Source organism: Heptranchias perlo, chromosome 1 (genome assembly GCF_035084215.1).
Source record: "Heptranchias perlo isolate sHepPer1 chromosome 1, sHepPer1.hap1, whole genome shotgun sequence".
In the NCBI taxonomy this organism is placed as follows: Eukaryota; Metazoa; Chordata; class Chondrichthyes; order Hexanchiformes; family Hexanchidae; genus Heptranchias; species Heptranchias perlo.
The window spans coordinates 85433147-85983916 of record NC_090325.1 but is presented as its reverse complement, the minus strand read 5'-3'; the positions used below and the strand labels follow the sequence as shown (position 1 = coordinate 85983916).

The window sequence follows — 550770 nt, the reverse complement described above, 5'->3', positions numbered from 1 at the left end:
TGCATCATCTATACTGTCAGACTGCTTGCCTGACACACAGTCCTGGATGAGCCTTAACTTCCTCCAGCTAAAATTTGGGTAAACCAAAGCCATGGACTTTGGACCCCACCACAGACTCCACTTCCTCATGAGAGATTCCATCAACTTCTCTGGCTGCTGCCTTAGGCTTGATCAGACTGTTCACAACTGTGGAATCCTGTTAGACCCTGAGCTGAATCACATCCCCATGACATCCATCACAGAGGCTGCCTACTTCCACTTCTAACACCACCTGCCTCTACTCTTACCTCAGGTTTCACTCTTCATTCTTGCCTTTGTCATCTCCAGACTTGAGTATTCCAATGCTCTACACACCATCCTCCACCCTCCACAAATTCCAGCTCATCCAAAACTTCACTGTTCTTCTCCTATCCCACGCTAATGCCATATGTCTATTTTGTTTCTCGCTGACCTACAGATTGGCTCCTGGTACATCAACACCTCAAATTTAAATTCTTCACCTTGTGTTTAAATCCCTCCATGGCCTTGCCCCTCCTTTACTCCAAAACCTACAACCCTAATTTGAAACCTCCATTCCTCTAACTCTTGTGCATCTCCCATTCGCCCCCAACATTGGTGGCCGTGCCTTCGGTTGCCTAAATCCCACTCTGGAATTCCCTTACCAAACCCATCTGCCTCTCCACACCCCTCTTCTTTAAGGTTCTCCTTGATGCCTAACCCTGACCATATCTTTCTTTCGTTGGTTCAGTGTCTAATGCATCTGTGAAACATTGGGGCATTTTCCATGTTAAAGGTGCTATATAAATATAAGTTCTTATTTAATGAAGCTTTAAAAGTCACAAAAGACAATTCATTTAATAAATTTAATTGTGTTATTGTGAAAAGTAATTTTTGGTTTTACTTTGTTTAAAATCTTATATATTAGAAATTTTAGTTACTGAGAAAAAATAACACAATTTTATTAAAAATACATTTTGAATGAATTGATTGGTTCATAAACTATGACAAGCAACTGCTTACATACGGTTTTCCCATTATAAAATGTTGATGTGAAAATGTTACAGGAAGTAACATTTGTGGACAGGACATGTGCACCATATGCAAGAACTTTAATAATATCCTTGTCGATCACCCATGGCAATGCACGCACGTAGTCAAGTCTAAGTGTAGTTTTCATGTGAAGTGGGGTTAGACGGCAGGGATAATTGGACTAGGTCACACAGACGTAATTCAGGTGCCATTTTTAAAGTCATATATTCTGTCTTTATTCTTATACAATACTTTGATCTTTACCATTTATAGTTAAATAGGAAAACTTAGGACAAGTTGGAAAACAGAGAAGTAGAGTTGAATAGAACATTGGATTTTTGCTGCAGTACAAGCTGATGAGCTGGGAGACACAAACCTGAGGCATTATAATGTCATTACTGGTTGGCGGGTGCAATTAATTTATAGAGGCAGTTTTTATTATAAGTGTGGAGATAGGAATTTATAATGGATAAAAGTTGACAAAAGTGTGACAAAATGTGACAACAGGAAGTAAGTTTTTGTAGATATGAAGTACGCAAGATTTTTTAAATATATTATGGATATAGTAAAACTCTTCTGTATGCACATCATTCTTGTCCAACTTCCTGCTGTTACAACTTTTTGACTCTTTTTGTGTCAATATTTAACATTGAAACTACATATGGGAACATTTAGAATTTAAACCTGCATGTAAACGGTTGCCTACAACTATGTACTTTTTGGAGGCGACTGTTTGTTAAGCTACAGTACAAAACGTTGTAATACGTTGACACCATATTGTCCTCAGGCAATTTTCAAGCGTCCTGGGAGGCTGCCTTAAACAGGCTCCGGGCCTGCTTCACTCAGGTTTTGGTGGGAATGCTGTAGCTTAACAAACAGTCGCCTCCAAAAAGTACATAGTTGTAGGCAACCGTTTACATGCAGGTTTAAATTCTAAATGTTCCCATATGTAGTATAATAAAAGCTAAAAGTACAAAACGGTTGCCTACAACTATGTAGTTACAGGCTCTGGGCACTAGGTGACAATGTGAAGCTAACTTTTTGAAGTCTCTCTCCCTCCTCTATCCACTACCTTGTTTTTCTGCCCTGCTTACAAGTAAGTAGATTTAACTTTAATTTATACATTTAAACATATATTTTTAATTTTTTAATGTTAGCTGCTTCAAGATCTCCTGCTCCTGTTTTGGGTCGTGTTGCAGGTCATCGCCCAATCCTCACTGCATTTTTATTCAGCCATCTGGATTCCCATTCTGCCTATAGGATCTTTGGAGGCTGTCTGGCACCTTCCTGGACCTATTTCTGGCCTTTCCCCACCCCCAAGAGTTTTTGTCAGCCTTTCCTTTCACCTGGCCTCTGATGCCTCACCTCCTTAGTTGGGGATTTAGACTCCAGATGTGTTTGTCAAGAAAAAGTCTCCTGTATCAGATTGGGCATAAATGGGGTAGAAATTGATCCTTGTTGCACTTGTTTTCTGTGCAGAAAACAAGGGCAAAAATGACTAAGGCTATGCCCTGCGCCCAAGGACACTTGAAATACGTTGACACCATATTGTCCTCAGGCAATTTTCAAGCGTCCTGGGAGGCTGTCTTATACAGGCTCCGGGCCTGCTTCACTCAGGTTTTGGTGGGAATGCTGTAGCTTAACAAACAGTCGCCTCCAAAAAGTATGTTTTTTTTACTTACCTTCCTGTGGAGCCAGGAGGAGCAAGAGTGCTCATCCAGACTGCTCAGCACTCCTGAGGGCTGCCACCAGCCCGGAATCATCTTCTCCAATGTGTCTTTCAAGAAATCCTCTTCAGGTTGCTGCTGTTCCTCTGGTGTTTCTCCTTGTAATCTGAGGGGGCCTTCATCTTCTAAGGTCTTCATGAGGAAATTTCTTGGTATGGCAAAGTTATGCAGCATGTGGTATGCCACCACTATCTTTGAGACCCTGGCCAGACTATATTACAGGCCAGCTTCAGATAGATTCAAGCATCTAAAGTGTACCTTCAACATGCTAGTGGTGAGCTTAATGATGATTATGGTGGATGAATGCTATTGTCTGAAGATTTATGCCAAATTATGCTCAGCCAATTGATTCCATTTAGTTTTGAACTACAAATCCAGCTAAATCAAGACACATCTGTGTTTTATGCTGTCACAAAGTAAAGAATGTTTTTTTTCTCAGGAGGCATTATCATTCCAGTCAAAATAAAGAGGTACCAATTTCCAAATTTGGAGACAGGTCTCTTAAATACCCCGTCCTGTGTTAGTATAGAGTGACAGGTGTATATGGGAGAAAACAAGTTAGTAATGAACTCCAGGAACTACATAAGAACATAAGAAATAGGAGCAAGAGTAGGCCATATGGCCCCTCGAGCCTGCTTCGCTATTCAATAAGATCATGGCTGATCTTCTACCTCAACTCCACTTTCCCGCCCGATCCCCTTATCCCTTGATTCCCTTAGTGTCCAAATACCTATCGATCTCAGTCTTGAATAAACTCAACGACTGAGCATCCACAGCCCTCTGGGGTAGAGAATTCCAAAGATTCACAACCCTCTGAGTGAAGACATTTTTCCTCATCTCGGTCCTAAATGGCCGACCCCTTATCTTGAGACTATGACCCCTAGTTCTAGACTCTCCAGCCAGGGGAAACATCCTCTCAGCATCTACCCTGTCAAGCCCTCTAAGAATTTTATATGTTTCAATGAGATCACCTCTCATTCTTCTAAACTCCAGAGAGTATAAGCCCATTTTATTCAACCTCTCCTCATAGGACAACCCTCTCATCCCAGGAATCAATCTAGTGAACCTTTGTTGCACCTCCTCTAAGGCAAGTATATCCTTCCTTAGGTAAGGAGACTAAAACTGTACACAGTACTCCAGGCATGGTCTCACCAGAGCCCTATATAATTGCAGCAAGACCTCCTTACTCTTATACTCAAACACCCTTGCAATAAAGGCTAACATACCATTACCTTACAAATTGTTTGCTGTACTTGCATGTTAACTTTCTGTGATTCATGTACAAGGACACCCAAATCCCTCTGAATAACAACATTTCTTCGTCTCTCACCTTTTAAAAAATATTCTGCTTTTCCATTCTTCCTTCCAAAGTGGATAATTTCACTTTTCCCCACATTATACTCCATCTGCCACCTTCTCGCCCACTCACTTAACCTGTCTATATCCCTTTGCATCCTCCTCACAGCTTACTTTCCCACCTAGCTTTGTATCATCAGCAAACTTGGATACATTACAGTCAGTCCCCTAATCTAAGTCATTGATATAGATTGTAAACAGCTGAGATCCAAGCACTGATCCTTGCGGCATCCCACTAGTTACAACCTGCCAACCTGAAAATGACCTGCTTATTCCTACTCTCTGTTTTCTGTCCGTTAACCAATCCTCAATCCATGCTAATATATTACCCCCAATCCCATGAGCCATACTCTTGTGTAACAACCTCTTGTGCGGCACTTTATCGAATGCCTTTTGAAAATCCAAATATACGACATCCACTGATTCCCCTTATCTACCCTGCTAGATACACCCTCAAAAAACTCTAATCGATTGGCCAAACACGATTTCCCTTTCATAAAACCGTGTTGCTCTGCCTAATCATATTATGATTTTCTAAGTGTCCTGTTACTACGTCCTTAATAATAGATTCTAACATTTTCCCTACTACTGGTGTCAGACTAACTGGCCTATAGTTCCCTGTTAAATTTGCAACAAATATAATTATCATTGTTTAGAGTTTATTTATATTGTTATAACTTGCAGATAATACTTCTTTATAAGGGACAGATACCTATTATATGCCACGGATTATTTGCATATCGATTGCTTGTGCACAGCTTGGATTTTACAAAATATTCATAATTTTTAAAACCACCCAGATTATCATAGTAAAGATGAAAATCTGAAATAATTGCAGCATAAGTATTTTGCCTACAAGATTATTTACCCTTGGAACTATAAAAGTTGCCTCACTGTTAAATAAAATAGAAAATTCAACCTGGCTTCAACATCCTGACATATATATCAACACATTGTATATAAAAAATGAGTATCATCACTGCCTTACTTTTTCATTGGTATTTTTCACTGGTACTATGCTTAGCTGGTGTCTGCCCTGATGGCCACAAATTAAACTGAAGAAAATACTGGATTGGGATGGGTTATCTCATTCCAGCTTCTTATCTCAACATTATACTCATCGAGTCTTCTCCCCAGTCTGTTTTCCCCAATCTGTATAGTTTCCACGCTGAGGCTCCTCCTGTCCACGCCCACTTGGCCTTACAAATTCTGACTGAATTCTAGAGGTAAATTTCCGAAGGACTCTTTCGCTTGTCCATTGTAACTCTGTTGGAAGAATCGCGGAAATTCTGGGAAATGGCGTAAACGACAGTTCCACCATCTTTCCAAGGTGTCTGTGGCTCTGCCACTAAAGTTATGTAGGATGTGCGGGAGAATCCCGGACGAAATTTACCCCCCTAATGTCTAGCTGGCAATGATAGAGTGACATTTCAGAACAATGCTCATCTATATCAAATATAAGCCTGAATATTTTTTTAAATCACAATAATGTACATGATTTAAATGAATGGAAAATCAGGCTCTGCCGGACCACAATTTCCTGACCAGTATTCCTAAGGGCGCCACTCTTCACCAGAATCGCCCAATTGGAGAATCAGCCGTTTAGTGCAAATATGATATATATCTCGGGAATGGTAGCTTATTGGTTGCCATGTTACAACATTTAAGAGTTACTACACCCAATCTCACTTCAAAGTTTACTTTCTCATTAGCTGTGTATCATGGAAACGGTCCCAGCATTGTTTGAAGATGATGGGATCCGGAGACAGTTAAAACCAGCCAATGTTCCATTGTAAGATTATGATCCAACTACATCTCCCAACATGGCCAGATACCACTCCTTCGCAGATTATCATGTGGGAACAGATGTTGAGCTTGAATAAAGGAGACTATGATGGTATGAGAGCGGAATTGATTAAAGTGGACTGGGAAAATAGATTAAAGGGTAAGACGGTACATGAGCAGTGGTGTTCATTTAGGGAGTTATTTTACAACTTTCAAAATAAATATATTCCACTGAGGAAAAAAGGGTGTAAAAGAAATGACAGCCACCCGTGGCTAAGTAAAGAAATCAAGGATAGTATCCGACTAAAAACAAGGACATATAAGGTAGCCAAACTTAGTGGGAGGATAGAAGATTGGGAATTCTTCAAAAGACAGCAAAAAGTAACTAAAGGATTGATTAAGAAAGGGAAGTTAGATTATGAAAAGAAATTAGCAAAAAATATAAAAACAGATAGCAAGAGTTTCTATAGTTATATAAAAAGAAAAAGGGTGGCTAAGGCAAACATAGGTCCCTTAGAGGATGAGACCGGGAAATTAATGGTGGGAAACATGGAGATGGCAAAAATGCTGAACAAATATTTTGTTTCAGTCTTTACAGTAGAGGACACTAAGAATATCCCAACACTGGACAAACAGGGGACTCTCGGGGGGGAGGAGCTAAATACGATTAAAATCACTCAGGAGATGGTACTCAGTAAAATAATGGGACTCAAGGCGGATAAATCCCCTGGACCTGATGGCTTCCATCCTAGGGTCTTGAGGGAAGTGGCAGTAGGGATTGTGGATGCTTTGGTGATAGTTTTCCAAAATTCCCTGGACTCAGGAGAGGTCCCGGCAGATTGGAAAACTGCTAATGTAACACCGTTATTTAAAAAGGGTAGTAGGCAGAAGGCTGGAAATTATAGGCCAGTTAGCTTAACATCTGTGGTGGGTAAAATTTTGGAGTCTATTATTAAGGAGACAGTAACGGAACATTTAGATAAGCATAATTTAATAGGACAAAGTCAGCATGGCTTCATGAAGGGGAAGTCATGTCTGACAAATTTGCTTGAGTTCTTCGAGGATATAACGTATAGGGTGGATAAAGGGGAACCAGTGGACGTAGTGTATTTAGACTTCCAGAAGGCATTCGACAAGGTGCCACATGAAAGATTATTACTTAAGATAAAAAATCACGGGATTGGGGGTAATATTCTGGCATGGGTGGAGGATTGGTTATCAAACAGGAAGCAGAGAGTTGGGATAAATGGTTCATTTTCGGACTGGCAACCAGTAACCAGTGGTGTTCCACAGGGGTCGGTGCTGGGTCCCCAACTCTTTACAATCTATATTAACGATTTGGAGGAGGGGACCGAGTGCAACATATCAAAATTTGCAGATGATACAAAGATGGGAGGGAAAGTAGAGAGTGAGGAGGACATAAAAAACCTGCAAGGGGATATAGACAGGCTGGGTGAGTGGGCGGAGATTTGGCAGATGCAATATAATATTGGAAAATGTGAGGTTATGCACTTTGGCAGGAAAAATCAGAGAGCAAGTTATTTTCTTAATGGCGAGAGACTGGAAAGTACTGCAGTACAAAGGGATCTGGGGGTCCTAGTGCAAGAAAATCAAAAAGTTGGTATGCAGGTGCAGCAGGTGATCAAGAAAGCCAACGGAATGTTGGCTTTTATTGCTAGGGGGATAGAATATAAAAACAGGGAGGTATTGCTGCAGTTATATAAGGTATTGGTGAGACCGCACCTGGAATACTGCATACAGTTTTGGTCTCCATACTTAAGAAAAGACATACTTGCTCTCGAGGCAGTACAAAGAAGGTTCACTCGGTTAATCCCGGGGATGAGGGGGCGCACATATGAGGAGAGGTTGAGTAGATTGGGACTCTACTCATTGGAGTTCAGAAGAATGAGAGGCGATCTTATTGAAACATATAAGATTGTGAGGGGTCTTGATCGGGTGGATGCAGTAAGGATGTTCCCAAAGATGGGTGAAACTAGAACTAGGGGGCATAATCTTAGAATAAGGGGCTGCTCTTTCAAAACTGAGATGAGGAGAAACTTCTTCACTCAGAGGGTGGTAGGTCTGTGGAATATGCTGCCCCAGGAAGCTGTGGAAGCTACATCATTAGATAAATTTAAAACAGAAATAGACAGTTTCCTCGAAGTAAAGGGAATTAGGGGTTATGGGGAGCGGGCAGGAAATTGGACATGAAGCTGAGTTCGGATCGGTCAATGCCCTGTGGGTGGCGGAGAGGGCCCAGGGGCTATGTGGCCGGGTCCTGCTCCGACTTCTTGTGTTCTTTAGATTTGTGGTTGGGATCAGATCAGCCATGATCTTATTAAATGGCGGAGCAGGCTCGAGGGGCCGATTGGCCTACTCCTGCTCCAATTTCTTATGTTCTTATGTTCTTATGTTCTTATGATTGGGCAGCAATCAAAATAGATTGAGTCAATCATTCATTGACTATTTGGCATGGTCTTTATGTATGTAAAAACATAGGGGTAATTTTACAAGTCCACACTGCAGTGGGCAGCCTTGCCTGCTGGCGGTAAATATTGGAAATTTGCTGCTCATCATTTTCCAACTATTAATTTTAATGGTCAGAAACACTACAGAAAGTTAACATTTACAGTTTTTAATATAGTCTTACAAAAAGAAATTTTTCACAACCTGGGTACTTCAGATCTAGAGAATAATTTATCAGATACTGTACAATAAATTAAACCTGCAACTCATGTATTAGAGAAAAGATAAACCGAAACCTACTTTAAATCAACTATATATTTCTATATGGAGCAAGAACATCCTTACTCATCAGAATATGCAATTTGGTACTTTCTTATTTTAGTACCGAATCTCAAGTATTAACTCCCATTCTATAAGGTGCCAAAACTCCTTGCTCATTCCAGTGCATTCCTGCCATAATGTCAGTGCCAGTCCACTGGAACAGCTGGAAACTAGGACACACCAGGTCCTGGAGTTGGACTCTACTTTCCAGATAGCTGTGTAGGGACAGAGTTTCTGCCTGCCCTAAACATGGCCACTGAAGTAAGGCGGGGATGGAGTCTGGGGGTGGGAATTCACTACATCTGGATTTCCCATGACCATGGCCCTCATAGGGACCCAGCTTATCCTTTGTGACTGTACACCTAGTGAAAGTAGGCGGACTGGCCACCTCCATTGCAGTTGTGGGGCCCACCTGTGGGTTCAAGCCAAAATTGTGGCCTGGACCCCTGAAGACCTGCCTGGAAAATTTTATTTTTAAATGTTTTAAGACAGACCTCTTTGTAAGAGGACCATGGGGGACAACTTAAAATTCCTCCCAGTGGGGACTCAACACCCTCCCGCTAGCCCTAGACATTTATGCCAGACTTTCTGGCCTCTTTGACAGGGGGAGTGCCCAGATGCCCGGGGAGTGCCCAGATGCCCAGAGAGTGCCCAGTAAATCACCGGGCCACCCTCTAACTACGCAAATGTTGGCAGTGTCAATGGTGGAGGTCCGGGCTTAGTGCACTTATACACTGAGGATTTTCAGGATCCATGTGATTTACTCACCTGTGAATAATTAACCGAACTGTATAGTCACATGGTAATAATGCCGAGTGTTTCTAGGTATCAAAACCAACATATAGAAAATGAGTGTTGGAAAAAGTCCTGAGTCAAGCACACTGAATATTGTTTTCATATATGGAAAGTTGTCAAGAACAGTACATGCAGACCCTGAGAAGTCATTTTGTAGTCACTATGAATAATCCATTAGTATAAACTAAATTACACAAATGGCAAGACAATGTTGATTTCTTCCACATCGAATTGATTAAACATAACATTAACAGAATTTCAAATTCGATATAGAGGAATGAACACTCACAGTTTGTGTTACACAACATATCCAAAATTCTACATTATGTACATGTAATGTATTATTCCATAATATATAAAATGTATTATTCCATATTATCTTATCTAGGTTCAAATAGTGCATAGTTATTTCTGTTTAAGAAAAATTCAGAAGAGGAAAATATTCATCTTGTCACATCAGTCTAAATGTTAGAAACAACAGACACTTATTAGTGCCTTCTCAGTCATCACTGTATCTATGGTTTGTGTTTTAAATCTGCTGATCAGAGGTAGTTTGAGAATATGTACTTTGTGTAGACTCTCCCTCCCCCATATTCCCATAACCTAATTAATGGGAGCTATGGACAGCATTCTCCATTGGAGTGGACCAAGACATAACTGAAGCTAAGAATTCACAGAGTGTTTCTATTTCCAGATTGCACTTTCCCTTGTTGTAGAGAGAAATGTCTGTATTATTACCAGTGTCTCTCAGTTGTCCCTCGTTTCCACTTTTTTGTGCTTGTAACATTTTAGACTATGTGACAATTCAGAAGTACAGTTCTCCTTTAAAACATATTTGTTTCACAGTTGAGTAATTTGTTACTAACTCATAGGCCCTGAAATTCCATAAGGGTTCTGCCAGTTTTCTGTCGTAACTCCAGCGGGAGACCAACAGATCTTGAGGGAAACAACAGTGACCCAATTATGCCGACCTCCACTGTTTCTGGAAGTTTCCTTGCTGCCTTGTAATGGACAGAACTTCCATTCACCCCTTATTAGGCATATGACAGGTAGGCTGGAGATCCAGGGGCAGCTATTCCCTTAATTCCCGCTCCTGCTCCTGAGCAAGAGGTCTTATAGCAACATTGGCAAAGTTGGGGCAGGGATGTCTGTGCAACACTCCCCCAAAAGTCATAAGATTGTGGGAGTTTCCATGGGCATGGGACTGGTGAGCAGCAGAGATGCAATTGAAAGGGCCCTTGTGCCTGATTGGCCTTTGTAAATGAGATGCCCTCCCAGTGTCCCTAAAAACTCCATTTGGGTTAGCGTTGGAGGGTAGCTTTGGGCGTGATCCTGGCAGTAACGCCGGGAAATTGCGCGGCCATAGTTACACAAACATATAGATTTTGATAATACGTATCCTTGAAACAACTTATACATAACTTTGACTACATAACAACAGTGATTGCTCTTTGAAAAATAATCCATCGACTATAAAGCGCTTTGGGACATCCTGAGGACTTGATAAGGCGCTATGTAAATACAAGTTCTTTCTTTATTCTTACACATAGAGTGGGTTTAAGCAAGAAATATTGTTAACATTTTTACTTAACACTGTGTTTTTAATTTTGAGTACTGGAACAAACATTCTACCCTGACAGCAAAGGCTCACTAGTAATAATTTGTAATTAAGTTCCAAATATATTCCCAACAGTCAGTGTTCAGCTGTATCTTGTCAGTATTTGTAGAACCCCATGTATAAAATTTACCTTGAACACTCTGAAATATCCTTCTATATAACAGTATGTTAATGTTTTATATGAATTTTCTTCCTGAGATATGCATCTGAAGTATGTCCAGTCACATAAAAAATTATTAGAATTATAATATTAATATGCATGTTTACACTATTCTTTTGTACTTTCTTCAACGTCAACATCTGTCAGTTCTGTTATTTTAAACTCTATCCCTGATCGTTTCATTTTGTTCTCGATCTTTGTCACTCTTTCTTTTAGCTTCTGTTGTGTAGCATTGTACTCTGCCAGAAGCCGAGCAAATTTAGTCTGTAAAAGGTCAATTGCAACATCCAGTCTGGCTACTTTCTCTTCCATGTCCTTTGGGTCACTTCCAAGCATGGCAATATCTAGATCCAAAAGACCATCCTTCATTAAAATTTGTTTTCCCTTTTCCTCCAGCATTGCTTTTGCATCTGGGTACTCAGTGAGAGCTTCCATGAGGTCATCTTTGGAGAGGCAGAACAAATCTGAATAGCCTATGCTCTTAATGTTTGCAGTTCTTCTGTTCCCAGCTTTACTACCTTTGATATTCAGAATACTAATTTCACCAAAGTAGCTGCCATCACTTAGAACTACAAACTGTGTAATTCCATCATCAGCAACAACAGCAAGTTTCCCTTCTTTGATGATGTACATCTCTCTACCAATGTCTCCTTTGCGGCAAATATAATCTTCAGGGCTGTATACCTGGGGCCTTAGCTTCAACACCAACTCAACCAGCAGACCAGCTTCACAATCTGCAAAGATGCGAACTTTCTTCAGTGTATCCAGGTGGACATTGATGGCAATCTCTGCTCTTAGTTTATCTGGAAGATACTTCAAGACTTCTCTTTCATCTACTGCTTTTTTGTTTGTCCACAAGTAGTCAAACCATTTGATAACTCTCTTCTCCAAATCTTTGCTCACTTTTCGGAAGTGCATGTATTGTTTGATGGCATCAATCCTTGACTGAAACTCTGCACGAGCCGCATTCATGTTGGAAATCATAGAACCGACGTTACCAACGATGGTGGCAAAAATCAACACTCCAACCAGGAAATCGGCCACTACAAAGAAGTATTCTGAATCTTGGACCGGAGGAGGGGTTTCTCCAATAGTGGTTAGTGTCAGTGTTGACCAGTAGAGACTGTACACATATTTCCTAGCAAGCCGGTTAAATTCTGGAAGAGAAGTATTTGGATAAACCCATGTGTCTGCTCCAAACCCTATAATTTTGGAAATTGTATAGTACACACAAGCATTCCAATGGATAATGATCACGATGTACATGACAAGGTTGGAAATCCTGAAAAGGTTTGGGTAGTTTGTCCTAGTTTCGGTTCTTGAAACGAACTCAAACATTCGATTAATCCTAGCCAAACGATTTAATCTAATTTCTGGATAGTCTAGTCCAACTAAAAAGTACAGAATATCAGTTGGGATGATTGAGAAAATGTCTAGTTTGAATTGCAGTGTAGCCAAGTATTTTTCTCTGAGTTTCTTTTCATCTTTAACCAATAGACCTTGTTCCAGATAACCTGTGGGGGTTAAAAGAAAGCACCAAAATAATTAATTATAGAAAATTTTCTGAAAGGATCTTTGGAATGGGATGTGGCAAAGGATCTCAATGTGGAGAGCAACTAAAAATGAGGGAAACACAACTGAATCAAAATATATTAAAATAGTGCGAAATAAATATGCTGCAAACTAAGGCATCAAGTTGCACTTTTGGGCTATGTCACAAAGCAATGCATTTAGCATTAGTACTATCTGTTCATTTATCATGGAACTCTGTATATTTTCAAACCTTCACCTTTAACAAATAAAGCATCCATGCTCCTCCTGGCCCCACAAAAATTGTAAATAAAACAAAAACCTATCTTTTTCTTAGCGGTCCCTTTAAGGACCGCTGGTTGGTTGGGCTGCCAGCGGATGGAATGTGCATGGCACTGCTGTGCCCATTGGTACCTAAAAATGTTGTCGGGGCCCTTCCTATGTACGTCATAGGACCCCGATTAGCATATTAGAATGAGGCTTCTGCCTGAAACAGGAAGATGTCTGGGCCAACCATGCACAGTCTCCCAGGAAAATGGTGGGAAAGGAGTGGGAATGGGGCAGAGGGCACAGCACTGTGATTTTTGGGTCCCATGTGGATGGAAAATAACCCCAAAACCCCTTGGGCAAAATAACAAAAAGTACACTCACCCGTTTTTGTCCTTAACCACATGTCAAGTGCGTAAATAATATCTGATACATAATCAAGGATGAACCACATGGTCAAGTAATCGTGCTGAAGTTCCTCAAAACATGCTCTAAATAGTGAATGGGAAAACAAACACAAAACTATGAATTCTTCACCATTCATTCAATTAAATTTAGTCACATTTTCTACCAAGGTATTTAAGATGTTTCAACAAAGCATCACCATGTTCACAGGGATCAGCAATGATTCATTTGAAGTTATGGGTGTCCATTCTGAGATTACAGTAACTTTCCACTTCCTCCTTGCAATCTTAGTACAGGCACCTTAGCTAGGCTATCAGCTTTTCCCATAATGTTTCACTTATTCCTTCTATCTGGTCTGATGTGCACAATGTTAAAGTAACTCAGGGACACATTTATTTTTCTACCCAGCGAGATTTCTCAAAGCTCTTTCCTAATCCATCACCTTGAGTCTCAACTTTTCAAATGCTCCGTTAGCCAGCCTCTGTGCTTGCACCAACAAAACTTTGCTCCTCATCTGCACCAAGTTCTGAACTCTCATCACCCCATCCCAGCCAAGCACCTCTAGTTACCATGACTTTTTAAGACCCTCATCCTCATTTTTAAATCTCTCTACAGCCTATAACTGACAACCTCAGTAATCACCTCCAGCCATATTTCCCTGAATACACTCATCTGACATTGGCTTACCCCTCATTTCTTCTTCCCTTTGCTCCATCGTCAGTTGGCTCTCTTTCAATCACTAAGCTGTGCCCTTTGGAAGTCCCTCCTTATATACCTCCTCTCTTTCTGCTGTCAAAATGCCTCCTTTGACTGTGTTTTCAGCCCCAGTCCTTTATTTTCTTTTCTGTTTTCCCTTCTACCTCTGCTCTGTAAAGTGCTGTGAAATAATTTTCTTTATGCGATTAACCGTGAAAAAATTTGAACTAAATTTACTGTTCTATACATTTTTCAAAAATTTCCTTTCATTCCACTTTTGATATTTTTCCTATCCAATGCATCACCTTCAGCTGAGAAAGTGATCCGTGACCTATTCCCAGGCCATGCACCAATGATCAGCTGCAGTGAAGTGTATGGGAACAGCCTGGGGTGATTCCCTGCTATACGCTCCCATTTCTTGGCATGTTGTAAAAATATTCTGGTTGGGATCGGTAACTAACCATGTGGTGAATCATAGGTACAAACTCACATCCCAACACTTTGTTGCACTCATGAAAGAGAATCTATTCCATTTATCTTGTCTGTACCACATTAAGCTCACCTCATAAACAAAATGCCTTTCAGTATAATAGACGAAAGACACATATATAATCATAGTTTCTCTAAAGTAATACAAGATCTGAATGATAACCCAATAATAATGCAATCTACTCCAAAGGAATTATTAAGAATGATGTTAAGGAAGAACAGAACATTTTGCCATATGCAATAGTGTCATAAATATGTTTGTTTGTTTATAAATGTATTATTTAATTAGAGGTTAAACCCCCTTTATTTTTTCTCCCCCGTTTTCACAGATCATGCACTAACTGTGGCCGAAAGTTGAAAAGACAACCAGTTCCCAGATTCTGCCCTGAGCCAGCCACCAAAAAGTGTGTAACAGCATCCCAGGGATGATTTATGCTCCAATTTTCTCTCCTTCCCCGTGGGAAATGCCTGGCCCGCACTTATCACCTCCTGCAGTGAAGAGGGGAGTTTTCGTATGGTAAAAATTGAAGCTGCCTCTAATAACTCCACTGTGGCATCACAACACCTAATTTACATTCCGTTATTTGACAGTTTTTTTCTAGTCTCATCCTACCTAGCTATGATCATTGTCCAGTTGTACATTACAGGCATTGTAATTATCAAGAGCCAGTTGTAGTACATGTTTCCTGCCGGGTCAAGGATGGGAATCATTTTCTCCAACCTGAAGATAAATTGTACGGAACAGAAATAAAAACAATCTCATTATTTCATCATATGTCATTTAAAATACACGACCATTTAAAAAGGATGTGAGTTTGAAAGAAGAAAGCTACATTGAACATAATGGGCCAGATTTTGCTCTGATCGGCACCTGTCGTTCGGTAGACTTGCACTTTCCCATAGACTTTTCATGGGCTTTTGCATGGCAAGTTCCTCTCATGGGGCTCTCAATCCAGCACGGTGCCCTCTACAGGACATTTGGGACCTGTGTGAACGGGGCAAGCAATTGTCCCCTTAACCCCTTAAGTCACACAGAGTCATAACCAGAACTGTAAGTTAGAATGGTGAATTCAAAGTCAAATCAAGTACAGAAAGCGAAATAAAGAGAGGGTAAGAAATATTGAATTAAGAGACAGAGATAAAAGAGACAGAAAGAAAAACTAAAAAAAATGTTGTTTTTAAATGTCCAACAACAATTAAAATCTGAAGGAATGAGACTCCATTTTAATTTTCAGTGCCAGAGAGGTTGTTTGGCAGTCATTAAGACTTAGCACGCCATTAAAAGTTTGCTTAGTCTTAAAAAATTTGACGTATTTTTTTTTGGCGAGATTACTTCATATCCATCAGTGCAGTAGAGGAACTCTATGCTGTTGCATTCATTTTAACGGCGAGTCAACTGGCGAGATGCTGAGCTCGCAAATCTTACGGAAGAGCAGGGTGTCTGGAAGAGGAATTTCCGGATATCCGCATTTGACTGCGCATGTGCAGTCGCCAGAAGCTGCTGTACCAAATGCACTGAAATAACGGTGAGTGATGTTAGGCTCATCGTTACTTTCAGAGCAAAATCCAGCCTAATATTTGCTAAAAATACATTTTGGGTGACAACACTCTCAGGTGAAAATTGTCCAACAATTCCAGCCTTTGTACTTACTGACCATGTGTATCCTGAATCAGTGGACAGTTCATATTATCTGATCGCTTTTACACCCTTTATCTGCTGAAGAAGTGTGAATTTCATTGACTCTTCAAAATTACCATTTAGAAGGAGACTTTTTTATGGGGAGAACAAAATTATGATTTTTTTACAGGGCTGTTTTTTCAGTTTGGTTACTAGTGAATTATACTTTCCTGTTACAATAACAAGCAATAAGAATTTATTATAAATATACGAGTAGTTAAGAAAACCCTTAATGAGGCATAATGATTTTATTTTTGTTAGTTTATGCATACATCCTAAGAGAACAACTGAAGGGACACACAGAAATCACAGTAAGAAAAAGTCAGAAAATAAAAAACAGCAAGGAAAAGCATGAGTAATAAATACTAAATAAATTATAAATATTATACGCAGACCTTAGATTCTAAAACTCATGCATGCACAAGTGGAAAACACAAAGAAAATAATATGGAAACAGTTCAATTCGTCCCATAGAGCAAAATTACAGGCAACAAATATCATTGTCAGAAAGGTTTGACCAGAGAGTGGGAGCACTGATAAAGGTGTGACATAATTAATAAATAGTTAAGGTAATATTTCTAAATTTTTAAAAAATTCATTCATGGAAGGTGGTGGTGATCTGCCTTCTTGAACCGCTGCAGTCCGTGTGGTGAAGGTTCAACACAATAGCATGTGGCACATCACTAAACAAAGAATAAACAATGCACTTTTTATCATGTGGGAACAGATGTTGATCACTTTATGATTGGGCAGCAATCAAAATAGATTGTGTTGGAACATTGCATTTGGTCATTAAGTGCCGATTGTTAGCCCAGATTGTTAACTTATGGAATAGATTTTAAGATTGCAAAGAAGTTCAACACTCTGTCCTAGGGCTGCCAACTGTGGTTGGACATATTTCAGGATGTTTGATCACATGATATTGCTCATGTAACACCTGATTATGTGGTGTTTGATCATGTGGCATCTGATCACGTAATATCTGACCACGTGACACTTGCACACAGTTTGCAAATGTTATTGCATTTACCTTATAAAGGTCAGGTCCCCTGAATTGAGTGTCTCTGCTTGCGGTTTCGCATAAGAAGTTCCGAGAACCGGGAAGCCGCCTCTGAGCAGGCAAAGGAAGTGCGCAGATGCAAAGCACAGGTGCAAAGCTCTACTGTTCTCCTAGGTTACTAGCAGCAGTGCTTGGGAGATTCTTGTTTTTTCTAATGGTTTCTGCTTTAAATCGGTTGATGTTTCAACATGCAGTAGTTCATGAGTACGCTTACCAATTTTGCGATTAAACCAAACATTCAGTGAGATTTAAAGGGATGCCTTACTATAAAATGTTTGGGGTATTAAGTACTGTTTTTTTTCTTGCAGTGTCTGTGTTACATTTTATAAAAAAGCTGGTCGCTACGAATTAAGTATCCACAGCCAGTCATACTGCTATACTGCAGCGAGCAAAAAGTTAAGCGCACTTACAATGACTTGCCATCTTTCTTGTCATCTTTCTTGTCATCTTTCTTATCATCTTTCTTGTCATCTTTCTTGTCATCTTTCTTATCTTTTCCTGCCTCCTTTTCCTCCTTATTTTTATCTTTTTTCTTTTCTTTGTCCTTTTTCTTTTCTCCTTTTTTGCCATCAGATTTACTGTAAGATGAATTGAAATTCAGCACTTGTACAGTAAGGTGAGAAACGAAGATTTTTTTAAATATATGGAAAAAATAATAAGCCCTTTCCCACTTACCCCTTTTTCTCTTTTTTGCTCTTTTTGGATTCTTTCTTTTTCTCTTTCTCTCTAAAAAAGAAGATTTTTAAAAAATCATCCAGCATGTCACAATCACATTTAAAATTCTATCTATAGCCGTAATCCTGCCTGAGTTCACAAAGCAATACAATATTTAAACTGCAATGGTTTTGATTTTTTCTTTCAATTTTAATATTGTCTGAAATTTGTAAAAAAGAAAAAGAAAGACTTGCATTTATACAGCGTCTTTCATGAGCTCAGGACGTTCCAAAGCGCTTTATAACCAATGAAGTACTTTTGAAGTAGAAACATAGAAGCATAGAAAATAGGAGCAGGAGTAGGCCATTCGGCCCCTCGAGCCTGCTCCGCCATTCAATATGATCATGGCTGATCCTCTATCTCAATTCCACATTCCCGCTCTTTCCCTGTATCCCTTGATGCCTTTTGTGTCTAGAAATCTATCTAGCTCCTTCTTAAGTATATTCAGTGACTTGGCCTCCACAGCCTTCTGTGGTAGAGAATTCCACAGGTTCACCACCCTCTGAGTGAAGAAATTTCTCCTCATCTCAGTCCTAAATGTCCTACCCCATTCCTGAGACTGTGACATGGAAGAAAAGAGGAGAGAGAGAGAACAAGAGGACTGAGATAGAACCATAAAGGGAGAAAAACATGAGAAAGAGACAGAAGGGAAGGAACAGGAAAAGGAGGTGAGAGAAGGAGAGGGTGTATATGTGAGAGTGTGAAAGACACACAAATAGAGTGGGGGGGGGGGGGAAGAGACACAGTGTGATGGAAATAGAGAAAAAGAGTGTGAGAGATAGTCACAGAATATGATCTGTTGAAACTCACCCCAGATGGCTACCCTGCTCAGTGCATTCCAAACCAATACTTGCTTGCTATGTCACCTGACCTATTCCCTTCCACCTGAGAAGCCAATCTCTGTCTGTCAGACTCTCCATTCCTTGTCCTCCTGATCTACCCCTCACTGATTCCCAGCCATCGGGCAGTGCCCCGTCCGTCTAATTAAGAGATCCTAGAAAGCTAGCCCAGATCCCTGAGTGAACCCTGTTTTAAGCACACGCTTACTTGTATATGCATGAGTTTTTAGTTGAATCACTTTTTTTAATGCAAGTTCAATTGCACTTGCACAAACTCTGCCTCGACACCTGTGCATGTGCAATAGTGTCACAATTTATTTTTCATTGAGGATAAAGGTGGTGCTTGAATAATGGCTTACATCTTGAACTATACGAGTGCAAAATTAACTGCTAGAAATATAAGACTAACTAAATGTAAGAAATATAACTGCACAAATCATTCATGTTTCTAGATGCTTCATGTAATAGATTTTTGGCAGCTAGCAATTAATCTTATAAAGTTTTTTTAAAAATAAGCTGTATATCCAATAATCAGAATCAAATGTATATTTCATACCACTCTGGTATCAATTAAATATTAATATAATAAAAACAGTACATGCCAATGCACTACATCACACTTCCTGTAATACACGTCTTGGTCACACTTAAATGTATGCAAATTTCTGTTGTGATGTGGCAGCCAATTTGTGCAAAGCAAGCTCCCACAAACAGCAATGAAATAAATGACCAAATCATCTGTTATAGATGTTGGTTGAGGGAATAATATTGGCCAGGACATGAGATGAAACTCCCCTGCTCTTCTTCGGATAGTGGCATGGAATCTTTTACGTTCACCTGAGAAGGTAGATGGAGTTAACGTCTCATCTGAAAGACAGCACCTCCAACTATGCAGCACTCCCTCAGTACTGCACTAAAATGTCAGAGACGAGAGTGTTACACTGAGCCACATCTGACATTTATGGATTTTCTTGGACCGTATTAAATGCACATTGGCAAAACAGTTATTTTTAGAATAACTTTATTCTGCATTATGTCAATTATTTCAGAAATCCAGCTTTATACTTACTCATCGTTGTTATTGCTGTTGTTAATGTTAGACATCTTCATGTCATCAGGAAGGGGTTGGTTCCTAAGAGATAGCATAATGGTTAGAAATAAAGTTAATTTAAAACAAATTTTACAAATGGCTAATTATTGGTATTCTTTTGAAAAAGTGTTGATCTGAAATAACAATGTCTGCATGAATGGATATTGGACAGTCCATACCAAGATAATAAAATACAAAGAATATTTGACCTGGGTGAATATGTATTAAAGGTAGAATCCATGGGAATCTTAGAAGAAGGGTGCATAAGGAATTTGAAAGTTACTCAGGATATATGATGGAGAAGGGAACCACTTGGAAAGCCCACAACCTGAACTGTTGCAACAGGTCACGAGGATCTTGGATATGTAGGTGCGACAGTACCACTCCCGGCATATCAGCCTGCGGGTTTACTCTGGACGATCAGTCTCCTGTTTGTACGGTGTAATTACAAAAATGGGACTATCACCAGGCCCAAAGTGTATCCCTGGGAAGGGGAGAGTTCTGTGTAACCACTTCTCAAACCAGTTTCCAACATGGGGAACAGAAATGTCCAGTTCACCACTCAACATTCTGTTTTGGGCCAACCAAACTAACTATGATAGGACCCAACTGAGTGCAACGGAGCACCGAGTGATCAACTGAGAGTTTGGTAAGTGTGGGAGTTCGGTGAAGTGGAGGAAGGAGGTGCTGCTTTGCCTTGCTTTTCCTAACTTTTTCTGCAGAGCGGCGGTGGACCAGAGCAGAAGACTGAGAGTGGGGATAAAAGCAGCAGCAGACCTGCAACAAGAGAAAACTACTGTGCGACGTCACAGGTGAGGCAGGAGAGTCCGAGAGGTGAGCACAATATAAAAGGACAGTCCGAGAGCGGGAGGAGAGTCTGAGAGGTGAACGCAGTGTAAATCTAAGGCAAGTCATGGCAGCACAGCTCGCACCCATGATATGCTCCTCCTGCACTATGTGGGAAGTCATGGACACTACCAGTGTCCCTGACGACCATGTGTGCAGGAAGTGTGTCCAGCTGCAGCTACTGGCTAACTGCATTACGGAGCTGGAGCTGTGGGTGGATTCACTGTGGAGCATCCATGATGCTGAGACTATCGTGGATAGCACGTTCAGTGAGGTGGTCACACCGCAGGTAAAGATTACGCAGGCAGAAAGGAAATGGGTGACCACCAGGCAGAGTAAAAGGACTAGGAAGGTAGAGCAGGAGTCCCCTGGGGCCATCTCCCTCTCAAACAGATATACCGCTTTGGATACTGTTGGGGGAGATGGCTTATCAGGGGAAAGCAGCAAGAGCCAAGCTCGTGGCACCATGGGTGGCTCTGCTGCACAGAGGGGAGGAGGAAGAGTGGCAGGGCTATACTGATAGGGGATTCAATTGTAAGGGGAACAGACAGACGTTTCTGCCTCCCCAGTGCTAGGGTCAAGGATGTCACGGAGAGGCTGCAGGTCATTCTGGAGGGGGAGGGTGAACAGCCAGTAGTCATGGTCCATATCGGTACCAACGGCATAGGTAAAAAAAGGGAATGAGGTCCTGCAAGGTGAATTTAAGGAGTTAGGAGATAAATTAAAAAGCAGGACCTCAAAGGTAGTGATCTCAGGATTACTACCAGTGCCACGTGCGAGTGAGTGTAGGAACAGGACAATAGACCGGATGAATGCATGGCTGCAGGGATGGTGTAGGAGGGAGGGATTTAGATTCCTGGGACATTGGGACCGGTTCTGGGGAAGGTGGACCTGTACAAGTGGGACGGGTTACACCCGAGCAGGACCGGGACCAACGTCCTCGCGGGGGTGTTTGCTAGTGCTGTTGGGGAAGGTTTAAACTAGAGTGGCAGGGGGATGGGAACCTGAGCGGGGAGTCAGAAGGGAGTAAAGTTGAGAGCAGCAAGAGAGGGGAAGACCCAGGGGAAATTTACAATACAAATAGCACAAACAGATGTTCAAGAACAAGTGAAAGGGAAAAGCGTAGAGCAGCAGAAAGAAAGTGTACTTTAGGCACTACAGATAAAGTGAAAACTAGAAGGCGTAAAGCGATTAACCCAGCATCAAAGCTGAAGGTCAGGCTAGGGTGTGTGGCCCAACTAAGAGCTCTATATACAAACGCATGGAGTATAAGGAATAAATTAAATGAACTACAGGCTCAAATTCAAATTGGAGGGTATGACATGATAGCTATTACTGAGACATGGCTGCAGGATGGTCAGGATTGGGAACTAAATATATCGGGTTATAAGGTCTACAGGAGAGATAGGGAAAATGGAAGAGGGGGAGGAGTAGCCTTAGTGATTAGAGATGAAATCACTTCAATGATAAAGGAGGATATAACGAGGGGTAAGCAGCCAACAGAGACCTTATGGGTTGAATTGAGAAATAGGAAAGGATCTAAGACTATAGTGGGATTTGTGTATAGGACCCCTGTCAGCAGCTCTGAAGTGCTAGATTGTATAAATGCAGAGATTAGACAAGCGTGTAAGAAAGGCATAGTGGTCTTAATGGGGGACTTTAACCTTCATATAGATTGGGAAAAGCAGACTAGCAACTGTCAGAAAGGTAGTAAATTTCTTGAGTGTGTCCGGGAAAGTTTTCTACAGCCGTATGTCCTAGAGGCAACCAGGGGGCAAGCCATACTAGATTTAGTAATGGGTAATGAACCAGATTTAGTTAACAGCTTGACTGTGCGTGAACATCTATCCAATACTTGGGTAAGGACGACTTCAATGGGATGAGACAGAGACTGTCCACAGTAAACTGGGCAAATCTGTTAGTGGGTAAAAAGATTGATGATGAGTGGGAAATGTTCAAAGAAACATTTAACATGATGCAGAATCTGTTTATACCCCTGAGGGGAAAGAACTCTACTCGTCAAAAAAAACAGCCATTGACAACTAAAGAGGTAAGGGACAGTATAAGACATAAGGAAAGGGCATACAAAAAGGCAAAAAATGGCACAGATCCTGGAGAATGGGAAAGATACAAAGATCAACAAAGGGTCACAAAACAGATAGTAAGAGCTACAAAAAGAGAGTATGAAAAGAAACTTGCAAGGGATATCAAAACCAATACGAAGAATTTTTATAGTTATATTAGGAAAACGAGGGCGGTTAGAGAGTTTAAGAATTTCTCAAATATGATGAATTTAGAATAGGCTAATTCAGGAGGAGATGAACGCTGGTAGTAAGAGGTTAAAAGTTTAATGAAATGGAAAGATACCAATCTTTCTAAATCTTTCTGATCCTTCTGACCTTTAGGGCTCTTTGAACTAAATCATGCAGCTGAATAGATAGGAAGGCCGTAAACCTTTTGAGGGAGTCATCAGCTAATTTAATGACTTATGTCGTGCTTCTGTGAATATTGGGGTGGGTTCACAGGATATAGGAACTGGCACATCATTAACTCACCATTTGTGGGACATTTGTTAAACAGACTGTGCAGGGCAGCACATCTTTTCAGGTAAAAGTAAAGTATAAGTGGCTGGCTTTTAGGCAGCAGAAACACAGTCGGAGGAGGAATGGATAGTTAGACACATCCGGCGGATCGATGCTGGCCTTTGGCCTAAAGCTGTGTAACTATCGGGAAGATCACCATCAATGAGCCAGGCATGCCGATTGTCCAATCGCGAGAGGCAGGTAATACGAATCCCTTATTGCACTGTTAAAGCAATTGTTAGTTACTGCAAACAGACTGTAATATAATCTAGTCTGAACTACCTTATACAAAAAGTCTGAACAACCTCTATAACCAACACGGTGTCAAGTCGAATCATTGAAAAGTGGGTGAGACAAACGTCCCCGCTCCAGAAATTATTACAAATTGACGACCCGCGGCAGGGCTTTACAATATAGAGGTATAGTAAGACCGGATTTGTGTTGGGTAGGCTCAGCCCAGTTGACTGATCATCACATTGGGTGGTAGGGAACTCGAGGCGAAATATCCTTGAGAGTATAGGGTGACTCCTGCCAGTAATAAAAATGTCATCATGGCAGAAGGACTGTGTAAAGATATGGACCTGTCCAAGGACCTGAGTCCAAAGCACGTGACATGGCTGTTAGCATGTTTAACCTCAGAGGGGCTCACATACGTTGCCGCTCGGGAAATAACTCAGGAGATAGAGGATAGGAAAATAAGTAAGAGATTTAGTGTCGTTTTTGACTAGTCCAGAAGGGGACTCATGTCAAAGTCAAGTAACCGAGGGTAAGATTGTGCAGGAGGATGAGGAGAACATAGGAACTTGTACTGTATTAGTTAAATCTGTCAGACTTTGTGTGAGGTGGAGACTAAGATGAAGAAACTGGTAAGGGAGGAGGAAAGTAAAGAGGATTGGAAAGCAGGCCTCCTGTTCCAACCACAGGAGTTAGGGAGGTTGAGAGAGGAAGTTGAAATCCGGTGGGTAGGTTGAAAGATGAGAAAGAAGAGCAAAAAGTATGGAGGGATCTTCACCACACCAGGCTTGGTTGAGGACACTGACTGTGAGGTTGAGACTTTGAGTCGGTACAGAATGGGGTTCTATGATGGAATCAAGAAGGAGAATCACAAGCTACAGAATGTGTTCTTTTGTTTTCAGTGTACTGTCTCTTTAAAAAGCCTGTCCTCATTGTCAGTGCTTCCTTTTCACTGTTGCGGGCTACGGCCCCTTTTTAATGTTTGTTATGTGTTTTCCTCTTTTGTGTAATGTAACAAAGATTTTGTTTAGCTGTGAAAGCAGTTATTTCCACTATTTTACAGTTTTGGAAAGGTGCGCCTGAAGAAAGAACGAAATGAAACTATGTAATGTACTGGGTTTTAGTAAACATGTGCTGTATTGATAATTGTATCTGTTTGTCTTGTGTTTAATATCGTTAGTCTTGTGTTTAATGTCTGTTTGTCTTATGTTTAATTCTGATATTGCTGAATTAAAATTGGAGTTATTGAGGTTAACTAACCTGTTAAATTGTGGAAACCAGACTTTTATTGTGGCCACAGTAAAATTCTGGTTCTTATAAAAAAAATGTGAGCATCTCAAATTCCGGACATGAGATCATCAATTAAAAATGGGTATTTTGAATTTCTTAAATGCTTAATGATCTGAAGTAAATGTCGAGTGATTTGAAGTTTAAGTTGTGTTGAGTATTGGTGAGCGTGAATTGATGTGTTAAAATATTGGGACATCTTAAAGTAACTTCTATTTGTTTAATCATGTTTTACTGAAATATGTTAGCTGTTAGCAAACTGACCCTTTGATCTTGGGATTAATGGTGGTCATAACAAAGTGACCATGAAGGAAAAAACAGAATGGTTAAAAGATCTCTGCTATCTCCATGATAACGATCTGCAGGAGTGGTTAGATTGTACTGCAGAATTGTTTCATGGGATGTTTAAAGTTAATTGAAGGAAATACAATTGATTTCTGCTGTTTTAACAGATTTTCAATTACTAAGGATGGATAAAATTGGTAAATCTGTTGTGCCTTCATGGCTCCTGTTTTGAAAATCGGAAGTTTGAGAAGCTGAAATTTATTATCCAGAGTTCAATTGTGTTAGGATCTTTGTGCAAGTTATCACTGTTATAAAAGCACAAAGACTCTTTGGGAAAAGATCAATTTGAAATTCTTTAAAGCACTTGGGAGAAAAATTGGATAAGGTTTCCATTCTGGGCGATGGTAGCGTGATGCGATACCACCCCGCGCCGAACGGACCCTGGGCAAACAAGATGCAAGTTTGGTCCCCAAGGAGCACTTACCTACAATCAGCATTCCTTTCCAGGCCTTGCACATGGAATGAATGCAATTTGCACTTTCCACCACCAGAGGGAGCTCCATCTCTTAAAGGGAGGATGTTTCTTAGAAATCTCTTAAAGGTAGCTTGTACCTATTATTTGATTAAAATAACAGTCTACTGTCTGCATGGAGTCTGAACAGAGATCAGACATCACACACGTAAAACACAGATGCGGATCCCATCCCTATGTTTATACACTGATGAGTTATGTTAAAATATTGAATAAAGGTTGCGCATTACTAAATCCCACATCCTCCAATCTGCAAACCAGACCTCACTAATCTGCCGATCTGAGTTGGTACCAGGCCTGCGAGAGTGCATGCACCAAGGTTCTCTGCTGATGCACTAGAGACCTTGGGTGCAAGAGGTGAACAGAAGGAGGGACATCCTATATCTGGAGTGGGGGCGGGGGGGGCAAGAGGCCCTCCAGACATATTCTCAAAAGACTGTGGGAGACAGCGGGGGACAAAGTCAATGCCAGGCGCACAGTATCATGAACATGGATGCAGTGCAGGAAGAAGTTCAATGCTTTGACATGAGTGGTCAAGGTGAGTGAGGTCAACTGTCAAGTGGCTCCTCCTACCAACTGCACTACGCACTACACCCCCCATCCCCACATACCAATAAACTCTTTCCATCAGTACTCAACTCTTCCCATTAGATGCTTCTTCCTGCCCTTACACATAACCACTGTTTCAAGCCGCCCACCCACAACTCACAGGCCACACACACTGGCAGCTATTCAATCATGACAGGCACATCACCCCAGCACACGCCTCGCTTTCTTGCAGGAGAAGGTGGCGCATATCAAGAAGCAGCAAGTGGCAGTGGCATTTAGCCCCTTGAGCCTGTTCCACCATCATGGGATCATGGTGGACCTGTGACCTAACTCCATATACCCGCCTTAGTCCCATATGCCTTAATACCCTTGGTTCACAGAAATCTATCAATCTCGGATTTAACACTCACAACTGAGCTAGCATCAACTGCCATCTGCAGAAGAGCATTCCAAATATCTCCCACCCTTTGCGTGTAGAAGCATTTCCTAATTTCACTCCTGCACGTCCTGGCTCTAAATGTTAGGCTATGTCCCTGCGTCCTAATATTGAAGTCTAGGAGACCTCCAAAAACAGGTACAAATGTCTCGGCAGCCAGAGGCAATAACCCAGCCACTAACCTGTAAATCCTGCATGGTCCCTTTAATAGGGTGGGGAGTCCTCCAGACACTCTAAGTCACGTTCAGATGGTCGGGGTTAAGACTGTGTGTTGAGTTGAGCATTAAATCCCGAAATGGTGTCTATCACTTTAAATCAGCGTTGCACTCTGATTGAAGCCATTTTCTCTTTACTTTACATGATTCCAGTGTTCGGGTTTAGCACGTGCCAAGGTGGTGTTTGGCGCACATCACGCAGGAAACGTGCGTGCGCATCCAAGATGTGATCTTGGATGTTGGAGTGGCCGTGTAGCGCCGAAACAACGGGCGCTATACGGCCCAATTTAGCGCCCCTTATGTTTTAGAGGGATTACAGCTAAAAAAAACTGCTATTGTGATTGACTCCTCCCCCACCTCCTGAGCGTTCAGCAGGTTAATCTGCTGACTCACAAACAGTTTTATTGTCCCTCAGTGAGTTCCAAGAGAGATGATGTGGAGATGCCGGTGATGGACTGGGGTTGACAATTGTAAACAATTTTACAACACCAAGTTATAGTCCAGCAATTTTATTTTAAATTCACAAGCTTTCGGAGATTTTCTCCTTCCTCAGGCAAATGTTTCAAGATCTCCTTGAAGCCTACGCATTTATACATATTGAACAATAATACATGGTGTTTACAGACTGCCCCTGCAACTGCCCGTTGCCAAGGCAATCACCGTGTTCAGACAGAGAGGTGTTACCTGCAGAACCTCCGAATACACATTCAATAAAAAAACAAACAGGAAAAAAAAACAGAGAGAAAAAAAAACACAGAGAGAGGCAGAAACATCCGGAAAGCAGAGAGAGCCAGCAAATGACCCATTATATTAAAAACAGATAACATTTGTTCGCTGGTGGGGTAACGTGTAGCGTGACATGAACCCAAGATCCCGGTTGAGGCCGTCCTCATGGGTGCGGAACTTGGCTATCAATTTCTGCTCGACGATTTTGCGTTGTCGTGTGTCTCGAAGGCCGCCTTGGAGTACGCTTACCCGAAGGTCGGTGGATGAATGTCCATGACTGCTGAAGTGTTCCCCGACTGGGAGGGAACCCTCCTGTTTGGCGATTGTTGCGCGGTGTCCGTTCATCCGTTGTCGCAGCGTCTGCATGGTCTCGCCAATGTACCATGCTCTGGTACATTGTACATTGTAGAGCATGGTACATTGGCGAGACCATGCAGACGCTGCGACAACGGATGAACGGACACCGCGCAACAATCGCCAAACAGGAGGGTTCCCTCCCAGTCGGGGAACACTTCAGCAGTCATGGACATTCATCCACCGACCTTCGGGTAAGCGTACTCCAAGGCGGCCTTCGAGACACACGACAACGCAAAATCGTCGAGCAGAAATTGATAGCCAAGTTCCGCACCCATGAGGACGGCCTCAACCGGGATCTTGGGTTCATGTCACGCTACACGTTACCCCACCAGCGAACAAATGTTATCTGTTTTTAATATAATGGGTCATTTGCTGGCTCTCTCTGCTTTCCGGATGTTTCTGCCTCTCTCTGTGTTTTTTTTTCTCTCTGTTTTTTTTCCCTGTTTGTTTTTTTATTGAATGTGTATTCGGAGGTTCTGCAGGTAACACCTCTCTGTCTGAACACGGTGATTGCCTTGGCAACGGGCAGTTGCAGGGGCAGTCTGTAAACACCATGTATTATTGTTCAATATGTATAAATGCGTAGGCTTCAAGGAGATCTTGAAACATTTGCCTGAGGAAGGAGAAAATCTCCGAAAGCTTGTGAATTTAAAATAAAATTGCTGGACTATAACTTGGTGTTGTAAAATTGTTTACAATTTCCAAGAGAGAGAGAGAGAGAAACTTTGGGAGATAGGCAGCAAAGCTAGTCAGTCTCTCCCACGTTCCTCTGGACATTTTTCACTTTAAAGGGATTATTCTTTAAAATAGATCATTTAGTGCTATTGTCATAGTGCTTTAGATAAGCATATAAGATTTTTAAGTTTCTTAATTTAAGTGAATATTTCCCAACGTGATAGAAGGAGATATTGAGCATTATTTTTGTGCTCCCTTTGCTGATTATTCCTCCTGGAGTGAGATAATTAGATTCATTCACAGAAACATGCATGGTGTCCTCTCTTGTCCCGGGAGAAAGGGTAACAGAATGAAATCATAAAATGATGAATTGACAAATTGACTCCTTGGGCTCTCAAGAAGAGCCACATTGGATTTCCTGTTATTTTCTTTTACACAGGGAACTATGGTTTTCAGGACCGCAAAAGTGCTGGTGCAGGAAACGATCCAGTGGTGTTAGGAATTTAAAACTTTATCTGCAGACATTGGCAGATATCCAATATCACAGCAGGGTGATGATTTCGACTGAGACTTTGGCTCTCAAAAGCTCAGCTTTAACCCATTCAGGGTTATTTATTGTCTTCCGAGACAGAGTGCTCGAAGTGGGGAGATATGGGAGTTACAGCACTTCTGTCTCTAATGTAAAACCACCAAGCCTGGACATAATTTGTTTCTAAAATTGGAATTGATAAGATAAATAGATATGAGTTGCTGTTCAAGCACTCGAGAAGGGAAAATTTACCTGTAGTTTAAGGGATAATCAAATTATATTTTAAAATAAAAGAAGTCCAGTCTAAATGGTTCTTTATCCAATGATGTGCATCAAGGAAGAAGGTATTTTGGTGGAAATTAAAAATTGTACATTGACAAGTCCTGTCAGTCCAACAATACTGCTCTCTGGAATTAGGATAATTTTGAAATGATGGAATGGATTCAGGCACAATGTAGCAGGATATTTTGGGAAATGAAAAGCGGTCCAAGAAGAATTTAGGTAAAATAAACCAAAAATGTATTGATATTGGACCAGCTTGTAAATATTGTATTGGACAGGAAAGTTCCTCCAGGGCTCATGAATGAGTTGAAATGGTAATATAATGGGATGTGTAAAATTGGATGAGAAGAAGTGATTGAGAATATAAGATAGAAACAGAGAAATTATACCACCAAATGGGAATTTCTCTAAAGTCATTGACCTGGGCATGATTTACCAGTATAAATGTACAATCTAGTGAAAGTCAGGCAAGTGTAGTTGAGAATAGTAAATTGATAGTTTTCTCATGGAGATGTTGTGTCCTTGCCTATACTGATGAGAAAACTACATTTGATAGCTTGGCCACCACCTGAGACATTGGGACCATGCAGGGGGAGATAAGCAGAAACCTCCAGACCCTTCCCAATCTTTTGATAAGATAACCTGAAAGCCCAAAAATGGCTACAGTGGACAAGAAGGATACAAATGTATGTTGCCATCATCGAAAACGGAGACCAGGATGAAGAACATGATTACAAAGGCCTACGGTCTGGTGAGCTATTGGAACCACTCTTTAAACAGACCAGTTACTCTTACAGGATTGAATCTTTCTAGACATAGGGTATGTTCCATGAAAAACATGTTTGGAAATACCATGAGGAAAAAGAGACTGGCCAGCAGGAAGTTAATATTCAAGAACATTACCTATGATATGTTGCATGTGAGGCAACAAGTATGCGGAAATGCGTGATGAAGATACAGCGAAGAGCGAGTCTCAGACATGTTCAGTTACAAGACAACAGCACAACATGAAATGGTAATGTGGCTAAGGAGAGTGAGAAGACGTTTTAAGCAAGGCACTGACACATGCTCTATAGAGAAATCGACTAATTGATGGAACAATCAGGAAACACTGCTCCACAGGTGCCAATCAGAGAGATTGAAATTAAAATAAAGAGGGACGTAGTAATTTGGATTTCCAAAATTCAGGGTTAGGTTCCTTTCAGTTAACTATGAAATTGGGAGAAATAATACTTAGAAAATATCCATAACATGGATATTAGTAAAAGGAAAGCTGAAGAATCTTTTAAGTCCATGATTTCTCGATAATATGGTACACTGTACTTTTCTGTACAGTGTATTATGATTTCCTTTGTCTATATCACGATGTATGATATTGACCAAATGAAACTTGGAAGCAATATATATATGTCTATGTGTGTTAATGTGATGAAATGTAACTCAAGGTGATCTTAGACAAGACTAGGAAGAAAGTTTCGAGATAAGGTGAAAATTGACCCAGCAAGGTTTCATTTAGGTTCAATGGGAGTGGGATAATTTACATCTAGGAGATAAGACCAGAGATGTTATGTGCAACCCTGACAGCTGAATAGTATAAAGATAGGGCACTCTGCGCCAAAAATTAGAGCTCTTGGGACAGTCAAAAGTCCAGAGCCTGTACCGCCGCTCTCCTTTTGTTGAGTGAGGTGTTCTGCGGGTGGAGAATACCCATACAGGTCGACAGCAACCAGGGATCCCACTTAACTGCTAATCTTTTTATGGAATTACAAAAGCTAATGGGAATCGAACATAAATTGTACATGAGTCACCAACCACAATCGTCCGGCGTGGTGGAAAGAGGTAATCAAACCTGACAAACCATGCTTAACGATCGAACCAATCATAGTAAGGCACACGAGGGAGCAGCAGAATGCCCCAATCAGTCACCAGGTCCTCAGAAACGGACTGGTAGTTACCCATGCTCATGAAGCATAGTATAATAATGTACGGTTTGAAATAGTTCCTGTCATGTTTGATTTCAGTAATATTCATACGCCACCTGGGCTATGTAACAAAACCTATGAAGGATTCTATAGCCAGCTAGTTTCCCAACTAGTCAAAAATTTAGTAAGGACTAACGCAGGGAGAGACGTTGATGAGGCTTGGGCCCCGGAACATCAAAACTCCCATATATGACTCCACGACAATAATAAACATGTCCATAGCTGGAAGAAACGAGGATTAGAAGAATGGATAGGGATAGGAGCTACTGCAGGAACAGTCGCCTGGAATCGCATTGACATAGAGGCTATGTGGGAACTTATTGAAACATATAAGATTGTGAAGGGGCTTGACCGGGTGGATGCGGTAAGGATGTTCCCAAGGATGGGTGAAACTCGAACTAGGGGGCATAATCTTAGAATAAGGGGCTGCTCTTTCAAAACTGAGATGAGGAGAAACTTCTTCACTCAGAGGGTAGTAGGTCTGTGGAATTTGCTGCCCCAGGAAGCTGTGGAAGCTACATCATTAAATAAATTTAAAACAGAAATAGACAGTGTCCTAGAAGTAAAGGGAATTAGGGGTTACGGGGAGCGGGCAGGAAATTGGACATGAATTTAGATTTGAGGTTAGGATCAGATCAGCCATGATCTTATTGAATGGCGGAGCAGGCTTGAGGGGCCGATTGGCCTACTCCTGCTCCTATTTTTTATGTTTGTTTATGACGAGGTCATGAGAAAGCAGCTAAAAGGCATTTTGGGTAATATGACAGGGAATCAGGGAGATCAAATTGTTGAACAACAGGAAGGGTTGAAGTCATTAAAAGGAATGGTGGATGGAATGTTACAAGTCCAAGAAAAGGCAAGTGAGATAATCTCTGAAGGGTCCCAAACTAAAAAGGGCGTGTCAACAGCCATCACATGTGCCATGTATGGAGGGTTCTTACTGAATCAGGTTCAGCAGGGCCTAACAGACATTGAGAATAATAGGGTCCCCAATTTTGTATTGGATAAGAACCTTGAAGAGTGGTTCAAACACCATCACAATGAGCCCTATGATAGGTGCAAAATCCGAAGTTATGGATCCATATATTACGCTAGATGCCCTGTAGTACAGATAATGATACTGAAATAGGCCTGGTACCCATGGTAATATGGCTGCCCAGACTTGGGGAGAACAAGTGGGAAGTATTAAAGGTAGAATCCATGGGAATCTTAGAAGAAGGGTGCAAAAGGAATTTGAAAGTTACTCAGGATATATGATGGAGAAGGGAACCACTTGGAAAGTCCCCAACCTGAACTGTTGCAACAGGTCACGAGGATCTTGGATATGTAGGTGCGACAGTACCACTCCCGGCATATCAGCCTGCGGGTTTACTCTGGACGATCAGTCTCCTGTTTGTACGGTGCAATTACAAAAATGGGACTATCACCAGGCCCAAAGTGTATCCCTGGGAAGGGGAGAGTTCTGTGTAACCACTTCTCAAACCAGTTTCCAACACGGGAACAGAAATGTCCAGTTCACCACTCAACATTCTGTTTCGTGCCAACCGAGCTAACTATGATAGGACCTAACGGATTAGTACCAGTAGCAACCTATAATGTCACTACAATTCAAGTCAACATATCCATGCAACATGAGGCTCTTAAAGCAGTGGTACAGTTTGGACACTCCATTCCACCCTTGTCTCTGGACCTCAAGTCTATCTTAGAAGGAACATTCACTTCTCAAAAACATTTGGTCAAGATGCAACAGAACATCAATGCAACAGAAAAGGAGATCCGGAAGCTAGGGGCACAAAAATATTGGGAAACTGTGTATAATGTAGGACAGCATCCCTGGTTAAGAATGTTATCTATGCTTATGATTTTTGCTCAAGGAATGGCATTGATGGCACTGATTGTATTAGTATGCTATTTGTGACGTTTGTTAGTGAAATTGGGGAAACATGTGAATAATCTACTTTGATATTGGCCAATTCTATACTTAATAATTTATTTCTGATCCAGGATCGTGAAGTGGTTCTGTCTTACCTGCTTTGTCCATTCTCCATCTGTTCCACCTCATCATCTGCAGGATGAACAGACACTCGGGGAATGCGTAGGTAGCTCCGGTGTGTATTAATCACAGCCGCCATCTTGGTGACTAAATTGATTCCCAACCCTGAAAAGGAACAAGGCATCAACGAGTTTGTTACAGCTTGAAGGAGTACTTTTTTTTTGCAATTGGTCACACATGTTATTGTTGTTCAGTGTATTTAGACTTATAAATAAAGTGTTTCTCGTTTTTTCTCTCTGTGAGTATTGGGTTTTTGTACAATGCATTTTCAGAAAAAAATAAACAAGTTACAACCTTCAAAAAGAATAGAAGTTTACAAAAGATTCAGCTCCAGCTGAGCCACCTACAGATCAAATTAGATAGTCTTTGAAAAACTATTTATGGTCTTAGACTTGTTATCATAATTGAGCGGAGTCAGTCTCCCTATTTTCCATACTTCTGTGTTTCTAAAACTAGTAACAATATCATATTAAAATATTGCATTTTACTACATTTTACCATGTGAAGACCACACCCGACATTTGATGGTGGATTCAGGTTTCCTACCATAATAAAAGAAGAAAGCAGGCACACTGCCATCATTTGGGATTCTGTAGCCTGAATCCTATTCTGGTAACCTTAGATCAATGTAACACTATGAATTTTGACTTGGCATCACACTGCAAAATAAATTTGCTCATGAACAAAAAGATCTTCATGCACAGAGAATCATTCTTAGCCACGAGTGTTGATGTAGAGAATCAACAGAGGTTGGTAATATACTACCAGGGAATAACACTTGAGGGCCATGGATAACATCATAAACTGCAAGAGCAAAACACCATCGGTATGAATTTCCATTGGGGTTCTCGGGATCATCTGGAGCAACGGCAGGAAAATGGCACAAACCTTGTTTAAGCCATTTTTTTGGGGTTTCCAAGCCTCTTCTGCCAAAGTTACAGCAGGCGAGTGACAGAACCGCCATGGAAAGTCATCCCCTATGGTTCATAAACATAAATTTTAATAGAGTGTTATAGCCTTAAACATATACACAAATTATTTTTTCTTAGAGCATATGCAACTCACACCTGTTTACCTATGAAGCAGTCACAAGATTACAAGATAGGTTCAGATGAAGAAGGCCTTCAGTCTATTTAATCTCATATATCCAGAATAACAATTGTGCCATTACAGCATCTAACTATTTCTTCAGAGAGTTCATTGTACAGGCATCAACCTCTTTTCCTGGCAAACTCTTTCAGCTGTTGAATATCCTCTGTGTAAAGGAATATTTCATAGAATCATAGAATCATAGAAAGGTTACAGCACAGAAGGAGGCCATTCGGCCCATCGAGTCCGTGCCGGATCTATGCAAGAGCAATCCAGCTAGTTCCACTCCTCCATCCTATCTCTGTAGCCCTGCAAATTTTTTCCTTTCAAGTACTGATCCAATTCCCTTTTGAAGGTCATAATTGAATCTGCCTCCACCACTCCCTCGGGCAGTGTATTCCAGATCCTAACCACTCGCTGTGTAAAAAGGTTTTTTCCTCAGGTCACCCTTGGTTCTTTTCCTGATGTCTGACTTAAATTTGCTCTTTACCACCTTGAACCTGTACTATCTGCCCTGCTGCCCTGACATATCTGAAAATATAATTCTAGATTTACTTTCTTGATCTCGCTAAGTATCTTAAATACCTTTATAATGGCCTTCTGAGATGTCACTTTTGAGCTGAACAGCTGTGTCTCATCAATCTTTTTCTCATACCTTGCAAGAATGTCTATGACAGGAACAAATGGAACAAGCAGCCAAACAAGAGAGCAGTGCATGACACTCAGGCACAGAAGAAGAATACAGAATTTCATAGTCGGACTTCCAAGCCCTCTTCAAAGAAATTGAGTTCAGGAAGATCGGACAGCTGGTTGTTCATGGCTGCAAGTCTGCCAGGAATGTCACTCATGCCACCTGGAGGGAGGTAGCACTGGGACTGTGCCAATTCTCCCACCCTCAGGTATGCAAACCAGTGCCGCAAGCAGTTCAATGACATCGCCGGGGCACTCTCTCTTTACTTCCTTGCCCACCCTGGCGCTAGCCTACTCTTCATTCTCTAAAAGGAACACTTGTAGAACTAACCCTTCACAATGCACTCTGCTTAAGGTGCCTTCTAACTTGATATCTTGCCCTATGGCTATCCAACTACCCTAACATTAATCACTTACATACACAACCCTAAAACTCGCTGCACCAGATTACTGCCCATGCAGTAAAGACAAAAATGTACCCCTCATGGCACCATGTGAGGAAGGGAAGGGAGTTCTCACGTTGTCCTAGAAAACATTTATCCACCAACCATCACCACCAAAATGGATTAACTGGTCATTTATCTTATTGCTGGGAACTTTTTGTGTGCTGTGGAATCTTTTACATAAACAGGCAGATGGGGCCTCAGTTTAATGTGTGACACAGGCCATTATCCTATTTACTATTATGTTAAACCATTAAGATTCCATCTGCTAAAGAAAATGGAGGTGAATTTCCACAGAGGTCTCCTGCTCATCCGCCATAATTTCGGTGGAAGAGCTGCAGGAACCCCGTTTACACCATCTATCATTCAGTTGGTCAATGTAGCACTGCAAAAGCTGTCTGGTTTGTGGACTGACTTTGAGCAGCAAGAAACATCAGTGGTACCTAAATAGGGACCTCAGGCAGTGAGCACAGTTGGAACATCTCTGAGGAATGGTCCCACTGATCATGCCTAAGTGTTTGGGTCCAAAGTCTAAGGAACATTAACAGTTGATTTCCATGTGCTTGAAAACACATTTGGGACAAGCATGAAAAAAGGGATCCAGAGACCTCGTAGCAATGCAGCCATGTCTGTTTGCAGAGATCAGTGCCTACTGCCAGGATTTGGCTTTCAATAGTGGTACGTATACAGAAGCACAGGAATTTAATCTGGCACCAATCTGTTGACAACGGACGCCTCTCGGTAAACAATGGGACAAGCACACCCAAGCATGGAGATCTCCCCTGCCCACTTGCAGATGGAATTGGAGAGACCCACAGACAGGACCTTCCTGGTCAGTATCCAGTAGAGGGAAGCAGCCAGCAGAATTGTAAGCAGATCCTCAGGAAGTCTCCATGCCTATTTGTTCAATAGGGCATCACTTATGAATGACACCAAAGACTAGTACATGTAACACAAGGGTGTACATGGTGTAATATATTAAACACATTAGGGGAGAATTCCCACGTTCTTATCCCAATCTCCCACCACAACTTCAGGGAAAGATCAACAGAAACCCTGGAGAAACAATGTAAATGGCCAATCTTCCGCTGAAGTTATGGCATGAAATCAGGAGAAATTGATGGGTGTCTGTCATACTTGTGCCACTTTGGGCACTGGCTGCTGTACTGCAGGAGATTCATGATCCCTCCCATGCTTTTTCTGGGGCTGGTTTGTTGCTGCTTCTTTCCAGTAAGCATCTGTATGTCTCTTTTAATAACAACATCACGCAGCATGCAATGTACTACTATTATTCTGCCAACTCAATCTAGGTCATAATGCAAAGCAGCATGAGTGGTCCAAATATTAGTATCACTGCTTTAGCAGGCCAAAGAGGTGCATTATTTTTGTCTCACAAGTACACATTATTGTAGGCAGTTTGGGTATATTGCACATGTGTAATTAGCCAAGTGTAATTGGAGTCAATAACCCTCTATCTCCAAGGAGACAAACCTTGGAATCAGTTTTCCCCCTCAAACAGTTGAAGAATTGTGGATTCTAAAAATCTCCCTCAAAAACTAACACTCACTTACATTCTTTGTCATCTGCTCAGAGACCAGCAGGGGCTCAATTTTAGGAGGCAATTGCGGGTGCTTTCGGGCTCCGAGAATTGCGGAAATCCCGTTCGGGTTCGGAAGCCGGCTCCAACCCGCCGACTTCTGAGTTTCCCAGGGACCCACCTGTGTGCGACCGGAAGTCCCGCCGGCAATTAAAGTCGGTGGGATGACAGTTAATGAGACAAATGTACCTCATTGAGGTACTTAAGGCACTTTACTTGTGACAGAGTAAGTGATTGTAACGATTTTTAACTTACTTGGGCGGCTTGCCCACCGCTTCTGATTCATGCCTGGTGAAACCAGAGCCAGATCAGGCAAAAAGAAACTAAATAAATTAAATAAAAAACCATAGCAGGAAGTTAAAACACAAAATGAACCTACCTTTGCACCGTGCTCCGACGTCCGATGTCTCCCTCTCCGATCTCCCCCTCTTCAACCCCCCAAATGTCTTCCCGATGTCCCCCTCACCCCCCGATATCCTCCCGATGTCCCCCTCTTCATCCCCAATCTTCCTCTCTCCCCCCCAGAACTTCCCCTCTACCCCCGATCTTCCCTTCTCCTCCCCGGATCTTCCCCTCTCCCCCCGGATCTTCCCCTCTCCCCCCTGATCTTCCCCTCTCCCCCACCAATCTCCCCTCTCCCCCCTGATCTTCCCCTCTCCCCGCCGGATCTTCCCCTCTCCTCCCCCGATCTTCCATTCTCCCCCCTGATCTTCCCCTCTCCCCCCTGATCTTCCCCTCTCCCCGCCGGATCTTCCCCTCTCCTCCCCCGATCTTCCATTCTCCCCCCTGATCTTCCCCTCTCCCCCCTGATCTTCCATTCTCCCCCCGGATCTTCCCCTCTCCCCCCTGATCTTCCCCTCTCCCCCCTGATCTTCCCCTCTCCCCGCTGGATCTTCCCCTCTCCTCCCCCGATCTTCCATTCTCCCCCCTGATCTTCCCCTCTCCCCCCTGATCTTCCATTCTCCCCCCTGATCTTCCCCTCTCCCCCCTGATCTTCCCCTCTCCCCCCTGATCTTCCCCTCTCCCCCCTGATCTTCCATTCTCCCCCCTGATCTTCCATTCTCCCCCCTGATCTTCCCCTCTCCCCCCTGATCTTCCCCTTTCCTCCCCCGATTTTTCATTCTCCCCCCTGATCTTCCATTCCCCCGCCCCCAATCTTCCAGTCCAGCGCGGATGACGTCTCGCTCCCTCTCTTTCTCTCCCCCCCCCCACCTCGTGTTACAGCTCCTGACGGCAGCCAGCCTGTCAATCAGGCTAGCTGCCGGGCGCGAAACCCGGAGAGGTAAGTTTTGTTCATGCGGGTTTGCCATGCGCACCTTCACCACCCCCCCCCCTTCTGCCAACCCGCCACCATTGCAAAATCGAGCCCCAGGAACACTTTCTATTGATAAAAAGTATGATATTGCCTACAAGTCCCAAATGTTAAGGTGAGTGCAATCAAAGGCACTTTATGCTTGCAAAATGCCACACAACTCAAAATATTGAGTCTCTGTAGTTGGTGGCTAGAACCTGCAGCACAAGGGGACATTGCTGTATGCTGGTGTTGAACTTTATGTATGCAGCAGACGTATGGCAAAGAGTCCCTTTGTTATCTCTGATTCAGGAGTGAACTGTATACTGGCTGACCCTACTGATGCCTCCTAGGAAAGAGCCAGTGACACAAAACCTTAGTGCCATGGTCACTTTCACTGCTATTGAGAATGGATGATTCTGATTAGCTGCAGATCTGTCTCCAAGAGCTGATGCAGGTCAGAGATTGCCTCCTTGGTGAGTAGTAGTCTCAACACACACTGTTCTTTGCTAAGATTCTCAGCGGCAGGTGTGACTGTGTGTCACAGAATGGTGATGTCCAAATAAAGCGTATGCAGCATTCATAACAACTTTAATATTATAGATGTGTGAGTCATCTAGCTTCATTGCAAACTGGCGCATTCCTCATTAATTGCTGCCTGACAGGCATTTAACAAGCAAAAAAAATAATGATGGGTCTGTGCATTAATTTGTGTTGATTTTTTTACTCCCAGTAGAAATTTGAGGAATGTGGGCAACACTAATGGACAAAATTACTACACCTTAGCGTACAATTAGCATACAATTCGCAGGTGTTATACCTCTAATACATAGAGAAAATACCTTGGAATGCAAAGGGAGTAAATTTATGTTATATGAGCTGCCATGTTATTTGGGTAAAAGGGAATGGTTTGTTAGGTGACAAGCCTTTTATTTGTTAAATACATAAATTGTGCACACAATAAATGTAGATTTACTACACAAAAGTATAAACCACAGCCAATTCAGCTTTGAGGCTGGCTTAGTAAATTATGGACTATAAAATACAGAAAAAGATAATCTTGCAAAATACATTTTTCATACTTCCACTTTGGGAGTCCCATTACCACCAGAACTGCTATATTTGACTGAGATTGGTCCCATCATATATATAGAGGATACTTAGAATAAAAAGGAAAGATGATCACTGTATTGTATCAAAGCCAAATCTGACTGCAGCCAGCAATTAATCAAAGGCTCACCATAGGCAAGTCCATGACATAACTTACTTTGCAGTATAGCCAGGAGCATGCAATTCCTGCAGATGGATCTAATCTTAAACTGACTGCATTGCAAGTTAAATACAGTCCCCACCGCTTAAAGCGGGCACATTCATGCGAACATGATTGGCCCTCTATACACGATGGCCAGTATAACGTTTGATAGACTTTATGGCAAGTGAACGTTAGTACACTAAATATTTACTGCACTTCGATCATTTGCAGATGGGCGCAGTTTAATATAACAGTTCTAGGTAATTTGTGTCACAGGTTTATGTTTACATTGAATTAAAGCTGGCACTTTCCAATTCAATGCTCTTTTATCAATTACATAGCAGTTCCTTTTACTATAGCAATTTTAGGTCATTTATGTCCGTAGCTTTATCTTTACGATGGATTAAGGAGAACATTTTCCATTTCCCTGTGTTGATGATATTGGTCTGAGCAGAGTGTTTATGTCATTGCCTATAATTCGTATAGAAGCAGCCAGTTAAGCAAGATAGATGAAATAACGACAATGTTGCCAGGAGTGAATTCTTGTGTTTGGATAATGTCACTCAACCAGCTCCTATTGCTAAATGTCATCACCTTCTTGCTTTATAAATGATAATCTACGCATGTGCAGAATCTGTTGTTTACCTATCTGCACTTAAAAAAATTATTTCCCTTCCAAAAGTTTTGAAGTCATATCAGCTAAAGAAGTAATTGAGAAAGTTTCACAATCCAAACATTTTTCTGCAGGTCTAGGTACACAGCTAGCCAAAAAGAAAATGTTTTTCTTGATAAGCCCAGTGATTGAGGATTCCTCCCATGCAGAATATTTATAGCGAGTAAGTAGAGCTATTTCTGCCCAAAATAAACGGAGCACTTAAGACGTCATAACTGGAAACTTTGGAATTGACGTTAATGCAAATGGATAATAGTTATCGCTTTTTGGCTGATATAAGCGACTGTCCCTTTTAAACGTGGACATTTTAAGCGGTGGGGACTGCATACACACGGCCAATGCAATTATGCTGTATAAGCATATCAACCACAGATAATTAACAAATATCTAATGTGTCTTCAGTGAAACACACAGTGTATTTAGTTATTGATTCCACAAACGTATCTTGTAAAAAGAATGCCTAATTGCCCTTTAGTGACAATTAAGGAATGAGTAGTATATAACAAAATGACCACAATATAACACAAAGCAGACAGGCAATTAGTGGCAACTGAACTTAAAAGAAAAATTGTAGGATGAGCTTATGTGCTTGTCAAGATGAGAGATGTAAATGATAGTCAGCCATCTCCTTCTGGAATGTGCCTTTGCAAAGAAGGTCTGGAGAGAGATGCAGTGGTATCTGTCAAGGTTTGTCCCGAGCAGCTCCGTAACACAGGATTCTGTGCTCTATGGGCTGTTCCCGGGGACGCACACCGAGACAGACATCAACTGCTGCTGGTAGACCATCAACTCGGTGAAAGATGCCCTTTGGTCTGCCCAAAACTTGCTGGTCTTCCAGTGCAAGGAGCTGTCCTCGACCGAGTGTTGCAGACTGGCACATTCCAAAGTCCAGGACTACATGCTTAGGGACGCACTGAGGATGGGTGCGGCCGCTGCAAAGGCTCTGTGGGGAAAGGCAACCGTTTAGAGCCTTCCCGCCATTGTATACCGAGGGGCTGCAATCAGGGAAAAACCCCCTCGGGCAGAATGTAAAACTCAAATTGATGTAATGTACCCGTAATAAATCTGTAATGTATCTGTAATGAATCACCTGTATTGATTGTGATGCAATGAGGCACCCTAGAGTGTCATGAACTGTAATTATGTCCAATGCGTTTCATTGAACTGTACTTGATGTAACCTGCAAATTGCATAATCTATATTGTGTACGTTTGGAATGTGATATGACAACTGTATTGTATGATGTGGAGATGCCGGTGATGGACTGGGGTTGACAAATGTAAGGAATCTTACAACACCAGGTTATAGTCCAACAGTTTTATTTGAAAATCACAAGCTTTCGGAGGCTTTCTCCTTCGTCAGGTGAAGTGTGGGATTCCTTGACTATAAATGCGGTAACCTTCAAGGAATCCCACACTTCACCTGACGAAGGAGAAAGCCTCCGAAAGCTTGTGATTTTCAAATAAAACTGTTGGACTATAACCTGGTGTTGTAAGATTCCTTACAACTGTATTGTTTGTACTGCTGCAAATTTTATGAATAAAGTATATTTTTTGAAAAAAAATGATAGGGGCCATAACAATTTGGGCACATGGAGGATACATTTCCTTGGGGGGTTGCCCGCTCATCTGACATAACTTCAGCAGAAGAGCTGGAGAAACCCAAAAAATTACATTAACACCATTTATGTTATTTTCCCAGAGTTTCTGCAGCCCCAATCTCTGAACAGCAACCCCATCTGCATCTGTGTGACATCTCCATTTCCAACACCAGCAATCCATATAACAGCTCAGTATTAAAATAAGGACATAAAGAATTACATAGAATTACATGGAATGCACAGCACAGAAACAGGCCATTCAGCCCATGCCGGAGTTTGTGCTCCACATGAGCCTCCTCCCTCCCTTCTTCATCTAACCTCAAGAACATATCCTTCTATTCCTTTCTCCCTCATGTGTTTATCTAGCTTCCCCTTAAATGCATCTATGCTATTCATCTCAACTACTCCTTGTGGTAGCGAATTCCACATTCTAATCACTCTGGGTAAAGAAGTATGTTCTGAATTCTCTATTGGATTTATTAGTGACTATCTTATATTATGGCCCCTACTTCTGGTCTCCCCCGCAAGTGGAAACATTGCTACAAGAGCAGGTCAGAGGCTGGGTATTCTGTGACGAGTGACTCACCTCCTGACTCCCCAAAGCCTTTCCACCATCTACAAGGCACAAGTCAGGAGTGTGATGTAATACTCTCCACTTGCCTGGATGAGTGCAGCTCTAATAACACTTAAGAAGCTCGACACCATCCAGGACAAAGCTGCCTGCTTGATTGGCACCCCATCCACCACCCTAAACATTCACTCCCTTCACCACCGGCACACAATGGCTGCAGTGTGTACCATCCACAGGATGCACTGCAGCAACTCGCCAAGGCTTCTTCGACAGCACCTCCCAAACCCGCGACCTCTACCACCTAGAAGGACAAGAGCAGCAGACACATGGGAACAACACCACCTGCACGTTCCCCTCCAAGTCACACACCATCCTGACTTGGAAATATATCGCCGTTCCTTCATCGCCGCTGGGTCAAAATCCTGGAACTCCCTTCCTAACAGCACTGTGGGAGAACCTTCACCACACGGACTGTAGTGGTTCAAGAAGGCGGCTCACCACCACCTTCTCGAGGGCAATTAGGGATGGGCAATAAATGCTGGCCTTGCCAGCGATGCCCACATCCCATGAACGAATAAAAAAAAAATCTTCTCTTCGTCTGCCCTATCAAACCCTTTCATAATCTTAAAGATCTCTATCAGGTCACCACTTAGCCTTCTCTTTCTAGAGAGAAGAGCCCCAGCCTGTTCAATCTTTCCTGATAGGTATAACCTCTCAGTTCTTTTTTACTAGAAGGATACAAGAAGTGGATGGTCAGTCCATTGAGACCCTTCTGATGGACTAGGTGCAATTTACAATGAGACTGACTTTCACAAATTTATTTAATCTCTAGGTAATATGAATAGCCAGATTTACAAGAAGAGAAAATATGGAATTTTTTCCTGATTCTGAGATGATCCAATGCAAACTCCATCATAACTATATTATTTTCTCCAGTTAAGCATTGAGAAGACTGAATCCATCACCTTCGCCCCTGCTGCAAACTCCATACCCTTGTCACTGATTCCAACTCCCTCTCTGGCTATTCTCTCAGGTTGAACCAGACTGTCCTATTTGACCCCAGGCAGAGCTTCTAATCCCATGTCCTCTCCATCACAAAGATCATCTCTCCTCCCTAACATCACTCCCCCCACCCCTCTGACCCTACCTCAGCCCATCTGCTGCTGAAACCTTCATTCATGTCTTGTCACCTCCAGACTCAAATTATGTTAGTTTTAATTTGTTTCGCCTGGTGTTAACAGGCCAGTAACGCGCTCAATATAGGGTTGGCAGCCTTACTGCCCCATTAACCCTGATGATGTGGCCAGTACCATTTTGAAAAGGGCCTACCACTGGGTGCCCAAAGTGCCTGCCTGTTTCAGGTGGAAGGCCCCTTTCAATATGCAAATAGGGGTCCTAAGGACCTCAATTGCCATTTTAGGTTGGAAATGGTTGGAGCGTATACTGTGCACACTCCAATGATTTTTACAAACGATAGAGCCAAGGTAAGTTTGATATTATTTTTGCTGGGCCAGGAAGAGGACTCTTCTGTGCCCCACAAAATAATCCGAGCCACTGCTACCCCAGGACCCCCTTCCGTGATGGCAACACCCCCCCCCAACTTACCCGGTGGCCGGTGCAGCCAGATATTGGCCAGCCTTAATCCGGTGAGCTGTATTGGGATTGGTGCCCCCCAGCTCTCCAGTTTCATGTAAATGAGCCTGAGACCTCATAATTGTGACCACCTCTAAGCTGCAGGTATAGGTGACCAGCCAACTCCACTTCCATTTTCGGCCAACCAACCACTCCATCGATTGGTTGGCTGAAAATCAAAATCGACCCCAACTATTCAAATACACCCCTGGCCGGCCTCCCATCCTCCACTCTGCATAAACTACACCTCATCGAAAACTCTGCTGCCGTATCCTATCCTACACCAAGTCCCATTTACGTATCACTCCTGTCCTTGCTGACCTGCATTGGCCCCCAACACCTCCAGTTTAAAATGATCATCCTCTTGTTTAAATCCCTACATGAACTTACCCCTCCCTACCTTTCTAACCTCTACCGCCCCCCCACCACCCCACCCCCCCACCCACCCCGGACTCTCTATTCCTCTGACTCTGGCCTTTTGTGCACCTTCACCCCATCATTGGAGGCCGTGCTTTCAGCCATCTGGGCCCTACGCTCTGAAATTCACTCCCTAAACCCCCTCTGCCTTTCTCTCTCCTTTAAGACTCTCCATGAAACCGTGGTCTATGACCAAGCTTTTGGACTCCCCTCCTAATATCTCTTTATTTGGCTAGACGTCCATTTATTTCTGATTATGCCTATTTGATTTGTATGTTTTTCTATATTAAAGGTGGGGTAATTTGCAAGTTGTTGTTGTTGTTGCTTAACTCTAATTAATATATGCCATAGATATACTTTATCACCCATCAGGCTTACTTTGTAAGCACTTCGATCGAATGATGCTAGAGAATGAAAGTATACGTTCCGAAATGCATTTTCGGAAATAAGATGTCGAAAGGCTGTGTACATCTAGCATGCTGCCATCAAAAGCTAGTGTTAGTATTTAATACTGACTTGCATTTTACATGATAATCTCTTTAAATGGCTCCTAGGATCTAATAAAACAAGTGCTGCAAACTCATCAAGTTCTATGACAGAATGCAGCATTATAACAAGGTTATGTCAAAGCAGTCAATTAGCTGATTTCCAGGAGCCTGTTATAATTTCATGGTTTTTAGTGTCATCTTCTTCTCAATGGCGGAAAGGTTTATAAGCAGACTTTTATTCCCTGCGATCTCAGAGTTGCATCTTTTCTGTGCCTTTGCACTTGCCGAAATGCATCCTGGGGGCTAACAATGACCCGATTTGTACTGGTCTACTTACTGCATTGAATGGTACAAAATTCTTGTCAAAATGGCAGTTATTGTTACACAGACCTAAGGTTTATAGACTAAAGCCACTGATAACTTTACAAATAAATAGCAAAATGAAGCACAAAAAATGACAAAAAATACAGGAGGAAATTTTCCAACTTCACTCATTTGGCAGGAACTGCACCCACCGTAGGCACATACTGGAAATTCCAACATGTGCTTTGCACGATTTTCCATTCATTTAAAATAATAGTTGAAAAATCGTATGCAGCAGACACCAGAATTTCTGGTATTCATGCTCCTGCGTAATCTTCTGCACAGAGTATGAGGTTGGAAAGCTACCCTTTTAAAGCACAATAATTATGTATAATACAAATATACTGAGAATGGGTTAATCGGTCTTCGTAAGCACAACTTCTGGCTTAGCTCAAGTGTGTCTGTCCATTTGACGAACAAAGTTTCTGTTATTGTACTGTGACTTTACATTATCTCCACTCTAGCACAAACTTCTTGTAGAAAAGTAATTCACAATCTTTATAGACCAACAGCTTTTGGAAGAACTGCCCATGCTCAAAGTTCTGCCTTTTAAATCTGTATGTATCAAAAATCATTAAGCTTGGGGTAACTCTGAGATGTTCTCTTTCCCACACCAAAGAAAACATCTTTTCATTCAACTTTCTGACTAAAGTACTATATTGCTACACCCATCATACTTTGTGGATGAATATAATTAAACATAGTAAACAAATTTCACCACATACAAGAGCAATATATGATTTTGTCTGCTGAGACACAAAAAAAATGACTTGCCTACAGGAATCAAATAGGTTTCTTAGTTAATTGGTTCAATGTCTTCACAATGAAATAAATCAGGGTTCTTAAATTCCACAGGGATTCTACTGGTCTCCTGCTGTAACTCTGGAGAGGGACCAGCAGGACCCCCAGGGAAATAGCAGTCTGCTGTCTTCAGCCATCTATAGCGTTTCCCTGGGGGTTACAACAGGAGACCAGTAGAAACCCTGTGGAATTTCAGGTCCTGGTTCTTTATGTCACAGAATCACAAGATAGGCTTGGATGAAGAATGCCCCTTTGGCTCAGTTGATTTTGACGAACCGGATTCTTTCCCCTCAGTCTGGTTCAGCAAGAACTGATTCGAGTACACCGTAAAGTTCAACACAACTTTAATAGCAGATCTTAGTCTGTAGCTTCAATTCAGATTCCTGAGAGAATCCGAACGATTCTAACAGAATAAGGAGACAAAGACAAAGACTCATACCTTTATACAAATCGTCAACAATTTTACAACACCAAGTTATAGTCCAACAATTTTACCACCTGAGGAAGGAGGAAGCCTCCGAAAGCTTGTGGGATTAAAAATAAAATTGTTGGACTATAACTTGGTGTTGTAAAATTGTTTACAATTGTCAACCCCAGTCCATCACCGGCATCTCCACATCATTTATACAAATCAATAGGGGTTGGAACATCATTAACACAAGAGTCAACACCAATCATAAGCCGGGCACAGTTTGCCATGCGGGGTTACATTATTTCCGGCCAATCATAGATAATCCATGTGCTGACCATGTTGCTGTTAGACATCAAAGGGGATACTTCCTCACCTTCCAACTTGGAATGTTCTTCCCTGTTCCTTCTGTTCCTTATCTCCCAACCTGGAATGTCTTTCAACTTTGGCTAAGCCTCGTTACCTATATTGATCTGCCATAAACATGGAGACATTCAGACCAGTCCTTGAATCACATCAAAGACCTATCATTGATAAGACAATGCAGGCCTGCTGACTAAGCAAACATATGGCCCAGCAGGAGGCCAGGCCACCTGTACCAATCTCAGTTACTAACTAATTAACCCTTTCTAACCATTTTGCATTCTGCTTCTTTGCCACATAGGCATTTTAATATTTTACCAAAAACTGACCACGTAGGGATTCTCAATTTCACAGTCCTGAATTTCCTGGGAAGGTCTGCGGGCAGATCTGGGACAGGGCGGGGCAAAACTTCCACACGCCTACTGCTAGTGACACTGTCAATCTTTTTCTCCCTGACTGGCCCAGCTCGTGGCACTGGGAGTAATCCAGAGATTACTACCCTGGAGGTTACCCAGATGAACACGAATCATGCCCAACCATACAGTTAAAAGTGCAAAATTAATTTAAAGTGCAAATCAAAATATAACCTATTAACACATTTTAACTTCATGATCATGTCTATTCTAACATATAATTGGTATCAGGAGCTGAATAGTTTTGACCTCTAACGCATCTGTGACAGAGTTAAAATTGATCATTCACAAAATTGCCTCTTTGATCTTAATGGTCAAAGCAATCTTTGATCTTTGATCAGTTTGATTAATTTAAGGTGCAGATGGTCTGATTGGTTTAAATAGCATGGCTTTCCTGTGACAGAGTTATTAAGAACAGGTTTAGGACAGACACCAGGAAATATTTCATTACACAGAGGATGATCAACAGCTCAAATGATTGGTAGGGAGGCTGGTTGAGGCCAGCCCGAGACTTACTGAAGAAACGAGGGGCTGAATGGCCTACTCCTGTTCCTATGTTCCTATGTTCCTAAACAGATTGATACTATAATGGGAAGTTGGTAGGATTGGTATTCTGGAAAGATGGGTGTGAAAGTCCTGGGGCCATGGAGGTACATGAGGTGACAGGCTGCCAACATGGGGACCAGAATTAGGGCAGAACCCACATCTGCCAGGGGGCTGCCTGTTTGGTCCCAACACAAATTCCAGAAATTTTGGGAGTGGAATTTCTGGCAACCATCTTCAGCCAGAAGTGCCGAGTGGATGATCCATCTCGGCCTCCTCCCGCTATCCCCACCATCACAGAAGCCAGTCTTCAGCCAATTCAATTCACTCCACGTGATCTCAAGAAATGGCTGAGTGCACTGGATACAGCAAAGGTTATGGACCCCGACAACATCCCGGCAGTAGTGCTGAAGACTTGTGTTCCAGAACTAACCGCATCTCTAGCCAAGCTGTTCCAGTACGGCTACAACACTGGCATCTACCAGACAATGTGGAAAATTGCCCAGGTATATCCTGTCCACAAAAAGCAGGACAAATCCAATCCGGCCAATTACCACCCCATCAGTGTCGTTGACAGTGCTATCAAGTGGCACTTACTCACCAATAACCTGCTCAGTTTGGGTTCCGCCAGGACCAGTCAGCTCCAGACCTCATTACAGCCTTGGTCCAAACATGGACAAAAGAGCTGATTGTACAGTGTTCAGTTCCATTTGCAACCCCTCAGAGAATAAAGCAGTCCATGCCCGCATGCAGCAAGGCCTGGACAACATCCAGGCTTGGGCTGATAAGTGGCAAGTGATATTCGCATCACATAAGTGCCAGGCAATGACCATCTCCAACAAGAGAGAGTCTAACCACCTCCCCTTGACATTCAACGGCGTAACCATCGCCGAATCCCCCACCATCAACATCCTGGGGGTCACCATTGACCAGAAACTTAACTAGACCAACCACATAAATACTGTGGCTACAAGAGCAACTAACTAACTCGTAGAATAGATGGAGGGAACCAGTGGATGTGGTGTATTTGGATTTTCAGAAGGCTTTCGATAAGGTCGCGCACAGGAGGTTAGTGAACAAAGTTAAAGCACATCGAATTGGGGGTAATATACTGGCATGGATTGAGAATTGGTTAACAGCCAGAAAACAGAGTAGGAATAAATGGGTCTTTTTCGGTTTGGCAGACTGTGACTGGTGGGGTACTGCAGGGATCAGTGCTTGGGCCCCAGCTATTCACAATCTATATCAATTATTTGGATGAGGGGACCAAATGTAATATTTCCAAGTTTGCTGATGACACAAAACTAGGTGGGAATGTGAGTTGTGAGGAGGATGCAAAGAAGCTTCAAGGGGATATAGACAGGCTAAGTGAGTGGGCAGATGGAATATAATGTGGAAAAATGTGAAGATATCTACTTTGGTAGGAAAAACAGAAAAGCAGAGTATTTTTTAAATGGTGAGAGATTGGGAAATGTTGATGTTCAAAGGGACCTGGATGTCCTTGTATACGAATCACTGAAAGCTAACTTGCAGGTGCAGCAAGCAATTAGGAAGGCAAATGGTATGTTGGCCTTTATTACAAAGGGATTTGAATACAAGAGTAAAGATGCCTTACTGCAATTACATAGGTGAGACCGCACCTGGAGTATTGTACAATTTTGGTCTCCTTACCTAAGAAAGGATATACTTGCCATGGAGGGAGTGCAATGAAGGTTCACCAGACTGATTCCTGGGATGGCGGGATTGTCGTATGAGGAGAGATTGAGTAGACTAGGCCTGTATTCTCTAGAGTTTAGAAGAATGAGAGGTGATCTCATTGAAACATACAAAATTCATACAGGGCTCGACAGGGTAGATGCAGGGAGGATGTTTCCCCTGGCTGGGGAGTTTAGAACCAGGGGGTCACAGTCTCAGAATAAGGGGTAGGCCATTTACGACTGAGATGAGGAGAAATTTCTTCACTCAGAGGGTGCTGAATCTTTGGAATTCTCTACCCAGAGGGCTGTGGAGGCTCAATCATTGAGTACATTCAAAACAGAGCTCGATAGGTTTCTAGATATTAAAGGCATCAAGGGATATGGGAATAGTGCAGGAAAATGGCGTTGAGGTAGACCATCAGCCATGATCTTGTTGAATGGCGGAGCAGGCTCGAGGGGCCGGATGGCCTACACCTGCTCCTATTTCTTATGTCCTTAAGTTTTTAGGTCAGAGGCTGTGTATTCTGCGGTGAGTGACTCACCTCATGACGCCCCAAAGCCTTTCCACCATCTACAAGGCACAAGTCTTGATTGGAGGGTGGCAAATGTAACCCCACTATTTAAAAAAGGAGGGAGAGAAAAAACAGGGAATTGCAGACCAGTTAGCCTAACATCAGCAGTGGGGAAAATGCTAGAGTCTATTATAAAAGATGTGATAACAGAACACTTGGAAGGCATTAACGGGATTGAACAAAGTCAGCATGGGTTTATGAAAGGGAAATCATGCTTAACAAATCTACTGGAGTTTTTTGAGGATGTAACTAGTAGAATAGATAGGGGAGAACCGGTGGATGTGGTGTACTTGGATTTTCAGAAGGCTTTTGATAAGGTCCCACAGAAGAAGTTAGTGTGCAAAATTAAAGCACATGGGAGGAATATACTGGCATGGATTGAGAATTGGTTGACAGACAGGAAACAGAGAGTAGGAATAAACAGGTCTTTTTCCGGGTGGCAGGCAGTGACTAGTGGGGTACTGTAGGGATCAGTGCTTGGGCCCCAGCAATTCACAATATATATCAATGATTTGGATGAGAGAACGAAATGTAATATTTCCAAGTTTGCAGACGACACAAAGCTGGGGTGGAATGCAAGTTGTGAGGAGGATGCAAAGAGGCTCCAATGTGATTTAGACAAGTTGGGTGAGTGGGCAAGAACATGGCAGATGCAGTATAACGTGGATAAATGTGAGGTTATCCACTTTGGTTGTAAAAACAGAAAGGCAGATTATTATCTGAATGGTGATAGATTGGGAAAAGGGGAGATGCAACGAGACCTGGGTGTCCTTGTACACCAGTCGCTGAAAGCGAGCATTCAGGTGCAGCAAGCAGTTAAGAAGGCGAATGGTATGTTGGCCTTCATTGCAAGAGGATTTGAGTACAGAGCAGGAATGTCTTACTGCAGTTATACAGGGCCTTGGTGAGACCACATCTGGAATATTGTGTGCAGTTTTGGTTTACTTATCTGAGGAAGGATGTCCTTGCCATGGAGGGAGTGCAACGAAGGTTTACCAGACTGATTCCTGGGATGGCAGGACAGACGTATGAGGAGAGATTGGGTCAACTGGGCCTATATTCACTAGAATTTAGAAGAATGAGAGGTGATCTCATCGAAACATATAAAATTCTAACAGGACTAGACAGACTAGATGCAGGGAGGATGTTCCTGATGGCTGGGGAGTCCAGAACCAGGGGTCACAGTCTCAGGATACGGGGTATGCCATTTAGAACTGAGATGAGGAGAAATTTCTTAATTCAGAGGGTGGTCAACCTTTGGAATTCTCTACCACAGAAGGCAGTGGAGGCCAAGTCATTAGATGTATTCAAGAAGGAGATAGATATATTTCTTAATGCTAAAGGGATCAAGGGATATGGGGAAAAAGTGGGAACAGGGTACTGAGTTGATGATCAGCCATGATAATTTTGAATGGCGGAGCAGGCCCGAAGGGCCGAATGGCCTACTCTTGCTCCTATTTTCTATGTTTCTAAGTCAGGAGTGTGATCCACTCATCCACTTGCCTGGATGAGTGCAGCTCCAACAATACTCACGAAGCTCGACACCATCCAGGACAAAGCAGCCCGCTTGATTGGCACCCCATCACCACCCTAAATATTCACTCCCTTCACCACCGGCGCACAGTGGCTGCAGTGTGTACCATCCACAGGATGCACTACAGCAACTCACCAAGGCTTCTTCAACAGCACCTCCCAAACCCGCGACCTCTTGTAGATGGTACAAGGGCAGCAGATACATGGGAACAACACCACCTGCACGTTCCCCTCCAAGTCACACACCATCCCGACTTGGAAATATATTGCCGTTCCTTCATCGTCGCTGGGTCAAAATCCTGGAACTCCCTACCTAACTGCACTGTGGGAGAACCTTCACCACACAGACTGCAGCGGTTCAAGAAGGCGGCTCACCACCACCTTCTCGAGGGCAATTAGGGATGGGCAATAAATGCTGGCCTCGCCAGCGACGCCCACATCCCATGAACGAATAAAAAGAAAGGATCCATAATATACCAGCCCACAATGGGTGGTCATGTTATTATGTGATGTAAATGAGGAAAAAATGAGGGACATTTCCTCAGATACACCCTTAACAGTGCTAGATGCCTGGGACACCCATCAGTGTCTAGCGTCCAGCATTGTTAGGGCCGGGGTGGTGAGGGAGGGATTTAAAATTTAAAAGTCCAGTCTTGCAATGCAATTGATTGCAGAGTGATTGACTGGATTGCCTAAACTGGAAGATCAGCCACATTTTGAATTTTTTTTCCCAGATGGTCCTCCAGCCCTGTGGTCCCACTAACACTGCAGCTCCATGCCACAGCAAAATTTCACCCTCCACTCCAATCAGCAGGGCACGCCAGATGATGCAACTGCTCAAAACATTCAAAATACAGAAAAAGATAATATCTTGCAACAGAAATTTTTCTTCAATGAAAATGAATATCAGGTGCAGTAAAACATGCGGCTGATTCACTATTGCTCGTTTTGCATTACTGCCCAGGATCATTTTCAACCCTATGGGTAGAGTTAAGGAACAGTAAAGGACGAAAGACTCTGGTGGGAGTTGTCTACAAACCTTCTAACAGTAAAGGACGCAAGACTCTGGTGGGAGTTGTCCACAAACCTTCTAACAGTAGTGGGGGGACAGATAAATATGGAGGGCAGGGAAGCATGTAGCAAAAACAATGTGGTTCTAATGGGAGATTTTAATTTTCACATAGATTGGTAGAAGCAAGACAGCTCAAGTAGTAAAGGCAATGAATTTCTAGAATGTATTCAGGACAGTTTTCTAGAACCAATGGGCATTGTTTTATCGAGTGGGCGGGGTGGGGGGAGGTGCAATTCCTGACGGGAACCTCGGGAGTACGGGTTTCCCAGTTGTCCTCCTTACGATTTTGACGTAAGGACATTTTTTTTGATGAAATCCCGCCCGACAGCCTGCCTGATTGACAGGCTGGTCTTAGTTGGACGGGAGAAGAGGAAAAAAAGAGGACGTGAACGGGTAAGTGTTAGATGGGGGGGAGTCATCTGGGGGGGTGGGGGGCAGGGGTCATCGGGGGCGGCTCAGTCGTCGGGGTCATCAGGGGGTCAAGGGTCTCTGAGGGGTCAGTCATTGGGGGCCTCAGTCATGGGGAGGGGGTCAGTCATCGTGGGGCTAAGTCTTCAGGGAGGTTCAGTCTGCGGAGGGATGTCAGTCACAGGGGAGGGGTCAATCATCGGGGCCATGGTGGGGGTATGTCATCGCGGGGGGGGGGGGGGTTCAGTCATTGGGGGGGGTCAGTCATTGGGGAGTCAGTCATTGGGGGGGCTCAGTCTCCGGGGGGACGGCCAGTCATCAGGGGGGGTCAGTCATCGGGGGGCTCAGTCATCGGGGGAGTCGGGGTGGGGAGGTCGTCACAGGGGTTGGAGATCGGGGGGGGGGGCGGAAATTGTGGAGGGGGTCGGAGATCGTGGTGGGGGGATGGGAGATCGTGGAGGTGGTTGCTGCAGGTAGGCTCATTGGGCCTGGGGGAAGCAGTCCTGCTCCTCCGGGCCCACAAGCTGTGCTATAAAGGCACTTATCTGCAGTTTCGGGCCTTCTCACTTCCTCTCACGTGAAGTAGACAAGTACCTTGAAAGCTTTTACTGACCGACTCGCCTCCTAAGAGCGGGTTGGTCGCCCACCCCTCGTCCCGCCTCTGTGAAAAGAGGAAGTGGGCGGGTTTGAGGCGGGTTGGGGGCGGGTTTTAGATTTTTTTTAAATGTTACTGCCCCCCCGCCCACCCCAACCCACCCATTTTTCCCATTTAAAATCATGCCCAATACGTTTAAGAACTGTCAAGGGAACAGGCTATACTAGAATTAGTTAACAATCTGATGGTAAGGGAACATCTTGCAAATAGTGACCATAACATGATTGAATTTGGTATTAGGTTTATGAAGGAGAAAGGAGAGTCTTAAACCAAGGTCTAAATTTAAGTAAGACAAACTTTGAAGGGATGAGAAATGAATTGAGCACAGTAAACTGGGCTGAACTGATAATGGGTAAACTACAGACCAACAATGGGAAGTATTCAAAGAAGTATTTGGTACGATACAAAACCAGTACATTCCCTAAAAGACAAAGGGTAGTTAAGCAACCATGGTCGTCAAATGAGATAAGATACAGTATCAAGCTTAAAAGAAAAGGCTTACACAAATGAAGGAAAAGTGCAAATCCAGTGGACTGAGAGAGCTATAGAAAGCAACAAAGGGATACAAAGAAAGTAATAAGAGGTACAAAAAGGAAATGTGAAAACAAGCTTACAAGAGATATCAAAGCTACCAGCAAACGTTTGCACACAATCCCTATATAACTGAAGGCAGGGAGAGCATTTTGAAATTCTCTCAATCTTTTCCCTAAGTGTTTGAAACCAATAGGATTAACCTCTGCCATCTTCCTGGAGATTGTTTCTTAGCAAAAGGTGGTGGTGGGGGGGAAGGGCTTGGATGGGACATGAATCTCTGAAGGGAGCCTCACCAACAAATGTTTGGGAACCTCTGCTGTAGTGGGTAAATGAAACATACGGTGATGTACTGAGCCACACAGAACATTCAGTGTTCACAGGCTAGGGAGAGAAAAACAATCTGCATGAATTCCTGCTACTGGTTATAATCTGTTGCCTCCTGCTGTAAAGTACATATGCATTGGTGTCAGGTGAGTTTCACCTTAACTACTGTGGTAGCACTCTCTCCTCTGTCTCAAAAGTTCACAGGTTCAAGCCCCAATCCAGGATATAAGCAAATAACCAAGTTGATACTACACTGTAGTGCTGAGGGAGTGCTGCATTGTCAGAAGAGCCATTCTTTGGATGAGGCAATGAACTGAGGCTCGACCTGCTGGTTCAGGTGGTTGATAAAGATCCCTTGACTCCATTTGAAGAAGGGCCGTTTTCCGTTAACCAACTGCACCAAAACCAAATTAATTGGTCATTTATCTTATTGCTGTTTATAGGATCTTGCTGTGTGCATAATGGCTGCAGAGCAAGACCGGGACAAGATCGAGGCTTGGGCTGATATGTGGCAAGTAACATTCGTGCCACGCAAATGCCAGGCAATGACCATCTCCAACAAGAGAGAGTCTAACCACCTCCTCTTGACATTCCATGGCATTACCATCACCGAATCCCCCACCATCAACATCCTGGGGTTCACCATTGATCAGAAACTTAACTGGACCAGCCATATAAATACTGTGGCTACAAGAGCAGGTGAGAGACTGGGTATTCTGTGGCAAGTGACTCACCTCCTGACTCCCCAAAGCCTTTCCACCATCCACAAGGCACAAGTCAGGAGTGTGATGGAATACTCTCTACTTGCCTGGATGAGTGCAGCTCCAACAACACTCAAGAAGCTCGACATCATCCATGACAATGCAGCCCACTTGAATGGCACCCCATCCACCACCCTAAACATTCACTCCCTCCACCACCGCGCACCGTGGCTGCAGTGTGTACCATCTACAAGATGCACTGCAGCAACTTGCCAAGGCTTCTTCGACAGCACCTCCCAAACCCCCGACCTCTACCACCTAGAAGGACAACGGCAGCAGGCACATGGGAACATCACCCTCTGCATGTTCCCGTCCAAGTCACACACCATCCCGACTTGGAAATATATCGCTGTTCATTCATCATCGCTGGGTCAAAATCCTGGAACTCCCTTCCTAACAGCACTGTGGGAGAACCTTCACCACACGGACTGCAGCGGTTCAAGAAGGCGGCTCACCACCACCTTCTCAAGGGCAATTAGGGATGGGCAATAAATGCTGGCCTCGCCAGCAAACCCCACATCCCATGAATTAATAAAAAAATGTAACAGTACTCATTGCACTTGGAATTAATTCAATCTTTGTGATGTGCTTTCAGGTGATTCTGAGAAATATGATAAAACTGTCATATAAATTCAAATCTTTCTTTCTAGAGGAAGAAAGGATTGTGCTGACCCCATTGCCATCTAAACTTACACATGAAGAATGACCATGTTGATGAGATAACATATGGTTGTTAGTGTCTGTGCAATCATACCATTGCATGAGTCACGACCTTTAGACGAGGAGAGGAGAGAAACTGAAAACTAATAGAGAAAACAACCTGAAGGAGCTGTATGCTGTACTTCTGGCCTAACTACAATCTTTTTAATGGGAAATCACTGTAATTTTTACCACAGTACTTTCCAGCAGCCCTATCCATTTTCAGCAATTTCAAAAATCATGATTTTTTATTAATAAAAGCATGAATTGCTTCAGTGCAATCTAAGGTATAATATAGCCAAGTTGTTTTGAATCCTGACTGAAAATTTTTATTCCTGCCAGTACTGGGGAGAGAGCAGCTTAATAAAAGAGTTTCCAATTTAGTGAGTATTTTTAATTGAATGATTTATATCAAGGAGTGTTAATTGTATTCAGGTGGTGGGTATCAATTGGGGACCCTCTTGTATCCTTTTTATAGGAGAGCTTATCTAGGGTGTGGTGTGTGTGTGTAAGGGGAATCTCTGTGAATAAAGGCTCGGAAGCAACTGAAGACCAGGCTCTAGTATTCTATCCTTCACCACATGGCTATCCAAATTTAACGAGTATCACATCTATCAGTGTCCTACCTGCTTCCTGGGACGCAGGCTTAGAATGCAGGTGGGTGGGAGTGTGCATTTGCACTCTGTTTTGCCTACCTACACCTCAAATGTTGATCATGGCAAGGGAGGAAGGATGTAAATTTTTTGTTTTTGTTAAAATGATTTTTAATTTTATGCATTCAATTAGCAAAATAATTGTGGTGGAATCATTAGAAATTTTATTTGCAACATAACGTATTATGGACACTACTGCTTGCACTATTAAGTCTGTATTTTGACTGCATAATTATTGCTAATTTTAGATTATTTTTTGCAAATTTTGTATTCATGAGGGTGAGAGATGTCAACGTTATGAAATAAAGATGATTTCCTCTTTTACCGCCCAGTGTCAGCACCAAGCCCTCCTAGCTTAGGTGTTGCATATCCATTGTGGCACCAGTGTGAATGTTCATCTTCCCATATCAGCCATCTTTGTGGCCTCTGAGTAGGATTACCATTTTGGTGCCAAGGTGTACACAGTTTTGTGCTGTGAGCCCGACACTCACTAAGGACTGGAGAGGACCTTTACATAAGAAATATTCATTCTATCCGTCTGGGCTAGATTCAAACCCAAGCTTCAGAACTATGAACAGGATTGCAGTATGTAATTGATTAATAATTTAATTGATCACAAATTCGTTTAGTCTATTTTAGTTTCCAAGATTATTATACAGGATGATCATAACGTAAAAATGGTCCTGATTTGGTACCCTTTGTGTTGCTGAAACTGTGTTTGTGTCTCATAATACACAGAAAATGCATTTTAGTACAATTAAGAAAAGAAAACTTTTCAGAAAATATTTTTAAGGATTTGAGAAAAAGAAACTTAACCAATGGGTTAAGAGACTGAGAATATAATTGACCTTTTTTATTAATACATGAGGGAGGGGAAGGGAATGGGTCCGAGACTCAACTACCAATTTGCCTGGTGAATAGATCAATAGTAGTGGTTACACTCTATTAGAAGTCACATTAATAATTATTTGTTAATAATACTGCACACTAATGCAGTGCAAATGAATATACCATTCACTGGCTTAGTCCACAAAGTAGCGCTTCTTAGTGTAATTGCATAAATAAAATGCTGCTTGTGCTCCAAATACCAATTGAGGAAACAAAGACATAAATTTTCCAATTGGGATTGCCTTATCTATAGACATTTTCTCAATCTATATTCAGGACATGTATTTCTGCGGACAGGGGATATAAGTACAGGATGCACCCAACTAAAAGCTGGGGCTTTATTTAAATATTCATTTGGGGTGGAGACTTCCTAAACATTATTTCCTGATAATCTCTTGTACAGGACAACCCTTCTTAATAACACCAATGCATACTGGGAATCCAAGCCTGGTAAGCAATGGTAAGTAAGTGTACTTACCAGGCTGAATATAGAAAGTTCAGGGGGGAAGTGAAAAGGGAAATAAGAGGGACAAAGAGAGATTATGAGAATAGAATCATAGAAAGGTTACAGAACGGAAGGAGGCCATTCAGCCCATCGAGTCCACGCCAGCTGTATGCAAAGCAATCCAGCTAGTCCCACTCCCCCACACTTTCCCCGTAGACCTGCAAATTTTTTTTTCAAGTACTTATCCAGTTCCCGTTTGAAGACCATGATTAAATCTGCCTCCACCAACCCCTCAGGCAGTGCATTCCAGATCCTAACCACTCGCTGTGTGAAAAAGTTTTTCCTCATGTCACCTTTGGTTCTTTTGCCAATCACCTTAAATCCACTTCCTCTGGTCCTTGACCCTTCCGTCAATGGGAACAGTTTCTCTCTATCTACTCTGTCCAGACGCTTCATGATTTTGAATACCTCTATCAAATCGCCTCGCAACTGTCTCTGTTCCAAGGGGAACAACCCAGCTTCTCCAGTCTATCCACGTAACTAAAGTCCCTCATCCCTGGAATCATTCTAGTAAATCTCTTCTGCACCCACTCTAAGGCCTTCACATCTTTCCTAAAGTGCGGTGCCCAGAATTGGACACAATACTCCAGTTGTGGCCAAACCAGTGTTTTATAAAGGTTCATCATGACTTCCTAGCTTTTGAACTCTATGCCTCTATTTATAAAGCCCAGGATCCCGTATGCTTTTTTAACGACTTTCTCAAGCTGCCCTGCCAACTTCAACAATTTGTGTACATATACCCCCAGATCTCTCTGTTCCTGTACCCCTTTTAGAGTTGTGCCTGTTAGTTTATATTGCCTCTCCTCGTTCTTCCTACCGAAATGTATCACTTCACATTTTTCCGTGTTAAATTTCATCTGCCACGTGTCCACCCATGCCACCAGCCTGTCTATATCCTCTTGAAGTCTATCACTATCCTCCTCACTGTTTACTATCCTTTCAAGTTTTGTGTCATCTGCAAATTTTGAAATTGTGCCCAGTACACCCAAGTCCAAGTCATCAATATATATCAAGAGAAGCAGTAAGACTGGTGGCCAACATAAAAGGGAATCCAAAAGTCTTCTACAGGCATGTAAACAGTAAACGGGTAGTAAGAGGAGGGATGGGGCCGATCAGGGACCAAAAAGGAGATCTACTCATGGAGGCAGAGGGAATGGCCGAGGTACTAAACGAAAACTTTGCATCTGTCTTTATCAAGGAAGAAGATGCTGCCAGAGTCTCAGTAAAGGAAGATGTAGTTGAGATACTGGATGGGCTAAAAATTGATGAAGAAGAGATACTTGAAAGGCTAGCTGTACTAGTAAATAAGTCACCCGGTCCAGATGGGATGCATCCTAGGTTGCTGAGGGAAGTAAGAGTGGAAATTGCGGAAGTACTGGCCATAATCTTCCAAACATCCTTAGACGTGGAGGTGCTGCCAGAGGACTGGAGAATTGCAAATGTTATCCCTTGTTCAAAAAAGGATGTAAGGATAAACCCAGCAACTACAGGCCAGTCAGTTTAACCTCAGTGGTGGGGAAACTTTTAGAAACAATAATCTGGGACAGAATTAGCGGTCACTTGGACAAGTGTGGATTGATTAAGGAAAGTCAGTACAGATTTGTTAAAGGCAAATCGTGTTTAACTAACTTGATAGAGTTTTTTGACGAGGTAACAGAGAGGGTAGATGAGGGCAATGTGGTTGACATGATGTAAATAAACTTTCAAAAGGCGTTTGATAAAGTGCCGCATAATAGGCTTGTCATCAAGATTGAAGTCCATGGCCTAAAAGGGGCAGTAGCAGCATGGATACAAAATTGGCTAAGTAACAGGAAGCAGAGAGTAGTGGTGAATGTTGTTTTTTGGACTGGAGGGAGGCGTTCCCCAGGGATCGGTACGAGGACCACTGCTTTTCTTAATATATTTTAATGACTTGGACTTGGGTGTACAGGGCACAATTTCAAATTTTGCAGATGACACAAAACTTGGAAATGTAGTGAACAGTGAGGAGGATAGTGATAGACTTCAAGAGGATATAGACAGGCTGGTGAAATGGGTGGACACGTGGCAGATGAAATTTAACGCGGAAAAATGCGAAGTGATACATTTCGGTAGGAAGAACGAGGAGAGGCAATATAAACTAGAGGGCACAACTCTAAAAGGGGTACAGGAACAGAGAGATCTGGGGGTATATGTACACAAATCATTGAAGGTGGCAGGGCAGGTTGAGAAAGTCGTTAAAAAAGCATACGGGATCCTGGCCTTTATAAATAGAGGCATAGAGTACAAAAGTATGGAAGTCATGATGAACATTTATAAAACACTGGTTCGGCCACAACTGGAGTATTGTGTCCAGTTCTGGGCACCGCACTTTAGGAAAGATGTGAAGGCCTTAGAGCGGGTGCAGAAGAGATTTACTAGAATGATTCCAGGGATGAGGGACTTTAGTTACGTGGATAGACTGGAGAAGCTGGAGTTTTTCTCCTTGGAACGGAAGGTTGAGAGGAGATTTGATAGAGGTATTCAAAATCATGAAGGGTCCAGACAGAATAGATAGAGAGAAACTGTTTCCATTGGCGGAAGGGTCAAGAACCAGAGGGCATAGATATAAGGCGATTGACAAAAGAACCAAAGGTGACATGAGGAAAATCTTTTTTACACATTGAGTGGTTATGATCTGGAATGCACTGCCGGGGGTTGGGGGGTGCAGGGAATGGGGGGGGGGACGGGGACGGGGGGGTGTTGGAGGCAGATTCAATCGCAGCTTTCAAAAGGGAAATGGATAAGTACTGGAAAGGAAAAATTTTGCAGGGCTATGGGATAGGGTGGGGGAGTGGGACTAGCTGGATTGTTCTTGCCAAAGAGCTAGCGCAGATTCAATGGGCCGAATGGCCTCCTTCTTTGCTGTAACCTTTTTATGATTCTGTGATTCTATGATTCTAAGTTTATTTGAAGGATTCAATAATGTTACGGTAAGTATATTTCAGGCACCTCAATTGTTTTTCTTCATTTTTTCCCTCTGCTGACTTGCAGGCTGTCAATAGCCTTTGTGCTAATTGTTTTAATGTTTTTTGTTCCCAGCACTATTACTGCCACCATTGGGTTTCCGTATGGAGAACCCCTTTCTGAGGTATTTGGAAGAAGAAACAGACCAATGCAAGGATGCCAGGCAGAACAAGATGGATGAGAGGTGCTCTGTGCGAATCTACCACTATCCATATGCCCACATCTGCAGACAGAGGTGAGCATACCTCACTTTGACAGATGGTAAATGTGGGTAGTTGCTCCTACTCTCAAAGGAGGCTGGGACAGCAGATCTAGGATATGTTAATCCCTGACTAACCAGAATGTATTTTTCCACAGATGCACTCCAATCACAGTATCTCATGCTTTCAGTGACATTACATGAAAGGAGACATGCCAGGTTGATCAAGAGCCAGCATAGCCTGATTGGTCGCATCCAACAAGACGCCACCAATTATATCCACAGGCCCTGCCACACTTCCCTGGCAACAATAGTTGGGAACTGTCTTCACAGGGTTTGACTGCATAATTACACCTGTAGCTATTATGATGTATTGGGCTGGCATATCCAGTGACAGTAATGGTCAGCTGTGGCTTGAAACTTAGCTCCACCTCCTTGCAGGTATACTGTGATGCTAGCCGTACAACAGTCTCACGCAGCACCACCTCCACTTCAACAGTCATCAAACAGGATGTCAGAGTCTGTGCTACACCATTACTTATCTACAGACTTGTGCTTGCACCTTGGGTTTCCTTCCCCTTCATTTTTGCCTGCTATTTCTTAGCCCCTTCCCCCTTCAGTGTTGGCAAATGCTACGAATGGGTTGCGGTGCCTTCTGATCTTTTCCAAAAGCTTCCAGAATTTTTTCTTCCTATTTTGACACTTCTTATTAATTCCACACTGCTGGAATTTCTATCCTCCCATTTCTAACCATTCAGGTCTAAACAGCAAACCATTTTGGAAGACCTAACCCATTGGATCGTAGTCTGTGTGACCCTTTCAAGCAGGTGATAATTACATATCCAAGCAATAAACACTTTGCACTTGGCATCATCCTTCTAATCTTTACGCTGATAGGTAGGTCATTCCAATGATGATCTATTTTGGGTAACTGACTCTTATTGCCATGCATAACAACTAATGCAATGTGACAATAAGAACTTGGACTTACTGCTCTGTTCTTAGGTGTTAAAATCACAGATTCTACAGTGTATTAATTGGTTGGCAGTCACATCAGTCCTTATATAACCCAAGTGTATGCCTAGAAGTGTTGGGAATTAATTAGCTGTGAACATTAACCTAAAACATTGTTGCGCATCCATGAACACCACAAAGATATTAAGAATTCATTAATCCTATTAAACCTGTGGTACTTCACATAATCGGCTGTAACCAGATGAATAGAAAAACAGATTTATAACTAAATTCCATCTTCTATGACAAAGGAATCAAATAAACACTTGAGCAATGTAAACATTAAAACTACCTTTACAGTTCTCGAGTGTCAGGATCAGCACCGTGTTATGTAACTCATTGGTAAGTTTATAGAATGACATAATCGGTGAAGTTAACCCAAAGATGCAAATTCTCTGAGTTATTGATGTTGAATTGCTTTCGTACGAATGATAATGTTTATTACATGGCTCAGGATGGCCAGTCTCATTAGTGTAATAGGCATCTATCACTCTTCTTCCTATCAAGTTTTTTAAATTGTATTTTTCTTTGTTTTTGGCAGTGTTTTGTGATCTTCAAGGTGAGGTCAGTATTGAGAAATCGGACAGTTTTCCATATTTTGCATTCAGTGTCACCAGCAAATATTCCCGAGTCAGGTATAGTGGGGAATAGATGCAGAGTGAACTTCTCTACTCTGCTCCAAAATGTGCCTTAGTCCCAGCCTGTAAAGAACATCCCACACTGCACCATTGTGACACTTAGATTTCCTACACCAGCCAATCTCATGGTATTTCTGAGTGAGGTTGCTAATTAATGTTGTGCGCCAAATTGTGGATAGTTTTGAGTATTTTACATCCACTAGGAACTGGATAGAATTAACACAAAGTAACGGACACTAAAGGACCTGTACACCCAATGGACGTAGTGAACTTTCATGCCATCATTTTGGGCTAGGTTTGGGCCCAAGTGATAAAGCTGAAAGGACTATACTAATGCAGTGTTCTCCACTTAGCTCCTTTTGTCGCCCCTCCCCCCCAAAGTAAATTCTGTTCTTCATTTTTTGCTTCTTGTGTGTTTTATTTAAATGGATTCTTTGGCGTGGGAGTTCAGAGTAGTGTCCATTTTATGCAGTGGTACATCTTTGCAGTAGTTATTACTTGTCACTGTGTGTTAGCACAAGTTTTTATTATAGCACAATGCAGATGGAAATTTAGGAGCTGTTGGTGGGGAGAGAGAAATAAAAGATTTAAATTGTATGAGCTAAGTCCATCTCGTATACCTGCCATTTTTATTTCACTATTTTCCAGTTGAAAAAAGTAGTTCTGTATATGATATCACATCACTTTTTAATATTCAAGTATAAGTGACTGTAAGAGGATAGATGAGCCCCTCTTGAAAACAGGCAAATAATAGCTAATTAGTTGCATATCTTTGTGGGTCCATCTGGTGTAAATTATAACTGAGATTTTATTATGAGTTTATCAGGGTCAATCACAACATGGGAACATGGTCAGGTGATCAATGACATACATCAGTGATTTTAAATTTGTGATTTTATATCACAAAACACAGAATATGAATGGAACACCAATGGCAACTAACCATTCAGAAATTCTTCTACTTAATGTATAAACAGCTCAACTTTTAATTAACATGTAAGTTTTGGCAAAAGGAATAAAATAATAAAGATTTCTTTTCAGTTTCATTAAAATGGTTCTTGCTATTCCTCTTTTTTTACAGTCTTCAATCTTCTGTGAGGTCCAGGCTCAGTTCTCTTCCATTATTATTTTATTCACTGCCTGTACATCCCCTGCTGACGTCCCTGTTCTCTATTGTTTCAGTTTTTCTTGTAGCTACTTAACTTCTTTACGTACTAATCCTTAGCAGTTGTTTTGGTCAGTTCTCTGTGGGCTTCTAAAGACCTTTGCTGAAACCCAGAAGATTCATTAAGTCTCCCTTTCTTCCCTGCTATTCCTTGTGGTTCCCTGGTCTTTGCAGTCTCACTGGCCCATGTCATCAGGCATTGGGTTCCTGCCTGTATTGTTCAGCTCCTTTCCAACTACTTATAGCTGACTTCCAAAACATGTGCTTTTTTAAAAAATCGGGTTCTTTCTTTGATGACCTTCTGTTTTTTATGTTTCAACAAACCAAATTCAATACAACAACCCAATAACCAGGAGTTACCAAATATTCCAAACCTGTCTGGGCTACCAATGGATCCCAAAATCTCCAGATGCATTTATCGGCAGGAAATCTGGGTAATATCCCTATACACAGTGCATGCCTAGCAATATAAATATAATTGCCCTGATTCTGGAATTAATTACAACATTTTTTCAATTATTTAGTTTGTTAATTAATTATCATTGGAGTGGCATAATAGCAAACTGGCAACCTAACAAAACAAGAAAATAAAATAATGACACTGAAGTTATCAAAGAAACTGAACTAGGCCTGGAGGTGGAGGTAAATATTCTCTGGCAAGGATTATGCCCCATTCTTCACCCACAGTTTAAGCTTTTAGGCATATTAAATGGATTTAATATCCTCTGTGAAGCACCTTTGCTCTTCTCGCCCCAACCCATTAAAAAAAATCCAGAATCTATCCTGTACTAACTAACGTAGTGAAGCACTTCAAGAGTAATTAAAACTACAGTAAAATAATTTGCACAAAATTTACGTTAAGAAGTCCTTTGTTTTGCTTTTAGTTCAGTTTTATAATTAATAAAATGTTGAAGATAATGGCACAACACTGCCACCCACTGAATGACAATATAACTGCACGATTTAATCATGCACAAACAGCATTGAGTACTGCTGTAACAAAAATGTAATTCTCTCAGCAGCACCTTGTTTGGCTGTTATTTAAACCTATACATCACCCTAAGAGATCCTGGAAGATTACATAGAGCAACCAAGCAGAATTTCACACCGATAACCAATGATCAAGAGCAACAATTTTAAGAGTTCATTTTAAGAGCGTCTCTAAAACAAAATAAAACTCAAAAAAGTTTACAAACCAACCAATTAGCTTTGTGTGCTGAATAAATACCAGTGCACAGAATTTATCCAAACCTATCACATTCAACATGCCCTGTAAATGCGCATAAAGAAATACCAAAGCAAACAACATCCTCAACATACCTATTTCTGACACAGCTAAGAAAAACTTACCACAGTGGAATCGACCTCTTGATACAGGCCCTGGACACCCACAAACTGTCTACATTTATGTAGGATCCGAATAAAGAGGCAAGGTTGTCAACAGTATGCACAAATCACTGCCTTCATTCAACTGCAGCAACAATCCTCAGCCAAATCGACATTGAAATTTCACGCATTACGAGAAAAATAGAACAGAAATGAAACAAGTATCTGTTGTTACAACAAAAGATCAGTAAATCTGCAGAACCGTAACTTCAGCAACATCTTCTTCGATGTACACCTTGAACCAGTTACAACCACCTCAGCTGATTATGATAGCCTGCCCGCTAATTGTAACAGTGATCGTCATGTCTTAATCTCCTCCTCTTATATTAGCTTCACCAATCCCAACACTGATCTTGATTTTAATTTCCCAGTATATGGATGAAAATACAGACATCAAGTAGATGATATCAACCCCAGGGGGCAGCTAAAATCTTGATAGGAAAATGAATAACAAACGATGGTACATCACAACATAATATACAAAGTGATGCTGGGAATATTTAACTGCAGGTTATGAGCTTCTTGGCTCCACAGATGCACTTATCCCATGGTTTTGTACTGTTCACAAATTAGCTATTCTATTTTTGCTGCATCTAAATGTTAAAATTTTAAAAGAAATTAGAGACTGATAATGCCTCCAATATTACCTCTGTGGTATTGAGCTATCACTTGCATTGATATAGTGGCTTTCACAACCTCAAGACATCCCAAAGCGCTTCACAGCCAGTAAAGTACATTTGAAGCCTAGTCACTATTGTAATGTAGGGAAATGTGGCAGCCAATTTATGTACAGCAAGGTCCCATAAACAAACATGAAATAAATGACCTTATAATCAGTTCTGGTGATGTTGCTTTAAGGATAAATATTGGCCAGACACCAGGATAATTTGAATCTATAGGCCAGGGAAAGATCCTGTTTCAATCGCCGGTCTGTGCTAAGTTAGCAGATTTCAATTGGGTTGAGACAAGGGGAATTGTAATTGGCCTCAGACCACCTGGCACCCCACCCCGTCCCACCCAGGATTAGGAACAGGACAAAATCAGCCAGGCTTTCTGCTCCTGATCGCTTATCAGTCACCCACTGCCCAAAAGTGCGTGTGTGCAGAAATCATATGGGAACAGAATTGGGCTCAACTGCAATGCCCTCCCACAGTTGGATAGCTGCTGACCCTCACTGCTTAGGTTCCCAGGTGTAAAATGGGGACTTGAGTGAGGTACTAGAAAGCTGCCATTGCCTGGTAAAACCATGCTCCAGCAAGAGTTAATCTCTTCAGAAGTGGCAGGCAAAAAGGGAAAAAATTGGGAAAGAAAATATAAAATGGTAAAAATAGAAAAGATGACTAATTCAGTTAGATTTAGCATAGTTATAGAAAAGGACAGAGATAGAACATGTGTGAAAGTTCTAAATTGGGGAAAGGCCAATTTTACTAAGCTGAGAAGTGATTTAGCAAAAATGGACTGGAAACAGCTACTTGAAGGTAAATCAGTATCAGAGCAATGGGAGGCATTCAAGGGGGAGATTCAAGGGGTTAGAGGGAAAAATGTTCCCACAAAGAAAAAGGGTGGGACTGCCAAATCTAGAGCCCCCTGGTTGACAGGGTAAGATAAGGCAAAAAATGGAAGCTTATGTCAGACTGCAGAAAGCCTAGAGGAGTATAGAAAGTGCAGAAGTGAAATTAAAAAGGAAATTAGGAAAGCAAAGGGAGGGCATGAAAAAATACTGGCAAGTAAAATTAAGGAAAACCCAAAAATGTTTTATGAATACATAAAGAGCAAGAGGATAACTAAGGAAAGAGTGGGGCCTATTAGAGAACAAAAAGGTAACCTATATGTGGAGGCGGAAGATGTGGGTATGGTTCTTAATGAATACTTTGCGTCTGTCTTCACAAAAGATGGGCACGATGCAGAGATTGTAGTTAAGGAGGAGGAGTGTGAAATACTGGATGGGATAAACATAGTGAGAGAGGAAGTATTAAGGGGTTTAGTATCTTTGAAAGCAGATAAATTGCCAGGCCCGGATGAAATGTATCCCAGGCTGCTAAGAGGAGCAAGGGAGCAAATAGCGGAGGCTCTGACCATCATTTTCTAATCCTCCCTGGCTACAGGCGTGGTGTTGGAGGATTGGAGGACTGCTAATGTTGTAAAGGGAGAAAGAAATAGACAGTTAATTAGAGGCCAGTCAGTCTAACCTCGATGGTGGGCAAATGTTTGGAATCGATTCTGAGGGACAGCATAAATCGTCATTTTGAAAGGCACGGGTTAATCAAGGACAGTCAGCATGGATTTGTTAAGGGAAGGTCGTGTCTGACTAACTTCATCGAATTTTTTGAGCGGGTAACAAGGAGGGTCGATGATGGTAACGCGTTTGATGTAGTGTACAGGGTTTTAGCAAGGCTTTTGACAAGGTCTCACGGCAGAGTGGTCAAAAAAGTAAAACCCCATGGGATCCAAGAGAAAGTGGCTAGTTGGTTCCAAAATTGGCAGGAAGCAAAGGGTAATGGTTGATGGGTGTTTTTGTAACTGGAAGGCTATTTCCAGTGGGGTCCCGCAAGGCTCAGTACTAGGTCTCTTGCTTCTTGTGGTGTATATTAATGATTTGGACTTGATTGTGGGGGGCTTGATCAAGAAGATTGCAGATGATACAAAAATTGGCTGTGTGGTTGATAGTGACGAAGAAAGCTGTAGACTGCAGGAAGGTATCAGTGGATTGGTCAGGTAGGCAGAAAAGTGGCAAATGGAATTCAATCCAGAGAAGTGTGAGGTAATGCATTTGGGGAGGGCAAACAAGGCAAGGAAGTACACAATAAATGGAGGATACTGAGAGGTTTAGAGGAACAAAGGGACCTTAGAGTGCATATTCACAGATCCCTGAATGTAGCAGGACAGGTAGATAAGGTGGTTAAAAAGGCATACAGGATACTTTCCTTTATTAGCCGAGGCATAGACTATAAGAGCAGGGAGGTTATGCTAGAACTGTATAGAACATTGGTTAGGCCACAGCTTGAGTACTGCATACAGTTCTGGTCACCATATTACAGGAACGATGTGATTGCACTAGAGAGGGTACAGAGGAGATTTATGAGGACATTGCCAGAGCTGGAGAATTTTAGCTATGAGGAAAGATTGGACAGGCTGGGGTTGTTTTCTTTGGAAGAAAGGAGGCTGAGGGGAGATTTAATTGAGATGTATAAAATTATGACGGGACTGGAAAGAGTGGATAGGGAGGACCTATTTCCCTTAGCAGAGGGGTCAGTGACCAGGGGGGCATAGATTTAAAATAATTGATAGAAGGATTAGAGGGGAGCTGAGGAGAATTCTTTTCACCCAGAGGGTGGTGGGGGTCTGGAACTCACTGCCTGAAAGGGTGGTAGAGGTAGAAACCCTCAACTTAGTTAAAAGTACTTGGATATGCACATGAAGTGCCGTAACCTACAGGGCTATGGACCAAATGCTGGAAAGTGGGATTGAGCTCTTTTTCAGCTGGCATGGACACGATGAGCCAAATGGCCTCCTTCTGTGCCGTAACTTTCTATGATTCTATGACTCCCAGTGAACAGAAGTAATGTGATATCAATAGCATTATTACAAGGTTCAAACATCTCATCAGGTCAAGAGACCACACATGAAATAAGTGAGTAAGCACACACCCTTGCTAACAATGCCAAAGATGACTTTGAAAACAAAACGAGGATCCTGGAACTGCAGCGTGGTATAAAACATACCTTTAATGATTTATCTAAAATTTCTCTCCCCATTAAATTAGCAGAACCGAGAGAGGAATTTCAGACAAATGCCTTAAATATTCCTACACTTCATCTATTTTATTCATGGGAATTAACACTAAGTTGTTAATTCTTGTTGAATGTTCATATCTGCACTGCTTCTAGCAACAAAGCATAATAGGAACAGGAGTAGGCCATTCAGCCCCTTGTGCCTGCTCCGCCATTTGATAAGATCATGGCTGATCTGTGATCTAGCTCCTTATACCTGCCTTTGGCCCATATCCCTTAATACCTTTGGTTGCCAAAAAGCTATCTATCTCACATTTAAATTTAGCAATTGAGCTAGTATCAATTGCCGTTTGCGGAAGAGAGTTCCAAACTTCTACCACCCTTTGTGTGTAGAAATGTTTTCTAATCTCACTCCTGAAAGGTCTGGCTCTAATTTTTAGACTGTGCCCCCTACTCCTGGAATCCCCAACCAACGGAAATAGTTTCTCTCTATCCACCCTATCTGTTCCCCTTAATATCTTATAAACTTCGATCAGATCACCCCTTAACCTTCGAAACTCTAGAGAATACAACCCCAATTTGTGTAATCTCGCCTCGTAACTTAACCCTTGAAGTCCGGGTATCATTCTAGTAAACCCACGCTGCACTCCCTCCAAGGCCAATATGTCCTTCTGAAGGTGCGGTGCCCAGAACTGCTCACAGTACTCCAGGTGCGGTCTAACCAGGGTTTTGTATAGCTGCAGCATAACTTATGCCCCCTTGTACTCTAGTCCTCTAGATATGAAGACCAGCATTCCATTAGCCTTCTTGATTATTTTCTGCACCTGTTCATGACACTTCAATGATCTATGTACCTGAACCCCTAAGTCCCTATGGACAACCACTGTTTTTAACATTTTACCATTTAGAAAGTACCCTGTTCAATCCTTTTTTGATCCAAAGTGGATGACCTTACATTTGTCTACATTGAATTCCATTTGCCACAGTTTTGCCCATTCACCTAATCTATCAATATCCCTTTGTAATTTTATGTTTTCATCTACACTGCTTACAATGCCACCAATCTTTGTGTCATCGGCAAACTTAGATATGAGACTTTCTATGCCTTCATCTAAGTCGTTAATAAATATTGTGAATAATTGAGGCCCCAAGACAGGTCCCTGCGGGACTCCACTAGTCACATCCTGCCAATGTGAATACTTACCCATTATCCCTACTCTCTGTCGCCTTTCGCTCAGCCATTTCCTAACTAAGTCTGTACTTTTCCCTCGATTCCATGGGCTTCTAACTTAGCTAACAGTCTCTTATGTGGGACCTTATCAAATGCCTTCTGGAAATCCAAATAAATAACATCCATTGACATTCCCCTGTCCACTACTTTAGTCACCTCTTCAAAAAATTCAATCCGGTTTGTCAGGCACGACCTACCTTTCACAAATCCATGCTGGCTCTCTCTGATTAACTGAAAATTCTCAAGGTGTTCAGTCACCCATCCTTAATTATAGACTCCAACAATTTCTCCACAACAGATGTTAGGCTAACTGGTCTATAATTCCCTGGTTTCCCTCTCTCTCCTTTCTTAAAAAGCGGAGTGACATGTGCAATTTTCCAATCTAGAGGGACAGTTCCTGAATCTAGAGAACTTTGAAAGATTATAGTTAGGGCATCCGCAATGTGCTCACCTACTTCCTTTAAAACCCTGGGATGGAAACCATCTGGTCCTGGGGATTTGTCACTCTTTAGTGCTATTATTTTCTTCATTACGGTTGCTTTACTTATGTTAATTTTATCGAGTCCCTGCCCCCGATTCAATCTTAGTTTTCTTGGGATTTCCGGCATGCTATCCTCTTTTTCGACTGTAAATACTGACGCAAAGTAATTATTCAACATGTCCGCCATTTCCCCATTGTCAATGATAATATCCCCACTTTCAGTTTTTAAGGGGCCAACACTGCTCCTGACCACCCTCTTTTTCCTAATATAACTATAAAAGTTCTTCGTATTGGTTTTGATATCCCTTGCAAGTTTCTTTTCATACTCTCTTTTTGTAGCTCTTACTATCTGTTTTGTGACCCTTTGTTGATCTTTGTATCTTTCCCATTCGCCAGGATCTGTGCCATTTTTTGCCTTTTTGTATGCCCTTTCCTTATGTCTTATACTGTCCCTTACCTCTTTAGTTGTCCATGGCTGTTTTTTTTGGCAAGTAGAGTTCTTGCCCCTCAGGGGTATAAACCAGTTCTGTATCATGTTAAATGTTTCTTTAAACATTTCCCACTGATCATCAGTCGTTTTACCCATTAACAGATTTGCCCAGTTTACTGTGGACAGTCTCTGTCTCATCCCATTGAAGTCGGCCTTACCCAAGTCTAGAATCTTAGCAGCTGGTTCACTTTTTTCCCTTTCAAACACTACATTGAACTCGATCATGTTATGATCGCTATTGGATAGATGTTCACGCACAGTTAAGCTGTTAACTAAATCTAGTTCATTACTCATTACTAAATCTAGTATGGCTTGCCCCCTTGTTGCCTCTGAAAACTGAAAGTTAATTTTTAATTAAGTATTTGTTACAAATTTACTGCCGTTTTAGAAGTGATGGGACCAATGTTCCTTATCCAAATGCCCCATATGCATCAGTGTCTCAGACATTAGGTTGAAGAGATTGGAGCAGAAAGCCATAATATTAGGCCTCCACCCCTTTTGTGGTTGATACGCATTTGCAGGGAGATCCCTGCTGGCAAGTTCAAGCCTGAAATAGCTGGGAGCATTAAAGTTTTATATAAATGCTGCGGGAGTGATACCATTACGCCCAGGGTGGACTGGCTCCCCGGAAAGGGCGCAAGATTCTTTGGGGGGATCCTCATAGAAATAGAGGGATGATCATAATACAGTGCTATAGAACCATTCACTGGGGCACTCCGGAAGTCTCCCGAACGCCCATATGGCCAATCCACCCCCTGATGCCTCCTGTGTCACTTTTTGAGGTTTTTGCCCGGCATCTGCCAGAAAAGAGAAGCATCCAGAGAAAATGAGAGTTAGAGGTTGTCGCCAGTCCCTTCAGATTGAAGGATCTGAAAAGGGGCTGCCAGGAACTTCTTCCGACCTTTAGTATGGTAAGTTTAAATTTTTTTGGGTCATGTGGCTGATGTTTCTGACAGTTGTCAGAAGGCTTAGAACCCACTAGGAATATGTGATGGTGCAGGCCTTTTAATGCTGGTCCTCTGCCCCCTTTGCGGTTGATACGCATTTGCAGGGCCTCCCCGGCAAGGGCAGGAAGAACTTCCCTGCAATAGCTGGGAACATTAAAATGTTATAGAAATGGTGTAGGAGGGGTAGATCAGCTCCCGCAAAGGGGTGCGAGATTCTTCGGGATTTTTTAGGTCTCCACATCACAAACGTCCCTCCCTCGATCTGGGGGCTCACCCGTTCACTGGCAGTATTCCAGTCCGTACAAATGGCCTGGATCCAGAAGTTCATCTGGGTTCAGCTACGTTCAAGGGGGGCAGGATTGAAATGCACATCGCTCAACTTACAATGGGGCAAGGGGGAAGTGGTTGGTGGGTGGGTGGGTGGGTGGGAGGGGGTGTTGGAAGGAAAACCAGCTCTGATAAGTTGGTTTTTACTTAAAACATTTCCATGGCAAACCTCTACAACATGCTTGAGGCTAAATATTTAAATTACTTTTGTACTATGTTTCTGGATTTTATTAACAATTTTATTCGGTATAAATAAATACCTGCCAAATACAAACATGCGAAATAAAGCTAGAATTCAACCAGGAACTTGTAAATTGAATTAAATCAATTTCTAAATGTTTACTTCACAGATAATAACAAAACCTTTCATCCATGATCTATGATGCATTCCAAAAAATGAATTCAGTTTAAAATCAATTATCCAGACAAGAAACTACAAGCATAATCAAACAGAAACTCAGCAGGGGTCTACATGTGAACACTAGTCCAATGGTGTCATTCCAGGAATTTGCAAAAGCTCTCCTGCTCAAATAACAAGCATTTTACAAGAAATACAAGACAAATAGCAAAAGACTAATACATCCACATAATAGACTTGTTAGCAAAATTGAAACCCATAGGATTAAAGGAGCAGTGGCAGTATGGATACAAAATTGGCTGAGACAAAAAGCAGAGAGTAGTGGTGAACAGTTGTTTTTCAAATTGGAGGCAAGTAAACAGTGGTGTTTTCCAGAGGTCAGTATTAGGACCACTGCCCTTTTTGATATATATTGATGACCTGGACTTGGGTTTATAGGACATAATTTCAAAGTTTTCAGATGATACGAAACTTGGAAATGTGGTAAACAATGTGGAGGATAGTGACAGACTTCAGGAGGACATAGACAGACTGGTGAAATGGGCAGACATTTGGCAGATGAAAATTAATGCAGAGAAGTGCGAAGTGATGCATTTTGATAGGAAGAATGAGGAGAGGGTGCGGAAGAGATTGACTGGAATGGTACCAGGGATGAGGGACTTCAGTTATGTGGAAGAGACTGGAGATGCTGGGGTTGTTCTCCTCAGAACAGAGAAGGTTAAGGGGAGATTTAATAGAAGTGTTCAAAATTCTGAAGGGTTTTGATAGATTAAATAGGGAGAAACTGTTTCCACTGGCAGGAGGGTCAGTAACCAGAGGACACAGATTGAAGTTAATTGTCAAAAGAACCAGAGGGAAGATGAGGAGAATTCTTTTACGTAGAGAGTTGTAATGATCTGGAGTGCACTGCCTGAAAGGGTGGTGGAAGCAAATTCAATAGTAACTTTCAAAAGAGGATTGGATATATATTTGAAGGGGAAAAAATTGCAGGGCTATGGAAAAAAAGCAGGGGAGTGGGACTAATTGGATAGATCTTTCAAAGAGCTGGTACAGGCATGATGGGCTGAAAGACCTCCTTCTGTGCTGTAGGATTCTATGTGGCTGGAGCTCAAAGTTTACTTGGCAAAACACCCCTTGATCGTAGCAAACACACGACTTGACCTGTGGGTTCAATGTTTATTACATTTACTGCCTTGTAAACTCTAAGGGTGCTAAATTGGGCCATGTAGCGCCCGTTGTTTCGGCCCTACACAGCCTCTCTGACATCCAAGATGGCATCTTGGATGCGCACGCACGTTTCCAGCGTGACGTGCGCCGGACGCCATCCTGGAATAGGAGTTAGCACAGGCGCAGATAACGAACGCTGAAATCATGTAAAGTAGGGAGAAAATGGCTTCAATGTGCAACATTGTGCAACACTGATTTAATGTGATAGACACCACTTTGGGACTTAACACTCAACTCAACGCACAGTCTTAACCCCGACCATCTGAACATGTCTTAGAGTGCCTGGAGGATCCCCCACCAGCACTATTTAAAGGGACCATGCAAGATTTACAGGTTAGTGGCTGGATTATTGCTTCTGGCTGCCGACACATTTGTAACAGTTTTTGGAGGTTTCCTAGACTTGAATACTCGGACCCGAGGACATAGCCTAACATTTAGAGCCAGGACGTGCAGGAGTGAAGTTAGGAAATGTTTCTACACGCAAAGCGTGAGAGACGTTTGGAACTCTCTTCTACAGATGGCAGTTGATGCTAGCTCACTTGTGAATGTTAAATCTGAGATTGATAGATTTCTGTGAACCAAGGGTATTAAGGGATATGGGGCTAAGACGGGTATATGGAGTTAGGTCACAGGTTCCCCATGATCTCATTGAATGGTGGAACAGGCTCGAGGGGCTAAATGCCACTGCCACTTGCTGCCTCCTGATATGCGCCACCTTCTCCTGCAAGGCAGGACGTGAGTCTGGGTGATGTGCCTGTCATGGTTGAATAGCTAGTGTGTGTGGCCTGTGAGTTGTGGGTGGGCGGCTTGCAACAGTGGTAATGTGTAAAGTAGAGGGAGCATCTGGTTGGAAGAGTTGAGTACTGATGGAAAGAGTATATTGGTATGTGGGGGATGGGGGGTGTAGTGCATGGTGCAGTTGGTAGGAGACGCCATTCGACAGTTGACCACTCATGACAAAGCATTGAACTTCTTCCTAACTGCATCCATGTTCATGATACTGTGCGCCTGGCATTGAATTTGTCCCCCACTGCCTCCCACTGCCTTTTGGATATATGTCTGGAGGGCCTCTTGTCCCCTTCCCCCCACCTCTGCGGATATTGGATATCCCTCCTTCTGTCCACCTCTTGCACCAAGGTCTCTAGTGCATCAGCAGAGAACCTTGGTGCATGCACTCTCGCAGGCCTGGTACCAACTCAGATCGGCAGATTGGTGAGGTCTGGCGTGCAGATTGGAGGATGTGGGATTTAGTAGTGTGCAACTTTTATTCAATCTTTTATCATAACTCATCAGTGTGTAAACATAGGGATTGGATCAGCATCTGTGTTTTACGTGTGCGATGTCTGATTTCCGTTCAGACACCGTGCAGACAGTAGACTGTTATTTTCAGCAAATTACAGTTACCAGCTACCTTTAAGAGCTTTCTAAGAAACATCCTCCCTTTAAGATATTGAGCTCCCCCTGGTGGTGGAAAGTGCAAATTGCATTGATTCCATGTGCAAGGCCCAGAATGGAACACTGATTGCAGGTGAGTCCTCAGGCCGGCTGAAACTTGTGTCCTGCCTGCGCAGGGGTCATTGGGCGCGGGGTAATAGTGCATCACTCTACCTGCGCCTAAAAACGGCCCTCATCCAATTTTTCCCCCTGAGTTTTTGACATATATCAGTTTTTTTTTATTCGTTCACGGGATGTGGGCGTCGCTGGCGAGGCCGGCATTTATTGCCCATCCCTAATTGCCCTCGCAAAGGTGGTGGTGAGCCGCCTTCTTGAACCGCTGCAGTCCATTTAACAAATCTCGAGGAAAGATACAAATGTAAACATAGTGGAATAGCACATGAAGCCACACAATTTCGAGCTTCCACTTAATTATTCTCTCAGATAATGTGAAGCAAATCTAAAATGAGTCCAAGATGTGAGGTGTATTTGTGGCATAAAGGGGATGCGTTTGCAGGGTGGAAGACTCGGGCCTACACTGACTTGACATTGAATACCCTTTAGGGGCTGTCAGCCTCACAGCGGACGTGCCTCTTTGCTTAGTCCCTCATTTGAGGACCCTGGATTAAGCAGTTGGCGATTAGTATATCTGGTATTGGACTTGAACATCTGGAACATCGAAATGACTGGCACTGCACAAACTGTGCTGTGTAGATCCTTCCAGCACAATGAAAACAGATATCTGTCACATTGCTGAGGAGGGAACACTGAGACTTGGGACAACAACTTGTTACATGAAGGCTGGGTATGAGAATATGCAATCACCTATCCAGGATTTGGTGTCTACCATGATTGGTTGCAGAGCTGATAATGAAAGCCTGCATTTCCAACTGGTTCAACCATCATTCAAACTGAAAGTGCTGAAAACTCTTCCTATTGGCGGATTTGCAGGGCAGTCCGAACAATCGCCAATGCCAAACCACTGCTAACCCATCGTAATTTTCTCCCAGAACCCTCGTTAGCCATACAGGGTACGGTAGCATAGTGGTTATGTTACTGGACTAGTAATCCAGAGTCCTGGACTAAAATCCAGAGTCATGAGTTCAAATCCTGCCACGGCAGCTGGCAAATTTAAATTCAATTAATTAATTAAATTCAATTAATTAAATAAAAAAAATCTGGAATTAAAATACTAGTATCAGTAATGATGGCCATGAACCTATTGGATTGTCGTAAAAACCCATCTGGTTCACTAATGCCCTTTAGGGAAGGAAACCTGCCGTCCTTACCTGGTCTGGCCTATATGTGACTCCAGACCCACAGCAATGTGGTTGATTAATTGCCCTCTGAAATGGCCTAACAAGCCACTCAGTTGTAAAATCTCGATACGAAAAGTCATAATAAGAATAAAACTGGACGGACCAACTAGGCACTAGACACGACAACGGCAAACCAAGCCCAGTTAGCCCTGCAAGGTTCTCCTTACTAACATCTTTCGACTTGTGCCAAAATTGGGAGAGCTGTCCCACAGACTAGTCAAGCAACAGCCTGACATAGCCATACTCTCAGAATCATACCTTTCAGCCAACGTCCCAGACTCTTCCATCACCATCCCTGGGTATGTCCTGTCCCAACGGCAGGACAGACCCACCAGAGGTGGCGGTACAGTGATATACAGTCAGGAGGGAGTGGCCCTGGGAGTCCTCAAGATTGACTCTGGACCCCATGAAATCTCATGGCATCAGGTCAAACATGGGCAAGGAAACCTCCTGCTGATTACCACCTACCGCCCTCCCTCAGCTGATGAATCAGTCCTCCTCCATGTTGAGCACCACTGGGAGGAAGCACTGAGGGTAGCAAGGGCACAAAATGTACTCTGGGTGGGGGACTTCAATGTCCATCACCAAGAGTGGCTCGGTAGCACCACTGCTGACCGAGCTGGCCGAGTCCTGAAGGACACAGCTGCCAGACTGGGCCTGCGGCAGGTGGTGAGCGAACCAACATGAGGGAAAAACTTACTTGACCTCGTCCTCACCAATCTACCTGTCGCAAATGCATCTGTCCATGACAGTATTGGCAGGAATGACCACCGCACAGTCCTCGTGGAGATGAAGTCCCGTCTTCGCACCGAGGACATCATCCACTGTGCTAAACGGGATAGATTCAGAACAGATCTAGCAGCTCAAAACTGGGCATCCATGAGGCGCTGTGGGCCATCAGCAGCAGCAGAATTGTATTCCAGCACAATCTGTAACCTCATGGCCCGGCATATTCCTCACTCTACCATTACCAACAAGCCAGGGGATCAACCCTGGTTCAATGAGGAGTGTAGAAGAGCATGCCAGAAGTGCCGAGTGGCTGATCCATCTCGGCCTCCTCCCGATATCCCCACCATCACGGAAGCCAGTCTTCGGCCAATTCGATTCACTCCATGTGATATCAAGAAACGGCTGAGTGCACTGGATACAGCAAAGGCTATGGGCCCCGACAACATCCCAGCTGTAGTGCTGAAGACTTGTGCTCCAGAACTAGCCGCGCCTGTAGCCAAACTGTTACAGTACAGCTACAACACTGGCATCAACCCGACAATGTGGAAAATTGCCCAGGTATGTCCTGTCCACAAAAAGCAGGACAAATCCAATCCGGCCAATTACCGCCCCATCAGTCTACTCTCAATCATCAGCAAAGTGATGGAAGGTGTCGTCGACAGTGCTATCAAGTGGCACTTACTCACCAATAATCTGCTCACCGATGCTCAGTTTGGGTTCCGCCAGGACCACTCGGCTCCTGACCTCATTACAGCCTTGGTCCAAACATGGACAAAAGAGCTGAATTCCAGAGGTGAGGTGAGAGTGACTGCCCTTGACATCAAGGCAGCATTTGACCGAGTGTGGCACCAAGGAGCCCTAGTAAAATTGAAGTCAATGGGAATCAGGGGGACAACTCTCCAGTGGCTGGAGTCATACCTAGCACAAAGGAAGATGGTAGTGGTTGTTGGAGGCCAATCATCTCAGCCCCAGGACATTGCTGCAGGAGTTCCTCAGGGCAGTGTCCTTGGCCCAACCATCTTCAGCTGCTTCATCAATGACCTTCCCTCCATCACAAGGTCAGAAATGGGGATGTTCGCTGATGACTGCACATTGTTCCGTTCCATTCACACCCCCTCAAATAATGAAGCAGTCCGAGCCCGCATGCAGCAAGACCTGGACAACATCCAGGCTTGGGCTCATAAGTGGCAAGTAACATTCGCGCCAGATAAGTGCCAGGCAATGACCATCTCCAACAAGAGAGAGTCTAACCACCTCCCCTTGACATTCAACGGCATTACCATCGCCGAATCCCCCACCATCTACATCCTGGGGGTCACCATTGACCAGAAACCTAACTGGACCAGCCATATAAATACTGTGGCTATGAGAGCAGGTCAGAGGCTGGGTATTCTGCGGTGAGTGACTCACCTCCTGACTCCCCAAAGGCTTTCCACCATCTACAAGGCACAAGTCAGGAGTGTGATGGAATACTCTCCACTTGCTTGGATGAGTGCAGCTCCAACAACACTCAAGAAGCTCGACACCATCCAAGATAAAGCAGCCCGCTTGATTGGCACCCCATCCACCACCCTAAACATTCACTCCCTTCACCACCAGCGCACTGTGGCTGCAGTGTATACCATCCACAGGATGCACTGCAGCAACTCGCCAAGGCTTCTTCGACAGCACCTCCCAAAACCGCGACCTCTACCACCTAGAAGGACAAGAGCAGCAGGCACATGGGAACAACACCACCTGCACGTTCCCCTCCAAGTCACACACCATCCCGACTTGGAAATATATTGCCGTTCCTTCATCGTTGCTGGGTCAAAATCCTGGAACTCCCTTCCTAACAGCACTGTGGGAGAACCGTCACCACATGGACTGCAGCGGTTCAAGAAGGCGGCTCACCACCACCTTCTCGAGGGCAATTAGGGATGGGCAATAAATGCTGGCCTTGCCAGCGACGCCCACATCCCGTGAACGAATAAAAAAAAATGCAGGGCAATTTGGAAACCAGGAAACTGCACTTTATTAGATTACTGATGCTGGGACAGAAGAGAAAACAGTTATGGTGCAGCCTTTAAAAGGCTGCAACCAGTTAAAGGACAGCATCACTTCAGTTGGATGGCAGAAAGAGCAGCAGCCTTGAGCTTGTCAGCAGCTGGAAAACTCCCAAGAGGGACCATCTGATGGGTACTGAGGGCAGGAGGCCGCACAGGAGAGTGGTGCAGGCCATCTGGAGGGAGATAGCAAAGACAGTCAGTGCAACCTCCACCACCCCAAGAACTGCCACGCAATGCAGAAAGAGGTTCAATGACCCCACAAGGGCGGCCAATGTAAGTCAAGGCATTGGTGCCAATATACATTCTTTGTCACTCAGACAGCTTTACCTATCATACTCTTTCTCTCTCAGCAACTGGGTGTCAAGGAAACACATTTTTACAAAGGGCAACTTCTCCAAACATTTAAGCACCTTCTTTAGTCAAGATCACTCTCTCCATTCAGTGCACCTGTCACAAGGGCTTGGGCTAGTCTTATTGGATGCTTCTTTTATAGGGACAAGGCACCTTCACCTCTCAGCTTCCTGGCATGCATGACTTCATATGGGGCAAGTCTCTGTATCATTTACAGGCCTGTAACAAAGAAAGAACTTGTATTTATATATATTTATTCCCCTGGCTGGGGGGTCCAGAACGAGGGGTCACAGTCTCAGGATACGAGGTAGGACATTTAGGACTGAGATGAGGAGAAATTTCTTCACTCAGAGGGTGTTGAACCTGTGGAATTCTCTACCACAGAAGGCTGTGGAGGCCAAATCACTGAATATATTTAAGAAGGAGCTAGATAGATTTCTAGACACAAAAGGCATCAAGGGGTATGGGGAGAGAGCGGGATATGGTATTGAGATAGAGGATCAGCCATGATCATATTAAATGGTGGAGCAGGCTCGAAGGGCCGAATGGCCTACTCCTGCTCCTATTTTCTATGTTTCTATATGGTCCCATTCACAACTTCAGCATGTGCCAAAGCACTTCACAGCCAGTTAAGTAGTTTTGTGAACTTGGTCATTTTTATCCCTGTTTTCTGGACCGAAAATGGGCACAACGATGACCAATTTCCACCCCTATGTGTGACTGTTTTCCTAGTGTGTTGTCATTGTGCGCTGCCTATATATAAGCATTGGCCTCTCTGCTGCAGAGAACCCTGTAGAGGCCATTCTGTCCATAATGGCCTGCAGATTAGTCAGGCAGTCATGCATCAGGTTGTGGACTCATCCATAGACACCACTGAGCTATACAAATACATTCTGAAATAACTGTATGAATTACATAGAATTATATAGAATGTACAGCACAGAAACAGGCCATTCGGCCCAACAGGTCTATGCCGGTGTTTATGCTCCACATGAGCCTCCTCCCACCCTTCTTCATCCAACCCCATCAACTGGTGCTGGACTACCAAACTGTGTTTGTAGACAGGTCCTATGAGTTCAGAATCCCTGGGCTCACCAGCTGAAAGCGTTTTGAGCTGGCCTTTCAGCCAGCAGGTTGCAGCTCCGCCTGCACTTGCTGTTCCTCAGTTGTGATCTGAGCTTCACCAAGTGCTGTCTTGCAACTCATTATCTGGCTCCGACAAAGTGATGTAGCTGTGATGGTACTTGCCAATATAGGGGTAGGTGATGCAGGGTCCTGTGAAGTGCTAAGTTAAGTCAGCACATTGTACTCTGCCACCTACTCATCTTTAAGATCTAGAGGAACTAAAGTAGAACAGATTTTAGAATGATGTCAATAAGTGACGTCTTGAAACAGAGCTTACATGTCAAGACATTCTAGTATGTTATGCCACAGCCCTGATTCTGTGTGACTGAATAAAATATGATAAAAAATAAGAAGCAAAAGACAATACATTCGGAGCTTTCTGACTGCATTCACACCACTCCTTCAGTTGCCTCCATGCCCAGAATCTCCAGGGCCCTCTTCTTGTGAAGAATTATGGGTTGCAACGTAGGTGACCCTCACCCCCCCACCAGTCTAGACATACTGCCCCATGTTATGTGTGTCCTTCTCCTGCAAGCAGATAAAAAAGACATATATGTTGCAATAAGCAACCTGAGAAAAAAAATGTCACCCAAATGGTCAGACCTACACCCAAAATATGTGAATCTTATACCCCAATTTTAACCCTTCCCTGCGCCTGACGAGAATGGGGCATGCTAGGATTAAAATATTGGCAACGTGCCACTCACGTTGTTCACACTGCACTCGTGTCCCACATCATTTTGGGCAGAATGCCTCACTTGCCCCAGGAAGTAAGGTTCATATTGAAATGCAAAAGTCGGAGTCTGATGGCGTCATTCAGACCCTAACACCATTTTAACAAGTTTTCAGTGAGGTTAATGCCAGGGAAACAGCAGGCCCTGAAGAGGGCCGAAAAGATTTATCTTTTTTCATACGAACATAAGAAATAGGAGCAGGAGTAGGCCATACGGCTCCTCGAGCCTGCTCTGCCATTCAATAAGATCATTTTTAAAAATTCATTCATTGGATGTGGGCGTTGCTGGCATTTATTGCCCATCCCTAATTGCCCTAATTGGCTGATCTTCAACTTCAACTCCACTTTCCCGCCCGATCCCCAGATTTCCTTGTGGGCTAAAAGGGGCCGGAGAGCTCCTCCGGGCCCCATAAACATTGGGCCTGCCCTACCCCAGATTTCCCCTCCCCTCCACCGACCACAATCACCTCCATCCCCCCTTGATCCAGTTACCTTAGTGCCGGGGACCGTTCTTGTGGGTTCCCAGTGTCGGCCTCATGCTGCGCTTGCCCCGCTCCCGCCCACTTGCCTGACATAATTGATGCCGGGTTCAGGCAGGATACAGGCCTGGTGTATTTAAAATTTAAATGAGGCCCGAGAGTTAAATTGGCTCGGGCCTCATGTTGGCGAGCCAGGACGAGCCTGATGCTCACCCCGCCGGCCTCACGCTTGCCGTTCGCCCAGAGTTAAACTCGGGGCTTTAGTGTTTGCTACATTTAATTGACTCCATATAATGTTGTCTTATAGCAGCAATGCAGAATGCCTGGATGGAATGTGGGCATACCTGTGTATTTGGGAAGTGCATGAACAATTTCCAGAATGCTGTGCATTCTTTCTCTCTGATGCTCCTCCAAGTTTACAGTGAAGTGCTGTTAACCTGTATCACAAGGCAACATTGTTCAATTATCTTGGCAACTTTCTTGAGACCAGCAAATTGCTTCCTCTCCTGCTCCCAGGTTCAGTGCACAAGCGAGAGAGCACTGACTCTTTCCACACTTCCTTCTGGGTTGCTCCAGTTCACCTGGCCAGCCCTCAGCTCCAGAAAGGACCACCCTTCTTCGTAGGATCTCTTCCATCAGCACCTCCAAAGCTGCCCTCACTCCAACTGTTTTTTTCCACCTGTTCAGAAGCAGGCCACCTTTAAGAGTAACACTGGTAAGGCCATATTATCTTTCATCCCTAGTTGCCTTGAAAAAGATGGTGGTGGGTTTTCTCGTACCATTTGTTTCTACAACTGGATAGCTTGCCAGGCTACTTCAGAGGCCATTAAGAGTCAACCACATAGTGTGGGACTAGAGTCCTATATAGGCCAGATTGGGCAGGAACAGAAGATTCCCTTCCATGAAGGAGATTAGTCAAGCAGTTGGGCTTTTACAGCAAACCAGCGGCTTTTATGATTATTTTTCCTGGTGTCAGTTCACAAATGACCAGATTTATTGAATTCAATTTCACAATTTACCATGATGGGATTTAATCTCACAACCCCTGGGTTGTTAGTACAGTACCATAACCACCACAATACTATATTCTCTGTGCAGGGATTGTATTATGGACCCCAACATTCCTGAGAGTACTGTTTGTGCCTCTTGTTCCTTGAAGCTTACTGTTGAATTATTACAGCAGCAATAGAATTGATATGCAGGGGGTTCCTATGCTATTGGTCTATAACCAATATACAATATGTAAATTGCCATTGAATACATGAGAAAGGAACTAAAAGATATATTAAATGCTATGCTGTTATTTTTGCTATATACATATTTACCCTCTGACAATCAACTGCACTTAAACAAATAAAATGAATTGTTGCTTTGGGTCACTTTACATTCATAATCTCCCAGCAAATGGCCTGCGACTAAAGCTAATCCCACAGTTGTACATCATTACTGAAACACTGCTTACACAAATATTTCAGATGTCTGGTGGCAATAATAATGAGCGAGCCTCACATCCGTTGATACCGATTTGTTTCCTCATCCACTCCCTCTGCCAGACCCACAGGCATATGTAAGGTTCAGTTATGCATTCCTTCAATTAGGTAACCTTGAGCCATGGGTAATGCTGCATTGGGATTTTCATTTTACTAGGCCAGGTTTAATCTCATATCAAATGCTGCTTGGTCAGCTTTGTGTAATTCTCCCAAATCCTATTAGAACTAGCCCTATCTGTAAGCCCTAATCAGTGTATCTTTGTAAAAATAGATTGCATGCAAACATAAGAAATAGGGGCGGATAATACAATGGTGAGAACCTGATACTCTGAAGTACCTCAGGCCCCCACTCCCTGTATTATTGGGTGCAGAGGTACAAGGCCAACGATATCCCTGATGAGGATGGCGGAGAAAAAGGGGCCTGGAGATTGAACACAGCCTACGAACTAGGGCCAAAAGGTCCCCTACTTTGATACAAATTAAAGTGGCCACCCGATAATGTAGGTGGAGCATCTGGGCAGTGCTGCAACGAAATGTGTGCTGAAGGGGAGGCCAAAGTCAAAATCAAAACAAAATCTGGTACCCTTGCCCCTTAACACCCCAGCACCTCTGGCAAACTTGCTCCATTTACTCAGTGTTGCCATGCCCAAACTACCTAATATTCAGAGACCCTCCCCCATGCCAAAATATTACCCAGCACACAATAGGCAGCCAGGGCCTCTTCACTGGAAGCTGCCACACAACATTTAGCCTTGGTGCTCCCAGACCATCATGAGTAACGTGCCCAGATAGCCTGAAGATTATAGAAATGAGTTGACCTCACGTTATGGATAATAGGGGCGAGTGTTGCAGCCCTATCTCCACTCCACATTCCCTTACATAAGAAGATAAGAAATAGGACAGGAGTAGACCATAAGACCCCTCGAGCCTGCTGTGCCATTCAATAAGATCATGGCTGATTTCCTGCCTAATCCCTATATCCCTATATCCCTTGATTCCCTTTGTGTCCAAATACCCATAGACCTCAGTCTTGAATAAACTCAACAACTGAGCATCCACAGCCCTCTGGGGTAGAGAATTCCAAAGATCTACAACCTCTGAGTGAAGAAATTTTTCCTCATCTTGGTCCTAAACGGCCCACCCCTTATCTTGAGACTATGACCCCTAGTTCTAGACTCTCCAGCCAGGGGTAACATCCTCTCAGCATCCACCCTGTCAAGCCCTCTAGGAATTTTATTCGTTTCAATGAGATCAGCTCTCATTCTTCTAAACTCCAGAGAATATAAGCCCATTCCACTCAATCACTCCTCATAGGACAACCCTCTCATCCCAGGAATCAATCTGGTGAACCTTCGTTGCACTGCCTCCAAGGCAAGTATATCCTTCCTTAAGTACGGAGACCAAAAGTATACACAGTACACCAGGTGTGGTCTTACCAGAGCCCTACATAATTGCAGCAAGACTTCCTTACTCTTATACTCCAACCACCTTACAATAAAGGCTAACATACCATTTGCCTTCCTAATTGCTCGTTGTACCTGCATGTTAACTTCCCATGATTCGTGTACAAGGACACCCAAATCCTTCTGACTACCAATATTTCTTAGTCGCTCACCTTTTAAAAAATTATTCTGCTTTTCTATTCTTCCTACCAAAGTGGATAATTTCACATTTCCCCACTTCCTTGCCCATTCACTTAACCTGTCTACATCCCTTTGCAGCCTCTTTGCGTCCTCCTCACAGCTCATTTTCCCACCTAGCTTTGTATTGGCAGCAAACTTGGATACATGACACTCGTTTCCCTCATCTAAGTCATTGATACAGATTGTAAATAGCTGAGGCCCAAACACTGATCCTTGTGGCATCCCACTAGTTACAACCTGCCAACCCAAAAATGACCCATTTATTCCTACTCTCTGTTTTCTGTCCGTTAGCCAATCATTAATCCATGCTAATATATTACCCCCAATCCCATAAGCCCTAATCTCATGTAACAACCTCTTATGTGGCACCTTATCGAATGCCTTTTGAAGATGCAAATATACTGGGCACTAAATTGGGCCGTGTAGCGCCTGTTGTTTTGGTGCTACACGGCCCCTCCGACATCCAAGATGGCGTCTTGGATGCGCACTCACGTTTCCTGCGTGATGTGCACCAGACGCCATCTTGATATAGGAGTTAGCGCATGCGCTAACCCCGAACGCTGGAAGCATGTAAAGTAGGGAGAAAATGGCTGCAATCAGTGTGCAACGCTGATTTAAAGTGATACACACAATTTTGGACCTTAACGCTCAACTCAACGCACAGTCTTATCCCCGACCATCTGAACGTTTCTTACAGTGCCTGAAGGACCCCCCACCGATGCTATTTAAAGGCCATGCAGGTGTTGCAGGTTAGTTGCTGGATTATTGCTTCTGGCTGCTGGAGGAGTAGGAAGTGTTTTTTGAAGCTCCCTATTCTTATTCAGAGTTCCTACACTACTTTTGAGAGTGCTTTGGCAGGTCTTGCCTTACGGATTGGGAAACTACAACCCTGGTGGAACAACATTCCTGGCAACCATGGGTGGTCTGCTAGGGCTCCCAATGGGCATTGCGCACGACTGGGAGCATGCAGAGAGGCCACGCCTAGCAGGTCAAGCTGCGAGGAGATGGAGGACGAGGAGGCGCAGGGCACTGAGCAAGAAGCCCTACCCAATGAGGGTCTTCAAGGACCAATTCTCTTACCTCAACATGACCGAGGAGGATTGCATCCGACGCCTGAGGTTCACCAAGGAAGCCGTGACCGAGATCTGTCAACTGGTGCGGCCTCAACTGCAGCCTCAGAGCAGAGCGAGGACAGCATTGCCTGTGGCTGTGAAGGTCACTGTAGCACTGAATTTCTACGGCTCAGGAGCATTTCAGGCCTCTGCTGATGACATGTGCAACATCTCACAGTATGCAGTGCACTGCTGCATAAGGGAAGTCACAGACGCACTGTACCACATGAGGAACAGCTTCATCACCTTTCCTCTCGACAGAGACAATCAGAACGAGTGAGCACGGGGGTTCGCCCACATTGCTGGCTTCCCCATGGTGCAGGGTGCCATGGACTGCACACATATTGCCCTGCGTGCCCTGCACATCAACTCGGCCGTCTTCATCAACCGAAAGGGCTTCCACTCCCTCAACGTGCAGCTGGTGTGCGACCACACGCATCGCATCTTGGAGGTCGATGCCCGCTACCCTGGGAGTAGTCACGACGCCTTCGTCATGCGGCAGTCCAATGTGCCAGCTATCTTTCACTCGACTCGGTAAGTCAAAGGCTGGCTACTGGGTGACAAGGGCTATCCCCTCACGACGTGGCTCATGACACCGGTCAGGAACCCGTGCACACATGCACAGCAGGCCTATAATGAGAGCCATGCTGCCACACGCAACATCTTGGAGCACACCATAGGCCTTCTCAAACAATGCTTCCGCTGCCTGGACCGGTCTGGAGGAGCCCTGCAGTACTCCCCTGAATGGGTGGGCAGATTTGTGGTGGTCTGCTGCATGCTGCACAACCTCGCCATCATGAGGGACCAGCCACCAATGATTGCAGAAGATCCTGAGCCAGAGGTGGAGGAGGACGCTGAGGAGGAAGAGGCGGAGGTGCAAGAGGAGGAAGAGGCTGAGGACGAGCAGGAGGAGGGGGTGGAGCCGGAAGAGGAGGTGGAGGACGATACAAGGGTGCAGTAGGAGCCACACGCCTTGTCTGCAAGGGCTCTGCGTGCTCGCCTGATCTGTGCACAGTATCAATAATGTGAACTACATCCCCCAACTCACCAACAGTCTTACATTCCCCACCTTTCCCCTCCCACAAGACAATCAAATCGCCCTCCATCTGATTACACATTGGTTTCCCTCTCAGCTCATTGCATGAATAAAAACCACCACCAAAAGCAAAATCAAACTCTCATTTATGGATTAATAAATGAAAATATGCAAACATAACAGAATTATTCACCTTTGTGCATTCCCTTAGTGCCTATTGTTCATGTGCCTTTACCTATCCTAGTGCTCCTACGAGGTGCTTCCCCAGTGGCTGGAGCATGGGTGGTGGGAGGCTGCTGGCTTTCAATGGAGGAACGTCCAGATGGCCTTGGAGGACAACCTCGAGCAGCTCTGGGTCGGGAGAGACCGGCTTCAGACTGCACCATCTCAGCATGGGCTGCAGCAGTCTGGCCTGGCTGGCCGACAGGCAACAACAGGGGCACTGGCGGAGTGGCAGGGGTGGGAGCAGGAATGCTGTCGTCCTGAGAGAGGACAGCAGATCCGACTGCCATGCGCCACTGTCATTCTCCCGGGGCGGTGCCTCAGCAATCCTGGTGATTGGCTGGAGAACGGATTGCTGGAGTGCTCTGATGCCCTGGAAGCCCCATTCCACAGTGGTCCCCAGACCCATGATAACAGCAGTCTGAGCTTCCAAGGTGGCAGTCAGACCTTGGATGGCAGATGTTTGTGCTGCAATGGAAGCTGTGACATCAGTCATCAGACGTTGCATCATGGTGGGTTCCACAGGTGCGCTGATGGAGGTGACCACCCGTTCCATGTGCGAAAGGATGGGCTCCAATCTCTGCGCAAATCCATATGCCAAGTTGGAGCTGGATTCCTCCATGCCCCTTCTCATTATGTGCAGGCTTTCTGGCAGGCTTTCCAGTGCCCCAAGCATTTGTTGGTGTACGCCCATCAGCCATCTTCTGTAGCCTGGCCCATCGAAGTCCTCATCTGACTCCTCTGCAGCAGAACTAGTGAGTGACCTCGCCCTCCGGCGAGCTGGCACCTGTGGTATCCGTTCCCCCCCGCCCCGGCTCCTGCGCACTTGTGCTCAGTGTCTCACCACATGCAGATCCCTCCTCCTACCTAACCTCTAAAGGACAAGCTGGCCAACAGGCAACAACAGGGGCACTGGCGGAGTGGCAGGGGTGGGAGCAGGAATGCTGTCGTCCTGAGAGAGGATAGCAGGTCCAACTGCCATGTCCGAGTGTCAGTCTCTGAGCTGGTGGAAGCAAGTGTCAGATTGAGTGACGGTGTGGCTTCAATGTCCTCCTCATGCCCCTCCTCCTCCTCCTCCTCCTCGGGTGCCACCATGTGCTCTTGGGTATCTGCAATGACAAAGGGAAATAGGTTGAGTTGTGGAGTGGGGAGAGGAGCAAGTAAGAGGTGTGCGCTGGCAGCATCTGCAGCACGTGAGTCAGAAAAGATTATGGGAGGACGGAGATGTGGAAAAGGCAAAGGATCATTAGATATGCAGAGACCCCCCCTTGACCGGGACATCCAGCGTGGCACATTGTAATGGCTGCAGCGACGGCCGACCCAATGATCCTGAGCACCGTCTCCTCTAGGGGGGGGTGAGGACGTGTAGACGTGCCCATCCAGCCTCAGGTCCCTCCTGCTGGCGGGTATTATACGCCACCTTCTCCTGCAAGACAGAGGATTGTGTGTCAGTGAGTGTCCTGCAAGGTGTGTGGGTGATGGGCCTATCATGGTTGAATAGCTGCCAGTTTGTGTGACTTGTGTGGCGGTTGTGTGGCCTGCAAGTGTGGCCTTATGTGAGTGTGAGATGCAGCATTGCATATGGATGGGCAGTGTTTGTTGGTGGGTGGGTGGGTGGACGGGAGGTGTTGTGCATGGAGTATTGGTGCAGTTGGTAGGATTTGCCACTTGACAGTTGCATTCACTCACCTTGACCACTCGTGTCAAGTCATTAAATTTCTTGCGGCACTGCACCCACGTGCGTGATGCTCCTCGCATTCACCTCCTGTGCCACGGCCTGCCAATGCCTACACAGCTGTAGTCTAGACGGTCTCAGGCCACCCTACGGGTACAATGCTGCCCTCCTCTAGTCCGCCCCTTCCACCAGGGCCTCCAGAGCATCGTCCGAGAATCTTGGTGCCCGCTCTCTTGCTGGTGCAGCTACTCGTGATGCCATTCTCCCTTCTCCTCCTTAGCTGTGTATCTGCCATTAGAAATGTGCCTGCACCTTTAAGTAGTGCAGGCAGCTGATGACGTGCACTGGCCACGCCACATTTTCAAATTCCTCATTCTCTGTGCAGCGTCTCAGCAGCGAGGGCTGCGTTTGCTGCACAGAGATTTCAGGGCAAGTAGCAGGCAGCACGAATTTTACGTGCTGCCTGCGGAGGGTCCGCATCGCGCGACCATTGCTCAGAATGGACCTTATCCAATTTTTCCCCCTCTATATCCACTGGTTCCCCCTTATCTACCCGACTAGTTACACCCTCAAAAAACTCTAATAGATTTGTCAAACATGATCTTCCTTTCATAAAACCATGTTGACTCTACCTAATCATATTATGATTTTCCAAGTGCCATGTTACTACGTCCTTAATAATAGATTCTAGCATTTTCCCTACTATTGATGTCAGGCTAACTGGCCTATAGTTCCCTGTTTTCTCTTTCCCTCCTTTCTTGAATAGCGGTGTTACATTTGCTACCTTCCAATCCATGGGGACTGTTCTAGAATCTAGGGATTTCTGGAAGATCAAAACCAATGCATCCACTATCTCTGCGGCAACCACTTTTAAAACCCTCGCCATTAGGTCCAGGGGATTTGTCGGCTTTTAGTCCCATTAATTTCTCCAGTACTTTTTCTTTACTAATAATTAATTACTTTAAGTTCCTCACTCTCATTTGCCTCTTGGTTCCCCATTATTTCCGATATGTTTTTTGTGTCTTCTACTGTGAAGACAGATACAAAATATTTGTTTAATGTCTCTGCCATTTCCTTATTCCCCATTATAATTTCTCCTGTCTCAGGCTCTAAGGGACCCACGTTTACTTTTGCTACTCTCTTCCTTTTTATATACTTGTAGAAGCTCTTACAATCTGTTTTTATATTTCTTGCTAGTTTACTCTCATATTCTATCTTCTTCCTCTTCATCAATGTCTTGGTCATCCTTTGCTGATTTCTAAAACCCTCCCAATCCTCAGGCTTACTACTCTTTTTGGCAACATTGTAAGCCTCTTCTTTTAATCTAAAGAGGAGGACACAAAGAGTCTGCCAAGGGATACACACAGGTTAAGTGAATGGGCAAGAAGATGGCAGATGGAGTATAATGTGTGGAAATCATAGAATCATAGAAAGGTTACAGCACGGAAGGAGGCCATTTGGCCCATCGTGTCCGTGCCGGCTCTATGCAAGGGCAATCCAGCTAGTCCCACTCCCCGTCCTATTCCCGTAGCCCTGCAAATTGTTTCCTTTCAAGTACTTATCCAGTTCCCTTTTGAAAGCCATGATTGAATTTCCCTCCACCACCCCCTCTAGCTGTGCGTTCCAGATCCTAACCACTCGATGTGTAAAAATGATTTTCCGCATGTCACCTTTGGTTCTTTTGCCAATCACCTTAAATCTATGTCCTCTGGTTCTTGACCCTTCCGCCAATGGGAACAGTTTCTCTCTATCTATTCTGTCTAAACCCTTCATGATTTTAAATACCTCTATCAAATGTCCTCTCAATCTTCTTTGTTCCAAGGACAACAACCACTGCTTCTCCAGTCTATCCACGTAACTAAAGTCCCTCATCCCTGGAATCATTCTAGTAAATCTCTTCTGCACACGCTCTAAGGCCTTCACATCTTTCCTAAAGTGCGGTGCCCAGAACTGGACACAATGCTCCAGTTGTGGTCGAACCAGTGCTTTTTAAAGGTTCATCCTTGCTTTTGTACTCTATGCCTCTATTTATAAAGGCCAGGATCCAGTATGCTTTCTTCATCGCTTTCTCAACCCGCCCAGTCACCTTCAATGATTTGTGTACATATACCCCCAAATCTCTCTGTTCCTGTACCCCTTTTAGAATTGTGCCCTCTAGTTTATATTGCCTCTCCTCATTCTTCCTACCGAAATGTATCACTTCGCATTTTTCTGCGTTAAATTTCATCTGCCACGTGTCCACCCATGCCAACAGCCTGTCATCATTTTGAAGTCTATCACTATCCTCCTTACTGTTCGCTATGCTTCCAAGTTTTGTGTCATCTGCAAATTTTGAAATTGTGCCCTGTACACCCAAGTCCAAGTCATTAATATATATCAAGAAAAGCAGTGGTCCTAGTACCAACCCCTGGGGAACACCACTGTACACCTCCCTCCAGTCCGAAAAACAACCGCTCACCACTGCTCTCTGTTTCCTGTTACTTAGCCAATTTTGCTGCTACTGCCCCCTTTATTGCTTGGGCTTCAATCTTGATGACAAGCCTACCGTGCAGCACTTTATCAAATGTCTTTTGAAAATCCATGTACACCACATCAACCGCATTGCCCTCATCTACCCTTTCTGTTACCTCATCAAAAAACTCTATCAAGTTAGTTAAACACGATTTGCCTTTAACAAATCCGTGCTGGCTTTCCCTAATCAATCCACACTTGTCCAAGTGACTGCTAATTCTGTCCTGTCATTTCTAAAAGTTTCCCCACCACTGAGGTTAAACTGACTGGCCTGTAGTTGCTGGATTTATCCTTACATGTGAGGTTATTCACTTTGGTAAGAAGAATAGAAAAACAGAATATTTTTTAAATGGTGAGGAACTATTAAATGTTGGTGTTCAGAGGGAATTGGGTGTCCTTGTACACAAAACACAGAAAGTTAACATATAGGTACAGCAAGCAATTCAGAAGGCAAATGGTATGTTGGCCTTTATTGCAGTGCAATGAAGGTTCACTGAATTGATTCCTGGGATGAGAGGGTTGTCCTATGAAGAGAGATTGAGTAGTATGGGCCTTTACTCTCTGGAGTTTAGATGAATGACAGGTGATCTCATTGAAACATATAAGATTCTAAGAGGGCTTGACAGGGTAGATGCTGAGAGGATGTTTCCCCTGGCTGGAGAGTCTAGAACTACAGGGCATAGTCTCAGGATTAGCGGTTGGCCATTTAGGACTGATGAGAAGAGGTTTCTTCACGCAGAGGATTATAAATCTGTGGAATTCTCTACCCCAGGGGCTGTGGATGCTGAGGCGTTGAGTATATTCAAGTCTGAGATTGATTGATTTTTGGATGCTAGGAGAATCAAGGGATATGGGGATCGGGCTGGAAAGTGGAGTTGAGGTCAAAGATCAGCCATGATTTTATTGAATGGCAGAGCAGGCTCGAGGGGCCGGATGGCCTACTCCTGCTCCTATTTCTTCTCTTCTAACATTCTTAATACTATGCTTAAATTCTCTAGTTAGCCATGGTTGGATCATTTTTCCCGTGGAGTTTTTATTCCTGACGAGAATGTATATTAGTTGAGAATTATGAATTATTTCTTTAAATGTTCACCATTGCTTATCTGCTGTCATATCTTTTAATCTAATTTCCCAATCTACCATAGCCAACTCCCCCCATACATAATTTGTTTAAATTTAAGACCCTTTGGGAGCATGGCATGGATGAATATACCACGTTTCTTTTTAAATTAATTTATTATGGTAATTTTTTCATATTTGAAGCCAAATATCTGCGCTACCTTGATAATTGTAAACATTATGGGACTGAAATTCCATCAGTGCTAAATTGGGCTGTGTAGCGCCCATTGTTTCGGCGCTACAAGATGGCGTTTTGGATGCGCGCGCACGTTTCCAGCGTGACAAGCGCCGGCCGCCATCTTGGTATAAGAGTTAGCGCAGGCGCAGATATCGAACACTGGAATCATGTAAAGTAGGGAGAAAATGGCTTTCATCAGTGTGCAACACTGATTTAAAGGGATAGACACCATTTTGGGACTTAACACTCAATTCAATGCACAGTCTTAACCCCGACCATCTGAACGTGTCTTAGAGTGCCTGGAGGAATCCCCCACCAGCGCTATTTAAAGGGACCATGCAAGATTTACAGGTTAGTGGCTGGATCATTGCTTCTGGCTGCCAAGACATTTGAAACTGTTTTTGGAGGTCTCCTAGACTTGAATACTAGGACGCGGGGACGTAGCCTAGCATTTAGAGCCAGGACGTGCAGGAATGAAGTTAGGAAATGCTTCTACACGCAAAGAGTGGGAGACGTTTGGCACGCTCTTCTGCAGACGGCAGTTGATGCTAGCTCACTTATGAATGTTAATCTGAGATTGATAGATTTCTGTGAACCAAGGGTATTAAGGGATATGGGGCTAAGGGGGGTATATGGAGTTAGGTCACAGGTCCACCATGATCTGATCAAATGGTGGAACAGGCTTGAGGGACTAAATGCCACTGCCACTTGCTGCCTCCTGATATGTGCCACTTTCTCCTGCAAGAAAGCGGGACGTGTGTCTGGGTGATCTGCCTGTCATGGTTGAATAGCTAGTGTGTGTGGCCCGTGAGTTGTGGGTGAGTGGCTTGAAACAGTGGTAATGTGTAAGGGTGAGAGGGAGCATCTGGTTGGAAGAGTTGATTACTGATGGAAAGAGTATATTGGTATGTGGGGGATGGGGGGTGTAGTGCATGGAGCAGTTGGTAGGAGACGCCATTCGACAGTTGACCACTCATGACAAAGCATTGAACTTCTTCCTAACTGCATCCATGTTCATGATGCTGTGCGCCTGGCATTGACTTCATCCCCCGCTGCCTCCCACTGCCTTTTGGATATATGTCTGGAGGGCCTCTTGCACCCCCCCCCCCCCCCCCCACTGAGGATATTGAATGTCCCTCCTCCTGTCCACCTCTTGCACCAAGGTCTCTAGTGCATCAACAGAGAACCTTGGTGCACTCTCGCAGGCCTGGTCCCAACTCAGATCGGCAGATTGGTGAGGTCTGGCGTGCAGATTGGAGGATGTGGGATTTAGTAGTGCACAACCTTTATTCAATGTTTTAACATAACTCATCAGTGTGTAAACATAGGGATGGGACCTGCACCTGTGTTTTATGTGTGCGATCTCTGATCTCTGTTCAGACTCCGTGCAGACAGTAGACTGTTATTTTCAGCAAATAACAGGTACCAGCTACCTTTAAGAGATTTCTGAGAAACATCTTCCCTTTAAGAGATTGAGCTCCCTCTGGTGGTGGAAAGTATGAATTACATTGATTCCTCGTGCATGGCCTGGAATGGAACGTTGATTGCAGGTGGGTCCTCGGGCTGGCCGAAACTTGCGTCCTGCCTGCGCAGGGGTCATTGGGCGCAGGGTAATAGCGCATCACTCTACCTACACCCAAAAACGGCCCTCATCCAATTTTTTCCCCCCCATATGCCTTGGGATGCAAAATGGACAGATCCTGAGTAACCTGGGGGCGCCCACTACTGCCATTTAGCGGGCCATTACCACCTGGGCCGACCCTACATCAGGTACTTCTGGGAGCCGGGGGTATGGGAACTCCTGAGATTGAGAGTCTCCACCCTGACCCCTCCCCCTTATTTGGTGCTCAGCCTCCAACAAGACCTGTGGGAACTTCAACATTGCTCCAAGACCCGGTTACACCTAATCCCAGCCTAATTTGGCATTTAAAGGGTACATTTTCCTTTTGAGCGCTCCCAGTCTCACCTTCCGGGAGTGCATATTGGGAAATCATGTGCCAACCCACACTTTTCAACATTCATTTTAATGGGAAAAAAATTATGAGCTGCACGCACGTAATTTCCCAAATGCATTTAGGTGTGTGAATCTTGCAGATGATGACTAAGGGGTAAAATTACTCTTAGCACACAGGTAGAGCATTGTGAAAATTTAATTTCTGACCATTTTTTATGCCTTATCATTGAAAATATGATGTTTTATGGTGAATCTGAAACATTTTGTAATAGCATTCTTAATATGGTGGTATTTAATCCCTGCTTCTTTTGTATCATGTCCACGTACGCATGACTTTGTGGGCTTTCTGGAAGATGGGATATGTAACGGTGCACTTAAAATTAAGCACAACTGAATATCCAATTGGAAATCTCCTTTAAGAATGTTGTTTAAGTAGCTAAAGAGACACTTAACCAGCATGACTAGTGCATTATGGTCCACTCCAACTGTGGGATGTGCAATTTCTGTGAGAACTAGAGGCAAAGCACAGAAGGCATAAAGCAAGATTTATGGATGAAGATCTGCAAATCTTCAGTGTGAAGGATGTCTGTGTAATGGCAAAGGAAGCCACCAATGCCAAGAAGGTGAAGCAAGCATGAGAGGCCATTACAAGCTTGGTCACCAAAAGAATCTGGAAGCACATCTGGATGAAGGCGACAGTCTTGCAAAAAAAATGTCAAGGTGAGAAATGAGAATGAATAAATGTAGCCTGTCACATTTGGAGGCTGCTATATGTGTAGGTAGTCACTGGTGTCAATCTCAGTTATCTACACACGTTAGATGAGTTTGCTCAAGTGCCACAGTACCTAACCCAATTCGAACCATAGTAACCTGCAATTGCAGAACAAGGGGAAGTAACAGACATTGACTGAGAAGCAGCATAGCATGGTCCAAAAAGGGATCCTAGAGTGGTGTATCTGAGCAAGACTGACCACCATTATTCACACACGTGATAATTACAATGCACTCAGGCAGCTCTCAAGCATGCTGACAAACTTTCATAGGCAAGGTAATTCACATCCAGGTAAGTTATGCATAAGGTCCTAAAACTGCCCTGCTGATTAAAATAAACCACATAAAATATTTGCTCCTTGAATTTATCTTCTCTTTACAGGAAAAGGCTGCGTTCAACAGAAGACACAAATGCAGATGGATGGAACAGGTCAGCTGTCCAAATCTCTCATCTCCTTCAAAGACGCAATCATGGAGGTCGTCGGCTGGGAAGCTGGACACAATTTGTGTGATATACAAGTGAAGGAAAGGAATGTTCTCCAGGCTGGTATAATTATAATTGCATACCTTCATTGTGCAGATGTGTTTCAGCAAGTTTAAAGTAGGAGCTGAGCTGCGCCACAAAATGTGCCATTCACTGTCTGTGTCGTAACAAAAACATGCCTTAACATTTTTTTTTATTGGTACAGATAAGCCACAAGCCCAAAAGCAACGTGCCAGATCCTCTCAGCAGTGAGCCCCACCACAGCACACAGCATCATCTTCACTTCAAAAATGCACCAGCTCACAAACACATGCAGCAGGAGGTTTTAGAGGAAACAGAGGATCAGTCACTTTGCACCGACCGGTATGAATGGGGCAGAGGTGGTGACTGAAGGAGGGATGGCCACTGCTGAGCAGAAGCCAAGTGCGACCATCTACTCTGATTTGTCCTCATGGGGTCAGATAAGAAACAAAGGATACTTCATAAGAATGAAGGGGTGCATCAGTCACATCATCTCGCAGGCCACACACTTGTGAATTTCACTGACCTGCTGTTAACTTTTGTTGTGAACCAAAAGTTAACTGATCGACAGGTGGCCATGGAACAGCGTGCATCATTAATGGCATTAGCAGGAGACACTTCAGGCATCCAGCTGAGACTGCACCTGGAGTATCTCTCAGGAACGCTAACATTGATGGTGCTGAGGCATTGAGATCCACACTCTGCGACGGTCAGCTTCCACGTACTTGGAGACAGATTCCAGAGAACCATGATTGAGGGATTCACAGGTGCTGTGGCAGTGTGAGACTCTGTCCTCAAACAGAGCAGTGATCAAAGTGAGGCCTTGACCTCCAGCAGGAGTATTTGACTCAAAGTGTGGGTAGTCGGATGGCTGTCAAGTCACCACCAGTGCCTTTGCTTGCAGATGTCTCTGGACAAGTGATAAGAAAACAAGCAAGCGTCTGCAATTGGAAAACGACAAACTATTCCTGACTCCCAGGCAAGACCATCCGAGTCTGCCACATGTCAATGTAAACGGTCACTGGATCTTGGGCCTCATCAGCTTAATGCTAGCAAGCTGCAGATGGCAATCGGGCATCCAGGGGCAGCTCACTGGTTCCATGAGGACAAAGTTGGGCTAACTGTCTCCCCAGCAGTGAAACTCATGTAGGTCCAGGGGGAGGAGACGATCAGAAGGAAGGATGGGAGCTGGCAACCGTCTTCGGGACTGCTGTTTCCCCCAAGTCAGTCTAGAGATCATAACAGGTTTGTATCATCAGCTGCTTTCTTGGTTATGACAGGCTGCATATAATAGTATTTACCCATCAAAAAGAGCTTAACTGTGGCGTGGAGAAGTGAGGCAAAAATCCCAGGAAAGTCGGTAAAAACAATGAAATCGATAATTGTGGTGAAAATAAATGTGACAAATTTCACATTGGCTGCCAAGAAAACGTGCAGAACAACAGATGCAATACCTACTGGGATGGGAACTTTAGTAATCCAGTTTTTGAAGAGTTGCTAAACTTGAATTTTTTTTTTAAAAGCTACTAAATCTCGCATGTGATGCTTGTAATCCAAAGGTGACGCAGAAACTGATCTGGAGAGATGTTACAGATTGGGACTGAGAGTCAGGGTGACAGTAGTGGATTGATAAAAACAAAAACAAAAATAAAACATTGTTTGATTCTCACGTATTAATTGGAAGTAGAGCAGAGTATTAGAGACAGACTTCTGCACATATATATTTTGTTTGTTGACATTGGGGCCATTATATTGGGCCTCCAAACATGGAGAGGGTAATTTTAACCCCCCCCCCCAGGATAGTGATGGGGGGGTCAAATTATTAAAAATGGCAAACCCGACCCCAATCCACCGCGAACGCGCCAACTTCCTGTTTCACCGGGTTGGGGGTCGGCCAAGTAACCCGCTCTGGAGAGGTGGGTCGGTAATTATAATATGTTAATGAGGCTGCGTGCCTCAGATTTTGTCAGCGGTTTGAATTTAACGCCTTCAGCACGGGATTCCCGGGGTCGAGAAACCTGGCAGCTAAAGGGAGACGAGAACTGCTGGCTTCAGCAGGTAAGTACTTCTCCAGCACTGCTTATGGGCTGGAAGGAGGAGCAGTGCTTCCCCCCGGCTCCCCAAGCAAACCTGCCGCAATCTTCAGACTCCCTGCGATCTTCTGCTGCCCCCCGCCCCCCCGTGATTGGCTGAACCCCCGTGATCGGCCGATGACCCCCCATGATCCGATCTGTTTCCCCCCGTGATCTCCAGACCCCCACGATCCGATCTCTCCCCGCGATCTCCAGTAGCTTGCGATCCGATCTCTCTGCGCGATCTCCAGTCCCCTCGTGATCTCCAGACTCCCCACGATCTCTCCCCCCACGATCTCCAGCCCCCCCCCCGACCCGATCCAATCTCTCCCCCCTGTGATCTCCGGACCCCTCGCGATCTGATCTCTCCCGCTCCATGATCTCCAGACTCCCACAATCCGATCTCTCCCCCCACCATGATCTTCAGACTCCCACGATCCGATCTCTCCCCCCATGACCTCCAGACCCCCACGATCCGATCTCTCCCCCCACCATGATCTTCAGACTCCCACGATCTGATCTCTCCCCCCACCATGATCTCCAGACTCCCACGATCCGATCTCTCCCCCCATGACCTCCAGACCCCCACGATCCGATCCCCCCACGATCCAATTACTTCCTCCTGTGATCTCTCCCCCCGCAATCCGATCTCTCCCCCCTCGCAATCTCCAGACCCCCCCCGCGATCTGATCTCTCCCCCGCCATGATCTCCAGACTCTCACGATCCGATCTCTCCCCACCCGCGATCTCCAGACCCCCACGATCTCCAGCCTTCCCCCGATCCGATCTCTTCCCCCCATGATCTCTCCCCCCTGCAATCTCTGGCCGCCTCCCCACGATCCGATCTCTCCCTGCGATCTGCAGTCCCCACCATGGTCCGATCACTTGCCCCCTGCAATCTCCGGAACCCCCACCATGGTCCGATCTCTTCCCCCCTGCAATCTCCAGACCCCCCCACCACGATCCGATCTCTTCCCCCCTGCAATCTCCAGACCCCCCCACCACGATCCGATCTCTTCCCCCCTGCAATCTCCGGACCCCCCCACCACGATCCGATCTCTCCCTGCGATCTGCAGTCCCCCCCACAGTCCAATCTCTTCCCCCCCATGATCTCTGGACCCCAGCGATCCGATCTCTCCATCCTGCGATCCGATCTCCAACCCCCTTCCCTTCCTTCCCATCTCTCCAGTCTCTGGCTGCGGCCTTCTACAGCAGGCTTTCCCGCTCAGCAACTGATGCAGCTGCCAGCAGGAAACTGAGTAAAAAAATTCTAATAAGGTTCTGCCATTAAATTCAGCAGGACCTCCACCTTTCCCGTATTTCCGGGTTTCCCAGCCGCTGACAGGCACCCCCGCTCCCTCCCTACCTCCCCATAAATATCAGGGCTGGAGAATCAGTTACTGGGTGGGACTCATGTTTTTGTTGCCCAGTGATTGGCCATATTTTGTTGCAACGCTGCATCGCAGAGAAAAATCTTTTTGTTCTCCAATTCCAAAGCAAGAACATGATCCCATAGATACAATGACGCTACAAAGAACTTCAACAGACTGATAGCTAGCCAGATATCTTTAGCACAGGAATGATGCCATCAGGCAGAACTTTGAACTTCGACAGGGAGATAAAACTGGCAGTAGTGGATCAGCCGCCTGTCATACACCCCGCCCGATATTCTTTTCCATTGAAGTCGATTTGATACCTTCAGCTTTATGCCCCTGTCAAAGTTGAAAGTTCTGCCCATTATCTTTTACCAGGACGATCACATCCCTTTAAACAAGCAACTATAAACATATAAAGGAAAATGTACTGACTTCACATTGCTGACGTTATGTCTCACCCACTAGGAGCACATATCAGAAACCCGTTTACACTCCGTGCACTGTTTTCCAATCATTCACTTTAAATTATTTGAAAATCTTGCACAGCTCCTGAATTTCCAATTTGTGCTCCTGGCAGAAGCAGCTCCCCATTGGCAGGACAAAGTCGGAAAATTACCTCTATCGTTTTGTAATGAGCCATGATTGTAGACAAAGGGACTTTACATGCAGAAAACAAAGATGATCCTGACTGGTTTTGGTATTATAAAAAACTTAATTATTTAAGAATTTACCCTCATAAATCTCAACTACTCAATATGCATTTATGTCACATGATAAGGTCCTTTTCATTAATCAACCCAAAGGTGTAGTATATAATACGATATTTTTTAGTGCAGTTGTCTTTTTTAATTGAACGAATAGCATTTAATAGTGGACTCAAAGTTTAAAATCTGGGACAGCTGTGCATTGTGGTTACACTGCCAGAAGGGGAAGCCATTTTCTGACATTTTTAAACAAGGTACTTGTTTTTCTCTTGATCACAACTATCTGTTATATTATTTTTATAGAAATGCATTACTGCATTAGCAGAGTCCCTTCATACACTATTATGGATCATTATATGTCTTTTGAATTGGACGCTTAAAGAGACATCAAGAAATTTGTCAACCTATGTCACTTTATAAGTAATTCCAAGTGTTCTTTTCCTCTTTCTGTTCAGTGATAAAATGGTTCTACATTTGCTGGCACCATGTTTGATGGTGTGGTGACTGCTTGGGCCTGCTCTCTTTTTGGCTCACCAGAAAAATGTCCATTTAAGTGGGGCAGCTGGGTGGCATGAGACATAGCTCGCTCATCTGTGCCTACTCCTGCCACGGCCTGCTGCTGGGCACTCCCCCAGCAAGTTCCGTGATCCATGTGGGAGCAGACTCCAGGCTGGAATGAGCAACTTTGGTCCTTTATTGTTGCTTCCCAGAACCTACTTCCCCCTTCCATATGGCCGGCTCTGGGAAGCAGCGGTAAGGGGGGCAGAAAGAAATAAAATCCACTGGAGACCCGGGCCCAGACCCTGCCTGTTTTTGGATGGGATCACGGAAGAGAGTAACTCCCTTAGGCACCAATATTTGTGGGTCTATCTTGTCTGGACTCACCATGCTGGGGAACACTTGAATTCTGTGTTTCCAGTTCCTTTTAAACACCCACAGAAACAGAAGAGAATCGAGTATTCTGATAGAATCAGCAGCGTGCTCCATGTAACAAATATGACTTGCTGTTACATGGTGTGACATGATGCTGGGGTGCATACTAAGATAGTCAATGACAGAGTACCTGAGTGTGCATAGGAATAGGGACAGGTGGAGTAAGCATCAATGATGGGTACTATCTTGGAGGTGTACAATATTATCCTGTTTGACCCTTACTATTTGTCCCCACACATTCTGGCCTCACTATTGTGAGGATTATTTCTTCAAGCTTAGTTAGGGGCTTCAGATTGAGTGGCCCACCAACTGTTGCTCACATCTCTCTGTTACGGGCTTCTTTTTACTTGCAATGATTAATAACTTGGTGAAGAGCTGCAAGGTTACAGAGCCCTGACATTGTAAGGCATGTGGTCACCCTGACTCCTAAAACAAATCGGAGACCATGAGCATACAAGCAACCCTTGGGGAAACATTAGTAGGTTATTTTCTGATATGTGAATTACAATATTACAATATTTCCTTGAGAGATGTAGTGTGGTATATACATTAATATGGAGTGTATAGTGCGAGGAAGGCTAGGTTTCTCAAATGCATAAAAAGTCAAGATGCAGCTGTTTAAGGTATTTGTTGCAGGCATGTTAACCCATTTAACTTGATGCAGCTAAATGCTGGCAAACTTACTTTGGCAACTTCTTAAGGATGAAAAATTCTGTGTGTTCGAGTGGTTGTTCTTCTCAGAAGTGATACTGTGTTGACCTGCTTAATGACCTTGTCCCATGCACACCTTGCTGCAGTCTCCTGAAGAGGGCATCCCTCTAATCAAAATGTGAGAACCCTCCTTTGCTGCACTACTTGCAGTATCACCTGCAAGTCCCACTCTATAAAGACAGCAGTTCTCCCTCTACCACCGGTATTTCGTTAAGCATTGTAAGCAGTGTAGATGGAAGCATAAAATTACAGAGAGATTGTTATAGATTAAGTGAATGGGCAAAACTGTGACAAATGGATTTCAATGTAGGCAAGTGTGACGTCATCCATTTTGGACCTAAAAGGGATAGATCAGAGTACTTTCTAAATGGTGAAAAGCTCAAAACAGTGGAGGTCCAAAGAGACTTAGGGGTCCATGTACATAGATCATTAAAATATCATGGACAGGTACAGAAAATAATCAAAAAGGCTAATGGAATGCTGGCCTTTATATCCAGAGGACTAGAGTACAAGGGGTTCAGTTCTGGGCACCACACCTTAGGAAGGATATATTTGCCTTGGAGGGAGTGCAGCGTAGATTTACTAGAATGATACCTGGACTCCAAGGGTTAAATTATGAGGAGAGATTACACAAACTAGGGTTGTATTCCCTGGAATTTAGATGAGGGGGTGATTTGATCAAAGTTTTCAAGGTATTAAGGGGAATTGATATGGTCGATAGGGAGAAACTATTTCCACTGGTTGGAGAGTCTAGGACTAGGGGACGTAGCCTAAAAATTAGAGCCAGGACCTTCAGGAGTGAAGTTAGGAAACACTTCTACAGGCAACGGATGGTAGAAGTTTGGAACTGTCTTCCGCAAACGGCAGTTGATGCTAGCTCAACTGTTAATTTTAAATCTGAGATTGATAGATTTTTGTTAACCAAAGGTATTAAGGGATATGGGGCTGAGGCGGGTATATGGAGTTAGGTCACAGATCAGCCATGATCTCATTGAATGGCGGAACAGGCTCGAGGGGCTAAATGGCCTATTTCTGTTCCTATGTTCCTATGTCAATTTCTTTCCAAGTGTGACAGCTCAATTGACAAGTTACCACATAGGAGATTATTGGAGAAGAATTAAGGGGTATGGAATTATGGGGAGAATAGCAAACTGGATTAAAAATTGGCTAGAAGGGAGAAATCAGAGAGCAGGGGTTAAGGGCCGTTTTTCAGAGTGGTCGGATCGTGGCATCCTTCCAGCTTCAATTCTGGCAAAATTTGATAAGATGGGGAAATGGGCTAAAACGTGGCAAATGGAATTCATGTCAGATTGCCGACTCTGTTTGGACGCATTCTTGGAGGTTCATCACATGACTTCCCGGTCCAATCACCCCACCCAGTCAAACAGCCTTCTTTCCCACCTCTAATATTTTTATAGCTAATAAATTAAAGTGCTCAAAGAAAATGAAAAAAAACACACAATTCTTTTTAATGCCCCAATGATTTTCCTTGTGGGGTGTTCGCAGCAGTGTCCAGGAGATTAATCTTTAATTCTTGGAGACTCCAGGACAATCCTGGAGGGTTGGCAACTGTATGTTATAGGAAGGATATTAAGGCAATGGAAAAGGTGCCACGTAGATTCATTAGAATGTTACCTGAGTTGAGGGCTTACTACTATGAAGAGAGACTTTAGAAGTTAGAGGTTTTTTTCTCTGGAGCTGATAAAGTTTTTTGGGAGTGAGGGGGACCCGCTGATGGGCTTCAAGGTTATGAAGTTATGAAGTAAATAATAATATATTATTTCCCTTAGTCATGAAGACAGTACTGAGGCGCCACAATTTTTAAATTAATCACAAAAGGAATTAGAAAATTTAGAAAATAAAATGTTTACACTGAGGTATAATAGCAGATGCATCACACAGTGACATACTTTCCTCTGTGTGTGTAAAGAACATTTATTTCCTTAGCTGATATTGATCTATAAAGACACTACCATACAATAATTTTGTTTTAACACAGAGCAAGCAACTCAACTTAATTATCAGGACTGTCGCAAATTGACAACTTATGAATTATTAAATACAGTTTTAAACATGTTATTACACTTGAAGAGAATTTTAATAGGGGTGTTTTTAATAGGGGTGTGACCAGATGGTAAGAGTGCACTGAGCTGTATACTGCTTATGGTTCACTTATGAATACTGCTTAACAACAAGTATAACAGCATTGAGTAATGTTTACTTCACATGTACAGCCTTGCAATCCGTACACATGATTAGCAGTTCAGCAGATTGACATTCTCCATTCCATTAATATTTGTTTGCAAAGGCTAATACTTCCATCGTGCAACTAAACAATCCAGTTTATCACTGCATAACTCACTATGAGTATGGGCACTATAAATTACTTTTCTTACCTCTCCCATAAGCATTTTTGTTTTTGTGTATTAGAGGAGTAATTTTATGAAATCCTGCTCCTGCCACGAGCCACACCCAATGAAAGAGCATACTGCGAATTCAGGTGTATGTTATCCACGATTTTTTGACCATTAATATCAATGGACAGAAAATCATGGGAGTGTGCACCAAGTTACCATTATGTGCCTGGGGGCAGGGAATGACGTTTCACATTCAGCAAAGCAATTTTATAAAATTACATGTTAGGTGTTTGCTCTTTGTTGTTGTATGTTTCTATGGGCACTGGTCACCCTCAGGAGGTATAATGAATTCTTTAGAAGTCAAAGGGAAATTGCAAATGGATTTGATAAGATGGGGAAATGAACTAAAATGTGGCAAATGGAATTCAATGATACCTTGATCAAATATATGAATGTAAACACTAAGCGCCAGAATTTCCTGAAAACTTGCACCGAAGCAATGGCGTACGTACAGCATAATGCCGATTTTTGGTAAAAAGATTGAGGAATTTCGAGTGTAAATGAGTCATGCCCGGTTTTACGCTATGCGCGAATTTGCTCGATCTTTTATGCCAATTCCACGGAAATCTCCAACAAAACCCCGTGCCGCTCATTAACATAGCTCCACCCCCCCACCCTGTGCAAAAGTGTAATTCATACGAATGACCTCAATATAAAAAAGTGGCACGAACACAGTGAGAGCGGTGAGGATATAAAGCATGACGGCAGCGGAGGCCCGAGATTAAAAGCGACGAGAATATAACGAGAACGAGACCAACTCAACCACAGGTAGAAATTTGGAAAAGTGACGTCAGAATCAGCGCAGAGGGAAAGCAGTGCGGAACCCGAGGGAAATCTAGGATAATCTTTTAAAAAATTAAATTAAAAAAAAATGTATTAAAACCTTTTTAAAAAAATAAATAAATAAATAAAATAACAAGACTAACTAAGTAAATAAACAAATATAAACTAGAAACGGCAGTCCAGGATATGTGTTGGGATTGCAGTATGTGGCAGTTTATGGACGGCAAGACTGTCCCGGATTGCCATATCGGCAGTAAATGTCTTTGGCTTGAGACACTCCGGCTCAGAGTTTTTGAGCTGGAGTGAGAGTTAGAGACACTCCGACACATGAGAGGGCGAAGTATCTGGACAATTTTCTCCAGAATCCAGTCACACCTCAGAGGATAGCAGAGGTACAGGAGGGGGAGAGTGTGACTGGTAGTCAGCAGGATAGTGGGAACAGTAGGGAGGTAGAGGAGGAGGTCCGACAGACAATAATCCTGTCCAATGGGTACAATGCACTTGATACCTGTGAGGATAAGGAAAAAGACTGTGGGAAGGACAGCCAGAATGCAGACCAAGGCACCCTGGAGCAGGGGGCTGTCCAGGGGGAGGTGTTTTTTTTTGATTAGTTCATGGGATGTGCGCATCGTTGGCGAGGCCAGCATTTATTGCCCATCCCTAATTGCCCTTAACAGTGCTGTTAGGTAGGGAGTTCCAAGATTTTGACACAGTGACAATGAAGGAACGGTGATATATTTCCAAGTCGGGATGGTGTGTGACTTGGAGGGGAACATGCAGGTGGTGGTGTTCCCATGTGCCTGCTGCCCTTGTCCTTTTATGTGGTAGAGGTCGCGGGTTTGGGAGGTGATGTCGAAGAAGCCTTGGCGAGTTGCTGCAGTGCATCCTGTGGATGGTATACACTGCAGCCACGGTGCGCCGGTGGTGAAAGGAGTGAATGTTTAGGGTGGTGGATGGAGTGCCAATCAAGCGGGCTGTTTTGTCCTGGATGGTGTCGAGCTTCTTGAGTGTTGTTGGAGCTGCACTCATCCAGGCAAGTGGAGAGTATTCCATCACACTCCTGACCTGTGCCTTGTAGATGGTGGAAAGGCTTTGGGGAGTCAGGTGGTGAGTCACTCGCCACAGAATACCCAGCCTCTGACCTGCTGTTTACTACCCTTCCAAGTTTTGCGTCATCTGCAAATTTTGAAATTGTGCCCTGTACACCCAAGTCCCAATCATTAATATATATCAAGAAAAGCAGTGGTCCCAGCACCGACCCCTGGGGAACACCACTGCACACCTCCCTCCAGTCCGAAAAACAACCATTCACCACTACTTTCTGTTTCCTGTCCCTTAGCCAATTCTGTATCCATGTTGTTACTGGCCCCTTTATTCCATGGGCCACAATCTTGATGATAAGCCTATCATGCGGCACTTTATCAAACGCCTTTTGAAAGTCCATATAAACCACATCAACTGCATTGCCCTCCTCTACCCTCTCTGTTATCTCATCAAAAAACTCTATCAGGTTAGTTAGACATGATTTGCCTTTAACAAATCCGTGCTGGCCTTCCCTAATCAATCCATTCTCGTCCAAGTGACTGTTAATTCTGAGCCCCAGGATGCCCCAGAGCATGGTACATTGGCGAGACCATGCAGACGCTGCGACAACGGATGAACGGACACCGCGCAACAATCGCCAGACAGGAGGGTTCCCTCCCAGTCGGGGAACACTTCAGCAGTCATGGACATTCAGCCACCGACCTTCGGGTAAGCATACTCCAAGGCGGCCTTCGAGACACAAAACAACGCAAAATCGTCGAGCAGAAATTGATAGCCAAGTTCCGCACCCATGAGGACGGCCTCAACCGGGATCTTGGGTTCATGTCACACTACACGTAACCCCACCAGCGAACAAATGTTATCTGTTTTTAATATAACGGGTCATTGACTGTCTTCCTTCTCTCTCTCTCTCTCTCTCTCTTTTTTTTGGGGGGTTTGTATATTCGGTGGCCTTTTAGGTGACACCTTTCTGTCTGTTCACTGTGATTGCCTTGGCAACGGGCAGTAATCACCAGGCATTGTTCTGTGATTTTCAAATGCGAAGGATTCGAAAATTTCATTTCCATACCGTTCACCTGGCGAAGGAGGAAGCCTCCGAAAGCTTGTGGAATTTAAAATAAATTTGTTGGACTATAACTTGGTGTTGTAAAATTGTTTACAATTATCTATTTTAAGTACAGCTAGCCTTTCTAGTACCTCTTCTTTATCAATTTTTAGCCCATTTAGTATCTCAACTATATCTTCCTTTACCGAGAGTCTGGCAGCATCTTCTTCCTTGGTAAAGACAGATGCAAAGTACTCATTTAGTACCTCGGCCATGTCCTCTGCCTCCATGAGTAGATATCCTTTGTGATCCCTAATTAGCCCCACCCCTCCTCTTACTATCCGTTTACTATTTACATATCTGTAGAAAACTTTTGGATTCCCTTTTATGTTGGCTGCCAGTCTATTCTCATACTCTCTCTTTGCTCCTCTTATTTCCTTTTTCACTTCCCCTCTGAACTTTCTATATTCTGCCTGGTTCTCACTTGTGTTATCAACCTGACATCTGTCATACTCCCCTTTTTTCCATTTCATCTTACTCTCTATCTCTTTTGTCATCCAGGAAGCTCTGTCTTTGTTTCCCTACCTTTCTGCCTCGTTGGAATGTGCCTAGACTGTACCCAAACCATCTCCTCCTTAAAGGCCGCCCACTATTCAATTACAGTTTTGCGTGCCAATCTTTGATTCCAATTTACCCGGGCCAGATCTGTTGTCATCCCGCTGAAATTGGCCCTCCTCCAATTGAGTATTTTCACGTTAGAGTGGTCCGTGTCCTTTTCCATGGCTATTCTAAACCTTATGATACTATGATCGCTGCTCCCTAAATGCTCCCCCACTGACACTTGCTCCACTTGGCCCACCTCATTCCCTAGAACCAAGTCCAGCAATGCCTCCTTCCTCATTGGGCCAGAAATGTACTGGTTAAGAAAATTATCCTGAACACATTTCAAAAACTGCTCCCCCTCTGTGCCCCTTATATTATTATTATCCCAGTCTATATGAGGACAGTTGAAGTCCCCCGTTATCACCACTCCATGGCTTGCACCACTCTGTAATTTGCAAATTTGCTCCTCTATATCCTGCCCACTCGTCGGTGGCCTATAGAATAAACCCAGTAGTGTAACGGCACCTCTTTTATTTCTTAATTCGAACCAAGTAGATTCTGTCCTTGACCCCTCCAGGACATCCTCTCTCCAGTACTGCAATATTCTCTTTAATCAATACTGCCACCACCCCCCCTCCTTTCTTTCCTTCCCTATCTTTCCTGAACACCTTGTATCCAGGAATATTTAGTACCCAATCCTGCCCTTTTTTGAGCCAGGTCTCTGTCATCGCCACAATATCGTATTCCCATGTGGTTATTTACTCCTGCAGCTCATCAACCTTATTTACCACACTTCATGCATTTACACACATGCATCACAAACCAGACTTAGACTTTCTTGCACTCTCTCTTAGTCTGCTCCTACCTAATACCGTACTATTTCTTATTCCAGTGCTATCTTTCTCTCCCGATCCTTTGTGCCCCTTGTTTCTCCTTTCCATTGCTACATCCTGGTGCCCATCCCCCTGCCAAATTATAAACAATTTTACAACACCAAGTTATAGTCCAGCAATTTTATTTTAAATTCAATTTTATTTTAAATTCACAAGCTTTCGGAGACTTCCTCCTTCCTCAGGTAAATGTTCAGGATCTCCTTGAAGCCTGAATGTTCAGGCTTCAAGGAGATCCTGAACATTTACCTGAGGAAGGAGGAAGTCTCCGAAAGCTTGTGAATTTAAAATAAAATTGCTGGACTATAACTTGGTGTTGTAAAATTGTTTACAATTGTCAACCCCAGTCCATCACCGGCATCTCCACATCATGCCTGCCAAATTAGTTTAACACCCCCCGCCCCCCCACCTCCACAGCACTAGCCAAACTCCCCACGAGGACATTGTTCCCAGCTCTGTTGAGGTGCAACCCGTCCGGCCTATACAGGTCCCACCTTCCCCAGAACTGGTCCCAATGCCCCAGGAATCTAAAGCCCTCCTGCACCATCTCTCCAGCCACGCATTCATCTGCTCTATCCTCCTATTTCTATGCTCACTAGCGCGTGGCACCGGGAGTAATCCGGAGATTACTACCTTTGAGGTCCTGCCTCTTAATCTCTTTCCTAACTCCTTAAAATCTGCCTGCAGGACCTCATCCCCCCTTCTACCTATGTCATTGGTACCGATATGGACCACGACCTCTGGCAGTTCACCCCCCCACCACCCCCCAGAATGTTCTGCAGCCGCTCAGTGACATCCTTAACCCTGGCACCAGGGAGGCAACATACCATCCTGGAATCACGCCTGCGGCCATCATGGAATAAACTTGCAAGAAGAGATAGGTAAAGGGGAAAGGGGATTGGAGCTTTTACGACGTGTGCAGGATTCATTTCTTTTTGCTGTTTTGGTCTATATTAATGAACCTGGACTTGGGTATAGAGGGTATAACTTCAAAGTTTGCAGATGACATTAAACTCGGAACTGTAGTAAACAGTGAGGAGGACAGTAACAGACTTCAGGAGGACATAGACAGACTGGTGAAATAGGCAGACACATGGCAGATGACACATGGCAGAGTCATGTGAAGTGATTCATTTTGGTCGGGAGAATGAGGGGAGGCAATATAAACTAAACGGTGCAATCTTAAAGGGGGTGCAGGAACAGATAGACAAGGTGGGTGTACGTACATAAACCTTTGAAGGTGGCAGGACAAGTTGAGAAGGCTGATAAAAAGGCATACGGGATCCTGGGCTTTATAAATAGAGGCAAGGAAGTTATGCTAAACCTTTTTAAAACATTGGGTAGGCCCAGCTTGAGTATTGTGGCCAGTTCTGGGCACCACACTTTAGGAGGAATGTCAAGGCCTTGGAGAGGATGCAGAGGAGATTTACTAGAATGGTACCAGGGAAGGTCTTCAGTTACGTGGAGAGACTCGAGAAACTGGGGTTGTTCTTCTTAGAGCAGAGAAGGTTAAGTGGAGATTTGATAGAGGTGTTCAAAATCATGAAGGGTTTTGATAGAGTAAATAAGAAGAAACTGTTTCCAGTTGCAGAAGGGTCGGTAACCAATGGGCATAGATTTAAGGTAATTGTCAAAAGAACAAGAGGCGACATGAGGAAAAAAACATTTACACGGCAAGTTGTTATGATCTGGAATGCATTGCCTTAAAGTGTGGTGGAAGCAGATTCAATAATAACTTTCAAAAGGGAATTGGATAAAGACATGAAGTGGAAAAATTTGCAGGGCTATGGAGATAGAGCAGGGAAGTGAGACAAATTGGATAGCTCTTTCAAAAAGCCAGCACAGGCACGATGGGCCAAATGGCCTCTTTCAATGTTGTATCATTCTCTGATTCCATATCATCTCCTCACTGAGACGTGCAATGTATTTTCCGTTTCTTTGAATGTATTTTTATGACTTTGGAATGCGTTGCTTCCAGAATTGCATTTTCTTAAACATGCTGTGCCTAATGTGCATTAACGATGGTTTGATAGCTTCAACCTTTAACTTTCATGCACAAAAATGGACTTAAAGAAGGAATATGGTGTAAGTTTGGCGCTTTCCTCAGCCCCCGATTGAAGATCGGAAAGATCGATGTAAATTTTGGCGTAAATCTTGGTGTACCTTGCTGGTTACGCTGTTTCAAGAATTTCCGGGCCTAAGAGTTCGCAGGCTATTCAACAGTGGGGAGCATCACAGCCATGTCCAATCATGTCCTCACTTTACATTCGTGTGTGCAACTCAATAAAGAATGAAAAGAATCAAGAACACTGCCTGATTTTCCCCCTATCTAGCCCAGACCTGCTGAGGCCAATTGTAGTGCCCTACTGCTGTCATGACTGAGATCAGCTAAGTCAGAGCAGACCAGGGTTCAACCCTGGAATCTTCATGGTCTGCATGGCTCAATTACTCACTGTGTTAATCAGTTCTTTCTCTCTCTCTCTCTCTCTTTCTACCATGGTTAACAATTACACAATTTCAATCAGTGTACAAATGGATTACATAGAATTACATTGAATGTACAGCACAGAAACAGGCCATTCGGCTCAACAGGTCCATGCCAGTGTTTATGCTCCACATGAGCCTTCTCCCACATTGTATCAATGTTCAATTGCTACAACATTTTGCATAAGGTCACTGTTCACATGTGAGACGTACTGAACTCCAACTCAGTAAACGCCTTTCTGATAATGGTTTCATGCGGTCTGGTCTGACCGTATCACTCTCAGACTCTTTCTTTAGACCTCTAACTGGTTGTGAGCAGCAATAGAGTGCTATTATCACACATGGCAACAGTGACTCCACAGTACAACCAGAATCATGTGATTACTGGGTAATACGGTGGCTACCCAATTTTACCAATATCTTCCCATTGCCCCAAGGTTAGCACTAGCAATGTTTTATTTTGTTTCTTCCTTATGTTCAAACTTCATCAATTGTTGCTAGTTATTAGAATCTAATGAAAAAATTGCTAACCATCTATTTTGAATTTTCATTCATTATGGGCACAAGCTTATTGCCAAAATAAAGTTATTGCACAATATCTACTAATGACTACAGAATATAAATTACAGGTTCTACTCTGAAACTATAATCAGTGTTTTAATTACTTCTGCCCCTATTTGAATATGAAATCTGTGATTCAACTTCCAATTATAGCTAGACAGTTTTAATAAAGTTTTTAAAAATCCTCGTTTGGCACAGGGCAACATTTTTCTCTTCTAAAATGCAGAGTGATTGGTGTAATCGATAGGCGTGTGCAGCATAGCAACTTGCTGTTAAAAATAGTTTGTCCTGTGGGTAACCAAATGTGGTAATTTGCTATGAAGCAGATTATACCTGCTAATTTACACAAACAAATGCAGGGATGGGTTATGACGGGTACCACGGGCTCGAATTTAGCAGGCCTGCGGGTTCCCAGCGGGTGGTCCTCCGGGAGCGTCGAAAACGCGGACGGGTAATTGTTCGCGTCCCCCACGCGATCGCGGGATAATTGGACCCATTAAGGCCTGCTTCCGGGTTCTGCGCTCCCCAGCTGCGTGCCGGCCGGCTGCGCATGCGCAGTACCGTCGACGCGATGTAGGAGCTCCAGTTAAAGGGGCAGTCTCCCAAAGCCCCTCCTGCTGCAAGCAAGAGGTCTGGGAGAATGGCTCAACCAAGGGGAAAGGCTGCGCCCCGTTTTTCAGATCTGGCACTGCAGCTGATGCTGGAGGGCGTGAGGAGGAGGAGGGAAACACTCTTCCCTGAGGATGGGCGCAAGTTCCCTGCCGCCGCAACCAGGAAGGCATGGGCAGAGGTGGCGGCGGAGGTGAGCAGCAGGGGCAACACCCCAAGGACTTGGGAGCAGTGCCGCAAGCGCTTCAATGACCTGACTAGGTCTGGCAAGGTGAGTACACCAACGCACCCTCCCACATCCCGTCCCCACCATCACGCCAAGCAGATCACAACCCCCTCCTGCACAGCCACCACTGCGCTCCATCAGCAATCCTCACAGCCACTCATTCACCATCCTCGCCGTGCACGCAAGTACCCACCGTCCCTGACCCCACCCGAACACTACCACACACCCCAATCCCCATGCAATGGGATGGGCACGTGGCCCACACTTCCTCCCATCCGTTCCGCGCCACGCTCAACCCAACCACACCGATGCTCGATGCGTCTCACGATGCAAGACGCACCCACTCACACATCTGTGTTTTGCCTTCACAGGAGAAGAGGAGCAAGAACAACCGCGAAAGGGCACGCACCGGAGGTGGGCCGCCGCAAGTGGTGGAGCTCACCGACGCAGAGGTGGAGGCGCTCGACCTCGCCCGCACGCGACATTGCCTGTCGGTGGCCGATGGCGAGTGTGTCGCTGCCGAAATGGGCGGTAAGGGAAAGCTGACACTCAACACCCATGATCGCGAGTGACCGTATCATCACCTGCCATCAGGCGCACTGTCAAGTTGGTCCACATGCCTCAAAGTGCCCTCTGTTCTCTTGCAGGTGCGTCTTTGGATCAAGCGAGCATGGAGGGCGATTCCTCAGAGGACATGGCGGTCTCTGAGGGTGCATCGTCACATCAGAGCCAACCATCCACCAGCGCAGAGACACGCACCTCGGTGGGTCCCCCTCGCCAACTAGTTGGGGTAGCACTTGGTGAGTCACTGCGCACGAGTGAGCATGAGCAGACCCTGGTGGCAGGGGCAGCCGCGGAGGGTCCGCGACGGAGGGAGCACTCATCTCCAGGCTCTGCTCAGCCGGACCCAGATGCTGAACCCAGGGGGCCACCAGAGAAAAGGAGAGTCGTCGAGGGCCACCAGCTAATTGCTGAGGTGCTGGCAGAGGTGCCGCGCGCATTGTCCACAATAGCGCAGGCGATGGAGGAGTCCACCTCCTGCATGTGGGCATTGGTGGCGCAGGCACAGGAGGGTACCGACGACACAGTGTCGCAGGTAGGTGCGGGACTGTCTGCGGTGGAGGACAGGCTGGCCTCCCTCGAGCGTCACGCACAGCTCCACTTCGAGTCCTTGCAGGCCCTCACAACGTCTGTACGGATTCAGGGTGAGCAACATTCCGACGCCACCAACAGGCTGAGGGATACACTAGGGGTGGCCTTGCAAGGCCTCACACATGCCATCCAAACTGCCGTCCAGCAGGGTGGAAGGGGTGATGTGGGCCGAGGCCAAGAGACGGATGATGGTGACCGGGGACATGGAAGCGGGGACGCCTCTCAAGGCGTCCCCACGTCCCACCCGTCGCCCACCTCTCAACCAGCACCCGCAATGGTGCCTCCTCTCCAGGTGGCCGAGTCTGCCCCTGCCCCGGTGCAGGAGGAGCAGTCTGTGGAGGTGCCCTCACGGGCACCGAAACCCAGGGGCCGTCCGCCAAAAGCATCTACCCGGTCAAGGCAAGAAGACGAGCAACCTGCCACTACCTCTGCTGGAGCCACAGGGGTAGCACCACGTAGGGGTTCCCGGAGAAGAATTCCAAAGGCCTTATAATCACAAAGGGAATACACCAGGGTGTTTATTATTTTGTACTTTGTTTCTTAAATGATGTCACATTCCACATATTAAATAGTCTATTCTCACCACTCCTGCCACCTCTCGTCCATTCTTCCGCGGCTTGTGCAGTAGTTGCGTTCCGTGGAGGCCATCATGACGGCGAACACCTGCTGCCACCCATTGGGCACATTGCTGTGGGTGCAGGATTACTGGCAGCACTCTTCAGTGGAGGGGGCTGGTATGGCCGCTCGCATGTGCAGGTGAGGAGATGCGAGCGCCTCGCAGTGTCTGACTCTAGGAGAACCGTTGACGTATGAGTGCGTCCCTGGCCCGGCGACCATCCCGGTGAGTCGCGGCTCGGCGCATGGGTCGTCCAACATCCTCGGGCGCGTCCTCCTCCTCCTCCTCCGCCTCCGCCTCCTCCTCCTCCTCCTCCTCCTCCTCCTCCTCCTCGCCCTCGCCTTCCTCAATGTGGGTGGCGGGTGTGGATGGGGCCTCCTCCAGCGGCACCCCTCTCTGTTGGGCCATGTTGTGCAGGGCACAGCAGACAACTATGATTCGTCCCACTCTGAATGGTGTGTATTGGAGCGCTCCCCCAGAACGATCAAGGCACCTGAAGCGCATCTTGAGAAGCCCTATGGTCTGCTCAATTGTAGACCTGGTAGCAGTGTGGCTGTCATTGTACCGACGCTCCGGCTCGGTGATGGGGTTCCTCAGAGGTGTCATGAGCCACGTGTGGAGGGGATACCCCTTGTCGCCGAGGAGCCAGCCGTTGCCGGCGTTGGGTGCCTGCAGGATGGGCGGGACGGCGGACTCCCTGAGGACGAAGGCATCGTGGCAGCTGCCGGGGTATCTGGCGCACACGTGTAGGAATCTCTGGCGGTGGTCACAGATGAGCTGGGCGTTCATGGAGTGATACCCCTTCCTGTTGATGAACAGCCCTGGCTCATGCGGAGGTGCCCGTATTGCGATGTGGGTGCAGTCGATTACACCCTGCACCCGTGGGAAGCCGGCCATGGCATGGAATCCAACCGCCCTCTCCATCTGGCTGCGCTCGTCCATGGCGAAGTTGATGTAGTGGGAGGCCCTGCGGAACAACCCATCGGTGACCTGCCTTATGCACTTGTGTGCAGAGGACTGACAGACCCCGGTGATGTCCCCGGTGGCACCCTGGAAGGAACCGGATGCGAAGAAGTTGAGGGCAGTGGTGACTTTGACGGCGACAGGTAAGAAGATGCTGCTTGGTCCATCAGGGAGCAGCTCGTCGTTAAGGAGGCTGCAGATGTCGGCGACTACCTGGCGATTGACTCTGAGCCTCCGTATGCACTGCTCCTCAGAGAGGTCCATGAAGCTGAGCCTCGCTCTGTACACCCTGTGCGGAGGGTAGTGCCTCCTGCGACGCATCTCTCTCTGCGGTTGCCCTCCCTCCTGCTGTGCAGGTGGGTGTGCCGCAGCACCGTGTTGGGGGGCCCCACCTCTCCGAGGCGGACGGCGTGGACTGTGAGGCTGCTGGGGCTGGTCATCCTGTTCGTCCTCCGACGATGTCAACGCACCACCCATCTGGCAGGTGTTGGTGTGAGGGGTTGTGCAGGGTAGGTGGGTGGGTCCTCGGACTGGGGCTGCGGTTTCGTGTCGGTCTGTCCTCTGGCTTGGCGGGGGTTGGTGGAGGGCAGGGGTTGCCCTATGTGACGCGGTGGCCTCCTGCGTGGGTGAGGGCGCTCCCCCGTGGAGCGCACCTTGGCACCTGGCACAGGCTGCTGGCTGCAACACGCCTGGTTTGAAGGGTCCTGTTTCCCCCAGTGTGGGAAACTGACTGCTTTGACCGTAAAATCCCACACTTCCTCTTTTGACAGCTGCTTCAGCTCATTAACTGACCACAACAAGCACGTTAAGTACTCTCAAGTGGAACCCCGCTGGCTTTAATTGCCTGCGGGATTCCCACCAGCGGGGCTTGCGCGCGCAGCCCCGCACGTCAGCGCGGTACCCGGAAGTGGCCGGGATTTCGTCCGATTCCGGTCACGTGATCGGAGATCGGGATTTTCGGGGCCCCCCCGCTGGAAACCCGCAGGTAACCCGACCCTAAAATCGAGCCCCACAAGTTTAACATTCTGTGCACTTGAATTGTCACATTAGCTTTAATGGGTTAAAATTGTCTTCTGTTATATAACCAACAAATGCATTAGCGCATTTATTACTAATATTGCACCGTGTGGAGACAGGCAAGGGGTGAAGGGATTTAAACACAAGGATGAGAACTTTAAATTGGAGTTGTTAAAGGACCGGGAGGTAAGTAAGGACAGGCGTGAAAGGTGAGCAGAACTTGGTGTGGGGTAGGATATGGGTAGCAGAGTTTTGGATAAGCTGTGTCCCTAGCTAAACTGTCCTAGTACAGCTACAACACTGGCATCTACCCGACAATGTGCCCAGGTATGTCCTGGCCATGAAAAGCAGAAAAAGTTCAGCCTACATCAGCAAAGTTATGGAAAAAATAATCAACAGTGATATCAAACGGCACTTACTCACCAATAATCTGCTCACTGATGCTCAGTTTGGTTTCCGCCAGGACCACTGGGCTCCAGATCTCATTACAGCCTTGGTCCAAAGATGGACAAAAGACCTGAATTCCAGAAGTGAAGTGAGAATGACTGCCCTTGACATCAAGGCAGCATTTGACCGAGTGTGGCACCAAGGATTCCTAGTAAAATTGAAGTCAATGGGAATCAGGGGGAAATCTCTCCAGTGGCTGGAGTCATATCTAGCTCAAAGGAAGATGGTAGTGGTTGTTGGAGGCCAATCATCTCAGCCCCAGGACATTACTGCAGGAGTTCCTCAGGGCAGTGTCCTAGGCCCAACTATCTTTAGCTGCTTCACCAATGACCTTCCCTCCAACATAAGGTGAGAAATGGGGATGTTCGCTGATGATTACACAATGTTCAGCTCCATTTGCAATTCCTCAGATAATGAAGCAGTCCATGCCCGCATGCAACTAGACCTGGACAACATCCAGGCTTTGGCTGATAAGTGGAAAGTAACATTTGCACCACACAAGTACCAGGCAATAACTACCTCCAATAAGAGAGAGCCTGGTATTCTGTGGCGAGTGGCTCACCTTCTGACACCCCATAGCCTCTCCACCACCTACAAGGTACAAGTCAGGAGTGTGATGGAATAGTCTCCACTTGCCTGGATGGTGCAGCTGCAGCAACATTCAAGAAGTTCAACACCATCCAGGATAAAGCAGTCTGCTTGATTGGCATCTCATCGACTAGCCTAAACATCAATCCACTTCATCACCGGTGTACTGTGGCTGTAGTGTGTACTATTTACAGGATGCACTGCAGCACCTCTCAAACCCACGACCTCCACCACCTAGATGGACAAGGGCAGCAGATGCATGGGAACTCCATAAACTCCAAGTTCCCTTCCAAGTCAGGCACCATCCCGACTTGGACATATATCGCCGTTCCTTCATAGTCGCTGGGTCAAAATTCTAGAACTCCTAAACTAACAGCACTGTGGGAGTACCTTCACCGCATGCAGTGGTTCAAGCAGAAGGCCCATCACTACCTTCTCAAAGGCAACTATCCCGAGAATGAATAAAAAAAGACAGAACTATTGCAACGTGTTAATGGGAGGTACTGGATGATGGTCAAATAATTTAGATCAAGAAAGACCAAGGAGTTTGAGCTTCCATATAACTGGTGGAATAGTGTGTTAATGTCTGCCTTGAGTTCACTCATAGACAATTGGGTGAGAGACCAGAGTACTCTGGTGCCTGTAGAATGGTATCGCATAGTATGATACAGCACGGAAGCCATTCGGCCCATTGTGCCTGTGCCGGCTCTTTGAAAGAGCTATTCAGTTAGTCCAAATCTCCTGCTCTTTCCCCATAACCCTGTAAATGTTTTCCCTTCAAGTATTTGTCCAATTCCTTTTTGAAAGTTATGATTAAATCTGCGTCCACCACCCTTTCAGGCAGTGCATTCCAGATCATAACAACTCGCTGGTAAAAAAATGTTTCCTCGTGTCGCCCCTGGCTCTTTTGCTGATCATCTTAAGCCTGTGTTGTCCATTGGTTACCGAACCTTTTGCCACTGGAAACAGTTTCTCCTTATTTGCTCTATCAAAACTGTTCATGATTTTGAACACCTCTATTAAATCTCCTCTTAACCTTCTCTGCTCTAAGGAGAACAACCCTAGTTTCTCCAGTCTCTCCACATATTAATAAAGCCCAAGATCCCATATGCTTTTTTAATAGCCTTCTCAACTTGTCCTGCCACCTTCAAAGATTTGTGTATGTTCACCCCCAAATCTCTCTGTTCCTGCACCACCTTTAAAATTGTACCGTTTAGTAGATATTGCCTCTCCTCATTCTACCAAAATGTATCACTTCACACTTCTCTGCGTTAAATTTCATCTGCCATGTGTCCGCCCATTTCACCAATCTATCCATGTCCTTCTGAAGTCTGTTACTATCCTCCACATTGTTTACTACATTCCTGAGTTTTGTGTCATCTGCAAACTTAGGAATTATACCCTGAATACCCAAGTCCAGGTCATTAATATATATCAAAAAGAGCAGTGGTCCTAATACCAACCCCTGGGGAACACCACTGTATACTTCCCTCTAGTCTGAAAAACAACTGTCCACCACTACTCTCTGCTTTCTGTCCCTTAGCCAATTTTGCATCCACGCTGCCACTGTCCCTTTAATTTTGCTAATAAATCTATTATGTGGTAGTTTATCAAATGCCTTTTGAAAGTCCATATACACAACACTCTTAGTGACTTTTCTACTTTGAGTACTGCCAACCTTTTCAGTACCTCCTCTTTATCTATTTTTATCCTATCCTGTATTGGCATTACCTCCTCCTTTACTGCTACATTGGCAGCATCCTCTCCTCTAGTGAAGATGAATGTGAAGTATTCATTTAGTATCTCAGCCATGCCCTCTGCCTCCACAAGAAGATCTCCTTTTTTGTCCCTAATCGGCCCCATCCTTCCTTTGACTACCCTTTTACTATTTATATGCTTATAAAAGACTTCTGGGTTCCCTTTAATGTTAGCCGTTGATCTATTCTCATACTCTCTCTTTGCCCCTCTTATTCCCTTTTTTAGATCTCCTCCATAATTTCTGTTTTCAGTTTGGTTCACTACTATATTATGAACTTTACATTTGTCATAAGCCTCTTTTTTCTGTTTCATTTTAATATCATTAGTCATACAGGGAGCTCTAGCTTTGGATGCCCTTCCTTTCCCTCTCATGGGAATGTGTCTACTCTGTACCCGGAGCAACTCCTCCTTGAAGGCTTCCCGTTGTTCAATTACTGTTTTGCCTGTCAGTTTATAATTCCAATCCACTAGGGCACGATCCCTTTATAACTCACTGAAATTAGCCCTCCTCCAGTTAAATATTTTTATGCTTGATTGTTCCTTGTCCTTTTCCATAACTATTATAAACCTTATAATCACTGTTCCTCAAATGCTCCCCCACTGAAACGTGTTCCACTTGCCCCATTTCATTCCCAGAACTAAATCCAGCACTGCCATCAGGGAGGTAATATTAACCTCCAAGAACGGGTGGGTTGGGGGGCGGGTGGGAGGTTAAAATAATAGCTTTTTGGAGCGGGAATGCACCCCGGCTCCAACATGCCCACTTCCAGGTTTGACCCAGGCGCGTTTGGATGTGTGCCCTCAAAAGACGCCCGGAAGTCCTGCCTCCACTTAAAACTGGCGGGCTGATACTTAAAGGGGCAATGTGCCTCATTGAAATAGTTGAGGTACTTAATTTTTCACGTATTAGAAAAATAAAACAACTTCAACCTTCCCTGTTCAGGTTTCCCATCGCTTCTGTTTCACGTCAGGTGAAAGCAGTTGGATCCATGAGGTAAGTACATTTATTACACTGTTTGTGGGCCAGGAGGAGCAGGAATGCTTCTTCCAGGCCCAACAAACTCACCTGACCAACATGAACCCGTGATCAGCTGACCCCGATGTTGGACCCCCGATCCTGACTCCCCCCCATCCCATGCTGGACCCCCCCCCCCGATCTACCATTGCTGGAACCCCCTGCCATTAATGGACCCCCCCCCCAATCTTCAAGGCCCACCCGATGTCATCCTCGTTCCCCACCCCCACCTCCGGTTTGTTCCAGGGCCTATGATCCCTCCCTCCTGCCCCCCTCTCTGATTCACTGCTCTTTTCCCTCCCGACAGGCAGCCAGCTTGTCAATCTGGCTGCCTGGGGCACGGGAAACCAGGAAGCACAAATACTCAACTTCAATTGGGTTGTGATCACAGACTGTGGCACACTCATTTGCCTTCCGGGTTCTCCATGTTAAAATCGTGCCCCATGAGTCAGTGCACTCACTCAGAGTAAAGCTCTGACTTTTCACAACAAAACTAATTTAAGCAACTTATTGTTCTACCATTGTAAGATTTTTAGTATGCACTAGATTCGTTTGGTAAAGGTTATTTTTCCTCCCTTGAGTTAACTTCCTGTTACACGTCAACAGCAGCTTTTTTTCATGTGTTTTAGGCCCCCCCTTTTATAAGGTAGGGGGGGTTAGGGTGTGTTTATGTGCAGAAAAAAAAAACAAGAGTCAAATTAAAATTTTATTATTTCGGTCCAGGATGCCCACCGGTCGCGGAAAAACAGTGGCCTTGTATCAGATAATAAAACATTGAACTTCATGTTACATCACTTCTGCACTCATTTTTTGTATTACCATTGAAATGACATCAGAACAAAACTGTGGGGGAAATTCTGAAGCCTATAAAATATACCAGACAGTATGTTAATTTTGAAAGAGAGAACTTTGTGCAAAACAGCTTCATCATTTCGCAACTGCAGTAAGGCGCGAGAGGACTGCGCTCCCACAACTAGAGGTGATGGGCAGGTGTGAGGATCTTAACCGAGTCCAGGGGAGGGACTAACAGCGGGAGTGGAGACAGTGAAAGGAAGCAAAGTAAAAGATAGAGTAAATCAGTTAAAGGGAGAGGAAATGAACAGTTAAAGATCTGGCGAGCAGAAGATAGGTCAAAGGAAAACCGGGAGGGGGTTAAAAACCGCTGGAGAGTTTTTGAGAGAAATTTCCAATGAGGACGTCACATTTCGACTAAAAAAGACCGATGAGTTTGTTCTGGTTTAAAAAAAATCACTTCCAGCTGTTCACGGAAATCATTCAATGGCTCCAGGACCAGGACACCAACAGTGTGTTGAGGGTAATGTCCTTCGGCCGTATACATGCCAGTCTATAACTCCGTTGTTTTGTCTGTGTAATGTTTCTGTTGGATACTGGTGAGAGATGTACAGAATAGTAGCAGCACTGTTTTATTTCTACTTGTACTGCACAATTAATACATGAGACATTTCAAGAAGAAATATTTCATAAAATGACTGCAGTCCATAGGTGCTAACATTTTGTGGGTGAGGTGCATAAATATTTAAACTATATAAATTGTCTCTGATTAAAACTAATTTAGAAACAAACACTGCATTTCAGTAAGAGATAGCAAAAGGTCGGTTTTTCCTGAGGATCTGGTGGCTCCTCTAGTGATTAGGTATATATTTGTAAAAGAGGACTTTTCTCTTTATCTGATTCGGCTGAGAGGGGAGAGCACAAAGAGTGGAATTACATAAAAGATATAACTTGGAAGCAGACCATTCAGCCCAACCAGTCCGTGTTGGTGTTTATCCTCCAAACGAACAGTAGTCCTAGTCCCATATGCTTGCCCTGTTCCTACATCCCTTTATTCTGCTTTCCTTTAAGTATCTGTTGAACCTATTCTTAAATGGTGAAATGATTTCAGATTCAATCACTAATTCTGGTAGTGATTCCACAGGCTCAGCCCTCTGTGGAGGAAAAAAAATCTCCTGCTCTAATTTTATATCTATGTCCCTCCCATTCTATTTCCCACAATCACTGGAAACAGCCTTGTTTCTATTTACTCTGTCTCATCACTTGATAATTTAAACACCTCTAACAAATTACCATGTAATCCTCTCTCTGCTCTATTGAAAACAGACCTAACATTTTCAAGTCTTTCTTCATATTTGTATTTCCTCATGCCAGACATCATCCTAGTAAATCTGTGATGTACCCTCTCTATTGCCTCAACATCCTTCCTGCAGAGTGAAGCCCAAAAGTGCCCATAGTACTCCAACTGTGGCCTTACTAATATTTTATATAGATCATCATTACATTTTAACTTTATATTCTAAAGCTTGTTACATAAAACCTGATAGTCCATTAGCTTTTATTATCCACTTGAGGTGCTGCTTTTATTTGAATTAGAAAAACATACTTGCTCATCAAACCCACTCCTTCCAACAAACCATGTAGAACTTGCACTGTTATGAGCTTCACTATACTTGATTGACACTAATCACTAGATTATCTTTGGTTGCTAGAAAGAAAATTCAGTTAGTCTAAAGTCAAACCCTCCAATGGCCTGTGAAATGACCCTTGACCCCAAAGTAAATGAGTGCTGCAGAACATCAATCTTGCATCACAGTTTACATTACTCAACCTTGATTAGTTGTATTACAGGGGTGACATTTCCCTGTTTGCAGAGAAAACAAATATTGTTTCTGATCCATTTGTCCTCTAGTTCTGTGATCACAGTTTAAAATAAGTAAAATTGTATGTACCATTCTACATTATAAAAAATTTGTATCATGACCCTTCTCAGTTTTCTTTTTTCCAATGCAATTTTCCGGTAGGCTGCTGTTTTGACATTACTGCTAACTATGTTGTATAATTACAAAACATAGTTTGCGTACTGCTATGGTTGTAGTTCTGTGACTTGGATGAATAGATGGAGAAACACATTTGTTTGTGTGGTATTTTGTCTGAAAATGAATAGCAAGGGTGGCACAATAATGAGTTAATCTGTTACAGTAAATTTGGCATCTACATAATGGTAGCTGTTACTGGTGTGATTGGGGAAAATTATTTGGAAAGACCTTTGGCACATTGTCCAACTTAGCATAGCATCTATTAAAGACCTACAAAATTGAATGTCCTGTTGTACTGTGGATAAATGCATTTTGTCCCTCAGGCAAATTTGCCCCAGTATTTATATTAATGCTGGTAGTTGTGGAAGGAGTTGGGGCAGGGCATAATGGCAGCACCAAGTGGCTGCAAACAGTGTGTTTGCATTTTTTTTAAAAGGCTTCTGTCCTCTCTGAGACAGGGATTTGCCAAGTGAGAATATATAAATCCAGGAAGAACAGTGTCTACCATTTACATCCATTTTCTTCACATGCAACACTTAGTGTACATTTACACTGCATCTACTGGTCTGAAACCAGAAAATACAGTTTAGGATCCAGGCAGAATCCTATTTATACTCTGGATCCTGCCTCATATGTATGCTATTATTGTCTAGGTAAACTCAGCAGTCAATCTGCACACAATGAGGACATTTGGCTAGGGCAGTGGGAGAACTCAATTCTTCAAATAGTGCAATAGGATCTTTAAGTCTATCTGAACAGGCATATGAACATCGCAATTGAAAAATGGCACCATCGAAATGCAGTACTTCCTCAAAACTACACTAGTGTCAACTTAGATTACACGCTGATGTCTTGAAGTAGGGTTTGACCTCACAATAAGAACGTAAGAAATAGGAGCAGGAGTGGGCCACCTGGCCCCTCAAGGGTGCTCTGCCATTCAACAAGATCATGGCTGATCTTCTACCTCAACACCATTTTCCTTGATGCCTTTAATATCTAGAAATCTGTCGATCTCTGTTTTGAATGGGGCAGAGAATTGCAAAGATTCACCACCCTCTGAGTGAAGAGATTTCTCCTCATCTCAGTCCTAAATGGCCTACCCCTTATTCTGAGACTGTGACCCCCTGGTTCTAGACTCCCCAGCCAGGGGAAACATCCTCCCTGCATCTACCCTGTCAAGCCCTGTAAGAATTTTGCATGTTTCAATGAGATCACCTTCATTCTTCTAAACTCTAGAGAATACAGGCCTAGTCTACTCAATCTCTCCTCATACACAATCCCGCCACCCCAGGAATCAGTCTGGTGAACCTTCGTTGCACTCCCTCTATGGCAAGTATATCCTTTCTTAGGTAAGGAGACCAAAATTGTACTCAATACTTCGGGTGCGGTCTCACCAAGGCCCGATATAATTGCATAAGACATCTTTACTCCTGTATTCAAATCCCCTTGTAATAAACGCCAACATACTATTTGCCTTCCTAATTGCTTGCTGCACCTGCATGTTAGCTTTCAATGACTCATGCACAAGGACACCCAGGTCCCTTTGAACATCAACGTTTCCCAATCTCTCACCATTTTAAAAATACTCTGCATTTCTGTTTTTCCTACCAAAGTGGATAACTTCACATTTTTCCACATTGTATTCCATCTGCCATGTTCTTGCCCACTCACCTAGCCTGTCTATATCCCCTTAAAGCCTCTTTGCATCCTCCTCACAACTCACATCCTCACAAAAGACCCATTTATTCCTACTCTGTTTTCTGTCTGTTAACCAATTCTCAATCCATGCCAGTATATTACCCCCAATTCCACATGCTCTAACTTTGTTCACCAGCCTCCTGTTAGGGACCTTATCGAAAGCCTTCTGAAAATCCAAATACACCACATCCACTGGTTCCCCCTTATCTATTCTACCAGTTACATCCTCAAAGAACTCCAATAGGTTTATCAAACATGATTTTCCTTTCATAAATCCATGTTGACTCTGCCAAATCCTATTATTATTTTCTAAGTGTCCTGTTATCACATCCTTCATAATAGATTCTAGCATTTTCCCTACTACTGATGTCAGGCTAACAGGTCTGTAGTTCCCTGTTTTCTCTCTCCCTTCCTTAAATAGTAATCTTCCAATTCAGAATTTTATAGTGCTACCAAGTGAACTAAGACACTAAGCACTATTGTACTAGTTTTTTGTGTTGCCTGAAATGGTTTTCCAGGCTTCTAAAGCTTAACACAGAGGCAAGCAGAGATTGACAGGAGCAATTTAGTAAGGGGTCCTATAAACCTTCACCTGGAGGAATGGCACCACTGAGATAGTCAATAATTTAAATCTGTTGGTTCTTGTGATCTTGTATCTTGTTCAGAATTACCCTGAGCTGAAAATGATCTTTTCCCACTCTACTTTATTTTTGAGTCAACGTAATAGCTTTCAGATTTCCACTAGAATACTCCACACAACTTTAGTGTGTAGCCAGCATCAACTCCGAAGCCACCCCTCTGAAGTTGTTGAAGTAATTTAATGCACTGCTAGCTTGAATTGGGGATAGGGGATGGAAGAAGGCTACTAGCTTACAGCGAGTTGGATGGGGAGAAGAGCATGAACATAGGAACAGGAGTATACCATTCAGCCCCTCAACCCTATTTCGCTATTCAATTAGATCATGGCTGATCTGTACCTTAGCTCCATTTACTCGTTTTTGCTCCATATTCTTTACCTAACAAAATCTATTGGCCTCAGTCTTAAAAATTTAAATTGACCCTGCCTTTTAGGGGAGAGAATTCCAGAATTCCACTACTCCTTGTGGAAAAAACACTTCCTGATTTCACTCCTAAATGGCCGAGCTCTAATTTTAAGATTATGCCCCTTGTTCTGGAATCCTCCACCAGAAGAAATAACTTCTTTGTATCTACCATATCGAGTCTTTTTTATCATTTTAAACACCTCAAATAGATCACCCTTCAACCTCCCAAATTCAAAGGAATACAAGTTTGTGTAACTTGTCCTCACTTTAACTCTTAAAGCCCTGGTATTGTTCTGGTAAATCGGCACTGTACCATCTTCAAGGCCAATATATCTTTCCTGAGGTGCGGTGTCCAAAACTGAATGCAGTACTCCAGATGTGGTCTGAACAAGGCTCTGTACAATTGAAGCATCACTTCCTCCCCTTTGTATTCCAGCCCCCTTGAGGTTAAATTGAGGGGGAAGAAGAAGAATGTCACCATAAACTAGGAGGGTTGGAGGATGATAGAGTATTTCTGTGAAACAGTGGCCAGTTGGATGGTTGCACTGTCTCAATGGCTTCAGAGGGGTAAGAGTGCCATTATGAATTGAAGTTGGGAGGTTGCGGGAGAGTGACTATTGGGGAAGTGAACAGAAGAACATAAGAAATAGGAGCAGGAGTAGGCCAATCGGCCCCTCGAGCCTGCTCTGCCATTCAATAAGATCATGGCTGATCTGATCCTAACCTCAAATTTAAATTCATGTCCAATTTCCTGCCCGCTCCCCGTAACCCCTAATTCCCTTTACTTCTAGGAAACTGTTTATTTCTGTTTTAAATTTATTTAATGATGTAGCTTCCACAGCTTCCTGGGGCAGCAAATTCCACAGACCTACTACCCTCTGAGTGAAGAAGTTTCTCCTCATCTCAGCAGCCCCTTATTCTAAGATTATGCCCCCTAGTTCTAGTTTCACCCATCCTTGGGAACATCCTTACCGCATCAACCCGATCAAGCCCCTTCACAATCTTATATGTTTCAATAAGATCGCCTCTCATTCTTCTGAACTCCAATGAGTAGAGTCCCAATCTACTCAACCTCTCCTCATATGTCCGCTCCCTCATCCCCGGGATTAACTGAGTGAACCTTCTTTGTATTGCCTCGAGAGCAAGTATGTCTTTTCTTAAGTATGGACACCAAAACTGTATGCAGTATTCCAGGTGCGGTCTCACCAATACCTTATATAACTGCAACAATACCTCCCTGTTTTTATATTCTATCCCCCTAGCAATAAAAGCCAACATTCCGTTGGCCTTCTTGATCACCTGCTGCACCTGCATACTAAATTTTGATTTTCTTGCACTAGGACCCCCAGATCCCTTTGTACTGCAGTACTTTCCAGTTTCTCGCCATTAAGATAATAACTTGCTCTCTGATTTTTCCTGCCAAAGTGCATAACCTCACATTTTCCAATATTGTATTGCATCTGCCAAATCTCCGCCCACTCACCCAGCCTGTCTATATCCCCTTGTAGGTTTTTTTTTATGTCCTCCTCACTCTCTACTTTCCCTCCCATCTTTGTATCATCTGCAAACTTTGATATGTTACACTCGGTCCCCTCCTCCAAATCGTTAATATAGATTGTAAAGAGTTGGGGACCCAGCACCGACCCCTGCGGAACACCACTGGCTACTGGTTGCCAGTCCGAGAATGAACCATTTATCCCAACTCTCTGCTTCCTGTTAGATAACCAATCCTCCACCCATGCCAGAATATTACCCCCAATCCAGTGATTCTTTATCTTGAGCAATAATCTTTTATGTGGCACCTTGTCGAATGCCTTCTGGAAGTCTAAATACACTACGTCCACTGGTTCCCCTTTATCCACCCTGTACATTATGTCCTCAAAGAACTCAAGCAAATTTGTCAGACATGACTTCCCCTTCGTAAAGCCATGCTGACTTTGTCCTATTAAATTATGTTTATCCAAATGTTCCGCTACTGTCTCCTTAATAATAGACTCCAAAATTTTACCCACCACAAATGTTAGGCTAACTGGTCTATAATTTCCAGCCTTCTGCCTCCTACCCTTTTTAAATAAGGGTGTTACATTAGCAGTTTTCCAATCTGCCGGGACCTATTCCGAGTCCAGAGAATTTTGGAAAATTATTACCACAGCATCCACAATCCCTACTGCCACTTCCCTCAAGACCCTGGGATGTAAGCCATCAGGTCCAGGGGATTTATCCACCTGGAGTCCCATTAATTTACTGGGTACCAATTCCTTAGTGATTTTAATCGTATTTAGCTCCTCCCCCCGCTAGAGCCCCCTGTTTGTCCAGTGTTGGGATATTCTTAGTGTCCTCTACCGTAAAGACTGAAACAAAATATTTGTTCAGCATTTTTGCCATCTCCATGTTTCCCACCATTAATTTCCCGGTCTCATCCTCTAAGGGACCTATGTTTGCCTTAGCCACCCTTTTTCTTTTTATATAACTGTAGAAACTCTTGCTATCTGTTTTTATATTTTTTGCTAATTTATTTTCATAATCTATCTTCCCTTTCTTAATCAATCCTTTAGTTACTTTTTGCTGTCTTTTGAAGACTTCCCAATCTTCTATCCTCCCACTAAGTTTGGCTACCTTATATGTCCTTGTTTTTAGTCGGATACTATCCTTAATTTCTTTACTTAGCCACGGATGGCTGTCATTTCTATTACACCCTTTTTTCCTCAGTGGAATATATATTTTTTGAAAGTTGTAAAATAGCTCCTTAAATGAACACCACTGCTCATGTACCGTCTTACACTTTAATCTATTTTCCCAGTCCACTTTAATCAATTCCGCTCTCATACCAACATAGTCTCCTTTATTCAAGCTCAGTACGCTTGTTTGAGAACCAACCTTCTCACCCTCTAATTGGATATGGAATGTAACCATGTTATGGTCACTCATTCCAAGGGGATCCTTAACTAGGACATTATTAATTGATCCTGGCTCATTACACAGGACCAGGTCCAAGGTTGCTTGCCTCCTTGTAGGTTCAGTTACATACTGCTCAAGAAATCCATCCCTAATACACTCAATAAACTCTTCCTCAAGGCTACCCTGCCCAATTTGATTTGTCCAGTTAATATGATAGTTAAAATCCCCCATAATTATAGCTGTTCCCTTATTACATGCCCCGACTATTTCCTGATTAATACTTCTTCCCGCAGAGTTGCAACTAGGAGGCATATATACTATGCCCACTAGTGTTTTTTTCCCCTTATTATTCCTTATCTCTACCCACACTGTTTCATTGTCCTGATCTTTTGTCCCAATATCATTTCTCCATTACAGTGATTCCTTCCTTTATTAACATAGCCACCCCACCTCCCCTTCCTTCCTGCCTGTCCTTCCTGATTGTTAAATACCCTGGCATATTTAATTCCCAGTCGTTGTCACCCTGCAGCCATGTTTCTGTAATGGCCACAAGATCATACCCATACGTAGTTATTTGTGCCGTTAACTCATCCATTTTGTTACAAATGCTACGTGCATTCAGATAAAGAACTTTCAAATATGTTTTGTGACACTTAGTTCCTGCTTATTCCTTTTTTAACACTTTACCTTTTACTCCATACCTTCTGTCCCTTCCTGACACGCTTTCCTCTGTCTCCCTGCTCAGGTTCCCAACCCCCTCCACAGCTTTGATGCTGGGTTAATCACCTTGCACCTTCTAGTTTTTATTTTATCTGTCGTGCCTAAAGTACACTTTCTTTTCGCTGCTCTATGCTTTTCCCTTTCACTTAGAGTTATACAGCACGGATAGAGGCCCTTCAGCCCATCGTGTCCGCGCCGGCCATCAAGCCCTGTCTACTCTAATCCCATATTCCAGCATTTGGTCCGTAGCCTTGTATGCTATGGCATTTCAAGTGCTCATCCAAATGCTTCTTGAATGTTGAGAGGGTTCCTACCTCCACAACCCTTTCAGGCAGTGAGTTCCAGACTCCAACCACCCTCTGGGTGAAAAAGTTCTTTCTCAAATCCCCTCCAAACCTCCCGCCTTTTACCTTGAATCTATGTCCCCTTGTTATAGAACCCTCAACGAAGGGAAAAAGCTCCTTAGTATCCATCCTATCTGTGCCCCTCATAATTTTGTACACCTCAATCATGTCCCCCCTCAGCCTTGTTCTTGAACAACTGTTTGTACTATTTGTATTGTAGATTTCCCCTGGGTCTTCCCCTCTCTTGCTGCTCTCAACTTTATTCTCTTCTGACTCCTCGCTCAGGTTCCCATCCCCCTGCCACTCTAGTTTAAACCTTCCCCAACAGCACTAGCAAACACCCCTGCGAGGACATTGGTCCCGGTCCTGCTCGGGTGTAACCCGTCCCGCTTGTACAGGTCCCACCTTCCCCAGAACCGGTCCCAATGTCCCAGGAATCTAAATCCCTCCCTCCTACACCATCCCTGCAGCCACACATTCATCCTGTCTATTGTCCTGTTCCTATACTCACTCGCATGTGGCACTAGTAGTAATCCTGAGATCACTACCTTTGAAGTCCTGCTTTTTAATTTATCTCCTAACTCCTTAAATTCACCTTGCATGACCTCATCCCTTTTTTTAACCTATGTCGTTGGTTCCAATATGGACCACGATTACTGGCTGTTCACCCTCCCCCTCCAGAATGCCCTGCAGCCGCTCCGTGACATCCTTGACCCTAGCACCAGGGAGGCAACATACCATCCTGGAGTCACGTTTACAGCCGCGGAAACGCCTATCTGTTCCCCTTACAATTGAATCCCCTATCACTATAGCCCTGCCACTCTTCTTCCTCCCCTCCTGTGCAGCAGAGCCACCCGTGGTGCCCCGAACCTGGCTCTTGCTGCTTTCCCCTGATAAGCCATCTCCCCCAACAGTATCTAAAGCAGAATATCTGTTTGAGAGGGAGATGGCCCCAGGGGACTCCTGCTCTACCTGCTTAGTCCTTTTACTCTGCCTGGCGGTCACCCATTTCCTTTCTGCCTGCGTAATCTTTACCTGCGGTGTGACCACCTCACTGAGCATGCTATCCACGATAGTCTCGGCATCACGGATGTTCCACAGTGAATCCACCCGCAGCTCCAGCTCTGAAATGCGGTTAGCCAGTAGCTGCAGCTGGACACACTTCCTGCACACGTGGTCGCCAGGGACGCTGGTAGTGTCCATGACTTCCCACATAGTGCAGGAGGAGCATATCACGGGTGTGAGCTGTGCTGCCATGACTTGCCTTAGACTCTCAGACTCTCCTCCCGCTCTCGGGGTCTCCTTTTATACAGTGCTCACCTCTCGGACTCTCCTGCCTCACCTGTGACGTCGCACAGTAGTTTTCTCTTGTTGTAGGTCTGCTGCTGCTTTTATTCCCCAATCTCAGTCTTCTACTCTCAGGTCCACTGCCGCTCTACGGAAAAAGTTCGGAAAAGCAAGGCAAACGAGCACCTCCTTCCCCCAGCTCCCACACGTACCAAACTCTCAGCAGTTCACTCTGTGTTATCCGCACTCCGTGTTGTCGCACTGACAGGCCCCTGTATTTCTACAGTTTGTGACTCAGATGAGTCAGGCCTGCCCCACCTTCAAGTACCAGTTTAATCTAGCTAACCAATTAACTTGCTACAGCAGCTCTCTCTGCTGAAGCCTGACAGAAACTTAAAAATTTAAACTTTAAAATTGAACTTAAACAGTTGAAAGCAATATGCACTAGATTTTAAAGAGATTAACCCTTAAACTCCCACACGTACCAAACTCTCAGCAGTTCACACTGTGTTGTCCGCACACCGTGGTGTGAAGGTTCGGTTGCATGTTTAAAATTCAAAGTCAAGTTGCTGTCTTTTTATAAAAAGATTAAAAATCCATTGACTAGAAATCAGTGTTTTTAAGGTAAAAATTAAAAAAATTCTGGGGGGAGAGAGGCATGACCTCGACCTCCTAGATGTCTTGTGCTTTCAGAATTTGTGTTTTGTCCTTTTAAGACTTTCATCCACATGTTTTTTCCCTACATTTGAAAGAATGTTTGGCATACCTGCAGCTTCCGTCACATCATAGGCTTGTCCTCAGCTGTTCATAGAATTATAGAATGATGCAGCACAGAAGGAGGCCATTCGGCCCATCGTACCTGTGTTGGCTGTTTGAAAGCTATCCAATTAGTGCCATTACCCTGTTCTTTCCCCATAGCCCTGCAAATTTTTCCCCTTTGAATATTTATCCAATTCCCTTTTGAAAGTTATTATTGAATCTGCTTCCATCACCCTTTCAGGCAGTGCATTCCAGATCATAACAACTCGCTGCCTAAAAAAATTTTTTCCTCATCTCTCTCCTCGTTCTTTGCCAATGACCTTAAATCTGTGTCCTCTGGTTACTGACCCTTCTGCCACTGGAAACAGTTTCTCCTTATTTACTCTCCAAGGCCTTGACATCTTTCCTAAAGTGTGGTGCCCAGAATCGGCCACAATACTGCAGCTGGGGCCTAACCAGTGTTTTATAAAGATTTAGCATAATTTCCTTGCATTTGTACTCTATGCCTCTATTTATAAAGCCAAGGATCCCGTATGCCTTTTTAACAGCCTTCTCAACTTGTCCTGCCACCTTCATAAACTTGTGTATGTACACCCCCAGATCTCTCTGTTCCTGCACCCCCTTCAAAATTGTACCATTTAGTTTATATTGCCTCTCCTCATTCTTCCTAACAAAAGTCACTTCATACTTTTCTACGTTAAATTTCATCTGTCATGTGTCTGCCCATTTCACCAGTCCGTCTGTCCTCCTGAAGTCTGTTACTATCCTCCTCACTGTTTACTACATTTCTGAGTTTTGTGCCATCTGCCGACTCTGAAACTATACACTTTAGACCCAAGTCCAGGTTATTAATATAGATTAAAAAAAGCAGTGGACCCAACACCAAACCCAGGGCTACATCACTGCACAATTCCCTCCAATCTGAAAAACAGCCATTCACCACTACTCTCTGCTTTCTGTCCCTTATCAATTTCGTATCCATGCAGCCACTGCCCCTTTAATCTCATGGGCTTCAATTTTGCTAACATGTCTATTAAGTGGTACTTTATCAAACACCTTTTGAAAGTTCATATACACAACATCAATCACACTACCCTCATCAACCCTTTGTTATTTCATCAAAACACTCAATCAAGTTAATCAAACACAATTTTCCTTCAACAAATCAGTGTTGGCTTTCATTAATTAACCCATTTTTTTCCAAGTGCTAATTAATTTTCTCCCAGATTATTGTCTCTGAAGGTTTCCCCACCACCGACATTAGGCTGACTGGCCTGTAATTGCCGAGTTTACCCCTCTCCCCTTTTTTGAACAGGGGTGTAACATATGCAATCCTCCAGTCCTCTGGCACCACTCCCATATCCAAGGAGGATTGAAAGATTTTGGCCAAAGCCTCTGCAATTTCTACCCTTACTTCCCTCAGCAACCTAGGATGCATCCCATCCAGACCAGGTGATTTTTCTACTTTGAGTACTGCCAACCTTTTAAGTAGCTCCTCTTTATCTGTTATTATCCTATCCAATTGCTCTACTACATCCTCCAATACTGTGAGATTGGCAGCATCCTCTTTAGCGAAGACGGATGCAAAGTATTCATTTAATACCTCAGCCATGCCCTCTGCCTCTACAAGAAGTTCTCCTTTTAGGTCCCTGATCGGCCCCACCCTTCCATTGACTACCCTTTTACTATTAATTTGTTTATAAAAGACTTTTGTGTTCCCTTTTATACTACTCACTAATTTATTGTCATATGCTCTCTTTGTCTCTCTTGTTTCCTTTTTCCGTTTTCCCCTGTACTTTCTGTACTCAGCTTCGTTCTCTACTGAATTATGAACCTAACATTTATCATAAGCCTCCTTTTTTGAGTCGTCGGCTTTTCTGAAGCAGTTGCTAACTTCCTAGGTATGCAATATTGATTACAATTCAAAAGTAATTCATTCATCCTGAGGGCATGATCTTTCCTTCCATCTCTCTTCGCATACACCTAGAAGTCCATTTCAAGTGTTTGTCACTCTGAAGAATAACTTCCTAATATTGGTCCTAAATTTGCCTTTTTCTAGGTTGAAGTAGATTTCTGGATTTACCTTTTCTATGTTCACTGTCTTGTATACCTGTGAGGCCCCCTTTTCAGCTGCCTTGTATCAAGGGTGAGAAGTTCAAATTTCCTGTGTCTTTTCTCATAACTCAGTCTTCTAACATTAGGGATCAATTTGTTGGGCTCTTTATGCTGCCTCTCGGGCTTGAATGTCTCCTTTGTGGCTAGATGACTAAAACTGGACACGTTGGGGTAAATTTTAACCCCCAAGAACGGGTGGGTTGGGGGCGGGTGCGGAGTAAAAATTCTCCATTTTCGGAGTGGGACCACATCCTAGCTCCATCTTCTGGGTTTGATCCAGATGCGTTTGGGCGTGCGCAAGCTTCTGAATCCCGAAAGTCCCACTGCAACTTAAGGACGATACTTGAAGGGCCAATTGAGGTACTTAAAGTGCTTAAACCTATTAACTTCTTGTGTATCAATCTACACAAGCCATTTTAACTGCTCCTAAACGTGTCTCTCGTGGCCTCTGAAACGTGCCATGGAAGCGGAGACGAATGGCAGTCAACGCTCATTTGGACCTTTTAAACTAGTGATTGACTCATGCAGAAAAGGTGAGTTTTTGCAGCAGGTCAATCAGTTCTCTCGGACTAACCTTTGGCTGGGAGTTCTTTGTGTTAAGACTGAGATTTCTTGGTTCACACTCAGAATTTTTGTGTTCAGACATATTTACCTACATTTTGGAGCCACTCAAACTGACATCATCAGGATGGGGGGGGGCGGGGGGTGGTACAATGGATTTATTCAACAGTACATCTGAGGAGGAGGCACATCACCATCCGTGGCAGGCATGGCATGTACTTCTGGGAGTTGCAGGTAGACAAGACAGACCTGCAGAAGAGCAGATTGCACAGACATAGCAATCAGAGGACCTCCACATGAGCCAGGTCTGTTCATCAACCGAGAGGGGTATCACTCCATTAATGCACAGCTGGTTTGCTACCACTGGAGGCAGTTTCTGCAGGTGTGTGCCAAATTCCCTGGTAGCTGCCATGATTCCTTCATTTTGCACGAGTCTAACATCCCGGCACACTTCCACACACAAGACAGACTTAAGGGCTGGCTTCTTGGAGACAAAGCATACCCCCTGCAGACATGGCTCATGACACCTGTGAGAAAAGCCACCAACGAGGCACAGCAACCCTACAACCAGAGCCACATCACCATCAAGTTTGTTATTGAACAAGCCATTAGAATGCTCAAGATGCGCTTCAGATGCCTGGATTGATCTGGGGGACTTCTTCAGTACTCACCGGCGAGGCTGTGTAGAACAATAGTCGTGTGTTGTCTCCTGTATAACATCGCTCAGCAGAGAGGGTTACAAGTGGAGGAGCTCCCATGCGTTCATGAAGCATCCTCATCTGCCAGTAACATTGAGGAGGAGGAGGTGGAAGATGGGCACCCCATTGGCAGAGCAGTGGCGCACATGGCTGCTCATGATGTCAGGGAGTCACTCATATCTGAGAGACTCTCATAAGGAGATCTGCAAAGTGAAGTACTCAGACCACCTGGAGCAACCACCACCATCACCAACACCAGCAACCCCTCCACTTGCACAAAACAAGTCCTTCAACCACCCATACACCCATTGTAAACATGCCCAATGGGTGGCATCAAGTCTTGGCGTTCATGATGAAGCACATGAAAGGGCGTTTTCACAAAAGGGACTCAAGAATGGACAAGACGAGGCAGTGGAGTTACAATTATAACATTTAATGTGAATGTAACAAAAACAAATATAAATGCAAAAATGACATGCGGGCTCGGACTGCTTCATTATTTGAGGGTTGCGAATGGAACTGAACGCTGTGCAATCATCAGCGAACATCCCCATTTCTGACCTTATGATGGAGGGAAGGTCATTGATGAAGCAGCTGAAGATGGTTGGGCCCAGGACACTGCCCCGAGGAACTCCTGCAGCAATGCCCTGGGGCTGAGATGATTGGCCTCCAACAACCACTACCATCTTCCTTTGTGCTAGGTATGACTCCAGTCACTGGAGAGTTTTCCCCCTGATTCCCATTGACTTCAATTTTACTAGGGCTCCTTGGTGCCACACTCGGTCAAATGCTGCCTTGATGTCAAGGGCAGTCACTCTCACCTCTGGAATTCAGCTCTTTTGTCCATGTTTGGACCAAGGCTGTGATGAGGTCCGGAGCCGAGTGGTCCTGGCGGAACCCAAACTGAGCATCAGTGAGCAGGTTATTGGTGAGTAAGTGCTGCTTGATAGCACTGTCGACGACACCTTCCATCACTTTGCTGATGATTGAGAGTGGACTGATGGGGCGGCAATTGGCCTGATTGGATTTGTCCTGCTTTTTGTGGACAAATCCAATCAGGCCAATTGCCGCCCCATACCTGGACAATTTTCCACATTGTCGGGTAGATGCCAGTGTTGTAGCTGTACTAGAACAGCTTGGCTAGAGGCGCAGCTAGTTCTGGAGCACAAGTCTTCAGCACTACAGCTGGGATGTTGTCGGGCCCATAGCCTTTGCTGTATCCAGTGCACCCAGCCGTTTCTTGATATCACGTGGAGTGAATCAAATTGGCTGAAGACTGGCTTCTGTGATGGTGGGGGTATCGGGAGGAGGCCGAGATGGATCATCCACTCGGCACTTCTGGCTGAAAACGGTTGCAAACGCTTCAGCCTTGTCTTTTGCACTCACGTGCTGCACTCTGCCATCATTGAGGATGGGGATGTTTGCAGAGCCTCCTCCTCCAGTTGGTTGTTTAATTGTTCACCACCGTTCACGACTGGATGTGGCAGGACTGCAGAGCTTTGATCTGATCCATTGGTTGTGGAATCACTTAGCTCTGTCTATAGCATGTTGCTTCCGCTGTTTAGCATGCATGTTGTCCTGAGTTGTAGCTTCACCAGGTTGGCACCTCATTTTTTGGTACGCCCGGTGCTGTTCCTGGCATGCTCTTCTACACTCTTCATTGAACCAGGGTTGAACCCCTGGGTTGTTGGTAATGATAGAGTGAGGAATATGCCGGGCCATGAGGTTACAGATTGTGCTGGAATACAATTCTGCTGCTGCTGATGGCCCACAGCGCCTCATGGATGCCCAGTTTTGAGCTGCTAGATCTGTTCTGAATCTATCCCATTTAGCACGGTGGTAGTGCCACACAACACGTTGGATGGTGTCCTCAGTGCGAAGACGGGACTTGGTCTCCACGAGGACTGTGCGGTGGTCACTCCTACCAATATTGTCATGGACAGATGCATTTGCGACAGGTAGATTGGTGAGGACGAGGTCAACTAAGTTTTTCCCTCGTGTTGGTTCGCCCACCACCTGCCGCAGGCCCGTCTAGCAGCTATGTTCTTCAGGACTCAGCCAGCTCGGCCAGTAGTGGTGCTACCGAGCCACTCTTGGTGATGGACTTTGAAGTCCCCCACCCAGAGTACATTCTGTGCCCTTGCTACCCTCAGTGCTACCTCCAAGTGGTGTTCAACATGGAGAAGGACTGATTCATCAGCTGAGGGAGGGCGGTAGGTGATAATCAGCAGGAGCTTTCCTTGCCCATGTTTGACCTGATGCCATGAGATTTCATGGGGTCCAGAGTCAATGTTGAGGACTCCCAGGGCCACTCCCTCCTAACTGTATATCACTGTACCACCACCTCTGGTGGGCCTGTCCTGCGGTGGGACAGGACATACCCAAGGATGGTGATGGAAGAGTCTAGGACGTTGGCTGAAAGGTATGATTCTGTGAGTATGGCAATGTCAGGCTGTTGCTTGACTAGTCTGTGGGACAGCTTTCCCAATTTTGGCACAAGTCCCCAGATGTTAGTGAGGAGGACTTTGCAGGGTCGACTGGGCTTGGCTTGCCCTTGTCGTGTCCGGTGCCTAGTGGTCCGATGCCGGGTGGTCCGTCCGGTTGTATTCTGAGTGAGTGAGTGAGGGTGATGGGGTCACCAGATGGATGCGTTGCTTTGGGTGAGGCAGCCAATGAAAGAGATGCATCAGAGGGTGAGCATCAGACAGATTCATAACACTGCATCAGGATTGGGGTGAGTGGGAGTGGTGGGGTCACAAATGGGGAGGTGAGGAAGTACACAGAAAGGGAAGGTAATTTGATAATGAGCCTTAAGTGGGTGTGAGGAATGATGTAATGGAGTAGGCTTGGCAGGGCAGACTGAGAGGGGGATGATGTACGCCACAGGATGTTGGTGAATCAGTAACTGTACTTACTTTTCCTGACCTGGTTAAGTCATTGAAGCGCTTCCTGCACTGCACCCACATCCTTTAAACGGTGGTCCTGCTGCTTAGCTCCTCTGCCAACTCGAGCCAGGACTTGGTGGCAGAGGCAGGGTGCTTCCTCCTGTCAGCTGGGTACAGCTTGTTCCTCCTCCTCACACCAGCTAGTAGCAACTCAAGCGAAGATTCACTGAACTGGAACTTGTCCTTTGTTGCTCCATCTTATTAAATTACTCTTTTCTCCCTCAAAATCCATGGTTGCAATGGCCCTTTAAATACTCCAACTCCCAGTATGTCATTCGGGTGCGCAGTATACGTGCTGTGCGACTTGGAGACACGAAATCCGGAAGTCACATTAAGGGCCTTCAATTGAGTCGCGATCGCTCAGGACAATGCACTCAATATTTCCGGGTTTCCAACTTGCATATTGACCCTCCGCCCCTTGCTGAGTTCCAGCCAGCGTTTTAAATTTTACCCCATTATTTCCTCTAACTTAAATTTTACTGTTTTCACTATATAGTTCAGCATTCTAATTGTTTTGTTGATTTCTGCTTTTTTGACTGACTACTTGAAATTCTAGGAAATTGATTGTTGCATTTAACATTTTCCTAAGTTTTATGCTGCTGTTATACTGAAAATGTGAGATTGAATTCACACATATATCAGTGCAAATTCTCCCATTAAATTTGTAGCATAGGGCCCGATTTTAGCAGGGGTGCGGGTTCTCGGCGGGTGGGCAAGCGGGCGCGTGAGTAACACGCCCGGTGAAATTAGTGGGTTTCCCGCGCGATCGTAGCAGGCAACGCACTAATTGGAGCCACTTACCTGCTCCTCTGGGTTCCCCGCTGCTGGTCTGCGCGTTGGGCGGGCTGCTCATGCGCAATAAGATCTGTCAGTTGGAGGCGCTCTATTTAAAGGGGCAGTCCTCCACTGACAGATGCTGCAACAAATAGCAAAGATGACTGCATGGAGCAGCCCAGGGGGAAGGCTGCTCCCAGTTTAATGATGCCTCACCCCAGGTATCAATACATGGGGTGAGGAGGAGGGGGAGGACAGAGATCTTCCACCTGGCGGGCGGGAGGAAGCAGCCTGCCTCTGCCACCAGGAAGGCCTGGCTCGAGGTGGCAGAGGAGGTCACCAGCGCCACCAACATATCGCCCACCTGCACACAGTGCAGGAGGCGGTCCAATGACCTCAGTAGGTAAGCCACAGTGAGTACACGTAGTCTTTCCCCTACACTCCATCTGCCACATCATTGCCCCCACCCCACATCTCCTTCTGCACTGCCAACACTACTCTGTCACATCACCCCTCATACCCACTCAAACCTCATCCTCATCTTACCTGCACCTACTCACCTCGCCAGTACTCATCCCGCCACTACCACGCAACTCAATCCTCATACAATCTCATGGCTCTATCCCATACTCACCCTCTCGTGCATCTCTCTCACGGCCAGCCTCACTCAACCTGCCACCACCTGTGCTGCAGCCACAGGGCATGCATCACATATGTGCAGTAGGCAGCGTAAGGCAAACGTGTCATGAGCATAAAGGGGATGCACAAGGGTGTTTGAGGGTTTGTCATGGTTGTTACTTCTATTGAATTTCAGAACAACTCACATCACACATTATATTGGCACCACTACTGCCATGTCTTCGCGAATCCTGTCCGGTTTGTGCAATAATGCCCGCTCCTGGGTATCACTATGAGGACCCACCACTGATGCCACACATTGTGTCACTGCAGAGTGGGTGTAGGTGTATTTGCAGGGCTCTTCTGCGCAGACGACTGAGAGACATCAGCGATGTCCCCGGTTGCACCCTGGAAGGCTGTGGAGGAGAAGTTCGGGAGGGCAGTGGTGACTTTGACAGCGACAGGTAGGAAGATGGTGCACGGGCCAGCCAGGAGCAGATCGGCATGAAAGAGGCTGCAGATGTCCACGACTACATGTCGAGTGACTCTGAGCCTCCGTGTGCACTGCTGCTCAGAGAGGTCCAGGAAGCTGAGCCTCGGTGTGTGGAACCTGTGGCGAGGGTAGTGCCCTCTGCGACGCATCTCTCTCTGCGGTAGCCCTCCCTCCTGCTGTACAGGTGGATGTGTCACAGCACTGTGTTGTGGAGCTCCACGTGTCAGAGGTGGACGGCGTGGCTGGCAAGGCTGGTGATGCTGTTCGCACTCCGAGGAGGTCATGACTGCTGCTACGGCGGCCCCCATCCACAAGATGTACATCTGAGGGGGTCCGCAAGGTAGGTACATGTCTCCGGACCCCGGGGTAAGTGTGCAGGTTGGTGACTTTGACCGTCAGGAGAAGGGTGGTGGAGGCCAAACTTTGTCCCAAGTGACAGAGTGGCCTCCTGCAATGGGTGAGGGTCTTCCCCCTCCCCACCTGTCAAATGGACCTTTGCAGCTGCCACAGGCTGACAGCTGCAACACGTCCATTCGATCTTGGAGTGTTTCCCCCGGTGTGGGAAACAGTCCCATGTTGATCCAAAATCACACACAGTCCCTTAATCAGGTCAGTTAATGACCTGAAATAGCTACATAAATGCTCTCAAGTGGCATCCCGCTGGCTTTAATTGCCTGCGGGATTCCCACCAGCGGGGGCTGCGCGCGCACGCCGGTGCGTCAGCGGGAAACCCGGAAGTGGGCGGGATCGAGGCGGGATCCGGTCGGGATCCTGGATTTCACGATTTTCGCGGCCCCCCCGCCGAGAACGCACCCGATAGCGGGTGCTAAAATCGGGCCCATAGAGTCAGCAAATCCAAAATTGAAGTGCGTAACTGCCAGTGAATCTTGACACTTGAGCAGCAAGGTGCTGGCTTCAGTATAACGACCGGATCCCCGTCGCATTCCAAAGAAAACTGGTTTGTGATAATGCAAATTAAAACTGATCTATCTGGATACTGGTAGGAGTCTGACTGATGTTGGTAAGTAGATTTAAGTGTGTGAAGCAGGACATACTTGTTGGATGCTCAGGTTTGTTGCAAAACTGTGCATCAATAGGGTACATAAATACTGTCTCTGCATGCACAGATCTACATCTGTACAGTGAAACACAATTTCAGAGGAAACCAGAGTCACCACTGCAGGCAGATTAAAAATACAAAGTTGGGGGGAGGGGGAGAACTGTAACTGCTGGAAATCTGAAATAAAAATAGAAAATGCTGGAACTAGTCAGTATTGGAAAAGAGGAGTTAACATTTTGAGTGTAGACTCTTGGTCAGAACTGGAAATTATTAGGATTGAACAAAAGTAGGTTGGGGTAGAAATCAAGTCCAGTTCGGTGACTGCTGTTGCAAAAGGTAGTTAATGGATTGAATTCCCTCCAAGCAATTTTTATGATAAGTTTGGAACAGGTGAAAATGGATGGGTGTTATATAAAGACCATCTCAGTGAGGCAACAAAGAGGTGTTAAAAGAACAATGGACACAAAAATAATTAAGTAAGATAGTGAAAAGACAAGAAAATGGGGAAATAAAAAGAAAAGAAAACTAACAATGCTGAAATTCTGAAATAAAAGAAATTACTAGAAACACAGAACAGGTTTGACAGCATTCAGAAATAGAAAAAAAACTCTTCTCGAATGGTCTACACCCAAAATGCCATCCTGCCTACTCTTCTCTTCTCTCTTCCCTCCCCCCTCCCTTAACCCCCCCCCAAGATGTAGAAGGACCTGCTGTTCATCCCCAGCACCCACTATTTCTAAGAAAATGAGGTCGATACCTAAAGGCTGAAATCTTTGAAGTCAGTGTTAAGATCAACTGTCTTTCTTATCCCCATAACCACTCCAATTTTTCCGTCTTTGGCATTTTACAGTGTTCAAAATAAGCTTAATGCAAGGACTGCACAGTAAGAGGAGATACTGTCCTGCAGCTTACATTGAGCATATTTGGAACTGTGTAAAAGGCCAAGGATGAAAGGTCAGAATGTTAATGGAAGTGGGGGTGGGGGAAACAATTGACATGCTGAGCCATCGGGAGGTCAGATTCACACTTTTGGACAGAATGGAGGTTTTCAATGAGTGGTCACCCAAATCTTTCAGTTGGTCTCCAACGTACAAGAGACTGCATGATGAGCATTAAACAATATACTACATTGGAGGAAGTACACAAAGTGCCAAATCATATACAAGTGTTAGGGCCGTGGATAGTGATGTGATAAGAGGTGAATAAATAGGTGTTGCATCTACTATGGTTACATGGAAAAGTGCCAGGGGAAGGGGAAGTGCAAGTGCCAGAAGGAAAAGGATAGCCCAGATGGAATGGTCCCTTCCGAAAGCAGAGACAGGAGGGGAGGGAAAGGGAAGACGAGTAGTGTCTATTGGTGCAAATGAGGCAGCATTGTTCACTCATGCTGGTATCCATTGTATAATAGCAGCAATAGCTTAGAGTAACAAGCATTGTGATATCTTGATGTGGTGAAATCATTCATTAATATTTCCAATTCTGTCTTTGCTGCTATCTGAAAACAAATGTTTTAGTTTTGTTGTAGTTTGTAAAAGGTTAAAAGCTCTGGTGAATTTTCCTCAAGTTCAAGCAAGAGCTCCCACAAGCATCGTTGCAATAGGCCGAATTAAAGAAAACTGACAAAATGCAAGCTATAAAGCACAGTCCAAAACAAATCATTTATCAGAAATATATATTTACTTAAAATGAAGAGATATTGGAAATGTGAACAAAAATACCAATTTTTTTAGACAAGTTATAAAAAAACATAAGACCAGGTAGTACAGTTAAAAAGATTAAATTATATATGGGCAATACACTTTTTTGTACAGAAAACATAAACGATATAGAGACAAATACTGTTTATTTCAGGGTAACTAAAATTGGGAAATAAAATCCATTTTTTCATTCTTGCCTCTCCTCACCATCTCCGTTAGTGACCCACTCCGTAACAGCCTTCAGAATGTTTGAATTTGCCATTTCCTACATTACAACAGTGACGCTTCAAAAGTACTTAATTGGCTGTAGAGTGCTTTGGAACATCCTGAGGTTGTGAAAGACATGCTATATAAATGGAAGTCTTTAAGACCTCTTTGTAAATAAATCTGTATACCCTTTGATGCTGACAGAAAGCTGGTTTATGGGCAGTAACATCTGCATGTCCAAGTAGATAAAAGATACCATGGCATTATTTGAAGAAGAGCAGGGGGGTTTCTTGGTGTCCTGGTCAATATTAGCCCCTCAAGCAACGTAACCAAAGTTGATTAACTGGTCATTCCTTCCACTTGCTCTTTTTTTGGACCTTGCTTTGCGCAAATTGAATGCCACATTTACCTTCAAAACAACAGTGACTACACTTCGAAAGTAATTCATTGGCAGTGAATTGCTTTTGCACATGGGATGTGAAGGATGCTATATAAATGCAAGTCTTTCTATCATTGTTGACCTGCTAAACTGCTTACCGACCTTTAACGACCTTGTTCCCACCAAACTACCCACTGCCGTCTATCCCTACTGCTCCCCTTGGTACAGTCCCCATGTTTGTTGCCTTAAGTCAGAGGGCACCCGGCACACAATTGGTCTCGCTATTCATCACCTGATTTGGCCCAATCATGTCAATAATTACCAAGTCTCGCTGTACTCAGCAAAATCCTTCTACTACTCTACGATCATCCTGGAAGCCAAAGATAATGCAGAATTTCTTTTCTCTATGATTTAGTGCCTCCTCAAACACCTTTTCCCACCCCTTCCACCTCGCTTCCTGTACTGTGTGAAGAGCTCATGGATTTCTTTATCTCTAAGACTGAGGCCATCGGTGCAGCCTCTGCTGCAATTTCCCCCCACCCCCCATCTGCCTAGACTCTCACCCTTTCTAGCCTTGATCCCCAGACTTTCCTATCTCCTCCCACCCTCTTTAAGCTCATCCCTTTCATGAGACCCCTTCCCATTCCTTCATTCCCCTCACTATTCAACTTCTGACCACTCAGTTACTTCCCCCTCCCACCCCCTGCTGGCTCACATTGTTAACACCTCTCTCTGGTCAGACACTGTCCCTCTCCCTTTCAAAATAATCAAAATTTACTTCCTCCACAGAAAATATACCCTTAACCTATCCATCATCTTCAACTACTGGCCCATCTCTAACCTTTCTTTTGGCTTTAAGGCCTCAAATGTTTCATTGCTGCCATCTCTCCCAAAGCTCCCTGTTCAAATCCATTTAGTCTATCTTCTGCCCTGCTCACAGTGCCAAGACTGCCTTGGCCCAAGTCACTCAGATGGTCGACTGTGCCATCCTCCTCTATTGCCTCCTGCTTTGTCCGACTCTGTGGGACTGCTCTCACATGGTTATATTACTACCTGTCGAAAGGTAATCAGCGTATCTCTGCCGTTTTTCTGTTCTTGCTCTCACACAAACACTTTGAGTCCCCCAGGATCTATCCTTGGTCCCCTCTACCTCATCTAAATGCAAATACTTCAGCTTGAAATATTTCATTTTCAAATGGATAGTAACTAGTCAGCATCAAATAAATCAGCATCCTGCCTGACCATGTCTACAACAACAACTTGCATTTATATAGCGCCTTTAACATAGTAAAATGTCCCAAGGCGCTTCACAGGAGCGATTATCATACAAAATTTGATACTGAGCCACATAAGGAAATATTAGGATAGGTAACCAAAAGCTTGGTCAAAGAGGTAGGTTTTAAGGAGTGTCTTAAAGGAGGAGTGAGAAATAGAGAGACGGAAAGGTTTAGGGAGGGAATTCCAGAGCTTAGGACCTAGGTGGCTGAAGGCCAGCTGCCAATGGTGGAGCGATTTAAAATCTGGGATGCACAAGAGGCCAGAATTGGTGGAACGCAGAGATCTTGGAGGGTTGTAGGGCTGGAGGAGGTTACAGAGATAGGGAGGGGCGAGGCCATGGAAGGGTTTGTAAACAAGGATGAGAATTTTAAAATTGAGGCGTTCCTGGACCGGGAACCAATGTAGGTCAGTGAGCACAGGGGTGATGGGTGAACGGGACTTGGTACGGGTTAGGATACGGGCAGCAGAGTTTTGAATGAGCTCAAGTTTATGGAAGGTGGAAGATGGGAGGCCGGCCAGGAGAGCATTGGAATAGTCAAGTCTAAAGGTAACAAAGGCATGGATGAGGGTTTCAGCAGCAGATGAGCTGAGGCAGGGGTGGAGACATGCGATGTTACGGAGGTGGAAGTAGGCGGTCTTAGTGACAGAGCGGATATGGAGTCGGAAGCTCGTCTCAGAGACAAATAGAACATCAAGGTTGCGAACGGTCTGGTTCAGCCTCAGACAGTGACCAGGGAGAGGGATGGAGTTGGTGGCAGGGACCGAGGACAATGGCTTCAGTCTTCCCAATATTTAGCTGGAGGAAATTTTTGCTCATCCAGTACTGGATGTCGGACAAACAGTGTCTATTTCCATATCGGAACAAGAGAATGCCATTCAGCCCCTCAAGCTGGATCGCCTCCCCCCCCCCCCCCCCTCCCCCACCCCCACCCCAAATTCAATTAGATCATGGCTGATCTGTATATGTGTACAAAAAAGCCGCCTTCAATGTAGCAAAATATCCTTTAGTATGAAGGAAAAACCTGTGTACACTGCCAAAAGATAACACTCAACTTTTCCAACAACTTTTAAGCTAAACATTTTTACACTGAAGAATGAGTCTGTCTTTGCTGTTTGGACATTGCTGTTTACATCTTTCGGCACCAAAAGCACTGAATGAATTCTCCTCTCATCAAGAAGTGGCTTTTCACACCATCTTTTGGTTGATTACAAAAAAATAGTTTTGCTGAATTACCTATTCTGAGATAAGTGTATTTTTTTAAATTTCAAAAAAAAAAATCAAAATTGGCTCAATTATAATTCTGATTTCTACAAAAGTTGTTTTCCATTAAACTTTGTAGTAACATTACTTAATCATAAATGAGACATTCAAATGCAATTTTAGAAATATGTGGTGGTTTTGTTGGTAGATATGGAACAGATACATTTTTCTTCTATGGGGTTCAAGGCCTGGCAAATAGTAATAAAATGGTTGTTTTTCCCTACAGGTTCCTTCATTTCCTTAGCCTGCCCTTATACGACTCAACAGGCTTTATGCCAGATCATTAATGTAACTGAAATAAAAGCTGTTCACCCCCACGGAACACATGAAAAATTAAATGGGACAGACTTTGAAACAATAGCTTGGCCTGGAATGCAATACAACTTGTACATTGGGTTGGCCCTAGCAGTCACCTCTAGTCTCTTCATTGGATGCAGCTTCATACTTAAGAAGAAAGGCCTCTTGCGATTATCTGAAAAAGGAATTACCAGAGCTGGTAAGTCTTCCTTTTTAAGCATTGAGATCATTTGCTTGGTGTTAAGTTTCAAGGATCACAGGGGTGTATATTTACTTGAGCTATTGGCCTTACAGAAAGAAATTCTAACTGATCAATGCTTTAGTAAAGTTAAAGTGTAATATGTACATGAGCTTAATATAAAACAATTGCACCTATAGATGAGCATTAAATTAAAACCTTTTTTCTGTGCCTGCTGTTTTGAGGTGGCTCATAAACCAAGAGCATGATATTTTCCTGGATACAACTAATAAATAACCGGGAATTGCAGGACTGTTTATTCTGGGCTGTCCAGTCAGCATCTTCCACACATTTCTTTCTGTGGCTGAAGTGACGCTCTCTGGATGTCTTGTTCACCGGTTCTGCCTACACACTTTGTTTCGATGGCAAGGTGCAGTATATAAAAGTATACCATTAGTCACTAGAACAAAAGAAAAGTCGTCTTTCCATTCTGACCCAGCTAGCCTCGATTTTTGGAATTAATTGTAATATATTAATTATGTACTGCTGGGTGTGGAATAAGAGCTAGTTCTTCAGCCATGTTGCAGCGCACTAATGAAGGCAGAGATTGAAAGTTAGATTTTTATCGTTCAGAAAAATTAAACTTTTCTTCTTTTGTATGTCGTCATTAAGGAATAGAATTTGTGTGCTCTTAACCCATCCTCTGATAACTTTGGATTAATTAGATATTTAACGATCTAAATTCAATATTTTTATCACAAATATATGGACAGTCATCTTCATGATGAACTGCTTCTGGTTGCAGTGAGATTAACTCCGCAAATTTTTTTTAAGTTGATCCATTTTGGGGGGTAGCGGGGGGGGGTGAGAAAATTAAGAAATGACTTGTAATAATGTAAAGTTATTGAATACTATTGTTCAGTAATGAATCTGGCACTGAGTTCTATAGATTGTGATCTAGAATGCTCCGTGTTCTCCAGTCTTTGGCTGTTTGATATTGTCTTCTCTCTGTCCTTTTTTCTTATCTCAGGTCCTTCTCTCCTGTCACCTCCCCTTCATTTCACCCAGTCATGCCATCTTTCTTCTCTCCTCTCAGGTACTTTGCCCCTCAAATCCCTAACCCAATCGATTACTACTCCTGTTTCTTCTTACTCTTGCCGCTGTGCCAGGCTTGAATTCCCCCTTGAATAAGTCCACAGCTATCCTCTGTTATCATTCTCCAAAGGGCCTGTCAAGGCCTCCCTGCAAGTCTCCCAACTGCCCCATCCTCCTCATCAACTCTTCCAACCAACACGCCAGCTGGGGACTAATCTCGCTAACTTTCTTCCTATCTCGCTCACCCCGCCTACCACTGCATCCTTGGCCTCTGCTGCTGCATCGACAATCACGCCCCTTCCATACTTTCCTCCAGAATATCCGTTTACTCGTGAACAAGGCCCTTGCCATCCATGACCTGATTGTGGATAATTACATCGATATCTTGGCTTTGACAGAAATTTGGCTCATGTGTGGTGCAGTTTTCCCTATACCTGGCTATGCTTTCCTACACAGCCCTACCTAAACCACTGGAGTGGTTTTGATGCTTGAGTTCTTGGAGTTGATCTCTGCATTTTTCTTCTCAGACTCTTGTTCAGATTGCAAACTAATTTTCGTGTACAAATGTAAGGAATCTTACAACACCAGGTTATAGTCCAACAGTTTTATTTGAAAATCACAAGCTTTCGGAGGCTTTCTCCTTCGTCAGGTGAGTGTCGAGATTCGTTGAAAGTTACCGCATATATATGGCCTTGATAACGGGCAGTTGGAAAGATTATCTGTAATCACCAGGCATTGTTCTATGACTATACATGCGGTAATTTTCAACGAATCTCGACACTCACCTGACGAAGGAGAAAGCCTCCGAAAGCTTGTGATTTTCAAATAAAACTGTTGGACTATAACCTGGTGTTGTAAGATTCCTTACATTTGTACGCCCCAGTCCATCACCGGCATCTCCACATCATAATTTTCGTGTGACATATAAGAATGTTCGCTAATGGCCTCCCTGTTTCTGTGAATGTAGCTTAACTCTTGCGTGCACAGTGTTCCCAAAGACCCTGCTCTTTCAAACCCATTCCGGCTTGAAGGTATTTTTAAAATTTATGTATGCATGGCTTCTTTCATATTTTGGCTAGTTCTGGTGTGCAAGTCTTCAGCACAACAGCCGGGATATTATCAGGGCCTGCAGCCTTTGCTGTATCCAGGGAACTCAGTTGCTTAATGTTGTGCTGACATCTTGGTCTTGATTTTTCCATGCCTGGAGGGGGAGGAATGGCACGCACCTGGAAAGTTCAGGGATGTGGAAGGCCTGCCAATCTTAATGGCAGGGCCTCATTTAAACAAAAGTTCCCAGAGTCCTGACTGATACCTGGCCAGTTTCACTACCTGGCTGGGCGGCGGGCGGGCAGGAGTGGGAATTTGGCAGCAGGAGGCCGCAGCTGGGAACATGGGATTCCCTTGTGATCGGGGCGGGGGGGGGGTGCAGGCTGGGGAGACCCAAGGGCCCTCTGGGTGGTCTGGGGGTGCATTCCTGCTCCTCTTGCCCCACAAGGAGTTCAAACGGAGAGAAATTTCCCATACTTACCTTGGCCTCTTCTGGCCGGTCGGCTCCTCTCGTCATGGGTGCAGGACTCCCCTTGGCTTGACGTTAATATTACGTTGTGGAACCAATGACTTCTTTGGGCTGATATTCTTTTCATGTGAAGTAGGTCCCCAGCTGCCTTTAGCGGGAGCTTCGTCGATGGTCTCAATTATCGCCGTTAATATTACAGCGGCTGGGAACCCGGCAGATTGGAGGCAGGATCACAATTTTCAAGATTTTAACTCCTCGCCCAACACTTTCCTGCCCACTGTGGGGAGGGAGGGTGTGGGGTGTTAAAATCAAGGCCCTTATTTCCTTTGCCTATTCATGGGCAATTAGGAACATAGGAACAGGAGTAGGCCATTCAGCCCATTGAGCCTGTTCCATTCAATGAGATCATGGCTGATCTGTATCCTAACTCCCTTTACCCGCCTTGGCTCCAAATCCCTTAATATCCATGGGTAGCAAAAATCTTTCAATCTCAGATTTAAAATTATTAATTGAGCTAGCATCTACTGCTTTTTATTGAAGAGTGTTCCACACTTCTACCACTCTTTGCATGAAGAAGTGTTTCCTAACTTCTCCTGAATGGCCTGGCTCTGATTTTAAGGTTATGTCCCCTTTCGCCTAGACTTCCCCACCAGCGGAAAAAGTTTATCTCTATCTACCTTATCAATTCCTTTCTATATCCTAAAAACCTCAATCAAATCATCCCTTAACCCTGTATATTCCAGGGAATACAAGCCTAGTTTATATCTCCTCATTATCTAACCCTTGGAGCCCTGGTAACATTCTGGTGAATCTGCGCTACACTCCTTCCAAGGTCATTATATCCTTTCTAAAGTGTGGTGCCCAGAACTATACACAGTATTCCAGGTATGGTCTAATCAGGTCTTTGTGCAGCTGAAGCAAAACTTCCTCCCCTTTATATTCTAGCCCTCTTGTTATAAAGGCTAACATTCTATTAGCCTTTTTGATTATTTTTTGTACCTGATTACTACATTTTAATGATCCTTGTCCATGGACCTCTAAATCTCTTTGAACCTCCACTGTTCCTAGCTTTTCACCAAAAAAATACTCGGATCGATCCTTTTTTGGTCCAAAATGAATGACCTCTCACTTACCCGCGTTGAAATCCATCTGACACAGTTCTGCCTCCTCCCTTAATCTATCAATGTCTCCTTGTAAATTTGTGCTTCCGTCTACACTACTTACTATGCCACCAATCTTTGTGTCATCGGCAAACTTAGATATATGGCTATCTATTGCGTTATCCAAGTCAATAATAAATATAGCGAATAGTTGAGGCCCCAGCACAGATCCTTGTGGGACACCACTAGTCACTTCCTTCCAATTCGAATACATACTCATTATCTCTTCTCTCTGTCTTCTACCGACTAATCAATCTCCTAACCAGGTCAATAATTTGCCTTCAATTCCATGAGCTTTAATTTTAGCTAACAGTCTCTTATGTGGAACCTTATTGAATGCCTTCTGGAAGTCCATATAAACTACATCCATAGACATTCCTCATCCACTACTTTAATTCCTTCCTCAAAAAATTCAATTAGATTTGTTAGACATAACCTATCCTTTACAAATCCATGTTGGCTCTCTAACATAATCAGTAATGAGCCAGATTTAGATAACAGCCTAACGGCACATGAACTGTTTATCTAATAGCGATCGTAATATGATTGAGTTCAACATTGTGTTTGAAAGGGAGAAACCCGTATCAGCTACTAAGATTCCAAATTTAGGTAAGGCCGACTTCAACGGGATGAGACAGAGACTGTCCACAGTAAACTGGGCAAATCTGTTAATGGATAAAACAACAGAAGATCAGTGGAAGGTGTTCAAAAAAGAATTTAACATGATACAGAACCAGTTTATACCCCTAAGGGGCAAGAGCTCTACTTGCCAAAACAAACAGCCATGGACAACAAAAGAGGTAAGGGACAACATAAAACTAAAAGAAAAAGCACACAAAAATGCAAAAAATAGTACAGATGCTGGCGACTTGGAGAGATGCAAAGGGCGACAAAACAGATAGTAAGAGCTACAAAAAGGGCATATGAAAAGAAACTTGCAATGGATATCAAAATTAACACATTTTTTACAATTGTATTAGGAAAAAGAGGGTGGTCAAGAGCAATGTGGGCCCCTTAAAAACTGATAATGGTGATATTGTAAATGAAAATAAGGAAATGGCGGACATGTTAAATAATTACGTTGCGTCAGTATTTACAGTAGAGGAACATGCCGAGAAAACTAATTTTGAATCGGATGGGGACTCGCCATAGTTAACGTAAGCCAATTAACATTAATGAAGAAAATAATGGCACTAAAGGGTGACAAATCCCCAGGACCAGATGGTTTCCATCCTAGGGTTTTAAAGGAAGTAGGTGAGAAAATTGCAGATGCTCTAACTATAATCTTCCAAAGTTCTCTCGATTCTGGAACCGTTAATTTAGATTGGAAAATTGCACGTCTCTCCGCTATTTAAGAAAGGTGAGAGAGGGAAACAAAGGAATTATAGGCCAGTTAGCCTAAATCCGTTGGGAAATTACTAGGGTCCAAAATTAAGGATCGTAGAATGGTTACAGCACAGAAGGAGGCCATTCGGCCCATCGAGCTCATGCCAGCTCTTTGTAAGAGCAATCCATTTTGTCCCATTCTGCACTTTCCTTGCAGCCCCACAAATTTTTTCCCTTCAAGTATTTATCCAATTCCTTTTTGAAAGTCACGATTGACTCTGCTTCCACCACCTTTTCAGGTAGTGCATTCCAGATCATGACTACTCGCTGCTTAAAAAAGGTTTTCCACATGTCGCCTTTGGTTCTTTTGCCAATCACCTTAAATCTGTGTCCTTTGGTTCTCAACCCTTCCATCAATGGGAAGTTTCTGTTTATTTACTTTATCTAGACCCTTCATGATTTTGAACACTTCTATCAAATCTCCTCTCAACCTTTTCTGCTCTAAGGAGAACAACCGCAGCACAACCGCAGCTTCTCCAGTCTATCCATGTAACTGAAGTCCCTCATCCTTGGAACCATTCTAGTAAATCTTTTCTGCACCCTCTCTAAGGCCTTCATATCCATCCTAATGTGCGGTGCCCAGAATTGTACACAATACTCCAGTTGTGGCCGGACCAGTGTTTTATAAAGGTTCAACATAACTTACTTGCTTTTGTACTCTATGCTTCTATTTGGGGCCGAATGGCCTACCCCTGCTCCTACTTTCTATTTATAAAGCCCAGGATCCCGTATGCTTTTTTAACAACCTTCTCAACTTGTCCTGCCACCTTCAAAAATTTGTGCACTTATATCCCCAGGTCTCTCTGTTCCTCTCCCCTCTTTCGAATTGTACCATTTAGTTTATATTGCCCCGCCTCATTCTTCTTGCCCAAATGTATCACTTTGCACTTCTGTGTTAAATTTCCATCTGCCATGTGTCCACCCATTCCACTAGCCTGTCAATGTCATAGGATCATAGAAGTTTACAACATGGAAACAGGCCCTTCGGCCCAACATGTCCATGTCGCCCAGTTTATACCACTAAGCTAGTCCCAATTGCCTGCACTTGGCCCATATCCCTCTATACCCATCTTACCCATGTAACTGTCCAAATGCTTTTTAAAAGACAAAATTGTACCCACCTCTACTACTGCCTCTGGCAGCTCGTTCCAGACACTCACCACCCTTTGAGTGAAAAAATTGCCCCTCTGGACCCTTTTGTATCTCTCCCTTCTCACCTTAAATCTATGCCCCTTCGTTATAGACTCCCCTACCTTTGGGAAAAGATTTTGACTATCTACCTTATCTATGCCCCTCATTATTTTATAGACTTCTATAAGATCACCCCTTAACCTCCTACTCTCCAGGGAAAAAAGTCCCAGTCTATCTAACCTCTCCCTATAAGTCAAACCATCAAGTCCCGGTAGCATCCTAGTAAATCTTTTCTGCACTCTTTCTAGTTTAATAATATCCTTTCTATAATAGGGTGACCAGAACTGTACACAGTATTCCAAGTGTGGCCTTACTAATGTCTTGTACAACTTCAACAAGACATCCCAACTCCTGTATTCAATGTCCTGACCAATGAAACCAAGCATGCCGAATGCCTTCTTCACCACCCTATCCACCTGTGACTCCACTTTCAAGGAGCTATGAACCTGTACTCCTAGATCTCTTTGTTCTATAACTCTCCCCAACGCCCTACCATTAACGGAGTAGGTCCTGGCCCGATTCGATCTACCAAAATGCATCACCTCACATTTATCTAAATTAAACTCCATCTGCCATTCATCGGCCCACTGGCCCAATTTATCAAGATCCCGTTGCAATCCTAGATAACCTTCTTCACTGTCCACAATGCCACCAATCTTGGTGTCATCTGCAAACTTACTAACAATGCCTCCTAAATTCCCATCCAAATCATTAATATAAATAACAAATAACAGCGGACCCAGCACCGATCCCTGAGGCACACCGCTGGTCACAGGCCTCCAGTTTGAAAAATAACCCTCTACAACCACCCTCTGTCTTCTGTCGTCAATCCAATTTTGTATCCAATTGGCTACCTCACCTTGGATCCTGTGAGATTTAACCTTATGTAACAACCTACCATGCGGTACCTTGTCAAAGGCTTTGCTAAAGTCCATGTAGACCACATCTACTGCACAGCCCTCATCTATCTTCTTGGTTACCCCTTCAAAAAACTCAATCAAATTCGTGAGACATGATTTTCCTCTCACAAAACCATGCTGACTGTCCCTGCCTCTCCAAATGCCTGTAGATCCTGTCTCTCAGAATACCCTCTAACAACTTACCCACTACAGATGTCAGGCTCACCGGTCTGTAGTTCCCAGGCTTTTCCCTGCCGCCCTTCTTAAACAAAGGCACAACATTTGCTACCCTCCAATCTTCAGGCACCTCACCTGTAGCTGTCGATGATTCAAATATCTCTGCTAGGGGACCCGCAATTTCCTCCCTAACCTCCCATAACGTCCTGGGATACATTTCATCAGGTCCTCTTGAAGCCTATTACTATTCTCCTCACTGTTTACTACACTTCCAAGTTTTGTGTCATCTGCACATTTTGAAGTTGTGCCCCATACTCATTAATATATATCAAAAAAAGCAGTGGTCCTAGTACTGACCCCTGGGGAACACCGCTGTATATCTTCCTCCAGTCCGAAAAACAACCGTTCACCACTACTGTTTCCTTAGCCAATTTTGTTTCCATGCAGCCACTGCCCCTTTTATTCCATGGGCTTCAATTTTATTGACAAGTCTATTATGTGGCACTTTGTCAAATGCCTTTTGAAAGTCCATATACACAACATCAACCGCATTGCCCTCATCAACCCTCTCTGTTACCGCATCAAAAAACTCAATCAAGCTAGTTAAACGTGATTTGCCTTTAATAAATCTGTGCTGGCTTTCTTTTTTAATCCATACTTGTCCAAGTGACTATTAATTTTGATACAGATTATTGTTTCTAAAAGCTTCCCCACCACTGAGGTTAAACTGACTGGCCTGTAGTTGCCAGGTTTATGCTTACTCCCTTTTTTGAGCAAGGGTGTAACATTTGCAATTCTCCAGTCCTCTGGCAGCACCTCCATATCTAAGGAGGATTGGAAGATTATGGCCAGCACCTCTGCGATTTCCACCCTTCCCTCAGCAATCTAGGATACATCCCATCCGGACCGGGAAACTTATTGACTTTAAGTACAGCTAGCCTTTCTAGTACCTCTTCTTTATCAATTTTAACCCATCCAGTATCTCAACTACCACCTTTTTTTTTTACTGTGACTTTGGCAGCATCTTTCTTGGTAAAGACATATGCAAAGTACTCATTTGGTACCTCAGGTTCGCCCTCTGCCTCCAAGCATAGATCTCCTTTTTGGTCCCTAATTGGCCCCACCCCTCCTCTTATTACCCATTTGCTATTTATATGCCTATAGAAGACTTTTGGATTCCCTTCTATGTTAGTCGCCAGACTATTCGCATAATCTCTTTTTGCCCCCCCCCAATCTTTGCAGGATAGAGGTGAGGAAAAATTTCTTCACTCAGAGGGTTGTGAATCTTTGGAATTCTCGACCCCAACAAGGCTGTGGCTGCTCAGCCGTTGAGTGTATTCGAGACTGAGATCGATAGATTTTTGGACACTAAGGGAATCAAGGGATATGGGGTTAGGGTGGGAAAGTGGAGCTAAGGTATAAGATCAGCCGTGATCTTATTGAATGGTGGGGCAGGCTCAAGGGGCCGTATAGCCTACTCCTGCTCCTATTTCTTAGGCTCTTATGTTAATTTGAGTGACTGAACACCTTGACATTTTCCAGCTGATCAGAGAGAGCCAGCATGGATTTGTAAAGGGTAGGTCATGCCTGACGAACCTGATTGAATTTTTTGAAGAGGTGACTAAAGTAGTGGACAGGGGAATGTCTGTGGATGTTGTTTATATGGACTTCAAGAAGGCATTCGATAAAGTCTCTCATAAGAGATTGTCAGCTAAAGTTGAAGCTCATGGAATTGAGGGCAAATTTTTGACCTGGTTAGGAAATTGGCTGAACAGCAGGAGACAGAAAGTAAGGATAATGGGCAGGTACTCAAATTGGCAGGATGTGACTAGTGGTGTCCCACAGGGATCTGTATTGGGACCTCACCTATTCACTGTATTTATTAGCGACTTAGATAACGGGATAGAGAGCCACATATCCAAGTTTGCCGATGATACAAAGATAGGCAGCATTGTATTACAGAGCGATGTTATGTGAATGGGCAAAACAGTGGCAAATGGATTTCAATGTAGGCAAGTATGATGTCATTCACTTTGGACCTAAAAAGGATAGATCAAGGTACTTTCTAAATGGTGAAAAGCTTGAAACAGTGGACGTCCAAAGAGACTTAGGGATCCATGTACATAAATCATTAAAATGTCATGGACAGGTACAGAAAATAAACAAAAAGGCTGATGGAATGCTGGCTTTTATATCTGGAGCACTAGAATACAAGGGGATAGAAGTTATGCTACATATATAGAAAGCCCTGGTTAGACCTCACCTGGAGTATTGTGTACAGTTCTAGGCACTGTACCTTAGGAAGGATATATTGGCCTTGGAGGGAGAGCAGCATAGATTTACTAGAATGACACCTGGACTCCAAGGGTTAAATTACGAGGAGAAATTAACTAAGGTTGTATTCCCTGGAATTTAGAAGATTAAGGGGTGATTTGATCAAAGTTTTCAAGATATTAAGGGGAACTGATAGGGTAGATAGAGAGAAACTATTTCCGTTGGTTGTGGAGTCTAGGACTAGGGGGCATAGTCCTGGCTCTGATTTTTAGGCTTTCAGGAGTGAAGTTAGGACATACTTCTACACGCAAAGGGTGGTAGAAGTTTGGAACTCTCTTCCGCAAAAGGCAGTTGATGCTAGCTCAATTAATTTTAAATCTGAGATTGATAGATTTTTGTTAACCAAAGGTATTGAGGGATATGGGGCTAAGGCGGGTATATGGAGTTAGGTCACAGATCAGCCATGATCTCATTGAATGGCAGAACAGGCTTGAGGGACTAAATGGCCTACTCCTGTACCTATGTTCCTATGTCCCATATTCCTATGTTCTAATCAGCTCAAATTTCTCTAAGTGCTCAGTCACTCTGTCCTTAATTATAGATTTCAATAACTTCGCCACAACAGATGTTAGATTAACAGGTCTATAATTTCCTGGTTTCTCTCACCTTTCTTAAATAATGGAATTACGTTTGCAATTTTCCAATCTAATGGGACAATTCCTGAATTGAGAGAGCGTTTGGAAGATTAATGCGAAAGCACCTGCAATTTCCTCACCTACTTCCTTTAAAACTCAGGATTGGAAACCATCAGGTGCTGGGGATTTGTCAGTCTTAGGTGTCATTATTTTTTCTAATTTTTTTTTCTTGCTTACATTAACTTTAGTAAGTTTCAATCCTTGATTCATTAGTTTCCCTGGAATGTCAGGTATATTATCCTCTTCCTCTACTGTGAAGACTGACAAAAGTAATTCTTCAACAAGTCTGTTGTTTCCTTATTTTCATTTGCAATGTTACCCGCATCTGTTTTTAAAGGGCCCACATTACCCTTGACTACCCTTTTTCTTCTAATATAATTGTAAAAACTTTTTGTGTTAATCTTGATATCAAAGAATCATAGAATGATAGAAAATTTACGGCACAAAAGGAGGCCATTCGGCCCATCGTGTCCACGGCGGCTGAGAAACTAGCCACCCCGCCTAATCCCACTTTCCTGCATTTGGTCTGTAGCCCTGCAGGTCACGGCTCTTCAGGTACACATCCAGGTATTTTTTTAATGAATTGTGGGTTTCTGCCTCTACCATTCTCTCAGGCAGTGAGTTCCAGACCCCCACCACACTCTGGGTGAAAAGTTTTTCCTCATTTCCGCTCTAATCCTTCTACCAATCTCTTTAAATCTATGCCCCCTGGCTTTTGACCTATCGCTAAGGGAAATAGGTCCTTCCTATCCACTCTATCTCGGCCCCTCACAATTTTGTACACCTCAATCAAATCACCCCACAGCCTCCTCTGTTCCAAGGAAAACAACCCCAGCCTATCCAATCTGTCATCATAGCTAAAATTCTCCAGTCCTGGCAACATCCTCGTAAATCTCTTCTGCATCCTCTCTAGTGCAATCACATCCCTTGCAAGTTTCTTTTTGTATTCCCTTTTTGCAGCTCTTACTATCTTTTTTTGTCTTCCTTTGTTGTTTATATCTCTCCCAGTTCCCTGGATCTACACAATTCTTTGCTCTTTTGTATGCTCTTTCCTTTAGTTTTATATTATCTCTTACCTCTTTTGTCGGCCAAGGCTGTTTTATTTGGTAGTAGAGCTCTTGCCCCTTAGGGGTATATACTGGTTCTGTATTGAGCTTTCTTTTTCAACACCTCCCACTGTTCATCTATGGTTTGACCCGATAACAGTTTTGACCAGTTTGTTGTCATCAATCTCTGTCTCATCCCGTTAAAGTTTGCCTTACCAAAATCTAGCATTTTAGTAACTGTGTGAGGTTTGAAAAAGGAGAAACTTAACATCTTCTGTTAAGAACTAAAGATTTGTGCAGCTATCGTCCCATTTAATCTTATCTGGGTGCAGTATCAAATATCTTCATTTTTTTTGACAGTGGTACTAATAAAATAAACATGTCTGTCTATAGTTCATGTACTTATTCAAGGTTTGTGTATTTCACTTTTATACATTCCCTGCATCCAGATTTCCTTACTATTGGCTCTGCTGAATTGTTGCAGTTTTGCCTCTGAGTCAGAAGATTGTAGGTTCAAAACTTCAGCACATAACCTACGACTGATACTCCAATGTGGTGTTGATGTTGAGTTTTGGAGTGTGATCTTTTGGATGAGATGTTAAACCAAAAGCCTGCTTTCCTGTTCTATTGGTTTAGGTGTACGATAAAAGATCTTGCTGTACTAGCTGAGAGCAGGGAGTTCTCCTGGTGTCCTGGCTAACAATCCCCCTTCAACCAACACCACTAAAAAAAATTAATTTTTTATTTGATTGCTATTCGTGAGTTCTTGTTTTGCAAAAAATGTAGACTTTCTGAGATGTGATGAAGCACTATGTAAATACAAGTCCCGTTTTCTATGTGCAAATGATGAAATGATTATAGGACTGGCCCCATTGCTCCATTAATGGTCTGTTAAGTGTTAGTTCATTACATTTTAGAGCAAATATCACAAGTGGATGCACAGTATTTGTCATGCTAACACCAACAATAGGAAAATTTAGATCCAGACTGGCAAACGTAATGAAGTAATGGAGATGGATAGCTAGTATTTTTATGCCAACACTGATAACAGAACATTAGTTGCAGTAGACTGCTTTTATCATTTTGCATGGTGTCCAGCTATGCAGTTCAGTTTAGTATCAATTGGATATTGCAGCTAAAAGCTTTTAATGATTTGCAGTTTTTTAAATTGTTTTCTATAAATATAAGAATCTGACTGCATTATTTCCCGTTTTGTACAGCTAGCGCATGGCACAAGATTACTTTGCATATTCTTCAACCTGCTAAAGTTCTAGTGCCTCTTTTTGTCCCCTCCTCTCTAACCTTTTTCTAGGAAACTGTTGAGATCTATATCGATGTATTTTTAAAAAAAATATGGCTTGAAAATTAACTATAAGTCATATATATTCTGTTATAGTTACTGGGTTAACAGATAAAGTGCCCTAATCCAAATTCCAATCAATACCACTTTGGCAGGTCAGCTGTCTCTTTGCTAGTTGTAACTGGAATTATAATTCAAATAACTACCATACATGGAGTAGACTGATTTTCTGTACAGTGTAAACAATAAATAAACTTCAGCATATTTTCCTGGCTTGTCAAGGTCAGTATTTAGAAATTTAAAAAAAACCTGTATTCATATTCATTTTATACAGTTTCACAGTTTCTTAAAATATTGATTAATTTTGAAGTGTTGTTTGAAGTTTTAAATAATCCCATAGAAAAAAAATGAAATTTATTTAGCGGAGCTTCTAGAAATCTTTAATGAGAGTTGAAGAATTGGACAAACGTGGTTGTTTTTAATGTTTAAAAATGTGACCGGGAGAGGCTCAAGTGAAAATATGTATTTTAAAATCTATAATTTATGTTGGCTTTTCTGTCTACTAATTTTATGTGGCTTGGATAATCTTACAGTAATGAGGTTAAAGTTAATGATCCTTGACCACAAATGCCAATGGTCATTAATGGGGTGGAAAATGCTAGCATTTGGAATCCCCACTGATAACAGCTGTCAGGACAAAAAATGGATCCAAACAGAATCCATCAAATTGATTGTTGTATGATGATTTTGCAGGTGAAGGAGGATATGCCTATCTAAAAGAATGGCTGTGGTGGGGAGGACTCCTTTCTAGTAAGTCCATTTCATACACTTTGGATTTAACTCGAGCCTCAAACAAAAAAAATGAAGAAGTATATAAACAAACCATTGAAGGTCAGTTTGTGGTAAGCCAAGGTACAAGATTGTTGTAGGTGATTTGTCTCATCTGCGAGTTTAATTGAAATTCTGATTGCTTTAATAGTGGTTTTGTTTTAGGCTGTTTGCTACAGTAATGGATCCTATACAATTAATCCATTCATTCAATTGATTGCTCACAATCTTTAGCTGGCTAGAGCAGAGTTCACATACCACACTGTTACAGATATTCTGACTCTGTATTCCCCTCTCAAACAACAGAAACTTGCATTTCAATGGTAAGAACTGTCCCAAGGTGTTTCAGAAATAAATGGGCACTGAGCCAGGAAGGGATGACTAAAATCTTGGTTGAAGAAATGAGTTGCAAGAAGGTTTTTAAAATTGAAAAGGCAGAAGTCATTAAAGATAGTTTCAGTGAAAAGGAAGGAGTGAGCCTGAGGGAGGCGGGGATGCGCAAGTAGTGGGGTGAAGGCGGGATAGGTGCATATGCAGCCAGTGCCAGAGAAATTGAGTTTCAGGGGTTGGGGGGATGGTGGTGGTGGTGGTGGGATACAGGGCTCATAGACTGCAGAGAATGGATGAGGTGAGATAATGGAGACATTTATACACAAAGATGAGGATTTTAAATTTCATGTATTGGGAAGGGTGAGTCAGTGTAGATCAGTAAGAATAGTGGTGATGGGTGAGAGCAACAGGATATGAGAATTTGGACAAGTTGTACCTATGGCAGATAGACGATAGGAGGCCAGCAAGAAGAACATTGGGCCCGATGTTACCAGGGCTGCGGGCTCTCGGCGGGCGGGCTATCGAGCGCGTGGGTAACGCGCCCGGTGAAATAAGTCAGCCACCCGCGTGATCGTAGCCCAATTGGATCCACTTACCTGCTCCTCCGGGTTCCCCACTGCTGATCTGCGCATCGGGCGGGCTGCGCATGCGCAGTAAGGTCTGTCAGCTGGAGGAGCTCTATTTAAAGGGGCAGTCCTCCACTGACTGATGCTGCAAGAAATAGGAAAAATTACAGCATGGAGCAGCCCGGGGGAAGGCTGCTTCCAGGTTTAATGATGCCTCACCCCAGGTATCATTGGATGGGGTGAGGAGGAGGGGAGGATAGAGATCTTCCCCCTGGCGGGCAGGAGGAAGCGGCCTGCCTCTGCCACCAAGAAGACCTGGCTCAAGGTGGCAGAGGAGGTCACCTGCACCACCAACATATCACGCACCTGCATACAGTGCAGGAGGCGCTTCAATGACCTCAGTAGGTCAGCCAAAGTGCGTACACTTACTCGTTCCCCTACACTCCCTCTGCCACATCACCGCCCCCACCCCACATCTCCTTCTGCACTGCCAACACTACTCTGTCACATCACCCCTCATACCCACTCAAACCTCATCCTCATCGTACCTGCACCTACTCACCTCGCCAGTACTCATCCCGCCACTACCACTCAGCCCAATCCTCATACAATCTCATGGCTCTATCTCATACTCACCCTCTCGTGCATCTCTTTCACGGCCAGCCTCACTCAACCTGCCACTACCTGTGCTGCAGCCACAGGGCATGCATCACATATGTGCAGTAGGAAGCGTAAGGCAAACGTGTCGTGAACATGAAGGGGATGCACAAGGGTGTTTGAGGGTTTGTCATGGTTGTTACTTATATTGGATTTCTGACCAACTCACATTACATATTATATTGGCACCACTACTGCCATGTCTTCGCGAATCTTGTCTGGTCTGTGCAATAATGCCCTTTCCTGAAGATCACTATGACGACCCACAACTGATGCCACCCATTGTGTCACTGCAGAGTGGGTGTAGGTGTATTTGCAGGGCTCTTTTGTGCAGACGGCTGAGAGACGTCGGTGATGTCCCCGGTTGCACCCTGGAAGGATGCGGAGGAGAGGTTGTTGAGGGCAGTGGTGACTTTGACAGCGACAGGTAAGAAGATGGTGCTCAGGCCAGCCAGGAGCAGCTTGGCATGAAGGAGGCTGCAGATGTCCACGACTACATGTCGAGTGACTCTGAGCCTCCGTGTGCACTGCTGCTCAGAGAGGTCCAGGAAGCTGAGCCTCGGTCTGTGGACCCTGTGGCGAGGGTAGTGCCCTCTGCGACGCATCTCTCTCTGCGGTAGCCCTCCCTCCTGCTGTACAGGTGGATGTGTCACAGCACTGTGTTGTGGAGCTCCACGTGTCAGAGGTTGACGGCGTGGATGGCGAGGCTGGTGATGCTGTTCTCCCTCCGAGGAGGTCATGACTGCAGCTACAGCGGCCCCCATCCGGAAGATGTGCATCTGAGGGGGTCCGCAAGGTAGGTACATGTCTCTGGACCCCGGGGTAAGTGTGCAAGTTGGTGACTTTGATTGTCAGGAGGAGGATGGTGGAGGCCAAACTTTGTCCCAAGTGACAGAGTGGCCTCCTGCAATGAGTGAAGGTCTCCCCCCACCACCTGTCAAATGGACCTTTGCAGCTGCCACAGGCTGACAGCTGCAACAGGTCCATTTGAACTAGGAGTGTTTCCCCCAGTGTGGGAAACTGTCCCAGTTTGCTCTAAAATCCCACCCCTCCTCACATAATCCCTTAATCAGGTCAGTTAATGACCTGAACAAGCCAAATAGATAGCTTCAAGTGGCATCCCGCTGGCTTTAATTGCCTGCGGGATTCCCACCAGCGGGGGCTGCGTGCGCATGCCGGCGTGTCAGTGGGGAACCTGGAAGTGCGCGGGTTCGAGGCGGGCTCCGGGATTTCCCGATTTTCGGGGCCCCCCTGCCAGGAATGCACCTGATAGCGGGTGCTAAAATGCTGCCCATTGTAATAGTCGGGTCTGGAGGTGACTAAGGCACTTGTCACATTTCAGGAGCTAGTGACCATGTTTCCACAGAAGGATTTAGAAAAGATGTACTTTAAATGTGTTTTAAAGTATAGTGTTTCATGCAAGTATTTTTAAATAAAGGGGCTGACATGATGATTAGTTAAGATGCTCCTGAGCTAGCTTTGATGTTGTTTCCTCATAGCTATAAATAATCAATTTGTTATCTTGTCTCAGTAATCAATAGACACCCGTTCTATTGGGAAGTCACTGATTTTTTTTGGCTTTGAACGGAGGGAGATGAGTCAGAGATGGACACAGGCTGGCAGGGAGGTTTTTGAAACAGGATGCTGGACAAATATTCTAACTGCAAGGAAGCAGTTGAGGAGTCGAGAGAAGTGGTGGAAAGATAGAGCTATACATCAGTGTAAAAATTGATAGAGGAGGTTAAGAAAGGCTGGCTGTACTTAAAGTAGATAAGTCACCCGGTCCGGATGGGATGCATCCTAGGTTGCTGAGGCAAGTAAGGATGGAAATTGAGGAGGTACTGGCCATAATCTTCCAAACATCCTTAGATACGGGAGTGGTGCCAGAGGACTGGAGAATTGCAAATGTTACACCCTTGTTCAAAAAAGGGTGTAAGGATAAACCCAGCAACTACAGGCCAGTCAGTTTAACGTTGGTGGTGGGGAAGCTTTTAGAAACAATGATCTGGGACAAAATTAACAGTCACTTGGACAAGTGTGAATTAATTAAGGAAAGCCAGCACGGATTTGTTAAAGGCAAATCGTGTTTAACTAACTTGATAGAGTTTTTTGATGAGGTAACAGAGAGGGTTGATGAGGGCAATGCGATTGATGTTGTGTATGGACTTTCAAAAGGCATTTGATAAAGTGCTGTGTAATAGGCTTGTCGGCAAAGTTGAAGCCAATGGAATAAATGGGGCAGTGGCAGCATGGATACGAAATTGGCTAAGTGACAGGAAACAGAGAGTAGTGGTGAACGGTTGTTTTTCGGACTGGAGGAAGGTATACAGTGGTGTTCTCTAGGGGGTAGGACCACTGCTTTTTTTGATATATATTAATGAATTGGACTTGGGTGTATAGAGCACAATTTAAAAATTTGCAGATGACACAAAACTTGGAAGGATAGTGAACAGTGAGGAGGATAGTGACAGGCTTCAAGAGGACTTAGACAGGCTGGTGGAATGGGCGGACACATGGCAGATGAAATTTAAACGCAGAGAAGTACGAAGTGATACATTTCAGTAGGAAGAATGAGGAGAGGCAATATAAACTAAAGGGTACAATTCTAAAGGGGGTGCAGGAACAGCGAGATCTGGGGGAATATGTGCACAGGTCTTTGAAGGTGACTGGGCAGGTTGAGAAAGTGTTTAAAAAAGCATACAGGATCCTGGGCTTTATAAATAGAGGCATAGAGTACAAAAGCAAGGAGATTATGATGAACCTTTAGAAAACACTGATTCGGCTACAACTGGAGTATTGTGTCCAGTTCTGGGCACCGCACTTTAGGAAGGATGTGAAGGTCTTGGAAAGGGTGCAGAAGAGATTTACTAGAATAATTCCAGGGATGAGGGACTTCAGTTACGTGGATAGGCTGGAGAAGCTGGGGTTGTTCTCCTTTAGAGCAGAGAAGGTTGAGAGGAGATTTGATAGAGGTATTCAAAATCATGAAGGGTCTAGACAGAGTAGATAGAGAGAAACTGTTTCCATTGTCGGAAGGGTAGAGAGCTAGAGGACACAGATTTAAGGTGATTGGCAAAAGAACCAAAGGCAATATGAGGAGAAACTTTTTTACGCGAGTGGTTATGATCTGGAATGCACTGCCTGAAAGGGTGGTGGAGGCAGATTCAATCGTGGTTTTCAAAAGGGAATTGGATAAGTACTTGAAGGGAAAAAAATTGCAGGGTTACTGGGAAAGTGCAGGGGCGTGGGACTAGTTGGATTGCTTTTGCAGAGAGCCAGCACGGACTCGATGGATCGAATAGCCGCCTTCTGTGCTCTAACCATTCTGATTCTATAAAGTGGAAACTTTTTGCATGCCATGGATGAAGTTGCCAAGGGGCAGCATGTAGATAAGCAAAGGGGTATCGAAGTATAGACCCTTGGGAGATCTTGAAAGTAATTATGAGGGGAAGGGAAAAGAAGCCACTGCTGGGGAAGCACTAGTTGCTTTTGGATAGGTAGGAATGAAACCACCAAGGGTAAGATTGGAGAGATTTTTTGAGGAGGATGACACAGTTAACCATATCAAATGCCGCTCACATGAACAGTCTTTCTAGGGCAAGCTCCACATCTAAAAGCAGCAACAATAGTGACAGTGCCCTGAGATAGTTGTTATGTGTCTCTGCCAAAGTGGGAAAGAGATGTGAAAGCCATTGTTTAGTAGCCAGCAAGTTGCAGCAAAATTTATTTTGGAAAATCTTTTCTGTCCCAAACAAGGTTGGATAATCTTGAGTCCCAAGGGGAACTGAGAAAGTTCTTTTGTGTTTTGGATTCTTTAGCCATATTCTAAGCTCATAGTATGGACAGTCCCTTGTGGATGGAAAGAGCCATGGGGATTAAATTGGTTAATCCCGGAACCCAGGTGCGGGCATCGCCATGCGCGATTACCCCCGCGCCCGGTGGTTCCGACGCAGGCAGCACGTTGGATTTGTGCTGCCTCCTCATTTACCTGATAGTGCAGCATCGAGGGCGAGCTGTGATGTTCCCTCCAACTTTGGCACTTTTCACCAGCAGGGGGCCCAAATCTTGCGTGAGTTGCTCGAACCTATTAAAGGCAGCCTGCACCACATATTTAAATGCAAAATATAAGATACGGGCCCCACGGAGTCTGAACAGAGGTCATACATCGCACATGTAAAACACAGATGCAGGTCCCGTCCCTATGTTTACAAACTGATGAGTTATGTTAAAACATTGAATAAAGGTTGCGCACTACTAAATCCCACATCCACCAATCTGCAATCTGAGTTTATACCAGGCCTGCGAGAGAGAGTGCACCAAGGTTCTGTGCTGATGCACTGGAGAACTTGGTGGAAAGAAGGAGGGGCCTCCTATAACCACTGGGGGGCACCCCAGACATATGCTCAAGTGGCAGTAGGGGACAAAGTCAATGCCAGGCACATAGCACCACGAACATGGTTGCAGCGCAGGAAGAAGTTCAATGCTTTGACTCAAGGTGAGCGATGTCAAGTGGCATCTCCTACCAACTGCACCACTAGTCGCATCCACTGCTCCACGCACTACAGCCCCCATCACCCGCATACCAACAAACTCTCTCAATCAGTACTCAACTCTTCCAATCAGATGCTTCCTCTCACCCTTATACATTACCACTATTTCATGCCGCACACCCACAACTCACCGGTCTCTCACACTGGCAGCTATTTAACCATGACAGGCACATCACCCAAACATCCTGGGGGTCATCCTCCAGGCTGCCTACAACATGTTTACCTGGTCGTGGTTAAGACAATGCTGCACCCAATGCAATTAGTGCCAACATTATGTCTATTCCTTTAAATAAACGTTGCACGTTAATCTAGCACATATTCTCCTTACTTTACATGCAGCCGGTGTTTGTTATCTGCGCCTGCGTGAACCCCTTTACCAAGATGGTGTATGTCACGCTAGAAGTATGCGCGCGCATTCCGGACGCCATTTTGGAACTTCAGGAGGCAGCACGGTGCCTATATAATGGGTGCTATACGGCCGAATTTCTAGCGCCATGTACCTCTGAATAAGAATCCAAGAAACTGGTTGTATGGGGCAGGAAGAAAAATACCGATTGCCTTTGTAAAAATTATTCACTAAGTAATTCAGTGTATTGCCAGGGACATTGGGGCCACTGTGAGTGAATCATCAAATGGGTTCAACAACATTCTGTTGACAACCTTAACATTAACTTAAGTTGGTTGGTCAGGAAATTTTATTCTGTCTAGGTATTGAAGATCCTACTGAAGAAATTAGAGCTGCATGAGGGAAAATTACTTTCTGATGCACAGATTGAGGAAATGTTGGAACTTTAAGAAGCATCAGCAAAACCTCAAAGCCATCACTATGGAATGGATACCTCCTAAAATGGTTTACCCCCCACCCCCCAAAAGATACAATAAGTCCTTTGAAGGCCAAAGGCACTCTTTTTTAATATATATTTGAACTGCTTTAAGCAACCTAATCAGCAACATGAGTGAGACTGCTGGAAAAGGTTTAATCCTACTGGCTTGTCCGTCTGTTCCTCTGTCACTAGTTGGGCTACAAGTCGGATAGAATCTGACATTTTGCAGAGATGTGCGATCTTCTGATGGAATAGCCTCAATAGTTTAGAAACTTAATAATATCTCTGTGATCAATGATGAACATCATATAAGCCAAAAGCAATTGAGGGAACTCTTGACTTAGCAGTGCAAAACCTCCTTGCAGACAAAGTTCCAAATTCACACAGGAGTTCAATGCACGGATCTCTCAAAACCTCAGTCTATTTGCTCAAACCCAGATTAGAACACTTTTTCCAGATCTTGCAACCTGTAGTAAGACTGTATACTACCAAGCCCTTTTGCCAGGGTTTATTCACTCAAGCTATGCAATTACAGGCAGTCTCTAAAGCAAACCATGATGCCTATCACACTTGATCACTGCCTCTTGTCAAAGACCAGGTGCAGGCTGTTCAGTTCACGGCTTTGTCTCGAGGGTAAGATCTATTGCTTTTGGTGTTTTGCTTTGCAGTATGTTGTACCTCCATCTGGTGTCATTCTTGTGAATGTTACAACTGCTGCTACTGACTTAGTTGGAAATGATATTTTTGGCAGAAGGGGGTCTGAATTACTGCAAGCTTTTGAGAAGCACCAGCAGAACTTGCAAATAATTGCAAGAATGACTATGAAGTGCAGAAGCCCATGCAAAGAGCACTCCTTGCTCAGATGACAGGCCATAACAAAACTCGTTAACAGCAAGAGCTCTTTCATGGCATCACCTGGACCTTCTGAGCTTAAATAGCTCACCAGTCCTGCAGCAGGGGTTTCTTGGAGGTTCCTGCTGTATCTCCTTCTGCAGTTTCAGGCAGAAGTAAAAGTAATTCACCATTTACTCCCTGCTCTCCGCTGACCTAGGTGGAAGGCTGCTTGCAGAAGAATTACAATGGGTGCATTGGTTTTAAGGACTGTTGGGGAGGGCTGTCTCCTTAACTTCATAAGCATACCCATCAGGTTTCATCACTTATGGGGCCTGATCATGTTAGCAGCATTGGCTGTAGAGAGAGACAAATTACTAGTGTCTAATGCAATTCGGGGTGGGGGGAGAGGAGTGTGAGGTGGGTGAGGAATTGGTCCCGTTATGCCTATTTTTTCTGTGAAAATTTAGAGTTTGAGGGACCAATTTCCGGGAACAATCTCCTCACCTGATCTCCTGCAGAAGTGGCTACCAATTTGGTAGTGAATGACTTTCAAGTATCCTGGGCTGTCACCTAAAACAGGCATTAGGCCCCTAATTAGCATACTCAAGGGACCTAATGCCAATTTAAGACCCCACTGCCAAATCTGCCTTGCATTTTTTCTGGGTCCACAGCAGCGTGACCACTGGTCAGTAAGGGGACTGCTGAAGGCCACCAACGGAAAGATAAGTAACATTAATTTTTACTTGCATTGATGTGGACCCAGGAGAAGCAGGAGTGCATCGGGATGCCTGATTGACAGCTCTGATTTTGTGTAGATGAGACTTGAGGCCCAATTTGGAGTGAGCTTCTTTGGGTGTGCGTTCTAGGCATCTTACCCACTTCATGCCGGTTTCCAGCGCAAAACCAATTTATTGTCCATGATCTTCCCAATACTAGATCTCGGATTCTAAACTACTTCCTCAAATAGGAAAAGTTTGTTCTATCTGTCTAGGGAATTGGCTGTCAGCCACAGACCTAAAGGGCATCTACTTACAGACAAGCCATCAAAAATTTCTTTGGTTCAGTTTCAAAGGGAAAGTATCAGAACAAAGTTTTGCCACTTGTCTTATTAATGATGCCGAGTGCTCCATTTTAATTTATTAATGAGAAGGTGATCAGGTGAGTGAATCAGGCATTGAAACTTTTCTGAATGAACTCTGTGGAGATATGTCAGCAGTGGGAAGGTATAGGAGAGGAAGAGATGGCCAAAACTAGGGCCTCTCCTTCCTTCCTTTGGAAGTCTAGCTCATTTTACAGCTGAAGGCATTGTATTGCCACCCTTGCTGTGGGTTTTGGCTACTACGGCGGGATAGCAAGGGGTCAGCTGATATCCCAATCCCTGCCTCTTTACCATATTTTTAATATGCCAAGGCGCCCAAAGGGCGGGTGGCTGACATCCCTGTTATTGGGGCAGGGATCTGGTGGTAGGCCTTCCCCATCCCATTTTCTATGCTGCATCTCGCTAGGACTGCCAGAAAGCAGGTGGTTTGCCAGAGGAAAATTCAGGCCGGTGTGTCAAATTACTTTAAAACATCTACAATCCTGCAGTAAGAAAATTGAGATTTTTTGTTTCTTGCATTGAAATATCTTTCAACTTGGTACTGAATCTCCAAGGAGACTGCAAGATTTGCATTATTCCAGAATTGATCCAGAATAAATTAATTCAGTTGTAGAAAAATGCTGGACTGAACAATTTATCATCTGTTTTAAGCTCCAGCAGAAAAGTAAAGGTTCAATTTGCATAGAATTACATAGAATGTCCAGCAGAAAAACAGACCATTCACAGTATCAGCGTATGGTACAGAACAGAAGGAGGCCATTTGGCCCATTGTGCCTGTGCCAGCTCTTTTTGAGAGAGCTATCCAATTAGTCCCACTCCCCAGCTCTTTCCCCATAGCCCTGTAAATGTTTTCCCTTCAAGTATTTATTCAATTCCCTTTTGAAGATTACTATTTAATCTGCTTCCACCGCCCTTTCAGGCTGTGCATTCCAGTGGGAACACCACTGTATACGTCCCTCCAATTCAGCCCAACTGGCCTGTGCCAGTGTTTATGCTCCACACGAGCCTCCTCACACCCCTCTTCATCTAAACCTATCAGCATAACCTTCTATTGCTTTCTCCCTCATTTATTTATGCATAAATTTAGTATAAAACAGGACTTGACAGCACAAATAACAGATTTTTTTTATTTTTTCCTTCTGAATTGGGTCTCTGTTCCAAAGGCTATATAGTGAGTTGTTCAATAGCAGCAAATTAAATGTGGATAAGTACTGTACAACTTGTAGTATTCTAAATCTGTAATGCAAATGCAGCTTTAGGGACAGGTCAATACGTAACTCATCTAACAGTAGCAGTTTTATAGAAGATAGAATTCGTAGATATATACACCGTGATTTTAAACTTGTAACAACCCTGGGAACTGGATAGGACACAATGGGAAATAAAGGGACTGAAAGTTTATGAACATTAAGGTGTATAATTCCTCGAGCCTTTCAAAGCTTACACTTACTATAATATTTTATTTTGCAGTGGGTGCTGGAGAAGCTGCTAACTTTGCTGCCTATGCTTTTGCACCTGCCACACTGGTTACCCCATTGGGTGCGCTAAGTGTGCTTATAAGGTATGATTTTTTTTTTAATGCAGCAATTAGAATACAGGAGTACTTTTTAAAAACAAAGTGTACCTGCATGGATGTAAGTGAAGCCACAATCAGGTCTGGTTATGATGTTCATTGAAAACCCTGACAATGCCCGGCTGTCTAGGCTCAGAGGAAGGTGGCCAGTTGGTCAGGGAATCAGGAGGCTGGGACCTGTGGAACCATACCTCAGCATAAGGTGGTAGTGCCTTTGGAAGAGAAAGGGAGGAGTGGTAGCTTTTACAAGATGAATTATCAGGCAGACAATCAAATTACTTAAGATAAGCAATCTAATCAACCATTCTGCTCTGATCCTTGTTGATGGGTTATGTAGAGCAGTGGTCTTGTATTCAATTCATAGGAACAGGAGTAGGCCATTTAGCCCCTCAAGCCTGTTCCACCATTCAATGAGATCATGGCTGATCTGTGACCTAACTCTATATATCCGCCTTAATCCCATATCCCTTAATACCTTTGGTTAACAAAAATCTATCAATCTCAGATTTAAAATTAACAATTGAGCTGTTTGCGGAAGAGAGTTCCAAACTTCTACCACTCTTTGCCTGTAGAAGTGTTTCCTAACTTCACTCCTGAAAACCCTGGCTCTAATTTTTAGACTCTGTCCCCTAGTCCTAGACTCCCCAACCAGCGGAAATAGTTTCTCTCTATCTACCCTATCAGTTCCCCTTAATAGCTTGAAAACTTTGATCAAATCACCCCTTAATCTTCTAAATTCCAGGGAATACAATCCTACTTTTTGTAATCTCTCCTCGTAATTTAACCCTTGGCGTCGAGGTATCATTCTAGTAAATCTACGCTGCATTCCCTCCAAGGCCAATATATCCTTCCTAAGGTACAGTGCCCAGAACTGAACACAGTACTCCAAGTGTGGTCTAACCAGAGCTTTGTACAGCTGTAGCATAACTTCTATCCACTTGTATTCTAGTCCTCTAGATATAATGGCCAGCATTCCATTAGCCTTTTTAATTATTTTCTGTACCTGTCCATGACATTTTAATGATCTACGTACATGGATCCCTAAGTCTATTTAGGCCTCTACTGTTTCAAGCTTTTCGCCATTTAGAAAGTAACCTGATCTGTCCTTTTTAGGTCCAAAGTGGATGACCTCATACTTGCCTACATTGAAATCCATTTGCCACAGTTTTGCCCATTCACTTAATCTATTAATAGCTCTCTCTAATTTCTCTGCAGAAATTGATCTTTAAAACATTTTGGGGCCAATTTTCCTCTCGGTACTGCCCTGTTTTTCAGCAGGAATGGGGCAGTAGTGAGACCAAAATCACAGTGCTGAAGTTATTACCAATGTCTGGCCCACTGCAATTTTGGAGCTGGCTGGGAAATAAGCATCCGACACTGCCCGAAACAAGCCGAAGCCTCATAAAGTAATGCAGATCAGGACCCTAGTATGTACATAGGACCTGATGCAATTTTCATGATACACCACGCTGCACAAGTCCTACCCAGTGGAATCGAACATAAAGCGCCCAAATTAGTTCTTAAGTAGTTCTTAAAGGGACCGCTGGAGGCTGCTTCAAAAATGCTCCAGGAAAGTTTTTTTTTGAATGATTTTTGTGGGGTCAGAAGTAGCATGAATCTTCTTGCCACGGCGCTTCTGCAATTTCTTGTCCCTCCCCTTTATCACCAATATACTGGCTCAGCTCTACAAAGGAGCTGGAATCTTGTGGCACCATTGAATTTTCATGATCTTTCTGAGGCAACCTAGATGGAAGTGATCTGATGTGACACCTGTAAATGGTCCAACTATCACACACATACAATAAGGATGTTATAACTATTGCATTGTAGATCTTAAGTTTTGTTGCCAGTTTAATGCTCCTTTTATCCCACGGAGTGTTCCAGAAACACTACTGGCTTTAAACTGTGGTTCACTTCATCTTCTAGGAGCGCATCACATGACATGGTGCTTCCTAGTTAGGTAAATCTATCCACTGAAGATGTGTGTGAGTCTAAAGTACAAAACTACTTCTAGTTCAGCAATAATTGGTTGTAAATTGGCAAGAAATTTGCACGAGTCTCATGAGAATGTTGCATTAGTGCCGGGGAGGCAAATTAATGGACCATGTTGAGATAGTACTGATCTGTACTGTACCTGACCTGAGGGTATTGCTTCTTGGTGCCAAAATGGAGAAATGCTTAATTCTCCAGAACTAACATCTGTAACACAAATATTCATATAAAAGGTGCAGTATGAATTATCTTATGTTTAACCATTTTCACTGCAATGTCTTGCTAACTTTTCTTTTTATAATTCGCAAACAGTGCCATACTCTCATCATATGTCTTAAATGAGCGACTAAATATTCATGGAAAGTTGGGGTGCATGCTGAGCATTGTAGGGTCAACAGTAATAGTGATCCATTCTCCAGATGAGGAAGGAATCCATTCCTTGCATGAGATGGAGGAAAAGCTAAAAGACACAGGTAAATTTAGTTCTATTACAACATGATATTTTTGTACACCAAGAACTTAAAGAAAATCTGTAATGGTAAGAGTCTTGGACACTTCAAGCCTGCTCCTTTTCAATGGATGTATAATAGGGATCATTTTCCAGTCAGTTGAGCTGGTAGAGCAACTCCTAAAAGGAGATTGGAAAATTGGGAGAACGGGCCCTCTGTTCATTTCCTGTTGGAGTGCAATTTTATAACCTACTGGATGCTGTGTGCTGAAGTGCTTGTGCCTATTTTGTGTATTGGGCTCAGAATTCATGCAAAAATACTTAACTACAGATCAGGCAAAATTTGTAGATTTGGTTTTTACTTTTTTTTTCTTTTGCATCCGGTTGGAATGGGAGCAATGGAAGTATCGTATGTGAAAGAACTCTTCAATTGGCAGGCTTCTCTTTATTTTTATTTATGCAATGTTTACAGTAACCTTTTAGCAATGTATTTTTAGTTTTTTTCCATTCTTCTGAAACTTGTGAAGTTTTGGAACTTTTCTTGGGGTGGGGCTGGAGAGGGAGGCAATTTTCATTACTTCCTTACCATCAGTTTGTTTTTAAAATGCCTCAAATGCAGTAATTTTTGGTTGAAATATTCCAAGATGAAAAAAGATATGTTAGCAGTATCAGCCATGTCTTGGCACACCTACCCACCAATGACCAAGGACAATGCTTCAGCTTGTTCCTTATTGGTAGAGGGCTGGTTGTAGAATTATGCCATCTGCAGCAAGGACACCTGTGGCCAACTTGCAATATCGGGACACCAATATCAGTGGTTGGCAAAGTCGTCACTGTCCTCAACTGTTATGCATGCAGTTCATTTCAAGGCTTGCACTGCAATATTGGATAATGTGTTGCCCCATAAGCATCAGTCAACTTGGCCAGTACTTTCATCGCGTATATCAGTATGAGACGAAGGATTGTGTTACTACAGTTTGATCTGTGAAGTCCTTGGAAGATGAATTTTCCTAGGTATTTAATTTTACATTGCATCTTGTCTGTGTATCTTGCTGAGACATGGTTATGCAGGAGATGTAATGAAAGAGTTGTAAGGTTGCGAGAGGCCTAGCCATGTGTGAGCACTGAATGTGGAACAGGTGGACTGGCAATGCTGTGGCATGGAATCCTGGACCATCTACCAGATACATGTAACTCCTGGTTAGTCTTAACATGAGAGGTTCCTTAAAGGGTGCCGTTATCTCCTGCATCTGTTCCCAGGTCCTTAAGGTACACGTGTTTTCATTGAGCCTAGCTGTTGGGCATGGTGCTCTGCTGTCTTTTTTAAATCATTCTGGGAATACAAGTGTAGCTAGCAAGATCGGCATTTATTGCCCATCCCTAGTTTCTCTTGAAAACAACCCTCTTATCAGCAACCATGTCCGCATCACCAACCATCAAATGAGTTCGGGGCAGAACTGCTCTGTCATTTGCCCACAGACTCCATTTTGCCCCTCCACATTGGGTTTTCTGCCTCCTCTCTTTCCCCCTCTCCCAGTTTTTGTCGGAAAAAAAATTCTGCCCTTTGAAATCACTTACTGGCCCCACATACAACCACTTTCCCTTTAAGTGGCTGTATCCCTTTTAATTTTAAGCAACAGCTCTTTAGCGTTGAATGCTCTCATGATTCTCATCTCTTTCTTTCCTCCCCTATTTCCTGCTTAAGGCAACAGTGGCACAGGAAGCTTACTTAATTGTTATACATGAACTGGGCTTGTGGCATCCAACAAGTCCAGCTGCCCATTCTGTTGACTTGTGTAATGGTTCACACATTAGAGTTCTGACAGTTTTTTAGCTGGCATTGCAAAATCTGGCCTAATATGCACACTAAGGGGTCAATTTTAACCTAACCTAACCTGCCCATCAAAAAACTGACTGGATCGGGTGCAACATTGGTTTTACCGCCTACCCGATTTTACGCTCCATTGAAGTCAATGAAGAGTAATATTGGGTAGAATGTAATACCGCCATTCACCTGATCCCATGGGTTTCCCACCAGGCGAGTTAGGTTAAAATTATCCCCAATAATTGTCTCCATGAAGCATCAGTTCTATTTGCAGACTGCGATGTGAAAATTGGAAGGAAGATTTTGTGCTGTATTTCCCTGCTTTTCTAATATAATTTTCAGCATAATATTTTGAGACATTGGATTTCAGTTGGTATTCTCTGTTCTCCATCTTTTGAATATTCCACAGAGTATTAACATTCACCCTCAGTCTGTCATGTCCTGGGATTTTTGAGCCTTTTTTTCTTCATGGAAAAGGTTTGGAAATGAGTTATGTTTAAGCATTGTGTTTTAAACAAAGTGAATTCACACAGGTTTTTGAAAAAAACACAGGCTGCAGGCATTGAAGTTGTGTGTTAGAGCCAGATGAGCCCATTTCTGGCTCTAACACACAACTGTCTGCTTCAAATTGAGATGATATGGTCAGTTGTCACATCCCAGGCCGATTAAGCCAGGTTGACCCATATTCATTTTAAGAGTAGAAGGAGATGTTTTTGTTAAACCCACACTCCAAGGGGACAGGAGAGATAAATTGTTTTATTGACTGGCCAACTGGCAAATCACTGAATGGAGAAGTCATCAGAGGGACCGTCCTCACATTGATTGGGAGCACAGAGAGAAAAGGACAAAGGGACACAGTCAGCCAGCCAGCTGGGGAGGAAGTGAGAGTAAACTCATTCATCTCAAGCCAAGAGCTAGTCAGAATCAGAAGGCTGACCAGGGTGAGTTAGGAGAGCCTGCTAATGGTGGTGATGTGGTGTATTTTATATTATTTTCTTGTTCTCAAAGAGGGTTTGGTAGTGAATTGAATCAAGTTGAGATTTGATTACATTTGTCACTCTACCTTAACTTGCTGTCCGTAAAATAAAGCTGCTTAACAATCCATATCTGGCCTTGTCCAACTTAAGTGTTTCCATCGCCTTTGGAAAGTTTGGAGAAGTGCACATAAGGGAAAGTGTGAAACACATGATATCCACTTCAGATCACAAAAAGATCCTATTGCTACACCCCTGTATAATTAGATATTGACCAGTGTGGGGACACTGCTGAATGTAAGATGCTTGGGCTACTTGTAATAGTGGCCAGCACCACTGTATCCAAGAGAATAAGGCAGACTCAAAACCTGTAACAAACTCAGAGTATCATCTATGAAGAAATGATTTTTGTTCATAATTTTATGATTTACATTTTGTGTCTTCTCTTTCTTCAGGGTTCATCATATTTGCCAGTGTAACAATCATAGTCTGCATGGTGCTGATTTTCTTTATTGCCCCCAAAGTGGGACCGACCAATATACTGGTCTACATCACCATTTGTTCACTGATGGGAGCCTTTTCTGTATCTTCGGTAAAGGGACTAGGTATTGCTATAAAGGAGCTGCTTGAAAAGAAACCAGTAGTCAGCAACCCGTTGAGCTGGATTCTACTCACCACTTTGATCCTTTCCATCAGCACTCAAATCAACTATTTAAATAAAGCTCTTGATATCTTCAACACCTCTGTAGTGACCCCTATTTACTATGTATTCTTCACTACTGTTGTCATAACTTGCTCTGTTATCCTTTTCAAAGAATGGAACAATGTGGATATTAAGAATGTCATTGGGATTATTAGTGGATTCTGTACCATAACCTTGGGCATCTTTTTACTTCATGCTTTTAAGGATATTCAATTCACCTGGGAACAGTTAACATCTCTCATTAAGAAAAACGATAAAGCAGAAATAACTGGATTTGGCCACGATGACCACCAAACATTACTGGAGAATGAGGACAGCCCATCTGCTATTTATGATGATGAAATACATTTATTCTTTAACAGAAGAAATGTTGATTTCAAAGAGTGTTCTAATCTAAGTACTGTAGATAACTAGCAGAACATGTGTAGCTTTCTGAGAAATGACTGCCTCTTGAACTTTGAGGTCTGCAGAAACATGTGTGTATCATCTACATAATCAAAGGATTACAAGATCTTCAGACTGCTATAGAAATGAAAGCAACTTTGACATATAAGAATTAGACTGTAATCTTAATTTGGGGCATTTGTTTCAGGGATCACGGTAGCGGGAGCTAATGTGAAATGTAAACATTCAATCTTCAAATAGTTATGGGATTTCTGGTATTAGATGGTATGCACAATTGAAGTGAACTGCTTCATTCTAGTGCAAAGATTAAGATCCTGGATGTAACTCTACAATACAACTATTTTAAAAGTATAGTGTATATGGCTTTTTAAAATACTGGGGCGCACTAGTTTTTATAAATTATTAAATCGTTGCCTACAACAATTTCTATATTTTGGCATTTGACGTCAATGCTTGTACATACTTGAAGCTTTACAGAGATAGCATCACACTCCTTGGTGAATGGTTTGTATTGAATGAGAATGTATTGAGTTTGCATATAACTGCACAAATTTATTTTTACAAATAAAGATTTAGTCTCTTGTATTTGAGATACAAACATGTGCTTAAAGGAATACATTTTTTGTAGTTTTCTTAATTCTTGATCATTCATTATAGCATTTATATTGACCATGTAAATAGATTTGATAAACTAATATCAGTAATTTTAGTTATTATGAATAATCTCTTGTTAGAATATATGCTCTAGGGTCAAAATTACCAAAGTATTTTTAAAAAAAATGTTGTACCTGAGATATATTCTTTATGTCACACATTGATTTTCAGTAATAGTGGCCTGGCTATTTATTAATTTAAACAACTCTGACCTGATGAGTGCATTTTGTTTACATAGAATTTACAGCATTAAAAACAGGTCATTCAGCCCAACAGGTCCATGCTGTGTTTATGCTCCACATGAGCCTCCTCCCTACTTCATCTCACCCTATCAGCATAGCCTTCTATTCCTTTCTCCCTCGTGTTTCTTTAACTTCCCTTAAATGCATCTAAGCTATGGAGTTTAATTTAGATAAATGTGAAGTGATGCATTTTGGTAGATCGAATCGGGCCAGGACCTACTCCATTAATGGTAGGGCGTTGGGGAGAGTTATAGAACAAAGAGATCTAGGAGTACAGGTTCATAGCTCCTTGAAAGTGGAGTCACAGGTAGATAGGGTGGTGAAGAAGGCATTCAGCATGCTTGGTTTCATTGGTCAGAACATTGAATACAGGAGTTGGGATGTCTTGTTGAAGTTGTACAAGACATTAGTAAGGCCACACTTGGAATACTGTGTACAGTTCTGGTCACCCTATTATAGAAAGGATATTATTAAACTAGAAAGAGTGCAGAAAAGATTTACTAGGATGCTACCGGGACTTGATGGTTTGACTTATAGGGAGAGGTTGGATAGGCTGAGACTTTTTTCCCTGGAGAGTAGGAGGTTTCGGGGTGATCTTATACAAGTCTATAAAATAATGAAGGGCATAGATAAGGTAGATAGTCAAAATCTTTTCCCAAAGGTAGGGGAGTCTATAACGAGGGGGCATAGATTTAAGGTGAGAGGGGAGAGATACAAAAGGGTCCAGAGGGGCAATTTTTTCACTCAAAGGGTGGTGAGTGTCTGGAACGAGCTGCCAGAGGCAGTATTAGAGGCGGGTACAATTTTGTCCTTTAAAAAGCATTTGGACAGTTACATGGGTAAGATGGGTATAGAGGGATATGGGCCAAGTGCAGGCAATTGGGACTAGCTTAGTGGTATAAACTGGGCGACATGGACATGTTGGGCCGAAGGGCATGTTTCCATGTTGTAAACTTCTATGATTCTAAGCTATTCACCTCAACTGCTTGTGGTAGTGAGTTCCACATTCTAACCACTCTCTGGTAAAGAAGTTTCTCCTGAATTCCTTATTGGATTTATTAGTGATCATCTTATATTTATACCCCCTAGTTCTGGTCTCCCCCGCAAGTGAAAACATCATCTTTACATCTGCCCTTGTATGATCTTAAAGACCTCTATCAGATCCCCCCTCAGTTTTTTCTAGAGAAAAGAGCTCCAGCCTGTTCAATCTGTCCTGATAGGTATCATCCTAGTAAATCTTTTATGCACCTTCTACAGTGGCTCTATATCCTTTTTATAATATGGAGACCAGAACTGTTCCCAGTACTCCAAGTGTGGTGTAACCAAGGTTCTATACAGGGCTTAAATTCAATAACCCCCGAATTCGGGCACAGGAGTCGCGGTGCATGATTACCTTGTGTCTGCTCATTGAAATCAGGCAGCACATTAGATTCGTGCTGCCTGGTCATTTACCTGATACCTGGGAGCAGCCAGGCCTAGCTGTGCTGTTGAGTGGCTGCTCACCAAAGGGAGGGGGGGGGTTTCCGATACCGCATGATTGGCTAGCACGACATAAAGGCAGCCTGCACCTCTTATTTACAAAATATAAGATATGGGCTGACACGGAGTCTGAACGGAGATTAGACATCACACGTGTAAAACACAGATACAGGTCCCGTCCCTATGTTTACTCTTGAGTTATGTTAAAACATTGAAAAAAGGTTGCGCACTACTAAATCCCACATCCTCCATTCCGCCGATCTGAACTTGTACCAGGCCAGTGAGAGAGTATGCCCCAAGGTTCACTGCTGATGCTTGGTGCAAGAGGTGGAAAGAAGGAGGGGCATCCTATATCCTCAGGGGCGTGGCAAGAGGCCCTCCGGACATGCTCAGGAGGCAGCGAGGGATAAAGTCAATGCCAGGCGCGTAGCATTACAAGTATGGATGTAGTGCAGGAAGAAGTTCAATGCTTTGACACAAGTGCTCAAGGTGAGTGAGGTCAACTGTCACGTGGCATCTCCTACCAACTGCACCACTGGCCGCATCCACTGCTCCACGCACTACAACTCCTATCATCCACCGGCCAACAAACTCTTTCAATCAGTACTCAACTCTTCCGATCGGATGGTTCCTCTCACCCTTACACATTACCACTGTTGCAAGCCACACACCCACAACTCCAGTACTCACAGGTCACACACGCTGGCAGCTACTCAACCACGATGGCACATCACCCAAACATCCTGCAGGACACTAACCGACACATGTCCTGCTTCCTTGCAGGAGAAGGTGGCGCATAACAGAAGGCAGCAAGTGGCAGTGAATCCACGTAACATGAAGCTGCTGTCCTCTCGCAGGATGACGGTATTCCTGTCCCACCGCTGCCAGTGCCCTTGCTATTGCCTGTCAGTTATTATAGAAAAATAGGAACAGGAGTAGGCCATTTAGCCCCTCAAGTCTGTTTTTATTTTATTATTCGTTCATGGGATGTGGGTATCGCTGGCAAGGCCAGCATTTATTGCCCATCCCTAATTGCCCTTGACAAGGTGGTGGTGAGCTGCCTTCTTGAACCGCTGCAGTCCGTGTGGTGAAGGTTCTCCCACAGTGCTGTTCGGAAGGGAGTTCCAGGATTTTGACCCAGTGACGATGAAGGAACGGCGATATATTTCCAAGTCGGGATGGTATGTGACTTGGAGGGGAACGTGCAGGTGGTGTTGTTCCCATGTGCCTGCTGCCCTTGTCCTTCTAGGTGGTGGAGGTCACGGGTTTGGGAGGTTGTATCACAGTAGCCTTGGTGAGTTGCTGCAGTGCATCCTGTGGATGGTACACACTGCAGCCATGGTGCGCCGGTGGTGAAGTGAGTGAATGTTTAGGGTGGTGGTTGGGGTGCCAATCAAGCGGGCTGCTTTTTCCTGGATGATGTTGAGCTTCTTGAGTGTTGTTGGAGCTACAGTCATCCAGGCAAGTGGAGAGTATTCCATCACACTCCTGACCTGTGCCTTGTAGATGGTGGAAAGGCTTTGGGGATTCAGGAGGTGAGTCACTTGCTGCAGAATACCCAGCATCTGACCTGCTCTTGTAGCCACAGTATTTATATGGCTGGTCCAGTTAAGTTTCTGGTCAATGGTGACCCCCAGGTTGTTGATGATGGGGGATTCGGCGATGGTAATGCCGTTGAATGTCAAGGGGAGGTGGTTAGGCATTCTCTTGTTGGAAATGGTCATTGCCTGGCACTTGTCTGGCGTGAATGTTACTTGCCACTTATCAGTCCAATCCTGGATGTTGTCCAGGTCTTGCTGCGTGCGGGTACGGACTGCTTCATTATCTGAGGAATTGCGAATGGAACTGAACACTGTGCAATCGTCAGCGAACATCCCAATTTCTGACCTTATGATGGAGGGAAGTTCATTGATGAAGCAGCTGAAGATGGTTGGGCCTAGGACACTGACCTGAGGAACTCCTGCAGCAATGTCCTGGGGCTGAGATGATTGGCCTCCAACAACCACTACCGTCTTCCTTTGTGCTAGGTATGACTCCAGCCACTGGAGAGTTTTCCCCCTGATTCCCATTAACTTCAATTTTACTGGGGCTCCTTGGTGTCACACTCGATCAAATGCTGCCTTGATGTCAAGGGCAGTCACTCTCACCTCACCTCTGGAATTCAGCTCTTTTGTCCATGTTTGGACCAAAGTAATGAGGTCTGGAGTGGTCCTGGCAGAACCCAAACTGAGCATCGGTGAGCAGGTTACTGGTGAGTAAGTGCTGCTTGATAGCACTGTCGACGACACCTTCCATCACTTTGCTGATGATTGAGAGTAGACTGATGGGGCAGTAATTGGCCGGATTGGATTTGTCCTGCTTTTTGTGGACAGGACATACCTGGGCAATTTTCCACATTGTCAGGTAGATGCCAGTGTTGTAGCTGTACTGGAACAGTTTGGCTAGAGGAGCGGCTAGTTCTGAAGCACAAGTCTTCAGCACTACAGCTGGGATGTTGTCGGGACCCATAGCCTTTGCTGTATCCAGTGCACTCAGCCGTTTCTTGATATCACGTGGAGCGAATCAAATTGGCTGAAGCCTGGCTTCTGTGATGGTGGGGATATCGGGAGGAGGCCGAGATGAATCATCCACTCGGCACTTCTGGCTGAAGATGGTTGTAAACACTTCAGCCTTATCTTTTGCACTCACGTGCTGGGTTCTGCACGGCCATTCAATGAGATCATGATTGATCTGTGACCTAACTCCATATATCCACCTTAGCCCCATATCCCTTAATACCTTTGGTTCACAAAAATCTATTAATCTCAGATTTTAAATTAACAATTGAGCTACCATCAACTGCCATTTGCAGATGAGCGTTCCAAACTTCTATCACCCTTTGCGTGTAGAAACGATTCCCATCTTCGCTCTTGAAAGGCCTGGCTCTAATTTTTAAGCTATGTTCCCTAGTCCCAGTATTCAAATATAAGAGACCTCCAAAAACAGGCACAAATGCATCAACAGCCAGAAGCAATAATCCTGGAGCGTTGAGTTAAAAAATCATATCTGTCCCTTTAAATCAGCTTTGCACATTGATCTAACACATATTCTCCTTACTTTACATGCAGCCGGCGTTCGTTATCTGCACATGCGCAAATGCTTTTACCAAGATGGCGTCCGACCCACGTCACACTAGAAGCATGTGTGCGCATTCCAGACACCATTCTGGGTCCTTAGAAGGCCGTGTAGTGCCGAGGCAGCCCCACAAGTTTAACATAATGTCTCTGCTTTTCAATTCTATCCCTCTACAAATGAACTCCAGTGTTTGGTTTTCTTTTTTTATGGCCTTGTTAACCTGCATCACTACTTTTAGCGTGATTTGTGTATCTGTACATAGGATCAGGAGTAGGCCATTAGAATCATAGAATCATAGAATGGCTATGGAACAGAAGGAGGCCATTCAGCCCATCGAGCCTGCACCGGTTCTCTGCAAGAGCAATCCATCTAGTTCCACTCCCTCGCTCTTTTCCCGTAGCCCTGAAAATTTTTCTCCTTCAGGTACCTATCTAATTCCTTTTTGAAAGCCACAATTGACCCTGCCTCCACCACCCTTTCAGGCAGTGCATTCCAGATCCTAACCACTCGCTGCGTAAAAAAGTTTTTCCTCATGTCGCCTGTGGTTCTTTTGCCAATCACCTTAAACCTGTGCCCTCTGATTCGCGACCCTTCCACCAATGGGAACAGTTTTTCTTCATTTGCTTTGCCTGGACCCTGCATGATTTTGAACACCTCTATCAAATCTCCTTTCAACCTTCTCTGCTGTAAGGAGAACAACCCCAGCTTTTCCAGTCTATCCACGTAACTGAGGTCCCTCATCCCTGGAACCATTCTAGTAAATCTCTTCTGCACGCTCTCTAAGGCCTTCACATCTTTCCTAAAGTGCGGTGCCCAGAATTGGACACAATACTCCAGTTGTGGTCGAACCAGTGTTTTCTAAAGGTTCAACATAACATCCTCGCTTTTGTACTCTCTGCCTCTATTTATAAAGTTCAGGATCCCATATGCTTTCCTAACCACTTTCTCAACCTGTCCTGCCACCTTCAACGGCCTGTGTACATATACCGCCAGGTCTCTCTGATCCTGCACCCCGTTTAGCGTTCTACCCTTTAGTTTATATTGCCTCTCCTCATTCTTCCTACCAAAATGTAACACCTCACACTTCTCAGCGTTAAATTTCATCTGCCATGTGTCTGCCCATTCCACCAGCCTGTCTATGTCCTCTTGAAGCCTATCACTATCCTCCTCACCGTTTACTACACTTCCAAGTTTTGTGTCATCTGTAAATTTTGAAATTGTGCCCTGTACACCCAAGTCCAAGTCATTAATATGTATCAAGAAATCAATGGTCCTAGTACCGACCCCTGGGGAACACCACTGCATACTTTTCTCCAGTCCGAAAAACAACTGTTCACCACTACCCTCTGTTTCCTATTACATAGCCAATTTCATATACCTCTGCCATGCCCTCTATCTCCATGCGTATAATCCCCTTTTTGGTCCCTGATTGGCCTCACCCCTCCTCTTACTACCCAAAAGGCATTTGATAAAGTGCCACATAATAGGCTTTTATGTTAGCTGCCAGTCTATTCCCATACTCTCTCTTTGCCCCTCTTATTTCCTTTTTTACTACTCCTCTGAACTTTCTATACTCAGCCTGGTTCTCACTTGTATTAACAACCTGACATCTGTCATACGCCGCCTTTTTCTGCTTCATCTTGCTGTCTAACTCTTTCGTCATCTAGGGAGGCCTGGCTTTGGTTGTCCTACCTTTCCTCCTCTTGGGAATGTATCTAGAATGTGCTGAAATTGGCCCTCCTCCAATTAAGTATTTTTACTCTAGATTGGTCTGTATGCTTTTCCATAGCTGATCTAAACCTTATGATATTATGATCGCTGTTCTCTAAATGTTGCCCCACTGACACTTGCTCCACTTGGTTCACCTCATTCCCAGAACCAGATCCAGCAATGTCTCCTTCCTCGTTGGGCCAGAAACATGCTGATCAAGAAAGTTCTCCTGAACACACTTAAGAAATTCTTCTCCTTCCTTGCTCTTTACACTATTACTGACCCAATCTATATTAGGATAGTTGAAGACCCCATTATCACTACTTTATAGTTCTTGCACCTCTCTGTAATTTCCTGGCAAATTTGCTCTATATCCTTCCCACTAGTTGGTGGCCTATAGAATACACCCAATAGTGTAATGGCACCTCTATTGTTTCTTAACTCTGAACAAGTAGATTCTGTCCATGACCCCTCCAGGACATCCTCTCTCTCCAGCACAGCAATATTCTTTTTAATCAATACTGCCAACACCTCCTTTCTTCCCTTCCTTATCTTTCCTGAACATCTTGGGCTCAATTTTAAACTTAAATTGTGGTGCGTTGGGGGTGGGGGCTGCGAAAATTGCAAAAATGCAGAGCAGGTTCGGAAGCTGGCTCCAACCTGCCGACTTCCGAGTTTCCCACAGACACACCTGTGCGCTCGCGCGCTTCCCGAATCCGGAAGTCCCGCCGGCAATTAGCCTGAAACCAGGAGTGAAGGGCCAGATCAGGCAAAAATAAACTAAATAAATTAAATAAAAAACCATTGCACAAAGTTAAAACACAAAATCAACCTACCTTTCCACCCTGCTCCGATGCCTGATGTCTCCTTCTCCGATGTCCCCTTCAGCCCCTGATGTCCCTCTCCAATCTTCCCCTCTTCCCCCCCAATGCCCCCAGATCTTCCCCTCTCCTCCCCCAGATGCCCCCCCAATCTTCCCCTTTCTCCCTGACCTTCCACTTTCCCCCTGATCTTCGATCTTCCACCCTCCCCCCTCATCTTCCCCTTTCCCCTCCTGATCTTTCACTCTACCCCCCACCCCCGATCTTCTGTTCCAGCGCAGAATGACGTCTCGCTCTCTCTCTTTCTTTCCCCCCGACCTCGGCGTTCCAGCTCCTGTCGGCAGCCAGCCTGTCAATCAGGCTGGCTGCCGGGCGCAAAACCCAGAAAGAACTTTAATCACCATCAATTACATCGCGATCGCATCGGAAAAGGTTAGTGGTTTTTTTCGGGTTTGCCACGCGCACCTTCACCCCCCCCCGCCCGGTGCCAACCCGCCACCATTTCGAAATTGAGCCCCTTGTAAACAATCCTGCCCTTTTTTCAGCCAGGTCTCCGTTATCGCCACGACATCATACTCCCATGTGGCTATTTGCGCCTGCAGCTCACCAACCTTATTTACTACACTTCGTGCGTTTATACACATGCAGTGTAAGCCTATCTTAGACCTTCTCGTATTCTCTCTTAGTCTGACCCCACTTAATACTATACTATTTCTTACTCTAGTGCTATCTGTCTCTCCCAATCCTTTGTGCACCTTGTTTCTCCTTTCTAATGCTACATCCTGGTGCCCATCCCCCTGCCAAATTAGTTTAATGCCCCCCCCCCCACAGCATTTGTGAACCTCCCCGCGAGGACATTGGTCCCAGCCCTGTTGAGATGCAACCCGTCTGGCTTGTACAGGTCCCACCTCCCCAGAACTGGTCCCAATGCTCCAGGAATCTAAAGCCTTCCTTCCTGCACCATCTCTCCAGCCACGCATTCATCTGCTCCATCCTCCTATTTCTATACTCACTAGCTTGTGGCACTGGGACTAATCCGGAGATTACTACCCTTGAGGTCCTGTTCTTTAATTTCTTTCTTAGCTCCCTAAAATCTGCCTACCTCCTTCCCCCTGTACAGTTGAGCCACCCGTGGTGAACTGAATACTGGCTAGAGAGCGGGATGCAATCGGGGACTCCTGCACTACCTGCCTGGTCCTCCTTGTCTGTCGGGCTGTCACCCAGTCCCTCTCTGCCTGCACTCTCTTAAGCTGTGAGGTGACCACCTCCTGAAACGTGCTATCCATGTAGCTCTTAGCCTCGAGCTCGAGCTCCTCCAGCTGATGGCACTTCCTTCACATGTGGTTGTCCAGGACACGAGAAGCGTCCTAGAGTTCCCACATGGCACAGGATGTGCATTCGACGGGTCTAAGCTGTCCTGCCATGCCTCTATTTGTTAGATTACTAACTCACTTAACAGAAATAAACGAAAGACTTAAAAAAAACACTCACCAGCTACTCACCAATCAACTACTCACCAATCAACTACTCACCAATCAACTACTCACCAATCAGCTACTCACCAATCAGTTCCGTCCCTTGTGCTGACGTTACTTTAGGTTTTTTCCTCGCTCCCTGGGCCTCACTGTTTACCTGCTCCGATGCTCCAATGCTCCACCCCCAGTCTCTCGCAGGCCCATGCTTGCTCTGGACTCCGGGCTCCTGATTGTCGATTGAGGCCTAGTCCCTGGGCCTCACTTTTTACCTGTTCCGATGCTCTGGTGCTCCACCCCCGGTCTCTCACAGGTCCGCACACGCTCTAGACTCCAGACCCCTTGAGCCTGTTCCGCCATTCAATAAGATCATGGCTGATCTGTGACCTAACTCCATATATCCGCCTTAGCCTCATATCCCTTAATACCTCTGGTTAACAAAAATCTATCAATGCAGATTTAAAGTTATCAATTGAGTTAGCATCATCTGCCATTTGCGGAAGAGAGTTCCAAACTTCTACTACCCTTTGTGTATAGAAGTGTTTCCTAACTTCACTCCTGAAAGTCCTGGCTCTAATTTTTATGCTACGTCCCCTAGTCCTAGGCTCCCCAAACAGTGGAAATAGTTTTTCTCTGCCTACCCTATCAGTTCCCCTTAATATTTTGAAAACTTTGATCAAATCACCCCTTAATCTTCTAAATTCCAGGGAATACAACCTTAGTTTGTGTAATCTCTCCTCGTAATTTAACCATTGGAGTCTAGTAAACCTACGCTGCACTCCCTCCAAGGCCAATATATCCTTCCGAAGGTGCGTTGCCCAGAACTGAACACAGTACTCCAGGTGTGGTCTAATCAGGGCTTTGTATATCTGTAGCATAACTTCCATCCCCTTGTATTTTAGAGCTCTAGATATGAAGGCCAGCATTCCATTAGCCTTTTTGATTATTTTCAGTACCTGTCCATGATATTTTAATGATCTATGTACATGGACCCCATAGTCTCTTTGGACCTCCACTGTTTCAAGCTTTTCACTATTTAGAAAGTACTCTGATCTATCCTTATTAGGTCCAAATACTAATAATACCTCATACTTGCCTACGTTGAAATCCATTTGCCGCAGTTTTGCCCATTCACTTAACCTATTAATATCTCTCTGTAATTTTATGCTTCCATCTACACTGTTTACAATGCTGCCTCTCTTTGTGTCATCAGCAAACCTGGATATGTGGCTCTCTATCCAGTCATTTAAGTCGTTAATAAATACAGTGAATAGTTGAGGCCCCAACACAGATCCCTGTGGGACACCACCAGTCACATCCTGCCAATTTTGATTACTTGCCCATTATCCCTACACTTTGTCTCCTGCCATTCAGCCAATTTCCTAACCAGGTCAATAATTTGCCCTCAATTCCATGAGCTTCAACTTTAGCTAACAGTCTCTCATGAGGGACTTTATCGAATGTCTCCTGGAAGTCCATATAAACAACACTTATAGACATTCCCCTGTCCACTACTTCAATCACCTCTTCAAAAAATTCAATCAGGTTCGTCAGGCATGACCTACCTTTACAAATCCATGTTCTCTCTATGATCAGCTGAAAATTTTCCCCGGATCCCTGTGCTCCTCTATCCCATTTAGACTCTTATTTTCCAAGGAGTATGTAGCTTCCTTATTCTTCCTATCAAAATGTACCACCTCACACTTATCTATATTGAAATTCATTTGGTAATTACATGCCCATTCTGCAAGTTTAGTGTTCTTCAAGGTGAAGAATGGCATTCCTGGTGAATTGGCCAGTTTTCTGGGGTTTCTAAGGTCAGTATCAAATAGTCCCATGTGAGGTGAATGTGATCAGGTGCAAATAATGCTCCGTGTACTATGGCCCATTATTGTAGTTTAACTCCAATCTCAAAAGAGCTGCTCCAATGTGACATTTCCATTTCCCAGACTAGTCATCTTTCGGGTCCCTCCAAGTATGATGGTCAACGAGTGATGAACAGTTTTGTGCTGCAAGCCCAAGCCCAGAATGTGTGAAAGCTGACTGTATGCTTGTGGATGATGTTGCTGAGAGGCAACATGTAGACGATAGAGATGAACGAAGGTGGAGCTCTGGGGCAAACTAGAGGTGACAGTGTGGGTACAGGGGAAGAGATCGTTGGACCTGTGGTGATTGCATTGGGACAGGTAGGAATGGGACAGTGAGAAACTAGTGCTACACATGTAGACTGTGGAGGAGAATGGAGCAATCAATAATGTAGATGGTATCAGAGGACAAGGAGGGACAGAAAGCCATGGTTACAGTCACATAGGATATCAGTGGTGGCTTTGACTATGGTGGTCTAGGTACTGTGGACTGACCATAACTGAATTGGAAGGACTTGAACAAGGCGTGTTACCCACAATCTCTCGCACAATGTCCCAAAAAAAATCACCCCTGTCTTTGCTAGGCTTCATTGACTCCCTGCCCCTGTAGTATTGATTTCAAGGACCAGCTCTTCATCTTCAAATTCCTCAATAGGCTCGCTCCAGCTCATTCCCTCTATGATCTTCCCCAGTTATGCATCCTAGCCCATGCCTTCTGCTACTCCAGTCCATATTATTGGTCATCGTCTGCTCCACTATTAGAGAACTTTTCCAACACCACTTTGCCTTGGTACTTTTCAACCTTTCTTCAAGACTCCTTAAACCTATCTGTTAACTATGCTTTCTCCATGCCTCATTTGCTTGGTGTACTCCTCTCTCCCCTTCTAAAATACCCTGAAATATTCCACATGAGGCATGCAGAGGAAAAGAAAATCGAGCAGGATGTAAGACAAGCTGCCGATTCCCTATCTTCAATGTTGTGCTACCATTGTGGGCCAATTTCACACCTCTCAGAAATTACAACACAGAATCCGGTCATTTGGCCCAATCAGTCTACGTCGGTGTTTACCCTTCACATGAGAAAATATTTCGAATCACATTTACCCACTCTGTTCTTTTATCCCTTCAACCCCATTTTCTTCATCCACCTATCCAATCTAATCTTGATTGTTGACATAGTTTCTGCCTCAACCACTAACTAACAGCCTCAGAACTCTCTGTGAAGGAGTTACTCCTGCCTTCGATTCTAAATCTCTTACATTTAATCTATCTATCTGTGGTCCCTCGTTCTTGACCCCTCAACTACTGGAAACGGTCTGCTTCTATCTGTCCCATTCTTTCATAACTTTAAGAACTGCTATGATATTATCACACAATCTGTACTGTTCCAACAAAAGACCCCATTTTTCAAGTCTTTCTTTGTATTTGTATTTCCTCACACCAGGTAGCATTCTAGTAAATCTGTGTTCTACACTCTCTGAAGCCCACAGATCCTTTCTATAGTCTGGAGCCCAATATTGCACACACGACTCTAAATGAGGTCTTAAGTGTTTATATAGTGTTTATAAGTCAGGAATGTCGTGGAATACTCTCCATTTGTCTGGATGACTGCAGCTCCAACAACACTCAAGGAGCTTGACACCATCCAGGACAAAGCAGCCCGCTTGATTGGCACCCCATCCACCACCCTAAATATTCACTCCCTTCACCACCGGCGCACCATGGCTGCAGTGGGTTCCATCCACAGGATGCACTGCAGCAACTCGCCAAGGCTTCTTCGACAGCACCTCCCGAACCCGCAATCTCTACCACCTCAACGGACAAGGGCAGCAGGCACATAGGAAGAACACCACCTCCATGTCACACACCATCCCGACTTGGAAATATATCGCCGTTCCTTCATCGTCGCTGGGTCAAAATCCTGGAATTCCCTTCCTAACAGCACTGTGGGAGAACCTTCACCACACGGACTGCAGTGGTTCAAGAAGGCGGCTCACCACCACCTTCTCAAGGGCAATTAGGGATGGGCAACAAATGCTGGCCTTGCCAGCGACGCCCACATCCCATGAATGAATAAAAAAAGGTTGATCATTACCTCTTGGCTATTATTTTCTGTACCTTTTGAGATAAAACATAAAACCTAGAATTCAATCAGCCTTATCAACCTGAGTCGTTGCCTGTATTGTTCTGTGAAACTTTAAAAAGTTCACCTTCCCTCACACACCCATTATTGGCTACCTCCAAATGACATTCAATGCACTGTGACGACGTGGACCATAAGAACGTAAGAAATAGGAGCATGAGTAGGCGATACGGCCTGCTCCACCATTCAATAAGATCTTGTTTGACCTCAACTCCTCTTTCCCGCCTGATCCCCATTTCCCTTGATTCCCCTAGAGTCGAAAAATCTATCTATCTCAGCCTTGAACATTCTTAACGACTCAGCATCCACAGCTTTCCGCGACCGGTGGACACCGCAGGGGCTGGAGTGCATCCTCAATCGGGGGAATGAGATTATTATTTGACCTCATTTATTTGGTTTTTCCTTTGGGTCTGATTTGTAGGTTTTATATATATTTTTTAAAATTATAGTTATTCCTCAAACCCCACCCCCTCCCACCCCCCTCTAAAAAAGGGGCCTGAATTAAAAGAGTGGTAAGTGAACTTTGGAGATTTAAGATGCTATAGCCCAGATCCTCAGTTATGCCTAATAGAATTATGTAGAATTTACAGCATAGAAACAGGCCATTCGGCCCTACTGGTCTATGCCGGTGTTTATACTCCACATAAGCTTCCTCCCACTCGACTTCATCTAACCCTATCAGTATAACCTTCTATTCCTTTCTCCCTCATGCACTTATCTAGCTTCCCCTTAAATGCATCTATGCTATTTGCCTCAACTACTCCATGTGGTCGCAAATTCCACATTCTAACCACTTTCTGGGTAAAGAAGTTTCTCCTGAATTCCTTATTGGATTTATTCATGATTATCTTATATTTATGGTACCTGGTTTTGGATTCCACCACAAGCAGAAACATTTTCTCTATGCCTACTCTATCAAACCGCTTCATGATTTTAAAGACCTCTATTAGACTACCTCTCAGCCTTTTCTTTTCTCGAGATAAGAGCCCCAGGCTGCTCGGTCTTTCTTGAGAGTTATAACCTCTCAGTTCTGGTATCATCCTTGTGAATCATTTTTGCACTTTTGTAAGCAATAGCTCTTTGCCGGCTGGTATAGGAGGTACTGACTCTCTTTATGCTTTTAAGAGGGAGCTGGGCTGGTTCTTGACTGGGGTAGAGATCGCTTCATATAGAATGTAAGTGGATTAACAGGTAATACATGATCCATGTGATCTGGACTGGCTTTGGTTGTCTCGGGAGTTGGAGAGGAATTTTCCTGAGTAGTTCTTCCCTTATTGGCCCTGGGTTTTTCTCTGTTTGTTTGCCTCTCCTAGTAGATTACATGGCTGCTGGGAGATGGGGAGGTGGGAGCAAACATCTGGTCATGAGTGAGGGGCAAGCTTGATAAACCAGCTGGTCTATTCCTGCCCGTGATTTTCATATGTTCGCATGCAGCGTTGATGAACCAGCTGCTCTGTCTTGGAAGCTTTGTATTGAAATCCCCCAGCATCAGCACATTATTTCCAACTCAAAGAGTTTTCCTGAATAGATCCTATGGTGGAAATGTCGCTGGTGGACAATAGACAGACACAACACTTCATGGATCTCTGCGTTGGCTCAGTGATAGCACTCTTGCCTCTGAGTTTGTAGGTTCAAGACCCACTTAAGAGGCTTGAGCACATCATCTAGACTGACACTTCAGTGCAGTACTGACAGAATGCTGCAGTGTCAGATGTGCTGTCTTTCAGATGAGGTGTAAAGCCAAGGCACTCTGCCCTCTCAGGTGGGCGTAAAAGATCCAATAGCACTATTTGAAGAAGAGCAGGATAATTCTCCTGGTGTGCTGGCCTACATTTATCCCTCAAACAATACCACCAAAAACAGATTTACTGGTCATTTATTCCATTCCTGTTTGTGTGATGTGTTGGGATATCTCTGCTACCCAGGATCTTTCTTCAGTGCAAAGGCATTCTAACACTCACATACAGTTTGGGTCCAGGGCCAATCATAGAGCCTCAGCAATTGAGGAGGGGAAGCTAGGGATTGACAGAAGTAAGAGTTTGAGGAGAAGCAGTGCATCCATAAGATATCAAAACTCTTATTGGGCTGAATTAAAATATCTAATTTTTGGTGGGGCAGTTGGAGGTAGGGGTTGTTGAGAACTGATTGGCCTTGGGACTAATCACGGAGCTCTAACCACTGGGGAGATGAAGCCAGACATGGATATAATGGTCCACTTCTTGAATAAGAACATAAAACATAAGAGCAGGAGTAGGCCTTACGGCCCTCGAGCCTGTTCTGCCATTCAATAAGATTATGGCTGATCTTCGACCTTAACTCCATTTTCCTGCCCGATCCTCATATCCCTTGATTCCCCATGAGTCCAAAAATCTATCTATCTCAGCATTGAATGTACTCAATGATTCAGCATCCACAGCCCACTGGGTTAAGAATTCCAAAGATTCACAACCCTCTGAGTGAAGAAATTCCTCCTCATCTCAGTTTAAAATGGTCGGCACTTTATCCTGAGACTATGCCCCCTATTACTAGACTCTCCAGTCAGGGGAAACAACCTCTCAGCACCTACCCTGTCAAGATCCCTCAGAATCTTATATGTTTCAATGAGATCACCTCTCATTCTTCTAAACTCCAGAGAGTATAGGCCTGTTCTACTCAATCTCTTCTAATAGGACAACCATCTCATCCCAGGAATCAATCGAGTGAGAGGTACAGGCAGCGGCGGAGGCAGACCTGGGCGGTGACAGAGAGACATCAGGCCCATAGAGGGGGAAGAGGCCTCGAGACCAGAGGTACCGTCGGCGGAGGCAGACCTGGGCGGTGACAGATCGGCATCAGGCCCATAAAGAGAGGGGGAAGAGGCCCCGAGACCAGAGGTACCGGCAGCGGAGGCAGACCTGGGCGGTGACAGATCGGCATCAGGCCCATAAAGAGCAGGGGGAAGAGGCCCCGAGACCAGAGGTACCGGCGGTGGAGGCAGACCTGGGTGGTGACAGATCGGCATCGGGCCCATAAAGAGAGGGGGAAGAGGCCTCGAGACCAGAGGTACCGGCAGCGGAGGCAGACCTGGGTGGTGACAGATCGGCATCGGGCCCATAAAGAGAGGGGGAAGAGGCCTCGAGACCAGAGGTACCGGCGGCGGAGGCAGACCTGGGCGGTGACAGAGTCGGCATCGGGCCCATAAAGAGCAGGGGAAGAGGCCTCGAGACCAGAGGTACCGGCGGCGGAGGCAGACCTGGGCGGTGACAGAGTCGGGGAACCAAACTTGAAAACAACAAAAATCAAGGAGTGACGTCATCGGACAGCGGTAAGTGATTGATTGGCGAGTATCACCGTTTTATTCCCTCTAAACTAGAGCATTGGTTTAAACTATGAGCTGGGAAACTAAAAAGGGGAAAATTAATCGGGATAAATAAACAGTAAGTAAACTAATAATAATAGTATTGTAAGTCTTTAGTTTATTTCTGTTAAGTTGAGTAGTAATCTAATAAATAGAGGCATGGCACGACAGCTCAGACCCATCGAATGCACATCTTGTGCCATGTGGGAACACCAGGACGCTTCCCGTGTCCTGGACAACCACAGGTACAAGAAGCATCATCAGCTAGAGGAGCTCGAGCTCCAGATTTCCCGTTTCTGGAGGTGGTCACCCCACAGCATGAGAGTGCAGGCAGACAGGGACTGGGTGACAGCCAGACAGACAAGAAGGAGCAGGTAGGTAGTGCAGGAGACCCCTGAGTGCATCTCACTCTCTAACCTGTATTCAGTTCTGAATACTGAATACAGGTTAGAGAGTGAGAGGGGGGAGGAGAAAGGTCAAGAGAGCGATAATGAAAGGGGATTCAATAGTTAGGGGAACAGACAAACATTTCTGCGGCCACTGACTTGATTCCAGGATGGTATGTTGCGTCCCTGGTGCCAGGGTCAAGGATGTCACTGAGCGGCTGCAGAACATTCTGAAGGGGGAGGGTGAACAGCCAGTGGTCATGGTCCATATCGGTACCAATGACATAGGTAGAAAGAGGGATGAGGTCCTGCAGGAAGATTTCAGGGAATTAGGAAAGAGATAAATAAGCAGGCCCTCAAAGGTAGTAATCTCTGGATTAGTCCCAGTGCCACAAGCTAGCGAGTATAGAAATAGGAGGATAGAGCAGATGAATGCGTGGCTGGAGAGATGGTGCAGGAGGGAGGGCTTTAGATTCCTGGGACATTGGGACCACTTCTGGGGGAGGTGGGACCTATACAGGCCAGACAGGTTGCACCTCAACAGAGCTGGGACCAATGTCCTTGCAGGGAAGTTCGCTTGTGCTGTGGGGGAGAGTTTAAACTAATTTGGCAGGGGTTTGGGCACCAGGATGTAGCATTGGAAAGGAGAAACAAGGTGCACAAAGGATTGGGAGAGACAGATAGCACTAGAGTAAGAAATAGTACGGTATTAGGTGGGATCAGATTAAGAGAGAATACGAGAAGGTCTAAGATAGGCTTACACTGCATGTGTATAAACGCACGAAGTGTAGTAAATAAGGTTGGTGAGCTGCAGGTGCAAATAGCCACATGGGAATACGATGTGGCGATAATGGAGTCCTGGCTCAAAAAAGGGCAGGATTGGGTACTAAATATTCCCAGATACAAAGTGTTAAGGAAAGATAGGGAAGGAAAGAAAGGAGGGCAGGTGGCAGTATTGATTAAGGAGAATATTGCAGTGCTGGAGAGAAAGGATGTCCTGGAGGGGGTCAAGAACAATATCTGTTTGGTTAGAGTTAAGAAACAATAGAGGTGCCATTACACTACTGGGTGTATTCTATAGGCCACCAACTAGTGGGAAGGATTAAAAGGACCAAATTTGCAGGGAAATTATAGAGATGTGCAAAAGCCATAGAATGGTGATAATGGGGGACTTCAACTATCCTAATATAGACGGGAATAGTAATAGTGTAAAGGGCAAAGAGGGGGAGGAATTTTTGAAGTGTGTTCAGGAGAACTTTCTTGACCAGTATGTTTCCGGCCCAACGAGGAAGGAGGCATTTCTGGATCTGTTTCTGAGGAATGAGGCGGGCCAAGTGGAGCAAGTGTCAGTGGGGCATCATTTAGGGAACAGCGGTCATCGTATCATAAGGTTTAGATTAGCTTTAGAAAAGGACAAGGAACACTCTAAGATAAAAATACTCAAATTGGATGAGGGCCAATTTCAGTGGGATGAGAACAGATCTGGCCCGGGTAAATTGGAATCAAAGATTGGCAGGCAAAACTATAATTGAACAATGGGCGGCCTTTAAGGAGGAGATGGTTCGGATACAGTCTAGGTACATTCCCACGAGGCAGAAAGGTAGGGCAACTAAAGTCAGAACTCCCTGGATGACAAAAGAGATAGAGTAAGATGAAGTAGATAAAAGGAAGTATGACAGATATCAGGTTGATAATACAAGTGAGAACCAAGCTGAATATAAAAAATTCAGAGGGGAAGCGAAAAAGGAAATAAGAGGGGCAAAGAGAGAGTATGAGAATAGACTGGCAGATAAAAACAAAAGGAATCCAAAAGTCTTCTATAGGCATATAAATAGTAGATGGGTAGTAAGAGGAGGGGTGGGACCGATTAGGGACCAAAAAGGAGAGCTACGCTTGGAGGCAGAGGCCATGGCTGAGGTACTAAATGAGTACTTTGCATCTGCCTTTAGCAAGGAAGAAGATGCTGCCAAAGTCACAATAAAAGAGGAGGTAGTTGAGATACAGAATGGGCTAAAAATTGATAAAGAGGAGGTACTAGAAAGGCTAGCTGTACTTAAAGTAAATAAGTCACCCAGTCCAGATGGGATTCATCCTAGGTTGCTGAAGGAAGTAAGGATGGAAATTGCGGAGGTATTGGCCATAATCTTCCAAACATCCATAGATACGGGAGTGGTGCCAGAGGACTGGAGAATCGCAAAAAATGTCACACCCTTGTTCAAAAAAGGGTGTAAGGATAAACCCAGCAACTACAGGCTAGTCAGTTTAACCTCGGTAGTGGGGAAACTTTTAGAAACGATGATCTGGGACAAAATTAACAGGCACTTGGACAAGTTTGGATTAATAAAGGCAAGCCAGCACGGATTCATTAAAGGCAACTTGATAGAGTTTTTTGATGAGGTAACAGAGAGGGTTGATGAGGACAATACGGTTGATGTGGTGTATATGGACTTCCAAAAGGCGTTTGATAAAGTGCCGCAAAATAGGCTTGTCATCAAAGTTGAAGCTCATGGAATAAAAGGGGCAATGGCAGCATAGATACGAAATTGGCTAGGAAACAAAGAGTAGTGGTGAACGGTTATTTTTCGGACTGGAGGGAGGTGCACAGTGGTGTTCCCCAGGGGTCGGTACTAGGACCATTGTGTTTCTTGATATATATTAATGACTTGGACTTGGGCACAATTTCAAAATTTGCAGATGATACAAAACTTGGAAGTGTAGTGAACAGTGAGGAGGAGAGTGATAGACTTCAAGAGGACATAGACAGGCTGGTGGAATGGGCAGACACATGGCAGATGAAATTTAATGCAGAAAAGTGTGAAGTGATACATTTTGGAAAGAATAACAAGGAGATATAAACTAAAGGGTACAATTCTAAAAGGGGTGCAGGAACAGAGAGATCTGGGGTTATATGTGTTGAAGGTGGCAGGGCAGGTTGAGAAAGCGGTTAAGAAAGCATCATCCTGGGCTACCAAAGTGAATAACCTCACATTCCCCCAAATTATACACCATCTGCCACCTTCTTGCCCACTCACTTAACCTGTCGATATCCCTTTGCAGACTCTTTGTGTCCTCCTCACAGCTTACTTTCCCACCTAGCTTTGTATCGTCAGCAAACTTGGATACATTACAATCGGTCCTTTCATCTAAGTCATTAATACAGATTGTAAATAGCTGAGGCCCAATCAACGATCCTTGCGGCACCCCACTAGTTACAGCCTGTCAACCTGAAAATGACCTGTTTATTCCTATTCTCTGTTTTCTGTCCGTTAACCAATCCTCTATCCATGCTAATATATTACCCCCAACCCCATGAGCCCTTATCTTGAGTAACAACCTTTTATGTGGCACCTTATTGAATGCCTTTTGAAAATCCAAATATACTACATCACTGGTTCCCCTTTATCTACCCTGCTAGTTACATCCTCAAAAAACTCCAATAAATTTGTCAATCACGATTTACCTTTCATAAAACTACGTTGACTCTGCCTAATCATATTATGAGTTTTTAAGTGCTCTGTTACCACTTCCTTAATAATGGATTCCAGCATTTTCCCGACGTCTGATGTCAGGCTAACTGGCTTGTAGTTCCCTGTTTTCTCTCTCCCTCATTTCTTGAATAGCGGTGTTACATTTGCTACCTTCCAAACCGCTGGGACCGTTTTATAATCTAGGGAATTTTGGAAGATCACAACCAATGCATCCACTATCTCTGTAGCCACCTCTTTTAGAACCCTAGGATGTAGGCCATCAGGTCCATGGGATTTATTGGCTTTTAGTCCCATTGGTTTGTCTAGTATTTTTTCTCTACTGATAGTAATTACTTTAAGTTCCTCACTCTGGTTAGACCCTTGGTTCCCCATTTTTTCTGTTATTTTTTTGTGTCTTCTACTGTGAAGACAGAAACAAAATATTTGTTTAACGTCTCTGCCATTTCCTTATTCCCCATTATAATTTCTTCTGTCTCAGCCTCTAAGGGACCCACGTTTACCTTTGCTACTCTCTTCCTTTTGACATACTTGTAGAAGTTCTTACAATCCATTTTTATATTACTTGCTAGTTTACTTTCATATTCTATTTTCTCCCTTTTTATCAATTTTTTGGTTGTCCTTTGCTGGTTTCTAAAACTCTCCCAATTCTCAGGCTTACTACTCTTTTTGGCAACATTATAGGACTCTTCTTTTAATCTAATACTGTCCTTAACTTCTCTAGTTATTGACGGATGAATCACTTTTCCCATGGAGTTTTTATTTCTTAATGGAATGTATATTCATTGAGAATATTGAAATATTTTTTAAATGTTTGAAATTGCTTATCTACCGTCATACCCTTTAATCTAATTTCCCAATCTATCTTGGCCTTCAGAAGGGAACTGGATAATGTGGGGGAGTGGGACTAGCTGGATTGCTCTTGCATAGAGCCGGTGCGGACTCGATGGGCCGAATGGCCTCCTTCCGTGCTGTATCCTTTCTATGATTCTAAACTCACCCCTCATACCTATGTAATTGGCTTTAGTTAAGTTTAAGACTTTAGTTTCTGACTTAAGTACATCACTTTCAAACTCAATGTGAAATTCTATCATATTATGATCACTCTTCCCCCAAGGAACCTTTACTGTGAGATTACTAATTAACCCTGTCTCATTACACAATACAAGATCTAAAATAGCCTGTTCCCTGAATTAATTTTTAATAAAAATGAAAAACAGATACTGCATTTAAGTTGGAGCACAGAATATTGGACTCAATTTGCTTAGAGTTGGAGTGGATTTGTGCGATTTAGGTTAACCATGCATTTGTAGGCCCTGGCAGAGATGCTGTACAGCAGAAGGTAAGAGTTAGTAAATTTGACGAGCATGCAGGAGAGGGAGGCAATAAGCCAGACTCAGATGATCATTTTTAAGAACTGAAATCTTAAGAAATGAAACATTCCAGGATTTAAAGCACATAATGGTCCCAAGTCACCAAAGTCTTGTCAGAAGACTTTGTGCAATTTACACTCTACAGAGAGCCCCTTGAGCTGGACCTAACCAGAGACAGCAGGATTTGCAGGTGCCTTTAGATAGATTTGGGCAACATAAGGAAGGGAAGAACACAGGAAAAGAATAAATTACTCAAAGCGATATTCAATATAGCATTTCCACTCTATTATCCTTTATTTATGATTAGTTATAAATAATAGAGACAACAAAACAAAACTCTATGGTAAAGTCAATGGATGCAGTTCATTTTCTGATGGATGTGTATTTTATTGACCATCTATTGTATGTGGAGGTGGCAGGACATTTAACGGACGCCTCTCCCTCCTCCACAAACATACACACACACCACATATATATATATATATATATATGCACACACGCTTTATAAAGGGTTCTCAAACTGCTACCTTGTTTCTGTATTGATGATGCCACTGATTGTAAACATTCAATCTTTTAAGTGTTCTCCATTTCTCTCAACAAGAGATAAAAATAGCAACAGATTTTAGAAACTGAAATCAGAAGAAAGCACTCAGAGCTGCATAAATGTTTCCTTTTGCAAAAAAAGCTGTCTGTGATCAAAAGCGGACTGTCTGAGAGCTTGGCTGTTCGACAACTACAAATGCAATGGCTCAGAGATTAGGCTGAGGCGCATTACTAGTTTGATAATAGCAGTTACTTTATACCTTTGACAACACAGCTACAGCTACTTTGATAAAGCAGCAGAGAGTGCGGCGTAAGGTAAGACAATGGACAGTGTGACTGAGCATCAAGAATTATTCATGATTATTATTCTGCTCAAATATGAAATGCAAAGCAGTAACTGAATGAAATAATTTTTATTTTGAACACAACCTATTCTAGCCCTTTTCTCTTTTTTGATCGAAATCATGAATGACACGACTATATAAACATCCAGATAAATATATTTGTTTTTTTATTTAGATTTATTGCATTTTCCATGAACCATAAGGAGTTAAAAATTGGAGGCTCACAGTACATAATCACTTTTAAATTAAATGCATAATAAATATTGAACAGTCAGCAATTTTTCAAATCAGACATAGGCAATATAAATATTTATGGCTGGTTAATGAAATCATTCTTCCTGAATGACAGAGTCTATACAAACGCATGCAGTTTTACTGTCCAGGATGAATCTAGAACATTACAAATATTGTGAAATGCTAGACTTATATAATATATTGCATTATTTTTCCTCACTGTAAAAGCACTGAAGTATTTGCAGCCCTCTGGATTAGAAGTGAAATTTCAAAGTTCTAGTGGGAAAATTTATAATGAAGTGATTTATATTAATACTATAACAATGAGTGGAAATTCTTCTGTTATTAGTAAATCATGAGGGGGGGATGCAATCCAATGACTTTTATTTTAATATTGTGCTGTTTAGATAAATTTGACATTTTGAATGATACACTAGATATTTTTTCAATACTAATGCTACATTTATAATCTATGAGTTTATCCCCCATGATATTGCACACAGGAAGTGGAGACCAATGTAATCCTCAGGTGAAAGAAGGTTAGAGGACAGAGGAAAGTTAGATCAAGTCATGCAGATGTAATTCAGTCCCCATTTTAAAGGCATGCATTTTTATATAATAATTTGATAAATCTCACAGCCATTTGAGAAGCAGAGAAGCAGGATTTCTTACAACATAGGAGTTTCTTTGCACTATAGACTGCAAACTGGGATGCAAAACCACCAGCGCGAATGTTTAATTACAGTGTGGCAAGTTTACGTAGGCAGTTATTATATGTATGGGCGCAAGAATTTATAATGGAAAACTTGACACAGGAAGCATGTGTAGATGTAAGGAGGCTACAATTCCACAATCCTTCTAATGTGCTCCCACCCCACCTCTGACAACAGTGGGCAGAATGGCTGCAAAATAGCACAGAGCCTGGGTCCCAGAACCGGGCCTGTGCTGAACATTCCTGAATGGCTTTGTAAGGAGTGGAGCCCTTGACCACCCCTTACAAGGTCAGTGATGTGGAGGGGGCAGGGCTGGGGGCAAGGCCGAGGCCGGGGACTTCCTGAGTTGAGTCCCCACGACCTCAGCCTTGAAGAAGTTGAGAACATCTTTGAAGGCCAGTATGCCAACAAGGAAGAGGCATACCCAAGACCCAGCGTCCCATATACCCTAAGGCTATGATATGTGTTTCCCACTGGCAATTTCCCTATTTATGATATATATTTTGGATGAGGAAGAGGAGGAGGAACACCAGAGAAACAGGGAGGCCAGGCTCATATACGGCACCACTGCAGGAGATTCAGACCCTCCCACAGATACCCAGCAATTGGGATATATCGACCCAGAAGATCCTATTTGAATATATTCCTTGGGTTATGCATAAAGATGCTGTGGTTGAGCCCAGAAGCCAGGGAAGAACTTTGCTGCATCTTACAGAGAGATTGGCATCTTCCTCAAGAGCCAGGACAGAAATCAGGAAGCACTTTTCCACATAAATGGTGGTGGAAGTCTGGACCTCTCCCAAAAGGCTGTGGATTCGAGGTCAATTGAAATTTTCAAGACTGAGATTGATAGATTTTTGTTGGGTAAGGGTATCAAGGGATAAGGAGCAAAAGTGGGTAAATAGAGTTGAGGTACAGTTCAGTCATGTCCTAATTGAATGGTGGAACAGGTTTGAGGGACTGAATGGCCTACTCCTGTTCCTATGTTCCCAGGACAGCATTTACTGTGCTTCAGAAAGTTTTTTCTGTGTTCAAGAAATCCAGGTCTACAGCGGCCCTTAAAGGGACAGCTGCAGGCAGCTACCAAAAAGGCAAGTTTGTTAAAAATACTTACCTGAATGTGGAGCTGGGATGTGCAGCAATGCTCCTCTCGACCCCACATTAAAACCCAAGGCTACTGCCAGCCACCGCTTGCCCTCTCTCACCCATTCCGATCGCCACCTCGACCCTCATCCTGATGTCCTGATTGCCCCCTGTACCAATGTCCCAACCGGCCCTCTCCTGGCCGCCCTCCATCCAAGTTGCCCTCTCTCTTCCAGTTGCCCCCTCCCAATCGTCCTCCCTTTCCTGGTCGACCCTTCCCAATCATCCTTCATTTCCTGGTCTCCGCCCTCCCAATGCTCTCGCACACCTTTTGAGGCCATTAAACTTCTTCCTGCCACTCACAGCCTGTGCCCCTCCACCTTCCATATGGTACTGTCTGCTGTGTTGGCATGTCTCTTGCCACCCAATCTCACTACTGCATCCCTCCTGTGCCTAATTTCAGTCAGAAGAGTATTTATATCCCTCTCAGAAGTTTGCTGACCTTTTAGTTGTTTCTGTTGGAACCATTTCTGCACCTTGCTGCCTACTGGTTCTACTTTAAGTTCAGTTCAGCTTTCAACCCTGCTGCTGCACCTTTGCAATGACTTCCCTGCAATCCCTCCCCTATACACAAATTTTCCAGTCCTTCCAGGTAAATATAACTTACTGCAATTATTTTAGTTATTTGTGAGTTTGCATATTTTTATTTCAAGTATGACAGGAATCATTATTTCTGCTGAGGTGAAAGTGATGTATCCACTGATGTATTCCCTTTGTATTAATACAACGCTAGGCCTGGAGTTTCATCCTTGGGTGCGACCAGGAAGTTAGACCCAAAAAAGCGTCCACTGTTGAGCCCATTTTGAAGATGTCAGGTTATACTCAAGTACCCTCCCAATCTCATTAGAATACACTCGAACTTAACTTAGGCGTAAATGGACATAAGTCAGCGTAAACAATGAGATTAAAGGTCAGACCAAGGTAAAGAATAAGGGTAACATAAACGGTAAGGGAACAAAGATAGTTATAAAACATGAGTACAAAATGACTGCTAAAAATAAAGTGAGGGGAACAATTCTTTAAAACAAATTATATTGCCTGTACAACAATATGCACAGCATCCAAAACAAAATGGGGGAACTTGAGCCAACAATTCGTAACGAGGAGCTAGATGTAGTAGGGATAACTGAACTACAGCTACATAAAGAACAGGACTGGCAGTCCTGGAAATTTAGAAAGGATAGGGAAGGAAGAAGGGAGGTGGGGTAGCTGTACTAATTAGAGACAATATAATGCAATTTAAAAAAGGGACATAAGTAATATTAAGATAGAAACAGAATCCATATGGATTGAGTTAAAGGATAAGAAGGGATCGATCATGTTAACAGGTAAATTCTACAGACCACCTAATAGTGGAAGGAAAGTCGAGGAAGAAAACGTAGGCAAATCTATGAAATGATTGTCCTTTGAGGAGAGATTGAGTAGAATGGGCCTATACTTTCTGGAGTTAGAAGAATGGAAGGTGATCTCATTGAAACATACAAGATTCTGAGGAGGCTTGACAGGATAGATGCTGAGAGGTTGTTTCCCTTGGCTGGAAAGTCTAGAACTAGGGGGCATAGTCTCAGGATAAGGGGTCGGCCATTTAAGATTAAGATGAGGGGGAATTTCTTCACTCAGAGAGTTGTGAATGTTTGGAATTCTCTACCCTAGAGGGCTGTGGATGCTCAGTCATTGAATATGTTCAAGGCTGAGATAGATAGATTTTTGGATTCTAGGGGAATCAAGGGATATGGGGATTGAACAGGAAAGTGGAATTGAGGTCGAAGATCAGCCATGATCTTATTGAATGGTGGAGCAGGCTTGAGGGGCCGTATGGCCTACTCCTGCTCCTATTTTTTATTTGTAAACAATTTTACAACACCAAGTTATAGTCGAACGATTTTATTTGAAATCTACAAGCTTTCGGAGGCTTCCTCCTTCCTCATTTACCTGAGGAAGGAGGAAGCCTCCGAAAGCTTGTAGATTTCAAATAAAATCGTTCGACTATAACTTGGTGTTGTAAAATTGTTTACAATTGTCAACCCCAGTCCATCACCGGCATCTCCACATCATGCCTATTTTTTATGTTCTTATGAGTAAAAAACATCGAATAATAATCATGAAAGTTTTCAACTACCTCCAAATAAACTGGCAAGTAGGGGTAGGGAAAAGGGAAAGGGGAATGGAGTTTTTACTGTGTGTACAGGACTCCTTTCTCACCCAGTATGTGAGAAGCCAAACAAGAGAGGAACTAGGGCAGGTAAACTGGAAAAATGTTTTGACAAAAAGACAGAACAACAGTGTTCAATAGAGTTCAGGAGAAGCATATCTCTTTAAAAGGCAAGAACAAACTAGCCAATAATGAAACACCATGGATGAATAAAGAGATAAGGATAAAATTGAAACTAAAGAAAAAGGCATACACTAAGTGCATAAACAATAAAGGAGAGGATGACAAAAGGGAACATGAAGAGATTAGGAAAGAAGTCAAAAAAACAATTAGGAAAGCAAAGAGGAACTACAAATTAAGTTATCAAGGAATATAAAAAGAAATAGTAAAGTATTCTACAGACACATAAATTTAATAAAAATCAGGATAGGGATAGGGCCACTAAGGGATACACAGGATAAACTCACAGGTAACGACAGCGAAATGGCAGAAATATTAAATAATTACTTTGCCTCAGTATTTACCAGGGAGACTAATAAGATGGGCAGGACATTAGAAGAAATCAAAAAAGATATAAAGACATTTAAGATAGAAAGGGGGGAAATAATTGATAAACTAATCAAACTTAGAGAGGGAAAAACTCCTAGTCTGAATAGATTGCATCCGCATATATTAAAAGAAGTTAGGGAGGAGGTAGCAGAGGCACTATTACATATATATAAAAATCATTAGAAAAACAAATAGTGCCAGAGGACTGGTGGACAGCTAATGTCATTCCTATATTCATAAAGGGAACTAGAACAAGTCCAGGGAACTATAGACCAATTAGCTTAATATCGGTAGTTGGAAAGATAATAGAATCTTTACTCAAAGATGTAATAAAAGAACATCTAGAAAATGAAAATATAATGAAGAATAGTCAGCACGGGTTTCAGAAGGGAAAGTCGTGCTTGACCGACCTTATTGAATTCTTTGAAGATGTAACAGAAAGAGTAGACAAGGGTAATGTAGTAAATGTAATATATTTGGATTTTCAAAAGGCCTTCGATAAGGTGCATTGTAGGCTCATGACTAAGATCAGAGCATGTGGAGTCAGGGGATAGGTAGCAGAATGGGTAGCAAGCTGGCTACAAAACAGAAAATAGTGAGTAGGGGTTAAGGGCAGTTACTCAGACTGGCAAAAGATGGGAAGTGGTGTTCCACAGGGATCGGTGCTGGGACCACTGTTGTTCACAATTCACATTAATGATCTGGACTCGGGAATCGGAAGTACAATTTCAAAATTTGTCGACAACACCAAATTGGGGGGCGTAGTTAATACAAAGAAAGAATGCGTCAAAATGCAAGAAGATATTAATAAACTTGCAGAATGGGCATGTAATTGGCAAATGAATTTCGGTGTAGATAAGTGTGAGGTGGTGCATTTTGGTAGGAAGAGTAATGAGGCCACATACTGCTTGGATAATAAAGAGTCTAAATGGGGTAGAGGAGCAAAGGGATCTCGGGGTATAGATACACAAATCACTAAAAGTGGCGACGCAGGTTAATAAGGCCATTTAAAAAAAAGCAAATCAAGCACTGGAGTTCATTTCTAGATGGATAGAATTGAAAAGCGAAGGTATTAAACGTGTATAGAACCTTGGTTGGACCACATTTAGAGTACTGTGCACAGTCCTGGTCGCCATATTATAGAAAAGGATATTGCAGAAGGTGCAAAAAAGATTCACAAGGATGATACCAGAACTGAGAAGATATACTTATCAGGAAAGGCTGAACAGGCTGGGGCTCTTTTCTCTAGAAAAGAGAAGGCTGGGGGGGGGGGGGGGGTGACCTGATCAAGGTCTTTAAGGTAATGAACGGGTTTGATAGGGTAGATGTAGAGAAGATGTTTCCACTTGTGGGGGAGTCCAAAACTAGCGGTCATAAATATAAGATAGTCACTAATAAATCCAATAGGGAATTCAGGAGAAACCTCTTTACCCAGAAAATTGGAATAATGTGGAACGTGCTACCACAACGAGAAGTAGAGGCAGACAGCATAGATGTATTTAAGGGAAGCTAGATAAGCACACAAGGGAGAAAGGAATAGAAGGGTGTGCTGATAGGGTTAGATGAAGTAAGGAGGGAGGAGGCTCGTGTGGAGCATAAACACAGCATAGACCAGTTGGGTTGAATGATCTGTTTCTGTGCTGCAGACTCGATGTAACTCAATGTAACAATCAAGGCCCAAGGAAACGCTGAACCCACACCAGTATATTTCTTTCTTGAGTCTTAAAATTTAAGTTTCAACTCATTTAATATCAGGCACAGCATGTTTAAGAACCTGCAATTGGGGAAGCTTTTCAATTTTTATTGTGACTTGTAGTTATTCCATAAAAATGCAGTAAAAGGAACAAAAAATACAGAGCAGGTGTAAATGAAGATAAAGTTTTAAAAAAACACTCAAAAAATTACAATTAAAAAAACAAGAAAAACGATTTTTTTTCCTGTTGCGCCTGAAAACCTGGTCACAATGTTGAGAGACCCCCGAGCAAGCACAATTGGAGGATACTGACATTTGAGAGTTGGGGGCATGGCCAGTTTTGTGGTGGAGATTCATTTGGACAGAGGTTTTGATGGACGGTTGTAAAAGATCGAGGAGACTTGGGTGTGTTGTAGTTACGTGCATAACTCACTTAAGGCCAAAGTTCCACGATCTTTTAAGCCACATAATTTGTTTGTGCCCACATTAGGGTTGCATCTGAGTGCAAGTGCAAAAGAAACTGTAGGCCCTAGTGTCAGAAGAAAGAGCAAAATACCCAATGGCACAATCTTTATAAATGGTGATTGCCAAAATCTATTTCTGCCATTGCATCAAGGCTGTTCAATTATTAATTAAATTCCAAACTGCAACTGTGAGAATCTCATTCCTGTCACTTTCAATGTATTAGTTGATCACTAATATGCAGTTGATCAGTGGGCTTTAGTTAAATGAGTTTTTTTTTGCCAATTTCCTATCCTTTGCTATTTTTGCCAGTGCTGTAAATTTGTCCATTAAGTGAACAACATTGTGAATTTATTAACATTGCTCCATACCCTTAAGAAAAAATGGGGGTGGGTGGGGAGGGGGAGTTTCAACTCGCCACCCGGGTGTAAACTGCTGTTGTGGATTGGACGCCCGTTTTAGAAACCACCGGATTTTCATTTTCATTGAACCAATGAAAATTGAAACCAGGCGACCTCTATAAAATTTGGCCGATAATGAACGGTTCACCATAACATTTGGCCGACAATGAACGGTTCTCTATAACATTTGACTGATAATGAACGGTTCTCGATAACATTTGGCCGATAATGAACGGTTCTCTATAACATTTGACCGATAATGAACGGTTCACCATAACATTTGGCCGATAATGAACGGTTCACCATAACATTTGGCCGATAATGAACGGTTCTCTATAACATTTGGCCGATAATGAACGGTTCTCTATAACATTTGGCCGATAATGAACGGTTCACCATATCATTTAGCTGATAATGAACAGTTCACCATAACATTTGACTGATAATGAACGGTTCACCATATCATTTAGCTGATAATGAACAGTTCACCGTAACATTTGACTGATAATGAACGGTTCACCATAACATTTGGCCGATAATGAACAGTTCTCGATAACATTTGACTGATAATGAACAGTTCTCTATAACATTTGGCCGATAATGAACAGTTCTCGATAACATTTGACCGATAATGAACGGTTCTCTATAACATTTGACCGATAATGAACGGTTCTCTATAACATTTGACCGATAATGAACGGTTCACGATAACATTTGGCCGAAAATGAACGGTTCACTATAACATTTGGCTGATAATGAACGGTTCTCTATAACATTTGACCGATAATGAATGATTCACCATAACATTTGACTGATAATGAATGGTTCACCATAACATTTGACTGATAATGAACGGTTCACCATAACATTTGACTGATAATGAATGGTTCACCATAACATTTGACTGATAATGAATGGTTCACCATAACATTTGACTGATAATGAATGGTTCACCATAACATTTGACTGATAATGAACGGTTCTCTATAACATTTGACTGATAATGAACAGTTCTCTCTAACATTTGGCCGATAATGAACGGTTCTCTATAACATTTGACTGATAATGAACGGTTCACTATAACATTTGGCTGATAATGAACGGTTCTCTATAACATTTGGCCGATAATGAACAGTTCTCTATAACATTTGGCCGATAATGAACGGTTCTCTATAACATTTGACCGATAATGAACGGTTCACCATAACATTTGACCGATAATGAACGGTTCACCATAACATTTGGCCGATAATGAACGGTTCTCTATAACATTTGGCCGATAATGAACGGTTCACCATAACATTTGGCCTATAATGAAAGGTTCTCTATAACATTTGGCCGATAATGAACGGTTCACCATAACATTTGACCGATAATGAAAGGTTCTCTATAACATTTGGCCGATAATGAACGGTTCACCATAACATTTGACCGATAATGAAAGGTTCTCTATAACATTTGGCTGATAATGAACGGTTCACCATAACATTTGACCGATAATGAACGGTTCTCTAAACCATTTGGCTGATAATGAACGGTTCTCTATAACATTTGGCCGATAATGAACCGTTCTCTATAACATTTGGCCGATAATGAACGGTTCACCATAACATTTGGCCGATAATGAACGGTTCACCATAACATTTGACCGATAATGAACGGTTCACCATAACATTTGACCGATAATGAACGGTTCTCTATAACATTTGGCCGATAATGAACGGTTCTCTATAACATTTGGCCGATAATGAACGGTTCACCATAACATTTGGCCGATAATGAACGGTTCACCATAACATTTGACCGATAATGAACGGTTCACCATAACATTTGGCCGATAATGAACGGTTCTCTATAACATTTGGCCGATAATGAACGGTTCTCTATAATATTTGACCGATAATGAACGGTTCTCTATAACATTTGGCCGATAATGAACGGTTCTCTATAACATTTGGCCAATAATGAACGGTTCACCATAACATTTGACCGATAATGAACGGTTCTCTATAACATTTGGCCAATAATGAACGGTTCACCATAACATTTGACCGATAATGAACGGTTCTCTATAACATTTGGCCAATAATGAACGGTTCACCATAACATTTGACCGATAATGAACGGTTCTCTATAACATTTGGCCGATAATGAACGGTTCACCATAACATTTGACCGATAATGAATGGATCTCTATAACATTTGGCCAATAATGAACGGTTCACCTTAACACTTATTCCCCAGATGCAAAGTGCAGGTATTAAGAGTAGAGCCAGGGTCTGTGCCCCTTTATGTTGTCCCAGGATTTCCAAGACTTCCTCCAAGAGTAGGCGAACTGCCTGCATCTATAATAGGTGCAGTCAAAGCGCGACCATGTAATTAAGGTGGGCAGGGGTATTTCTGGCCGTCATGCTTTATTTCCCTCAAGGTTTGTTAGAAGAACACCTCAAGAAGCTGATATTGGGCCTTGCACCTGGACCTTCTTTAGATCAGAGGATCTAGGGTGGTGGGTAGCAAGAGAAGGGAGGCATGAGAAAGTAAGTCCAATCTTTCTCTTCCAGACTACCCGTAGACTTTTGGATCTGGGGACTTTCAGGATTGTGTTTTCCAACACCAGCCAGAAGACCTTGATGCAGGTGGCCAGGCCTGCCTGATAGCCGTGCTGCTACGCCTGTATTCCCATTTACATTTCTCGGCACAAGTCCCTGCCTGCGCTGAGGTGTGATCGGGCAATGCTAATGGCCTCACCCACCAAATTGAGGGATGGTCAGGTCAGGACTGGAGCAGCACACTCAAGGTGCACCAGTCCAGTGCCCTGGCAAAGGGAGGGAGGAAGAATATTGGGCTATTTAGGCCTTAGTGAGTAAAAACTGTTGTGCTTTCCCATCATTTTCCTCTGCTCGTCATCAAAGAATAGCGCAGTAGGTTTGGCCAAGGGCTTAACTTCACAGTTATTAAGCTCAATAATTGGCTTAACTTGTATACATTTTTGGATGCTTCTCTATGAAGTTATCACCATATTAAAAGTGCAAAATATGATGCTTTGATGGTAAATCAATGCATTTTCTGCAGAATCTACTAACAGACCTCCTCCAAAATTCTTCATGGTAAATTTAGCCCATAGCCTTCTGCACGAGTTTGAGGAGTTGGGTTCACCATTTGTTCTGAACCTGCAGTGTTGCTGTAACATTAAATTTGATAAATTTGGGTAAGTTCAGATTCAGGATGCATTTCACAGCTCATCTATTCACGAAGATGCAGATTTCTCAATTTCACTGATATGTTCACATATGCGCAATGCGATTCCATGTATTAATGGAACAGCAACAGATTTTGTATTAAAATGTAAGCATTAGCGTTGCTCTTTGTTCCATTATATTTATTCTGCATCCAAATTACTCTGCAGCTAAAATGCAATTATTTTGCTTTCTCAAATGCACTGAAATGAGACCTCTCCACAATTCCTACTGCTCTGTGTAATATTTCATTACAGACCATTCAAATAGAATATTTCAGTATCACATATTCTTTGTGCTTGAAAAAGAGGTTTGAAGTGAGATTCACTATTCAAATATATATTTTGGCCCTAAAATTCTGCAGGGATCTACTGGTCTCCCAACATAACTCTGGTGGAATCCCCTGGGAAACAGTGGAAAAGTTTGGGGGTCCTGCCAAGTTACAGCTGGAGAGCCCTCATGGGTTTTCAGGGTTGGTGTATTTTATGTTTGTGCTTCTACCTGAATCTTGACACTATTCATTCTTTACCCAGAGAGCAGGCCAAAAACCAGGAGATAAGAATTGTTTAAACAGTGGATTCAATAAAAAAAAGCCTTGCTGAGGTTTTCAGATGTATTAGGTTATATTTTCTGATTGAGTTCATCCAATAAACCACCATAATTTGGGCAAACTCAACTGCAAAATTGGGCAGAGATATCCATCGACATTGCATTGTGTGCACATTTCTGCCTATGAATCAAATGGAGGCTTCATTATAACATGTAAATTAAACTGGGAAGACATTGTTTTGTCTATCACGCTATTTCTCAATATTTGTGCAATCAGGACACTGCATCATCTCCACGCCCATATATAATTGGTCCGAGGTTGCAGGAGGATCAGCTATGGAAGCTAATTTAAGAGAAATAGGAAGATTCTGTGAACAATTGTTAGGCAATGTCTACATTGTTTTTCTTGGTTTATTTTTGTTCTTTCTTTATTTGCCTTTGTGATAATTAGAGTCATAGAGAGTCATAGAGTCATAGAGTCATACAGCACGGATAGAGGCCCTTCGGCCCATCGTGTCCGCGCCGGCCATCAGCCCTGTCTACTCTAATCCCATATTCCAGCATTTGGTCCGTAGCCTTGTATGCTATGGCATTTCAAGTGCTCATCCAAATGCTTCTTGAATGTTGTGAGGGTTCCTGCCTCCACAACCCTTTCAGGCAGTGAGTTCCAGACTCCAACCACCCTCTGGGTGAAAAAGTTCTTTCTCAAATCCCCTCTAAACCTCCCGCCTTTTACCTTGAATCTATGTCCCCTTGTTATAGAACCCTCAACGAAGGGAAAAAGCTCCTTAGTATCCATCCTATCTGTGCCCCTCATAATTTTGTACACCTCAATCATGTCCCCCCTCAGCCTCCTCTGCTCCAAGGAAAACAAACCCAATCTTCCCAGTCTCTCTTCATAGCTGAAGCGCTCCAGCCCTGGTAACATCCTGGTGAATCTCCTCTGCACCCTCTCCAAAGCGATCACATCCTTCCTGTAGTGTGGCGACCAGAACTGCACACAGTACTCCAGCTGTGGCCTAACCAGTGTTTTATACAGCTCCATCATAACCGCCTTGCTCTTATATTCTATGCCTCGGCTAATAAAGGCAAGTATCCCATATGCCTTCTTTACCACCTTATCTACCTGTTCCGCCGCCTTCAGGGATCTGTGAACTTGCACACCAAGATCCCTCTGACCCTCTGTCTTGCCTAGGGTCCTCCCATTCATTGTGTAGTCCCTTGCCTTGTTAGTCCCTCCAAAGTGCATCACCTCGCACTTTTCTGGGTTAACTTCCATTTGCCACTGTTCCGCCCATCTGACCAACCCATCTATATCGTCCTGCAGACTGAGGCTATCCTCCTCACTATTTACCACCCTACCAATCTTTGTATCATCAGCGAACTTACTGATCATACCTTTTACATTCATATCCAAGTCATTAATGTAGACCACGAACAGCAAGGGACCCAGCACCGATCCCTGTGGTACCCCACTGGCCACAGGCTTCCAGTCACAAAAACAACCTTCGACCATCACCCTCTGCCTTCTGCCACTAAGCCAGTTTTGTATCCAAAGTGCCAAGGCACCCTGGATTCCATGGGCTCGTACCTTCTTGACCAGTCTCCTGTGGGGGACTTTATCGAAGGCCTTACTGAATTCTTCTATTTTCTTTTTTTCCCTATACGCCATTACTGCCAAAATTGGTTTCCCAATGGGAATCCCCCTGTATCAGAGCTTTCTAGAGGATCACAGAATCAGAGAATAGTATAGCACAAAAAAAAAGGTCATTGGGCCCATCAAGCCTGCACCAATGTTTTTATCCCTCTCACTTCCCTTACCCTTTCCGAGCACGACGCTCTTTCTCAAGCATTATCTAGTTCCTTTTTAGAAGTACTTAATGAAGCCGATTTGCCTGACCCTTGCACCTGAAGAACGCCCAGTTCCTCAAGCACAAAGATCAGGAAAAAGGGGCAGAGACCCAATTAATCAGGTTTCCTTTAAAGTTGTCCTTGGATTTCTGGCAGCTTTCCTTGTGTGACTGTGGTGGGGGATGGTGGGGGGAGGGTGGAGCTGCACCTACACCTGCAGTAGGCACAGGCACAATGATCCCATTCAAATGAGGCAGCAGGGGCCGTTCCCAGCCTCATGACTCATTTTCCTGATGTGACACCGGCAGGGTGTCCCAGCACAGGGTAATACAGAGCACTGCCCTGGCCCCGAATCCTCACCTACCAGAAGGTCTGCGAGCATCCAGAGAGTAAAGAAAAGAAGGCAAGTCACCTTTCAGTCTTTCTAAACCACCTCCCAGGATGTTGACAAGTTCTTGGGGCCTTATGGCTGCCAATAGCATATGGTTGCGCTTACTTTTCCTGGCCTTTCCGCTAGTGCTAGGCCCTGTGAGAGAGTGGGGCTGTGCCAGGGGTGCCCTGAAGCCAAGTAAATTGCCCAAGTCAGGAAATCCTGTTGCTCCTTGGCCAGGACAGGAGTATGGCACTTTGGGTGTGCCAGGGATGAAAGGAAAACCTTCTTTATGGCATCTACTCAACAACTTGTGACACAACATTCCACATTTCGGTGGTGCATGACCCACAGGTTCGGACCCAGTGAGCCTCACTATTTACAATATAATCTTTAGGGCCTGTTCCGAGGGAAATGGTGAGCTTTTCACAAAATTAAAACATAGGCTATTGTATCCTTTTGCAAAACCTACCTGACACTTATTTAGAAGTCTGACTTATATTTTTACAACATACAAGCCCACATTTGGCTAAAGTCACATAAAACACCAACTAGAATAAAGCATTGGCATAATCTACAAGTCTCTTAACTCTCCCTGAAAATACATTAATCAGCTAATCTCATAGTCCACACAAGCACACAAACTGAAAAGCATGATTGAAAGATTCTAGTAGAAGGAACCCATCTGTTCCACCTTCTGTTTACTAAACTAATTTGCCACTTAGATTTATCATTTGACAGTATTTGGGTTGCCTTTTTTAGATTGGACAAACTGTGTTTCACTTCTCCTGCCTCATTATGAATGAGAGAGGGTTACCTAATTGACTAAAAGTCATTTACCCTAATTAAAAATATTTTTAAAGGAACAGGGTTACAGATGTAAAGTGTCTTGCAAAATATTTTGCTTTGTTTAGAAATAGAAGCAACTGCTCCAACATGTTTTGGGTTTTCTTGCTTTATCTCTAAATACAGGTAATGCTTCATCTCCAGGTGCAAACCAGAGGCATATGCGGGTGGAGAATATTATGCCAGGTCTCCACACAACTTTTATGAATTTCCTGGAGATTTTCTGGTGAGTGGGGATGGGGGCAGAGCAGATACACTCCATGAAGGCACAGCTTAACTGGCCCTACCATCACATTTTCATCCATCAATGCTGGAAGGACACCCCCTTTTTAAGGGGTGCTGAGAAGAAGTAGGCCTTAGGCCCTGTGCTCAGCCCCTTGGATCAGAGAATCTGAGAGGCGCAAGCAACAAGAAGATGGAGGTCCAATAAAGGTAAGTACCTTTTCCTTATAGGTACTGGACACCGTGCTCACTCCTGTTTCTGGACAACTGGCAGCCATTACCTTCTCAGGCCTGCAGGAGTGGGTGGATTTCCACCACTGTTTGTCCAGGTCCAAGGGTCCTGTACCAGTGGTGCAGCAGCCCTATGTTAATGACTAGGAAATCCAGGTGCATTCAGATCATGTCAGGCAGACTAGCACCCAGACACAAGAGGGAGGAAGACAATTGGTGCTAAAATGTCTCTGCTTTTCACAGATAATGTCACAGTTTCCCAGATTTTATTCTATGTTTGTGATATTTTTCCTTTCGTAAAGTCAGTTCAATTCTTCCCTCATCAGGGAGATTGATCAATGGTTCTAATTTCTTTCTTAAGGACGAGAAGTCCCTTATTCCATTTTTAGTTGGCTATGGTATAGTGGTTAACTTAAATTTATAAATGTTTAAACTTCTACAGGCACAGATTAAAGAAGACGTCAGAAACATGGTTAGTTTCCACACAGCAATTTTTTTAAGTAACAAGTGATTGCTCAAAAGTAGGACTTAAAGCAAAAATATAGATATTTCTGATGCCACCTGGCCTGTTTCTGCCTATTATTAAAGAGCTGTTAATGTCTCAATAAAGATTTCTCCAACAGAAACAGCATTTAAAAATCTGGTGATTAAAATATGATGAAAATCAAAAATTAATAGTACCAGGTATGATGGGCAGCACAATGACACCATCAAAGCACTGATCATGTCAGCATGCGCCCTCTTATTTATAAACAAGGTAAAGAACAAACTTTCATTCATATAGCAGCTTATTGTTTCTCTTTGAAACATCACAAAGTGCTTCACGTACAATGGTTTACTTTGAAGTGTGGCGTAATTTTGCACACAGCAATATTCCACAAATAGTAATGGGGTGAATGAACACTTACTCTATTTTTGATTATTGTAAACAATTTTACAACACCAAGTTATAGTCCAACAATTTTATTTTAAAATTCACAAGCTTTCGGAGGCTTCCTCCTTCCTCAGGTGAATGTCAAGAAATCCTCGAACCTCTCGCATTTATAAATCACAGAACAATACCTGGTGATTACAGACAGTCTTTTCAACTGCCCGTTGCCAAGGTAACCAAAGTGTTCAGACAGGTAGGTGTTACCTACAGGGCCACCGAATATACAAACGGCCAGAACAAAAAAAAACAGAGAGAGAGAGGCAGAAACATAGAAACATCCGGAAGGAAAAGACAGCAATTGACCCGTTATATTAAAAACAGTTAACTTTTGTTCGCTGGTGGGGTTACATGTAGCGTGACATGAACCCAAGATCCTGGTTGAGGCCGTCCTCATGGGTGCGGAACTTGGCTATCAATTTCTGCTCGACGATTTTGCGTTGTCGTATGTCTCGAAGGCTGCCTTGGAGTATGCTTACCCGAAGGTCGGTGGCTGAATGTCCTTGACTGCTGAAGTGTTCCCCTCCTGTCTGGCGATTGTTGCGCAGTGTCCGTTCATCCGTTGTCGCAGCGTCTGCATGGTCTCACCAATGTACCATGCTCCGGGGCATCCTTTCCTGCAACGTATGAGGTAGACAACGTTGGCCGAGTCACAGGAGTATGAACCATGCACCTGGTGGGTGGTGTCCTCTCGTGTGATGGTGGTATCTGTGTCGATGATCTGGCATGTCTTGCAGAGGTTACCGTGGCAGGGTTGTGTGGTGTCGTGGACGCTGTTCTCCTGAAAGCTGTGTGATTTGCTGCGAACGATGGTCTGTTTGAGGTTGGGTGGCTGTTTAAAGGCGAGTAGTGGAGGTGTGGGGATGGCCATAGCGAGGTGTTCGTCGTCATTGATGACATGTTGAAGGCTGCGGAGAACATGGCGTAGTTTCTCCACTCCGGGGAAGTACTGGACGATGAAGGGTACTCTGTTGGTTGCGTCCCGTGTTAGTCTTCTGAGGAGGTCTATGCGATTTTTCGCTGTGGCCCGTCGGAACTGTCTATCGATGAGTCGAGCATCATATCCCGTTCTTACGAGGGCGTCTTTCAGCATCTGTAGGTGTCCATCGCGTTCCTCCTCGTCTGAGCAGACCCTGTGTATTCACAGGGCCTGTCCATAGGGGATGGCCTCTTTGACGTAGTTAGGGTGGAAGCTGGAAAAGTGGAGCATTGTGAGGTTATCCGTGGGCTTGCGGTAGAGTGAGGTGCTGAGGTGCCCGTCTTTGATGGAGATTCGTGTGTCCAAGAAAGAAACTGATTCTGAGGAGTAGTCCATGGTGAGCTTGATGGTGGGATGAACTTGTTAATGTTATCGTGTAGTCTCTTTAGTGATTCTTCGCCGTGGGTCCATAGAAAGAAAATGTCGTCGATGTATCTGGTGTATAGCGTTGGTTGGAGGTCCTGTGCAGTGAAGAAGTCCTGCTCGAACTTGTGCATGAAAATGTTGGTGTATTGGGGTGCGAATTTGGTCACCATGGCTGTTCCGTGTGTTTGGGTAAAGAACTGGTTATCGAAGGTGAAGACATTGTGATCCAGGATGAAGCGGATGAGTTGTAGGATGGCGTCTGGAGATTGGCTGTTGTTGGTGTTGAGTATTGATGCTGTCGCAGCGATGCCGTCATCGTGGGGGATACTGGTGTAGAGTGCCGAGACGTCCATCGTGGTGAGAAGTGTTCCTGGTTCAACTGGTCCGTGGGTACTGAGTTTTTGTAGGAAGTCTGTAGTGTCGCGACAGAAGCTGGGGGTTCCCTGTACGATGGGTTTCAGAATGCCCTCGATGTATCCAGAGAGGTTCTCACACAGGGTTCCATTGCCTGATACGATAGGACGTCTGGGTGTGTTGGCTTTGTGTATCTTTGGGAGGCAGTAGAAGTCTCCCACGCGGGGAGAACGTGGGATGAGAGCGCGTAGGATGCTTTGAAGGTCTGGATCGAAGGTCTTGATCAGTTTGTTGAGCTGGTGGGTATGTTCTTTGGTCGGATCTGCGGGTAACCATCTGTAGTGTTCCTGGTTGTCCAGTTGTCAGTATGCTTCTTTGCAATAGTCCGTTTTGTTCTGTACGACGATGGCTCCTCCTTTGTCCGCTGGTTTGATGACGATGTTGCGGTTGGTCTTGAGAACGTCGATGGCGTTGCGTTGTGCTCGGGTGACATTCTGGACTGTCTTCTGAGTGCGGCTGATGAATCTGGCATTGACGCATTTCCTGACAGCTTGAGCATACATGTCAAGCTGAGGGCAGCGACCCTCCGGAGGAGTCCAGTTTGACTCTTTCTTCTTCGGTTGCTGTACCGCGGATCCCTCTGTCTGCTGTTCTGGATCGTTGATTGTTTCATTGGGTTCGCTGCTGGAATTTTGGGGTTTGTGGAAGAATTCCTGGAGCCTCATTCTCCTGATGAATTCCTCTGTGTCCGCCGCGAGACTAGTGGGGTCCATTTTCGTAGTGGGGCAGAAATTGAGCCCTCGGCTGAGAACTTCGATTTCGTCTGGTTGAAGGGTGTGGTCGGACAAATTGACGATAGACTTCCCTGTGGTTGCAACCGTGGTACCAGGGGAAGCTTGGTCGATGCTGGTGGTGATGCCGAGTTTCTCAAGCTTCCTGCTCTTGGTTTTCATGTAGGCAGCGTAGTTCCGTTGCCTCGTCTGTTTGGCGGTATATCGTAGCTGGTCTGCTGTGTCCTGAGTACAGGTTGAGAGTATGGACTCTATCTTAGTTTCGAGGTTGCGGCGTCTGCTGTAGAGTTGGTGTATGAGATGGCTGCGGAGTGTGTGAGAGGTACGACGGCAGAGTCTCTCAGCGTAATCCGAGTTGTATGTGGACTTGAGTGGGTTCGTGATCTGTAGTCCTTTCGGGATCTTGTCTGCTTTCTTGCAGCTCTGTAAAAACTTGATGTTTGTGTCTATATGCGCGATCTTCTTGGATATCCTTTCCACTGTGAGCCGGCAGTTTATGGTGTCGATGGTAGCCATGATGTGGAGATGCCGGTGATGGACTGGGGTTGACAATTGTAAACAATTTTACAACACCAAGTTATAGTCCAACAATTTTATTTTAAAATTCACAAGCTTTCGGAGGCTTCCTCCTTCCTCAGGTGAATGTCAAGAAATCCTCGAACCTCTCGCATTTATAAATCACAGAACAATACCTGGTGATTACAGACAGTCTTTTCAACTGCCCGTTGCCAAGGTATTGGTTGAGGGAAGCATTTTGATGGTATTGGTTGAGGGAAGCATGTTGGCCAGGACACTGGGAGAACTTCCTGCTCTCCTTCAACACTAACGCATTTGTGAGGCATTTTACTTTCACAGCTTACTAAATGGGATAATGATAATAAAGAAGAGTAGAAATCAAGAACAAAATATGAGAAGGAAAGCAATCAGAGAAAATTAGATGAGAGGGAGATGTTCAGTAAAACATCTGTTTAATGGACTTACTGGGAAAGGTGTACATTTATTGTCTATTATAATAATTGTTTGTTGAACCAATTGCACATCCACGTACAGAACAGTAATTGCAGAAAGTAAGTTCAGTCTATTAAGGTAGTCAGTCTACTAAATTAATGTACTATAGAGACCAAAAAGGTAGGGAGAGAAAGAGAGCTCATGATTTCTACTAATATAATGTCCTTTTTTTTGCCTCTCTACTCCCATATACAGTTATATGTCTGTACTTGGCTTTGCAATCTGTATTCAACCATTTACCATGTCTAACTATTCCACATGATTTCTTTGGGATTGTAATGCAAGATCCTGATGATAACACAGTTTTAAGACCTGCTTAGAGCAATGCAGACCCAGCAGACCCAAGTTATACTACTGACTAACCAGGAAAAGCGGAACTCTGTGAATGCCAGTGGGGCAGTTGGATCTTTGCTGACATTAAGAAGAAAAATAAAATTTGTGAAGTTCCTTGGTGGTCCAGTTTCATTGCAGCTGATGTCAAGCCAGACGACTGTGGGGGAGAAATTCGAGATGCACCAGAATCAGGTGCAAAATGGGTGGCAGAGCCAGACTGCATGCCCGATCGTGTGAGGGAGAAGCATGAGCGAAATTGGTACTTGTGCCTCATTAGATTAAGATTGGCAAAATGCCAGTGCTACTCGAGACAGATTAAGAATTCTTGGGCTTCTGGCCACTAAAAACATTCAGGGCCCCACGCACCAGCCCCCCCCTCCATCCACCCCACCTCCACCCCTTGCATAGTACTTCCTATCTTGAACATTAAGGGAGAATGTTACCCGGACTCGAGATAAGAGCCTGAGCCTGAATTTTCATCCCCTGGAGTGAGTTAGATATGACTGGAAGAGAGAGCAGAGGAATGTTAATGGGAGTATACAGCAGGAAAATTGTGGAGACAGATGAGATCTGTCGTTGAAGTCAATCTTCTGAGCAGAGGGCTGAAGAGGACCCAGAAGGAAGAAATACTTGGAGTAGTTTTCTGACCTCAAGCTCCAGGAGGGGAGCCTTACCTGCTGGTAGCACAAATCAGAAAAGGGGGACCCACTCTACCAAATATATAAGTTAACGGTTGGAAAATGATGTGCAGTTCATGGCTGAATTTCCAATATCTGCTCCCAGCAGGCTCCCACTGGATGCAGAAAGTTGGAAAATGATCCAAATTGTTCCAGAAGTTTGTATTGAACTTGGTTGGAGTACTGTAGAGGCCAAAGGTCAGAATGAGAATGGAAGGGGTCGATGAAGTGTTGAATCACAGAGCAGTCAGAATCATGTTTACTATTTTTTCTATTACTATAAACTACTTGTAAAATTATACATAGAACCAGCCCATTGTCTCTCTTTGTTGGAGCAATCTAATCCCACTGCCCCATTCTCTTCTCATAGCCCTGGATCTTTTGTTGTTTCAAGTATTTATCTAATTTCCCCTTAAAAGATGCAATGGTCTCTGCCTCAACCATTCCCAGTGACAAAAGCTGTTGAGGTTAGGTCAATTGAAAATTTCAAAACTGATATTGATAGATTTTTGTTAGGCAAGGGTATTGAGGGTTACAGAATCAACGCAGGTAGATGGAGTCAAGATACAGATCAGCCATGATCTAATTGAATGGCGGAACAAGCTTGAGAGGCTGAATGGCCGTCTCCAGTTCCTATGTTCCATACTCCAACAAGCCTCTAAATGTCAGTGAAACCCCATAGCCAATCAACACACTTACTTGTTCTATAAAGCAATTACAGTCTCCACCATTTACACCATCCATACTTATCATGGACAACTCCTATATCGGGCAAATGGTGCTAATCATTTGCTATTACCATAGGCGTCAATTACAACGGCGCCGCTTAAAACATATTAAGCGTATCGACTATTCCGGGCAATTCAATAATTAGTTACCCTGTACATACCAATTTAAAAGGCTCTGCTGGTTTCAGGTAAAGTCAGGTCTTCAAGCTGTTTCAATCAGCTGTTTGCTCCTGATTAACTTAGTGATGAGATTCTGGATGCAACTGCTAACAATTAGGAGAGGCAGTTGCTAAGTGGAGATTTCCTATTTTGCAGAAATATTGGTTACTTCGCTTTTTGGTTTTACCATCCACTGCGGGCAAATCGCATTAACACCAACGCACCCGCTTTAAACGGAAGCGACTGTACTTAGAAGGAGTAATAGGTTATGAGTCATACATCTGAAATAAAGTACAAGCAACAAGGGCAGCACGATGCTAACTCAAGTTGCCCACATTTATATACTACATAATAGGGGAAATTTATGCCCTTCACCTGACTTCAGTGTTGCATTTATCTGTCACTGGTCAAAATGTAGGCCATCAAAAGACTGCAATAGATTGTCTCAGAAGAATTGAGTATGAAAGTGCAGGACAAGGTTGTTTGGCACGGTTACTTAACAGATGTGGTTTACCCCTTTAAGGAATGGTTCAGCTGTAGGCATCAGGAATAAGTGCCTTGCACACCAGTTTTCCTTTCTGCAACCCCTAGTAACTTTGCTAATTCTTCATTGGCAATTTTACCCTCTAACTACCATGGCCAGACCAACATGGTCATCGAGATACATGTTGAGTCTTCTTTCAGGGTAACCTTATGGAGCAGAGAGGAGATGACATTTATTCTGAAACATTTGGGAGTGGCAGCACTCCTCTGCCCAAATACCCCTTGTCAGGATGGGAACATGATGTTAAGAATCAGGGTTTTTTTGATCTAACAATAAGTGATTCATCCAGCAAATATCCAAAGTGTTGCAAAGAATAGCTTGAGTTTGATTATTCACTGGTTTAAAAAAAGTTCGACTTGTTTGTGAGATGATTTTATGTTTGTGAATAGAGAAACCCTGACCTCGCTGTCCTACATTAGCTCCTAGGTCCCAAAACCTCAAATTTAAAATTCTCATCATCTCCCCCATGGCCTTGCCCCTCCTTATCTCTGTCATCTCCTCCAGTGCTACAATCACCACCCCCCCCTCCTCATATCCCCATTCTTCTGTCTCCTGCCTCTTGAGCATCCCCCACACTTCACCCTAATTTGTCACCTATGCCTTCATCCACCTAGGCTCTGTTCTAACCCCCTCCTTCTTAAACCCCTCCAATTACATCTTTTCCTTTAAGAACTATCTTAAAACCCATATTTTTGACCAAGAATTTGGTCACTCCTCCTTATATTTCCTTCTTTGCCTTGCCGTCAATTATTTTCTTACACCTGTGTGAAACACCTTGGGATTTTTTACTTTGTTGAAAATGCAATATAAGTGCAAGATGTTTTTGTTGATTTGGATCAAAATAACTTGCTTCAAACGTTATCTGAGGACTTATTACTGAAGATTGCCCAGATTCACTGCCCAGATTCTGGGCAGTGTGAAATCATTAGGATGGCTCGTGTTGAGGCTTCCTTTGTGCAGAAAAAGGGTAGAAATTTGCATTGGCTGCTTATATTGTACCTGCCTGGTGTGAACATCCAGGTCAACACCAAGCTCAATAGGTGGGAGTATTTACTTTGAAATGTGAATGGAATAAATAGCTCAGCATTGTTTATATGTCACCATGTACTGCAAACCAACTGTACAAATTTCCAGCTCAATTATAATTGGGGCTATATTGTTTTTACTAACAGCATGTTCCAGAGCAAAAGGTGGACTAGCTACTGTTAACCCATCAATACTGAGGATTGTGTTCCCGTCTTTATCCCCATCTCTTTCCTGATCAGTAGTATTGGTAGGATGGCTATAACCATCAATCTCTCATTCTTCAGTGGCTCCATGGCAGCACTCTTGCCCCTGAGTCAGAAGGTTGCAGGTTGACGCCCCCTCCCCCCTTTCCCACTTCCAGGATTTGAGAACAGAATCTAGACTGACACTTAAGTGCAGTACTGAGGGGGCATTGCATTTTTCTATCCTTCAGATGAGATGTTAAACTGAGGTTACGTCTGCCTACTCAGCTGGATGTAAAAAATCCCATGGCGGGGGAGTTGTCCTGGCTAACATTTATCTCTCCACCAAAGCAGATTGACTAATTATTTATTCCATGTTGTTATTGGGAGAATGTCGCTTGCCATGTTACCCTGCAAAAACAGTAGTGATTGTACTCCAAAAGTAATTAATTGGCTGTGAAGTACTTTGGGATGTCCTGAGTTTGTGAAAGGTGCTATATAAATGCAAGTTCTTTCTTTTTTTCTCAACAGATATTGATCCAGTTCCCTTTTCAAGGGGTCCAGTGTGCTCCCCCACCAACAACTACTGAATATCATGGGGCAGATTCTCCTCTTTTGCATTTGGGTGTAAATAATCGCCTGGCCAGAAGGCACAGCGGAAAGTCGGGCAGGGCGAATCGCATGCCTGTAATGGAGCCTCACCAATTTTCAGTCCATTTAAATTAGTAGACCAAAAATAAGGTGTCTCCACCACGGACGTGCGATTTTTCTAGCTTAATTTTCCATTCTGTGTTTCACCCAGGTGATTATTTGTGCTGAAGTGCAGTAAGAGGAAAATCTGCACCTAGATGGAAAAAGATCTTAATCTTACATCAAAGAAAACATTATAATTGATCAGTCTTTTGACTGATTCATAGTTAAAGTAAAATTTCCATTTGACCTTTAATTAGAACTAAAAGAAGAAATTAAGATCCATTAGTTCTCTTCGCCCTCTTCCTCTTTCTCCATTTCATCTTTTCTCTGCCTCCCTTTTTTCTCTCTACCTTCCCCCTCAATTTGTTTTTACACAAAACAACTGACAGGAAATATACCTCGTGATCTGAATTGGCAGTAGAAACCTGTGTAGCATCTGTACAGGAAACCGAAGGTTTACACCTACACATTTCTCACACAAACTCTTACGATTGCCGTGTGCCGCATGTACGTTTTATACTTTTAAAATATACCACTAAAGTGCACCGCTCGCCAAAGATTATGGTTGAAACAAAATGTTTTAGTCACTTTAAAGCCTATCTTTCTTAGATTATTGCATTCAATGCACATTATGTTCTTATTTTATAAAGATTTATGCTGACGGGGGTATAATTGACATTTCATCAATAGTTCTTTTCTCAGCTGCGAATTTCCCTTAATTAATAATCATCTGTTAGGTTAAAATGAATCATCAAGGTCTGGACCTGCAAAAAATAGAGGAACTGGTTAAATGGAGGTGTTTTCACTTTTTAGTAATTATTTGATTTTCTCTTTCTCTCTCTCTGGACTCTCTACCATCATGCACCTTCCCTAGCAATCATAATATGATCAAGTTTAACATTGTGTTTGAGAGGGAGAAACCCGTAACAGCTACTAAGATTCTAAATTTAGGAGTGACTGAACACCTTGAAAATTTCCAGCTGATCACAGAGAGCCAATGTGGATTTGTAAAGGGTAGGTCATGCCTGACAAACCTGAATGAATTTTTTGAAGAGGCGACTAAAGTAGTGGACAGGGGAATGTCAATGACATGTTGTTTATATTGACTTCCAGAAAGCATTAGATAAAGGCCCTCATAAGAGACTGTTAGCTAAAGTTGAAGCTCATGGAATTGAGGGCAAATTATTGACCTGGTTAAGAAATTGGCTGAGCAGCAGGAGACAGAGGGATAATGAGCAGGTATTTAAATTGGCAGGATTTGACTAGTGGTGTCCCACAGTGACTTGTGTTGGGGCCTCAACTGTTCACTGTATTTATTAACAACTTAGATGATGGGATAGAGAGCCACATATCCAAGTTTGCAAAAGATGACACAAAGATAGGCAGCATTGTAAGCAGTGTAGATGGAAGCATATAATTACAGAGAGATATTAAAAGATTAATTGAATTGGCAAAACTTTGGCAAATGGATTTCAATTTTAAAGTGTGAGGTCATCCACTTTTGGACCTAAAAGAGATAGAGCAGAATACTTTCTAAATGGTGAAAAGCTCAAAACAGTGGAGGTCCAAAGAGACTTAGGGGTCCATGTACATAGATCATTAAAATGTCATGGACAGGTACAGAAAATTATCAAAAAGACTAGTGGAATGCTGGCCATTATATCTAGAGGACTAGAATACAAGGGGATAGAAGTTATGCTACAGCTATACAAAGCCTTAGTTAGACCATACCTGGAGTACTCTGTTCAACTCTGGGCACCACATCTTAGGAAGGATATATTGGCCTTGGAGGGAGTGCAGCATAGATTTACTAGAATGATACCTGGACTCCAAGGGTTAAATTACAAGGCGAGATTACATAAACTAGGGTTGTATTCCCTGGAATTTAGAAGATTAAGGGGTGATTTGATCGAAGTTTTCAAGATATTAAGGGGAACTGATAGGATCAAAAAAGAGAAACTATTTCTGCTGGTTGGGGAGTCTAGCACTAGGGGACAGAGTCTAAGAATTAGAGCCAGAACTTTCAGGAGTGAAGTTAGGAAACACTTTTACATGTAAAGATTGGTAGAAGTTTGGAACTCTCTTCTGCAAATGGCAGTTGATGCTAGCTCAATTGTTAATTTTAAATCTGAGATTGATAGATTTTTGTCAACCAAAGGTATTAAGGGATATGGGGCTACGGCGGGTATATGGAGTTAGGTCACAGATCAGCCATGATCTCATTGAATGGCAGAACAAGCTCGAGGGGCTAAATGGCCTACTCCTGTTCTTATGTTCCTATGAAGGAAAGAAGTGGAATCCTGTTCACACACTACCTCAAATCAAATGTCCCCTTTCAATGATCCTATGAACTCCCACTCTGGTTGACTGTCTGAGGATGTGCAAAAGCAACTGAGGGTGACTGGCCTTACAATTTCTACCCCTCCCTGAGGAAAAGATCTTACCTCAAGTCAGCATATCCCTCACAGCAGGATGGTTAGGATTGGAAAGTCACAACATGAAGATCATTGACGCGAATACATGTTAACATTGAATGGCACAAGATATTGGAGCTCCAGTGCTCTGCTTTACCTTGAAACCCTCTTGAACTTTTTACATTCTCAACAATATTATTTTATGTATATCTATGTTCCATGAAAAGCTCATTGTATTAAATGATTGATATTCTTGAACTTTCGTCTAGTGAATCTCCATTTTGTTGTCAGTACGATGCCATCCATTCTTGCATGAGTCTTAATCTGGTGAGTGCTCAGGGTCTGAAACTTGGCAAACCTTGGCAGATGGAAAACTGGGCTCCACGTTTAGAGTTCCGTAACTTTTATTTTGGATCTCCAATAGATTTAAATAGTGTTTGCTCTGTATGAATAATGCTGTATTAAGGAAAATAGCAATATTTGGTTATACTTTTAGCAAATGTTTACATGCAAATATTAATGATACAACAAAAGAAAATATATATATGTGCATGGATTAAATAGAGTAACGGCATTGCTGTATATTGATGTTAATTGCAAACATCCATTTAATATTAAACCCTATTGCCTCACCCCACCCCCTCCCCTCCCCACCAGCAACACAGTGAAAATATTAGTGCACTGACAACAAGTTTATTTGAACAAATAAAAATCTTAGGACCAGCCTTCATTACCTACACATTTGTTTGAACAGAATAAAAGTTTCTTTAGAATTTCTTACAATTTTACTATATTTTCATTATTACACACAACTTGTAAATATTGCACAAGAAACATACTTCAGAAAAGGTGGATTATATACATTATATATGTTCTAGGTGACATAGCAACAGGATGCATACAGAGGCTAAGAAACTGCTTAAGCCCGCAGACCATGTTATAATAAAGGTGGGGAACATATAAAAATACATTAGTACTTGTGACCATACCTATAGAACAAGCTCATCTCAGCCCCAAAATGATCATGAGTCACTGAACAGAAAGGGTATTATGCATTAACCCTAATTCATCTGTTTTCATATGATCACTGGTTTCTGCTTATTGCCTTATCTAAAAGATTCCCTTTTAAATAATTAATGTTTTAAAACTCCTCTACGATCCATTGCAGTGCATTTATTGCTGTTGTTTCTGATAATTACTAATGATTGCACAGAGAGAACAACGCAAGAGTGAACAGCTAATGGCTTTATATTACCAAATGATCAAATGATACATTCTGCATTACTGGTTTTAATGCTGTGCTTTCTGTTGTCTCTTTTGTGTATGATTTAAAGTTGTCACAGAGTTAAAACAGCCAAAGGTAATTTTATTAAATTTGATAAAGATTGTCTTTACCTGCATACTCTCTTTTATATATGTGACAGATTTTGAACCTATGGTGGCTGCGATACCTTTAAATAATCACCTTCACGATCATAGCAAAGTATATTTAAATAACTATAAGACATACTAACAACACAAAGAAATATGACAACGGGAATACCAATATTAGTATAATTTACAAATACCCCTTGGACCACATGATTGTCGCATGCCTCCAGTATATTTTTTACCAGTACAGTATTATAAACAAAATCACCAACACACCTTATATATTGTCTATGATTGTCCTATACCCTTGCTTGAAACTTTCTCTAATATTGCACTTAAATGCTGGGAAATCTGAAGCAGAAGTAAAAGGCACGCCATTCCAGAGATTTGATGTACATCATTTTTTTGTTGAATCACGTTGCCCATAAAACATGAACAGATGAAACATCTGCAGCATCTGTACAGAATGTTTTCTGAAGGTACTCAATATATTATCACTCCACATCCAGGATTTTGAACATGTGAGAAGACTTTTCACTTATATTCATTCACTGTGACCTCGTTGATTAAGTCCAACAACTCACGAAAACCAGGGCGTCCATCTGGTTTCTGAAAAATGGTTTTAAAAAATATTTGTGATCATCTGCGCAGAAACCGCCTGCTAGTTTACTGTGCCACTGATCCCATTTCAATTCCCAAGGGCTGGGTCATTGCCACTGAGAAGTCTGAATGGCTCCCTGCCACTCTGAAAAGGGGCACCCAAGAATGGTCTATATCTGAACTGGAAGTGAGCTAATGTACTGGCAAAACAAATAAATAGGGAAGTGAAGAATCATTTAAACTAGGAAGGAAGGGGGCAGGGGATATAAAAGCAACAAGAAAGAGCAAGTAGAAAAGGTAGGATCAGATCAGATTAATATACAAATAAAAAAGAATTTAGGAAAAGTGATAGCATGCAGAAGGAATAACAGGAGTACTGGATACAGTTATAAATAGGGAAAAAACTGAAATAAAGGAACGAGGTGTTAAAGGAATGAGATGTTAGTGTGGACAAAAATAATCAAAGGAGTAGCTTTAAATACGAACAAATAAAAAAGGTAAGGCACAAGCTGGGCAGAATTCTCAGGGTAGCCCAGGAACGCCTCCAAAACTGTCCTTCAACGTCAGAAAGAGAGGCCTAAAAAGCACCCACCTGGAGTGCAATTTGATGGGGGACTTAAGAGGAGTGACCTGGGTTGTTCCCCAAAATGTAACCCCCCCCCCCCCCAACCACACCGGAATCACACTGCAGTTCCCCCCGTCCCTTCTGACTGGAATTTCTTCCTTCAGTGCATAATCAAGGTATAGGTGATGAAATAGGATTAGCAGACATTATATACACTCTGTGAAGTGATATTATATGTGACTATGGAATTTCCCTTAAAGGTTCTTCATAATATTTTAAGCTTTATTATAATGTTAGTAAAAAGCAACGGTCCTGTCAACTCTCTTCTAACATTGACATTTCAACTGGCATACTGGGGAAGCATGCATGAACACAACTCCCAGAGCAACATGGGGGTCAGTAATATAACTCAGGGCTACCAACTCCTAATTGTTTAGCAATACTTGACTTGTGAAAAGTACTTCAACTGTATCACATTGAATAATCTTTGAACAGTCTGTTTGCATCGCCATAATGTTTTCTGCGCATTTAATATACATGCAATTTTACAGGCATATCCGAGAAAAAAAAATTCATACTCCACTACTTTAGCAACTGATAATATTGTCGCTCTACATAAAATGATTTTTAATATTGAAAATCACCACAGCTGTGCATTATTATGAGAACTGTAGTTTGTTAGTAAGTGAAAATTAAAGCACTTATGTTCTCTTTGTTACCCAGTAAATCATGGATGAATTAATAACCAGGAACAGAAATCTTTTCAATCAGCCTCAGTGTCTGTAATCATCTTTATATTGCTTTGGATCACAGTCTAAATGGATGAGAATATCTGAGTTTTTTTAAATGTCTATTGTATGCTTTATATTTTTGAATTCATAAAATCTTTTAGCATAACATTCTTTTTTAGTTTCACCCATAGGCCCTGAAATTCTTGGGGACCCGATCCATTGACATAAGCACGGCACAGCAGAACCCCCAACAGCCCGTGCCCAAAGACACAGACTCCCTAGGGTTGCCAACCCTCCAGGAATGGCTTGGGATCTCCAAGAATTGAAGATTAATCTCCAGGACACTGCTGTGAGCAACCGTGGAGAAAAATCATGGGGGCATTAAAAAAAATCGTTTTTTAAATTTTCTTTGAACACTTCTGTTTATTAGTTAGAAAAATATGGGAAAAAGACTGTTTGACTGACAGTCAATAATCATCCAATCGGGTAATGAAGAGTCTTTTCACTTTCCAATTGGCTTGGGAAGGCGGTGCACTGTGAGGATGGACATGTTGGGTGACGAATGGTGGGAGCGTGGCAGTTGGAGGCAGGAGGTCATGTGATGAAACCTCCAGGAATACATTCAACCAGAGCTGGCAACACTAAGACTCTCCCCCATCCCAAGCTGTAGGAACAAGGTCATTTTCATGGCCAGGGATGGGTGCATGATACCTGCAATGGTACTTTGTTGGCGGCCCCTCGATCCACCAATTGGAATACCACAACAGCACCATGCCATCAGCCGAGTGGAGGTCTTGGAAGGGCCATATGAAGATCTTTGTTTTGAAATCTTCAATGGAACTAGCAGGCTTCTTCAGGAAGGTAACTGATGCCCTATAGGATCAATTACCTTTCCTTAGTAAATGTTTCAGACCTTCATAAGGTCCTCAGGCGAACTCACACCAGCTCTCAATGGGTGTGAGTTCCCGAGGCCTTATAATGGTGAAATGCGTGGTCTAAGAAATCCCCCTAAAATGGTTCATTAATAGTATGGGAGAGGGAGCAGGTGAATGATCCACCCATGCCCCCTTATTTAAAGTGGAGATGCCGGTGATGGACTGGGGTGGACAAATGTAAGGAGTCACACAACACCAGGTTATAGTCCAACAGCTTTATTTGAAATCACAAGCTTTCGGAGCTTTGCTCCTTTGTCAGGCGTACTTCACCTGACGAAGGAGCAAAGCTCCGAAAGCTTGTGATTTCAAATAAAGCTGTTGGACTATAACCTGGTGTTGTGCGACTCCTTACCCTTATTTAAAGACTTTGGTCAGGGTAGATTCCTGGCAAAACCAGGCTTTGCGCCAAATTCCAGCCCCCTCTCATGGAAATTTTCCTTTCCGCCCTACAAAAACATAGGAATTTCAGGGCCATAATATATAAAATTATTTGCCACAGTTATATTAAAAAGAGACTTGCAAAAACAATAAATGACTCAAATGAAATCTGAACCATGTTTTGACAGGGAGAAAAAAATGCCATAGCAACCAACCTCATGCCAGCAACTATACATGATTTGATACACGGTCGGTGATGCAAGGGATGGTCGGTAGAGCCGCTCTCCTCGAGATATCTCATCAACAACCTCAGCATTTGCTTTATTTTCAAAGGGCATTCTACCCTCAGTAAAAACTTCCCACATTAAAACACCTGAGAGAGGAAAAAAAACCAAAATAAAGGGTCAGCAAAGAATTATCCAAAAAACTGCTTCAATTCATCCCTTGTAAACAATTTTACAACACCAAGTTATAGTACAACGATTTTATTTGAAATTTACAAGCTTTCGGAGGCTTCCTCCTTCCTCAGGTAAATGTCAGGAACTCCTCGAAGCCTACGCATTTATAAATCACAGAACAATACATGGTGATTACACACAGTCTTTGCAACTGCCCGTTGCCAAGGCAATCACCGTGTTCAGACAGAGAGGTGTTACCTACAGAGCCCCCGAATATACATTCAACACAAAAAAAAACAGGAAAAGAAGAGAGAGAGGCAGAAACATCCGGAAGGCAGAGAAAGCCAGCAAATGACCCATTATATTAAAAACAGATAGCTTTTGTTCGCTTTTGAGGCCATCCCCTATGGACAGGCCCTGCGAATACACAGGGTCTGCTCAGACGAGGAGGAACGCGATGGACACCTACAGACGCTGAAAGAAGCCCTAGTAAGAACGGGATAATACGCTCGACTCATCGATCGACAGTTCCGACGGGCCACAGCGAAAAATCGCATAGACCTCCTCAGAAGACTAACACGGGACGCAACCAACAGAGTACCCTTCGTCGTCCAGTACTTCCCCGGAGTGGAGAAACTACGCCATGTTCTCCGCAGCCTTCAACATGTCATCAATGACGACGAACACCTCGCTATGGCCATCCCCACACCTCCACTACTCGCCTTTAAACAGCCACCCAACCTCAAACAGACTATCGTTCACAGCAAATTACCCAGCTTTCAGGAGAACAGCGTCCACGACACCACACAACCCTGCCACGGTAACCTCTGCAAGACATGCCAGATCATCGACACAGATACCACCATCACACGAGAGGACACCACCCACCAGGTGCATGGTTCATACTCCTGTGACTCGGCCAACGTTGTCTACCTCATACGTTGCAGGAAAGGATGCCCCGGAGCATGGTACATTGGCGAGACCATGCAGACACAGCGACAACGGATGAACGGACACCGCGCAACAATCGCCAGACAGGAGGGTTCCCTCCCAGTCGGGGAACACTTCAGCAGTCAGGGACATTCAGCCACCGACCTTCGGGTAAGCGTACTCCAAGGCGGCCTTCGAGACACACGACAACGCAAAATCGTCGAGCAGAAATTGATAGCCAAGTTCTGCACCCATGAGGACGGCCTCAACCGGGATCTTGGGTTCATGTCAAGCTACACGTAAGCCCACCAGCGAACAAAAGCTATCTGTTTTTAATATAACAGGTCATTTGCTGGCTTTCTCTGCCTTCCGGATGTTTCTGCCTCTCTCTTTTTTTTCCCTGTTTTTTTTTGTGTTGAATGTATATTCGGGGGTTCTGTAGGTAACACCTCTCTGTCTGAACACGGTCTTTGCAACTGCCCGTTGCCAAGGCAACCAGGAAGGAGGCATTGCTGGATTTGGTTCTGGAAATGAGGTGGGCCAAGTGGAGCAAGTGTCAGTGGGGGAACATTTAGGGAACAGCGATCATAGTATCATAAGATTTAGAATAGCTATGGAAAAGGACATGGACCACTCTAAAGTAAAAATACCCAATTGCAGGAGGGCCAATTTCAGTGGGATGAGAACAGATCTTGCCCGGGGTAAATTGGAATCAAAGATTGGAAGGCGAACTGTAATTAAACAATGGGCAGCCTTTAAAGAGGAGATGGTTTGGGTACAGTCTAGGTACATTCCCACGAGGGAGAAAGGTAGGACAACTAAAGCCAGAGCTCCCTGGATGACAAAATAGATTGAGAGTAAGATGAAGCAGAAAAAAGGGGCATATGACAGATGTCAGGTTGATAACACAAGTGAGAACCAGGCTGAATATAGGAAGTTCAGAGGGGAAGTGACAAAGGAAATAAGAGGGGCAAAGAAAGAGTATGAGAATAGACTGGCAGCCAACATAAAAGGGAATCCAAAAGTATTCTATAGGCAGAGGGCATGGTCGAGGTATTAAATGAGTACTTTGCATCTGTATTTACCAAGGAAGAAGATGCTGCCAGAATCTCAGTAAAGGACGATGTAGTTGAGATACTGGATGGGCTAAAAATTGATAAAGAGGAGGTACTAGAAAGGCTAGCTGTACATAAAGTGGATAAGTCACCCAGTCCAGATGGGATTCATCCTAGGTTGCTAAAGGAAGAAAGGGTGAAAATTGCGGAGCTACTGGCCAAAATCTTCCAAACATCTGTAGATACGGGAGTGGTGCCAGAGGACTGGAGAATTGCAAATGTTGCACCCTTGTACAAAAAAGAGTGCAAGGATAAACTCAGCAACTACAGGCCAGTCAGTTCAACCTCGGTAGTGGGGGAAACATTTAGAAACGATAATCCGGGACAGAATTAGCAGTCACTTGGACAAGTGTGGATTGATTGTGTGCAGATGACACAAAACTTGGAAGGGTAGTAAACAGTGAGGAGGGTAGTGATAGACTTCAAGAGGATATAGAGAGGCTGGTGGCATGGGCAGACATGTGGCAGATGAAATTTAATGCAGAAAAATGCGAAGTGATACATTTCGGTAGCAAAAACAAGGAGAGGCAATATAAACTAGAGGGCACAACTCCAAAAGGGGTACAGAAACAGAGAGATCTAGGGGTATATGTGCACAAATTGTTGAAGGTGGCAGGGCAGGTTGAGAAAGCACTTAAAAAAGCATACACGAGAGATATAAATAGAAGCTTAGAGTACAAAAGTATGGAAGTCATGATGAACCTTTATAAAACACTGGTTCGGCCACAACTGGAGTATTGTGTCCATTTCTGGGCACCGCACTTTAGGAAAGATGTGAAAGCCTTAGAGAGGGTGCAGAAGAGATTTATTAGAATGATTCCAGGGACTTTAGTTACATGGATAGACTGGAGAAGCTGGGGTTGTTCTCCTTGGAACAGAGAAGGTTGAGAGGAGATTTGATCGAGGTATTCAAAATCGTGAACGGTGTAGACAGAGTAGATAGAGAGAAACTGTTCCCATTGGTGGAAGGGTCAAGGACCAGAGGACATAGATTTAAGGTGATTGGCAAAAGAACCAAAGGTGACATGAGGAAAAACTTTTTTACACAGTGAGTGGTTAGGATCTGGAATGCTCTGCCTGAAGGGGTGGTGGAGGCAGATTCAATCATGGCCTTCAAAAGGGAACTGGATAAGTACTTGAAATGAAAAAAATTGCAGGGCTACGGGGATAGGACGGGGCAGTGGGACTAGCTGAATTGCTCTTGCATAGAGCTGGCACGGACTCGATGGGCCGAATGGCCTCCTTCCATGCTGTAACCTTTCTATGATTCTATGGCCTCTGTGCTGTCAGTTAAAGTTGTAAAAAGAAATATAAATTTTCAAAATTGGTGCCTAAGCCTGTGAAAGGGGGCAGGGACACATGCAGATTCCCTGATCCATTTCACTGCCTCTACCGATCGCAGCTCTGTCAAAAACATTGTCAGAAAGATGGGCAGCAAATCCTGCTATACATTGCCATTTGAATAAAATTCACATTTTTACTGGGATTAATTAATTATTATGGTTGTTATAATTACTTAGGGTCTAAATCGGAAACCAAACAAGTATAAACAATAATTTGAAAGGTAATCCATGCTTGACATGAATTTATAACTTCAAGGGGCTTTCTGATAATATTTGATTGTGAGAAAAATGTACTTTCTGTCAGCATTGAATTTTTACCCTGCCTTTGATATTGCTGGAAGCAGCTTGTAAGGGTTTAACACTCAACGTCAGAAAGTATTTTTTAACAGAAAAGCTATTAGTTCAGACCTGATAGGTTTGCTGCAGATGCAAGTTTCTGGGACAAACAGAATTGGTTGTCTAAAGTATCATTTGTTTAATCAATCCAGGGCCATAACATTCATCACAAACATCTTTGCTAGTGCCAAAAGTTGACTATCCATTCAATATTGACGAATGGGCTGTTTGATCTAATATAATTATGAGAGATGTCGCTGACAGTGTTTTGTTTTAGCAAAGCTGCAGAGGTCATCTGACACCGCCTCAACACAGAACAAAGAATCAGGCATCTGCCTGGGTAGTACATGTGATTGGAAGCTGCATCTGAGACCTTTGAAAAGGAGACAGATTCATTGATTGGCTGTAGTCCTATCTGACAGACAGCTTGGTGGTCAGAGGTCTCTAATTGCAGATTCTATTGTGCTATGTGTGTAGTTCAACAAACAGTTCATAGTGAGTTTTCAGCCAGCATCCTGAGGGCTAAATGTGTTTTGCAGTTTCAGATCAGCCAGTAGAATTGGTTGAGCTATTTTTCAAAGGGTAATCTTTCTACAGGTTAAGAAGAGAGTCTAATAGGGAAAGTGAGTGGTGTCTTTATTATTTTATGCACTGAAGAGAGTAGAGTAATGTATGTTTCACTCTGTCATACAGCTTGCTGTTTATTCATCTGTCCTATCATAGAATGACAGAACGAAGCAGCACAGAAGGAGGCCATTCGGCGCATCATGCCTGTGCGGGCTCTTTGAAAGAGCTATCCAATTAGTTCCACTCCCCTGCCCTCTCTCCATAGCCCTGCAAATTTTTCCACTTCAATTATTTATCCAATTCCCTTTTGAAAGTTATTATTGAATCTGCTTCCTCCACCCTTTCAGTCAGTGCATTACTGATCACAACAACTCGCGGCGTAAAAATTACATTCCTGGGTCTTGCTCTCATTTATCTAGATATTGGACAGAAAAAAGTCCACTCTGGATTGTAGGGAACGTGAGATCCACTACCAGGAGTGGCCAGTGACACTGAATCTGAGAAAATATTTAGCGTAAAAACCTAAACATGTGACATTGTCATTGTTTCAATAATTTGCCATAAAAGTGTGAACTAAGCTCATTTAAAAAGAAGTTCTGGGGATAGGTATAGACTGAGGTGATCAAATACTCTTCAGAGTACATTGGTTGATGTGTTGTGGGGCAAGGAGGTTGTTGTCTGCAAAACAGCAGCCCAGCGTTGAATACAACAGTCTAAGGTTTGGAAAAAAATTCTGAACTTTTGTTTGATTAGCTATGAGGACCTGGGGGAGGTGTGTGGTGGGGGGGGCGGGGGGTATACAGAATTTTTCTCAAGAGATTAAATAGGTAGGGTAGATTATTTATGGTCTGTGAAAAGAGGGATCTTGATCACAACCTGAGTACAGATAAGGAAAGCCCATCTTGGCCCATCCATTCGGAAAGAAAAGTTTACAGTCCCATCATGCCATCCAATTGGATCTTGCATGATTGAAAAAAGTTTTTTTACCTCCAGCTCTCTCCCTGGACATCTATTCCAAGTGTTGATTATTCTTTGTGTGATGACAGTTTTCCTGATATCAATCCTAAATTCACCCTTGACCACTGTGCAGTTATTCCACCTTGTGCTACTGTCTTGGTTTAACTTGAAGCAATGTTCCAGATTCATTTTTTTTCTATACCATTTAGTATCATCTAGATTTATAACATCCCACCAGGATTGTCTTCTTTCAAGGTTAAAGAGCCCCAATTTCTCCAATCTACCCTCACAGTTCAGTCCTGTAACGTTGAAGATGACACTATATAAATGCCAGATGTAGTATTTGCAGTAGAGATCAATCTCATACCTCTTATTTGAGCTGTCTCCAAGGTGTAAATGTTTCCTGTGTCTTGGTGACCAAAACTACTCAAGGTGAAGACTGACCAGAAAACTATACAGTATTAGCATGATTGCCTATCATTTATACTCTTGTTGATTTGGCAATATAGCTCAGTATTTAGCTGCTTTGTTAATTGGTGCTCCACAATACCGTGATATGTTGAGTGCCAAATGTTAACGCCAACAAATCTCTTTCAACCTCACCTTTAGCTATTTTTACAACATACGAACTATGCATGCCACCCATTATTTCTTCCAATATATAGATCGTCCATCTATATCGATGTATTAAATGTCTGCCATTGTTCTATCCAGCACAGATTTCTCATTCCTTTTGTAGGTCCCTGCTTCTCTTTGATCAACCTCCATCCCTCCCCTGCCGCTCCGACAGAACAGTATCTGCAAACTTGACCACTTTGTATTGAGCCTCTGGGCAGGATTTTCCGTTGGAGTCATGCCAGCTCCCTAGGATTTTCCACCAGAAGGGATGGGGACAAACAATGGGCCCGATTTTAGCACCCGCTATCGGGTGCGTTCTCGGCGGGGGGGCCCCGAAAATCCCGAAATCCAGGTGCGGGACCGGATCGCGCCTCGATCCCGCCCACTTCCGGGTTCCCTGATGATGCGCCGGCGTGTGCGCGCAGCCCCCGCTGGTGGGAATCCCGCAGGCAATTAAAGCCAGCGGGATGCCACTTGAGAGTATTTACTTTGCTTGTTCAGGTCATTAACTGACCTGATTAAGGGACTGTGTGTGATTTTGGATAAACATGGGACTGTTTCACACACTGGGGGAGACACTCCCAGTTGAAATGGACGTGTTGCAGCTGTCAGCCTGTGGCAGCTGCAAAGGTCCATTTGACAGGTCGGGGGGGAGGGAGACCCTCAGCCATTGCAGGAGGCCACTCTGTCACTTGGGACAAAGTTTGGCCTCCACCACCCTCCTCCTGATGGTCGAAGTCACCAACCTGCACACTTACCCCGGGGTCCGGAGACATGTACCTACCTTGCGGACCTCCTCAGATGTACATCTTGCGGATGGGGGCCGCCGTAGCTGCAGTCATGACCTCCTCGGAGGGTGAACAGCATCACCAGCCTCACCAGCCTCGCCATCCACGCCGTCCACCTCTGACACGTGGAGCTCCACAACAGAATGCTGTGACACATCCACCTGTACAGCAGGGGGGAGGGCTACCACAGAGAGAGATGCGTCGCAGAGGGCACTACCCTCGCCACACGTTCCACAGACCGAAGCTCAGCCTCCTGGACCTCTCTGAGCAGCAGTGCACACGGAGGCTCAGAATCAGTCGACATGTAGCCGTGGACATCTGCAGCCTCTTTCATGCCGATCTGCTCCTGGCTGGCCCGTGCACCATCTTCCTACCTGTCGCTGTCAAAGTCACCACTGCCCTCCCGAACTTCTCCTCCACAGCCTTCCAGGCTGCAACCGGGGACATCGCCGATGTCTCTCAGTCGTCTGCGCAGAAGAGCCCTGCAAATACACCTACACCCACTCTGCAGTGACACACTGGGTGGCATCAGTGGTGGGTCCTCATAGGGATACCCAGGAGCGGGCATTATTGCACAAACCGGACAGGATTCGCGAAGACATGGCAGTAGTGGTGCCAATATAATATGTGATGTGAGTTGTTCTGAAATTCAATAGAAGTAACAACCATGACTAACCCTCAAACACCCTTGTGCATCCCCTTCATGCTCACGACACGTTTGCCTTACGCTGCCTACTGCACATATGTGATGCGTGCCCTGTGGCTGCAGCACAGGTGGTGGCAGGTTGAGTGAGGCTGGCCGTGAGAGAGATGCACGAGAGGGTGAGTATGGGATAGAGCCATGAGATTGTATGAGGATTGGGTTGCGTGGTAGTGGCGGGGTGAGTACTCGCGAGGTGAGTAGGTGCAGGTAAGATGAGGATGAGGTTTGAATGGGTATGAGGGGTGATGTGACAGAGTAGTGTTGGCAGTGCAGAAGGAGATGTGGGGTGGGGGCAGTGTTGTGGCATACGGAGTGTAGGGGAAAGACTACGTGTCCTCACTGTGGCTGACCTACTGAGGTCATTGGACCGCCTCCTGCACTGTATGCAGGTGGGCGATATGTTGGTGGCACTGGTGACCTCCTCTGCCACCTCGAGCCAGGCCTTCTTGGTGGCAGAGGCAGGCCGCTTCCTCCCGCCCGCCGGGTGGAAGATCTCTGTCCTCCCCCTCCTCCTCACCCCATCTAATGATACCTGGGGTGAGGCATCATTAAACTGGGAGCAGCCTTCCCCCTGGGCTGCTCCATGCTGTAATTTTTGCTGTTTGTGGCAGCATCTGTCAGTGGAGGACTGCCCCTTTAACTAGAGCGCCTCCAGCTGACAGATCGTACTGCGCATGAGCAGCCCGTCCAACGCGCAGACCAGCAACGGGGAACCCGGAGGAGCAGGTAAGTGAATCCAATTAGTGTGTTGCCTGCTACGATCGCGCGGGCAACCCACTAATTTCACCTGGCGCGTTTTCAACGCGCCCGCTGGCCCACCCGCCGAAAACCCGCACCCCTGGTAAAATCGGGCCCAATACTTCCACTGTCCACTGAAATATGGGTGAGCATATTGTAATGGCATGAAAATCACAGTAAGGTGTAATACGATGCACTTCCCATCATTTGCACCTTAGCATCACTGGGTCTTAGTAATACCTGTACATTCCTGGCATCCAAGGCTGAAAGAGCTGCAGATCAATTGATTACATAGTAGTATGTAATTCTATGTAAGTAACATAGTAAAATTAGGAACAGGAGTAGGGAATTCAGTCCCTCGGGCCTGCTCCGCCTTTCAATTAGATCAGAGCTGATCAATTCCATTTTCCTGCCTTTTCTCCATATTCCTTGATACCCTTATAGAACATAAATCTATCTCAGTCTTGAAGACGTCACCTAATTGACCCAGAATTCATAGCCTTTTGGGGGAGAGTGTTCCAAATTTTTACTGCCCTGTGTGAAAAAGTGCTTCCTGATTTCACTCCTGAATGGCCCAGCTCTAATTTTAAGATTATGTCCCCCTTGTTCTTGATTCTCCCACTAGAGGAGAAAGTTTCTCCATATCTACCCTATCAAAACCTTTTTAACATTTTAAACTCCTCAAACAGATTACCCCTCAACCTCCTATACTCAAGGGAACACAAGCCAAGTTTATTCAACCTGTCCTCATAATTTAACCCTCTAAGCCCCGTATCATTCTGGTGAATCTGCACTGCACCCCCTCCAAGGCCAATATATCTTTCCTGAGGTATGGTGCACAAAACTGAACACAAAACTCCAGATGTGGTCTGACCAAGGCTCTATATAACTTCCTCCTCTAGTGCAAATCTAGTGCCTCAAAAATGTTAAAATGCATAGCTCTGTTTGCAAAATAAATCATACATAGAATTAGCTTGTAATGAACTGCAGATTATTTCTCAATAAACGTAGTAATTAATTATTAACGAGGGAATCTATGAGTACTGTCCTTTAGAACAGTTAAATGTCAACATCTAATTAGACATTGTTTTCTTCTGGTAAATATATTTTGTTTAGTGAACATTCGTCACACTGGGGTAACTAGTTTGACAGGGGGCTAAGGAAGAATTTTTAAAAAAGAAATAAAATGTTCTTAACTTTGGGGCAGTCCTAAGGCCCACAACCACACTACACAGATGCCCAAGCTTTGCCACCGAGATTCACTACCCACTCCAGGTGGGTCCCCGGCAAATGATCAGTACAAAAAGAATAGGCGGCAGTTAGTTGCTAAACAGGGGAAAAGAAACTACATTTTTACCCGCTTATCACAAAGCACTCACAGCTCTGTGACTCACTGCCAACTAGCCTTTGATTGTACTTTGTGTTATGCAGGTACAGCATGAAGAATTTTAATCGTACAAATTCAAAAAATAAATAAGAAACATCTTACCAAATGACCACACATCCGATTTACTGCTGAATTTAGAAAAGTGGAAGACCTCAGGGGGTGACCATTTCACAGGAAATTTGGAGCCTGATGAGCTGGTGTACTCATCGTCAAGGACATACCTAGAAAACAGACGCAGCAGCATTTAAACACACTGTTTAATGTACAAGAAAAATTGTTTGGAAAGGAAACCAATTACACGTCAAATCAGGTTACATTTGAAACTCGAATCATTCTTATCCGAATTGTACTTTTTTCATTTGCGGTACCTCTGAGTGCACAGTCCTGACTTAAGTATCCAGACATTTAATATGGAAGTAATATTTTTCAGTTTAGCATTGATTGAGGAAAATTATTAAAATGCAAACAAAATTACTAATGTCATTAATCTCCATGTTTGTATAATTTCTCCAGGGTTTCCGCAGGTCTTCTGCCGAAGTTACAACAGATGATTGGGGGAATCCCCATGGAAATTCAGCCCCGAAATGTCTAATGAATGACTATATATTTGTATTTGTGCTCGGGTTACTAGGAAAGGTAAACAAAGTGAAATAAGTAGGTTCATGAGGCCATTCGATGCCTTTTTGAAGAGAGAAAGGATTGAGGAATATGACGACAATGCGACTAGGTGGAGTTCAGTCAACCAATGAAGTCTTGTTTCCAATTCATTAAAATTCTGAGTAGAGAAATTACAGTACAAACATTACTGTACAAACTCTTAACGCACTTGCGTTAAATTCCTTTGCTATTTTAAAAGAGACTGTAACCAGTTTATTTTCAATGGTTATTTGTCTCCATTTAAATAACAGAGAGATGCATTTGATATGAACATGTCAATATTCATACAATATTGCCCACCTCGTCCTCACCAACATACCTGTCGCAGACACGTTGGAGCAGAATTTAGTCTGGGCCAATTTTCTGGCCCAGACTCTGCGCTGCTCGAGCAGTGCACACCCAAACAGAGGGGTCCAAGGCTGACAAGATGATAGGCCTTGGGCTTCATCTACATATTTGGGGCATGCTGCCGGCGCCTCCACATCTCGCCCCCATGAGAAAAGTTAATTTCAGGCCACCTGCCTTGCTGACAATGGCCCTCAGGTAAGTTCCGGGAGGGGGACTGGAGCAGGCAACAGGGTAGGAGGGATGGGTCAATCGCCAGGACAGGGGGAGGGTAGGGGAGTACACCTAGACTCAATGGGGTAAATTTTAACTCCCAAAAACAGGTGGGTTGGAGGAGGGTTTGCAGTGAAAATGGTAAGTTTTTGGAGCGGGACCGCACGCTGACTCCAACACGCCCACTTCTGGCTTTAACCAAGGCAGATTTGTCTGCATGTGGAGAGCAGACACCAGGAAGTCCCGCCCCACTTAAAGCCGGCAGGCCGATACTTAAAGGGGCAATGTACCTCATTGAGATAGTTGAGGTACTTAATATTTTGTGTAATGGAAAATTAAAATAAATTAAATCTTACCTGTTTGGGTTTCCCATCGCCTCTAATTCACGTCAGGTGAAAGCAGGTGAGAAGGGCTCTATCCAGGAGGTGAGTGCCTTTATTGCACTGCTTGTGGGCCTGGAGGAGCAGGAGTGCTTCATCCAGGCCCAACAAGCTCACCTGGCCAATAGGACCCCTGCGATCGGCCAGCCCCCCACCCCCCTGATGGTGGACTCTCCCACCCCCTCCGATCCATGATGCTGCCTGACCCCCCGATCCACAATGGTGTCTGACGCCCCCCCCCACCCGATCCACGATGGTGGCTGACCCTCCCCCCACACCGATCCATGATGCTGCCTGATTCCCCCCCCAATCCACAATGGTGTCTGACCGCACCCCCCACCCCGATCCACGATGGTGGCTGACCCCCCGATCCACGATGGTGGCTGACCCCCTGATCCACGATGGTGGCTGACCACCCCCCCAACACCGATCCATGATGCTGCCTGATCCCCCCCGCCCCAATCCACAATGGTGTCTGACCCACCCCCCACCCCGATCCATGATGCTGCCTGATTCCCCCACCCCGATCCACAATGGTCTGACCCCCCCCCCCCCCGATCCACAATGGTGGCTGATACCCCGATGTTGTCTACGTTCCCCCCACACCACCCCCACACCCCACTCCAGTTTTTTCCAAGCCCGATGATCTCTCTCTCTCTCTCCCTCCCACCCCCCTCTCTGATGTGCAGCTCCTTTCACTGCTGACAATGGCTGCCGGGCGTGAAACCCGGAAGTGCCATTGATTTGCACCCGGAAATCCCCCCACCACCTCACCCCACTCCCTTCCTGGCTGGAAGTTAAAATTTACCCCAATATCTACCTCTCCCCCACTGGTGATGTGGCTACAGTGTGTACTAGCTATAGCATGCACTCCAGCAACTGGTGAAGATTAATTTGACAGCATCTCACAGCTCCACAGCCTCTACCACAAAGAAAGACAACAGCAGCAACATCATGAGAACATCACCACCTTCAAGATCTCCTCTGAGTCACACACCATCTGACTGTTCCTTCATTGTCATTGTGTCAAAATCCAGGAATTCCCTACTATTGTGGGAGGAACATCATCACAAGTGGCTGCAGCAGCTCAATGAGAAGGCCCACCACCACCTTCTCAGCGCACCAAGGAATGGGCAATAAATGCGGCCTTGCCAGAACGAGAATAAATAAATAAATAATCTAGGTTCTTGTGCCCCTGTTGATATGTTATCTGGTACAGAGGTCACTTTCTTTAGCAAAATCAGCAATTGTGCAGTTATTACTCTCTACTAATTGTTGGTACATCTCAGAGTTGATCTGGTTACTCTTTTGAGGTGGCATTGTCATTAGGCTTACAATTCTAGGAACATAGGAACAGGAGTAGGCCATCTGTGCCCTAACTCCATATACCCGCCTTAACCCCATATCCCTCAATACCTTTGGTTAACATAAATCTATCAATCTCAGATTTAAAATTAATAATTGAGCTAGCATCAACTGCCGTTTGCAGAAGAGAATTCCAAACTTCTGCCATCCTTTGCCTGTAGAAGTGTTTCCTAACTTCACTCCTGAAAGTCCTGGTTCTAATTTTTAGGCTATGTCCCCTAGTCCTAGATTCCCCAAACAGTGGAAATAGTTTACAATAATTAGTAGTTTGCTTTTGACACAGATATTCTGAGTCCATGACTACCAACAATTATACCACAATGATCAGCCATTTCCTTCTGCTTACCCATAGCTGAAAAGCCTCTCAGGAAGGAGGCTTTTTAAAATAACATCCGGTCTACACCTGCCTGCATCTATATCTACATTTACAAACAGACACCATGGGACACAATTTAATAAGGCAGCGGGGGGGTGGGGGTTAATGGACCCGAGGCAAACGCGAATAATAAAAACTTACCATTCCCCACGTGATCACGACTTAATTGGTGGCCATTAATCATGTTTCCAGGTTTGCCATCCAAAAACTGCACAGTGGGTGGACTGCACATCCACATGACAGGCTGTCAGCTGCAGTGTCTACATTTAAAGAGCCATTGCTCCAGTGGATTTTGCTGGAGCAATTAGCAAGAAGACACATGGAGCAGCCCAGGGGCAAGGCTGCACCAAGATTCACTTCAGGTGCTACTGGCCGGGGTGAGGAGGAGAAGGGAACTATTTTACCCAGCCGACAGGAGGAAGTGCCCTGCCTCTGCCACCAAGAAGACCTGGCTTCAGGTGGCAGAGGAGGTCATGAGCAGCAGCAACATATCCAGCACCTGGGTCCAGTGCAGGAAGCGTTTCAATGACCTAACCAGGTCAGCAAAGGTGAGTATACTTATTCTCCTACATTCCGTGTTCCACATCACCGCCCCCACCCCCCAACTCATTCTGCACTGCCAAGACTACTCCATCACATCACTCCTCACACCCACTTAAGGCTCATCCTCAACTTACCTTCACCTTCTGAGCACTTCCTCAGCTCCCCATTAGTCACCCCATCACTACCACTCACCCCAATCCTGATCCAATGTGATGTCCCTGTCTGACGCTCACCCTCTGATGCATCTCTTTCATGGTCAGCCTCACCCGAACCAATGCATTCTTCGACTGACCACTTCACCCTCACTCACTCACATGTCTGTACTTTCTCCCCTTCTAGAAGAGAGCGCAAAATGCACATGAGAGGGTGAGGACTGGAGGGGGCCACAGCAAATGGTGATCCTCACAGAGACGGAGGAGGAGGCTGTGCAGATCAGCCACACTCTCGAGTGCCTGTCCGTCGGGGACGCCGAGACTGGTACCCCATAAATGTCTGGTGACACAACTTTAACATTCATCACATACAACATGAATTGATGTTAACAATGCTTGCCATGCTGAACACCTCAGTATGCTCATTGCAATATGACACATCTGTGATGATGTTTAATATTGCTTTCTGTTCTCTTGCAGGCTCTTCAGTGACCGCAGTGACGGGAGAGGGCGATTCCTCAGAAGAGCTCCAGGCCTCTGAGGGCGCACAGTGACATCTTAGTGAGCCATCCACCAGCGCAGATACTCACACCTCGGCGGGTCCTAGTCCTCAGTTAGTTGGGTTGGCACCTGGTGAGTCATCACAAACAAGTGAGCACGAGCAGACACTGGTGGCAGGGGCAGCTGTGGAGAGTCGGCGTCGGTGGGCCCACTCCTCTCCAGGCTTTGCTCAGCTGGACACAGATTCTGAACCCCAGGGGCCATCCTTTAAAAGGAGAATGATCGAGGGGCAGCAGCACATTTGCGAGGTACTGGAACAGGTGCCACGCACACTCTCCACAATAGCGCAGAGGATGGAGCAGTCCAACTCCTACATTAGTGGAATGGTGGCACAGGTACGTGAGGGAATCTCTGAGGTAGTGTCAAGGGACGTGAGGAATTGTCTGAAATAGTGTCACAGGTAACTGTGGAAATGTCTGAGATAGTGTCGCAGGTAAGTGCGGGAATGTCTGCGATGGAGACAAGACTAGCCTCCGTTGAACTTCAAGCACGGCTCACAAATGAGTCCATTCAGGCCCTGACAACGGCCCTTCGGACTCAGGGTGAACAACGTTCTTCCGCTTTAAACAGGCTGACAGATACTTTACAACTGGGCTTCCAGGGCATCCTACATGCCCTCCAAACTGTTCTCTGGCAGGGTGGTAGGAGTGATGTGGGCCTGGACCAGGAGAGGGATGATGGCGAAAGTGGACATGGAAGTAGGGACGCCACTCAAAGCGCTCCCACATCTCATCCGTTGCCCCCATCTCAACCAGTACCCACAATGCTGCCTCCTCTCCAGATAGTCGAGTCTGCCTCTGCACAGGTGCAGGTGGAGCAGTCTATGGAGGGGCTCTCACAGGCTCCAAAACCTAGAGGCCATAGGCCAAAAGCATCTAAGCAGTCCGGCCATGGACATGAGCAACCTGCCACTACCACTGCTGCAGCCACAAGGGATGCACCACGTAGAAGTAGTAGGAAGAGAAAGGTTAAGGATTTGTGGTCACAAAAGGTATGCACAAGGGTGTCTGACAGACTGTCATGTTTTTCATTTATTTTTGGTTTTTGTTAAAGTCACATTAAATGTTATCATTCTCACCACTATAGCCACTTTTTGACTGCCTTTTGTGATAGCGCCCTTTCATATGCTTCATCACGAACGGCGACACTTGATGCCACTCAGTGGGTGACTTTACAGTGCGTGTATATGTAGTTGCAGGACTGTTTTGTGCAGTGGGGGGGGGAATCTGGTATTGGTGCTGCTCTTTCCAGGTGGTGTGAGGACTGGACTATTCTCACTTTGTGATCTTATCTGAATCATTCATGTATCAGTGACTCCCTGGCCTCACGAGAAGCCAGATGAGCCGCTGCTCTAACGATGGGTTCATCTTCCTCCTCCTCTTCCTTCTGCTGCTCCTGCTGCTCCTCAATGTTGATTGCAGATGTGGTTGCTGGCTAAGGGCATGAGGCCTCATCAACCGGTACCCCTCTCTGTTGCGCCATGTTGTGTGACCCACTCTTTCTGGTGCGTATTGAAGCGTTCCCCCAGAATGATCGAGGCACCGAAATCGCATCTTCAGCAAACCTATCACATGTTCAATCACAAACCTGGTGCCGATGTGGCTGTCATTGTATCGATGCTGTTGCTTGCTGATGGGGTTCGTCAGAGGTGTCATGAGCCACGTGTGCAGGGGGTATCCCTTGTTCCCGAGGAGCCAGTCCTTAAGGTTGTTTGGTGTGTGGGAGAGGCCCGGGAAGTTGGATGCCCTCAGAATGAATGAATCATGGCAGCTGCCAAGGAATCTGGCGCACACGTGAAGAAATCTTTTGTGGTGGTCACAAATGAGCTGAGTGTTGATGGAGTGATACCCTTTCTGTTGATGAATTGTCCTGGCTCATGTAAAGGTGCTCGGATTGCTATATGCATGCAATCGATTGCACTCTGTACACATGGGAAGCCAGCCACAGAGTGGAATCCCACTGCTCTCTGAGGTCGTCCATGGGGAAGTTGACGTATTGCGAGGCCCTGCAAAACTAACCGACAGCGACCTATCTTATACACTTGTGTGCAGACGACTGAGAGACCCCGGCGATGTCACCGGTGGCACACTGGAATGATCCAGAGGTGAAGAAGTTGAAGGCAGTGGTCACTTTAACAGCGATGGGTAATGAGATGCTGCCAAGCCCAGCGGGGAGCAGCTCGGCATGAAGGAGGCTGCAGATGTCTGCGACCACCTGGCAACTCACTCTCAACCTCTGTATGCACTGCTCCTCAGAGAGGTCCAGGAAGCTGAGCCTCGGTCAATAGATCCTCTGACCAGGGTAGAGCCTCCTACGACGTCACTCTCTCTGGTGTTGCCCTCTGTGCTCTTGTGCAGGTGCCTGTGACGCAGCGCTGCGTTGTGGAGCTACAAGTGGTGGAAGTGCACACCGTGCCTGGTGAGGATGGTGATGTTCCTCATCCTCGAATGTACTGGTGAATGCAGCCATCGCGCCCTGATAGTGTCAATTTGAGGGGGTCCGAAAATTTGGTAACTATGTGTAAACCAAGAATTTTCAGTCTAAGCACAAAGAACTCCCAGCCAAAAGTTTGTCTGAGAGAACTGAGTGCCCTGCTGCAATAGCTCACCTTTTATCCCCATCTGTCAAACAGGGATTTAAATGTCCAAATGGTTGCCGGCTGAAACCCAATGACTACCCAATGCCGTGTTTCACACAACACGGGAAACACGTTGAGGCAGCGTGGAAATCGCTTGCCTTCAATCTAAATTACATTTATTCATTTTTTAACTTCTTTAACTAGGTGATTTGCTGATTTAAATATCGTCCCGCCGGCACTTCCAGGTTTGAGAACAGCACGCACCCCCAACTAACTCTGGGTTGTTCATGTTCTTCGGCGTCTTGGAGCCAGGATTCCTGCCCGCTCCTCAAAAAGCAATTTTCTTTGCGCCTCTGCCCCCAACGCATCTGGACTTTTGTGTTAAAATCAAGCCCCATGTCAGGTACTATATCAAGCAGCAGTGAGCACCCAGTGATGGGCACATGTATTTTATTATGGGTAAACAACTTGCATTTATATAGCGCCTTTAACCTAGTAAAATGTCCCAAGGTGCTTCACAGGAGCGTTATCAAACAAAATTTGACACCGAGCCATCTAAGGAGATATTAGAACAGGTGACCAAAATCTTGGTCAAAGAGGTAGGTTGTAAGAAGTGTCTTAAAGGAGGAGAGAAATATAGAGAGGCAGAGAGGTTTAGGGAGGGAATTCCAGAGCTTAGGGCCTAGGCAGCTGAAGGCATGGCTGCCAATGGTGGAGCGATGAAAATCGGAGTTGCGTAAGAGGCCAGATTTGGAGGAACTCAGAGATCTCAGAGGGTTGTAGGGCTGGAGGAGGTTACAGAGATAGGGAGGGGCGAGGTCATGGAGGGATTTGAAAACAAGGATGAGAATTTTAAAATCGAGGCGTTCCCGGACCGGGAGCCAATGTGGGTCAGCGAGCACATGGGTGATTAGTGAACGGGACTTGGTACAAGTTAGGATATGGGCAGTAGAGTTTTGGATGAGCTCAAGTTTATATAAAGCTGAAAAGAGAAAAAGGCAGTCAATATTGAGGGAGAGTGGAGTGTAGCAATCAGCTTAATGCTGGTAGAGCCAGCTTGAAGCACAACAAAGCAAGCGCAGGAAGGAGAGTGTGGGTAATGAAGCCCAGAAAAGAGCACAGAATAAAAGGATGTCGGGGGTCATTTTCAACTTTGGCTGAAAATTGGCAGCACAAGATCAGCACCTGTTATATACGCCCATATATGGAAAGAAAAATCAGGCAGGGTGTATAACGGGTGGCTGATCTGGTATCACCAGTTTTCCACTCCCACTGAAGGTGAAAATTACCAACACGGCATTGGAGAACCTGGGTGCCCTGTCTGAACCTCTTCCAGCCATCTTCTCGAATTTGGGAAGTTTCCCTGCTCTATGCAGCCAGTCTGCACATCCCTTTTAGGAGGTGCTTTCTGCTTTTAAGTGGTGTCAGAGACACTTGATTTCCCGCCAAATAGGCATGCAGCCAATGAATAGCACGCGTAGTGCTGGCTGCACGCCTGAATCATTTTAATGAGGTCCCAGCACGAATTTGACGTGCTTCCTGGGAACACGTGAACAGGCGCTTGTATTGCAAGCCCCGCCCATGTTTTCAGGCACACTCGAATTTCTAGGCCATTGTTTTGCAATATCTTTTTGATCAATAGACATTTAGTAATATTAATAGCTACAAAGCATGTAAGTGACCTGAAAGGTTACAAACTGTCTTGCTCATTTGAAAGGTAAGTAACAAGCTTGTTTATAACAGGGCATTTTTATGTGTTGATAATTTATTGTATTCAGTATTATTTCCAACCATTGATTATCACTAGATAAACATGCAGTAATTCCATCATAATTGTTAATCATTAAACAAGGATACAATTACACAACAAATAGTGGAACACATTGCCCAATGATACTGGTGAAAGAACACACAATGAAACAGAGTTGAATTCCATTTTATGGAATTATTATAAAAAGATATATGTAAGGGGTTGCAAAGCAATAATCTCATTTTATGCTTCAGACAACTTCAAAATTACTTCATTTCTGCAATTTCTGATATCGTTAGTGAGATTACTCCCTTACAAAGACTCCAGCAAGACCCCAAAGTAGATTAATCAATGTCTGTTAACATTCAATTAATAATGATAATCTAATAGAAATTTAAAATTAATTTTAGCATTCCATAGTTGAGAAACAAGTTACCTTGCCATTCCAAAATCAGATACTTTCACCACATTCTTGTCACCCACTAAACAGTTTCTGGCAGCCTAGTTATAAGAAGAAATAACAAGGCCATAGATTAATTCCATGCTGATTAACAGATGTATACTTTGTTAAGGCTGTTAACACTGCATTATGACAGTTACTACAACACACTGGTCAATGCAAACTAAATTTCCGACTGTAGAAACTCTAGAGGGGAGGGGGTTGAATTTCCACAGGGATTCTCTCAATCACCTACTGCAACTTTGGTGGAAGATCAGTGGAAATCCCAGAAAAACAGCATATGTGTTACACGTTTATCCGGGGATTCCACCAACGTTACTGTGGGAGTTTCGGAGAAGCCCCGCAGAAATTCCACCCCAAGTATTGCATTGTATCGTCCAGCTTGATGTACTTCCCGTCTGATGAGCCCAAGCTATTCACCAGCTTGTCTTCTATCAGACAGTCAGACAATGTCATGAGCAAAGAACTGGGTTGAAGAAGAATCTGTCATAAAAGAAAGAAGAAAGATTTTGCATTTATATAGTGCCTTTGAAGACTTCAGGAAAGTCGCAAAGCGTTTTACAGCCAATGAAATATTTTTGTGTAGTCACTGTTGTAATGTAGGGAATTGCAATCAATGTAGCCAATTTGTGCACAGTAAGGTCCCACAAACAGCAGTGAGCTAAATGACCAGATAATCTGTTTTAGTGATGTTGTTTGAGGGATAAATTTTGGCCAGGACATCAGGGAGAACACCCCTGCTCTTCCTCAAATAGTGCCCTGGGGTCTTTTACGTCCACCTGAGAGGACAGACGGAGCCTCAGTTTAATGTCTGATCCAAAAGCCTGCAGCACTCCATCAATACTGCATTGAAGTGTCAGCTGAGATTATGTGCTCAAGTCTTGGAGTGGGGCTTGAACCCGCAACCTTTTGATCTAGAGGCAAGCCAACTCCAACTGAAAGGAGAAACCAGGTTAGTACTAGGTATTGTTTTAAACAACAGTGGGCTTGAAGCTGGCTTTGTACTTTTTCATGCACTTGCAACTCAACATTCACAGCTGAGAGAACAGACTTAAAGCAATTTTTTAAATTTCCTGCACAGTTGCAGATACCAATCAGGAATCGTGCATAGAATTATAAGTTGGTTTCTGAAAAAAAAATGCAAAAGGCACCATTTTGATTGCTGCATAGGATGGAATGGCCAAGAAGTATTTAGATATTTTATGGGCATTCTCCTTATCTTTTACTGCTAAAAACATTCTAATTTTTGGATGGGAAAAAAATGTGGTGAAATGGACTGTTCTTGTTGTTTCAGGAACAGTATTCCTATATTTTTCTTTGAGAAAAATTTCAAAGTGTATTTTTATTACCACTCTAAACCACATGCTTGCTGGAACTGAAACTTAAATACAAATGTGGAACCTTATCACATCAATATTTTCCCTAAATAATGCTGTACTGTAAGCTATTGGTGCAGTGGTAACTATGCTTTTATTTAACATTTTGCATGCTTAACATGAATGGTGATCAAGGACATAAGATTATAGGAGGCAGATTTTCCAGTTCATGTACATGGGCGTATTTTATCGCCAGGCCACAGAAGAAAATCAGACAGGGAGGAATACATGCCCATAAGGGAGCCCAGCTGATTTTTCATCCGTTTAAATTAATGGATGGAAAATTGGCAAGGTGACCTCACTTACAGGCATGTGATCCTCCTCATCTGATTTTGTTATATGTGCTGTGCCCAGGTGATATGATACGCCAGGTGCAGGAACAGGAAAATCTGCCTCTATTTTGAACTCAAAATTTATATAACCCATTAGATATTGTTATGCTCTTCTTTTTCATAGTTAGACAATTTCAGTGCTTTATCAAGCACCTTTACAAAGTTCTGGGGCTTGCCTTTATAACAGTGATTTTACTGATCCATTGAAATCGCATATGACTGGTAACATGAAACATAAAAACAGATGTAAAATTACCAATTCCTGGCCATTTGGAATTTAAATACTTAAATGAATGGCTCCAACTGAGTGGAATACTCAGAGGGAGCTTTTCTCTGACCCTGACCATGTTATACCTCACTGTAGTGGCTTGATGCATAGCAGATGCTGGTAGCCCCAATTAGAACGTGTTTTCATTCATCAAAACCAGCATCTCTCATTTCAATATGCGATCAAAAATGTAAAGAGCAAAATATAAATGGGCACATACAATTTGGAAAACAGGAGAAAAGTATCTGTCCCTTTCTTCTGCTATTCGCCCTATAATATTAGCATATGAACATATCCATACAAAAATCTTTTGTGTTCTACCAGAGGTGTGCTCATACACTAAAATCACACAACAGAATTTTACCTCATATGTTTATGTGTAGTAATTCTGATGATAATTTCACCTGCAAGTGATTCTAAAGTATATTATTTCAGGCCTGTAATATAAACGTGCGTGATTCTGGGCCTTCTTAAGTGAGAGCACAGTGTAACAGTGCTGCTGAACACACACAGCATTACTTACGACTGAGTGTCACTTTAACAAACGCTGATATTCTACACATCCCATCCTAACAAACTGCTAGTTTATGCTCCTGAATCAAGTTTTGACTGTAGCAGGAAAGCTTACCAAGTCCCGGTGAATGAAACGGTTCACCTCGAGATACTCCATCCCCTCGCACACATCCTCGCAAATACCCAATAAGGCTTCTTTGTGGAGCCGGCCTTGTCTCTGTCGCAAATAGTTGAGCAGACAGCCATTTTCCATGAACTCAGTAACTATATAGATTGGCCTCTTTTGTGTGCAAACCCCATAAAGTTGAACTAAATTAGAGTGAGATAATCTCCTGAGGAAAGAAGAGTAGTGATTTAGTGTCACTTTGAGCAGCATATGCCAGTTTTGGATTAAAAAAAGTTAAAGAGTTCATTGACTCTTTTTGATGTGTGGAATTAAATTGGTCCAGTCTATCCAAAGACTAGAATCAGTTCTATGTTCGTCCCAAGTGAGATTAGTGTGACAACAGATATTACAAAGGCCACATAAATCTGTATATATTTAATCAATGAGATTGTTGGTGAACACAAAAGTCATTACAAATACCAAAAGCTGTCAAATAGCCAAAATTAGCACAGCTACATTTAATATATTTACACCAAATATATTTCAGTCTTGGTTCATACTGTGGGGAAGCCAATTCAAATCTCAATGATCTGCCAGCTGACCTTTATCTTCACTCCAGTCTTTGGACTATGTTCTTCCTTCACGTTTCCCACAATTAGTCTGCTACAAACACTCCTACTATGAGACAGAATTCCCGCTTTGATTATGCTGCCTTACAGTGTTAATGGGGTGGATGACGATAGAAATTTGGCTGGAAAGCCATTATACTGGTTCTCCCACCGTCCACTTTCAGATTTTCCGTCGGACGTGAGAACAGGCGATGACTATGCCGGCCCCGATATGAGTGAGTGTATTCAAGGTCGGTGGTAATGATGGATTGTCATCGTACATTACATTTGCCGCCATTACTCGTATAGTAACCCTGGCACTAATAATGTCAGCATAGGAAGGCAAATGGTATGTTGGCCTTCATTGTAAGAGGATTTGAGTATAGGAGCAAGGATGTCTTACTGCAGTTAAACAGGGCCTGGGTGAGACCACACCTGGAGTATTGTGTGCAGTTTTGGACTCCTTACCTAAGAAAGGATATACTTGCCATAGGGAGAGTGCAGCGAAGGTTCACCAGACTGATCCCTGGGATGGCAGGACTGTCATATGAGGAGAGATTGGGTCGACTCGGCCTGTATTCACTCGAGTTTAGAAGAATGAGAGGGGATCTCATTGAAACATATAAAATTCTGACAAGGCTGGACAGACTGGATGCAGGGAGGATGTTTCCCCTGGCTGGGGGGTCCAGAACGAGGGGTCACAGTCTCAGGATACGGGGTAGGACATTTAGGACTGAGATGAGGAGAAATTTCTTCACTCAGGGGGTGGTGAACCTGTGGAATTCTCTACCACAGAAGGCTGTGGAGGCCAAGTCTCTGAATATATTTAAGAAGGAGCTAGATAGATTTCTAGACACAAAAGGCATCAAGGGGTATGGGGAGAGAGCGGGAATATGGTATTGAGATAGAGGATCAGCCATGATCATATTGAATGGCGGAGCAGGCTCGAAGGGCCGAATGGCCTACTCCTGCTCCTATTTTCTATGTTTCTATGTTAATGGTGTCCCATGTTGCAAAGGGCCAGCGGAAAGTTTTACATTTTAAATCCTTCCTCAAGAAATAAAATCAATGACAGGAGCTCGATTCAATCCAACAGCCCGTGATTTTTAAATTTTAGTCACAAAGGTCCCTCTCCTTATACTGGCCCAGGAGCAGCCAGCCCTTTTTACCCTCCAAAAGCAGGCTTCCTGGCAAAGGCGGGAATGCCACTGGAAGCAGACCTGAAAAATGCTAATTGGGCTGACGTCAGGAAATTTTTCAGGGTCAGCAACACAACAGTCCTGTGGATGGATGTTGTGCCCCACCACACTTACCTGTGGGGCTCATGCAGCAAAGGGGAAACTCTCCTTCCTTCCTTTCTTATTCACACACATATCCCTATTTTTCTATACAACCAACAGCACTTACATCATGACCTTGGCTTCCTCGATAAAATCCTCTTCTGACATCGAACCTTCAAAAACGGTTTTGATTGCTACTTTATGTGTAGCCCTCCATTTTCCTAGACGCACCACCCCAAACTGTCCACTGCCCAGTTCTTTCATGAAAGTCAACTCAGATGGGTTGATCTCCCATTTTTCTGTTAAGGAAACAACTTTAAGTCATTCAGCAACTAATAGCAACTTGCATGAAAATGTCTCACAGCATCATTCACATTATTAATTAAATAATTTAATTGTAATGTTACTACTTTTAATGATCAAACGCAATCAACAAATGAGATAAGAAAGGTTTAGAAAGACACTTAACGGGTGTGATTTGAAGGTACAAAATGCTGAGGCTGAGCTCAAGGGGCTGAATTTCCACGCGAGGTTTCCTCACTCGTCCTCTGGAAGAGCCACGGATCTTTCGCCGAAGTTATGGCAAATGAGCCGGAGAACCCCAGTGGGAAAATCCTCCCCCCTCCCCCTTTAATACCATCCTGAAGAGAAACTGCCAGAATAATCTTCATGAAAGTTAAAGGAGTAGATTTTCCTTTCCCTTCTGCCTGGTGCATTGGATCATCTGAGCACAGAAGGAAATCGGGACCGGGAGGATCACACACCCCTTAGGGAGCCGACACCGGCTTTCTGTCCATTGCGGGCTCCGGTATGGGTGTGAGATCCTGGGCAGATTAGTGGAGTGGAGAGCTGACATATCAGGTTATCCACCTCCGTCCCTTTTCCTCCTTGTTGCGGCTGAGAACTGAGCACTTCCCTGGCCCAGGAAGAGGACAATCTCCCCTTATATTTGTACTCAGATAACAGGCTTTGTCATAAAGGCAGATCATTTTGCACCACTTACCCATATATGTATCAAAGCCTTGTATCCAGCTCACGTTTGTTGCACTTCAGATTTATACTTCAATTGAACAATTTCTTTTTTAAGTATAAAACAAAAAGAAAGCCAGTCTTTTCCTGCTAGTTTTTCTGCCTTTGATAATATGGCCTTTTTCCCAAGGACAGGACACAGGAATTTACAAGCAGTTTTCAATCCAGAGAAATTTCCCTCAGGAATTAACTTCTAACTTCGTTAGACTGGGGTAAGCAGGAGATGTCTATCCTGGGTGGATGTTCTTTGCTTATGACAGCATCTCTGTTCAGGAATTAGTTAAATCAAAAGTTCTTGACTAAAACTCACTGTTTGATACGTTAAAGATATGCACGTTAACAAATCACAGAACAGACAAATTTAATTAAAACACAAAATGCTGGAAATACTCAGCAAGTCAGGCAGCATCTGTGGAGAGAGAAACAGAGTTAACGTTTCAGGTCGATGACCTTTCGTCAGAACTGGAAGAAGTTGGAGATTTAACAGTTTTTAAGAAAGTACAGAGCCAGCGGGGAGGAAAGAACAAAAGGGAAGGTCTGTGATAGGGTGGAGGGCAGGAGTGATTAAATGGCAAAAGGGATGATGGTGCAAGGCAAGGAATGGGACAAATAAAGAAACAAAAGATGGGTCTAGAGGAGCTGTAAATGGCAACATCAGAACCATTACCAGCACCTGCTGTCTGAAAAAATGGGAGCAGTGGTTATGATCTGAAGTTATTGAGATCAATGTTGAGTCCGGAAGGTTGTAAGGCGCCTCGTCGAAAGATGAGGTGCTGTTCCTCGAGCTTCCATTCAGCTTCATTGGAACAGTGTAAGAGGCCAAAGACTATGGGGTCAGAGTGGGAGTGGGACAGAGAATTAAAATGACAAGAGACCGGAAGGTCCGGGTCACGCTTGGAGACCGAGCGGAGGTGTTCGGCAAAGTGATCACCCAATCTGTGTTAGGTCTCCCCAGTGTAGAGGAGACCGCATTGTGAACAGTGAATACAATATACTAAATTGAAAGAAGTACAAGTAAATCACTGTTTCACCTGGAAGGAGTGTTTGGGGCTCTGTACGGTGGAAAGGGAGGAGGTGAAAGGGCAGGTGTTGCATCTCCTGCTCTCGCACGGGAAGGTGCTGTGGGAAGGGGACCAGATGTTAGGGGTGATGGAAGAGTGGACCAGGGTGTCACGGAGGGAATGGTCCATTCAGAATGCTGAAAGGGGAGGGGAGGGGAAGATGTGTTTGGTGGTGGGATCGCGCTGGAGATGGCGGAAATGTTGGAGGATGATCCGTTGAACGTGGAGGCTGATGGGATGGAAGGTGAGGACAAGGGGGACCCTATCATAGTTCTGGGAGGGAAGGGAAAGGGTGAGAGCAGAAGTGCGGTAAAGGGGACTGACACGATTGAGGGCCCTGTCAACCACAGTGGAGGGGAATCCTCGGTTGAGAAAAAAGGAAAACGTACTGGAAGCACTGGTGTGGAAGGTGATATCGTCAGAACAGATGCAACGGAGGCAGAGAAACTGGAGAATGGAATTGAATCCTTACAGGAAGCGGGGTGGGAGGAAGTGTAATCAAGGTAGTTGTGGGCGTCGGTGGGCTTACAGTGGATGTTGGTTCACAGCCTATCCCCAGAAATGGAGATAGAGAAGTCGAGGAAGGGAAGTGTTGGAGATGGACCATGTGAAGTCAGGGTAAGGGTGGAAATTGGAAACAAAGTTGATGAAATTTTCCAGTTGGGGTGAGAGCAGGAAATGACACCGATAGAATCATCAATGTACCGGAAAAAGAGGTGAGGTGAGCTCGAGAAACAGCACCTCAGCTTTCAATTAGGCACTTTACAATCTTCCGGACTCAACACTGATTTCAATAACTTCAGATTATAACCACTGGTTCCATTTTTCCGGACAGCAGCTGCTGGTAATGGTTCTGATGTTGCCATTTACAGCTGCTCTAGACCCATCTTTTGTTTCTTTACTTGTCCCATTACCACCCTCCTTGCCTTGCACCATCATCCATTTTGCCATTTAATCACTCCTGCCCTCCGCCCTATCAGAGACCTTCCCTTTTGTTCTTTCCTCCCCTCCTCTCCCCTTCCTCCTCCTCCCCCCTTTCCCAGGCTCTGTACTTGCTTAAAAACTGTTAAATCTCCAACTTCTCCCAGTTCTGACCAAAGGTCATTGACCTGAAACATTAACTGTTATTCTCTCCACAGATGCTGCCTGACCAGCTGAGTGTTTCCAGCATTTTCTGTTTTTATTTCGGATTTCAAGTATTTTGCTTTTGTGTTAGAGACAAATTTAATTACTTTAATTGCTGAACCATTAAAATGAGTTGTTTGTATGAAGACAGCAGCTGGCAATTAGTCCAGTACCTCATCTTGCGAAGTGAGGCAGCTGATTTCAAAGATATGGTGATAATTGAGAGAATTCCCATGACAATGAATCATGAATCCGGTTACTCAGCTGCAGTTGTATCTGGAGGTAAATTTTCATCTTTGCCGTCTGGGTGGTAATCTGGTGAAGCGAGTTTTACAGCAGGCGATGAAGGTGAAAATTTACCCTCTGAACTCCATCGATTAGAAATTTGCATCATCCACGTACATCGTGAAGGTCTACAAAAGATTGTTTCAGCCAAGGATCGTTTTGCTTATCAAACTGTGTCTGATGGTGTGGTATTTACTTCCTATTGAAGAAGACGGGGGACATCATGGGCATCCGATTTGATTTCTGGTGCGCAATATAACATAACTAACAGGTGATTATTAATCCTGTGGCATTTTATCCCCTCACACCACATAGATAGAATATACAGTAGTCAGATCATAGGAGACTGAGGGGGTAACTTTCAACTTCAGTGAGGGTGTAAAACTTGCAGCATCTGATCAGCCGCCCGTTATAGGCCCTGCTCGATTTTCCTTTCTGTTGAAGTCAATGGAACGGAATATTAGGGCTGGATCCGATACCGCCTGTTTCCTGTCCCCGCTGAGGTTGAAAGTTACCCCCCCTCAGTCTGCTTATGGAAACTCTATTTTTATCACATGCACAAATATGTTGGGAAAAAGCCTGAACTGGAACGCTGAAGAGGTCCCTAGTTACACCACCTTCCAAAGGGATAACCTGAGCAAAGGTCCTAAAGGAACAGTCCATCCAAACATGACCCAGACTGCCTGTGAGTAATATTACAGGAGATCAGCCAGTAAATATTTAAATCTTACAAATTTTTTTTGTTTAACATGATCACTTTTCATATTTATTATCTCAACACAAAGGGAAATGGGATGTTCGATTTATATACAGAGGTGTATGGAACAGCCTACAGTACCATAGCTGAAGCCAGCTGTTGCAGGAATGCATCTTCCCATTAGTCCAACAGGATATCGAAATCTTGTGATCAGACCTAGGCAATGTTGTGGAATAGAAGGTATAAATATACAAAGATTATTAATGCACCAATAATATTTATTTCTATTCATCATACTCAGATTTATGTAAGGCTTGTATTTGTAAAATGCAATTAAAACAATAACATTGTCTGTTCTAGCCAAACCCAACTGTACATTCTTTTCCTGCATAGTCATGGTTAATTATTGTAATATGTTACGGCATATCTTTATATGAAGTCACCATGATTAATTGAAGAGAACTTGCATTCCTCAGAATGTCACAAAGTGCTTCACAACCAATTACTTTTGAAGTTTTAATTATTTTTGTTCTTAGGATGTGGATGAGGAAGCAAGGCAGTATTTATTGCCCATCCCTCAGTTACCCTGAGGGCATTAAGAATCAAACACATAGGGCTCGATTTTAAAACAGAAGTCCGGGTGCATTGGGGGGGGGGGGCAATGAAAATCAGCTTTTCGAGGAGCGGGCAGAAATCCCAGCTCCAAGACACTGAAGAATGCACACGACCCAGAGCCACCTGGGTGCACGTGTCATTCCCGAACCCGGAAGTACCGCCAGCACAATATTTAAAGCAGTAAATCACCTAGTTGAAGTAGTTTAAAAATGAATAAATGTAATTTAGAATGAAGGCAAGCGATTTCAATGCTGCCTCAACGTGTTTCCCGTGTTGTGTGAAACACGGCATTGGGAAGTCATCGTGTTTCAGCCGGCAGCCATTTGGACATTTAAATCCCTGTTTGACAGACGGGGATAAAAGGTCAGTTATTGCAGCAGGGCACTCAGTTCTCTCAGACAAACTTTTGGCTGGAAGTTCTTTGTGTTTTGACTGAAAATTCTTGGTTTCCACTCAGAATTGTTCTGTTCACACATATTTACCAACTTTTCAGACCCACTCAAACTGACACCATCAGGATGGAGGGTGCGATGGCTACATTCACCAGTACATCCGAGGAGGAACATCACCAGCCTCGCCTGGCACAGCGTGCACTTCCACCACTTGTAGCTCCACAACACAGTGCTGCGCCACAGGCAACAACGGAGAGAGTGACATCGCAGGAGTCACTACCCTCATCAGAGGTCTACAGACCAAGGCTCAGCTTCCTGGACCTCTCTGAGGAGCAGTGCATACGGAGGCTGAGAGTGAGTCACCAGGTGGTCGCAGACATCTGCAACCTCCTTCATGCCAAGCTGCTCACAGCTGGGCCTGGTGGCATCTCATTACCCGTCACTGTTAAAGTGAACACTGCCCTCAACTTCTTCGCCTCTGGATCATTCCAGGGTGCCACCGGTGACATCACCGGGGTCTCTCAGTTATTTGCACACAAGTGTATAAGGCAGGTCACCGACGGTTTGTTCCTCAGGGCCTCGTAATATGTTAACTTCCCCATGGACGACCTCAGCCAGATGGAAAGGGCAGTGGGATTCCATTCTGTGGCTGGCTTCCCACGTGTACAGGGTGCAATAGATTGCACACATACAGCAATCTGAGCACCTCCACACGAGCCAGAACTGTTCATCAACAGAAAGGGTTATCACTCCATCAACGCTCAGCTCATTTGTGACCACCGCAAAAGATTCCTTTACGTGTGCGCCAGTTTCCTTGGCAGCTGCCATGATTCGTTCGTTCTGAGGGAATCCAACATCCCAGACCTCTTGCACACACCAAACACCCTTAAGGGCTGGCTCCTCAGGGACAAGGGATACCCCCTGCACACGTGGCTCATGAAACCTCGGAGGAACCCCATCAGCGAGGAACAGCGTCTATACAATGACAGCCACATTGCCACCAGGTCTGTAATTGAACATGCAATAGGGCTGCTAAAGATGCGATTTCGGTGCTTCGATCATTCTGGGGGAACGCTTCAATACGCACCAGCGAGAGTGGGTCACATTATGGTAGTGTGTTGTGTCCTGCACAACATGGTGCAACGGAGAGGGGTACTGGTCAATGAGGCCCCATTCCCTCATCCACCATCCACATCTGCCATCAACATTGAGGAGAAGCAGGAGAAGGAGGAGGATGAACCCATGGACAGAAACAGCTCACCTGGCTGCTCATGAGGCCAGGGACTCACTCATATGTGAATGGTTCTCATAAGATCACGAAGTGAGAATAGTCCAGTCCTCACACCACCTGGAAAGAGCAGTGCCCACACCAGCAGCAGCCCCCTCCCACTCCCTGCACAAAACAGTCCTGCAACTGTACATACACCCACTGTAAAGTCACCCACTGGGTGGCATCAAGTGTCGCCGTTCATGATGAAGCGCATGAAAGGGTGCTATCACAAAAGGCAGTCAAGAATGGGCAAGACGTGGGAGTAGTGGTGAGAATGATAACATTTAATGTGACTTTAACAAAACCCAAATATAAATAAAAAACAACACAGTCTGTAAGACCACCTTTGTGCATACCCGTCGTAATCACAAATCCTTTGCCTTTCTCTTCCTACTATTTCTACGTGGTGCATCCCTTGTGGCTGCAGCAGAGGTAGTGGCAGGTTGCTCATGTCCATGGCCGGACTGCTTGGATGCTTTTGGCCTACGGCCTCTGAGTTTTGGAGCCCGTGAGGGCCCCTCCAAAGACTGCTCCACCTGCACCTGTGCAGGGGCAGACTCGGCCACCTGGAGAGGAGGCAGCATTGTGGGTACTGGTTGAGATGGGGGCAACAGGTGAGATGTGGGTGCACTTTGAGTGGCGTCCCCACTTCCATGTCCACTTTCACCATCATCCCTCTCCTGGTCCAGGCCCACATCACTCCTACCACCCTGCCAGAGAACAGTTTGGAAGACATGTATGATGCCCTGGAAGCCCAGTTGTAAAGTATCTGTCAGCCTATTTAAAGCGGAAGAACATTGTTCACCCTGAGTCCGAAGGGCCGTTGTCAGGGCCTGAATGGACTCATTTGTGAGCCGTGCTTGAAGTTCAACGGAGGCTAGTCTTGTCTCCATCGCAGACATTCCCGCACTTACCTGCGACACTATCTCAGACATTTCATCAAGTCCCTTGAGACTTTTTCAGACAGTTCCTCACGTCCCTGTGACACTATCTTAGAGATTCCCTCACGTACCTGTGCCACTATTCCACTAATGCAGGAGTTGGACTCCTCCATCGTCTGCGCTATTCTGGAGAGTGCGCGTGGCACCTGTTCAAGTACCTCATTCTCCTTTTAAAGGATGGCCCCTGGGGTTCAGCATCTGCGTCCAGCTGAGCAGAGCCTGGAGAGGAGTGCTCCCCCTGACGCGGACTCTCCACAGCTGCCCCTGCCACCAGTGTCTGCTCGTGCTCACTTGTGTCTGGTGACTCACAAGGTGCCAACCCAACTAACTGACTCCTAGGACCCACCGAGGTGTGAGTATCTGCGCTGGTGGATGGCTCGCTAAGATTTGACTGTGCGCCCTCAGAGGCCGGGAACTCCTCTGAGGAATCACTCTCTGCCGTTACTGCGGTCGTTGAAGGGCCTGTAAGAGAACAGAAGGAAATATTAAACATCATCACAGATGTTTCATGTTTCGATGAGCATGCATTTTGCGCTGTCTTCTCCTAGAAGGGGAGAAAGTATAGAAGCGTGTGAGTGAGGGTGAAGTGGTCAGCTAATGAATGCATTGCTTTGGGTGAGGCTGACCGTGAAAGAGATGCATCAGAGGGTGAGCATCAGACAGAGACATCACATTGGATCAGGATTGGGGTGAGTGGTACTGGTGGGGTGACTAATGGGGAGGTGAGGAAGTGCTCAGGAAGTGAAGGTAATTTGAGGATGAGCCTTAAGTGGGTGTGAGGAGTGATGTGATGGAGTAGTCTTGGTAGTGCAGAATGAGTTGGGGTCGGGGTGGGGGGCGATGTGCACCATGCAATGCAGGAGAATCAGTAAGTGTACTCACCTTTGCTGACCTGGTTAGGTCATTGAAATGCTTCCTGCACTGGTCCCAGGTGCAGGAGATGTTGCTCCTGTTTGTGACTTCTTCTGCCACCTCAAGCCAGGCCTTCTTGGTGGTAGAGGCTTCCTCCTGTTAGCCAGGTAAAATAGTCCCCTCCTCCTCCTCACCCCTGTGCTGCTCCATTCGGTCTTCTGGCTCTTTGCTCCAGCAAAATCCATTGGAGCAATGGCCCTTTAAATCCAGATGCTCCAGCTGACAGCCTGTCATGGGGGTGCGCAGTCCGCCCATTTCTGCAGCTTTCAGAAGGCAAACCCAGAAACAAGATTAATGGCCATCAATTAAGTCGCGATCGCGTGGGGAACGGTAAGTTTTTATTATTCGCGTTTGCTGCACTGCCATCCTGCCGCCATTTTAAAATCATGCCCATAGTGTGGGAATGGCGTCTCATGTAGGCCAGATCAGGTAGGGGATGCAGGTCTGTGCCCTGAAGTGAAGGGTTTTTATAGCAGTCCAGCAGACTTCATGGTCATTTTCTGATTACATAGAGTTACTTAGGGTTTACAGCACAGAAACAGGCATTCGGCCCAACTGGTCTATGCCGACATTTATGCTTCACACGTGCCTCCTCCCACCCCTCTTCATCTAACCCTATCACCATATCCTTCTATTCCTTTCTCCCTCATGTGCTTATCTAGCTTCCCCTTAAATGTATCTATGCTATTTGTCTTATCTATTCCTTGCGGTAACGAGTTCCACAGCATTACCACTCCTATTAGATTTATTGGTGACTATCTTATATTTATGGTCCCTAGTTTTGGTCTCCCCAACAAGTGGAAACATCTTCTCTACGTCTACCCTACAAACCCTTTCATTATCTTAAAGACCTCTATCAGGTCACCCCTCAGTCTTCTCTTTTCTAGAGAAAAGAGCCCCAGCCTGCTCAATCTTTCCTGATCAGGATACCCTCTCAATTCTGGTATCATCCTTATGAATCTTTTTAGCACTTTCTCCAGCGCCTATATATCCTTTTTATAATATGGAGACCAGAATCATGCACAGTACTCCAAGTGTGGTCTAACTAAGGTTTGATACAAGTCTAATATAACTTCTCTGCTTTTCAATTCTATCCCTCTAGAAATGAACCCCAGTGTTTGATTTGCTTTTTTTAAAATAGCCTTATTAACCTGTGTCACTACTTTTAGTGATTTGTGTATCTGTACAACCAGATCCCTTTGCTCCTCTACCCCATTTAGACTCTTATTATCCAAGCAGTATGTGGCCTCCTTATTCTTCCTACCAAAATCTAACACTTCACACTTATCTATATTGAAATTTATTTGCCAATTGCATGCCCATTCTGCAAGTTTATTAATGTCATCTTGTATTTTGTTAATGTCGTCTTGTATTTTGTTAATATTGTCTTGATTCTAGCCCAAATGACTATTTTTATTGAATTCAATTTCACAACTCGCCATAGTGGGATTATGAACTCCAGACCTCTCGATTGCTAGTCTAGTATCATAACCACCTGGTTACCATTGCTTTGTAGCCAATTTGCACACAGCAAGGTCCCACAAACTGCAATAAGATAGCTGACCAGTCTATTGAAGGATAAATGTTGGTTAGGACACTAGTAGAATTACACTGCTCTTCTTTGAATAGCGCCAAAGGATCTTTGATTATGTGTTGGGGTGGGGCTAACACCCACAACTTTCTGACTTAGAGTCAAAAGTGCTACCACTGAGACAAGCAGACACTTCATACATTAGCTTCTAACTTGGAAATCAGAAATTCCAAAGAACTCATTAATATTGTACTTTAGTGTAGATTCAAAGGTGGGTTACATTATATGTTTAGTGTTTGCATTCAACACAACAGCACCACACACCAAGTAAGGGTTATGGAATGATTTCCATCTGAAAAAGTACCAAATAAAAGCTGCTGCTTTGAGTGATAAACCTCTTGAGGTGCTGTTGCCAAATGTTTGCTTGGTTGATCGTGACAAAAGATCAGCATTGGGATAAGAGGAATTATACTCCATTCCACAACAACTCTGACTTTCCTGGCAAATCCGTAATGGATTCAATTGCAACGCGAAACCGACAGATCTACCAATTGTCACTTGACGTTAGTCTTAAAGAATAAATTTTCATCTTCTGCACTTCACACGCTGGGAGTCCATATCGGGAATTCAGATGTGTGCCTCCATGATTTTCCATCCATTAAAATTAATAGGAAGAACTTGCATTTTTATAGTGCCTCTCATGACCTCAGGACATCCCAAAATGCTTTACAGCCAATAAAGTACTTTTGAAGTGTAGTCACTGTTGTAATGTACCAAATATTCCTGGAACAGTACTCAGTGTATTTAAGCAGAACCTGTTGCTAAAATATTTTGGTGTCGAAACCACTCTGCCGGCAGAAATGCGGTGGGGTGACCACCGAAGACTTCTGCTCCTGACCCCGCTGGAGTATCCTGGTCAGGGAAGGGTCCAATTTTGCACCCAAGCAGTGGGCGTCCACATTAATGTGGTACGAGCCAGAGGAGGAGCACCAGAAAAGCAACAGTGGCAAGCATCTCGCTAACCGACCGGCATCAGTGCACTCCACCTATACAATGCTTTATGCACAAGCATTAAAGAGGAAAATCTATCCCATAATATTTCTAGTTATTAAGAAATATAATTGTTTTCAAATTTGTCAAACCAATGTTTTAATTTTTAGAAAACTGTTTCAGGTTACTTTTTTGTTGTTGAAAAAAGTGCTCTTTTAAAATATCAAATCTACTCTCAGTTTTGTATGGGCAGCCCTGCAGACCCACCCATATCTGATCTTTAAAAGCTCCAATACCCAAGGACAGTAGTAGGAAAAAGAAAGATGCCTGATGGCATCTCAAAATGCTTCACATACAATGAATTATTTTGAAGTGCAGAGATTGTTATGTAGGCAGAAGTGGCAGCCAATTTGAACATGGTAAGATGTTGCAAACAACAATGAGATGAACGAACATTTAATCTACGACTTGGCATTGTTGGTTGAGGAAAGAATGTTGCCCAGGACATCAAGAAAACTGCCTGATGTTCTTCAAAAACAGCCACAGGATCCATAATATCCATCTGAATAACTGGACCAGGCAGACAAAGCCTCAGTTTAATGTCTCACCCAAAGAATGGCACCTCCAACAATGTAGCTCTCCATCAGTACTGCACTGAAGTGTCAGCTTAGTTTATGAGCTCAGACTCCTGGTACGGGGGCTCACAGCCTTCTGACCTAGAGGTAAAAGCGCTACCAAATTTGCCAAGTTTACGCTTGACATAGTCATTATGGATACTAAAGTAATTAGGACTTCAGTCTTTTATCACGACTGTGGGTAATCAGGACTCTTGTACCATCTAGATACAAGATTAGAAAGTACCTGCAACCCACACTTACCGAGTTTCACATTTCAAGTATTTGGATAGAGTTATATTTATACTGCCCCATACCTGCTGCGTTGTGTTCATGATACTCAATAAGTTCAGGAATGGTATCAAATAGGTGTTTTTCTGCCACATAGTACTGCCTCTGTGATGTCTGCGTCTGTTTTATGTGATAATGTCTGACTGATCCATTTTGATCACTGTAGGAACATATCATGATCATAACTAAAACATGCTTATTGAAATACTCTTTCATTCTTACAGCCTTTGATCAGCTATTTTCTTACTGGAAGCAATGTGACCAAAGGAAAATAGTTGCCATTAGTTACAATGACATCATCATTGACTTCACGTATCACCATATTATCTATTGCACAGTGACATTTACCTGCCTAGTAGCAAAAGTCAAAAAGATAAACATAAACTGTCAGAAAAAATACCCTGTGCTTTCTTATGAGTTACTGATTCTTCAGTTTCTACATCAATGCAATGTTGGTTTTGTGTCACATCACCACAGAAACTGCAGTGCAACTGTGTTTTCAAGTCATCTATTTTAGGGCAAATCAATTTTTGGCAACTGGTGTGAGACCATCTCAAGCAACTAGTCTCACAAAGTTTGGGTTTCACACAGGCTACAGTATAAATAATAATATATGCTTGGATGCCTTAACATGTTGAAAAGTCTTAAATGATTGACACAATGAATTATTTGGAAGTACAGTGACTGTTAAATAAGCAAATAGCTCTAGTAGAACTGAAGCTGATGTGAAGCCAACTTTTTAAACTTTAAAATTAAAGTGTAATAAAGAAGACAAATGGTACATTGGAAAGCAGTTTTTAATATTTGTAAAAACCTAACAGGGCACTCAGAGTTGAGTGGAGCTCTGTTTTGTGTATGTGTTTTAAGTATGCAAGCTCTGAGCTCCACTTCACCTTACTACAGTGTGGGTGTAGTCAGCACGTCACTCAAAATGGAAAATGTTGATGCAAATGATTCTTCCAACATGCCTCATTGTAAAGCACATAGTGGTAGTGTCAAGCTGGTACCTGAAGTATGATAGGGCCGTGCAAATACACAAACTGAGTGGAAGGCATTACCGGGGTCTTTAAAACCCTATGTGATTCACTCTTGGGCTCTGAAGCTGTAATTATTATATAGGCTTCTGCCATTTATCTGGATGCTATATTTCAGTGAAACTGTGACTATTCTGTTCCGTTACATTCCCTATCCTGCAAAAAGGACAACATTTTTTTTCAGGTATGGAAGCAGGACCTGTGAGAAATCCTGCATCACAGGTCAGGATTAAGCTATGACCTGACATGAGAGGCGTCCTGATTTAACAGATTGCATTTACAAAATGGCCCGCACATCTGCTTCAAGCACACTGGTAATAATACCAATGGTTGTTTTTATTAATTTCCAAACCCAATAATCTCCAGTTTCTATGAAGTGGGAAGACTTTCTGTCCATGTGTTCTTTAGAGCATGAAGAAGTAGAATTATGCATTCAAAAGTGGGAGGGTATTGCATTTACATGGGAAGAGTCACTGTGGGCATGTCACCTTCAAAGTGAAAGTGTTGGCGTGCATAATACTGAAAAAGTTATTATAATCTTCAGGCAGTGTGTTTACTCTGAGCTTTGGGCTGTGCCCACTGGAGCATATCCTAACTCAAGCGAACACATAACAAATATAAAAAATAAAATCACTCCACAAAACATTACCTACTGAAATACTTGCACACCTAAATGAATACCACATACAGTCGTGTTGTTATATTTGAAAATTCATGAAATAAAATCATTGCTTACCCTCCTGCTTTAGTATAAACAGACACTGTGTAAATCCCCTGCTGGCTGGAGTCTCTGACAATAAAGGCACCTTCTTTAGCCTGAAAGGAAATGTACATGAAAATCTTTTGGTTCATATATACATTTTTTTTTCAAAACCTGCTAACTAAAGCTTGCAAGAGATTTAAGGGGGTAAAATTGGTCTTCACCAGTAGCGCAAAACACGCTCACAGCAAATCCACAGCCCATCTTACATTGCACACGATTTTCTTTTCTATTGAAGTCAAAGGAAAAGAAAATTGAGAGTGGCGTAAAACAGGTTGTGAATTTGCAATGAGCGTGTTTCGCACTACCGGAGAAGATCAATTTCACCCCCTTACTCTTGAAAATATAAACAAAGAGCTTAAAGATAGAAATAGTCTGATTAAAAGAAACAACAAACTCACTATTTGTGCTTATTTGAATGCAATCCTGTGGGGAAAAAAATTCGTTAAGGGTCGTTTTCGGGCGGGGGTAGTGTGATGCGCTAGTACCCACGCCCGATGGGCCCTACACAGGCAGCACGTGAACTTCGTGCTGCCTGCTAATTATCATGATATCTCTGTGCAGCCCACGCAGTCCGCGCTGCTGAGAGGCTGCAAGGAGAATGAGGAAGCCGGAAACAGGGCGTGCACAGCACACGTCATCGGCAACCTGCGCACAATGACGAAGGGCATGGAGGAGTCCAGCTCCAACTTGGCACACGGCTTTGCGCAGAGCTTGGAGCCCATCCTTTCCAACATGGAACGGGTGGTCACCTCCATCAGCACACTTGTGGAACCCACCATGATGCAACGTCTGATGACTGATGTCACAGCTTCCATTGCAGCACAAACATCTGCCATCCAAGGTCTGACTGCTGTATTTGCAGCTCAGACTTCTACATTGGAAGCTGCTATCGTGGGTTTGGGGACCACTGTAGAACGGGGCTTCCAGGGCATCACAGCGCTACAGCAATCCGTTCTCCAGCTGATCACCAGGATTGCTGACGCGCCGCTCCGGGAGAATGGGCAGTGGCACTATTGCAGTCGGGCCTGCTGTCCTCTCTCAGGACGACAGCCTTCCTGCTCCCACCCCCTCCACTCTGCCAGCGCCCCCGTTGTTGCCCATTGGCCAGCCAGGCCAGATTGCTGCAGCCCATGCTGAGATGGTGCAGTCTGAAGCCAGACCTTCTCGCCCAGAGCTGATCGAGGTTGATCTTCAAGGTCAGCAGCCTCCCACCACCCATGCTCCAGCCACTGGGGAAGCACCTCGTAGGAGCACTAGGATAGGTAAAGGTACACGAACAACAGGCACTAAGGGAATGCACAAGGGTGAATAGTTCTGTTATTTTTGCATAATTTCATTTATTCATTGATAAATGAGACTGTGATTTTGCATTTGGTGGTGGGTTTTATTTATGCAATGAACTGAGAGGGAAACCAATGTGTAATCAGATGGAGGGCGATTTGATTGTCTTGTGGGAGGGGAAAGGTGGGGAATGTAAGACTGTTGGTGAGTTGGGGGATGTAGTTCAAATTATTGATACCGGGCACAGATCAGGCGAGCACGCAGAGCCCTTGCAGACAAGGCGTGTTGTACCTGTTGCACCTTTGTGTCTTCCTCCACTTCCTCTTCCAGCTCCACCCCCTCCTCTCCTCCTCCTCAGCCTCTTCCTCCTCTTCCTCCTCAGCCTCCTCCTCCTCCACCTCTGGCTTAGGCTCTTCTCCAATCATTGATGGCAAAGGCTGGTCCCTCATGATGGCGAGGTTGTGCAGCATGCAGCATACCACCACAAATCTGGCCACCCGCTCTGGGGAGCACTGCAGGGCTCCTCCAGACCGGTCCAGGCAGCGGAAGCGTTGTTTGAGGAGGCCTAGGATGTGCTCCATGATGTTGCGTGTGGCAGCATGGTTCTCATTATAGGCCTGCCGTGCACCTGTGTGTGGGTTCCTGACTGGTATCATGAGCCATGGCGTGAGGGGATAGCCCTTGTTGCCCAGTAGCCAGCCTTTGACTTACCGAGTCGAGTGAAAGATAGCTGGCACATTGGACTGCCGCATGACGAAGGCGTCGTAACAGCTCCCAGGGTAGCGGGCATCGACCTCCGTGATTCGATGCGTGTGGTCGCACATTAGCTGCATGTTCAGGGAGTGGAAGCCCTTCCGGTTGACGAAGACGGTTGATCGGTTGATGTGCGGAGCACGCAGGGCAATGTGCATGCAGTCAATGACACCCTGAACTATGGGGAAGCCAGCAATGTGGGCAAACCACCATGCTCGCTCATTCTCCTTGTCTCTGTGGAGGGGGAAGGTGATGAATCTGTTCCTCATGTGGTACAGTGCTTCTGTGACCTTCCTTATGCAGCAGTGTACTGCATACTGTGAGATGTTGCACATGTTACCAGCAGATGCCTGAAATAATCCTGAGCCGTAGAAAATCAGTGCCACAGTGACCTTCACGGCCACAGGCAATGCTGTCCTTGCCCTGCTCCGAGGCTGCAGTTGTGGCCGCACCAATTGACAGATCTCAGTCACGGCTTCCTTGGTGAACCTCAGGCGTCGGATGCAATCCTCCTCGGTCATGTTGAGGTAAGAGAATTGGTCCCGGAAGACCATCATTGGGTAGGGCCTCCTGCTCAGTGCCCTGCACCTCCTCGTCCTCCATCTCCTCGCAGCTTGACCTGCTGGGCGTGGCCTCTCTGCATGCTCCCAGTCATGCTCAATGCCCAGCGGGAGCCCTAGCAGACTGCCCACGGTTGGCAGGAATGTTGTTCAACCACGGTTGTAACTTTCCAACCCATAAGGCAGTCCCTGCCAAACCACTCTCAAATGTAGCCCAGGAACTCTCAGTAAGAATAGGGAGCTTCAAAAAACACTTCCTACTCCACCAGCAGCCAGAAGCAATAATCCAGCAACTAACCTGCAACAACTGCATGGCCCCTTTAAATAGCGCTGGTGGGGGTCCTTCAGGCACTGTAAGACACGTTCAGATGGTCGGGGTTAAGACTGTGTGCTGAGTTGAGCGTTAAGGTCCAAAATGGTGGCTATCACTTTAAATCAGCGTTGCACACTGATTGCATGCATTTCCTCCCTACTTTACACGTGTCCAGCGGTCGCAATTTGCACCTGCGCTAACTCCTATACCAAGATGGCGTCTGGCGCACGTCACGCTGGAAATGTGCGTGCGCATCCAAGATGCCATCTTGGATATCAGAGAGGCCGTATAGCGCCGAAACAACGGGTGCTACATGGCCCAATTTAGTGGCCTGTGTCTCTGTTTCGTAATTTTTTTTAATATTGAATATTTTGTCAAAATAATAAGAGTTCTAAATTATATTGTGTAACCTGAATTTGAATGTAAAATGTGTAACCTGAATTTGAATGTAAAATGTATTTGTAAAATTTTTGTGTAATTTACCTCTTGCCGAAGAAGCTGCTCTGCTTTGGTCCGTGTTATATTTTTACAATACCACCTGCAGAGAAAGAGAGATTATTTTGACATCCTTATGTCTTCATTTCTACGTATCATGTTGGTGTGACAGTGCTGCATTTACAATAAACACTGAAAGACCAATACTTCTTTCTTAGAGTACTCTTATCTCAAACAAGTTTTTTTATTATTCTCCTTGCTAAAGCTTTACCTTCTTTTTTTTTTTATTCGTTCACGGGATGTGGGCGTCGCTGGCAAGGCCGGCATTTATTGCCCATCCCTAATTGCCCTCGAGAAGGTGGTGGTGAGCCGCCTTCTTGAACCGCTGCAGTCCGTGTGGTGACGGTTCTCCCACAATGCTGTTAGGAAGGGAGTTCCAGGATTTTGACCCAGCGACAATGAAGGAACGGCGATATATTTCCAAGTCGGGATGGTGTGTGACTTGGAGGGGAACGTGCAGGTGGTGTTGTTCCCATGCGCCTGCTGCCCTTGTCCTTGTCCTTCTAGGTGGTAGAGGTCGCGGGTTTGGGAGGTGCTGTCGAAGAAGCCTTGGCGAGTTGCTGCAGTGCATCCTGTGGATGGTGCACACTGCAGCCACAGTGCGCCGGTGGTGAAGGGAGTGAATGTTTAGGGTGGTGGATGGGGTGCCAATCAAGCGGGCTGCTTTATCTTGGATGGTGTCGAGCTTCTTGAGTGTTGTTGGAGCTGCACTCATCCAGGCAAGTGGAGAGTATTCCATCACACTCCTGACTTGTGCCTTGTAGATAGTGGAAAGGCTTTGGGGAGTCAGGAGGTGAGTCACTCTATGCTCTATTGAGCACTGTGAGGTTTTGTGGTCAATTCCATTGGTTGCTCCACCTTTCCTTTGGCTGGCACCCATCGCCAATGACCAAAATAAGCAACATTTGAACGGGGTGAACTCAAAGGGCAACAAAGGCTGAAATTTTAATGGAGGTCCTCTGACTCATCATATAGTGTATAAACATCTTGTGCTTCTGGGCAGTTCCTTTTAGAATATATTTACATATTAATTGGGGTGGAAATTGGTCCTCATTGCACCCATTTTATGTCCATAAAATAAAGCATTGGGCCTCAGGGTTTTCCAGGCGTGGATGCGGCCTAGCAAGCAGCAGCCACCGAAAAGGTAAGTTTACATTTTTTATAATTCATACGGAGCCAGGAAGATCAAGGGTGCTCATCCCAGTTCCACACCACTCCTGTCGGCCACTGCCGGCCGTGATCGGCTCCATCCCGCAGTCCTCTTCACCCCACGCCACCCCCGAATCCCCCAGACAGATTTCCTCCCCACTGTATTTTATTTTGGATAATCCCACCATAAGGTAAATCTCGCAAGGTTCGGTACCACTAGCGGGGCCTCATGTGCAGTCAGTGTGGAGGTCGTAAAATCGAGCACTCAACCTGGGAGTGATCAATTCACTGTGTCCCTGATTTGATTGGCAGCCAAAGAATGAGGCCTTGCTATCAGCCTTATTAACATGTTAGAATCCCGTTATAACCTCCCTGAGCCCAATTTCTACCACTTTAGGTGAGGCTCTGCCCAAAGTGCGAGCCTTGTTTATAAAATCTTGACACACAGGATTTTTAAGAGCTTGCCTTGGAAGTAGCTCTCTTCAAGGGATAAAGTAACTTTTCTTTGCATTTTGTGCCCTGGGTTCCATGCAGTAGTTGCATTTGCTGGTTAGTCCTCCCTATTTGCATTTTTTGCTTCCCCCCACCCCCATCAAAACTTTTCTTCATTCTTCTTGATTTCCGTTTACCTAGTCATCACACCTTACTTAGTAATGAGGGTGGCTATTCCTTTAGGAGTCCTGAACACACTGCATAATTGAGGTGAAGAAGTAGAGTTTGTGAGGGGCCAACAAATGCAGGTGCAACAACCCCTAAGGCTTTCCGGCCACACTATTCCAGGACCTGCACCTGATATTTCAGAGGACACCTGTCTTTGCCGCCTCTGCTTCACGAGAGAGGCTGCCACACAGTTGTGCCATCTGTTGCCCAATGACCTGCACACAACAACCAGTTCAGGGGCGGGTCCTCCCATAGAAGTGAAGGTAAATGCAACATGAAGCTTTCATGCCACTGCATCCTCCCAAGCCACCAGGAAACACCTAACACCTTGAGCAGTCTGTAGCCATGGCTCAGTGGGTAGCACTCTTGCCTGAGTCAGAAGGTTGTAGGTACAAGTTCCACTCCAGAGACTTGAGAACAAAATCTAGGGCTGAGGGAACGTTGCACTGTCAGAGGTGCTGTCTTTAAGCTGATTTTAAACTGAGGCCCCATCTGCCCTCTCAAATGGATATAAAAGATCCCATGGCACTATTTGAAGAAGAGCAGGGGGGATCTCCTTGGCCAATATTTATCCCTCAACCAACAGATTATTTGGTCATTATCTCATTGCTGTTTGTGGGACCTTGCTGTGCGCAAATTGGCTGTTGCATTTCCTACATTACAACAGTGACTACACTTCAAAAATATTTTATTAATTGAAAAATCACTTTGGGACATCGTGAGGTCATGAAAGGCAAGTCTTGCTTTCTTTAATACACAAATGTATCAGGAACGTGACTACCGCCATCATTATAGTGCAGCCCATGACACTGTTAGGTTATTGCTGGATTAGAGCCATATACTGGCACCCATTCATTTTTAAAGGGTTAATTCTTAACACAACAGCATTCTTGTTAGCATTCAAATAACAAGTAGTTATATGGTGAACTTACTCAAATGCCTCTATATTATTAGATTTCTTCTCTGTCACATAATTGCTTGGAATGAATCCTTCATTTCTGAAATAATAAATGTTAATTACTTTGTGCTTCAGAGCAGTCTTTCAACAAAATCTGATTAGACCAATGTGAAAGGAAAACATGAATGAAACAAAATAAACACATTTGGCAGTCAGCAGCCCAGAATCACGTTAAGACAAAATTTAGCAAGTGTTCTTACGTCTATTTCTTTTTTTAAGAAAAGTAAAACCTTGATAATCCATTTGAGTTATCCCATAAAATTACATCAGTACAGTCATAAAAGGTCATTTTCACCTTCACTGCCTGGTGGTGCTGATCGCCCACCTGGAATGAAAATCATCAGGTTCTACGGGTGAGTGGGTGATCGGCTCCGCCAGATTACCGTCCAGGTAGTGAAGGTGAAAATTGATCCCATATTGTCAAAAAGAGGCATCATATAAATTAGATGGCGGGAGGGTGGGGTGGAGAAGGCAGGGAGGAGTCAGAACCATGCACAAGAACAGACAGAATAATGGAGGTGATCAGGACAGGGCGAAGAGTATAGCACCACAGGAGTACCATGTTATCTAGACAGCGAGACCAGGCAACCAGATAGGAAGAATTAATTAAAACTGAACATAAATACATGAAATGCTAGAAGTATTTGAAGTAAAAAATTTAAAAATAGATTATTTTAAATATTTATTCTTTTTTGAATAAAGAAGTTTTTCCTGATATTTTATAAATGTACTTTTCACTCTTTTCCATTTATGCCTGTGGCCTTTTTAGCTTGGCTCAGTGGGTAGCACTCCTGCCTCTGGTTGTAGGTTTGAGTGACACTTCAAGGTTTGTGTGGATAATTTAGGTTGACACTCCAGTACAGTATTGAGGAGTGCTGCCTTCAGATAAGACTTTAAACCCAGATCCAGTTTGCCAGTTCAGCTGGATGTTAAAGATTCCATGATACTGTTTGAAGAAGAGCTGTCCTCCCTTGACCAATAACACTGCAAAAACAAATTATGTGGCTACTCACCTCATTACTGAGTGTGGAACTTTGTTCATGGAGAATGGCTGCTACATAACAACAATCACTGCACTCCAAAATTCACTGTAAGAAGTGGCTGGAGATGTTTCAATGATATAAGTCACTATATGGATGTAATGGCCCTGAAATTGTGTAACTCTGGGGGAAACTGATGGATTCCCCCGTGGAAATGGTGGAGACACAGCATAGCGTAGGTTAATCTAGGGCCTCTACCATTTTTGTGTGAGGGTGGGAGAGGGTTGCCATTCTCCCATGTAATACTGGGGGGGAGACCAGGAGAACCTCCACAGAATTTCAGGGCCAATAAATTATTATTGTCGTTCTTGAACTTGAAGCATGGGTGGTAGGAGCTTTCAACACCCATAATTTTCACCATTCTTTTGAATTTTGAACAGAAAGTCATTCAGTTTCAGATACACATGACATATGACACTGGCAGGACTTCTGCTTCACATTCTGCACAACTGTTATGATTTATATTCAGATGTGGACCCAGATAAGCAGGGATCAGTGATCAGTTTCCTTACAACATCTGAGTACAGGGCTGTTGTAACTCAATAATATGAATTCTATATTGTATCAAATTTGATAAAAGAAAGTTCATTCTTACCCATTCTTGTCTCTCGCTTTCCACCAATGAGGGTCACGTTTCTGAAGTATAACATATTCTTCGTACTTCCGGACACTCAGGTCAGAGGGTTCCCGGGCCCAGAAATCATACAGTGCTATCACCTTGATCTCCCCACCCTCCTCATCGTCACTAGGTGGAGGCGGTGGAGGTTTCCTTCTTGATGGCACTCCCACTGGCCTGTTCACCTGAACAGCGACAAAATCAAAAATTAAAAACAAACATAATGGACTGTATAATAATAATAATGTTTTATCAGTGCCAAAATGTATCTTTTAACATTAATTCAACCAAAGTGGCAAATTCTTAAAGTTCAGCAGCCCTAAATTAATTTTTCACATCTTTGAATACCATTTAAAAAACTTTAGAGGCACAGTGGGTTAGTTTTTCTGCTTAGTGCGCACATCATATAAATGCATATGTTAAAATTCCTTTCAGCATTAACTATTTACTTTTCAAATGCAATAAATAATATAATATTAAAATAAAATCCCTTTGAAGGTTATGTGGTTAAAATGATCCCAACAGCAAGGCCCTACAGGAATTTCAGGCTGACCTCTTTCAGAGACAATCCCACTCTTTCTCTCCAAAGTCAGGTCTGGTCCTGACTCCAGTCTTACGCTGCAACTTTAGCATCACCTTGAAGAGATAGCTGCTTCACCGCAACACTTAAGTTGTTGAGTAAATGCACCCTTAGGACAAATTGCTTAAATCACATCAATAATGTCTGAAAAAGTAAGGGTTTTAATACTCACACAGTTCAGAGAAACCAAACTACTGGCCTGGCGAAGCTGAAACACAAGTTCCACTGTCTTTCTAACACTGAGAGACTGAATTTCCATGAAGAGCTTTCCCACTTATCTGCAGTAACTTCGGCAAAAGAACCTCAGAAACCCCGGAAAAACACTACTGTTTTTCCAGGCTCTTCCGCCAGAGTTCCAGCAAACAAGTGGGAGAACCCCTGTGAAATTCACCCCCAAAGGCTTTGAAAATAGGCTGAGTAACAGTACACTAACACTTAACGAGGTCCTACAAAATTCCCTTGTCTGCTAATTCAACAGAGGCTTGATTCAACACCTTTTATTTTAAATATTCCCAAAATGTAATTTCTAGCCTCAAGTGTTACCCTGACACAACTTTAGTATAAGAATATCCTGTCCTTTGATATATTGATTTAGACATTTAAAAACAAATGTCACATTAGTGTCATTAGACCCACATGTCTTACAGCTGAGGTTTATCATAAGAGTTTTAATAAGTCTACTTGTTGAGATTGACTGCAAAAGAATATTTCTGCAGTGACCTTAACAGTGAGCTAGACAAAGGGGATCTGTATAAGTAAATTATATGCTTCATTGGCAAACTTATATAATCAAAGGAAATTGGATGGTTTATCAGATGTGTCATTGGAGCTCTGCTGGTATGTAATACAAGCATTGTGAATTGGGACAGTATCTCTCCCACCCCAGTGTACAGGGTCAACTATCACCATGAAAACCATGCTTCTGACAAACCAGCTACCTCAGACATGATACTGCAGTTCAGCTCTTAGCTACTGACACTTCTAAATGACACTTAGGAGGACTAAACACATTTCAAAAAATAACTATGATAGATATATTGATTTAGACATTTTAAAACAAATATAATGGACCCTATGATACACTACAGTTTTAAGTACTATAAATGCAGTTATCATTTATTTGTATTGCTTCAATCTCCTATTACAGTATGGAAGTTTTCAGTGTCAATAGGTAACCTGAGATAATAAGCATCCAGCAGCATTCGTCGTTGCCACTTTATTGAAAATTTTTACATACACATTTTAACCTCAGGCAAAATCCACTATTGCTATTCATTTCTTACCAGTACAAAGACATTGTATTAATGGATATCTTTTTATGCGGTCAATGTGAAATAAAAATAGCCTCTGTGTGACAGACACAACCAATTCTCCTCTGATCAATACACACAGAATTATATAATTTGTAGGTGTTGTCCCATGCCATTTATCATGAACTTATAATGGAAGCATATCACCTACTCGGTAAATATTTGAAGAAGCATAGCCATCCATGAGATCAGCATTATCATCTAAGCTCATTTGAGTTGTCACTGCACTGAAATTTAACAAAAATAAACAATAATGAACAGTAATGAATATAACATTAATTATATGATTATAATGTTCAATAAAAGTAGCAAAATACTTTTGGTTGGAAGGTATTTGAAAAATAAGACTTACCGTTTCTGAACAGAACAGCAACAGCAAAACACTGACTGGATGGTATGGTCTGTGAAAACAAGAGATTTCAATGCAATGACACTTCTTCTACTGTAAATTAAACTACCTTTACAGGAAGGTCAAGATCAAAATATAATATAGCAGATAATGGAAATCAGAAACAAAAGTAGACAATTCTGGAAACACACAGCAGCCAGATGCTGATTGACTTGTAGTGTGTTTCCAGCATTTTCTACTTTTAAGTATTCAACTCAGATTATAGATGGTGCTAATCAATTAGTGATTTTCAATTCATCGTCGACGTTTGGTATTCGGTCTATTGTGACAAGCCAAAGGTGATTAAATTTTTTGCAATTTGCGTAGTTTTGAAAGAGTTTTACACACACTGAAGTATTGCTAACCTCAAGACTTATTCCAAGATTCTAACTGTAGGTTATTTTGAAAATGCCAGAAAGCTTTACGTACTTTAACAAAATAGCATTGATTCAATGTTAACCTTTAAGTTTTGTCACACCAGTTGTGCTAATCACACGGAATGCCTTTATATTTAGACAGGATAAGGTTTAACAATAAAGTCAAAATACAAGAAGCACATTCTCAGCTTTACCAACACACAATTTCATTGTTGATTAATTGATTTTGCTGTATTGTTTTAATGTGCAATTCACTAGTATAGAAGGGAGAAGGAAGGAAACAAACTTGTCAGGTTAAAATAGTAGTGCTAAATCCATAAATCATTAACAAGTGCTGACTCTATTCATTGAAATAAAGTCAGATTGGCCATGTCCTTCATCAAACTTCGGCAACTCCCGGTAAAGTGGAAGGATCTGCCATTTTGAATGTTTCTTAGATTGTAGCAGTTTAAACAGTTAGTATTGCATTGGACAAGGCACAGTGATTTGCAACAAAACTTTATTCTAATTTTATCATTGATGGGTTTTTTTTTATTTACACTTAACTATGAACCGAGCTGCTAGTTGAAAATCTCCAATTCCTTTGTGATTAAAGATCCCCTTGGCCAATTCTTAAATACCAAGGCACCCATATGTCTATATACATCAGAAGATAACCACATTTGTGGTCATTAAATCAAAAGCTGCCGGATTTCTTGTGAGATGCATCGATCATTCTATTTCGGGTTGTATTATTCATTGGATTAGTTGGATGAATACAATGGACCAAATTTTCTTGTGAACGTAGAGCGAAAGGCGCCTGCCATTCGGTAGACTTGCACTTGCCCATAGATTTTTCATGGGCTTTTTGCATAGCAAGTTCTTCTCATGGGGCTCTCAATCCAGTACGGCGCCCTCTACAGGGCACCTGGGACCTGTGTAAATGGGGCAAGCAACTGTGCATCCCCTTAACCAATCTGATTGAAGCATGTTAATAAGCCAGGCAGAGACTGAACCAGGAAGTGTAAGTTAGAATAGTGAATTCAATGTCAAATCAGGTACAAAAAGCAAAATAAAGAGAGGGTAAGAAATATTGAAATAAGAGACAGAGATAAAAGAGTCAAAGAAAATGTTTTTAAAAAGTTTTTAGTACATGTCTACCAACTTGGTTCTAGGGAATGAGGCGGGCCAAGTGGAGAAAGTGTCAGTGGGAGAGCATTTAGGGAGCAGCGATCATAGTATCATAAGGTTTAGAATAGCGATGGAAAAGGACACAGACCACTCTAAAGTAAAAATACTCAATTAGAGGAGGGCCAATTTCAATGGGATGAGAGCAGATCTGGCCCAGGTAAATTGAAATCAAAGATCGGCAGGCAAAACTGTAAGTGAACAGTGAGCGGCCTTTAAAGAGGAAATGGCTTGGGTACAGTCTGGGTACATTCCAACGAGGCAGAAAGGTAGGGCAACTAAAGCCAGAGCTCCCTGGATGACAAAAGAGATAGTGAGTAAGATGAAACGGAAAAAAGTGGCGTATGACAGTTGTCAGGTTGATAACACAAGGGAGAACCAGGCAGAATATAGAAAGTTCAGAGGGGAAGTGAAAAAGGAAATAAGAGGGGCAAAGGGAGAATGAGAATAGACTGATGGCCAACATAAAAAGGAATCCAAAGGTCTTCTACCGGCATGTAAACAGTAAACGGGTAGTAAGAGGAGGGGTGGGGCTGATTCGGGACCATAAAGGAGATCTACTAATGGAGGCAGAGGGCATGGCCGAGGTACTAAATGAGAACTTTGCATCTGTCTTTACCAAGGAAGAAGATGCTACCAGAGTCTCAGTAAAGGAAGAAATAGTTGAGATACTGGATGGGCTAAAAATTGATAAAGAAGAGGTACTAGAAAGGCTAGCTGTACTTAAAGTAGATAAGTCACCTGTGCCGGATGGGATGCATCCGAGGTTGCTGAGCTAAGTAAGGGTGGAAATTGCGGAGGTACTGACCATAATCTTCCAAACATCGTAGATACGGTAGTGGTGCCAGAGGACTGGAGAATTGCAAATGTTACACCCTCGTTCAAAAAAGGGTTTAAGGATAAACCCAGCAACTATACACCAGTCAGTTTAACCTCAGTGGTAGGGAAACTTTTAGAAACGATAATCTGGGTCAGAATTAACAGTCACTTGGACGAGTATGGATTGATTAGGGAAAGCCAGCACAGATTTGTTAAAGGCAAATCATGTTTAACTAACCTGATAGAGTTTTTTTGATGAGGTAACAGAGAGGGTAGATGAGGGCAATGCAGTTGATGTGGTTTATATGGACTTTCAAAAGGCGTTTGATAAAGTGCCGCATGGTAGGTTTATCATCAAGGTTGCGGCCCATGGAATAAAGGGGACAATCACAACATGGATACAGAATTAGCTAAGGAACAAGAAACAGAGAGAGTAGTGGTGAGCAGTTGTTTTTTGGACTGGAGGGAGGTGTACAGTGATGTTCCCCAGGGGTCGGTGCTGGGACTACTGCTTTTCTTGATATGTATTAATGACTTGGACTTGGGTGAACAGGGCACAATTTCAAAATTTGCGGATGACACAAAACTTGGAAGGGTAGTGAACAGTGAGGAGGATAGTGATAGACTTCAAAAGGATATAGACAGGCTGGTGGCTTGGGTGGACACATGGCAGATGAAATTTAATGCAGAAAAATGCGAAGTGATACATTTTGGGTGGGAGGGCACAACTCTAAAAGCGGTACAGGAACAGAGAGATCTGGGGTTATATGTGCACAAATCGTTGAAGGTGACAGGGCAGGTTGAGAAAGCACTTAAAAAAGCATACAGGATCCTGGGTTTTATAAACACAGGCATAGAGTACAAAAGTATGGAAGTCATGATGAACTTTTATATAGCACTGGTTCGGCCATAACTGGAGTATTGTGTCCAGTTCTGGGCATCGCACTTTAGGAAAGATGTGAAGGCCATAGAGAGGGTGCAGAAGAGATTTACTAGAACGATTCCAAGGATGAGGGAATTTAGTTATGTGGATAGACTGGAGAAGCTGCGTTTGTTCTCTTTGGATCTAAGACGGTTGCGAGGAGATTTGATAGAGGTATTCAAATTCATGAAGGGTCTAGACAGAATAGATAGAGAAACACTGTTCCCATTGGCAGAAGGATCAAGGACCAGACGACACAGATTTAAGGTGATTGGCAAAAAAAACAAGGGTGACATGAGGAAAAACTTCTTAACACAGCGAGTGGTTATGATCTGGAATACACTGCCCAAGGGTGTGGTGGAGGCAGATTCAATCATGGCCTTTAAAAGGTAACTGGATAAGTACTGAAAAGGAAAAAAATTGCAGGGCTACAGGGATAGGACGGGGGAGTGGGACTAGCTGGATTGCTCTTGCATAGAACTGGCACAGAATCAATGGGCTGAAGGGCCTCCTTCCATTCTTTTTATGACTCTAACAATTAAATTCTAAAGGAATGAGACTTGTAAAAGTTAATTTTCAGTGCCACAGAGGTTGTCTGGCTGTCATTAAGACCTGCCATGCCAATAAAAGGGCGCTTACTCAAAATGACTTGACGTACTTTTTTTTGGCATGTTTCCTTCGTATCCATCAGGTCAGTGCAGGAATTTCACGCTGTTCCATTCATTTGAATGGCGAGCCAGCTGGTGAGATGCCGTTCTTGAGCAACTTACGGAGGAGGGTCGCATCTAGTACAGCAATTTCCGGATTTCAGCGTTTAACTGCTCATGTGCAGTCGCCGGAAGTTCCTCTCCCATTTGCACTGAAATAATGATGAGCCCTGTTAGCCTCGGCATTATTTTCGCAGGAAAATTCGGCCCAGTGTCTGCGTTCCTTCAGCTTGTGAGACCATTGTTAAGGCCAGTGATTGAGGCCCTTGAAAAGACCCCAGATGGTACCCAGACTAAAGTTCACTTAATAAAAATCTGTTTTGGCTCTGTTAGTAGCTGAAGACATAAAGGTGTCATTTCTGCTCAGCTCCACGATGGGCCTATCATAGATATATTCTCTTATACATTCATGGGATGTGGGCGACACTGGCAAGGCCCTTGAGAAGGTGGTGAGCCGCCTGCTTGAACCGCTGCAGTCCGTGTGGTGATGGTTCTCCCACAGTGCTGTTAGGAAGGGAATTCCAGGATTTTGACCCAGCGTCAATGAAGGAACAGCGATATATTTCCAAGTCGGGATGGTGTGTGACTTGGAGGGGAACGTGCGGGTGGTGTTGTTCCCATGTGCCTATTGCCCTTGTCCTTCTAGGTGGTAGAGGTCGCAGGTTTGGGAGGTGCTGTTGAAGGAGCCTTGGCGAGTTGCTGCAGAGCATCCTTAAGATGGTACACACTGCAGCCACGGTACGCCGGTGGTGAAGGGAGTGAATGTTTAGGGTGGTGGATGGGGTACTAAGCAAGCGGGCTGCTTTGCCCTGGATGGTGTCGAGCTTCTTGAGTGTTGTTGGAGCTGCACTCATCCAGGCAAGTGGAGAGTATTCCATCACACTCCTGACTTGTGCCTTGTAGATGGTGGAAAGGCTTTGGGGAGTCAGGAGGTGAGTCACTCGCCGCAGAATACCCAGCCTCTGACCTGCTGTTGTAGCCACAGTATATATATGGCTGGTCCAGTTAAGTTTCTGGTCAATGGTGACCCCCAGGATGTTGATGGTGGGGGATTCGATGATGGTAATGCCGTTGAATGTCAAGGGGAGGTGGTTAGATTCTCTCTTGTTGGAGATAATCATTGCCTGGCACTTGTGTGGCACAAATGTTACTTGCCACTCATCAGCCCAATGTTGGAGGCTGGATACTGTACCAGATGCGACCCTCCTCCGTGAGCCTGGATATATCCGCCAGTGGATCAGGACAGCCACTTCTGAAGCAGTCTTACAGGAGTGGGCAGCCTGCCTCAACCATGTAAATGATTCCATCTCCGGGATTTGAAATGGGGTTTGCAACCTTCAATTTGGGCTTACATGTGTTCAGCTCTGGCTGCACTTACACTGTTAGAGCAGAACCATCGGAATTTCAGCCCCAAGGAATTTATATCATTTAGTTTACACAGCAGATGTTGGATTACAGATTTACATACACAATCAATGGCAATATTGTGAATGAAGCAATGTAGTTAATCTGTTTGAGGGAGTGAGCACCAACACCCCTGGAGAAATACAGCCACCATGCAAAAATGTGTTCTGAAGGCGGTCCACATTTTTGGGTCTTTTGTAATCTTCTTACTCCAGCTCTCTTATTTCAGATCACTCTCATGGGCGAGTCCCTACTTCCCAAAAGTTTCTATCCTTGCCTTGAGATCTAGGCAAGCTTTCAGTAATATGCTCAAGAAATGAACAGCCACCCGGTCTGGTAATTGCTTTTAGCTATGAGACTCATCCTATGATTCCATAAGTTCATACTCAAGTCTTCAAAAGCACTAGAGCATTGCATCAGACCTCATCTTAAGTTTAAAATATCAGGCAAATTTATTTTACAACAGATGAACAACCAAATAAATAAGTCATATAATCTCATTATATATTTACAATAGACATCCTTCCACCTAACTCCTCAAACAAAATTCTTTCCTTTCCTTTCTTACCACTGTTGGAGCCTAATTAATCTAAACTGTTTCACTTTGACAAATTTCAAACTGACCACTTCCTTTGCTCAGAGATCTTCAAACTGAGTCCCCCAATTCAGACAGAATCGGTCATTAATATCTCATCTCACATGCCTAAATATTCAATATTGGCACAGGTTATAGAGTCATAGAGTTATACAGCACGGATAGAGGCCCTTCGGCCCATCGTGTCCGCGCCGGCCATCAGCCCTGTCTACTCTAATCCCATATTCCAGCATTTGGTCCGTAGCCTTGTATGCTATGGCATTTCAAGTGCTCATCCAAATGCTTCTTGAATGTTGTGAGGGTTCCTGCCTCCACAACCCTTTCAGGCAGTGAGTTCCAGACTCCAACCACCCTCTGGGTGAAAAAGTTCTTTCTCAAATCCCCTCTAAACCTCCCGCCTTTTACCTTGAATCTATGTCCCCTTGTTATAGAACCCTCAACGAAGGGAAAAAGCTCCTTAATATCCATCCTATCTGTGCCCCTCATAATTTTGTACACCTCAATCATGTCCCCCCTCAGCCTCCTCTGCTCCAAGGAAAACAAACCCAATCTTCCCAGTCTCTCTTCATAGCTGAAGCGCTCCAGCCCTGGTAACATCCTGGTGAATCTCCTCTGCACCCTCTCCAAAGCGATCACATCCTTCCTGTAGTGTGGCGACCAGAACTGCACACAGTACTCCAGCTGTGGCCTAACCAGTGTTTTATACAGCTCCATCATAACCGCCTTGCTCTTATATTCTATGCCTCGGCTAATAAAGGCAAGTATCCCATATGCCTTCTTTACCACCTTATCTACCTGTTCCGCCGCCTTCAGGGATCTGTGAACTTGCACACCAAGATCCCTCTGACCCTCTGTCTTGCCTAGGGTCCTCCCATTCATTGTGTATTCCCTTGCCTTGTTAGTCCCTCCAAAGTGTATCACCTCGCACTTTTCCGGGTTAAATTCCATTTGCCACTGTTCCGCCCATCTGACCAACCCATCTATATCGTCCTGCAGACTGAGGCTATCCTCCTCGCTATTTACCACCCTACCAATTTTTGTATCATCAGCGAACTTACTGATCATACCTTTTATATTCATATCCAAGTCATTAATGTAGACCACAAACAGCAAGGGACCCAGCACCGATCCCTGTGGTACCCCACTGGCCACAGGCTTCCAGTCACAAAAACAACCTTCGACCATCACCCTCTGCCTTCTGCCACTAAGCCAGTTTTGTATCCAAAGTGCCAAGGCACCCTGGATTCCATGGGCTCGTACCTTCTTGACCAGTCTCCTGTGGGGGACTTTATCGAAGGCCTTACTGAAATCCATGTATACCACATCCACTGCGTTACCCTCATCCACACGCCTAGTCACCCCCTCAAAAAATTCAATCAAATTAGTCAGACATGATCTTCCCTTGACAAAGCCATGTTGACTATCCCTGATTAATCCTTGCTTCTCCAAGTGGAGACTAATTTTGTCCTTCAGAATTTTTTCCAATAATTTTCCTACCACTGATGTTAGGCTCACTGGCCTGTAGTTCCCCAGTTTTTCCCTACTCCCCTTCTTGAATAATGGTATTACATTAGCGGTTCTCCAGTCCTCTGGCACATCCCCTGTGGCCAGAGAGGTTCTGAATATATGTGTCAGAGCCCCCGCAATCTCCTCCTTTGCCTCACACAGTAGCCTGGCATACATTTCGTCCAGGCCTGGGGATTTATCCATTTTTAGGCCTGCTAAAACCGCCAATACCTCCTCCCGCTCGATGTTAATATGTTCGAGTATATCACAGTCCCCCTGCCGTATTTCTATGTCTACATCGTCCTTCTCCATAGTGAAAACAGATGCAAAAAATTCATTTAGAACCCCTCCTACATCTGCCGGCTCCACACACAGATTGCCATTTTTGTCCCTAATGGGCCCTATTTTTTCCCTAGTCATCCTCTTACCCTTAATATACTTATAAAACATCTTAGCATTTTCCTTTATTTTGCTCGCCAGTGTTATTTCATGGCCCCTCCTTGATCTCCTAATTTCTTTTTTAAGTATCCCCCTGCACTTTTTGTACTCCTCTAGGGCTTCCTCCGTCTTTAGCCTTTTGTATCTGCCAAAAGCCCTCCTTTTTTTCCTAATCCATTCTCGTATATCCCCTGACGTCCAAGGTTCCCTGGAGTTCTTGGAACCACTCTTGACCTTTACGGGAACATGTTGCCATTGTATGGTCTCAATCTCCCTTCTGAAAGACTCCCATTGCTCCGATGCGGATTTTCCTACAAGCAGCTGATCCCAGTCCATTTTGGCCAGATCCTGCCTTATCCTATTAAAATCGGCCTTCCCCCAATTTAGAACCTTTATTTCCGGCCCCTCCCTATCCTTTTCCATGACCACCTTAAATCTCACCGAATTATGGTCACTGTCACCAAAGTGCTCACCTACTAGCACTTCTTCCACTTGGCCGGCCACATTCCCTAGAATTAGGTCCAGTACTGCCCCCTCTCTTGTAACTTTCTACATGCTGGCTCAAAAAGCTCTCCTGGATGCACGTTAAGAATTTTGTACCCTCTAAGCCTTTTACACTCTGAGTATCCCAGTTAATATTGGGGAAGTTGAAATCCCCCACTATTATTACCCTATTATTTGCACAATTTTCTGAGATTTGCCTACATATCTGTTCCTCTATCTCCCCCTGATGCTGTCGAAGAAGCCTTGGTGAGTTGCTGCAGTGCATCCTGTGGATGGTACACACTGCAGCCACGGTGTGCTGGTGGTGAAGGGAGTGAACGTTTAGGATGGTGGATGGGGTGCCAATCAAGCGGGCTGCTTTGTCCTGGATGGTGTCGAGCTTCTTGAGTGTTGTTGGATCTGCACTCATCCAGGCAAGTGCAGAGTATTCCATCACACTCCTGACTTGTGACTTGTAGATGGTGGAAAGGCTTTGGGGAGTCAGGAGGTGAGTCACTCACCGCAGAATACCCAGCCTCTGACCTGCTCTTGTAGCCACAGTATTTATATGGCTGGTCCAGTTAAGTTTCTGGTCAATGGTGACCCCCAGGATGTTGATGGTGGGGGATTCAGTGATGAATATGTTGAACATACATATTTCTTCTTTTTAAATGCAATATTTGAGTTTATTTTCAGCTGATGCCTGTGATTTCGATTTGTTTTCCATTGTGTTGCGGAACAACAAAAGTACCTAAGGCTGAATGAACTGTGTAATCACTGGAAATGTTACAGCAGCAGTCAGCCAATCTGAGCCCTTCCTTGTCATTATGTATAATCTGATACACTGTATCTTTGTTATAAGTTATATGCTACTAGACTTTGACTCCAGCTTTTCATTATATGTTCTACACAGTGTTATCAGACACCAATTAAAGTTAAATATTGCAGGATATAACCTATTTAGAAAGAATAGGGATGGAAGGGGATGTGGGGATAGCTGTATTAATTAGAGACAACATTATGGCAATAGAAAAAAGGACATAACTAACATTAAGATAGAAACAGAATCCATATGGATTGAGACAAAGGTTAAGAAGGGATCGATCACATTAATAGGTATATTCTACAGACCACCTAATAGTAGAAGGGAAGTGGAGGATGAAATATGTAGACAAATCTATGAAATGAGTAAAAAGCATCGAATAATAATCATGGCAATTTCAACTACCCCCAAATAAACTGGCAAGAAGAGGTGGGGAAAGGGGAAAAGGGAATGGAGTTTTTATAATGTGTACAGGACTCCTTCCTTACCCAGAATGTGAGAAGCCCAACAAGAGAGGAATCACTGCTGGATCTAGTAATGGGAAATGAACCAGAGCAGATAAGAGAAGTAAGCGTAGGGGAACATCTAGGCACTGGCGATCGTAACATAATAAGGTTTAAAATAATGATTGAGAAAGTCATAAGTATGACAAAGACCAAAGCAATAGATTGGAAAAAAGCTAATTTTGAGGGGATGAGAATGGAACTAGGGAAGGTAAACGAGAAAAAAAAACAAAGAGATAGAACAGCAGTGGGGATTATTTAAAACGGTGATCAACAGAGTTCAGGAGAAATATATTATTCTAAAAAGCAAGAACATAAGAAACATAAGAAATAGGAGCAGGAGTAGGCCATACGGCCCCACGAGCCTGCTCCAACATTCAATAAGATCATGGCTGATCTTCGACCTCAATTCCACTTTCCTGCCCAATCTCCATGTCCCTTGATTCCCTTAGAGTTCAAAAATCTATTGATCTCAGTCTTGAATATACTCAACGACTGAGCATCGACAGCCCTCTGGAGTACAGAATTCCAAATATTCATTACCCTCTGAGTGAAGAAATTCCTCCTCATCTCAGTCCTAAATGTCTGACCCCTTATCCTGAGACTATGTTCACTAGTTCTAGACTCTCCAGCCAGGAGAAACATCCTCTCAGCATCTACCCTGTCAAGCCATCTTAGAATCTTATATGTTTCAATGAGATCACCTCTCATTCTTCTAAATTCTGGAGAAAATAGACCCATTCGACTCAATCTCTCCTCACAGGACAACCCTCTCACCCTAGAAATCAATCTAGTTAACTTCATTGTACTGCTTCTAAGGCAAGTTTATCATTCCTTAGGTAAGGAGATCAAACCTGCACACAGTACTCCAGGTGTGGGTCTCACCAAAGCCCTGTACAGTTGCAGCAAGACTTCCTTACTCTTGTACTCCAACCCCCTTGCAATAAAGGCCAACATACCATTTGCATTTTTTTTTATTCGTTCATGGGATGTGGGCGTCGCTGTCGAGGCCGGCATTTATTGCCCATCCCTAATTGCCCTTGAACCACTGCAGTCTGTGTGGTGAAGGTTCTCCCACAGTGCTGTTAGGAAGGGAGTTCCAGGATTTTGACCCAGCGACGATGAAGGAACGGCGATATATTTCCAAGTCGGGATGGTGTGTGATTTGGAGGGGAATGTGCAGGTGGTGTTGTTCCTATATGCCTGCTGCTCTTGTCCTTCTAGGTGGAAGATGTCGCGGGTTTGGGAGGTGCTGTCGAAGAAGCCTTGGCGAGTTGCTGCAGTGCATCCTGTGGATGGTACACACTGCAGCCACTGTGCGCCAGTGGTGAAGGGAGTGAATGTTTAGGGTGGTGGATGGGGTGTCAATCAAGCAGGCTGCTTTGTCCTGGATGGTGTCGAGCTTCTTGAGTGTTGTTGGATCTGCACTCATCCAGGCAAGTGGTGAGCATTCCATCACACTCCTGACTTGTGCCTTGTAGATGGTGGAAAGGCTTTGGGGAGTCAGGAGGTGAGTCACTCGCCACAGAATACCCAGCCTCTGACCTGCTCTGGTAGCCATAATATGGCTGGTCCAGTTAAGTTTCTGGTCAATGGTGACCCCCAGGATGTTGATGGTGTGGGATTCGGCGATGGTAATGCCTTTGAATGTCAAGGGGAGGTGGTTAGACTTTCTCTTGTTGGAGATGGCCATTGCCTGGCACTTGTCTGGCACGAATGTTACTTGCCACTTATCAGCCCAAGCCTGGATGCTGTCCAGGTCTTGCTGCATATGGGCTCAGACTGCTTCATTATTTGAGGGGTTGCGAATGGAACTGAACACTGTGCAATCATCAGCGAACATCCCCATTTCTGACCTTATGATGGAGGGAAGATCAATGATGAAACAGCTGAAGATGGTTGGGCCTAGGACACTGCCCTGAGGAACTCCTGCAGCAATGTCAGACAAAGAGATAGAACAGCAGTGGGGAATATTTAAAACAGTGATCACTGGAGTTCAGGAGGAATTGCTTGCTGTACCTGCATGTTAACTTTCTGTGTTTCTTGTACAAGGACACCCAAATCCCTCTGAACTCCAACATTCAACAGTTTTTCACCATTTAAAAAATATTCAGTTTTTCTTACCAAATTGAATAACCTCACATTTCTCCACATTTTACTCCATCTGACACTTTCATGACCACTCACTTAACCTATCTATATCCCCTTGCAGACTCTTTGCATCCTCCTCACAGCTTACTTTCCCACCTCACTTTATATCATCAGCAAACTTGGCTACATTGCACTCGGTCCCTTCATCTAAGTCATTAATATAGATTGTAAGCAGTTGAGGCCCAAGCACTGATCCTTGCAGCACCCCACCAGTTACAACCTGCCAACCCAAAAATGACCCATTTATTCCTACTCTGTTTTCTGTCCATTAACCAATCCTCAATCCATGCTAATATATTATCCCCAATTCCATGAGCACTAATCTTGTGTTAACAGCCTCTTATGTGGCACCTTATCGAATGCTTTTTGAAAATCCAAATATACTACATCCACTGGTTCCCCCTTATCTACACTGCTAGTTACACCCTCAAAAAACTACAATAGATTTGTCAAATACAACTGCCCTTTCATAAAACCGTGTTGACTCTGCCTAATCATATTATGATTTTCTAAGTGCCATGTTATTACGTCCTTAATAATAGTTTCTAGCATTTTCCCTACTATTGATGTCAGGCTAACTGGCCTATAGTTCTCTGTTTTCTCTCTCCCTCCTTTCTTGAATAGTGGTGTTACATTTGCTACCTTCCAATCCACAGGGACCGTTCTAGAATCCAGGGAATTCTGGAAGATCAAATCCAATGCATCCACAATATCTGCAGCCATCTCTTTTAAATCTCTAGGATGTCGGCCATCGGGTCCAGGGGATTTGTTGGCTTTTAACCCATTAACTTTTCTAAAACTTTTTTTTTTACATACTTGTAGGAGCTCTTACAATATGCTTTTATATTTCCTGCTAGTTTACTCTCGTATTCAATTTTCTTCCTCATTATCAATTTCTTGGTTATCCTTTGCTGATTTCTAAAACCCTCCCAATCCTCAGACTTACTATTCTTTTTGGCAACATTGTAAGCCACTTTTTTAAATCTGATACGATCATTAACTTCTCTAGTTAGCTACAGTTGGATCACTTTTCCTGTGGAGTTTATATTCCTCAAGGGAATGTATATTTGTTGGGAATTATGAATTATTTCTTTAAATATTTGTCATTGCTTATCTACCGTCATATCTTTCAATCTAATTTCCCAATCGACATTAGCCAACTCACCCCTCATACCTGCACAATTGCCCAAACTAGCCAATAATGAAACACTATGGATGAATAAAGAGATATGGGTAACATTGAAACTAAAGAAAAAGTCATAGACAATAAAGTAGAGGATGACAATATGGAAAATGAAGAGGTTAAGAAAGAAACCAAAAATCAATTAGGAAAGCAAAGAGGAATTACAAAATTAAAATATCAAGGAATATAAAAAGAAATAGGAAAGTATTCTTCAGGAGTGAGATTAGAAAACATTTCTACACACAAAGGATGGTAGAAGTTTGGAACTCTCTTCCGCAAACGGCAATTGATAGCTGAATTGCTAAATTTAAATGTGAGATAGATAGCTTTTTGGCAACCAAAGGTATAAAGGGATATGGGCCAAAGGCAGGTATATGGAGTTAGATCACAGATCAGCCATGATCTTATCAAATGGCGGAGCAGGCACGAGGGGCTGAATGGCCTACTCCTGTTCCTATGTTCCTATGACACATAAATAACAAAAGAAAAATCAGGATAGGGATAGGACCACTCAGGGATGCGCAAGATAAACTCAAAGGTAATGACACCAAAATGGCAGAAATATTGAATAGTTACTTTGCCTCAGTATTTACCAGGGAGACTAACAAGGTGGCCATGACATTAGAAGAGATCAAAAAAGATGTAAAAACATTTAAGATAGAAAGGGCGGAGATAATTGATAAACTAATCAAACTTAAAGAGGATAAGACCCCTGGTCCGGATGGATTGCATAGGCGAATATTAAAAGAAGTTAGGGAGGAGATAGCAGAGGCACTATTACATATATATATAAAAAATCATTAGAAAAGGGAATAGTGCCAGAAGACTGACAGACAGCTAATGTTATTCCTATATTAAAAAAGGGAGGTAGAATAAGTCCAGGGAAATATAGACTAGTTAGCTTAATGTCGGTGGTAGGAATGATAATGGAATCTTTATTCAAAGATGTAATAGAAAAACATCTAAAGAAAGAAAATATAATTAAGGTTAGTCAGCACGGATTTCAGAAGGGAAAGTTATGCTTGGCAACCTAATTGAACAAGTAACAAAGAATAGACAAGGGTAATGCAGTAGATGTAATACATTTGGATTTTCAAAAGGCCTTTGATAAGTTATTGTATTGTACACTCATGACTAAGGTCAGATCATGTGGAGTCAGGGGACAGACAGCAAAATGGATAGCAAGTTGGCTACAAAACAGAAAACAGTGAGTAGGGGTTAAGGGTAGCTACTCAGACTGGCAAAAGTTGGGAAGTGGTGTTCCACAGGGATCGGTGCTGGGACCACTGTTGTTCACAATTCACATTAACAATTTGAATTGAATCGGGAATCGGAAGTACAATTTCAAAATTTGCAGACGACACCAAATTGCAGGATACAGTTAATACAAAGGAAGAATGTCAAAATGCAAGAGGACATTAATAAATTTGCAGAATGGGCACGTAATTGGCAAATGAATTTCAATATAGATAAATGTGAGGTGATGTATTTTGGTGGGAAGAATAAGGAGGCCACATACTATGTGGATAATATGAGTATTAAATGGAATAGAGGAGCAAAGGGATCCAGGGGTACAGATACACAAATCACTAAAAGTAGCGACGCAGGTTAATAATTCCATTAAAAAGGTAATCAAGCACTGGGAATCATTTCTAGAGGGATAGAATTGAAAAACAGAGAAGTTATGTTAAACTTGTATAGATCTTTGGTTGGACCAACTGTGAACAGTTCTGGTCTCTATATTGTAGAAAGGACATAGAGGCATTGGAGAGAGTGCAAAAAAGATTCACAAAGATGATACCAGAACTGAGAGGATATATTTATACTTAGGATATACTGAGAGGAACAGGCTGGGGTTCTTTTCTCTAGAAAAGAGAAAGCTGAGGGGTGATCTGAAAGAGATCTTTAAGATAATGAAGAGTTTAATACTGTAGACATGGAGAAAATGTTTCCACTTATGGGGGAATTCAAAACTAGAGGTCATAAATATAAAATAGTTGCTAATAAATCCAACAAGGAGTTTAAGAGAAACTTCTTTCCCAAAGAGTGCTAAGAATGTGGAACGCGCAACCACAAGGAATAGCTGAGGCAAACAGCATAGGTACAATTAAGGGAAAGCTAGATAAGCACACAAGGGAGAAAGGATTGGAAGGGTATGCTCATATGGTTGGATGAAGTAGGAAGAGAGGAGGCTTGTGTGGAGCATAAACACCGGCATAGACTAGTTGGGCCGAATGGCCTGTTTCTGTGCTGTAGTTTCAATGTAACTCGTAACAATTTCACCACATATGCCTTATTATATATTCTTGACTCTCTACGAATCTGTTATATTGAGGCTGGAGTGTATCATGATATAAAATCAGACTGATTGGCTTTATGAATTTTTTATGGTGGTTTTAAACAAGCTTATAGCGGATGGTATATTTTTAGATACAGAACCATAATGATGTTAACATTTTAGATGTGACACATTAGCATCACCAGCCAGGATATAGATTTCTAATTATACCAAAGCTAGTAGGAGGTGTAATTTTGTTTTCTTACAGCACAAGTCATGAGTAAATGGAACATTAACAATCAGAGAAAAATTCAGTGGAATGCAAACTGTATAAAACTGATAGATCATTTGCTGGGAATTTTTTTGTTGTTGATGTGGCTAACTTTAATGCTAGGAAATCAAAACATTATTTGTGATCATTTTTCGTTTATCAAACACAAAATGGTGATTTGGACAATGGCAGTGCCACCAGACTTCAAAAAAATTGCTTCTAAAAATCGTTTTGATGAGAACAGTCCCAGTAATCTCACTACTAAATTGACCATCACAAAAAAAGATGCACATAGCTGCCAATTTGAACCGGTGCAGGACCTCCTGCATCTTTAACTGAAAAATAACAACAGACTAAGTAAACCCATGTTAGCTAAACCATTATAGGCTTTTTGATCATTAGGTGAACTTTAATAGTACTTCCAAAGATGCCTTGAGCAGCTTCCCCATATAACATTGTTAGACTAACTTGATTTATGTTTCACTCCTGTTTTAAATATTTGGATTGCTATAGCTCTCCTCCATTCCCCAGGTACAACCTCCATACGTATGGAGCTCCTCAAATTATTAATCAGAGCTTTGTATATCCATGGTATAGGTGTCCTGGTGTTTAATGCTTCGAATATGTGGCTTTATCCTGTCATCACCTGATTTCCACACATGCACAGGGATCACTGGTTAGTAATCAGAAGCAGAAGGCTAAGTTGATTTTTCAACTAGTGAGCCATCAGGGGAGCTATTGGAGATTCTAAATCAACCATATCTCAAAGTGTAAAAGGGTTACTACTATGAATTTGAAGCAATTCCTCAAAGTATTCTTCATCTTTTAATAGAATTTACATTTAACTGGAATAACTATACTAAATAAACCTCTTACCCCCTTGTAAATGTTATTTTCCCTCTCTCTTATATAGCATGCATCATTCACTTCCTGCTCTCAGACCCCTGTCAATCTGATTCTAAGAAGCCATTTTAATGCTGATAATGTGCCATCAGCAGCTGGGGTTGGCACTCCTGCTGCTGGCACAGTAATAAATGAGGCCAACTCTGCACCTCTGTGCCAAGGACCCAACTTTTCATGGACACTGAGATTGGAGGCGCAGAAAACATGGGACTCTTTCTATTGGCTTTCCAATGAGGACTAGCAGCACACAGGTGCAGTAAAAAGAGGAGAGGTTTCTGCTTAAGTGCCTCTCCCAAAGCCATGTCATCGATATAAAAGTGCTTTCTATATCCGGCCAACAGCAGGTGCATGAGAATGGCTCATCGCACCCTCTGATTTTCTCTCTGTGGAAGTGGTTTCTCTTTACATGACATCTCCTCCCAACAACCAAGTCAGTGATTAAAATCTCTGTGTACATATATAACTCTGGGCCATAACCTACAATTTACCAGGCTGTAGTACAAACATATGTAGGTCAATGTGCTGTTCCATGGTTTTGATATTTAGGAGTCAAAATGTTCCAGTCCAAATTCATTAAAACATGTAAAACTATATGCAGGCAGTGCATATATGTGGGAGAACCTTCACCACATGAACTGCAGCGGTTCAAGGAGGCGACTCACCACCACCTTCTTAAGGGCAACTAGGGATGGGCAATAAATGCCGGCCTTGCCAGCGACGCCCACATCCCATGAATGAATTAAAAAAAACACATGGCAAAGTAACTTCAGAAATAGATAATATGTATATAGGTTTCATCTATAGAGAACCTTGGCCCTCTTTTGCTTTTAAAATTGTTCCATTTCATTCCCCATTTGATTACTCTAAGGATATATTAATGTCTACTAGTCACTGCTCTTCACCCTGCTCTGGTCACCCTTGACCATGACATCCAAAAGGAAGTGCAATACATTAAAGAATTATCACATTAACAATGCATTATAACCAACACTAATTCACTAATTGCTGTCAGTGTGTCCTATCATTTTTAACACTGCGACAGACAGCATCAAATTGGTTGAAAAGCAGCTGGCAAATGAACTTTGGGTCTTCATAGATAACATCAGTCTTGGACTCGTCTTGAGGTAGCACCACAAACACCTCATAGTAACTAATCTACTCCCCTGTGCCACTGATCTTACTTGGTGCGTTATGCCTTTGAAGCTTAGCCCAAAAACAAACATCAAAGTTTGACCTGATCACTGCACTGGTGCAATCAAATCAAACTTTTTAATGCTCATTTTATGGATCGACCAGATAGTCAGCCTGTGGAATTAGTTTCCAGCTAATCAGAGACAAACTTTTAGAAACATAAAGATGACGTAAACTGCAACATTAATTTACTGACATTTTTTTTTCCTTTTTGCTAATATGTCTTGTGTATATTAGTGATTTACATTAAGTGGTTTGTGCCTCTAATCAACTATTGGTGGAACTTTTTGTCCCCAAATTGGCAATGTGGGAATGGTTTCATCTTTTGTAATCAACTACCTCCTAATAGGTGTCCTGCTTATTTTATTGGCCCAGGTTTTGTTGTCAAAATAACAGTGTGGCTAATGGCACTCACCATTATTTATGCACAAATGGTACAGCAACTTTAGGTGGGGGCAAATGCATGGTTAAATGCGAATATCTAAAAGTTGCCGTCCAAGTTGCGCTGCTCCGCCGTTAGCTTCACTAAAATGACATCTCGCTGACTGCCTCACCATTGAAATGCATTGTATGGCGTGAAATTGCTGTATTTGCACAGTAGATACGAACTAAACCTGCCACAGAAAGTTAAGTCTTGTCATTTGAAGTCTGTGTATCCTTTTAACACCGTGATAAGTGTTAAAACAATCTCTCTGTAATTAACTATTACAAGTGTGGAATCTCATTCCTTCAGGTTTTGCTGTGTTGGTTTTAAAAATGTAAAATTTTAAATTTTTTTTTTACTTTTCCTTTCTGTGGTTTTTTTCTCTCTCTTAATCCAATCTTTCTTTCCCTCTCTTTCTGGACCTGATTTGACATTGAATTCACCAATTCTAATTTACACTACATTCTAATTTAAGATTGCTTGACCTGTTCACACAGGTCCCAGATGTCCTGTTTCCATTGCTGCGCCGTTATCAGCTCGTACTTTCAGCAACTTGCCACGCAAAAAATATAAAACCATAAATGTGCAAGGGCAAGTCTAACTAAAGGCAGACACCGTTAGATGCCCTGCAACAGCAAAATCTGGGCCAATATGTTTATGATACAACTGTTCTGGTGTTTTTAGTGATCTGGAGCCACATTACATGAATTTGCTCACTAAGTGCAATGCTTTGACAGCAGGGAGTGCATTTCAAGAATTTAAGCACACGGTTAATTGGGTCCCACAGGATTTTCATTTTGTTAATTTTAATCAACAGAAAATCCTGAGGGGCCCACTAACCTCATCGCTAGAAGCACTAATTCATAAAATCTTTTAGTGTGCATGTTAAATCAGCAGCTTCTCATAAACCCACATTACCATATCTGCCAAGATTTTAAAAAAATATTTAAAATTAATACTTTAAAAATTTTTGAATTAAATGTGTTGTACGAATAAAACAAACATTTGCAATAGGCTGTTTAGGCAAGATAACCCCTCAGGATATTGTCATCAGAATTGTAATACAAAATATGCAGCAAGTGCCACTCCGTGGTTTATTTTCTATAAAACACCACTCCCTCCATACATAAAATGTGCCTTGAATTAATCAGTGACATTTGCAGCCTCTATGTATTTTCCTGCCAATTTTTCTCCATCGATTTTCTCCTCTCTCTCCTCTCCTGTAACAAAGGAACTGGCTCCATGGGTGCGTGTTGCCCTCAGTATCTCGCCCAAGTGGCCGTTACTCGTGAGTGAGCCTTGTCATTGAATGACGACACCCTATTCAATTATGGAGAGGTATTACAACAAACTTAATCCTATCACGCTTGGTGTGCACAGCAGCACACTATCTGCAGAGTGTGTTGAATAACAAGCAGAACCAGGAACCATGACTGATTTTCTCAACGACTTGTACCTTTATACAGCATCTTTAACATGGTAGAACATCCCAAGGCGCTTCACAGAAAGGTAATCAGACAAAAATTGATACTGGGCCAAAGAAGGAGATATTAGGAGGGGTGACTAAAAGATTAGCTAAAAAGGTAAGTTTTAAGGAGGGTCTTAAAAGAGGAGAGCGAGGTAGCGAAGTAGAGTGGCTGAGGGAGGGAATTTCAGAGCTGAGAGTCTAGTTGGCAGCAAAGTTTTGGATGAGCTGTAGTTTATGGAGGGTGGAGCAAAGACGACCAGCCAGGAGAGCATTGGAATAGTTGAGTCTGGGTGACAAAGGCACAGATGAAGGTTTCAGCAGCAGATGGGCTGAGGCAGGGGCAAAGATAGGTGATGTTACAGAGGTACCTTGTGCATCACAATATATACACTTCCCATCCCACCCAAAAGCCATGCAATCCCCTGGGAGAAGCGAAAAACCAGATAAAAACCCAGGCTAATTAGGGGGGAAAAAATCTGGAAAATTCTTCTCCGATTCCTTTCGGCGATCAAAACTAGTCCAGTTTATTTAATATCGATTTTGGTATTGGGAAGATAAGAAATGTGCAAAAGAAATGGGTGTAGTGGCAAAACATCGATGGTAGATTTTTTTTCTCTGATGAATAAAGGCATTACATGTAGCAGAATACACATGTTTCAACGGGTTATTGGGAAATAATATAGACATTGTATGTTAAACGTCTCTATTAAAGATGCACCTTAAACATCACCACCATAGACAAATCCATTATATTGTGCCGGATAGAATAGTTAGTTTGAATATTCAGGCAGAAAGATTTTCAGCATGTACTTTTCTAAAGAAACTGTATTTATTTTCTATTTTTCTCTAATTCTTTCCTTTTCTGAAGGTGTTGATTCCATGCTGGGGTATGGACCCATGGAAAACCAGTTATTCTCCAGTACCACAGCAAAATGGCCATTATGTTTATATGAGCTTTAACACTGATTGTCAGACAGATTTTTCATGCAGAAGCCCGATCCTATCCTTATCCAATGTCCACACACACTCACTTTCGAAAGGGGTCATTTGACAGTGATCAGGAATGGAAAACTCTGGATGAGCTTCCCCTCCTTAATCCAGGGGTACTGAGGCTAATTGTAGTGCCCCTGCCACAACCCTGGCTGAGACGAACAAACTGAGGACAACCCGGGAATGAACCTGGGTCTTCCTAATCTGTATCTTTTTCCTATCACTTGATAAAATCATAGTGCTATTGGAAGAGCTGAAGAAAGACTTTATGTAAATGAAAGACCCCAATAGAAAGGAGCTATTTAATTAATTTGATGTCACTGAACATTTACTTGTTCAACATTAATCTATTTGTTCTTTGGTAGCTTAGGCAATATTGCTTAAGAACACAGGTCAAGATGATAAAGGGAAAAACTTTCTTAGTATGACATTCATAATCAAATAGTAACAGAGATAAATTATGAATTCCATGTAATAATGAATTTTACAAATTGCACCACTATCAGATGCAAACCAAGCCTACATATTTCCATCAGTGTTGTTATGCAGACAGGAAACAGAGCAAATGTAAGAAAACCTACAGCATTAGCGGAAACTCCAGTCTTCCTGTCTTTAAAGTATGCCTCATATCTGCTATAACTCGCTCCTCACCCAAATAAAAAGCGTCTGTAAGACGGTTACCAAATTTAAACAAAAATTCATACTGGAAAGAAAGCAGCTGAATGGGCAGTGTTGTTTAATCTGATTACCTGTCCGAATATAGAAAAATACCTCTTGTTACACCAACACTCTCATTAGCTGCATATTATGTAGTTTCTTTTCTTTTAGGGAAGTCTAACTGGAAATGTGGTATTTATATATGTATGTATCAGTGTTAGTGAGTATAAATAATTTGTACACCTTTAAATGGGCTGCAGTAAATCACTGACCAAGACATACTTTATTAAGAATTAAGACTGGCAAACATTCTTTTCCTTCCTCAGTTGTGCAAATATATCCAAGCAATTGGTCTCCAATGTTGCTTTAACAATAAAATCAAATGTGAACCTAAAGCATTAGGGATGGGGTATACAGAATATTGATTTTAACAAATTTATCTGATTGGTGTAGTTTAAAATTCACGGTTCATTCGTCCATTTTTTACTTAGTTGTCAAAATAAATTCAAGCACTTGTTAGATGGCAATTATCAAATTTAGATACAAAAAAAGATTAAAATCTTGATATAAAATAATAAAAGTAAAAAACAGGCCTATTTCATTTAACAATATTAGAAAAATGTCATTTAAATTTTTTTTCCCAGTGTATTACAGTTATAATGGCCAAGGACAAATTTTAAATGTTTGAATGAACTACATTTATATTTTCAATTGTTTTAATATAATTATTTACGCTGGGTCAAAATCCTGGAACTCCCTATCTAACAGCACTGTGGGAGAACATTCACCACATGGACTGCAGCGATTCAAGGCGGCGGCTCACCACCTTCTCAAGGGCAATTAGGGATGGGCAATAAATGCTGGCCTTGCCAGCGATGCCCACATCCCATGAATGAATTTTAAAAATGTAATAATGCATGCATTTTAAGAATTTTCATGTGTTTTTATTGCTCAAATTACAAGTTTAGTGTGGAGTCAACATGAATCCTGGGGCCACTTTCCAAAGTGGGTAGACTGAAAATGTGCATTGCTAAACTATAATAAATTATATCCTATTATATTAAAAGCACTTCATCCATTGCAACCCAAAACTTACAGAAAAACTACCTGCAAAGCTTGTTCATTCTGACCAACTCAGAAAAAGTTGTTATTTACAATCATTCCGAACTTTTCCTCTTTATTCTGTAGACGTAAAACATCTTTGCTTAACATGAAGGAGGTCAGTTTACTTACAGGTAGAAAGAATCATCTTGTTTCTTTCAATGCAACTTAAAACATCCTTTTGAATGCTGACTGTTTACGTCTTTCAATTCTTGTCATCCTCAAAGTTCTGTTTGACTCGTTTGCAGCCTTTGAGGTTTCTAGCTGTTAACTGAGTAACTGGGTAAGAACACCCAGGATGTGACACAACCATAAGGGTCTGACTTCAAACAGGTCACATTTATTCTGCAATAAAGATTCAACTTCACATATGATTCTCCTCATAGAAGACATGAGCAATTTAAAATTAAACTCTACACTAAGTAAGTTCATCAGTAAGTTACTATTAAACAATACCTTTGTTTAATCACCTCTGTGAAGTACTTTAATTTGAGATAAAAATACTTTTAATATTCTGAAAAATATTTTTTTCCGTTCTTAATACCCCATTTCTAATGATGTTCAAGCTGTGCCTTTTGAACAGTTGAATATTTTGGTAATGACATTAAGAATTATGCTAAGGAGGTTCAAACCTTTCACCAGCTACTTACTCTGTGCCATTGTAACCTTAATTGTTGATGCCAGAGTTAAATTACTTTGAAACAATAATACCTGGACTATAATCTGATATACAATAGTTTATAGCCTGGGTTCCATAAAAGAACTCCCAATGTCAACAATTGTCACACCAATATATTGATCTATATGGGGTAGAACAGAATGCCTTGAATATATAAACAGCAACATCTGCTCTCTCAGGAATCTTTTGCCCATGTCCTGTGACAACATCATGAGGGAGAATTTCTATGGAGTTCTCCGCCCGCCATATTGGTAAAGGCTCCAGTATTGGTGTCCAAGGCCAACACCAAAAACAGGTGTTAGGCTCTTTGCATGTGCAAATAAGGGGCCAAACGCCTGTTTGAGGCCCCCTTCCTGATCGCAACCAGCGATTATTCAGGGTAACCATGTCAAAATGTGGCCACAGGAGGTTGCCACCAAAAAGGTAAGCTTTTGAAAAAAAATACCGGCCTCTGCTCGGCCCCCTCCCGATTGCGCCCTCTCCCTCCCAGGACCTACCTGTGGGCCACTATCATGGTGGCACCAGGCCCAACTTTATCCTCGTGGAACCGGCGAGTTACCTTTGGTCGTCCGATTAGCATTTGCAACTCGCCGGAAATATACTGATGAGGCCTGAGGCTCACCTAGCGCGCCGTCTATTTCAGGCCTGTAAATGGGCCGAAACAAATTTCCACCTCCCGTGTATCTTGATTTTCAAAAAACTTATGGCAAGGTGCTGCAGAAAAAGCTACCAAATAAGGTTAAGTCCAGTGGGATTAGTGGGCAGACTTTGGTTTGCATAAAGGACTGGTTGCATTCTCGTAGACAGAGAGCTGTTATTAATGGTAGTGGCGTTGTGTGGACACTGGTGGCGTCTCGGAGGGATCGGTGTTAGGGCTGTTACTCTTCATCTTTAAAAAATGATCTGGACGAAGGAGCAGGGAAACCTTCTGCAAGTTAGTGAATGATAAAGATAGGTGAATGTGTAAGGACCTTAGATGGGAAAGATAGATTGCAGGTGGATCTAGATGCGATGGTAGAACCGGGCTATATCTGACATAAAGATAAATGTAGCATTAAACACTTGGGTATGGGCAATGATAAGTAGATATACACCATGCAGGGTTAAGTGCTCAAGGCCGCTGAGCAAGAAAAGGACTTGGATGTTTTAGTGCACAAGTCATTGAAGGTTCATGACCAGTACAGTGAGGCCATTGCAAAAGCAAGTGATAGGATTTATTGCCAAGACAATTAAATACAACACAAAGATAACCCGTGGCTTCTTTTCTCCACTACCATCAATCTCCTTAAACCCTTCTCTGCTCCTCCAGCCTCACCTCCAACAGGTGCAAGGAACTCATCGACTTCTTTGTAACAGAGATTGAGACCATCCATTCTGCTCCCTTTGTCGCATCCCCACTTCCCTATGCTCACCAAGCCAAATCACCCCCAAGGTTCATCTCTGTCCTAGCCCTGAACCCTCATCTTTCTCTAGTTTCTCTCCTATGTTCACATATGCCCTCTCCGAGCTCATCTTGTCCATGAGGCCCACCTGCTGCTCTCGGCCCAACATCCACTAAACTGCTGGCTACCCAACTTCCCTTCATGGCCCCCATGCTAGCTGACATTGCAAGTGGTTTCACCTCCTCAGGTACTGTCCCTCTCTCTCAAAATTGCCAAGATCATCCCTCTGCTCAAAAAACCCATGTGACCTCTCTGTCTTATAAATGATCACCCCATCTCCAACCTCCCTTTTCCAAAGTCCTTGAACACGTCGCCTCCCAAATCTTTGCCCACCTTTCCCGCAACTCCATCTTTGAATCTCTCCAATCAGGTTTCGCCCCTGCCACAGCAGTGGAACGGCCCTAATCAAAGTTACAATTGACATCCTCTGTGACTAAGGGGCACTATCCCATCTCATCCTCTTCACCCTTTCTGCTGCCTTTGACATGGTTGATCATTCCATCCCTTTCCAAAGCCTCTCTATTGTCCAGCTCAGTGAGTCTGCCCTCGTTTGGTTCCACTCTTACCTATGCAATCATAGCCAGAACATCTGCAGCAATGGCTTCCCTTCCTGCTTCTGCATCATTACCTCTGGGGTCTCCCAAGGAGCTATCCTTCGCCCTTCCTCTTCATCACTACATGCTACCCCTTTGCAACATCATCCAAAGACATGGGATCAGGTTCCCCATGTACGCTGATGGCACCCAACTCTACCTCTCCACCACCTCTCTCAACCCTTCCACTGCCTCTATGTTGTGAGATTGCTTCTCCGACATCCAGTCCTGAACGAGCTGCAATTTGCTTCAGTTAAACATTGGGCAAACAAGAACGGTCATCTTTGGCCCAACTACTGATTCCATCCTCCCTCTCCGGCCAGACTGTTCGCAACCTCAGCATCCTATTTGCCCCTAAATTTAGCTTCTGACACCATATCCTTTCCAACACAAAGACTGCCTATTTCCCCCTCTGTAACATCACCCATTTCTGCCCCTAGCTCAGCCCATCTGCTGCCGAAACCCTCATCCATGACACTCATCTCCAGACTTGACTATTCCATGCCTTCCTTGCCAGCCTCCCATCCTCCATAAACATCAACTCATCCAAAACTCTGTTGCGCGTATCATTTCATGGCCTCGCCCCTCCTACCTCTGTAACCTTCTCCAGCCCTACAATCCTCAGAGAATTTGAGTGCCCCTAACTCTGTTTTTTTGTGCATCCCCCACTCCTTTTACCCCACCATTGGCACACAGGCCTTCAGCCATCAATTTCCTATGATCTGCAATTCCCTCTCTACCCTTCCCTTCTCCACCTCCCTCTCCTCCTTAAAACCCACCTATTTGAGCAAGTTTTAAGTCTCCCAATATCTTCTTTGACTTGGTATAGAATTTCATCTGATTATGTTTCCGTGAAGTGCCTTGGGATATAAATGCAAGTTGTTGTTGCTATTGTAGTAAATTTGCTCAGGTTCTTTTGCCTCTCCTTGGAGATTGCATTACTGGTAGGTAGTGGGAGGGGGCAGCAAGGGGAGTGGTGGTTTATAGTAAAGGACATGCTCATGGACCAGCTGGTCCATAGACAGGCTCATGGACCACCTGTTCCCTTTCATATGTTCATATATGCACTTTGAGCATAAAGGCTGAGAAATATAATTGATAGCAAAATGACATCACGTCTGCTGCATTAACACATAGTATCATGGTAGGTACAGCACAGGAGGAGGCCATTTGGCCCACCGTGCCTCTGCCAGCTCTTTGAAAGAGCTGTCCAATTAGTCCCATTTCCCAGCTCTTTTCCCATTGCCCTACAAATATTTTCCCTTCAAGTATTTATCCAATTCCCTTTTGAAAGTTACTATTGAATCTGCTTTCACCACCCTTTCAGGCAGTGCATTCCAGATCATTACAACTCACTGCATAAAGAATGTTTCCTCATGTTGCCTCTGGCTCTTTTGCCGATCACCATAAATTTGTGTCCTCTGGTTACCAACCCTTCTGCCACTGGAAACAATTTCTCCTTATTTACTCTATCAAATCTCCCCTTATCCTTCTCCATTCTAAGGAAAACAACCCCAGCTTCTCCAATTTCTCCACATAACTGAAGTCCCTCATCCCTGGTACGATTCTAGTAAATCTCTTCTGCATCCTCTTTAAGGCCTTCACATCCTTCCTAAAGTGTGGTGCACAGAATTGAACACAAAAATCCAGCTGAGGCCTAACCAGTGTTTTATAAAGGCATAACGTCCTTGCTTTCGTACTCTGCTTCTATCAATAAAGCCCAGGATACCATATGCTTTTTATAAACAGTCTTCTCAACTTATCCTACCACCTTCAAACATTTGTGAATGTGCACCCCCAGGTCTCTCTGTTCCTGCACCCCCTTTAAAATTGTACCATTTAGTTTATATTGCCTCTCCTCATTCTTTCTACCAAAATGTATCACTTCAGACTTCTGTGTGTTAAATTTCATCTACCATGTGCCTGCCCATTTCACCAGTCTATCTATGTTCTCCTGACATTATGAAACTTCACCTATTTCTAACAGGAGCTTCTCACATAAACATGACCGAAAAAGCACTTCTAGCGCAACTATTTCTGACCACATTTATGTTCCGATATGAACCAATTGTACCTGTTGATAAGGTATAATGGAGCTGAAATCAGCCCTAGAGTTTTATAGCCTATTCATGGATATAGAACAGTGATTTGCTCCAGAGTTATATAAATTACTTTACATATCAGTTATGGGATTTTATACACTAGAATTTACACTGTGCACCTTTTATCCAATGGGGAATAGTGGTGTCTAAATGTTTGTATGACTAATACTTCTTATGTATGCAAAAAAAATGAAAGAAAATTCCAATTAGAATCCTAATAATGTACAAGCTGTTGGAAGGAGCAACTAAGCTGCATTGTTTGCAGCAAGAAAATATTATTGCTGTGGTAGACTGCAATTTCAAAATCCTGTTGTTCATTAGCAAAGCACAAACAATTATACATTCTGCATTTAATTGTATTTATTTGGCTTATGTACAAGGGCAAAGGTGGAAAAATTATAAAATATCTTTAAGTTTCCACTTTTTTTGTTGTTAAATATTTGAGTGTCATTACCAGCATGAGCAGCAGACAAATACAAAGTATTGTACCTATTACCAAAGTTAATCACCTAATTAGGAAATCAAGAGTTGAGTATATTCATGACTGATCATTCCTGGGCCAGTCATTTTCTCAAACATACACATTTTCAATTACTGAACAAGTAGGAAATTAAACTGCATGAGATAACAATTAATCTTGATATATACCCATTTCCCAAATAAGTGTTACATCTCCAACAAAATTCTAAAATATTTTAATACAACATAAACAAAATTCTAAACTGGAAGTTCTAAAATAAAATCACTCTTACAGTAATGCCTTTCTAGTGTTGGAAAGATGCAGTCATTCTTGGCTTGTTAATCAATTTTAACAAATAATTGAGCATTTAATAAATATTATAATACAGCGTAGGATTACATATGTATTTTAAACTGTTTTGATATCCCCATCATTTAGTTATTTCCCCCACCTTTAGGTTCCCTATCCACTGCAGTGCCGACCCAACAGGAAGGGCAGTCAAGTGACATCCTCTGAGCTCTCTACTGAAACCTCTGGGAGAGTTTAAGAGAACATCTCAGACTACCATAAAAGCACATTTTCTATTACTAAAGTGGTTACATTTTCATCATTCAATGGCTAAATCAGAAAAGTTATTTGGCCGCTGCATATTCTGGCGCCTCAATGTAACTCTGCTACGCTAAGTGCGATGGACCGGGAATTCCAATCTGCCACTGACTATGGTAAAATGGCACAGGTACACCAGAAAATAATAAAAAATTAGTTAGCTGTGAGGTGGCCATAGCAAGTTGGCACACTAATGCATTGATGTACAATGAAGTAATTACACTCAGAATTTCTTTCAGGACAAGTTACAAAATTCAGCCAGAGCACATAAACAACAATTTCCTCATGGAAAGTTAGGAAGAGAAATAGTCTGTGATGTTCTCACAAACCCTCCCCAGAGGTTTCAGTGCACTCCTGATGTTGCCGATATATCAGAGGTCAGGGAAGGGTCACATCAATTAAATAAAATGGGTGGATACCCGTGCCAGTATGGGTGCATCTTGGGCATCCACTAGAGGGGGATTGAAAGATGCCGTGCCTGACCAGGACTGGGGGGGGGGAAGTGGGGGGCAGAAGCTAGCGTGACTGCCTGAGAAATACAAAATATCTAAAAATCAGCCCCCTTTATAAGAGGATTAATTTGCTTACAACTGCCTTGAATCTCTCTGGGTTTTTCAGGTCTGGGCATTCCTGTGGGCTGCACTTACACTTTTCCATTGACTGGTATCTTTCCAGTGTTCAGATCACTGGACACTGGAAAGTGGGAGCCATGGGAAATCCGGCCGGTGATGCCAACTTACCGGTCCTGCCTTTTAAACAGCAGGTTGTTCTATGGATAGTACTACCCGAGCCAGATTAAGAATTCTTGGGGCCCTGTGCACCAAGAATATTTGGGCCCCCTCCGCACCTACTCCGCTTCAACAAAGTACAAACATGTACTAAAATGCAAGGAATAGGCCCGTTGAATGTTTACGCACTGCATTAATAACGCAAATCATATCACAAAATTATAAACTACTTAACTTTTAATTTTATATTGCAACAAATCTGCCTACTCTGTCTCGCCCTCTTCTGACAGTATTTTTAAATGCTAGAATATTTTGATTCAGCGGTTGTATGCGGTTTTTCCTGCATATTGGTGTTTTATACCAGGGCACCCTGGCATATGGATGGAGCCCGAGCACATATGGGCCCCACAGGCCCATGTGTTAATCTGCCCACTGGAACTGCTGTGCTCTTGCCCTCGCTGGAAATTGAACTGAGGTATTCAGGTCAGAGACCCAGCGTTTCCAGGTCCACCCTAATTTTCCACCTCCATGAGTCCACTCCCGCCACCTTTGCAACAGGGTTCTGCCCAGGCTCCGAGGAAAATCAGGACTTCTAATTTTGAAACAGATAGTTCCAACAATTGAAGCTTTCCCCATTAATTAGTTTCCTTCATACAAACCTAGTCACAGGTGGTCTAGTTCTTCCACTGTTAATTATATATGTCTACTGCTATCTTCCCACTGCTTAAGAAAGATGTTGTGGACTTCTGATAGAAATCTGAGGCTTTAAATTTGGGAGAATGGCTTGAGATCATCTCGAATTTAACCAAAACACCTTTTTTTTGGCTGGGAAATATTTTCTGTATCATATAAAGAAAATTGGAAATCTGAAATGAAAAAGGACACATCATCATTTCAGATGTACACCTTTTGTCACAATGGGTCTGATGGAAACCGTAACCTATTTTATTTTCAGTTGCTGATGAATCTGATGTGTATTGCCAACATATTTTTATATTTATGCTGTTGTAAGATGTTGGACCATTAATAGTTTAATAAATGTATACAAATTAATTTGGATTGTGCTACCAAATTAGATCTACACCAGTCAACAATTCAAATTACATAGAATTTACAGCACAGAAACAGGCCATTCTGCCCAAACAATCTATGCCAGTGTTTATGCTCCACATGAGCCTCCTCCCACCCTACTTCACCTAATGCTATCTGCATATTCTTCTATTCCTTTCTCCATCGTGTACTTATCTAGCTACCACATGGAGTTGTTGAGGCGAGTAGCATGGATGCCTTTAAGGGGAAGCAAATTCCACATTCTAGCCATTCTCTGGATAAAGAGGTTTCTCCTGAATTCTTTATTGAATTTATTAGTGATGACCTTATATTTATGGCCCCTAGTTTTGGACTACCTTTTTTTTGCACTGCCTTAAAAGAGAGGCAGAAGCAGATTCAATAATAACTTTCAAAAGGGAATTGGATATATACTTGAAGAGGAAAAATTTGCAGGGCTGTGGGGCAAGAGCAGGGGGGAGTGGGACTAATTGGATAGCTCTTTCAAAGAGCCAGCATAGGCATGATAAACCGAATGGCTTCCTTCCGTGCTGTATGATTCTATGATATTCTATGACACCCCCATAAGTGGAAACATCTTCTCTACATCTACCCTATCAAACCCCTTCACAATTTTAAAGACGACCTCCATTAGTTCACCCCTCAGCCTTCTCTTTTCTAGAGAAAAGAACCCAGCCTGTTCAGTCTTGCCTGATAGTTATAAGCTCACAATTCTGGTATCATCCTTGTAAATCTTTTTTGCACCTTCTCCAGTGCCTCTATATCCTAATAGTTAATAGTTTAATAATGAAAGAGGATTATAAGCTATAGTGTTATGGAATGATCTTATCACATTACTGGAATATGGGGGAAAATCCAGCTCAGGCAGAGGTGATGAAGATTAATAGCTATTCAGAATTTGAACAGCAAAATATTTTTGGCAGTCTCATTGAATTTACAGTGGACAGGAGTCAATGGATTAAAAATTGCCCATAGATTTGGAATTTGCAGTGGAAAAAAAAATACTCATCAAACAATGGAGGCAATTTAGAATCAGTTTCAATGCAGACAATCAGTACTGTGTTGTGCACTCCAGACTGGCAAAATCATAAGAGATTATATCACAGAAAACAGACATCCGTCTCAACAAATAAGTACATTGACCGTATAGTATTGTAAACATCAATGAGCATCTGCATCAAAAGATAGTCTTTCTCATGTGCATAATTACCATGCTGTTATTCAAATACACAATAAGCTTTCACTTGATATTTCAAATCACCAAAAAAAACTTCTGTCATAATATAGAACAGGATTTGCAGCATTATGATTTAATTCCGGGCAGTCCATAGCCAACCACGAGAGTCACTTTAACAGTCAGATTCCATTATTTGATTAATCATTAGCAATAAATGCGAAAAACATGGTCGTCCCTCTGCTTTCTGAAAAGAGAAATAACGAAACAATAAGTTCAGCAGAAAATATTTTAAAATCTAATAGACTGCAATTCCATTTAGCGACCAGAAACTGTACTAAACAAAGTTAACATTTTCTCCTCTCTTCAGCACAGTTCCAGAAAACCAGTATTTTAATTGTGCTTTTTGCAAGATTGGATGTGTTACGACCAGTGTTGTTTTAGTACTATAAAAACATTTCAGCCTTAGTTTCAGTCTGGTCTCTGGAGCTCGACTCATGCATACCTGCAATAACTTAACCTGGTAATAGAGAATTTCCTTTCAAGTGGGAAATATTTAGTTGGATTTTACATTCACTCAAACAATCTAATCAGAGAACCAGATTTAAACTACAGCCCCAACTCCAACCTCCCTTTTCTTTCCAAAGTCCTTGAGACCTCGCAAATCCGTGCCCATCTCTCCCCTAACTCTATCTTTCAAACTCTCCAATCAAGTTTTTGTTCCTGCCACAGCACAGAACCAAACCAAAGTTACAAATATGATCCTCTGTGACTGTGACCATGGCTTGAGAAAGGATCTGGCCCAAGTAAGTTGGGTTTAAAGATTGGCAGGCAAAACTGTAAAGAGATGGTTCAGGTACAGCCTAGATACATTCCCACGAGGGGGAAAGGTAGGACAACCAAAGCCAGACCTCACTGGATGACAAAAGAGATAGACAGCAAGATGAAGCAGAAAAAGGGGGCATTTAGCAGATGTCAGGTTTTAATACAAGTGAGAACCAGGCTGAGTATAGAAAGTTCAGAGAGGAAGTAAAAAAGGAAATAAGTGGGGCAAAGAGAGAGTATGAGAATAGAAAGCAGCTAACATAAAAGGGAACCCAAAAGTCTTGCATAGGCATATAAATAGTGAACGGGTAGAAAGAGGAGGGGTGGGGCCGATTAGGGACAAAAAGGGGATATACGCATGGAGGCAGAAGGCATGGCAGGGGTACTGAGTACTTTGCATCTGTCTTTACCAAGGAAGAAGATACAGCCAAAGCCACAGTAAAAGGAGGTAGTTGAGATATTGTACAGGATAAAAATTGATAAAGAGCAGGTACTAGAAAGGCTGGCTGTACCTACAATAGATAAGTCAGCAGGTCCAGATGGGATGCATCCTAGGTTACTGAGGGAAGCAAGGGTGGAAATTGCTGAAGCACTGGTCACAATTTTCCAATCCTCCTTGAAACACAGGGGGGGTGTTGGAGGAATGGAGAATTGCAAATGTTACACCCTTGTTCGTAAACCCAGCAACTACAGGCCAGTTAGTTTAAACTCAGTGGTGGGGAAGTTTTTATAAACAATAATCCGGGACAAAATTAATAGTCACTCGGACAAGTGTGGATTAATAAGGGAAAGCCAGCACGGATTTGTTAGAGGCAAATCGTTTTTGACTAACTTCATTGAGTTTTTTGATGAGGTAACAGAGGGTTGATGAGGGCAATACGGTTGATGTTGTGTATATGGACTTCCAAAAGGCATTCGATAAAGTGCCCATAATTGGCTTGTCAATAAAATTGAAGCCCACAAAATAAAAAGGGCAGTGGCAGCATGGATATGAAATTTGCTAAGTAATAGGAAACAGAGGGTAGTGGTGAACGGCTGTTTTTCAGACTGGAGGAAAGTTTTTTTTTAAATTCGTTAATGGGAGGTGCGTGTCGCTGGCAAGGCCAGCATTTATTGTCCATCCCTAATTGCCATTGAGAAGGTGGTGGTGAGCCGCCTTCTTGAACCGCTGCAGTCCATGTGGTGAAGGTTCTCCCACAGTGCTGTTAGGAAGGGAGTTCCAGGATTTTAACCCAGCGACGATGAAGGAATGGCGATATATTTCCAAGTCGGGATGGTGTGTCACTTGGAGGGGAACATGCAGGTGGAGTTGTTCCCATGTGCCTGCGGCCCATATCCTTCTAGGTGGTAGAGGTCGCGGGTTTGGGAGATGCTGTCGAAGAAGCCCTGGCGAGTTGCTGCAGTGCCTCCTGTGGATGGTACACACTGCAGCCACAGTGCGCCGGTGGGGAAGGGAGTGAATGTTTAGGGTGGTGGATGGGGTGCAAATCAAGTGGGCTGCTTTGCCCTGGATGGTGTCGAGCTTCTTGAGTGCTGTTGGAGCTGCACTCATCCAGGCAAGTGGAGAGTATTTCATCACACTCCTGACTTGTGCCTTGTAGATGGTGGAAAGGCTTTGGGGAGTCAGGTGGTGAGTCAGGAGGTGAGTCAGGAGGTGAGTCAGGAGGTGAGTCAGGAGGTGAGTCACTCGCCGCAGAATACCCAGCTGCTGACCTGCTCTTGCAGCCACAATATTTATGTGGCTGGTCCAGTTAAGTTTCTGGTCAATGGTGACCCCCAGGATGTTGATGGTGGGAGATTCGGCGGTGGTAATGCCGTTGAATGTCATGGGGAGGTGGTTAGACTCTCTCTTGTTGGAGATGGTCATTGCCTGGCACTTATCTGACGCGAATGTTACTTGCCACTTATCAGCCCAAGCCTGGATGTTGTCCAGGCCTTGCTTCACGCAGGCACGGACTGCTTCATTATCTGAGGGGTCGCGAATGGAACTGAACAATATGCAATCGTCAGTGAACATCTCCATTTATGACCTTTTGATGGAGGAAAGGTCATTGATGAAGCAGCTGAAGATGGTTGGGCCTAGGACACTGCCCAGAGGAACTCCTGCAGCAATGTCCTGGGGCTGAGATGATTAGCCTCCAACAACCACTACCATCTTCCTTTGTGCTAGGTATGACTCCAGCCACTGGGGAGTTTTCCCCGATTCCCATTGACTTCAATTTTACTAGGGCTCCTTGGTGCCACACTCAGTTAAATGCTGCCTTGATGTCAAGGGCAGTCACTCTCACCTCACCTCTGGAATTCAGCTCTTTTGTCCATGTTTGGACCAAGACTGTAACGAGGTCTGGAGCCGAGTGGTCCTGGAGGAACCCAAACTGAGCATCGGTGAGCAGGTTATTGGTGAGTAAGTGCCGCTTGATAGCACTGTCGACGACACCTTCCATCACTTTGCTGATGATTGAGAGTAGACTGATGGGGTGGTAATTGGCCAGATTGTATTTGTACTGCTTTTTGTGGACAGGACATACCCGGGCAATTTTCCACATTGTCGGGTAGATGCCAGTTGTTGTAGCTGTACTGGAACAGTTTGGCTAGAGGCACAGCTAGTTCTGGAGCACAAGTCTTCAGCACTACAGCCGGGATGTTGTCGGGGCCCATAGCCTTTGCTGTATCCAGTGCACTCAGCCGTTTCTTGATATCACGTGGAGTGAATCAAATTGTCTGAAGACTGGCTTCTGTGATGGTGGGGATATCGGGAGGAGGCCGAGATGGATCATCTACTCGGCACTTCTGGCTGAAGATGGTTGCAAACGCTTCAGCCTTGTCTTTTGCACTCACGTGCTGGACTCCGCCATCATTGAGGATGGGGATGTTTACAGAGCCTCCTCCTCCCGTTAGTTGTTTAATTGTCCACCACCGTTCAAGACTGGATGTGGCAGGACTGCAGAGCTTTGATCTGATCTGATCTGTTGGTTGTGGAATCGCTTAGCTCTGTCCATAGCATGTTGCTTCCGCTGTTTAGTATGCATGTAGTCCTGTATTGTAGCTTCACCAGGTTGGCATCTCATTTTTAGGTACGATTGGTGCTGCTCCTGGCATGCTCTTCTACACTCCTCATTGAATCAGGGTTGATCCCCTGTATGCAGTGGTGCTCCCCGGGGGTCGGTACTGGGACCACTGCTTTTTTTGATGCATATTAATGACTTGGACCTGGGTGCACAGGGCACAATTTCAAAATTTGCAGAGGACACAAAACTTGGAAGTGTAATAAACACTGAGGGGGATAGTGATAGACTTCAACAGGACATAGACAGACTGATGCAATGGACGGACACATGGCAGATGAAATTTAACCCTGAGAAGTGTGAGGTGATACATTTTGGTAGGAAGAACGAGGAGAGGCAGTACAAGCCAAAGGGTACAACTCTGAACGGGGTGCAGGATCAGAGACACCTAGGGATATATGTACGCAGGTCGTTGAAGGTGGCAGGGCAGGTTGAGAAAGTGGTTAAGAGAAAAGCATACGGGATCCTGGGCTTTATAAATAGAGGCAGAGTACAAAAGCAAGGATGTTATGTTGAACCTTTATAAAACGCTGACTCGGCCACATTGGAGTATTGTGCCCAATTCTGGGCACTGCACTTTAGAAAAGATGTGAAGGCCTGAAAGAGGATACAGAAAAGATTTACTGGAATGGTTCCAGGGATGAGGCACCTCAGTTATGTGAACAGACTGGAAAAGTTGGGATTGTTCTCCTTAGAGCAGAGAAGGTTGAGAGGTGATTTGATCGAAGTGTTCAAAATCATGAAGGGTCTAGACAAAGTAAATAAAGAAAAACTGTTCCCATTGGCAGAAGGGTCGCGAACCAGAGGACACAGGTTTAAGGTGATTGGCAAAAGAACCAAAGGCGACATGAGGAAAAACTTTTTTATTCAGCGAGTGGTTAGGATCTGGAATGCACTGCCTGAAAGGGTGGTGGAAGCAAGGCTAATCTGGCTTTCAAAAAGGACTTAAATAGATACATGAAGGAGAAAAATTTGCAGGGCTATGGGGAAAGAGCGGGGGAATGGGACTAGCTGGATTGGTCTTGCAGAAAGCTGGCGCAGGCTCGATGGGCCGAATGGCCTCCTCTGTGCCGTAACCATTCTATGATTCCAGTCCTCTTCAACCTCTCTGCAATCTCTGATCTGGTCAAACACACCTGCACATTAATATCATGCATACCTGCAATAACAACCTGGTAACAGTGGACTTCCTTTTTAATTGGGAAATATTTAGTTAGATTTTACATTCATTCAAACAATCGAATCAGATAACCAGAATTAAACCATGGATATTAGTGAACAGTGGGGGAAGGGAAGCTAACTTTAATGCTGTGTCCAGAGAAGCCATTGCTGGAGATGCTCTGGCTGCGATTGGATATATACGAGTGGAATGAAGCGAGAGTAGTCCCATTCAACTGGGGAGTGGTATTGGAGGAGTGCCCATGAGTGATATTATCTGATATGGGAAACTATAAATCACAACAAGCACTAGTGGATAAACAATAACTCGGGTAATTAACTGATCTCAAAATGACTTGAATATAATTTTTTTTGCTGTATTAGCTAAACGTGATTAAAAATAGCCTCAACACCAACCTCATGCCAACAGTGATTCATGATCTCATAAACAGCCTTTGATGCTTGCTTTGGTCGATAGAGTCGACAGCCAGATGAAATGAAGTCAACTACCTCAGCATTTGTTTTGGTTTCAAAAGGCATCTTTCCCTCATTATAAACTTCCCATATCAAAACACCTGCAAATTGAAACAAATGGTTTGTTTTTAAAGTCACTAAATGCAAATTAGTCTCAGATCAAATTATGCAATTCATATGTAAAAAATAAGATCACCACTGCAGAAAGGGGGTACGACAAATTATTCTGGGAAATAACTAATGGACTTGGGGCCTCCTGGAAGTTGTCTGCTTGCCTTTGAGGGGTCAGAAAATCATTTTTGGCAGCAGGTTCCTGAATTGGCTAGATGTGTGTTTTTTGCTTCTCCCAAATGATGGGAAGAAGCAAAAAACACACATCTAGCCAATTCAGGGGAATGTCCAGCAAAAAATGGGATGAGTATATATGGACTTTTCTTGTCCTAACAACTTATACCAAAAAATTGTAAGGGTAATTTTCCAACTTTGCACTGCTGGTGGGGAGCCTCTTCTGCTGGTACAGAATATTGGAAATTTGATTATGTGCTGTACACAATTTACCAATAGATTAAATAAGTGGTTAGAAAATTATCTGTATGAGCTCATGGCAGATGAAGCCCCTCTGGAAACAGCATGAATTTGGAAAATTACCCTTAACTGTCAAAAATAAGTAGATTTTACAGTAGGTAGGTGAAATATTTGACTTTTTTGCCTGTAGGCTTTATTTCAGGTATACATTCAACATAACACCTCAATTGTAAAGCTCACATATTGGAATAAAAGACTTGCTACTGACGCCCAACATTGTGCACTGTTACTGATAATTTTCCTATTTGAAAATGCCAATTTTCCATCAGAGATATTTTGCCATTTTCACACCCCAAAAAAATACTGCAGTCAGAATGATAAGAGGGGAGATATCCAGCCCTGCAGTGATGTGTGGCCAGATAGGGATACTTCGTATTTTTATTTTTAAGATCTGGAATGCCATGCAAACACAAACCTGGAATATATGCTAAGGGAAATAATAAGCATCATTTATCTATGCTGATTAAATTCTAAGCACAAAAGGAAGAAATAAGGCACAGGCCATCATTCTGCTGACACCCCTTTCATCCTCTATCGACTCCATCTTTGAGGTAATTTATGATCTTGGGTAAACCCAGGCCAATGTCATGAAAAGTAAGGAGGCAAATGTATTTCCCACAAAGTCTTAATAACCAAGCTACTCCTGATTTTTTAGAACCATTATTGCATTAATGCTCATCTCAAAAATGTCTTGGGAGTTATTACAAATCCTCTAAATGAATCTGAATGAGAAATATTTTTCAAGGTATCTGCTTGCATATATAAATTGAATTATCTCTTACCAAATGACCACACGTCTGATTTACTGCTGAACTTAGAGTAATGTAGCACCTCAGGAGGTGACCATTTCACGGGAAACTTGGCACCTGAAGAACTGGTGTACTGATCATCTAAGACATACCTAAAGATGACGTAATTAAATAAAGTTATATTTGTTAACAAATCATAGAAATTTTAGCACAGGAGGCCATTTGACTCATCATGACCACACTGGTGCTAAGCTCCAAATCAAACCATATCCTTTAATTTATTTTCCAAGTGTTCATCTAATTGCCACTTAAATTTCATAATTGACATGGTATCAATAGCAACTTGTGTGAATGCATTACATATTGTAATGACGCATGAAAAAATACTTCTAATCTCCCCTTTTATGCTTTTTGTTCTAACCCTAAGTTTATGCTTCCTTGTTACTGAATCATTGACTGGTGGAAAAAACTTTTCACTATTTACACTCTCAAACTCTGTCTCAACTTAGTTAAGTTGGTCACCCTCTTACCTCTGAAGGTTCTGGTTTGAAGCTGCACTCCAGAATTTGAGCACATAATCTATTATCTAGGTTGACACTCTAGTGCAATACTGAAGGGGTGCTGCTCTTTGCATAACAGGTTAAACCAAGTCTGCCTGTTCAAATGGTTGAGGTGGTTGTTAAAAATTCCATAGTATTATTCGAAGAGCGTTGAGTTTTCCCAATATTTTAGCCAATATTAATTCCTCAACTAACACCAGTAAATGAGCCACCTAGACTCTAGAGAGACCCATGTTGACATGTCTATTCATAATCATGTCACCGCCTGCAATTTGATATCTGTACAATGCAGGTCTGCTGCACTCCAGGGCATTGTTAATGATTGAGTAGCCAATCTGGCTCAGCTAATGGAAGCTTGAGGGTTAGATATGTCACTGGCAGTTGGGATTCTTCTCATTCAACAGGTAGGATGATCCTAGCTAGATAAGTAGCGGGGAACATACTCGTGCTCTGATCGGTTATAAGAACATATAAAATAGGAGGAGTAGGCCATACGGCCCCTCAAGCCTGCTCCGCCATTCAATAAGATCATGGCTGATCTTCGATCTCAACTCCACTTTCTCGCCCAATCCCCATATCCCTTGATTCCCTTAGAGTTCAAAAATCTATCAATCTCAGTCTTGAATATACTCAACGACTCAGCATCCACACGCCTCTGGGGTAGAGAATTCCAAACATTCATGACCCTCTGAGTGAAGAAATTCCTCATCTCAGTCCTAAATGTCCGACCCCTTATCCTGAGACTACATCTCCTGCTTCTAGTCTCTCAAGCCAGAGGAAACATCCCCTCAGCATCTACTATGTTTCAATGAGATCACCTCTCATTCTTCTAAACTCCAGGCAGTATTGGCCCATTATGCTCAATCTTTCCTCATGGGACAACCCTCTCATCCCAGGAATCAATCTAGTGAACCTTCGTTGCACTGCCTCTAAGGCACGTATATCCTTCCTTAGGTAAGGAGAGCAAAACTGTACACAGTACTCCAGGTGTGGTCTCACCAAAGCCCTGTACAATTGCAGCAAGACTTCCTTACTCTTGTACTCCAATCCGCTTGCAATAAAGGCCAACGTGTCATCTGCTTTCCTAATTGCTTGCTGTACCTGCATGTTAACTTTCTGTGTTTCATGTACAAGGACACCCAAATCCCTCTGAAGACCAACATTTAATAGTTTCTCACCATTTAAAAAATATTCTGTTTTTCTATTCTTCCACCTTCTTGCCCACTCACTTAACCTGTCAATATCCCTTTGCAGACACTTTGCATCCTCCTCACAGCTTACTTTCCCATCTAGCTTTGTATCGTCAGCAAACTTGGATACAATACACTTGGTCCCTTCATCTAAGTCATTAATATAGATTATAAATAACTGAGGCCCAAGCACTGATCCTTGTGGCATTCCACTAGTTACAACCTGCCAACCTGAAAATGACCCGTTTATTCCTACTCTCTGTTTTCTGTCCATTAACCAATCCTCAATCCATGCTATTACCCCCAATCCCATGAGCCCTAATCTTGTGTAACAACCTCCATGTGGCACCTTATCGAATGCCTTTTGAAAATCCAAACTATATCTACCGGTTCCCTCTCATCCACCCTGCTAGTTACACCCTCAAAAAACTACAATAGATTTGTCAAACATGATTTCCCTTTCATAAAACCATATTGACTCTGCCTAAACATATTATGATTTTCTAAGTGCCCTGTTACTACGTCCTTAATAATAGATTCTAGCATTTTCCCTACTACTGATGTCAGGCTAACTGGCCTATTTCTGCCTCCTTTCGTTACATTTGCTGCCTTCCAATCCACGGGGACCGTGTGTAGTTGTAATCAGTTAAACTCTAGCCGTACCTGTGCAGACAAAGCCTCTAAGCTTTGGCTAATCTCTCTGTACTTAAATAAGCAGGATGTATCCCTTTGGGGAGAGACTGCACTCTATTTTGGGCAAACAGAAATTTTACAGGTCTAGATTTCTCAGTAGCTTTATTTGGAGACTTTTAAACAATACGATGGGCTTCTTCATGTGTTAAACACCCAGCTGACCAAAACAGATTAATCGATCATTCATCACATTTTTGTTTGTGGGATCTTGCTGTGCACAAAATGATTATGCATTTACCTACATAACAGTCAGTGAACTTCAAAGTAATTCATTGTGGGAATGATAATAGGAATAAAGACCACCAGATACGCTGGAGCATGTCATGCACCTAGTCTCTGGAAAACTGAGACGGAGCTCTAAGCCCTATAATGTGCCTGAAATGCTCAGCATGTCGTACTGAGGGCAGCAAATGCAAAAGGGGCAGACAGCAAATGCACAAGGTGTGCACTTGACTCATTAGGTTCCCAACTTCCATTTCATTAAGCGCCCACCCCATGATGCAGCCGGTGTGCCTGAGTCGTACCCCAGCCATTGAGTGCCTATTGGGAATAGGCACCTAAGGGGTTTCCTTTAAATATACAAAAAATCCAGGCAGTTCTGTACTTTGTCCCCTTGTATCAATGCCCTCACCATGCTCAATCTGCACTGCCTCGAGTCTGGTCTTCTCTGTGCCCAGACCAAGAACGTGTCCAAAGCACTAAGGGCAACTAGCAGTGCGTCATTGGCTGCTACTGCCCTGTAATTGATCTTCACCATGGATGGGTGGTGAGAGGCCAAAGGCCCCCTCACTCTCAATCTGTTTCCTTCCTTTGCTCTTCCCTCCTACCCTCTATTCCTATTAGTTTCCCTGAAAAAGTCTGTTTGCTTTCAAAATTCAACTAATTTCTTTTTTTAAAAGTCAAATCAGAATGAGGAAAGACATGGGGGGAGAAATTCAACTCATGCACCTGAAAAATGAGCCGCCAGTAGTTGAAAATTGGGAGAGGGTGGTGGTTATCTCAGTCATCTCATTGGCGCCCAAGGAACACCGAATGCCATATTCAGGCGGGCTTATAAATGGGCAAACAGCCCACCCACCTAAAATAGGCTTAAGTCTGCTTTACTATGTAAACCGAGCAAGCTCTGCCTAGTTGTACCAGGTCTTGAGCGCCTAACTAGTGGTTCTTAAACAGATCACTGGATGCAGCTCAAAAAACAGCTACAAAACTTTTTCAAAGTTATATTTAAAAATACTCTGAGCTGCTGCTGGCCTGGGCTCGCCTCACTTTGGCTTTGCCTCTCCCCCCTACCAGGACCTGCCTGCGTGCCAACTCGGTGGTGAAATTCATTAGGCTGACAAGTGAGCTGCATCCAGATGCCCATTTGGCGCCCGCAGCTTCCATTTAAATGAGGCCTAATACAGAATTTGGCTCAGGCCGACATGGATCAGCACGCGGAGCAATCGCCCTGCAGACTTCCTGCTTGTTTTGGCCGCAATTCGAATTTCTCCCCCATTCTTTCTGCTGATCTATCTGTGGCTCTCTCTTTGTCTATCTATCCATATCTGACTGTCTCACTATCAATGTCTGACTGTCTCTCTCTGTGTCACACATATTAGCAATGCGCGGCCTGATTGTACAATTACAAAGCGGTGAGTTTACATAGGTAGTTTCCATTATAAATGTGGACGTATGAATTTATAATGAAGATGACACAATAGTGTACCAGAAATAGTGGCAACAGGAAGTAAGGTTTTGTACACAGGAAGTGCAAGCAGGCTTAAGATTTTTAATAAGGTAAGAAATAGTGCATGTAATGAGTCAGCTTTAATTTTGTTCTTTGCACGGATCGTTTATGAATATCAACAGTGAAGAGTGTTTTTTTCCAAAGAAGATTTAAATAGTAATCTATCTAATTCAATTTGCTATTTAAATCTAAAAGATTTATGGTGATTCTTTTCTCCAATGGACAGTATACAAAAATTAATATACTGAAAACTTAAGATCACCCTTCTGGCTCTGTGAAGTCCACAGAAAACAGGCCATGCAGTTCAGTAGCAACAGCTATTCACCATTACGGATAGTTGGGAGGAACAAGGCAATAATTCACTTAAGGAATTCAAATAAAATAGGCCATGAGAAGAAACGATGATCTCTTGTGCATTCTGCAAAGTCAGAAGATTAGGTCTATTAATTGTCTCCATTGTGTTTGTGCTACTGTTTTCTCTCTGCCTCTTTCATCTAATTCCAGTGTCTGAGAAGGAGCTTGGCAGGGAATTAGGGTGCCTTAGGAGCATGTTGGGGAGAGAAGAGACCTAAACAACATGGTTGGCATAGAGAAATGGGGCAACAAGCAGGCAGCAGTGGGGCAGAACTGCTGGGAGTGAGGCATAAGCAGAAGTGGGGCCTAAGTCCAGCACAGAGGAGTGAAGCTGAGCTGGAAGTGAGAGGTATTTTTCTGGGAGTGGGAAATTTTGCAAGCTGCACATGCTCAGATATGGTTGGAAGCTCTGTCTAAGTGTTCTGAATTAAAAATACCCAGTTAAGCCCAGGGTTTTAAGACAAGTTGAGGCTTTGAACTAAAAACTTAAGACACAAAAAAAATTCAATGAGTAAATTTAATCATATTACTGTGAAATATGTAATTTCTGATTTTTAAAATTTTGTTTAAAGCCTTATTTTAAACATTACAAATTTCAGTTACTGAGAAAAATGGTACATGAATGTTTTTGAGAAATGACTGTGATTTAATATAATGTGTAATGATGAAATATTGACATGTTGATAGAGTTTTCTGATTATAAAAGTTTACATAGGATTTTTCTATTGTGACATGTTGATATACAGATTTTTCATTATAAAAGCAAGACACAGAAAGTAAGGTTAATAGTCAATGGAAGTGCATGTCATATGTAAGACCTTTAATTATATGTGTATGGGTACATTTTATTTTACAAACTTTCAAGACTAAGCAACTGGAGGACTTTATCACAGGAACTATTCTTTTAATGGATTGTTTCATTTGACTTCCTCTAGCCAATAACTTAGGAACAGGCTTGTTACTGATGCTTGATCTTACCTGGTCATTCCAAAATCAGACACTTTCACCACGTGTGATTCACTCACTAAACAGTTTCTGGCAGCCTGAAAAGAAAACAAATAAATATTTCTTAAAATATATGCCAGAGTTCTTCGCATCTGCACTCACCAGCCCATAGTTTTCAACTATTGAAATGAACGGGTGGGAAATCATGGGCTGGTGAGTGGAGTAAACCCCGCCCAATATGTCATTAAACTTAATCTACAATCACTGCCAACTTGCTTTACTTACCATTCCATATAATTAGCATAATAGCCACTTTTACACATCATTAACTTTTTTAGTAATATCTTGCAAAATTTAACAAATGTGTTATATACATTGGGGTTAAATTTCTGTGGGGTTCTTTCGACTGTCTGCCATAATTTCAGCAGAAGATCTACAGAAACCCCGGAGAAATAGACGAACTAACCCATACGTCATTATTTCTTATCACTTTCATATGAAGTCAGAATTATGTGCAATCATTTACCAATACAGCAATTTAAGCATAAAGAGGCATAAAAATATCGAGCAAAAGTTGATCCTATATAATGTTAAATTGCAACTGCATGCATTTACTTTCAACTTTTTCCATTAAAAAAATTCTGTGTCTACATTGATAATGGTCACTGCCTATGCAAACTTATCACTTATCATTTTGTAATTATACCTCCCACCACCTGAAGACTACACTCGGTCTTATCCCACCCCCAAGTACAATGCCATGGGAGATTTTTATATATATATATATACACACATACATGTTAATTTAAACAATGGAACCTTTATTACCAGAAATCCTAGTATCGTCATTCTCGATGAAGTCAGAGTTTTGTTGTAAATTAGCCACACAAAATTCAATATATAGCATTTTTAAATTGATTTTACATGCACTCTGGGTTTTTGGTCCTGCAGTACGAGTAGCTATTATGTGGATATTGAGTGACTGGCAAAATTTACCAACCATGCAATTCTGGTATTTAACTTCAAGTCAAGGCAGCAGTGGCAGAATCCAAGAAATCAAGAGGAGTGTGGCTACCAGCAGTTTTTTTTCCCCCAAAGTCGTCAATTTCAAAATAGAAAAGATTTCTCCTTGCTGAAATATATTTGATTTGTACTCTTGAATCAGATCTATCGTTTATTTGCCAACTTTCCTACAATTTTTTTTAAATTCATACATGGGATGTGGGCGACGCTGGCAGGGCCAGCATTTATTGCCCATTCCTAATTGCCCTTCAGAAGGTGGTGATGAGCTGCTTCTTGAACCGCTGCAGTCCGTGTGGTGAAGGTTCTCCCACAGTGCTGTTAGGTAGGGAGTTCCAAGATTTTGAACCAGCGACGATGAAGGAACGGTGATATATTCCAAGTCGGGTTGGTGTGTGACTTGGAGGGGAATGTGCAGGTGCTATTCCTCCCATGTGCCTGCTGCCTTTGTCCTGGTACAGGTCGCGGGTTTGGGAGGTGCTAATGAGAATCCCTACGTGGTCAGTTTTCGGTAAAATATTAAGATGCCTACGTGGCAAAGAAGCAGAATGCAAAATGGTTAGAAAGGGTTAATTAGTTAGTAACTGAGATTGATACAAGTGGCCTGGCCCTCCTGCTGGGCCATATGTTTGCTTCGTCAGCAGGCCTGCATTGTCTTATCAATGATAGGTCTTTGATGTGAGTCAAGGACTGGTCTGAATGTCTCCATGTTTATGGCAGATCAATATAGGGAACGAGCTTAGCCAAAGTTGAAAGACATTCCAGGTTGGGAGATAAGGAACAGAAGGAACAGGGAAGAACATTCCAAGTTGGAAGATGAGGAAGTTATCCCCTTTGATGTCTAACAGCAGCATGATCAGCACATGGACGATTTATGATTGGCCGGCAATAATGTAACCTCGCATGGCAACCTATGCCCGGCTTATGATTGGTGTTGACCCTCGTTAAGTATGTTCCAACCCCTATTCATCTGTATAAAAACGTGTGGATTTCTGTATGTTTTTGTTCTTGCTCTGCCAGCATAGAGGGACTCTATCAGGAGTCCAAATCAATGCTGCAGACTAAGAACCCTGCTATTAAAGATGTGTTGAACTTTAAAATGTATTCGACTTCAGTTATTACTGAACCAGACTGAGGGGAAAGAATCCGGATCGTCATTTGGTGTCAGAAGTGGGATCTTAACGGTCGTTCACCGAGAGTTCGCGGAGTAAGAGGCGGATTGTCTCAGACACGGAGGAAGGAAATGGCGCCCCGATGTAAGTAGTCTTAATTTACTATGTCGGTTTTCCTCCAATCCGTCAGTCTGACGACGAATCGTCCAATCGCTAACACTCGCGTGGTGTCCTTACAAGATTCAGGTCAGTCTGGCGAATACACAGAAATAGCAGGAAGAGGTCAGTGGTCGAATATCACTGAGGGAATAACGTGTAAGCGGTAGGTCAGTGGTTAATATCACTGAGGGTAGTCAGGGTTTAAGTTCCTGATGATTGGATATAAACAGGAACTATTGATAAAACTTAGATGCCGGAAAAAAAGGCTCAGGAATTAATTTGGAAAATAACAGAGATACCTCAGCCAAAGAACTAATTGCTTTATGGAGACAGTACTGTAAAAAAAATGGATAGAATTAAGTGACTAGACAAATGTTTAAAAGACAGAGACCCGAAAAAGAAAGGTTTTGTTGTGTAAGTGTACTGTCCCTTTAAAAAGCCTGTCTTTGATCAGTGTTTTTTTTTGTCGGTGTTGTGGGCTACGCCCCCTTCTTACTGTGTCTTGTGTGTTTTCTTCCTTTGTGTAATGTATCTGTCTTGTCGTGTGTTTAATTCTGATACTGCCGAATTAAAATTGGAGTTATTGAGGTTAAGTGACCTGTTGAATTCTGGTTCTTATAAAGTGTGGGCATGTTAAATTCCAGACATGGGATCTTCAAAAAATTGGCATTTTGAATGTTTATTTTGTGATTGGCTGTGGTTTAAAAAGAGGTTAAAAATTAACGGGATACATTAAAAAACTATCTGGTATCACTGTGATAGGAAAAGTCGGAAAGCTGGAACAGCTCGGAGCGTTGATTATAATCACATCCACTAAAAGTATGTGAAAAATAGTGTGCAAAAATATAGTGTAAAGCAATCCACAAATGTGAGAAGTAAAAAAATCAGTCAAACCTGTGTGAAGTGAAATTTTGAAGGTGGGAACTTAATCTCAAAAGGGAGAAGGCTCAAGTTACTCCTACCACAAGAGCAAGTTAATATTAACCCCTTCCATCCCAAGAAGCCAGACTGTCATGCCAAGAGCAGTTCAAACAGATAGAAATGACCCAGTCGGTTGAGAACTGTCTGAGGCTTGCCCAGAACACAGGTGAACATGAGGTAACAATTGGTATAGGTTATATTAGTAAAATTGTCCCAATCACTCGGAAATGCCAAAGGCTACAATTGACTGAGATATAAGTTTTCACGCTACAGTGAAAAATTGATTAGAAAGGAATGTAAAACAAATCATATGAAAAGGAAGCATAGGTTAGACAATTGGAAGTCCATTACTTGAGCTATGTACTGACACAGGGTACTAAACGCCTATCAGTTTTACCCTGCCACAGTATGATAAGGAAGTTTTGACAAGTTCTGGGGCTATTCAATTTTATTTGAAATTAATAGGAGAATACAAGATCTGACCAAAGAGGGGAGACCTTCCCTGACAAATTATATAACTCGCATTGAGACTGCTAAGAAAACTCAACAATTAGATCAACACCTCCTAACTCAAGTGTTAAAACAAAGAGCGACATGGAATGAAGGTGGACATCGTAAAAAGAGATAGGCAAATAGGGAGACGTAAAGATCTGTGATAAGTGATATAGCAACTGCCTTTGCCTCAGTTGTTAACACCATTGATTTGACAACATTAGATCAAAAAGGTCAGAGATTTAGGGTCTTGCATTAAAGATATATTAAAAGATAAATGAAAATACAGATAAGGAATTGTCTGAGGATCAAATGCTGACCATATATTTGCAAAGGATAGCTACAGTGCTAGAAACACATGCCCAAACCATTAATAAATTAATAAAAGAGGAATATAACGTATCTTAGTAGGCGGCTGCTAATGATATCTGCTTAATGTGGTTACATTTTGAAAACACAGAGATTAGGACTTGGAGTTAGAAATTCCAGTCTGCAGCCCTGCGTACATCTGTATGTGGGAGAGACAGTGTTTCTTTCAGACAGGCTGCGTGCTTCAGAGAGAGAGCAAGAGTGGAACGAGGCAATTTCTCTCTCCTGTTTTGTTTTCTAAATTTGTTTTGGGTATAGGGATTATTCCTTTGGATAAATAAATAATAAATGAAGATTTGACAAATTAATCACTTGGGCTCTCAAGAAGATCCGCAATGGATTTTCTGTGTTTCTTTTAAAACAGGTGACCCTGTTTTTTTTTGGGACCACGTGAGTGTTGATGGTGCAGGATTACCAAGAGTAGTTACAAAGTTACGGTGCAACCTTTGCTGGAGAAATTTGGTGCAGGAAACGATCCAGTGGTGTTAAAGATTTAAGACTTTAGCTGCAGACATCAGCGGATACCAAATGTCACAGCGTGGTGATATCAACCTGATTCTCTTCTTTTGAAAACATTTTGATTTGTTTTGTTTTAGCGTATTTGTTGTCTTCCGAGACAGAATGCTCGAGGTGGGGAGATATGGGAATTTCTCTAATGTCATTGAATTGGGCATGATAAAAAATCAATCTGGCATAAATATACAATCTAGTGGAAGTCAGGAAAGTGTAGTTGAGAATAGTAAATTGATAGCTTTCTCGTGGAGATATTTGTGTCCTTGCCTATAATGAATAATGAGAAAACTACACTCAATAGCCTGGCCACTACCCTGACATCGGGACCATGCAGGGGGAGATAAGCACTCTAGACACCCCTGATCTTTTTGATAAGATAACCTGAAAACCTAAGAATGGCTACAGTGGACATAAAAGATACAAATGTATGTTGCCATCATCTGAAACGGAGATCAGGATGAAGAACATGATTACAAAGGCCCATGGCCTGGTGAGCTATTGCAACCACTCTTTAAACAAACCAGTTGCTTTTACAGGACTGAATCCTACAGGACATATGATGTGTGCCATGGAAAATGTTCGGAAATACCATGAGGACGAAGAGACTGGCCAGCAGAAAGTTAATATCCAAGAACACTAAGCTCATTCCTATGAGATGCTGCTAGTATGCGGAGATACATGAAGAAGATACATTGAAGAATGAGTCTCAGACAGGCTCAGTTACTTAACAACAGCACAACAGGAAAATGGTTAATGTGGTCCAGGCGAGTGAGAAATCCTTTTAAACAAGGCACTGACACATGGTCCATAGAGAAACCAACTAATTAATGAAACAGTCAGGAAACACTGGTATCAATCAAAAGGACTGAAATTAAAGTAAAGAGGGACACAGTAATTTGGATTTCCAAAATTCAGGGTTAGGTTCCCATCAGTTAACAATAAAATTGGGAGAAACAATATTTAGAAGATATCCGCATGATGGATACAAAATTACAAGATTATGAGGGGCCCAGATAAAGTAGACAGGAAGTACCTGTTTCCCCTAGCAGAGGGTTCAAGAACTAGAGGACGTAGATTTAAGCTGATTGGCTGGAACAAAATTAAAGGGATGTGTTACTAGCCATGCTGTCACTGTGTGTCCACATAGTGTTGGACACAGCCTAGAAGCACAGTGTGGGTTTAATAATACCGGTACCAATCGGGATATTAACTGTACCATGGAGGCCCTAGAGGCGGATCTAAAACCCACTTAAGTGGTATATGCCGGAGAGGGCATATTGTGTTACAACTAATTTGAAAACATTTAAATATGCCAATCTAACTTGTGATATTTTAAGTCCAGAATTCTACTCCATTTCTGAAGTCCTGGTTCGGATTGGACCCAATGAACTGGTAGAGATACATCGGCATAACCTCACCACCGTACAAGTTTCTGAGAATGTCAGAAAGGACTTAAAAGAATATCAGGACACATTTGGGTATCTGACACCCCTGTTGCCTAAATACTTGAAAGCATTGCGAATGGAGATACGCCTCTCCCAGAAGGTTTATTATAACCTACAACAGGACAATAACAACATTAAGCATGACATTGACCAAATTAAAGTCACCACCTGGTGAAATGACCTCTGGAATTTGGGACTGAATATACAGATCCATCTTTGGATTAGATTAGTTTCATATGTATTAGTCGTAGTGCAGTTTGTTGTAATGTGCTTCTTGATTTTCATTGCATGTAATAAATGTAAGCAGAGGATGAAGGGTTTGGCAAAGGTAGTAAAACAGAGCCTGGGTGAGAATGTCCCCATTGTCTCTGTGGTTTCAACTAAGAACACATCTTAATGGTACTGGGAGTAGCACCCGCTGGGGTAAGGTGCATGTAAAAGGGAAGACAATTATAGTTTGATAGGATTATCAGATGCTCTGCCTCTCTTCCACCCGGACTGGTGGCCAACACGAAGGGAACCTGGTTAAGATGAGGTACAGCATCTAACGGGATATTGTAGGGAGAATTTGGATTAAGGGATATAATGGGGAGGGCACCAATTCACAGGTGTAAAATGGTCTGAAAGGTACCATTCAGTCTAGTTAGGCTGGAAACAAAATATAAAGCACCATGGGATATTTGACTATGTTAGCCTTTTCAAACTAACATGAATAGGTTTAGCTGACCAAGGACATTCGCAGCTTACTTGAGAGATGTTTAGAAGGAGTCTGTTCCTGAGAACAGATAAGAGTACAAAGGCGTATTGATGAAACATGTCTGTGTTCTATTGGGACTTCTCTAGTTCAAGGGCTAGTCATATTCATTGTTATAATTCTTATAGTTTATTGCTTACTTAAATGTTGCTGCGCTGCAGAACCTGCAGAACCAGTGAGCACCGTAATAATTGGTTATCATAAAATGATAAAAGGGGGGAATGAGAATCCCTACGTGGTCAGTTTTCGGTAAAATATTAAGATGCCTACGTGGCAAAGAAGCAGAATGCAAAATGGTTAGAAAGGGTTAATTAGTTAGTAACTGAGATTGATACAAGTGGCCTGGCCCTCCTGCTGGGCCATATGTTTGCTTCGTCAGCAGGCCTGCATTGTCTTATCAATGATAGGTCTTTGATGTGAGTCAAGGACTGGTCTGAATGTCTCCATGTTTATGGCAGATCAATATAGGGAACGAGCTTAGCCAAAGTTGAAAGACATTCCAGATTGGGAGATAAGGAACAGAAGGAACAGGGAAGAACATTCCAAGTTGGAAGATGAGGAAGTTATCCCCTTTGATGTCTAACAGCAGCATGATCAGCACATGGACGATTTATGATTGGCCGGCAATAATGTAACCTCGCATGGCAACCTATGCCCGGCTTATGATTGGTGTTGACCCTCGTTAAGTATGTTCCAACCCCTATTCATCTGTATAAAAACGTGTGGATTTCTGTATGTTTTTGTTCTTGCTCTGCCAGCATAGAGGGACTCTATCAGGAGTCCAAATCAATGCTGCAGACTAAGAACCCTGCTATTAAAGATGTGTTGAACTTTAAAATGTATTCGACTTCAGTTATTACTGAACCAGACTGAGGGGAAAGAATCCGGATCGTCACTGTCAAAGAAGCCTTGGCGAGTTGCTGCAGTGCATCCTGTGGATGGTACACACTGCAGCCACTGTGCGCCGGTGGTGGAGGGAGTGAATGATTAGGGTGGTCGATGGGGTGCCAATCAAGCAGGCTGCTTTGTTCTGGATGGTGTTGAGCTTCTTGAGTGTTGTTGGAGCTGCATTCATCCAGGCAAGTGGAGAGTATTTCATCACACTCCTGACTTGTGCCTTCTAGATGGTGGAAAGGCTTTAGGGAGTCAGGAGGTGAGTCACTCGCCGCATAATACCCAGCCTCCGACCTGCTCTTGTAGCCACAGTATTTGTGTGGCTGGTCCAGTTAAATTTCTGATCTATGGTGACCCCCAGGATGTTGACGATGAGGGATTCAGCGATGGTAATGCCGTTGAATGTCAAGGGGAGGTGGTTAGACTCTCTCTTGTTGGAGATGGTCATTGCCTGGCACTTGTCTGGCACGAATGTTACTTGCCAATTATCAGCCCAAGCCTGGATGTTGTCCAGGTCTTGCTGCATGCGGGCACGGACTGCTTCATTATCTGAGGGGTTGTGAATGGAACTGAACACTGTGCAATCATCAGCAAACATCCCCATTTCTGACCTTATGATGGAGGGAAGGTCATTGATGAAGCAGCTGAAGCCGATTGGTCATAGGACACTGCCCTGAGGAACTCCTACAGCAATGTCCTGGGGCTGAGATGATTGGCCTCAAACGACCACTACCATTTTCCTTTGTGCTAGTTATGATTCCAACCACTGGAGAGTTTTCCCCGATTCCCACTGACTTCAATTTTACTAGGGCTCCTTGATGCCACACTCTGTCAAATGCTGCCTTGATGTCAAGAGCAGTCACTCTCACCTCACCTCTGGAATTCAGCTCTTTTGTCCATGTTTGGACCAAGGCTGTAATGAGGTCTGGAGCCAAACGGTCCTGGCGGAACCCAAACTGAGCATCAGTGAGCAACGTACTGATGCGTAAGTGCCGCTTGATAGCACTGTCGAAGACACCTTCCATCACTTTGCTGATGATTGAGAGTAGACTGTTGGGGCGGTAATTGGCCAGATTAGATTTGTCCTGCTTTTTGTGGACAGGACATACCTGGGCAATTTTCCACATTGTCGGGTAGATACCAGTGTTGTAGCTGTACTGGAACAGCTTGGTTAGAGGCGCGGCTAGTTCTGGAGCACAAGTCTTCAGCACTACAGCCTGGATGTTGTCGGGGCCCATAGCCTTTGCCGAATCCAGTGCACTCAGCCATTTCTTGATATCACGTGGAGTGAATCAAATTGGCTGAAGATTGGCTTCTGTGATGGTGGGGATATTGGGAGGAGGCCAAGATGGATCATCCATTTGGCACTTCTGGCTGAAGATGGTTGCAGATGCTTCGGCCTTGCCTTTTGCACTCACGTGCTGGACTCTGCCATCATTGAGGATGGGGATGTTCAGGGAGCCTCTTCCTGCCGTTAGTTGCTTAATTGTCCACCACCATTCATGACTGGATGTAGCAGGACTGCAGAGCTTTGGTCTGATCCATTGGTTGTGGAATTTCTTAGTTCTGTCTATAGTATGTTGCTTCCGCTGTTTAGCATGCATGTAGTCCTGTATTGTAGCTTCATCAGGTTGACACCTCATTTTTAGGTACGCTTGGTGCTGCTCCTGGCATGCTCTTCTACTCTCCTCATTGAACCAGGGTTGATCACTGGCTTGTTGGGAATGGTACAGTGAGGAATATGCCTTGCCATGAGTTTACAGATTGTGCTGGAATACAATTCTGTTGTTGCTGATGGCCCACAGCACCTCATGGATGCCCAGTTTTGCGCTGCTAGATCTGTTCTGAATCTATCCAATTTAGCACGGGATAGTGCCACACAACACGTTGAATGGTGTCTCCACGAGGACTGTGCGGTGGTCACTCCTACCAATACTGTCATGGGCAGATGCATCTGCGACAGGTAGACTGGTGAGGACGAGATAAAGTAGGTTTTTCCCTCGTGTTGGTTCGCTCACCAACTGCCGCAGGCCCAGACTGGCAGCTATGTTCTTCAGGACTTGGCCAGCTCGGTCAGTAGTGGTGCTACCGAGCCACTCTTGGCGATGGACATTGAAGTCCTCCACCCAGAGTACATTCTGTGCTCTTGCTACCTTCAGTGCTTCCTCCAAGTGGTGCTCAACATGGAGGAGGACTGATTCATCAGCTGAGGGAGGATGGTAGGTGGTAATCAGCAGAAGGTTTCCTTGCCCATGTTTGACCTAATGCCATGAGATTTCATGGGGTCTGGAGTCAATGTTGAGGAATCCCAGGGCCAATCCCTCCTGACTGTATCGCCACCTCTGGTTGTTCTGTCTTGCCGGTGAGACAGGACATACCCAGGGATGGTGATCGAAGAATCTGGGACGTTGGCTGAAAGGTATGATTCTGTGAATATGGCTAGGTCAGGCTGTTGCTTGACTAGTCTGTGGGACAGCTCTCCCAATTTTGGCACAAGTCCCCAAATGTTAGTGAGGAGGACTTTGCAGGGTCGACTGAGCTTGGTTTGCCTCTGTCGTGTCCGGTGCCTTGTGGTCCGATGCTGGGTGATCCGTCTGGTTTTATTCTTATTGTGACTTTCTGTAGTGAGATTGTACAGCTGAGTGGCTTGCTAGGCCATTTCAGAGGGCAATTAAGAATCAACCACATCGCTGTGGGTTTGGAGTCACATATAGGCCAGACTGCGTAAGGACGGCAGGTTTCCTTCCCTAAAAGGACATTAGTGAACCAGATGGGTTTTTAACAACAATCCGGTAATTTCATGGCCACCATTATTGATACTAGCTTTTTTTTATTCCAGATTTTGTTTAATTAATTGAATTTAAATTCCCCAGCTGCCGTGGCAGGATTTGAACTCATGACTCCAGATTATTAGTCCAGGCCTCTGGATTACTAGTCCAATAACATAACCACTAGGCTACCGTACCCATATTATTTAATGTGGGTAGGGTCTCTTTTTTTTTTCCATAATTTGCTTTTTCCCAGTCAAGTACCATTATCTTTGACTTTTTCTTTTTTTAATCCTTACACTAAATCTAGTTATATTGTGGTCACTGTTCCCAAATGTTTCTCTACTCTCAGGTCACCTACCTGCACCACTTCATTACCCAGAACTAGGTCAAGTAGTGATTCATTTTTTGTTGGAGTAGCAACATATTGACCGAGAAAACAGTCCTGAGCACATTTTACCTCAGTTTCCTTTCTACGATTCAGTATACTCACACTTCGCTAGTCCTCATTTTAATCCAAAGAGATGCTGTCTGCATCATTTCTCTACTGAAAGCCTAACATTCAAGACAATGATATTGTCTCTAATTAATACCGCGACTCCCTTTCTTCCTTTCCTATCCCTCCTGAAAATTTTATCCCAGGTACATTTAATTGCCAACCCTGACCCAACTGTAGCCACATTTCAGTTATTTCTATATAATGATTTTTTCTATTTTAAATCAACAAATGTGGTTCTCCAATTTTATTTCTTATACTCTAAGTATCAATATGCACACATTGGAGTTCCTTAGTTTTGTAACTCTTGCTTTATCTTTTCCCTTTCCATATGCTGATTTCCTTTTTTCTTTTACTAATTTCTGTTAAATCTCTTTCAATCTTTCTACTTCCTTACTACCTATACACCCAATGCTTACTTTCCCTTCCAAGCAGTCTACTTTACTCTCTTTATTTACCTTTCCCCCTACCCTATTAGTTTAAACCCTTCCCAATAGTTCTAGTTAACCGCTATAGTCATGGGATAAAGAAAGTCATTGTTTCCATACTTGTTTGGTGCATTCTCACTTCTTGGGGTTGATATTGCACTAAGCAGTATAAATAACAAACATGTTGACCATTGCAACTGATATTACTAGAATTGCACAATGCTACTTTATCTCCAATGTATTCATGTAGGAGAATACACAGTTAAAAACCCCAAAGTATAGAAAAAAAATGCAAGAAAAAGTGCACTTCTCATACCCAGTAAAATAAATCAGCCATAGCTAACCTACTAAAATCTGCCATTTTATTAAGCTAAGAAGTGATTTAGCAAAAGTGGACTGGAAATAGCTACTTGAAGGTAAATCAGTGTCAGAGCAGTGGGTGGCATTCAAGGAGTTCAGAGTAAACATGTTCACACAAAGGAAAAGAGTGGGATTCCAAAATCTAGAGCCCCCTGGATGACAAAGAGCATAAAGGGTAGGATAAGGCAAAAAAGGGAAGTTTATGTCAGACACCGAGAGCTCAATAATGCAGAAAGCCTAGAGGAGTATAGAAAGTGCAGGGGTGAAATTAGAAAGGAAATTAGGAAAGCAAAGACAGGGCACGAAAAAATACTGGCAAGTAAAATTAAGGAAAACCCAAAAATGTTTTATAAATACATAAAGACCAAGAGGATAACTAAGAAAAGAGTAGAGCCTATTAGCGTCCAAAAAGGTAACCTATGTGTGGAGGCGGATTCAGCAATGACCTTCCCTCCATCATAAAGTCAGAAATGGGGATGTTCGCTGATGATTGCACAGTGTTCAGTTCCATTCGCAACCCTTCAGATAATGAAGCAGTCCGTGCCCGCATGCAGCAAGACCTGGACATCATCCAGGCTTGGGCTGATAAGTGGCAAATAACATTTGCGCCAGACAAGTGCCAGGCAATGGCCCTCTCCAACAAGAGTGAGTCTAACCACCTCCCCTTGACTTTCAACGGTATTAACATTGCCAAGTCCCCCATCATCAACATCCTGAGGGTCACCATTGACCAGTAACTTAACTGGACCAGCCACATAAATACTGTGGCGAGTGACTCACCTCCTGACTCCCCAAAGCTTTTCCACCATCTACAAGGCACAAGTCAGGAGTGTGATGGAATACTCTCCACTTGCCTGGATGAGTGCAGCTCCAACAACACTCAAGAAGCTCGACGCCATGAAGGAAAAAGCAGCCCGCTTGATTGGCACCCCATCCACCACCCTAAACATTCATTCCCTTCACCACCGGTGCACCATGGCTGCAGTGTGTACTATCTACAGGATGAGCTGCAGCAACTCGCCAAGGCTTCTTCGACAGCACCTCCAAACCCACAACCCCTATCACCTAGAAGGACAAGGGCAGCATGCACATGGGAACACCACCACCTGCATGTTCCCCTCAAGTCACACACCATTACAACTTGGAAATATATCGCCATTCCTTCGTCGTCGCTGGGTCAAAATCCTGGAACTCCCTACCTGACAGCAGTGTGGGAGAACCTTCACCACACGGACTGCAGCGGTTCAAGAAGGTGGCTCACCACCATCTTCTCAAGGGCAATTAGGGATGGGCAATAAATGCTGGCCTTGCCAGTGACGCCCACATCCCATGAACAAATAAAAAAATAAGCATCTTTGAAAGTAGATAATTTACCAGGCCCGGATGAAATGTATCCTGGGCTGTTAAAAGAAGCAAGGGAAGAAATAGCGGAGTCTCTGACTATCATTTTCCAATCCCCCCTGGCTACAGGCGTAGTGCCGGAGAATTGGAGGACTGCTAATGTAGCGTTGTTTATAAAGGGAGAAAAGGATAGACCTAGTAATTACAGGCCAGTCAGTATAACCTCGGTGGTGGGCAAATTATTGGAATCAATTCAGAGAGACAGTATAAATCATCATTTAGAAAGGCATGGATTAATCAAGAACACAATCAACATGGATTTGTTAAGGGAAGTTCGTGTCTGACTAACTTGATTGAATTTTTTGAGCAGGTAACAAGGAGGGTCGATGACGGTAATGCGTTTGATGTTGTCTACGTGGATTTTAGCAAGGCTTTTGACAAGGTCCCACATGGCAAGCTGGTCAAAAAGTAAAAGCCCATGGGATCCAAGGTAAAGTGGCTAGTTGGATCCAAAATTGGCTCAATGGCAGGAAGCAAAGGTTAATGGTCGACGGATGTTTTTGCGACTGGCAGGCTGTTTCCAGTGGGGTTCTGCAAGGCTCAGTACTAGGTCCCTTGCTTTTTGTGGTATAGACATAAATGTAGGAAGCATGCAAAAGATCATACAAAAATTGGCTGTGTGGTGGATAGTGAGGAGGAAAGCTGTAGACTGCAGTAAGATATCAATAGACTGGTCAGGTGGGCAGAAAAGTGGCAAATGGAATTCAATCCAGAGAAGTGCGAGGTAATGCATTTGGGGAGGGCAAACAAGGCAAGGGAATACCTGATAAATTGGAGGATACTGAGTGGTCCAGAGGAAGAGAGAGTGACCTTGGAGTGCATGTCCACAGATCCCTGAAGTTTGCAGGACAGGTAGATAAGGTGGTTAAGAAGGCATATGGAATGCTTTCCTTTATTAACCGAGTAATAGAACATAAGAGCTGGGAGGTTATGCTAGAACTGTATAAAATACTAGTTAGGCCACAGCTTGAGTACTGCGCACAGTTCTGGTCACCACATTACAGGAAAGATGTGATTGCATTAGAGAGGGTACAGAGGAGATTGGCGAGGATGTTGCCAGGACTGAATAATTTTAGCTATGAGGAAAGACTGGATAGGCTGGGGTCGTTGTCTTTGGAACAGAGGAGGCTGAGCAGTGATTTAATTGAGGTGTATAAAATTATGAGGGGCCTAGATAGCATGGACAGGAAGGACCTATTTCCCTCAGCAAAGAAGTCAATAACCAGGGGGCATAGATTTGAAGTAATTGGTAGAAGGATTAGAGGGGAGCTGAGGAAACAAATTTTCACCCAGAGGGTGTTGGGGTCTGGAACTCACTACCTGAAAGGGTGGTAGAGGTAGAAACCCTCATTACATTTAAAAAGTACTTGGATATGCACTTGAAGTGCCATAACCTACAAGGCTACAGACCAAGTGCTGGAAAGTGAGATTAGGCTGGGTAGCTCTTTTTCAACCGGCATGGAAACGATAGGCCGAATGGTCTCCTTCTATGCTGTAAATTTTCTATGTTTCTATCACTGACGTCAATATATAATCAAACATTACAAACACTTTTTTTTTAAAGTGCTGTTTACTTATGTTGTATAAATTTTTTCCCCCTCTTACCTGCCACTGCATCAGATTCTGGAGGTGCACTTCACTTTCTGGTATACATTTGCATTATTTTATGTAAAGTAACCAAAAGAATTACCAGATCTCTGTGGATGAACCCATTTGATTCCAAGTATGACATGCCATCGCACACGTCCTGGCACATGCTCAGTAACATCTCGTTGTTTAACTGCCCTCTTCTTTGTCGGAGGTAGTTCAGCAGACAACCAAGTTCCATAAATTCGGTCACTATGTATATTGGTTTCTGCTGTGTGCAAACTCCATACAATTGCACTAATTTAGGATGAGATAACTTCCTACAGGCAAATCAATCATGTCAGTGCATATTTGACTCTTCAAAAAGTGCATTATATTTTTATATTATGTTTGTGGAACATTAAAACTTGTTTAACATAGACCATTAGAAAGTTCAATATCAAAGAGTAGTTATGTAAGGTATATATCATACTATCTGCAATTTGATTTGCATTGGTTATTTACTTCTTTTCCCCTTCTTTTTCTGCCAATTTACTTCCCTCTTTTCCTGAAGATCTTTAGGGTACAGTTCAAAGGATACCCTTGAATACCTCATCCAACTTACCACTGTTCATATATGAGCCTTGACAGTGACTGTTGGAAGGCTATTTAGTCACAAGGATATCACCACCAAGCCCTATGCTATCCCCACCTGGTGTCGACACACATGTACTTCCAATAAGGGTCATTGAATAGCCACCAGGAACAGGAACTAAATCGGGGGCCTAACACTTATTTCAGGCTGCTTTCCTATATTGGAATGAGACTGACCACAGCATGCACTTACCACTCGCCCCCCTCTTGATCTCCTCCTTCCCCGCCACCCCCCCACCGAACTCTCCGTAGGTCCGGTGCCGGAGTCCCAGCTGGCCAATCTTCATTTTCTTTGTGACCGGCGCACTGCTGTTTGGGGCACAACTGGCTTTCCCAGCACCTGTCAGGACCCAGTCGAGCAAGAAAACCAATTTTGCATGGTCCTCTTGCTCATCAGTTTGCGGCGGTTCGTGATTGCCGCTGGGAATTCGGGCACAAACTAACATCTGAATTTTATCTACAGTAAAATTGCCTTTATCCGGATCAGAATAACGAAATATTAGCACACTAAGGAAAATGACTATGTAAAAGCCTGTCTATCCAATGTTTGAATTGCATTTGTTCACAATTTGAATTCCAGACATGTGGATTAGTACCCCAATTGTACTTTAAAATATTTGAAATCATTTTAGCTAATTTGTTTCCAATGTCTTCTCATTGGTGAATATATGCTTTAAAGATACAAGAAGCAGTAAGAAACATGGAAGGCTTTAGTAGTTGTTGAGGCGTCAGCGTACAGCAATTCAGCTTTCTTAGGTAAATCTTAAGTGACTCAATTCAGGTGGCTAGCTGTGTGGTGATGGAACATTAACACTTTTATTTTAATAAGTTTGTAATATGGGGCAGCATTAACATTAGTAGAGCTAGGATTTTGGCATTGTAAAGCGTTATCCTTGAGCATTCCTTCAATTGAAAATTTTTGCTGCAATCTTTATGTGTGTGTGCCATTATAAAATTTAATGAAGTGCATTCTGTAACTTTTTCTCAACTTGCCAATTTTATCCCCTCCTTTCTAAAAGTGTGGATCTTTCTGGAGGAGTTCCATGGCACCTTACACCCTCTGGTATCTTGCCCAAATGATATTAATTCATGTACAAACTTAAATAGTAGTTGTTAGCAGGCTATTGGACTGTGGGAAGCATCACTGCTGAGCCCAATTCTAGCCTCATCAGACATCCAGACAAGGAGGCACTGCAGGAGTCACCTGATCGTTATCAGGAACAACAATCCTGGCTGATTTTCACTTGCAATTATTGTACACTGGCTGAGATCAGAAAACTTAGCATAGACTAGGAATCCAACATGGGAGTGCACAAGACCTTATGGTTCAACAACTTATTGGATAAACTCGCCGCACCATAAGGGGAGCAATTCTATGATAATTACAGAAATGTTAAAAAGTATCAGAAAGCTAAAATTAATACATTGTTACTCACATCATGATTTTAGCTTCTTCTATGAAATCCTCTTCATACATTGCACCTTCACGAATTGCTTTAATTGCTACTTTGTGTTGAGCCCGCCACTTTCCTAAACGTACCACTCCAAACTGTCCACTTCCCAGCTCTTTCATAAATGTCAGCTCAGAAGGGTTTATTTCCCATTTTTCTGTGTAAGCAATGATCAAACATATTCAACTATGTCAATGAACAGTAATTTTGGATGTTATGACAGAGAAATTAACCTGCTTAAAATTATGTGCACCAGTATAACTTTAATTTTATCAATGTTATTGCCTTAGGTATAAAGTACTGACAAGTATATCAAAAGCTTTGTTATAACAATGCATTAAATGTAAAGAGGATGTAAATAACAGGAATCTGCATTTAAAGAAATAAAACCATGTTATCAGCTGATTTCCAGTCACACAAAAAATAAAAGATCAGTCAGTACTTGAGCAATGTTCTGTAAAGTAAAAGCAATTGAAGTATTTTAAATCATGGTCTCAATGTATATCTGCATTTCCATGTAATCTGTAACATAGCCTGAAAAAGTGTGTAAATTTTACAACTCAAATTAATTAAATGTTTATTTTCCTAGTTCAGATCAGTAAACATAACAGTAACAGAGAGCACATATTTCAATGTAATTTTTCTTATTAGAAGATCAAAAATTCTGGCTCTTCAGCCAAAGGTTACAAAAATTGAAACCAAACAAAAGTTTATTTAGGAAGCAAATCAGGTAGCAACATCCAACATAATTAATAACACCTGGCTATGGCTCGAGAAAATAGATTGGGTTCTGTTGGCATTCTTATTGTTTGAATTGGGTCAAATGATCTGCAAATACTTAACTAAAAGATTCAATTGACAAAAAAACATAATACAGTGTTAATTATATGTTAGCCACTGAAAACACTTCATACATTTTTTTTACAAAAGTCCAGCAGCATCTGGGCTACTGCAAAATAGGCAGTTACATTACCATAGCTAAAGCCAGCAGTTGTAGGTGCAGATCGTCCTTTACGGCCCACTGGATATCGCAATCGTGTGACAAGACCTAAGACAATACCTCATGATGTTAAACAAAGCATTATTCAACATATGTGCATTTACATTTATCCGACAACCAGCATTGGCACCCCTATTACAAATGCAAGGCACCTAATACCTTTCTCAGGCACACTTTGAGATCGCCAGCTTCTAATTTGGTAGCTGGCGCACTTCCAGGAGAGATCAGGAGAACATAGCCCAAAATTCGGCCTCCAATGTTGATTTTTCACCCAAAAAACAGGTATGACTATGTTCAATTTCTCCCCCTCTATGCCTTTAACGTTCTTTCTATAATGGGGCATCCAAAACTGCTCACAATACCTTTAACTGTGTCTTGTATAAGTTTAATAGAAGCAGAAAATTTACAGCATAGAAGGAGGCCATTCAGCCCATCGTGTCAGCACCAGCCGAAAATGAGCCACCCAACCTAATCCCACTTTCCAGCTCTTAGTCCGTAGCCTTGTAGGTTGTGGCACTTCAAGTGCATTTCCAAGTACTTTTTAAATGTGATGAGGGTTTCTGCCTCTACCACCCTTTCAGGTAGTGAGTTCCAGACCCTCACCATCCTCTGGGTGAAAACATTTTTCTTTGACTCCCCTCTAATCCTTCTACCAATCACTTTAAATCTATGCCCCCTGTTTATTGATCTCTCTGCTAAGGGAAATAGGTCCTTTCTATCCATTCTATCTAGGCCCCTCATAATTTTATACACCTCAATTAAAGCACCCCTCAGCCTCCTCTGTTCCAAAGAAAACAACCCCAGCCGATCCAATCTTTCCTCATAGCTAAAATTCTCCAGTCCTGGCAACATCCTCGTAAATTTCCTCTTTACCCTCTCTAGTGCAATCACATCTTTCCTGTAATGTGGTGACCAGAACTGTACTCAGTACTCAAGCTGTGGCCTAACTAGTGTTTTATACAGTTCAAGCATAATCTCCCTGCTCTTATATTCTATGCATCAGCTAATAAAGGAAAGTATCGCTTATGCCTTCTTAACCACCTTATCTACCTGTCCTGCTACCTTCAGGGATCTGTGGACATGCACTCCAAAGTCCCTCTCTTCCGCGACACCTCTCAGTATCCTCCCATATATTGTGAATTCTCTTGCCTTGTTTGCCCTCCCCAAATGCATTACCTTGCACTTCTCCAAATTGAATTCCATTTGCCACTTTTCTGCCAAACTGACCAATCCATTGGTATCTTCCTGCAGTCGACAGCTTTCTTCCTCACTATTAACCACACGGCCAATTTTTGTATCATCTGCAAACTTCTTAATCATGCCTCCTACATATAAGTCCAAATCATTGATATATCACACAAAAAGCAAGGGACCTAGTACTGAGCCCTGCAGGACCCCACTGAAATCAGCCTTCCAGTCACAAAAAAAAAACCCATCGACCATTACCCTTTGCTTCCTGCCACTGAGTCTATTTTAGACCCAAATTGCTATTTTCTATTGGATCCCATGGGTTTGTACTTTTTTGACCAGTCTGCCGTGTGGAACCTTGTCAAAAGCCTTGCTAAAATGCAAGGCTTGCAAAATCTTAGCCTTGCAAAACACACTAGCCTCACTGACCCTCCCTGTTACCTGCTCAAAAAATTCAATCAAGTTAGTTAACAAATCCATGCTGACTGTCCTTGATTAATCCATGCCTTTCGAAGTGACTGTTTATCCTGTCCCTCAGAATTGATTCCAATAATTTGCCCACCACCGAGGTGAGACTAACTAGTCTGTAATTACTCGGTCTATCCCTCTCTCCCTTTTTAAACAACGGTACAACGTTAGCAGTCCTCCAATCCTCCAGCACCATGCCTGTATCCAGGGAGGATTGGAAAATGACGGTCAGAGCCTCCGCTATTTCCCCCCTTGCTTCTTTTAACAATCTGGGATACATTTCATCCAGGCCTGGTGATTTACCTACTTTCAAAGAGGCTGATCCCCTTAATACTTCCTCTCACTATGTTTATCCCATCCAACATTTCACACTCCTCATCATTAACTACAATGTCTGCATCATCCCTCCCTTTTGTGAAGACAGACGCAAAGTATTCATTAAGAACCATACCAACATCTTCCCCCTTCACACTTCGGTTACCTTTTTGGTCTCTAATAGGCCCTACTCTTTCCTTAGTTATCCTGTTGCTCTTCATGTATTTATAAAACATCTTTGGGTTTTCCTTGATTTTACTTGCCAATATTTTTTCATGCTCGCTCTTTGCTTTCCTAATTTCCTTTTTAATTTCACCCCTGCACTTTCTATACTCCTCCAGGCTTTCTGTAGTATTGAGCTCTCTGTTTCTGACATAAGCTTTCCTTTTTTGCCTCATCTTACCCTGTATGCTCATGGACATCCAGGGGGCTCTAGATTTGGCAGTCCCACCCCTTTTCTTTGTGGGAATATGTTTACTCTGAATCCCTTGAATCGCCCCCTTGAATGCCTCCCACTGCTCTGACATTGATTTACCTTCAAGTAGCTGTTTCCAGTCCATTTTTGCTAAATCACTTCTCAGCTTAGTAAAATTGGCTTTCCCCAATTGAGAACTTTAACTCCTGCTCTATCTTTGCCTATGTCCATAACTATGTTAAATCTAACGGAGTTATGATCACTACCACCAAAATGCTCCTCTTTACTCTTGTATTCTAGTTATAAAACCCAAAATGCTATTCGCCTTTTTCTACTGCACTTGCAATTTCAGGGAATTATGTATTTGCACTCATAGGAGTCCTTGTTCTTCCACACCCTTTGGCACCTTTGCACTGAGTGTACATTCCCGGTGCCATTTCACTGACCTGGTTAGGAAATTGGTTGAGCAGCAGGAGACAGAGTAGGGATAATGGGCAGGTACTCAAATTAGCAGGATGTGACTAGTGGTGTCCCACAGGGATGTGTGTTGGGGCCTCAACTGTTCACTGTGCTTATTAACGACTTAGATGATGGGATACAGAGCCACATAGCCAAGTTTGCCGATAACACAAAGATAGGCAGAATTATAAGCAGTGTGGATGGAAGCATAAAATTACAGGGAGATATTAATAGATTAAGTGAATGGGCAAAACTGTGGCAAATGGATTTCAATGCAGGCAAATGTAAGGTCATCCACTTTGGACCAAAAAAGGGTAGAACAGAGTACTTCCTAAATGGTGAAAAGTTCGAAACAGGGGGAGTCCAAAGAGACTTAGGGGTCCATGTGCATAGATCATTAAAATGTCATGGACAGGAACAGAAAATAACCATAAAGGCGAATGGAATGCTGGCCTTTATACCTACAGGACTAGAATACAAGGGGGTAGAAGTTATGCTACAGCTATACAAAGCCCTAGTTAGACCACACTTGGAGTACTGTGTTCAGTTCTGGGCACCACACCTTAGGAAGGACATATTGGCCTTGTAAGGAGTGCAGCATAGATTTACTAGAATAATACCTGGTCTCCAAGGGTTAAATTATGAGGAGAGATTACACAAACTAGGGTTGCATACCCTGAAATTTAGAAGATTAAGGGGCGATTTGATCGAAGCTCTCAAGATATTAAGGGGAACTGATAGGGTCGATAGAGAGAAACTATTTCCGCTGGTTGAGGAGTCCAGGACCATGGGACATAACCTAAAAATTAGAGCCAGGACTTTCAGGAGTGAAGTTAGGAAACACTTCTACATGCAAACGGTGGTAAAAGTTTGGAATTCTCTTCTGCAAATGGCAGTTGATGCTAGCTCAATTGTTAATTTTAAATCTGAGATTGGGAGATTTTTGTTAACCAAAGGTATTAAGGGATGTGGGGCTGAGGCGGGTATATGGAGTTAGGTCACAGATCAGCCATGATCTCACTGAATGGCGGAACAGGCTCGAGGGGCTAAATGGCCTACTCCTGTACCTATGTTCTCCCAGTACCTTTCCATTGACTGTATACTCTTATTCCTTGTTTTTCCTCCCAAAGTGCATTACATCACATTTCTCTACATTAAAATTTCATTTGTTATCTGTCTGGCCATTCTGCTAACCTGTCTTCATTCTTCTGAATCCTTTCACAGCCCTCTTTGGTCTTTGACAAACCTTCTACTTTTATGTCTTCAGCTAATTTCAATATCATGCTCCCTATGTACACATCGGGTACGGTAGCATAATGGTTATGTTACTGGACTAGTAATCCAGAGGCCTGGACTAATAATCCGGAGTCATGAGTTCAATTCCCGCCACGGCAGCTGGGGAATTTAAATTCAATTAATTAAATAAAAATCTGGAATTTAAAAAAAGCTGGCATCAGTAATGGTGGCCATGAAACTACCGGATTGTTGTAAAAACTCATCTGGTTCACTAATGTCCTTACCTGGTCTGACTCCAGACCCACAGCAATGTGGTTGATTCTTAATTGCCCTCTGAAATGGCCTAGCAAGCCTCTCTCAAAAAGAAAATCATAACAAGAATAAGACCGGACGGACCACCCGGCATCGGACCACTAGGTACTGGACACGACAAAGGCAAACCAAGCCCAGCCGACCCTGCAAAGTCCTCCTCACCAACATCAGGGGACTTGTGCAAAATTGGGCAAAGAAACCTCCTGCTGCTATCCACCTTCCGGCCTCCCTCAGCTGATGAATCAGTCCTCCTCCACGTTGAGCACCACTTGGAGGAAGCCGAGGGCAGCAAGAGCACTGAATGTACTCTGGGTGGGGGACTTCAATGTCCATCACCAACAGTGGCTCAGTAGCACCACTACTGACCGAGCTGGCAGAGTCCTGAAGGACGTGGCTGCCAGACTGGGCCTGCGGCAGGTGGTGAGCGAACCAACACGAGGGGAAAAACCTACTTGACCTCGTCCTCACCAATCTACCTGTCGCAGATGCATCTGTCCATGACAGTATTGGTAGGAGTGACCACCGCACAGTCCTCATGGAGATGAAGTCCCGTCTTCGCACTGAGGACACCAGCCAACGTGTTGTGTGGCACTATCACTGTGCTAAATGGGTTAGATTCAGGACAGATCTCTCAGCTCAAAACTAGGCATCCATGAGGCGCTGTGGGCCATCAGCAGCAGCAGCAAAATTGTATTCCAACACAATCTGTAACCTCATGGCATATTCCTCACTCTACCATTACCAAGAGGTGCCAACCTGGTGAAGCAACAATTCAGGACTACATGCATGCTAAACAGCAGAAGCAACATGCTATAGCAGAGCTAAGCGATTCCACAACCAATGGATCAGATCAAAGCTCTGCAGTCCTGCCACATTCAGTCTTGAATGGTGGTGGACAATTAAACAACTAACGGGAGGAGGAGGCTCTGCAAACATCCCCATCCTCAATGATGGTGGAGTCCAGCACGTGAGTGCAAAAGACAAGGTTGAAGCGTTTGCAACCATCTTCAGCCAGAAGTGCCTAGTGGATGATCCATCTCGGCCTCCTCCCGATATTCCCACCATCACAGAAGCCAGTCTTCTGCCAATTCGATTCACTCCACGTGATATCAAGAAACGGCTGAGTGCACTGGATACAGCAAAGGCTATGGGTCCCAACAACATCCCAGCTCTAGTGCTGAAGACTTGTGTTCCAGAACTAGCCACGCCTCTAGCCAAGCTGTTCCAGTAGAGCTACAACATTGGCATCTACCCGACAATGTGGAAAATTGCCCGGGTATGTCCTGTCCACAAAAAGTAGGACAAATACAATCTGGCCAATTACCACCCCATCAGCCTACTCTCAATCATCAGCAAAGTGATGGAAGGTGTCGTCAACAGTGCTATCAAGCAGCACTTACTCACCAATAACCTGCTCACCGATGCTCAGTTTGGAATCCGCCAGGACCACTCGGCTCCAGACCTCATTACAGCTTTGTTCCAAACATGGGCAAAAGAGCTGAATTCCAGAGTTGAGGCGAGAGTGTCTGCCCTTGACATCAAGGCAGCATTTGACAGAGTGTGGCACCAAGGAGCCCCAGTAAAATTGAAATCAATGGGAATCAGGGGAAAAACTTTCCAGTGGCTGGAGTCATACCTAGCACAAAGGAAGATGGTGGTGGTTGTTGGAGGCCAATCATCTCAGCCACAGGACATTGCTGCAGGAGTTCCTCAGGGCAGTGTCCTAGGCCCAACCATCTTCAGCTGCTTCATCAATGACCTTCCCTCCATCATAAGGTCAGAAATGGGGATTTTCGCTGATGTTTGCACAGTGTTCATTTCCATTCGCAACCCCTCAGATAAAGAAGCAGTCCGTGCCCAAATGCAGGCTTGGGCTGATAATTGGCAAGTAACATTCGCACCAGACAAGTGCCAGGCAATTACCATCTCCAACAAGGAAGAGAGTCTAACCACCTCCCCTTGACATTCAACGGCATTACCATCACCAAATCCCCACCATCAACATCCTGGGGGTCACCATTGACCAGAAACTTAACCGGACCAGCCACATAAATACTGTGGCTACAAGAGCAGGTCAGAGGCTGGGTATTCTGCGGCGAGTGACTCACCTCCTGATTCCCCAAAGCCTTTCCATCATCTACAAGGCACAGGTCAGGAGTGTGATGGAATACTGTCCACTTGCCTGGATGAGTGCAGCTCCAACAACACTCAAGAAGCTCGGCACCATCCAGGGCAAAGCAGCCCACTTGATTGGCACCCCATCCACCACCCTAAACATTCACTCCCTTCGCCACCGGTGCACTGTGGCTGCAGTGTGTACCATCCACAGGATGCACTGCAGCAACTCGCCAAGGCTTCTTTGACAACACCTTCCAAACCCACGACCTCTACCACCCTAGAAGGACAAGGGCAGCAGGCACATGGGAACAACACCACCTGCACGATCCCCTCCAAGTCACACACCATCCCGACTTGGAAATATAATCGCCGTTCCTTCATCGTCGCTGGGTCGAAATCCTGGAACTCCCTTCCGAACAGCACTGTGGGGGAACCTTCACCACACGGACTGCAGCGGTTCAAGGCGGCGGCTCACCACCACCTTCTCAAGGGCAATTAGGGATGGGCAATAAATGCTGGCCTTGCCAGCGACGCCCAAACCCCATGAACGAATAAAACATACAAATCATCTATATATAGCAAGAGCAAAAGTGGACACAGCACTGACTCCCTACGAATCACCACTTCTAATATTTCTCCAATCTGAGGATCACCCATTAACCCTTTGTTTCCTAACAATCAACCATCTTTCTACACGTGATTACATTTTACCTCATACCTTATGCCTGAATTTTTGTAATGAGTGTCCTGTAAGACACCTCATCGAATGCCTTATGGAAATCTATATACACAATATATTACTATATATCTACATACTACTGCATTCCCTTTATCTACAGCACTGCAAAGAAAAATTCTTAAATTTGTCAAACATAACTTGCCTTTGGCAAATCTGTGCTGGCAACCCTTCATTATCCCATGCATCTCTAAATACTCACTAATTTGATCTGAAATTAGGGATTCTGTTTTCCCTTAACTAACATTAGATTAACTGGTTTATGGTTATATGGTTCATCCTTCTCTCCCTTCCTGAACAAAGGTTGTCTGCCTCCAGTCCCATGGCATTATTTGCATATCGAAGGAGGATTCAAAAATTGTGGCCATAGCCTCTTATCTCCTCTCTGACCTTTTTCAACAGTTAAAGGTGCATGTCATCATGACTTAGTGACTAATCCACTTTCGACTAACCTTTTCAGAACAAATTCCTTTTCTTCAGTTATCTCAAACAACTGTTCCACATCCTCGGGTAGATTTTCACCTTCGGTAGTGGCGAAAAATGGACGGCAGATAATCAGCTGCTTGTTATCCAGCCCGTCTAATTTTCCATTCCATTAACCTCAATCAGGCGGGGTGCATAACGGGTAGCCGATCCGCTACCACCCGTTTTCCGCCACCACTAAGAGTGAAAATCTACCCCTCCCCTATTATACTTACATTCTCACTTCCACTATTATTTGTAAAAGTAGATGCGAAATATATATCTCCTGTCATGTTTTTACCCTCCATACCCAGAATTTCCCATTCATCTGAGCAGTGCTACCCTCTCTTTAATTATTCTTTTATTTTTAATATGCTTATAAAAGCCTTTACTGTTCCCTTTATATTATGATAGCCTTTTGCATATTCCCTTTTCGACCTTCTAATATGCCTTTACACCCCCACTACACTCTATATTCCTCATGATTTTCTTTAGTATTGATAGCCCAACCTTTATCACAGACCTTCATTTTAAATTTCAGTGTAGTTTTAATCTCTCAGATTATCCACAGAATTCTATCCTTAGAGGCACCTCCTTTTCATTTTATATCTACTTTGTACCCCATCAATCTCACATCTGAAGATTTTCCCACTGCTGATCCATCATCCTTTTCAATGTTAGCAAAAAGGATGATGGATCAGCAGTGGATCAGCAATTAATTTGGGTTAAATCCCGTGTAATTGTACTGAACTTTGCCTTTTTCCAGTCCAGCATCCTTATCTTTAATCTATCTTTTTCTATCTTCACATCAAACCTAGCTATATTGTAGTCACTATTTCCCAATTGTGCTCCTGCTCTCATCAGTTATTTAAGAACTTAAGAAATAGGAGCAGGAGTTGGCCATCCGGCCCCTCGAGCCTGCTCCGCCATTCAATAAGATCATGGCTGATCTTCTACCTCAACTCCATTTTCCTGCACTATCCCCATATCCATTGATGCCTTTAATATCTAGAAATCTATCGATCTCTGTTTTGAATGTACTTAATGACGGAGCCTCCACAGCCCTCTGAGGTAGAGAATTCCAAAGATTCACCACCCTCAGTGAAGAAATTTCTCCTCATCTCTATCCTAAATGGGCTACCCCTTATTCTGAGACTGTAACTCATGGTTTTAGACTCCCCAGCCAGGGGGAACATCCTCCCTGCATCGACCCTGTCAAGCCCTGTAAGAATTTTGTATGTTTCAATGAGATCACCTCTCTTTCTTCTTAACTCCAGAGAATACAGGCCGAGTCTACTCAATCTCTCCTCATACGACAATTCCGCCACCCCAGCAATCAGTCTGGTGAACCTTTGTTGTACTTCCTCTGTGGCAAGTATATCCTCTCTTAGGTAAGGAGACCAAAATTGTACACAATACTCCAGGTGCGGTCTCACCAAGGCCCTATATACTTGCAGTAAGACATCTTTACTCCTGTACTCAAATCCTCTTGTAATAAAGGCCAACATACCATTTGCCTTCCTAATTGCTTGCTGCACCTGCATGTTAGCTTTCAGTGACTCATGTACATGGACACCCAGGTCCCTTTGAACATCAACATTTCCCAATCTCTCACCATTTAAAAAATACTCTGAATTTCTGTTTTTCCTACCAAAGTAGATATCTTCACATTTTTCCACATTATACTCCATCTGCCATGTTCTTGCCCACTCACTTAGCCTGTCTATATCCCCTTGAAGCCTCTTTGCATCCTCCTCACAACTCACATTCCCACCTAGTTTTGTGTCATCAGCAAACTTGGAAATATTACATTTGGTCCCCTCGTCCAAATCATTGATATAGATTGTGAATAGCTGGGGCCCAAGCACCGGTCCCTGCAGTGCCCTACCAGTCAGTCTCCCAACCTAAAAAAGACCCCCATTTATTCCTACTCTCTGTTTTCTGTCCATTAACCAATTCTCAATCCAGGCCAGTATATTACCCCCAATTCCACGCGCTCTAACTTTGTTCACCAACCTCCTGTGTGGGACCTTATCTAAAGCCTTCTGAAAATCTAAATACACCACATCCACTGGTTCCCCCTTATCTATTCTACTAGTTACATCCTCAAAGAACTCCAATAGGTTTGTCAAACATGATTTCCCTTTCATAAATCCATGCTGACTCTGCCAAATCCTATTATTATTTTCTAAATGTCCTGTTATCACATCCTTTATAATAGATTCTAGCATTTTCCCTACTACTGATATCAGGCTAACAGGTCTGTAGTTCCCTGTTTTCTCTCTCCCTCCTTTCTTAAATAGTGGGGTTACATTTGCTACCCTCCAATCTGCAGGAACCGTTCCAGAATCTATAGAATTTTGGACGATTATAACCAATGCATCGATTATCTCGATAGCCACCTCTTTCAAAACCCTGGGATGTAGATCATCAGGTCCTTGGGGTTCATCAACTTTCAGTCCCATTAATTTCTCTAGTACTTTTTTTTTACTAATACTAATTTCTTTCAGTTCCTCATTCTCACCAGACCCTTGGCTCTCTAGTGTTTCTGGAAGGTTTTTTGTGTCTTCTTCTGTGAAGACAGACACAAAGTATTTGTTTAATTTCTCTGCCATTTCCTTATTCCCCATTATAAATTCTCCCGTCTTTGTCTGTAAGGGACCCATATTTGCCTTCGCCAGTCTTTTCCTTTTTATATACTTATAGAAGTCTTTACCATCCGTTTTTATGTTTCTCGCTAGTTTACTCTCATATTCATATTGTCCCACTTTGTTTTGCAGAATTTGATCAAACACTGCTTTTCTCATTGGACTAGAAACATACTGATCTAGGAAGCAGTCCTAAATGCATTCAAGAAACTTTTCCCCACTTTGGCAACATACATTACCTTTGTCTTGAGATAGTTAAACTTACCCAAAATTATTGCACATTTCTCTGAATTGTCTACAAATCTCCTGTTTGGTGGCCAGTGATGCACACTGAGAATTGTATGATTCCTCTTCCTACTTCTCAACTTTATCCAGATGGATTCTAATGCCATCCCCCAAAACATCATTTTCGGCCGGCGCGGACATGATGGGCCGAATGGCCTCCTTCTGTGCCGTAAATTTTCTATGATTCTATGATCGTTATGTGCTGGTGCTGTGATAAGATACTCGATTAAGGCTATCTGCCCCACCCCACCCCACCTTTTTCCTCTCTGCATCTCTCCTATCCAAACCTGTGGCATCTCTGTATATCATACCCCTCCATTTAGTGATTAATACTACTAACTCAATTTTATTTTGAATGCTTTGTACCATCATATATATACCACTCAATCCTGCCTCCAATTTTTTGGCAATCTTACTCTTCTTAATTCTTCCTCCTTTTAATCTGTTCTTTTTTTCTTTCCTATACCCCTCGCCCCTTTGACTTTCCTTTGTGCTTCCTCATTTTCCTCCTCCCTCTTCCATATTAGTTTAAACTCTCTACCACAACATTAATTACTGATGCCAATTCAATAATGATAAACATGTTAAATCATGACCAAGACTGGTTTTATTTCAATACCTGCTGCATTGTGCTGATGATACTCAATTAATTCAGGAATGTTGTCAAACAAGTGTTTTTCTGCCAGATAATACTGTCTATGAGATTTCTGGGTCAACTTAATGTGGTAATGTCGAGTTGATCCACTGCCCTCTCTGGAAAAAAAACATATTGCTGAAGATTAGCAATTTTATTTTTTCAACAAACCTGGGGACACTGGCTTATACCTTATATAGGCAACCCACTAGATAGCAGTGGCTATCCCGCTCGTTTCATTCTCGAAAAGGTTATAGTGTTAAAAATTAAGTGTTAAGTTAATCTTCTCTGCCTGTTCTGGTATTGTGAATATATCATACCCCTACATTTAGTTAGTAATGCTACTAACTCTCAACTTTGTTTTGAATGCTTTGTGCCATCACATACGTACCACTCAATCCTGTCTCCAATTTTTTGGCAATCTTACTCTCTTTAATTCCTCCAAGATAGGAATAAAAGTAATGTATGCGGTCAAAATGAGGAACACTGTTGTAGTGATCTCAATCCCCTGGCACCAGATCATACAGAGTAGGAGTAATCTTGGTACTATGTTGAATATTCGACAAAGCATTCCCAGTTCTAATGACGGGTCCCACTTGAAATCTTAACAACAACTTGCAATTATATAGCACCTTTAACACAGTAAAACATTCCAAGGCACTTATCAAACAAAATCTGACACCAAGCAACATAAGGAGATATTAGGACAGGTGACCAAAAGCTTGGTCAAAGAGGTAGATTTTAAGGAGCATCTTAAAGGAGGAGAGAGAGGTAGAGAGTTGGAGAGGTTTAGGGAGAGAATTCTAGAGCTTAGAGTCTAGGCAGCTGAGAGCACGGCTGCCAATGGTGGAGCGATTAAAATCGGGGGTGCACAAGAGGCCAAAATTAGAAGAGCGCAGAGATCTCGGAGGATTGTAGGGCTGGAGGAAGTTACAGAGATAGGGAGGGGCAAGGCCATGGAGGGATTTGAAAACAAGGATGATTTTTTTTTAAATCGAGGCATTGCTGGACCGGGAGCCAATGTAGGTCAGCAAGCACAGGGGTGATGGGTGAACGGGACTTGGTGCAAGTTAGGATATGGGCAGCAGAGTTTTGGACGAATTCACGTTTATGGAGGATGGAAGATGGGAGGCCAGCTAGGAGAGCATTGGAATAGTCAAGTCCAGAGGCAACAAAGGCATAGATGAGGATTTCAGCAGCAGATGAGCTGAGGCAGGGGTGGAGACAAACAATGTCACTTAGGTGGAGGTAGGCGGTCTTGGTGATAGAGCAGATGTGTGGTTGGAAGCTCATCTCAGGATCAAATAGTACGGCAAGGTTGGTTCAGCCTCAGACAGTGGCCTGGGAGATGGATGAAGTCGGTGCCTGGGAATGGAGTTTGCGGCGGGGACTGAGGACAATGGCTTCGGTCTTCCCAAATATTTAGTTGGAGGAAATGTCTGTTCATCCAGTACCGGATGTCAGACTAGCAGTGTGACAAATCAGACAGTTGGCGTGCTCGAGAGGTGGTGGTGAGGTAGAGCTGGGTGCCATCAACGTACATGTGGAACCTGACATCGTGTTTTCGGATGATGTTGCCGAGGGGCAGCAGGTAGATGAGAAATATGAGGGGGCCAAGGATAGATCCTTGGGGGACTCCAGAGGTAACGGTCTGAAAGCGGGAACAGAAGCTATTGCAGGTGATTCTCTGGTTATGACTGGATAGATAAGAATGGAACCAGGCGAGCAGAGTCCTACCCAGCTGGACAACAGAGGAGAGACATTGGAGGAGAATGGTGTGGTCAACCATGACAAAGGCTGCAAGTCAGGTTGAGAAGGATGAGGAGGGATTTTTTACCGTGATCACAGTCACATAGGATGTCATTTGTGACTTTGATAAGCGCCGTTTCACTACTGTGGCAGGGGCGGAAACCTGATTGGAGGGATTCAAACATGGAGTTGCGGGAAATTTGGGCACAGATTTGGGACGTGACAACACATTCAAGGACTTTAGCGACTAAGGAGTTTGAAGATGCTGTGAGGTACTGCCTTGGTCTAGGCTGTTGGCTGTGATCTTCCAGGCCTGCAAAAGTCAGAAGGGTAAAGGGAGTTGTCTTTGAAATGCTGATTGACCTGCTGTGTATTTCCAGCATTGTCTTTTTTTTTAAAAAAAAGGTTCCTTGTATATATCTGAAACATTTTACTGAGCATCTTGAAAATAAATATTGATCCTCTAAATTCCCAGATTAATAAGGTAGCTTTTTATTTGTCAATGGATGCTGAGTGTACTTCAGATAAAGATGCAGTACTGCCATCTACTGGTTAAAATAGTTGACTACAAATATACTGCACAAATGAAAAGACCCACAGTCTGACTGTTTATCCAACACACAAACCGTTTATTACGTCTTCAATGAAAGATATTAGTTGTTCAGAAACAAATTTGGCAGAAGATATGGGGGTAGAAAATTGTTTGGTCCCATTTACATGGGCACTACGAGGAAGCAAAATTGGTGAGGGGTCCTCATTATCATAAAAAAGGCAGGCTTCAGCTATTGCTATTGATTGCTTGCCTGCCTCATTGTTGTTGGGGGGGGGGGGGGGCGCAGAGGAGAATTGGGCGTTCCTGACGCCCTTGAAAGACAGCCTGCACCTCTTAAAGGGGAAGTGAATCATGGCTGCAGGCAACTTGTATTCAACTTGCAGAAATGGCAGGCAGAGGACAAGCTGGAAAGGGCCCCCAGTTTTCAGATGCTGCATTGGAGGTGTTGGTGGAGGAGGTGGGCAGGAGGAGGGACGTCCTCTTTCCACCAGGCGGCAGGAAGATCTTGAGTCAAGCTGCTCTGCAGCAGTGGGCAAAGATTGCATACCGGGTCAGAGCGCACCACCCCACGGATCTGGCTGCAATGTCACAAGTAGTTTAATGACCTGACCGGGGTTACTAAAGTAAGACTCCTAACTCAAATCTCGCATTATTCTCTGCTTAACCCTGCATCATCTGTAGTCTCAGCATTCACAACCCTTCCCTCCCTGATTCCCATCACTCTCCTCCAATGACAACTGCACATTTCACTCCATCTCCTTCTGCTCCTAATGCCACACTCTGCACTTGCTACGCTCCTCACCTCTACCACCCTTTACACCACAACACTATTCTACCTTGACATGCATATCCTCAAAGCATCTCAGTGCCCTACCACTAACACTCTCCCTTCTTTCTTACAGGAGAAGCTTGCAAGCAATAACAGGGAAGAAGTAAGGACAGAAGGAGGGAGAGCCTCTATTAACGTCCTCTCCCTAGTTGAGGAAGAGATCATGGAGATTGTGGGGAATGGTCGTGTCAGGGGTGCGGTGAGGCTGGAGGATGCAACCTGCAAGGTTTTTGGCCACTTCACCCTTTTTCTCTTCTCACTGAAATATCTGCCCTCACATACTATGCTTGACATAATGCAGTTGTTTTCAACAGCCACTCATCTATCTCTAATCTTAACATTAATGCTCACCCTTGTCCTTTTCCCTTTCAGGTGAAGCAAATGTAGAGCCCCCAGTGGTCGAGGAGCTGGAAGAAGGCATCATCCATGAAGACACAGCGTCACTCAACCATACCTTAGCAAGCACCAGCTCAGAGCCTGGTACCCCACATAGTTTGGAAGATCAGTTAGAGGGGTCTACTTCTGGGCTGTCCTCCTGCTCATGCGCCTGTGCAGTGATGCTGGAAACTCATCCAGCATTACTGCACAGGAGCATGAGCAGGAGGACAGCCCAGAAGTAGCTCGCCAAAGGGAGAGCTCACATCCTTGCACTGCTGCAGAAGGCACAGGTATTCTTAGTCAGAGAAGAGGAACACCCATGAGGTAGTAGTTTTTGAGGGCATTCAGATGGTGGGTGTGAGGACTGGATCAGATGACTGCTCCTCTGTCATGTTCAGTATGACATTTTCTGTTCCGAAAGACCCGCATTCTATAAGTCTTCCTGTGCCCTTTCCTCCTTCGCCCTTTTCTTTGAGCCCCTGAAGGTCTGTGCTCCCATGCTTGCTGCTGATGCTGCTTTTCCCTCTGGTGTGGCAGCCCCTCAATGGCAATCCCAGCAACATCTTCATTTTTCCCAGAATTACTGCGCAATGAAGTCACAGTGCAGCTGCAGCCAAAAGTCAACTCCCTAACAGCTCTGTACACTCAAAAACTACCAAAACACTCAACCAAATCATCCAAAAAAGCTCCAAAATTCCCCAGTCTTAAATGACTATGCAGAGACTTACATAAATGCAACTTTTTTTTTTAAACCTTAATAAAAGGTAATGATCCCTTTACATGTAGCTGTTTCAGCCTGCTTTTGCTGGGTGGGCTTAAGAACAAGCAAATCAGACACTACCAGGCACCAATTTCCCAAAAGCATCCTACTTCAAGAGCAGGACCCCTATTTACATATTATAATCAGCCCAGCGTTCATTTCAGCTGACTGCCAGGGACACCCAAACTAACATGAGAGCCGCCGCATTTCAGGCACAATTCTGGCGCGGGATATCCCATCGCAAAATTGGTAGGTTTAGCGCCCAAAAAATAGGTGAAACGCAACTGAATTTCTGCACCATAAAATCATGCAGTTACAAGAGATTAAATGGTTTACCACTTACCTTTATAAAAACTAGAAATTTTGACAATATTCAATATTTCGTGCCATCTTTGCATAGATTTTTTTTCCAAAATGATTGTGAGCAAACAAAAACTGTTAACATTTCTTAGTTGTAAATAACCACTGCAACCCGCGAGCTTATGAAACTATCCCAGAATATATAAAAATGGTTTGCTTTCACAAATCAGCAACTGGTTCAGCTGATGGCAAAACATTGAGTAATGAAGTCTTGCCTCTATTCTGAAATTGAGTACCTGAAACTATTTAAAGGTGCAGCCTTATCAGAGTTCCTGTTAGGAATAACAGAAACTCATACAAACGGGATACCAAAGAATTGCAAAATGACTGATGATTTCAGTAATTCTAGAACTCAAACATTTTAAATATTGAGGTCACAGCGACTGCATGAGTTAAACCCTTCAATCTAGCACTGGTGAGAAAAGATTGTTGGCCAAGTATTTGGTCACCTGTCCTAATGTCTCCTCCTTTGGCTTGGTGTCAACTTTTGTCTGATTACACTCCTGTGACGTGCCTTGGGATACTTTACTATATAAATGCAAGTTGTTGTTGTAATCTTCTGAGGTCATCGATATGAAAATTATGTACAGTTTATGTTCACAGTTGCAAATTAGCTCAGCCTAATAGTAGCATGCAAGCTACAAACACCTCTCTATTCAGCGAGATGTTGATGCATAAGATCACATCATGCTGTCCTCCTGCCTCATAGAAAGCCTGTAGGAATCATACCCATAGTTCCCAACTTCACAATTTATGTTTCTCTTTATTTCTCTCATTCTCTAGTGAAAAAAATCAAGGAAGTACTACAGAGCTGGGGCTAACCTCAACGTTATAATAGCCTCGTTATACTACACATCTTGCATTGATTGATGAGAAATATGAAATCACCCAAAACAAATTTAGGCAGATAGTCTGAGCCCACCTCAAGCAGGTAGAATCAAATCACTGTGGCTTAACGCCAGTTACACACAGCTAGTGGCTAGCTCAACAGCATCCAGTAAGGAAGGGAGAAAATGTTTAAAATGGGATAATCAAAAACAGTGAAATGAAAGATAATAGTAGAAGCTCACCCTCCAAATTTGGTGTAAAGAGACACTGTGTACATTCCAGGTTGGCTGGAATCCCTCACAACGAAACCTCCCTCTTTATCCTGTAAAGTAAATTAGATAAAGATTAAAACCTCTACAAAGTAATGTTCTACCAAAATAACGGAAAAAGTGCAAGGTTAGCAGTTGCTTTTCCTGAAAATTCCCTTTGAATTGATATTACTTTTATTAATAAATTGAAGTTTTAAGAAGGCACTATTACAACAGCAAATACAGTGTCAGCCTTGGTTCAGGGGTAGAACACTCACCTCTGAATCAGAAGGTTGTGTGTTCAAGTCCCACTCCAGAGACTTGAACACATAATCTCAGCTGGCACTTCAGTGCAGTACTGAGGGAGTGCAGTACTGTCGGAGATGCCGTCTTTGGGGTGAAACGTTAAACCAAGGCCCTGTCTGCCTTCTCAGGTCGACATGAAAGACCCTATGGCACTATATGAAGAAGAGCAGGGGAGTTCACCTGCTGTCCTGGCCAACATTTATCCTTCAGACAACACCTAAAAACAGTTGATCTGGTCATTTATTTCATTGCTGTTTGTGGGACCTCGCTATGCACAAATCGTCTGCCAAGTTTCCTACATTATAACAGTGACTACAGTTCAAAAATACTTCATTGGCTGTAAAGCACTTTGGGGCATCCTGAGATTGTGAAATGCAAGTTCTTTCTTTTAAGGTATCTTGAGACAATTTACAATATTTGTCTGCAAAGAACATCAATGTGATAACATCAGCAATGCTACAATAATATCACTGATTGATCACATTTATGCAAAAATTATCATCCTGGTTTTAATCAGAATGCTACATTTTAAAAGTAGGCATTGCAGATATATTTGGTACCCAATATTAGTACAGCTGCAGTTGAATTTTCTGGTTGTTGCAGGAGCACAGCTCATTTAAAAACTCTCCAATACTGAATTAAGTATTGAAGAATAACTTGGATACAGTTTTATCAGTTCTATCAGATTCATGAACAGTGAATTATTTTGAAGTACCATGGTGGTTATGCAGTCAAACATAGCAGACATTTTGTGCACAAGATACCACAAACAGCAATAAGGTGAATGACCAATTGATCTGTCTTTGGTGGTATTGGGTGAGGGATGAATGTTGGCCTGGACACTCACTCCTCCTTAAATAGTGCAGTGAGATTGTTAACATTCAGCTGAACTACCAGAACAGATAGTCATTATCTTGGCTGAACATCTCATCCAAAGGATAGCACTTCCAACAATGCAACATTCCCACTGGAGGCTAGTCCAGATTACGAGCTCAAATCCTGAAGTTCCTGATTCAAAGGGGAAAGCTATCAATTGAGCCAAACTGACGGACAAGTTTTCCAAGATCCAAGTGGCAATCTAAACTTCTACACATCTGGCTTCCACATTGATTCCCATATTGATTCACAAAAATTTGAATTTGATAAATTTATATCTGATTTAGACTCCCTAGTCGAGATTCTCCTCCCAATGGTGGCGTTTGAGAGCACGAAAGACCACAGGAGAGGCCTGAGAAGAATTAAAAAGAGTGGCAGCAGCAGAATCGGCAAAGCGAAGCACCACGGGAGAGGCTGAGAAGATTTGAAGAGTGGTAACAGCAGAATCGTCTCCCTATAAAAGGGTGAAATCAAAAACAAAATAAACATACAAAATATAATCAAGGAATGACGTCACAGGACAGCAGGTAGGTGACTGGTTGGTGAGTATTACTATTTTTTTTTGCTCTCTAATCAAGGACAGTGGTTTAAACTAAGAGCTGGGAAACTATAACTTGCTATTGCTTTATTAAATTAATAACAAACTAGATAAACTAATTAGTTAATAAAATTAAAAATATCTAGTGATTAAAAACTTTAACTAAATATGTAAAACAAGGTTATATAGTGATGCCAGGGCAGGTGGTGTGTCGTAACTGCAGCGTGTGGGAGTTTGTGGAGAGCAGCGAGATCCCAAGCAACTGCATCTGCAGCAAAAGTCTGCAACTCGAGGAACTCTGGCTCAGAGTTGTTGAGCTGGAGTTCGAGGTGCAGACATTGCGATGCATCAGGGAAGGGGAGTGTTATCTGGACACTTTGATCCAGGAAGCAATCACACCCTTTAGGTTAGGTAGTGGTTTAGATTTGGTCTGTGGTCAGGGACAGGAGGATGTGACTGCGAGTCAGGCAGGTATGGGGACCCAGGGGGATAGAAACTGTTCTCTGCAGCTGCGACTGGGAGTCCCAAAGGCTGTGTTGCCTGCCCGGTGCCAGGGTTAAGGATATCTTCTCGCGGCTGGAGAAGAACTTGGAGCATGAAGGGGAAGATCCAGTTGTTGTGGTCCACATAGGAACCAACAACATAGGTAGAACTAGGAATGAGGTTCTGCTGAGGAAGTTTGAGGTGCTAGGGTCCAAATTAATAAGCAGAACCTCAAAGGTAATAATCTCTAGATTACTTCCTGAGCCACGTGCAAATTGGCATAGGGACAAGCAGATCAGAGTGTTAAATGAGTGGCTCCAAGTGTGGAGTGGGAGGCAGGGGTTTTGATTCATGGGGCACTGGCACCAGTACTGGGAAAAGAGGGAGCTGTTTCATTGGGACAAACTCCACTTAAACCGGTCTGGGACCAATGCCCTGGCGAATCGTATTACTAGGGCGGTAGATAGGGCTTTAAACTAAAAGGGAGGGGGGAGTGTTCAGGTAAGGGGAAATTTATAAATCTAAAAAGAAAAGTCAAGGCCGTCGGACTTTGGGTAAAGATAAGTAATGTGTCAGGAAGGGACAGATTGTTTAACGGTAATAGAGCATCAGTGAATAAGGTCCAATCAGGGAAAAAAAGTAAAAAGTTCAAATTAAAGGCACTTTATCTCAATGCACGAAGCATGTGTAGCAAGATAGATGAATTAATGGCACAAAGAGAGATAAAATGGGTTTGACCTAGTAGCCATTGCTGAGACATGGTTGCAAGGTGACCAAGGTTGGGAACTAAATATTCCAGGGCACTTGGCTTTTCGAAAAAAACAGACAAAATGGAAAAGGAGGGGGGTAGCCCCGATAATAAAGGATAACATAAAGACAGTAGTGAGAAAGGATCTTGGCTCAGAAGATCAGGAAGTAGAATCAATATGGGTGGAGATAAGAAATAATAAGGGGCAGAAAACACTCGTGGAAGTAGTTTATAGGCCTAACAGTAGTTATGCTGTTGGACAGAGTATTAATCAAGAAATAAGGAGCTTATAACAAAGGCAATGCAATAATGGTTCAGGTCCAGCCTAGATACATTCCCAAGAGGGAGAAAGGTAGGGCAACTAAAACCAGAGCTCCCTGGATGACAAAAGAGATAGAGAGTAAGATGAAGCAGAAAAAAGGGGTGTATGACTGATGTCAGGTTGATAACACAAGTGAGAAACAGGCTGAACATAGAAAATTCAGAGGGGCAAAAGAGAGTATGAGAATAGACTGGCAGCTAACATAAAAAGGAATCCAAAAGTATTCAATAGGCATCTAAATAGTAAACAGGTAGTAAGAGGAGGGGTGGGATCGATTAGGGACCAAAATGGAGATCTCACATAAAGGCAGAGGGCATGGTTGAGGTATTAAATGAGTACTTTGCATCTGCCTTTTCCAAGGAAGAAGATGCTGCCAAAGTCACAGTAAATGAAGAGATAGTTCAGATACTGGATGGGCTAAAAATTGATAAAGGAGGTACTAGAAAGGCTGGCTGTACTTAAAGTAGATAAGTCACCCAATCCAGATGAGATGCATCCTAGATTGCTGAGGGAAAGAAGGGTGGAAATTGCATAGGTACTGGCCATAATTTTCCAATCATCCATAGATATGGGAGTGGTGCCAGAGGACTGGAGAATTGCAAATGTTATATCCTTGTTCAAAATCCGGCAACTACAGGGAAATGGGGAAACTTTTAGAAACGATAACCTAGGACAAAATTAACAGTCACTTGGACAAGTTTGGATTAATTAAGGGAAGCCAGCACAGATGAGGTAACAGTGTGAGTCGATGAGGGCAATGCAGTTGATGTGGTGTACATGGACTTCCAAAAGGCATTTGATAAAGTGCCGCATAATAGGTTTGTCATCAAAGTTGAAGCTCATGGAATAAAAGGGGCAGTGGCAGCATAGATACGAAATTGGCGAAGTGATAAGAAACAGAGTAGTGATGAACGGTTGTTTTTCGGAATGGAGGGAGGTGTACAGTGGTGTTCCCCAGGGGTCGGTACTAGGACCACTGCTATTTTTGATATATACCAATAACTTTGACTTGGGTGTACAGGGCACAATTTCAAAATCTGCAGATGACACAAAACTTGGAAGAGTAGTGGACAGTGAGGAGGATAGTGATAGACTTCAGGAGGACAGAGGCAGGCTGGTGGCATGGGCAGACACGTGGCAGATGAAATTCAACACAGAAAAGTGTAAAGTGATACATTTTGGTAGGAAAAACAAGGAGAGGCAATATAAACTAAAGGGTACAATTGTAAAAGGGGTGCAGGAACAGAGAGATCTGGGGGTATATGTACACAAATCATTGAAGCTGGCAGGGTAGGTTGAGAAAGCGATTAAAAAAGCGTACAGGATCCTGGGCTTTATAACTAGAGGCGCAGAGTACAAAAACAAGGAGGTTATGATGAACGTTTATAAAACACTGGTTCGGCCACAACTTGAGCATCGTGTCCAGTTCTGGGCACTGCACTTTAAGAAGGATGTGACGGCCTTAGAGAGAGTGCAGAAGAGATTTACTAGAATGATTCCAGGGATGAGGGACTTCAGTTACGTGGATAGACAAGAGAAGCTGGGGTTGTTCTCCTTAGAGCAGAGACGGTTGAGAGGAGATTTGATAGAGGTATTCAAAATCATGAAGGGTCTGGACAGACTAGAGAGAGAGAAACTACTCCCATTGGCGGAAGGATCAAGAGCCAGAGGGCATAGATTTAAGGTGATTGGCAAAAGAACCAAAGGTGATAGGAGAAAAAACATTTTTACACAGCGAGTGGTTATGATCTGGAATGCACTGCCTGAGGGGGTGGTGGAGGCAGATTCAATCGTGGCTTTCAAAAGGGAATTGGATAAGTACTTGAAGGGAAAAAATTTGCAGGGCTACAGGGATAGGGCAGGGGAGTGGGACCAGCTGTATTGCTCTTGCATAGAGCCGGCATGGGCTGAATGGCCTCCTTCCATGCTATAACCATTCTATGATTTTCAGATTCAAATAATCATGGGGGACTTTAATCTTCACTCAACTGGGCAAACCAAATTGGCAAAAGTAGTTTGGAGGACAAGTTCATGGAATGCATTTGAGACAGTTTCCTAGAACAATACGTTGTGGAACCAACCAGGGAATAGGTTATTTTAGATCTTGTCTTGTGTAATGAGACAGGGTTAATTAATAATCTCATAGTAAGGGATCTTCTGGGGCAGAGCAATCATAATATGATGAATTTCATATGGAGCTCGAGAGTGACGTACTTAAGTCTGAAACTAGAATATTAAAGTTAAACAAAGCCAATTACATAGGTATGAGGGGCAACCTGGCTAAGGTTGATTGGGAAATTAAATGAAAAGATATGACAGTAGATAAGCAATGGCGAACATTTAAAGAAATAATTCATAGTTCTCAACGAATATACATTGAGTAAAAACCCCACAGGAAAAGTGATCCATCCATGGCTAACTAAAGTTAAGGGTAGTATTAGGTTAAAAGAGGTTTATAATGTTGCCGAGAAGAGTAGTAAGCCTGAGAATTGGGAGTGGTTTAGAAACCAGCAAAAGATGATCAAAAAATTGATAAAATGGAAGATAGAATATGAGAGTAAACTAGCATGAAATATAAAAACAGATTGTAACAGCTTCTAAAAGTATGTAAAAAGGAAAAGAGTAGCGAAAGTAAACGTGGATCCTTTAGAGGCTGAGACAGGAGAAATTATGATGAGGTATTAATAAGGAAACGGCAGAGACAGTAAACAAATGTTATGTATCTGTCTTCACAGTAGAAGTCACAAAAAACATGCCAGAAATAGTGGGGAACGAAGTTTCTAATGAGAATGAGGAACTTAAAGTAATTAATACCAGCAAAAAAAAACACTGGAGAAACTAATGGGACTAAAAGCTGACAAATCCCCTGTACCTGATGGCTTACATCCTAGGGTTCCTAAAAGAGGTGGCTGCAGAGATAGTGGATGCATTGGTTGTGATCTTCCAAAATTTCCTAGATTCTAGAACAGTCCCAGTGGATTGGAAGGTAGCAAATGTAACACCAGCATTCAAGAAAGGAGAGAGAAAACAGTTAGCCTGACATCAGTACTCGGGAAAATGCTGGAATCTATTAAGGACGTGGTAATGGAGCACTTAGAAAATCATAATATGATTGGGCAGAGTCAACATGGTTTTACGAAAGGGAAATCGTGTTTGACAAAACTACTGTCGTTTTTTGATGATGTAACGAGCAAGGTAGATAAAGGGGAACCAGTGGATGTACTATATTTGGATTTTCAAAAGGCATTCGATAAGGTGCCACATAAAAGATTGTTACACAAGATAACGGCTCATGGGGTTGGGGATAATATATTAGAATGGAGGATTGGTTAATGGACAGAAAACAGAGCGTAGGAATAAACGGGTCATTTTCAGGTTGACAGGCTGTAACTTGTGGGGTGCTGCAAGGATCACTGCTTGGGCCTCAGCTATTTATAATCTATATTAATGACTTAGATGAAGGGACTGAGTGTGCTGACGATACAAAGTTTGGTGGGAAAATAAGCTGTGAGGATGATATAGAGTCTGCAAAGGGATATGGACAGATCAAGTGTGTGAGCACGAAGGTGGTAGATGGAGTATAATGTGGGGAAATGTGAGGTTATTCACTTTGGTAGGAAGAATAGAAAAACTGAATATTTTTTAAATGGTGAGAAACTACTAAATGTTGGTGTTCAGGGGGATTTGTGTGTCCTTTACACAGAAAGTTTACATGTAGGTACAGCAAGCAATTAGGAAGGCAAATGGTATGTTAGCCTTTATTGCAAGGGGGTTGGAGTATAAGTGAACTTGTCCACTTTGGCAGGAGGAATAGAAAAGCAGTATATTATTTAAGTGGAGAGAGATTGCAGAACTCTGAGGTACAGAGGGATCTGGGTGTCCTACTACATGAATCACAAAAAGTTAGTATGCAGGTACAGCAAGTGATTAGGAAGGCAAATGGAATGTCGTCATTTATTGCAAGGGGAATGGAATATAAAAGTAGAGATGTTTTGCTACAGTTGTACAGAGCATTGGTGAGACCACATCTAGAATACTGTGTGCAGTTTTGGTCTCCTTATTTAAGAAAGGACATAATTGCTTTGGAGGCGGTTCAGAGAAGGTTCACTCGACTAATTCCTGGGATGAGTTAATTATCTTACGAAGACAGGTTAGACAAGTTGGGCCTGTATATACTGGAGTTTAGAAGAATGAGAGCTGATCTTATTGAAACATATAAGATCCTGAGGGGACTAGAAGGGGTAGATGCTGAGGAGATGTTTCCCTTTGTGGGAGAGACTGTAACTAGGGGCCACAGTTTAAAAATAAGGGGTCTCCCATTTAAGACAGAGATGAGGAGAATTTTTTTCTCTGAGGGTCGTGAGTCCGTGGAACTCCCTTCCCCAGAGAGCGGTGGAAACAGGGTCATTGAATATTTTTAAGGCTGAGTTAGATAGATTCCTGATTAACAAGGGAGTCAAAGGAGATAGTAGCAGGGACCGAACTCTGCCCACTCCTGCTCTTAATTCATATGTTCGTATGCAGGAGGTCTTGCTGCAATTATACAGGGCTCTGGTGAAACCAAACCTGGAGTACTGTGTACAGTTTTGATTTCCTTACCTAAGGAAGGATATACTTGCCTTAGAGGGGGTGCAACGAAGGTTCACTATATTGATTCCTGGGATGGGAGGGTTGTCCTTTGAGGTGAGATTGAGTAGAATGGGCCTATACTCTCGAGTTTATAAGAATAAGAGGTGATCTCATTGAAACAGATAAGATTTAGAGAGGACTTGACAGGGTAGATGCTGAGAGGCTGTTTATCTTGGCTGGTGAGTATAGAACTAGCTGGCAGTGTCTCAGGATAAGGGGTCAGACATTTAGGACTGAGATGAGGAGGAATTTCTTCACTCAGAGGGTTGTGAATATTTGGAATTCTCTACCGCAGAGGGATGTGGATGCTCAGTCGTTGAGTATATTCTCAATCATCAGCAAAGTGATGGAAGGTATCGTCGACAGTCCTATCAAGCAGCACTTACTCACCAATAAGCTGCTCACCGATGCTCAGTTTGGGTTCCACCAGGACCACTCGGCTCCAGACCTAATTAGAGCCTTGGTCCAAACATGGACAAGAGAGCTGAACTCCAGAGGTGAGGTGAGAGTGACTGCCCTTCACATCAAGGCAGCATTTGACCGAGTGTGGGACCAATGAGCACTAGTAAAATTGAAGTCATTGGGAATCAGGGGGAAAACTGTCCAGTGACCGGAGTCATACCTAGGACAAAGGAAGGTGGCAGTGGTTGTTGGAGGCCAATCATCTCAGCCCCAGGACATTGCTGCAGGAGTTTCTCAGGGCAGTATCCAAGGCCCAATCATCTTCAGCTGCTTCATCAATGACCTTCCCTCCATCATAAGGTCAGAAATGGGTATGTTCGCTGATGATTGCACAGTGTTCCGCTCCATTCGCAATCCCTCAGATAACGAAGCAGTCCAGGCCCACGTGCAGCAAGACCTGGACAACATCCAGGATTGGGCTGATAAGTGGCAAGTAACATTCGCACCAGACAAGTGCCAGGCAATGACCATCTCCAACAAGAGAGCGTCTAACCACCTCCCCTTGACATTCAACGGCATTACCAATGCCAAATCCCCCACCAACATCCTGGGGGTCACCATTGACCAGAAACTTAACTGGAACAGGCACATAAATAATGTGGCCGCAAGAGCAGGTCAGAGGCTGGGTATTCTGCAGCGAGTGACTCACCTGACTCCCCAAAGCCTTTTCACCATCTACAAGGCACAAGTCAGGAGTGTGATGGAATACTCTCCACTTGCCTGGATGAGTGCAGCTCCAACAACACTCAAGAAGGTTGACACCATCCAGGACAAGGCAGCCCACTTGATTGGCACCCCATCCACCACCCTAAACATTCATTCCCTTCACCACCAGCGCACCGTGGCTGCAGTGTGTACCATCTACAGGATGCACTGCAGCAACTCGCCAAGGCTTTTTCTGCAGCACCTCCCTAACCCGCTACCTCTACCACCTAGAAGGACAAGAGCAGCAGGTACATGGGAACAACACCACCTGCACATTCCCCTCCAATTCACACACCATCCTGATTTGGAAATATATCGCCGTTCCTTCACCGTCGCTGGGTCAAAATCCTGGAACTCCCTTCCGAACAGCACTGTGGGAGAATCTTCACCACACAGTCTGCAGTGGTTCAAGAAGGCGGCTCACCACCACTTTCTCAAGGGCAATTAGGGATGGGCAATAAATGCTGTCTTTGCCAGCGATGCCCACATCCCATGAGCGAATAAAAAAAATATTCAAGGCTGAGATCGATCGATTTTTGGACACTAAGGGAATGAAGGGATATGGGGATCGGGCAGGAAATTGGAGTTGAGCTCGAAGATCAGCCATAATCTTACTGAATGGCGGAGCAGGCTCGAGGGGCCGGACGGCCTACCCCTGTTCTTGTGGGCCAGCCTTCTGCCTGCTACTATGACTCTGACTTAACACAAACCCATTTTTCTGGGTTGGGGATCATACGATATGCAAGGTGTGCTTCTGACAGGATCAATGCCATTTGCATTCGATGAAAGCGGAGAGAGTGGCCTGCAGCAGTCCTGGCTCGGGTGGTGGGGGGTGGGGGTGGGGGCGGGAAGAGCAGGGAAATGCTAGGCCTCACCACTTGTATTTTCTATCATTCTCTGCCACTATCCTGTCCCTGTGGAGGAGAATTCAGCCCCTTTCTCTTAAAGAAAAAATTTTGACCCACAAAAGGTTCCACCACATTTGTGCAGCACCATTTTTGTGTCCCATTATGGCTGATGTCAGAGTAGGGTCGAGGGAGGAAAGCTTTTTCCACCGGTGGGGGAGTCTAGGACAGGCCGTTCAGGGGGGAAGTTAGGAAACACTTCTTCACTGGTAGAAGTGTGGAACTCTCATCCATAAAAAACAGTAGATGCTAGCTCAATTAATAATTTTAAATGAAATTAATAGATTTTTGCTGGCAAAGGGTAGTAAGGGATATGGCACCGGATAGTAAGGGATATGGCACCAAGGCGGATGGATGGAGTTAGGATACAGATTAGCCGTGATCTCAGTGAATGGCAGAATAGGCTCGAGGGGTTGAATGGCCTACTCCTGTTCTTATGTTCCTATCTCAAGGCCAATTTCTGCAACAACATAGGTTCTGTGGGAAGTTATGCTTTGGGGACATCTTAACATAAAATATTTTTTAAATGCAGATGATGCCACCTTCTACATCAGAGCTTGTGAAATATCCCCCTTTTCAGCAGCTGAGGATTTCCCTCCATTGCAGGAGACAACCGAGTCCATCCCACTTCCTGTGCTTCTGCTCTCAATCCTCCTCCTCCCACAATGCGTGTCTTCACCTTCCACCTCACCAGCCTCTGCATTCTCCAGATCCTCTTTCGTCATTTCCACCACCTCCAACATGATTCAACTACCAAACACATCTTCACTTCCCCTTCCCCCACCTCTCTGCTTCACAAAAGGTCAGTACCCTCTGTTCTCTCTTCCACCACCCCCATCACCTGCTGGCTTTCCTCTGGCACCTTCCTACAAGTGCAGGAGATGCAACACCTGTCCATTCACCTTTTCACACACCACTATCCAGCACCCCAAACACTCCTTTCATGTGAAACAGCAATTTATGTGTATTTCCTCAAACCTAGTATACTTCATCCATGCTCACAATGTAGGCTTCGCTATGTTGAGAAGACCAAACCCAGATCAGGTAACCACTTTGCCAAATAATTCCATTCTGTCCACGAGCTTCCTGTCGCTTACCACTTCAGTTTCCCATCCCAGTCCCATTCTGACCTCTCCATCTTCGGCCTTCTACACTGTTTCAATTAATCCCAACACAAGCTCAAGGAACAGCACAGTATCTTTCTATTGGGCACTTTGCTGCCCTCTGGCCCTAATATTTACTTTAATAACTGCAGACCTTAACTATAGCTCCCACTTTATTTAGGGCAGCAGATGCTGACGATGTAGGACGGGAGTGGCGCAGGATGTTGAAAATTGGGATGGGAACCCTCGGTCAGAAAAACATCAGAAATGCAGCATCAATGGGCAGTCTGCACACTTAATGTCGGCTTGCTTCTTCCATCTCCTCAGGCTCCTGTTCCTCTTTGCTAGCTTTTTCTGTTTCCATTTCAGACCTGCTTTACTCCCCACTCTTTTAAATGTCATTCATTTTTTTTTATTATGCTTCTTCCTATCACCTCATGTTAGTATCACCAGCCATTTAGCCATCTTGTTTTATTTTTATGCTCTTTACAGCTCATTTTACACATACTTTCCTTCTTGTACATGCATGTGTTTTTCTTCCTACCCCTTCCCTTTGTTCCGTTCCTTTTTAAATGCTGTTCACCTTTAATATTTTTCCAAATCCAATTAAGGGTTACATTCAAATGTTAATTTGTCATTTACCTACTAAACTGGTTCACAGCTTCTGCAAAGCCAGTTGATTAAAAAAACTGAGATTAATAGGGATGTGTAATGCTCATGCATTTCACATCTTGCACCCTTGAACCACAAGTAAACTGTGTAAAGTATGAAATGCATGTGATTGGATACGATATTGGTGTCACTATGTATATATACATTCAATAATAGAAGAGTTAGGGATGAATGAAGGAACAATTTAAGAGATATGTAGGGTAAAAGATGGAGGGGAACAGAGTTCCAAAATGTAGGGACAAAATGGCTAATTGCTCAACACTGTAGGCAGAGTAGAAGAATAGGAAAGCAAAGGGACACAGAGTTAGAACAGTGGATGGCTAGAGAAAGTAGTAAACATGAAGCTAAAACAAGTCTATGGAAATTGCTGTTATCTGCAATCTACCCTTCTTCGAAATACTCTGTTCGGTTATCCCCAAAGGACTAAAAATGGTTACCTCTATTTAAACATCAGCACACAAGGAACAGAGTTCCAGACAACACTATCTGCTCACAATATGTCAGTTAAATTAAATCATTATATTTAGAAACAAGAATTCATATCAGAAAAGCCCCAAATATAAAAAAAATAGAACGTTAATGTTTTAGCAATTTAATTCTGACAAATTTGTATGTGCCCGAGTTACTACAGGCAATGCATCACAGTTAGACCATGTACTAAACAGACACCCACCTACAACCTAATGGAAAGTAACATCTGTTAAATGTATAACTGATAAATCTATTTAAAAACTAGAAAAAAAAATCAGTGGTTCACATTTAAGAGCAGTTCATCTAAAGTGTGTTGTGGTACAAAAAGAAAATTGGAAAAATATGGTTTAATGTTTCCAAGACATTTTAGAACAGAAGAGTATAATGACACTTTGCACTTCTTTAAAATAAATGTGTCCTGCACATCCTACTTTTGGAAAATAACAAGACTCCCTCAAACTGTTCTAAGCAGGAACTTCCTGCTCCCTGATTTATTTTTTCAATTGGAAATGCACGTACAGCACAAACTCAGGAGAGACCTAGTGGAATGGATCTCTGCCAATTTCCCACTCGTTTGTCATATAAACTGGCACACAAGGTGCAAAAATTCCCACCATAATTTATGAAATTGGCACTAATGCAGTAACTGCCACTCAGTGGTTTTATTTTTGTAATGGAACGAATGTGGGGGAGAAGTTCAGCTCAGGGTCAAGTAGCTGAGGATCCGCATCTCTTGACAGCCGGAGGCGAAACTCAGAGATCAGAGGCATGTAGGTGCTGGTAAGTATGACTTTGTTGTTGCTGGCATTAAACTGGAGGAAATTATGGTTCATCCAAGTCTAAATATTAGCCAGGAAGTTAGCAATGGCCTTTATATCAACAGAGGAGCAGAGAAGCATTGCTGGGTGTGGTTAGTGTACATGTGAAAGTTGACCCATGCTTCTGGATGATATCGCCAAATGGTAGCATGCAAATGATGAAGAGGGAAGCGCTGGGGATACACCACAGATGACCATCTATCAGAGAAAGAGAAATCTTTGAAAAGACTATTTCTGTAATTTTACAAATGGGAAAATAGCCTAATCTTTTCAAAAATTTAAATATAAAATTTCAAAGGAATCCTGGACAATGTGGAGAAAATTTGATTCCCTCACTCCAATACATTATTGATCCTGGCTGCAGAGGGATTAAGTGCCTCCTGACTGCAGAGGGAAAATTCAGAAATAGATTATTCTCTGAACATCTGTTGCATTCTTCTGGACAGCCAAGTCAAAATACCGTTGGCTCATAATGCTGTATGTCCATCGCCAGCTGGGAGAGTGGAAAGACTACAGCTGCAGATTTTTCCTTATCTGCAGTGATTAGCAGACAAAAGGATCAATTCAAGTGGGACAAGAAAGTCTCGGTAAGATTTTTCCTGACCCTGAGATGGAACACCTCAATTAAGAACATCCAAACCTTGTAAATCTTATCGAGTTGGTGTTGAAGATAGCTGTAGGGCTTAAGTTAGTGTCCTTTCTATTTTTTTTTTAAAAGTACAAAGTTGGTGTAAGCGATTCAAAAATACTCAAACTTACACAGCACTGAATACTGTAACATGTTATCATACCTTAAGTTTGGTATTTTGCAACAAGATAATGTTAAATGTAACAAAAACATAAATCTGAAAAAGTCAGCTGCAATTTTGTTCCATTTACTTGTTTTTATTATCAAATCTAGTTTACCCAACTAGCATAGGCCTTAGACAGTTTATTTGAATTCTAAATACTAATCTATTTAATTTCCAAGTAATATAAAAGGACATAGTCCACCATTACCTCAGATTTCAGTAAATGTTCCGCTTTACTTCTATTAACATTTCTGCAATACCACCTAGATACAAATTGAGAAAAGGGCAGAGAAATTAGGCACAACTTCAGGCAAACTGTATCTTCATTATCATTGTTTACTAACCAACACCACCAAAAACAGAATAATTGTAAACAATTTTACAACACCAAGTTATAGTCCAGCAATTTTATTTTAAATTCACAAGCTTTCGGAGGCTTCCTCCTTCGTCAGGAACATTTACCTGACGAAGGAGGAAACCTCCGAAAGCTTGTGAATTTAAAATAAAATTGCTGGACTATAACTTGGTGTTGTAAAATTGTTTACAATTGTCAACCCCAGTCCATCACCGGCATCTCCACATCAAAAACAGAATAACTAGTCATTCATTTAGTCATGCAGTCTGTGGAAACTAACTATGTGCAAACTGGCTGTTGTGTTTGCCTACAAAACAATAGTGACTACACTTCAAAGGTAATTCCTTGGCTGTAAGGTGCTTTGGGACATCCCAAGGATGTGAAAAGGGCTAAATAATTACAAATTCTTTCTTTTTTACTAATAAAATGCCTTAAAAAGTGACCAATGCTGCAATGATCTTGCATCTATTTTAGATAGTTTGACCAATCAGTATGTCTCTTAACAGTAAAAACCTGCTGCAGAATGTTGTTCTATAATTTTAAAAACCAAATAGCAACTCAATGTACCCTCTGATTGCGCAGAGGTACAGAATAATTTTTATGACCACGATTAGAAGCAGCAAAATGTATCCCCTGCTGCCACATGTTGACTATTTAGTTTCAACCCCTATTTTGGAAATCACTATAATAGCCAGTATTTGTGGGCTAAACACTTACGAAAAGGTACATTACAGTAGAAGCTTCAAACAAAAGTAGGAAGATAGTAATGGTAGCAGCTAATTCATGACATGAAACTCCTGGTCCAGCTCTTCTCATTTTCCAAGGTATGAACTTCCTAATCAGACACATGTTATGAGTAAGTCAGGACACAGTTCATTTTATACCTCCTTACTGAACCATTGCCTTCTTAAGCAGACCTTTTCTGATACATCATCAACTGAGTGCTATGGTCTGTAGGCTCTGATGGAAGGCTACCTTCCAGTTGCTCTTCTTTTCCTTTGGTGTAATCTTATTCTGCATGCCTGTCATTTCTGCTTCCATCATAAGCCTGCGCCGAATCCTCGCACACCTGAGGAGCGTGCAGAGCAGATTGCCCTCAAGAGACAGGTGTCCGCGAACATGGCGAGTCCGAACCGGTCCAAACCCTGAATCAGCGCCAATCCCAGGTCACACAACCTAGGAAAAAAATGCCTGCCTCTTTTTTTCATTTTGCAAGTAACGGATATTATTGGAAGAAAATAATCATTCTATAGTAGCCTATAGAGTGAAGACAAACTATGGACGGAGAATTAGAGTGCGTGCCGAAATGCAGGAAGTGAACATTAATGTCTTGCTGTAAGAGTTAGATATTCGCTTTGATGCAAATTGACCTAATGTTCTGGGAGAAACTTTGGCGACTTATGTTCCTTTCCCTTTTGGGTTTATGTTAGAATCCAGAACATGTTTCAAGTGGAACCATCCCTCGCTTTCCGGTTAGTGTTTTCCTATTAATTGATAAGGAAGAACGGCACCTGTGTATAGAGAAGGACTTTAACTGTTATTTATTTACCTTTCTGTGTTACAAAATACCCGTTTACAAATGGGGGTTGTTTTTAAACTGAGAGGAAACATGCGAAAGACATATAAAATACTTCACCAAAGTTACTATTGAATCTGCTTCCACCACACTGGCTTCAGTCAAAGCTGATGTTTTAGACAAAATTTGTGGACATTCAAAGTCTGTGAACTCAACCACTTTCTGGTTTGAAAAGTCATGCAAGTAACTCACCCCTCTTTTCTACAAGTTTAACTTGTCAGGTGCAGTTCTGGGGTAATTGGTAGGATCTCTGGGACAGAAAATCATTTTCATACACACATGCACCATTTTGATGGCAGGCATATCTTTTGCCAGCAGCCAATTCTACCAGAATATGGAGCCAAGGTGGGTGGATGGAGTTAGGATACAGATCAGCCATGATCTCATTGAATAGTGGAACAGACTTGGGGTGGGGGGGGGTGAATGGCCTACTTCTGTTCCTATGGAATACAGTAAGTCCAATCCCTTCCATCAAAACTATACAATTTTTACACCAAAAAAATTAAATTTTGAGCTCTCAATTTTTCATGCCTTTCTTAATAACTTGGATCTCTAATTCTGAGCATCATTCTGGTAACCTTTCCATGACTCTAATATCCTTTCAATAATGGAGTGATTAGAACTGCAAACAATATTCCCAACTATGACACATTCCATTTGTAGAAATTCAAGATTATTGACCAGCTTTTATATTTAATGCCCTTATATATAAGCCCAGAGTCCTATCATTTAGGAAACACTTCCTTCCACTGTTCCTTTTTACAAAATGTACTACTTGACATTTCACTGCTAACCTGCTGGTGTCCTTTTGCAATCTCCTGTTCAACATCCTCCTCAGATACTCCTAAAATTTAATCTTCTGTTGTAAAAACTGATGCCAACAACTACACGATTCCCTCACTCTCAAGATGCCCTTTCATTTATTGTGTGCTTTATGTGCCTTGCTGTTTCCAAAATCATATTTTGTGATGCTCTGCTAAGTGATTGTGATAAAATGACTAATGAACTTAACAACGGAAGGACAGATATTCTTTGAAAATGTTAACAACCACACAGGTTTTTCAGAGTGACCCTTTTGGTGATATCGTTTATTGGATCTTTTCTATCAGCTAGAGGACTCAGCAATCAAAAAAGAAAAAAAAGGGAAAAAGGAAAAGGACTTGCATCTATATAGCACCTTTCACACGATCAGGATGCCCTGAAGCATTTCACAGACAATGAAGTATTTTTGAAGTGTAGTCACTGTTGTAATGTAGGGAAATGCAGCAGTCAATTTGCACACAGCAAGGTCCCACAAATAGCAATGAGATAAATGACCAAATAATCTATTTGTGTGATGTTGGTTGAGTTATAAATGTTGCGCAGGACACTGCAGAGAACTCGCCTGCCTTTCTCTGATCTTTTACATCCATCTGAGAGGGCAGATGGGCCTCAGTTTAATGTCTCATTCAAAAGACGGCACCTCTAACAGTGCAGCACTTCCTCAGTACAACACTGAATTTGTCAGCCTTAATTATGTGCTTAACTCTCTGGACTGGGGATTGAACCCAAGAACTTCTGACTCAAAACCTTAAATCTTAGTCTTTGGATAATTTAACACACAACAGAAAAAATCCTAATACAGAATTGAATTTAACAATTAAAAACAATTTAGAAGACTGTTTGACTTACTCAAATTTTTCTAGATTATTGGATTTCTTCTCAGTTACATAGTTGCTTGGTATGTAGCCCTCACATCTGGAAAAGCAAACAGTCAAAGATTCTCATCATATGACGACCATCAACATTTACTTGTATTTTAGGCTACTGCTTTACTATATTACCAGCCTAAGACTAGTAGCTGCACAGTCCAAATATAGCCAGCAAGATCACAGTTATACTGCAGCCTCAGTTGCACTCTGCCCAGCAGCCACTAGTTTTTAATATTAGGAAAATGTAGATGGCAGCATCCATTTTCTTATAACATTAAAGAGATTTGATACAAAATTTGTAAAGTACCTAAGTGACTCAACCCAGCAAATAAAGAAAACTGAAATGTTGCCAAGATGACCAAATGTGCAATGAGTCAACACACTTCTTTTGCCTCTCCAATCAAGCCAGATGGACAGGTGGCTTTAGTTGTCCAACATTAATTTTGGGAATTTCAACTGTATTCCATGTAAACATTGGTCTGCAGTAAAACACTCCCATGCACAAACTAACATTTATCTGGCAAACTTACCAAGAAAAATTATTAACATTGGCTGATGTAAGAGGGGTAAAAATTCACACCAGTTCAGTAGGAAGTGCTGTTCTGAGACTATAGGGGTGGTATGTTGCAACAGTAGAAGGGCATCTGGTCATGTAATATCTAAATAGCAACATACATAGTAACAAAGTAATGTTTTGGCCAGGAGAAGATTATTGGTGCCTCTAGCCTACCGTTCCAAACCTTGCATCAGGCTCCTTGCTGTGACTCTAGAACTAGTAACCTGTACCCTCTATCCTAACAGGAATTGATCTAGTTCTTTTTTAAAATGCTTTCTGTTCAATCACCCCTGTTGCTAATCTTTCCCATAATTTTATCACCTCATTAAAAAAAAATTTGCCTGTTTTCTTTCAACACCCATAAATTTAAAGAGTCCCGGAAACACTTGATGCTGATGGATTTCACAAGAACACAAGAAACACAAGAAATAAGAGCAGGAGTAGGCCATACGGTCACTCGAGCCTGCTCCGATATTCAATGAGATCATGGCTGATCTTCGACCTCAATTCACTTTCACGCCCGATCCCCACATCCCTTGATTCCCTACAGTCCAAAAATCTATCGGTCTGAGTTTTGAATATACTCAATGACTGAGCAGCCACACCCCTCTGGGGCAGAGAATTTCAAAGATTCACAACCCTCAGTGAAGAAATTCGCCCTCATCTCAGTCCTAAATCGCCCACACCTTATCCTGGGACTATGCTCCCTAGTTCTAGACTCTCCAGCCAGGGGAAACATCCTCTCAGCATCTACCCTGTCATGCCCTCTAAGAATTTTATACATTTCAAATGAGATTTCCTCTCATTCTCCTAAACTCCAGAGAATATAGGCCCATTCTACTCAACCTCTCCTCATAGGACAACCCTCTCATCCCAGGAATCAATTTAGTGAACCTTCATTGCACCACCTCTAAAGCAAGTATATCCTTCCTTAGGTAAGGCGGCCAAAACTGTACACAGTACTCCAGGTGTAGTCTCACCAAAGCCCTATATAATTGCAGCAAAACCTCCTTACTCTTATACTCCAACCCCCTTGCAATAAAGGCTAACATACCATTTGCCTTCCTAATTGCTTGCTGTACCTACATGTTAACTTTCTGTGTTTCGGGTACAATGACACCCAAGTCTCTCTGAACACCAACATTTAATAGTTTCTCACTATTTAAAAAATATTCTGTTTTTCTATTCTTCCTACCAAAGTGAATAACCTCACATTTCCCCACTCACTTAACCTGTCTATATCCCTTTGCAGACTCTTTGTGTCCTCCTCAAAGCTTACTTTCCCACCTAGCTTTGTATCATCAGCAAACTTGGATACATTACACTCGGTCCCGTCCTCTAAATCATTAATATAGATTGTAAATAGCTGAGGCCCAAGCACTGATCCTTGCAGAACCCCATTAGCTACAGCCTGTCAACCTGAAAATGGCCCGTTTATTTCTACGCTCTGTTTTCTGTCCGTTAACCAATCCTCTATCCATGCTAATATATTACCCCCAACTCCATGAGCCCTTATCTTGTGTAACAATCTTGTATGGCACCTTATCGAATGCCTTTTGAAAATCCAAATATAGTTAACATCCACTAGTTCGCCTTTATCTACCCTATTAGTCATATACTCAAAAAAACTCCAATAGATTTGTCAAACACGATTTCCCTTCCATAAAACCACGTTGATTCTGCCTAATCATATTATGATCTTCTAAATGTCCTGTCACCACTTCCTTATTGATGGATTCCAGCATTTTCCCAATGACTGATGTCAGGCTAACTGGCCTGTAGTTCCCTGTTATCTTGCTCCCTCCTTTCTTGAATACATTTGCTACCTTCCAATCCATTGGGACTGTTTTAGAATCTAAGGAATTTTGGAAGATCACAACCAATGCATCCGCTATCCCTGCAGCCACCTCTTTTAGAACCCTCGGATGTGGCCCATCAGGTCCAGGGGATTTGTCGGCTTTTAGACCCGTTAATTTCTCCAGTACTCTTTCTTTACTAATATTAATTGCTTTAAGTTCCTCACTCTCATTAGTCCCTTGGCTCTCCACTATTTCTGGTATGCTTTTTGTGTCTTCTACTGTGAAGATAGATACAAAATATTTGTTTAAAGTCTCTGCCATTTCCTTAGTCTCCATTATAATTTCTCCTGTCTCAACCTCTAAGGGACCAACGTTTACTTTTGCTACTCTCTTCTTTTTTACATACATGTGGAAGCTCTTATTTCCTGCTAGTTTACTCTCATTCTATTTTCTCCCTCTATCAATTTTTTGGTCATCCTTAGCTGTGGAGAACAATTGCTCTTCCAGCCCTTGATGATGCAAATATTCATGAAAATTAAACAGAGAAGGCTGAATATTATTCACCTCAAGGAAAAAGGGTACAACAGGTTTCCTACATAACTGTATAGGGCTTTTGATGCTTAAACCATTTTTTTCATTGCATTATCATGCAATTTTCTTTGCAGTTTCCATTAAAGAAACAGCTTTCAACATCTTGAAAGTGATAATGTGCAAAATCTAAATTGCTCATTAAAAATTATATAAGTCCAAAACAGAATACATAATAGTCTCATGATAAATGGCATAAATAGATTTTGGTTACTATTCTTTTAAAATTTTCCATCCAAAAAACTATTCAGTAAGAAGCAATAAGAGTTCATTGCAGCATGACGATGTTCTCCAAAGAGGCATTGAAAATTAAAGTTTTTGATAAAGGGTTACTATAACAAATTATCCGGTCATGGATGAGCCATAATTTGCTCCAGCTAAACAATGGCAAGACTGAAGCCATCCCGTCGGCCCCCCACCACAAACTCCGTACCTTGGCCATCAACTCAAACCCCTTACCTAGTCACCGTGTCAGGCTGTTTGTAACCTCTGCATCCTATTAGGCCCCAATTGGAGTTTCCTCTCTGTCTACTTCCACCCCCATAATAACACACACATCCCTCCATACTTCAGTTCAACTGCTACTGAAACCCGCATCCAAGACTTTGTCGCCTCCAGACTCAATTATTCCAATGCTCTCTGTGCTGTCCTTCCATCTATCACCCCTCCATAAACTTTAGTTCATCCAAAACTGCTGCCCGTATTCTACCCTGCACCAAGTCCTGCTCACCTATCACTCCTGTCCTCACTGACCTACATTGGCTCTTGGTCCCTCAACGTCTCCAATTTAAAATTCTCATCCGTGTGTTTAAATCCCTTCATGGCCTGGCCCCTCCCCATCATTATAACTTCTTCCAGTTCTACATGACACCACCACCCCCGCCACCGAACTCTCTGTTCCTCTGACTCTGACCTCTTGAGCATCCCCCACTCCTTTTGCTCCATCGGTGGCCATGCCTTCAGTCGTTTAGGTGCCACATTCTAGAGTTCCCTCCCTAAATGCCTACAGCTCTCTACCTTCTTGTCCTCATTAAGACTTACCTTAAAACCCAACTTGTTAACCAAGCTTTTAATCACCCCTCTTACTATCCCCTTCTTTGGCTCAGCATCCTTCTGCGCTTCAGTGAAGCACTTCGAGACATTTTACTACCTTAATGGTACTATATAAATGCAAGTTGTTGAATTTAACTGTGTATCATAAAATAGTTACAAACTGTATGGCCTGGAAATTCTTTGGGGAATTTTTCTGATCTCCCACTGTAACTTTAGCAGACGACCAGTGGAACCCCCAGAGGAGAAATATAAATGGTCATTTCCAGTCGTTCACCTCATTTCCCTGGGGATTTCACTAGTCTCCCACCAAATTTACAGCAAGGGATCAGGAGAACGCCGCTTGAAATTTCAAGGACTAGGGGCCCGATATTAGGAGGGAGGCGGGTTACCAGCAAAGGGTGGGGGGCGGGGGGGGTGTTGATTGGGCGCTTGGAAAACACGCCCAGTGAAATCGATGTGCGCCGCTCGCGATCGCAGCCTAATTGAAGGTACTTACGCACGCTTCCAGGTTTCCCGTTCCAGACCTGCACAGCGGGCGCACTGCACACCCGCATCACAGGCTGTCAGCAGGAGGAGCCCTATTTAAAGGGGCAGTCCTCCAACGTTCCTCCTGCAGCAAAGAACCATTTTTGCAGCATGGAGCATATGCCAGAGGCAAGGCTGCTCCAAGGTTCTCTGACTCCTCACTCCAGGTGCTGCTGGGGTGAGGAGGAGGAGGGAAACTTTTTTCCCATCAGACGGGAGGTGGTGGCCTGTCTCTGCCACCAAGGCGGCCTGGCTGGAGGTGGCAGAGGAGGTCAGCAGCAGCAGCAATGTCGCCCGAACCTGGGTCCAGTGCAGGAAGCGCTTTAATGACCTAACCAGGTCAGCCAAAGTGAGTATACTTACACATTCTCCCACACTCCGTCTTCCACATCACCTCCACCACCACACAACTCCTTCTGCACTGTCACCACAACGCTCTCGCATCACTCCTCACATCCACTCAACCATCATCCTCATCTTGCCTGCACGTACTCACCGCCCCAGTTCCCATTCGAACACTACCACGCAACCCAATCCTCATACAATCTCATGGCTATGTCTCTCACGCACCCGCCCATGCAGCTCCCTCACGGTCACCCCCACCCACACCAATGCATGCAGCGGGTCACTATGCAACCATCACTCAATCACACCTCTCTGTGTTTTGCCTTGATAGGAGAAGAGATGCCAGAATGCCTGAGAGGGCAAGTACCGGAGGGGGCCCGCCACACCAGGTGGTCCCAACGGACACGGAGCAGCAGGCAATAGAAATAAGCCGCACGCTGGAGTGCCTGTCCGTGGCGGACGCCGAGACTGGGAAAGGACAAGCGACTGGTGACAGAATCTAACACTCAGCACTCATGATAGCGAATGATCTTAACATCACTTGGCATCTGCAGCACCTCAACATCTGTCCACGTGCTTAATATTGCTTTCTGTTCTCTTGCAGGGCCATCTGCGACAGCTGTGACTGCGGAGGGCGATTCCTCAGAGGACCTGCCGGCCTCTGAGGGGGCATCGTCACATCTGAGCCAGCCATCCACCAGCGTGGATACACACACCTTGGTGGGTCCCCGTCCTCAGTTAGTTGGGCTTGCACATGGCGAGTCAGGTAAGAAGATGGTGCTCGGGCCAGCCGGAAGCAGCTCGACATCAAGGAGGCTGCAGACGTCCACTATTACATGTCAAGTGGCTCTGAGCCTCCATGTGCACTGCTCCTCAGAGAAGTCCAGGAAGCTGAGCCTCGGTCTGTGGACCCTGTGGCGAGGGTAGTGCCTTCTGCGACGCATCTCTCTCTGCCGTTGCCCTCCCTCCTGCTGTGCAGGTGGATGTGTCACAGCACTGTGTTGTGGAGCTCCACGTGTCAGAGGTGGCCGGCGTGGCTGGTGATGCTGTTCGTCCTCCAAGGAGGTCATGACTGCAACTCTGGCGGCCCCCATCCAGAAGATGTACGTTTGAGAGGGTTCGCAAGGTCGGTAAACGTGTCTGCACACGGGGTTGAGGTTGCAAGTTGGTGAATTTTCTTGTCAGGAGGAGGGTGGTGGAGGCCAAACTTTGTCCAAAGTGACAGAGTGGCGTCCTGCAATGAGTGAGGGTCTCCCCCCACCCCACCTGTCAAATGGACCTTTGCAGCTCCCACAGGCTGGTGGCTGCAACACGTCAGTTTCAACTGGGAGTGTTTCCCCCGGTACGGGCAACACGCTCAGTTTGGATGAAAATCCCACCTTTCCTAAAATATCCTCCCAATCAGGTCTGCAAACAACCTGAACTATGTAATTAATTGGTTTAAGTGGGATCCCGCTGGCTTTAATTGTCGGTGGGAGTCCCGCATGCGGGGGCTGCGTGCACATCTAAGCGTGACTTGGGGAACCCGGAAGTGGGCAGGTTGGAGCCGGGCTCCGGACCTGCCCCGGGAATCCCCTAATTTTAGCAGCCCCTCCGCAATGAACGCAACCGCTCGGCCTTCCGAAAATTGACCCCTAAATCTTCATGGGGACATAATAGAAAGAAGCAACAACAGAAAGGAATTGCCAAAAGTGGCATTAGCAATTTTAAAAAAAATTGTGCTCTCCTCTCGGAGGTTCTCTTCTATCCCACCCAAGTGATAAATAACAGTGGGCCCGATATTAGGAGAGCGGCGGGTTCGCAGCGGGGGGTCGACTGGGTGTGTGGGTAATGCGCCCAGTGAAATCGGGGTGCTCCGCACGGAATCGCAGGCTAATTGGATCCACTTACTTGTGCTTCCGGGTTTCGTGCTGGAAAGCTGCGCAGCGGGCGGACTGCGCAGCATAGACTGTCAGCTGGAGGAACTCTATTTAAAGGGGCAGTCCTCCACTGACGGATGCTGCAACAAATAGGAAAAATTACAGCATGGAGCAGCCCAGGGGGAAGGCTGCTCCCAGGTTTAATGATGCCTCACTCCAGGTATTATTGGATGGGGTGAGGAGGAGGGGGAGGATAGAGATCTTCCCCCCGGCGGGCGGGAGGAAGCGGCCAGCCTCTGCCACCAAGACCTGGCTCGAGGTGGCAGAGGAGGTACCTGCACCACCAACATATCGCCCACCTGCATACAGTGCAGGAGGCGCTGCAATGACCTCAGTAGGTCAGCCAAAGTGAGTAAACTTACTCATTCCCCTACACTCCGTCTGCCACATCACCGCCCCCACCCCACATCTCCTTCTGCACTGCCAACACTACTCTGTCACATCACCCCTCACACCCACTCAAAGCTCATCCTCATCTGACCTGCACTTACTCACCTCGCCAGTACTTATCCCGCCACTACCACTCAACCCAATCCTCATACAATCTCATGGGTCTATCTCATACTCACCCTCTCATGCATCTCTTTCACAGTCAGCCTCACTCAACCTGTCACTACCTGTGCTGCAGCCACAGGGCATGCATCACATATGTGCAGTAGGAAGCATAAGGCAAACGTGTCGTGAGCATGAAGGGGATGCACAAGGGTGTTTGAGGGTTTGTCATGGTGTTTACCTATATTTATTTTCTGATCAACTCACATTACATATTATATTGGCACCACTACTGCCACGTCTTTGCGAATCTTGTCTGGTTTGTGCAATAATGCCCTCTCCTGAGGATCACTATGAAGACCCACAACTGATGCCACCCATTGTGTCACTGCAGAGTGGGTGTAGGTGTATTTGCAGGGCTCTTTTGTGCAGACAACAGAGACGTCCGCGATGTCCCCGGTGGCACCCTGGAAGGATGCGGAGAAGTTGTTGAGGGCAGTGGTGACTTTGACAGCGAAGAAGATGGTGCTCGGGCCAGCCGGGAGCAGCTCGGCATGAAGGATGCCTCTGTGTGCACTGCTGCTCAGAGAGGTCCAAGAAGCTGAGCCTCGGTCTGTAGACCCTGTGGCGAGGGTAGTGCCTTCTGCGACGCATCTCTCTCTGCCGTTGCCCTCCCTCCTGCTGTGCAGGTGGATGTGTCACAGCACTGTGTTGTGGGGCTCCACGTGTCAGAGGTGGCCAGCGAGGCTGGTGATGCTGTTCGTCCTCCGAGGAGGTTATGACTGCAGCTACAGCGGCCCCCATCCGGAAGATGTACATTTGAGGGGGTGCGCAAGGTAGGTACATGTGTCTGGACACCGGGGTAAGTGTGCAGGTTTGTGAATTTTATTGTTGAGGAGGGTGGTGGAGGCCAAACTTTGTCTAAAGTGACAGAGTGGCCTCCTGCAATGAGTAAGTGTCTCCCCCACCCCCAACCTGTCAAATGGACCTTTGCAGCTGCCACAGGCTGATGGCTGCAACACGTCCATTTGAACTGGGAGTGTTACGGGAAAAATGTTATGTTAATCAGGTCTCTAAATGACCTGAAATACCTTAATGAGTACTTTAAGTGGCACCCCGCTGACTTTAATTGCCGGCGGGACTCCCACATGTGGGGGCTGCGCGCGCATGTCAGCGCGTCACAGGGGAACCCGGAAGTGGGCGGGTTGGAGCCGGGCTCCAGACCCGCCCCGGAAATACCCGATTTTTGCAGCCCCCCCGCCATAAATGCACCCGCTCGGGGTACGAAAATTGAGACCAGTATCTATGATATTCCTGAGAATCGCAGAGAAATAAATCCTAATATCACTGCTATCCAAATCATGTGATACTTCACCACATGTTCAAATTGCTTACTATACTACTTCTGCTTTAGTCACATGAATTAATTGTGGGAGTTGTTTGTCACAATGGCTGAGCCAGCAGAAATAATGAAAATAGAAAATAGGAAACTACAGTAAATAAAAATTCTCTATTAAGGAACAGCAGGCTTTGGAATAAAACAAATGCTGGAAATGCACAGCAGTTCCACTAATATCTGCAAAGAGCTGCAAAACCTTTGTCAAAACTGAAAGTGAACCCTTGAACAAAACAAAAGGGGAAAAGGAGGAAGAGAACAACAGCTAAAAGTCATGAATCACGAATGCTGAATAATTCTAGAGAGAAGTTAATGAGTTAAATGGTCAGTACAAAGGGTTGTTGAATACCCCTCACATTCTCTCTCTGACCTCTCAGTCTTTAGCATCCTAATTGTTCCAACCAAACTCAACAGTGTCTCATTTTTCTGCTGGACACTCAGCAGTGCTTTAGTCTCAACGCTAACTTTGGGCCTTATCTATTTCTCCCATTTCCTTAGAAGCAGGGAGTGCCGGGGATATATGGCGAGTAAGCTGGCATCTGGGAATAGGGGAAGCAAGTTGGAAAACACAGTTCTACCAAGGGTCTGAACCTGGTGTGTAAGCCTGTTTCTTTTTTCTTTGCAGGTGATGGTGGAGCTGCTGTGTTTTTCTAACATTTTCTGCTTTACTGCAGTTGCAGATTTTTCTTTTTATTTCTCCCATTTTCTTGCTTTTCCACCCCCCCCCACCCCCAACACTTTTCCCATACATTTTAATTGTCTTCCCTTCATGGCCCCTCATGCTAGCTGACATTGTAAATGGTTCCTTCTCCTCAGGTTGTGTCCCCCTCCCTTTCAAAACCAACATAAACCCCCCGCCCCTCAAAAAACACACCCTCAATCCCTCTGTTTTTGCAAACTACCGCCCCGTCTCCAACCTCCCTTTCCTCTCTCAAGTCCTTGAACGTGTTGTTGCCTCATAAATCCACCTTTCCCGCAACTCCATGCTTGAATCTCTCCAATCAGGTTTCTGCCCTGCCACAGCACTGAGACAGCCCTAACCACAATCACAGATGGCATCCTTTTGTGACTGTGACCATGGTGCACGATACCTCTTCTGCCTATTTGCAACTGTTGACACGGTCGACCACAGCATCCTCCTCCAATGACTCTCCTCCATTGTCCAACTGAGTGCGACTGCACTCACTTGGTTCTGCTCTTACCTATCCAATCATAGCCAGAGCATCTCTAGCAGTGGTATCCCTTTCCTGCCCCCACCCCATTACCTCTGTAGTCCCCCAAGGATCTATCCTTGGCTCTCCATTCATTATCTACTTGCTGCCCCTCCTTAGCGATATCAACAAACACGATGTCCGGTTCCACACGCATACTGACGGCACCCAATTCTACCACTCCACTCCCTCTCTCAACTCATCGTACTGCTTGGTCAACATCCAGTCCTGGATGAGCCATAATTTCCTCCAGTTTAACGTTAGGAAGACCGAAGTCTTTGTCTTCAGCCCCCGCCATAATATCCATACCTTCACCATTAATTCCATCCTCCTTCCTGGCCACTGCCTCAAATTGAACCAGACTGTTCGCAACTTTAGTGTCCTATTTGACAACAACAACAACTTGCATTTATATAGCGCCTTTAATATAGTAAAGCATCCCAAGGCGCTTCACAGGAGCGATCATCAAACAAAATATGACAACAAGCCACATAGGAGTTTTAGGACAGGTGACCAAAAGCTCAGTCAAAGAGGTAGGTTTTGAGGAGCATCTTAAAAGGAGGAGAGGGAGGTAGAGGGGTTTAGGGAAGGAATTCCAGAGCTTAGGGTCTAGGCAGCTAAAGGCATGGCCGCCAATAGCGAAGCGTTTAAAATTGAGGATGCGCAAGAGGCAAAAATTGGAGGAGCGTAGAGGTCTCGAAGGGTTGTAGGGCTGGAGGAGGTTCCAGAGATAGGGAGGGACGAGGCCATGATGAGAATTTTAAAATTGAGACATTCCCGGACCGGGAGCCAATGTCGGTCAGCGAGCACTGGAGTGATGAGAGAACAGGACTTGGTGCGAGTTAGGATACGGCAGCAAAGTTTTGGATGTGCTCAAGTTTATGGAGGGTGGAAGGTGGGATGCCAGCCAGGAGAGTATTGAAATAGTCGAACCTAGAGGTAACAAAGGAATGGATGAGGGTTTCAGCAGCAGATGAGCTGAGGCAGGGGCGGAAACGGGCAATGTTACAGAAGTGGAAGTAGGCGGTCTTGGTGACGGAGAGGATATGTGGTTGGAAGCTCATCTCGGGGTCAAAGAGGGCACCATGGCTGCTTCCAACCCTATATCCTATCCTCTCCACCATAAAGACCGTGTACTTCCACTGCTCTTGCATCCCCCACCTCTGCCACTGCCTCAGCCCACCTGCTGCTGAAGCCCTCAACCATATCTTTGTTAGCCCCAGACTCCACTATTCCAATACTCTCCCGGCCGGCCTCCCATCCTCCTTGAGCTTCAGCTCTTCCAAAACTACGTTGCCCGTATCCTATCCCACATCAAATTCTATTCATCCATCACTCTCATGGTCGCTAATCTACATTGACTCCCAGTCCTGCAAAGCCTCAAATTTAAAATTCATTCATATATTTAAATTCCTTCATGGCCTCGCCCCTCCCTATTTCTGTCGCCCTCTCCAGCCCTTCAAGAACTCTGCATTCCTCCAACTCTGGCCTCTTGTGGATCTCCACTCCCTTCACCTCACCACTGGCAGTCGTGCCTTCAACTGTCTAGGCTCTAAGTTCTGGAATTCCCTCCCAAAAACACTCCACCTTACTCTCTTCCTTTAAGATCCTCCTTAAAACCCGCGTCTTTGACCAAGCTTTTAGTCATCCCTCCAAGTACCTTCTTTGACTCGGCGTTGATTTTTGGCTGATTACACTTCTATGAAGCACCTTCGGTGTTTTTTCTGTGTTAAAGGTGCCTTACTCAGCTATTTCCACACTCTTCAGTTCTTTCCATGCCTTTTTTGTGGATTACTGAGATGAACTTAACAGTTATGCACCAGTTTTCACCTCATTCGAGCTTTTCGAAAAACTTTTGTGCCGACCGTTTAATCTCTGAATTCTACTTTGTGACAGAGTCAACATTCCTGATTTTTTATTTGTACCTGTTCTTTTCTCTTTCACCCCCAGGTTTTGTTCAGCCGTAATAAGGGATTCACTTATCTTCCAATGTCTAGTTCTGATGGAGAATTCACACAAAAACCATGAACCTGTCTTTTCCCCTTACAGATGCTGACCGACCTGCTTTGTATTTCCAGAATTTTTGTTTGCATTTTAGATTTCTAACAGTTGCAGTTTTTATTCTTTTTTATTAGGATGTCCTGGAGTACATTTCAAGACAATAACAAATCTCTGGGTTGAGATGTCAAAGATAAGGCACTTAAGCAGTTTAATGGTTTCCATTTTTTGGTAGCCATACACATGAATATATATTAAAAAAATAAGTTGCATTCAGACCTTCACATGCTGGCAATCTGAAATCAAAACAGAAAATGCTGGAATCACTCAGCAGGTCAGGCAGCATCTTTGGAGAGAGAGAGTTAACATTTGAGGTCGATGACCTTTCATCAGAAGGTTAAGTTTACGCTTTTCTCTTAGTATCTGACAGTTAATAAAGAAACATTCACAAGTAATAGTCTCCGAGCTTTCTGGAACATTCTTTTCCAAGTGAAAAAATTGTACCACCATGGCCAGTAGGAATGAGGCCTAAAACAGATCCACTAGAATCCTAATCCATAATAAACGTTTAGAGCACAGGAAGGGTTTTTGATTTCTTAAGAGAGATTTAGAGTTCTAAATGTTATCTCTCTACTTTTTTTCATTAAGAAACCAAACAACTATTGTTACATGTATGTGCTCAGGCTTTACTGCAGTACATTTACAATAATTACAACTTTGAATGGTTTTGTTACTGTACTTACATTCAAAGAAACATTTATTGTAGAATTATTCTGTGCTCAACCACACCCAGCCCTCAAATATATTGGTTTCAAGTGACAAGGGCCAGTAGAAGACACTTACCCAGTTTTATCTTTTGCTTTCCACCAATGCACATCGCACTTCTGTAACAGGGCATATTCTTCACCCTTAACTAGACTTAGATCATGGGTCTCTAATGCTTCAAAGTCATACATTGCTATAACTATCTCATTCTCCTCCTCCTCCTCATCTTCATCTTCATCCCGTGGCAGAGGTGATGGAGACTTATAAACAGATCCTGGTAGATTGCTATGTAGCTGTTGAATAGAGTAAAGAGACAAGATAGAATTCTTTTTATTGCAAAGTAACTTCCATGAATCAGACACCTTCCAAATCTTGCTAAAATTATGAAATTATAACTAAATTATTTATCCAATCATGCATGTTACATTAGGTTGCCAAGTATTTTTTAAATAACAAAGCATTTAAGGCACGAAGATGCTTGGACACTGTCCAATCAGTTATGATTTGCCCTGATCATGATTCTTAAAAACAGAAAAATAACTGCTTGAATTTTTTTTGTTTTTACACAACCTAAAGGTCAACTTCAGTTTTGTTATATTCTCTTAAGCAGTTAAATCTTGAGCTATAACTAGAGGAAAATTTTCATCTTTAACACTCCCAGCACAGAGCATCGGAAAATGCAGACACCCAAACTTCCCCTGCACTGGTGGTGGTAAAGTAAAAAATGTTAGAATTCAGCTGTTCTTGTGGTAAACGAATATTGCTAGAAACCTCTCCAGAATGTGCGCTAAAATATTCATTAACATTTAACAATTTATGCTGCCCTCCTATAGGTAAAATAGGAGTAAAATCAACATGATAGGTTAAAACTCCATTTTGTATTGATAATTCTTAAAGCAGGGGACATTTTCTGTGTTCAAAACTGCATCTGAAAAACTAGATGGTCAAACCAGAAGAGAGACACAACAGGATGAAATGGCTTGCGGTTCCTGTATTTCCAACTGTTCACAATCCTGTAAAGAATCTTTAAAGCCAAATTGCTCAATATTCCGTTTAGGTCAGTGGCCACTAATTCCTTATAAAGAAGCACTTCCTGTGATTTTAATCAGCAGAGATCAGACTTTGACGAACTTTAGGCCAAGGACTCTTGGTCTGACAGATGTGTTTGTCAATTCCAACAGCCAAGTCCAGAAAGACCAGATGTTCTGTCACCACCAAAGGCCTAAAACCTTTAAATGTTAAGAGTAAAAGCAAAGATCAAATCCTGGATTAGGATGCTAGATAAACAATATTCTTCATGATAGCTTTTTATTCTCAAATATAAAAAGGCATGACTTCATCTCTTTTAGGCAGTTCAGATAAAAGGTGGCAGTGAGCCAAAGGAACACGAAGTTAGTTAGAAAAAGGGAGTTGGTTGGAGCAAAAAGAAAGGCAAATGATTGCTTTTGTGCTAGTCTATTTGGACTAAAGATCAAGTCAGCCAAAGAGAACAGTCACAGACTCAGAAAAATGTTGATAAGATTAGACTAAATGTTCAGGAAACTCAGTTTAGCTAGTGAGAGGGTTCTTGTAGCATTGATCAGTCAATTCCATAATACAAATTCTCATGGTGCAATAAATATATGTACATGTATGAATACACGCAAAGGATGAACTAGAAGAAAAAGAACTAGAAGAACTGACTACTGTGGAGGACTCCTGGATGGCATACCGAGATTCTATAGCCAGGTCAATGCCAGGAAACAAAAGAAGCATTGACATAGAAGAGGATTCAACTTTAACTGAACAGTGTAACCACTCTCGAACAAGGAAGTCATAAGTTTTTTTAAAACTGATACCACAGAATTAAACACAGGTCAGTTATGCGTCATTATACAACTACAAGTGACTATGTGTAGTGTAATCTTTGACACAGTAATTCTGAAACGGACTTATATCTTAGAATGAATTAAGCTGAATCCAGCTAAGGCTGTGCACTCACCGAGTTATGTCATAGTAAGTTGAACCTAACTATTGCTGTGTTGTCATAATTCCAAACCCAAGTTACCGGACTACTTGTGACGGTTACTCCGATAACCATATCTTTCCATGCGTGGAGTTAGGAAAATAGTGTTCAGAAGCAACTTTGTGTCACTGTTCACCTTTTGATCTCTAATAAGTCAAGAGCTAAATGGCAGAATAATTTCTCAATAGTATTAAGGTTGGTGCATGTAGGCAACTCAAAGAGCCAAATCATGCATCATATACTTTAAAGTAAAGTTGAATTCCAATATATTTCCTACATTAGTTGCAGGCATTGTAAGATCAACATTTTCCAGTTAATCATCCTGTGTATGTGCCTGGCTCTTAAAAATAGAATATTCAGTTATACAAGGGTTTGGAGCTTGGGTCCAAGATGTGCATTAATCATCCCTACACTCCCCATCATGACAGTGACTGCACATCTGGAATCAAATGAAATGTTTGTTCAAAGTCTCTGTAATAGCTCTCCTCAGAATGCAATACTTTTAAACATGCACTGCTTGTTCAAGCATCCCTTTCTTTGGTTCAGAAAATCATGTCACCTCCGTACAGACAATACTATAATACCCCAAACGTAGTTGGCCTGCAAGAGATGCTAAAACCATTTTACTCAATGACTGCAAATGATTAATGAGCTGATATTTAGCTCACATTACTAATAGCTATTAGAAATCTTATTTACACTACAGCGAGAACATTAATAAAGTAATGCATATAACAGTGAATTAACAAGTAGATTTATTGTTGAATTTTTTTTGTCAATTCTTACCACATCATCTGGTGTTGGTGGAAGTGGTTTTCGAGTAACTAAAAAGAAAAAAAAACTACTTTCAACAGAGGAAATATTAAAGCAATCTCCAACAGAAATTTACAAAAATCTCACCCAAGAACAATTTAACCGTAGTCAAAATAATTTGTTTGATAGATTGATGAAAGTTTCTAGGGTCATGCTTGTTGTAGCTATCATCAATAAAACTCCCATTCAACAGAAGTATATCATACCCACCTGTAAATTTTAAATCGAACACTCATAACCCGATTGAGAGGTTTGACTCAATATTAGATAAAAGAGGCCTCAAACATTAAAAATGGACAGGAGCCCTGCTGAAGTACCACTAGTGCTGAAAGAATTTTTGTTTGGACACTTTGGCTAATATTTACTTGGGTAGGCAATAATCATTTATGCAATGAGAATGTCAGGCTTGATATGGCCACAAAGTGCATACAAAACATAGCACTTCCAATGTCAGCATGGTTCAGTGATATCAGTCTTACTTTTGTATCAGAAAGTCTTTTTTTCTTCTTTTTTTACAACATGGAAACAGGCCCTTCGGCCCAACATGTCCATGTCGCCCAGTTTATACCACTAAGCTAGTCCCAATTGCCTGCACTTGGCCCATATCCCTCTATACCCATCTTACACATGTAACTGTCCAAATGCTTTTTAAAAAGACAAAATTGTACCCGCCTCTACGACTGCCTCTGGCAGCTCGTTCCAGACACTCGCCACCCTTTGAGTGAAAAAATTGCCCCTCTGGACCCTTTTGTATCTCTCCCCTCTCACCTTAAATCTATGCCCCCTCGTTATAGACTCCCCTACCTTTGGGAAAAGATTTTGACTATCTACCTTATCTATGCCCCTCATTATTTTATAGACTTCTATAAGATCACCCCTTAACCTCCTACTCTCCAGGGAAAAAAGTCTCAGTCTATCCAACCTCTCCCTATAAGTCAAACCATCAAGTCCCGGTAGCATCCTAGTAAATCTTTTCTGCACTCTTTCTAATTTAATAATATCCTTTCTATAATAGGGTGACCAGAACTGTACACAGTATTCCAAGTGTGGCCTTACTAATGTCTTGTACAACTTCAACAAGACATCCCAACTCCTGTATTCAATGTTCTGTCCAATGAAACCAAGCATGCTGAATGCCTTCTTCACCACCCTATCCACCTGTGACTCCACTTTCAAGGAGCTATGAACCTGTACTCCTAAATCTCTTTGTTCTATAACTCTCCCCAACGCCCTACCATTAACGGAGTAAGTCCTGGCCCGATTCGATCTACCAAAATGCATCACCTCACATTTATCTAAATTAAACTCCATCTGCCATTCATCGGCCCACTGGCCCAATTTATCAAGATCCCGTTGCAATCATTGATAACCTTCTTCACTGTCCACAATGCCACCAATCTTGGTGTCATCTGCAAACTTATTAACCATGCCTCCTAAATTCTCATCCAAATCATTAATATAAATAACAAATAACAGCGGACCCAGCACCGATCCCTGAGGCACACCGCTGGACACAGGCCTCCATTTTGAAAAACAACCCTCTACAACCACCCTCTGTCTTCTGTCGTCAAGCCAATTTTGTATCCAATTGGCTACCTCACCTTGGATCCCATGAGATTTAACCTTATGTAACAACCTACCATGCGGTACCTTGTCAAAGGCTTTGCTAAAGTCCATGTAGACCACGTCTACTGCACAGCCCTCATCTATCTTCTTGGTTACCCCTTCAAAAAACTCAATCAAATTTGTGAGACATGATTTTCCTCTCACAAAACCATGCTGACTGTTCCTAATCAGTCCCTGCCTCTCCAAATGCCTCTAGATCCTGTCTCTCAGAATACCCTCTAACAACTTACCCACTACAGATGTCAGGCTCACCGGTCTGTAGTTCCCAGGCTTTTCCCTGCCGCCCTTCTTAAACAAAGGCACAACATTTGCTACCCTCCAATCTTCAGGCACCTCACCTGTAGCTGTCGATGATTCAAATATCTCTGCTAGGGGACCTGCAATTTCCTCCCTAACCTCCCATAACGTCCTGGGATACATTTCATCATGTCCCGGAGATTTATCTACCTTGATGTGCGTTAAGACTTCCAGCACCTCCCTCTCTGTAATATGTACACTCCTCAATACATCACTATTTATTTCCCCAAGTTCCCTAACATCCATGCCTTTCTCAAGTCAAAGGTACCAAGCACCACTTGAGCACATGATCTGGGCTACCACTTCACTGCAGCACTGAGGACACGCTGCATTTTCAGAGGTGCAATCTTTCAGATGAGGTGTTAAATTAAAGCCCAGTTTGCCTGCTGAGATGGACGCAAAAGATCCCATGACACTATGCAAAGTCAACATTTATACCTCAACCAGCACTACCAACACAGATTGGGGGTGAGACTGGGCCGTTTAGCAACCGTATTTTTTTTTAAGGTGCACCTAGCAACCACCGGCGGCATGCAGAGTAGGGGAGATTATGACGCAAATCAGTGTGCAATGCTGATTTAAATTGACCGCTGCGATTTTGGAACTCCACACTCCATCCAACTCACTGTCTTAACCTCGCACAGCTGAACATGATTTAAAGGACCACCCCCCCACCACCAGCAGTAATTAAGGGGATCATGCAAGAGTTACAGGTTATTTGCTGGATATTTTTTGATCTGTTCATGGGATGTGGGTGTCACTGGCAAGGCATTTATTGCCCATCCCTAATTGTCCTTGAAAAGGTGGTGGTGAGCTGCCTTCTTGAGCCGCTGCAGTCCGTGTGAAGGTTCTCCCACAGTGCTGTCTGGCAGGGAGTTCCAGGATTTTGACCCAGCGACGATATATTTCCAAATCAGGATGGTACGTGGCTTGGAGGGGAACGTGTAGGTGGTGGTGTTCCCATGTGCCTGCTGCTCTTGTCCTTCTAGCTGGTACAGGTTGTGTGTTTGGGAGGTGCTGCTGAAGAAGCCTTGGTGAGTTGCTGCAGTGCATCCTGTAGATGATACACACTGCAGCCACGGTGCACCGGTGGTGAAAGGAGAGAATGTTTGGGGAGGTGGATGGGGCCGCAATCAAGCGGGCTGCTTTGTCCTGGATGGTGTCGAGCTTCTTGAGTGTTGTTGGAGCTGCACTCATCCAGGCAAGTGGAGAGTATTCCATCACACTTCTGACTTGTGCCTTGTAGATGGTGGAAAGGCTTTGGGGAGTCAGGAGGTGAGTCACTCGCTGCAGAAAACCCAGCCTCTGACCTGCTTTTGTAGCCACAGTATTTTTTGGTTGTTCCAGTTAAGTTTCTTGTCAATGGTGACCCCCAGGATGTTGATGGTGTGGGATTCAGCAATGGTAATGCCCTTGAATGTCAAGGGGAGGTGGTTAGATTCTCTCTTGTTGGAGATGGTCATTGCCTGGCACTTGTCTAGCATGAATGTTATTTGCCACTTATGAGCCCAATCCTGGATGTTGTCCAAGTCTTGCTGCATGCGGGCATGGACTGCTTCATTATCTGAGGGGTTGCGAATGGAACTGAACACTGTGCAATCATCAGCGAACATCCCTATTTCTGACCTTATGATGGAGGGAAGGTCATTGATGAAGCAGCTGAAGATGGTTGGGCCTAGGACACTGCCCTGAGGAGCTCCTGCAGCAATATCCTGGGGCTTAGATGATTGGCCTCCAACAACCACTACCATCTTCCTTTGTGCTAGGTATGACTCCAGCCACTGGAGAGTTTTCCCCCTGATTCCCATTGACTTCAATTTTACTAATGCTCTTTGATGCCACACTCTGTCAAATGCTGCCTTGATGTCAAGGGCAGTTACTCTCACCTCACCTCTGGAATTCAGCTCTTTTGTCCATGTTTGGACCAAGACTGTAATGATTGGCACCCCATCCACCACCCTAAACATTCACTCCCTTCACCACCGGCGCACTGTGGCTGCAGTGTGTACCATCCACAGGATGCACTGCAGCAACTCGCCAAGGCTTCTTTGACAGCATCTCCCAAACCCATGACCTCTACTACCTGGAAGAACAAGGGCAGCAGGCACATGGGAACAACACCACCTGCACGTTCGCCTCCAAGTCACACACCATCCCGATTTGGAAATATATCACCCTTCCTTCATCGTCACTGGGTCAAAATCCTGGAACTCCCTACACAGCACTGTGGGAGAACATTCACCACAGCGGCTCACCACCACCTTCTCAAGGGCAATTAGGGATGGGCAATAAATGCTGGCCTTGCCAGCGAAGCCCACATCCCATGAACGAATAAAAAAAACTGGCCACTTATCTCATTGCTGTTTATGGAAGCTTGCTGTGTACAACGTTGGTAGCTGCATTTATCCACAACAATGTGACTACATTTAAAAAAGGAATGCACCGGCTGTAAAGCACTTTGGGACATCCTGAGGACAGAAAGGCACAATATCGGGTAGAAATTGGACCTTGATGCAATGAGGCCCAATTTCGGGGACAAAGTCCTTCACTTGAAGGATACCTCAAAAACGTCTGACTTGAAACTGGGCCATTTTTCAGGTGTACCTGGCGGCCACCTAAAATAGGCATTAGGTTACTTATATATGTAAGTGAGCGGCCTAATGCCTGTTCCTCTCACAGAAATTGGACAGTGATGAGCGAGGCTGGCGTCAGGACTGCCCCGTTCAGGATTCTTTAATGGCTGCAGTGGCCTAAGCAGCAGCTGCCAACTAAATGTAATTTCTTCGAGAATTTATATATTTTTTTTAAGAAGAACTTTCCTGTGGAGCCAGGAGGAGCAAGTGTGCTCCCCCAACTCCACAGTCATCATGACTGTCCTCCACCATTGCCCACACCAACCCCCCATCCTGGGACTTACCTTTGGACCGCAGCCAGCAAGGCAAGCAGCCCGATATTTTTCTTAAGTAAATGCAGGAACTGCCTGTGGAGGCGTCCCGGCAGCTAGCACAAAAATATTAAATGAAGCCCGAGTTCCAATTTCAGTCCAGCCTCAGGCCTCCCTTTTGGGGCGCAGTGATGATTCTGAGCCCAGAATTGGCCACAGACGAATTTTCACCCCTATAAGTGCAAAATCTTTCATTTAAGCTTATTTAAGAAAATAAATTTACATTAGTTACATGAAACATAATAAGGATGGTTTGCAGGCTTGCAATTGGCTGCATACACTGGATACCCCCTCTTTCATTGTAACTCAAGAGCAACACTGCACAGGGATGTACATAATACATGGCACAACACATACATTGCTGGGAAGCACAGAGTTGTGTGCCAGCAGTATTATCTGAATAGGATATTTTAAAGGTTAGGAACATACGAATGGACAGGACCAAAATAGACTATTGTGATTCGTTTGGCTGGTCCCACCGACTAGGAAATATCTCATCCCATGATACCTCTGATACTCATCTACCATTTTTTTCCCACCAGGCATCTATCCAACTCCCTCATTGGAACACTAGAGCTGTTAAATTGCATATAACAAGGGCAATGCATACCATACAAATACCCATATTATTAAAGTCACAGCTGAGAATAATGGTCATCTGGCAGCGATTCCCCCCCAATACTTGATCCTGGGGTTAAGATTACATCATAAATCATTAGAAAAATGATTAGCTGAACCCCAATGCAGGATTGCAAATTTGCAATTACCCAACAGTATTATCAAAAATAACATATTATAAAATTTCTACAAGTGGTTTTAGTCATTGTAATACCACCCACCAATATAACTCCGTGCCTATTTGGTTAGAAGTCCAGCGAATGTACACCAATCAAATCATAAATTTCTGACTAAAAAGCAGTTTCAACAACATGCACAATTTAAAAAAGGATACAATTTCCTTAATTTAAAACATTTTACTCAAACACTTCCTTTGTCAGAAATAAGAAATACAATACTTACGATCACCAAGTAGGTTATATTCCTCACAGCCTGGCGCAAGTTTATCTGCTTGTCTACAGCATTGCCACACTCCTTCTGCCCAGAACTTTGGATGATATTTTGGCAATATTAAATCGTTATTTCTTATTTCTAATGTAACAAGAAAAAAGGTACAAGTTAACTTCAAAGAATGATGATTACTGACTTAACTAAAATCTCAGTTAATGAAAATAGCTCCTAATTTGAGCACATTCCACTTTGTGATCTTGTTGTCCAAGTCTAGTGCCATACAATTTCTGAGGTAGACAGAATGTATGCTTAAAAGCCATTTGTTTAGATTTTTAAGTTGAAACTGGAAGCATGAGATTCTTAATTAAGTGACAAACTGAAAGAGCAAATCACACCATCAACATCACTTTATAAAAACTATTATTTTTATTTTATCTCCATATTTCTATTGATTTTAAAATATGTATTTTTGTTTAAACAATGACTGCTGATAATATTGAATTGTCATGAGTCTAACTGAATGAAGCAGCTACGTCAATATCCATAGTTGAAAAAGCATTTTGAGTTAATGATCATCAGTAATTATGTTAATCTGGCTTATTCACACCATCTCACGCAATAACTCATCTATTACTGCTCGTCTATTGTATAAGATCAATGATAGTTGCGACAGCTCCTGATGAGCAGGTCTCGCACAGCTCGATGCAAATTGAAAATAAACTTGCCAGAATTTACTTAGGCTAGTGACAGGAAAACCAGTAGAATGGGATCCTCATGATCTCTGTCCTGATCAAACCCTGGTAAATTTACTTCCAGGTTATAGTTGGGTGCACGAGACCTGCACATCAGGTACCAGAACCACTACCATGGGTCATTGCACAATATAAAAATAGTTCCATTGATGATGTTATCAGCACTCCAATTTTACAGTAATAGATGAGTTACTCAGACAGACGGTATGAATGAGCTAAGTTAACATGGCAAACATTTAAAGAAATATTTCATAATTCAGTATTTCATTTTTCTCAACGAATATATTCATTTGAGGAATAAAAATTCCATGGGAAAAGTGATCCATCCGTATCTAAAGAAGTTAAGGATAGTATTAGATTAAAAGAAGAGGCTTATAATATTGTCAAAAATAGTAAGCCTGAGGATTGGAAGAGTTTTAGAAACCAGCAAAAGATGACTAAAAATTGATCAAGAGGAAGAAAATAGAATATGAGAGTAAACCAGCAAGAAATATAAAAACAGATTGTAAGAGCTTCTACAAGTATGTAAAAAGGAAGAGAGTAGCAAAAATAAACATGGGTCCCTTAGAGACTGAGGCAGGAGAAATTAAAATGGGGAATAAGGAAATGGCAGAGACATTAAATATTTTGTATCTGTCTTCACAGCAGAAAACACAAAAAAAACAGCTGAAACAGTGGGGAACCAAGGGTCCAATGAGAGTGAGGAACTTAAAGTAATTAATATTAGTAAAGAAAAAGTACTGAGAAATTATTGGGACTAAAACCCACAAATCCCCTGGATCTGATGGCCTACATCTGAGGGTGCCAAAAGAGGTGGCTGCAGATTTAGTGGATGCATTGGTTATGATCTTCCAAAATTCCCTAGATTCTAGAACGGTCCCAGTGGATTGGAAGGAAGCAAATGTAACCCCGCTATTCAAGAAAGGAGGGAGAGAGAAAACAGGGAACTACAGGCCAGTTAGCCTGACATCAGTACGCAGAAAAATGCTGGAATCTATTAAGGACGTGGTAACGGGGCACTTAGAAAATTTAATATGATTAGGCAGAGTCAACATGGTTTTAAGAAGGGGAAATCATGTTTGACAAATCGATTGGAGTTTTTTGAGGATGTAATTAGCAAGGTAGATAAAGGGGAACCATTGGATGTAGTATATTTGGATTTTCAAAAGGTATTCGATAAGGTGCTACACAAAAGGTTGTTACACAAGATAAGGGCTCATGGGGTTGGGGATAATATATTAGCATGAAAAGAGGATTAGTTAACATCAGAGAACAGACAGTAGGAATAAACAGTTCATTTTCAGATTGGCAGGCTGTAACTAGTGAGGTGTCACAAAGATCAGTGCTTGGGCCTCAGCTATTTACAATCTATATTAACAACTTAGATGAAGGGACTGAGTATAACGTATCCAAGTTTGCTGACGATACAAAGCTAGGTGGAAAAGTAAGCTGTGAGGAGGACACAAAGGGCGCTAAATTGGGCCATGTAGCGCCCGTTGTTTCGGTGCTACGCAGCGTCTCGAGGTGCCAAGATGGCGTCTTGGCTGTACACGACGTTTCAAGCGTGACATACGCAAATACCGAACTCCTGAAGTGTGTAAAGTAGGGAGAAAATGCGTGCAGTGTGCAACACTGATTTAAAGTGATAGACACCATTTTGGACCTTATCGCTCAACTCAACGCACAGTCTTAACCACACACATCTGAAAATGTCTTACCGTGCCTGGAGGACCCCCCACCAGCACTATTTAAAGGGATCATGCAGGATTTACAGGTTAGTTGCTGGATTATTGCTTCTGGCTGCTGGTGGAATATGAAGTGTTTTTCGAAGCTCCCTATACTTAGAGAGTTCCTAAAGTACATCTGAGAGTGGTTTGGCAGGTGCTGTCTTACGGTTCGGAAAGGTACAACCGAGGTTGAACAACATTCCTGGCAACCATGGGTGGTCTGCTAGGGCTCCAGCTGGGCATTGAGTACGACTGGGAGCTCGCGAAGAGGCCACGCACAGCAGGTCAAGCTGCGAGGAGAGGGAGGAGGAGGCGGCGCAGGGCACTGAGCAGGAGGTCGTATCCAATGAGGGCCTTCCGGGACCAATTTTCTTACCTCAACGTGACCGAGGAGAATTGCATCCGATGCCTGAGGTCCACCAAGGAAGCTGTGACTGAGATCTGTCAACTGATGCGGCCAGAACAGCACTGCCTCTGGCTGTGAAGGTAACCGCGGCACTGAATTTCTACAGCTCAGGATCATTTCAGACTGCCGCTGGCGACATGTGCAACATCTCGCAGTATGCAGTGCACTGCTGCATAAAGGAGGTCAAAGAAGCACTGTACCAGATGAGGAACAGGTTCATCACGTTCCCTCTTGACAGAGACAAGCAGAACGAGTGAGCACAGGGGTTCGCTCGCATTGCTGGCTTCCCCAAGGCGCAGGGTGCCATTGACTGCACGCATATTGCTCTGCGTGTGCCAGTCATGGTCGTGGTCAAATAGCTGCCAGTATGTGTGACCTGCGAGTGGTGGTCGTGTGACCTGCAAGTGTGGTACAGAATTCCGAGTGCAGCATTGAGTATGGATGGGCAGTGTTTGTTGGTGGGTGGGTGACAGGGGGTGTGATGCGTGGAGCAGTTGGTTGGATGTGCCCTTGACACTTGCATTCACTCACCTTGACCACTCATGTCAAATCATTGAACTTCTTTCGGTACTGCACCCACATGCGTGGTGCCATGCTCCTGGAGTTCACTTCCTGGGCCACAGCCTGCCAATGCCTGCAGAGCTGCAGTCTGGACGGTCTCCTGCCATCCTGCGGTACACGTTGGCCCTCCTTTCATCCACCCCTTCCACCAGGACCTCCAGTGCATCATCGGAGAAGCATGGGGCCCCCTCTCATGTTGGTACTGTCAACCTTGCGGCCATCTTTCCCTCCTCCTAGTGAACTGTGCATGTCCCATTTAAAATGAGCACCTGCACCTTTAAGAGGTGTAGGTTGCCGATGACGTGCGCTGAGCACGTGCCATTTCCGGCTTCCTCATTCTCCGTGCAGCCTCTCAGCAACGCGAGTAGCGCTGGCTGCACAGACATATCATGGTAAGTAGCAAGCAGCTCGAAACTCACGTGCTGCCTGCGTAGGGGTCATCGGGCGTGGGGTAATAGCAGATCGTGCTATCTACGCCCGAAAATGGGCCCTATCGAATATTTTCCCCCAAAGAATCTGCAAAAGGACAGACAGGTTAAGTGAATGAGCAAGAAGTTGGCAGATGGAGTATAATGTGAGGTTATTCACTTTGGTAGGAAGAATAGAAAAGCAGAATATTTTTTAAATGGTGAGAAACTATTAAATGTTGGTGTTCAGAGGATTTGGGTGTCCTTGTACACTAAACACAGGAAGTTAACATGCAGGTACAGCAAGCAATTAGGAAGGCAACTGGTATGTTGGCCTTTATTGCAAGGGGGTTGGAGTACAAGAGTAAGGTAGTCTTACTGCAATTGTACAGGGCTTTGGTGAGACCACACCTGGAGTACTGTGTACAGTTTTAGCCTCCTTATCTAAAGGATATACTAGCCTTAGAGGCGGTGCAACAAAAGTTCACTATATCGATTCCTGAGCTGAGAGGGTTGTCCTATGAGGAGAGATTGAATAGAATGGGCCTTTACTCTCTGGCAATTAAAAGAATGAGAGGTAATTTCATTGAAACATAAAAGATTCTGAGCGGGCTTAACAGGGTAGATGCTGAGAGGCTCTTTCCCCTGGCTGGAGAGTCTAGAACTAAAGGGCATAGTCTCAGGAGAAGGAGACGAGGAGAAATTTCTTCACTCAGAGGGTTGTAAATCTTTGGAATTCTCTACCCCAGAAGCCTGTGGATGCTCAGTCGTTGAGTATATTCAAGGCTGAGATAGATAGATTTTTGGACTCTAAGGGAATCAAGGGACATGGGGATCGGGCGAGAAAGTGGAGCTGAGTTCGAAGATCAGCAGTGATCTTACTGAATGGCGGAGCAGGCTCAAGGGGCCATATGGTCTACTCCTACTCCTATTTCTTATGTTCTTAACAAAAGTTAATATCATGGAGCAAGTAAAATTCTTGATCGGTGTCCAGGAGAACTTTTTTAGCCAGTACGTAACAAGCCCAACAAGAGGGGATGCAATTCTAGATATAATCCTGGGAAATGAAGATGGGCAAGTGGGTGAAGTGACAGCGGGTGACCATATTGGGTATAGTGACCACAATTCAGTTCGTTTTAGCATTATTATAAAGGACAGAGTTAAATCAGGAGTAAACCTTTTAAATTGGGGGAAGGCAAATTTTACAGAACTAAGAGGTGATTTGGCAGAAGTGGACTGGACACAACTACTTGAGGAGAAATCAGTGGCAAGCCAGTGGGAGGCACTAAAAAGTGAAATTCTACGGGTACAATGCAGACACATTCCCTCAAAGAAAAAGGGTGGCACTGGCAAATTTAGAGCCCCCTGGTTGTCTAGAAGTATATGGGGCAAGATAAAGCAGAAAAAGAAAGCTTATGACAGTCACAGAAAACTAAATACTGCAGAAAGCCTACAGGAGTATAGAAAGTTAAGGGATGAAGTAAAAAAGGAAATAAGGAAAGCAAAGAGAGGGCATGAAAAAATATTAGCGAGTAAGATTAAAGAAAACCCAGAGATGTTTTATCAGTACATTAAGAACAAGAGGATAGCTAAGGAAAAGGTGGGGCCTATCAGGGATGATAAGGGTAACTTGTGTGTAAAAGCAGAGGATGTGGGTAGGGTTTTAAATGACTATTTTGTCTCCGTATTCACAAAGGAAAGGGATGATCCGGACGTAGTAGTTAAAGAGGAGAGGTGTGAAATATTGGATAAGGTAAACATAACAAGAGAGGAAGTACTAGAGGGACTGGAATCCTTGAAAGTTGATAAGTCACCAGAGCCGGATAGGTTACTTCCTAGGCTATTGAAGGAAGCCAGGGAGGAAATAGCGGATGCTCCGAGGATCATTTTCCAATCCTCACTAGATACAGGGGAGGTACCGGAGGACTGGAAGACTGAAAACGTAGAACCATTGTTTAAAAAGGGTGCGAGGGAAAGGCCGAACAATTATAGGCCGGTCAGTCTTACCTCGGTGGTGGGCTAACCAATAGAATCAATACTGAGAGATAGGATAAACTGTCACTTGGAAAGGCATGGTTTAATCAGGGATAGTCAGCATGGATTTGTTCAGAGAAGGTCATGCCTTACAAATCTGATTGAATTCTTTGAGGAACTGACAAGGAGGATTGATGAGGGTGGTGCAGTGGATGTTGTCTACAAGGATTTTAGCAAGGCATTTGACAAGGTCCCACATGGCAGACTGGTCAGAAAGGTAAAAGCCCATGGGATACAGGGAAATGTGGCGAAATGGATCCAAAATTGGCTCAGTAACAGGAAACAAAGGGTAAAAGTTGATGGATGTCTTTGCGAATGGAAATCCGTTTCCAGTCGTGTGCCACAGGGCTCACTGTTGGGTCCTTTGCTGTTTGTGGTATATATTAATGATTTGACCTTGAATGTAGGGGGCATGATTGGCAAATTTGCAGACAACACAAAAATTGGCCGTGTAGTTGATAGTGACCATGTATAATCAGTTGCATCAAAGACTCAATTCTACCAATGAAATCTGATCAGAAAAAATGTCACAAAAGGGTCTCACTGGCCAAGCTGGAGCATTAAATAAAAAAATTAAATAAACAGCAAAAATGAAAATAGCTCCCCTAATTGTTCAATGGGTTAATGCACTTTGTTCAGTGGTATTGAACTATACACAGAAGAAAAGTCCCAGGTTTCTTCCCTGATCTTTTGAGGTGACAGTAGAGGTACTACTATTGATTTCAGTGCCCGAGGCTAGCCATTCAACAGGGTGCAGAGAGGGAAGGGGGAACTCAACCAAGATCCTCGCTTCTAGTGGTTATCTCGCATCTTCTTCTGAATATTCATGTGGGAGTTTTGTCTGTGCCAAGCATCAGGTGTGGTTGTGATGACCCCTATGCCTTCAATGTATGTATTTTTCTCCCTTCATTTTTTCACTTCCCCTCTCCCCAGTATCACATTCCATTCCCAACCCAAGAGGACTGTCAGATTACTCTCATGGCTTTATCAATGCCACAAACTTGATTTAGCTGTTGTTATTAGAAAATGCAAGATAACAGCTCAGCATGTGTTTTATTTTTTCTTCCTTCCCTGCAGAAAAGTTCCTAAGATCTGGTAAGCTGCTTCCCCTAGATTACAAACTCAATGTGTCGAATCATGGCCATTCAACTGCTTACCACCTAGCATAATACATTCCAGGAACCTTCTGCCACAGTGCCACTTTCAAAACATAGATGTGCCATATTTCCAAAATCCCACCGCAATTATTTTACACACAATAGTCAGTCATACCAAGAATCTACTCTTCAGCATTTTTTCCCCCCTAATTTTATAGGATTCCCATACGGGGCACAACTGAACTCTACCAGACAGCTACTGAATTCAATCAGAGCTAACAAAGCAGCTGAAAATTTGAAGGTATTAAAAGGTAAATTGGATGATCCCACTCCTGCAATGGGGAGCTGCACTTGGAGAATGACAGGATTATGGAGTATATCCTTAGAATTTCACAATCTTATTTTTGGGGATTTGAAAATGTGAAAGTTTTTATTATTTCCCACCAATTTTATGTAGTTTCACCAAACATGACTTCAATTTGAGATACGCATTCAGGTGAATTGGCAGAAGACAGTTATTACCTATAATTATTACCTTCTTTTAGCTTTTTCACCCACGTGCTTCTGCTATCAGCATTCGGAGCAAAAACATACAAGGTATTACAATCGTATATAATCTGCAACAAAAAAGTAAAAATTACAATAATGCAGTAGAATTTGAACCCTTTAGGAAGGCAAAGTGATACTACAAATGGATACCTAATATTTGTGCAAAATGATGTAGGAAAGGGTCAACTGCTTTAGTCCTCCAGGTGCATTAATGACAGCTTTAATATCCCTATTAACAACAATAACTTGCATTTATATACCACCTTTAATATAGTAAAACATCCCAAGGTGCTTCACAGGAGCGTTATCAAACAAAATTTGAGACTAAGCCACATAAAGAGATATTAGGACAGGTGACCAAAAGCTTGGTCAAAGAGGTAGGTTTTAAGGAGCATCTTAAAAGAGGAGAGAGAGGTAGAGAGTTGGAGAGATTTATGGAGGGAATTCCAGAGCTGATGGCCTAGGCAGCTGAAGACACAGCCACCAATGGTGGAGCAATTAAAATTGGGGATGTGCAAAAGGCAAGAATTGGAGGAGCACAAAGATCTCAGAGGGATGTAAGGCTGGAGGAGGTCACAGAGATAGGGAGGGGCGAGGCCATGAAGGGATTTGAAAACAAGGGTGACAATTTTAAAATTGAAGAGTTGCCAACCTAGATAAGTGAGCACGGGGTGATGGGTGAATGGGACTTAATGCGAGTTAGGATACGGACAGCAGAGTTTTGGATGATCTCAAGTTTATGGAGAGTGACGGATGGGAGGTCACCCAGGAGAGCATTGGAATAGTCAAGTCTAGAGGTAGCAAAGGCATGGATGAGGGTTTCAACAGCAGATGAGCTGAGGCAGAAGCAGAGACTTGGGATGTTATGGAGGCAGAAGTAGGTGGTCTTGGTGATGGAGCAGATATGGAGTTGGAAACTCAACTTAGGAACAAATAGGATGCCAAGGTTGCAAACGGTCTGGTTCAGCCTCAGACAGTGGCCAGAGATAGGGATGGTGTCGGTGGCGAAGGGAAAGGAGTTTGTGGCAGGGACCAATTTCAGCAAGTGGCCAGGAGTTCCAGCTCCAATGCTCTTCCAGCAGAACACAGATCCTGAAGTTTTGGCCCCTATGTTCTGATACACTTCCCCAAGCAGTTGCACAAAATCTTTGGAACCATCTGTCACATTGCAAATTCAAACAGATATCGTCGACTAACAATAGATATTTACATGACCTCAAAACATGTTTGGGAAGGATTGAGTGGCACAAAGAGTTAGCATGACATCCTTTCACCTCAGAGAACTAAATCTGAATCTACTCCAGACTGATGGGCTAAAACACTAAAGGGTCGATTTGCCTAGCCTCTGCTCTGGTGCTTTAGGAGCAGTGTACCCAAAGTGTCGGTATTGTCTAGAGGCACCAAAAGCACAGGCCCACCCTTGGCAAGTTTTAACACTGCTGGAAGGTGGAGGAAATTTTAGTGCCCATCAGGCCTGTAGCTGGATGTTGGGCCTCCGAAACTGGGATCTCCATCAGCAGCCTAAAGGTCCTGACATCATGCAAACATCTGATGGGGAGGTAGGTGGGTTCCTCCTTCCTTGCCTGGGTTTCATCAGCCTGTCACCAGTCCCCCATTAACCCTCTGGTTAACAGGGGCCAAGGGGTAGGTATTTACCCTGGCCAGATCTGTTCTCAACCCACTGAAATTGGTTTTAGAAGCTGATTGCTTGAAACAATTCTAAGAACTTACATTTTCCTGGGTACCGCATTCAGCTAATATTTTACAAGTACGTTTGACTTTATTTCATTTTTAAAGGTCTGCAAACTTCACTTGACAAATTTAGTTTTGGAATTTATACTTTTCTGAAAAGTTAGATTGTTTTTACAAAATTTGTATCTCTTTGTTCATTTACATAAGCTACAAACATCAACGGAAAGGTTAGCCAATGACAGTTAGAGGTACTGAGTCTTTATTTATCAATCAGTACAAGCATAAAAGGCATGTAATAAAAACATAATTTTTACTAAGTATATTTTTAAACCTTTTATAATAGGCAACCTTATCACAACAAGCCTGGTGTACCTTTACACTTGCCTTATGTATCCATCTGAAAACCACAAGTATATTAAGTAAGCTCCCTCCAACAGCCACTCTCATCAGATGTGAGCAGCTTTTCTGTTCAACACAATGTCAAATGTATACAAGGTTCTGATAACAGAGCTGGTGCAATCCATATGTTTCCAGGTAGAACACAAGTCGTTCATTCATCTTAAACAATTTACAGTTCTGATTAAGGGTCATCGACCTGAAACGTTAACTGTTTCTCTCTCCACAGTTGCTGCTGAGTGTTTTCCAGCATTTTCTATTTTAGTGCAAGTTATAACTGGAAACTTTTCAGTTACATTGCAGAAGTAAAATGAGAGCAAAATCAATCATAGAATCATATAAAGTTACGGCACAGAAGGCATCGTGTCCATGCTGGCCGAAAAAGAGCTATCCAGCTTAATCCCACTTTCCAGCACTTGATCCATAGCCCTGTAGGTTATGGCACTTCAATGCATATCCAAGTACTTTTTAAATGAGTTGAGGGTTTCTGCCTCTACCACCCTTTCAGGCAGTGAGTTCCAGATCCCCACCACTCTCTGGGTGAAAAAAATTCTCCTCAGCTCCCCTCTAATCCTTCCATCAATTACTTTAAATCTATGCCTCCTGTTCATTGACCCCTCTGCTAAGGGAAATAGGTCCTTCCTAGCCACTCTATCTCGGCCCCTCATAATTTTAGATACCTCAATTAAATCTCCCTTCAGCCTCCTTTGTTCCAAAGAAAACAACCCCAGCTATCCAATCTTTTCTCATAGCTAAAATTCTCCAGCCCTGGCAAATCTCCTCTGTACCCTCTCTAGTGCAATCACATCTTTCCTGTAATGTGACGACCAGAACTGTATACAGTACTCAAGCTGGGGCCTAACCAATGTTTTATACGGTCTGGCATAACCTCCCTGCTCTTATATTCTATGTCTCGGCAAATAAAGGAAAGTATCCTGTATGCTTTTTTAACCACCTTATCTACCTGTCCTGCTACCTTCAGGGATCTGTGGACATGGACTCCAAGGTCCCTTTGTTCCTCTACACCTCTCAGTATCCTCCCATTCATTGTGTACTCTCTTGCCTTGTTTGCCCTCCCCAAATGCATTACCTCACACTTCTCTGGATTGAATTCCATTTGCCACTTTTCTGCCCACCTGACCAGTCCATTGATATCTTCCTGCAGTCCACAATTTTCCTCCTCACTATCAACCACATGGCCAATTATTGTATCATCTGCAAACTTCTTGATCAAGCCCCCCCACATCCAAGTCCAAATCATTAACGTATATCACAAAAGGCAAGGGACTTAGTACTGAGCCTTGCGGGACCCCACTGGAAACAGCCTTCCAGTCGCAAAAACACCCGTCAACCATTACCCTTTTCTTCCTGCCACTGAGCCAATTTTGGATCCAACTAGCCACTTTCCCTTGGATCCCATGGGTTTTTACTTTTTTGACACGTCTGCCATGTGGGACCTTGTCAAAAGCCTTGCTAAAATCCATGTACACTACATCAAACGTGTTAACCTCCTTGATACCTGCTCAAAAAATTCAATCAAGTTAGTCAGACACGACCTTCCCTTAACAAATCCATGCCAACTGTCCTTGATTAACCCATGCCTTTCTAAATGACGATTTATGCTGTCCCTCAGAGTCGATTCCAATAACTTGCCCACCACCGAGGTTAGACTGACTGGCCTATAATTACTCGGTCTATCCCTTTCCCCCTTTTTAAACAACGGTACAATGTTAGCATTCCTCCAACCCTCCGGCAACATGGCTGTAGCCAGCAAGGATTGGAAAATGATGGTCAGAGCCTCTGCCATTTCCTCCCTTGCATCTCTTAGCAGCCTGGGATACATTTCATCTGGCCTGGTGATTTATCTACTTTCAAAGATGCTAAAAACTCCTTAATACTTCCTCTCTCACTATATTTATCCCATCCAATATTTCACACTCCTCCTCCTCCTCAACTACAATCTCTGCATCATCCCCCTCTTTTGTGAAGACAGACGCAAGTATTCATTATAAACCATACCCACATCTTCTGCCTCCACACATAGGTTACCTTTTTGGTCTCTAATAGGCCCTACTTTTTCCTTCGTTCTCCTCTTGTTTTTTTATGTATTTATAAAATATTTTGGGGTTTTCCTTAATTTTACTTGCCAGTATTTTTCATGCCCTCTCTTTGCTTTCCTAATTTTCTTTTTAATTTCACCCCTGCACTTTCTATACTCCTCTAGGCTTTCTGTAGTATTGAGCTTTTGGTGTCTGACATAAGCTTCCTTTTTTTGTCTTATCTTACCCTGTATGCTCCTGGTCATCCAGGGGGGCTCTAGATTTGGCAGTCCCACCATTTTTCTTTGTGGGAACATGTATACTCTGAACCCCTTGAATCTCCCCCTTGAATGCCTCCCACTGCTCTGATACTGATTTACCTTCAAGTAGCTGTTTCCAGTCCACTTTTGCTAAATCACTTCTCAGCTTAGTAAAATTGGCCTTTCCCTAATTTAGAACTTTTACTCCTGTTCTATCTCTGTCCTTTTCCATAACTATGCTAAATCTAACTGAATTATGATCACGACCACCAAAATGCTCTCCCACTGATACTCCTTCCACCTGCCTAGCTTCATTCCCTAAAACTAAATCCAGAACTGCACCCCCCACCCCCTTGTTGGGCTTACTACTAATGGCTAAAATATTGCTCCTGAATGCAAGTTAAGAATTCTGCATCCTCTGTTTCTTTTGCACTGATTGTATCCCAGTTAATATCAGGGTAGTTGAAATCCTCTGTTACTGCCCTATTGTTTTTGCACTTCTCAGAAATTTGTCCACATATTTGCTCTTCTATCTCCTTCTGACTGTTTGGGAGTCTATAGTACACTCATAGCAGTGTGACTGCCCCTTTTTTGTTCTTTAGCTCAAACCAAATGGCCTCATTTGCTGATCCTTCTAACATATCTTCCCTTCTCACAGCCATAATTGTTTCTTTAACCAATATTGCCACCCCCCTCCTTTTTTTAATCCCGCTCTCTATCTGTCTGAAAACCCTGTAACAAGGAACGTTGAGCTGCCATTCCTGCTCTTGTTTAAGCCATGTTTCTGTAATAGAAGATATCAGGAATCTCATCTCAGGAATTCCCTTAGTTCTTTTCCTACTCAAAGTGACTCGTACTCTATGCCCCGATTTCTATTGGCCTTTTTAACAGCTTTATCTACCTGCATTTGCACTTTTAGGGAATGAAATATTTAAACTCCTAAGTGTCTCTTGTCATCCACACCGGTGAGTGTCTTTCCATTAAGTGTGTACTCCTACTTCTTGTTTTTTTTAAAAACCAAAATATTACAATTTATATGCATAAGTTCGATGTATCTGCAGTCTATCTGCCCATGCCGCTAACCTATGTCTTCCAGAATCCTCCTCATTGTTTGCCAAACCTCCTACATTTGTATCATCATCTGGGAGGCTTAGGCTAGATTGTACTACAGTAAACCCTTTGACCTGTTCAGGAAGTGCTGCTCATGCATGTCAACAGTGTTTTTGATGATTGCCCTGGTGGTGGCACGGGCCTTATTATATTGATCATATGTCACTCAGACCTGTGGCACAGTAAACCGCTGTATGGGAATTTGGCAGTGACTTGCATCATGAAGTGCAGATAGTAACACACAAGGTGGATACTGATGAAGTAGAAGCCCTTGCAGCTCATGCAGGGGGCACAGAAATCAGGTTGCCCCCAAATTTACCTCTGCTTTGCACCCCAAAAGTAGACTGACTTGGGGTGCAAGCAAAGGAAATTTGGCTCTTATATATCGGACATTCAAAATCTATCAGGTATATTAAGGGTTAAGATTTCACTTATAATGTGAAGAAGTAGTATAATGTCTGGTGTTCACGTACAAAAGTTCGTAACAAATTCAGTTATTCATTAAGCTTCTAAGTGGCTTGAGGTTCTGGTCAGGGTAAGAAGGTCTGACGTATCCTGCATCAAAGTATTGGACTTGACGTGAGGTGGGGGAGATGGAGTAAGGGTTGTGATGACAGAGGGAAACAATTGAAGAAATGTGAAAGCTTCATTAATTGTGTGTGTTAGGGTCCTCTTTACAGCCAACATTGCAGAATCGGAGTGATGTTCCTCTGCTTCTAAAGCAGCAGGGGCTACCTCCACTGGAATTGCCATGTCCAAGATTTTCTGAATGGCAAAGCTATGCACGGCACAGGAAACTCCCACTATTTGGGGGACACATTCGGGGGTACATTGCAATGCCATTCCTTATCTCTCCAGGCAGCAAAATTAACCTTTCAAGGCCCCTATGGTTCTCTCTAGGACCACTTTAGTAGAGGCAGTTCAGGGGCTACATCTGTTGCTCTTATTTCTATTTGAAGTTATTATCTTGGGGATGCATTCCATCTTACTATAAGTTTGTTCCAACGTGAGATTCTGGGAAACAGTGGCTCGACGGCCTTGTGCACATCACAATACATTGCTTCAAGCATTACATCTGCCCCTAGCATCAGCACATTTCCTAGCACTCACGAGCAGGCAATTAATGAGACTGAGCAATGGGCATCATGTGAACGTGAAGCATTAAACACTAATGAAGAGGAGCAGGTGCAAGGGGGCAGAAGAGGAACAAGAAAGATCTGACCGTGCTGCATGTCCACACTGTGTCTCCAGCACACAGACCAGGATTGGTGTCCTGATTGGCCTGTCTTCAGATGCTGGAGCACAAGGTGTAACTTCAGCTTTAATGTGTCACCTGCAGCATACAGCAGTTGGCCAAAAATATCCAATATCCAGGTTACCTCCAACATCAATTTTCTTTTTTTCAAAAAACTCACTCATGGGATGTGGGCGTCGCTGGCAGGACCAGCATTTATTGCCCATCCCTAATTGTCCTTGAGAAGGTGGTGGGAAGCCACCTTCTTCAACTGCTGCAGTCCATGTGGTGAAGGCTCTCCCACAGTGCTGTTAGGTAGGGAGTTCCAGGATTTTGAACCAGCGACGATGAAGGAACAGCGATATATTTCCACGTCAGGATGGTGTGTGACTTGGAGGGGAACGTGCAGGTGGTGTTGTTCCCATGTACCTGCTGCCCTTGTCCTTCTAGGTGGTAGAGATCATGGGCTTGGAAGGCACTGTCGAAGAAGCCTTGGTGAGTTGCTGCAGTGCATCCTGTAGATGGTACACACTGCAGCCGGTGGTGAAGGGAGTGAATGTTTAGGGTGGTGGATGGGGTGCCAATCAAGCAGGCTGCTATGTCCTGGATGGTGTTGAGCATCCTCAGTGTTGTTGGAGCTGCACTCATCCAGGCAAGTCAAGAGTATTCCATCACACTCCTGACTTGTGCCTTGTAGATGGGGGAAAGGCTTTGGGGAGTCAGGAGGTGAATCACTCGCCACAGAATACCCAGCCTCTGACCTGCTCTTGCAGCCACAGTATTTATGTGGCTGGTACAGTTAAGTTTCTGGTCAATGGTGACCCCCAGGATGTTGATGGTGGGGAATTCAGCAATGGTAATGCCGTCGAATGTCAAGGGGAGGTGGTTAGAATCTCTCTTGTTGGAGATGGTTATTGCCTGGCACTTGTCTGGCACGAATGTTATTTGCCACTCATAAGCCCAAGTCTGGATGTTGTCCAGGTCTTGCTGTATGCGGGCATGGACTGCTTCATTATCTGAGGGGTTGCGAATGGAACTAAACACTGTGCAATCATCAGCGAACATCCCCATTTCCGACCTTATGATGGAAGGAAGGCCATTGATGAAACAGCTGAAGATGGTTGGGCCTAGGACACTGCCCTGAGGAACTCCTGCAGCAATGTCCTGGGGCTGAGATGATTGACCTCCAACAACCACTGCCATCTACCTTTGTGCTAGGTAGGACTCCAGCCACTGGAGAGTTTTCCCCGATTCCCATTGACTTCAATTTTAATAGGGCTCTTTGGTGCCACACTCGGTCAAATGCTGCCTTGATGTGAAGGGCAGACACTCTCACCACACCTCTGGAATTCAGCTCTTTTGTCCATGTTTGGACCAAGGCTGTAATGAGGACTGGAGCAGAGTGGTCCTGGCGGAACCCAAACGGAGCATCGGTGAGCAGGTTATTGGTGAGTAAGTACCATCCACGGGATGCACTGCAGCAACTCATCAAGGCTTCTTCGACAGCACCTCCCAACCCACGACCACTATCACCTAAGAGGACAAGGCCAGCAGGCACATGGGAACACCACCACCTGCACGTTCCCTCCAAGTCACACACCTACCCAACTTGGAAATATATCGCCGTTCCTTCATCGTCGCTGGGTCAAAATCCTGGAACTCCCTACCTAACAGCACTGTGGGAGAACCTTCACCACACAGACTGCAGCGGCTCACCACCACCTTCTCAAGGGTAATAAGTGATGGGCAATAAATGCTGGCCTTGCCAGCGACGCCCACATCCAATGAACGAATAAAAAAAAAAGTGCCGCTTGATAGAACTGTCGACGACACCTTTCATCACTTTGCTGATGATTGAGAGTAGACTGATGGGGCGGTAATTGGCCGCATTGGATTTGTCCTGCTTTTAGTGGACAGGACATACCTGGGCAATTTTCCACATTGTTGGGTAGATGCTAGTATTGTAGTTGTACTGGAACAGTTTGGCTAGAGGCGCGGCTAGTTCTGGAGCACAAGACTTCAGCACGACAGCTGGGATGCTGTCGGGGCCCATAGCCTTTGCTATATACAGTGCACTCAGCTGTTTCTTGATATCACGTGGAGTGTATCGAAGTGGCTGAAAACTGGCTTCTGTGATGGTGGGGATATCAGGAGGAGGCAGAGGTGGATCTTCCACTCGGCACTTTTGGCTGAAGATGGTTGCAAATGCTTCAGCTTTGTCTTTTGCACTCACTTGCTGGACTCTGCCATCATTGAGGATGGGGATGTTCATGGAGCCTCCTCCTCCCGTTAGTTGTATAATTGTCCACCGCCATTCACGACTGGATGTGGCAGGACTGCAGAGCTTTGATCAAATCTGTTGGTTGTGGAATCGCTTAGCTCTGTCTATAGCATGTTGCTTCCACAATTTAGCATGCATGTAGTCCTGTGTTGTAGCTTCACCAGGTTGGCACCTCATTTTTAGGTTTGCCTAGTGTTGCTCCTGGCATGCTCTTCTACACTCCTCATTGAACCAGGGTTGATCCCCTGGCTTGTTGGTAATGTTAGAATGAAGAATATGCCGGGCCATGAGGTTACAGATTGTGTTGGAATACAATTCTGCTGCTGCTGACGGCCCACAGCGCCTCACGGATGTCCAGTTTTGAGCTGCTAGGTCCTCAGTGTGAAGACGGGACTTCGTCTCCACGAGGACTGTGCGGTGGTCACTTCTACCAATACTGTCATGGATAGATGCATCTGCAACAGTTGGATTGGTGAGGACGAGGTCAAGTAAGTTTTTTCCTCGTGTTGGTTCGCTCACCACCTGCCGCAGGCCCAGTCTGGCAGCTATGTCCTTCAGGACTCGGCCAGCTCGGTCAGTAGTGGTGCTACCGAGCCACTCTTGGTGATGGGCATTGAAGTCCCCCACCCAGAGTACATTCTGTGCCCTTGCTACCCTCAGTGCTTCCTCCAAGTGGTGCTCAACATGGAGGAGGACTGATTCATCAGCTGAGGGAGGGTGGTAGGTGGTAATCAGCAGAAGGTTTCCTTGCCCATGTTTGAACTGATGCCATGAGATTTGGAGTCAATGTTGAGGACTCCCAGGGCACTCCCTCCTGACTGTATACCACTGTACTGCCACCTCTGTTGGGTCTGTCCGTCCTGCCGGTGGGACAGGACATGCCCAGGGATGGTGATGGAAGAGTCTGGGACGTTGGCTGAAAGGTATGATTCTATGTGTATGTCAGGCTGTTGCTTGACTAGTCTGTCAGACAATTTTGGCACAAGTCTGCACGTTAGTGAGGAGGCTTGACTGGGCTTGGTTTGCCTTCGTCACGTCAGGTGCCTGGTGGTCCGATGCCAGGTGGTCCGTCTGGTTTTATTCTTATTGTGACTTTTTGTAGCGTGATTGTACAACTGAGTGGCTTGCTAGGCCATTTCAGTGAGCGATTAAGAATCAACCACATTAGCTGTGGGTCTGGAGTCACTTATAGGCAAGGCCAGGTGAATTGACGGCACAAATAGAAACAAATGGGTATGATCTCGTGGCCATTACAGAGACGTGGTTGCAAGGTGACCAAGGTTGGGAGCTAAATATTCAAGGTTACTTAACATTTCGAAGGATAGGGAAAAAGGTAAAAGGTGGTGGGTAGCTCTGTTAATAAAGGATGAAATTAGTATAATAGTGAGAAATGATCTTGGCTCAGAAGACCAAGATGTCGAATCAATTTGGGTGGAGGTAAGAAATAGCAAGGGAAAGAAATCACTGGTGGGAGTAGTATATAGGCCTAACAGTAACTACATTATAGGGCAAAATATTCATCAGGAAATAAGGGGGGCTTGTAAAAAAGTTAATGCAATAATCATGGGCAATCTTAACTTTCACATAGATTGGACAAATCAAATTGGCAAAAATAGCCCCGAGGAGGAGTTCATAGAATGCATTAGGGACTGTTTCTTAGACCAATACGTCGGGGAACCAACCAGGGAACAGGCCATTTTGGATCTGGTAATGGGTAACGAAACAGGATTAATGATCTCAAAGTAAAGGATCCCTTGGGAAGCAGTGGTCATAACATGATAAATTTCACATCCAGTTTGAGAGCGAGGATCTGGGGTCTGAAACTACTGTATTGAACTTAAATAAGGGCAATTATAAAGGAATGAGGGCGGAATTGGCTAAAGTGGACTGGGTAAACAGATTAGATGGTATGATGGTGGATAAGCAGTGGCAAACATTTAAAAAGATATTTTATGGCTCGCAACAAAAATATATCCCTGTGAAGAGGAAAGACTCCACAAAAAGGGTGAACCAACTATGGCTAACTAAGGAAGTCAAGGATGGCATCAGGTTAAAAGAAAAAACATACAACATGGCAAAGATTACTGGTAAGCCCGAAGATTGGGAAAACTTTAAAAACCAGCAAAGGATGACTAAAAGAATAATAAAGAGGGAGAAAATAAATTGAGAGTAAACTAGCAAGAAATATAAAAACTGACAGTAAAAGCTTCTACAAGTATATAAAAAGGAAGAGGGCAGCTAAAGTAAACATTGGTCCCTTACAGGATGAGACTGGGGAAATAATAATGGAAAACAAGGAAATGGCAGAGGAATTGAACAGATATTTTGTATCTGTCTTCAGAGTAGAAGACACTAATAACATACCAATAATAGTAGAAAATCAAGGGGCAAAGGGGAGGGAGGAACTAAAAACAATCACTATCACTAGAGAAAAAGTACGCGGTAAACTAATGGGTCTAAAGGCTGACAAGTCCCCTGGACCTGATGGTTCGCATCCAAGGGTCTTAAAGGAAGTGGCTACAGAGATAGTGGATGCATTGGAAAGGTCCCAGTGGATTGGAAAACCGCAAACATAACATCCTTATTCAAGAAGGGAGTGAGACAGAAAACAGGTAACTATAGACCAGTTAGCCTAACATCTGTCATTGGGAAAATGCTAGAAGCCATTATTAAGGAAGTAGCAGCAGGACATTTGGAGACTCATAATAAAACCATGTTGACTCTCCTTGATTGTATGAAGGGGAAATTGTGTCTGACAAATTTATTACAGGGCAGGTGGATAAAGGGCAACCAATGGATGCAGTATATTTGGATTTCCAAAAGGCATTCGATAAGGTGCCACATAAAAGATTACTGCACAAGATATGAGCTCATGGTCTTGGGGGTAATATACTGGCATGGATAGAGGATTGGCTAACTAACAGAAAACAAAGAGTCGGGATAAAAGGGTCATTTTCAAAATGGCCATCTGTAACTAGTGGGGTGCTGCAGGGCTCAGTGCTGGGGCCTCAACTATTTACAATATATATCAGTGACTTGGATGAAGGAACAGAGTGTCTTGTGGCCAAATTTGCTGAGGATACCAAGATAGGTGGAAAAGCAAGTTGCAATGAGGACACAAAGTGTCTGCAAAGGGATATTGACAGGTTAAGGGAATGGGCAAAAATTTGGCAGATGGAATATAATGTGGGAAAATGTGAAGTCATCCACTTTGGGAGGAAAAATAAAAAAGCAAAAATATCATTTGAATGGAGAAATACTACAAAATGCTGCGGTACAGATGGATCTGGGTGCGCTCGTACATGAAACACAAAAAGTCAACATACAGGTGCAGTAGGTAATCCGGAAGGCAAACGGAATATTGGCCTTTATTTCCAGGGGGATGGAGTATAAAAGCAGGGAAGTCATGCGACAATTGTACAGGGTGCTGGTGAGACCGCACCTGGAGTACTGCGTGGAGTACTGCGTACAGTTCTGGTGTCCTTATTTAAGGAAGGACATACTTGCAATGGAGGCAGTTCAGACATGGTTCACTAGGTTGATTGCGGGTATGAAAGACTTGTCTTATGAGGAAAGATTGAACAGGTTGGGTCTATACTCATTGGAGTTCAGAAGAATGAGAGGAGATCTTATTGAAACATACAAGATTCCCCCCTCATGGGGGAATCTAAAACTAGGGGGCATAGTCTCAGAATAAGGGATCGCCCGTTTAAGATGGAAATGAGGAGGAATTTCTTCACCCAGAGGGTCATGCATCTTTAGAATTCTTTATCCCAAAAAGCTGTGGAGGCTGAGTCATTGAATACATTCAAGGCTGAGTTAGACAAATTTTTGATCAGCAAGGGAGTCAAAGGGTATGGGGAAAAGGCAGGAAAGTGGAGTTGAGGTAAAAATCAGATCAGCTATGATCTCATTGAATGGTGGAGCAGGCTCGAGGGGCCGAATGGCCTACTCCTGCTCCTATCTCTTATGGTCTTATGGGTGAGGACGGCAGGTTTCCTTCCCTGAAGACATTAGTAAGCCAGAAGAGTTTTTACGACAATTCGGTAGTTTTATGGCCACCATAACTGATAACAGATTTTTTAATTCCAGATTTTATTTAATTAATTAATTCAATTTAAATTCCCCAGCTGCCGTGGCAGGATTTGAACTCATAATTCTTGATTATTAGTCCAGGCCTCTGGATTACTAATCCAGTAACAACCACTATGCTACCATACCCGTACTGGGAAGGAATCCTGCCAACTTTACCCAGTCTGACCTACCTTTAACTCCAGCCCCACGTTACGTGGTTGACTCTTAATGCCCTATCAAGCTATTTAATTGTTCATTATGCAATAAGTATGGCATTGTCAGTGCAAACCACATCCCCGTTTTAAAACTGCAGTGCTGCTCAAGGGGTTTACAAATGCAGTGTAAAATGAAGGCTGGGCATCTTCACAGCCAACTGCAAGAAAGCCCCAAAGCAGCTAGGGGCTAATCGCAGAACAACGTTTCTCACAAGAGCTGAGACTGGTGCCGTGTGAGAGTTGTAGGTGTGGCTCCCAGGGTTCAGGAGTACTGTTTATACCTAGTCAATGTTATTTTCCTCTTCTAATCTCATTATTCCTTCTGCATTATGTCCCTTTTGCTAAATTCTTTACTTGTACATTAACCTCATCTATTACTTTCTCTGCTGGCTCTTCCTGGTTACTTTTATTTTCCCTGCTCCCTTCCTTCCTAGTTTAAATCACTCATTACTTCCCTATTTATCCATTTTGCCAGTACATAAGCTCCTTCCTGTCTAGATGAAGCCCATCCTTGCAGAATAGCTCCCATTTTTCCCAGATCTGGTGCCATCAGCCCACATGGGCCAAGGAAAAAGAAACCCTCTTCCTGACATAAACCTTTAATCATATGTTGAGTTTCCTAATCTTCCTATCCTTCCCTAATCTAGCATATTACTGGGGCAGTAATTCTGAAATTATTACCCTTGGAGTGCTGCTCCTAAGCCTGCTTCCTCATCTCCTAACCTTGTTTTTGCAGGACTTCAGACTTTTCTTTCTTGTATCAGTGGTTCCCACATGGATCACAATAAGTGGCTACTCTACCTTTTACTTCATAATCTTTTCTAAACTTTCTGAAATGTCCTTTACCCTAGCACCTGGGAGACAACAGGGGCGATTTAAACTCTAACTTACTGGCCGACATCTGCCTGGATCCCGCCGTCTTCAATTTTAACCTTCTTTAAATATGCAGATTAAGGGAACTGAATCTTGACTGCAGTTTTAACTCTGACCTGAGTGGGGGAAGTCATTGTGGTTTTCCTGCCACGTGAAGACAGCGGAGAGAGGATCCAGGACCAAAAGAAACCATTTAAGTTGTTTTTTCCTTGTGGAGAACTTTCTCTGTCTCTCACAGTTATGAAAGGTCACATTTAAAGATCAGGGACAGGAAAAGCCCTGGCGACTGTTACCTACAATGTTACAGTACTGTTGGTGCAGAGAATCTCAGTTCATCTGTCCCACAGATCCCTAGAAAGCCTGTCTGCACAGATAAATAGGCCTCTGATTATTTTGAATCCCGTTCAGCCACTCTCATCGCATGAAGCTGCTAACTAGTGATGGCAGGGGTGACTCTGTCACCCCTTCCATCACAAGTAGATAAGACTGATAAGAGTTCTTTGAGGAGGTGGCAGTTATACTGGATGGGGGAAATGCAGTGGATATGGTGTAGAACTTTTTAAAAAGCCTTTGACAAGGCACCACAGAAGAGGCTGTAAGAGAAGATTAAGGGGTATGAAATTAGCCGGGAGAGTGGCAAATTGGATAGAAAACTGGCTGGAAGGGAAGAAAATAAAGGTAGGAGTTGAGGGCAATTTCTCAGAATGGTTGGAAGTGGATAGCAGTGTCCCACGGGGTTCCGCTCTGGGACCACTTCTGTTCATTGCATACATCAATGGTTTGGATATAGAGCTGGAGGGAGTGGTATTGAAATTTGCAGATGATACTAAAATAGGAGGCAGAGTGAATAATTTTGAGGACCAAAGGAAGCTGCAAGGGGCTATTGATAAGATTGTGAAATAGACAAAAAAGTGGTCGATGGAATTCAATGTCAGTAAATGTGAGGTGATTCATTTTAGTTTTAAAAATGGTGGATGATGTGGCAGAGCAGAGGGATTTGGGGATTCAGGTTCACAAGACATTAAAACCAACAGCTCAAATGGATAAGGCCATTAAAAGCTAATAGAATACTGGGTTTTATGGCAAGAGGTATACAATATAAAAGTTGAGATGTAATAGTGAATCTGTATAAAATCTCAATAAAACCACAGTTGGAGTATTGTGCAGTTTGGGGCTCCACACTATAGGAAAGATGTTGAGGCAATAGAGAGGGTACAGTGCAGATTCACTAGGATACTGCCTGGTAAGAGGAAATGCAATTACAAAGAAAGACTTGAATAACTGAGGCTGTTTACATTAGAGGAGAGGAGATTATGGGATAATTTGATAGAGGTGTTCAAAATTATAAAGGGATGGAACTGTGTAGACAGAAACAACTTCCAGTGGTTGTAGGATCTGGAATGAGGAGACATAGATTAAAGATGTAGGAAAGAGATCAGGAAAAATTGTTTTATATATACACATATACACATACATATATATATATATATATACACACAGATGGGCTGTGGAATGCACTCTCAGCGTTAGTGACTGAAGCAGAGACCATGTCAACATTTAATAGATTAGATAGGTGGCTGAAGGGAAGAGGAATAAAGGGGTATGGGAACAGCTCAGGAACAGGAAATTAGGACTACTGCTCTTGTGGAGGATAAACAATATGGAATGGTTGGGCTGAACAGCCTGCTTCCTTGTTTTAATTTCTATGTAATATTTTATCTAACAAGTGACAATTCAGAACTTCATTTAAAAACACATTTCAAGCATGTTCCATTCTCTCCAAGTTTTACTTATTTTATAGATGTCAAAAATGAAACATGACCATTATCACACATCATTCTATTACATCAGACACATACATAGAAATATGTGTCAGCACCAAAATGTTCGTGCAGTAATATGGGTGGAAGTTAGGCTGGGTGAACTTCTGCTTTCCTGGAGGTAAACCTAGGGCTCAACAACTGTTCTTTTTCTATTTTGTTTCCACATGTAGCATGATTAAGGTAAGTTATGCAAACTGGAAAAAGACACCTGTTCATTTGAAGCTTTTCCAATACAGGAATCACATAATTTTCCCTTACTGTGTCTGTAGAAACTGTCCCTGCTAAGTCAGTCATTCTTTAGTTCTCTTTCTCCCACCATCTACATTAGTCATATTGCAACTCACACAGATTGTGAAAGCCACATTTTCATTATTTTGATTATCTCACTATATAAGCATTTCCTTCAGTTTTTACATAATATGCAGACTTTAAACTCTGTGTGGAACTGTGGGCGGATAGAAATCAGTACGCAACACATCCAATGCCTTTCCTTTAGCCATACTCCTGGAACCTGTGACATATGTCTAGCTAATTTTCTCAGAATTAATGGAGGATTTGTGAGGAACAGCACGTTAATGGAAAAAATATATATGGTTTTGCCACAAAACAACACAGAAGGTGGCTCAGAAGGCCACCTCGTGAAGAGATGGCTTGGGGGGGCGGGGGAAAGAGGGAAATGTTCCATAATTTTCTCAAGGTACAATGTTGAAAAAGGTACCAAATGACTTAAAAGGTACCTATAGGACCTATCCATAAAAATATTTTAAGGATAGCACCACACTGGGCTAACTTTGAACATCAGGAAGGGCTGGGCGAAATGGGCTCTGGCAGCTCAAGCGATGGACTGCCATAACTTTTACAATGGGAGCCCCTTCCCCTACTTTGGATGGGCTACTGGCACACGAAAAGCTTGCCCAAAAAAATGGGGAAAGTCCAGTGAAATAGAAGCTCTTAAAGAACTTCAGCTCACCATTAAAGGAAAAGTTGCAGTGATGTCAGAATAGCAGACTTATTCACAGTGGACACGGCAGAGACATGTGAGCAACACTGCTCTCTTCGATGCTCAAGATTTGGCAGTGCTGTGGCAAGATGTGCATGAAAGGAAGATGGCACTCTTTGGGATGAAGACCACTTTCCAAGAAAAGAACAGGTGAAAGCTGTAAAAGGTCAAATTTCATATTACCTAAAAAACAGCCCATCTCAAAACACTTGAATATTCACACATTCACCACCTATCACCCCAATTCCCCATTCGTAAAAAAAGGACACAATCATATTCCGCAAAAACAAAACAATTCAGAACATAACCACATGGCCCGGCATATTCCTCATTCTACCATTACCGACAAGCCAGGGGATCAACCCTGGTTCAATGAGGAGTGTCGAAGAGCATGTCAGGAGCAGCACCAGGCAAACCTAAAAATGAGGTGCCAACCTGGTGAAGCTACAACTCAGGACTACATGCATGCTAAACAGCAGAAGCAACTTGCTATAGACAGAGCTAAGCGATTCCACAACCAACGGATCAGATCAAAGCTCTGCAGTCCTGCCACATCCAGTCGTGAATGGTGGTGGACAATTATACAACTAACGGGAGGAGGAGGCTCTGTAAACATCCCCATCCTCAATGATGGCGGAGTCCAGCACGTGAGTGCAAAAGACAAGGCTGAAGTGTTTGCAACCATCTTCAGCCAGAAGTGCCGAGTGAATGATCCATCTCGGCCTCCTCCCGATAGCCCCACCATCACAGAAGCCAGTCTTCAGCCAATTCGATTCACTCCACGTGATATCAAGAAACGGCTGAGTGCACTGGATACAACAAAGGCTATGGGCCCCGACAACATCTCAGCTGTAGTGCTGAAGTCTTGTGCTCCAGAACTAGCTGCGCCTCGAGCCAAACTGTTCCAGTGCAGCTACAACACTGGCATCTACGCAACAATGTCGAAGATTGCCCAGGTATGTCCTGTCCACAAAAAGCAGGACAAATCCAACGCGGCCAATTACCGCCCCATCAGCCTACTCTCATTCATCTGCAAAGTGATGGAAGGTGTCGTCGACAGTGCTATTAAGCGGCACTTACTCACCAATAACCTGCTCACCGACACTCAGTTTGGGTTCCACCAGGACCACTCAGATCCAGACTTGATCCAAACATGGACAAAAGAGCTGAATTCCAGAGGTAAGGTGAGAGTGAGCGCCCTTCACATCAAGACAGCATTTGACCGAGTGTGCCACAAAGGAGCCCTGGTAAAACTGAAGTCAATGGGAATCAAGGGGAAAACCATCCAGTGGCTGGAGTCATACCTAGCACAAAGGAAGATGGTAGTGGTGTTGGAGGCCAATCATCTCCGCCCCAGGACATTGCTGCAGGAGTTCCTCAGGTCAGCGTCCGAGGCCCAACCATTTCATCAATGACCTTCACCAATGACCTTCCCTCCATCATACGGTCAGTAATGGGGATGTTCGCTGATGATTGCACAGTGTTCAGTTCCATTCGCAATCCCTCAGATAATGAAGCAGTCCGTGCCAGCATGCAGCAAGACTTGGACAGCATCCAGGCTTGGGCTGATAAGTGGCAAGTAACATTCGTGCCAGACAATGACCATCTCCAACAAGAGAGAGTCTGACCACCTCTCCTTGACATTCAACGGCATTACCATCACCGAATTCCCCACCATCAACATCCTGGGGGTCACCATTGATCAGAAACTTAACTGGACCAGCCATATAAATACTGTTGCTATAAGAGCAGGTCAGAAGCTGGGTATTCTGCGGCGAGTGACTCACTTCCTGACTCCCCAAAGCCTTTCCACCATCTAGAAGGCACAAGTCAGGAGTGTGATGGAATACTCTCCACTTGCCTGGATGAGTACAGCTCCAACAACGCTCAAGAAGCTCGACACTATCCAGGACAAAGCAGCCCACTTGATTGGCACCCCATCCACCACCCTAAACATTCACTCCCTTCACCACCGGCGCACAGTGGCTGCAGTGTGTACCATCCACAGGATGCAGTGCAGCAACTCGCCAAGGCTTCTTCGACAACACCTCCCAAACCCACGACCTCTACCACCTAGAAGGACAAGGGCAGCAGGCACGTGGGAACAACACCACCTGCATGTTACCCTCCAAGTCACACACCATCCCGAATTGCAAACATATCGCCATTCCTTCATCGTCGCTGGGTCAAAATCCTGGAACTCCCTTCCTAACAGCACTGTGGGAGAATCTTCACCACACGGACTGCAGCGGTTCAAGATGGCGGCTCACCACCACCTTCTCAAGGGCAATTAGGGATGGGCAATAAATGCCGGCCTCGCCAGCGCGCCCACATCCCATGAACGAATAAAAAAAAAATAAAGCAGGAGCAGTGAGAGAGGAAGACCAACACAGAGTGGGAGCGGCGAAATCGAAAAAAATAAATCAAAAAGTGACATCACAGCGGAGTGCCCAAGGTAAGTCAGTGTAAGTATTTAGGGGGTGATTTTAAACCCCATGAATGGGTGGGTTGAGGGAGAGTGGGAGTTGAAAATTGTTGTTTTTTGGGTCTTGACCGCAACCCAGCATTATTTCCGGATTTAACGTCGGCGGGGAGAAGTACAGGCTTCCCACTGGGAACGCCAATTCCAAATATTTTGCGGTTACGATCCAAAAATCAACTATTTTCAACTCCCACCCGCCCCCAACCACTCGTTCTTGGGGTTTAAAATCACCCCCTTAGTTTATTAGTTCGTGTCTTTAGTGGTTGGTTAGTGTTTGTAGTGGGTAGTACGTTAGCAAAACAGTTAAAAAGAGCAGGAAACTGGAGCAGGGAAAAATCTCAAAAAGGTGATGTCATAGACAGCACAGAGCAGCAGAACCCGAGGAAATTAAACAAAGTCGTTAATTTACCATACACACACTATTTTTAAACTATAAAACGTCTCTAGCTTAAGACACTCTGGCTCAGAGTCTTTGAGCTAGAGTGCGAGTTAGAGACACTCCGACACATAAGTCAGCAGGGGAAGGGGAGCCAAGGAGAGGGAGTGAAGGAGGTCCCGCAGACACTGGTCCTATCCAACAGGTATAATGTACTTTCTACCTGTGAGGATAATGCTAACCATGGCTCAGTGGAGCAGGAAGCAGTCCAAGGGGTGGAGCAGCAGAATAGAAAAGTAGTCTATGGGGATTCGATAATTAGAGGGATAGATAGCGTCCTCTGCAGTCACGACCGAAAGTCCAGGAGGGTGTGTTGCCTACCTGGTAGGAGGGTAAAGGATATCTCAGAGCAACTGGAGAGGAACTTGGAAATGGAGAGGGAAGATCCAGTTGTCATGGTCCATGGGAACAATGACATAAGGAAGAAAGTGGGAGGAGTTCCTGCTAAGGGAATATCAAAAGTTAGGAACTAAATTAAAAAGCAGGACCTCACATGTGGTAATCTCAGGTCTACGACCCAAGCCACGTGCGAATTGGCATAGGGATAGACAAATCAGGTAGGTGAACGCGTAGCTGAAAAAGAGTGGTGTGGGAAGGAAGCGTTCCATTTCATGGGACACTGGGACCAGCACTGGAATAGAAAGGAGCTGTACCGCTGGGACAGGCTCCACCTGAACTGGAATGGGACCAATGTCCTCGCGGAAAGGATAAACAGGGCTGTCGATAGGACTTTAAACTAGGGGAGGGATCTGGTGAAAATAACAAGTCTGAAGAAAAAATAAATAGCAAATAAAGGTCAGACTGTGGTTGGGAAGAAGGATAACAAGGAGTCAGGGAACAAATATAGTTATACAACACGAGTACAAAATGACAAAAATAAAGTGAGGGGAACAATTATTAAAAACAAATTAAATTGCCTGTATAGTAATGTGCACAGCATCCAAAACAAAAAGCAGGGGAGCTGGAGGCCATAATTCATAGTGAGGAGCCAGAGGTGGTAGGTATAACTGAAACATGGCTTCATAAAGAACAGGACTGGCAGTTAAATATTGCAGGATATAATGTATTTAGAAAGGGTAGGAAAGGAAGAAGGGGTGAGTGGGATAGCTGTACGAATTAGAGACAACATAACGGCAATAGAAAAAAGGGACATAAGTAACTTTAAGATAGAAACAGAATCCATATCGATTGAGACAAAGGATAAGAAGGGATCGATCACATTAATAGGTATATTCTACAGACCACCTAATAGTGGAAGGGAAGTGGAGGATGAAATATGTAGACTATTCTATGAAATGAGTAAAAAGCATCGAATAATAATCATGGAAGATTTCAGTCACCCCCAAATAAACTGGCAAGAGGTAGGGAAAAGGGTAAAGCGAATGGAGTTTTTAAAAACAGTGTGTACAGGACTCCTTTCTTACCCAGTATGCGAGAAGCCCAAGAGAGGAATCACTACTGGATCTACTAATGGGAAATGATCCAGGGCAGATAAGAGAAGTAAGCGAGGGGAACATCTAGGAACATCAACAGCGATTATAACATAATACAGTTTAAAATAATGATTGAGAAAGACATAAACAAGACAAAGACCAAAGTAATAGACTAGAAGAAAGCTAATTTAATGGAGATGAGAATGGAACTAGGGAAGATAAACTGGAAAAAAAATTGACAGACAAAGAGATAGAACAGCAGTGGGAAATATTTAAAACTGTGATCAAGAGAGTTCAGGAGAAATATATTCCTCTAAAAAGCAAGAACAAACTAGTTAATATTGAAACACCATGGATAAATAAAAAGATCAGGATAAAACTGAAACTAAAGAAAAAGGAATACTCTAAGTACATAGACAATAAAGGAGGATGATCAAAGGAAATACAAAGATTAGAAAAGAAGTAATAAAAAAATTAGGAAAACAAAGAGTAATTATGAAATTAAATTATCAAGGAATATATTTAAAAAATAGTAAAATATTCTACAGACAATGGCAAATGTATTTCAATGTAGGCCAGCGTGAGGTCATCCACTTTGGACCTGAAAAGGATAGATCAGAATACTTTCTAAAATGGTGAAAAGCTCGAAACAGTGGAGGTCCAATGAGACTTAGGGGTCCATGAACACAGATCATTAAAATGTCTTGGACAGGAACAGAAAATTATCAAAATGATTAATGGAATGCTGGCCTTTATATCTAGAGGACTAGGACACAAGGGGGTAGAAGTTATGCTACAGCTATACCAAGCCCTGGTTAGACCACACCTGCAGTCGTGTTCAGTTCTGGGCACCACACCTTAGGAAGGATATATTGGCCTTGGAGGGAGTGCAGCGTAGATTTACTAGAATGATACCTGGACTCCAAGGGTTAAATTATGAGCAGAGATTACATAAACTAGGGCTGTATTCCCTGAAATTTAGAATAGGGGGTGATTTGATGGAAGTTTTCAAGATATTAAGGGGAACCGATCGGGTCGATAGAAAGAAACTATTTCTGCTGATTGGGGAGTCTAGGACTGGGGACATAGCCTAAAAATTAGAGTCAGGACTTTCAGGAGTGAAGTTAGGAAACACTTCTACAGGCAAAGGATGGTAGAAGTTTGGAACTCTCTTCTGCAAACGGCAGTTGATGCTAGCTCAACTGTTAATTTTAAATCTGAGATTGATGGATTTTTGTTAACCAAATGTATTAAGGAATATGGGAATACGGCAGGTATATGGAGTTAGGTCACAGATCAGCCATGATCTCACTGAATGGCGGAACAGGCTCGAGGGGCTAAATGGTCCACTCCTGTTCCTATGTTGCTAGACACAAATCACTAAAAGTAGCAACGCAGATTAATAAGGCCATAAAAAAAGCAATCAAGCACTGGGGTTCATTTCTCGAGGGATGGAATTGAAAAGCAGAAAAGTTATGTTAAACTTGAATAGAACCTTGATTAGACCACACTTGGAGTACTGTGCAGAGTTCTGGTCTCCACATTATAGAAAAGATATAAGGCATTGGAGAGGTTTTAAAAAGATTCACATGGATGATACCAGAACTGAGAGGATATCCTGATCAGGAAAGGCTGAGCGGGCTGGGCTCTTTTCTCTAGAAAAGAGAAGGCTGAGGGGTGACCTGATAGGGTAGACGAAGAGAAAATGTTTCCACTTGTGGGGGAGTACAAAACTACAAGTCATAAATATAAAATAGTCGCTAATAAAATTAATAGGGAATTCAGGAGAAACTTCTTTACCCAAGAGTGGTAAGAATGTGGAACGCGCTACCACAAGGAGTAGTTGATGCAAATAACATAGATGCATTTAAGGACATGAGGGAAAAATGAACAGAAGGGTATGCAGATAGGGTTAGATGAAGTAGGGAGGGAGGATGCTCATGTGGAGCATAAACGCTGGCATAGACCAGTTGGTCCGAATGGCCTGTTTCTGTGCTGTAGTTTCGATGTAACTCTATGTAAAAAGTCCGAAAAATCCTTTGAACATGACAATTTTCTTCCTTCCCCTCTTTCCACCCTCTCCGTTTTTGGAATTCTTAGCATGGAAGTGTTGATTGTCCCAACTTTCCATACTACATTTCTTCAGGAGCTTTCCCTGGTCCTTCCATCCTCATCATGGACTTGTCCTCTGATAGAAACATAGAAAATAGGAGTAGGCCATTCAGCCCTTCGAGCCTGCTCCGCCATTCAACATGATCATGGCTGAACCTCTCTCTCCATACCATATTCCCGCTCTCTCCCCATACCTCTTGATGCCTTCTGTGTCTAGAAATCTATCTATCTCCTTCTTAAATATATTCAGTGACTTGTCCTCCACAGCCTTCTGTGGTAGACAATTCCACAGGTTCACCACCCTCAGTGAAGAAATTTCTCCTCATCTCAGTCCTAAATGTCCTACCCCATATCCTGAGACTGTGACTCCTCGTTCTGGACCCCCCAGCCAGGGGAAACATCCTCCCTGCATCCAGTCTGTCTAGCCTTGTCAGAATTTTATACGTTTCAATGAGATCCCCTCTCATTCTTCTAAAGTCCAGTGAATACAAGCCTAGTCGACCCAATCTCTCCGCACACAACAGTCCTGCCATCCCAGGAATCAGTCTGGTGAACCTTCGCTGCACTCCCTCTATGGCAAGTATATCCTTTCTTAGGTAAGGAGACCAAAACTGCACACAATACTCCAGGTGTGGTCTCACCCAGGCCCTGTTTAACTGCAGTAAGACATCCTTGCTCCTGTACTCAAATCCTCTTGTAATGAAGGCCAACATACCATTTGCCTTCCTAACTGCTTGCTGCAGCTGCATGTTTGCTTTCAGTGACAGGCGTACAAGGACACCCAGGTCCCTTTGTACATCAACATTTCCCAATCTATCACCATTTAAATGATACTCTGCCTTTTCGGTTTTCTTTCCAAAGTGGATAACTTCACATTTATCCACATTATACTGCATCTGCCATGTATTTGCCCACTCACTCAACTTGTCTAAATCGTCATGAAGTCTCTTTGCATCCTCCTCACAACTCACAATCCCACCTAGTTTTGTGTAGTCAGCAAACTTGGAAATATTACATTTGGTTCCCCTCATCCAAATCATTGATATATATTGTGAATAGCTGGCGCCCAAGCACTGACCCCTGCGGTACCCCACTAGTTACCGCCTGCCACCCTGAAAAAGACTCATTTATTCCTACTCTCCGTTTCCTGTCTGTTAACCTATTTTCAATCCATGCCAGTATATTACCCCCAATCCCATGTGCTTTATTTTTGCACACAAACCTCTTATGTGGGACTTTATCAAAGGCCGTCTGAAAATCCAAATAAACCACATTCCACTGGTTCTCCCTTATCTATTCTACCAGTTACATCCTCAAAATATTCCAGTAGGTTTGTCCAACACGATTTCCCTTTCATAAATCCATACTGACTTTGTCTAATCCCGTTGATATTTTCTAAGTGCCTGTTATCACATCCTTTATAATAGACTCTAGCATTTTCCCAACTACTGATGTTAGGCTAACCGGTCTGTAGTTCCCTGTTTTCTCTCTCCTTCCCTTTTTAAATAGTGGGTTTACATTTGCCACCCTCCAATCTGCAGGAACTGTTCCATAATCTATAGAATTTTGGAAGATGACAACCAATGCATCCACTATTTCCATGGCTACCTCTTAATACTCTGAGATGCAGATCATAAGGCCCTGGAGATTTATTGGCATTCAGTCCCATTCATTTCTCCAGCACTATTTTTTTTTACTAATACTAATTTCCTTTAATTCCTCCTTCTCACTAGACCCTTGATTCCTTAGCATTTCTGGGAAGTTATTTGTGTCCTCTTCCATGAAGACAGAACCAAAGTATTTGTTTAATTGCTCTGCCATTTCCTTGTTCCCCATCATAAGTTCTCCCGTTTCTGACTGTAAGGGACCTACATTTGTCTTCACTAATCTTTTTCTTTTTACATACTTGTAGAAGCTTTTACAGTCTGCTTTTATGTTCCTTGCAAGTTTACTCTCATACTCTATTTTTCCCCTCTTAATCAATCTCTTGGTCCTTTTTTTTGCTGAATTCTAAACTGCTCCCAATCCTCAGGCTTGCTACTTTTTCTGGCAACTTTATATGACTCCTCTTTGGATCTGATACTGTCCTTAAATTCTTTTGTTAGCCATGGTTGGACCATTTTTCCTTTTGTGTTTTTGCTCCAAAAAGGAAAGTATAACTGTTGCAAATCATGCATTCATTCCTTAAATGTTAGCCATTACCTATCCATCGTCATGCCTTTTAATGAAGCTCCCCAAACCTTAACTTCTGTATTGCTAAGTGAAATGGTGATCACTGGCAACGTCACAGAAATAGTTGAATGTTGTTTCAAGGGTTCCAGAAGTGGAACACTGCAACCCCAGCTGTCCACAGCCTCAAGAAATTAATAATCTTAATTATTACATGTACAATTTGCACTATTATACAATTCAGCAAACCAATGCAAGATGGAAATTTAGAACCAGCAGCCAAAACATAAAATGTTCATAAAATAGTAACCTCAATATCCACTGCAATAATTTGTTTTTTATGACACTATGAACAGCAGCACAGCCAGTGAAACCTGGGATTCTTTTGTGCAAATTTTTCAATTTTTCTTTTTCATCCATATATGATGGCACAATTAATTGGTTTTAAAGGAATATGAAAGACTGTGACAATACGTCCCATCTGATGTTAGAGAGAGTTAGCAGGTTAGCAGTCAACAACAGAGAGAGCAAGAGAGTAGTCAAACATGAACAAGTGCAACAGGACAATCAGACAGAATAGTAAGAAGTGGTGAGGTGGTAACTATTGGGGACATTTGCATCAATTCTGACTAAAAGGTGTAGCATCACCAAGGTGTGGCTTCAGGTAATTGGAAAAAACAGGTGCAACACAAGAATAAGTGGAGCTCTTTCTAAAAAAATAAAAACATCTTTAAACTAATTTAAATTCCTCTCGACATGTTTTCTTACCAGCATATATAGGGCCTGAAATGTAGTAGAAACATCCCAGGGTGCTTCACAAAAAGACAAAGGAAGGGACACTGAGCAGGAGTTAAAGGAAATGACTGAAAACATGATCAAAGAGGTAAGTTTGGAGAAACATAAAGGAAATGGAGTAAAGCAATGGTGGGGGGGGGGGGGGAGGAGAGGAGGAGAGGAGGAGGAAGAGATGAAGGGTGAGGGCAGGGAGATAATGGAGGTCTGTAAGGACAGAGGGTCATGGGTGAGCATGACACGATATGGTAGGAGTTTTGAGCAAGTTGGAGTTTATTTGGTGTGGAGTTGAGAATGTTGGAGAAATTAAGGATGAGGTTTCAGTGGGGGTTCGGAGGCGAGCGATGTTGGGAGGTGGAAATGGACAGTCTTGATGATTGTTAGGATAATGGGGGTTTGAAGCTCAGATCAGCATCAATCAGGACACCAAGATCGCACAGCATTGGTTCCAGCTTGAGCATGCAATTGGCAAGTCAGATAGAACTGTGGGTTGGGTGGAGTTTCTGGGGCCAAAGATATTTCAGCACACTCCCACTATAACCCCAGCAGTCGTGAACTAGAAGGGCAGTAAATTTGATTGTAACTGGGTACACCAGGTCTCGGCCTCAAGTCAGGGATTCCCCAGAGCCTTGTAAGAGGCGGAGGCTCCATCTGCTCAAAAAGACCAGTAGGGCTGGGGGCGTCAGCGAGGACTCCCACCCAGCCTCTCAGTGGCTGACTGGATCATTGGGAGCTTAATGCTGAGTGAAAACTGTTGCACCAGCCTGTATCAGTGGTTTTGGGGCCAATATAAGGATCCAGGCCTGGATCCCCAAAGATTCAGCATTTTTATTATATACGCACTTCGATCCCCTCATTAAGGGGGCACTTCACAGTTCTTCCCAGCAGGGTGGGGTTCAGAAGTTTATGATGCAAAGTTTGTCCCCTGCAAATGGACGCAATATCCACCCCCTCCATCACTGGTGCACTGTGGCAGCAGTATGTACGATCAACAGGATGCAATGCAGCAACTCATCAAGGTTTAATTCAGCAACACCTCTCTCCCCACTATGACTACCACCAAAAAGGACAAGAGCAGCAATGTTGTGGCAACACAATCACCTCCAAGTCACATAACATCCTGACTTGGACATATGTCACTGTTCCTCCACGGGTTTGGGAAGCAGCACCACCTAGAAGGACAAGAACAACAGGTGCATGGGAACACCATCACCTCCAAGTCACACACCATCCTGACTTGGACATGTCACTGTCAGTGTCAAAATCCTGGCACTCCTGACTTAACAGCATTGTGGGAGCACCTTCACCACACTGACTGCAACAGTTTAAGAAAGCTCACATCAATGGCAATTAGGACTGGACAATAAATGCAGCCTTGCTAGTATCAACCACAAGCAGAGAACAAAAAAATGTATACATCACAAGTCAGAATAAAATGAATAATCATGATTTGACCTACCTGAAAAGGATACTTGTTCTGACAAGGAATAGGACCACTGTCATGCTTCACTATTTCTGCACATTTGATTTTTTGTAGATCAATGGAACCCTTCTTGTGTTTTTTCTGGAGAAAGATTTTTTTAAAAATCTGTAAGTGCTACTAATAATACGTCAAGAATATTTTAATTAAAATATTTTAAATATTAATCTTCCTTATGGTTAATCTTCCTTATGGTTTGAATGCTGATGAAAACAATAATCCAGTACTGTACATAATCTCTTAGAAGGAGATCCATCCACAAGATAGCTTGACTTCAATGGAACTGAATATTGGGCCTATAACAGGTGGTCGGTCAATGCATGACCGTCAAAAATGAATTTCTATCCCCATAAGTACAGTACGGTAGCATAGTGTTACTGGACTAGTAATCCAGAGGCCTGGACTAATAATCTGGCGTCATGAGTTCAAATCCCGCCACGGCAGGTGGCAAATTTAAATTCAATTCAATTAATTAAATAAAATCTGGAATTAAAATACTAGTATCAGTAATGGTGGCCATGAAACTATCGGATTGTCGTAAAAACCCATCTGGTTCACGAATATCCTTTAGGGAAGGAAACCTGTCGTCCTTACCCGGTCTGGCCTATATGTGACTCCAGACTCTCAGCAATGTGGTTGATTCTTAATTGCCCTCTGAAATGGCCTAGCAAGCCACTCAGTTGTAAAATCTTGCTTAAAAAATTCATCATAAGAATAAAACCGGACGGACCACCCGGCATCGGACCACAAGGCACCGGACACAACAAAGGCAAACCAAGCCCAGTCGAACCTGCAAAGTCCTCCTCACGAACAGCTGGGGACTTGTGCCAAAATTGGGAGAGCTGTCCCACAGACTAGTCAAGCAACAGCCTGACATAGCCATACTCACAGAATCATATCTTTCAGCCAACGTCCCAGAATCTTCAATCACCATCCCTGGGTATGTCCTGTCCCACCGGCAGGACAGACCCACCAGAGGTGGTGGTACAGTGATATATAGTCAGGAGAGAGTGGCCCTGGGAGTCCTCAACATTGACTCTGGACCCCATGAAATCTCAAGGCATCAGGTCAAACATGGGCAAGGAAACCTCCTGATGATTACCACCTACCTCCTCCATGTTGAACACCACTTGGAGGAAGCACTGAGGGTAGCAAGGGCACAGAATGTACTCTGGGTGGGGGACTTCAATGTCCATCAAGAGTGGCTCGGTAGCAACACTACTGACCGAGCTGGCCGAGTCCTGAAGGACATAGCTGCCAGACTGGGCCTGCGGCAGGCGGTGAGCGAACCAACACGAGGGGACGAGGGGAAAATTACTTGTACATGACAGTATTGGTAGGAGTGACCACTGCACAGTCCTCGTGGAGACGAAGTCCCGTCTTCGCACCGAGGACACCATCAAACGTGTTGAATGGCACTACCACCGTGCTAAATGGGATGGATTCAGAACAGATCCAGCAGCTCAAAACTGGGCATCCATGAGGCGCTGTGGGCCATCAGCAGCAGAATTGTATTCCAGCACAATCTGTAACCTCGTGGCCCGGCATATTCCTCACTCTACCATTACCAACAAGCCAGGGGATCAACCCTGGTTCAATGAGGAGTGTAGAAGAGCATGCCAGGAGCAGCACCGGGCCTACCTAAAAATGGGGTGCCAACCTGGCAAAGCTACAACTCAGGACTACATGCATGCTAAACAGCAGAAGCAACATGCGATAGACATAGCTAAGCGATTCCACAACCAACGGATCAGATCAAAGCTCTGCAGTCCTGCCACATCCAGTCATGAATGGTGGTGGACAATTAAACAACTAACGGGAGGTGGACGCTCTGCAAACATCCCCATCCTCAATGATGGCAGAGTCCAGCCCGTGCGTGCAAAAGACAAGGCTGAAGCATTTGCAACCATCTTCAGCCAGAAGTGCCGAGAGGATGATCCATCTCAGCCTCTTCCTAATAGCCCCACCATCACAGAAGCCAGTCTTCAGCCAATTCGATTCACTCCGCGTGATATCAAGAAACGGCTGAGTGCACTGGATACAGCAAAGGCTATGGGTCTTGACAACAACCCAGCTATAGTGCTGAAGATTTGTGCTCCAGAACTAGCCACGCCTCGAACCAAACTGTTCCAGTACAGCTACAACACTGGCGTCTATCCGACAATATGGAAAACTGCCCAAGTATGTCCTGTCCACAAAAAGCAGAACAAATCCAATCCGGCCAATTACCGCCCCATCAGTCTACTCTCAATCATCAGCGAAGTGATGGAAGGTGTCGTCGACAGTGCTATCAAGCGGCACTTACTCACTAATAACCTGCTCACCGATGCTCAGTTTGGGTTCCGCCAGGACCACTCTGGTCCAGACCTCATTACAGCCTTGGTCCAAACATGGACAAAAGAGCTGAATTCCAGAGGTGAGGTAAGAGTGACTGCCCTTGATATCATGGCAGCATTTGACCGAGTGTGGCATCAAGGAGCCCTATTAAAATTGAAGTCAATAGGAATCAGGGGGAAAACTCTCCAGTGGCTGGAGTCATACCTAGCACAAAGGAAGATGGTAGTGGTTGTTGGAGGCCAATCATCTCAGCCCCAGGACATTGCTGCAGGAGTTCCTCAGGGCAGTGTCCGAGGCCCAACCATCTTCAGCTGCTTCATCAATGACCTTGGCTCCATCATAAGGTCAGAAATGGGGATTTTCGCTGATGATTGCACAGTGTTCAGTTGCATTCGCAACCCCCCAGATAATGAAGCAGTCCGAGCCCGCATGCAGCAAGACCTGGACAACATCCAGGCTTGGGCTCGTAAGTGGCAAGTAACATTTGCGCCAGGCAATGACCATCACCAACAAGAGAGAGTCTAACCACCTCCTCTTGACATTCAACGCCCTCGCCAAATCCCCCACCATCAACATCCTGGGGGTCACCATTGACCAGAAACTTAACTGGACCAGCCATATAAATACTATGGCTCTAAGAGGTCAGAGGCTCGGTAATCTGCAGCGAGTGTCTCACCTCCTGACTCCCCAAAGCCTTACACCATCTACAAGGCACAAGTCAGGAGTGTGATGGAATACTTTCCACTTGCCTGGATGAGTGCAGCTCCAACAACACTCAAGAAGCTCGACACCATCCAGGACAAAGCAGCCCACTTGATTGGCACCCCATCCACCATGCTAAGCACTCACTCCCTTCACCACCGACGCACAGGATGCGCTGCAGCAACTCGCCAAGGCTTCTTCGACAGCACCTCCCAAACCCGCGACCTCTTCCACCGACATGGTAACAACACCACCTGCACGTTCCCCTCCAAGTCACACACCATCCAGACTTGCAAATATATCGCCATTACTTCATCGTTGCTGGGTCAAAATCCTGGAACTCCTTCCTAACAGCACTGTGGGAGAACCTTCACCACACGGACTGCAGCGGTTCAAGAAGGCGGCTCACCACCACCTTCTCAAGGGCAATTAGGGATGGGCAATAAACGCCGGCCTTGCCAGCGACGCCCACATCCCATGAACCAATTAAAAAAATCTATAACCTACAAGCTGCGGGTCAATATTACAAAATATCGTACACCCAACACTTCATAGCTCTACTTTTCAATAGCAGTCGATTTCAGGGCACCCCATCCTCCCACCCCGTGATTTCAGGCCACACCCCACCCCTGATGTCCGATTCCCCCAGATCTATGCACGGCCACAACCCCCTACATCTGACTGCCTCCCACTCCACCCCCGCCACGATGCCCGACGACCGCAATGTCACCAACCCCCTGATCTATCCACAGTCCCCCAATCAGATAACCGACCCCCCGATCTGTCCATGCCCCCAATCCGATGTCTCCGACCCTCCACCACATCCCCTCACCAAATGTCCGATCCATGATGTCTCCACCGCCCCCCCACCCGCCCACCAATCTATCCACACCCCAACCCCCAACATCCGTCCCCAACCCTCCCTGATGTCAGATTTTTCAAGCAACTACTCCCCAGCTTTCCCGCCCGATAGGCCTGTCAATCTGGCTGGCTGTCACATGGGAAACCATTTCCATTTTCAAGACTTCCTGCAGTTAAATTCTGCAGGATGTCTGGCAAGCCCATACCTCAGGGTTCCCGTTCGGAATTCCCCCCCCCCCAAAAGCCCCCCTCATTATCTTCACGACTCAAAGTCAAAATCCAAGCCTTGATGTTGCCCAAAGCAGTTCCCGGATTTTGTGGAATGGGGAGTTCTTTACCCAGCATCCATCACAGCAGAGAAACCACGCTAATCGTTGGGATAGAGCATTCAATCCCAGATATGGTGTGTTTTCTGTGCCACTGAGGATGCTGGGGAAAGAGATCGCCATTACACAAAAGCCATTTTTTTAACCCACAGTTGCCTTACACTAACCTGGGTGTCCCATTTTTCAACGGACTTGGTGCATTGAAGGCTATCCATAGTTCGTAATTTGCGAGTGCCCCTTGATTTAAGGTGCTGCTTGTATGTTTTACAATGTTAATTATTTGGGGCTGTCAATGAGTGTCCATTTTTTTTGCAGGTGTCTGTTCGTACAGCTTTCACTGTAGTTGATCAACTTTATAATTAGATCTTGATCAGCCACACAAAAATTGCCTCTTTACAGTCAAATGATCTTTTCTTATTACAAACCTTTTCATAACACTTATGGCTGCCACTGTAATTGTCTCTCCAGCCCTTGGTCTGCCACTCCTCTCTCACAGACTTCCAGTCGACTATGATCTTTCTCTTTGAAATGTTTAAAATGTTACGTAACTTTGCATCATTATCCTTACTTATAAGTTGTATTGCTGGAATAAAAGGTTCCAATTTCCATTCTAAAGATTATTCCTAGTATCTCATTGCCGATTGCCCTGGTATGCAAAGGTGGCAGCACATTCAACAATCATCAACATTAAGATTTAAATTTTTCCCTCAACAGCTGCAGAGACTTCCAAGAAAGCAGACAATTTGATCTTAATGCATGTACACCGCCAGAGTTCCTCCATTTGAAGTTACGATACATTCATTAGTCTCACATCTCAGGGCAATATAATTGGTTTACCTTGAGTGTGCCCCTTTGATCTTTTGGATCAGCTACTGATTGTGCTTTAAGTCAAACTCATTACATCTGAAGTATTTGATTCCTCTTCCATCACCCTTCAGTGACTTGCTTGACTACATCAAAATTGGTTCACAGGTACCAGGAGATCATCTGGTTTGAAGAATCGCCCATCAGTATGGGGTATCTCCCTCACCACCCACTGGTCAGCTCCCAAGCACTCGAGATGCTACAAAATAAATCAGCCATCTGACTCGGGGTCTTGGGCCCTTGGGTCAAGCAAACAAATCCACAATAGCTTGGAAATGTTTTCTTTTTATTCATTCATGGGATGTGGACATCGCTGACAAGGCCAGCATTTATTGCCCATCCCTAATTGCCGTTGAGAAGGTGGTGGTGAGCCGTCTTCTTAAACCGCTGCAGTCCGTGTGGTGACGGTTCTCCCACAGTGCTGTTAGGAAGGGAGTTCCAGGATTTTGACTCAGCGACGATGAAGAAACGGCGATATATTTCCAAGTTGGGATGGTGTGTGAATTAGAGTGGAACGTGCAGGTGGTGTTGTTCCCATGTGCCTGATGCTCTTGTCCTTCTAGGTGGTAGAGGTCGTGGGTTTGGGAGGTGCTGTCGAAGAAGCCTTGGCGAGTTGCTGCAGTGCATCCTGTGGACGGTACACACTGCAGCCACAGTGCGCCGGTAGTGAAGGGAGTGAATATTTAGGGTGGTGGATGGGGTGCCAATCAAGCAGGCTGCGTTGTCCTGGATGGTGTCGAGCTTCTTGAGTGTGGTTGGAGCTGCACTCAGGCAAGTGGAGAGTATTCCATCACACTCCTGACATGTGCCTTGTAGATGGTGGAAAGGCTTTAGGGAGTCAGGAGGTGAGTCACTCGCCACAGAATACCCAGCCTCTGACCTGCTCTTGTAGCCACAGTATTTATATGGCTGGTCCAGTTAAGTTTCTGGTCAATGGTGACCCCCAGGATGTTGATAGTGGGGGATTCGGTGATGGTAATGCCGTTGAATGTCAAGGGGAGGTGGTTAGACTCTCTCTTGTTGGAGATAGTCATTGCCTGGCACATGTCTGGCACGAATGTTACTTGCCACTTATCAGCCCAAGCCTGGATGTTGTCCAGGTCTTGCTGCATGCTGGCACGGACTGCTTCATTATCTGAGGGGTTGCAAATGGAACTGAACACTGTGCAATCATCAGCAAACATCCCCATTTCTGACTTTATGATGGAGGGAAGGTCATTGATGAAGCAGCTGAAGATGGTTGGGCCCAGGACACTTCCCTGAGGAACTCCTGCAGCAATGTCCTGGGGCTGAGATGATTGGCCTCCAACAACCACTACCATCTTCCTTTGTGCTAGGTATGACTCCAGCCACTGGAGAGGTCTCCCCCTGATTCCCATTGAATTCAATTTTAATAGGGCTCCTTGGTGCCACACTCGGTCCATTGGTGCCTTGATGTCAAGGGCAGTCACTCTCACCTCACCTCTGGAATTCAGCTCTTTTGTCCATGTTTGGACCAAGGCTGTAATGAGGTCTGGAGCAGAGTGATCCTGGCGGAATCCAAACTGAGCATCGGTGAGCAGGTTATTGGTGAGTAAGTGCCGCTTGGTAGCGTTGTCGACAACACCTTCCATCACTTTGCTGATGATTGAGAGTAGGCTGATTGGGCGGTAACTGGCTGGATTGGATTTGTCCTGCTTTTTGTGGACAGGACATAACTGCGCAATTTTCCATATTGTCGGGTAGATGCCAGTGCTGTAGCTGTACTGGAACAGTTTGGCTAGAGGCGCGGCTAGTTCTGGAGCACAAGTCTTCAGCACTACAGCCGGGATGCTGTTGGGGCCCATAGCCTTTGTTGTATCCAGTGCACTCAGCCGTTTCTTGATATCACACGGAGTGAATCGAATTGGCTGAAGACTGGCTTCTGTGATGGTGGGGATATTGGGAGGAGGCCGAGATGGATCATCCACTCGGCACTTCTGGCTGAAGATGGTTGCAAATGCTTCGGCCTTGTCTTTTGCACTCATCTGCTGGGCTCCGCCATCATTGAGGATGGGGCTGTTTACAGAGCCTCCTCCTCCCGTTAGTTGTTTAATTGTCCACCACCATTCACGACTCGATGTGGCAGGACTGCACAGCTTTGATCTGATCCGAATCACCTTCAGAAAGCAAATTCTTCACGTTAATTGACATATTTCTTTATAAGAAGTTAACCATAGTATCAATACATCATCCATTTGCGTAGCATTTCAAAATTCTGCCGGTATGCTTCCAGTGTCACATCGTAAGTAGCAATAGTCACTCATTTTACACCATCATAATCTGCACTGTCCATCAGATCCAAGTATGAAAACGTACTGAGTGCTCTTCCACTAAGTGACAGTATCAGCCTTTGTGCCCATGATTCTTTCCTCTACTTACGGTAATTTGCCAATAATTCAAAAGCCCTTCAGAAACTATCTGTGTCATCACCTTCTTCAAAATTTGGAATAGATTTCTACAATTATTCTGCACCAGTTATGGGCTGGATCAACCACTCACTGATCTTGTGGTTGATGACCTTATCTGCCAGTTCAACTGCATATTAGTGATGTCGCTTCTCTTCCTCCTCGTTCAGTGCTGCATCGTCTCTTCTTCACCCTCATACTCACGCCAATATTTCTTTTTCCTCACTCTTGTGCTAGCTCTTTTTCTTCCTCTTCACGTATGGGCTCCTGCTTTGTGGCCTCCAATTTAAGCACTGCTAACTGGCGCACAGTCCTTATCCAGCACCACCACGATTTCCAGTTGTTATAATTTGGGCCCTCTCCACTCTATTCTTTTACCACAGCAAATGACCATTGACAATACCGATTTGCTTACAGAAACGATCTGAAACTTGTGTTGTGAACAGGTGTAGCATGCCACAAGATTAACAATCACACTTTTTAAAACAGAGATGCTTCCCAGGTTGCCCATCATGCAATTCTGACCTCTTCTCTAGGTGGAAAAACACCACTCTTGATGGACCATATCATTCAGGCCAAAACTACAAGTTAAATTGATTTACAAGAATTAGGTTTAGGATTACACAAAAGCAAAAGAATATGCCAAGACACTAGTAGTATGAATGCAGGATGAACGTGGTTACAGGGACCCTGTCGGCCCCAAGATAATCCCAGGCCATACTGGCTGCACTCTCTAAGCTACAGATACAAGCTACCCCAGAGCTATTTTTGGCTGAAATCTGTTTTCAATTAGTAGTATAAAGATCTAAGATTTCGTAGGAAAAAGTTTTAATATTACCAATTTAGCAGTAGTTGGACAGAGCTATGCTTTGATGACAGTGCACAGTGGATGGTACTCTCACGTAAAACAACCCTACCACTTTGAGCTCCCGGCGGCCTAAAATTCTTGTTTCATACACAAGTAACTATGATATGTAAATTTCTGCTCCTACAGGAACAGAATTTGAAAATAAACTTATTCAGATCTACAAATACACAAAACCGCAGAGCAATAAAATGCAAATTCTGTCTGTCAGTTTGCATTTTGTATGTTCTCAATTTGGCTACACTCAGGAAAAAGCACAAACTGTAATGTGTGAGGGAAAAATCCATAAGTGAATCAACATGTAACCAGTCACAAAGTTACAAATACCTAGCAATAGTTTTTCTACATGACCTTGCAGCCAGCCAGGGTGAACTGAGGAATGAGGAAAATAACTAACCGCAAAGTTGCTGCAGCAATTTCCCACAGGATAAATTTTCTCATTGAGCTGGGCAGTCAGGGAGACAAGCCAAGCAGACTGGATCATACTGCTAAGAACAAAGGAGATGAGTCTGTTGAGTAACTAAATAAATACCAGAAACTGAAACATCCCAAGCTTACTGCTGATATCAGGAAGTCAACAACGTAAGATTTAAAAGCAAAGCCTAAAAATAACAATTCACTAATTTTCCTGGAAGGATGGATATATCTTGGAGTACCTGAACATCTTAGTACAGATTGTCCCCTTTAGGATTGAAAAAAAACTAGAAAAGATTGGATTTTTGTTTCTAATTACTGTACAAATCTAAACTACGCGATCAGGTGGCCAGATTTTGATCAATTTGCTGCTAGATTAAGTTGTTACACAGCATGAAGTCTTTACAACAACAAAATGAAATTTACAGGTAAATTTTCTGCTTTTACGCTGAAGGCAAACACTGGGAGCACATATTACAAAATTGCACACTCCCAGCCCATGATTTTCGATCCATTAATGTATGGAAAATCGTGGGCAGGGATGTGCAATGTCCGAATACGTGCCACGAACACTGAAGCAGTAAACTTCCCCTCAAACATATCAATACCAACATTTGGGATAATCAGGCAGCCAATTCCCACTGGCATCCACAATATGCAGCTGCAAGCCCTACAGGCCTGCAGGTGCAGCTTATTTTCCTGCCCCAACAGGCAGCGTTAGGCCCTGTCAGGAGGCAAGCCTGTGCCAGAGCTGTCCCATTGTCATTTAACTGCCACAGGACAGAAAATTCCAATGATCCTGGGACTGGACACCAGCTGCACACTTTGGATACACTGCTCAAGTCTATCACTGGCTCATAAGTGGCAAGTAACATTCGTGCCAGACAACTGCCAGGCAATGACCATCTCCAACAAGAGAGAGTCTAACCACCTTCCTTTGACATTCAATGGCATTACCATCACCGAATCCCCCACCATCAAAATCCTGGGGGTCACCATTGACCAGAAACTTAACTGGACCAGCCACATAAATACTGTGGCCACATGAGCAGGTCAGAGGTTGGGTTTTCTGCAGCGAGTGACTCACCTCCTGACTCCCCAAAGCCTTTCCATCATCTACAAGGCACAAGTCAGGAGTGTGATGGAATACTCTCCACTTGCTTGGATGAGTGCAGCTCCAACAACACTCAATAAGCTCGACACCATCAGGACAATGCAGCTCACTTAATTGGCACCCCATCCACCACCCTAAACATTCACTCCCTTCACCACCGGCGCACTGTGGCTGCAGTGTGTACCATCCACAGGATGCACTGCAGCAACTCGCCAAGGCTTCTTCAACAGCACCTCCCAAACCCGCGACCTCAACCACCTAGAAGGACAAGAGCAGCAGGCACATGGGAACAACACCACCTGCACGTTCCCCTCCAAGTCACACACCATCCCGGCTTGGAAACATATCGCCGTTCCTTCATCGTCGCTGGGTCAAAATCCTGGAACTCCCTTCCTAGCAGCACTGTGGGAGAACCTTCACCACACGGACTGCAGCGGTTCAAGAAGGTGGCTCACCACCACCTTCTCAAGGACAATTAGGGATGGGCAATAAATGCTGGCCTCGCCAGCGATGCCCACATCCCATGAACGAATAAAAAACAAGGCCCTGGGAAAAATCAACCCTCATAGTTCCACGTAAACTGCTTCCCTCCTATCCTAGCAGTTGCAACTGATTGTGTTTCTTCTCAAGATATTTGGTCATTTTGACCTCAAGATCATGCCACATATGTCTCCAAAGGGTTATTAGAATAATCCTATAGTATAGAAATTCGGGGGCCAATGTGGTCTTCACTGCCATGGCAGTGCCAATATAATATTTACAACAGACGACACATAAATCTACTGCTTTCCTACTCAGCCTAAGGCACTATGCCTCGGTGATAACCACGCAGTTCTGTCTCTTATTTAAGTATGCACTGTGCATGTGGTGGGGGAGCGGTGAATCTTTTTTTAAAAAATTCATTCATGGGATGTGAGCGTCGCTGGCGAGGCCGGCATTTATTGCCCATCCCTAATTGCCCTTGAGAAGGTGGTGGTGAGCCGCCGTCTTGAACCGCTGCAGTCCGTGTGGTGAAGGTTCTCCCACAGTGCTGTTAGGTCGGGAGTTCCGGGATTTTGACCCAGCGACGATGAAGGAACGGTGATATATTTCCAAGTCGGGATGGTGTGTGACTTGGAGGGGAACGTGCAGGTGGTCTGTTATGAAGGTTGACATATTTTATTAAACAGCACCTTTTCCTCAACACTGACAATGGGACTGCTGTCCCCGGGGTAAATGAGTGCAGAGTTAAGGGCGGAAGTTGTCAGCAAGGCCAAATATCGAAGCTCCGGCTTCAGCTGTAGTACTGTCAATGCCAAGAAACAGTTGTCTGTTCTTCTGGTGTTGTGGAATCTACTTTGATTACAGAAATAGGGTCGTAGTCATGTATGTACATATTTATCACATCACATTATTGGCACTGACACACTATTTAGGGCACATGTATTATGTGTTCAATTGGAAAACGTTAAATGAGCAATTTGTGTACTTTCTTTTACAGCCCAACACGATCAGTTGAAACTACTTTGTACTGATAATGTAATTAGCGAGATCATGCCAGTGAAAAGTGATTTTCTCTTTTGAATTTCTGCAGGTATTTCTCCACCCAATTATTGCGAGTAGATAACATGTTCTGGCCGCCCATGATGCTTGATAAATATCTACACGAGTAAGGAAGGCCACTTGTGAGCTATCAAGTCAGCTTCACTCGTAGAGATATTCATCATAAGTCAGAGTACATCTTTTTTATTTATAACATTTAAAGCAGATTCTCAGCTATAAAAAAAATGCAATTTACTGAGAAACTTATAGTACTGCTAGCATAAATGAATTAGTGATCCTCTTCAACAACAACTTGCATTTATATAGCCTTCAACGTAATAAAACGTCCCAAGGCTCTTCACAGGAGCGTTATCACACAAAATTTGACACCAAGTCACATAAGGAGATATTCGGACAGGAAAGAGGTAGGTTTTAAGGAGCGTCTTAAAGGAGAAGAGAGAGGTAGGGATGCAGAATGTTTTTAGGGAGAGAATTCCAGAGCTTAGGGCCTAGACAGCTGAAGGCACGGCCGCCAATGGTGGGGGTGAAGGAAATCGGGGATGCATGAGGCCAGAATTGGTGACATCAATTTGACATTAGAATGTCACACCTGTGTCAATAACACAAGTATTATTGAGAGTACTCTCACTATCTGTGTGCATCTGGATTGGTACAAACCAAAGAAAATTAAAAATAAATCATAGAAATATTAAAACATGTAGTCAAAAAGCTGCTGCATCTGTTTTAAAGAGTTTCAATTCAGCTACTAGCCCAAGGGTCAGCCACATAAAGCAGCTCCATGTATTCTTATTTTTAACAATAGCTTTGTGTTCATGATTTGATGCTTTTGAAGATTCATTTTTTTTTAAAATAGTTCCATTTCTAAATCGACTGACCATGAGTCCCAGCTACGTAATGAATCATGGTTATGGATGAAAGTAGCACAGATTCAAAGTTGCTGGAGCACAAGTTTGGCAAACTATCTCCCTCAGTAACACATTTACATAATTCAATTGCATAATGTGAACCGAGTGTCTTGTTTATCTCTACATGGAAATCCAAATTTGTTTTATGCCTAAAGGGGTAGGAATAGTTACCAATTAGTTATGATTAAATATGAACTGAGGCAAGTGCATATTTTTCATATAACAGTATGATACCACAGCCTGAAACTGCCCATAGCAAAAACTCCCCACAGCAAAATATGAGTAAAGAAGAAAAAGTTTCACAACAATATTTATTTTTTGCCAGGGATCTCTAGTATTAAAGCTCCTAGCTGACGGAATATGGAACACAAGTGAAGTGGTAGCAAGTAATCTATGTTAAAAGCAAAGACAGGACTTACTTGATGTTTCCAGTCACCATAAAAATCTGTACAGTACTCATGATTTGTCAGTGTGACATCAATACCATCAGTTTTTTTTTTAAAAGCTATGGTAACATATATGTGGGTATGCAGCTGCTTTTGATCGACTGCAATGTGTAACTAAGACTCATGTTTTGAGTGAGCATTCAGCTTTTCAATGGCCATTTACATGATTCACACGCCCCTTTAATGTTTTCAAATTTTTGGGACATCAAGTCATCGAACACTACCTTGCACATCTCTTCTACGCATGCACTAACATAATACAATGCATGAAGTTTGTTGGCTATGCTGTTTGATAAGCCATCTTCAGTAGGTTGTACATTTAGATTGCATTCATACACTGCCTTTCACGACCTCAGGACATTTGGATGCCCTGAGGTTGTGAGAAGACGCTATATAAACACAAGTTCTTTCTTTCTTTAGATGGTCTTTTTTTTTTAAATTAACCTACTCGAAAAAACAGCTACCTTTTTTTGTAGAAAATGTACTTTAAAAAGTGCCTCAAAATCACCCTAAAAAATAAAATTTACCATCAGAGATGATTTTCCACATGAACATTTTTAAAATTAAACCACTGCAAAAATTGCACTTGTGTGCTTGAGATTTTTTCTCCTTATGTAATGCATGGAATATTGGGTAAGTCATAACACTCCACTTCCATTGTAATTCATTTTCTTCCCTATGTCACACACAAGAATGTCAGGATTCAGTTTTTACAGAAAAACAAACTGAACTATGGAATGTGAATCAGAAACACCAAACAAGTCCTGAAATCCAGTGTAATGAAAATGAATTTAACTTATTCAGTGCCCTTGACGCAGTGGCCTTGGTCAAAGGCTTTTATTAAGGTTTATTTTTGAGTTGTACATTGTTTTTTGAGTTGTTAACTTTTCTGGGGCTGTATCAGCAATTTTGAAACTATAAGTCAGCTTTTCCAAGTTTTATAGGTTGGCATGAATTTATGTATCAATTGTTGATTAATGTTTTCCCATTAAAAAAATCTGAAAGATTTCTTAACTACCTCCCATTAGGCTTTGTTCTTTTGGAGGGAGGGAAGATGAAGAAAAAAAGATTCTGAAGGGTTAAATTACCTTAGTTGAGAATTTACAAAAATAATAAGAGCCACTGTGTTCATCTTTGTAGTTTCGATGGTAGATGTACGTGCTACAGATCTTGAAATAAGTTGTTGTTTTACAAGTTTACAGAACCAGTGAGCGCTCTCAAGGTTAATGGTGTAGCTGCAGCTGTAAATATCCCTCACATCTACAGAACTACAATGCACATTGTAGAAGGCAGACAAAGGACTCTACTGTCACATTTCAGAAATCCCTCTAATTGATGTTGTTAAAAACTTTAAAAGTCAGCACCAAATGTTGGAATTTATCTCTTGCTCCCAGTATCACTTAAAGAGCAAAAATTATAATACCAGTTTGTTTATGAAAGCAGTTTAATTTTCTTTACAATGTTATATCAGATTTCTTATTAACCACTGGATCAGTGAGTCTAATGTTAGATTAAGCATAGTCCTCCTCAGAGTGTAGTTCAACCTCCAAATACAAAGAGAAAACAAGCACCAGACAGTGTCTCTAAGAGGTTGATGTCACACAGCTTTGACAGTCATGTGGTTTTCCCCACCCCCATTCTTTTCATGTTATTTGTACAGGATATATCAAATTCTTTAAAGCAGAGATGGCAACAGCAGCATGACTGAGCTAATGCAATGAGGAAGTTTAACACATAAAAAGGGAAGTTCCTAATTTGTGCTTGGTCAAATAGTAACAGGGTTTTTTCCTTCCAATTTTCTCCCCTCCCCTCCCCTCTTAAAAGGTGAGTAACAACTACAAAAGGCAACCCTCCAGAGCCTCACCCAAGTATCCATTCTTCATGTGGTATTTTGGGCAGTGAATGTTAGTAGACTATTTTGGAATAGTATAAAGCGCGAGAGCGGAGACCTGGCCCAGTATAAAGAAACGGTTAGAGTTTTAGTGTTTGCTAAACAGTAAAATAGCCTTAAAGCCAAACGAGCAGTTTTAAATAACTTTAGCTAACATGGCAGGACAGCTGGGGCCTGTCGCATGCACATCCTGTACCATGTGGAAACTCCAGAACAGTGTGTCCTGGAAAGCCACATATGCAGGGAGTGCCGGCAACTGATCGAGCTCAGAGTTTCTGAGCTTGAGGGGCGGCTGGCATCTCACTACAGTGGATACGGGAAGCTGAGAGTTTTTGGTTAGCAGGAGGTGGTCACCCCACAGCTACAGAGGAGAGGGAGTGGGTGACCACCAAACAGACTAAGAGGAACAGGCAAGCAGTGCAGGAATCCCCTGGGTGTGCAGCACTCACAAATCGGAATACCAGCGAGGGTGATGACATCTCGGGCGAGTGCAGTCAGAAGCAAATCCATGGCACAGGATTTGCAGACTCAGCTGCATGGGGATGGGGGCACAAGGAAGTGTACAAATGCAGTTGTTATCGGAGATTCCATCGTCAGGGGGATAGGCAGGCGTTTCTGCAACTGCAGACAAGAGTCCCGAATGGTGTGTTACCTACCTGGTGACAGAGTACACATAGAAACATAGAAAATAGGAGCAAGAGTAGGCCATTCGGCCCTTTGGGCCTGCTCCACCATTCAAAATGATCATCGCTGATTGTCTAACTCAGTACCCTGTTCCCGCTTTTTCCCCATATCCCTTTAGCATTAAGAAATATATCTATCTCCTTCTTGAATACATGTAAGGAATCTTACAACACCAGGTTATAGTCCAACTGGGGTGGACAAATGTAAGGAATCTTACAACACCAACCAGTCCATCACCGGCATCTCCACATCATGGCTTCTTGAATACATCTAATGACTTGGCCTCCACTGCCTTCTGTGGTAGAGAATTCCACCCTCTGAGTGAAGACATTTCTCATCTTTGTTCTAAATGGCATACTCCGTATCCTGAGACTGTGACCCCTTGTTCTGGACTCCCCAGCCATCAGGAACATCCTCCCTGCATCTAGTCTGTCCAGTCCTGTTAGAATTTTATATGTTTCGATGAGATCACCTCTCATTCTTCTAAACTCTAGTGAATATAGGCCTCGTCGACCCAATCTCTCCTCATATGTCAGTCCTGCCATCCCAGGAATCAGTCTGCTAAACCTTCATTGCACTCCCTCCGTGGCAAGGACATCCTTCCTCAGATAAGGAGACCAAAACTGCACACAATACTCCAGATGTGGTCTCACCAAGGCCCTGTATAACTGCAGTAAGACATCCCTGCTCCTGTACTCAAATCCTCTTGTAATGAACGCCAACATACCATTCGCCTCCTAACTGCTTGCTGCGCCTGAACGCTCGCTTTCAGCTACTGGTGTACAAGGACACCCTGGTCTCGTTGCATCTCCCCTTTTCCCAATCTATCACCATTATTATCAGATAAAAATCTGCCTTTCTGTTTGTACAACCAAAGTGGATAACCTCACTTTTATCCATGTTATACTGCATCTGCCATGTTCTTGCCCACTCACCCAACTTGTCTAAATCACATTGGAGCCTCTTTGCATCCTCCTCACAGCTCACATTCCACCCCAGCTTTGTGTCGTCTGCAAATTTGGAAATGTTACATTTAGTTCCCTCATCCAAATCATTGATATATATTGTGAATAGCTGGGGCCCAAACACTGATCCCCACGGTATCCCACTAGTCACTGCCTGCCACCCGGAAAAAGACCCGTTTATTCCTACTCTCTGCTTCCTGTCTGTCAACCAATTCTCAATCCATGCCAGCATATTCCCCCCAATCCGATGTGCTTTAATTTTGCACACTAACCTCTTGTGTGGGACCTTATCAAAATCCAAGTACACCACATCCACTGGTTCTCCCCTATCTATTCTACTAGTTACATCCTCAAAAAAACTCCAGTAGATTTGTTAAGCATGATTTCCCTCCCATAAACCCATGCTGACTTTGTCCAATCCCATTAATGCCTTCCAAGTGTCCTGTTATCACATCTTTTATAATAGACTCTAGCATTTTCCCCACTACTGATGTTAGGCTAACTGGTCTGTAATTCCCTGTTTTTTCTCTCCCTCCTTTTTTAAATAGTGGGGTTACATTTGCCACCCTCCAGTCTGTAGGAACTGTTGAGTCTATAGAATTTTGGAAGATGATCACCAATGCATCCACTATTTCCAGGGTACTCTGGGATGTAGATTATCAGGTCCTGGGGATTTGTCAGCCTTTAGCCCCATTAATTTCCCTAGCACTATTTTTTTTATTAATACTGGTTTCCTTCAGTTCCTTCCTCTCACGAGACCCTTGGTTCCCTAACATTTCTGGGAGGTCATTTGTGTCCTCCTTTGTGAAGACAAAACCAAAGTATGTGTTTAATTGTTCTGCCAATTATTTGTTCCCTGTTTAAGGGTTATCACTGAACAGACATTCAGCAAGGGGATGAGAAACAGCCACAAGTCATATGTCATTGGTTCTAACATGAACCAAGTAGGAAAAGGGTTGAGGTCCTAAAGGCAGAGTTTCAGGAGCTAGGAAAAAGATTGAAGAACAGGACCTCTAAAGGTGGTAATCTCTGGATTACTCCCTGTGCCATATGTAAGTGAGTACAGAAACAGGAAGATAGTGCAGGTGAATGCATGGTTGAAGAAGTGGTGCAGGAGGAAGGGTTTCAGATTCCTGGGGCATTAGGACCAGTTCTGGGGCAGGAGGGACCTGTACAAGCCAGATGGGTTGCACCTGAACAGGGCTGGGACCAATGTCCCCACAGGGAGGTTAATTAGTGCTATGGAGGAGGATTTAAACTAAATTGGCAGAGGGAGGGGTACCAGGACGTGGCAGCAGAGAGAAGGGGCAAGTTGCATAGAAAACTAGGAGGGTCAAACAGCAACAGAATAAAGAATAGTGTAGTAAGAACAGGAATTAGATGGAGAAAAAGCGCAAAACAGACTAGCATGGTGTTGGAATGCCTGTGTGTTAATGCAAGGAGTGTTACAAATAAGATTGATGAGCTGCAGGCCCATGTTGCCACATGTGGTTATGATATAATGGCTATAACGGAGACATGGCTTAAAGATGGGCAGGAATGGGAACTAAACATCCCTGGGTACAGGAGGGATAAAAAAAGGAGCGGCGTGGCAGTATTGATCAAGGATAATATAACAGTTTTATGGAGGGACACTATACTCGAGGGTTCAAAGACTGAATCTATTTGGTTAGAGTTAAGAAACAGAAAAGGAGCTGTTACATTGCTGGGAGTTTACCATAGACTATCAAATAGTAAGAAGGAGCTGGAGGAGCACATTTCTAAGCAAATTTCAGAGAAACGTAAAAATAATAAAGCAGTAATAGTAGGGGACTTAAATTACCCTAATATAGACTGGGGGAAAAAGTGTAAAGGGCAAGGAGGGTGAAGAATTCCTAAAATGTGTACAGGAGAACTTTCTTAATCAGAATGTTTCTAGCCCAACAAGGAAGGAAGCAGTGCTGGTTCTAGTCCTGGGAAATTAAGCAGGGCAAGTGGAGTGTGTTTCAGTGGGAGAACATCTGGGTAATAGTGATCATAATATAATTAGGTTTAAAGTAGCGATGGAAAGGGACAAAGAAAAATTTGAAGTGAAAATAACCAACTGAAAGAGAGCCAATTTCAGTGAGAAGGGATCTAGCTCAGGTGGACTGGAAACAAAGATTGGCCAGGAAAACAGTAAATGAGCAATGGCAGGCCTTCGAGGCGGAGATAGTTCAGGTACAAACCAAGCATATTCACATAAGGAGGAAAGACGGGGCATCCAAAGCTAGAGCTCCCTGGATGTCAAAGGAAATAGAGGTTAAAATAAAACAGAAAAAGGAGGTTTATGACAAATGTCAGGTACAGAATATAGTAGAAAACCAGGTAGAATATAGAGTGTGCAGGGGAAATTGAAAAAGGATACAAGAAGGGCAAAGAGAGAATATGAGAAAAGATTAGCAGGTAACATAAAAGGGAACCCAAAAATCTTTTATAAACATATAAAAAGTAAAAGGATAGTTAAAGGAATGGTGGGGCCGATTAGGAACAAAAAGAGAAATCTTCTTGTGGAGGCAGACTGAGAGAAAAGGATTAAGTTAACGTCACAGTAGAGGAGGGAGAATAGAAATATTGGATAGGATAAAAATAGATAGAAAGGAGGTGCTAAATAGGTTGGCATCACTCAAAGTTAACAAGTCACCCGGTCCAGATGGGATACATCCTAGGTTGCTAAGGTTAAGTAAGGGTGAAGATAGCAGAAGCTCTGACCACAATTTTTCAATCCTCCTTGGATATGGGAGTGGTGCCAGAGGACGGGAGGATTGCAAATGTTATACCCCTTTTCAAAAAAGGGAAGGGGTATAAACCTGGTACTTACAGGCCAGTCAGTCTAACATCAGTGGTGGGAAAACTACTAGAGACCATTGTCAAAGACAAAATTAATTCTCACTTGGAGAAGCATGGGTTAATAAGGGACAGCCAGCACGATTTGTTAAAGGCAAATAGTCTCTGATTAACCCGATTGAGTTCTTAAAGGAGCAGAGAAGGTTGATAAAAGTAGTGCAGTAGATGTTGTATATATGGACTTTCAAAAGGCATTTGATAAAGTACTACATAACTGACTTATTCGGAAAATAAACGCACATGGAATTAAAGGGACGGTGGTAACTTTGATACAAAATTGGCTAAGGGATAGGAGACAGTAGTAGTGAACGGATGTTTTTCTGACTGGAGAGAAGTGTGCAGTGGGGTCCCCCAGGGGTCGGTGTTAGGACCATTGCTTTTCTTATTACATATAAATGCCATGGACATGAGTAAAGGGAGCACAATTTTGAAGTTTGCGGGTGATACAAAACTTGGCAACGTAGTAGTGAGCAGGATAGTAGCAGACCTCAGGAGGACATAGACAGACTGGTGAAATGGACGGACACATGGCCGATGCAATTTAACGTGGATACTTTGGGAGGACCACCATTGAGAGGCAGTATAATCTAAGCGGAACTATTTTGAGGGGGATGCAAGAGCAGAGGGACCTGGGGTTGCATATTCACAAATCTTTGAAGGTGGTGGGGCACGTTGATAAGGCAGTTAAGAAAGTGCATGGGATATTTGGCTTTGTATATAGGGGCACTGAATAAAAAACAAGGAAGTCATGCGAAACCTTTACAAATCACTGGTTAGCCCTCAGCTGGAGTATTCTGTACAATTCTGGGCATCACACTTTAGGAAGGATGTCAAGGCCGAGGAGAGGGTACAGAGGAAGTTTACCAGGATGATACCAGGGATGAGGGACTTCAGTAATGTGGAGAGATTGAAGAAGCTGGAATTGTTCTCCTTACAGCAGAGAAGGTTAAGGGGAGACCTAATAGAGGACTTAGAGGAAATAAGAAATTAGTTTGAGCAGTCTCAATCCAGCTTCTAGTTGACATGGTTGACAGCACAAAACCTGCACCCATTCATCACTCAGACAAACAAATGGCTGGTATGGTAAATAGAACAATGTCCTGCTGGTACAGTAGGGGGTTGCTCTTCTGAGGTTGAGCAATATTGTTGGTGCAGAATAGCAGAAAAGAAAACTTCTCACTTCAGCATCAAACACTTCCAGTTGTACGTGACCGAAGAGTACTTGGGAAATTTTTCTACATTAAAGGGCACAGTATAAAAGCACGTGGTTGCTGTTGATACTGACATTAGTTGTCTAAAACGGAAAGTGTTCCATTTCCTAGCATTCAGATACATCACCTGATGAGCACGGGGGGGAAAAAAAAGCAAGAATGAAGACAACACCCAAGCCAACCCAACAGTCTTCCTCAATGAAGAGAACAGACATGTTATGGTGTTTCGGGTCATAACCTGTCTTTTCTCTTTACAAATGCTGACTGATCTGACATGTATTTTCAACATTTTCTGTTTTTATTCTAAATTCCCAGCATTTGCAGTTCTTCCATTTTATTTAACAGTTGTTCTCATGCAAAGGCCCCACCCAGTCCCGGACACGTCAGCAAAACTTGATGGGATTGGTCCTCGAGCTCATGAAGCAGTACAAAAAAAGGATCTCAGGTACAGCTCATGGGAGCAAAGGATCTTTTGCTGCCTTGTTTGTCTGGAGAGTTTCCAGCTTCCAGGTCATTAATTCTACACTTTTTTTTGCCCTTACAGCCCTCAGTAAGCTTTCTCTACTTATTATAGGTTCCATTCTTCCTTCTTTATTCAGGATGGAGCAAGACTTGGAGAAGCAGCAGCAGCAGTAACAGCCTCAGTAACCACCACCACCAGCACCTGGGCCTCACAAGAGACAACAGGTGAGGGAGGCTGCAAATAGGAGGCCGCAAATAGGAGGCCATACCCAACATACAGGGTATATAGGCCAAGAGACACCATCTTGTACCTCACTGAGGAGCAGTGCAGAATCATAGAAAGTTATGGCGTAGAAGGCCATTTGGCCCATCGTGTCCGTGCTGGCTCAAAAAGAGCTATCCAGCATAATCCCACTTTCCAGCACTTGGTCTGTAGCCCTGTAGGTTACGGCACTTCAAGTGCACATCGAAGAACTTTTTTAATGAGTTGAGGGTTTCTGCCTCTACCACCCTTTTGGACAGTGAATTCCAGACCCTCACCACCCTCTGGATGAAAAAATTTCTCCTCGCTCCCCTCTAACCCTTCTACCAATTACTTTAAATCTATGCCCCCTGGTCACTGACCCCTATGCTAAGGGAAATCGGTCCTCCCTATCCACCCTATCTAGTCCCCTAATAATTTTATATACCTCAATTAAATCTCCCCTTAGCCTCCTTTGTTCCAAAGAAAACAATCCCAGCCTATCCAATCTTTTCTCATAACTAAAATTCTCCAGCCCTGGCAACAACCTCGTAAATCTCCTCTGTATCCTCTCTAGTACAATCACATCTTTCCTGTAATGCGGTGACCAGAACTGTACGCAGTACTCAAGTTGTGGCCTAACCAATGTTTTATACAGTTCCAGCATAACTTCCCTGCTCTCATATTCTATGCATCGGCTAATAAAGGAAAGTATCCAGTCCCCCTTTTTAACCACCTTATCTACCTGTCCTGCTACCTTCAGAGATCTGTGGACATGCACTCCAAGGTCCCTTTGTTCCTCTACACCTCTCCGTATCCTCCCATTTATTGTGTAGGGATCCAGAAGGAGGCTGTGCTTCTCTGGGAACGTTTTCGCAGGCCTCTAGCCTTCTGGAACTGGACCTGCAGGATCATGGGGGCATGCTCTGCCAGTAGCCCTCAAAGTCACCACAGTGCTGATTTTTTTCACCATTGGATCCTTTCAGGCGACTGCAGAGGACACCACCCGCATATCAAAATCTGCAGTTCTAATTCTGGCCTCTTGCGCATCCCCGATTTTAATCACTCCACCATTAGCGGCCGTGCCTTCAGCTGCCTAGGCCCTAAGCTCTGGAATTCCCTCCCTAAATCTCTCTGCCCCTCTACCTCTTAAGCTGCTCCTTAAAACCTACCTCATTGACCAAGCTTTTGATCACTTGTCTTAACATCTCAACGGAGCTCAGTGTCAAATTTTGTTTGATAACACTCCTTTGAAGCATCTTGAGACATTTTACTACGTTAAAGGCACTATATAAATGCAAGATGTTGCAGTTCGCAGTTGCATTAAGCAGGTCACCGACACTCTCTTTGCCAGAGCAGGAGCTGTACATCATCTTCCCCACTGACTTCAGCTGTTGACAGGACAGAGCTCAGGACTTTGCAGCAATGGCTGGCATCCCTCACATGCAAGCATCATTGACTGCACACATGCAGCAGTCCTCATTAGGTGAGGAAGACCAAAAGTAAGGCAAGCAAGAAGCAGAGAAAGGAGGGCCAGCTCAATGCCAGATGTCAGGGATTAGCTCGTAGCTCAGCAATTCTGCTGAGCTTCTCACACTCCTGCCGTGAAAACGTAGACAAGCCCCTCTGCCTAATAGCCCTTGTGACATCCTTCACCCTCCCTTCATCCTGCATTAAAGAACATTCAAACTGTTCCAGACAACTTCTATATCAATGACATTCTGACAATGAAGACTCAGGAGCTGCTATGAAATCACACTGAAGACTAATGTGTCAAATGTAATAAAGGTGATTAATTTAATTTCAAACATAATAAATGGTTTCCATTCATTTCTCATGCAAACGATCAACCCCTAGTGCACTTTTAAAAGATGATTTACTATTTCAACTACTCCTACAAGGTGCTCCCCTGGTGGCATCAACAGAGTTGGTGGACAGCTGTTGTTCTTCACGTGGGGACCGTTGAAATGTTTGTGGTTGGTGATTCTGGGTGCTGAAGCCTGTGAGGACCCAGCCACTGACTGTTGCAACTCAGCTGCTGCCGAGGCAGTCTGGCCCAGCTGATTTGCTGGCACCATGGCAGGTATTGATTGGGGGGGGGGGGGGGGGAGCAAAGGAGCAGAAGTGCTGACATCCTGAGAGAGTACTGCTCCCATCGCAATAATGCCACTCCCATGAGGTTGGAGCTCATCATTTCCACTAATCTTCGGGAAAGCAGACTGCAGAAGATGAGTGATCCCTTCAAAGCTCCTATTAATTGGATCCACCAATCTCTCCATTGTGGAGCCCCGAGTCTGCTGGGCAGCCATTTGAGCTTTCACCAAAGCTGGAAAGCATGTGATCGTGGACTCATGTTGTGAGGGCCCGGCTGCAGCATCCCTGGAGGTCAACGCGCTATCCAGGATAGACTGTGAAGTGGTGATGCCATGAGAGATGATACCACACAGGCTGGAAGCAGATTCCTCCACACACTCAGCTGTAATGCTGAAACTCCTTGGCACACCTTCCAATACCTCATCAACTGTTTGCATTAGGCCAGCAGTTTTCTGCTCATGGCTGGGCCCATGAAGTCCTCATCTCTGTCCTCCTTAGCTACAAATTCCAGCAAGCTGTCTCCTGGGATATCCCTATCTCCAGTATCTGCTGCTGCCCACTAGTGCTGGGCGTTGCACCATATGCAGACCCCTCTAGCTCACTACATATCCCACCTGGGGTGCCAATATCTGAGCTGATGCCTGGGAGGTAAGGAGTGAGTGACGGTGCATCCGTAGGGAGACTGTCCTCCTCCAAGGTGTCTTCTTCTGCAGGAGCCACTTACTGTTGATGAGAACTAATAAGAAAGAGGAAATGGACGAGAGTTAGGATAGAAGACAGAATCTGAACATCAGCAGGTAATGTTGAGAATGCAGGTTGAAATTTCTAAGCTTGCTGCATATTTGCTGAGTTGAACAAAGTGATACAAGTAATATGCAAATACCCTGCTTCGGTACATCGCCAGGCTCTTCCTCCTCGATACTTATGACTCTGCCTGAGCCAGTGATGTACAGAGCGTCTTACTCTGCCTGTGTGAGGTCTATAATGTTGGGGACTATAGTCCAACTGTCTTGGACCTCTCCCTGGCATTATGTGCGGTCTTCTCATGCAAAAGGGTGGGGGGTGGCGGGGAGGGAGTTAGTGAGTGGCTGTTGAGAAGGTGAGTAGAGGTTTGTAGGGCTTGTGCATATAGTGGATGTGGGAGGTGGAGAAGAAGCAAGATGGAATGAGGATGGGGAGTGATAAATGTAAAGGGAACTTTGTGTAATGTGTAGTGAGGAAGGAGTGGTGGGAGTAGTTGCTGGATGTACAAGTAGTATTATGTGTGAAGAGAATGGTGTTAGTGTGTGGTGCAGAGAGAGAAAAGGAAGAAGTGAGCGTGTTTAGAATAAAAGAGTGTTTTAGTGTCACCGTGTATGGTGAGTGATGTGGTAGAGGGTAAGGAATTGTAGAGAATGACGGGGAGGGGGGTCACAGGAGTGCTGTGAGGCGCAATGGAGAGGTGAAGAGCTGTACTCACCTTTGCTGCTGTGGTGAGGTCATTGAACCTCTTCCAGCACTGGAGACAGGTGCTATGGGTGATGTTGTTGCCACTCATCCTGTCCATTATCTCTGTCCAGGCCTGCTTCATCCAAGCGTTGGGGCACCGTTGCATATTTTGGGGAAGAGCTGCTCCCTCTTGACACTCACTTCCTCGACTAGGACCTCCAAGACGACATCAGAAAATCAGGCAACAGCCCTGCGACTCATCAATCTTGCCAAAAGTCTTCCAGAGTTGTTTGAACAGAAATGCAAGCAGGGGATGCAACTTCGCTTTAAGAGGTGTTTCCCCGCTTTAATTAGGCATCGAGAGTGTCGCCAGAAATTGAGCGGGTCACGTAGGTGGGTAATTCGGAGGGTAGCCCATTTTTTTTTTTTTAGTTCATTCATGGGACGTGGGCATCGCTGGCAAGGCCAGCATTTATTGCCCATCCCTAATTGCCCTCGAGAAGGTGGTGGTGAGCCGCCTTCTTGAACCACTGCAGTCCGTGTGGTGAAGGTTCTCCCACAGTGCTGTTAGGAAGGGAGTTCCAGGATTTTGACCCAGCGACAATGAAGGAACGGCGATATATTTCCAAGTCGGGATAGTGTGTGACTTGGAGGCGAACGTGCAGGTGGTGTTGTTCCCATGTACCTGCTGCCCTTGTCCTTCTAGGTGGTAGAGGTCGTGGGTTTAGGAGGTGCTGTCGAAGAAGCCTTGGCGAGTTGCTGCAGTGCATCCTGTGGATGGTACACACTGCAGCCACTGTGCACCGGTGGTGAAGGCAGTGAATGTTTAGGGTGGTGGATGGGGTGCCAATCAAGCGGGCTGCGTTGTCTTGGATGGCGTTGAGCTTCTTGAGTGTTGTTGGAGCTGCACTCATCCAAGCAAGTGGAGAGTATTCCATCACACTCCTGACTTGTGCCTTGTAGATGGGGGAAAGGCTTTGGGGAGTCAGGAGGTGAGTCACTCGCCGCAGAATACCCAGCCTCTGACCTGCTCTTGTAGCCACAGTATTTATGTGGCTGGTCCAGTTAAGTTTCTGGTCAATGGTGACCCCCAGGATGTTGATGGTGGGGGATTCGGCGATGGTAATGCCGTTGAATGTCAAGGGGAGGTGGTTAGATTCTCTATTGTTGGAGATGGTCATTGCCTGACACTTGTCTGGTGCGAATGTTACTTGTCACTTATCAGCCCAGGCCTGGATGTTGTCCAGGTCTTGCTGCATGCAGGCACAGACTGCTTCATTATCTGAGGGATTGCGAATGGAACTGAATACTGTGCAATCATCAGTGAACATCCCCATTTCTGACTTTATGATGGAGGGAAGGTCATTGATGAAGCAGCTGAAGATGGTTGGGCCTAGGACACTGCCCTGAGGAACTCCTGCAGCAATGTCTTGGGGCTGAGATGATTGGCCTCCAACAACCACTATCATCTTCCTTTGTGCTAGGTATGACTCCAGCCACTGGAGAGTTTTTCCCGATTCCCATTGACTTCAATTTTACTAGGGCTCCTTGGTGCCACACTCAGTCAAATGCTGCCTTGATGTCAAGGGCAGTCACTCTCACCTCACCTCTGGAATTCAGCTCTTTTGTCCATGTTTGGACCAAGGCTGTAATGAGGTCTGGAGCAGAGTGGTTCTGGCAGAACCCAAACTGAGCATTGGTGAGCAGGTTATTGGTGAGTAAGTGCCGCTTGATAGCACTGTCGACGACACCTTCCATCACTTTGCTGATGATTGAGAGTAGACTGGTGGGGCAGTAATTGGCCTGATTGGATTTGTCCTGCTTTTTGTGGACAGGACATACCTGGGCAATTTTCCACATTGTCGGGTAGATGCCAGTGTTGTAGCTGTACTGGAACAGTTTGGCTACAGGCGCGGCTAGTTCTGGAGCACAAGTCTTCAGCACTACAGCCGGGATGTTGTCGGGGCCCATAGCCTTTGCTGTATCCAGTGCACTCAGCCGTTTCTTGATATCACGTGGAGTGAATCGAATTGACTGAAGACAGGCTTCTGTGATGGTGGGGATATCAGGAGGAGGCCGAGATGGATCATCCACTCGGCACTTCTGGCTGAAGATAGTTGCAAACACTTCAGCCTTGTCTTTTGACTCACATGCTGGACTCCGCCATCATTGAGGATGGGGATGTTTACAGAGCTTCCTCCTCCCGTTAGTCGTTTACTTGTCCACCACCGTTCACGACTGGATATGGCAGGACTGCAGAGATTTGATTGGATCCGTTGGTTGTGGAATCGCTTAGCTCTGTCTATAGCATGTTGCTTCTGCTGTTTAGCATGCATGTAGTTCTGAGTTGTAGCTTCACCGGGTTGGCACCTCATTTTTAGGTATGCCTGGTGCTGCTCCTGGTATGCTCTTCTACACTCCTCATTGAACCAGGGTTGATCCCCTGGCTTGTTGGCAATGGTAGAGTGAGGAATGTGCGGGGCCATGAGGTTACAGATTGTGCTGGAATACAATTCTGCTGCTGCTGATGGCCCACAGCGCCTCATGGATGCCCAGTTTTGAGCTGCTAGATCTGTTCTGAATCTATCCCATTTAGCACAGTGATAGTGCCACACAACACGTTGAATGGTGTCTCCACGAGGACTGTGCGGTGGTCACTCCTACCAATACTGTCATGGACAGATGCATCTGCGACAGGTAGATTGGTGAGGACGAGGTCAAGCAAGTTTTTCCCTCGTGTTGGTTCGCTCACCGCCTGCCGCAGGCCCAGTCTGGCAGCTATGTCCTTCAGGACTCGGCCAGCTCGGTCAGTAGTGGTGCTCCTGAGCCACTTTTGGTGATGGACATTGAAGTCCCCTACCCAGAGTGCATTCTGTGCCCTTGCTACCCTCAGTGCTTCCTCCAAGTGGTGTTCAACATGGAGGAGGTAGGTGGTAATCATCAGGAGGTTTCCTTGACCATGTTTGACCTAATGCCATGAGATTTCATGGGGTCCAGAGTCAATGTTGAGGACTCCCAGGGCCACTCCCTCCTGACTGTATATCACTGCACCACCACCTCTGGTGGGTCTGTCCTGCCGGTGGGACAGGACATACCCAGGGATGGTGATGGAAGAGTCTGGAACATTGGCTGAAAGGTATGATTCTATGAGTATGGCTATGTCAGGCTGTTGCTTGACTAGTCTGTGGGGCAGCTATCCCAATTTTGGCACAAGTCCCCAGATGTTCGTGAGGAGGACTTTGCAGCGTCAACTGGGCTTGGTTTGGCTTTGTCGTGTCCGGTGCCTAGTGGTCCGATGCCGGGTGGTCCGTTCGGTTTTATTCTTATTATGACTTTTGTTTTTAAGTGAGATTTTACAACTGAGTACTTGCTAGGGCATTTCAGAGGGCAATTAAGAATCAACCACATTGCTGTGGGTCTCTGGTCACACATAGGCCAGACCGGGTAAGGACGGCAGGTTTCCTTCCCTAAAGGACATTAGTGAACCAGATGGGTTTTTTACAACAATCTGGTAGTTTCATGGCCACCATTACTGATACTAGTTTTTTTTTAAATTCTAGATTTGATTTAATTAATTGAATTTGAAGTCCCTAGCTGCCGTGGCAGGATTTGAACTCATGACTCCAGATTATTAGTCCAGGCCTCTGGATTACTAATCCAGTAACATAACCACAATGCTACCGTACCCCAAAACTCATCAAACTAAAATGAGGCCCAGGTGTTAAAACGGCCCGAACCTCGTGCCAATGTTCCATGGGAATTCCATGGCCCCAAACCCATCTCAGGTTAAAACTGGGGCTCAAGTGACAGTTTTAAAATTATGGATCACATAAATTAGTAACATAAGCTGTACAAAATATGATTCAAATCCCAGATGGACATTGTCTGCCGGTCAGAATATATGATTTTTCAGATACCTTTAAATAATTGGAATGAGATTTCTTTGTGGCAATAATCAAAAGGATTACACAAAATAGGCGTTTCCACCTCCTCCTCCCAGCAAACACACATTCCCAACAGTACAAGCTGTGCAGTTTGGGAACTTGGTTGATAATGCAACCGATGTTTTATAGGTGTTGGTCAAATTAATAAGAATGTGACAAGCAGTGCAGAGAAGGACCACAAGGCTGATCCTGGTGTAAAGGTCTGAGTTATGAAGAAAACCTTGAAAAACTTGAGCTTGTGATCTTAGAAGTATGAAAGATAGTCAAGTGTATGAAAAAAGTAAATCCGGAATATTACTTTAAAATAAATTAAATTATGAGATTAAGACAAGGGGACACAAGTTCAAACTAGTAAAAGGTAAATTTAAAACTGAAATCAGGAAGTTCTTCTTTGCAGCAAGAATGATCAACATATCAATTGGACTTCCAGATAGAGTAGTGGAGGTGAAAACCCTGGAATCATTTAAGAAATACATAGATGCTGCATTGAGGGGTGGGGAAATGCGGTGTCTTTCTGGATAAATGAACTAAGCTCGGCCAAATGGCCTTCTTTGTCTGTAATTATCCTGTGATGCTTCCAAAATTGTATCACATAAGTATAGAATAGAACATGCAGTGCAAATTATCCTTAAAGGAAAAAGTGCATACAAATTTGACTGAAGATTCAGATTTTTCCAAATTGATTCATTTCCACTTCGGGAAGAATTTGGGCATTGACAGGAAAAGAGTGCAATGCCTCGTGTTAAAATTTTCCCTGCTGTTGATAAGCCCCATTAAAACTGTTTGTTGTGTACTTGTACCAGCTACCTTATCTAAATATAAATTAGTTGGTAGTTTGGAAACTTAATTCAGTACAAATTGTGGGTTTTGATTTTAATAGTTTTCAGTCATTTATAAACTGTAAAGTTTAAAAATCTATGCAAAGTAGTACTATAGTACTGACAGCAAAACAAGAGAGAAAGATAAAGAATGAATAGCTTCAGATGGTAATCAATGAGGCCTGCAAAGACTGGTCTCATTATCTACTGGGGGTAGTCAAGCCCTTTTGCTGCTGGGATAGAATATGTACATTCATGATGGTTCAAACTTGTAGATGAGCTTCCCCACCGCCCTCCCAGCCCCAGTTTGCCGTGAATCTGCACCAGTTATTAATCTAAATATAAACTGATTACTTATTAGGTTGTAAACTCATGTCCCTACGTATAATACTACTATTTGTTAACAGTCCTCAGTCATTTATAAAACCAGCTAGTTTAAACACCTGTGTAATGTAGGCTACAGCAATTATAGCAAACTAGCAAGTTTATAAATGACTGAACTGTTAAGTTTCCAACCTAATTCATTATACTTTATGATACAAGTTATTTGAAACTACTATAGGTAAACAAAAACAATGGAGTTGTTATAAGTTTGGGATCTTCTCTTACATAGTCTCTTGGCACATTGACGCTAGTCACACCCATAAGCAAGCAGTCTGAGCATCTTACATTTGGGGGTGTGTCATACTGCACAATATCTGACTATACAATAGTGTAACCCAGGAGTGTAACAATAGTATCCCCTTGTAATCTGAACTACATCTGTGTCTTTCATATGTACCTCTCCAATGTTCATGGAGCTGGACCAAGAAAACATCTGGTAACATAAGACCAGATATGAACACTATGCTTTTTTTTAAAACTTCACTGCAAGTGAACACACAGAACAACTGTTATGATCAGACTCACTTAAATCATCAGACTCATTTAAATCAATCAGTACAACTAATCTTTGTGTGATAATATAAAATGATGAACATACTATGCTTCCACACATCAGTGGGGCATCTTACTTAAACAAAATAACTCCTAACTGCCCCATGCTAAATTTCTGAGCCTGGAAACAACTTGCACTCTCAGTTTTGTGCTTTAAAATCTTGACTGACTACCTGTGTCTCTATCGCTTTTTTTAAATCATCCTGTGTTGATAACTCAAAAGAGGAGGGCATGTGCCAAGCACCTAACCAGAGGCTTCCCAACACAATGGGTGTGAAACAGGCCAACAAATTACTTATTAGTTACAGTATATGGAGGAAACAACTTGAGCTTAACTCATTCGCATTTTAACCAGCTTTCATCTCAGTGCCTTTTTTAAAACTGATGCAAATACACTTTGTTTTAAAACACAACCCTTAAGTGAAACTCTTTTATTCCAAATCTGTTATGTGGAAAATGGTCCAAAAATCCTGAAATGTGACAGGAGGAGTTAGGCAATCCTCTGAAATTCCACTTTTTCTAGGAATTCCCAAACAAAACATTCAACTAAGATAGCACCAAAAAATTCCACCTTGGACAATCTGTTGTTGTCATTCTTCAAATTTACATAAATTCAGCTAACGTTTTAAACTTTCCAAGTTGTTAATAATCAACCTCACCTCAGGACGACCTTCATAGTACGTTAATCTTGACTTTGTTAAAACAAACAACCTTTCTTTGTAGTTGAGTGGAGAAGTCCGTTTCTTCTGTTGAGATCTTTTAATTAAAGTCTCTTCAAGAATAGAATCTGCATTCATCTCTTCCCCAGATCCTTGTTAAATCCTACCAGTGAGCAGAAGGCTCACTACACTATAGGCTGAAAGAATAAAAAAAAGGAACAGTTTACTATAGGTTTACATAATAAAAATCAAATAAAAAAACTTTTAAATGTTGATTTGTTACCAATGATCTATGATTAGTTTTGAATCAAAGTGGAGTCTTGTTTATCTTTTAGTAATCTAGTTTTCTATTGCAAACTTTTTTTTTTAAAAAGTGGAAAACAATTTCTTTTAAAAAATCTTTTACAATTTTCATAGCTAAAAGTCAATCCCTTATTTAGAAAAAAAAATCAAGATTTCAAAATCCCGTATGTAATACTTTATTGTCCTCTAAATAAAATAAAGCAAATTATAATTTTAATTGCATCTATGTTCCAGCCTTCTGAACACTAGGATGTGTTCTCTTCTGTCACGAATGTTGAACTGAATGAGGCAACGTGTTGAACAGCAATGTACGGAGTTTGGCTCGGGAAAATAAATATGCTAGCATAGCCTACTTGACCATGCAAAACAAACTTTATTATGGCTGATATGTTATAACACTGTCAGTAACCATGCAAGGAGAAGATTGTAGTGCATACCTTCAAATTCATGACTGAAGAAAAGACAAAGTGTAAAAGAAGCCAAAGATGATCAACTGCTCACCCGCAGCAAACTCCGTTCCCTAGCCACTGAATCCATCCTGCACCCTGGCCATTGTCTGAGGCTGAACCAGACAGAACACCAAGCTGAGCTTCTGACCCTATAATCCTCTCAATCACCAAAACCACCCACTTCCACCTCTAACATTGCCCATCTCCACCCCTGCCTCAGCCTATCTGCTGCTGAAACCCTCATCCATGCTTTTGTTACCACCAGACTCAACTATTCCAATGCTCTCCTAGCTGGCGCCCTACCTTCCTCCTTCCATAAACTTCAGCTCATATAAAGCTCTGCTGCTTGTATCCTGACTCACACCAAGTCCCGATCACCCATCACCCGTGCTCGCTGACCTACATTGGCTCCCAGTCCGGCAATGCCTCAAATTTAAAATTCTCATCCTTATGATCAAATCACTCCATGGCCTTGCCCCTCCCACCTCTGTAACCTCCTCCAGCCCTACTATGCTCCAAGAACTCTGCGTTCCTCCAATTCTGGCCTCTTGTGCATCCCCAATTTTCTTTGCCTCTCCATTGGTGGCCGTGCCTTCAGTTGTCTAAGGTCCTAAGCTCTGGAATTCCCTCCCTAAAATTCTTCGCCTCAAGAAGCTTCTTATAACCTACCTCTTTGACCAAGCCTTTGTTCACCTGTTCTAAGTTATGTGGCTCGGGTGTCAAATTTTGTCTCATAATACTCCTGTGAAGCGCCTTGGGACGTTTTACTACGTTAAAGGTGCTATATAAATGCAAGTTATTGTTGACCTATTGCACTGAAAAAAAAATCAGGACACCTATTGGTAGAGAGAGGGTCATCCTACAATACATTGACTTGCCCACTGTAGTTGTTCACTGAAGCCAGTGGCATGTTTGTGAAAGAAAGAGAGATGGTAATACCAAGAGATGAGTGAGGAGCTCTGGAATAGTATTGCAGTAAGTCACATGACTTTGCACAACTATTAGTATCACTTTTCATTTCAACCTCTAGTACATGTCTTTGGATAGGGAGGTCTGTCATATCTCAAGTCAATAAAAAACTAGAGGGTAAAGCTTGCACGGTCCTGCAAATAGCCTGTTCACATCTACATTATCTATGCCACTCAGCATTTTGAAGACCGATACTGTGCCTCTTTACAATCTTTTCTCCAATGAGAACAAAAGTTCAGCATTACAAGTCTGTCCTCATTATATAGAATGCTTAAGTTCCCAAACATCTTTGACTTTCTTCTCTGAATCCTTCCAAACCATTAACACTACTTTGAAAGTAGAGTACCCAAATTATTCCAAATATCCCCTTCCCAGTTATCTCTACACACTTAAAACAAGTCAAATGACCTCAAGATAAATCCTAGTATTTGATTAGCTTTGCTGATCTCAGTTTAATACTTTCTATAAATGCAACTACAAATGGATTCCTCTCTAGCTTTGCTCGTAGATATCGTGTCATAATGTATTTGTTTACTATTCCTTTTTCCAACATGAATTATTTCATATTTATGCATATTAAAATCCATATACCATTTATCAGTCCATTTGCTTAATTAAAATGGTCAAGGGAGAACACCAAGTTAATTGAGGTGCAAGGATAGGCATCAACTAAGAATGGGCTTCCCTAAATCAACTAACGTTTGTGTAACATCTAGAAGAAAAATCTTTGGAAGCAGGATTGAATGAGCCAACAACCAAGAAACAACAGCTTTTGTATCTCTATATGGACTGCTTTGATACAAGTATCTTAGTAATTTCCTTGTGGACTCAGTGTTGTTACCAGCATATTTCCAGGACTAATGAAATGCTAGACACTGAAAATGTCCTGGCCTACCTGGATGACTTGTTTTCACAAGGAATGGAACAATCACTTAAGGTGCATAAAAAGAATGCTGACAATTTAGAAAAGTAGGTTTAGTTAACAAATAAGGTTGTTGGGCCATTGTGCAAGTCAAATAAGTGACATGTATGGGACCTGGGTTTGAATCAATCACAGATTAGCGAAATTCAAATCACCGTTTTCTGCTAACAGTAAAGGCTTCAGTTGCCAATTGGCACAGCTTCCCAGCACATTGGCAATTTTACTCAGCTCATTTATGCTCGGAGCTTGAATCTGTACCTTCACCTAGCTAGTTTTTTTTGCATTTTGATTAATTTTTGGGGCTCATCAAGGTTTGGGATGGTCAGCGCTGGAAATTATGAATTTTGATACAGTACATACGGAAGAGCTATTTCCTCTAATTGGGTAGTTGGTGACAAGGGGTAATCAATTTAAAATTATCACTATGAGCGGCAAAAGAGATTAGGAGAAGTGTTTTTTTTACACAGAGGATTATTGGAGCATAGAATGCTTTGCCATGGAGTGTGTTGGAGACAGAAACCACTGCATCTTTTAAGGGAAAACTAGATAAATATTTCAAGCAGAGGGCGATACAGACTATGGTGAGAGTGGGGCAGTTGGATTAGTTTTGAATTGCTTGATCAAAATTCTAGCACAAGCATGATGAGTCAAATGGCCTCTGTATTGGTAACCTTGTACTAGAATCATAGAACGATACAGCACAGGAGGCAGCCATTCGGCCCATCATGCCTGGGCGGCTCTTTGGTAGAGCTATTCAATTAGTCCCACTGTCCTGCTCTTTCCCCTTAGCCCTATATTTTTTTTCCCTTCAAGTATTTATCCAATTCCCTTTTGAAAGTTACGACTGAATATGCTTTTCAGGCTGTGCAATCCAGATCATTACAACTCGCTGCATCATTTTTTTTTCCTCACGTCGCCCCTGGCTCTTTTGCCAATCACCTTAAATCTGTGTTCTCTGGTTACTGACCCTTCTACCACTGGAAACAGTTTTGCCTTATTTACTCTTTTAAAAAAAAAATTCATGATCTTGAACACCTCTATCAAATCTCCTCTTAATCTTCTCTAAGGAGAACAACTGCAACTTCTCCAGTCTTTGCACTTAACTGAAATCCCTCATGCTTGGTACCATTCTAGTAAATCTCTTCTGCACCCTCTTGACATCCTTCCTAAGGTATGGTGCCCAGAATTGAACACAGTACTCCAGTGGAGGCCTAACCAGAGTTTTATAAAAGGTTTAGCATAACTTCCTTGCTTTTGTACTCTATGCCTCTATTATTAAAGCCAAGAATCCCATATGCTTTTTTAACAGCCTTCTCAACTTGTCCTGCCACCTCCAAGTGTCTCTGTTACTGCACCCTCTTTAAAATTGTACCATTTAGTTTATATTGCCTCTCCTCATTCTTCCTACCAAAATATATCACTTCACACATCTCTGATTTAAATTTCATCTGCCATGTGTCTGCCCATTACACCAGTCTATGTCCTCCTAAAATCTGTTACTATCCTCCTCATTGTTTGCTACATTTCCGAGTTTTGTGTCATCTGCAAACTTGTATACCCTATATACCCAAGTCATTAATATATACCAAAAAGAGCAGTGGTTCTGATATAGACTGCGGGGGAACACCACTGTATACTTCCCTCCAGTCTGAAAAACAACCAGTCAACACTAGTCCCTGCTTTCTGTCCCTTAACCAATTTCATATCCATGCTGCCGCTGTCCCTTTAATCCCAAAGGCTTTAATTTTGCTAACAAGTCTATTATGTGGTACTTTATCAAATGCCTTTTGAAAGTTCATATACACAACACCAACTACACTACCTTCAACAACCCTCTCTGTTACATCAAAGAGCTCAACCTCTTTAGTCAAACATGATTTTCCTTTAACAAATCCATGCTGACTTTCATTAATTAGCCCATACTTTTCCAAGTGCCAATTAATTTTGTCCATAAACGTTTCCCACCACCAATGTTAGGCTGGCTGGCCTGTAATTGCTGCGCTTATACCTCTCCCCTTTTTTGAACAGGGGTGTAACATTTGCAATCCTTCAGTCCTCTGGCACCACCCCCATATTTGAGGATTGGAAGATTGTGGCCAAAGCCTCCGCAATTTCCACCCTTACTTCCCTCAGTAACCTTGTATTCATCCCATCCAAACCAGGTGACTTTTCTACCTTGAGTACTGTCAACCTTTTAAGTACCTCCTCTTTATCCTAGCCAATGATGCTGCTACATTGGCAGCATCCTCATCTTCAGTGAAGACAGATGCAAAGTACTCATTTACCTCCACAAGATGATCTCTTTTTTGGTTCCTAATCGGCCCCATGCTTCCTTTGACTACCCTTTTACTAATTACATGTTTATAAAAGACTTTTGGGTTCCCTTTTATGTTAGCCACTAATCTATTCTCATACTATCTCTTTGCCCCTCTTATTCGCTTATTTACATCTGCTCTGTACTTTCCGTATTCAGCTTGTTTCTTTATTGTATTATGAACCTTACATTTGTCATAAGCCTCCTTTTTCTCTTTCATTTTAATCCCCATATCTTCAATCATCCAGGGAGTTCTAGCTTTGGATGCCCTTCCTTTCCCCCTCGTGGCACGGAGTCTACTCTGTACCCGAACCATCTCTTCCTTGAAGGCCTCCCATTGTTCAGTTACTGTTTTGACTACCAATTTTTGATTCCAATCCACCTGAGCAAGATCCCATTTTAACTCCCTGAAAGTAGCCCTCCTCCAGTTAAGTATCTTTACACTTGATTATTCTTTGTATTTTTCCATAACAATTCTAAACCTGATGATATTATGATCACTGTTCCACAGATGCTCCCCCACTGAAACATGCTCCACTTGCCCCAATTCATTCCCCAGAACTAGATCCAGCACTGCTTCCTTCCTCGTTGGGCTGGAAACATACTGATCAAAAAAGTTCTTTTGTACACATCTTAGGAATTCCTCCCCCTCTTAGCCCTTTACACTGCTACTATCCCAGTTTATATTTAAGGCCCCTATTATCACTGCTCTATACTTCTTGCATCTTTCTTTAATTTGCCTGCAAATTTGCTCCTCTATTTCCTTCCCACTATTTGGTGGCCTATAGTATAAACATAATATAGCATAATAGCTCCTCTATTGTTCTTAAATTTTTAACCAAATACATTCTGTCCTTGACCCCTCAACTACATCATTCCTTTCCAGTGCTAAAATAGATTCTCTGATCAATACTGCCACACACCCTCCTTTTTTTCTATCCCTATCTTTTCTAAATACCTTGTAGTCAGGAATAGTAAGTTCCCAATCCTCCCCTTCTTTGAACCCGTTTGTTATTGCCACTATATCTTAGACCCATGTGGCAACTTGTGCCTGCTGCTCACCAACCTTATTTATCGCACTACATGCATTTATGCACATGCACTCCAAATTCATCTTAGATTGACTTGCATTTGTCCCCCTGTTTGATCCCATCTATTTCTGAACTATTCTTTACTCTAGTGCTATTTGGCTCTCCCAGTCCTCTGTGCACCTTGTTTCTCCTCTCTAATGTTTCATCCTGGTGCCCATCCCCCTGCCAAATTAGTTTAAATCCTCCCGCACAGCATTAGTTAACCTCCCCACAACGACATTGGTTCCAGCTCTATGTTTTAGTATCCCCAGTATTAGTCTATTATTTTTTTAAAATTCGTTCATGGGATGTGGGCGTCACTGGCGAGGCCAGCATTTATTGCCCATCCCTAATTGCCCTTGAGAAGGTGGTGGTGAGCCGCCTTCTTGAACCACTGCAGTCCGTGAGGTGCAGGTTCTCCCACTGAGTGGCAAGTTGCTGAAAGTGCGAGCCGATAACGTCGCAGTGAGGGAAACAGGGCATCTGGGTTCTGAGTGAACAGGGCAAGCAACTGTGTATCTCCTTAACCAATGACTGAAGGACTGTGAAATTAACAGCACAATGATGGAGAAAAATTAGAGTGGGTGAATTCAATATCAGATCAGGTACAGAAAGAGAAAGAGAGAGGGAAAGAAAGATCGGATTGAGAGAGAATGGAAAAGTAAAAAATAATTTACATTTTTTTAAATCTTCAACAATTAAAACTTGAAGGAATGAGACCCCACACTTGTAACAGTTAATTTTCAATGTCAGAGGAAGTAATTAACACTAATCACATCGTTGTGTATTTAAGTCTTAGAATGACGACTTAATTTCCTGTAGCAAGTTTAGTTTGTATCTACCACGCAAATGCAGCAAATTCATGCCATTCAATGCATTTCAATGGTGAGGCAAATAGCAAGATGCCATTTTCGTGAAGCTAACGGAGGAGTGGGACAACTTGGATAGCAACTTTTTGATATTCGCGTTTAACAGAACATCTGCCCCTCGCCTGAAGTTGCTGTACCATTTGCACATAAACAACAGCGAGCGCCATTAGCCTCACCGTTATTGTGACAGCAAAATCTGGGCCGTTGTACAAATTAAATTTTATTCATTCTTTCTTTGCATCACAATCTTGCTGTTCTAACACCTCAGAATTAAAAAGTGTACCAATTTGGGTACAGTGATACATCTGACTATACCTCTACTCAACAAACTATAAAACATTTTCAAAACAATTGTTAAAGTTATTCAACTTGCAAAAAAAATGATTCTAACTGCAGGGAAATTTATACCACATGTTTTTAATTGAAGGAGACACTTCTGTACAGCATAAACACCAACACATAATTTAAAATTTCAAACTAGTTCCGACAGCCAAAAAAGAATGTTTTTCTAATCAAATGTGAAATCACCAAAGTAGCTACACAAATTTAAGCACAGTACTTATGCTTAAAGTGAAAACTCACAAGATAGAAGTTAACGTAGAATGTAGAGATCAATTGGACTCATTACCGACAGTTTTTGAATTCTCTACACAATAGATAATATGCCAGTCCTGCATATAAACCTCTAAAAAGAGAATCTTTACAAGGACATCAGGACAATGTGATTGGCACTCATCGCACCAACTGCTGTAATGGAATTTCATGAAGAGGAAAAGTTACTCATTTTCATAAAATGCTACAGCACTGAAGGAGGCCATTTGACCCATCGTGCCTGTGCCAGCTCTTTAAAAGAGCTATCCAATTAGTCCCAAACCCCTGCTCTTTCCTCATAGCCCTGTACATTTTTCCACTTCGAGTATTTATCCAATTCCCTTTTGAAAGTTATTATTGAATCTGCTTCCATCACCCTTTCAGGCAGAACATTAGGTCAATTTGCATCAAAGCGAATATCTAACTCTTACAGCAAGACATTAATGTTCACTTCCTGCATTTCGGCACGCACTCTAATTCTCCGTCCATAGTTTATTTTCACTCTACAGCCTACCATAGAACGATTATTTTCTTCCAATAATATCCATTAGCAAAATAGAAAAAAGGACGCACTTTTTTTCCCCTAGGTTTTGTGACCTGGGATTGGTGCTGATTCAGGGTTTGGACCGGTTCCGACTCGCCATGTTCGCAGACACCTGTCCCTTGAGTGCAGTCTGCCCTCGCGCTCACTCAGGTGTGCGGGGATTCGGCGCGGGCTCTGCGCGCTGTTCACTTACCTGCCCGGACAGCAACTTTCGTGTCTCCAGTCGCTCCTTACAGATCAACAGCGAAGCCTCCGCTTTCCGCCTCGGGTTAGCTGGACACTTCACCCCTCCCCCCGCCCCCCCGCAACTCGCCACCGTGAGCGCTTCAAAACACAAAACAAAACCACAAACATACGCAACTAAGCAGAGCACGCTGGGACAAACAGTTCTTGGAAGGCTTTGCAAAGAAAAGCAGATAATCAACAATTTATTGTAGCTGGAAGTCGAGCTCTTTCAAAAAAGTGCTTAAATTATTACGTAATAGGAAGTGGACAATGCATGATAAAGATACATAGTATTGATCAAAATTCATACCGTCGGTCTGATAGTACTGTATATAAGATATAGTGTGATGGAAATCACCAACGTCAGCAACTACCTAAAATATTGACACACTCCTGGGAAACAACGGTTCAAACCTCCAAAAGACAGTATCAACAAATAAATACTTTCTGCAAATACATACATACTGGTGCTTTCGCTGCAGACACTTTTGTATTGTGGGGTATAGTGACAGAAATAATGTGCAAGTAAGTCGACAAATAGAGAAAAATGCAAACATCGGTTGGTTCGGGTTTTAGAATTTCCTCAAAGATTCCATAGAGTCTGCCGACACCAGTTTGAAAACATGATTTAGGGGTGACAAATATTTATTTTGGTTTTAAAATGTCTCCCATTTTGATGTATACCACTTTTAAAAATAAACAATTTATAATCTTTAATTAAGCTTGCAAGCTGTGCCCCGTGTTGACAGATGTGAAAGGAATAGTTGGCTCACCCCAATTGACTTGAGTGTCCAAACAAATTGGACTTAGATTTGATATCAAAACGCCCCAGGCAATGGGAAACATACAGGGGAAGATTTCCGCTGTGGCTATGGCTAATAAAATCCTAAACCTATTCTTTATTATTAAGAGGAAACCCTCCCCCAAAATATTTTGAAATTTTATCAGCTATGCTAAGAAGTGAGAATTTATCCAAATTTTTATTTTTGGTATTTTTATCCCTGGTACATGTTCTGCTTGTGGAAGTGGGGATTTTCATTGATGGATAGTGGGTCATTTTCCTTCTTTTTTAAATCTCATTACATTGCAGTTGAAGCTGCCCAAACTCATTTGATTTAGGAACCTCAGTCAGCAGAGACGGAAGGAAGGCTCTTGTGTGAACAGTCTCGGCTGGATTTAAAGCCAAATCCCAGAGAGATGCTAACCCAAAAATTACATTTTTATGTTGTCAGTGATGGCTCCAAGAGAGCGGTGTGAAGTGGAGATCGATGAGCACCACTCTTCCTGTTTTTACTTGTGTGCCACCAGTACCCACTGGAGGCCAATATTTTGCAATGCCACCAACAGCAGCTTTCAGGACTCTCAAAATTTGAGATTCTGACACTATTGGAGGTACAGAGTTTGTCTCCTTTATAATATCGAGTGCAACCAATAGTGGAAGTATCACATGGATGTCGGTAATAGCAAATCAACAAACTAAAACCACCATGAGTTGGATAACACTGAATTAACAGAGTTACATTTTGAATGTAAATGAAACTCAATAAAGTGGCTAACAGTCTGGGACAATACCATTTATCTTGCTGATCAAGGGTGTGTTTCACAAAGCAGTTTGCACAGGAGGTTTATCTGCAAGTTTTTTTTTTTTGCATGGTCATTGCAGAGAAAACATTGCATTTCACACAACATTCTGTAATGTAGCTTTGCAATTAGTGTGCAACGTCATTACCTGTATTTACATGACAGGCAGAAATATCCTGAAAATGTGACTTTGCAAGATCTTTCTTACCTCTACACATTTCTGGCTGTTTCTATGGTTGGCAGTTGCATGGATGAGATTGGAAGGATCCTCAAGAAGAGTGCTCAATTGTGTGGAATGCTTCTGATTTATCAACCACTAGTAGTTATAGTGGATTTTGGCTATGGCACAATTAACATTTAAAAGCTTTTGGGCCTAGCTCTTCTTCCAGTTTGTAATTGCAATTACCTAATTTGTGATCTTATGCATTAGATATACATTGACTAAGTTTACTAAAAGCCTGATTTGGAATTTTAACAAACTGTCATCACTGGAAAAATCCTAGATATGAACTTTGGGCAGCCGACTTATTGACTTGGGTCCGGTTCACATAGCCCCAGCGAGCTGCATGCACCAAACGGGCATCATGCTGCAGCCTGCTGATTGGAATTCCTCCACTGGCCAGCCAGTGCAGATGGAGACGTCAGGCTGGCTGTTAGGTCTGGAGGTAGGGAGGAAACTGATCACAGAAGAGGGCAAGCCCAGGGATCCTATAGAGTCCAGAGCAGCAGTCCTGCTCCTCCTAGCAAAATGAAATCAGAAAAGATTTGAGGCCATTTTTTGAAATTTCCACCTGGGACAAATGGGTGAGCATGTGCAGCACATGCTCCACCCATTTGTCCCTCAAAAATGCAATCTGGATCCTATGTACATAATAGGACTCTGATTTGGATATTAAAAGGGCCTACCACTACAAACAAGCAGGCACTCCAGTCCCCTTGAAAGGCCTCTTCCAAGGTAGTGGCTGGAGTGTCAGTGTAAACGGGATGGTAAGTGATCCTCGCCATTTTTGGGCCACTGCCGTTCCGTTTATGCCAGGCAGGCTTACTTAAAATCAGGCTCTGAATGCACGAAGAATGGACACTTGAATGAGGTACAAGAGGATTGTCGCTGCCTACAATACTGTTTATCAGAAACTTCAGGAGTGGAGGACAGAAAATTGGAAAAAATTAAATATAGTTAATATAAAAAGTTAACATTAAAAAGGTAAATTATTTGTCTAACTGGTAAATTCCCTATCTTCCTTTGGGAGTAAGAAAATGAAAAATTAGAGGGTAAAACACCTTAAGCCTCCGAGCTGAAGAACAAAATTGGTAGAAGGCCAAGATTGGGTTGCTTACCCACCATTTTAGCAATGGAACAGTGCAAAAAATGGGAAAACATAAAGCAGGGGATAAAAGGCACCTTTTTACAAGAGGCAAAATAATAAAGTATAATGTCCATATTTTCCAATTTTCCAGAAAATTTGTTTTGTAAAGCCTAGAAAAATGAGAGGTTATTTATATTTTCAGACATTTAAACATTGCATGAAAGCGAAAGACTTGTATGTTGACTGGTATTCCAGAAGTAGCAATCCTTCATTTTTGGAATATTTAATATTGTATTTGTAACCTTTTCCAAATTCTTCAATGGGATAAAATTGGAAGGGTAGGAAATTTGAATAAGTTTTTTTAAAATCAGGTCAGGAATTTCTTGTCTAAAATTAAACAAATCTCTTATAATAATTTTGTGATTGCTGTAATATCATGCATATATTATAACTACTGCAATATTAATGTTATCATAAAACCATGCCATATCACAATATCATCAATATTTTAATATAGCAGTACTGTACTATTACAATACTGCCATACATCAACTGCTCTGACGGGGCACCTGAAGCAAATTAGACTGTATACCTAAAAACAGAAACAAAGCCACCAATACTGTATCTGGCTCTCGTGAAATCAGGAAAGAAAAGCTTCTCAGAAAAACTGAACTATTTTTGGTCATACACCCCTCCTCCCAGAAAAGAGGAATGTTACTAAATTACACTAACTCCAACATGTGAACATACTACACATTCAAACCATTATACTGCTACAAACTGGGTAGTCTGGTGGTGAAAGATAGAATTCTAGAGCCTGGTCTTCAGTTGCTTCCAAATCTTTATTCACAGAGCTCCACATTACACACACCACACCCTAGATAAGCTCTCTTATATATGGGTACAAGAGAGCCCCAATTGATACACACCACCTGAATACAATTAACACTAATTGATATAAATCACATGGTTATAATTAACATACACCGCTAAAGAATTATGTTATCTTGAATAAGTACAGTACTGTATGTGGCAGGGGCGGAAAGCTGATTGGAGGGATTCAAACATGGAGTTGGGGGAAAGATGGGCATGGATCTGGGAGGCGATAACACGTTCAAGGACTTCGGAGAGGAAAGGGAGATTGGAGATGGGGCGATAGTTTGCAAGGACAGAGGGGTCAAGGGTGGGTTTTTTGAGGAGGGGGGTGATGACATCAGATTTGAAGAGGAGTGGGCAGTACATGAGGAGAGGGAACCATTAACAATATCAGCTAACATGGGAGCCAGGAAGGGAAGTTGGGTGGTCAGCAGTTTGGTGGGAATAGGGCCAAGGGAGCAGGGTGTGGGTCTCACGGTCAAGGTGAGCTCATGAGAGGACATGAGGGGAGATAGGAGAGAAACTAGAGAAAGATGCAAGTTCAGGGCTAGGACAGGAGGGAAACTTAGGGAAGGTTTGGCTTGGTGGGCTAGGGGAAAGGAGGGAAGTGGCAGAGGCAGCTGAATGGGTGGTCTCAATCTTAGTGACAAAAAAGTCCATGAGCTCCTCACACTTTTCGTCGGAGCTGAGGGTGGAGGGAGCAGGGGAGAGGGGTTTAAGAAGACGGTTTGTAGTGAAGAAGAGAAGCCAGGGGGTTATCTTTGCATTCCTGGATGAATCTGGAATTGTTGCAGCACAACCACTACGATGCAGGAGACTCTTTATGGGGCACGTTGTAGGGAGCCCCCAGACTTGTCTAGTCACCTGAATCTCTGCTTCAGCTTCCCTATAGTGGTCCCCTGACTTTGATTATACCTATATTGCTCAAGTGTGGTGGGGTTGCAGACTGGTGTCATGAGCCACATGTGCAAGGGGTATGCCTTATCCCCACTAGCCATCCTGCCAAATTCCTGAGAGGATTGAATATTGGAGGAATGGTAGAAAGTCACAGGATAAAAGCATTGCGACAGCTGCCTCGATACCTAGCATAAACTTGCATGATTCTCTGTCTGTGATTGGATACTAAGTGGATATTAATGGAGTGGTAACCTATTCTATTGACAGCTGGTGTTCTGGTGACCTGATGGCAACATGTGTCCAGTCAATGTGAGGGCAGTCAGCCATTCCTGCAAATCCCGAAGCCCTTGCTGTTGACTGTTGAGGTCAACGGGAAAGATGATGTACTGCTCATCCCCGGTCAACAGGTTGTCGGTGACCTGCCTAATATAGCTGTGTACTGCAGACTGGGAGATGCGGCTGATGTTCCCTGTAACATACTGAAAGGTGCTAGGGGTGAAGTTAAGGACTTTCACAGCAACTGGTAAAGCTTGACCCCCCTGGTCCATTAGGCCACAGGTCCTTTGCAGGAGGCTGCAGAGGTCTGCGGCAGCCTGCCTGCAGATGCGCAACCTCCTGAGGCACTGCTCTTCAGATAGATCCAAGAAAGTGACTTGGCCTGTACAGCCTTTGTGATTGGTATTGACTCCTATGAGATGCCACCCCACCCCCCTCACCTGCTATCTTCTGATAGGCCCAGCTGCTGCTGGTGCTAGTTGCTGAGGCTCCTGCTGCTCCTTTTCCTCCAGCTGTTTATCCAAATGAAACTGGCAATCAAGCATCCATTTTTAGCGGATAAAGCTTACTGAGGATGATAAGGCAGAAAAAGTGAGAAAGAAGTGACCTGGAAGCTGGAAACTCTCCTGTGATTAAATTAGCTGCAGCTGAGAATGTCTTTAAATACTGCTTCAGTGGCTCTGAGACACCAATTCCACCAAATTTTACTCAATCCGACACTGGATAGGACGTCCACGATTTTTTGTTAAAATGGGATCGATGTCCTAACTGCGTCATAGGACAGTGAGTTATATATATACAGGAGGCTCTTGTCTGCCTGTGGTGGCACCTTGGCCGCTTCCAAAAAGTGCGCAGTTAAAATGGTGGCAGGCAGAAGGGCATCAAGAATGCAGCGCTATTTTAGTCATCCACCCGCCCCCATTCCCGTCAGATGGGCAGGGTTAAAATGGGGCTTTTGGTTTCAAATGTATTGGCAATCAATATACTGATCTCAGTGTTAATACTTTCAAGTTCCGTAACTGAAGTTCAATGAGGTTTTACAGAAGAAATCCAGTCATTAAGATACTCATTATGAGATATCTGTATCATACTTATCTCAGTGTTAATATTTTCAGTTACTGCAACTAAAGCTCAATGAGTTTTTGCGACAAGAAATTCATTCGTTAAGCGACTTAGTATGAGAGATCTGCAAACAGCACAAGTCTATAACACTATGGGCATAAGTGAGGAGTGAATCGACCATATGCAGAATCATTTGAATCATTTGTGCATGAAAACCATAAGAATATGTCTCAGTATCAAACATGAAGTCTGTGTGAAAACACTACCAACAGCACTACCAGTTGGTTATAGATTGGTAGAAACTCAACATTATTGTTTGCTTTGAAGCTCTTATCTGGATCAGAAATGAATAAATATCCATTATCATTCTTGAAAACGTGGTCAGTCAAAAGGAAAGTTAAAGTCATGGAATAAATGAGCAAATGTAGATTTTATTCAAAATTGTATGTATAAGTAGTGTTTTGTAAGGAATGCAGGAATACGTGTAACAAGACATTACATGTTACACCCATCTTGGAATATGCTGACTCATTTTGACACTGCAGGTAATTCAATCAGACTTCCTTTTATCTTCATTTAGTTTTTTATTGGTGTATACAAAAAGTATAATTGATCAAAATCATAGACCATAGTTTAACAAGCTGTTCTACTTGGTAAGATGATATATTCCAAATCACTAAACCCGTAATGTAAAGTCAAAATCACTAATGACAACTCCCAGGCATTTTCCTACTTAAGTGCCAGGTCTGAATACTTGTTGACATCCAAACATTGTTTGTTTATATTTTCAATTTTCTTGCACCTCCAGGATTCTTCATCAAGACCATAAAAAAACAAGGAAAACTTGACAACATGACAAAAAATCCTTTGTCACCAATCATTTTAAAAGAGATGACTGAGCTAAAAAAGACATATATGGAAAAACTAGATTGCAAATATTAGTATATACAGTAATAGCATAATTTTCTGATAATTTTGTTTCATTTCAAGGTTTAACTCAATCGTATTATCAACCACAAGACCGGGGAGAATAAATCCTTTTTCTTTCACTGAGCTAGACAAATGTAACTTTTATCTACAAAAACTTTAATGTAACTGGACCCAAGCCAAAGATGATTAAATCCCTTTGTGACATTCATTGAGCTACAAAGGCATATCCTAGAAAACTCAGCCATTATGTTCACTTTATCTACAAGTTCACTCATACAATTTCAAGTTATCAAGCACAAGTCTACAGAAAACAAACCTCTTTTGTTTTAACTATTTTGCTTGTTCATCATTCTTAATGGTACAATTTCAGTATTGACTGTATTATGATACTGATATTATTTGGATTGGGTTGAAAATGTAACCCTCTAAGTCATGATTTGAGTTTTTCCTACAAAAATTGGGCCATATCCTTTCTCAAGCTTCTTTTCTCCAACGAAAACAAGTTGAATTCTAAAGGTGTAATTTTAACCCAACCGACCCAGCTGGAAACTGATAGGCTCGAATAGGCAGCCCGTTTACCCCCCAATTTTATTTCCTATTGACTTCAGTCAGTTTACCATCCGACAGGTTATTTTAAAATTATCCTCTAAGCGCCCCTTTTCATTAAATGAAGTTCTAGACCCAGAAATCACCCTTCTGTCCCATGGAGCTGTTCCTAGGTGGGACAAGAAGAACGATTAATGAGCCGGTCCTTGAACCAGCACAAGAAAAGATATGCAGGTGATTATGATGCAAAAAAATTATACACATTAGATACATTATCCTGTTGGGGTTGATACTGTCTAAAAAATTGGTGATAATAAATCAAAAGGAAGACAAAGAAGAACTGCTTATATGATGTGGAAAAATGGACAAGTTTAACTTTAGGGGCTAACACAGTCCACCAGTAGAAAGACCAGAAAGTATGGAGTGCACCAATCACCAATCTCCTGATTGGAGAAGGCACATAGAGTGAGAGGAAAGGGGAAAGGGGGGGGGAGAGAGAGAATGAATTGGAGATTGTGGAGAATTAACCTTTTTCCTAGTATCCTAGTGTTCCTTCTAGGTACTTCCCTAGTGGGAGGATTAATTGAATATCTGAGGTACCTGGATGCTGGTTATTAGTGGGAGTCTTTTGGGATTACGTTGGGTTATGAAATGTTATGTCCCATACTATGGTGACTGTCTGGTCTTGTCTGCTTTCTGGCATATCTGTCATTTGAATTGGAGGGAGGAGGAAAAATTGAATGGCCCAGATATGACATCACGTTGAGGGACAGCAGTCTCATCTATGCCTCATCCAGCCATGCTCTTCTGCTGGGTATTCCCTGACCATGCCCACTGATCTTCATGGGAGTAGACCTCTGAGCAACAATGAGGTTTGTCAAGCCTGGGAGTTAGAACTCCCAGCACGCTGAAGTTAGACAAGAGAACCTGTTGTATATTTAGGGATCAATCAAGTCTACCCTAAACTCCCGAATCGGCAAAAGAACAATTTTCTCCTGAGTTTTAGAATTTAAAATCTCAATTTTTTCCTGGTCTTTGTGCTGAAAATTGAGTCCTGAGGTGCACACATTGCATTAGTGACTTCATCACCCCCCTTGTGTAATGTGCGTGGAATGTGCGTAATGATGAAACGAGTGTAATGCGCATGCATCTCAGGACCCTTTTCTAGTGACAAATTTTTTCAAGGGAGAATTCTTGAAAACTTGAAGTGAGTTCAGACCCTGTAGCAGTGGGAGCAGCCTTTCCCTGCATTCACCAATAAGGAATGAAAGAAAAGGCAACTGAAATAGAAAATTTTCTTCATTGACTATATTTTTTGAATAAAATGAGACAACCAGACTTCATTACTTTTTCAAATGATTATATGCTCACAATGCTACTTGTACCATTGTGTTAAATACTTCCAATATTCCAGCAGAACTGGGCATTTTCTCTTTTCTTAAGGATAAAGGTTGTCCTTTAACCTGGTGTTTGCTCTCTTCTGGGCTTGTTCTGCTGTATGTGATTCTCTTCCCCCATACCATACCATTAATAGGTCATGTGCACTGAAAGCGAATAAAAGTTTAAAAATAAAAAAGTAAAGATCTCTGTTCTTGACAAAAGTAGTGTCTATTGTTCTATCTGAATAAACACTTGTATTGGAGTGTAATAACTAACTGCTTTTATTTCCAAAACCCTCTGGAATATTCCATCAAACCTACTAGAGAACAAAGGAATACAAGAGAAGTGTAATTGCTACAATGTGCTTACTCCCATGAGGGGGCCATTTTGTGTTCAGTTAACAATATGCAAGTACAATACATATCATCTATCATAAAGGCTTTTTATAAAAAAAACGATAGAATTGAAAAATTGAAAATCTGTTACTTTTTCTTCCCCTGAATCTGTTGCACTACCTTGTTTTAAACATTCTTTATCTCAAACTGGGTCTTTGTGACAGTGTTGTGCACTTAATGGCTGGTTTACCCATGTTCTGTGCCACTGCTGGAACTGTTTTGGTTTTCTGCAATGCAAGCTTCAGCTCCATTTAAATAATTGGGAACATTTCTTTGATGTTCCAAATAAAAACTAATTTTTATTGATTTTCTCCAAATTTTTTAGGGTCCAGTTTCCCTTTTTTTTAAAATCTAAATATAGAAGCAGACGTACATCTTTGCCTTCCACTCCCCTCCCTTTGTACCTCACACTATGCTCTTTCTTTCTGCTCACTATCTAAAAGCCCTTGGTGCTTGCCTCTGGGCTGGGCTTGCAAGACGGAGGGTGAATGGATGGGGATAGATCCTGGCAGGGCGGCAACTGAAGTGGCATGACTCCTCTTCCTCAGTGGCCTTAGCTCCGGCTGCTGAGAGACAAGAGGAACAGGAATTAGTAAGTATTCAGGTAACACTGAGTTCAACAATCAATTAAAGAAGGGGCTATAACATCATGAAGCTTGCTGGAAGGATATTTCTGCTTTTTCAGATTGTGATGGAGAAGTATCATATACTAATGAAACTTTCATTGTCTCCTGACCTCCTATTTCACCATCTCCAAATCCTTCTGTGACAGGTTTCCTCTGTATGGATAATGTCTTCTCCTCATTGGGATTACATTTTGGAAATTGGCAGCACCACCTTCATCATCTGTATCTCCCTGGCATTATGTGTAATCTTCTCCTGGAAGATAAATGTAGACAGGTTGAAAAGTCTGTTTGTTAATATATTTGACTGCTGTAAACAGGCACAGCATGGGATCTAATATCACATTCTGCAGGACATCTGTAGTGTAAACAGAATACTCAGTGATAAAGTTATGAATATGGCCTTTTTTCCACTTGTGTGCAGGTGCTTTGACTTTTCATTACCCAAGCAAAGCGGCCAGTCTTCATTTGTGAGGATAGACAGTGTATATCAGCAATCTGTCTTTGTCTGTGGGGAGCATCACAGCTCAGCCCTATTCTGTCCTCACCCGACTTTCATAAACATGCACCATCTTTGGATGGATTTTTCATCCAGCTGCTTCCATTTGAGGACTCCGTGTGTCATTTTTACAATGATATCCCTCAGGATGACACACTTCCGAGTTTTCTGACGATATTGTGAAAATGGTGTATCAACTCCACAGAAGTTCCTGTGCATTTCATAAACCATTTTCAACATGAGATCAAAAATCCTGAAAAAGTGCTAATTTGATCTTCTTTTCACTGTGGCGGTGACAATTTTAAAAGTGCACTCTGTGAAGTTGCCCCATTTGCTCAGTTAATAAATACATTACTTGATGTTTTACTCAACCACAGATCAGGAAGGTCCCAGGTCTGACGCATAGGGGGAGAAATTGGTATGCGTTGCACCTGTTTTTTAGTTGTAAAACGGGCGCAGAACATACCAATTTAGCAGTGGCACAGCTTACGCCCAATCTGCGCAGGCGTTGGTCACATTGCCAAATTTGTGGGGTCCATTTTTTAGGCGTTCCGGGCAAACGTCTAAAACAAGCGTTAGACCAATTGAATATGTAAATTAGGGGCCCCACGCCTGTTAAAGGACCCCTTTGACAAATTGGTCACCTCATGAGCGGGGCAGGTGTCGGGCGTCGGGCCTGCCTCGCTAAAGATTCCTCTGCAGTCCCCGCAGCCACCAACCTAAGGTAAGGTTTTGAATTTTTCTTTTTAAAAACACTTTTCTACGGAGCCAGGAGGAGCACGAGTACTCCCCCAACTCCACAGGAGTCACGATCGCCCTCCCCACAGCAACCCGCTACAACTGCCCCTACCCCATCTCCCGGGACTTACCTGAGCACCAGATGGCCCAAAATTGACGTCTCCCTTCGAGCGAGCTGACTGTGGAGACGCAACCAGCATTGGCAGTTCACCCCAATTTTTCAAATAAGGCCCGAGGAACAATTTCTATTGACCCTCAGGCCTCTTGCTTTAGTTGCGCACAGCCTCTGCAGTGCCGAGTCTGGGCCCAGACTAATTTCTACTCCATGGTATGTGCTAAGTTAACTAATTTCAGCCAAAATGATAGTCGGTAAGCTACAATTGGTCTTGGTGCTCCCAGGCAAGAGTGGAGAAAAAATTCAACCAGGGTTCGAGCTCTTGATTACAGGGTCAGTGACCCTGAGCCTGTAATTGTGGTTGGATTGTAGGACCATACCCCAGTATGAATTGTTGGAAAAACTAGTCTGATTTCTATTCATTTTTGTTTTGAGCATTCTAATTTTGTGAATTGCATGGAGAGGAAAAGAATAATTTAATCCTATATAGTTCAGAGAGGAAAAAGTAATCAAATTTCCTACTAATCCTATTCACGTGGGGGTTAAGAATTCCTTTGGGTCCTATAGGCAGAGACAGCATTAACAGAGAAAATCTTCACATTGACGATGTATCTATGTTAACAACCAAAGGAAGTCTTATCTCTTGATGTTTAAGTGGAGTTTTCTTTGAAGCTGGTTCTTTTGTTGTGGTATCAGTCTGGTTTCCAAACCTGGCTGGTATAATATCACATATCTCATTTGCTCTGTGTATGTAGATACTTAAACTTGCTATTGTTAATGAAAGTCTAAGACTGCAAACCTGAATTGTCTTGATCCCACAAACAGCAATGAGATGAATGATCAGTTAGTCTGTTTTTCATGATATTGGTTAAGGGCTGAATGTTAGCCAGGACATTGGGGAAAAATCCCTGCTCTTCTTTGAACCAGAAGGGGCAAATTTCAATGAACACTCATCTTACAGAAAGATTTCAACCTTTAGACTAAGAGCCCACAACAGATTTGCACAGCTACAGCTTTCAATCTTCCTCAATGGTGGGCAGATTAATGAACAGATGGTATTTATTTTTAAGGAAAGAACTTACATTTATACAGCACCCCTCAGGACGTCCCAAAACGCTTCACCCAATGAATTGCTTTTGAAGTATAGTCACTGCTGTAATGTAGGGAAACAAAGCAACCAAATTGCACATAGTAAGCTCCCACAAACAGCAATGAGATAAATGACCAGATAATCTGTTTTAATGATATTATTTGCAGGAAAAATGTGGCCAGGACACCAGGAGAACTCTCTTGCTCTTCTTCAAATAGTGCCAGGGGATCTTTTATATCCATGTGAGAGAGCAGATGGTGCCTCAGTTTTACATCTCATCCAAAAGGCAGCACCTTTGACAGTGCAGCCCTCCACTGAAGTTAGAGCCGAGACGATGTGCTCCAGTCTCTGGAGTGCTTTTTGAACCCTTGACCCTCGGGCAAGAGTGCTACCACTGAGCCAAGGCTGATACCTTAGGAGGAGCCAGGGTGTAACTACGTCCACAATGGTAATGTTGGGGATTCTGTGCACCTCCAAGCTGAGACTGTCATCAAGTTGCTGGCTTGAGACAGAATGCCACACTGCAGCAAAGAGCACCATCTACTGGCCTGGCTGAGAACTACTGAAATTTCCTAATTGAGAAGGATTGAGTGGGTGGCAGCTTTGTACTCTAATTCAAAGAAACTATTGTGGGCCCCAATATTCCTCACTGTAGTGCCTGGGTTCCACTCAGTCCCCAGGTGCAATGAAGAGGAAATGGGGTGGAGACCTATTACATGGGTCTCCTCCCACTTTACACTGCCCTGGATTTCTGGGGATTTCCTAAATTTCCCTAATAGGTGCAATCTCAGAGTTGTAATAGAAATGAGGTAGATGGGGATGTTCCCAGGCCCTCTACCTCAATTTCCTCAGTCTACGACAAAAGGGCACCCACTCCAGTACTTCCCTGCTGCAGTACTGAAACAGACCTTATCAAAGTCACAAATGACATCCTATGTGACTGTGACCGTGGTAAACTATCCCTCCTCATCCTTCTCAACCTGTCTGCAGCCTTTGACATGGTTGACTACACCATCCTCCTCCAACGCCTCTCCTCCGTTGTCCGGCTGTGTGGGACTGCACTCACCTGGTTCCATTCTTATCTATCCAGTTGTAGCCAGAGAATCACCTGCAATGGCTTCTCTTCCCACTCCCGCACCGTTACGTCTGGAGTCCCCCAAGGAGATATCCTTGGCCCCCTCCTGTTTATCATCTACCTGCTGCCCCTCGACGACATCATCTGAAAACGCAACATCAGGTTCCTCATGTACACTGATGACACCCAGCTCTACCTCACCACCACCTCTCTCGACCCCTCCACTGACTCTGATTTGGCACACTGTTTGTCCGGTACTAGATGAGCAAACATTTCCTCCAACTAAATATTGGGAAGACCGAAGCCATTGTCCGTTCCCCAGCCACCGACTCCATCCCTCTCCCTGGCCATTGTTTGAGGCTGAACCAGACCATTCGCATCCTTGGCATCCTATTTGACCGAGATGAGCTTCCAATCACATATCCGCTCCATCACCAAGACTGCCGACTTCCACTTCCTTAACATCACGTGTCTCCGCCCCTGCCTCAGCTCATCTGCTGCTGGAACCCTCATCCATGTCTTTGTTACCTCTAGACGTGACTATTCTCCTGGCCAGCCTTCCATCTTCCACCCTCCATAAACTTGAGCTCATCCAAAACTCTGCTGCCCATATACTAAATCGCACCGAGTCCCGTTCACCCATCACCCCTGTGCTCGCTGACCTACATTGGCATCCGGTCAGGGAAGGCCTCGATTTTAAAATTCTCATCCTTGTTTTCAAATCCCTTCATGGCCTCACCCCTCCCTATCTCTGTAACCTCCTCTAGCCCTACAACCTTCCAAGATCTTTGCGCTCCTCCAATTCTTGCCTCTTGCGCATGCATGATTTTAATCGCTCCACCAATGGGGGCCGTGCCTTCAGCTACCTAGGCTCTAAACTCCGGAATTCCCTCCCTAAACCTCTCTGCCTTGCTTCCTCTCTCTCCTCCTTTAAAACATTCCTTAAAACCTACCTCTTTGACCCAGCTTTTAGTAACCTGTTCTAATATCTCCTTATGTGGCTTGGTGCCAAATTTTGTTTGAAAATCGCTCCTGTGAAGAACCTTAAGACATTTCACTAAGTTGAAGGCGCTATATAAATGCAAGTTGTTGTTGTAGTCACACATTGGATTGATGGTTTCAATGATTTTTCCATAATAATGCCCAAATTCCTTTTCTGATCAGTATGCTGTTCCCTTCAACACATACTCTCTATTTTGGTTCCCTGATCCCATAGCAATTATTGTCCATCTGTTGAATCTTTTGTTTCTAAATTTCAAAGCTGTATCAAGCAATGTGTGGCACAATGTATTGTTAACCTATCAACTATATAAATCAAGTCCCAAAATGAAAGAATGACGATTGTACTGCAGCAGTACTTGCACTCTCACACCAGAGGGCACTATAAAAGTACCTTGTGAAATGAACATCATAGGGGTGAATTTTCTGAGGCCCTGCATCACCTGTGGGGCCTTGTGCACTGACAAAGATACTGGCCCAGAAATTGTGCTAAGCAGCGAATGACGTCGCCCGCCACTTGGAAGTAACTGACTCACCCACAAACTTTTTGCGGGCTTCTGGGCGCCAACTTGCTTCAGTGGAGACCTGCAAGAAGTCCTGCAGTCTTTCCCGGGCTTCTCTGAGCTGTGAGAGGGGGGAAAAGATCTCGCTCTTGAAGCATTCTTGACAAGCTGCGTAGTCAGAACCAGGAAGTGAAAGCCTCCTTCACAAGCCACTCAGACTAAGAACCAGGAAGTGTCAGGTAGATTAGTAAATTCTCTATAAAATTAGAATTAGAGAAAGCAAAATAAAGAGAGGGTAAGATTAAAAGACAGAGGTAAAAGAAACAGAAAGAATAAGTAGAAAAATAACAATTTTAAATTATTTTTTTTTTAAATGTCCCCAACAACAATCAATATCAGGAGGAATGAGACTACACATTTTTAAAAGTTAATTTTCAGTGCCAGCAAAGTTGTTTGGCAGTAATTAATACTTACCACACTATTAGAAGTTAGTTTAGAACAAAAACACCCAGCGTACCTTTTTTGTGGAGAGATTGGTTTATTTCCAGCTGGGCAATGCAGCAAGTTCGGGCTGGTCCATTCATTCAACTGGTGAGATCCCTTTAACATGAAGCTTTCAAACGAGCCGGGCAAATGCTAGAGCAATTTCCGGATTTCCACATTTGACTGAGAGATGTGCGCTCTCCAGAACTTGCTCTTCCATTTGCCCTGAAATAACGGTGAGCCCTGTTAGCACCAACGTTAATTCATGAGCAATTTCTCAGCCATTATGTTAAAAATCCAGTTCTGATAATACAGGTAGAATCCAAATTATTGCACCCCCTAAACTGGAAACAGTTAAGTGCAATAGTTTATGATCGTTGGTTACTTTCAAATTGATAATCTTTAACTTACTTCATGATAGGCAGTCAAAAGCAAACTCAAACATTCAGTGCTTATTTCCCAAAATAAGATATAAATGAAATAGACTTACAGCAACTTACATTTCTACAGTGACTCTCATGGAGATGACAATGCCTCAGGACATTTTACAAAAAGGTGACACTGAGCAGGAGAGTAAAAGGGCATTAACAGAGGTGGGTGACTGTACAAAAGCACAGTCAAAGAGAAGAGCTTTATGCAGATTTTGAAAGCATGGAGGGAGGTGACAAGGTGAGAGATTTTAGCAAGGAGTTCCAAAGGACATGAGCATAGTAGCTGATTGAACGACTGATGATTGTGGAGCAGAGGGTATGGGGAACATTAGGGTCGATTCACAATTGGAAATTCCTAGAGAGGATCGTCACTCAGGGAATGCACGTCAGGAAATGCCAGGCCCACAGCCCATTATCTTCTATGCCTTAAAATTAATGGAAGAAAAATCACAGACTGTGCTCCTTGTTAGTGTTATTCCTCACTGGGAGAGCCCTGTTGCGGAATTAAGCCAGAAGAGTAATTCAGTGTCAGAAGAGTGGAAGGTATGTGCGGGATGTGCAATTAAACGAGATCACATCAAGTCCCTATAGGTTCTTCTCCACATGAGCCACCTAGTTCAATCCCACTCTGCTACTCATTCCTCATACTCTTTTTCAAGCTACTATCTAATTCCTGGTTTGTGGCTGAGAATTCCATATTCTAACCACCTTCTTTGTAAAGACATGTTTTCATCTTCATCCTTTCGTACCAATATTTACTGTTTAGCCTATTGTAATAATCGAGCAGCTCAATCCAGCCTACAGGCAACGCTTGGACAACATCTAGACTTCGGCTGACAAATGGAAGATAACATTCATGCCAAAAAAGTGCCAGGCAATGACCAGCTCCAACCAGAAAAAGCACACCCATCTACCCCGACCTTAAAGCACTAACTTTGTTGAGTCCCCCATCATCAACATTTTGGGGGTTACCATTGACCAGAAGTTTAACTGGACAAGCCATATCAACACTACACCATCGACAAAGCTCAAGTCAGGAGTGTGATGCAATACTCATTAATTGCCTGGAGGGGTGCAGCAACAACAACACTCAACACAACATCCAGGTCAGAATGGTTTGCTTGATTGGTGCCCCTGCACTGAACTCAATATCCACCCCCTCCATCACTGGCAAACTATGGCTATGGTATAACTATCTACAGCAATTGCCAAGCCTGCTTCAACAGCACCTCCCTCCTGTGATCTCCACCACCAAGAAGTACAAGTGCAGAAATGTTATAGGGCTTCAATTATCTCCAAGGTCCCCTCCAAATCACACACCAACCAGACTTGGCCAAAGATTGCCATTCATTCATCAATGCAGCATTATCAGAGGGTTGACTTTTAGATGGAATGTTTTACCAAGACCCTGAATCTAAATAAAGGAAATTACGAAAGTATGAGGTGTGAGTTGGCTAGGATAGATTGGGGAACTTTACTAAAAGGGATGACGGTGGATAGGCAATGGCTAATATTTAAAGAAAATGTGCAGGAATTACAACAATTATTCATTCCTGTCCGGCGCAAAAATAAAACAGGAAAGGTGGCTCAACCGTGGCTTACAAAAGAAATTAGGGATTGTTTTAGATCCAAAGAGGAGACATATAAAATTGCCAGAAAAAGCGGCAAGCCTAAGGATTGGGAGCGGTTTAGAATTCAGCAAAGGAGGACAAAGAGATTGATTAAGAGGGGAAAAATAGAGTTTGAGAGTAAACTAGCAGGGAACATAAAAACTGACTGTCAAAACTTCTATAAATATGTCAAGAGAAAAAGATTAGTGAAGACCAATGTAGGTCCCTTGCAGTCAGAAATGGGGGAAATTATAATGGGGAACAAAGAAATGGCAGAACATTTAAACACATACTTTGGTTCTGTCTTCACAAAGGAGGACACAAATAACCTCCTGGAAATGTTAGGGAACCAAGGGTCTAGTGAGAGGGAGGAACTGAAGGAAATCAGTATTAGTAAAAATATAGTGCTATGGAAATTAATGGGGCGAAAGGCTGACAAATCCCCAGGGCCTGATAATCTACATCCCAGAGTACTAAAGGAAGTGGCCCTGGAAATAGTGGATGTATTGGTGATCATCTTCCAAAATTCTAGAGACTCGGGAACAGTTTCTACAGATTGGAGGGTGGCAAATGTAACCCCACTATTTAAAAAAGGAGGGAGAGAAAAAACAGGGAATTACAGACCAGTTAGCCTAACATCAGTAGTGGGGAAAATGCTAGAGTCTATTTTAAAGGATGTGATAACATAACACTTGGAAGGCATTAATGGGATTGGACAAAGTCAGCATGGGTATATGAAAGGGAAATCATGCTTAACAAATCATTCGGAGTTTTTTGAGGATATAACTAGTAGATAGATAGGGGAGCACCAGTGGATGTGGTGTATTTGGATTTTCAGAAGGCTTTTGATAAGGTCCCACACAAGAGGTTAGTGTGCAAAATTAAAGCACATCAGATTGGGGGGAATATATTGGCATGGATTGAGAATTGGTTGACAGACAGGAAACAGAGTAGGAATAAACGGGTCTTTTTCCGGGTGGCAGGCAGTGACTAGTGGGGTACCGCAGGGATCAGTACTTGGGCCCCAGCTATTCACAATATATATCAATGATTTGGATGAGGGAAAGGAATGTAATATTTCCAAGTTTGCAGACGACACAAAGCTGGGGTGGAATGTGAGCTGTGAGGAGGATGCAAAGAGGCTCCAATGTGATTTAGACAAGTTGGGTGAGTGGGCAAGAACATGGCAGATGCAGTATAAATTGGATAAATGTGAGGTTATCCACTTTGGTTGTAGAAACAGAAAGACAGATTATTATCTGAATGGTGATAGATTGGAAAAAGGGGAGGTGCAACGAGACCTGGGTGTCCTTGTACACCAGTCTCTGAAAGTGAGCATTCAGGTGCAGCAAGCAGTTAGGAAGGCGAATGGTATGTCAGCTTTCATTGCAAGAGGATTTGAGTACAGGAGTAGGGATGTCTTACTGCAGTTGTACAGGGCCTTGGTGAGACCACATCTGGAGTATTGTGTGCAGTTTTGGTCTCCTTATCTGAGGAAGGATGTCCTTGCCATGGAGGGAGTGCAACGAAGGTTCACCAGACTGGTTCCTGGGATGGCAGGACTGACGTACGAGGAGAGATTGGGTCGATTAGGCCGATATTCACTAGAGTTTAGAAGAATGAGAGGTGATCCCATTGAAACATATAAAATTCTAACAGGACTAGACAGACTAGATGTAGGGAGGATGTTCCCGATGGCTGGGGAGTCCAGAACCAGGGGTCACAGTCTCAGGATACGGGGTATGCCATTTAGAACCGAGATGAGGAGAAATTTCTTCACTCAGAGGGTGGTGAACCTGTGGAATTCTCAATCACAGAAGGCAGTGGAGGCCAAGTCATTAGATGTATTCAAGAAGGAGATAGATATATTTCTTAATGCTAAAGGGATCAAGGGACATGGGGAAAAAGCGGGAACAGGGTACAGAGTTAGATGGTCAGCAATGATCATTTTGAATGGTGGAGTAGGCCCGAAGGGCCGAATGGCCGACTCTTGCTCCTATTTTCTATGTTTCTATGTTTCTGTCTGCTTGTTCAGATTAATGTTAAAGATCCCATGGCACTATTTGAAGATAAGCAGGGAGTTCTCCCAGAGTCCTGACCAACATTCTTTGTTAAACTAATGCCACCAAAAACAGATTATCTGTCGTTCATTTCATTTACTGTTTGTGGGACCTGGCTGTGTGGAAAATTGGCCATCGCATTTGCCTACATAACAGGGACTACACTTCAAAGGTAATTAATTGGATGTGAAGCAGTTTGAGATGCCTTGAGGATTTGATACAGCACTATATAAATGCAAGTTCTTTTTTTTCTATCTGCTCACTTTCCTAACTTCTCTGTGTCCTCCTGCGTTCTCCCTTGTTCTTCCTCATAGTTTTCCAAGCCACTAATTCTTTTATTATTTGTTCATGGGATGTGGGCGTCGCTGGCAAGGCCAGCATTTATTGCCCATCCTTAATTGACCTTGAGCCGCCGCCTTGAACCGCTGCAGTCCGTGTGGTGAAGGTTCTCCCACAGTGCTGTTAGGAAGGGAGTTCCAGGATTTTGACCCAGTGACAAATAAGGAACGGCGATATATTTCCAAGTCGGGATGGTATGTGACTTAGAGGAGAATGTGCAGGTGGTGTTGTTCCCATGTGCCTGCTGCTCTTGTCCTTCTAGGTGGTAGAGGTCGCGGGTTTGGGAGGTGCTGTCGAAGAAGCCTTGGCAAGTTGCTGCAGTGCATCCTGTGGATGGTACACACAGCAGCCACAGTGCGCCGGTGGTGAAGGGAGTGAATGTTTAGGGTGGTGGATGGGGTGCCAATCAAGCGGGCTGCTTTGTCCTGGATGGTGTCGAGTTTCTTGAGAGTTGTTGGAGCTGTACTCATCCAGGCAAGTGGAGAGTATTCCATCACACTCCTGACTTGTGCCTTGTAGATGGCGGAAAGGCTTTGGGGAGTCAGGAGGTGAGTCACTCGTCGTAGAATACCCAGCCTCTGACCTGCTCTTGTAGCCACAGTATTTATGTGGCTGGTACAGTTAAGTTTCTGGTCAATGGTGACCCCCAGGATGTTGATGGTGGGGAATTTGGCAATGGTAATGCCGTTGAATGTTAAGGGGAGGTGGTTGGACTCTCTCTTGTTGGAGATGGTCATTGCCTGGCACTTGTCTGTCACGAATGTTTCTTGCCACTTATCAGCCCAATCCTGGATGTTGTCCAGGTCTTGCTGCATGTGGGCATGAACTGCTTCATTATCTGAGGGGTTGCGAATGGAACTGAACACTGTGCAATCTTCAGCGAACATTCCCATTTCTGACCTTATGATGGAGGGAAGGTCGTTGATGAAGCTGCTGAAGATGGTTGGGCCTAGGACACTGCCCTGAGGAACTCCTGCAGCAATGTCCTGGAGCTGAGATGATTAGCCTCCAACAACCACTACCATCTTCCTTTGTGCTAGGTATGACTCCAGCCACTGGAGAGTTTTCCCCCCTGATTCCACACGCAGTCAAATGCCGCCTTGATGTCAAGGGCAGTCACTCTCACCTCATCTCAAAAAATTCTGGCATCATTCCCTACATGCACATGTCCAAGTCATTTGTGTGTATGAAGAACAAGGGAGGTCCTTACACAGATCTCAGAGGCACACCACGAGCTACATCTTGCCAATCCTAAAAACATCCTTTACTTCAACTGCCTGCTTTCTGTACATAAACCCTCGCAATGCTGCCACTTTCTACAGTTAGGAGAAATTTTATTACGGAGAATGTTGTTAGGAAATGTTCCCGGATCATCCTGGAATGCAAAGACAACACCCAACTTTTCTTCTCCACTACAAACCGTCTTCTTAAACCCCTCTCCCCTGCCTCCTCCACCCTCACCTCCAACAACAATTGCGAGGAGCTTATGGATTATTGTCACTAAGATTGAGACCATCCGTTCAGCTGCCTCTGCCGCGTCCCTCCCTTCCCCGAGCCCATCAAGCCAAACATTCCCTAAGCTTCCCCCCTGCTCTAGCCATGAACTCGCATATTTCTCTAGTTTCTCTCCTATCCCCCCTCATGCCCTCTATAAGCACATCTTGAACATGAGACCCACTTCCTGCTCCCTTGATCCTATTCCCTCCAAACTGCTGACCACACAACTTCCCTTCCTGGCCCTCATGTTAGCTGATATTGTAAACGATTCCCTCTCCTCAGGTACTGTCCCCCTCCCCCTTAAATCTGCCGTCATCACCCACATCCTCAAAAAAACCACTATTGATCCCTCTGTGCTTGCAAAGTATCACCCCATCTCCAACCTCCCTTTCCTCTCCAAAGTCCTTGAATGTGTTGTCGCCTCCCAAATCCATGCCCTCCTTTCCTGCAACTCCATGTTTGAATCCCTCCAATCAGGTTTCCGGCCCTGCCAGGGTACTGAACATAACAAATAAGAGCAGGAGTAGGCCATCCGGCCCCTCGAGCCTGCTCCTCCATTCAACAAGATCATGGCTGATCATTTACCTCAACGCCATTTTCCAGCACCATCCCGATATTCCTTGATGCCTTTAATATCGAGAAATCTATCGATCTCTGTTTTGAATGTTTTTTTCATTCGTTCATGGGATGTGGACATCGCTGGCGAGGCCAGCATTTATTGCCCATCCCTAATTACCCTTGAGAAGGTGGTGAGCTGCTTTCTTCAACCGCTGCAGTCCGTGTGGTGACGGTTCTCCCACAGTGCTGTTAGGAAGGGAGTTCCAGGATTTTGACCCAGTGACGATGAAGGAACGGCGATATATTTCCAAGTCGGGATGGTGTGTGACTTGGAGGGGAGCGTGCAGGTGGTGTTGTTCCCATGTGCCTGTTGCCCTTGTCCTTCCAGGTAGTAGAGGTCGTGGGTTTGGGAGGTGCTGTCGAAGAAGCCTTGGCGAGTTGCTGCAGTGCATCCTGTGGATGGTACACACTGCAGCCACTGTGCGCCGGTGGTGAAGGGAGTGAATGTTTAGGGTGGTGGATGGGGTGCCAATCAAGCAGGCAGCTTTGTCCTGGATGGTGTCGAGCTTCTTGAGTGTTGTTGGAGCTGCACTCATCCAGGCAAGTGGACAGTATTCCATCACACTCCTGACTTCTGCCTTGTAGATGGGCTTTGGGGAGTCAGGAGGTGAGTCACTCGCTGAAGAATACCCAGCCTCTGACCTGCTCTTGCAGCCACAGTATTTATGTGGCTGGTCCAGTTAAGTTTCTGGTCAATGGTGATCCCCAGGATGTTGATTGTGGGGGATTCGGCGATGGTAATGCCATTGAATGTCAAGGGGAGGTGGTTAGACTCTCTCTTGTTGGAGATAGTCATTGCCTGGCACATGTCTGTCGCAAATGTTAATTGCCACTTATCAGCCCAAGCCTGGATGTTGTCCAGGTCTTGCTGCATGCAGGCACAGACTGCTTCATTATTTGAGGGGTTGCGAATGGAACTGAACACTGTGCAATCATCAGCGAACATCCCCATTTCTGACCTTGTGATGGAGGGAAGGTCATTGATGAAGGAGCTGAAGATGGTTGGGCCTAGGACGCTGCCCTGAGGAACTCCTGCAGCAATGTCCTGGGGCTGAGATGATTGGCCTCCAACAACCACCACCATCTTCCTTTGTGCTAGGTATGACTCCAGCCACTGGAGAGTTTTCCCCCTGATTCCCATTGACTTCAATTTTACTAGGGCTCCTTGGTGCCACACTCGATCAAATGCTGCCTTGATATCAACGGCAGTCACTCTCACCTCACCTCTGGAATTCAGCTCTTTTGTCCATGTTTGGACCAAGGCTGTAATGAGGTCTGGAGCCAAGTGGTCCTGGCGGAACCCAAACTGAGCATCGGTGAGCAGGTTATTGGTGAGTAAGTGCCGCTTGATAGCACTATCAACGACACCTTCCATCACTTTGCTGATGATTGAGAGTAGGCTGATGGGGCGGTAATTGGCCAGATTGGATTTGTTCTGCTTTTTATGGACAGGACATACATGGGCAATTTTCCACATTGTCGGGTAGATTTTTTTTTTTATTCGTTCACGGGATGTGGGCGTCGCTGACAAGGCCGGCATTTATTGCCCATCCCTAATTGCCCTCGAGAAGGTGGTGGTGAGCCGCCTTCTTGAACCGCTGCAGTCCGTGTGGTGACGGTTCTCCCACAGTGCTGTTAGGAAGGGAGTTCCAGGATTTTGACCCAGCGACAATGAAGGAACAGCGATATATTTCCAAGTTGGGATGGTGTGTGACTTGGAGGGGAACGTGCAGGTGGTGTTGTTCCCATGCGCCTGCTGCTCTTGTCCTTCTAGGTGGTAGAGGTCGCGGATTTGGGAGGTGCTGTCGAAGAAGCCTTGGCGAGTTGCTGCAGTGCATCCTGTGGATGGTTCACACTGCAGCCACAGTGCGCCGGTGGTGAAGGGAGTGAATGTTTAGGGTGGTGGATGGGGTGCCAATCAAGCGGGCTGCTTTATCTTGGATGGTGTCGAGCTTCCTGAGTGTTGTTGGAGCTGCACTCATCCAGGCAAGTGGAGAGTATTCCATCACACTCCTGACTTGTGCCTTGTAGATGGTGGAAAGGCTTTGGGGAGTCAGGAGGTGAGTCACTCGCCACAGAATACCCAGCCTCTGACCTGCTCTCATAGCCACAGTATTTATATGGCTGGTCCAGTTAGGTTTCTGGTCAATGGTGACCCCCAGGATGTTGATGGTGGGGGATTCGGCGATGGTAATGCCGTTGAATGTCAAGGGGAGGTGGTTAGACTCTCTCTTGTTGGAGATGGTCATTGCCTGGCACTTATCTGGCGCGAATGTTACTTGCCACTTATCAGCCCAAGCCTGGATGTTGTCCAGGTCTTGCTGCATGCAGGCTCGGACTGCTTCATTATCTGAGGGGTTGCGAATGGAACTGAAAACTGTGCAGTCATCAGCGAACATCTCCATTTCTGACCTTATGATGGAGGGAAGGTCATTGATGAAGCAGCTGAAGATGGTTGGGCCCAGGACACTGCCCGGAGGAACTCCTGCAGCAATGCCCTGGGGCTGAGATGATTGGCCTGCAACAACCACTACCATCTTCCTTTGTGCTAGGTATGACTCCAGCCACTGGAGAGTTTTCCCCTTGATTCCCATTGACTTCAATTTTACTAGGGCTCCTTGGTGCCACACTCGGTCAAATGCTGCCTTGATGTCAAGGGCAGTCACTCTCATCTCACCTCTGGAATTCAGCTCTTTTGTCCATGTTTGGACCAAGGCTGTAATGAGGTCTGGAGCCGAGTGGTCCTGGCGGAACCCAAACTGAGCATCGGTGAGCAGGTTATTGGTGAGTAAGTGCCGCTTGATAGCACTGTCGACGACACCTTCCATCACTTTGCTGATGATTGAGAGTAGACTGATGGGGCGGTAATTGGCCGGATTGGATTTGTCCTGCTTTTTGTGGACAGGACATACCTGGGCAATTTTCCACATTGTCGGGTAGATGCCAGTGTTGTAGCTGTACTGGAACAGTTTGGCTACAGGCGCGGCTAGTTCTGGAGCACAAATCTTCAGCACTACAGCTGGGATGTTGTCGGGGCCCATAGTCTTTGCTGTATCCAGTGCACTCAGCCGTTTCTTGATATCACGTGGAGTGAATCGAATTGGCTGAAGACTGGCTTCTGTGATGGTGGGAATATCGGGAGGAGGCCGAGATGGATCATCCACTCGGCACTTCTGGCTGAAGATGGTTGCAAACGCTTCAGCCTTGTCTTTTGCACTCACATGCTGGACTCCGCTATCATTGAGGATGGGGATGTTTACAGAACCTCCTCCTCCCGTTAGTCGTTTACTTGTCCACCATGATTCACGACTGGATGTGGCAGGACTGCAGAGCTTTGATCTGATCCGTTGGTTGTGGAATCGCTTTGCTCTGTCTATAGCATGTTGCTTCCGCTGTTTAGCATGCATGTAGTCCTGAGTTGTAGCTTCACCAGGTTGGCACCTCATTTTTAGGTATGCCTGGTGCTGCTCCTGGCATGCTCTTCTACACTCCTCATTGAACCAGGGTTGATCCCCTGGCTTATTGGTAATGGTCGAGTGAGGAATATGCCAGGCCAGAATTGTGCTGGAATACAATTCTGCTGCTGCTGATGGCCCACAGCGCCTCATGGATGCCCAGTTTTGAGCTGCTAGATCTGTTCTGAATCTATCCCATTTAGCACGGTGGTAGTGCCACACAACACCTTGGATGGTGTCCTCAGTGCGAAGATGGGACTTCAGCTCCACGAGGACTGTGCGGTGGTCACTCCTACCAATACTGTCATGGACAGATGCATTTGCGACAGGTAGATTGGTGAGGAAGAGGTCAAGTAAGTTTTTCCCTCATGTTGGTTCGCTCACCACCTGCCGCAGGCCCAGTCTGGCAGCTATGTCCTTCAGGACTCAGCCAGCTCGGTCAGTAATAGGAACATAGGAACAGGAGTAGGCCATTCAGCCCCTCATGCCTGCTCCGCCATTTGATAAGATCATGACTGATCTGTGATCTAATTCTATATACCTGCCTTTGTCCCATATCCCTTAATACCTTTGGTTGCCAAAAAGCTATCTATCTCAGATTTAAATTTAGCAATTGAGCTAGTATCAATTGCCATTTGCGGAAGAGAGTTCCAAACTTCAACAACCCTGTAATGGTGCTACCGAGCCACTCTTGGTGATGGACATTGAAGTCCCCCACCCAGAGTACATTCTGTGCCCTTGCTACCCTCAGTGCTTCCTCCAAGTGGTGCTCAACATGGAGGAGGACTGATTCATCAGCTGAGGGAGGACGGTAGGTGGTAATCAGCAGGAGGTTTCCTTGCCCATGTTTGACCTGATGCCATGAGATTTCATGGGGTCCGGAGTCAATGTCGAGGACTCGCAGGGCCACTCCCTCCTGACTGTATATCACTGTACCACCAACTCTGGTTGGTCTGTCCTGCCAGTGGGACAGGACATAGCCAGGGATGGTGATGGAAGAGTCTGGGACTCAATGACTGAGCCTCCATGGCCCTCTGGGGTACAGAATTCCAAAGATTCACCACCCTCTGAATGAAGAAATTTCTCCTCATCTCTGTCCTAAATGGCTTACCCCTTATTCTGAGACTGTGACCCCTGGTTCTGGACTCCCCAGCCAGGGGAAACATTTACCCTGTCGAGCCCTGTATGAATTTTGTATGTTTTAATGAGATCACCTCTCATTCTTCTAAACTCTAGAGAATACAGGCCGAGTCTATTCAATCTCTTCTCATACGACAATCCCGCCATCCCAGCAATCAGTCTGGTGAACCTTCATTGCACTCCCTCCATGGCAAATGTATCCTTTCTTAGGTAAGGAGACCAAAATTGTACACAATACTCCAGGTGCGGTCTCACCAAGGCCCTATATACTTGCAGTAAGACATCTTTACTCCTGTACTCAAATCCTCTTGTAATAAAGGCCAACATACCATTTGCCTTCCTAATTGCTTGCTGCACCTGCATGGTAGCTTTCAATGACTCATGTACAAGGACACCCAGGTCCCTTTGAACATCAACATTTTCCAATCTCTCACCATTTAAAAAATACTCTGTATTTCTGTTTTGCCTATCAAAGTCGATAACTTCACATTTTTCCACATTATATTCCATCTGCCATGTTCTTGCCCACTCACTTAGCCTGTCTATATCCCCTTGAAGCCTCTTTGCATCCTCCTCACAACTCACATTCCCACCTAGTTTTGTGTCATCAGCAAACTTGGAAATATCACATTTGGTCCCCTCGTCCAAATCATTGATATGGATTGTGAATAGCTGGGTCCCAAGCACCGATCCCTGCAGTGCCCCACCAGTCACAGTCTGCCAACCTGAAAAAGACTCGTTTATTCCTACTCACTGTTTTCTGTCTGTTAACCAATTCTCAATCCGTGCCAGTATATTACCCCCAATTCCACGTGCTCTAACGTTGTTCACCAACCTCCTGAGTGGGACCTTATCGAAAGCCTTCTGAAAATCTGAATACACCACATCCACTGGTTCCCCCTTATCTATTCTACAAAATACATCCTCAAAGAACTCCAATAGGTTTATCAAACATGATTTTCCCTTTCATAATTCCATGTTGACTCTGCCAAATCCTATTATTATTTTCTAAGTGTCCTGTTATCACATCCTTTATAATAGATTCTAGCATTTTCCCTGCTCATGATGTCAGGCTAACAGGTCTGTAGTTCCCTGTTTTCTCTCTCCCTCCTTTCTTAAATAGTGGCGTTACATTTGCTCCCCTCCAATCTGCAGGAACCGTTCCAGAATCTATAGATGACAACCAATGCATCCACTATCTCTATAGCCACCTCTTTCAAAACCCTGGGATGTAGATCATCAGACTTGGGATTTATTGACTTTCAGTCTCATTAATTTCTCTAGTACTATTTTTTTACTAATACGAATTTCTTTCCGTTCCTCATTCTCGCCAGACCCTTGGTTCTCTAGTGTTTCTGGGAGGTTTTTTGTGTCTGCTTCCGTGAAGACAGACACAAGTATTTGTTTAATTTCTCTGCCATTTCCTTATTCCCCATTATAAATTCTTCCGTCTCTGTCTGTCAGGGACCCACATTTGCCTTCGTCAGTCTTTTCCTATAGAAGCTTTTACAGTCCGTTTTTATGTTTCTCACTAGTACACTCTCTTTTCTATTTTCCCTTTCTTTATCAATTTCTTTGCTGAATTCTAAAATGCTCCAAATCCTCACGCTTATTGCTTTTTCTGGCAATTTTATATGCCTCTTTCTTTGATTTAATATTATCTTTAATTTCTCTTGTTAGCCACGGTTGGACCATTTTTCCTGTTGGGTTTTTGTGCCTTAAAGGAATATATATTTGTTGCAAATTATATATTAATTCTTTAAAAGCTAGCCAATGCCTGTCTACCGTCATACCTTTTAATGTAGTTCCCTAATCAACCACAGCCAACTTGCACCTCATACCTTCGTAGTTTCCTTTGTTTAGATTTAAGACCTTAGTTTCGGATTGAACTACATCACTTTCAAACTTAATGACGAATTCTATCATGTTATGGTCACTCTTCTCTAAGGGCTCTTTTACAACAAGATTATTAATTAATCCTTTCTCATTGCACAAAACTAGATCTAAAATGGCCTGTTCCCTAGTTGGTTCCTCAACATACTGATCTAGAAAATCATCTTGTATACATTCCAGGAATTCGTCCTCCACAGTATTAGTGCGAATTTGGTTTGCCCAATCTATATGTAGATTAAAGTCCCCCATGATTACTGTATTGCCCTTGTTACATGCACTTCTGATTTCCTGGTTTATACTGTGCCCTACATTACCATTAGTGTTTGGTGGTCTATAAACAACTCTCACCAATATTTTCTGCCCCTTGCTATTTCTTAGCTCCACCCAAACTGATTCTACGGGCCCGATATTATCATGGCGGCGGGTTCGCGGCAGGGGCAGCGATTGGGTGCGTGGGTAACGCACCCGGTGAAATCAGTCTGCCCCGCGCGCAATCGCAGGCTGATTGGATCCACTTACCTGTTGTTCCGGGTTCCCCGCTGCTAAGCTGCGCGGCGGGCGGACTGCGCATGCGCAGTAAGGTCTGTCAGCTGGAGGAGCTCTATTTAAAGGGGCAGTCCTCCACTGACTGATGCTGCAAGACATAGGAAAAATTACAGCATGGAGCAGCCCAGGGGGAAGGCTGCTCCCAGGTTTAATGATGCCTCACTCCAGGTATCATTGGATGGGGTGAGGAGGAGGGGGAGGACTGAGATCTTTCCCCCGGCGGGCGGGAGGAAGCGGCCTGCCTCTGCCACCAAGAAGGCCTGGCTTGAGGTGGCAGAGGAGGTCACCTGCACCACCAACATATCGCGCACCTGCTTACAGTGCAGGAGGTGCTGCAATGACATAAGTAGGTCAGCCAAAGTGAGTACACTTACTCATTCCCCTACACTCCGTCTGCCACATCACCGCCCCTACCCCACATCGCCTTCTGCACTGCCAACACTACTCTGTCACATCACCCCTCACACCCACTCAAACCTCAGCATCATCTTACCTGCACTTACTCACCTTGCCAGTACTCATCCCGCCACTACCACTCAACCCAATCCTCATACAATCTCATGGCTCTATCTCATACTCACCCTCTCATGCATCTCTTTCACAGTCAGCCTCACTCAACCTGCCACTACCTGTGCTGCAGCCACAGGGCATGCATCACATATGTGCAGTAGGCAGCGTAAGGCAAACGTGTCATGAGCATGAAGGGGTTGCACAAGGATGTTTCAGGGTTTGTCATGGTTTTTACTTATATTTAATTTCTGAGCAACTCACATTACATATTATATTGGCACCACAACTGTCATGTCTTTGCAAATCTTGTCTGGTTCGTGCAATAATGCCCTTTCCTGAGGATCACTATGAAGACCCATACCTGATGCCACCCATTGTGTCACTGCAGAGTGGGTGTAGGTGTATTTGCAGTGCTCTTTTGTGCAGATGACTCAGAGACGTTGGCGATGTCCCCGGTGGCAACCTGGAAGGATGCGGAGGAGAAGTTGTTGAGGGCAGTGGTGACTTTGACAGCGACAGGTAAGAAGATGGTGCTCGGGCCAGCTGGGAGCAGCTCGGCATGAAGGAGGCTGCAGATGTTCACGACTACATGTCGAGTGACTCTGAGCCTCCGTGTGCACTGCTGCTCAGAGAGGTCCAGGAAGCTGAGCCTCGGTCTGTGGACCCTGTGGCGAGGGTAGTGCCCTCTGCTACGCATCTCTCTCTGCGGTTGCCCTCCCTCCTGCTGTGCAGGTGGATGTGTCATAGCACTATGTTGTGGAGCTCCACATGTCAGAGGTAGACGGTGTGGCCAGCGAGGCTGGTGATGTTGTTCGCCCTCCGAGGAGGTCATGACTGCAGCTACGGCGGCCCCCATCTGGAAGATGTACATCTGAAGGGGTCCGCAAGGTAGGTACATGTGCCTCGACACCGGGGTAAGTGGCAAGTTGGTGAATTTTGTTGTTAGGAGGAGGGTGGTGGAGGCCAAACTTTGTCCAAAGTGACAGAGTGGCTCCTGCAATGAGTGAGGGTCTCCCCCCACCTCACCTGTCAAATGGACCTTTGCAGCTGCCACAGGCCGATGGCTGCAACACGTCCATTTGAACTGAGAGTGTTTCCCCCAGTACGGGAAACAGTCCCAGTTGTTTGCAAAATCCCAACCCTGCTAAAATATTACGTTAATCAGGTCTCTAAACGACCTGAAATACCAAAATAAATACCTTAAGTGGCACCCCACTGGCTTTAATTGCCGGCGGGAATCCCACATGCGGGGGCTGCGCGCACATGTCAGCGCGTCAGTGGGGAACCTGGAAATGGGGCGGGTTGGAGCCGGGCTCCGTACCCGCCCCGGGAATCCCCGATTTTCGTAGCCCCCCCGCCAGGAGCGCACCCGATCGCGGGTGCTATAATCGAGCCCTACATCTTCATCGTCTGAGCCAAGATTCTTTCTCACTATTGTACTGATCCCAGCCTGGATCACCCTGCAGCCACGCCTCCGTAATGGCAATTAGATCGTATCCATTTACTTCTATTTGTGCCTTCAATTCATCTACCTTGTTGCGAGTGCTGCGTGCATTCAGATAAAGTGCCTTTAATTTTGCCTTTTTAACATTTTTTCCTATTTTGACCTTATTTGCTGCTCGCCTTTGTTTCTGCTGCCTTCCAATTTCACTTCCTACTTTTCTGCCTTCCACTTCCAGCTTTGTTACTCTCCCTTCTGAATCTCCTCTCAGGTTCCCATCCCCCGCCAAGTTAGTTTAAACCGTCCCCGACAGCACTACCAAACCTCCCTGCAGGATATTGGTCCCAGCCCTGTTGAGATGCAACCCGTCCGGCTTGCATAGGTGCCACCTGCCCCAGACCTGGTCCCAATGCCCCAGGAATCTAAAGCCCTTCCTCCTGCACCATCTCTCCAGCCACGCGTTAATCTGCTCTATCCTCCTATGATGTGGAGATGCCGGTGATGGACTGGGGTGGACAAATGTAAGGAATCTTACAACACCAGGTTATAGTCCAACAAATTTATTTTAAAATCACAAGCTTTCGGAGATTATCCCCTTCGTCAGATGAATGAGTGAAAAGGTTCTCAAATCGCATATCTTATACTAGGCTGGGACAGCATCACACCAATCAAAAGGTGTCGTTGTTATTCAAACAGGCCAGTCACGGAGAACAGCACGTCCCAGTACACTGGATATACATTGTGTCAATTACACAGACAGGCAGAAAGAAACCCAAAATGGCAGAGAGAGAGAGAGAGAGAATATTAAAAAACATAATTTTTTTCCCCTTTTTGCTGGTGGGGTTACGTGTAGCGTGACATGAACCCAAGATCCCGGTTGAGGCCGTCCTCATGGGTGCGAAACTTGGCTATCAACTTCTGCTCGACGATTTTGCGTTGTCGTGTGTCTCGAAGGCCGCCTTGGAGAACGCTTACCCGAAGGTCAGTGGCTGAATGTCCTTGACTGCTGAAGTGTTCCCCGACTGGGAGGGAACCCTCCTGTCTGGCGATTGTTGCGCGGTGTCCGTTCATCCGTTGTCGCAGTGTCTTGGGTTCATGTCCTGCTTGTTAATCTCTTTCCTAATTCCTTAAACTCTGCCTGCAGGACCTCATCCCTCTTTCTACCAATGTCATTGGTACCGATATGAACCACGACCTCTGGCTGTTCACCCCCCCCCACCTCAGAATGTTCTGCAGCCGCTCGGTGACATCCATGACCGTGGCACCAGGGAGGCTACATACCATCCTGGAATCTGCGGCTGCAGAAACGCCTGTCTGCTCCCTTAACTATGGAATCCCCTATCACTATAGCTTTCCTGACCTTTCACCTCCTCCCCCATACAGCTGAGTCATCCAGAACCGAATACTGGTTCGAGAGTGAGATCACTCAGGGGACTCCTGCACTACCTGCCTGGTCCTACTTGTCTGTCTGGTGGTCACCCAGTCCCTCTCTGCCTGCACTTTCTTAAGCTGCGGGGTGACCACCTCCTGAAACGTGCTGTCCACATAGATCTCAGCCTCGCGGATGCACTGTCGTGACTCCAGCTGCTGCTCAAGCTCCGAAATCCGGAGCTCGAGCTCTTCCAGCTGATGACACTTCCTGTACCTGTGGTTTTCCAGGACACAGGAAGCGTCCTGGAGTTCCCACATGGCACAGGCCGCGCACTCGATGGGTGTGAGCTGCCCTGCCATGCCTCGATTTATTTGATTGTTTCCTAAACTTAACAAAAATAAATTAAGCCTTAAAAAATACTCAACAGAAAAAGAAATGCTCAACAGCCAATCAGCTTCTTCCCCTGTTCATTTATAGTTTTATTGGTCTAGTTAATAAATTAATTTAAGTTATTAAATTTAATAAACTAACAGAAGTTTTATGCCCCCAGCTTTTACTTTAATTTTACCCAATTCCCGAACTCAGAGGGAAAAAAGAAGTGATAAAACTTACCAGCCAATCACCTACCTGCTGTCCTGTGACGTCACCCCTTGATTCCACCGACTGTCTCTGGAAGATCCCGGTGATTGTAGGCCCTCGAGCCTGGACTTTTGTTTCTCTCCCTCCACCGACTGTCTCTGGAAGATCCTGGTGATTGTAGGCCCTCGAGCCTGGACTTTTGTTTCTCTCCCTCCACCGACTGTCTCTGGAAGATCCTGGTGATTGTAGGCCCTCGAGCCTGGACTTTTGTTTCTCTCCCTCCACCGACTGTCTCTGGAAGATCCTGGTGATTGTAGGCCCTCGAGCCTGGACTTTTGTTTCTCTCCCTCCACCGACTGTCTCTGGAAGATCCCGGTGATTGTAGGCCCTCGAGCCTGGACTTTTGTTTCTCTCCCTCCACCGACTGTCTCTGGAAGATCCTGGTGATTGTAGGCCCTCGAGCCTGGACTTTTGTTTCTCTCCCTCCACCGACTGTCTCTGGAAGATCCCGGTGATTGTAGGCCCTCGAGCCTGGACTTTTGTTTCTCTCCCTCCACCGACTGTCTCTGGAAGATCCCGGTGATTGTAGGCCCTCGAGCCTGGACTTTTGTTTCTCTCCCTCCACCGACTGTCTCTGGAAGATCCCGGTGATTGTAGGCCCTCGAGCCTGGACTTTTGTTTCTCTCCCTCCACCGCCTTCAGTGCTCCACTAGGTCCGCTCCCGCCGCCTCCGGCCTCCGAGTGACTCTCGGTCATGGCTTTATCATCTCCCGCTCTCGCTCTACTCTCTGGCTTTCTGCCGCTGCTTTATCGCCTCCCGCTCTCACTCTCGTTCAGTGGTCAGGGACAGGAGGATGTGACTGCAAGTCAGGCAGGTAAGGGGACCCAGGATCTATTGATGAAGGAGCCTCAGCCCTTGATCTTGTCCAACAGATATGAGGTACTTGCTACCTGTATGGATGAGAGCAAGGACTGCAGGGAGGATGGGCAAACTGACCACGACACTGTGGTACAGGACGCCAATCAAGTGGGGGGAGTAAAAAGGAATGTGGTAGTGGTAGGGGATAGTATAGTCAGAGGGACAGACACTGTTCTCTGCAGCCATGACCGAGAGTCCCAAAAGCTGTGTTGCCTGCCCAGTGCCAGGGCTAAGGACATCTCCTCGCGGTGGCAAAGAACTCGGAGCATGAGGGGGAGGATCCAGTAGTCGTGGTCCACGTAGGAACCAACAACATAGGTGGAACTAGGAATGAGGTTCTGCTGAGACAGTTTGAGGAGCTAGGGTCTAAATTAATAAGCAGAGCCTCAAAGATAATAATCTCTGGATTACCACCTGAGCCACGTGCAAATTTGCATAGGGACAAACAGATCAGAGAGTTTAAACGCATGGCTCAGTGAGTGGTGTGGGAGACAGGGGTTTTGACTCATGGGGCATTGGGGAAAGAGAGAGCTGTTCCAACGGGATGGGCTCCACTTTAACCGGGCTGGGACAAGCATCCTGGCGAATCAAATAACTAGGGCTGTAGATAGGGCCTTAAACTAAAAAGAGTGGGGAGAGGATTCATGTGAAGGGAAATTTAGAAATATAATGAGAAAAATTAAGACAATAGAGTAGTGTAATGACTTGGGTAAAGATATGCAGAGAGTGGCAGCAAGGGGCAGAGAGTTTACCAATAATAGTGCAACAACAAGTAAGGTCAAAGCAGGAAAAGGGTAAAAAGTCAAAATTAAAGGCTCTTTATCTGAATACATGGAGCATTTGTAACAAGACAGATGAATTAATTGCACAAATAGAGATAAATGGGTTTGACCTAATAACCATTGCAGAGACATGAATGCAAAATGACCAAGGTTGGGAATTAAATATTCCAGGGTACACGACATTTAGAAAAGACAGGCAGAATGGAAAAGGATCCCTAAAAATAAAGGATGACATAAGGACAGTGGTGAGAAAGGATCTTGGCTTGGAAGATCAGGAAGTAGAATCAGTATGGGTGGAAATAAGAAATAACAAGGGGCAGAAAACACTGATGGGAGTAGTTTATAGGCCCCCTAATAGTAGCAATACCATTGGACAGAGTATTAATCATGAAATAATGGGAGCTTGTAACAAAGGAAATGCAGTCATCGTGGGGGACTTTAATCTGGATATAGACTGAGCAAATCAAATTGGCAAAGCTAGTTTGGAAGACGAATTCATTGAATGTATTCAAGACAGTTTCCGAGAGCAATACATCATGGAACCAACCAGGGAACAGGCTATATTAGATCTTGTATTATGTAATGAGAGAGGGGTAATTAGTAATCTCACAGTAAAAGAACCGCTGGGGAAGAGTGAGCATAATATTATAGAATTTCCCATTGAGTTTGAAAGAACGTACTTAAGTCAGAAACTGGAGTCTTAAACTTAAATAAAGCCAATTACATAGGTATGAGGGGTGAGTTGTCAAAGGCAGATTGGGAAATTAAATTAAAGGGTTTGACAGTTGAAAAGCAATGGCAAACATTTAAAGAAATATTTCAATATTCTCAACAAGCATACATTCCATTGAGAAATAAAAACTCCACGGGATAAGTGATCCACCCATGGCTAACTAATGAAGTTAAGGAGAATATTAGGTTGAAAGAAGAGGCCTATAATTTTGCCAAGAGGAGTAATAAGCCTGGAAATCGGGAGAGTTTTAGAAACCAACAAAGGGCAACCATAAAATTGATAAAAAGGGAGAACATAGAATATGAAAGTAAACTAGCAAGAAATATAAAAATGGATTGTAAGGGCTTCTACAAGTATGTAGAAAGGAAGAGAGTAGCAAAAGTAAATGTTGGTCCCTTAGAGACTGAGACAGGAGAAATTATAATGGGGGATCAGGAAATGGCAGCTGCATTAAATGAATATTTTGTATCTGTCTTCACAGTAGAAGACACAAAAAGCATACCAAAAATAGTGGAGAACCAAGGGGTAAATGAGAGTGAGGAACTTAAAGCAATTAATATCACTAGCGAAAAAGTACTGGAGAAACTATTGGGACTAAAAGCTGACAAATCCCCTGGACCTGATGGCCTACATCCTAGGGTTCTAAAAGAGGTGCTGCAGAGATAGTGGATGCATTGGTTATGATCTTCCAAAATTCTCTAGATTCTCGAACTGGTCCCAATGGACTGGAAGATAGCAAATGTTACCCCACTATTCAAGAAAGGAGGGAGAGAGAAAACAGTGAACTTAGGCCAGTTAGCCTGACATTGGTTGTCGGGAAAATGCTAGAATCCATTATTAAGGAAGTGGTAACAGGGCACTAAGAAAATCATAATATGATTAGGCAGAGGCAACATTGTTTTATGAAAGAGAAATACTGCTTAACGAATTTATTTGAGTTTTTTGAGGATGTAACTAATAGGGTAGATAAAGGAGAACCAGTGGATGTAGTATATTTGGATTTTCAAAGAGCATGCGATAAGGTGCCACATAAAAGGTTGTTACACAAGGTAAGGGCTCATGGGGTTGGGGGTAATATATTAGCATAGATAGAGGATTGGTTAAAGGACAGAAAACAGAGAGTAGGGATAAACAGGTCATTCTCAGGTCGGCAGACTGTAACTAGTGAGATGCCGCAAGGATCGGTGCTTGGGCCTCAGCTATTTACAGTCTATATTAATGACTTAGATGAAGGGACCGAGTGTCATGTATCCAAGTTTGCTGATGATACAAAGCTAGGTGGGAATGTAAGCTGGAAGGAGGACACAAAGAGTCTGCAAAGGGATATAGACAGGTTAAGTGGGCAAGAAGGTGGTAGATGGTGTATAATGTGGGGAAATGTGAGGTTATTCACTTTGGTAGGAAGAATAGAAAAACAGAATATTCGTTAAATGGTGAGAAACTATTAAATGTAGGTGTTCAGAGAGACTTGGGTGTCGTCGTACAAGAAACACAAAAATTTAGTATGCAGGTACAGCAGGCAATTAGGAAAGCAAATGGCATGTTGGCCTTTATTGCAAGGGGGTTGGAGTACAAGAGTAAGGAAGTCTTACTACAGTTGTACAGGGCTTTAGTGAGACCTCACATGGAGTACTGAGTACAGTTTTGGTCTCCTTATCTAAGGAAGGATATACTTGCCTTGGAGGCAGTGCAACGAAGGTTCACTAAATTAATTCCTGGGACGTGAGCGTTGTCCTATGAAGAGAGGTTGAGTACAATGGGCCTATTCTCTCTGGAGTTTAGAAGAATGAGAGGTGATCTTATTGAAACATATAAGATTATGAGGGGGCTTGACAGGGTAGATGCTGAGAGTTTGCTTCCCCTGGCTAGAGATTCTATAACTAGAACTATAGTTGCAGGATAAGGGGGCAGCCATTCAAGACTGAGACGAGAAGGAATTTCTTCACGCAGAAGGTTGTGAATCTTTGGAATTCTCTACACCACAAGGCTGTGGATGCTGAGTCATTGAGTATATTCAAGGCTAAGATGGATAGATTTTTGGACTCTAGGGAAATCAAGGGATATGGGGATCAGGCAGGAAAGTGGAGTTGAGGTCGAAGATCAGCCATGATCTGATTGAATGGCGGAGCAGGCTCAAGGGGCCATATGGCCTACTCCTGCTCCTATTTCTTATTTTATTATGTAATAGCCAGAGAATCACCTGCAATGGCTTTTCTTCCCGCTCCCACACCATTACCTTTGGAGTACCCCAAGGATCTATCCTTGGCTCCCTCCTATTTCTCTCCTACATGCTGCCCCTTGGTGCCACCTTCCAAAAATACGTCAGTTTCCACATGTTCACTGACGACATCCAGCTCTACCTCATCACTACCTCCTTTGACCCCTCCACTGTCTCTGATTTGTCACGCTGCTTGTCCGAATCCAGTACTGGATAAGCAAAAATCTCCTCCAACTAAATATTGGGAAGACCGAAGCCATTATCTTCAGTCCCCGCCACAAACTCTGTTTCTTAGCCACCGACTCCATCCCTCCCCCAGCCACTGTCTGAGGCTGAACCAGAGCGATCGCAACCTTTGACCCTGAGATGAGCTTCCGACCACATATCCGCTCCATTACCAAGTTCACCTAATTCTACCTCTGTAAAATCTCTGCCCCTGCCTCAACTCATCTGCTGCTGAAACCCTCATCCATCCCTTTGTTACCTCAAGATTTGCCTATTCCAATGCTCTCCTGGCTGGCCTCCCATCTTTCACCCTCAATGTACTTGAGCTTATCCAAAACTCTATCCGAACTCCCGTCCATTCAAGTCCCATTCACCCATTACCCCTGTGCTCACTGACCTACATTGGCTCCCGGTCCATCAACATTCTCATCCTCATGTTGAAATCCCTCCATGGCCTCACACCTTCCTATCTGAACATGGTAGTGTTAGCGCTGTGCGTTCTCTGAACTCAGTAGTGTCAGCACTGTGTGTTCTCTGCACTCGATAAATGTTAGCGCTGTGCATTCTCTGAACTCAGTAATGTTAGCACTGTGCATTCTCTGAAATCGCTAGTGTCGGTGCTGTGCCTTGACTGAACTCGATAGTGTTAGCACCGTGCGTTCTCTGAAATCAGTAGTATTAGTGCTGTGTGTTCTCTGAAATCAGCAGTGTCAATGCTGTTTTTTGTCTGAACTTGGTATTGTCAGTGCTGTGCATTCTCTCAACTCAGTAGCTTCAGCACTGTGCATTCTCTGAATTCGATAGTGTTAGTGCTGTGCATTCTCTGAACTCAGCAGTTGCAGCACTGTGCATTCTCTGAACTCGGTAGTGTTAGTGCTGTACGTGCTCTGAACTCGGTAGTGTTAGCACTGTGTGTTCTCTGAACTGGATAGTGTTAGCACTATGCATTCTCTGAACTCGGTAGTGTTAGCGCTGTGCTTCCCCTGAACTCAGGAGTGTTAGCGCTGTCTGTTCTCTGAACTCGGGAGTGTTAGTGCTGTGCGTGCTCTGAACTCGGGCGTGTTAGTGCTGTGCGTGCTCTGAACTGGATAGTGTTAGCACTATGCATTCTCTGAACTCGGTAGCTTCAGCACCGTGCATTCTCTGAACTCGGTAGTGTTAGCGCTGTGCTTCCCCTGAACTCAGGAGTGTTAGCGCTGTCTGTTCTCTGAACTCGGTAGCGTTAGCGCTGTGCGCGCTCTGAACTCGGGAGTGTTAGTGCTGTGCGTGCTCTGAACTTGGGAGTGTTAGCGTTGTCTGTTCTCTGAAGTCGGTAGTGTTAATGTTGTTCTTTGAAATCAGTAGTGTTAAGAATGTAAGAAATAGGAGCAGGAACAGGCCATATGGCCCCTGGAGCCTGCTCCGCCAGTCAATAAGATACTGGCTGATCTTTGACCTCAACTCCACTTTCCTGTCTGATCCCCATACCCCTTGATTCCCTTAGAGTCCAAAAACCAATCGATCTCTGCCTTGAATATATTCAATGACTGAGCATCCACAGCCCTCTGGGGTAGAGAATTCCAAAGATTCACAAAGCCCTCTGAGTGAAGAAATTCCTCCTCATCTCGGTCCTAAAGGCCGACCCCTTATTCTGCGACTATGCCCCCTAGTTCTAGACTCTCCAGCCAGTGGAAACGGCCTCTCAGCATCTACCCCGTCAAGCCCTCTAAGAATTTTGTACAATTCAGTGAGATCACCTCTCATTCTTCTAAACTCCAGAGCATATAGGCTCATTTTACTCAATCTCTCCTCATAGGAAGGAATCAACCCAGTGAACCTTTGTTGCACCGCCTCTAATGCAAGTATATCCTTCCTTAGGTAAGGAGACTAAAACTGTACACAGTACTCCAGGTGTGGTCTCACAAAAGCCCTGTACAATTGCAGCAAGACTTCCTTACTCTTATACTCTAACCCTCTTGCAATAAAGGCCAACATACCAGTTGCCTTCCTAATTGCTTGCTGTACCTGCATGCTAACTTTCAGTGTTTGATATACACGGACATCTAAATCTCTCAGAACAACAACATTTAATAGTTTCTCACCATTTAAAAAATATTCTGTTTTTCTATTCTTCCTACCAAAGTGAATAATCTCACATTTCCCCACATTAATATTCCATCTGCCACCTTCTTGCCCACTCACTTAATCTATATCCTTTTGCAGACTCTTTGTGTCCTCCTCACAGCTTACTTTCCCACCTGGCTTTGTATCATCAGCAAACTTGGATACAAACTCGGTCCTTTCATCTAAGTCATTAATAAAGCTTATAAATAGCTAAGGCTCAAGCACTGATCCTTGCGGCACCCCACTAGTTACAGCCTGCCAACCTGAAAATGACCCGTTTATCCCCACTCTCTATTTTCTGTCCGTTAACCAATCCTCTGTCCATGCTCATATATTACCCCCAAACCCATGAGCCCTCATCTTATGTAACAACCTTTTGTGTGGCATCTTATCAAATGCCTTTTGAAAATCCACATATATGACATCCACTCGTTCCCCTTTATCTACCCTGCAAGTTACATCCTCAAAAAACTCTAGTAGATTTGTCAAATATGATTTTCCTTTCATAAAACCATGTTGCCTCTGCCTAATCATATTATAATTTTCTTAGTGCCCTGTTACCATTTCCTTAATAATGGATTCCAGCATTTTCCCAATGACTGATGTCAGGCTAACTGGCCTGTAGTTCCCTGTTTTCTCTCTCCCTCATTTCTTGAATAGCGGGGTTACATTTCCTACCTTCCAATCCGCTGGGACCGTTCTAGAATCTAGGGAATTCTGGAAGATCAAAACCAATGCATCCACTATTGCTGCAGCCACCTCTTTTAGAACTGTAGGATGTCAGCCATCAGGCCCAGGGGATTTGTCAGCTTTTAGTCCCATTAATTTCTCTAGTACTTTCTCTTTACTAATATTAATTATTTTAAGTTCCTCACTCTCATTAGACCCTTCGTTCCCAACTATTTCCGGTATGTGTTTTGTGTCTTCTACTGTGAATACAGATACAAAATATTTGTTTAACGTCTCTGCCATTTCCTTATTCCCCATTATAATTTCTCCTGTCTCAGTCTCTAAGGGACCCATGTTTACTTTTGCTTATCCCTTCCTTTTTACATACTTGTAGAAGCTTTTACAATCTGTTTTTATATTTCTTGCTAGTTTACTCTCATATTCTACTTTCTCCCTCTTTATCAATTTTTTTGGTCATCCTTTGTTGGTTTCTAAAACTCTCCCAATCTTCAGGCTTACTATTCTTCTTGGCAACATTATCAGCCTCTTCTTTTAATTTAATACTATCCTTAACTTCTTTAGTTAGCCACGGATGGATCACTTTTCCTGTGGAGTTTTTATTTCTCAAGGGAATGTATATTTGTTGAGAATTATGAATTATTTCTTTAAATGTTTGCTGTTGCTTATCTGTCTTTTAATACCTCTTAATCTAATTTCCCGCTCTACCCTGGCCAACCCGTCCCTCATATTTATGTAGCTGGCTATGTTAGCGCTGTGCGTTCTCTGAACTCGGTAGTGTAAGCGATGTGTATTCTCTGAACTCAGTAGTGTCAGCCCTGTGCATTCTCTGAACACAATAGTGTTAGTGCTGTGCATTCTCCAGACTTGGTAGTGTTAGCGCTGTCTGTTCTCTGAAATCAGTAGCGTTAGCACTGTGCCTTGTCTGAACTCTGTAGCCTGCCTGACAATGATTGGATCAAATTACACATTCCAGAGAACTTAAATTAATCTGCAGCAGACTGGATCAAATTACACATCCCAGACAAAGGGCTGGGTGAATATTTCCCTCCCACATCCTGTCAGTGGCAATACCAGAATGTGTTGCTGCCACCATAGTGGTGGCAGTAAACCCGATCTACATTTTTTTGCTCTCTAAGCTAGGGGAATGGTTTAAACTAAGGACTAGGAACCTCTATCTTGCTAATACTTTATTAAATTAATAACTTAAACAAATAAGTTAATTAGTGTAAAAAATAACTAAAATTAAACCAAGTGAATTAATTACATATAAACGTTAATTAATTAAATTAATAAGCAAGGTTAGATAGATATGGCAGTGCAGGTGGTGTGCCATAACTGCAGCATGTGGGAGTTTGTGGAGAACAGTGTGATCCCAGGCAACTACATCTGCAGTAAGTGTCTGCAGCTCAAGGAACTTCGGCTCAGAGTTGTTGAGCTGGAGTCTGTGGTGCAGTCTTGTGATGCATCTGGGAGGGGGAGTGTTATCTGGACATTTTGTCCCAGGAGGCAGTCACACCCTTTAGGTTAGGTAGTGGTTTAGATTTGATTAGTGGTCAGGGACAGGAAGATGCGACTGTGAGACAGACAGGTAAAGTGACCCCAGATGCAGTGAATGAGGAGCATCAGCCTTTGCCCTTGTCCAACAGGTATGAGGCACTTGCTACCTGTGTGGATGAGAACAAAGACTGCAGGAAGGATGGACAAATTGACCATGGCACCATTGTACAGGAGGCCATTCAATTGGGGGGATCAAAAAGGAATGTGGTAGTAATAGGGGATAGCATAGTCAGGGGGATAGATACTGTTCTCTGCAGCCATGACCGGAAATCCCGACCATTGCCTGCCCGGTGCCAGTGTTAAGGATATCTCCTCGCGGCTGGAGAAGAACTTGAAGCAGGAGGGGGAGGATCCAGTTTTCATGGTCCACGTAGGAACCAACGACGTAGGTTGAAATAGAAATGAGGTTCTGCTGAGGGAGATTGAGGAGCATGGGTCCAAATTAAAAAGCAGAACCTCAAAGGTAATAATCTCTGGATTATTACCTGAGCCATGTGCAAATTGGCATAGGGACAAACACATTAGATGATTAAATGTGTGGCTGAAAGAGTAGTATGGGAAGCAGGGGTTTCAATTCATGGGGCATTGGCACCAGCTCTGGGGAAAGAGGGAGTTATCCTGTTGTAACGTGCCCCACTTAAACTGGGACCAATGTCCTAGCGAAATGAGTAACTAGGGCGGCAGAAAGGGCTTTAAACTAATAAGAGTGGGGGAGGGTTCAGGTAAGGGTAAATTTATAAGTCGAAAGACAAAAGTCAAGGCTGTAGAGCAGAGTAGCGATTTGGGTAAAAACAAGCAGACTGTGCCAGGTAGGGACAGAGAGTTCAACAAAGGTAATAAAGCATTAGTGACTAAGGTCACATCAGGGAAAAATAGTAAAAAGTTAAAATTAAAGACGCTATATCTGAATGCACAAAGCATTTGTATCAAGAGAGATGAATTAATGGCACAAATAGAGATAATTGGGTTTGATCTAGTAGCCATTACTGAGACGTGGTTGCAGAGTGACCAAGTTTGGAAACTAAATATTCCAGAGTACTTGACTTTTAGAAAAGATGGGCAAAATGGAAAAGGAGGGGGGATGGCTGGGGGTAGCCTTGATAATAAAGGATGAGATAAATGCAGTAGTGAGAAAGGATCTTGGCTTAGAAAATCAGGATGTAGAATCAGTATGGGTGAAACTAAGAAATAACAAGGGGTAGAAAACACTGGTGGGAGTAGTTTATAGGCCCCCTAACAATAGTTATAGTGTTGGAAGGAGTATAAATCAGGAAATTAGAGGAGCATCCAACAAGGGTAATGCAATAATCGTTGGGGACTTTAATCTTCATATAGACTAGGCAAACCAAATTGGCAAAAGTAATTTGGAGGACGAGTTCATGGAATGCATTTGAGAGTTTTCCAGAACAGTGTGTTGAGGGACCAACTAGGGAACAGGCTATTTTAGATCTAGTATTGTGTAATGAGACCGGGTTAATTAGTAATCTTATCGTTAAGGATCCTGTGGGGCAGAGTGATCATAATATGATAGAATTTCATATTGAGTTTGAGAGTGATGTAGTTAAATCCAAAATTAGGGTCTTAAATTTAAACAAAGCCAATTACGTAGGTATGAGAGGTGAGTTGGCTAAGGTAGATTGGGAAATTAGATTAAAAGATACGACGCTAGTAAGCAATGGCGAACATTTAAAGAAATAATTCGTAATTCTCAATGAATATATATTCTCTTGAGGAATAAAAACTCCACAGGAAAAGTGATCCAATGGCTAACTAGAGAAATTAAGGATAGTATTAGATTAAAAGAAGAGGTTTACAATGTTGCCAAAAAGAATAGTAAGCCTAAGGATTGGGAGGGTTTTAGAAATCAGCAAAGGATGACCAAGAAATTGATAACGAGGGAGAAAATTGAATATGAGAGTAAATTAGCAAAAAACATAAAAACAGATTGTAAGAGCTTCTACAAGTATGTAAAAAGGAAGGGATAAGCAAAAGTAAACATGGGTCCCTTAGAGACTGAGACAGGAGAAATTATAATGGGGAATAAGGAACTGGCAGAGACATTAAACAAATATTTTGTATCTGTCTTCACAGTAGAAGACACAAAAAACATACCAGAAATAGTGGGGAACAAAGGGTCTAATGAAAGTGAGAAACTTAAAGTAATTAATATTAGTAAAGAATTAATAATAGTAAAGAAAAAGTACTGGAGAAATTAATGGGACCAAAAGCCAAAAAATCCCCTGGACCTAATGGCCTACATCCTTGGGTTTTAAAAGAAGTGGCTGCAGAGATAGTGGATGCATTGGTTTTGATCTTCCAGAATTCCCTAGATTCCAGAATGGTCCACATGGATTGAAAGGTAGCAAATGAGTATAAGAGTAAGGTGGTCCTGCTGCAACTGTATAGGGCTCTGGTGAGACCACACCTGGAGCACTGTGTACAATTTTGGTCTTCTTACCTAAGGAAGGATATACTTGCCTTAGATGGGGTGCAACAAAGGTTCACTAGATTGATTCCTGGGATGGGAGGGTCGTCCTATGAGGAGAGATTGAGTAGAATGGGCCTATATTCTCTGGAGTTTAGAAGAATGAGAGGCGATCTCATTGAAATGTCTAACATTCTTAGAGGGTTGATGCTGAGAGGTTGTTTCCCCTGGCTGGAGAGTCTAGAGCTAGGTGTCATAGTCTCAAGAAAAGAGGTCGACCATTTAAAACCAAGATGGGGAAAAATTTCTTCACTCAGAGGGTTGTGAATCTTTGGAATTCTCTATCCCAGAGGGCTTTGGAAGCTCAGTCGTTGAGTATATTCAAGACTGAGATCGATTGATTTTTGGACACTAAGGGAATCAAGAGATATGGGGATAGGGCAGGAAAGTGGAGTTTGAGATAGAAGATCAGCCATGATCTTATTAAATGGCATAGTAGGCTCGAGGGGCTATATGGCCTACTCCTGCACCTATTTCTTATGTTCTTATGTTCACAATGAAGCCCAATGCCTGCCTGATGCATGGCTCTGAGGTAGCACTCTCATCTCTGAGTCAGAAGGTTATGCATTCAAATCCCAGTCCAGAGACTTGAGCACATAATTTAGGCTGGTATTTCGGTGCAGTACTGAGGAAGTGCTGCACTGTTGGAGGTGCCTTCTTTCAGATGAGACGTTAAATCGAGACCCCGTCTATACTCTCAGGTGGACCTAAAAGATCCCACGTCACTATTCGAAGAAGAACAAGGATGTTCTCCTGGTGTCCGAGACAACATTTGTCCCTCAACTAACACCTAAAACAGATTATCTGGTCATTAATTTCATTGCTGTTTGTGGGACCCTGTTGTGTGAAAATTGGCCACCGTGTTTCCTACAACACTGACTACACTTCAAAAGTACTTCATTGGCTGTAATGTGCTCTGGAACGTCCTGAGGTTGAGAAAGGCGTTATATAAATGCAAGTCTTTTTTTGATGAAATTTTCAAGTGGGCCTGTAAATGAGCAAGAAGCCCACCCACCTAAAACTAATGAGAGGCTGCTTAAATACTCAAATCAGGGTCCTACACTGGACGTAGGACCTGGATTGGAATCATTAGGTACAAATGAGCAGAGCGTGCACCTTGCAAGCTCTGCCCATTTGTACCAGGTATTAAGCGCTTAAAGGGACTGCTGGAAGCTGCTCAAAAAACAGCTCAGGAAAGTTTTATTTTTTTTTGGTGGGCCCAGCTGGCCAGCTCAGTTTGGGAGCTGGCCAAATCCCCACACTCCCACATGCAAAATTCCTAATAATTTTTGAAAGTGAAATGGATAAATATTTGAAAAAGAAAAATTTAAAAGGATATTTAATTTGTAACAGTCAATTCTGACCAGTGGGTGGATTTCAGTGTCACTTGTTCAGCTGACTCCTGTGACTGAATCCTCTCTGATTAAATGTTACTAAAGTCTGGCACCTACTGCAGACCTACAGACGACGCAAGTATACTGGAATCTGTCCCTCGTCCTCAATCAGCCGTGACAATAACGGGTTAATCCTTGCCTGGAGTCTCAGAAGTCTTTCTTCCATTGTTAGGAAATGCAGGATGTTGTGCAGATAGGATGAGCAGATAAAGTGTGGAAGGTGATATGCTGACTTTATTGCTCAGTTTTGGATTTTTTGTAGTCACTTAATCTGTGGCTTATTTGCTGTGGACCAGGCTGGATGACTTGGTGAAGACCTCGGCTTTCGCAGCTATCATCTCATCACTTGCCTGACAGAAGGTGATGCCATTGTCTCGTAGTTCCTTCTCTCACATGCTCTTTAGCCTTAACCAGAGTTCAGCAGCAGTAATTGGTTAGGTAAGGCAGTTGCATTGCTCTTCGACGCAATAGCTTGTCAATTACTGTCAGGGGTTGTGTATGGATATAATGGACCAATGTGAACAGTGCTTTTTCTGAGTCTGTCTCTGCACTGTAGCCCAGGAAATGCAGTGTTGGGATGTTTTTGCACAGAGGCTACACTGAAGCTTTGTGGACCTGATGCCAGAATCGTTTGGCATCTTAGTCTTTCTTCAGAAAATAATCCCGCTGCTTCTCAGCATCGGCTTTGTGGAGTTGTTGGATTTTAGTCTGCAAATCTGTTATTGATGCCTTTGTCTTCCTGAGTTGTGTTTTAATGAAGTTCCTCCTGAGTCTGTTTTTCAAGTGAATCAGTCTAGTAATGTGAAGAAAGAAAGAAAGACTAACTTGCATTTATATACTTTTTGAAGGCAGTCACTGTTGTCAGGTAGGAAACATGGCAGCAAATATGCATACAGCAAGGTCCCACAAACATCAAGGTCCCACAAACTGCAATGAGATAATGATCAGATAATCTGTTTTATGTGTTGGTTGAGGGATAAATGTTGGCCAGGACACTGAGGAGAACTCTCCTGCTTTTCTTCAAATAGTGTCATTGGATCTTTAATGTCCACCAGAGAGGACAGAGGGGGCTTCGGTTTAATGTCTCCTCTGAAAGATGGCACTTCCGACAGTGCAGCAATCCCTCAGTACTACACTGAAGTGTCAGCCTAGATTTTGCGGTCAACTCCCTGGAATGGATTTGAACCCACAATCTTCTGGACTTATAGGCAAAGGGTTGTCATTGAGCCAAGGCTGATACCTATCACTACAGCCTATTGCCAGGATACTTCTGCTTCTGGACTGATGCTTTTCCTGCTCCCATTAGTACATCAGTCAACTGCTTACTGACCCACTCTAGGTCATCATGGGTTTCGCAGACCATCAGGTGGGCGATGCTCTCTGCTCTGTGCAGCTGAAAGGCAGCCCAGTCAGCATTTTTGTACCAAACAGAAAATGCTGGAAATATTCAGCAGGTTCGGCAGCATCTGTAGAGAGCACAGACAAGTAGACATTTTGGGTATGGACACTTCATCAAACCCAGAAGATATTACAGTTGAACAAGAGATATAAAACTGCATTCATGTGGAAGCTGACCCTATGTCTACATCACCAGCCTCTGCCCCTACTTTATGCACTTCACCTTGTCCTTGCTGACCCACATTGGCTCCCAGTCCCCCAATATCTCAAATTTAAAATTGTGATCCTCGTGTTTAAATCCTTCCATGAGTCTCACCCCTCCCTATCTCTGTTAGTTCCTCAGACCTATAAACCGCCCCTCCCAAACTCTCTGTTCCTTTAATTATGGCCTGGTGTGCATTCCTTTTTCCCTTCACCTGACCAATGGAGGCTGTACCTTCAGCCTTCTGGGACCCATGCTCCCGAAACCCCTCTGCATATCCACCTTCCTCTCCTCCATTAAGACCCTCCATAAAACCCACCTCTTTGACTAAGCTTTTAGTCACCCACCCAAATATCTTCTCAGCATCCATTTTTTCATTAAGCCTCTATGAAGTACTTTGGGAAGTTTTCCTGTTAAAGCTGCTATATAAATACAAGTTTTTGTTGTTGATAATTTCACTAATGGGCAGTAAGTAGTTGAGGAAGAGGAGAGAGCCAAGAATGTATCCTTGGGTGACTCCCAAGGTGACGACGCAGGGTTGGAAGTGTAATCAACACTTTGAGTGATCTTCGGGGAGGGTAGTGGATACAGAAAACTTAGATTCATTCAAGAGGCAATTACATGACATAGTGGGGGGAAATCTATGTTATTTTTCTCTGGATGGATAGGTCAAATGGTCTTCACATCTGTATTTATCTTGTAATACAAAGGCGCAACTTCAATATATAGTTAGGAGATGCCACATTTCAGTGTCAAAAACAGTCTAGTGTCCTGAGTGCTGTTTCCTATTGTGAAAGCGAAGGTGTGAGATGGCGGATTTGAGAATGTAATTCCAGACATCTGTGATGATGTGATCCTTCACATTTTTCAACTGTAACAATGAACAACCTCATCCTTTAGTCAGACGTCCATGTAGAGATTCTTCCAAGTGAGCCTCTCTTTCTGTTGGCTGTGTTACGCTCCTTGGATATTGGCTGGCATTCCAAGTGTTAGCTTGGCTTACAGGTGATACTCTAGGAACATTGGAACATAGGAGCAGGAGTAGGCCATTCAGCCCCTCGTGCCTGCTGCACCATTTGATAAGATCATGGCTGATCTGTGATCTAACTCCATATACCTGCCTTTGGCCCATATCCCTTAATACCTTTGGTTGCCAAAAAGCTATCCCTCTCAGATTTAAATTTAGCAATTGAGCTAGCATCAATTGCTGTTTTCGGAAGAGAGTTCCAAACTTCTACCACCCTTTGTGTGTAGAAATGTTTTCTAATCTCGCTCCTGAAAGGTCTGGCTCTAATTTTTAGACTGTGCCCCCTACTCCTAAAATCCCCAACCAGCGGAAATAGTTTCTCTCTATCCACCCTATCTGTTCCCCTTAATATCTTATAAACTTCGATCAGATCACCCCTTAACCTTCGAAACTCCAGAGAATACAACCCCAATTTGTGTAATCTCTCCTTGTAACTTAACCCTTGAAGTCCGGGTATCATTCTAGTAAACCAACGCTGCACTCCCTCCAAGGCCAATATGTCCTTCCAAAGGTGCGGTGCCCAGAACTGCTCACAGTGCTCCAGGTGCGGTCTAACCAGGGTTTTGTATTGCTGCAGCATAACTTCTGCCCCCTTGTACTCTAGATATGAAGACCAGCATTCCATTAGCCTTACTGATTATTTTCTGCACCTGTTCATGACACTTCAATGATCTATGTACCTGAACCCCTAAGTCCCTTTGGACAGCCACTGTTTTTAACTTACCATTTAGAAAGTACCCTGTTCTATCCTTTTTTGATCCAAAGTGGATGACCTCACATTTGTCTACATTGAATTCCATTTGCCACAGTTTTGCCCATTCACCTAATCTATCAATATCGCTTTGTAATTTTAGGTTTTCATCTACACTGCTTACAATGCCACCAATCTTTGTGTCATCAGCAAACTTAGATATGAGACTTTCTATGCCTTCATCTAAGTCGTTAATAAATATTGTGAATAATTGAGGCCCCAAGACAGATCCCTGCGGGACTCCACTAGTCACATCATGCCAATGTGAGTACCTTCCCATTATCCCTACTCCCTGTCGCCTTTCGCTCAGCCAACTTCCTAACCTAGTCCGTACTTTTCCCTCGATTCCATGGGCTTCTATCTCAGCTAACAGTCTCAAATGCCTTCTGGAAGTCCATATAAATAACATTCATTCCCCTGTCCACTACTTTAGTCACCTCTTCAAAAAATTCAATCAGGTTTGTCAGGCACGACCTACCTTTCACAAATCCATGCTGGCTCTCTCTGATTAACTGAAAATTCTCGAGGTGTTTAGTCACCCTATCCTTAATTATAGACTCCAGAATTTTCCCCACAACAGATGTTAGGCTAACTGGTCTATAATTCCCCGGTTTCCCTCTCTCTCCTTTCTTAAAAAGCGGAGTGATATGTGCAATTTTCCAATCTAGAGGGACAGTTCCTGAATCTAGAGAACTTTGAAAGATTATAGTTAGGGCATCCACAATGTGCTCACCTACTTCCTTTAAAACCCTGGGATGGAAACCATCTGGTCCTGGGGATTTGTCACTCTTTAGTGCTATTATTTTCTTCATTACTGTTGCTTTACTTATGTTAATTTTATCGAGTCCCTGTCCCCGATTCAATATAAGTTTTCTTGGAATTTCCAGCATGCTATCCTCTTTTTCTACTGTAAATACTGACGCAAAGTAATTGTTCAACATGTCCGCCATTTCCCCATTGTCAATAACAATATCCCCACTTTCAGTTTTTAAGGGGCCAACACTGCTCCTGACCACCCTCTTTTTCATAATATAACTATAAATGTTCTTCGTATTGGTTTTGATATACCTTGCGAGTTTCTTTTCATACTCTCTTTTTGTAGCCCTTACTATCTGTTTTGTGACCGTTTGTTGATCTTTGTATCTTTCCCATTCGCCAGGATCTGTGCCATTTTTTGCCTTTTTGTATGCCCTTTCCTTATGTCTTATACTGTCCCTTACCTCTTTAGTTGTCCATGGCTGTTTTTTTTGGCAAGTAGAGTTCTTGCCCCTCAGGGGTATAAACCGATTCTGTATCACGTTAAATGTTTCTTTAAACATTTCCCACTGATCATCAGTCGTTTTACCCATTAACAGATTTGCCCAGTTTACTGTGGACAGTCTCTGTCTCATCCCATTGAAGTCGGCCTTGCCCAAGTCTAGAATCTTAGCAACTGATTCACTTTTTCCCTTTCAAACACTACATTGAACTCAATCATGTTATGATCGCTATTGGATAGATGTTCACGCACAGTTAAGCCGTTAACTAAATCTGGTTCATTACTCATTACTAAATCTAGTATGGCTTGCCCCCTTGTTGCCTCTAGGACATACTGCTGTAGAAAACTATCCTGGACACACTCAAGAAATTCACTCCCTTTCTGACAGTTGCTAGTCTGCTTTTCCCAATCTATGTGAAGGTTAAAGTCCCCCATTAAGACCACTATGCCTTTGTTACACGCTTGTCTAATCTCTGCATTTATACAATCTAGCACTTCAGAGCTGCTGCCAGGGCTCCTATATACAACTCCCACTATAGTCTTAGATCCTTTCCTATTTCTCAATTCAACCCATAAGGTCTCTGTTGGCTGCTTACCTCTCGTTATATCCCCCTTTATCATTGAAGTGATTTCACCTCTAATCATTAAGGCTACTCCTCCCCCTCTTCCATTTTCCCTATCTCTCCTGTAGACCTTATAACCTGGTATATTTAGTTCCCAATCCTGACCATCCTGCAGCCAAGTCTCAGTAATAGCTATCATGTCATACCCTCCAATTTGAATTTGAACCTGTAGTTCATTTAATTTATTCCTTATACTCCGTGCATTTGTATAAAGAATTCTTAGTTGGGCCACACACCCTAGCCTGACCTTCAGCTTTGATGCTGGGTTAATCGCCTTACGCCTTCTAGTTTTTATTTTATCTGTCGTGCCTAAAGTACACTTTCTTTCCGCTGCTCTACGCTTTTCCCTTTCACTTGTTCTTGAACAACGGTTTGTACTATTTGTATTGTAGATTTCCCCTGGGTCTTCCCCTCTCTTGCTGCTCTCAACTTTATTCTCTTCTGACTCCCCGCTCAGGTTCCCATCCCCTGCCACTCTAGTTTAAACCTTCCCCAACAGCACTAGCAAACACCCCCGCAAGGACATTGGTCCCAGTCCTGCTCGGGTATAACCTGTCCCGCTTGTACAGGTCCCACCTTCCCCAGAACCGATCCCAATGTCCCAGGAATCTAAATCCCTCCCTCCTACACCATCCCTGCAGCCACGCATTCATCCTGTCTATTCTCCTGTTCCTATACTCACTAGCAAGTGGCACTGGTAGTAATCCTGAGATCACTACCTTTGAAGTCCTGCTTTTTAATTTATCTCCTAACTCCTTAAATTCACCTTGCAGGACCTCATCCCTTTTTCTACCTATGTCGTTGGTACCGATATGGACCACGACTACTGGCTGTTCACCCTCCCCCTCCAGAATGCCCTGCAGCCGCTCCGTGACATCCTTGACCCTAGCACCAGGGAGGCAACATACCATCCTGGAGTCACGTTTGCAGCCGCAGAAACGCCTATCTGTTCCCCTTACAATTGAATCCCCTATCACTATAGCCCTGCCACTCTTCTTCCTCCCCTCCTGTGCAGCAGAGCCACCCGTGGTGCCCCGAACTTGGCTCTTGCTGCTTTCCCCTGATAAGCCATCTCCCCCAACAGTATCCAAAGCAGAATATCTGTTTGAGAGGGAGATGGCCCCAGGGGGCTCCTGCACTACCTGCCTGGTCCTTTTACTCTGCCTGGCGGTCACCCATTTCCTTTCTGCCTGCGTAATCTTTACCTGCGGTGTGACCACCTCACTGAACGTGCTATCCACGATAGTCTCAGCATCGCGGATGCTCTACAGTGAATCCACCCGCAGCTCCAGCTCTGAAATGTGGTTAGCCAGTAGCTGCAGCTGGACACACTTCCTACACACATGATCGCCAGGGACGCTGGTAGTGTCCATGACTTCCCACATAGTGCAGGAGGAGCATATCACGGGTGCGAGCTGTGCTGCCATGACGTGCCTTAGACTCTCAGACTCTCCTCCCGCTCTAGCTCTCTCCTTTTATATTGTGCTCACCCCTTGGACTCTCCTGCCTCACCTGTGACGTCACACAGTAGTTTTCTCTTGTTGCAGGTCTGCTGCTGCTTTTATTCCCCAATCTCAGTCTTCTACGCTCAGGTCCACTGCCACTCTGTGGAAAAAGTTAGGAAAAGCAAGGCAAAGGAGCACCTCCTTCCCCCACTCACCAAACTCCCACACTTACCAAACTCTCAGTCAATCACTCTGTCCTGCCGCACTCCGTGTTGTCGCACTGACAGGCCCCTGTATTTCTACAGTTTGTGACTCAGATGAGTCAGGCCTGCCCCACCTTCAGGTACCAGTTTAATCTAGCTAACCAATTAACTTACTACAGCAGCTCTCTCTGCTGAAGCCTGACAGAAACTTAAAAATTTAAACTTTAAAATTGAACTTAAACAGTTGAAAGCAATGTACACTAGATTTTGAAGAGATTAACCCTTAAACTCCCACACTTATCAAACTCTCAGCAGTTCACACTGTGTTGTCCGCACACTGAGTTGATTTGTGGGTTTAAACCCCACTCCAAGACTTAATAGAAACATAGAAAATTACAGCACAGAAGGAGGCCATTCAGCCCATTGTGTCCATGCTGGCCGAAAAAGAGCTATCCAACTTCATCCCACTTTCCAGCATTTGGTCCGTAGCCCTGTAGGTTATGGCACTTTAAGTGCACATCCAAGTACTTTTTAATTGAGTTGAGGGTTTCTGCCTCTATCATTCTTTCAGGCAATGAGTTCCAGACCCCCACCACCCTCTGGGTGAAAAAAATTCTCTTCAGCTCCCTTCTAATCCTTCTACCAATTACTTCAAATCCATGCCCCCTGGTCACTGACCCCTCTGCTAAGGGAAATGAGTCCTCCCTATCCATTCTATTCAGTCTCATCATAATTTTATATCCCTCAATTAAATCTCCCCTTAGCCTCCTTTGTTCCAAAGAAAACAACCCCAGCCTATCCCATCTTTTCTCATAGTTAAAATTCTCCAGCCCTGGCAAAAACCTTGTAAATCTCCTCTGTACCTTCTCTAGTGCAATCACATCTTTCCTGTTATGTGGTGATTAGAACTGTACGCAGTACTCAAACTGTGGCCTAACCAATGTTTTATACAGTTCTAGCATAACCTCCCTGCTCTTATATTCTATGCCTCGACTAATAAAGGAAAGTATCCCATATGCCTTTTTAACCACCTTATCTACCTGTCCCGCTACCTTCAGGAATCTGTGGACATGGACTCCAAGGTCCCTTTGTTCCTCTACACCTCTCAGTATCCTCCCATTTATTGTGTACTCCCTTGCCTTGTTTCCCCTCCCCAAATGCATTACCTCACACTTCTCTGGATTGAATTCCATTTGCCACTTTTCTGCCCACCTGACCAGTCCATTAATATCTTCTTGCAGCCGACAGCTTTCCTCCTCACTATCAACCACACGGCCAATTTTTGTATCATCTGCCAACTTCTTGATCAAGCCCCCCACATTCAAGTCCAAATCATTAATATATACCACAAAAAACAAGGGATCTAGTACTGAGCTTTGCGGGACCCCATTGGAAACAGCCTTCCAGTCGCAAAAACACCCATCAACCATTACCCTTTGCTACCTGCCACTGAGCCAATTTTGGATCCAACTAGCCACTTTCCCTTGGATCCCATGGGTTTTTACTCTATTGACCAGTCTGCCATATGGCTTGTCAAAAGCCTTGCTAAAATCCATGTACATTACATCAAACGCGTTACCCTTATCAACCCTCCCTGTTAACTGCCCAAAAAATTCAATCAAGTTAGTCAGACGCGACCTTCCCTTAACAAATCCACGCTGACTGTCCTTGATTAATCCGTACCTTCCTAATTGACAATTTATGCTGTCCCTCAGAATCAATTCCAATAATTTGCACACCACCAAGGTTAGACTGACCAGCCTATAATTACTCGGACTAACTCTTTCTCCCTTTTTAAACAAGGTTAGCAGTCGTCCAATCCTCTGGCATCACACCTGTAGCCAGGGAGGATTAGAAAATGATGGTCAAAGCCTCTGTTATTTCCTCCTTCGTGTCTCTTAGCAGCCTAGGATACATTTCATCCAGGCCTTGCGACTTATCTACTTTCAAAGATGCTAAACTCCTTAATACTTCCTCTCTCACTATGTTTATCCCATCCAATGTTTCATACTCCTCCTCCTTAACTACAATCTCTGCATTGTCCCCCTCTTTTGTGAAGACAGGTACAAGGTATTCATTAAGAACCATTCCCACATCTTCCACTTCCACACATTTAGTTACCTTTTTGGTCTCTAATATTGTGCAATGAGAAAGGATTAATTAACAATCTTGTTGTGCGGGGTCCCTTAGGGAAGAGCGACCATAACATGATAGAATTCCTCATTAAGATGGAGAGTGAAGTAGTTGAATCCGAAACTAGGGTCCTGAATCTAAATAAAGGAAATTACGAAAGTATGAGGTGCAAGTTGACTATGACAAATTGAGGAACTTTACTAAAAGGGATGACGGCAGATGGGCAATGGCTAATATTTAAAGAACGTGTGCAGGAATTACAACAATTATTCATTCCTGTCCGGCGCAAAAATAAAACAGGAAAGGTGGCTTTACAAAAGAAATTAGGGATAGTATTAGATCCAAAGAGGAGACATATAAAATTGCCAGAAAAAGCGGCAAGCCTGAGGATTGGGAGCAGTTTAGAATTCAGCAAAGGAGGACAAAGAGATTGATTAAGAGGGGAAAAATAGAGTATGAGAGTAAACTAGCAGGGAACATAAAAACTGACTGTCAAAGCTTCTATAAATATGTCAAGAGAAAAAGATAAGTGAAGACAAATGTAGGTCCCTTACAGTCAGAAATGGGGGAAATTATAATGGGAAACAAAGAAATGGCAGAACAATTAAACACATACTTTGGTTCTGCCTTCACAAAGGAGGACACAAATAACCTGCCAGAAATGTTAGGGAACCGAGGGTCTAGTGAGAGGAAGGAACTGAAGGAAACCAGTATTAGTAAAAAAAATAGTGCTCGGGAAATTAATGGGGCGAAAGGCTGACAAATTCCCAGGGCCTGATAATCTACATCCCAGAGTACTAAAGGAAGTGGCCCTGGAAATAGTGGATGCATTGGTGATCATCTTCCAAAATTCTATAGACTCTGGAACAGTTTCTACAGACTGGAGGGTGGCAAATGTAACCCCACTATTTAGAAAAGGAGGGAGAGAAAAAACAGGGAATTACAGACCAGTTAGCCTAACATCAGTAGTGGGGAAAATGCTAGAGTCTATTATAAAAGATGTGATAACAGGACACTTGGAAGGCATTAACGGGATTGGACAAAGTCAGCATGGGTTTATGGAAGGGAAATCATGCTTAACAAATCTACTGGAGTTTTTTGGAGGATGTAGCTAGTAGGATAGGGAAGAACCAGTGGATGTGGTGTACTTGGATTTTGATAAGGTCCCACACAAGAGGTTAGTGTGCAAAATTAAAGCACATCGGATTGGGGGGAATATACTGGCATGGATTGAGAATTGGTTGGGTGAGTGGGCAAGAACATGGCAGATGCAGTATAACGTGGATAAATGTGAGGTTATCCACTTTCATAGAATTATAGAATCATAGAAGTTACAACATGGAAACAGGCCCTTCGGCCCAACATGTCCATGTCGCCCAGTTTATACCACTAAGCTAGTCCCAATTTCCTGCACTTGGCCCATATCCCTCTATACCCATCTCACCCATGTAACTGTCCAAATGCTTTTTAAAAGACAAAATTGTACCCGCCTCTACTACTGCCTCTGGCAGCTCGTTCCAGACACTCACCACCCTTTGAGTGAAAAAATTGCCCCTCTGGACCCTTTTGTATCTCTCCCCTCTCACCTTAAATCTATGTCCCCTCGTTATAGACTCCCCTACCTTTGGGAAAAGATTTTGACTATCTACCTTATCTATGCCCCTCATTATTTTATAGACTTCTATAAGATCACCCCTTAACCTCCTACTCTCCAGGGAAAAAAGTCCCAGTCTGTCTAACCTCTCCCTGTAAGTCAAACCATCAAGTCCCGGTAGCATCCTAGTAAATCTTTTCTGCACTCTTTCTAGTTTAATAATATCCTTTCTATATTAGGGTGACCAGAACTGTACACAGTATTCCAAGTGTGGCCTTACTAATGTCTTGTACAACTTCAACAAGACATCCCAACTCCTGTATTCAATGATCTGACCAATGAAACCAAGTATGCTGAATGCCTTCTTCATCGCCCTATCCACCTGTGACTCCACTTTCAAGGAGTTATGAACCTGTACTCCTAGATCTCTTTGTTCTATAACTCTCCCCAACGCCCTACCATTAACGGAGTAGGTCCTGGCCCGATTTGATCTACCAAAATGCATCACCTCACATTTATCTAAATTAAATTCCATCTGCCATTCATCGGCCCACTGGCCCAACTTATCAAGATCCCGTTGCAATCCTAGATAACCTTCTTCACTGTCCACAATGCCACCAATCTTGGTGTCATCTGCAAACTTACTAACCATGCCTCCTAAATTCTCATCCAAATCATTAATATAAATAACAAATAACAGCGGACCCAGCACCGATCCCTGAGGCACACCGCTGGACACAGGCCTCCAGTTTGAAAAACAACCCTCTACAACCACCCTCTGTCTTCTGTCGTCAAGCCAATTTTGTATCCAATTGGCTACCTCACCTTGGATCCCATGAGATTTAACCTTATGTAACAACCTACCATGCGGTACCTTGTCAAAGGCTTTGCTGAAGTCCATGTAGACCACGTCTACTGCACAGCCCTCATCTATCTTCTTGTTTACCCCTTCAAAAAACTCAATCAAATTCGTGAGACATGATTTTCCTCTCACAAAACCATGCTGACTGTTCCTAATCAGTCCCTGCCTCTCCAAATGCCTGTAGATCCTGTCCCTCTGAATACCCTCTAACAACTTACCCACTACAGATGTCAGGCTCACTGGTCTGTCGTTCCCAGGCTTTTCCCTGCCGCCCTTCTTAAACAAAGGCACAACATTTGCTACCCTCCAATCTTCAGGCACCTCACCTGTAGCTGTCGATGATTCAAATATCTCTGCTAGGGGACCCGCAATTTCCTCCCTAACCTCCCATAACGCACTGGGATACATTTCATCAGGTCCCGGAGATTTATCTACCTTGATGCGCGTTAAGACTTCCAGCACCTCCCTCTCTGTAATATGTACACTCCTCAAGACATCACTATTTATTTCCCCAAGTTCCCTAACATCCATGCCTTTCTCAACCGTAAATACCGATGTGAAATATTCATTCAGGACCTCACCCATCTCTTGTGGTTCCGCACATAGATGACCTTGTTGATCCTTAAGAGGCCCTACTCTCTCCCTAGTTACTCTTTTGCCCTTTATGTATTTGTAGAAGCTCTTTGGATTCTCCTTTGCCTTATCTGCCAAAGCAATCTCATGTCCCCTTTTTGCCCTCCTGATTTCTCTCTTAACTCTACTCCGGCAATCTCTATACTCTTCAAGGGATCCACTTGATCCCAGCTGTCTATGCATGTCATATGCCTCCTTCTTCTTTTTGACTAGGGCCTCAATCTCCCGAGTCATCCAAGGTTCCCTACTTCTACCAGCCTTGCCCTTCACTTTATAAGGAATGTGCTTACCCCGAACCCTGGTTAACACACTTTTGAAAGCCTCCCACTTACCAGACGTCCCTTTGCCTGCCAACAGACTCTCCCAATCAACTTCTGAAAGTTCCTGTCTAATACCATCAAAATTGGCCTTTCCCCAATTTAGAATTTTAACTTTTGGGCCAGACCTATCATTCTCCATAGCTATCTTAAAACTAATGGAATTATGATCACTGGTCCCAAAGTGATCCCTCACTAACACTTCTGTCACCTGCCCTTCCTTATTTCCCAAGGGGAGGTCAAGTTTTGCCCCCTCTCTAGTCGGGCCATCCACATACTGAATGAGAAATTCCTCCTGAATACACTCAACAAATTTCTCTCCATCCAAGCCCCTAATGCTATGGTTGTCCCAGTCAATGTTGGGAAAGTTAAAGTCCCCTACTATTACCACCCTATTTTTCTTGCAGCTGTCTGTAATCTCCTTACATATTTGCTCCTCAATTTCCCATTGACTATTTGGGGGTCTGTAGTACAATCCTATCAAAGTGATCTCTCCCTTCTTATTTTTCAGTTCTACCCATATAGACTCAGTGGGCGAACCCTCGGATATATTCCCTCTCACTACTGCCGTGATGTTCTCCCTAATCAAGAACGCAACTCCTCCTCCTCTCTTACCTCCTGCTCTATCTTTCCTATAGCATCTGTACCCTGGAACATTGAGCTGCCAGTCCTGCCTCTCCCTTAGCCATGTTTCAGTAATAGCTATAACATCCCAGTCCCATGTACCCATCCATGCCCTGAGTTCATCTGCCTTGCCCATCAGACTTCTTGCATTGAAATAAATGCAGTTTAATCTAGACTTCCCTTGGTCTTTGCCCTGCTTTCTCAGACCATCTGTCCGGTCATGTTCTGTACACTCTCCCTTACTGCCTTTTGTTTCTGTCACCACTTTACTTCCCACTGACTTCTTGCATCGGTTCCCATCCCCCTGCCACATTAGTTTAAACCCTCCCCAACAGCACTAGCAAACACTCCCCCTAGGACATTGGTTCCAGCCCTGCCCAGATGCAGACCATCCAATTTGTACTGGTCCCACCTCCCCCAGAACCGGTTACAATGGCCCAGGAATTTGAATCCCTCCCTCTTGCACCATCTCTCAAGCCACGTATTCATCCTAGCTATCCTGTCATTCCTACTCTGACTAGCCCGTGGCACTGGTAGCAATCCTGAGATTACTACCTTTGAGGTCCTACTCTTTAGTTTAACTCCTAACTTCCTAAATTCAGCTTGTAGGACCTCATCCCGTTTTTTACCTATATCGTTGGTGCCTATATGCACCACGACAACTGGCTGTTCACACTCCCCCTCCAGAATGTCCTGCAGCCGCTCCGAGACATCCTTGACCCTTGCACCAGGGAGGCAACATACCATCCTGGAGTCTCGGTTGCGTCCGCAGAAACGCCTGTCTATTCCCCTTACAATCGAGTCCCCTATCACTATAGCTCTGCCACTCTTTTTCCTGCCCTCCTGTGCAGCAGAGCCAGCCACGGTGCCATGAACCTGGCCACTGCCACCTTCCCCTGGTGAGCCATCTCCCCCAACAGTATCCAAAACAGTATACCTGTTTTGGAGGGAGATGACCGCAGGGGACCCCTGCACTGCCTTCCTACTCTTCGTCTGTCTGTTGGTCACCCATTCACTATCTCCCTCAGTAATTTTTATCTGTGGTGTGACCAACTCACTGAACGTGCTATCCATGACTTTCTCAGCATCGCGGATGCTCCAAAGTGAGTCCATCCGCAGCTCCAGAGCCATCAAGCGGTCAAACAGTAGCTGCAGCTGGACACACTTCCCGCAGGTGAAGGAATCAGGGACACAGGAAGCATCCCTGAATTCCCACATCCCACAAGAGGAACATGACACGGCTCTGGGATCTCCTGCCATAACTTAACCCTTAAGTTAGCTTAACAACAACTACAATGTCAAGAGAGAAAAAAAAGGAAAGAAAAACTACTTACCACTCCCTTTAAGGAGTTTACTCCTTTAAATTATTCTTAATTTAGAGAATGTTAACTACACTAGGGACCTTGATTCACTAAAAAAACGCTACTTGCTACAAGACCTGTCGACCTTACCTTTCTTTTTACTTCAGTTACTGTAGATAAGTAGAAATACTCACCTGAACCTACTCACCAATCAGGTGCCTCCCCTGTGTCGCGTCCCTTTCTGATTCCTGACGTCACTTCGAACTCCGTCGCAGCTCCCTCTGAAATCCTGCCTTTTTATGTGATGCTCCCTCTGCTCCGATCTGCTCCTCTCAGCTGTTCTCAGCGCTCTGAAATCCCGCCTTTTATGCGATGCTCCCTCTGCTCCGATCCGCTCCTCTCAGCTGTTCTCAGCGCTCTGAAATCCCGCCTTTTTATGCGATGCTCCCTCTGCTCCGATCCGCTCCTCTGTAAAAACAGAAAGGCAGATTATTATCTGAATGGTGATAGATTGGGAAAAGGGGAGGTGCAACGAGACCTGGGTATCTTTGTACACCAGTCGCTGAAAGCGAGCATTCAGGTGCAGCAAGCAGTTAGGAAGGCGAATGGTATGTTGGCCTTCATTGCAAGAGAATTTGGGTACAGGAGTAGGGATGTCTTACTGCAGTTGTACAGGGCCTTGGTGAGACCACATGTGGAGTACTGTGTGCAGTTTTGGTCTCCTTATCTGAGGAAGGATATCCTTGACATGGAGGGAGTGCAACGGAGGTTTACCAGACTGATTCGTGGGATGGCAGGATTGAAGTATGAGGAGAGATTGGGTCGACTAGGCCTATATTCACCAGAGTTTAGAAGAATGAGAGGTGATCTCATCGAAACATATAAAATTCTAACAGGACTAGACAGACTAGATGCAGGGAGGATGTTCCCGATGGTTGGGGAGTCCAGAACCAGGGGTCACAGTCTCAGGATACGGGGAATGCCATTTAGAACCGAGATAAGGAGAAATTTCTTCACTCAGAGGGTGGTGAACCTGTGGAATTCTCTAGCACAGAAGGCAGTGGAGGCCAAGTCATTAAATATATTCAAGAAGGAGATAGATATATTTCTTAATGCTAAAGTGGGAACAGGGTTCTGAGATCGATGATCAGCCATGATCATTTTGAATGGCGGAGCAGGCCCGAAGGTCCGAATGGCCGACTCTTTCTCCTATTTTCTACGTTTCTAATAGGCCCTACTCTTTCCTTAGTTATCCTCTTGCTCTTTATGTATTTATAAAACATTTTTGGGTTTTCCTTAATTTTACTTGCCAGTATTTTTCATGCCCTCTCTTTGCTTTCCTAATTTCCTTTTTCATTTCAGCCCTGCACTTTCCATTCTCCTCTCGGCTTTCTGCAGTATTGAACTCTTGGTGTCTGACACAAGGTTCCCTTTTTTGCCTTATCTTACCCTGTATGCTCCTTGTCATCCAGAGGACTCTAAAGTTGGCAGTTCCAGCTTCTTTCTTTGTGGGAACATGTTTACTCCGGACCCCTTGAATCTCCCCCTTGAATGCCTCTCGCTGCTCTGATACTGATTTACCTAGCTGTTTCCAATCCAGTTTTGCTAAATCACTTCTCAGCTTAGTAAAATTGGCCTTTCCCCAATTTGGAACTTTTACTCCTGTTCCTTCTCCATAACTATGCTAAATCTAACTGAATTATGATCACTACCACCAAAATGCTCTCCCACTGTTATTCCTTCCACCTGCCCAGCTTCATTCCCTAAAACTAAATCCAGAACTCCGACCCCCCCCCCCCACCCCCGCCGGCTTGTTGGGATTGCTACGTACTGGCTAAAAAAGTTCTCCTGAATGCAGATTAAGAATTCTGCACCCTCTATACCTTTTGCACTGTTTGTATCCCAGTTAATACTTGGGTAGTTGAAATCCCCTGCTATTACTGCCCTACTGTTTATGCACTTCTCAGAAATTTCCCTACATATTTGCTCTTCTAGCTCCCTCTGACAGTTTGGGGGTCTATAGTACACTCCCAGCAGTGTGACTGCCCCTTTTTTTTGTTCTTTCGGTCAACCCATATGGCTTCATTTGATGATCCTTCTAACATATCGTCCCTCCTCACAGTCGTAATTGTTTCTTTAACCGATATTGCCAACCACTCCTTTTTTATCCTCTCTTTATCTCGTGTGAAAACCTTGTAACCAGGAACATTGAGCTGCCATTCCAGCCCATTTAAGCCATGTTTCTGTATCGTACGTCCACGTGTCTATCTGTGCCCTTTGCTCAACTGCCTTATTCACTATACTCCTTGCATTGAGGTGTATACCATTAAGCACTGCCAAATTCCTTTATTGCCTAATTTCTAACCTTTGTTTCCTCTGCTTTCCAAACTCACTTACTAATTTTCTGCCTTCCATTTCCAGCTCTGCTTCTCTCCCTTCTGAATCTATGCTCAGGTTCCCATCCCCTTGCCACACTAGTTTAAACCCTCCCCAACAGCACAAGCAAACCTCCCTGTGAGGATATTGGTCCCGGCCCTTTTGAGGTACAACCAGTCTCACTTCTACAAGTCCCACTTCCCCAAGAACCGGTCCCAATGCCCCAGGAATCTAAAGCCCTCCCTCCTGCACCATCTCTCCAGCCACGCGTTCATCTGCTCTATCCTCCTATTTCTATACTCGCTAGTGTGTGGCACTGGGAGTAATCCAGAGATTACTACCTTTGAGGTCCTGCTTATTAATCTCTTTCCTAGTTCCTTAAAATCTGCCTGTAGGACCTCATCCCTCTTTCTACCTATGTCGTTGGTACCGATATGGACCACGACCTGTGGCTGTTCACCCTCCCCCTCCAGAATGTTCTGCAGCCACTTGGTAACATCCTTGACCCTGGCACCAGGGAGACAATGTACCATACTGGAATCTCATCTGTTCCCCTAACTATAGAATCCCCTATCACTATCGCTCTCCTGACCTTCCTCCTCCCCCACTGTACAGCTGAGCCACCCATGGTGCTGTGGACTTGGCTCTGGCTGCACTCCCCAGAGGAACTGTCTCCCCCACTAGTATTCAGAACTGAAAACTGATTAGAGTGAGATGCCCTCAGGGGACTCCTGCATTTCCTGCCTGGTCCTTCTTGTCTGTCTGGCGGTCACCCAGACTTGAGCATATAATCTAGGCAGACACTTCAGTGCAGTATTGATGAAATGTTGCATTGTTGCAGGTGCGTTCTTTTGAATCAAATGTAACCGCAGTCCCGTCCGTATCCCAGGATACTTTTTCAAACAAGAGCAGGAGTTTTCCAGATGTCCTGGCCAATGTTTATTTCTTAACCAACACCACCAAAACAGATTAACTAGTCATTTATCTCCTTGCTGTTTGTGGGACCTAGCTGTTTGCAAACTGGCTGCCAAGCTTGCCAATAAAACAACAGTGACTACATGCAAAACAGCAATTTTTTATTGGTTGTGGATTGCTTTGGGAGGTCCTAAGAATGTGAAAGGTGCTATGTAAATGCAAGTCTTTCTTTCCATGTTTACCAGTGGTGTAATGCCCACCTCCTCATTTTCATCTTCCTCAGGTAAGACAACAGAGTATTTTTCAAAGGGTTAACTGTGGTTTGTGAAGTGGGTGAATATTATAAAAACTGTGACCGCTTGAGTGTGCATGGTCTTCATGAGCAGCAGGGCATTGGAGGAATTCAGCCAGTGGACTTCCTAATGATTAGGTGACAGGAGGGGCACCCACGGCCTCCATGATGCTGAGGGTTTTTTTTTGTTTAAGCCCCTTAACAAAAGGGGAGGGGGGTTTGGTGTGAACGTGTGCCATTTTTCTGATGACCATCCATGTCATCCCGACAAGTCAATTAAAAGGACAAAATTAAATCATAATGTCACTTTCCTTATCAACGATGCACTCCTGGGGGCAGGGGGCACGCTGAAATAGTGACGCAAGAGAAGGGAGACGTCATGACGTCGCGTAGCTGGGGGATGAGCTGATGTCATGAATCGGGACATGGGTGGAACACGCTGACGTCACGGCCTGGGGAAAGGAGGAACACGCTGACGTCATGCGGCGGGGGAGGAGACACAGACGGGAGGAAGATGGCGGCGGGGAGATGACGGCGGAGCTGGAGTTGGGTGTGGGAACCGTGCGGCTGTGATCGCGGGAGACCGGCCGCGTCCGTCATGTACCGATAGAGGAGGAGGAGGAGGAGGAGAAAAAACCTATACACCAAAAGAGGAAACGTCGATAAACGCGGAGAATGGAAGACGTTAACTCGAACGTCAGCGCCGACCTGGAAGTACGAAAGCTGCAGGAGTTGGTTCGCAAACTCGAGAAACAGAACGAGCAGCTGAGGACCCGCTCCACCTTACTGAGCCCCAAACACACGGCCCCTTCCCCCGGCCCCGGCCCCAGCCCCGGCCCCGCACCAGGCGGTGGGAGCTCGTGGCCGGCCCTCCTCGGATGTTGCCCAGGCCCGGCCCCGAGCCTGGGAGGGGAGGCGCTGTCTCACTTAACGCACCGGGGAGGAGCCGTGTCCCAATCGCCGGGATCTGGCGGTACCGCCAGCTCTGTGAGGGGGTCGGAGTCCGGGGGCACTGAGAGCCCCGAGCAGGGAGAGCGGACGGTGCTGGACGAGGTGGCGGCGCTGGATCTGGAGACAATGGTTTTGGAGGATGAGGAGGAGGAGGACAGCTGGTGAGTGAGTGGGAGGGCGGGGACCGTCTGACAAATGGCACTCGCCGAGTGTCTGACTCTGACGATGTGTCTGGGCAGAAGGATGGGAGTAACTGCTTCTCCTGGGTACTGGTGTCTCTTTCCGTGTGTGTGTTTTAAAGTTGGTGTGTTAATATAGAGTTACGTATTTTTGAAGACAGATACAATGATGTGTAAACCTGAGATTGAAGATGGCACATGTGTTGGTTGTTTGCTGCTGTCACAGAATGGTTGGGCTGCAGGCTCAAATTTCTCTCCACCCTCTTCCCCCGAAGATCCACATCTTGGGATGCTATAGGCACTGGTTTGAGATAGATGACCACCGATTCGAGTTACGCTCTGGTCAAAGCCCAGAGAAAATGGAGCTCTGCTCATTGCGTGTCCAAATGCCAGTTAAAATGTTAATGTTATTGAAGAACTAATAGTGCAGTTGACTACCGTTTAAAAAGATAAAAATGAAGCTCAAAAAGTTTCTTTCATATATCGTTGTAGGTTACTGCAGTTGGTGTGAAGGTGGTTTTACACTGAGTGCAACTGATGTCTGCAGCAACTGTAGTGTAAACAAGCCTGCTCCCTTGTCCCAGCCATACACACTCATGAAAATTTGCCTCTACAAATCTGCTGTAAGGATAATGGAATTACGGGAAGTTGGTCCCAAGTATTTGTTTTTTGTGGGACTATGTATAACAGCACAGATGTTGCTCTCCTGAAATTGGATGAAGTTATGTGCAAGTATCAAAGTGCCTTGAGATAATCTCCACAATCTGCACCTCACTGTTTCATGACATCACCTGCCATGTTCAACTCATGTCCATAGATGTGGAGTTTCTTTTTGTCCTAAAGAAAACTTTAGGACAATAGTCAGTATAACTTGTGTGGAATTGATATAGGCCTAAAAGATACTATGGCATTAATGCTTTATTTCCTCCAATATATGCAGTGGTTCTGTTAATATACTTTATTTTGATAGGATGTCATCTTCATAAGTCATACATGTATTCCCCCTACAATTTTTAATCAAAATATGACTGGGACATAGGAACAGGAGTAGGCCATTCAGCAGCTCGAGCCTGTTCTGCCGTTCAATGAGATCATGACTGATCTGTATCCTAACTCCATCCACCTGCCATGGCTCCATATCCCTTAATACACTTGGCTAGCAAAAATCTATCGATCTCAGATTTAAAATTCTTAATTGAGCTAGCATCTACTGCTTTTTGTGGGAGAAAGTTCCATGGTTCTACCACCCTTTGTGTGAAGAAGTGTTTCCTAGCTTCTCTCCTGGCTCTGATTTTAAGGTTATGTCCCTTTGTCCTCGACTCCCCCACCAGTGAAAAAAGTTTCTCAAAATCCTAAAAACCACAATCAAATTACCCCTTAACCTTTTGTATTCCAGGGATTACAAGCCTAGGTTATGTAATTTCTCCTCATAATCTAACCATTGGAGCCCTGGTAACATTCTGGTGAATCTGCACTGCACTCCTTCCAAGGTCATTCTATCCTTTTTAAGGTGCAGTGCCCAGAACTGAACACAGTACTCCAGGTGTGGTCTAAGCAGGGCTTTGTATAGCTGAAGCAAAACTTCCTACCCTTTATATTCTGGCCCTCTAGTTACGGAGACTAACATTCCTGTGGCATTATCACCATGCTAAATGGGATAGATTCAGAGCAGATCTAGCAGCTCAAAACTGGGCATCCAGGAGGTGCTGTGGGCCATCAGCTGCAGAATTGTATTCCACCACAATCTATAACCTCATGGCCTGGCATATTCCTCACTCTACCATTACCAACAAGCCAGGGGATCAACCCTGGTTCAATGAGGAGTGTAGAAGAGCATGCCAGGAGCGTACCTAAAAATGAGGTGCCAACCTGGTGAAGCGACAACACAGGACTACATGCATGCTAAACAGCGGAAGCAACATGCTATAGACGGAGCTAAGGATTCCACAACCAACGGGTCAGATCAAAGCTCTGCAGTCCTGCCACATCCAGTCATGAATGGTGGTGGACAGTTAAACAACTGACGGGAGGAGGAGGCTCTGTAAACATCCCCATCCTCAATGATGGCGGAATCCAACACGTGAGTGCAAAAGACAAGGCTGAAGCGTTTGCAACCATCTTCAGCCAGAAGTGTCGAGTGGATTATCATCTCGGCCTCCTCCCGATATCCCCACCATCACAGAAGCCAGTTTTCAGCCAGTTCAATTCACTCCACGTGATATCAAGAAACGGCTGAGTGCACTGGATACAGCAAAGGCTATGGGACCCGACAGCATCCCGGCTGTAATGCTGAAGACTTGTGCTCCAGAACAAGCCACGCCTCTAGCCAAACTGTTCCAGTACAGCTACACACTGGCATCTACCCGGTACATCCTGTCCATAAAAAGGACAAATCCAATCCGACCAATTACCGCCCCATCAGTCTACTCTCAATCATCAGCAGAGTGATGATAGCACTGTCGACGACACCTTCCAAGCGGCACTTATTCACCAATAACCTGCTCACCGATGCTCAGTTTGGGTTCCACCAGGACCACTCAGCCCCAGACTTCATTGCAGCCTTGGTCCAAATATGGACAAAAGAGCTGAATTCCAGAGGTGAAGTGAGAGTGACCACCCATGACATCAAGGCAGCATTTGACCGAGTGTGGCACCAAGAAGCCCTAGTAAAATTGAAGTCAATGGGAATCGGGGAAATCTCTCCAATGGCTGGAGTCATACCTAGCACAAAGGAAGATGGTAGTGGTTGTTGGAGGCCAATCATCTCAGCCCCAGGACATTGCTGCAGGAGTTCCTCAGGGCAGTGTCCTAGGCCCAACCATCTTCAGCTGCTTCATCAATGACCTTCCCTCCATCAGAAATGGGGATGTTCGCTGATGATTGCACAGTGTTCAGTTCCATTTGCAATCCTTCAGATAATGAAGCAGTCCGTGACCACATGCAGCAAGACTTGGACAACATCCAGGATTGGGCTGATAAGTGGCAAGTAACATTCGCACCAGACAAGTGCCAGGCAATGACCATTTCCAACGAGAGAATCTAACCACCTCCCCTTGACATTCAACAGCATTACATTACCATCGCCAAATCCCCCACCATCAACATCCTGGGGTTCATCATTGACCAGAAACTTAACTGGACCAGCCACATAAATACTGTGGCTACAAGAGCAGGTCAGATGCTGGGTATTCTGCGGTGAGTGACTCACCTCCTGACTCCCCAAAGCCTTTCCACCATCTACAAGGCACAGGTCAGGAATGTGATGGAATACTGTCCACTTGCCTGGATGACTGTAGCTCCAACAACACTCTAGAAACTCGACACCATCTAGGACAAAGCAGCCCGCTTGATTGGAACCCCATCACTCCCTTCACCACCGGTGCACCGTGGCTGCTGTGTACCATCCATAGGATGCACTGCAGCATCTCGCCAAGACTTCTTCGACAGCACCTCCCAAACCCGCGACCTCTACCACCTAGAAGGACAAGGACAAGGGCAGCAGGCACATGCAAACAACACCACCTGCACGTTCCCCTCCAAGTCACACACCATCCCGGCTTGGAAATATATCGCTGTTCCTTCATCGTCGCTGGGTCAAAATCCTGGAACAGCACTGTGGGAGAACCTTCACCACACAGACTGCAGTGGTTCAAGAAGGCAGCTCACCACCACCTTCTAGAGGGCAATTAGGGATGGGCATTAAATGCTGGCCTTGCCAGCGACGCCCACATCCCATGAATGATTTTTTAAAAATTCCATCTGCCTTTTTGATTATTTTTTGTACCTGGCTACTACATTCTAGTGATCTGTGTACATAGACGCCTAAATCTCTTGACCTCCACTGTTCCTAGCTTTTCACCATTTAAAAAATACTCGAATCTATCCTTTTTTGGTCCATCATGAATGACCTCACACTTACTTGTTTGGGCAAAACTGTGGCAAATGGATTTCAATCACTTAATCTATCAATGTCTCTTTGTAATTTTATGTTCCTGTTTCTAGATTCATATCTTATGTGAATACTGATATACAGTGAAATCTGTAAATTAGGGACATCTAAGGGTCTTGCATCAGGTGTCCCTTTTTTGGAGATGTCCCTCTGTACTAGTTTCACTGTATAGCCAACGTTCATTTATATATAAATCTGTAATATCAAAATGTTAAGGAGCACACTAAATATATGCTAATTCTACTATGTTGCGTTTTCATCCAGTTTTAATGTATAGCAGTTCCAATTTCCCCCCGCCTGAAAGAAGTGACTTATGTTGGGCCTGCAGTTTGACATGCACCACCTGCACTCCAGCACCTTACCCATTCTTCATGTGTGAGTATGGTGTCACGGCCAAGGCTGATCCTCTCCTCATCTGACATTCACGTATTTATTTTCCATCGGGTGTCATTCGTAATCAGGAGTGGGAACTTTTTCTGGTTTTATTTTCTGCCCTAGCTCAAATGCTGAGGTCACGTTGTAACATTCTGAATGGGGAATCAGGTCATCAAAATTAACCAAAGTGACATCTCTTTCATCATTGGAATTTCTCCTGTAATTTCTGTAACAGCATATCTTTACATACAGTATAATTTCTGTGTCAGTTTAGGGTGTTTTTATTTGGTCTATTGGCAATGATGTGGGGCTGCAATGACCTAGCAATGTTAGAAAATCATTTAGGAATTAATGAGTTATCCTGTTAGTCCCTGGACAGATTCTTCGACAGGCTGAATTAGAGACCTTGGGTGAGTTTTAGTATGAAGTCCTCATGCATCAACAAACATCATTCCGCCATATCCATTCTGAAGTAAAACCAGTAAGATTTTGAAACTTAATTATCCCGTGTCCTTCTCAAAATAATTATCATCTTTCACTATTTTGAGTAATGACAAATTCCTGCATATAACAGATCCTACATTTAACAAGAAATCTACATTGAAATTTGGTGAAATATCTAAAACATTTAATCATTCAAGTTTTTTTTTAAAAAGACACTTCTTATAAAATTCTGCATCAATCTCCTGATCCTGGAGGAAACTGCTTTTACATTCGGGTGATTGAGGCTAGTCCAATTGTTTGAAACATGAGACTGCAGGTAGTTGTTCATTAGACTGCAGGTAGTTGTTCATTAGACTGCAGGTAGTTGTTCATTGGACTGCTGTTCTGAATTCCTCATTAATCTACTAAACACATATATTTAATCATATAGTAGACAGAAAGGATAATAGATTTTCTGTCTTTTTATTTTTCTCATCTACAACTGTTACCTTTTACATAGCATGATGTGTGTAGCATTGGCTGAGTTGAGTCATCAGGAACAAACCCAGAGTGACTCAAAATTTTGAAATGTTGAGCAGCAATATTCAATTAAACTCTGATTTTTAAACCATTTTGCAATGTTGAAGTCAAAGGTTACCTTATTTCAGCGCAAGTGTAATGTAATTACACAAAAATAACCCTCACTGGAATATAACACTTGCCTCTACTTATTTTCAAATGATCTAAATATACCCTGTACTTTAGAACATCCTTACATCACCATTACTTATCTGTCTTATGTATGCTGTCTGGAAATATGTTTTCTAACTCCATTATAATCATTTGTTTGCTCAGTTAATGTTTTCAACTAAATGTTGTAGTTCATTTGTCCAATATTTCAATGCTTATCAGGCCAAGACCTATACTTTGAGTTAACTGCAGAGATATTTGAACTGACGGATTGTATTTTCAACACTACACATGTAAGTGGACCTATAATCCTTCCCCAAAATATGGTAAATCTGGAATATTTTTACAAAACTGTGGTAAATTTTTAAACATCAACTTAATTATGTATCTTGCTCTGGTTTCATGTAATTGCTCAATTGAGAAGAATACCTTGTGTAGTCACCCGTCTTGTGCAGTTTGACTCATCTTGGGGGGGCCAATTAGGAACCAAAAAGGAGATCTACTCATGGAGGCAGAGAGCATGGCCGAGGTACTAAATGAGTACTTTGCTTCTGTCTTTACCAAGGAAGAAGAAGCTGCCAGAGTCTCAGTAAAGGAAGATGTAGGTGAGATACTGGATGGACTAAAAATTGATGATGAGGAGGTACTAGAGAGGCTATCTGTACTTAGTGGACAAGTCACCTGGTCCAGATGGGGTGGACCCTTGGTTGCTGAGGGAAGTAGTGATGGAAATTGCGGAGGTACTGGCCAAAATCTTTTAAACATCCTCAGATAACGGGGGTGGTGCCAGACGACGGGAGAATTGTTAATGTTACACCTTTGTTCAGAAAAGGGTGTAAAGATAAACCCAGTAACTATCGACCAGTCAATTCAACCTCTGTGGTGGGGAAACTTTTAGAAACGATAACCTAGGACAGAATTAGCAGTCACTTGGACAAGTGTGGATTGATTAGGGAGAGCTGACACGGATTTGTTAAAGGCAAATCGTGTTTAACTAACTTGATAGAGTTTTTTGATGAGGTAACAGGGAAGGTAGATGAGGGCAATGCAGTTGTTGTAGTGTATATGAACTTTCAAAAGGCGTTTGATAAAGTGACGCTTAATAGGTTTGTCATCAAGATTGAAGCCCATGAAACAGAATGGATACAGAATTGACTGTAACAGGAAACAGAGAGTAGTGGTGAGCAGTTGTTTTTCGGACTGGTGGGAGGTGTACAGTGGTGTTCCCCAGGGGTCGGTACTAGGACCACTGCTTTTCTTGATATATATTAATGACTTGGACTTGGGTATACAGGGCACAATTTCAAAATTTGCAGATGACACAAAACTTGGAAGTGTAGTGAACAGTGAGGAGGATAGTGAAAGACTTCAAGAGGATATGGACAGGCTGGTGGCATGGGCGGACATGTGGCAGATGAAATTTAATGCAGGAAGTTGCGAGGTGATACATTTCAGTAGGAAGAATGTGGAGAAGCAATATAAACTAAAGGGCACAATTCTAAAAGGGGTACAGGAACAGAGAGATCCGGGGTATATGTACACAAATTGTTGAAGGTGGCAAGAAAGTTTGAGAAAGTGATTAAAAAAGCATACGGGATATTGGGCTTTATAAATAGAGGGCTAGAGTACAAAAGCAATAAAGTCATGATGAACGTTTATAAAACACAGCTGGAGTATTGTGTCCAGTTCTGGGCACCGCACTTTAGGAAAAATGTGAAGGCCTCAGAGTGGGTACGGAAGACATTTACTAGAATGATTCCAGGGATGAGGAACTTTAGTTACGTGGGTAGACTGGAGAAGCTGGGGTTGTTCTCCTTGCAACTGGTTGAGAGGAGATTTGATAGAGGTATTCAAAATCATGACTGGTCTCGACAGAGTAGACAAGAGAGAGATTGTTCCCATTGACAGAAGGGCCAAGAACCAGAGGACGTAGATTTAAGGTGATTGGCAAAAGAAGCTAAGGTGAAATGAGGAAAAACTTTATTACACAGTGAGTGGTTAGGATCTGGAATATACTGGCAGAGGGGGTGGTGGCGGCAGATTCAATCATTGCCTTCAAAAGGGAACTGGATAAGTACTTGAAAGGAAAACATTTGCAGGGCTACGGGGATAGGGCAGGGGAGTGGGACTAGCTGGATTTCTTTTGCATGGACTCGATGGGCTGAATGGCCTCTTTCCATGCTGTAACCTTTCTATGATTTTTATGAAAACAATATTTGGGTAATTCTACTGTTTAGGGCAAATGACCTCTAATGGTTTAATTTGGTTTGTCCAGCTAAAAAAGCAGTCCACAACTCCTCAATCACTTTTGCTTTTAGTTTCATAATTACCCAAATTATTTTTTATGTGTTGAATAACAATGATTCCCTCTTTCTGTTAATATACTTAAACTTTTATGTATAATTTTCAGACGACAGTAGACTGTTGCATAGTGAACATCTTTAAGCAGGAGATGCAATGATGAGAGGTATATAAACATCGTTAAATCATGTAGCATGTAGCCATGATGAGCTAGGCAAAAAATCTTTTATAAATCGGCTTTGCCTGCTAGTTGGTATGATTTGAAATTGAAAACATGACACAATGTTTACCCAACAGCTGCATAAAACCTCTTCCTAGGCAGAACCGCCCTTTCTCTCGTGTTCTTCTCTGCTTCATTCCGTAATAATGATTTCATGCTTCAAAACTGCAACAGATTCTTGCAAGTGAATGACTCATATGTGCTATACACTCCTGCACAAAATATAGACCATGGTTCGGTGTTTTCAGTTTATGATGAATACTTTGTATAATGCACCCTGACATCACCCTCAGTTAGTTATTCTTTAGAGTGCCATAATTATTAAGTAGGCAGATGTGGCAACAATGTCTGACAAACAGCAATGAAATCAATGACCAGCTGACTTTTGGTGGGGGGGGGGGACGGGGGGAATGTTTTTGAGGACACTGAAAACTCCTCGTTGCCCTTTGAAAAGTCTCATCTGAAGGATGGCACCTGCAACAATGCAGCACTCCTTTGGTACTAGATTGTCAGCCTAGATTATGTGCTTAAACTCACAACTTTCTGACCCAAAGGCGAGAGTACTATCAACTGAAGTAAGTTGACCCTCTAGCTGATTTTTATGCTGCATTTGAAAAATACTGTTCTTTAAACATTTTACTTCCTTTTAAATAAAATTCGTGAAAAAGGTATTGGAGGACACCAATGTTGGTACCCTACTGTATGGTAATCTACCAAAATGCTGGCAAAATCTTTTGCTGAGTTGCACTTTTTGAAACTTGAATATTGAATGTTGAGAATACCGTACAGTCAATCAAGGATCCTTTGTATTAAGTGTTTTCTGAGAGCATTATCTATAGGATTGACCCATACAACATTAGACTGTTGTCAATCCTGAAACCTCCCCCAGAGTTTTTAGCTGGTGCCATCTGGGGTGGAGGATGAGGTACAGTACTTGTACTGAAGGGCACGGTCTTGCACAACTAGCATATCAGAGGAGTATGTTTTAGTGTAGAGGCCGTTTAGACCTTTTCCATCCTGTACCAAGATGTCCTTTATACTCATATGCCCACCAAAAATTTGAGTAGATAATGTTTGGGCTTCCTTTACGTTAATTCAGTCTTACTTAGAAAGTAGATGATGTATTTTCTTTCTGTTAAAGCATGTCCATTTTTAAAATTATACTGCCACTTAGGTTGTCAGTATGGAAATTGTGTGTACCATGTTGCCATCCCTTTTCCTTTCCTCCTCGGTTCTCAATTTTTCTTTTTCCCTCTCTCCACACGCACGCGCACACAAACACATTAGTAAAACTGCCCGTACATTGTGCTAACCAGATGTACAAGTTTTGCTGATTTTGTCCTGAAAACAACCTTGTGACAGCCTAATTTTGTGGTTTTAATTCATTGAATGTTACTTCAAAATATTTTTTTTCCAAACAATTAAATATGTGTATCTGAGCTTAAAAAATTGCCTAGAGTGAGGATAGGATTCACAATAGTGTGAATAAAATGTGTAAGTGAATCAGAACTTTTTTTCTTTGCCTTATCCTGAGAGGTATGTCTTCAAATTACAGGTCTCTGTTCCTCTTCTCACCTCGACTTAACGGAACTGAGAAATCTTTGTGTGTCTCTGAGAAGAGTTCAGTTTATCTTTGGTCTGAAAGAGAGCACTGAAACTTGTGTATATCATCATAATTCAATGTTTTTGAATTTAAATTGTGCCAGAATTGAAGTGAATGGTTTCTGGTTTACAAAGTTGGGTACAAATTCTAAATTGTTGTAAAGAGACACGGGACTCGATTTTAGGGTCGGGTTTCCAGCGGGGGGGCCCCGAAAATCCCGATATGAGGTCACGTGACCGGGTCGCGCCGCGATCCCGACCACTTCCGGGTTCCCCGACGACGTGCGGGGCTGCGTGCGTGGCCCCCGCTGGTGGGAATCCCGCAGGCAATTAAAGCCAGCGGGGTTCCACTTGAGAGTACTTACCTTGCTTGTTGAGGTCAGTTAATGAGCTGAATCAGCTGTCAAAAGAGGAAGTGTGGGATTTCACCTGCATCGCAGCGTGTTTCCCACACTGGGGGAAACAGTCTCTCTCCAACCAGGCGTGTTGCAGCCTGTGGCAGGTGCCAAGGTGCACCCCACGGGGGAGAGCCCTCACCCACGCAGGAGGCCACCGCGTCACATAGGGCAACCCCTGGCCCCCACCACCCCCCGCCAAGCCAGAGGACAGACCGACACGAAACTGCAGCCCCAGTCCGAGGAACCACCCACCTACCCTGCACAACCCCTCAGACCAACACCTGCCAGATGGGTGGTGCGTGGACACCCTCGGAGGACGAACAGCATGACCAGCCCCAGCAGCCTCGCAGTCCACGCCGTCCGCCGCAGAGACGTGGAGCCCCCCAACACGGGGTTGTTGCACGCCCACCTGCACAGCAGGAGGGAGGGCTACCGCAGAGAGAGACGCATCGCAGAGGGCACTACCCTCGCCACAGGGTCCACAGACCGAGGCGCAGCTCCCTGGACCTCCCCGAGCAGCAGTGCACACTGAGGCGCAGATTCGCTCGACATGTAGTCGTGGAGATCTGCAGGCTCTTTCATGCCGAGCGGCTCCTGGCTGGCCCCAGCACCAACTGCTTACCTGTCGCTGTCAAAGTCACCACTGCCCTCCACAACTTCTCCTCCGCATCCTTCCAGGGTGCAGCCGGCTACACCTCGGATGTCTCTCAGTCGTCTGCGCGGAAGAGCCCTGCAAATACACCTGCACCTACTCTGCAGTAACACGATGGGTGGCATCAGTGGTGGGTCCTCATAGTGATACCCAGGAGCGGGCATTATTGGACACAACAGACAGGATTCGCGGAGACATGGCAGTGGTGGTGCCAATATAATGTGTGCTGTTTGTTGCTCTGAAATTCAATATAGGTAACACCCATGGCAAACCCTCCGACACCCTTGTGCACCCCCTTCATGCTCACGAAACATTTGCCTTAAGCTGCCTACTGCACATATGTGATACATGCCCTGTGGCTGCAGCACAGGTGGTGGCAGGTTGAGTGAGGCTGGCCGTGAGGGAGATGCACGAGAGGGTGAGTATGGGATAGAGCCATGAGATTGTATGAGGATTGGGTCGCGTGTTAGTGGCAGGATGAGTACTAGCGAGGTGAGTAGGTGGAGGTAAGATGAGGATGGAGTTTGAGTGGGTATGAGGGGTGATGTGACAGAGTAGTGTTGGCGGTGCCGAAGGAGATGTGGGGTTGGGGCAGTGTTGTGGCAGATGGAGTGTAGGGGAAAGACTTCGTGTTCTCACTGTGGCTGACCTACTGAGGTCATTGCAGCGCCTCCTGCACTGTATGCAGGTGGGCGATATGTTGGTTGCGCAGGTGACCCCCTCTGCCACCTCGAGCCAGGCCTTGGTGGCAGAGGCTGGCCGCTTCCTCCCGCCCGCCGGGTGGAAGATCTCTGTCTTCGCCCTCCTCCTCACCCCATCTGATGATACCTGGGGTGAGGCATCATTAAACTGGGAGCAGCCTTCCCCCTGGGCTGCTCCATGCTGAAATTTGTTCCATTGGTTGCAGCATCTGTCAGTGGAGGACTGCCCCTTTAACTAGAGAGCCTCCAGCTGACAGATCGTACTGCGCATGCGCAGCCCGCCCGACGCGCAGACCAGCAGCGTGGACCCCGGAGGAGCAGGTAATTGATTCCTATTAGTGTGTTGCCTGCTACGATCGCGCGGGCAACCCACTAATTTCACCGAGCGTGTTGACCACGCTCCCGAAACCCAACCCGCCGGAAACCCGCAGGCCTGGTAAAATCGAGCCCACTGTGTTTGTTATTTTGGAGCAAGAAAAGACAGCATAATTTTCATTGCAATTATATCATTTTCAAGCAATGCATGATAATAAAAAAAGAACGTGTGTTTTTATAGTGCCTTTCAAGAAGTCAGGATCTCCCAAAGCACTTTAGAGCCAAATACGTACTTCCGAAGTAGAGTCACTGTAGGGAAATATGGCAGCCAATTTGTGCATTGAAGATGAGAATCCTTTGAAGATATGGGATAAGTCCAGTAGCTAAAAACAATTAACAGACAAGGTTTTCCGTTTTGCAATTGGGGACACGGTACTAAAAGCTTACCTAGATTCTCAAGTCTAAGAGACATACTTTCAAAGCTATGGGGAGTTGATACTTGCCCGTGAGAGTGAACTAAGATATGAGAGTCAAAATAATCTGGAGTAAAAAAGATAGAAAAGACAGCACAACATAATTAGCGTTAGTGTTATAACTTGTAAACTACAAAACAAGCTTGTACAGCTATTATGATTTTGTTTCAGTGGCATATCTATTAAGGTTGTTTTCAATTTCATTTGAGGAAAAGGAAATATAAAAAATCTTCTTGGAGTTGGAAATCAATGTGTTGAATTACGAAAAAGTATTCACATCCATATAATTAACCTGGCACATTTTTTTTTAGGTTGTACACATCACCAAAGAGGTTGCCAACCCCAATTCAAAAAGCTTTTAGTCCATTACGATGGTGCAGACAGGTGCTGGATCATCCAAGCTCAGATATCGAAACAGCAAAAAGGTCATTGATACACAGACTTGATCAAACAATGTCAGGTAACTATACAAAGTTTTTTCCTTACTGCTTTGGTTGTCAGAAATAACTACGGTACAATACTGTATGAAAAATTGCTTTTATTCAAATTGAGGCATATCGTATTTCACTTACTAAAGTGCCTGATTGCTTTCACAAGTTATAGGTATGTATGGGTAAAAATGGATATTGTCATTATCATATTTGGAAATATTTTTGAGAAAACCAGACACATGCAATAATTATCCTGTCTTACCAGCACAGTCATCACTACACCTGAATATAGATTTAATGTTGGGCCTGAAGAGATGGTAATGCAATAATCTTCAGACTGTCATACTGTCCTTGCTTTGCCCTGCCCTGAATGTGTTAGTTACAGCTGAGAATCATTGCATTTCACTTTAGTTAGCTCTTGCTGATAATTAAAAATCTAATTGTAGCTAAGAGTTCATGGGTACAGTATGATATTACATGCATTACTTAATGATATGACCTAAGATTACATTGTCATTCCTACTTGATTGTTGAGTGATGGAAATTCAGCTAGTGTTCTCGGACAGAGATATCCAAACTTTTGTAGCTTTCAAAACCAGTGATTGGGCCACGTGTGATTATGCAATAATGCAAATCTCATACACAAAAAAAATTCAAGTTTCCCCCATAGACACAAAAACAAGGCCTCCCATGCATACAAAAAGAGCAACCCCATGTGCACAAAAAGCACAACCCTTACACACAAAAAGGCTAGACTCCTCCCCCCCCCACCCCCCGCATTCTCTGCCAATCGTATCTTTCTTCCCTCCTATTCTCAGTTCCCCCATACTCTGCTTTCACCCCTCCCCACCTCCTCTGTTCCATCTACTTATAGGTTTTTACAAAAGATCCCAGTAGATGCTCGTGAGGGTTTAGCTGAAACCCTACCAGCAAGAAACCGCAAACTAACTTTTTCTGTTTTTTCCAAAAATGGCGCACACATAAAATAAGCCTGACATTGTATATCTCAGATTTTGATCTGAATTTTATACCCCATTTAAACTTTCTGCCACTGCATCTACTTGTGTAACCACTAAACAAGAGCTGGAAGAATTACTGTATTTTGCACAATGGCAGGTCTTGGATCTGAGAATCTAGTTACACAAGTATCCTGTCACAAAACTCCTGTCCTTCGTGCTTTGTGAAAAATCATACAGGTTAAAGACAGACTCTGAAGGCACACCAGTATCGGATTTATACTGTGCCAAAACATGTCAGAATGGTGTGAAACCTAAAACTGATGGAAGTGAGTTTCTGTACCAGTATGAGATCTTCGTGCAAATGTTACATTGCAAGTTTGAGCTGTCAGCAGTTATATCACTGGAATAAGAATTGTGGTATAAATCAGGGCTTTGAATGACCTGCTTTGGATTTAAGATAAGCAGATTTTTAAGTCAATTTGACAAAAAGCATTTTAATCATCAGGGGTCAAACTTATTTACAAGTAGATCTAGACTGGTTTTGATTTAAATATTCACTATATACTGACCAAATTATTTTCCAATAATCAATATTATTTCATGTGTAGTCACCTTAACAATAGTGGCATTATGTGCACCTGCTTGAATTGGTTTCACAAAAATCCAATTTTAAGATTTTTATGTTTTTAAACCTGTTTTGTTTCTGCTGACTCCTGCATTCAAGGATTGGATTATGGTTCTGACTGAGATCACTCTATAGCTGGGTGAGAGGAGGCCAGTATGGGGCCAAACTCTTAAATGGATAGTGTTGTAGATTATTATTGCTTTGTTGTCCAATGGAGCTGGATGTCATTAGAATGTAAATGGAGAGAATGTGGCCATGGCGCAGTGTTTTAGGAGAAATCATTGATCAGGTTGCTGATTTCAGCTGAGACATCTGGGAAAGCTGTTACTTTTAACATTAACACACTGGTCTAATTTTATGGTTTCAGGTTTTGTGGATTTGGCACATAATACACCATGAATATATCATAATTTCCAGGGATAACTACTGTAACATAGCTTTCTCTCAATTTTGTCCAAGGGCTTTTAGACTTATTAGCACAGTGTTATCTTCGAGGAGTGGGATAATATTGCTTACTGCATCTAGTACGAAAACAACTTTGAGTGAATTGCTGAACTAAGGGAGCCACAGAACTGTTGCAACATACTATGGAACATTTGCCAGATATGTTGCAAGATTACTACCCTGATATCCATTTCTGATGGTCAATGTTAATCAGCCTGTTTTAGTTATGGTACTCTAACCTTGCATTAAGCAGAGTTCCAATGTAAGTTAATATGATTAAACATTTATTATTTTTGTCCATGATCATTAGGCCTCTTCTTTGGGAAAGAAATTGCAGCTAATGAACAATGCAGTGTTTCCTGAAGTAGATTCTGCATCTTAAAAGCCAACATATTTCTGTTTCTAACGTTAACACCAATTTGATTGAAGATGTATGCAAATGCATAATAGTTTATATAATCATTCTTATTCCATAATTTAGACATTTAATAACTTATCATAGACATAAAACTTAATTAAGTAGTTTAATGGGAGGAAGCGGATTCCACACTGTTTTACCAGCTATTGGTTAGGCAGCAGCCGTTGATGGTATTCGTGCCCAACTCCTAAAAGCTGCTCTAGGTGTTGGGTGGTGGCAATGTCTTGGAGATCCATACCAAAATGTAATGACTGACCTTGAAATTGCCTTCCTGAGGCAGATAAATAGGATCTTTGGAGTTTCAAAGTGTAGTTGTGGTTTCTGTCCATAAGGAGGAGGTCCTAGGTACACAGAAAACTATTGAGACGTCTTGCTGATGTCAGTGGCTGTCAAGGTGATCTTTCAGCTTGTGGCATATTGGGTGCTTTGGACGTCTTTAGAATAATCTGAAACAAATGGGTTGAATTTTGCACTCAGGAGGAATGCGTAGGACAGATTGTGGCTTTATGCAA

The 550770-nt window shown here is 43.6% G+C and overlaps 5 protein-coding genes across 11 annotated transcripts in view; 2 read left to right on the top strand and 3 right to left on the bottom strand.

Moving 5' to 3' along the window:
- Positions 1-11365: 11365 nt before the first annotated feature.
- Positions 11366-33674, bottom strand: cnga1b (cyclic nucleotide gated channel subunit alpha 1b). Its single transcript, XM_068007116.1, has 7 exons — positions 33571-33674; positions 20005-20067; positions 18058-18108; positions 17793-17960; positions 15258-15365; positions 13439-13545; positions 11366-12771 (listed from the first exon to the last, which is right to left on the bottom strand). Exons 1-7 carry the CDS (start codon positions 33672-33674, stop codon positions 11366-11368), a joined length of 2007 nt encoding a protein of 668 aa, XP_067863217.1.
- Positions 33675-122237: 88563 nt separating this feature from the next.
- Positions 122238-178185, top strand: LOC137333465 (magnesium transporter NIPA2-like). Its single transcript, XM_067997654.1, has 6 exons — positions 122238-122473; positions 147051-147320; positions 160792-160848; positions 171197-171287; positions 173604-173764; positions 176994-178185. The coding sequence occupies exons 1-6, from the start codon at positions 122437-122439 to the stop codon at positions 177653-177655; spliced, it is 1278 nt and encodes a 425-aa protein (XP_067853755.1). The 5' UTR covers positions 122238-122436; the 3' UTR covers positions 177656-178185.
- A 48947-nt stretch (positions 178186-227132) lies between these two features.
- txk (TXK tyrosine kinase) lies at positions 227133-301222 on the bottom strand. Its single transcript, XM_067988126.1, has 15 exons — positions 300918-301222; positions 278389-278437; positions 278188-278263; positions 276126-276331; positions 274465-274530; positions 271712-271766; positions 268295-268374; positions 266551-266684; positions 259110-259184; positions 254899-255070; positions 252893-253109; positions 250265-250329; positions 241011-241129; positions 231244-231401; positions 227133-228428 (listed from the first exon to the last, which is right to left on the bottom strand). Exons 1-15 carry the CDS (start codon positions 300931-300933, stop codon positions 228354-228356), a joined length of 1563 nt encoding a protein of 520 aa, XP_067844227.1. The 5' UTR covers positions 300934-301222; the 3' UTR covers positions 227133-228353.
- A 4721-nt stretch (positions 301223-305943) lies between these two features.
- Positions 305944-470294, bottom strand: tec (tec protein tyrosine kinase). 4 transcript variants are annotated; one of them, XM_067988091.1, is made up of 18 exons: positions 470195-470294; positions 461971-462167; positions 430950-431054; positions 403056-403137; positions 395549-395677; positions 389635-389672; positions 386922-387136; positions 374177-374242; positions 370783-370837; positions 356740-356819; positions 351026-351159; positions 339738-339812; positions 338750-338921; positions 336784-337000; positions 321995-322059; positions 316527-316645; positions 315103-315260; positions 305944-309884 (listed from the first exon to the last, which is right to left on the bottom strand). In XM_067988091.1, the coding sequence occupies exons 2-18, from the start codon at positions 462106-462108 to the stop codon at positions 309813-309815; spliced, it is 1920 nt and encodes a 639-aa protein (XP_067844192.1). In that variant the 5' UTR covers positions 462109-462167; positions 470195-470294; the 3' UTR covers positions 305944-309812. The 4 variants fall into 4 exon arrangements, with proteins under 4 accessions (XP_067844192.1, XP_067844207.1, XP_067844198.1 ...); XM_067988106.1 differs by having other exon boundaries at positions 305944-309880; XM_067988097.1 differs by lacking the exon at positions 470195-470294 and adding an exon at positions 470031-470155.
- A 64352-nt stretch (positions 470295-534646) lies between these two features.
- The window catches only part of slain2 (SLAIN motif family, member 2), a 71781-nt gene continuing 55657 nt past the window's right edge, over positions 534647-550770 (top strand). For all 4 annotated transcript variants that reach the window (XM_067988077.1, XM_067988057.1, XM_067988067.1 and 1 more), the window contains exons 1-2: positions 534647-535264; positions 547693-547841. In XM_067988077.1, the coding sequence (XP_067844178.1) occupies positions 534828-535264; positions 547693-547841 (586 nt within the window). In that variant the 5' untranslated portion in view covers positions 534647-534827. The remainder of the gene's footprint in view (positions 535265-547692; positions 547842-550770) is intronic.

What these genes read in the sequence shown, in the direction of transcription:
- cnga1b (XM_068007116.1), bottom strand. Translation starts at nt 33,674, where the DNA reads ATGGCGGCTGTGATTAATACACACCGGAGCTACCTACGCATTCCCCGA. An exon ending in TGGACAATGATCATAGCTAG is followed by an intron (nt 13,546 to 15,257) that starts GTAGGATGAGAC and finishes TTCACTATTTAG; the next exon opens with AGCATGTTTTGAGGAACTTC. An exon ending in GTGGTTAAGGACAAAAACGG is followed by an intron (nt 12,772 to 13,438) that starts GTGAGTGTACTT and finishes TAACCCCCACAG; the next exon opens with GTTATCTGGAACAAGGTCTA.
- LOC137333465 (XM_067997654.1), top strand. Translation starts at nt 122,437, where the DNA reads ATGGCTCCAGGACCAGGACACCAACAGTGTGTTGAGG. An exon ending in GTGGGGAGGACTCCTTTCTA is followed by an intron (nt 160,849 to 171,196) that starts GTAAGTCCATTT and finishes TTTATTTTGCAG; the next exon opens with TGGGTGCTGGAGAAGCTGCT. An exon ending in GCGCTAAGTGTGCTTATAAG is followed by an intron (nt 171,288 to 173,603) that starts GTATGATTTTTT and finishes ATTCGCAAACAG; the next exon opens with TGCCATACTCTCATCATATG.
- txk (XM_067988126.1), bottom strand. An exon ending in TCATGAACACAACGCAGCAG is followed by an intron (nt 259,185 to 266,550) that starts GTATGGGGCAGT and finishes AACATTGCCTAG; the next exon opens with GTCTGATCACAAGATTTCGA. An exon ending in GTTTCATTCACCGGGACTTG is followed by an intron (nt 250,330 to 252,892) that starts GTAAGCTTTCCT and finishes TCTTATAACTAG; the next exon opens with GCTGCCAGAAACTGTTTAGT.
- tec (XM_067988091.1), bottom strand. Translation starts at nt 462,108, where the DNA reads ATGAATGCAGATTCTATTCTTGAAGAGACTTTAATTAAAAGATCTCAA. An exon ending in CACCAACACCAGATGATGTG is followed by an intron (nt 387,137 to 389,634) that starts GTAAGAATTGAC and finishes TCTATTCAACAG; the next exon opens with CTACATAGCAATCTACCAGG. An exon ending in GAAGAAGCTAAAATCATGAT is followed by an intron (nt 337,001 to 338,749) that starts GTGAGTAACAAT and finishes ATTTGCCTGTAG; the next exon opens with GAAGTTATCTCATCCTAAAT.